This window comes from Megalops cyprinoides, chromosome 3 (assembly GCF_013368585.1).
Source record: "Megalops cyprinoides isolate fMegCyp1 chromosome 3, fMegCyp1.pri, whole genome shotgun sequence".
NCBI classification, from domain to species: domain Eukaryota; kingdom Metazoa; phylum Chordata; class Actinopteri; order Elopiformes; family Megalopidae; genus Megalops; species Megalops cyprinoides.
Genome location: NC_050585.1, coordinates 31,241,393 through 31,816,389, shown reverse-complemented (window position 1 = coordinate 31,816,389; position 574,997 = coordinate 31,241,393). Strand labels below are relative to the sequence as shown.

At 43.6% G+C, this 574,997-nt stretch overlaps 24 protein-coding genes and 5 non-coding genes across 55 annotated transcripts in view; 13 read left to right on the top strand and 16 right to left on the bottom strand.

Annotated features, from left to right (window-relative positions):
* Positions 1–54,415: 54,415 nt before the first annotated feature.
* On the bottom strand, positions 54,416–70,248 carry LOC118774750 (transmembrane 9 superfamily member 2-like). The gene is made up of 17 exons (XM_036524223.1): positions 69,949–70,248; positions 69,171–69,238; positions 68,925–69,018; positions 67,289–67,416; positions 66,657–66,786; positions 66,079–66,206; positions 64,974–65,085; positions 64,760–64,839; positions 64,483–64,588; positions 63,871–64,003; positions 63,438–63,557; positions 63,173–63,230; positions 62,896–63,055; positions 62,602–62,753; positions 60,356–60,467; positions 59,498–59,669; positions 54,416–54,701 (listed from the first exon to the last, which is right to left on the bottom strand). Exons 1-17 carry the CDS (start codon positions 70,084–70,086, stop codon positions 54,634–54,636), a joined length of 1,959 nt encoding a protein of 652 aa, XP_036380116.1. The 5' UTR covers positions 70,087–70,248; the 3' UTR covers positions 54,416–54,633.
* A 2,637-nt stretch (positions 70,249–72,885) lies between these two features.
* On the top strand, positions 72,886–77,787 carry LOC118775743 (RNA-binding motif protein, X chromosome-like). Of its 6 annotated transcripts, none has more exons than XM_036525811.1 (9): positions 72,886–72,945; positions 73,598–73,726; positions 74,064–74,170; positions 74,256–74,421; positions 74,758–74,859; positions 74,953–75,070; positions 75,202–75,333; positions 75,421–75,512; positions 76,095–77,787. In XM_036525811.1, exons 2-9 carry the CDS (start codon positions 73,618–73,620, stop codon positions 76,412–76,414), a joined length of 1,146 nt encoding a protein of 381 aa, XP_036381704.1. In that variant the 5' UTR covers positions 72,886–72,945; positions 73,598–73,617; the 3' UTR covers positions 76,415–77,787. The 6 variants fall into 6 exon arrangements, with proteins under 6 accessions (XP_036381704.1, XP_036381698.1, XP_036381703.1 ...); XM_036525805.1 differs by having other exon boundaries at positions 74,734–74,859; XM_036525810.1 differs by having other exon boundaries at positions 74,743–74,859; positions 76,095–77,786.
* Positions 73,908–73,984, top strand: LOC118775823. Its single transcript, XR_005004887.1, has one exon. It is a non-coding gene; the product is annotated as a small nucleolar RNA SNORD61 (small nucleolar RNA).
* LOC118775822 lies at positions 74,590–74,662 on the top strand. The gene has a single exon (XR_005004886.1). It is a non-coding gene; the product is annotated as a small nucleolar RNA SNORD61 (small nucleolar RNA).
* A 1,362-nt stretch (positions 77,788–79,149) lies between the features above and the next one.
* Positions 79,150–108,971, top strand: LOC118774339 (rho guanine nucleotide exchange factor 6-like). Of its 4 annotated transcripts, XM_036523645.1 has the most exons (22): positions 79,153–79,605; positions 81,480–81,563; positions 86,076–86,160; positions 88,442–88,554; positions 89,004–89,208; positions 89,544–89,614; positions 90,989–91,083; positions 92,679–92,774; positions 93,626–93,748; positions 95,485–95,623; positions 97,625–97,684; positions 98,809–98,955; positions 100,052–100,138; positions 100,296–100,380; positions 100,522–100,637; positions 101,024–101,203; positions 102,739–102,759; positions 105,156–105,249; positions 106,036–106,122; positions 107,071–107,170; positions 107,353–107,407; positions 107,736–108,971. In XM_036523645.1, the coding sequence occupies exons 1-22, from the start codon at positions 79,441–79,443 to the stop codon at positions 107,856–107,858; spliced, it is 2,331 nt and encodes a 776-aa protein (XP_036379538.1). In that variant the 5' UTR covers positions 79,153–79,440; the 3' UTR covers positions 107,859–108,971. The 4 variants fall into 4 exon arrangements, with proteins under 4 accessions (XP_036379537.1, XP_036379539.1, XP_036379538.1 ...); XM_036523646.1 differs by lacking the exon at positions 102,739–102,759 and having other exon boundaries at positions 79,152–79,605; XM_036523644.1 differs by lacking the exons at positions 105,156–105,249; positions 106,036–106,122; positions 107,071–107,170; positions 107,353–107,407; positions 107,736–108,971 and having other exon boundaries at positions 79,150–79,605; positions 102,739–104,097.
* A 7,052-nt stretch (positions 108,972–116,023) lies between these two features.
* LOC118774462 (tumor necrosis factor ligand superfamily member 6-like) lies at positions 116,024–118,515 on the bottom strand. Its single transcript, XM_036523805.1, has 4 exons — positions 118,333–118,515; positions 117,234–117,309; positions 116,685–116,771; positions 116,024–116,403 (listed from the first exon to the last, which is right to left on the bottom strand). Exons 1-4 carry the CDS (start codon positions 118,513–118,515, stop codon positions 116,024–116,026), a joined length of 726 nt encoding a protein of 241 aa, XP_036379698.1.
* A 7,873-nt stretch (positions 118,516–126,388) lies between these two features.
* Positions 126,389–144,513, bottom strand: LOC118775090 (pinopsin-like). Its single transcript, XM_036524805.1, has 4 exons — positions 143,994–144,513; positions 136,052–136,380; positions 129,106–129,339; positions 126,389–126,818 (listed from the first exon to the last, which is right to left on the bottom strand). Exons 1-4 carry the CDS (start codon positions 144,370–144,372, stop codon positions 126,561–126,563), a joined length of 1,200 nt encoding a protein of 399 aa, XP_036380698.1. The 5' UTR covers positions 144,373–144,513; the 3' UTR covers positions 126,389–126,560.
* Positions 144,514–151,828: 7,315 nt separating this feature from the next.
* Positions 151,829–155,974, bottom strand: si:ch73-52f15.5 (uncharacterized protein LOC100150557 homolog). 3 transcript variants are annotated; one of them, XM_036525444.1, is made up of 5 exons: positions 155,839–155,974; positions 154,889–154,926; positions 154,581–154,806; positions 154,002–154,400; positions 151,829–153,199 (listed from the first exon to the last, which is right to left on the bottom strand). In XM_036525444.1, exons 3-5 carry the CDS (start codon positions 154,768–154,770, stop codon positions 153,156–153,158), a joined length of 633 nt encoding a protein of 210 aa, XP_036381337.1. In that variant the 5' UTR covers positions 154,771–154,806; positions 154,889–154,926; positions 155,839–155,974; the 3' UTR covers positions 151,829–153,155. The 3 variants fall into 3 exon arrangements, with proteins under 3 accessions (XP_036381337.1, XP_036381336.1, XP_036381338.1); XM_036525443.1 differs by having other exon boundaries at positions 154,581–154,789; XM_036525445.1 differs by lacking the exon at positions 154,889–154,926 and having other exon boundaries at positions 154,581–154,789.
* Positions 155,975–157,515: 1,541 nt separating this feature from the next.
* Positions 157,516–167,761, bottom strand: htatsf1 (HIV-1 Tat specific factor 1). Of its 2 annotated transcripts, none has more exons than XM_036524884.1 (10): positions 167,722–167,761; positions 166,149–166,318; positions 165,841–166,060; positions 165,680–165,727; positions 164,730–164,884; positions 163,095–163,258; positions 162,710–162,806; positions 160,474–160,563; positions 159,723–159,860; positions 157,516–158,810 (listed from the first exon to the last, which is right to left on the bottom strand). In XM_036524884.1, exons 2-10 carry the CDS (start codon positions 166,311–166,313, stop codon positions 158,499–158,501), a joined length of 1,389 nt encoding a protein of 462 aa, XP_036380777.1. In that variant the 5' UTR covers positions 166,314–166,318; positions 167,722–167,761; the 3' UTR covers positions 157,516–158,498. The 2 variants fall into 2 exon arrangements, with proteins under 2 accessions (XP_036380777.1, XP_036380778.1); XM_036524885.1 differs by having other exon boundaries at positions 166,149–166,313; positions 167,722–167,755.
* A 1,098-nt stretch (positions 167,762–168,859) lies between these two features.
* Positions 168,860–171,037, bottom strand: LOC118774461 (phe13-bombesin receptor-like). Its single transcript, XM_036523804.1, has 3 exons — positions 170,670–171,037; positions 169,464–169,815; positions 168,860–169,273 (listed from the first exon to the last, which is right to left on the bottom strand). The coding sequence occupies exons 1-3, from the start codon at positions 171,035–171,037 to the stop codon at positions 168,860–168,862; spliced, it is 1,134 nt and encodes a 377-aa protein (XP_036379697.1).
* Positions 171,038–200,020: 28,983 nt separating this feature from the next.
* LOC118774690 (ensconsin-like) lies at positions 200,021–236,210 on the top strand. Of its 5 annotated transcripts, XM_036524117.1 has the most exons (21): positions 200,021–200,145; positions 214,605–214,718; positions 215,587–215,667; positions 216,081–216,244; positions 217,269–217,371; positions 218,315–218,395; positions 219,826–219,927; positions 220,769–220,864; positions 221,523–221,618; positions 223,838–223,975; positions 226,465–226,592; positions 228,409–228,548; positions 228,675–228,910; positions 231,077–231,212; positions 231,754–231,934; positions 232,263–232,367; positions 232,463–232,516; positions 232,876–232,933; positions 233,022–233,220; positions 234,515–234,759; positions 235,170–236,210. In XM_036524117.1, the coding sequence occupies exons 1-21, from the start codon at positions 200,100–200,102 to the stop codon at positions 235,175–235,177; spliced, it is 2,511 nt and encodes an 836-aa protein (XP_036380010.1). In that variant the 5' UTR covers positions 200,021–200,099; the 3' UTR covers positions 235,178–236,210. The 5 variants fall into 5 exon arrangements, with proteins under 5 accessions (XP_036380010.1, XP_036380011.1, XP_036380012.1 ...); XM_036524118.1 differs by lacking the exon at positions 223,838–223,975 and having other exon boundaries at positions 226,489–226,592; positions 234,515–236,210; XM_036524119.1 differs by lacking the exons at positions 218,315–218,395; positions 219,826–219,927; positions 220,769–220,864; positions 221,523–221,618 and having other exon boundaries at positions 234,515–236,210.
* Positions 236,211–238,737: 2,527 nt separating this feature from the next.
* On the bottom strand, positions 238,738–256,358 carry LOC118774717 (four and a half LIM domains protein 1-like). 2 transcript variants are annotated; one of them, XM_036524161.1, is made up of 6 exons: positions 256,170–256,358; positions 242,089–242,269; positions 241,383–241,557; positions 240,870–241,039; positions 240,270–240,456; positions 238,738–239,485 (listed from the first exon to the last, which is right to left on the bottom strand). In XM_036524161.1, the coding sequence occupies exons 2-6, from the start codon at positions 242,242–242,244 to the stop codon at positions 239,331–239,333; spliced, it is 843 nt and encodes a 280-aa protein (XP_036380054.1). In that variant the 5' UTR covers positions 242,245–242,269; positions 256,170–256,358; the 3' UTR covers positions 238,738–239,330. The 2 variants fall into 2 exon arrangements, with proteins under 2 accessions (XP_036380054.1, XP_036380055.1); XM_036524162.1 differs by having other exon boundaries at positions 242,089–242,264.
* Positions 256,359–263,255: 6,897 nt separating this feature from the next.
* On the bottom strand, positions 263,256–278,351 carry LOC118774614 (sodium/hydrogen exchanger 6-like). The gene is made up of 16 exons (XM_036524001.1): positions 277,987–278,351; positions 276,507–276,706; positions 275,030–275,107; positions 274,442–274,518; positions 273,895–274,007; positions 273,474–273,579; positions 270,044–270,185; positions 269,193–269,298; positions 268,431–268,519; positions 268,103–268,216; positions 267,662–267,773; positions 267,153–267,306; positions 266,699–266,729; positions 266,448–266,533; positions 265,313–265,418; positions 263,256–264,777 (listed from the first exon to the last, which is right to left on the bottom strand). The coding sequence occupies exons 1-16, from the start codon at positions 278,291–278,293 to the stop codon at positions 264,478–264,480; spliced, it is 2,121 nt and encodes a 706-aa protein (XP_036379894.1). The 5' UTR covers positions 278,294–278,351; the 3' UTR covers positions 263,256–264,477.
* Positions 278,352–279,334: 983 nt separating this feature from the next.
* Positions 279,335–282,778, top strand: mmgt1 (membrane magnesium transporter 1). Its single transcript, XM_036525446.1, has 4 exons — positions 279,335–279,444; positions 281,181–281,233; positions 281,480–281,583; positions 281,952–282,778. The coding sequence occupies exons 1-4, from the start codon at positions 279,366–279,368 to the stop codon at positions 282,112–282,114; spliced, it is 399 nt and encodes a 132-aa protein (XP_036381339.1). The 5' UTR covers positions 279,335–279,365; the 3' UTR covers positions 282,115–282,778.
* A 76-nt stretch (positions 282,779–282,854) lies between these two features.
* Positions 282,855–305,569, bottom strand: LOC118774891 (integrator complex subunit 6-like). Its single transcript, XM_036524478.1, has 18 exons — positions 305,288–305,569; positions 305,095–305,172; positions 298,054–298,203; positions 297,108–297,197; positions 296,429–296,612; positions 295,700–295,828; positions 295,085–295,248; positions 293,101–293,253; positions 292,240–292,372; positions 291,416–291,510; positions 290,249–290,359; positions 288,752–288,967; positions 287,977–288,103; positions 287,524–287,666; positions 287,188–287,416; positions 286,483–286,854; positions 285,978–286,071; positions 282,855–285,362 (listed from the first exon to the last, which is right to left on the bottom strand). Exons 1-18 carry the CDS (start codon positions 305,396–305,398, stop codon positions 285,245–285,247), a joined length of 2,697 nt encoding a protein of 898 aa, XP_036380371.1. The 5' UTR covers positions 305,399–305,569; the 3' UTR covers positions 282,855–285,244.
* A 4,079-nt stretch (positions 305,570–309,648) lies between these two features.
* mospd1 (motile sperm domain containing 1) lies at positions 309,649–314,182 on the top strand. Of its 2 annotated transcripts, none has more exons than XM_036525246.1 (6): positions 309,649–309,964; positions 311,657–311,944; positions 312,088–312,163; positions 312,578–312,810; positions 313,297–313,458; positions 313,841–314,182. In XM_036525246.1, exons 2-6 carry the CDS (start codon positions 311,791–311,793, stop codon positions 313,870–313,872), a joined length of 657 nt encoding a protein of 218 aa, XP_036381139.1. In that variant the 5' UTR covers positions 309,649–309,964; positions 311,657–311,790; the 3' UTR covers positions 313,873–314,182. The 2 variants fall into 2 exon arrangements, with proteins under 2 accessions (XP_036381139.1, XP_036381140.1); XM_036525247.1 differs by lacking the exon at positions 309,649–309,964 and adding an exon at positions 310,073–310,160.
* A 3,393-nt stretch (positions 314,183–317,575) lies between these two features.
* On the bottom strand, positions 317,576–326,692 carry LOC118774953 (protein FAM122A-like). Its single transcript, XM_036524587.1, has 10 exons — positions 325,687–326,692; positions 324,916–324,994; positions 323,457–323,513; positions 322,788–322,831; positions 321,139–321,193; positions 320,693–320,794; positions 320,430–320,515; positions 319,675–319,739; positions 319,297–319,393; positions 317,576–318,455 (listed from the first exon to the last, which is right to left on the bottom strand). Exons 1-10 carry the CDS (start codon positions 325,791–325,793, stop codon positions 318,320–318,322), a joined length of 828 nt encoding a protein of 275 aa, XP_036380480.1. The 5' UTR covers positions 325,794–326,692; the 3' UTR covers positions 317,576–318,319.
* LOC118775788 lies at positions 320,891–321,032 on the bottom strand. Its single transcript, XR_005004854.1, has one exon. It is a non-coding gene; the product is annotated as a small nucleolar RNA U109 (small nucleolar RNA).
* On the bottom strand, positions 325,284–325,434 carry LOC118775789. The gene has a single exon (XR_005004855.1). It is a non-coding gene; the product is annotated as a small nucleolar RNA U109 (small nucleolar RNA).
* A 16,152-nt stretch (positions 326,693–342,844) lies between the features above and the next one.
* Positions 342,845–350,254, bottom strand: LOC118774657 (hypoxanthine-guanine phosphoribosyltransferase). Its single transcript, XM_036524050.1, has 9 exons — positions 350,047–350,254; positions 347,686–347,792; positions 347,215–347,398; positions 345,796–345,861; positions 344,876–344,893; positions 344,708–344,790; positions 344,380–344,426; positions 343,960–344,036; positions 342,845–343,854 (listed from the first exon to the last, which is right to left on the bottom strand). The coding sequence occupies exons 1-9, from the start codon at positions 350,071–350,073 to the stop codon at positions 343,807–343,809; spliced, it is 657 nt and encodes a 218-aa protein (XP_036379943.1). The 5' UTR covers positions 350,074–350,254; the 3' UTR covers positions 342,845–343,806.
* Positions 350,255–352,909: 2,655 nt separating this feature from the next.
* LOC118775387 (PHD finger protein 6-like) lies at positions 352,910–359,879 on the bottom strand. The gene is made up of 10 exons (XM_036525287.1): positions 359,786–359,879; positions 358,512–358,677; positions 358,159–358,260; positions 357,595–357,728; positions 357,411–357,457; positions 357,005–357,165; positions 356,105–356,248; positions 355,636–355,740; positions 355,221–355,354; positions 352,910–353,653 (listed from the first exon to the last, which is right to left on the bottom strand). The coding sequence occupies exons 2-10, from the start codon at positions 358,650–358,652 to the stop codon at positions 353,515–353,517; spliced, it is 1,107 nt and encodes a 368-aa protein (XP_036381180.1). The 5' UTR covers positions 358,653–358,677; positions 359,786–359,879; the 3' UTR covers positions 352,910–353,514.
* A 3,715-nt stretch (positions 359,880–363,594) lies between these two features.
* On the top strand, positions 363,595–371,711 carry LOC118775710 (calcium-binding protein 39-like). The gene is made up of 10 exons (XM_036525752.1): positions 363,595–363,792; positions 364,149–364,254; positions 365,920–366,105; positions 366,814–366,978; positions 367,471–367,589; positions 368,301–368,469; positions 368,985–369,044; positions 369,371–369,436; positions 369,604–369,747; positions 369,970–371,711. The coding sequence occupies exons 3-10, from the start codon at positions 365,992–365,994 to the stop codon at positions 370,159–370,161; spliced, it is 1,029 nt and encodes a 342-aa protein (XP_036381645.1). The 5' UTR covers positions 363,595–363,792; positions 364,149–364,254; positions 365,920–365,991; the 3' UTR covers positions 370,162–371,711.
* Positions 371,712–384,874: 13,163 nt separating this feature from the next.
* LOC118775594 (glypican-3-like) lies at positions 384,875–459,227 on the top strand. Its single transcript, XM_036525581.1, has 8 exons — positions 384,875–385,110; positions 393,228–393,389; positions 420,288–420,985; positions 428,365–428,507; positions 431,251–431,376; positions 434,003–434,114; positions 447,351–447,543; positions 458,026–459,227. The coding sequence occupies exons 1-8, from the start codon at positions 384,972–384,974 to the stop codon at positions 458,214–458,216; spliced, it is 1,764 nt and encodes a 587-aa protein (XP_036381474.1). The 5' UTR covers positions 384,875–384,971; the 3' UTR covers positions 458,217–459,227.
* Positions 459,228–467,197: 7,970 nt separating this feature from the next.
* Positions 467,198–497,714, top strand: LOC118775156 (glypican-4-like). The gene is made up of 9 exons (XM_036524907.1): positions 467,198–467,985; positions 487,076–487,234; positions 492,779–493,176; positions 494,128–494,293; positions 495,405–495,535; positions 496,092–496,238; positions 496,810–496,934; positions 497,069–497,241; positions 497,354–497,714. The coding sequence occupies exons 1-9, from the start codon at positions 467,829–467,831 to the stop codon at positions 497,590–497,592; spliced, it is 1,695 nt and encodes a 564-aa protein (XP_036380800.1). The 5' UTR covers positions 467,198–467,828; the 3' UTR covers positions 497,593–497,714.
* An 8,152-nt stretch (positions 497,715–505,866) lies between these two features.
* On the bottom strand, positions 505,867–505,939 carry trnaf-gaa. Its single transcript has one exon. It is a non-coding gene; the product is annotated as a tRNA-Phe (tRNA).
* Positions 505,940–506,599: 660 nt separating this feature from the next.
* hs6st2 (heparan sulfate 6-O-sulfotransferase 2) lies at positions 506,600–514,868 on the top strand. Of its 2 annotated transcripts, none has more exons than XM_036524935.1 (2): positions 506,600–507,481; positions 513,819–514,868. In XM_036524935.1, exons 1-2 carry the CDS (start codon positions 506,907–506,909, stop codon positions 514,642–514,644), a joined length of 1,401 nt encoding a protein of 466 aa, XP_036380828.1. In that variant the 5' UTR covers positions 506,600–506,906; the 3' UTR covers positions 514,645–514,868. The 2 variants fall into 2 exon arrangements, with proteins under 2 accessions (XP_036380828.1, XP_036380827.1); XM_036524934.1 differs by having other exon boundaries at positions 513,816–514,868.
* Positions 514,869–531,941: 17,073 nt separating this feature from the next.
* Positions 531,942–553,629, top strand: LOC118774106 (muscleblind-like protein 3). Of its 9 annotated transcripts, none has more exons than XM_036523251.1 (11): positions 531,942–532,007; positions 532,769–533,009; positions 541,895–542,059; positions 542,231–542,431; positions 543,265–543,507; positions 547,975–548,128; positions 549,399–549,434; positions 550,481–550,591; positions 551,603–551,697; positions 552,608–552,630; positions 553,451–553,533. In XM_036523251.1, exons 2-10 carry the CDS (start codon positions 532,836–532,838, stop codon positions 552,611–552,613), a joined length of 1,185 nt encoding a protein of 394 aa, XP_036379144.1. In that variant the 5' UTR covers positions 531,942–532,007; positions 532,769–532,835; the 3' UTR covers positions 552,614–552,630; positions 553,451–553,533. The 9 variants fall into 9 exon arrangements, with proteins under 9 accessions (XP_036379144.1, XP_036379141.1, XP_036379146.1 ...); XM_036523248.1 differs by having other exon boundaries at positions 552,557–552,630; XM_036523253.1 differs by having other exon boundaries at positions 553,454–553,531.
* A 12,310-nt stretch (positions 553,630–565,939) lies between these two features.
* Positions 565,940–571,230, bottom strand: LOC118775087 (protein FAM199X). Its single transcript, XM_036524802.1, has 7 exons — positions 571,153–571,230; positions 570,385–570,569; positions 569,029–569,248; positions 568,733–568,885; positions 568,432–568,593; positions 567,968–568,210; positions 565,940–567,136 (listed from the first exon to the last, which is right to left on the bottom strand). Exons 2-7 carry the CDS (start codon positions 570,549–570,551, stop codon positions 566,963–566,965), a joined length of 1,119 nt encoding a protein of 372 aa, XP_036380695.1. The 5' UTR covers positions 570,552–570,569; positions 571,153–571,230; the 3' UTR covers positions 565,940–566,962.
* A 455-nt stretch (positions 571,231–571,685) lies between these two features.
* commd5 (COMM domain containing 5) overlaps positions 571,686–574,997 on the top strand; it is a 7,435-nt gene continuing 4,123 nt past the window's right edge. The window contains exons 1-5 of the mRNA XM_036525215.1: positions 571,686–572,203; positions 572,800–572,960; positions 573,552–573,580; positions 574,111–574,161; positions 574,820–574,915. Of these exons, the coding sequence (XP_036381108.1) occupies positions 572,095–572,203; positions 572,800–572,960; positions 573,552–573,580; positions 574,111–574,161; positions 574,820–574,915 (446 nt within the window). The 5' untranslated portion in view covers positions 571,686–572,094. The remainder of the gene's footprint in view (positions 572,204–572,799; positions 572,961–573,551; positions 573,581–574,110; positions 574,162–574,819; positions 574,916–574,997) is intronic.

The window sequence follows — 574,997 nt, the reverse complement described above, 5'->3', positions numbered from 1 at the left end:
GGGGAGCGGGACACAAGAGGCCCAACCTGCCAGAAATAAAGACTTCCTACGGGCTGCTCTGCAACAACAGAGCCCAGTGGCACGGCAGAGTGAAAAATGATGGCTCCACGTATTGGGACGGGCTGGGGAAGGGGCCGCTGTGGGGGGAAGGGGGAGGGCGGACGCACAAGAAAGGGAGTTTTCAAAAAGTGCAGCTGGCAAAAAAGGGTCTGATTCTGACGGGCCTGAGAGAGACATTTTAGTCAGAGGGGATGGGGTAATTTTTTTTGGTTTTAATACATGCATGTGTTCCTACATCTCCAATCTCAAACACACAAACATACAACATCCTGTAGTCTCATATGATCTCAGCATGGTACACTGGCGCCAATGCGCACAGACACACACACACACATGCACACGCACGCACTTACATGAGAGTGTGCACACGCGCGCATGGTCAGGACTCAGAGCAGGGTTGTGTTTACCTGCTGCCCTGAGGGAGCCGTGAAACTCCACAGCTCTGACCACTTGGCATGTGCGTGAGAGAGCTCTAAATGCTCTTCGCTGCTGTCTGTCATTTTGTTCGTCCAGCACGCGGTGTCCCCCCAAGGCCAGATGGCTTTTTTTAAAAAAAAAAACTGTCTGCAGTCTCTTGCGCTTCCACACTAGAGTCCTGAGTAGGAATGGGAGAGGAGGGGAGGGATGGGAGCTCTGTAAGGACAAATGGTCTGGGGGTAGCAGAGCAACTTAAAAGGATTAAGGGGAATCTTTTCACAGATACTTCAAACTTGTTTGGGCCTTGTCTGCAGACCCTGCTGATAACAGAGCTTTCCCTATCAAAACACACCTCATAAAGTTCAGCACCCTGAGGTGAGGGCAAACTGTAGCCCACTGCTGTGAAGATAATTAAAACCAGGGACACTGTAATTTAGTGCCCTAAATTCTGAAGAGAGAATTTTAAAGTATAATCTAGCCTAGACTGCATCATCTTAGACCAGACTGTATTCTTCATATAGTGGACATCAGTACAGGCTTGATCAACAGCAGAATATTTAAATATTTAAAGTTTAAGTACAGAGGGAGCTTATATTAAAAGAAGGAAAATCAACTCAACATGCACCCTCCCATGACAAATGTCTAAGGCATGCAGCATTTTCCCCATGGCTAACAATGCTGTAGGGGTTTATGTTTCATTAGCGTAAAGAAATCGAGCACACACAGGGCTTTGACACAGGAGAGCACAAACACACTAGTGAAGGAAACGGTTAGATGCATGAAGTTGTATTTTTTGGGGCTCTTTTTTTTTGCTTTTTCCCCCCCCATTTTCTAATCCAGTTTTTCAGGCTCTCCTCTCAGCACCAGGCCAAGCCCAGCGCCCTGTGGGCCGCCCCTCCTGTCGGACACCTGCTGGGTCCACAGCTTATACCCGCGCAACCTCCACTCTCCCCCCACGCCGTCCCGCTCTGTCTCTCCCCTCTCACGCACACCCACACAAAAACGCACGCACACACAGGCACAAATGCTAACTCCTGTACGCATATACACACCCAGCAAAGCTCCTTAATAAGTCCAGCCTCTATTACTCTTTTGCTGGTTCCTTCTCTCTGTCTCACCACACACAGAAAACCCATATTAACCACATAAAAATTCACTTACTGAATGTTGAAAAGAAAAACATAAGCATTCACCACTACATATTATTGACACCACTAAAGCATTCATGCTCTGTATTGATTTAGCTATATCTCCTTGGGTCCTCCTGGAATAGTCTGAAAGTTGAAAAAAGTGTACAACGATATCTCCAAAAAAAAAAAAAAGAACTCTCATGAACTGTGCAAGGATCACAGACAGAGAAAATATCCAAATGTAATTCTGAGTGCTGGCTATAAACAAAGAACAAGAAATCCTCAGTAAAGATGTAGCTTCTGGGCAATGTGGGAGTGCTGGAGCTGAGGTGAGTGTAGTCAATGAAATATGCCTCTTGTCAAAAAGCCAGTACAGACTGGGCCTACCAAACAACAGACAACCAGACGGTCGGTCCAGAAAATCCGGAAGTCTGCCATGCCATTTGATCACGAAGGGATGTAGTCTGGCATATTTTAGTCGATGTCCCCCCCCCCCGGTTCTACATGAAGAATCTTGGTCAATCCTTGGCAAATGGTCTTTAACCACTGAGCCAATCAGAGAGCAGAAAGATGCAGTGTGAGGACCATTTGAGCTTCTGTGTGAAGTAAACACTGCAGCCGAAAAAGGCACAGCCAGAGCTTTCATCATTCACTGTCCAAAAGTGAAGGGAAGCGACCATGAACTGTTATACACACATTATATATATATATATATATATATATATATATATATATATATATATATATATATATGCATACATACATACATACATACAAATACATGTATATATATACAAATATATGTATATATATACATATATGCATATATATATGTGTTATTTATATAGTCAAAGCAACCATACTCCAAATTTACATATTATTATGAAATGTTATTCAGTTATTTTTCTCATTTATGATAACAGCTGAATGACATAGTCGTTCAATGAGTCTTGACACGTCATATAGAACTTTTTTTTGCTGTAGTTACACAAGGGTCAGGCATGTGTCCAGTTGTACAGCTAGAGGGAGTTAGACTCTTGTTCAGTTAGTTCCCTGTGTGGATGTGTAACTGAATATGTAGCCCTTGCTAGACAATAAAACAACAGCTAGTGAGGCTGAACTGCATTTCTGCCACCTGACTCTTCCCCAAACAAAAATCACACAATACAAATATTGCATGATTCACTGTCATGCTTCCTAGTTGAGCAGTCTTAATGTAATCCATGATATCTGATAAGTATTGCCCAAGAAGCGTAGCTTTTAAAATTGTTTTATGTTCAAATATGTATTACTTAGCAAAAAAACAGGCAGAGGCAGGTGTACTGTCCTCAAACACAGGATTCCTGGTACTGGCGAGGGAAAACCAATGATTCATTTTTCTTTAGTAAAACTAAAGTGACATCACCAAGGGATCATAATGCAACAGCCATTCTTTAAAACTAATTTGACCATTCCTAATGGCAGTTTCCTGCTCTACTTCTCAATCCAGAAAAAAGGTACTACAAAGTCCCTTCAATAACCTGCTCTGAGCCACTTTAACTGAAATATACACAATGCAATGTGTTATATCACTTGTGTCATGTTAGACTGAGTGTGGCGGAATTTACAGTCGTGGCCTATTATGGTTTTGATGTTTTTCCATGAATACGTGTCACTGCGCAGCAATTTTTTGCTTTTTGCATCATTCCAATCCAAATTTAGATTCAATGAAAGTCAACAGAAAATCATTAGATTTAATCAGAGGCCGTTCGCTTACTCCTGACAGAGTAAAGTTAGAGCTTCGATTTCCTCAATGTAGATGTCATTATGTCGCTTAGCAACATGCCAAGAACTTCTTGTTTGAAAAAAGCACACTATTCACAGGCCACGATTAAGAAAAGAATTCTGGCTTGTTTTGTTCAAGGTCTGCATTCAGGGAAACAAGAACTAAATACTAAGTAGCTTGTATTTGACTGTATACCCAGTAACTCCTCATTTACTTCACATGAATGCTGATGTATAATTTTATAAGACAAGGAGCAAATAGTTGACTTAATCTGCCATTACAAAAAAGGAGGAGAGGAGAGGAATCCATGTTGCCAAGAGAAAAACCTTCCGAATGCTTAACAACCTGATAATTAACAATGCTGCATAATGCAGCTCTAACATTTTGCCTCTTTCTTCTAAAAATGGTAGGACAGCAAGCAAAAAAGAGAATCTACTCAAATATTTAACTGGAGTGGGTTAAATCAGCCATTTTCCTCCTCTTTCATTTTTTTGAAAACCTTATAAGCCTGTCACAAAATTACTTAATGTACCAGTGGTATTATACTGAGGTACTTAAAGTGAATTTGTAATTGCCTGCATTCACACAAATGCTGGCCACCTCCTTAAGAAATTTCACAACACAGGGCCACCTGTGATTCGCACTTAAGTCTAGGCATTGGTATAAATTTTTGCTTTCCCTTTGAACATGCAACCAAAGACAACCAAATCTTCATACTGAGTGTTTTAACACTGCTAACTTCCTGCTGTGTAGTATTAAATAGATCCCAGCAAAATATTATGCATGTTCAATATTATACTATGAGGGCTACATCTTGGATGTGTATTGCTGCAAGTATCTATTGTATTTCAGTTCTCAATTACAACATATCTCCTTGGAAAACAGTGCTTATATAATGAATAAGCAATTGCTGTCTTTCATCTTGATTCTATATGATTTCAATTAACATTTCTTTAAGATATATTTTCCCTGTTAAAAACAATTATTCAGGTGCTAAGAAAAACCCCCTGCGCAATGTCAGCTTTATCAAGAAATCTGCATAGACAAACACATGCAAGGACAAATGCTTTGTTCACCACACAAGAGACACGGTGCTGTCTCAAATCTCAGAGGTGGTTCTACGGTCTCAATCAGCAAAAACTCTGAAACTTGTTCTCTTTCTTTTCCATGCACACCTCTCTTCCCCCTTTGAGCACAATGACGGGAGAGCACAGTAACCCACGGTTGCAAGAGCACCAAATGCCGAGTGCCGCTCTGAGGTATCAACCTCTGAAGAGGGCATGTTCCTCAGCAAGATTCTCTGAGAAATGAAAAAAAAGTTAACAAATAAAAAATCAAGAGTTGCAAATTGTCAAGGAATTGTAGCTGCCTGTTGCTATAGAATTAGAATAGAATTGCCAGGATCACAACAGACCGGCCTCCCCACTGCGACCCTTGCGCTGTCATATGCCAAGATTCTGCTGCTTTGACCCCGTGACCCCCAGACGCAAATTCATTCCCCTCCAAGAGACTTCCAGCAGTTTTCAGTGGAGTGTTCCCTCACTGAAACAGCTTTGATTGGCACGTATATTGTCAAAATACTGCGCCTCGAAACAGACCGCCACTTCCAAAGGCTGAGATTCTCATTCAACAGTGAGATGGGTTTCTAAAGGAGAACTCCATTCCTTCACCTATAATACCCGCTTTAAATTCCACCTCCACCCAAATGTTGATATTTTTGTATTATGCTTTCAGCAAATGAAACATTGCACACAGGAGCAGAGGCAGCAGAGTGGCATAGCAGCATGGAGCAAGGCGTGCAACAAGAAGGTTTTCAGTTTGATCCTCAGGTGGGCCACTGCCGTCTTACCCTGCTGCAAGGTACTTAACCCCAATGATGTTCAACTGTACAAATGGGTAACATGTAAAAATAATAAGCTATGTATCACTCTAGATAACAATATATTTTAAGCAAATGTAATGGACACATAGCCTCCCCCCCAATGCCAGAGTGCTGTAACAAGCCCCTGTCCCCCACCCCCACACAACCAAAACACTTCATTAATGGTCCCCATTTGGTCAGTGTTAATTGCACCATGATTATCTTTGGACTACTCAAACATTTACACTTTGCTTTGTGTGCTCTCTAGTCTGCAGTCTGAGGTAACACCTGGCAAATACACACAGACTACACCAGACTGGAGGAAGATGTTTCCATGGGGGCATGTGTCAACTGTATTACCAACTGTTGATTCTGTTCACATATATATTTGCTGAGCTGTAATCCAATTGATGGGGACCGTTTCCTGTGAAGACAGGGCACAAATACACTACCGACTGTAAACAGATAATTGGACTGTGAGACACTTAATACCACAATCAAAATGTTGGATAGGAGTTGTTTTCTTTCTCTTACCATCCATTCAGGTTCATTGTTTGATCTATGTTCTAAATAGCTTTGATGGGACTGGCTTTTGTGCTGTTTCAGTGATAGCTGGGACAAAACTACTTCGTAGCCTTTTCTCTAATTTGTCCAAATGCCTATCAATATATCCCACTGTAAATTGGTGTAAAGTAAAGAAAGTCTGCAAGATTCCTCATGTCCACCTACATCATGGTAAGACGACATGGTAAGATGGATTTCTTATGATGTTTAAAGAGAAAACAATGTATGTTAACAACTGCACTTGTCAATTCAGTTTTATCAGCATAAACTGATTTGAGAAAAAAGAACCAATTACTGTTTTAGCATGAAAAACTGGAGCTAAGAACACACAACTGTCACTCCATTACACAAATCAGATCACAGATTATTTAAATGTGTAGTGTATTTTAGGGCAGTGTAATTTAGTGTAGTGTAGTATAGAGCATGCTGGTATAGTGTAGTGTAGGGCAGTGTAATTTAGCGTAGTGTAGTATAGGGCATGCTGATGTAGTGTAGTGTAGGGCAGTGTAATTTAGTGTAATGTAGTATAGGGCCTGCTGGTGTAGTGTAGTGTAGGGCAGTGTAGTTTAGTGTAATGTAGTATAGGGCATGCTGGTGTAATGTGGTATAGGACAGTATAATTTAGTGCAGTGTAGTATAGGGCCTGCTGGTGTAGTGTAATGTAGGGCAGTGTAGTTTAGTGTAATGTAGTATAGGGCCTGCTGGTGTAGTGTAGTGTAGGGCAGTGTAGTTTAGTGTAATGTAGTATAGGGCATGCTGGTGTAGTGTAGTATAGGACAGTATAATTTAGTGCAGTGTAGTATAGGGCCTGCTGGTGTAGTGTAATGTAGGGCAGTGTAGTTTAGTGTAATGTAGTATAGGGCATGCTGGCGTAGTGTAGTGTAGGGCAGTATAATTTAATGCAGTGTAGTGTAGGTCTGCTGGTGTAGTGTAGGGCAGTGTAATTTAGTGCAGTGTAATGTAGTGTAGGGCAGTATACTTTAGTACAGTGTAGTGTTGAGCATGCTGGTGTAGTGTAGTACTGGGAAGTGTAATTTAGTACAGTGTCGTGCACTACAGCTATGCCTTGTGTGACCTACTTTGCCATGTCAAATCAGTCAGGATGGGCTCATTTCCACAGCACCCTTCCTGTGAAACAGCACTGCAGTCCAGCTTTACAGCAGGAGGGTCAGTCAGCAGCTCTCATTCTCTGCCCTGCTACCATACAGGGGAGAGGAGAGTTGCCACTAGGATAATGCAGGTTTCCAATGCTTCATGAAGGCTTTCAGTGAGGGATAAATGGGCGATTTGAAATTTTCTAGGACTCTCGGGGTTGCATCCAAAGCCACAGTGAGACTTGTGCACCTCTGCACCATACAACACAGCAGACAGTACATAAGCACTGAGGGCAAGAAGTAGGAGAGAGAGAGTCATTATGATAGACTGCTGAGAGTGCTATCTTAACCTCTACATTGCTACAGGGGCCATCATTTCCCCCTGTGTTTACCATCCTCATTTCCGTCACCCAAGCTACTCCGCCATTCCTTCAAATACTGATCTCCTATCGAGATAAGGATCATGGATGATTGGCCATACAAAATCACAAGACACGGTGTGACAAACCCAGTGCTTTACATTGAAAGATACAATAAATTCAGGCACTTTTCATACACTGTAGGCAAACAACAGACTGCCTAGGACCAGAAGCTGAACAAAAGCAGAAAATGCCCCAGAACATTACACTACAGTGAATATAAATAATATGGGTGTATACTGCAATTTATATTATGCAATAGGCATTACATACATTATACTGTATATGCAGGCATATGAACCACTGCAATATACACTATAACATATTAACCATCGCAATATACTATAACTTCTCTTATAATATCTATAAACCCCTTGCAATAAGGACTGTCCACCCAACATGAAAACAGGAGCAAAGGAATGAGAGAAAAGAGACAGACAAGCATGGCACTCTATCTGAGGCCTTGACGCAGACAGATTTAATACCGCACATCTCCACTGTGAGGGGAGAGGCAGAAGGCCAGGGGACCATGGGAGCGCAGGGCTGACAGAGACCGCAGGGAGAGGGATTCTTCTCTCCGCCACTCAGTGTGAGACAGAGACGCCTCCGCTGCCCGCTCTGCCATGTGTGCGGTGAGCCCGGCTCTGGCGAAGGAGGCGGCAGCGCTTGCATCAATTACACCAGACGGGCCTGACGGCTGTAATTACATACCTCTCCGCTGATTATGTATGGTCTGTCATGGAGACCAGCAGGCCACACATTTTGGCGCACCCGTTTAAGCAGTCAGCTGTCAGGGCAAAGTGGGAAAGTGGTACGATTCAGAGAGTGGGGGAAGGGGGGGGGGAGTAAGGGGGGGGCCTTAAGGAGGGAAATCAAACCCCCCCCCTTCTCGCCCCCCTGCACCTCCGCCTCGCTAGTCTCTTCTCTATCTGAAGGCTCCAGCGTCTCGGAGTGCTCCCGCTGTGCTCTCTGGTGATAGCTGCAGCATTGAGCCAGCATTTGGCTGGGGAATACAACCACACCTCTCCAATGAGGTTCTCTTGGAGATGAACCACGTGCGGGCCGACTGCACTGTAATAAGTGCTGCAGTTGCCTGAATGAGATTCAGTGCTGCTGCGCTTCTGCTTGGAAGCGAATCCAAGGATCAATCGAGCAAAAAAACCCACCAGGAATGCTAAATTATTTTTCAGAGCGAGGCAAACTGCATTCCAACGTTCAAAACATGCGTTCCTGTGTGCAGCGTCTGATGTGATCGCTACGATAATCAAAGTGGGTTTCCTCACAGGCAGCACAGCTGAACATCACGGGCACATACCCAAGATTAGTGTACCACATGCACGTTTGTGGTGTTGCACACCCCCAGCAACCTGAATACGCATGTATACAAGTCAGATGTATGCACCAGCCTGTAATATCCAGCCAACCCCACCCATTTCTCCTGCAAGAGTGGACCATCCCATTGTGACAGATATCCCCTCCCCTCACCAGTACTCTGAACGGATTGGTCCATCTACCAGTGGCCATGTGCCAACCAGTCTGTGCTGGGCACAGCCAAGAAAAACAGCCTTTGAAGCACTACCCACTCAGAGTAGCACTGCTAACACTATTATTATTGAAGTATTTATTATTTTGTGTTGAGATTTTAGTATCTAATTTGTGTCTTTTACAATTGTCTGAAATTTGAAAACGTAATAAGTGCTTGTAATAATAAACAAGAACTGTTTTTCTTAATGCACATGTACAGTACAAAATATGTGTTTTCGTCATCCTGGACAAGTTGAGTTTCAGGTAAGAAGATGAATTTCAGCAACAAGGTCAAGGGCTTTCATTTAATACAGTCAGTAGTCCATTACATTACACACAATTAGCAGATGCTTTTATCCAGAGCAACTTCCGGCCAAGAGAAAAGAAGTGTATCCATCCAAGTTATATCAGCAACAGTGACAGACTAGGTTAACGACACTTCCAGAACATTAAGGACATGCACAACATCATTCAAGTTAACTTGTGCTAATCTTAAAGGAGACAGCCTAAAAACCAATAGGAAGTCATTCAATCCTTGACAATTAAACAGTATGGTCATGCACACACACACACACACACACACACACCTCTTTTGCTTTGTAAGATGCAGTATGTGGAAAAAAAAACAGCCATGCAGGGAAAAACCTCTTAACACCAGACAGTCCCCTATCCTCACAGTCATCAGGAAGCACCAGAAGGCCTACCTGTCAACCCATCCTGCGTTTCGCCTGCTCTCACATGACCCTGGTTATTCCGCCCATGCCACAGTCCCCTTGGAACTACAGGAAAAAAGTACACAAAAACCATATTGAAAACCCAGCAGCCCTGTCTCAACACCTCACCCCCCCCCCCCCACACACACACATAGGTACAATGATTAAAAATCATCCTGCTGACGACGTGTTGCTTTTTCTCTCTGCAATTTAATGTCTCTACAGGTCCTCCAGACACGTTTCCACAAGCAAAGGTCTGCAATCTGGTCTAATGTGCCACTGATGATAAATGGGCTCCATGGCACTGTCCTTCGGCGTATCTGTAATGAGCCCATCACTAGTGACAATGACTTCCAGATTTAGTTTTTCTCTTCGCTGCTTGCCTCTCTTTTCCATCCAGCACCAGCCCACAGAGATGATTATATGCATCTCTGGACAGCTGCACCACACAGATGCAGACAGAAGCTCAGGTCTGGGGTTTTAGATGGTTCCTGAGCTCTGGTACCACACAGTTCCGTGAAGATCTGAGATACAGCTACAGGACCGCTATATACCTCCATTCAAGAGACACACCTCACAAAGAGAGGTGCTGATGAGTTTTCTGTAATCTGAAAAGGTCTATTGATTTCTGCAAAATAAAAGCATCCCTGAAACCTCATTCCAATTTTGTTCTTGGTCTTCTTGTGTTACTTCTGTTATTAAAATCATCGCTCTGTTGGTCAGACACAAGACAGTGTTGGTCTGTTATTTATTTTGTCGGAAGATTTCAAACTACATATGTAGCACAGAGAACAGCAAAAAAAAAGACAGCAAGGATGGCCTCTGTGTGAAATGGTGGGGAAATTTGGTTGTAAAGGTTATAGACACACCCATTCACAAAAGCCCCTCTTTAACAATGATCAATCAACCCAGTGACCGGGTTCTAGGCCTGTTATTTTGACTTAAATAAAATTTCATGTCAATTAAATGAAGCCTGTTCTGGTGAACGGTAGATCTCACCATCTACCCCCACCCTTTTCCCACCCCCACCATTTTCCACATGGCAGAGCAGAGTACAGGGCTTTGTCTCACAGGTCTACATCCGGACCCCAACAAACATGTCAAAGTAGTTCCCTCCTCCAGCCACTCCTGCCTTGTTCAGGATGGGAAGGGGGGGTGGATGTAAGGGTGGTTCCCTTTCCAGGGAACCCCTCCCCTCTTTGGCTAGCCTATTGACAGAGAGCTGTGAGCGCACAAACAGTCCACTGCAGACTGCCGTGAGTGCTCTCATTCACACACTCCAACACGTGCACCCACACTGATAATTACTTAACGGACACAACGCCCACAAAGACAGGGCCCCTAACTGCTTTAGACAAGGGCCAAGGCTCTCCCAAGGCCCTGTCCCCTCACGGCTCTTTGTCCCTTTCTCTGAGGGCGTGTGTTTGTTTTGCCTCGCCCAAATGAACTTGCCATTCTAATCGTCTTCATATTCCATCCATTTCTACCAAAGAAGTGTTTTGAATGCAGAGTTTGAAGAGAATCCCCGCTGTGACCAAAACAAGGCATGGTTAGATCCATTTTTTTATTTCAACCAAATAACTGAAAATTATGCAAATGAAAACATGTTAAAGGATGAAAAAGACAACGGTTGCTGTGAACCGGACTTGCTTGGTAAAATTTGTTTTACGTGCATTTATGAATGATACTGTCTCAAGCATTGAAGACTCGACACAGACACCCTAGGAGGGACCAGCCATATTCCTTTTCAAGACAGACAAGAAAGCAGGGCTCTACACCATGACTGCTTTGGTCAAAAATGCAATCACCTTTTTTTTCCAGAGTCCATTTTCTTTCTTTAAGGTTCAAGTTAAAAGTAAGTTGTAGCTAATTATTTAGCAGTTTTGAAAGCATGTGTGTCCCTGGAAAATTTATTAATAACACTTGATAAAACTGCACTGCCCATTTTACACTTAAGTTTATCAGTTTTATTCACAAAGTATGGATTTTATTCACAAAAATGGGTTCATTTACAAAGTTTAGATATAGCTGAATAAACGGTCTCCTCACTGTGAAGCTTATGCTGCTCTGATTCTCTATATAATTAAATACTCCAACCTGCATTGTGTCTAAGCCATGTGTTGTTTAAATTGATCTGTTTTTAATCAGTCTGTTGATCTGTGAAAATGATCCAAGCAATGCAACACTGCTCTAAACCAAATACATCTCACAAATCAATACATCAAATGATTAAATAAATAATAAACTATTTACCCGTTTTGCTTGATACGGTGCTGGCTTTAATGCAACAACAAAGAAACATCAATCATTTAAAAGTAAAATATGTCAACCTGCACATTTGTTTTTGGAATCTGTTCTGCCTAAAGTAATAAACAATTACCTAATCAACACAGATTTCAAGGTGGCTGGCCAAACCTCTATGCCTTTAGGCACTGTCTTCATCTTCTCAGTGGTGTTACAGAATGCACAATTTAATTAATATTGCCATTAATTCCAAAACTGAATTAAAATAGGATGTGTGACTATGTGTGTTATATAAATTGCATGTTTATCGTAAAGGACAAAACTTTCTTTCTATATTAATCTAAATTTCTACTTGTGCAAATTTCAATTGCTGCAGAAAAGCACCGACAAAGACGTGGACATTGTGCTGGCTTTTTTTTTTTTTGGCTTTCTCTTTTGAGAAAGCCACCATTTCACACCTTGCAACACCAACACAACAAATCTGGAGACGAGACCTTCGGCAGTGCAATCAAGACCACACAAAACAGACCACACAGTGCTGCGCATCACAATCACTGCCACCTTTTCTGCACTAACAGACCAGAGCTAGCTAGTCTGATCACACCGGGGGGAGTGCACGAAAAAAGGAAGTCAGAACACCGTGTTTCAGCTGGACATCCAGACCGTTTGATGTGGTTTGCAATTGACCAATACCTTTCTAAAAGTCAATGCCTTACTGAGCCCTTGTCTGCTGGAGGTCTCCTTTCAGTGTAGCACAAAGGCTAGAGAACATGGCCTGCCTTTTGTACAGGGGCAGCAGACCAGTAAGGAGACCCACAGCCCCACACCCCACACCAGGGGACTGCTGGAAGGAAAGGGTCATACTGCCCTGCACGTCCTGATACTATACTAAAATATGACTGTTATTGGGGGAAAAAAAACCAAAGAATACCATTACGAGGCTGCATTTAAAAATTCTTAATTCATCAAATAACTACACATGACCTCACTGACCTCTCTTCTGAATGGCCATCCATATCGCCTTAAACCTGAGCTTTTAGGTATTTTAACATTTGCTCCCAAAAAAATCATATGTAAAGTGTAACTCCAATCTTAAAAGTTAAACTGACGGTACTTATATAACTTACGCCCTCCAATGCTGGATCCCCTCAACTGTGAATTCCATGTGGCCAGTTCCTATGTCTGACTCAAAATTGAGTATCTGCTATTGAATATATGCCACTGCCTGTGTGGGACAGGCTAGAAGGATGACACATCTGACATGTGCATGGCCCTGTGTGGGGAGGCTATAAACCTTAACTCATTTGTTTACTAATTAACGGTCCTATCAAGTTACCCCAAAAAAATGAACAGCTTCTGAAGACCTTCACCAATTATAATTTTCATTTTTCTGATTAACATCTAGAGCACGAGCTGCCACAGCAGAACATGACTTTTGAGTGGTGTGAAAGGCCTGAGACTGCCCGCAATATCTGGCTTGCCTGGACTCTTGTGTCCAGCACCAAGTTAAATACCCCTCCTCCCATGCATTGACCTATGGAGAGCCAGGCCTCTTCAGCTGCTTTGCCATTTTGAATGTCCAAATCAGTCCTAAACAGGGTCACACTGTCAATGCCCAGACAGCTACAGCTAAAAAAACTGTGAGTGAAGGTAGGGGGTAAAGGGGGAGACAATGGGGGAGTCCGGTTTACAAGGATACAATGAAGTATAAGCCCTGCAGTAGAGAGCACTGCACTTGAAAAATAATGATAAAAACAATCGCTCATCAGTTGAGGACTGTAACTGAATGAAGCGGGTAGGGTTATGTGGGAAGGTTATTGGGGAGTCACTGCCCTCAGTCAAATAGCGATTCTCAGGCATAAAGACATGGGGAGCAGACCCTGAATGGCACTAGCCTGTTGCCAGCTGGCACTAATTGAAAGAGGCACAGTGATTTGATGAAACTGCAGGGATTTTGGGGGGTTTGTCACAATGCATAAAGCCCTCCCGTTCAAGGGTGACTGCCATCCTGGCAGAGTTAATTCATACGCAGCTTAACACAAACCACAGAGGACAGAACTCAGCAGCTGGTCTGGACACTGCAGAGGTGTGACAGAAGGTCACAGAACTTCCATGCTCATGCTACATTATGTCATGGATATAAGGACTTCTGACAAGCGAGACTAAAGAACTGGGAGACACACATGAGCACGCAAGCTCGGTTGCTTCAACTGTATGTTGGTTTTAACATGAGCTGCATAAATTGCTCATTAAACATTTTGCCATGGAACTCTTTGAAATAAGCATGTAAATCAGCCAATTTGCTTTGAAGAAAAAAGTGGTTTACTAGTTGATTGATATTGTGGTAAGCGCCCCCCCCCCCCCCCCCCCCCATCTTCTGCTGAAAGGGCTGAGAGCCCACGTTGTCATAATAAATAAAGCATGGACATGGACTGTGCATTTGTTTGTCTTATTGGAGAAGAATGAACTACACTGGTTTGGATTTACTTGACTTCTTTCCACCACTGAAAGCAGTAAAAAGTATAAAAAGTCACCTTCAGCCATAGTACATCATATTGGGCTGCATGATATATTGTTTCCTTCTTTAGTAATACATTTTTATGATAAATTAAATTATCAGACTAGCTTTTTACATAGCTCCCAAAAAATAAATTGTCATCTTTTAACCTTGCTATTTTTGATTTTTGTTTTATTAAAATACATAACATTTTAAATAAATGTTTGAAAATGTTCAGTAATGTAACAAGTTAAGTATGTATGAAATAGTTTTAACTATGTAATAGTTATGTAAATGATTGCAATATTGCACACTCTACTTGTAAAACATGTTTGAGACATCTTTGAAGCAGTTGGCTGGATAAAATTTATGTTTAGTTTTAAATATAATTTTTCTCTAAATACATCCCAGCAGAAGTGAGGTCTAATTATTCTTATGAGCAAATTGCTTATTTCTTACAAGTGGGGTATTTAAAACAGTATTAGTCAAACAGAAATGATTCCATACCAGGGTTTTTTTTATCATTATAAGCACTATGTTTAATAAAGATATTGATTAAATTTGAAAAGCACTAAATAACAAAACATTTATAAACCTAAAAAAAGCTAATTTATAAACCACACTTTAAACACAGCTCCTAGTTTATCTGACAAAGAAAATGAGAGAAATGCATCATTTTGTATGTTTCACTATTGTTATTACTGGACCTCACAGCAGAGTTGGAAGTTGGCACGGGAGTGAAATATGATATCAGAATTATAATTTATTAAAATATACCCTTTATTCCACTGCCAAAGACGGGTGGATCTCAAGGCAGACAGCCCACAATGTCACAAGTTCCTCTGCAGAAACCAGTTTCCATGGCACATGGCCTCACCTCCAGCCGATGCTGAGCGAACACGTCTGGCCCATCGAGACGTCTCCGCTCGCTAGCCAGCAAGCGGGGGCCCAGCAACCCAACATAACCTTGGTTTAATTAGAAAAGTCAGGCTGGTGTGTGAGGGCCTCCACAGTATGGCCTGCTGAGTCACAGTGGCATCCCTGCAGTGGCAGTACTCTGGGCTCACACCTCCCACAGGGACACTCCCCCGCTGTCTACAGAGCCAGGCTCCGCTGGGGCCGCGCTGGCTTCTGGGAGAAGCTCTCTCCTGTGAGCGCTCAGACCACAGCACTGCGAGCTCCACTAAAATCACCGTGTTCAGGTCTTTGGGGTGCAATCAGTTCATTTATAGACACAGCAGCAGGACATAGTAAAATCCTCTTGCCAGGAACTAATAAATATTGATGGGGACGTGAGGCTTCATGAGCTCTGTAATGGAGCAGCTATGTACTGTGAATCACACACAATTGTACCATCCAATCATAGGAAATCAGAGATCTGTAGTGCGCGCCACCACCTCAAGACTCAGCAAGACAGCAGATTTCAGAGCCGCCATGGTGCCACCCACTGCTGGCTGATGCAGCCCTACAAGGTTATAAAGTGCTTACCATAACTCCGGGACATACCAAAGTCACCAAGTGTTTCAATCAAACTACCTAGCTATTTCTTTCCACTTATTGTTCTTTTGTTGTTTATAGCGGTATCTTTTTTTTGCAGGGATTAAAAAACCCCTCATTTTGTCACCATAGCTCAATAAATTCCTCACTTTCCATCTCTGACTGGTATGTATTTTCAGCTTAGTGATCACATTGTTTTTATCTTACCCTTCTTAATCTGCAGCCGTCTTACTGTTTTTAGCTGTTGTTCTACAGGAAATCCAACAATGAACTAGAATTTGTGAACATTTCAGGCAGCAGTGTAGCATAGTGGTTAAGGAGCAGGACTCGTAAAGGTTGGCAGTTCAATCCCCGCTGGGACACTGCTGCTGTACCCTTGGGCAAGGTACTTAACCCAAAATTACCTCAGTAAATATCCATCTGTATAAATGGGTAACATTGTAAAGAACTGTACCCTATGTAAGTCGCTCTGGGTAAGAACGTCTGCTAAATAATGTAATGTAACATTTCAATATTGCTTGATACCAGCTCTCAGGTATCTCTGTTTGTACCACCTGATACACTACACGATCGAAGGTATTTAGCCGAGATACAATTACAGCTCGTAACAAAGTAGCAAGGACAATATATAAATCTAAACCAGGATTAAAATGTGCAAGCTAGGGAATGAACCAGAAAAAGTCACTCCATCAAATTAATGAAAAGGTATTTGCATTGCAAACAGACCATGCAAATCCTGTTTAGGTTGCCCACTGGTTGCGTCTGATTGGCTGGCCAAGCCTGACTGATCTGGTGATCTCAGGCTCTGATTGTCCCACACTTGCTGTGTGCCAGCCCCCAGGGGGCGTCACCCTTTGACCTTCTACACCAAGGGGGTCAGACGGAATGTAACACAGGGCTCCCACATTCCTCCAAGGTGATAATTGCTGTTGCTCCCAGTATGGGGCCAGTGGGGGGCTGACTAGCTGCAGCTAATGGGTGGAGGAGCTGCTCCTACACAGCAAGTACTACCATTGAAGTGAATTATGGCATCATGTGTAAAACTGACAGCAAGTGTCAGTATTTACACCAACAACGACTCATTTACTCCCAAGAACACACAGCTGCTCTCTCAGGAAGGCCCCTCCTACGGATGGTCTGGCACTTTGACATAGATACTGAGCCAGAGATTATCATTACTACCCCCTTTTCCACAGTAGAGCTGTAGCCAGGCTAAGAGGAGCCAAAATGGACCAAGCCAGTATGGCTCATCCCCTCAGCGAACCACAACTAGAGTCGTAGCACATGACGTCACATTTGGAAGGACATCTGGCATTTGTATTCTTTAATTTGATGTTCTTCTTTTGTTTGAGAAGAAAGAAAGGACAATGATCAGCAATAAGGCCATACTCTGTTTCTCGTAATAGCACAGTCATGTAGCTTTCCTATGCTATGTTCTTGGCCCACTGGGAAGGGTTTTTAAATTTGAATGTGCATCAGTTTGAGCTCAGAATGCAGACACTGGTTGACTGACTGCCCCTGATCACCACTCTCTTTCTCCATTCATTTCCAGAAAAGCTGCTTTGCTATTACAATTCTGCTTTGTGTCAGGAAAACCAGCCAATCATAACAATTTATTTGATTGCTTGTAGGTATTAAATGCTTCTGAGCAGAACATTTACATGCTGGGAATTGTAGTTAAATACAGGAAAAACATCACATCTCCAGGCCTGTGAAGGCAACTTTACATTAAATTTAAACCTGATTTCTCACATCCGGTTTCAGTGGAATTCCAATGCCAAATGTGAAAGGGTGATGTTCTATACAGGAAGAGGCCATTTGGTTTTCCCAAATCTCAATTAAGGACTTTAGGAGGCAAACAAATAAAAACATGACAAACTTTCAAACCACAGCAAAACAGTTCCTCTCTCTCCATTTATACCTAATACAAGGAATCAGACAATTAACTAATATTTTTTCAAGCACCAGGTGCATTCAGACAAATAGCGATATATACTGACAGACAGTCAGTTTATTCCTACAGAACAAAGATGTATGAATGTGTTGAAACACTGGCAAGAAGGTGCTGTAACAGGAATGTCTAGAGTGAGATTACAGTGAGCAGTGAAAATGGCCCACATGATACAGCCCCTTACAAGAATAAATGAATTGTGGTCAATTCCTATATCAGTCTGTTCCTTACTGTGACCATTTGTGCACTACGGCCAGAATCCTCATGACACAGTAGGTGTGTCTGAGGAAAAAAAATCTTGCGGGCATATCCAAGTACACTGAGGAAAAGCTCTTACAAATCTCAAACCTCACTGAGGAAAACCTCTTACCAATCAAGTTATCCTCCACATATTTGAAGGTGAATGTCTACTCCGTGTTTGACGCCAAAACATCTTATATGATTGAACAGCATCTTTAGTAATGAGCCCAATTTTATCATTTAACAGGAAATGTTTCCACATATGCATATACTCATATACATTCATGATTAACGGGTTTATTTAATTAATCGGATTTCTGGTTAAGGCTTTGAGCAGACAATACTACTAGTCCTACTACCTGCCTGCATCTTTGACAAGAACAGAGGTATGGATGCATCAGCTTGCTTGTGCCCCATTATTGGGTATTTAAGATCCATAGAAAGGACATTCCCTGAGCTTTATTGTAGTAAAAAAAATATTAATATTTTATACAAAACTACACAAAATAAAGTGTATACTTTTATATGTGTATATATTAACTATGACATTCTGAAAATGTGTCAAGCAACTCTCCTACACAGCACGCCTTTACTTCAATATGCCTTCTACTGCATGTTGGTAAGGCTTTGTTTGTCAAGACTAATATCTACAACGTGCAACTACTGTGTGTGTATTACACAGGGAAATTGAGCACATTTTTTGCAATTTAATCAAAGTATGGAAAAAATACACACCCATTTTTACACACACATTTTTAGATGTCATACAACTGAATACAAATGGGATATGCTATGCTGATGACTGACAGCCCTGCTGGTCCCATAAACCCAACCTGGGACCTGTGGAGAATGACAGAGACCAGTTTCCTCTTCCAGCACACAAAAATTCTTACAACCAGATACTGGTTCCTGTTAATCAGGACTTTATCTGTGAAACAAAGTAGATGTCACGCATGCTAAAACCTCTTTCCTTCATTTATGATAAAATTGCAGAGTATACCTTCTTTTGTTAGCAGGGTTTCCAATAAAATACTGTTAATGCATGTCATTTATTTAAAAAATCCCGTTATTTTTTATTTTACTGTGGATTAACTCACACTCATTCTTTTTTGACCCTCATAATTTTCTGTAGTTCATTTCCGTAGAGAGAAAAGTTCATTTCCGTATGGAGAAAATAAACTGATGGTGAAAAAGTACTTGAAACCTGGCATATCTCCAGCAGTACCTGATACAATGGTACTACCATGGTGCCATGCAATCATCTTTTCTTCTTTCAAGGAACAATGTACAGCAAATGAAAATGTAAAGCTGTCTGATGGGTTTAGCACATACCTCAGTAGAAAGAAATGGAATCAACAGGAAAATGGACACTGTTCATTTTACTTGATTTTATTAATACGCAAAGCTAAGCACACCAATTGATCATTGTAAAGGAATTTCACATAACGCCACCACTTCACTGTGATTGGTATTGAACGGTATTTCTTTTTTTTTTTAACCAGCAGATATTTAACTGTGAATGTCTAGTTTGAATGAGCAAGTTTGCTGTGTACAGGCACATCTTAAAGAACTATTCATAAACTCAAAATCAGTTTTTTTATGGGAGTATGAGTCAAAGCTGGCAATGTATAATCATGCCTGTACTGAGTTAATTGAGGCAAAAACAAAGAAGTTTTGTATTAAGCAGTATAGTATACTTTATACTGCATCCTGATCTTAGCATAGTATGTATTGTGCATCACTACTGAAAAAGTAAAGTACCATTAAAGAACAGCCAGCCAGAAAAGTGTTTTTCTACTCCTTAATTAAATACAACTTGCTACCTGTATTAGCTCTCTGTATCTCTCAACTGTAAGAATTTCCCTATGTTTAAATGGAAATATCTTTTTTGTAAAACTGTACCCAAGTATTGGTTAAAATGTAATTCAGATGTGATTGATTATTTGAATCATCTGAGTGCCCTGCTCTTTTCTTTTCATCTACATGTATATGTCAGCTATCTGGGTTCCATGTGGAGAGGTGTTTATGGAAGTGGGATTGAGATCAGCAGGTTGCAGGTTTGAACCTTTGGTGGGACACAAGGTATCAGTAGAATATGATAAACTAAATAAAGTCAAACTCTAACAGTATAACAGCATTATCAATAACAGCAACAATAAGAATTAGCATGATTATCAATATTAGTAAGAAGGATTTAACTGTAATTGTAGTTTATATTTGTTCCTACAGGCTTTTGTTGTGTTATATCAGAATTTGTTTTTTAAGGGCATTTTCTTCTCTGCATCGGGTCTCTTTATGTTGCAAACATGTGTTTTCCTTAAACCACACACTGAGTGCTCTGGGAGTAGAACAGCGGAGGTGGTGATTAAGAGGCAGGAATAATGGCCTCCACCAAACCTGGAATCGATTTAACTTCTACAGCAGCAACATCATTACAACATCAATATCTCGAATTATTTCACTAGTTCAAGGGATATATATATATTTTAGTGTATTAGGCCTTTCAACTAAAGCCCTGACTACCATTGCCCTGACAATAGAGAGAGTCAAGCACCACACACATAGTCATTAGTTACAATAGCATAGCATTTTTACTGCGAACACTGTAGCTAAACTAAGAATAACAATGATTGTACACTATCTGCCAGGAACTGAAAACAGATGACAGAGAATGACATGAAAGTATTTTTTCAGAACATTGAGCTGTCTTGCATATCAAAAGAGAGCCAGATGAACGAATGCTGTTGTGCTTCTGTGGTCATACCGACTTAACTATTTGTGTTGCACTGCAACTTATGGGGAGCCTCAAATCCGAGATTAGAGAGGACATCTCTCTCTCTCTCTCTCTCTCTCTCTCTCTCACACACACACACACACACACACACACACAAAGATGTTGAAGGTATAGAGAACCAGAGCCCATTTCAGGAGTTTCATGCCTATTTAGGCTTTGTACTTTATCTGGGATTTCACACTTCCCAGACACCCACTCGACATCCCTGGTCTAGCTGTCAGCAATCAGGCCTGGGCAGTGGACCACTGGAGGCTCCACACTGCACCTTGCTTTGTGCAGAGAGCCACTGCTCACACTAAGCCAGCATAATTAAAGGTCAGAAATCTCGTGGCAAGGCCTGTCACACAAAGTGAGCTGAGCACATGGATGCAACCTTTTTTTATTTGGTTTATGGTCATTTTATCTCTGTATTTGCACATGTGAATGCATTTGTGTGTGTGTGTGTGTGTGTGTGTGTCCATGAGTGTGTGTTTGTTTGTCTGATGAGAGGTAAGCAGAAATTCTACTTTCAAACGTTTCCAATAAACATCCTGCCCATAATTTTAAACACCTGCTCATAAAACCTTCAGGAATGCTAAATTAAAATGAGGGTTTCAAAAAAAAAATCTGCCTGTCTGGGTTTTGTAATGGCTGTAACCAGAGTTTGTTATGGACGGCACAGAAAACCTGATACACAGGGCGAAAAGCCAACGTTGGCCCTTGTCTTCAACGTGGCCCTGCAAGGAAACGATCAACCTGTGTTTTCCTTTCCAGGCAACAAAGCTCTTGTCTCACTGTTAAAGACAACACGTACATAGAAACCACCCTGCTGTTGTCACAAATGTTTCAAATACTGTACACAGTATGGAGATATTATGTCAGCCTGGCTTTAACTATTTTTCCAAGAATCACCCATCAGCAGCTGATCATTACTTGATTGTTTCTAACTTGGTAGCACTTCCGTTGTGTGCATTCCATCCTTCTATATATATGACTCAGATATCTGGAAACATTATATCATTGCTATCTGAGTTGTGGTCAATTCTGAACTGAACTGAGAATTACAGATAAATTCCAATTTAATTCTTGAATTGAAATAGGTGACAGGATATAGTTTAGCAGGATGTAATTTGAATTTAAAGAAAGTGAATTTAATTTAGTAAAATTTAATTAAATTCCAATACCAATAACATATTTTCACAAGGACTACATATAAAACATAAAGACATTGAAGCATTTAGTTTTTAAAACACACCCTTGACATTTTTAGATAGATTTTTATAGATATATTGGATTGAAAATACTTAATGATAAGTTTATGTGTAGTGTATGATAATTCATTTCAATTTTTTAACAGCTTATGTTGAGAAGGAAGCCATGACCACCATGAAATATTGTGGAAATGTTGTTATGTTTGGGATGTTTGATGTTTTTTGCATCCATGGGACCTGGGGTCCTTCTTCAGACAGAGGGAGTTAAGAACTCTGACGCACAGCACAACATTTGTGCCTGAAACTGGAGTGGCTCGAACCTGGCTGAAAATGAGCATTCCTACATACAAAGTATTCATCCAAACCTACCCATAAATGGTTATCTCAGCAGAAAAAATAAATGTTCTCAACTGATCATCTCGATAACCAGACCGCAGTCCAATATTTTTGTGGTTCAACTTCCAGAAAGAAGTTCACAGATGAAAACCAAAAGTTCTTAAGTGCCCAGAGCAATTCTGCCAATATGAATACACAAAAATCCCCCCCGCAGAAATGCCAGAACCTCATAAAACACTACAGTGCAATCTTGTAAGTGTAATCCATGCCAGAGGAGAATTTATTAAAGCTAAATTCAGTAGTGTGAATAAAAGACATGTGACCCTGGAAGAAAATGCATTATTTGCAAACAATATAACTTAATACAACTCAATATAAGTAATCTGTGCAAGGACATTAAGACCAAAGTGTAACATTTAAAAAATTTAAAGCAGGGAAAACTATCATACATCTTTATCTCTTTTCTGTTTTTGTTTGTATTTAGCCGTGTATGAATAAATGTGGAGGTCAGTGTATTTGCAAAAATTAATGAGGCATATAATATTATATAAATGAGATTTTTTTTTCTGAATGCCACTGAATTAAATCCCCCTTCCTGTAATTCAAATACACCTTGAAATTCTGCATCCTAATTCAAATTCAAGTTCCAATTTATTAATTGAATTGACCCCACCCCTGTTTGAGACCAGCGTTTATTGTTTAACTTCAACCAATTCCTCTTTCTGTTATGACAAAAGTTATTTCATGCGTAACACACTAAGACAGAGCCACATCATTATACTGCACTCTACTTATAAGCATGACTGATATAACAAACAATTGCCCATTGTGATCAAAAACACAGGGAAAGAATCATTCCTAAAGTTCTTTCTGTAATTTGCTTGTACTAATCACTTTTGGCTAGCTCATGATATGTAATATGTCGCTCAGCTGAGTGCAACTGTGTATAAGGTGCAGCACAGAGCAAAAAAAGCAGTTTAAACACTGATTAAAGCTCCTATCTAATGCTAATTACTGAAGCACTTATTTTGCCAAAAATGTTGTGCAGTTTAGCTAAGTGCCTGGATACCAATTAACATGCCAGGAAAAAAGACACTTTCTACACATGATTAGGTGGTGTTCATGAGTTTTATGATAGTCCTTTGAGATATAAACCATGCAGATGCAACTGAGAAATTTTGCATTCAACTGATTCTAAAACAGAGAGAACGTAATGATGAATGAAGAAATAACATAAATAAGCGTAAACTGAAAAGGTACCTGTCACTGAGGTGGTGATCTCAAGTCATCATTACAGAGACAATGTTTTATTGTTAAATTATTGTTTTGTTTGAAATGACTGTGCACCAGAATTGTTGCCAACACAATGCCATTAATTCACGCTGAAACATTCAAATAACTAACACAAGTAATATTATTTATTTGATTAGGGACATTTCTCATTTAAATCAGAGAAAAATATTATTTAAAACATCCATTTTATCCACTCATTTGTAATTCCATTTTTAAGTACGAACCACTTATAAGATGAAATTATCATGGACATTGTGATATTTATAGGTGAAGTGCACTGTACAACTAAGGGTTCTCTGCTAATAGCTGAATGCTATATAAATTGCTGTTTGTTTTAATCATATCTGGTGATCAAAAGCAGTTTCAGGACAGTTATGAAATGAATGTATATTTAATGTTCTCTGCCTCCCCTTTTGCAGCTCACCAGCCACCACTGTCCATCAGCTACTCATCACCTCTCAAATTCCCAAAAGCCCCCGACCCCCACCTCCCCATTCCCCAATTCCCACTCCATTCCCGAGACAGCAACAGACAGCAGAGAGCAGGATCTCAGTAGCCAGATCACAATAGCTATTCCGGACACCCCCCCCCCCTTCCCTGTCCCCCTCTGCCCCCTGCCTGCCCTCTCAAGGCAGAGGAGAAAGGGGGTCCTGAACTTGCTTTGGTGTTTGACCCCCAGGGGGACCGGATGACCCGGGAGCTGGAAGCAGTGCTGTCCCGTCTCTGGTTTCAATTCCCCAAACTCTCGATGCCGTCCACCACCGCACCTGTCAGCGGTCAATAGACCCCCCACCCCGGGACTTCAAGTGCACTGAATATACGGTCAGGCTGAAAGCCCCTGCTTGGCTAATTACTGCTGGCCCGCATGGGCACACACAGTTGTGCTTTCTCGTTAGCTCCCAGAGCCTTTACTCCTGTCTGGAGGGACATGGGGACCCACAGAGCACTGCTTTGAGGCGCACAGCTGGTGAAGTTACCACTGCATACAGAAAGATTAACAACCCTGCCTACAATAATGATATGGCCATCAGTCCGGGGAGAAAACAGTATGGTACATGTCCCATGCCTGTTGTTTGGCAGCTTAAACTTCAGAATTATGAGGAAACAGGAACATTTCAGTCAGCTGTTATGCTAATCAGAGATCAATTACTTAACATTTAAGAGCCCCAGCACAGGAAACAATAAATAAATAATAAACCATAAAACAGCACAATCTACATGGAAATTAGGTCTTGATTAAATGCAATACTGCACAGCAAAACACCAAGATATCCACAGATGTTGTGTGACAGTATGTATCTGTAAACATCCCTACATACCTCTACCGATAAATAACACAGTATTCCTATTCAGAATTAATTTTAAGAAATAAAACAGTAACCATGTAAGTTCCTTTGTCAATATCGCATGGTCCTTCGACTACATCATGTGGTCTGCGCATAACAGCACCCTACAATATGAGCGTCATGTTCACTGAATGCAACTGCCTTGCTCTTCCTATGACACCAAATCATAACAAATAGCACGTGACTGTCTTGAGGCAGCGCACATCTTCAGCATGCAAGACACAGCAAGTGTGTTGCTAGCTGGTAACGTGGAGTGAAGCAGCGTCTCTTACGTGGTGCGAATTAAATGTCGAAAAACAGCAGTTTTCACAACACCGCGTTTCCCAACCTGTCACTGACGTCAACAAACAACCCGGTGTATCAAAAAACACTTCGTTGGTATCCCAAAACACCTCGTTAAACCGCGTCCACATCATAACAAAATAAAGCGGCCAGCGTAAACAGGAAGGGATTAAGCATTAGACATTAGGTAACCCCGTTCCCAGCGTTTCTCCTGTGTACTGTAATCTAACTGCACCTGCGTTTTCAGTTCCCCCCGAACAGTGCTCTGTTAAAGACAGACTCCGTGCTACACGTCTCCATTGTATTCCCTTATCTTCTAATGCCTTACGACGTCAGGAAAAAAAGTGTGCTTTCTGAGGTGAACTTGATGGGCAAGGAGTTAAGTAACGGTTAAAAAAAAGTGTGTCTGCACACGACTCACTGTCTCGCCCGCGCCAACCTCTGTCTGTGTGGTTTATTCCCGCGTTTACACGCACCACGGTCTTTGCCATCAGCATCACATCCTTCGTATATCAAAACAGGTAGTGGACATGTCCGACTCCCCGTCCCGCAATATCTTTCTTTTCTTTTTTTTTTTTTTGTTTTGACCCGTTGATGTCACTTCCTGTATGTGTCACAAAAATAAATCATATATCTCTGAATGATTATTTTGAGGACGCGAGGCTCGATGGTTTGGCGAGGCCATACAGAATGCAACGTTAAAAGCGCACATCCTGACAATACTGTGTCATCCGTAACGTTTACAAAATTTAAGGTGTAATCCAACATCCTGTAGAGAACATTCCTCAGCACTTGTGCATATACCTTTAAGTAATCATACACTGATCACGTTGTTTCCTTCCTGTTAAACTAGGAGAGAATGTTCGTTATCCGCTGTGCACATTTCTCATCGCACAAAAGTCAGATTTTAATTTTTCAGTTAACAAAATGAGGGTCATATCTCATTGCGTAAATTAACTGTTACGAAAGGGAGAAAGAAAAGGGAAATTGGCATTGTTGGAACTGCAACTGCATTAAAAGTGGGCGTGTCTAAATGTAAATAAGAAACGTAGTTTTAATTCCATGGCTGTTAAAACGAATGCAAAATACAAAGAGAATAAGTTTTATATCATCCATATAAACATGGATAAAGATTAGAGAAATATTCCTGCACTGTCTGCAGAAAACTTCTCAGTGTGTCATTAGACAAGTTTGCCAGATATTGTTAATTCTTTACAACTTGCCACAGTATTCTTCTCTCAAACTTAAAAAATAAAGCCATCACAACAACAGCTGTGTATTGGTGTAATCAGTTGATAACATCCAAGCTCCCACCTTTCTATATTTGTTCTTGAAAATCACTCTTGATTTTAGTGTATCTTTACCAGACAGGGTAACCCAGATGGGGCCTTAAGGCAGGCGGTTTTACTGTTTTGGCAAGGGTAGGAGACTAGTTCTGGTGGCAGGCCTAGCTTGGGCTTCCAGTAGCCACTGCAGTCCAAGGGTCACTGGTGTGGGGAACCACTTGTTTGAGACTCCACAGGAGCTGGCTCTCAGGAGAGGAAGGTAAACACTGGAGATGTTTTTAAGAAACTTTGGAGGGAGGGAAAAGGAGACAGAGGTCTGGGACTCCCACAAAGAACTGCACCCTTTTTCTTCTCTACCTTTGAACCCCTGGCCATGCGGCCCATTGGCGGTCCTCTGAGAAGCTCCTCTTACAGAGTCCACATGCTGGCGGGATGATCAATGGCCACTGCCCAGCCATTATTTCAATTCCCTGCCAGGGTAGAGGCATTTGAAAGGTTGACTCCAGTTCATCGGCTCAGCGTGGAGTCCACAAACACCACGGCCCCTTTGGCTGATTGACTGGGGCTCCTTTTACCCATACATGTCTTCCACTGCCATTTGGAAAAGGGTTCAAAATCGCAATGTGCAAAGAAATGCAAAAGGTTGAACATCAGATTTTAAAAAAAAAACAAAAACATTTCCTAAGTCACCCTTGGAGGTAGTGTACAAGACCTCTGCAGCACATTTATGAGAGATTTGTGCAAAGTGTAGCCAAATCTCTTGTCAATGTGTTTTAAGGTCACAAGAACAGTATCTTACAACACTGGTCACTGGATCAGAAAGTAGGCATTGTTATATTTTATATATTTTTATACATTTAAACATTAGAGCATTATTCATCTCTCACCTTTGCAATACATATATACATGAAATCATAGGCAGCCAGATGCCATATATGATGTATTAAATACCAGAACTACTATTTGACTGTAAATGACTGCTATTTAGTCATATGCCAAGAGTAGGCTAGAGCAACTTTGTCTGTAGTGTAATTAGAGACACAAACGTTACAAAGTGTGCATTGCTTACAACAAACACTTTTTAACGATTGGACTGGTGAGCCATCTACATCCCACACAGCTGCTGGGGAACACACATATTCACACACAGCATGGAGTAGGGCACAGTCTGCAGTGGCAGGTTGAGAGTACAGGAGAAGGAGACAGGGACCTGGCTAAGGGTGTAGGAGCACCGAACTCAGTCCAGGGCTTCATGGTACAAGGGGCGTGGGGCAGGGTACAGAGTGCAGGTTATAAGAACAGGGAGCAAAGCACCAGAACAGTTATACCACCTCCAGGGGTCTCAGAGCTCCCAATGTACAGTGAGGAATTCCTTAAAACAAAACAGGATTACCTAACAGAAATTAGATTTGTATTATATCCCATGTTAATCATAGAGGTATGTGGATATACATAGCATGCGTGTGTTTGCATGTACAAGATTTTTTCAATTATCTCTTAGGTATTCAATCACATACTCAGTGCTCTCTGTGCCTGCTGAGCCAGAATGAAAAATAAAAACCTTTGCCAGCATAGCACAGTGGACTCCTTGCAAGAATCACTTCACACCCTGTCTCCAGCATGCCACTTGTCTGTCCTCCCTCCCTCAAAGACACTTCACAGTCAACGACTGTGTGACTTCAGCCTTCATAACGCAAATCGGCAGCTAAGCTGCACCCCTGACCATGAGGAGAGGGTGGTCTGCATCCCTCCCACTCAGCCGGTACGGCAAACCAAACCAGCTCCCCGAGGGCCGCCACAATCTCAGCTACAGCCACAATCACCGACAGCCACAAACACCAACGGGGCGCCATCAGCAGGGGGAACCCACCCCGAACCCCCCCGCCCCCCCCCCCCCCCCCTCCAAAGATTGGCCCTCCCCTGTCCCCTCAGCAGATTATCCACCCGCTCCAGATGTGTTGGAGGGGGATTGAGGTAGACAGAGGGAGGGAGGGCGTGTGGGAGGGGGCCGGGAGGGGGCCGGGAGGGTTAGAGACGGAGGCAGACACCCTAAAGCAGGGTTTAGCAGGAACAGACGCAGAGGCAACAGACCCGTTTGCTTGCAAGGGGATTAATAATGAATTAAGGCATCCCCCTAAAAGATATTCATGCACGCTAATGTATCCATTATTTATGGCCAGTGTGCAGGCTGGCGAGGGCTAGGCTGCTGCGAGGGGGGATCCCGTCTCCTCCCGGACGAGGCATGCTAAGCTGCAGGAGGGAGCATGCTTGCACCTTCTGTGGCCGTGTATGTGTGTGTGTGTGTGTGTGTGTTGGGCATGGGGGTGGGGTGGGGGGGTGGGGGGGCTGGGACGGTATGGGACGGGGCGACACTCTCTGCCAGACACTCAGCACACGGGGTGCAGGCAGCCCCACAGCAGTGGGGGAGGGGCGGATTAAATAAATAAATACATGATAAGAAATAATCATGGCGTGGCGTTGGGGCTCAGTGGAGACAAAGAGGCTGGGATTTTGGGGGGGGGGGGGGGGGGGGGGTTCTGACTCCACCAGATTGACTGATTGGACTGCACTGCTATAAGACAAAAAAGGGATCTTTTTCGTTTCATCAGTTTGTTCTTTTGCTGATCTTTTCCAGAGGAAATAAGCAAAGACTGTTCACCCGTTTTGTAATTTCCCCTGGAAAAGGAGGACCATTTCCGTTTCATACTGACATACTTTTCAGCAAGATTGGATTCATTTTGTATGTAGGTTGCCTTGCCAAAGTCACATTCATAGCTGAATACAAGAGGCAACACTGAAACAGTCAAAGGAAAACAGGCATAAATATGAACACTTCTGTGAATGTGTCCTTAGAAAGAGAGAAAGGGTTAGAAGAGGGCTGTGACCACGTTATCATGTAATGTTAAAAGGGGACTGCAAAAAGACAGGGAGGTTGTGAGAGTGCAGATGTGGGAAGAGATGTCAGCAGAGGGTTATATGTTGCGTGCCAAGAATGGGAGAGTAAGACCGCTTAAGAGGTGTCAGCTGGTGAAACAGTGAGGGACCTCCTGCCAGATCACACAACGACACAGAGTGGTGATGTAATAAATGCAGTCAGTGCCACACTGGAACAGCAGGGGGCAGTCCACCAGTCAAATACATTCAAATAGTGATGTGATTATGAAATCAGTGAGGCCAGTCCAAGAACCATGTTTACTGAGTACCAAGTGTAATGAATGTAACGTGCCAGTCTTTAAAAGGCTTTTCTATGTCATGTAAAATGTCCAGTTTTCCTGCCTGTTCTTTATCTGATTTTTTACTGTGGATTTTTCTCATTACTAACATTGCTATGTGACCATTTTTATGTATCAGTATTATTCTTGCGACTATTTTACACTCTCTTCCATTATAATTATGAACATTCAGAAAATTTTTAATTTTTCACCAATTTTTGCAAGTCATTGTACTCAAGTTATTAAGTCTCTTGATGTTCACACCAACGCTGTAGCTTGGTTTTTGTTTTAAACATTACATGATTTAAACCATTGGCTTACATCTCATTTTCCCTGCTATTTTTTGTAATTTTGGTGTAATCTACATGATAGGAAAAAGTTCTTTCATGTGAAGTGATAGGTCATACTGCCATAATGAGTCCATCTGGTTTTGTCCAGAGCAGCAGACTGGAAGGTGGATAGAGTGGACAGAAATGAGAATGAGGAGAATGCTTATTTTCTGAAGGGAAATGGCCTTCAACACATGAATGGAGTACAATTTCACATTTCAACTCTGGTCAAAAGCACATACTTATGGCTGCCTACCCCTGAGACATATTGATGTTAGCCTACTTCTGCTTCGCAGGCTTTTTGCAAAGGGATGCACTTCAGCATTTTTAGCATAACGATTATATCAAGTGTTCCTAAGGATCCCTTTTTAATATTTGACTAAGTCTGCATGGATTAAAAGAGGAACTGCTTGACTGTTAAATAATGAGTACAAAAAAGTGCCAGAGAGTGTTTCATCTGTCTGCAGTACAATAGCCATCGCCTGTGCTGAGAGGCAGGAGAAAGAGACTGGGTTCAGGACATTTGTTGAAGTAATTGCTTGGGTGGTTGCTGTGCGCGACTCCCTTTTCCTCTCTGTCCTGTCAGGAAACCATCTCTCCATCTTTGGACCAGCAGTCTCAGTTGAACAGCACATACAATGAAATGACACGCTTACAGAACGAACAGCCAATCACGTACATCACTCTTCCATCGGCGGCGCTCCAGATAAACACATCCAAATGACTGTCAAGCAGCTATTTGTTGAGATTCTGCCCAAGAACCAAGAGGACTGTCCCTTAATATCACATAGGCAACCATTGCAACTAAAATTATATTTCGTTTGCTTTGTGCATTCTTGAAAAATCTATGACCTTTCACTGAAATATAATTTTACTGTCTCAGGCACTAGAAAATACAGCTCATTCTTTAATAATGGTGTCAAAGAATATTGCTCAAATGAAAAATGACTTCAGGGCAGACCTCCCAAAAGGAAAGGGGCATTGCGCGCACATTTTTTCAACCTTTTTTCCTCTACAAATACAAGGTGAACTATTCAGGGTTTTATTTCCAATCTCAATACTTACTGGAAAACCCATAAACCTTGGAATGGAGTCAAAACAACACATTGAGGTTTTGACAGTTTGGATTTTCCACTGTTCAAAGTAAAGCATGCTTCTTAAGCATGTGCCCAGGTTTTCACTGACACTATCATGTTAGTTTAATTGCACATGTGACCACCATTGTTAAAAGCCTCGTTAACATGGTGGGCTCACTCAAAACTGCTTGATTGGCGCTTTGTAAATCTCTCTCCTCTCTGCTCAGTCCTTGGCTCAAGGCTGCCTGCACTGTTTTAAAGGAAACATAAAATTTTATGTGGTCATATATCTCTTGTTTGGGTTGTAGCTGGTTTGAATGAACATTACCATGCTGGAGAGCACAGCAGACCCTCAGCTCAGCATCTGACTGCTGCTACAGAGAGGTAGCATGGGCATTTATAGGATCTGTCAGCCAAAAATATCAAAAGCCCACTTTCCTTGAAAGAGAACTTGTATGGCACTGAATAGTTTTGTCCCAAGTAAGAGAGACAGATACTTTTAACAGTAAGCAAATTGAACAGCAAACCTGTTTATATCAGTGGACACATACCATCAGTACTGGATTTGACATGAACCAAGGACCACATGGTAGTTAATTGTTAAAGAAACAATGAAATGGCAGACTTGCTATGAACACAGGCGTTTTAGCATGGTTATACAGCATGTTTTGGTGTTGTTACATTATTGGCCTATGGAGCAAAGGATCATGAATTCACTGCCAATGTAAGACTCTGTTCCTGTATCTTTCAGCAAGGGGCATCACCCTAAATAAAATTCAGTTTATTTAAAAGGGTAAGAGCCAGCGTGCGGTGATGAAAGCTTGTTTCCCTGAAGAGCAATGGCAGTAATTCTCTGGATTATATTGTGTTAAGTACAGGCTGTCCTGTTTTTTTCATTGGAATAAACCTAGATTCCACACAAACAGCTGGAATGCCTATTGGTTAAGCAAGAGGGAGAATATTACTTAAAAATAACAGTGAAAGTGAGAGGTCATATTTGGAATTGCAATTTTGCTGCCGTGTTGTCAGCTGTGACTTTATCACATAGAGAGCTATGTCCACCAGGTTGCTAGTGTCATTCCACAAATCTCCTAACCTGCTTCGGGAAGCAGAATTCTTCCCCCAGGAAGTATTCAACCCCCGGAGTGTCTAGCGTAGTTCACTATTCTCTCCCTGTGGTCAATGATATTACAGGTAAAGGACACATTCTATCCAGAGACTATACCCAATCCGAAACAGTGCCACCTCACTAGAAAGATTTATGACCTAATGTCATTCGGAGGTTGGCAAGGTGAATAGGCATCCATTTAATCCTGCCATTGTGTCATAATCCTGGCCATTGTTTCTGAGATGCCTTATTTCCCTAAAGTGACTCTTAAAAGACTTAAAAGAAGGAAAGAGACAAGTGAAGAGAGAAAATGGTTCGAAATGAGCCTGATCATTATCATAGTGCCACAGTGGGCTTTACCATGTGAAAGGGCCCTGGTCCGCATGCATAATTCTGTGCCTCATTGAGATGGCCTTTCCACAGGCCTGCTGACAAAAACACAGGCACACGGCCTTTGTCATGGGCGCATGCATCTGGAGCAAGACCATTAGAGGATATTTGCACTTCCTCTGTGCTCCTGGGTTTTTGACATGCGGCCGGGCCCCGGCGTTTGGCCACCAGCAGCAGAGCGGCCGCTGGGTCGATTGAGTTGCAGATGGAGAGGGGGCCGTGCTCCTGTCAGACCCGGTGACAGATGGGGATGGCACCCGTCATGGTGGGGATTTATGGCAGAGCTGAGGAGGGCACCATGCCGCCCACCCCACGCTGGGCCTGTGGTCACGCTGGATCCCGGAGCAAGCTGGAGTTCCACACTGGAGCTTCTCGCAACATTGACCTGCAGCCACTCTGAAGGCCTCTCCTCCCTCAAGATGTCAGACGCTCGCTCTTCAAATGGATGCGTGAGGGGAACTCACAGAGGGAAATCCTCACACTTATGCGCTGGGAGAAGTGTGCTGACAATGTTTCACAACAGTTCTGCTTGTGTCTGAAAGCAGGCCTGAGCTATCAGTGCAGGGAATGGGAAGAATAGGCAGGCAGGAGGTATAGGAATTCCTGTTTGTATTAACATTCATAATCTCCATGCAAAGGCCTGCAGCATACATCTACAGCAATAATCTATCTTGTGTTTGAACGTATGCCAGCCTTTGTCCACATAACAGTATTGTCAGTAGGGTTAGATCGCATTAGTCTCAAAAACAGTATGATATTTGTACAACAGACTCCCTTGGTGCCTTCAAGAGAAAGCTGAAAACTCATCTCTTCAAACTGTATCTCTAGTCTACCTTCCTCTCTATCTATCCTATCTATCTCTATTTTCTATAAAAAAAAACACTCTGCACTAATTTAGCACTTGACTCAGTGTCTTACTGACTTCTTGTAGTACTTCTTGATAACTTCTCTTAGTATAGTGATGTACTTATTTGGAAATCGCTCTGGGTAAGATCATCTGCTAAGTGACATAATGTAATGTTATGTAATGTATGGCAGAGGCAGAAATATTTGTGGTTTTTCCCATCCATTCTGACAGGCATACAGTGGCTGGAGACCTACATTTAATAAGGGATGATGGGAAGATCTCCTGTTACAGATTGGATGTCAGAGGTTGGAGTTTGGAGGCTGGAGATTCGAGATTCTGGAGGGTAGTGTTGAGACTAGAGATTGAAGGTTGACTGTTTGAGTTTGGAGTTTAGTTTATTATTTGAAGTTGAAAGCTGGAGTCTGAAGGCTGGATTTTGATTATTTGAGGCTGGGGTTTGGAAGCTGGCTGCTGGCTGCTGGCTGCTAGCCTTCGCTGGCGGTACCTGTGGGCCAGCTCCTACTGGGAGTAATTTGGAGCAGACAGCTCCCGATGTGTTCATTAAGCCCTGATTGGACTCAGCACAGGTGGAGAGGGCTCACCCGCCTGACACTGAATGGTCCTGATTGTGCTCAGCATAAAACGCCATCTGTTTGGTCTGCCACACAGAGGCAAGCCGGGGAGACCGACCAGGAAAGTCAACTCTTTCCAGACCTAGCTCAGTGGGTGTGGGGAGTGAGGTGTATTTGTGAAAGAAATAAATTCTACTTTATTTAAAGATATGGCTATAAGACAGGCTCTGACATGTGCATATTGTCTCCCATTGTGTATGCAAATATCAACTTACATGAATGGTACAATGTGTAGTGAAACATTCCTCTGCTTCATTTTCCAGATTGCTGCATCACAAAGTCCTGGCTTCCTAAACCAAAGAACTGAAACCAAGAAATTGGTCTATTTGGTCTATTTGATTGATCCCATTCAAATGCTATGAAATATAAGTGTTTCTGACAGGATTGGAAGTAGAGGTGTGATAGGAGTTTTAAGAGCTGACTAGAGGTCCTGCTGCCTTTTAGGGAGAAGCTGTTTTGTTCTTTCAAATATATACATATACACACGAACACATGTACACACAGGCATACATATATTCACCCACCCACACACAAATCACATATACACACAACACACACCAACACAGACATGCACAAGTGCACCCACACACATATCCACACATGAATACACTCATCGATACATAACACAAACACACGCAGAGATTTGCAGGTGTACATGCAGACGCATACACACACCCACTGGGGATCCTTCGCCTTGCTCCATGTGATAATACTCCACACTGACTGATCCCCGAGAGGGTAGAACAGGGTTGAGAGAGAGGAGCGACAGTGGAGGAAAGGAAGGCCACAGCCCTCCCCTGACTTCTGATGTATCCTCGAGCCACTCCGTGCGTCTCACACTTTGTGCAGCAAAGGTGTGTCCAATGCACACACATTTGTAGTGGATGAGGGACGGCACTTCATATTTTGTCCTCTTTCCTTCTTGAGTGGGGCTTGGTGTTAGAGTCGGTGGTGGGGGGTGGGGTGGTGCTGGTGGTGGTGGTGGGGTGGGGGGTGGGGGGTTATGGGGGGTGATGGGGGACAGAGAAATCAACGAACAGAGGGCCCGACTCTTCAAAGCTGCTCCTTACAAAGGCCTGTGAAGCATTGCTTCATGCAGAGTGGTGCCAGATGTAATTGCGGGGTTCCCAGAGATAGGGAATCGCACGCAAGGCAAGCCCGCCGCCCCTGACACCATGAAAGAAGCGCGGCGAAAGGCACCAGCGCCACAAAGTTTGCCTCACTTTGATTCCCCATAAACAAGGGAGTAAATACGGGATCCACGAGGCTACGGGACAAATCCTCCACTTGCTGACTCCAAAAGGCAATTTCATGCCTTTAGCATGATAGACGGGAGATGAATGGGAGCCTATGCCGTAACGCATAATGGGTAAAATGGCCATCCATCGAGTGTTTTTTTTTTTGTTGTTGAATGATGGCGAACCGCTGCTTTTTTCACACATCTAAGAGCCACCGCTGCACGTTCCTTTAATTCTAAATTGTGCTTTTTAGAGGCCGCTGATCCACTGTCGATAGTCATGCTCTTTCCCTGTGTAACTCCGGGCATCACTGTGGGACACGCAGGTTGCTGCATGAAGATAAACCTGACTCGATTAGTGCGGTTTTTGCCGGTGCCTTCCGTGGAGATATCTGACCCTGCATGGCTCGCATGAATAAATGCATTCGTGAGCGGGGCGGGCACTTCCTGAGAGGGAAGGTGAAGGGGGTGGCGAAACCATCTGCCTGTCCACACTTCACTTTTTTCGGCAGCAGGATCATTCAGAGATTGAACGTTTCGTTGTCTTCAAACCCGGCAGCCATTAATATTGCGCCACCGATATGTTTGCCTCTTAAAGATGCATCTAGGGCATCCGTGTGAGCCAGTAGCTAGGGCACTACTCACCATTGTGATGTCACACCTAGCGCACTGGTATTGGACCTTGGAGAAAGGTAGCAACCCTCGAATGCTCCAATACAAATTCAACATGCAGCTAATCTCACCTTTGTCTCCTTCCCCACGCGGAGACCCTGCGTAGAGGATGGAGTCCTATAGGGTAAAGTCCAGGGGATTCCCAGCGGTCAGGGACTGAAGAGAGTGGGCAGGTGGCCTGGGAACAGCGTTTGAGCTGCGACTCCAGGGTGTTCAAACCTGCACTGAGGAAAGCGGAGTGGAAAAGCACCACGACGACCGCTGAGGCCAGGCGGACGGCAGTGAAAGGAATCCCTCCTGATTAAAGTGAAAATGAAGGACTGAGAAGCATCAAATGGCACCTGACGGGTGGAATAAGAAGGGTGGGGAGGGGCCCCCCCGCCCAGCCTCACAAAGAAATGGAACAATTTACCTCCATACCTATGGTGCAGCCTCAAAAAAGGGATAATGAAACAAAATAGAGATACCACACAGAGTAATTCTAAAAGCATGGTAAGACTAGTTCCCTGTGACAGACAAATGATGCCCATCCCACATTTTCAAATAAAATCAGTCATGGTTTGATAATAGAATGTTGTTGATGACACATCCTAGCTCAACCTGGCAGCACTAAAGCCTAGAAACCTCAAAATCCTTCATCCAGATTTATGAATGCATTGTGTGAAATGTACATGTACTCAAAACAGAAGACTACAAGATCCTTAGTTTAAGCACCTACATGGAAAAAAAAAATTCTCCTGTCTCTTCTGAGCACTCTCAACATTCACTGAATTATTGCGTGATAAACCTCTAATATGATTGTCAAATTTCATTAGATGCAAAGAGAGGCAGTAGGTATATTTCTCAACGTTCAAAGGAGACATGCTGTGAGATGCACAAGGCGCTTAGGAATGGAGTTCATTAGGAAAGGCCGATAGGCTCTGTGAAGTGCATGCATCGCTCCATTATGTAACTCCTCATCTCGCAGTACACATCAAAGGCCTGCACCATCCAGGTGCATTCAGATAATACAACTAAAACATTATTGAAGAACACGTTGCATGGAGCTAAGGTCCACCACTGGTTCAGTCGGATTATGCTTTGTATTACATGTGGTAGGTCTATAGCATGTTGTGTATGTCATTGACATACACAATGCATTTTGGCATGAAAAAAGAATTATTGATTAAGTTGTATGTTGTATGCTTATATTAAGGCTTATGTTGGGGTTAAAAATGCGTAATATATTAATCAATGGCACGCTGGGTTTCATCAAGAGCAGTACATTTAGATGTTTATATGAGACTTTGAACTTTGCATTTTATATATTATGGTGTAAGTCACCTTTTGGGTTCTGAAAAACATGCCTGCCCCAAATTTGTATTTGAGTAATTAAATAAAATCAAGTGTAGTTTAGGAGCAGCAGTATTACAGTCCATGAAACACTGGGGCAGAGGTGTAGTTCCACACACTGAACCCTAGAGAGCAGAGGACTGCAGTGGACTGATGGTAAATTTTCCAGAGGTGTATCACACAAATAGAGTCCATGCTCTTCCTTATGTGCAAATGGGGTTCTAAACTAGGAGGAAACAACCCGCCTACCACCCCCCTTAACATACACATACCTGTCCAGTTCCACCCTACATCCTATCTAAACACAAAGGTCACAGGTATCTAATTGCTCTGATTCTCTCATTGTCTGGCCATAGAAGAACCACATACAAATCTAGCAATTATGAGGCAGATCCATAGGCTTGCTTATGAGCACTGATGGATTTGTGTCCTAGTTGGATAAAGATAATCAAGCACTGCTGAAATCAACCTCTCAGTCAGGGTCAGTAGTGCAATGTTATTCTAATGCCACAACAAAAGCTTATTACCTGTTATGCTGCACTTTCAGAAGTGCTGAGTAAAAATGGCTGGCTTTTTGGAGCCAGCTTTCATGCTGTATCCAAGGCTTTGAGTAAGTAGTGCAAATGAGGCTGGTGAACTGCTTGCCTTTGCATGGACACTGGTGCATCAAACAGTGCATCACTGTCAGCTCTGCCAATCACAGTGCTCAGAAGTCTTGTTTAAATCCTTAGCTACCATCCAACTTGTTTTCTATAGACGCAGTTAGCAATGACAGTTTCATTCAGTGATGCTGTAACATAACTGCTGCCATTCCAGGATAATGTGGGTCTTATAAGCAATTGATTTTTGAAAGTAAAAAGGCCATATGTTTTAAATAACAAGATTTTTGTTTTAAAGAATGTTTTCTAATCTCTTCTGATCTAATTTAGGTATACCCTTGGCTAAAAGCTTCAAACATGGAACAAAATGCATTTGAGTGTACGTTACATTTAAGCAAAATTAAATCAATTGATTAAATAAAATAATCAATGATTCCTTGATTAAATAAAATGAAAATATGGCCCACGGTTGTTATAGCTGGTGCTGTGTGTGTTACAATGCCTTAGCGCAGTCAATGTTCTTAACTAGGTTCTTACAGCATAACATAATAATTTTACTGATATTAGTTATTTTTGAGTGTCTTCTTACACTGCAATGCTGTACCACAATCTTTGATCACAAGCATTTCCACAGTGCTGAGCACTGGTTGTTATTAATCTTCTACTATTATTATTGTTGTTATTATTGTCTACTACTATTATTATATATTATTAACTACTATTACTATTATTACTTGTCCATGCTGGTGTCTATGTCCTGAGATTCAAGAATGTTTTGTTCTTCATTGGAAGAAAGCAAAGAGGTTTCCTTTTTGTCTGCCATATTCCCCCGCACCCAAGCATTTTACTGAATTGCACAGCTTTTGACTCAAAATATTTTACTTGATGGGTTCTCTGATAATTGACAAGATGCCAGATTTCAAATTCAAATTTTCGGAGTTATTATACACCATTGCACTCAACTGAGAATGGTAGTACATGTTGTGTTTGAGGCCAAAATGATTCTTAAAAGTGCATTGCTTGATTTTTGTTGGGGTATTTAAGCAGTGCTAGTATAGCGATTTTTCTGCCTCCATTGTTTGCGATCACTGTGGTTGACTCTTACTTCAATAATTCTTACAAACTGAATGCACCATACTAATACACCACAAGCATCTCAAGCATACATTATTAAAAGATATAAATCAGAAAGGAAATATAAATTCCTGTGTTTCATCTCTTTCTGGGTCAAAATATTGTCCCACATTAGAATTTTGTTTTTAACTTGTGAAATTAATTAAGTTAATTAATCAAGCTGTTTTGTTCCTGTCTGTGTACATTGTTCAAAACTGCTTCTGAAGGGTGCTCTAGGACAGGTTCGTGTTAGCATAACAAACAATCTGTCGGGAGTGATGGCAGACGCTCTTTGATCGGATATGTTCTCAGGAGTCTACAGAAAGGAATGATGTGGAAAAATGAAAATCAAAAGAATTAAAGGTTCTCAGAATAAAATTTTAAATGTGTATACCACACACAAGAATGCTAAAAGCTCTGCCTTATGCATTGTGAATGGCTCCACACCAGCAATTTGCCGGTAATTTGGTTGCATTAGTCTCTAGTGTGGAAGACAGAGAGAAGGTAAAACTAACTTTTGGACATCAACAAATAACAGACGTGTTTGATGCTTGGTCTTTGTTGTGGAAGGGACTATAGTAACACACCATAATGCACAATACTATAGCCCCACACAGTGACGCATTCATCACAAAGCGTAGTGACACACTCCACCACAGAAGGCAGTGCCACACCTTTGCACAGTGTCACAACCCAACCACAAAACATAGTACTACACCTGCTCACGATGACACATCCAACCACGAAGCACGGTACTACACTGTAGTACCACAGAGTGACATACCCCACCACAGAAGACAGTACTACGCCATCACACAGTGATGCACCCCACTTCAAAGGACAGAGCTACACCCTCAGAAATAGTGCACCCCACCACAAAGGACAGAACTACACCCTCAGAATTAGTGCACCCCACCACACGACAGAGCTACACCCTCAGAAATAGTGCACCCCACCACAAAGGACAGAACTACACCCTCAGAAATAATGCACCCCACCACAAAGGACAGTGCTGCTTGATCAAATAGTGACATACTTTACCTAGCACACCTCACTCATTTGGGCCAACGAACAACATCTTCCTCTGTCCCATGATATGTATATCCTATAAAAGCTCCAGGAGGCATTCAGAATTTCAGTCCATGAAGATCTCAATCAATAAATGAAGATTAGCCACATCTTAGTGATCTGGCTGCATGCATTACTATACTGTATATATACTGTATACTATAATGTAAACTTACAACGTTGCTCCACAACAAATCTAAAAGTATTAGATTTAAGTATGAGACACTTGGTTTGGGTAAGAGAAAAGAATTGGATACATCTTAGTGGTTGAGATGGATGGTGTCATTTGCAGCCTTGCAATGCATAACAGGACCACAGAGACACCATTCAATATTTTGCTCTGAGAAGCACATCATTTTCTTTTGGTTGTAAAGTCTGTGCACTTATATTGACAAGCTGATGAAAACTGGGCAAAATGGCAAATGGCAATATGATGTTCCATGCGAAGCATATTAGTCCTTCAATGAGTAAAGTTAAAAGTGGTGCCCTCACTCAGCAATGCATAATTCATAATCATGGAGCGATTGTATTTCTTTCTATCCTACTCCCCACACACTGCTAGCCTGCCCCAGCACACTGTCAGTTGTCTTTCAAAAAGAGAGTCCAACTAGCTCCAACTCCCGCTTCTCATCATCACATATGATGAATGGTGTTTTTTCTCTTCAGTCATATGCACAACTCTGAGAATTTGAAGCTTTAGAGTGGTTCACACAGCAACTTCTCATTTAAATAGCAAAAATGGGAGTACATTAAGACGTTTCATCCGAGTACAAGACGGTTAAACATATGCGTACATAACCTTGTCAGGGCCAAGACCTCCTGCTGGGAAAAGGCACCGCAAAGCCTCTCTAACTGGCATACCTCTGGGATCGCTAATGATTAATTAGCTCGTGTCATTATGTGAAGCAAATGTCACCCTGGCTTCCTGGGGAAGCTGTCACGGTGCGAGCGCTTGCAGGGCTCCCGCAGAAGCTCTGGGGTTCTCTGCGGATGAAAACGCAGTGAACGTTGACATCTGGTGGTAAGGGGCAGAACTGCAATGACTTGAAGACCGCTCCAAACAAAGAGGTGCATGCTAATTTGAAAGTAAATATGTAGGTTTGGAGGATATTTTTAGACTCCTAAACTGAAGACCTCCATTCAGAGTGGCAGAGACGGACTCACCATTCTGGTCTCGGCATTTCTGAGTCCAGCGCCGACACCAGGGCCTCTTGAAGGGTTACTCCAACATGCCTCATCTCAGACAGGTCACCAGGGTCATCACCTTTCCAGCCGGGCCTATCAGAGGCCACCAGCCTGCTGAGCTTTGTCCCAAAATGTTGAGTTCTTTCAGAAATCTCCAGAAGTTCACAGAAACAGCCCAATGCAAATGATAACATTTCGGAATCCGGTCTCATCTGACTTTGCATCGTGTCATGCAGTGGCAGTCCTCTTGCAACACCATCGGTTGCCCTGTGTTGCAACGTGACGGACTACAAGAGCAATATCACTGAATATTCCAGATAGCCCGAGCAGGTTTGTTGTGTGCCAATTTGCCTCACTTTTTTGCCCCTAGTCGGCCGGCTTCCCTTGCAGTAACACAGGGGTGCTCTTCCTCTACATCCATCTTGTCGGGGAGCAAGAATGGGGGCCCGGGTCTGCGCCCCGCTCATTTAGGCAGAAAAGCTGCGAAGTTCATCCAAGTGTAATGAGATGTTTTTTTTCCTTCATTGGTGTTGGGGGGGGAGGGTGGTTGATGGGAGGAGAACTGCCGAGAAAGGTAACCCCCCGCCAAAATAACCCAGCCAAAAAAAAAAAAAAACATGGGCATTGAACACACAGGCAACAAACTCTCTCCCGCACATAGACACACGCACATGCACAATGGCACACCTGTCAGTCCCTTTCCACCCAGTGAGCACGAGCAATGAAATTCGGGCCCTCTTGCTGCTCTCTCCACATGTGGCAGTGCACATCATTCACATTGGCGGGAGCCCATTCACTTTCCCCCGCTCATTCACCGTCGCCCAAGCACACTCTCGGGCGCCATGCACGCGCACAGATACGAAGGACGAACCGCGCCTCTCGCACCATTTCAGGAGCCACGCCACTCGTGTCCTCGGCCAGGTGGAGGCTCACGCAGTATCTGCACCCGGAGCGTTTCCTCTTGAGTCTGGGAGCTCGGCTCGTGGTCCAGGCCCCAGGCAGCAGCGTGGCCTCAGTCGGGAGGAGCAGAGATCCGGGGAGGTGGGCTGCAAGGAGGCCTCCCTTGATCCTGTCGACCGAGGCCTCGAAGCGGGGAGGAGTAATTGCCAGCATAATGAGAGGAGAGAGTCCGCACTCACACTGTCTAATGACCTTTACATCGTTAACATACGGGTTTAATTAATGTGTGAATGCTGGGTCAGACAGAAGAGGATATTAATAAATGAGAAGGCAGAATGAGCTCGTTAGTCAATAATTGGTTAATGAGCTTGACTCCGAAAGGTGCTCTCATGCCAGACAGGGACTTTTTATTAGTTTTGCATCAATTGACAAAAAAAAAAAACTTAGACAGTGTAATTGCAAGGAAGTGTCTTAATTAAGTGTCTTAATGAAACCTTCTGTATCTTCTGTACCTTCTGACCCACAGCAGAAAAAAAGAACAAGGAAAAGACCAGACAAATATCACATCCCACTGGCTTTTTCTGCATAAAACATGCTACACAGTCACACCACTGTCAACACAGTGCTTCACAGGTTAACACAAACCAGGACCACACAAATTGTTTGCAGTAGCCTGGCTTTAAACAGTTGCTGTATTATATCACAAACATGCTATTTGTTAGGGCATATCATTTCTTATCCCAATTTACAGGCTCCATGTGTAGACACATATGTGAGGTGTAGGAGTGATAAGCGGCCATTGCATTTGTTTAGCAGATGCTCTTTCCCAAACAATTTTTATACATTTACATTTCATCCATTTACACAGATGGATATTTTAAGAGACAATTCAGGTTAACTGCATTTCCAAAGTTACAACAGCAGCACCCCACTTGGAAATCAAACTGGCAACCTTTGGGTTATGAGCGCTGGTCCTTACCACCACGCCACACCACTACCCTCTGTCTTCACCTTTTTGTCAACTTTTGTCTCAGCCCCATATTGTTCCATAGACCTCTGGGTAAACCACCTCCTTTTTTCAGTTCAAGTGCACTGACCACCGACCTTGCAGAAAGAGTTTTCCTAGCTGTCAGTGCTGGCAGGGAAGGGCTTGTCTGATTGGCTGTGTTCAGCTGTCAGTTCCTGTTACTCTGCTACAGTATTCCCAGCTCTGGAATTACATACATTGGCCCATGTCTACAGGTTAGGACAGGATGCTTTGCTTTGACTGGGCTAGAACAGGCCTCCTTCACCCTGCCCATAGAGCACACAGCATAGAGTCTATAGGCTTCTGTTTAAGCCAGGCAGTTAACTAACTGATTCAGCTAATTATTGTCTTCATTGAACTAATTTCCCTCCCCAATCCTGATTTGGTAGGAGATGTAAAGAGAGCTGGAAAGCCTGCTAGATTGCTGTTCACAAGGATTGGAGTTGAGCCTATCTATGTGGTGTGTGTGTGTGTGTGTGTGTGTATGTGTGTGTGTGTGTGTCTGTGGGGGTGTGTGATGGGGTCAGGGTGGGGGGAGGTGGTTCCTCGAGCTCAGTCTCTACTAATGCACGCGCTGACGGGGGAGCGTTTGTTTGAGTTGGTTGCTACGACGAGTATTTTCAGGGAAGTTTGTCAGCTAGAAAGATTTAATTAAAGGGCACTTTGTTCTATTGTGGCCTCGCTGCGTTCGGTACCCCTTTACGGTCCGAGCCACAACACTACGCGTCTGAAATTAATTGGAGCGGGGAGGCTTTGGTGGCGGCGCGGCGGACATTCAACGGTCAATAGAGGGGAATCATTGTCCACTGAATGGGGCGCTCACATCTGAGGGGACACTTTATTTTTCTACACTTGAGGTTTGTTGTCTTCTGTGTCCATTATCCCATTCAGGAGGGGGCTCTTTCATGCAGCTGTGCCCCCACCAAAAAAAAAAAAAAAAAACGTCTTTGTGCTCCGTCCATGAATACGCCAAATGTGTCCATGGCAGGTAGCCTTTACAGCAAGTTAATCTCCTGAAAGAGCCCTATACAAGCACTTGTGAATTCTCTCTGGTCCACTGAGGGGTTGTCATCAAACGGACACTTCTCCCCCTTTGTTGCAGCTGCCCGCTTGTGTGAATGTTAAGCACGGCCAATTACAATGGCTGCCAAGTGTAGCGATGTAATCACCTCTAGGGGGAGAAACACCAGTAATTACTTATAAACTGCTCAGCCGTCTGAAACAAATGCTGGGCAGTAGATGGGTCGACCTTTCAAAATGTGAGCCATTGTTCGTTTCCGGTGAAGCTCGTCAATCAATAGCAGGAAAAAAAAAAAACCCTCCGAGATATCTCCTCGGCACAAATGCTTCAAAGAAATGGTGCATACCAGCCAGGTATAATCCAAGAATGTCTGTGCTTAAGCTGGTGTCTGTTTAATGGAGAGACAGAGAGTGAGGTCTTCATAGAGGTGAGGCCGGGTCAGAGGTCAAGGGGCTCCCTATCATTTGATTGGGAAGCACACATGGCTTGGCTGTTTCAGGAGACCAGTCACCTGGCAGTTTCAAAAATGTTCTTTTCTCCTGCATTCTCCATATATTCTTTTCATCTGATATCTATGTGTTTTATATGTATGGAAATGGATTTGCATTGACTAAGACAGCTTTCGACTATTGCACGTATTATGCACTCTTTGTGTCCACAAGGTGGTGCTCACGTTCCTAGCAGAAAGACCTGAGGGAATATGGGAGAAAGAGGGCAAGGTTATTATGTTCTCACTGGCTCTGTTGATACCAGTTTCCAGCATTACGCCGTATCATTCATTTGTTTTATTTTGGTGCAATTGTTCCTTTTAGATGGGAATGGAAATTGAAATTCTGTGCCAAATAGTGAGATGTTGTTGAGAAAAACACAGAGGGCCACAGCTCTGTCATTGAACCTGTGCACTGTCGACATTTCTGTGTACATTAACACAAATAATTATATGTAACAGCCTTGTACAGCACACATACAGGGTTTTGCATTGTTGTTTTCCTTATAGCTAAGAACAAACATACAGTGCTAGTTATGCAAAAGATTTTTAGCACCCATGTGCAATCACAGTTGGGGCACAGGACTTAAAGGCATTTGTAATACATATGGGGTATGACAGCCGACAGTGGGTATATCCATTGTATTACATGACATTATTGTAATTTAGCAGATTCTGTTATTCAGGCCAGTTCAAAAAGTGCATTTAATAAAATGGCACAAACAGGACGCCACTAGCCACACATGAACAAGCATCTGTACCAAACAACGCTGAAATTGCAAGTAGTATATGCTTAGATCATCATGTATGTGCAGCACAGTATATATGACAGAGGGGCTATACTATTCCAAGTACCATGCAGTCAACCTTCACATACAGTAAATAAATGAACTACACGTCCACATATATAATCGCACATAAGGCGAATGAAAGATCACGCTTGGGTAGGGGGGATGGGTGGAGCCTTACGACTTGGGTCTTCAGCCTGTGATGGAAAATGGGCAGAGTCCTCATTGACTGCAACAGGAAGTTTGTTCCATCGCACAGGAGCCAAAATGGACAGAGGATGCAACTGGGATGGGAGGGCATGAGAGGCAGTGTTGTGCATGAACGCGTTTTTTCGGTGAACGGTGAACTTGAACGTATCCCTTTGCAACTAAAGAACGCGAACTTCAGCTCGTTCAGGTCTGGGCGAGATTCGGAATCCTTGAGTGTGTTAAAGTTACTGATTGATGAATAAACACGGACGGCGTTATTCCATACTTGAGGCGTGTTTATTAGTGCAACTCATCAGATAGACAGCTTGCCAGCTCGCAACCAACTGCCCATATCCCGCGTAACAATCAGTGCGCATGTAGATGTACGCATAAAATAGTCCCTGGAGCAACTCGTTCATAAAATGGAAGAAATGAACTGGGACTGTCAACTTGTTCAAAATTCAAAATTGTGAACTATGAACGTCAACTTGTTCATTTTAATCTGTGTGAACTGAACTTTGAGCTAGCTCTTGTGAAGTGTTAACTTGTTCAACACTGATGAGAGAGGGATACTGCCAAGCGTCCTACAGAAGCAAAGCGTTCCAGCCAGTCCGTACAGTCTGACAGCTGATTGAAGATAAGAGGGAGGCATTCTCTGCACCACTCAGTAGGCTAACAACGTTTTGAATTGGTCGCCACAAGGGTCTTGACAGTCTGGGAGACGTTTACCTTACATTACATTTATTCATTTTGTAGATGCTTTATCCAAAGTGACTTACAATTGAGGCAGAGTACAACACAAGCAAAAGCCATGCAAGAAGTCACAAAAATGGAAGTGCTGAATGATAAAGTTTCAATATTTAATCAGACAAGGTACACGCTAGCCCGTAGAGACAGAAGTGTATTAAACCATTGAAATTCTATTTTTTTTTTTTTAAGGAAAACACATTTTAGGACATAAGAAATTATTTTATAATGGCAGTAATTCAGGTGATCAGGCGAATGCGGAAGAGCTGTGTCTTCAGATGTTTCTTAAAAATAGTCAGGTGATCAGGGAATAAACAAAGTGTGGAAAGTCATTCCACCATTAGGGGACAAATGACAGAGAAAGTTCTGGATAGTGATTTTGTGCCACGGTGTGTGTCGGGACCACCAGATGCCATTCAGTAGCAGAGCGTAGCAGTCGAGAGGGAACAGAGACTTGTAGCAGAACGTTCAGGTAGGTGGGTTGAGAACACAAGCAAAAAGGCCTTGAACTTGATGTGGGCAGCTACAGGGAGCCAGTGGAGCGAGACAGAGAGGTGTAACGTGGGTCCTCTTCCAAACGCTGTTGTTCTTTCCAAAGTCATCGACAGGACTTTGAAATGGAGAAGAGTTGGGTGGAACATATAGTGTCTCAGTCTTGGCCAAACCGAGTCTCTACCCATATATATGTTGAGAATATTTATAGTGATGCCACAACACCTCCTGATAAAAGGCACCACGACAAAAACCATCATCAAGTATCATGTCGATCCCCATCCATACCATCTGTCAGGCTTGTAACAGTGAGGCAGAGGGGTTTGCTGTCACTGTAGCCTATAGCATGGGACAATCCATAATGTTCCTGAGTAGAAGAGTGCAAAATAAGCAGACGTAGTGCAACGTGGGTGTCCTGTTAACATGGCACGGATGAAACGATCGCTTAGTCTTTCCAGAGGGCAAGTGTGCTCCTTCTACTCACTCTGGTTTCATGGGCAAACAACCCTGGTCCTGGACTGCGGAAGACACTTCCAGTATGTGTTCCATCTAAACTTTTAATACCATAATTGGATCAGTTATTATGCAGAGGTAATGCAGGTGATTCAGACCGAACGGTGAAATGCTGAGTACCTCAAGCGCACACTCTCACCTCCATGCAAATTCAGCAGAATAATTAATCCAATTTTGTGATTAAGAGCTAAGATGGAACAAAAAAACAGAAACACCCCGGGACCAGACTTGCCTCCCCTAACTGTAGCATAAACTCTTGTTATTTCTTCTCTGTAAGCATCAGTTATACATGTATGTCACCTACACATGGTCAAATCTAAAACAGTGTCTACTTACAGTTCATCTTACAGGTCTCTAACAACGGTGATGCACATCTGGAGTCAGTTTCTATTTCCTGTTTCTCTTCATTCACCCTCATTTCCCATTTAAATCCCTGGACTCAGGCTGTTCCTGTTTAACTAAATCCAAACATTCAGGTCTGATGCCAGCTCATAAATCTGAATGGTCATTTTCCAGCATTAGACTCAATTCCATCAATTCCACTTGCAGGCAAACGTTGACGTCTTTCGAAATTGCATTCACACGAGCCCCCTGGGCCTGATTTGTTGACAAGTGACCGACTCAAAGTACTTTCACAGAATGTTGGATAACCGCGCTGCTAAGCAACACAACTACGTGCTGCCTGGCTCTGGATTGCAGTTTATGGTCCTGGGCTTTGTGGCACCCTCTTCACATCATTCATTTGCACACGAAACTGCACACGAAACCATGGACAGTAAATACATACTTTATGTAAATACTTATACCCTTACCCTTATATATGTATATGTAAATGTTTGTTTTATGTTCTTCCTCAAAACAAAGGCTGTTTTATGCTAGGTTACGGTTTGTATTATTTTAAGGCATTTGTTGCCCTCATGTGGTTATATGATGAAATGGCAACCTCGTGCAAGTCTCCTGACCTGGTGTTGATTATTTGGACTGTGGCATTTTCAAGCAGGTGCTTTGGTAGCAAGAGAGTTTTTAGTATAAATTAGAGGAGTGATTAAGGACTTGTAATGAGATGGGTATTTGCCCTAACATTTATTGAATTGCTCGGTTGATATGTGAATGGATGAAATGTACACTGTCATTTGTTCTCTTCATGGGTGCATTTTTCTTCAAAATATAAACATTCACCAGTTATGTCCAAGCCAACACATATAGTCCAATTTCCAGTTCTGGGAAATGGCCTTACCCTTTTGCCCAAAAAGTAAGAGAGTAAAACTGCACTGAATAGGTTAATAACCTGTCAACAGTTTGCTCTAAGTTTACCTGCTTTCCCCAGCAGTTTCACATCACTGGTCCACAGGAGGCAAATTTTCTGTTTTTCACCACAGGTTGCAATATTAGACTAAATCTCCTGTATTTGTATCATTTGAGATACAATATGTCAACACATTCAATGTTCTGCATCTCTGGGGGTCAGGTGTACATAGGGTCTAGTATCTTGTTTTCATGACATTCAAGCTCTTAACGACTGCACTGAATTCCTTTGTTGCTCAGACTCATTAACCATTGTCCTCACCATTGAGACAGTTGACATTTCAAGTACCTCTGGCAATTTAATGTAAACACTATACCATGTGACCTTATAATCCACTGGTATCTTTTTTACTATTTTGCTTGCTGGAGGAAAACTGAAGTATGTCTCAAAATCCTGGAGAGTAGTAGCATTCTGGCAGATCTAAGGTACCAATGCAACATCCTTAATGCTTAATACTCAGATGAACAAAGAAATACTGCTACATTACATAATGGCACTGAATGCAGGCCAAATGATCCATTCTGTTCAGACACACTGATTCATAATATATTTCATTGAGGTTTACCATGAATTTCTTTATTCTAACTGCCATCTGTCATCTCTCGGGTGGTAAAACAAAATGAATGCTGAACTTTTACATGATCTTAATGTCTCATAGATCCAAGATTAGCGGTGCTGACACACCACATGTTAACGTTGTTAATGAGCACAGGTTTTTATACCTCCAGCATCACACGTCTAGCTTCCAACTTCATAATTTCTACACACATATTGTTAATATCAACAGATACATTACATTACATTATTGTCGCTTAGCAGACGCTCTTATCCAGAGCGACTTACATACAGTAGGTTACAGTTATATCCATTTATACAGCTGGATATTTACTGAGGCAATTGTAAGTCGAGTACCTTGCTCACGGCTGCAACAGCAGTGTCCCAGCGGGGAATCAGACCTTTTGGTTATAAGCCCTGCTGCTTAAAAGAACGCTTCACTGCTATCACTTAACGATAACGATTTTTGCGGAGTAAATTGCCAGAATCTTTATAACTATGCAATTTGATCGTAGATAGCAATGTAATGGTTATTATACGCTCATCTGTTCTGTGAATTCTCTTTTGAGTTATAACAGTTTCGTATTCATTTCGAAAGTTCAGAAGAACACACTTCCGAGTGAATTTCTGCACAGCGCTAAGGAGCCTGAAGAGTCAATCATGGCTGATTGATTTCTTGGAAACAGCTGGGTTCTATCAAAATGGATTGTGAAATAAAAATTTAATCTCCCTCGGTGGGCTCATAAATTAAGTGTTTCTAACTGAAAACAACAGAGGGCCATCTTGAAATTATTCTGATATTCTTCATTCGTAGAAAGAAACTTCACAGTGAAGTGTCTGTGTATTCAAACAGCTTCCTGTACCACAGGCGAAAACTGGCTATACATGTGTCACGAAGTGAAAAGATTTAATTCTGTCAGCTGTAATAGAATGTACTCGTCCTATAAAACTCTTGTGAGAAAACTGATGCCCGTATAAACTGGATTATGCCAAGAAACGACTGCAATCATACTACAGCAAGCGTACCAGAACACGCTCAGAGAAATGATAACGATGGATTTAAAAATATATTTATTTATTTATTTAGGCCTACTTGGCAGCAACTTCTATATTTTCGTTGCTTTCTATGAATAATGCTCATGGTAATATGATAATTTTGGTGATGAGATCTGGGTGTTAGAATGCATTGTTGGAACGAATGCAGCAACCATCAGATTTATATGAGCTGAGATGGGGATTCTTGATATAGCAATTTTCATCCCTTTTAATACAAGCATTAAGAATTGATCCAAATGAATATTGTTTTAGCAACATTCATTCATTTAATCAATGTCAATAAAATTGGTCTTTCACACAATTCTTCCCTGCCATTGCACAGGAGTTCCGAACAATGGTCTCTTGTGTTACTCTTTGCTGTGATCCTCCTATTCAGGTTTGAAATAGATACACAGACAATTAGAAGAAAAGAAACATTGATAGGAAAGAGGAAAGCAAGCCTGTCAGAGCTGAATCACAAGGGAGTCTGGCATGATGCCCTAGAACTCAAGACTCTCATATTTCTGTTCCGCAGTGAGCAATATGGTATTGATGGCCTTGATCTCAATCATTGTTTCGACTTCCCCGAATGGGACTGGTCCTGTTGCAGTGTTATTGGCGTTAGCCCTGGCAGCAGCATGTGGCCCGCTGTTTACTTCTCAGACCAATGCTAGTCAACCTCCTCCTCCAGTCATGCCCTTAGTCATCACCGCCAGTTTGCCAGAGGTATGGCTGCTGGCTGCCCATCTCTGCCGTGCCCTAGTGGTGCTTGTGTCACTCCCCTTTCCCCTTCTGTATGGTCAACACTATGGTGTGGCCCTCCAGCCACATTGCATTACATTACAGTATTGGCATTTAGCAGATGCTCTTATCCAGAGCAACTTACATTACAGTTTTATTTTCATGTTAGCCATTTACACAGCTGCATATTTATTGAGGCAATTCTGGGTTGAGTACCTTGCCCAAGGATACAACAGCAGTGCCTCATGGGGGAATTGAACCAGCAACCTTTCCTTTAAGTTACGTGTCTTGCTCCTTAACCCCAATGCTATACTGCTGGCCCATTGCTGCCCCAGCCACTCCAGTCCACTATGGCTTCAGACTTCTCTCCACTTTTTGCTGTCATGCTGTTGTGCTGTTGGGTGGTGTTCCATGCCGTAAGGAGACATAACAGCCTGGTGCTCCCAAGCCAGGACAACCCCCGTGACCTCTGCATCCCCACATCCATGGCTATGTACACTGAAGCATGTGAAAGTCATTCCTGGCCGTGATGCATGGGCCAGGCCTGCAGGTTCCCGCCAACGACAGCTGCTTAAAAATGATGGACATGCACTTGGGGCAGCCCCACCTACAAGGCAGCCCAATTCTGCCCTCCGCAGATCTGGCAGGTGGGCTCCTCCCCAATCCCCTTCCACTGGAAGGCCAAAGGACAGGCACAAGGAGCCCACCTTGACTCAGAGAAGAAGCCCAGTGATCTCAGCAAATGACTGCAGCGTGGAGCTGCAACACTTAGGACTGTGGTGACTCTGATCCAGAAACCGTACATGTTTACATGTTTTGGCAACTGCTGAGGCTGACAAGGATTATCTAGAGGCTGCCACAGATGGAGGTTTCCTTCACGATGCCCCAATAGATTCAGAGCAAGTGAACCATGGGGCTCAAGGTGTTTGTGTAAGAGAAAGGATATGATGGGTGAATCGCTGCTTTCACCATCCATTTTAGGCACCCCCCATTTGGGACATTAAAATATCAAATAAAATTTTCATGTCTTTAATCTTGACCCAAGAGTTTACCTTACAATCAGGAAAAAAGTTTCAAACCAATGGAATCAGCCAGCTAATGGATTAACTTGGGAGACGTGGACACCTTCAAACCGTACTTGAAAGCTCTTACCCACTCAGTCAGTTCAGGCCTCTTGACATTTCCAAATTGATTTCCTCTGGGATCGGATGGACAAGGTGCAAAATGCAATGTAGAGCGAATTGCTTCGGTGGTCATGTCTGCTCATGAAGTTCAAAGCAGAGGCAGTATCATTCCACCGCAATAAACCTTCCCTTGCGCAAAAGAAGCAATCTCTCAGCGTAGGGGGAGGAAAGCAGGTTTGATCACGTTTTTCTGTCCCAACAGGAGCTCATTATTCACTGTCCTCACCTGTCACCAAACTTACTTGTTTAGAAGCAGTCTGGCTTATATTGGAAGATGTATTTTATCATTCATTTAAGATTCTTAAGAGGGATATTCACTGCAGTTTTCATCTGCAAATGCCAAAATTGTTGCAGACAGTGCCACATATGTGGGCCAGTATAACTAACTTCAGAAACCACTCCTAGCATATAAATATTTAGCAGGATGTATTCGCTGGACACCAAAGGCATGCTGTGCAAGAACAATAATTCTGCTGTGAATCATCTTTGAACAAATGCAGCCGAACTTTCAATATGTATCTGCAACGTACAATACCATTCAATCATACAATATACCCCTCAAAAAATGCAAAAACACCATTTGCACTTGAAACACAGTTGACGTACAACTGAGATTGAAAAATAAGAGGAAACAGATACACAGCATAAAGTACTTTGGTACAAAACAAAAAAGCTTAACTTGACCATATTTTAAAAAGTGGTACTGACAACCCAGAGAAAACAAAGGGAAATTAATATTGTACATATCTAGAGTGACGCTTTGCCTTACCAAATAGATATTCGTTTACATATTGAAAAATCCCATTTCTGCTTTATGTAGTAGAAATACTATAATAAATTAAATGTATTGTTAACTATGTATATAATGTATTTTTTATTATAAAATGTGTTTGAATTTTATTACTGAATGAACTATGTGTGAGGTTCTGTGAAATGCTCTTTGTACTTCTTACAATAAGAGCTTTTACATTTAATTGACTGATATAATAAGCGGAACACTAAGTATATTTTTCCACATATCCAGTATTATATGAATTTCAAGACAGCTATGATGACAGCTATGATGACACATTTCACTGGAAACTGCCGTTATATCAGCACTCTCTTGGCTTGGAGACTGATGAATATGCTTTAAACATATTGAAAAGAGGGGGAAAAAACAGAGCAATGCAACGGTGTGGCCCATAACCAAATGTGTCATTTATTCTTTTTTAATGAACAAAGGATGTTCAATAACACAAAGGAGAAAATTGCAACTGATTTGACCAGGGCCAATGGCATGGTTAATGATACAAGTACAAAATCATACCACGTATTATGTGCAAGATTCTTACACCCATCTCCCCTTCCCCCAAAATTACAAAAACGGAACATGAAAAATAACCTAAAATAAACTAAAAATATATTTTTTTTACAGTTCAAGAAAAAAGCTGACATTCATTGAATTCATTGTCTGCATGTTCAAGTTACTTCTCAAAAGACAACAGTACATCAATAAAAAGTCATTAACAGGCATTTCTTTAAGCATATAAAAGGAATATTTGAAGAGAGATTGCAATGAAAACACAACAGCCTGACCTTAAAATTTGCACTCAATAGCTTTTCATGTGTCAAATCATATGTATTTTCAAGCTATAATAAAAAAAACAACACAAAATCCTCTTCACCAATGCAAAGCTAAGGCCAAACTTCTAAGCATTTCATTAAATTCCCTCTGTAGTGAAAACAGTTCGTCAGACTTGAGGTACCCAGTAGTTAGGATGAAATTCCCCTTCAAACAAAGCACTGAATTACACAGTCTCTTTGGATTTCATAGAAGCTTTTGGGCGGACACCAGACCAATGACCCACAGCAATAATAGCGACGGTAATGAAAATCACCTCAAAGCACGAAATACAGTGCCTTATAAAAGTATTCAGACCCGTGACCAATTCTCGTATTTTACTGAATTACAAATTATACATTGGAAATTCATTCTATGCGATTTTATTTAAAAACTCAAAATTAATTATTTTAAAATGACTGACATTTTCTAACATAAAACCACAAATTCACATTAAAATAATTAATTTTGAGTTTCAGTGTTTTTAAATAAAATATCACACAGAATGAACTGGACAAGGGTCTAAATACTTTTGCAAGGCACTGTATGTTTTCCTTCCAAATCAACATTGGCTTCACAGAATTTACCCTTCCAGCCATTTCCAGCTCTCATTTTCCACAAGTTCTCATGAGGGGTAGAATGTCTGCCTCACGGCACAGCTTCCTGCTTCTTATACTTGTGACTGGAAAGGGTGTTACTCCTGTAGGACTGGGCTGCAGCAGAGGATGGAAGTTCCAGCCACTTAGTCCACCTTCACCACGCTGTAGATTTTGTTCACAAACAAGAAGCAGGCAAAAAAGCCAATGGTGCCTGGAGGGAAAGAGAAACGAAGAAGTGGGACGAGTAAGAAGACGGGTCACACAGAGGATTGACCGCGTGAGGGGAAAAACAGCAGCTACAAGAGCCCAGGGTGGGAGAACCGTGGCATTCTTTCCATACACACAGGGCCTACAATGCAAATCACAAACTGACAAATTCCTGTGATGCCAAAATAAATAACACAGGAACTAAAAATGTGAATGACAGGAGCTCAGAAGCAGGCACTTCAGGGCAGTGGATTACCAAAATAACTCAACAATACAAAAGCCATCTCAGTTAGGCACAGCTACCAGTGGTAGCAACTGAATTTCTGAAGCCTGGGAAATCCCTCTCTCAAAGAGCCCCACTAGATGCTGCAGCTCAGCTGTCTGACTCGAGCAACGCTTTCTTCCAGATCCAATTGTAAATGCTAATGTTGTGTCTTCACTGGAGAAGCCTTCTCTTTTGGCGAGGGCATTTCCAAAGCCATTTCAGGGCGGATGTCACCTCAGACATAAGATCTTAATTCCTTAGACTCTGGAGGGCAAATGAGCCGTACAAAGGCACTATCAGGGAGAGTTTAACTCTGGCCTACAACAGGCTGTGGAATTAATATTTGATCAAAGAACGAGGGGCAGAAAAGACTCCAGCAAAAAGCAATCTGGAATGGGCTGGATTAGGATTCTTCAGACCATAAGAAGAGAGATGGAGTTTGGTGATCCCAGTGGATTTGCTTGCATCTACAGAAAGTTTAACATGCCTATTAAACTGTCCACAAAAAAACACTTAAATTCGCCATATGCTAGTGCTTCTGACTGTGAAACACTTGTGTCCCACAATGAGCGGGGGTGGCGGCAGGACTGCTGAATTGTCAATAAGCAAAGGTTAGGCATTCAGGCACTGGTCAATTTTGCAGGAACAAAATCAAAATAAAACGGAAAACGGAAAAATAAAAAGGAAATATGAGGAAAATGCAGTTTCCATGCCAACTTGTGTCTCAATAGAGAGAGAGAAAAAAAAACCCTGTTAGCTCATTTGAGAATACTACTGCTTTAAAGTCATGGGACTCAATTTTTCAATATGTACATGAAATGTAGGGCTGTGACGACAACCGCATCACCGCAACACCGCCGTCATGAGACACCTACCGCGGGGTTGAGCTCATTACCGCAATTATTTATTTATTTTAGGGCTGTCAACGTTAACGTGTTAACGCTCGTTCGTGAGTAATCTTGAAACTTTTACGCGTTAATGTTTTAACGCAAATTAATCATATTATCAAGTTTGACCGCAACTTCCTTCCGTAATTCCAGCGCGGATATTTACCTGGCTGAATTACTGAAAGGCGTGGCAAACGCAGATGTGCTAAACGGCAAATTTCGTTTTAACCCTTTCGCATGCAACTTATTTGTTATGGTATGTAGCGCGCGTGTTACCTTATATGGTTCGTTATGTTTTCATTTGCCTTATTAAGTTTCTATAGATTTCAGTTATCATTTGCTATATTTTTAGAGTTAAATTGCTGTTTCCTCAAAGCTAAAATTAGCTAGAATTTCTCCAATCTAGTGTTCTAATAACACCAGTTTTAGCATATGCGCTAAACGGCTAATCACGCCGGTGTGACCGTAGGCGCGAAAGGGTTAAAACGAAAATTGCTGTTCAGCACATCTGCATTTGCCACGTAAAATAAAAAGACCGTAAAATAAAGAATGAGTACATTTCGATTTTTTGTCAGCACTTTATACAAGCAGTGATTGTAGTAGATAGCCTACCGACATCATAAATGTTCAATTATGTTGCATGTTTAAAACCGCTAAATCGCGGTAATTTGTTGCTTTATTACCGCGGGAAGAAAAAAATCATTACCATCACAGCCCTAATGAAATGACTTCTAAATTTGATCTTACGCAATGTGTAATGTTCATATGGCTGATGCACCAGTCTTGTGTATGGCTTAGATATGCAGGTTATTAGTATTTACACTTGGACACATCATAAATTGTCCTACTGTTTTGCAAACATGAATACACTTTGAGGTATAGTACTAAACAATGCTAAAAGGTAGCAATATTTAAAACATGACAAATCCTCTGAAGTACTTTGATAAATTCTCTAAATGCCTCAAGCTCCTGTTGTCTGTGATAAAGATGGAGTAATCAAAGAGAAAAAATCCCTTTGAAACTGAAGCAGATAATTGCATCTAAGGTGAATAAAGATACAATATCCTATTTTGACCCCCTGGAAACTATGTCTTACAAAACTGAGCCAATATCCAATACTACGGAAAACAAGGTAATAAATCATTGCAACTGAGTGACCACATATGGCAAAAAACTTTGATTTATACAACTGCACAGGAGCCACCCAGACTACTTGGTACAGTATTCACACGAAATGTGACAATGGCAGATGACACTGGGGTCATTCCATGCAAAATCAACATGAAATTCGCATGAGCCTTTCCAGTTGTCCTAAAAGTGGCCATCAAGTACCCTCCTACAGAGAGAATGTTTGGCAAAAAAGTGAACTTTGTATTTTAATTAACTGTTTATAATTGATTAAAGTAGGAATATGATTTTATGATGCTATGATGCACTTTCCCTGGCAACCTACAAGCACACACTAACATTTGATTCATACATGTTATGGACACAATCATGCTGGTATACTCCATCCCATTTTATGTTATGCGAATAGTACTTAGTTTTTTGACCATTTATGTATATTAATGTATTTATTTTGTAAAATATGAATATTCATATTTGAAAAATACCATTTCTGATATTTCCAATTTTTGATATTGTCGACCTTGTCGACTGTACTATTGGAGCAAAGCATAATTCAAAGAATGACCTCTGTGCTTTTTGAAACGTGAGCCAATCTGTGAAGGGGGGCAGAATTATCATGGTAAGCACTGTTTTGTAGTGCCCAAGTTCGTATTTCATTCACAGAAAGACAAACGACACAGCAGTCTGGAAGAAAGAGGCTATTCGGTAGCCATTCTTCCAGGACTGAACTCATTGGGGTTTCTCTCCCATTGCATAACATGCTTAAGGCTTCCATGTCTTCTTTTGACATTTGATACACTTCTCCACGTTGCTGTTAAAGGATCTGCCAGGATAAGCTCCTGGATATATGAATAAATAATCCATCTGGTTTGAAGAAGCTCACTTTCACTTCAGTTGCATCATAGTAATGCCTCTGAAACACAGGCAATCATTTGGGACAAATTACTGACTTCATTTATAATAGACAGAAAACAAAATATTTATTTTAAAAAATCTAGCAGCACACCAGCATGCAGCTTTCATTCCTCACAAGATCTCAAATGTGCTTTTCTTACTTCCTGCAGTACCTTGAGCCACAAGGAAATGTTCCAATGTCCAGTTTGCTAGAAGGTAAGAACATTCTTGCATTTTATGCCTAAGAATTACCAACACACCTGGCCCAGTTCTAGCAAGAAGTTTTGTTTGATAGGGCCAGGCAAACTTTCCGTGGGAAGGGGGTGATTTTTTTTTTTGTACTTACAGAGCAAAACCTGTAAGTCTTCCTGATTTGAATGATCATTGAAACTGATAAAAATGAATCACTCTATTCTTAAAAAAAAAAAAAACAAAGCCTCAACCAAACTTGTAGCAGCAAAAATCCATTCATTTGGACTCTGGGAGGTGAACTTGGACACAAAGCTCCTATGTATACAACCTGGAGCTCAGGTCACAGTCAACTTTTTGATCTGAAGCCAGAACTTGTCTCTTATCAAAGGGGATGCCTTTTCAAGCTGATATGGCATAAGCTTTCCCTGTAACGCACACTATGCACCTCATATGGCCTTCACAGCAGAAAGTGATGGCATGTGCTAGAGTGCTGGCTGCTGGTAATGCGATGCAATGCACAGGAAAAAAGCCAGCTTTGCCTCCAGCTGTGTTGTCGAAAAGGCTAACAAGAGGTAGAGAGGCACAGATTTTCCCGGTTGGCTGTTACACTATATCTTTTTGCCCTTTGAAACCAGAGGCAATGGGTCAACATGGAAACAGATTCTGTTCTCACGGCAGGCAGGTAGGGATTCGGTGTAACATGACCTGAGGGGGCTGGGCAGATGTCCTGATTCCGTCACTGTGGACTCTCCCTTCTCCCTGAGCCAGGCTACCCACACAAAGCAAGCGTATCCATGGGCCACTTCACGTGGCACAAAGCCGACCCTGGCAATATTCTACCTATTCAGGGGTACCGTAACAACATCCCTAGCACCGTGACGCAAGCACTGACATTATCATATATTAATAAGCAGACTCCAATCAGAAGTCGATTACAAACAAAAGAAAGGTCCCTGGATTGTAGTTTCTGTGAGCAGGGTGGGTGTGTGTGGGTAGCGAGCAGAATAATTAGTATGACCGAATGGAAAATAGAGGAACTGTAAAAGAGATTTATTAAACCATCTCTGGAGGGCAGGCAGGCACGGCGGTTTATTGATCAGTAACTGGCCCTAGCAGCGGGATCTCTGATAAAGTTAATGTTTGCCACATAAACTGGAAATGCTGCAATAAAGCCAACACTACTCTAAACCACCACTGAGGCCATTGGGACACTAGAAATGGTGACAATATGGCTGCCAAAACGTTACTTTGGCACACAATGTTACAAGGCGACATTTGACCTGCTATCGGGGGTGAGGGTGGGGGTAGGGTATACACCAAGAATTTGAGACAGGTTAAAGAGCGTATCTGCAGCGCAAGACACCATCTGCTTACACAGCTGTGAGATGCTGCAGAGGAAGTAGGCAGCCATCCGCAGAACTCTACCCTACTCACCAGTGAAGAGGAAGAAAATGAGCACCATGATCAAGGTGTAGCCGAAGTAGAGGATGGTGCTGGCGATGCCGGATATCTGCAGCTTGGACATGAAGTAATGTATGGCATAGATGAACAGGTAGACCGCCGTGAATCCGCTGGTGAGGAACGACCGCCACCACCAGTGATAGTCCTGTAGAACCCAAACAACATTAGTCAGGTGTTTGTGGGTGCTATGCACTGACACTGTGTTATGAATGGCCTTCCATAACTTGAGTGCTGAAGCTTTTTTATTTGCCTTCATGCTTTTTCCCTCTTTTCAACCAATTTAGAAACTCCAACTGAACACTAGGCTTATCTCCTCACACATCCCCCACCACCCCATGCTCACAAGCACAAGCACAATCCTCTGCTACACTTGGGTGTAGCCAAAGGCTGTTTTTCATACTGCAAGTCCCACAGTGGACCACAGTGGGTCAGGGGCTGATGCGAGGACAGGCACATCCCCACTGCAGTCACAGAGGGACACTGCACGCACCTCCCAAGCTGCTAGAGGGCGCTGTGGGGGACAGACGAGGGAGCCCTGTCGATATACCCACCCCTACCCTGGTGGAACAGAGCCAATTTGATCCACTACTGTGGGCTCCAGCTCTCTTATGGCTGATGACATGACAGGCGTCAAAACCCAGGTTGTTGGGCTCGGCCTGCACCTGGGATGGACAATTTAGCTGACTGAGCCATATGGGAGCCAGTAAGTAGCCTACTTTTTAGAAATTACCCATTTTTCTACTGTTTGCTGGAAAAGTTTCAGAGCTAAATGAAACAAAAATATATCGTAACAGTTTATGAGGGCAGTGCGGTTTAGGTGTCCTTACTCACCTCTGCACAAAGATGAAAGTAGCACAGCAAGACAGTTGCTTCAGAGCAGGTGATGAGGAGGATGATGAAAACCAGAAACAGGAAGCCAAACATGTAATACATCTGGTGAGACCTGCAGACAGGAGAGTGACTTATTATCCACCATCTCAATCTCCTCATTCAACTCTGAATTCTTCAAATTCCTTGAATTTTTAAAGAACTTCAACATACAGGAGGAATGACTTGCCACCAAAAAAAATAAGTGCTAAAACGTTAAAATGTGAATCAAAAACAAAATCAACATATGAAAAGTACATGTATAAACTATGTTAATGTGGCATACATAACATGCGTATAAATTATTGCTATAATTTATATCATATATATAATAATGGAATCTAAGTACATATTGATGTGTGTTCTGACATACAGTGCTGGCCAAAAGTATTGGCACCCCTGCAATTCTGTCAGATAATGCTCAATTTCTCCCAGAAAATGATTGCAATTACAAATGTTTTGGTAGTAATATCTTCATTTATTTTGCTTGCAATAAAAAAACACAAAAGAGAAAGAAAAAAAAGTCAAATCAAGTATCAATTTACACAAAACTCCAAAAATGGGCCGGACAAAAGTATTGGCACCCTTTGAAAAATCATGTGATGCTTCTCTAATTTGTGTAATTAACAGCCCCTGTTACTTACCTGTGACACATAACAGGTGGTGGCAATCACTAAATCACACTTGCAGCCAGTTAAAATGGATTAAAGTTGACTCAACCTCTGTCCTGTGTCCTTGTGTGTACCACATTGAGTATGGAGAAAAGAAAGAAGACCAAAGAACTGTCTGAGGACTTGAGAAGCAAATTTGTGAGGAAGCATGGGCAATCTCAAGGCTACAAGTCCATCTCCAAAGACCTGAATGTTCCTGTGTCTACCGTGCGCAGTGTCATCAATAGGTTTAAAGCCCATGGCACTGTGGCTAACCTCCCTAGATGTGGACGGAAAAGAAAAATTGACGAGAGATTTCAACGAAAGATTGTGCGGATGGTGGATAAAGAACCTCGACTAACATCCAGACAAGTTCAAGCTGTCCTGCAGTCCGAGGGTACAACAGTGTCAACCCGTACTATCCGTCGGTGTCTGAATGAAAAGGGACTCTATGGTAGGATACCCAGGAAGACTCCACTTCTGACCCAGAGACATAAAAAAGCCAGGCTGGAGTTTGCTAAAACTTACCTGAGAAAGCCAAAAACATTTTGGAAGAATGTTCTCTGGTCAGATGAGACAAAAGTAGAGCTTTTTGGGAAAAGGCATCAACATAGAGTTTACAGGAAAAAAAACGAGGCCTTCAAAGAAAAGAACACGGTCCCCACAGTCAAACATGGCGGAGGTTCCCTGATGTTTTGGGGTTGCTTTGCTGCCTCTGGCACTGGACTGCTTGACCGTGTGCATGGCATTATGAAGTCTGAAGACTACCAACAAATTTTGCAGCGTAATGTAGGGCCCAGTGTGAGAAAGCTGGGTCTCCCTCAGAGGTCATGGGTCTTCCAGCAGGACAATGACCCAAAGCACACTTCAAAAAGCACTAGAAAATGGTTTGAGGGAAAGCACTGGAGACTTCTAAAGTGGCCAGCAATGAGTCCAGACCTGAATCCCATAGAACACTTGTGGAGAGATCTGAAAATGGCAGTTTGGAGAAGGCACCCTTCAAATCTCAGGGAGCTGGAGCAGTTTGCCAAAGAAGAATGGTCTAAAATTCCAGCAGAGCATTGTAAGAAACTCATTGATGGATACCGGAAGCGGTTGTTCGCAGTTATTTTGTCCAAAGGTTGTGCTACCAAGTATTAGGCTGAGGGTGCCAATACTTTTGTCCGGTCCATTTTTGGAGTTTTGTGTAAAATGATAATTGATTTAATTTTTTTTTCATTGTCTTTTGTGTTTTTTCATTGCAAGCAAAATAAATGAAGATATTACTACCAAAACATTTGTAATTGCAATCATTTTCTGGGAGAAATTGAGCATTATCTGACAGAATTGCAGGGGTGCCAATACTTTTGGCCAGCACTGTATGTTCGAAACCAGCAAATGTTAAACCACTAATAACAATTGTAATGTACTGTGATGACATATTCCTAATTTACTATAATAATTAGTAACTGTGAAATGTTAAGTAACATCTGTATATTTTATATATTACATATATTTTTAATTTTACAGTTTAGCAGTACTTTTTGGTAGGAGCAGATAGGAGACAGAAGCAACACCCACCAGATGCTGTTGAGGATGAAGAAAAGCTGGATGAAGATGCAGCCAAAAGGCAGGATCCCGCCCATGACGATCCCCGGGAGGGGTTTGGTGAAGAAGGACTGCTCCGGGATCTGTCGCGGGATCTGATTGGTCCTCACCGGGTGCTCGATTGCCTGAAAGTAATGCGCATGCACATATGCGGAGAGTTAAACGAATTACAGACATGCAGAGTTAAAAGGATGGGACGAAATCGCTATCATGTTTTCAGTCCTCTCCGCTCCCTGTTCTGGCCCTGCCCCTCGGCCGCCTGCACACCTGCTTCTTGAAGCCGAAGTACGCTCCAACGAAGGTGAGCGGCACGGAGATCCCGAACCACAGCGCCAGGACGGCCACCAGCGTACCGAAGGGGATGGCCGCCGACGACCCCTCTGCCCACAGGATCAGGTTCATGAGGAAGAAGTCCGCGAAGATGATCCTGGGGGGGGGGGGGGGGCAAAGTTCAAACTGAGGATGCCCTGCGGGTCGCACAAAGCTCCATTGCATCGAGGGTCGGTGGAATTTGGGATTTGGGAGAGCAACGCAGCAGACCTACCCTGGACACAACAGCGCTGTCAACAGAACGTTGGTCTTCCACTTTTCACCCCCGAATGCTGAGAATACACACACAGTAACATTAAATCCAATTCAGAAAAAATGTGTTCGAGCAAAAAATTTGAATTCCTTTCACCCAAATAAGTACAAAAGTCCTGTCTACAAAGTGTCTTTTTTTTTTTTTTAACTAGACTCCCAGACGAGCGATACTGAGCAGATAGATCTTGGAAGTCAAGAGCACAGAGTGCAGTAAGAAGCGCACTCACTCTTGTACATGCGGGCAGACACGTAACCCGCTGGGGTGCCGAGCAGTACCCACAGGACCACTGCGCATGTCATCAGAGCGCCTCTGTTCGCTGGGGACAGGAAGCCAAGGCACGCCAGAACTGTGAAAGAGACCACCACCACCAGTCAGTGGAAAAATTGCAAGATCAATGAGAGGAAGACAAGGTAGCAGCATCAATGGGCCACAGAATATAGGTCATATACCTGTGAGAAGAGTGTATGTATGTGTCCATGAGTCACACAGTGCCTCTAATAAATTCACAGGCTATATTACTGCCTTAAGAAGCCTGCTGTGTGTCACTGTTGTCATTTCCTGGTATCAGAAAACAAATATTCTCTACAGTGCATGAATCGGCAGAGATATCAGATTAAATAAAGTGTGTGTGTCTGCCTGCATGTGTGTGCAGCACTTACAGAGAGTGATGAAGATCATGGTGAAGGTCTGGGTTCCCTGCCCCAGGAATATGGCCAGCAGCATGCCTTTCCTGGGAGGCCTGAAAACATCACCGTGTACCTGCTTCCACCCAGACTCCTCCTGGGCTTCTTCCTGTAAGAAACACCCAATCAGCAAACAGGCACGCAGCCACCACCCTCCAAAAACCAACCTCAATTTAAATACTGGACAAGTTACAACCATATTCACAAAAGACACGGCAGCCACTACTGATTGATGTGTCATGTGATGCTTAACAATGAAATTGTGTGAGAATACCTGAGGGTATCTTTCGAAACACCCTACATGCAAAACATGGCCAACCAAAAACCAGACTAATGTTCACAAAATTAAACTACCAGCATGTTTACATGGCAGTTCACTCGAAGCTGGGTGGCAGTTTAATGTAGTTGCCCAGGTAGAGGAACAGGGCTTGTATAAGAGAGACTGCCAGTTCAATTCTTCCCAGTGAGGCATTGCCATTACACAGTCTACTGTTGATGGGGCCAACAGAGTTTCAAATCTGTTTATGCTCTGAAATAATGAACCATTGACTTTAGATGACAGTATATCAGTCACAGGCATGCATTTACCTGGTCCACCTGGTTGTACCTGGAGATGTCCTTGTGCAGCGTCCGCAGCATTATCATAGCTACCATGCCAGACAGGAAGAGCACAATGACCAGAGAGTTCATGATGCTGCAGAGAGTGGGGACAAAAAAAAGGATCAATGACAAACTATGCATTATCCACAGTAAAGGAGGTGCGCTGAGGTTCTGGCGAATTTAGTCCCTGTTCAGACCAAGACAGACTCATGATACATGCAGATGTATGTCTACCTGAGGCTTAAAGGAAATGGGAGACACGCACCTAAACCACTGGATATTGGTGTGAGGCATGGACACCAGAATGTAGTCCCATCTGGAGGCCCATTTGATGTTATTGTTTTCCTACAAACAATACAGAATCTCACTGACCACATGGTGACAATGCAATGTAACAACAGAGACGACATTACCTCTTAACAACAGCCACAAAGACTTTTAAGGGCATTTAAAATCTGTTTCAGATGAGAAGCACTAACCACAAAACTGATGGAATAGGTGTACGTTAACTGGATCTTGCTTTTCAGATCCGCCGGTATGTCCATGGGCCCTCCATCACACGACGGATTGTTTTCATCCACATGCTTGATGCTGACGACACAATGGACAGAGTGCTAGTCACTGGACCTTTAAATCACAAATCTATTATTTTTTTTTTTTTTTTACTTTTATTTCCCTCTTCAAAGATTAACACGTTTACTCTAGGTCTGACAACAGAACAGAATGAATTCTCAAGCTATATGGCACTATCAGTGGCTGGTTAGAACATTGTGGTTCGTGAGGTGGATGAGGTCACAGCTTAGTCCATTTGCACTGTAGGCCCTACAGAATTTGCACCGTATTTGCTGATCCAGAAAGAACACATTCAATTTAGATGACTGAGTGCAACAGCAACAAATGCTTGACCATTCATGACCATAACCCAAAATGTAACTACCAAGCTACAATGTTGGGAAAGGTGAAAGGTGCCACAGAAAGAGAAAACACATTATGTGTTGATCCCACTGATCTGGCTGGAGTGTGCCAACTGGCACTCAGTATACCACCCCACCCAAAAAAAGTTCCTGGCCAGCACAGGAAACATTTGGCTCATGATTTATGCAGCCACGCGGGCCACACCAACATTTCTTACAGACCCCAGTGACACAAAAAACCCAACCAGGAGAAGGAAATGTCCACTGTGCTGTTTTTCCAGTTGTCCTCCTCACACACTAGCTTTTACCCGTTTCACCATGGACACTAAACTATCGGCTTGTCCCTATTTGTTCTGCTGGTGTACACCTATCTTTCTCCACACCATACAATTTCCTCCCTGTGCTTTCTGCCAGCTGCTGCCCAATTCACCAATGCTATTTGCAAATGTTACTGGCTCCACCCTTAACAGTGGGCACAGTATTGCACCACACAAAGATAAAAAAAACCTTATGCCAAGAGCTAAACATGGCACTATTATAATTAAAGATGTGTTCTTTACGGTATAAAACACCTTTTATAGACATATGCAAATAACCCCCCCTCCCCCCAGATCCCAGGAGTTCAGTCCACAGTTCAGTTCAGGAACACAGCCTATCTGCAGTGCATTACCTCCTGGGCTCCAGAGTCGCTCCTACCAGCCGTGCCCCCCTCCAGCCCTCGCTGGCACCGCTGTGGTAGGTCAAAACGATCTCAACATGGTTAAAGATGTAGAACGTGTTCCTCTTGTTAAACTCCGCCTGCAGTTAAGGAAACCAGTCTTTCAGGATATACAGCAATGCAATCTTTAACTCCTCCATTTCTTTCCCCCTGGCCAAAGAGACCAGAATTCTCACTGTGCAAACTGCATGGTGCTTGCATTTCCCATACATCTCAAAAACCATCGTTTGGCTTCACATGAGGGCAAAATTGGTGATTACTTTCTACATCTGAAATGAGACATCCAAAGTTTTTGCCAACCTTGACCCAGAAACACCACCCAAAAAAATGTTTGAAATGTCAATAATTAGCCCACAGAGATGGAAGAGACAAAGATTGATTGTTTCTTCTTGTTAAGATACCAGTTTGTCTTTAGAAACCAAGGTACTGAATTTCTGCATTTTCATGATCTCGTTGAATAACGCACACCCTGTGAGGTGAGAAAACTTTGCGAATCATCATGTATGTGTCCAATGAAACACAGCGCTCACATTGATAACGCAGGCATCTTTTGGCCGCCCGTCAGCCGTTACGTAGCAGCCAATAGGGAAGCCCGGATTGCAGTATTTCTGTCCATCCTCCACATCGTAGCACCATGTCACAGGCATGTTGTCAACTATCCTAAAACCAAAACAAGGACACATCAATCAGGATGCTACCGTTACAGCCGGTGGCAGCAGGTTCAGACAATTGGCTCCCCTCCACCTACACATTTAAGATCAGCGTGCCAACTCCAAACCCTAACCCCAACAACCTGGTGAAAATTTTGGATTCGCAACCAGGATCAATTACAAAAAGCAGATGGTCGCTACACTCACATTAAATGAAAATGGGAAAAATTAGGTAACAACAAGATGTAAAATAAGCAGATCTGAAAGAATTGTATAATTGCTGTGCTGAATGAACGAAAAAGATGTTATCACTAAATATGAAAGCACACACACTACAATTTCAATTTTTTAGTTATTGCCCCCTAATCATGAAATAATCATGAAATAACCATAACCACGAAATTCTTTGTTTCAGTAACATAAAAATTATGGTTCTAAATCCAGAGAGAGACTTCCATCAGAAAATTCCATTTCATGGAAGTAAATGAGGGTCATTCTTCTGATTTACGCACCAATGATGCTGGTAGTTGAGCTCCATCCCTTTCTTCAGAAACTCAAGTTTAGCCATGTCATCTTTATTGTTGGGATCATAGGATTTGGTGCATACCTTTGCACATTTCTGTTCTTTTTTAAATGAAAACTGAAAAACAAAACACAAAGTTTTAAGCAAAATATTTTAACAAACTCAAATGTAACGATTTCTAGTTTTTCAACAAAGGGAAGTGGGATTATTTAAAAATGACATAAAGAAGAACAGGAGAAAGAAACATGACAATGGTAGGCATTACAGGACATTGAAAGTCCCTCAAAGTAAAGACAGCACCATCTTCAAACTTTCTTTTAAAAAGAACCCCAAGACAGTAAACGCAGTTATGCCCAGGAAGGAAAGAATGAAAGTGAAAGCAATCTTGTTGTTTAAAAATTCATGAATTACTCAAATTCATCTTTTTTTGCAAAACTGTTCAAGTAGAGGCCTAGCTGCACCTATACTAAGTGAAATCGGGGTTTCAGTAGATTTTTTGCCAGTCTGTTGGAGAGATAATGGCAGTGAACATGTTTAACTAAACAAGACATTTAATACCTAATAGAAATTACCTAATAGATTAAATTCAGCAATGACTCAGGGAATACTGAATTGCAGTACCTGGGTGTTTAAACCTCTTATCAAGAGTCTCAATAACATGTCACAGGACCTGATTAATATTAAACTAATCCAAGATTTCAGCCAGTCTGCATCATATTCAGTGAAGAAGCCAGCAGAGGAGGTTAGTCAGTTATGAACATGTTCTTATTTATAACTGAGAAGCACTCTTTCACTTCCACTTCACACTTGCATCCCATATCAACACACACTAAGAGAGTGTTAAGAAGAAGTCTGTTTAGTTATTGACCTCCTGCCTCTGAGGTTTTACAAACCTGCTGCTTCCACCCTTCTGAGTTTTCCTGTCAGTATTTCGCACCAGTGCTGACTGAGGCAACATAATTACACAGCTTGCCAACTCTGCCCACAGCTCACTTGTACATAGGCCAGCAGCAGTAATGCCAGCAGACTGAGCCGAAATGGTTCAGCATGCTAAAAAAATGTCAATGGAAAACTATCTAGAACCTTAAATAAATTCACTATCCTGGTTCCAGTGCACACTCAGCACACTACAGAGAAAATTGTGTATTAGCTGTCAGCAGGATCTGAATACTTTCAGCTCTTAACACCTGGTCTCTGACACATTTGACCAGCAGAAAGGGATCAAAAATCTACTGTAGAATGCCGATGTCGTGCTTCCAGTTGGTGTGACAGATCAAAATTAGCATATCCATTATCACATCAGTCAGAATAGGATAACCAGTCTACACAACATTGCTGACATAGCTCCTCCTTGGTGTCATCTTAACCAAACACACATACAACTTTATGCACAGTCTGAACCTTTACTGCATTTGTAAGTATACAGCACAGCACAGTTAATAGCTAATGTGTTAATTTCAGGCAAACATTGTACATGGACCTGGTGAGACCTGCCTACACAGAGATGGATTGCTAATCTAGATACAGGAAAGCAAACCCATGTGGCTCTCCAGTAACAAGGTTGACCACCACTGCTGTATAGGAAAGGGAAAATGCAATATCTGAAGATATACATCCTACATTACCTTGTAAGGAGAAGACTCGATTCTCTCTCCAAACAACACCTGGCCAAGGTTTTCAGATGGTCTCTGCTCTTCAGCATCTTGGCAAAAATCAAAGCTTCACAGAAATCGGAAGACAGAAGAACTGATTACATATCTCTCACATACCTATGCGTCCAGCTGTTTGAGCATCTCAAAATGTGTAAATATAATCATTTCTCCTAAGACGTGTCAGAATCTCAAATGTCTCTTAGTTTGCATAGTACTTACACGTCATATTCATAAGGAAGCACTGACTCCACGGAGTCCAGGCGGTTCACAAACAGCTGAATGGAAGCCTAAAGTGGAAAAGTGGGGAGAATTCAGCACATCATTCACCTCAGTAGGCCTACTCCATATAAAAACAGCTAATTTACAGTCCAGACTGTACAACAACTGCGTGGATTCAGCAGTTCCAACACACTGCGCAAAACTTGCTGTATGCATAAGCAATCTGCGCTGCAATGGGGCAAAGATCTGTCATTTCAGTCCACGCTGTTTTGGTTTCTGTGAGTTTTGTCTTTCATAAAATTGATCTTATAGTATCTTTAAGACTTCAAGACCTCAGCGTTCTGATAAACGCAATTCAACGTTGACGTGCTGGTTTATTAGTCAACTGCCTAAGCAGTTAACTAATAAATACTCCAAACTGATGAACTCGTTCAACTTGACGCGATTGCAGTTAGCTAGCCAACTAGAAACTAGAAATAACATGGCAAACTGTGACTATATGTTACTATATATAATATAGATGTGTGTAGCTAGCTTTCTGACAATTTGTCTCCTAACATGCAAAAACCACCAGAAAACATTCACTACCTTGCAAATCTACCACAGTTTGCTTTCTGTTATGCTCACTAGCAAGTCAGCCAAAAAGGCATAAACTACGTACCAACTTGGAGTCGAATAAAGTGACTACACATGGAAGCAAAACCGATAACCAATCTTAGGAAAATAAGCAAATGCTCTTTTGGCTAAACGGCCAATTTCGCTACCTACACTAACTTACCTTGCAGTCTTCACCTTCGTCTTTCCCTTCCACGCAAAAACTTACTGGGGCCAAACCCGGAAGGTAAAAACATGAACAGCAATGAAATGCTACTAACGTGCATGTAAGTATGAAAACATGATCTCTCTGCTTCTTCATTGTCGTTAAAATGTCACTTCATTTACTAGCAATGTTTGTGAATGTTATGCTGTCCCTTACTTTAATTTCACAATTTGCTAGCTAAGCCCGTTCACAACTCCAGACGAGTGAGAATGAACGACAGGACAGGCAGCTAACTAACACAGTAAAACCTTAGTCTGTACTCTGGGAGTGTTGACGTAGAAGAAGGAAGTGGATGTCACGTCACTAGACTCCTAACTACTAGCAAGCACAGCGTTCGCCAGCTGTGTATTCTTGGTCGTGTTTCCCGCTGTCTGAGCTCTCGACGTGAAAAAGAAACTGTTAGTCAACATATTTTCGTGAATGTCTGTCGCTTGAACAAATTTGGTACAGCTGTTCCAATTAAGTCCAATATAATTAGTTCTTAATTGCATTACACCTTATTAATATATTCTATATTTAAATTATGTTAACAATTTCTTGTGATAGACACAATTGAACAGTTACTCAATCATTTATGGTGAATGTTTGTATTAGGCTACTAGATCTATTTTTAAGGGATTCAAACAAATAGAAATAACTTACAGAAACATCTCACATGTAGGCTATATTTATTTAAGAGCAAACATATTTCCAATAACCCATATTTGTAACAGAGAGGTAACAGAAAATATTTAAGTGAAGTCAATAGAGATCAGTCCTTATTTAACATCAATTAAACCTAATAAACTGAGAGCTCAGGCAGACTGAAAACCATCATACACAGTCGGTCCCCAGATTCAGGACTATGGAACACTGATCTATCTATCTGGGTTTCACTGTCTAGTTAACAACCTGTCTTTTATAATCAAATACTGCCTGCTGAGTAACAACTATAATACTGTCATGCGCCGCCTAGCGTCCATTCGGACAACGTCCGTTCGTTTAAAAATCCCGATCGTAGAACGGGACGTAGAGGACGTAACCTGACGTAGTGCAGGTAACGCTTCCCGCACGCAACACGTGTATCTCATGTCTCATGGAAATAAAGCGATTGCGCTGCCAGGCGTATAATGGTACAGTGTATTAATGTGTATTATGTTTAGTATTGTACAATGTTAACCAACTAAACCCAGTATATAGTATGCTGAGTATATAGTATGGTGTTCGCACAACGTCCAAATCACATAACGTCCTATTTCACAGAACTGTTAAATGAAAACTTTCAGGTGCTTCAGTGAACGTAGGTGCCTACGTCAGGAACATATATATATATATTTTTTTACAGAATATAGTCTTAAAATAATAAAGTGGAGGAACTGGACTTAATATATCGGAATATTGTGTGTTTTCCCATTCAAATATACTTGGACAGGACATACATCTGGTGCAAGACCAGGCATGTTACCTAAGCAGAAACTTTTATGTTTGGCAATGACATTTTAAGAAATGTTTTTAAGGGAGGTCAAAGTCGATTTTCTGTGTTCTGCAGTTATGGATGGGGGGCTAAATAATGGGCAGAAGATTTGGGTTTGACAGGCAGAATGTGTGGAATTATCATTACCATACACCTCCTTTGATTTTCTAAGGGGCTATTGTTAATTTGGAGTTGTTGTTAATGCTAATAAATAAATAAATAAAAGGTACAATAAACTATATTTCAAAATGTCAGACTTTGTATAAGACTGTCTCGTGGAGTCTTTTTATTATGAGGCCTTTGTGTTGGCTCTGTAGTGCATGGAGGAGGTCAAACCTGACTGGATGCTCTTAAGTTGAGACTCATCATTGGCACCAGTCATTTTAACCACTTCTAAATCATGCCAAATGGATTTGTATTTCTTTATTGACATCATAACACAGGTATTGATTTGTTCTTCCTCTGGGTCCCAATTTATGTCGGGGGGGGGGGGGGGGGGGGTGAAGTCACAGCTGTTTCAGCTAAGTGGACTTTGTATTTGGATATTTGGATAGACTTGATGTAAGGCTGCTATTAAGAAGATTTGCCACTTTGGTATGAGGAGGGGAAGGTGCGTATTCGGCGCATGTGGGGTATGTTCTTTATGTGTGTGAGAGGTACGGAAACTCCATCATGAAGTTCATTCGGTGGAGGTTAGAGTTGATTTTGATACTTGTTGTGATCCGCACTCCCGCACACTAGGCGGCGATATGCACCATTAGATTAAATACAGCCGGCCGTACAAATCCACAGGAGTAGGCGACGCTTCAGTTGTTGATTATGTCCAAGTGTGCATTTTTAAAAAACTTGTTCTCATTCAGAACCGTCGTAAAATTCATATAATTACGATTTACCTTAATGTGGGAAACACATTTCTATATAATAGTGTGTTATTTAAAATCTTTTTCACTTTGCCTTTTACACTTCCTGCCGGGAAGAATACTCCTATATTGATTCGTAACCTATGGTTAACATTTACATTTACATTTATTCATTTAGCAGACGCTTTTATCCAAAGCGACTTACATAGGTTACAGTTCTTTACAATGTTATCCATTTAAACAGCTGGATATTTACTGGGGCAAATGAGGCGCTGTTTTGGCGCCAGTGGTGCTTGACTGAAAAAGCCGTTTTAGTGCGCGGTTTCCGCCTTCTGTCGTCAAAAATAATATACAATTCGTGACAAAAATACATATATCCTTATATCCTGCTTTTTTTCTGTGAGAGAAAAGAACGCTTGAGGGTTGTTTTACAACCTCAAAATGGGAAGACCTGTCATGTCCTTTGAATCTGTGACTTGAGCCAATCATAGTGCTGCTTTGTGGAGCACAATGTCACCATTGGTTGCACATGTTAGCTCCACCCATACATACCCCACTCTCCAATCCTCTCAACATTTGCCTTTTGAACTGGAGAGTGTCGCCTGTTTGTCCTTCACTGTACACCGTAGTCTGGGGTGTAAGGTGAGTAGTTGGCTAAACAGCAATCTATCCAAATGGTTTACAGCGTGTTTTAATGGTCTACCTGTGCATACATAAACTTACTGTTGGGAGTCTTTAAGAAGTCATAGAGCTGTTTAAGTACGTCTGGATTTCGCCATCATAATGTTATACCGCTAACTGGTCTGACGCGGCGCCATTGAAATGAACGCAGCTCCTGCAAATTAGCTCTGCTATCTAGCATTTCGCCATGCTTTTTGGAAGGGCCATAGTTAATATCATTGTTGCTGTCGTGTTAATTTCTTTGCAGTTTGCAAGTTAGCTGGCTGACCATGGTTTAAAATATCCTAATGGCGTCTTAAACAGCTGTAACTAACGTTACCTGCGTGCTGCACCGTACCATTCATTACTCCACCATTTTGGAATGTACAGAGGAGGCCACGTTTTCAGACGGTTAGAACGAATAGTAAGGTTACATAATTTCATGCTGGGTAACGTTACCGAGAGTTAACTTTGGGGTATTTGAACGTTGTAATATTTTAATGTGTTGGATTAGCTAACACTACTGTCCACTCAATGTGTTCGCCAGGAGTGGCTAGCTGGCTAGCTAGCTAATGTTTTCGAAAACGCCGGAGACTCAGGATCCACTTTTACGCGCCCTGTATCTCTCTTTTAGGATTTTAAACGGAGGCAATTATGGCAGAGGCCGACAGACCAGGGAAACTCTTCGTAGGAGGGCTGAATACTGAAACCAACGAGAAGGCCCTTGAGCAGTACTTCAGCAAGTATGGCAGAATTGTGGAAGGTAATGGCTACAACATGTGCATGTAGTGAGTGGCACTGTCGTTGAATCTAATTTCAAACATGGGTCATTCGACAAATTTTGCTAAGTATCCAACATCTACATTTTAGTTAACTGCTATTAAGTTTATTTTTAACGATTCTTACAGATTACCAACTTTAACGAACATTTAACAACAAAGCGAGCTATGATGAAAAAAGTCCATTTTGACTGCTGCTGAAAAATACCTATTAGCAATGTCCTCTAAGAAGTTCTGAGCTTGCGTAGTTAATTGGCTTGATATTTAGCTTTAGTGTAGCGACTTGCTTAGACCGCAGCGTTTCTTTGTGTTTCTTTTAAGTGCTGTTGATGAAAGACCGTGAGACGAACAAGTCCAGAGGTTTCGCTTTCGTAACGTTTGAGAGTCCAGCCGACGCAAAGGATGCTGTTAGAGAAATGCATGGAAAGGTAATGCTTTGGCCTTTATTTGCTGTAAAGATTTGTAACAATGTAACGCACTCTTCCAAATTAACAACTTTTAATGTTTGCCCAGTCCCTCGATGGTAAACCAATCAAAGTGGAACAAGCAACAAAGCCCCAGTTTGAGTCCGGAGGACGTCGTGGCCCTCCACCCCTGCATCCCCGCACCCGAGGCCCGTTCAGAGGCATTCGAGGATCCAGGGGAGGACCCAGTGGGATGAGAGGCCCACCACCCAGAGGTACCCTCCAAAATGCCTTTTACATCATCTTTGAAAAGCAAGTGATGTATGTACTAAAGAAGGAACTATATGGGTTAGCTATTGGTCTTTCAAGAGCAGTTAGTTAAAGCCTCTTGGTCTTTAGGTTGGAGTAAGTGAGCAGAGGCATCTTTTTAGACAGAAAAGTAGGCAATGATGAAAACCTGGCATTGATCCATTTGAGGTGATTGAGCCAGTTTGTCCTCTAAGAAGTTCTGAGCTTACTTGCATACCATTGTTTAGAGAAACCAAATGCCATGTTCCTGTCTGGAATTGATTCCTGTGATAATGTAGGGATTGTAGAACCTTTCATTAAAGGAATGTCACCCAGAGGCCCACCACCTATGAAAAGAGGACCCCCACTTCGTGACGGAGGACCCCCACCTAAGAGACCTGCTCCATCAGGACCAATGGGCAGGCGTAAGTACTACTCGATTATTCTACAATGTGACACATAATGATTTTGAAGGATTGTGGCTAATTAATGCGTCTCCAAATTCTTTGTTCATGTAGCTCCTATGTCCCGTGAGAGGGATCCTTATGGGCGCCCTCCTCCTCGCAGAGATGGCATGATGTCAAGGAGGGATGACTATCCTTCTCCAAGAGATGACCATTACAGCTCTAAAGACAGGTATGTGGACCTAATAGTCCTGCCCAACATTCAGATATTTCAGTGTCTCGGGTGCAAAGGACACGGAGTATGGTTTTGTTTACCTCACAGGCTTCTTTGCTAGTAGACTCTCTAAATCTTTCTTTGGCCAGTTACTCCAGCCGTGACTACATGAGTTCTAGGGACAGCCGAGACTACGATCCACCCCCACGAGACTATCCCTACCGCGACTATCAGCACTCCAGCTCTCGTGATGACTATGGCTCCATGTCGCGGGGCTATAGGTATGTTGGGCTTCAGTGGTTGATACAATGACTTGTGTGTTAAGTTGGAAGTCATGCAAATTATCTAACGTCGTCTCCTCCTGTCAGTGACCGTGATGGCTATGGTGGAAGTCGTGAGCCACGGGGCTACATGGATCGCCCCAGTGCAGGCTCTTACAGAGATCCTTACGACAGTTACGGTAAGATAAAACATTTTGTTGCATGTGCGTTATATTCATGTTCTTGCATAGCTGGCTTGTTTTGAGACTACACATGTTGCTGGGACCTTGGGACCAAAGAAGTGCATCCGTTACGAAAGTCTGGAACCCCTGCGCAAAACCTCTCTATTCAGAACCTCAAATACACTCCAAGGAATCTTGAAAATCACCACCCCCTTTTCTGGAAAATTTAAAGTCTCGCTAGTATGGCAAAACCTTAAACACAAAATGGTAAAAGAAAAAGCAAGCCAGTTAATCTCCAGTTCCAACTGATTGAATTTTACCAAAGGCAGTGGCATGTTACAGGGTTTCCTCCTAACATTTTCAGTTGCGCTACGAAACAATATGGCATATCGATGCCTTTCGAGAAAAATCGACCAATTAGTATTTCATATCTTCATTTTGCAGCTGTAATGATTGAAATGAGTTGATGAAAACTCGTTAGTGCTTTGATCCCCCCTCCTTCCTGGGGAAATCACCACATGAAACAATCCAGAAAACTTTACCAGACAAACGATGTTCCAGTGATAAATTTGCCAATTGCCTGACCCATTGACCCTGCAGGTAACTCGCGCAGCGCTCCGCCCTCAAGGGGGCCACCGCCATCCTACGGCGGAAGTGGCGGAAGCAGTCGTTATGACGACTATGGCAGCAGCTCCCGGGATGGGTACGGTGGTCGCGACAGTTACCCTAGCAGTCGCAGCGACCCGTACTCTGCCAGCCATGGCGATCGAATGGGCAGACAGGAGCGGGGGCCTCCCCCTCCAATGGAAAGGGGCTACCCTCCACGCGACGCTTACAGCAGCTCGAGCCGCGGAGCACCCCGGGGAGGCGGCCGTGGAGGTGGTCGGGCTGATAGGGGAATCGCCCGCAGCAGATACTGACATGGGACTCGGAAAATCAAACCAATAAGAGGACAGTGAACTGTGCACATAAATTTTCCTGAGGCAGAGACGGAATGTCAGACGGTGTTTGAAATTTCCATGGACAAGATGAAACCTTTGCTCCCCTTTCACATAAACCTTCAACGTTTCTATGAAATTAAGTGTCACGTTTTGTATTTCTCCACTGCCCATCTTCACATCAAGTACTGTAGCCATTTTAAGTGATAGGTGTATTTTTGTTCAAGTTATGGCTTGCTGCAAGTCCCTGGAATAACATGCCTTTTCATTTACTAATAAAGTTTTTAATGAACAATCTTGATCAAAGCTGGTGGATGTTCAAGGAAAAAAAAGTGGCTAATGCCATGTATAGGTTGTATTTATTCACATTTAAATTTCTCCTGTCTGAAATGTTCCAGCCATTAGCAATAGTAAAAATAATTCAGGACCTTGAGGGTCTGTAGATTCAATAGACCTAGCAGTTTCTCTGTAGAAAAGCAAATGTGTGTATATTTTTGTTCCTCTAAACTTTTCAGTAGTGCTCAATGGTGAAAGACTTCAGTGTTAAGCCTTGAGTTTGGCTTACATTGACCGAGGAAGAGAGGTGACCACTACAGATATGGATCTTCAGGACCCATCCAATAAGAACAAATTAACCGTCAAACCTAAATGGCGGTAAAATTAAGAAAAATAAAACAGGCCAGTCTCCAGTTCCAACTGCTGCAATTTTACAAAGGGAAACAATAAGGCAATACATTTTCCCCTCTGCCATATCAATTGAGTTGCTCATGGAAACCATATAAGCAACATGAAAGAGCTGTAATGACTGAAACAGGAATTTTACTTGTATGTGCCAATGGAAGCTCATTAGTAGTCCATCCGTAATTATCTCTATCAGTAGTCCTTATTCGTAATGGAGTCCTTGTAAATCCTCAACTCTGGCTTGCACTGACGAAGCAGAAGAGCCTGACAGCAAAACTAGAAGAGAATCTTCAACACTCATCTAATAAAAACAAGTAACCCGTGTCAGCGGATGGTAAGCAAAGCAAAGTTTTTGTCCAAACTTGAAATGAGGTAATTGACAAAAATGCTATTCTTGATGGAATGCAGATTTCAGAATTAATCTGACAAGCAACATCGTGTTTGAAAGCAAAAATGCAGTTGTCCCACATCACGGTTAACTACACATATTTGAAACCCTTACTGCCACCAGATAAATGGTAATTTGATTTACTAAAAGAACTCTGAATTTAGTTTCTCACATTGCCTTAGCTTCTGGAAAACATGGAAGAAAACTGCATGTCCAGATTTATGAAAGGAGATCAAGCTGAAGGGGCAGGATATACTGATGACGGACAAGCCATAAGAAATGGCAAAAATTTAAACTGGATCATGACTTGCCCCTCAAGGAGAAGGGTAAAGGGTTTGGGTTATCCATACAGGTTGTTCATATTTTCTGTCCTAGAAATGTCTCAATTTTCTGTGTTTCAGGGTAATGATCAATGACTATGATGGATTAAACCATGTATAACGTTCCAACATTTGGCAAACCAAGTGTAAACCAAAGATCTGAAAGGTATGGTTGCGTGCTTCTTACATCTTGTTTAGCAACTGGCTTTGACATTTGAATGCTTTTGCTCCTGGAAATGACCATATCTTTTTTCTTTCTTTAAAAAAAGGCATGAATGCATGAGTAACTCATTGCTGTCCTTTTTGTTTTGTTCATCGTATCAGATCTTGCTGCATTTCCCTTGGTGCTGAAGGACATGCTGCAGGGTGGGGAGTCTGACACTGCTCTGAATGCACTTATGGATAAATACCTTCTTTTTTCCTTCTCAGTTTAAAAGGTGATTTACCTTTTCAGTGCCACATTGGGGAATAGCATATGACCCTAATGACTGCAGTGGATGTGTTATAGCATGAAAACTCCAAGTACAATTTGTCTATGGGAACACCAGTGCTTTCTTTAAATGCTATCTAGTGAAGAAGCATGTGATTGTAGATTTGAGAAGCCAGAATTCAAGTGGTTATACCTTTTTGTCCTGCCACAATGGCTTTGGCTTAACTTTTCATCAAACTAGAAGTAAATCTATTATATATATTTACTTTTAGGAATTTTATCATTAGAAAAATGCTTTTGGAGAAGGAAACTTTCACCAGTTCGTGATTTCCAATGCTGATTGTGTTTTGGTAGGAATGAAAAATTGTATAAGCCAGCGTTTCCCCAAAGCTCTATTTAAATCAGCAGCTCCAACACAGCTGATTTAAATGATCAGTTTGTTATTAAGCAGCTTCAGGAGTTCATAACGAGTTGATCATTTGAATCATCTGTGTTGGAGCAGGGAGAGATCTAAAAAATGCAGGACAAGTGGTCCTTCAGGAGAGGTTTGGGAAGCGCTGGTATAAGCAGCAAGTCCGCCCAAATAAAGTGCACTTTTATAATAAAAATACGTAAGTTAAACAAAACGGATTACGTTGCCTTTGTTACCTAAAGTGCCATGTATTACTGCATCTTAAAGGATGCAACCAAAGTGGTTGTGGAATGTTACATAATCAGAGGCCAGTCTTTGTAAAGCAGAAACAATTTCTCATTAAAGAACTGTAAGCATTCCATATGCAAGTGTTGTGCGTATTTTTTATGTTCCTACCTGGAAGTGAAAATGAGACATGACATGACAGGTAGAAACAACTGCAAGCGTGAACCGAAATGCAAACGTGGTACTTCAATGCATGTGTATGCATCATAAGTCACTGAAAGTATTTACCAATGTCAAAGAAATGAAAAGCAATGAAGCTAATTGCAGGAAAACGCCAATACGCAAGAACGCGGTTTGCATTTAAGTAGACGGCCATCGACTGAAAGGCACTTGCACGGAATGCTGAATTTGTAAGGGAAACTTAAGACATCGATACTAACGTTAAAAACAGTGTCGATATCGCGGATGTGGTAGCCTATACATCCTGACGCAACTGGAGCTAGTCTTAAACTTGCTCCTTCTGTTGTACGGTAAGCGGGGCCTGTGGCAGCAATGAACCCGGAGGAACAAACTGTTACGTGGCTAATATCTTTAGGAGTGCTTAATTCTCCGAAAAAGAACATCGCCGATCCAGAAGATTTTTTGAAAACGTCCTTAAAAGATGGAGTTGTCCTCTGCAAACTCATGGAGCGACTTCTGCCAGGGTCAGTTCAGAAGGTAATGCGTGTTGCTCAGCCTAGTATGTTATTAAAATTCAGATTCGATACGTTGTGATTAAGTCTTTAAAGTTGATGTCCATCGTTTCATACAGATGTGCTGCATTAGTTAATATATCGCCAATCATTGTTCTGAATAACAAAATCGCGCCAGAAGCCAAACAGATACACTGGGTGTATATTTAGTCGGGAAGATTATGACCAATGTGTTCATGATCATTAAAAAAATTAAGATGAACGTCTGACCTTATTACACTTTATCGGCTAATCAGTAGTACTGCTAGTTGTTGTAAAGATTGAATTTACGCGTCTGTTTTGTATCAAGAATGCATAACTTAACCAACACCAACTTCCTGGATATAGACAGTGTTAGCTAGCTAGCCTCGCTGGCTATCACTAATCATGTTCCGCATTCTTAACGCCCGCCACGTTTTTTCCCCCATTTAACTTCAATTAATATATTCTTTGATTGGCGCATTAAGATACAAATTACAGATTTCGTCATGAATGTATTACAAAGTTATTTATGCGTGAGAAAAGTTGATTTGTATGACAGTTGGATACATTTGTTGAGTGCATCTAGCTAAATTCATTATAGATAATTTATGTTACAGTATTTGTGCTATTTAACCCCGTATACAGACACCGTTTTGTTTCAGTTTTAGACCATTGCATTGCTACTGCAAGCTGAGCGTATTTAACCCAAGGCGCTGTAAATCGCAGGCAACCGTCAAGTTCAAACGCGCAACGTCTCTGTGCAAAACTTCTCGTTACATGTTGCCTCTCCCCATCCTTATCGCATACATCAGTCAGGACTTACACCTTATGACAGTTTCTCGATTCCGGATTCTGAATGTGTAGTGCACGTAGAACCTCTGGTATTCCACGTATCAATTTAGTCTCCACGGTAGCCCACATAAGCAACCTCATTACTTGTAGGATAGTCTCAGTTTAGCCTCATTATATTCCACATTGCCGAAAAAAATTGGCAAGGTTTACTCTCAAAGACATAAACTATAAGAAAAAAACGCTTGTACTGAAATAGTGATCCATCATAAAAAAAATGATTACAATTTTACAGAAGTTTAACAAGATGTTGATTATATGTTTGCTTTTAAATTAAAAGCTTATAATACTGTGCCAGACAAAGGTGGAGAATTATCAGGCTTCACATAAGCTTGGGGGTTCAAAACGATTCGCGTTACCCACCTCTGCGGAATGGGCGAGTCTAGACAACATACAGGGCCTTAGAAATTTATTTTAACTGTCATTGCTCACCACCGAATTGCAACATTTGAACTGTAGCTAGCGACATAGATCAAGAGCTTTTTCTGTACAGAATATCCCGTCTGTTTTGCAGCGTTGCAGAAGATTTAACAGTGTTGCATTTTATGGCCCATGGAATGCACTCGTGTATTAAAGTCTATATCTGAAGACCATTTTTACACTTTAGATACACTCGTGTATCTAAAGTCTACGATAAAGGGAGCTCTGTATTTGTAAATATGGACCAAAAACTACTGATCGTGGGGCAGTCGTCACTTCCGTTTCACGACTATCTTCCTGGTGTGACAGTTCTCATGAGCGGTGGTGGGTCTCTGTATGTGAGTGAAGGAGGGCGACAGAGAAGGAATGTAGCTAACCTTAGCTGGCTACTTTTGCAGTTCACGTTAGCAGAAACTGTACTGAACGAAATTACTATTCGATCCACCTGTGCGTGATACTGCTAGAGTTTTATAGTGTGCCAAGTTCACCTTCCTTCTCGTTGCTGACGGAGTGAACAACGATTAGTAGGCTAGTTAGCAACTTTCCATGTTTTCAAAATAGCTTAGCTAGCCAGATAGACTGTATTTATTTGTTTTCTGTTGTTTACAGTACTGTCAGGAGCCCAGAAACGAAACAGACTGCATTGCCAACATACGAGAGTTCCTAAAAGGATGCGCATCTCTGAAGATAGAGGTAAGACCGCAATATTTGCTTTAGATCTCGTGTAAAGTTAGGTTGGTTTCCAGCGTTAATACTTTGACCATGTTCATTTTGTTTGCAGGTCCAAAGCCTCTGGTATCCTTAGTTAACGTTAACTAGCTAATAATTATTGATGTAATGCTTTAACGGGATATGCCAGCTGATTTTTGTTTTTCAGTAGTATGTCTTTTAGGAAATATCTTGTGCTTTTAGGTGCAATAGGACGCTTACACTTGCAGCTATAACTTCATGTATAGCTTTCTAACCAAGCACATTCACATTGTTGCAGAACTTAGAAGGTACTATGAAATTTAAAAGAAAAAAAAACACTGAGTGAATGATTGTATTTCTCACCTCAGTGTAAAACAAGGAAACGTAAATAGATTACCACGTTCTTTAGGGCTTTTTGTGCTTCCACGTAACACAGAGTTGTGTCATGGCGTCTTTAAGGTAAGTTAAATTAAATGGTTCCTCTTAGTACTTGTCAGTGTGAAAGGCACTTCCCCGGCAAATGTGGCGAAATGTAACTGCTATGGATACTCTCCATCCATTGCTTTCACTTTATGTCATAACTGTAACATATAATTACAACCAGACCTCACTTTGAGTTGTGATTCCTTATGACGGGGTTGTTAAGGCTTAGAAATGTGTTGTCTCTGCACTTAAAACTTAAATATAACCGTTTATATCATAAAATCTCAAATGTATGAACGTTAGGGAAAAAAGGCTAAACTTGTCATTGTTTGGTATTGTTACAGAGCTGCAAAACTGATAGGAATTACTGTCTACCGCTCGCCGTAGACTTGTTTTCAGTAAAAACAAGTAACACCATCCTTCTTGGACAGACAGACTAAAGGCTATTTGTGGGCAACCTGGGCCAGTAACAGTGGCCTTTGAATAACTTCTCACAATACTCGAGGTAGAAATCCTCATGAAATGCTTCTTTATGTAATCCTTAAGTCTTGTATGCCATTACTTTTTAAGGGTCACCTTTCATGCACCCACTGAGCTTCCACTGTGTGATGCTTCATAAGTAGAATATTGTTCTTCAGTGGAGTCTGCTTAAGTATTTGGTTTAGTGTGAGCTATGTTTGGGTGATCTGTCTATACACATGCACACACAGTGACACATATGTTACCACCTCTCCTGATGTTAACTGTCAGTAGTAAACTCATCATTTTTTGAGGCTTGAAGTATGGTTAATTTAATTAATCCATTTGAAGTGTGAAGGATTGTTAAATTAATCTAAAGTAAAATCTAAAGTAAAAAAGCATTATAAAATTGAGTTCACCAATTTTTAACCTAATTCCTACTGTATTGTCTTTTTGAACATAGGAATGGTTGTCAGATGCATGACACTAGAAATATTTAGATAAATAAATAGCAGGCTCACTTAAAGAATGATAATAAGGGAACTAACAAAAATTTTTTAAGGTGGCCTTTGCACATGCAACCATAGCTAGCTGTTAGTATAAACTGTTGCTTACTAGCTTACAGTTCTCTGTACCATGAACACTACAGATTCACAGTTTAAAAAGATCTGTTGGAGATTCTGGCCAGTTTGCCTGATTTGATCCCACATAACCACAGACATTTTCTGTTCAGCCACATTGCCACTAAGTACTGTGGAACAAAAGCTGAATTCTTGATTATTTTTTGCCATGATCTGACAGCAGAAAGACAATGTACTTCATTTTATTCCCATGCATAAAAGATATCCACATATTAGTTCTGAGGAGGTCCCTTTGGCTTTCTTTGAACATGTGGACTCTGCTGTTTGAGTACATGCTTTCTCTAGAAATAATATTTTCTCCACCCCACTAAAACTGATTTAACAAATAACCTATTGTATAATATGGTCAAGATACAAGATTGCGTATGATCGTCCTCAGGGCTTCAACCTTCTCCTTTTGATATTCTCTGCACACTAAGTTAGGCTCATTTGCAAATATTAAAATCTTTACAGCTTTGTCGGTAATTCATAGGAGTACATACAGTACCTGAGAAACACTGCTGTCAAGGGTTGAATGTGACATCTGGTGTAAGCACTGAATTTGTCAAAATAACCTTCAAGCAAACCATGAAGCATTCTACTTGGTTCCAGGCAATAGATGGAAATGTCATGTCAGAGTCTGGGCTTGTATGAGAGAGCTTGGTGAAATCCATTTTTATGGCCTGCATTACACCTTGAAAACCTTTTCTTTATCCCGGTGAGAAAGATGACAGGAACAACATGCTATTCTATCAGGCTGATAGAGAGAGGATGGAGCTTGTAGAGTACAGTGTATTCTTGTGGCATCATATGGATTAGCAGAGATTAGTGTACTTATTGAAGATTTTAAATATTCCGATTAAAGTAAACACTTGTTTGAGATCAAACTCTGTCTTATAAAGTATTATGGACTTGAAAGAAAGGAGAGGGAAGATGGAACCGGGATTTGTTGAAATACACCTGAACTCTAGTCCTCTCACTTTAAAACTTTGCTCGCCCTCAGGTACAAACTATGTCCTGTTTACTCTACTCGTTACACCCTTGTCTCCCCATTGTATTTGTGAAATATACACCATGAAGGTATTAAGCTATTTTTTTAGAAGACTTTGTTTTTTTTTTCTTGCTTGGGTATATTATACTTACTATGTCTCTGGCCTGCTATTTGAAAATGTTTTTATTTTTCATAATTTGCTTTGTGGAACACTTTAGGCCACAGTAACTGTTTTATGAAGATTATTATCAGTACTAGTAGCAGTGGTATGATTTCTGATCATCTGGTAATAAGGCTGGTCACTTGAACACATACTTTTTTGTAGTGATAGATGTTAGAGGGGCATGGGTTAAAGTGTTTGTTAGATTTAGCTGTGTGGTTAGGACATTTAACAAGTTTGGTCGTGTCAACTCACATGGTAAAAACTGTGCTTCTCTCATGCTTTACACAATAACTGAGTCTGTTTTTGTCTGGAAAATAGGCCAACCAAAATACTGTGTGTGTGTGTGTGTGTGTGTGTGTGTGTGTGTGTGTGTGTGTGTAAAGAGTTACATAAGGCAGTGTGTAGTCCAAATGCCAAGTGGAAAAAAATGATCAGATTATGGGCAGCAGTGTAGCATAGTGGTTAAGGAGCAGGACTTGTAACCGAAAGGTTGCCGGTTCAAACCCCGCTGGGACACTGTTGCTGTACCCTTGGGCAAGGTACTTAACCCACAGTTGCCTCAGTAAATATCCAGCTGTATAAATGGATAACATTGTAAAGAACTGTAACCTATGTAAGTCGCTTTGGATAAAAGCGTCTGCCAAATGAATAAATGTAAATGTAAATGTAAATTATCAGAAAGTTGCTTATTTGCATCATTTACAGCTGGGTGCTTTATAAATAGATGTACTTTTAATGCTCGCGTGGACACATAATTTGATTCTGAGAAGAGATGCAATTTAATCAGTCGAGGTGGCTTAAGGAAAAATTCAGGAAAAACTGTTGGTGTCGTGTGTTTTGGAGATCTTTTCCCATTTTCAATAAGGAAGTCCCCCTGCTTTCCAGAATTGGTGACTTGCAACCCTATTGTCCATGGCTACAGTAAAATGAAGAGTCACTGTAACTGCATCATCAGAATATTACAGTTCTGACAGAGACCAGCCCAGACATTCATCTGGTCTGCACTGTTTTGATATGGCCCTATTTTTAACTGCAGCCAAAATGTTCACATGGGCCTGAGGAGTCATGTGATTGGACAATAGAACCTCTCAGCTTTCACTTCTGCAGGGAACTATATGAAAGAGGAAGGAACAGAAACGCAACCGCTGAGCTCTCTGTTCAAGCTGCACACAGCAACAAAATAGTAAAAAGTTGCAAAATATGTAAAATACGGCCACTGTTTTCAGAACCATTTTTAAATGGCAGAAATTCAGAAATCATACAAGAGTAAGATTCTCTGTTCATTAGTTATGTTTTTCTTTGGTTTCTGCTTCATTTTAAAATGTCGAAGTTGGTTAGGCATCTATGGAGTTATGCGAGTTGGGATCTGGTTTATAGTCTAAGAAGTACAGCTTGCTAATGAAAGGGCCTCATAACATTCATTTCTAATCAGATCTCAAAAAAACTTTGATTTGATACTCAACTTCATTGTTGTCTTTGGTGTGAATTTAGTAGCTGTTATGGGACAATGTCAGTATCTTAACTGTGTAGGCCTACACATTGACCATGATTGATCAAAGACAACCTTTTCAAATAGGATGGCTCTCTGAGCCATGGAACTCTTTGTGTTTCTGTAGCAGTTCACAAAGTAATAGCTTCACTCCCAATTGATTAGATTACATGGGGTTAGTTTCAGGGTTACCTCTGCCATGCTGTACAGTATATAGTTTAATCACATCAATGGATTTGTCAGTTTCTGACTGATCCATTTTCAGATTCCTTATTCTGTTTGTTGGTGCTCTATATTTGATTAGTTTTCCTCTGGCCTTTCAGTAATTCTTTTTTACTTTGTTTTTAAAGAAACAATGTGTCTCTTCCAGGGCTTTGAACCAGAGGATCTGTACACTGGTGAGAACTTCGGCCAGATCCTCAACACTCTGTTGGCAGTAAACTTTGCTACTCAAGGTAAGACTATAGCATAGTAACCATGCCTGCTGTGCTGAGGCTTCCCAGACTCACAGGACTAATAATTATAAAAGGGACCTACTAAAATGTTGTTCAAACTGTGATAAAAACACTGTAGAATAGTAGTATACTAAATATTACATAGATATAGTAAATACCACTGATAAATATGATAAAATATGACAAAAAGTAACTTTGTGGGGATTTTGTTTTTACCAGGTTCCACCAGGGGAGATTATTGCAAAACTGGTTTTGTTTGTTAATGATTTCTCATTTAATTGAAGCTAAGTAGCATTAAACTATGTCACAGTATGTTGTCTGAGTGTAGTGTAGACTGCCGTGTTTAGAGGGCGCCCTTTATTGTGCTACTGCTTCTGTCTGTCTGAGGTGTGTCGCACTTATCTTTGTCTTCTGCATGTGTGGGTTGTCTGTAAGGGTTTCAGTGATTCCCAAAGTGCTGACAGCTCATAGAAAGTCATCTGTCAGGTTCCCTCTGATGTTAATTTTGGGCGATGGTGCAACTGTTGCTGCACTATGTATTGGTAAACATGTGACTGCCAGCCTGCGTGAGGTAGATATAGGTCTCTCCTGTACACCTTGCTGTAGTCTGAGGCTCTTGAACAAAAGGGAATAGGTCAGATGAACATTCCTGATTATTGTGAGGCAATACCATAGCCGTGCAGGGAAATATCAGACAATATGATTGGTTAACGCCTGAAGAGTTGTGTCTGTGCCCAGCCACTGAAGCTGCACACTGTAATGTGAAATGAGAAGTGGGTGTTTACCAGGCATGCCGAAGCATGCTGCCTCCTGGATGCTATCCCCACAGAGACGAGCGTCTGCCGGAGAGTTTGCGAAACATGGGGGTTTCGAAATTGCCAGTTGGCACTGCGTCGGACGGTCTGCCAGACACAGTCGTATTTGGAAAGGGATCCGGGAGGCACGAGGGCAGGCTGTGCTTCTCGAGGGCCCTCGCCCACGGTCACACGGCCCACGATCGCGTGGCTCACAGTCACGCTGCGACGGGCCGCTGGGACCGCGTTCCAGTCTGCACGAGAGCGTCATTCCTCGCGCTCGGGCCGCACTGGGCATCAGCGGCGAAGGCCAGGCGCTCGGGCCCAGAGCAAGCTGTCACTTTCCCCATAACTCGGCGTGCAGCCAGCTCTGGCACATGGCGGAGTTAAAGAAGCCTGTCATCACCTTTAGCCAGCGATGCTGTCCCCCCTGCAGGACTCTAGTGTGACCCTAGGAGGGTGCGCCTGTCTGATAAGCCAGGGACAAGCGGACACTCTTCAATTCACCACATCCCTCAATCTGCCCCCTCTCCCATCCAGCCCCTACAAAACCTCCCAGCAATAGTGTCATTTTCATTAATAGGATGCCCAGTTAATCCCACAAACCAGATGGTCCTTATCAAAAAGTATATAAATAGCTTGGCTGGTGTTCTGCCTTACGTTGGTTTTCCTGTAATGGAATCTCCAGAAGGATTAAGGAAAAGTGTCACTCTGATTACCCCATTTCAGTGATAACAGCTTAGCCCACAGCAGCACAGACTGGGCTCAGAGGTTAGTCTGAAATACTTATCTGTCTGATTTATACAGCACATATTGTATCACATATTGTGCCATATAGTAAGACATTAATGCCTGTGCTATGGAACCTTGAAAATATTTTTGCCCATTTGCTACATGAGGATATATGTTTGATTGTAAGATGGTTAGATGAAGACATCTCCTGCTACACACACCCCACAAGGCTCTCTCTTGACTCCTGATGTTATGGGTGGGATCATCCCTCCCTGACAGGGCAGGGTTTGTTCCTCTGTGGGGTTCTGGTCAGATTGGAGGTACATTGGAATGGATGGCAACATGTGGCACTGCTATCCCCAGCAGCAGCAGCAGCAGTGTAGAGTCCCTGATTCTAATGTTTATGGAGATCCTAAGTAAAGCCATGCTCCCTCTCAAAATGCACCGCCGTCTGAGAAATGAATGAAAGCAGCATGTTCCCTTTAACAGCATGCAGCACTTTTCACTGTATATAAATTCAACTGCTGACATCCAGTCCCTTCTCTGCTGGGTCTCCTGAGCGTCAGTGCCTCTGTGGATTGCTGGGTGCTCGCCTGAGTTGACACCGCTGTTATGGATCGGCAGCATCTGAGCACTCTGTGTCCCTCGGTAGCGGAAAGCACGCTGCCAGTGTGGAAAATCCTTTCTCTGTCGTTTGGAATGTGTGCAGTCAGAAAGCATCGCTCTAATGGCCATAACCATGTTCTTCTCTGCAGATCGCATCATCGAGAGGCCATGTCCTCAGCCCGGCAGCCCTGTCTCTAACCAGACCTTGTCTTCAAACACTCTGTCCAAGTCCAAGTCCCTGCGCAGACAATCCAAGCCAGCGGTAAGCAGCCTGGTATTGGGGACTGTATGCTGTACTGGGGAGACAGATATTCCTTTAGGCTTTTTAGAAATTCAGGAGTTATTGCAGATGTTGCAATGGGACGTTTGCAGTGGCATTGGAAGAGTACTTCACCAGCATGTTGCCGCATGCTGTGAAGAAGCCAGCACTGTCCCTAAGGCCTTCTGCCGTACGTTAGCTGTCATAAAGAGAGTACAGCACCCTAAAGAGATCTGTTACCTACTGCACCTGCAAGAAGATGTATTAAATTTTGTGACATTTGGTGCAAAATTGCCTGGGGGTGTTCACACTGTTGATTGCCTGAGTCAGTCTGCATCAGCAGGTGCAGGTTTGGGAAGCAGGGGGTTGCAGTCATGAGCCTGCAGGGATCTGGGCTGGCGCGTTTGCATATTGATGGGGGCGCGGTCGCCTATGCTTTTTACGCTATCCAGGAGATGTCGGAGAATGGCGGCGGCGGGCAGCTGGTGGTGAAGGCGCGCTTCAACTTCAAGCAAAACAACGAGGATGAGCTGTCCTTCAGCAAGGGCGAGCTGATCTGCGTCACCCGGCAGGAGGAGGGCGGCTGGTGGGAGGGAACGCTCAATGGCAAGACCGGCTGGTTCCCCAGCAACTACGTCCGCGAGGTCAAGCCATCTGGTCAGTGAGGAAACGCCTGCGCGTTTTTAGCACTCTTAGGGGACGTTATCTGCCCTAGTCTATCCACAGCATTAGCCCTGACCAAAAACTGAAAATGGTGCGACCCAATGTTTTTCAGTCCTGATAACCACAAATTTGCATCGGTCTCCACCAGTAGCTTGTGGGGGCAAAGTACCAAGCGAGCGTAGTTCTGTCATTTTCGGCTGCAACACAGCCTTTTCTGGTTTGTGGTCTGTTATGGGGATGAATGTTGATGTTTGCTCAATGAAGTGCTTGGGGGAAAACTTGTCACATGCCTCTCACAGCGATGCTTTTGTGTATATTTCCCCCACCAGAGAAGCCTGTGTCTCCTAAAGCAGTGAAAGTGTTTGATGTGCCCCAGCTAACCAAGAACTACTATGGCGTGGTGAGTGGGCCCCAGCACCTCCTTCTGAGAAATGACACCCTGAGGGGAACAAACCTCTTGTGTAATGAAATCGGGAGTATTTATAACCCTGTGTCGGTTCCTTGTAACTTTCCCGAAGAGCATTTCTTCTCTTAGTGGTGCAGAAGAATTAAGTGCACATCACCCCCTTCTCTTTTAAGGTTGAGCTGTGCTTTTAGGACTGTGCATTTGTTCTTTTATCCCTTGGGGCAAAGGAAGATGTATGGCAATATTTAGAAAATATATGTTTGAGCTTCATTAAATCAGATCATCCTGGTATTATCGATGTATTGAGCTTTTGTTATTATATTTCATATGTGGGCCTTGCATCTCATATAATCATATGTTGTATATCTCATTTATCGCTTTGGAGATCATGTTTACTGAACTGTACCACAGGAAACTGGATCTTACACTTGAATATCACACCATTTCATTCTTGCATTGAATCAAATCCCCATTCGAACTGCTTCATTACATTCAATCATATAATCAAATATATGAAAATGAAAAAAATTTCTGATTTTGTATTATTAAAGCTCATCTTGTAGCCCCGTGGGATGAGTGAAAATTCTCTGGAATTCACTGGAGCAGTTCATACTGCTGCACTGTCATTTTGGCTGTGATGGATAGGCACCTCCCCATGAAATAGTATCTTCCCCTGCATATTTTAATGGCAGTCTATGACATGGTGCCTCCTCTTGCAGTGTTGCCTCCCCTATTCTCAGATGTTGTTAGTACAAAGTGGCTAGGTATCTGCATCTATGCATGTATTCATGAAAGGGACATGTCCTATATTTGTAAAGTTAACTATAGTGCTTCTCTCACTTGGAAAGGTTTGGAGACACTAGGAAAGGCTAGTTCATAGACATGCAATCAGTTACTTTACTTGTTCCCTGTGCTTTTAGAGTGAATGTAACATGATCTGTTTAGCTAGTTACAGTAGTATAAAGGCAAAAATGAACAACATGGCATGTGAAAGTGCCCTCTAGCTGGCTAAACTAAACAACTTCAGCTAGCTTGAACCTTAATGTATTATTTGTCCTTGACATTGAGAAGCATATGTTGGTCAGGAGGTTAGGTCTCAATTGACCCCTCTACCGTTTTGCCCACTGTCATATATATGTGTGTGTCTGCTGAACACAGTCGTCTACTGTAGTCTTGACTACAGTGTCATAATTCATACATATGTATGAAGTATTATTACTGATTTTTTGCTTGCTTGTTTGTTTGTAAATGTTTGTTATTTGTCCAGAACAATATGCAGTTGTCAGTTTTCAGGCCTTACTTTGTCCAGTGAATGCAGAGCTGTGCTTGCAGGGAGTGTAACACGGAGTGGTGCTCTGTTCTCTGCAGGTTGTGCAGGACATCCTGGACCACGAGCGAGAGTTTGTGAAGGAGCTGCAAACACTGCTCAGCTGTTACCTCCGCCCGCTGCAGTCCAGCGACAAGTGAGGGGAGGGGATGGGGGGATGGGGGGATGGGGGGGGGGGGGATTTCCACCGACCAGCCTTAGCGGTAGGTCTGCCATACATGAGGCTAGCCTGGGACGTTTCCATAGGAAACTGACCAATCAACAGCAAGGTGGTCAGCTGCACGTAAGATAGTCTGTTGTCCTGGTGGCCAGGTTAGGCGAGCAGAAATAGGCTTGTTTGTTCTGTGTTGTCATAATGACATCAACATCCACTTGGCAGCTGGAAAAAACAGTTTCACGAGGTAGTGGATACAAGAACAAATTTCATTAGTTTATCCTAAGAACCAGCGTAATCATGGCAAGCAAGAAATTTCAAGAAGCACAATACAAAAAGGTGGCTTGGCTTGCTCCCTTTCAAAATTCCTGCAGAAATACTGGATCGACTGTTAGACAGGGATAACTGTGAAGATGAGATTGGGGGGAGCTGAACAGGGATTACAAAAAAGGCAGAAGAAATCTCTAGGCAAAGGGGAAATGACTACAGCTTTTACGCTATAAAGGACAGCATATTGGATTGAGGTCTAGGGCACAGCATGGTGTGGAGTTGGCAGTACGCTGCTGAGCGTATAGCCTTCTGTCGGCCCTCCCACAGGAGTGACAGCTGACGGTACGTCATCCTCCATATCGAGGTTGCTTCTTTAAATGTCTTCTCATTGGGGAAGGTGGCGCAACCTCTCCGTATTAACAGTAGCTCTTAAATGAACATAAATGAATCTAGATAAAATCAGCATCAACTGGTGCAGTCTTCTTCCCGCATTCTGTTCATAATAGAAACGACACAACTATCAGATTTTCTTCCTCTGTCGTACTGGCAAGATAAAAACTCATTCAGGAAGCTACAAGCACTCATTCATTTACACAAACGTGCAAGGCCGGTGGGTGTTGGCCACGCCACCTCTAATGATGGGTCAGCAGCACACACGCTGTTAAGGTGAGTCAGTGGAAACCAGGCCGTACGCACGCTCTCCTTGATGCACACAAGCGGGGCTTGACCTCACTCCTGGAGAAGCACGCTGCAGCAACTTTCACCAGCTCTCTTCACATCATGAGGCACTGAATACCTGGACCACATGGCGGGTTGCACTGTTTAGGTTTAATGAATGATCCAATTAAGTAATGGGGTTATTAAATGAAAGGAACACCGGCAGACATGGTGCATCTCTGGAGCCAGCACCAGTCAGTCTTCCCATAGTCCATACATAGATCATGTGGTTTAAATTTGCTACACAACTGACTCAATCTGAATAGTGGTCCATATGTGTGTTGAGGTGAATGTTCAGTAACTTGTTCATAAAAGTGATTACATATGGTTTTAAATGAATTATGGTACATAAGCCTTTAGACATTAAGCAGATGCTGTTATCCAGAGAAACTTACTGAAGTACATACAAAAAGTCAAAGCTAAGAGCAGAGATGATACCAAAGCATCTGCGTCAAAACCAGTGGTAGGAGTCATTACATAATATCAAGCCTTGTACGTAATGCCATAGTAATTGCAAGAGGGAAGTAACAGGCACTGAAATATACTCAGTCAAATTATTTGTTGTATTTTCATCCTGTCTGTCTGTGTAGATTGTCAAGCGCGGACAGCGCTAGCCTGATGGGGAACCTGGAGGACATCCTCACGTTTCAGCAGGGCCTTTGTGTGGCTTTGGAGGAATGCACAAAGTGAGTGAGTCTGAAAGGATAGGCGGCCTGGAGTCACTGCTTACTGGGTCACACCGCCCTCGTCCCCCTCACCCTCTGTTAGAATGCAGACCGCAGCTGCCTGCCTCTGAACACACTGCCATCTGTCACAGCGTCTTGTAGTGGCACTGTGTGAATCAGTTTGTCTGGCTTGCTGATTTAGTAGGTCGTTTGTGTCCAACCTTCAAGTATTTCTCCCATGACAGCTGTGACCATGTGCTCCAATTAACATAAGGGTTATTTGAGTGAATTACTTACTGACATTGAGTATACAGATTCATCCTGTATGTGATCATGGTCTTTTAAAGGTAATAGTATGTGTCAACCTGACCAGGAGAGACTGGTATTTCCTTTGCCATTTTTGTGAGCTTAGAGCACCACCTTGTGTTTAATGTGTAGAATTAGAAAATGGGAAGTCTGTGTTTCAAATGGGCCCGTAAATGTATTTATAGCAACAAAGAATAATTAACCAAACATGCAAGAATGTGCCAACCCATCAGAAACATTTTAATTAATTTTATTATGCAAGTCATAGGCATAGAGTTTGATATTCTTTGTTTGAAAGCTGTGTGGTAAAGGCTTTATTTTTATTATGGATTTGTAATTGCCTGACTCACTGTAAAACTGTTTTACTCCATCTGACTCTCTCTGTTAATCTAACTCATTGTCCCTTTCTGTCTCACTCCCTCTCTCCATCTCCATCTTTTTCTCCTGTCCCATCTCCTTCTCTCTCACTCTGTCACTCTCTCACACTTTCTCTCTCCCCTTCTCTCTCTCTCTCTCTCTCTTTCTCTCTCTCTTTGTCACACTCTCTTTTCCTCCCTCTCTCCCAGGGTGGCAGAGGCACAGCAGCGTCTGGGCGGCTGTTACCTCAACCTGCTGTGTCAAATCAAGATGCTGTACCTGTCCTACTGCTCCAGCCACCCCTCTGCCGTCTGCGTGCTGACAGACCACGGGTGAGCTGTCATCTGCGCATACCTGCTGCATATCAACCTGTCACTGCGCACCTCATATGTGCAGATGTGGCAACCAAGCATACAGTGGTGTCACATGGTTGAGGCATGTGGAGAGTCAGGGTTATTGTGGTGGGTTTGGAAGTGTGTGTGTGTGTGTGTGTGTGTGTGTGTGCACCCTGACAAAATACTATGAGACATTGCTTATGTCATTTAATGCATGTTTGAGAGTGATGTCTGTGAGACTTACTCATTTTGAGAAGGTGCGGGTCACCCAGCAGAGGAGGCTTCTGAGCGAGAGTGTTCTAGAAGTCAGGCTTTTAGACAGTTAATTGGGAAGTATCACCAGTACTCCTAAGATGTGACTCATGCCGATTGTAGGTATGTTTCTCAGCAACACTGTAGCCCTTTTGAAAAACCATCCACACTTCTACTGAAGTGCCAGGTGGTGACCTTTAATTATAATGGTTGCACATTACGCGCAAACTTCTCTTCATGAGAACACTAGACAGGAAGCACACAAAGAGGTACTTTCTAAGTTGCAGTGTTCTTGCTTTTTTTCTCTGTAATTACTCACTGCTGTGAGAAATGTTCAACCTCGGAAACCAAGAAAAACCAACCGAGAGGAGAAACAGGAAGTTGTTCCTAACCTGACAGGATATTTATTCTTGCGGTTCAACTGATATGCTTAGTACTTCAAAGACACGTTTTAGCATTTTGTGTTCAAAGGAAAAAATGTGCGCTCATTTCTATTTTCGACACCTCATGCTGCACACTGCAATTCTGTAAATTTAATCTTACATGTGAGCGAATCACAAATGAGTAAATGTAAATGAGTAAAAACAAATGTGTAAAATTTGTTTGAATATAACTGCAGTCTTGAACTGTGACTAAACACTGAATGAAATTAGACTTGCTGTGATGTTCTAAGCCTTTCCGCAGGACTGTCTGTTGGCCATCTACATTTTCAGCATGACTACAGTCATTACATTTACATCTTTTGAGATAGATGGGCTTGTCTGAGCAATTCCATTGTTTAAAAAAATGGCTGCTTATGGGCTCCTGAGTGGCTCAGACAGTTAAGTAGCTTGTTTCAAGGGCATGCTGAGCCCTGTGAATTTGGTTTGAAACTAGCCATGTTGTGTGGAGATGGTGCCCAGGAGCATGCAATGGCAAAGAAAATTGCCATCTTTCTTTCTGGACATGGGGTCAGCCAGGGCTCCCTCGTTTCCTTGCTACATGTGAAGTCCCTCAGTGATGTCAATGAGAATGCCCCAATCCTGTTGTTTTGAATTGTGGGACTTGTATTCGTGGCCACTGGCTTGGTCCAAGCATAGTGAAGGATTGCGCTCACAGTGCTTCACCACTCCTACATGAGCGTGAGGCCTGTGAGATGATCTTAGCATAATACAACCGGAGATGCCAAAATTTGGTGAAAAGGGGAGAAAGCATTGAGAAATAGTGAAATAAAAAAATGAAGCAAAAAAGGCAGCTCATGTCTCTCTTGCCCGAGAATAAAATAAAAGAAGACAAATATGAAGACATTGTGATGACAAGAACAGGCCATTTAGCCAACCCAGGCTCATTATTTAGCCCATGTCTGAAACAGTGCAGTAAAATGCTTCATGTGCTGTAGCTTTTTATTCTTGCGCAACTGTCCTGTCATCTCACTGATGCTGAGTGTGTGTGTGTGTGTGTGTGTGTGTGTGTGTGTGTGTGTGTGTGTGTGTGTGTGGCAGCGAGGAGCTGGACAAGTTCATGGAAGGCCAGGGGGCCATCAGCCCAGGGGTCCTCACGCTGACCACCAGCCTGAGCAAGCCGTTTATGCGGCTGGATAAGTACCCCACCCTGCTGCAAGAGCTGGAGAGACATATGGAGGTAGGCCCAGCCCACGCTCAGCTTTCCCATTCAACACCTGGAGATGTTGGAGCAGGGGTCGGCAACCTTTTTGACATGAAGTGCCAGTTTGAAATGTTCTTGTTAATTAGTGTGCCATATCAACATTAAGTTTAACATTAGACCTGCACGATATGAGGAAAATCTGCAATGTGCGATAACATTGTTCAATATTGCAATGACGATATGACTTGCGACAAATATTCAAGTGTGCATATTAACTATACAGTTCCTTTGTCTTTCTGCTTTAATAGATACACTGCTAGCATAGACCCCAAACATTGAAAAGCCTATGCCCACTGAATAAAGAAATGAAATAAATTATTTCATTGAACAAATTGCACATGAATGCCCAACCAAATAAACAGAACATTAATTTAAATAAGACATTATAACTAGAAGAAATTAATCCCTTTAAAATATTTTCTTCTAAGCCAGAGGTGCCCAAATTCTTTCCTATAAAGGGCCAAAAATTAATCTGGATGGAGGGCTGCAGGCCAAAAATAAATGTTATGTGAAATGACATTAAAATGTTATATATTTTATAGAAAATTAACATTCTAAATCTAAAATTAAATTTCAAAATAATAAAAACACTAATCTGCTTAACAGTAATTTTATTAATTTGCAGCGATGACTGTCAAAAACATAAAACATCCATATGCTTCTTTTTGGGAGCATAAACATATTTAAAAGAAAAGACACCTTTCTGACAGAAAGTGCATACAACTCAAGGTGCTTTAGAAAATTAAGTTGAAAACAGCTGTATTGTCCACCTTTGTGATCAAGAGTGGAAATTTGACTTCAGCTTGAAAAATTGATAAAAATATAAAGTTAAACATCATAGCGACAGCTGAATGACAAATCAATATTGTATATTAAGTTTACATTGAGCAACATTTAAGTTACACATCATCACAAAATGCCCCCATATGGTAGCTAATGAGCCACAATATCAAAACGTATTAATGAAAATTAGCTTCTCATTCACAGGGTCACTCGCCACGATTTGGTAATTTCGTTTTATAGTAACGTTGGCTAACTAATAACACCAACAACAGATTATTGGTCGCAAATACAACAGATTCCGCTAACCCAGGCTGCCAGGTTTGGCATAATTATTTTGCCTGATTGGTAGTGATTTCGCACTGACTTGTGTGACTGAAATAGCAATAGTTTGCTTTCCTTACTGAGATCGGGTCAAACTAAACAAAATAAAACATGCATTTTAGCCATCAATTTCAACACTCATTCCTGCGCAGAAATAGCCACAGTTTGTTTCCATGCTTAGCAGTTGTAAGTAAACACTTGGCAGAGTAGTGTTTTAGTTCTTTTTCCAAAGCGAACCTGTCGGGAATCAGTTTTTATAGCATGTAACACGATTTCAGCTTTTTATGTGACGTCACATGAAATCAGACTGGCAACCCTGTCGAAAAGGCTGACTGTAGTTTATTGCAAAGACACGCTTCTTTAGTGCATTTTATTTCCTATTCAACCAGCGCTCACTACGCCCCTGCCCCTTTCTGCTCATTGGTGGAATGTTAGTTTTAAGGGGCGCGTCACCTTATCCAGAAGAACGTGGCGGCGGGAGCTAACTGAAAACTATGAGAAGCTTAATAATGCTAATGAAAACATAACAAACCATGTAATATAACACACGTGCTCCATAGCATAAAAATAAGTTACGTGGGAAAGGGTTAAAAAAATAAATTAATTAAAAATCTCTTGCACCAGCGTGCCAATGATTGCAATGATGCGTACCAATGGTGGCACGCGTGCCTAAGGTTGCCGACCCCTGTGTTCGAGCCTAGTAACTGTAGTCAACACATATCATAGCTGCCTGTTATGCTGTTTTTGAAGTTTGCTTAACCGAGCTCCTTGTTCTGACACATTAGCATTCCCTTATGTGTTGTGGTAACGAAGAAGTTAAATCAAAAATGGTGCAAAAGTGATATTTAACTGGTGATGTTTTTCTCCTTCTAGGAAGCCCACCCAGACCATAGCGACATCCTGAAAGCCATAGCGGCTTTCAAGAGCCTTGTGGTAGGTAGCACCCCTGGCGCCTCGCTCTGCTGCCTTTCTCTGCAGGATGGTGGCGCGCTCTGCGGTCGCCCCCTCGCCCAGTTCCGCACCAGCACAGGTCCCGTGCAGACGCCTGTGCCCTGTGGCACAAGCTGCAACGCATACCGGTTTCCCTGTGCACGACAGAAGGGGTGGGCGTCAGTCTTTGCCTACACTGTCGCGTTTTTATGCAGCTTGGCACACCGAGGCATTGGGCGTGAGCTTAAAAAACAGCCAGTCCGACATGGAAAGCGTACACATGAAATAGCATGGCGAAGGGAACGGCAGACCCGTGCGCTGTTTCCAGAAGGCAGCAGCCTTCACAAGAAGAGGCTGGTAGGGGTGACTCAGTACGACTGTGGCACGCCTGGCTGCTCGCAGGTGGGCGTTCTCCTCCAAATGGTTCTGTCAGCGCCGCTCCATGAGGTGCATTTGCGTATGTTAGGTGGCCTTGCCATTGGAAGTGGAACGTTGCAGGTGGCATGAATCTTTTTCCTATTTTTTTGATCCTCTTAATGCCAATTTCAGCACATCACAGCTCCTTGACCCATCAAGGGATTTCCCCCCTGTCTACCTGCTATAACCTTTAGCATTCTTTCACTTTAGGGAGGGAATGAGCTAAACCCTTTTTTTTCAACAAGGGAACTCCCCAGAGACTAGTGACCTAGACTGCCTTATCTTGGTAATTATGACGTATGACACAGTATGAACCCATGTTGGTTGGTTTTGACATGGCAAAACTAATTCATTCCAGACATGTACTCACATATGCTTGTTCTGCTGCCATTGTGTTGTGAACCTGCCTCATCTGTTAACTGGTAGACAGGTGCCATGAGGGCCACAGATTCCACTCACAGAAACACCAACACAGTTCTGCTCTCCATTCTCAAAAGCATTTAGATTAGAAAATATCAGGAACCTTGCTGCACTGGTGGCTCGGTCGTGGTGTTCCCACCACAAGGGGAACATCAGCAATCTTCGAGGTGGAGAGGCGCGAGAGGGACATGGCCTCCACTCTGACCCCACTGGCGTACGTCCTGTTACCCACGTGCCTTTACGCCGAACGCTGCAAGCTCAGCCCGTGCTCTCCCCCTCTCGCCCGGCAGACACAGTGCCAGGACCTGCGCAAGCGCAAGAACCTGGAGCTGCAGATCCTGTCGGAGCCGGTGCGCGGCTGGGAGGGCGACAGCATCCGGTTGCTGGGCCAGGTTCTCTACATGTCCCACGTCCACGTGCAGAGCGGGGCAAGCGAGGTGAGCAGAGCACTGCACGGGGGCAGCCCCTCCCAGCTCCACACTTTTATCGTCCGGGCGGCAAAGTGCACGACACTGGCTGTGCACTGCGCATGCAACAAAATGCCAAAAGCAATTTGTTGAGGCCGGCACAATTCACAGTCCATGTGAACCCTTGTTTATGCCTCTAGGGGGGAGTGTTCGATATGGGGGTATATGGGTCAGCTTTTGGCAAACCTGCTTTTGAATTAGGATGCTTTGAGGTGAAACTATGTTCCCATTTAACTTGAGCCATTAGCACATTAACTTGTACTCATAGATCACTGTTTATTTTACCCTAATGGTAACCCAACCTGTTTTGGAAAATCGTTAAGCGACTGGATCGGAAAATGTCGGCGAGTTATCTTAACGTGGGGATCTAATAATATAATTATAACCACCATGAAACGAGACGCCTTCTAATAAAGCGAAGGCTGATCTAAATATAGGTTGGAAAAGGCAGCTACTCGCTTTGTGAGTAGGTCTGAATCACGCACGGAGCTGAAGGGGTGTGACAGGGAGCTGAAGAGCGCTGAGTGTCAGTCTGCGCAGACAGGGAGAAATACCACAAAAAGTGCACTGTGGTGTCTGTGAGTCAGAGCCAACACAAATCTCAATATGTATTGAATTCAAATCAGTGAAAGGAATCTGATTCCTTCTGAAGTGTTTCCCATTTGATATGCGATATGAGTATAATATGAGTATATTTACTATATCGTAGTATATATCAGATGCCGTTTTTTTTTTTTCCCCCAAGTCATATCCTTGTGTATTAGCTGTACTCTACCAGTTGTTCCAAAATTGGGATACCTGTATGCCTAGGGCTATTGGGGATGTCTGCAGGGAGTACCAGGAATAAATTTTAAAGGGAGATTTTTCAGATACTTCACTAACTAATTAAAATATTCCTTAATTGTTTTGCAGTATGCAGTCTTCAGAAATAATTGTAAAAGCGAGAAGTAAGACCAAGTGTAAGACAAAAAAAGAGGAATAAGTGTGTACCTTATAATATAAAGTAAGCCTGCATGTGTATTTGCCTGTTTAAGTATGTGACATTGTGCTTGTTTGTGTCGTTTAGGACAAAGAGGAGCGCTACCTGATGCTGTTCCCCAGTGTGCTCCTCATGCTGTCTGCCAGCCCCCGCATGAGCGGCTTCATTTACCAGGTAAGCACCCGGGCCGAGCCCCTTATCTGAGGCGCGCTCTGAGCGCACCGCAACCCGCAAGTCATATGCATGCATCTCTGTCTCTCTCTCTCTATCTCTCTGTCTCTCTCTCTCTCTCTCTCTCTCTCTCTCTCTCTCTCTGTCTCACGATTCACAGGGAAGGTTACCACTGACAGGCACGACGGTAACCAGACAGATCGAGGACTCGGAGAACGGCCCACACTATGCCTTTGAAATCACAGGTTGGTTTGACAACGCTCAAAACATTTTTGCGAGAAGGGGACAAAATGTCTGTCATTGATTATGTATGAATTATCCAAGTACAGCAGTATTGCGTCGGATGGTAATAAGCTGCAATGGCTGCCGCCCGTGTGCATGTGCAGGGAGCATGATCGAGCGGATCACAGTGTACTGCAGCAGTCAGCAGGAGCAGCAGGAGTGGCTGGAGCACCTGCACACTCTGACCAAAGGAGGAAGCCCTGTGGGCACCATCAGCAAGGTACACCACGACCAAGGCCTGGCTAATCAAACGGTGCTGGAGCATCTCTCTCGGATCCACTGGCGCATTAAATGAAGCACCGTCTGGGTGTAGGGAGAGCACCTCATGTACCATGCAGTCTAATGGATTTATGTATGAGTTGTGTGCTTAAATTCATGTGGGTCTTTGGTTAGATACAGCACTGACTACACATCTAAATTATGGACTAATCCTGGGCTTTGATTTAATATTTTGAAAGAATATGTACTGAATGGAATGCCTGTGTGGTACTTGTGAATAAGTTTTTAAGTAAGCAGGTGTTTGTTGTAGTCAAGTCTGACCCAGTTCACTTAGGTCGTTTATATACAGGATTTCTTGACTAGACCTCATTGTTTTCGTAAATCCAGAATGTAGATGGCAAGCCTGCTCTCAGCACCCCGTCCCACCAGACCCTCTCCCAGGGTTTCAGCACTCCCGTCACCAGCCGTGGCCCCCTGGAGCCCCCCAAAATCACCAAACCCTGGTCCCTGAGCTGCCTGAGGCCTGCGCCCCCGCTGAAGCCCTCTGCTGCCCTGGGATACAAGGAGGTAGAAGGCTCAAGTTCATTTCAGAATTTTCTTTCTCTTATTATGCTACAAATAGCAATGTAAAATAACCCAACAGATGAAACAGGAAATCAGCTGGTTTTTTGCAGTGGGCATTGCTTATCACATCTCATAGCCATAGATACGTTAATCCTGTGACTAGTCAGTCTTTAAGCCTATGCCAGTGAGATGAGAATATCTGAGAGGCCTATGTCAGTGAGCCCTATTATGACTCTGGCTTCAGGTTAAACCTCTGTCTGCAGCCACTACACTCAGCCACAGCTCAATTACACAAGAGGGGCAATACTTAAGAGGCCCACAGAGATGCAGTCAGAGGGCAGAGAGCTGTTTGGTGGTCCAGGGTAGGTCGTTTGTGGCTAGGTGTTCATTTGCTTTGGATCCCCCTACCCTTATGAACTGTTGTGGAATTGTCCAGGCAGTCTGAAACCTACACACTTGGATCAGTCTTTGTGGTGTGAATTTTACACACTTCATGACATAATCTGCCCCCCTTTGATATTCTCTTAGGGAACAAGGAGACATTTCAGTAAGTCTATTGGAGGCATTCAGAATGATAACGTGTCATCTTATCAACCCAGTCTAGATTAGACCTGAACCTGAGGTGCCCTGAAGTAGGGGGAACAGCCAAATTGATATGGAAGCTTTGAACAGATATTCAGTCATAGCCAGTGGAATGAGCTTCTCTCATTTATCATCATTGTTTCCATATTTTTATGGTTTCCTAGCAGGAGAATTCAGCAAATCTTGGTGGGAAGTGAAGGAAACAGAACTTATATCGTTAATGAAACACACTTTGGCAAGTTGTTCTTTGTGTTTTCTTAAACAAAGGCAGGAATGGGTCCCCGCGAGTTCGTCTTCCTCCAAGAGTGGCTGAATTTGTATCAGAACAGTAGCTAACATCCACATCTTTTTTTTTTTTACACACCCTTGATGCATTTGCCGGGAAGCATCTGTGTACATTCTCAGTTTTGCCTTTCCTGTTCATATCCAAGTCCCACCTCAAAAGGCAAAATGAGCTTGGTTACAAGAGTTTTTACAATGTGCTTGTCGTTAGCTACAGTATAAACATCCTGCATTTATATCAGTACCCTGTTATACACCAGTGATTTTTTTACCATTGTGGTGTCACATGTCTTGGATTCATATCCCCATTGCAACAGCCTCTGCTTCCCCAGGTAGTCACTGCAGTAATCCCCCTGCATTGGGATGGTGCACAGTGTTAGCGACTTCTCATTTACTGTGGATGGTAAGCTGTAGCATGGCTCTCGCTCTCCCCCCTGTGACGCGAGGAGCTGTCACAGTAACATGGCGGGTCACCGCTCGGCCAGCATCACTCTAACATCTCCATGGAGCTCATCTCCATTGCGGGGATCGTGGATGCAATGGGGGGTGGGCTATGCAGGGTTAATGTTTTGGGAATGGACTGAAGTGATGACTGTGTTTGAAGATCACCAATTCCTTTGATATCATTCCTCTCATTGCACCTCTTCTCTCTCTCTCCATACTGGCCTCTGTAGAGGATGTCTTATATCCTGAAGGTAAGGCTAGACCTCTGTGTGTGTCTGTGCTTGCCTTTGCTGAAGTGGCATGCCATTTGTGTTTCTGATTCTCTTTCTCTAGCCCCTCTCTTGTGCACTGTGTCTCTCCCTTTGTTCCCCCCATCCTACTCCTCCCTCCCCTTGCCTTTCTTGTTTTGCTGCTTGATCCTTGTCGGGTTTGCCTCCTCTCTTCCACATACAAAACCGAAAGGCTGTTGTAGCACAGTTGAGACAGAAATAACAACATTCATCGGCCATTGTGTGTGCTTCGGCTTCATTGGTCCAATTAGGATGAAAGGCTGGATTGAGACCTCTTGCAGTTACGTCTCCAAGGTGTCATCCTTCTCCTGTTACAGCCATCTGTCGGGGTTTGCCAGCTTGACCCTCGACAGTACAGGAATGGAGATGAGCGAGGTTGAGTTTGTGTGTGGGTGTTTATGCGATACAACTAGGTGTATGGCGGGTACATATAAATAAACACTCTTATTACTTTAGTTATTACTTCTGTCATTTTAAAATGAAGGATACATCTCAATGAAGGAAGATTTTCAAAAAAAAATTAATAACTGAGGGTCATTCTGTGCCAAGTTGGTAGCTCGTCTGTTTTTCGTCGAGAGACTGTCTGTTCGTTATGCAGCAATTGAAAATGCTCTCTAGTGTGGCAAAGGCTAGCACTACGACATCACATGCAAAGCATAAAAGAGACACTTTCTGGAATAATCCAACGTACTTTTTGAGAGAAAAGTATTTCCTACTGTCAGCACTGTTAATCACTATTATTAGTAGGTGAATTCAGGCATACTAAATATTAGAAACTGATTTTTCTTTGAGCAGTTGTGTGATTGGGATGCCCAGCAAATCTGAGGGTCCTTCTGTAACAAGCGATATATGGCTTTTTGCATTATACTGTGCACTCCACTTATAAGAATCACACCCCTGAAGAACAGTTTGAGCCGTACTGAGCTGTAATGTCACTGCGCTGTCAGTGTCTTGAACTTCAAACATATAATCATGTCACTCTTGTTAATTACTTTTTAATGTCTCTCTGATGTTTGCCACTGTGTAGGAGTCGCATGAGTTTTCATAATGCAGCACCTCCTTTGTACTTTATCACAAAGTGTGGGCTGTGGAATGACCAGTTTATTACCAGAATTTCTTTTTTCGTTCATACAACCATTGGAACACTCAAGAAGGCAAATGTGTTTCTTATTTATGCCATGCCAGCTGCCATCAAGACTTTTTGTTAAACTGCATATTATCTGATGTGCTAGTTGCTTCAGTAATTTGTAGAGGAAAGAAGACAGACACTGCATTCAAACTGTAACGCTTTTTATGTGTAATGTGCCATTTCACTCAATTAAGTATTGTTGTGAGTGAACTCAAAATAATTCTCATAAGCAGATTGCTTGATTTGTAGTGGTAGAGTGGCACAGTATAGGAATGATTCCGTCTTAGTGGTCACTATTCTGAATCTTTTGGTCGCCATATGTGGTTGATTCTTATATCAGTATTTCTTATAAGTGAAGTGCACTGTACTTGTGTGTAACACATGGTTTGAACTGAGCTTGCTTGCTCCCCATGCAAGTGTAAATTGCCCTTACTCTGGGTTTGATGTTTGTAGTTATCTCAAATGTTGTCTTGCATGAGGTTTTTAATGAAAAATTTGACTAATTGATACATTTTCTGATACAGTTCCTCCATTTTGAAAATACAGGTACATGAAGTGCACAAGTTTGAGTTTTAGTGTCTTTTTGAATAAAAATAAAATGACTATTTCTCTCTGGTGCCCAAGTAAAACAACTATGGCAACATTCAGAAATGGTTAGGGTTGACATCAGATAACAGTTTGAAATCAGAAAGAATGGCTTCATGCAGTACTCCTCCCGGGCTTGGAACTTGCTTGCTTTTGCCAGGAACAAGTCAAAGCTTCACCCACCTGCTCATCCCCAGTCGCAGTTTGTGGTTTTGTGTGCTTGTTAGAGGACAGCGGGTGAAGCTTTGGTTTTATTTGGACGAGCGGCTTCAGCCTTTTCATGGCAAAAGGGGACTGTTTCCCTCCATACTATCAACTTGAAAGTGAAGTTTGTTCCAGTTTTCAACTCATGCCTTCAACTTGGAAAACACAATACATACATTATATTAACTCAGTAATAATTATTGTGTTTTTCAAGCAAATGCTACAGATTTTTAGGCTATGAAAATGCTTGCCTTTGGGAGTTATTGGGGAGTGTGTGGGGAAGGGATTGAAAAGACTTGATTTCGGAATCTTAGCCAGAAGCTCTTTACTGCATTGTATCTAGTACTCGTTGTTTTAATTTGGATGCACCGGAATCAGCATTCCGGCACCATTCTCACTAACATTCTGACTAATTCCAACCTCTGTTTAACTTTCACAGGACAACAGCAAAAGCCCCAGACCTATCACAAAATTTCTCCAAAAAAGAAAAACCGAAAGGAAACCATCCGATGACGAATTCCTGCTGAGGAAAAGTAAGTCTGTAATTTACAGCGTACGTTTCTTGTCAGAAATGAGACACTACAAGAAGAAAGGGTGTATTCGAAAAGCATACGTTATTGCACAGTAATGCAAGATGGGGTACTTTCTCTTTCACCGTCACTGCCTCCAAGTTCCAAGAACCCATGTCGAGTCCTCCATCAGAAATTTCATGCCATGAATCACGTATTCTGCAGGTTTCCTGTAGGTTTATGTGTCATCTGTTCTTTTCCCTTTGCTGTGGTGCTGAATCACACAGATGTGTATATGTTCAGGTCCAGTGTTAGGACATTCAGGGGCAGGGTGTTGAGGGTTCTTGTTTTTGCGGGTCCCAGGGCATTGGCTGTATTTAACGATATTGACTGGTCTTAGTCCAACACAGTGTCTGCTAGCAATAACATGCTACACCATCTTTGCCCTTTAAAAATCTCTTGCCAGAGAGATCAGTGCTTTGGACATATGCTCATATGATGTAATCTGTAGACTGTGGGTAAGTATGCATGCTGAGCAGTTTGGCTGCCTGTAACACCATGGGCCTGTGTAATCTCACCTCCTATGTGTGTGTGTGTTTGTGTGTCCGTGTATTCGTGTCTGTGTCTGTGTCTGTGTCTGTGTCTGTGTGTCTGTGTGTCTGTGTGTCCGGGTGTGTGTCTGTGTGTCCGTGTGTGTGTCCGTGTGTGTGTCTGTGTGTGTGTGTGTGTGTCCGTGTGTGGGTGTGTCCGTGTGTGTGTCTGTGTGTGTGTGTGTGTCCGTGTGTGGGTGTGTGCGTGTGTGTCCTGCAGGCACTGCAGCCCTGGAGGAGGATGCGCAGATCCTGAAGGTCATCGAGGCCTACTGTACGGGGGCCAGCCTCCACCAGACCACCACAGGTAAATACACACCACCTGGGGCCAGCGTGCACTCACTGTACCCCACTGCATAAAAAAGATGCTTATACATATTTACATTGGTTTCTGTGGTAGTTGTTCTTCGGTGTTTGAGAACTGTAGCATGCGAAACCATTTCCCCTGTTGTGACAGCAGCGTGGAGGGGTCCGCTCGACAGTTCGCAAGCCTCCCGGCGCAGAGTGAAACGCCTCTTACCACATGAATGGAAAAAAACACACAGCTTACAACTGACACTCACTACAGCAGTCAGAAACTAGCGTGTCAGCACAGTAGCGGTTAGAATGTCAACCGGATGCTCCATTGTAGACAAATAGGCTTGTTTGTTGTCTCAAGTGCGTATCCAGCATTTCGCACTTACTAATTAACATGATCAAGTGTGCACGCCCTTGACTGGAGTACATGCTTTTCCTGGATTAAAAAAAGCTGTAAATACATTTTATTTATGCTGCAGTTGTTTTCTATACATCTGTTTTGTTGCTTTATCACGCTGGTAGGCGGAAAATCACAGGCATTGACATTGACATCTAACAATATAAACACAAAACTTAACACAATAAATTGATGTTTAATGCAAAATAATGCTCTCATGATGGTATTATTAAAATATATGAAGGATGATGTGATATGATGAAATAAGATTGATTCAGCAGCACTACTGCTGCTGTTTAGGAAAGTGGATAGTATTGTATTTATAAGATGCACCAAGTCATTTTCAATTACATTTAGTCATTTGGCAGACATTCTTCTCCAGAGTGATGCAGATCCAAGTGAGTATTTACCCAGAGACAGAAGTAACATTGTTTGGTCAAGGTGTTGGGCGTACAGATTTGTTTTTGAAGAAATTAGTTAGAAAGAGTGGGAGTTTCCTGCTTGCCTTCTCGGTGTTAGAGAATGGCCACACTCTCTCAGAGTGGTCTTGTTCGTTCGCAGTGGTCCGGAAAGAGTGCATACCACAAGTTCTTCTGCCCGAAGAGGAGAAGATCATCGTGGAGGAACTGAGGAGCAACGGCCAGACAATAATTGAGGAGAAGTACGGCAGAGGAGAATCATGCAGCTTTTTTTCTCCAGTGTTTTTTGCTTTATGTTTTGCATTTTTTTTTCTTTACCTGCTTGATCTTTATGTAAAAACAAGTAGTCCACTCAGAAAAAAATGAAAGTGCACTGATGTGATTTTGTGGAAAGCTTGTCCTTGAACAAAAGTGTCTCCCACAGAAGCCTTGTGGATGCCGTTTATGCTTTAAAGGATGAGGTCCATGAATTAAAAAAGGTAAAGCTGTCGTCATGTCTTCCTCTTCGCATGTATTTGTAAACAGAAGCTTGATTTTTCAAGAAAAGGCCTTGAAAAGTGAAAGCGCTGCCCTATTTGTGTGTCGTATTCGTGTGGTGGATTCTCATTCTTCCTATTTAATTGCGGGGCAGCTTACATAGCTTCCATTTCACTTTCATGACTGAAGTGATGCATGCTTGATATAAGGCCCATTCAGTCGCTGCTGCTTAAACAGCATATGAGTTGGCACTTCTGGTTGAAGTTTTGTTACTATGTGTCTGAGTGGGAGAATGGGCAGGGTCTGAGAAATTCTTGTCTCTTCCCTCAGGAGAATAAGAGGATGAAACAGTGTCTGGAGGAGGAGCAGAAGTCACGCAAGGAGCTGGAGCGCATGGTCAGGAAGCTGGCCAAACAGAAGAATGACTGCACTTGGGAAGATGGCAGTTTCTAATGTGTGTGTGTGTGTGTGTGTGTGTGTGTGTGTGTGTGTGTGTGTGTGTGTGTGTGTGTGTGTGTGTGCGTGCATGCGTACGTGCGTGAATGTCCAGTGTGTCTGCTTGATTGCTGAAAGCTGCTGGCAGTTTCCACAAAGTTGTAACTCCCTTTCTGAACAAACAAAAACAAGCATTTTGCGTAGAACAAGAAACAAACCCAGATAAAAATGAGTGTGAACTGATCCTACAGCCACACTGAAACAATGGAATGGGATTTTGCAAGCGTGCGGGGAGGGTGAGAGGAGATGTAGACAGTTCATTAGAATTGTGACAAAGTTATGGTAAAAATTTCTTAGACAAATAATGATGCCTGGCATTTGAGAACAGAAGGTGTGAGATGGACGTGGGAGTCAAACCTGGATATGACTAGAATGGACAGATCTGAACATTGGACTGTCAACAGTTACTCGTCCACTGTTCTGAACGGTAGCTTTTGAGAATTTGTTTTTGGAGACAACAGAGGAAAAATTAGGCAAGCAGACATAAAGGAAACAGAATCATTCAGCTGGCACATACTAACTACTATGGACACTGTGAAATTCTTCCTCAGTCAGAGGCTTCTTTAAAGTTCATAAGTATGAGGGAAAAAAATCTTCAGATTGCTCCAACCCCATGATGGAGGACTTGAATGACTTGATATTGTTACAATAAAAAAAAAACAATGCAGTTTGAAAGAAAAACATACTTTTGTTTGCACGTATATTAGTAGGAGATCAGTGCCGCAGGTCTAAACTTTATGGTCCCCCTGTACAGTCTGTTAGTTTGGATGTATTTGAATGGATTTTCTATTAGTGTAATGCAGGGAATTGCTTGTTATGAACAATAGAGGATATGGTCCCCCATCTGGGCTGTGCATCAAAGACATGAGACAGATCTGTGGCTGTCTTTAAAGTATTTAGCGGGGAAGTTGCACCCTGAGCTCTCATGTCCTATCGATGCTTTAATATTAAATGTTCTCTCTTTGCTATGTTACCTACCTTTTGCATGTGTACCTACAGTATTTCTTACTTACATGTCGCATATTCCGTGAAATACTTTCTTTTACTAGTAGGTAATAATTCCTTCAGTTGCTGCCAATGCAATTATTTAGTCAAACAGAAATGATTTATTATATCAATATATACATGTGACATGTATTTCGGTTGTGTGTGTACACATATATATGTGTGTTTGTATATACATATATACACGTGTGTGGCTATATATATGTATGTATTTATAACATATACATATATATGGCAAATGAGTACTTTCTTATGCAAACGAGCTGTCATAGCTTTCCTGTATTCTGAAGTGAAAAGAATATTTACATATGGCTTATTTATTTTTCATGAAAGTGTTCTGAAAATACTTTATATTTGGTACTAGGAGAAGCCATCTGTTGGTGTTGCATAGGCTTCTGCCTCGAACTAGCTGTCTTTATACAGACACTGAACTTGTCAAGACAGCCATGTTTCGCCCCTTGTTTGTCCTCACAAGACCCAGGTGTTTTCCCACCGTAACATGACATATCAGGTACCACAGACAAAGTGCCTGCCTTTCCAGCGAGTTAGTTGAAAAAGACCACAGGAAATGGCACTGTTCATAAGAGGAAGGCTGAGTCTGTGAGCATTGACACGGCGTTGATAAGAAAGCACCAGGTTCTAAGTTATCTGATTTTTATCACAGGTCTAGAAGCTGAGGCTGTTTGGAGGGACAGCATTGGCAGTGTCAGACAGCAGCACGGCAGCAGAGAGCTCACTCTTAATCAGATGGCGGACAGAGGGGAAAAAAAACACGTTTGCAGGGTTTTCAGGTCAACAGGCCCGCAGGTACAAACACTGTGAAACATTTGGACAATTTGTCTAAACCTGCTGCAGAACATCAGTAAAGGCTGGAACAGTAGCAGTGCAATGCAATAAGTGACATTTTAAGCTTCTTGTTTATTTAGTGTTTTTTTTCCCTCTCTTGGATCTACAATATGGGGCCTTTAGATACTGCTTTTTTGAGTTAAATGGTTGTGTGGCTCAGCACACAACTCTGAATTGACAACAGAGGCCTTTGCAGCCTGCTGTACCAGCATGAGCTGACTTTAAACAAACTGTGCCCGACTCGGTGAATTATGCAATAAGCTGTCATGCTGTGAGTATGTCGTCAGGATCAACCACAGCTGAAGTGTGATTCTGCCCCCCCAAAAATGAAAGCGATTATCAGTACGTTGTTACTGTCCTTACATTTCCATGCTGTGTCCTTAGATCTCACTGGAGTCTTAAGTTCAGTCCTGCATGTTGCCATCTGTACAAGTATACTTCAGATAACCTTGAATACTTAAGTAATAATTTAAAATAAGTATATATTGTGACCTTTTGCCATGTGGCAAATGGACAGATGTATTGCATTAATCTGCCTTTAATTTCTATTTATTGTTATTTAAATGGTCCTAGTATTCCAATGGCCATTGTAACATTTGTACTGAAAGCGCTGGGTGGCTTTGAATGTCTGATGTCCATAGGAATGCATTTTATACCAGTGGCTGGAAATTTGGGGGGTGGGTGGGGGGGTGGGGGGATTAGAGCAGCAGGCCCTAAACTATAACCTCTTTCTCTTGGGAATGTGCTTGTGGCCGAGGTCCACTCCACATGTGTGGTTTGCAAATCATTCTATGCAATTAGCCTCATTATTATCAAAAATGTATTTTTTCTAACCTCTTCATGTACTGTTTTGCCTATTGTAAGTAAGGAATATCTTTTAATAAAATTTGCCCAAAACAATGTTGTATGTGATAGCAATGAATTATTTGCATTATTTTCCATTTACTGTATGTGCACAAGTCACCAATGTGATTACACACATGGCGAGGCAAGGGACCACAAGTTACTTGTTAACTTTGACAGGTAGCGGTGCAGTCAAATATGAGCCATCAGAGTTCCTCCCAGTACCTCTGTAATATTGATTATTGCATATAGCTACACATTAACCATTAATATAAACTTTTGTGCAAGTTCATTTGTCTACAGAAGACTTTCATGGTCTTGTATTGAAATATTTTTCCCCTTTCTATGGTACATCTGTAACAGAAAACTCCCATTACTCATGCCCTTCACAACCTGTATTTGTTGTGATGCCTGACAACCCTTAATGCTAGGAACAACAGCGCCATTTCAAGCTAGTGGCCTCTGTGAGTTATGTGCTAAGTAATGCTCACATTTGCCTCTTCACGTGTCGGCGCACGAGAAGAGTAGAGGTTCGGTTTGTAGGAAGAACCTGTTTGACGTGAGGCATGCGTTTCGGCGCTGCTGCGGCATCGGCGCGGAGAGGGAAGGTCGGGGCGGGGACAAGCATGTGACTGATAAACATATCCTGTGAGCAGGGCTGCCTTGGGGATGGCCGAGCAGCGCGCCGGTGCAGCAGAGTCACAGTTTCCGTGTGGGAGGGCGGAGTGCAGTTCCAAGAGCTACACGGGATCTGCGACCGCACTGCATCAGAGCATGAGTCGGTTTGTTTTGCCTCACCTGGAAAATGCACTTGCAAACATTGAGATTAACCGTATAACAGCATTTTGCCTTTTTTCTAACCTGTTAATAGGTTACAACTTTCTACTAGTTTAATGATTGATCTGTTTAATGAGGCGGTATTTTAGATCTGTACCTTAAACTAATAGAAATTACACAATTATGTGGTATTATACTTCACTTATTAATTTATGTTGTCAGTTTTGTGGGATGTTTTGCTTCATGCACATTATATTTGTGTGCCTCTATACATAAAGCAACATAGTAGATATTTGGTGTCTTGACTGAATATTTAAGGTTTGAGCAAGGGCATGCATTTTTCAACACAGATGCTGGTTGGCAGCTCACTCTAATGTAAAGTTAGTTTTCCCAGAAACACTGCTGCTAAAATTCCTATGGCACCTCATTATTTCAGCCTTTTCAGCCATTACTTCAGCCTTTGAAAGTTATGTTATAAAATCATACTGAGTTCTCACATTTCCCTTTGCTTTCATACGTATATGTCTACTTTTGTGCCCCAGGGATGTGCCTGAAGAGATCACTATTGTTAGACTAAGCAGGATGATCAGGGTCTTATAAACTAAAGCTCAAAGAAATTCACAGAGTAGTAGTAGTAAACAGATTTGTGGTAAATACAATTTTTTAATGCATTCATTCAATACAGGTCATTTTTTAAACTCATCTTAATGCTTCCTATGCCAATAGACCTTTTGTGAGAGTTCAGTTGCCATAAGCAGGAAGGAGTATTCATTTACCATCTATATGAGTCATGTTTCTTCTTTCCATAGGGTAAACCTAGCCATCTTAATGCCTTAGTCTCATGAGGCAGAAATTACATCAGAGTTTGTTTGATATATTCATGGTGGAAAACTGCATCTTTGTATAAGTGAACATAAACAACAATAGTAGGCAAACTCAGAAGATATTGGAAATGTAATTTTCTTATAGTTCTCCTGTTTAATGTACTCAGTCCATCAACAATTGATGACTGGTGTGTTAGCTAATTTCCATTTAGAAATGATGCTGTCATTGCTGTGCAGACCCATGTGCATTATTGAAATTCCGTCAAGTAGTATTCAAGTAAGAATTTTATTCAGTCTGTGCATCTTCTAATCTCAGAGCTTTTCTGTTATCTTAAACTCCCCTTGCTTAGAAAGTTATCAGATTCTTAGAATTTCTCAGTATCTTAAAATCAGACTTGTTTCTGCAGTAAAGACTTTTTTATGAGTATATACCACCTGGTCCCTTCATTTTTGAATAGCGAATGCTGAATGTTCTGCCTGTACCTTTTCAACAAGTCATATTCTTCCATTCTTCTTTGACTGGCTCTACAGTTGCAGAAAGGATCACGGGGACAGCTCTGGGCTCAGTTGGCATTAGAGATTGACTCAGCCATGTGGTCACCTATAGCTGGTCAATTTCCTTCTGAAAAACCCTTACACCTGAAAAAAATTTTAATGATATAATGCAACTTCCACATGTTTGATCATGATCTATGGCCCTTCCAAATGCATCTACAAATACATTTATCAGTGCAAAAACATTTTACATTTACATTTACATTCATTCATTTGGCAGACACTCTTATCCGGAGCAACTTACAAGAAGTACAGTCAACTGGTTTAGGCGATTAGCTTCATAGATACTGAAACACAGTTTAAATGCTGTCATAGAGTGTATGACCTTAAACTCTGACCATCAATTTCCAACCATTTTTATCACCACAAGTTTGTATCCCCACAATTGCTGCTGCAAAAGCTTGAAGCATCTTCAGTCTTTTATCATGTTGCATGCTTAACTGGCAACCTGTTTTATAACTACTAACCTTTAACACATTTGGAGTGGGCAGGGTCAGAGTTTGGAGAGTCTACATAGGTGGGTTTTGAATCTGGTCTTGAAAATGGAGCGACACCGCTGCTCTGACAGTTGTAGGAAGTTCATTCTACTACTTGTGGGCAGAAGAGATAAGATGAGCAACCTTTTTCCAGAAAGGAATTCCCAGGCAACCAGTGATGGCCTGGCGGGAGTGTAGGGTTTGATAGTAGATTATGATTATATGGGGGCGCAGTTTTTGTTTTATCAGAGCCCTAGCAGGTAGTCAATACGGAGACATGAGGAGAGGTGTGAATTGGCAGTATTCAAAAACCCTTAAAATGATTCTGAAGAACTGAAAACTGCCTTTCAGGGTTTCTGTCTTTATGTGAGTGTATGAAACATAGTGAAAATATATGCGTAAAATGTTGGCACCCATTTATGAAATTCACTTTTTGTTGTTTGTTGTTTTGTTAGTTGTTGCGGTGAAAACGTGCCTATTGTGGTTAGAATGAGTTGGCCTCAGTGGCCTAGATTTTGAATTGATACTTGCTGATCAGTAACCGCAACACACTTGCCTTTTAAGACAGCAGTCAAGGCAATGCTGGAAATCTTGATCTACTGCTTTACAAGAATGTTGATGGGGAACTGCCACACAAAGTGTGGTGACTGTACTCTACCTATGGTGAGGGCAGCCTCTCCGGTTTCATAACCTGTAAGGTCATCCTCCCACCACATAAACACTGAAGACTGTTAAACATGTCACTGCATGTCCTAGCTTGGAAAGGCAGGAGGCTTCACTCTAAACAAGACCTGAACCTGACTGTATGGAATCAAAATATGTTTATGATTCATCCATTTTCATATGATTGATAAGGATATTCAACTCTAATAAAATAATTCTGTAAACAAACATTATACTACAAGTATTTCTGAGGTTACAGGAATTAAATGTGAACACAACTGTTACACAGGAAAGCACTGCAGTGTTGCTGTTTTTTTGCAAGGGGACTGTCAGTGTTAGTAGTAGCTGTGTCGCACTGGAAACACAGTTGAGAGCAGTCCTTCAGCTTTGGGTTCGGTCAGAAACATGATGTTGGTGGGGGGAATATTGTGTGTGTTATTTCAGTCCATACAGGTGTTCAAGCAGGTGGGTTTATTATGTGTTTAATTTGACTCCCAGAAATTATCACATTTTGTTGAACCAAGGAGTTCACTGGTTTAAACACATGTTAAGTGTGTTATGTTGACATTTATTGGCATATATTAACATATTGATATATTGGAATTTCTGAATAGCTATATTTTCTGTATCATAATATTTGATTTGGGTCAGAATGTGCTGGTTATAACCTAAAGAACACACTTCTAACAGATATGGGGAAATTCGTCTTCATTTTCCAGTGCAGGAATTCCAAATGACACATTTAAAAAGCTTATCAAATTTTATTTAGAATAGATTTAATACTGTACAACAGACTTACAAGAATCTCTCTGATCTATAAATATTGTTATTTTTATGACAAGGAAATAGTATTTAACACATAAAAAGCAATAAATTAATTTAAGCATGTACAAAAATAGGACCACAAAAGGTTACTTTAAGATTCTTTACTGAACAAATTGATTTAACTTGAAAGTTTCCAGCACTTTTATTGAACAAATTGTTCACTAGCTTTCAGTTGCACAACCATTCGATTCAGCTACTTCATATTGTAATGTAAGCATTGCTTACCCTATTTATTAAATTTCATTACTGTGCCTTCCCTTTAGAGTTTACTGTAGAGACCTGCTCATGCACAGTAAACAGCAGTATGGACAGAGCAGCAGCAATAATGATGCAGACCACACCATTGCCAGTATTCAACAACAGCTGAGCATGGAACTGGATCTCCAGCACCTGCTACAAGGATGGTAATAGCTGAGATCCTGTTGTCTGGGCCTGCAGTAGCCCATCCACATCAGATATGCAAAGACAGAGTCAACATTTGGAGGCATCATTTCCCCTTCTAGACAAACTTCAGTGGGGTTTGTCCAAAGTATTATCGGCTCTCTAAAAAGTTACAGTTTTGATTCTGAATACTGAGCATGACTTTTTCTTGATACTTGCATTAGTCATGTTTTTTCCCATAATAAACTTCTTGGTTTTATTGTCCGTACCCACAACACATTTAAATGAGTGCAATTGTATATGGGATGGAACAGGGTTGGAGAATACCACTTCTGGGCTTGGTTGTAATTATCATTCTCTTTCGGCATAAAGGAGGAGGCTTGAAGGACAAACTCAAAATATCGGCACCCCTTCCACCTATGGAGATATTTTTGGTAAATTTGTGTGACCACTCCCAGCTGGCACAGTACATTCAATAAAAGGTGAGCTGACAAAAATGACAAAGGAAAAGACAATATGTATAAATATACTGCATTACAAGTTTCCACTTGCACGGTGTGACATAAAGTTAGATTGTAGTGCTGGTAAACATGAGGAATATTAATGAAGAGTGCGCATTATGTCCCAAACTTCAAGCTACACTCTGCGGTGGTGGGTCCTCACATTGCCCACAGGGATTTTTTTTTTTATATCCATGCCAACATTCCACAACACTGACTTATTGTTCTCAAACCTATCAATGTAACTGCCAAGATCTGGTCCTAGATGTCTTCCACATGCATTCCATCTGCCCCCAAGGCAAACTTTTACAGCTTTCGCAAGTAAGCCCAAGGCTAGCTTCCATTTTTGGTTTTTGTCAAAGTACTTCTTCCCGTGCCTCCACAGAGTTGGCAGATTGACTTCATGTTGGAAAAACGTTGCGGTCACACTAGGAAGTGGGCCGCAGCAGGAATAATCCAAAGGCGGTGGCGCTCCTGTCAAAGTTCACCAGGTCCAGGTCCGTCACGTTGACGTAGAGCTGCTGATCCTTCTCCAGCCTGAACACCCCGCCGTGGTAGGACGTGCACACATCTCCGCTAGTGGGGCTGCAGAACGCTTTGAGCAGGACGTCCTCCTCCACCAGCTTGGCTTGGCCTTTCTGGCGAATGATGGTCTGGAGCAGGGGTATTTTGGGATTCATCTTGGAGAAGGTGACCTGGGAGTAGACATAGTAATCCCCGGGGATGCGGATCCGGAGCATGCCGCGCAGGGCAAGGTGGTCCACATTCCGCAGTGTGGAGTGCTTGTGGTTCCAGAGCAGGACTTGCGCTGGAAGGGAAGAATGACTCGGCTGTCATCACACAGTTTCAGCATGCTGATGCTAATTAAAGACGTCTCTGCTCTGTCTCTATATATATATGTATGTATAGTGTATACATATATATTAGTGTAGTTATTTAGTTTACACATTTACACATTTCTTATTAGTTTCAATAAATATCCATGAGGGTGTCTTCATATTGAAAATGCTACACCTCCTCAAACTGTACTCAGATCGAAAGGCAAAGCAGATTTACATCAGAATGAAAGTGGGCCGAGGTTTCACTCACATGTAGACTTGCTGTCGGTCCTCTCTACTTTCATCTGTGCCAGAGCTCCTGAGTCTGTGTTAGGGCCCACTGCTGTAAGTGATTCCACTGAAATACAGGGATTCAAGAGAGAGCCTCATCATCACCTGTTCAGTCAAAATGATACTGTGCATGTACATATTGTATGTAGAAACCAAAATAAAGCATACCTTTTCCATCATTTTGTGATAGCTGAAGAAGAAATAAAGAAAACATGGGATTAGTTCATTTCTGGGCATTGAGTGATGTGTTTTATCAAAACAAAAAATCAGTTACTTGAAATATGCTCACACTTTTCCAGTTTTCAATGACATTGTATTTTTAAAATTTTACATTATATTTGATGTTTATTTGTTTAACAGTTTACGACTGTAAAACTTCCCTACTTTACCATTAATTTGACTCTATAGTCACAGCCATGTGGATTTTAAAAGATTAATATTGTGGTGAAGAAAAGCATAGAAGATCTCACCATTGATATGACTCTCTTGAATTTGTCAAAGACCTTTTTACAGCCCAGCAGCGACTCACTGTCTAGGCTATTGGAATCACACTCCTCCAGTCTCTTCAACAGCAGGAGGTCGTCATGGAAGGCTGACTTTTCATTCTAGAGTTGGAAAAAGTTACAGTTCCAAGTCAGATATGTAAAACTATTACAAATATATGATGATAGGAAAAGGAAATTTTAAAGGTTTTTTTTAAAAAAAAAAACATTCAGGTCAAATATTCACTGTACTTTATCATTTTCAGTGATGATTTTATAGACTCAGATTTATCTGTATATTTAAATCTATACATTTATCTATAGATTTATAGATTCAGTTTTCAGACCACAGATAAGGTCTCAGATAGAAAGGCTCTTTAATTCCTCTTCTTTACATGAACGTTCATTTGACATCAAGGAAAAGATTGTTGAATTTCTTTGTGTAACGCAAGTATTTCACTAAAACCATCTCCTTGCTTCTGTCAAACCTCCAGGGCTGAGGTTGAGGAAGCTGGTGTCCTTTATTCAGTAAAAACCTTGTGATCTTTTGCAACACATTGTAAGTGATAAAAATCTGTGATTCTGCAAACCCACTTTGTCATCAAAATGAAAAGAAAGTGATAAACCAGCATGTAAATGTAGGTTTTGTCACCTTTCGTCAGGGGCATCGGATGAGTAATTTAATATTACGGTATCCCGCATAATGTGTCAATAGCAGGCACAATCAAAACTGCTCATTGATAGTTATTTCAGCTAATTTAATCTTATAGCCAGAAAATGACATTCAATTTCTGACCCCTTTATTTTTGTTTGATTTTGTTTTTTTAAAGAATGGAAATGCAGGTATGCCTAATAATATCCCAAGAGAGGACAAGTTTAGGAGTCTGTAAAACAAAATAACTTTCTTGCAGTAATTACTCAAAAGGAAGGCTCCCTTTTAAATCTTCTCTCGGAACAGCTCCTGATCACTATTGTCGAGTCCAAAAAAAGAATCCATCTTCTGTTTGTTTTTGCAGAGAATTAACTGTTCTACAACTCCTTTATACACCACTCTCTGAAGCCTGAAACACAAAGTCTCTTTGCTGTATGTGAAGTCAAATGGCAAGCCCAGAGGAACCACAGACTCCCCAAGCAGCCCCAACTTACCCTTTCTATATCAGTCCTCTGGAACAGGTAGATGAACAATGCCACTATGACCACAGTCTGGACCACAAACCCAAGAGAGAGGCACCAGAAGTGGGTCCCTGCCCGGCTGGGCGGCAGCCTCTGGGCTCCCGGCCGGGGAGGCAGGGGTGGTGGAGTTAAGCCGCTGTCGTAGGTGTTTATCATGATGGCGGAGTGAGGAGAGAGGACAGGAAGAGCGAGTAAGAGAGATGCGCCTGTCTGAGCACCCCGTGCAGTTCTGAGGAGCCTCTCTTGAGAGCATGAGCATAAGCAGGTGGCGATTTCCTGAGTCCCCTGAGCGTCGCCGGCGGCGTCACGGCGCCGCTGTGCTTTGCACCACGTGACGTCGCCGTCACTCGGGGGTTCCTCGTCACGTATGGGTCTTTCCTCTGGCTTTTCCGCTCCTCCGCATCAAAGGCATGCGGCGTGCCTTTCCAAGCATCAGCACCAAACCAAGGGCCGCACTCTGGTTCTCTTAACACAAGGTTCCCAGAGTGAAGTGAGGTAGACTAAATTATGCGTGACAATGAATTGATACCAGAGTTCACTGATTTCAGCATATCTTGCTGTCTATAATGCTTCATTCACCTCTATTTCTATGAAAACACACTGGGAAAACTGAGCTGGCCTGCATGTTGAACAGTGCACACTGGTCCACTGACAGCTCAGCGCTAATCAGACCCTGTGGTCATGAACCCTTGAACATACACAGAACAATCCGGAAAGTCCTATTCATAGAAAGGACACTTTGGCTTGATGACATAATCTTCATTTTATTTAAGCAGACCTGTGAGGAAACGTTATTCTCAGCACTTGAGCTCCCAAAATGCCAGAGGAAACACATTTAACTCTCTCTAGAGACCACATCAGGCTACCTGCAGGGTTAATGTGGCCTTCACAACACCGATAGATGGGTCATCTGTTTCGCTAGATGTTCACAATAGCAAGAGAGCCCCCTAGAAAATTAAGGGCTTGACTTGAGATGCAGAGAGAAAGCAATTACAAGCTTCCCCCTGACAGAGTCTGTCACAAAGACAGCTCTCATTATAGATAAGGCGAGCTACTGCAGCAAGGTTGGGATATCATTCAGATAGGGTGTGAGGAAAGTAGTTGCTGGATTGATGATTCGGTCACACTTGGGCCCTATGGGCTCTCAGTTGCCTTTTTCCCAGTCAACCGAAGCTCTGGTTAGACATTTGTCTCACAAAATTGTTGACAAGGCCCAGTCTGGAAATTCATGTGGGAAGTTCAAATTTGGGCCACCGAGTAACAACGCATCATTGCAAAAATAGGTTGTCTTTTCTTCAAATATTTCCAATTCAGTAGCAATGGGGATGCAAAAACGTGTCTGCAGGTCTTTTTGTATTCTAATTGCAGTGAAGTTCCGCACATAAATGTTCATGTCAATTATTGTAAGCATTCAAATAGATCATCTGTATACAGTACCAGTCAAAATTTTATGATTAAGATAAGGGGAAACATGCATTCAGAATCATTTTGATCTAAAGACTTATGCTTAAATGCTTGAAAAAAAATTTTTAGACAAATATAAATAGTGATGTTCATGCCTATATATGAATTTTTGTCCAAAAAAAGAAATTTTCAAAAATATTTTTGGCTATTTTGAAGAATCTAAAATCCCACCAGCTAGCTTTTGCCTTGTCTGGCCAACCATTGAAACCTGATCATGCAGCGCTTCTACTATTGTTGACTCCTTATGGTTTTTTGCTTGTGTTGTACTCTACTGTACCTCACTTGTAAGTCGCTCTGGATAAAAGCATTCGCCAAATGAATAAATGTAAATGTAAAACATAAGATAGTTTAAATTTGTTTAACTGTTTTTGGTAACGGCATAGTTACATGTGTATTATTTCATAGTTTTGATGTTTTTACATTGCTCTAAAATGTGGAAAATAGTAAGTAGGTGTGCCCAAAAGTTTGACTGGTACTGCATGTGCTTGTCCAGATCTGTCTCCAAGAAGGTTGTCAGACCCAAGTCATATGCTAATAGTTTGAATGAGGGTCACTGGATCATTCATACCTCTCCCTGACCCCAGTGCAATTTCTTCTCGCTGCAAAGTGACTGTGGGAGCTCTGCGGTCAATGTGAAATCACTTCCCTCTGCTTTCACATGCAGGGGGGTCTGTCAACCACCTCACTACGTGTTACAGGAAATTCTATTTTTTCATTTGGTTTGTTTTGCTTCAGTGACACCTTTACTCAGGATAAAATGATACATTTGATCAGCGGCCCATTTGTGCAACACATTTGCTGATTCAATGCAGTTTATGCAAATCACGCTAGCTTTCTAATAATGTGAGCTGTCATTTATTGTGTGTCACATTATTCTTGTGGTTTTATTAGATGTACCTTCATTCCACAAGTCTCTTTGGATAGGATCATCTGCCAATAAGTGACAAAAATAAAATAACAGAATAATAACAATAAGCCTACACTATTAATTGTCATTTTCATTTCAATATTTTATTAGGTTGCTGGCTGTGGGCCCTTGCATGTGTTAAGCCCATGTTTAGTAACAAGGTTTTCTCAATTAAATTGTTTCAATAATTAACCAGAAGGGAGATAATAGAGTTTAACAAAGATGAGGAGCAGAGGTGTTGAGGAGCAAGTGTTTTATTTAACCCAATGAAAAACTAATTTAGTTGACTGTATTAAGTGTTCATTGTCTTAATTCCATGAGTAAATATTTCTGCCACTACAAAACATTGTGTGTTGCTTGTAATTTACGCTAAAGATAATACAGGTTCTTGTGAACTCTAGTTTCCCTCCCAGTGGAAGGCAGAACAGTTCATATGAATTTTGGCTTCTATGGTAAGTAGGAGAGCAGTTCTTCCTCTCACTCAAAGCAATGTACGGAAATGGTAAGCATGTTCAGACCCTCCAACTTGACCACAAAGTGTAAAAGAATAGTACAAAAGAAAAAGAAAGCCTAAAGCGGCAATTCAATTCGAGACTCGAGAGTGGAGGTTTGGCCATCTCAGTCAAATGTTGAACAGTCCGTACCACAAGAAGGCTAGCTTCTGAAAGAGTGGTCAGCCTAGATAGTATTCACAGTGTAGGTGGAGAAATGATTCACTTCCTGCTGATCTTTACGTTCTGAACCTAATGTGTTTTTTGTTTGTTAAATTGAAAGCATAGGGGGAAAGCACACAACAGTGATACACCCGTCAATGTTTTGTATTTTCTCCTCTTTTTCCCCACCAGCAGCAAAACTTGGAAAGTTCCCTCATGTACGTGTGTGAGTAACAGTGTGTGTACCATTGTTCCAAGCTGAATTTGCAGTGTCTTGCAAGAATTCATAAGATTCATGTACACATCTTTGTGATGACATGTATGTTCTATGTGAAGGATGGGTCAGGAGATGGCAGGAAAATGGCCGGAGTGAATCTTTCTTCGACAAGAAAATTATCATTATGAGCCAAGTCATGAAGTTACTTTTCTTTTTTGCACTGCCACACTAATAACAAAAGCGGGAAGCGGCCATTCTGCTTAAAACTATTTTTAGGTTGTATGTGACATGTTTAGTGGTGCACCAAAGGCAGGCTGAAGAAAGGGGATTCCGAGCAAGCAAGGGTACACCGTCACCGAGTCCCCAGTCTGAGTGGCCTCCCGCTCTCTCTCCAGCTGAGCTGCGGAAACTTGTGAAGCATCACGGTTTAAGAGTTTCCTTGCCTTCTGGCTCAATCTAAGGCACTTTACTTTTCCTCCCCTTTTCTGATGCTTCTGAAAGGCATGGTTCTTCCACGTCACAGTATGACTGTGCCTCCATGCACATGTGTCCTCTGATGGGAAATGAGTACCTGTCACACTCAAAGGTAGGATGGTGCCCTTGCGGGTTGGAACTGCTCACATTGCCTGGTGCCGCCTCCATCACAGTGGTATTGGCAGCTATGCTTTCCTCCTCGTACATGCGTGGCCTTGGCATCAGTCATAGTCCAGTGATACTGTGCAGGACTGCAGTTCCATAATCTAGGTGGCCTTGTGATTTCACTGCTAGAACCAACCAGCTGATATTGTCAATGTGGTGTAACAACTATAGCTGCTGTTGCTACTTCTCTCAAACTAATGGACTATTTACTTTTAGTTTTAGTAACTTTGGCTCAGCCTCTAACCAGAAATTTCAAAACACAACCATCCCCTTCATTTAAATATATCTAGTAACTTTTACTAAATAAGTAAAAATACTGAATAACCAGTTAATACTTAATCTTAAATAATGAATGAAATAAATCTATACACATTGACTCATCTGATACCGAACAGTGACTTGTATTTCACACTTGAGAAGCATTTTGTGACACTCTTCACACATCTCATGTATTTTTCCTGTATTCTGGGGTACAGCATATGCTTAAGATGAACAAAATTCTCCCAGTTTCTTCTCCAGCGATTAGAGGGATAATGGTGGGGTGTGACATGTCAGGGCTCCTGCAATCCTTATCCATACCTCCCCCGCGCTGTGTACTTTGAGTTTTGGCTTCAGGGATTTCCAGAGTGTTACCTTTTAAATAGATATTTAAAATATGCAAACAGCATGCAGACATTGGTGTTACTGGATTCAGGGGATGCGTTTGATTCATGCTGTCTGTGTCCTTTTTAAGGGGGTATCTTCTGTTTATATTAACTGGGACAAAAGTGACTCTTTGCTTTGGGCATTAGACGGAGGATGCGTTTTCCTGTGCTGACAACAGTAGAGAAAATTAACCTTGGGTTCTAATTGCCCTAATTGCTCACAAAACAGTCATGAATGCAATGGGGTTTGTTTCATTTTTGCAGGGAAGTAGGAGTTTTGTGTTGGAGGACGAGTCTTTTCACTTCAACCCCCTCTTCCTATGTCAGCGTTCACCTCATTAATCAAGGCAAGTGCCACCAGACTGCGTGACCTGATACATTTTACTAGAACTGAATGCAGGGCTGAGGTTGACACTGCTGCACTGGTGGGGTTTCAGTGAGCGCAAACCTTGCAGAAATGTACTTTCCCCGCTGCTTTCATCTCTCAGGTGTGAGAGAGCAGGGGAGAGTCGGTGGGGCTGCCCCCACTCCCAGCCTTGAGAGTGAATCCTCGTCCCTGCAAGGGCAACAGCGGGCTTTGGGAAATCAGTTTTTTGAAAGGAATGTGTGAGCAAAATACAACTGGACAATTTCTGTGTGTCTGGACAATTTCTAGCATTGTCTATAAGGCAGGTAAAAGTTTAACGGAACTCAAATTGAAACATATCTGACAGCTTCAGCGAGTCTGTCCCTCTCCTTGAGTCTGCTCCTCAAAAAAAGTGGGAGACATCCGGTGGAGGATACTCCAGAACAGAAACTGGTCAATAGCTGGTCAATAAAGATATATTAGACAATGCTCACTAGTCACAATAGAGAATGTTTTCTATTTGTTCTGTGACAATAGCCAATATTTGAATAAATCAAACATCAGGTTACAACACCAAGTGAGTCCTTCAGAGCAACTTGTTTTATTCTGGCATGTCAAACTCCAAGGAAAGGAAATGGCAGCGCATGCTAATCACAATCATTCTACCAAACTCGTCATCCTGACACAACAGAAGGCGTAACAGGAAAGCCAATGGGTTGGCGGTGCTGTTGCAATTTAAAAAGTAATGATTGCTGCCAGGAAACATCTGGGAATTACTTTTTATAAGCTTGCCGATAACCTTGAGATGTGTGGGGAAAAAATAAAGTGCCATTTGTGCTATGAATGAACAGGGGATTTCGACGTGGCTGAGGTTAACAAAAGCATTGCTCTGGTAAAATGTGAATAATCCAGCTCTTCCTTTACTGTTTTAATTAAACAACTGTCAAAAGCCAGAGGCCTCTCTCTTTCCATTTCTCTCTGTCTCCATCTCTCATTTTCTCTGCTTGCTGTTTTTTTCTCTTACTGAGTGAGGGGGTGAGCGTATGGAGCATGTGTATCAGCTTGTATGATTCAGACGGTGTGTGGTGTGCTATATTGGGGGAGACACAGCCCCACAGGAACAGGGACAAATGGAAAGATATAGTCACAAAAAAAGGGACTTATGGAGAATATCTGCTTCTTTACTTATTGAGCTAAATATTTTGCTTTTTCTTTCCTGTTGGTGGCTTCTTTGATTTGAGTCATCTGTCTTGGCTTGAGGGAATCGTAATCATTAGATACTATGAACACTTGAATGAGAGAGAAGCACAGATCTTGTAGCCATTTGGTAGCTGGTGTACAAGATCAGAGATAAGGAACTGTTCGTGTCAGCACTTTCAGCCATTCCCAGTTACTGTACTTGCAGCACAATAATAAAGATGTAACAGCCTATGGAAAGTCCCCCTTATTGTTATTACATTATCCAAAAATGCAAAAAGTTGAAGCAGTACTGTGGATGCCACTTTTCAAAATCCACACAGTCAATTTCACTTCTTGGTGCACCTGCTTGTATCTGTGTATTTATTATGTATTATTAACTTTCTAATGAAATATACCATGTAATACAAGTAATGTAACACAAGAAGCCAGGTGTGAATTCACTTCCCCCACTGACAAGGATGTGAGATCCAAATCATCTAATGTATCTTTATCAAGTTTCCTTTGCAAAGTAGCTATGGGTGTCTGTTCCTCATAATATTTAAATACAAGACCAAGTTCAAGATATTTATGTATTTATGTACACCAAAGGAAGCTAGAATAACAATAATACCTTCCTTGTAATGTCACTACATTACATTTACATGTTTTGACATTTGGCAGATGGTCCTCTCCTCCTTGTGTCCATGATCAGACGCCATTTGTAAGTAATAATGCCACAAATGAATGTATCACATTTATTTGCATCTACAGTCTACAAAAGAATAATAGCATTTAAAATGAAATGACAAGAATCATTGATGATAGCTGGTCAAAAGGGGTGAGATAATGATTGCACAATGATTGAACAAATAACCTGCGCTGTAAACACTCTTACACATTTGACAAACATATTACATTCACCTTGGTCACTATGTATAATAAAGGTCTGGCGTTTTTGTCTGCAACGCTACAAATGGTAAACTGCCAGTACTTTGCTATACTTTACATACACTGTATTGTTACGCATTCATAGAGACCAATACTGGAAGTTAGGTCTCAACTGCTTTGTGGTATGTCCCTGATGTTTAATGAAACATTTATTTGAATGTTTCCTCTTTGCTACTTGTTCAGCGCTATGATGTTGGCAGCTGCTGAAAGTTCTGACAAATGTGAGAGACAAAAAAAGTTAGGTGTAAATTTGTTATGTGAAATTAAGAGCAAAGAAGAGGAGATGGATTAGCACTTAAATGTAGAATCTAGGGGGAAAAAATTTAAAAGCCACAGGAAATGTGTATATGTATATAGTGTGTGTGTGTGTATGTATATGTATATGTATGTACATGTACATGTTTATGTGTATGTATATGTATCCGCACGTGTATAAATATGCATACATGTGAGCCTAGTTTGTGAAGACCTATTGGCCTTCTCCTGCTCACGGTAAGCCTGGGGGCCCCGCCTGCTGGTCACATTGGGCATTGCAACAGAGACACTCCTGTTTGTCCTCCTGTTTGTCCTCCTGTCAGTCAACAGTCAAATTGCGATGACATACAGCTTTGTACGAATACAAGCTTATGGCATAATTAATGCAACTGCTACTCATGCCTAATTAAAACCAGCCTATGAAAATAAATAATCAAAAAAACACAATTTAGTCCTTAATTAAAGGGGAATATTTGTTTCATGCAGAGCCTCCCTGTTGCTTACATCCTGCAGTCCCTTGCTGCAGCTCCCAGAGGGGTCACAGCTGCCACAGTTATGTGAGAATAACCAGGCCAACAAAACAATTATGCTTTTCTCAAAGGTGTGATTCCCCTGCGAGGCAGAAAACAGTCGTTAATTGGACACAATAGCCATTCCACTCTTTACTTTCCAGTCACTTGCCACTCTGATATACTGGGATATGCATGCAAGAACAAAACTACTATTAAAAATATCAATTGAGTAGAAACACTTGGCACTTGCAGCACATGTGGGGTCAGAAACAACCGCAAAGAAAAGAGACGCGAAGCTTCACAGCAGAGAGCAGGTGGCCGTGGTTCACAGGTGCCCTGCTCAGTCTTTCTGTCTGTCTGTCTGTCAGTCTGGGACCGGACCTCCATTGGCCCCTCCATGGTGGGTCCGCCCAAATATGCCCCCCAAACCTCCCCTATCACTGGCTTTGCTGCCCAGCTCGTCGGGGGGTGTAGTGCACCACCAGGACCAGGGTGCCACTCTCTTGCTGTAGGGCGCCGATCTGGGTGCCGAAGGGCGTCCCGGAGAGCTCAGGGGATGTGATGGGCCCCAGGAGGGGGAGGGGCAGGCCATTGCCCAGGTGGTCCTCGACCCTGCTGCTGGGCTGGGTGTTGAGGGTGTGGCCCGACTGATGCTCTGCCCCGCATTTCACGAGGGCCACAAAGCACCTGTAAAACTACATGTCACAACGGAGACATCAACATCAAAGAGATAACATCATCTTGGCCCTCTGTATTCTCTGACAGACAACAACAGCCATGCGAATCATGAAATATGAAAATGCAGTTCACTATATCAGTGGTTAAAACAGGTTAATGTTCCTTGTTCTTGACTGCGTTCACTATCAAAACATAACCTGTATGCAAGGGGCCACTGTGGCTGTAAAGGTAATTAGAGGGTAGAATAAGGAGAGATGTAAGGTGAAACTCAATGGCAAGAGAACAAAAAAAGACACTCCGAGCATACATGTGCTGTATTCTGCATTATTCTTTCAGCTCAGTTCAGAGAACTTCACCACACTCTCATGTTTGGTAAAAGAGAACCCATACTCTCTTGAAAACACACAAAATTGTGGCAGACAGATCCAGTGAACAGCTGACATTGGAGCGGGAACAGACATGAACACTGTGAAGGCAGAGCAACCCCGCAATTGTTCGCTGACTCCTGCTTTCTGTTAATTTCCCCACTTGTCCTCTGCACTGAGTGGCAGCCCTGTCACCACCCATCCTATCGGCAGCGTCATTGATCGACGAGGAGCCTGAGCTGCTGGAGCTGCAACACCGGCTCCTGGACTGTGTGCATCACAGGCTTGAGCTGTATCTTCTGTAACTAACGAGGCACTTGTGTTTGCATATGTTACCCACAGGCCTCATCGACCACAATGCATGGGCGCATCAGGCTCACAGGAGCAGATCACAGCTGAATGGGATGTGCCGTTGTTTTCTATAGCAGATGAACTGAATAAGGTGCGGAAACGAAACAGCCTCGCTAACATTGCATGTGTGAATATGGATGAGGACACAGCATGATGAAAATCAAACTGAGCATAAGTGTCAATGCAGGAAAGGCCCTGGGCATGCAGACTGCCAAACAGCTGCTGTTCAGTGTGGAGTGCGAGAACTACAGAAATGTACAGAAATAATGAAATTCTAGACCCACAAATGGTCACGTACAGTAGCACTTAAATCAGTAGCTATGTTAGCTATATGCTCTCACTTAATGTGGTGCCAATATCTCTTGTCACTTTCCCTCTCTTTTTATGTATACCCATACAAAAGATATATTCACAATATGTTTTAGCGTAATCAATATATTTACAATTTGTAAATTATTGCTGTTTTTGTATATTGCAATATATTTCTACTTTGCATGAATATATTTTAAATATTTGCAATATATTCTTGGGCTGAACATCATATTTCTTCGTATATTACAGTATATTTAGTTTTCCTATGGGTATTCATATCAAAAGAGAGAGAACTTGAGGGATTATATATTTGTAATAAAAAATTTGTCTGATGGAGAGGGGCCGACAATATATCATGCAATTAGCATGTTGGCCAGTCACAGCAGAGCCAAGCTGAGTATGGAATGAGACGGACTCACACTGACGGGTGGAATGAGCTGCTGTCAGAAGCACTTCAGGTGGACTCACCACCAGCGGAGTCTGGTCCGCTTTGGCAAGGAATCAAGATGTCATGTAGCCCAGCATGACCGACAGCAGCAAGTGTTGCACAGAGGCGCAGAATGATATGCAAACTGGAGCTGCGAAACAGGCCATCGAAGGCAAGATCCAAGTGCGATGGTGCAATAATAGAACCCCGCCCAGTGTGACGAATGGGCACTTGACTGCATGAAGATGCGCTGATGAAGCATCTGGACCTCTCTGCCCGCACTTGCTGTGGGCTCATCAACACGTGACAACATTCCAACAGGACGGCATACGCTCATGCTACTTGCGCAACAATGTCCTCTTTATGAATTGGGGAATGTGACAGTTATGCCGTGAATGCCCTACTCGCCACATCTGAGCCCCACTGGATATCTGTGGGACAAGCCGGAATGACGTTCGGCTCAGAGTTCGGTGTACAGGCAGATGCTTGTCCAGACACTACAAGAGTGATGGGAAAGATTTGCTGCAAAATCATTCTAACATTATGCAAAATAAGGGAGCACAACCCCTGAAAAATGGAATTTGCATCAAAACCAGACCACTTCTGTTTTATTCACCAAATAACCTCCAAACAAAAAATGTGTATTTATGTCCTTGATCTTGCATAGTTTGAAATGCAAAATTAAATGTTATTCAAGCTCTGTTTAGAATGTGATTCAAACTGTGCTTTTATTTCCTGCAGTCCTCTATGATGAATTTCCCTAAATGGAAACACATGTGCTGCACCACACCAGCTGTGAGGAGCTTGTGCTGTGCGTGTTTCTGGCCCCCCCACCCCACCCCCCCTTACCTGATTGTTGAAGAGCACGTAGATGATGGGGTTGATCACAGTGCTGCTCTTGGCCAGGATGGAGGGCACAATGCTGGCCACGGGGTTGACCAGGTCCTTCCTACCAAAGGTGGCCACCAGCGCCATCACCCCGTATGGCATCCAGCACAGCAGGTAGCAGGACACCATGAACACCACCATCACCAGGATGTGGTTCTCCCGCCTCTGCGCGGACGTCTGGTTGATCTTGGCTGCCTGCGAGGAGGTGGATGTCATGCATAACAGCTGAGAAGCTGAGAGTTGGGGGGGGTAGGGGGGTTCTTCGTAAGAGCATACATCAAGGTCCCTTTAAACAACTATTAATGAATACCTCATTGGAACGTTATTGACATGTACTGGAGAACTTTTTAAAAAATTTTCCCTCTTATTAACCTTACGTTTCTGCCATTACAGATCGGCCACAGTTCACTCATCACTGTCTCTCACATCCACACACAGAGCAGTGCTAATAGATATTTGTCACACACTGATAGTGAGCTAGGACCTTACAGCACTACACTGATTACAGCTAGTAACATATGGGCCCTTGGACCCCTGGTAACATATGGGCCCCCTATGGACACTGACACAGAGGACCTTTGGATGAGGTAACCCCACCCTACCACTGCAGGACGAAGCCAATGCCAGCCCATTGCTGCATAGCTGGCTAATGGCAAACGCCACGCTAAAGCTAAGTGATGCCTGGGTTGTAAGGCCCAGCCTTTGTCCAGAGAGCCCTTACTGGCAGAGCCAATCAGGATTCCCAGTTGACAAGAAGACACCGCTCAAGCCTTACAAATGACTCGATGTTTGATGGGCTTTCATAAGTCATTTGTAAGGGGTGAGACAGGTGCTGCAAATCAGTCATTGCAAAAAATGAATAATAATTTTGAATGAATTATGAATGAAGAATGTATTAGCTGCTATAAGTAGTATATTACTTCTTGGTAGGCTAAATTAATGGTACCTTATATGAAGTATAACCAAAGTTTAATTTCTTCTACTGTTCCTTCATTCCAGTTCTCACAATAATCCTGTCCCTGAAATCCTCCGCTTTTTACAGACAGAAATCCCAGTCACATTCCTCAGCTATTTTTGCTGTACAAATTCAACTGTAATTAGACAGATGTGGGCTCCATTCCTCATTGCACCCCTGTGTGTAATGCATTGTATTTCTCCACAATTGACTTATCCTAAGTTATCTTTTGAAGTTATATGTGACATGTTTGGCATACTTACCATTCAAAACAACAGTGTTTGCAAATGAAAATGAGAGCCTGGATTATTGCTGGTCATATCAGACCCTTTTAAGCCCTAGTGATATGTTGCTTATTTTTCCATTCCAAGCCCTAGTTCTTCCTGCGCATATAATTCACCCAAAGTGAAATCGCGAGCATAATGTCATTGAGAAAGTAAGCTGATCTATTGTCTCAATGTAAAAAAACGCACACAAAGGTGATTTATTTCAACACACCAATACACTATTCAATATTTCATTCTGAGTGGTTGGTTTTCTGCTTGGTTTTCTTATCTCTGGAACGGTTTCAACTGCCTGCAACAGTCTGACCTTAAAATGCAACCCGAGCTCCACTCCTTTAAATTCCCCCCTTCAGCTGTCTTCAGACTCCCCATTCCTATTCCTGAATAATATTTAATGCCCTCTTAGTTTTTACTGCTCATTTCTTGTCCTGTCTTTGAAGAAAAAAAAGCTACCAGAATATAATGCCTTTAAACATATGACCAGCAAAATGGTAACGATGTGAATTTTGGCTGGGTTAAGAGTAAAAAATGTGACAAAAAGAAGCATAGAAAGCAGAAGGATAGGGGAGCCCAGCTTCATTTAATTAAAGAGAGGGCCAGAGGCAGGCTCCAGTGAAATAGTAGAAGGTCAGACACTGCCAGAACAGCACTGAGCACCAACATTCCATGCTAAAATCAGACAAACATCTGACTTGCCACTTCCAAAATCCAAACGACTGAATAATTAATGCCCACATCGATCATTTACCTTGCATCAGTTTCATATGTCAAAGCTACAAAGGGACCATTGATTTGCTTTTTGCATTATTGAACTGTCCTGGGTCCATCCTGAGTTTTTTGTTACTGAGTAATGAAAATGGTGTGCCACAATCATTACCGCTAATGACGGAGGCATCTGCAGCCATGTTTGGTCGATATTTTATCTGAAATGAATACAGTAAGCCGTGATGCTGGAACATCTCACAGCAGAATCAGGCCGAATTATTATGTACGGATTAGCTCTTTGCCACAGTGAGTTTGCACTCTGTTGAAAGGAGGAAATAGCTCGTATCTTTAAGCTGCAGTGTCCCTTGTAGAGACGTGCAGAGTTTCTCCCACGTCTGTGCAAAAGTGTGAGTGGCTAACTGTGGGCCTCCCTCTGAGCGAGCGACTCGTGACGCAAGCTCAGCGCTGTTAATTTAACGCTATTTCAGGTGGGCTGTCAGACAGCAAGCTGCCAGACATCTGTCTCCGTGTCCTCACCAGCAGGTCGGGCGCCCAATGGGGAGAGGTGACAAGACGCCCATAGTGTCGCCCACCGGGGGCAGCGCCGCCCGACTCACAGCTACCCAGGCTCTTTACACGCTCGGTTAGGCTTCCTGATGTCTCCTCTCCTTCCTGCCATCATGCAGCGGTCGAGGTTTCCTCCTTATTCTCAAAATTAAACCTGCACAGGAAACACATACTGAACTGTCTTCAACTGTCTCCTCAGCATCTCCTCTCCTAAAGCCCCTTTGGCTGAACTAACAAATGGATCATACTTTACCAGAATCACTTATTGCTTTCTGAATTTCAGCCCATTAACATTTTGTGTTGTCTCTGCCCTGTGCACATATGGTCCTTCTCCCACTGAAGAGGAGGATGAAGTTCAGCGGGGTGTCCAGCTGACTGGTAAAACAAGACTCATTTAGCAGGTAAACCTCGAGCGCTGTGATCACAGAAGGCACATCTTCTCATTCTCGATTCAATGGTCAGCTCCAGCATTCCTATACGTAGGCAGCTTCCCCATGCGTGGCTGCTGCATGGAACCTGGTCTTTACCTCATTTAAGAGGAAAACTAATTTTTCAAATATAGTCAAACACGTTACACATCACAGTAAACCATATTTTTTGCTTCATTTTGTCCAGTTTGCCTATTGCCTGTGTCTTTTTAAATCATTATTTCACCAGCTCTCCTCTGGTTCCACAAGTCCAGTAATACCTCTGACATATGCAGTACTGATTCATGTGCTATTGACTGTGACTATGCAAGTGGACCTCTCTCTAGACACTGACGTCATTTGGAATTTAACCCATCAAGTGGGAGCCTGAAGTAATTGGAGCCACTGAGGTCATGAGAGGGAGATCAGACCCGGCATTCTAGGGATGAGTGTCATAGACTCAAGGTGATCTCCTCAATCCTTCCTATATGAGTCCAATTACATATGGTATATTATCTTAAAATACATTTTGATTTTCTACTACAAAACTAGTCAGATCGCTTGTAACTACAAATGAAGACTAGACTATGATGTAATGCCATTCTATCTATATACAGACACTGCAGTTCATCCTAAGTGCTGCACCACAGGGTTCAAGCAGGGGGGCTATACATGGTGACCCTAATTTCTGACCGAATAAATTTATACCAAGTTTGCTTTAAGATTCTTTCAGTTCACATCAGGAGAAGTTCTTTGTAAACTATTAATGCTTGGAAACCCACAAATCAGATGTTTAGCAAGTTGTGTGTCGATGTCCAGTGATTTCAAGAACCCTTTATTACGCCCTACTGTAAAGGAAATAAATGCATCCATTGTAATTGAATCTGTTATGCTCCCAGCTACACCACAGATTTACTGTAAGTACAATTATGTCAATGCGTTGCTCTTAAAGGAATGTTACCTTGTAGGTAGAGTACTTTACCATGGAGATTTCCAAAACTGCCATAGAAGCAGTATGTGGCTCAGGCTTTTAACACCCACCTTTAAATTAGTATATTCTTTAAACGCTGTGCAGTAAGTTGGTGTGGGCTTTAAACTAACAAAACTAATGCAATTGCTTCTGACTGGCAAACCTATCATGTTACCATGGTAAGTCTGCCATTTCAATTGTAATTGTTTCACAAAGCACTTACATATCATATAGGCTGTGATTTTGATTGACAGATATGTCCTTATATGCTTCTTCTCCTTACAAACTCTTTATTTAAACCTGGACCTAAACTGAAGGAATAGGTTTCAAAAACACTTTCTTGATTCCAGCAAGAGTCCAGGCTGAGAATTGACAAAGCATCACAGGCTTAATACAGCCAATAATCCCTTGGGTGGACAGACATACCCTGGAGGAAATGAACTGGTTACGCAACAGGCTGTCACCAGTAGAAACAGACGAAACCCAGATTCTGGATTTCTAAAAATAGCCAAGTGATTCATTCACGAAACAGGTTCGATGGGGAGACAGCAGCCGCCTTGCCACCAATTTGAGCCCTAATGACATATTCCTTCACTCGGCTCACGGCTTATGTAATTCATTGGCGGCGCTGATGACTCACAATGGCAAGAGGGTTACTGACCTCCTGAGCAATGCCCAAACAGCCGCCCTGAATGGCTTACTTTTTTTTTGTTCTGGAGATAAATCGATGAAAGGCGCGTTTTCCACATCTCCCACGGTGTCATTTAAAACATCTTATTTTGTCATCTTTAAATAGAAAATGAAAACCAGGGACACACACTTAATTGGTCTCATAATGTGGCATTTCTTTCCTGACCGCCGGGTAGCAGTCCTTGATCTACTGACTGACATTTTTGTAGATGGGGAGAGGCACAGAGGGGGTTGAGGGGAAGGGTGGAGAAACTGAGAGGAGCAGTGCGAGTGAGGGAATGGCATGGACGTCATTACCGCACAGCGCTAATCTGGAGATCTCTTCCCAGGGGAAAAGTTCAGTGAGTTCCAAAACCTGCTCTGAATCTCCACAACCAGAGCCCCCCTCTCTCTGCTTTTGTGCACAGCAATAGATGAAAATGGTTGATGAAAAGTCCCTGGAGTGCCTGTCATCTACAGTCCTTTGGAGGACACCATCGACCCTGTGTTTGAGTTTGCCCCCATGGCAGTTTGCGGGCTGGTCTGCAGGCCCAAAGCAGCACATTACTGCTGGCCTCCACCCCCTGAACTGTGGGAAATGCAAGCAAGCTCAATGTGAGGTGATTAATGATGGCAGCTCACCCACTGGAGTCCCACAGCCATTTGGACATGATTAATTGTCTTAACCGAGTCAATGCAAGATACGAGAATGGCGTCACTCATGAGACTTTTTGGATACGGAATGAGGCAATGGAGATGTATTTGTGCTTGTGTGTCCCTTGTGTGTGTGTGTGTGTGTGTGTGTGTGTGTGTGTCTGTGTCTGTGTGTGTGTGTGTGTGTGTCTGTGTCTGTGTGTCTGTGTGTGTGTATGTATGTGTCTGTGTAAGTGTAAGTATGTGTCTGTGTATGTGTCTCTGTATGTGTGTGTGTGTGTGTGTGTGTCTCTGTGTGCACATGTGTAGACACACACATGCATATACTTACACAGACACATACATACACACACACAGTTACACAGATACATACACACACATGCATACACATACACAGACACATACATACACACACACAAGGGACACACGAGCACAAATACATGCATCTGTGTAAGTGTACGCATGTGTATGTGTGTATGTATGTAAGTGTGTGTGTGTGTGTGCGTGTCTGTGTCTGTGTGTGTCTGTGTGCGCGTGTGTAGACAGTGTCATCGCATTGTGTACAAGCAGCCTTGATTGAGGAGTGATGACTGCTGTTGTTGAAACACCAGGAATGAAATCCATGCATGGAGACTCACACGCACGCCCCCTGCCTAAGTGATTAGTGCTGTCTGTCTGGGCTGGTTGTGACATGGCTGCATAAGAGGCCAACATTGGAGAGGGAGGGAAGGGCTGTACATAAGCAGCCCTGGAGAAATCAGGTTTCTTATGCAGATGAGAGCTCTATGGACCCACCCTGAATTACACAGTGAAATTCAACCTCGACATGTCTACAAGCAGCAGCAGACTTCTGGGTAATGTTCTTTTCTAAAAGCCTAGTGTTTGCGGCTTTGGAGGAGGTACACTTTTAGATTTTTCACAAGTTTTGTTTTTGCTTGCTTGAGTGTATCCATTTCTCAGAGTCCTCATTGTGATTCCAATGAAAGCCCCACCGGTGCGTGCCATTCACAGGACTTGGCCAATGAACGTGCTGCCCCAGCAACAGTGTCTCTTGAAAATGTCAGCTCTTGGCACACTTGGTTGACTACTGCGAGAGAGGGTGGGGTGAGGAGTCTAGCCTTTGCAATGAGACCCAAATCCATGAGCTAGTGCTGTATGCACAATTTGCTCTTTAAACACTGAAACTGACGAGTTCTATTTGTCTTATAGAAGCTAGAAATTTGAAAAAGCAGAAAAACTTGCCACTAGGACTGAGCAAACTCACTTATTTACATTGAAACTCATTTCAAACCTGATTACCTGACAGTCTAGCAAATACATGTTAAAATCAAGTGCTGCAGGCTGCCAATCTTTGCATGCTGTTATGTTAAAATAACCTGAATATTCTGTATCTATGCATATTAGCAAATAATAACAAGGTGTTAAATAGAGCCTCATTTGTTTAAAGACCCTCAAATATTCTTCCTAAACATTTTCATTGTTTTAGATATTACTTAGGTAGAGGGCATGATTCCTGTGGAAAATTCAAGGAAACTTTTTGAAAAAATGTTGGGCCACCATGGATTTTGAGGGTGAAGTTGACAGAACTGCTGAACACAACCACAACACAGAATTGCACAAAGTCACAGAGCGCCGCACTGTGCAGGGTGTCATGTTGGGCAGCCCCGCGGGCTTCTGCAAGGGCGGGAGCACTTACCCCTCGAATGACGACGATGATCTTCCCGTAGCAGAAGACCATGAGCAGCAGGGGCAGCAGCAGGCAGAAGACGAAGAGGCAGACCACGTAGGAGACGCTGTTTGCCGAGCGCTGCTCCCACTGCACCGAGCAGGTGGTGCCTGGACCCTCAGGCCCGTAGCTGCTCCAGCCCAGGAGCGGCGGCACGGTCCACACCAGCGAGTAGAGCCACGAGCCCCCGATGAACAGCCACGCCTTCCTGTAGTCGGATGCGTCAGCCTTGGCCGAGCAGAGCACCGTCGAGTAGCGCTCATACGACAGCGTGGACAGGGACACCAGGGACACGATTCCTGCAGTGCACACAGCAAACGGGCCGTGGAGCGGCACAAGGCACCATGCTTCTGTTCACACTCACAATGCTTCCTGAACCAAGTTCTCCTTTAGCATTTTATAACACGAATGATATTAGAAACACCCAGAGGAGATCAATGTCCAAGCTATAACACAATGTTTTTACAGGGTTGTCCACTCTTCTCTGTTTGAAATCTATTTTGGGAAAAAAAACCCCATAAAAATCATATTGCAAACTGGAGGTTATTCTGAGCATCTCCCTTGCCTACTCTCCACATCCAGCTTTAGCTCCCAGTTAATTGCAGCTCCTACCTTTCTGTTTTTATGACTAGATAGCCAGATAGACTATTTGATGGTGCGCTCATTACCACAAGAGCCCAACACTCATACAGAGGCATCAGATTACAGCAGAATGTGTTGGCTCTTCCATTCCGGGTCATTGTGTAACATGGCTTGTGACTGGTGCTTTAATTAGCCACACTATATTTGTAAATAATTAAGCTGCTGTCTTCATGAAGGATTTACTCCTTCTTTATTCACCTAATGGAAAAATAAACCAAGCATCAATCTATGTACATATTCTCCCTACCTGTATCAGCATACATCCGCAAATACATTTGAATGGTTCTGGCCAAATTTAATTGGGAGGGCTCCAACTTCCACCCAGGTCTAATAGGAGTGAAAGTGTCTGTTCAAAGAAATGTTGTGGTCATTTTGCGCCCAGTGATCAGTGATTGGAAGAGTCGTGTTCTTAATATAAATCTTTGTCAGGTCATGAGTGGATTGAAAGTCTTTTAAATTGCATATAAAGCAATTCATAATTTATTAATTTTGCTACCAATTATGTGTTAAGGAAAAATTGTATGTGTGATGAGTAAATAGGGAATGACACAAAATGGTGAAATGAATTGATTGCTATAGCTTCTCTTCCTGAATAACATGCATTTTTGCCACCACCCTCCACAAGACCTTTAAAAATAATTTCACATATATTGGCATGCATTTCTGTTTATTACTATAAGTTTTCTGATAGCCTCCCTTGTCAGCTATCTATTTGTGTCATAGTCAGTGCTGGTACAACCCCAGAGCTGAAACTATTGAGCAAAAGTGGTTTCACCCACAAAAACTCTTCCAGACAGGTCCACATCATTAACAACTCTACTCTCCTGCTGAAGTTGTCCCCTCTCTCCTCCAAATTACCATCTGTCCCTTCGTCTCTACCATCTCTCCATTGGTGTGCAATGGCAGTTTGGATTTGTTTCAGAGCGCTGACCTGCAAACCCCCTTTTAAAATCAAGTATCATTTAGTCCAAGTTACTGCCAAAACCCTGTGAAGAATCTCAGGCTGATTGTTTCTTTTACAGTAAAAACATAGTTTATGTATATTAGCAGAAAAATTCCAAATAAAGCAGCTCTCCCTTTTATGAAATGGGCCACAAGGTTACAGCATCAAGCGGCATCCACAGCATCCACGTTCAGCATGTCTTTTCACCAGACAAGAAAGTCAGTACAATATGTCCTTAATAGCTTTATGGCAATGACCTGGACTCTGTTATACTGTACCTCCCTGATACACAATGTACTGTACCTCTCCACACTCTAATTCATCTTTTCCTAGAGCAACATCCATCCTCTGTGCCCCTCTACTGCTGGTGGTCTGTCTGTCCTTCCTTCCCCTTTGCTACCCTGCATTAAACATCTACATGTACTCCCCTCAGGCCCCTAAGTGGTAAAACATCTGGGGACCAGAGTCACTACCCACCCTTCATCACCCTCCAAGGACTCACCAGCACCAGACAGTGCACAAAGGCACAGTGCGGCAACAAACAGTGAAACTCCCATAATGCCTTTGAGGTTTTCTGGGGTTTTGTCCTTTTAGTGGGTGTGCCCTAAAGCATCTCCCAGAAGCCACTGGGTGGGTTGAAAGTTTTCATTGGAAAACCCATGAGTCAGGAACCTTAATAACAGTTTCTTTGTATCCACTCTTATTTATCAGTCTCCCTTAGAGACTGGCCACTAGTGTCACTGACCACAAAAACACTGAACTATTGATGTTTCCTTCATTCTTCTGGACATGCCATTGCTCAAAAATTCTTGAGACTGACATGATTAAATGGAAGAATGCAGCTATCCCTCTAGGGGACTTGTCAGTTTAAAAGGGTTTATTGAAACTGTCTCCTTTCTCTCTGTATCTAGGCAAAAAATGAAACAATGACAGATGTCTTGGAGTGTCAATAATAGTGTTTGCAGAGGTATATTTAGGACTGTGCTCATGAAGAGTGTTTAATCGAAGATGGAAGACCGCCCACTTTCAACCTATCCCACTGGGTGCCTTTTGGAGAGTATAGGAGTATTGTCATTTTGTTGATCTGCTTAAAAGTCTGAAGACACTGTCACTACCCACTAGTCCTTTCTGATGAGGTTCCAGTTTTCAGGACCAAAGAAAGGTCCTGGCTGTTCCGTCTCCTTCCTCCCTGACTCCAAATAAGCACTACCTCTCTTCTCACTTCTCATGGCAGGTTTCTTTTGAATCATGTAACTAAGGATGTGACTAATTCCCACCACAGATCCATGGAACCATGGGTAATGATGTAGGTCCTCCTTCACCAATAGAATGTGCGTGTAATTTGAGAAGACAGCACAGACACCTGCTGGGGATGGCAGCCCACCTCACTGGTGGTAATGGACGACCGTCAGTGTGCCCGAGCCAATCAAAGCTCTGCGTGCTGCATGTTGACTGTGCAAGAGTATGCTGTGTGCTTTTTGCACTGCTTTGCAGAAAAATCTCTCCTGAAAAATAAGGTGGTGTACCAGCTGAAAGACAACATGAGTGAGATTTAGAGGAGTCTGTGTAAAGTGTGTAAAAAGATGTAAAATTACTTCATTCAGAAATTATTATTAGGAAAGTTTTTCTGGTGTGCCTGAGAGCATATTTAGTCCTTTAAAGTTTGGCCATGTAGCTGACTTTAAGGTAAGAATTTTTTTTGCAATGTTGATCTCCTGATGACACAGCTTGTAATAAGAGTTGGTAAAAAGTTTTTGTTTTTTCTAAATTGTTTTGAAAAGAGTATTTCGCAAAGTAGATGGCATTTATCCATTATCATGAATTTCGCAATAATATCGGTTCTCCCCTCTTAATGCATACAAAGGTGTTGCATGAAATACGCTCCACAGGTGGGTTTCCAGTTATCCCGTGTGGGAGAGTGTCAAGGAGTTTTTATGGTTTTGAAAAAGACATTTTTTCTACTTCCATCCAATCATCTCCCGGAGCATTGCCCCAGGGGAAAGTTGTCTGCTTTAAGATGTCCGTCTGTCCCAAGACCTGAAGCCTGAACCTACTAAACTGATGTCCAGCTGCCAGCATGATGCTATTCCAATACAATGCGGAGCTGAGAAAACACCCACAAGCAAGACGACTGCTACAGAACAGAGACGTTCAGCATTCTCAAGCCATGGGGCTATCCTGAAAACCACCCCATCCATGAATGAGAGAGCCCCCTGTAGCCCACTGCCAGCCATCTCCCAAACCAGACTGTATATTCATTTCCGATGACTTACATACAGCTCATTGTGTATTTGTGTAACATTTATTTTTGTGTCGAAATATTTTTTTTAGGGCCAGTGGATTTTTTTTCCCACACTGGAAACTCTGTGCAATGCTTTGTGACAACCTTGGTTGTAAAATGCACTATATTACAGAAATGTTTTAGTAAATTGTATTGTTGTATGGGTTAGTGCCTGGGTGGGTGCTGATATAGGTGTGAATGTAGCAAGCATACTAATAGGTGCATTATTGTGCTTGAGCATCATTTGAAATAGTTGCATTTGTTATTTGACTTGTCTCATGAATATGAATATGTTATACAAGCAATGGACAAGCAATAGTAGTCTGTCACTGTATCCTGAGCTCTATAAATAGTGCCAATTAATGACTAGCTGCAACAACCTATATGTAGTACACTCTAGCTTACTGTATGTGTGAAACATACAATCTGGTTCTGCAAACACTGTGAAATGAAATAACCATTATAATCCATAATTCTGAATGTAGCACTAGCTTTGGAAGTCCTCAGTTGAAGCTCAGAGCTTGCAATTATAGATAGCTCTTTTCCAAACCAATCTCCCAGTACCACAGAACAGGTTTTCAGCTCCACTTACAGTATTCTCACAAGCAGTACAATATATTGCAGACCATCCCCCATCAGTTGTCAAAACGGGTGCCCAGTCCATCAGTGTTTATTAAAGGAACCAAAAATCATTCTCTGTCACAGAATACAATGGTAGACATCTATCCATCCAAAATGTATTTTTCTGCATAGTTCTGTATGTAATTGAGGAATGACCAGTGGATAACATATGCCCTATGCCATAGGAAATTAGGACTTCTTGATTTCTTAATAAATAAAAAAATGTCTAAAAATATTTACTGTATATTTATTTGCATTAATTTGCTAAATATCCATTCATTTGACAAAGTGGGTAATGAGAGTTTTTAAAGGCTGTCTTCTAGCAGGTAGTTCCAGCATTCATTTTCCTCTTTCATGTTTGATACATATGGTTTGGGACAATGGTCTCAGACTCTTCTCTAGCTGCAGCTCATGTTGTTTTACATATTACCCTAAATTACCATTTGGGAAAACTATGATCACTGAAAATTAAACTAATCACTTAAGAAAAGTAAATGATAGATGCATTTTGAGGTTCTATAAGTAATGACAAAAATAAATGAAACCGATTTTCTTTTGTGACTGAATTAAGACTGAACCCCTTCTCAATTATATTGAACTTTCTCATCTGATGGAATTCCAGATAGAATTCAGTAATTGCACTAATCAATACTTTTTGTCATTTTCAAATAATTAAGATAACATGGCAGGTGCAAAATCTGAACTTTTTTTCATCCTAAACAAGAGACTGATTTAACAATAATCAACACTGGCCATTGTAAGAAAGAGACCCACTTAATGTTTTCACTCCTCCAGGAACAGGTGCTTTAGCATACTACGGAAAATTCTGTCGGTGATGACTGCAGGAACATTGTTCTGAATTTCTGCAATGTCTCGATTCTCGGGAAATAAGACTTGTCTCTCAAAAAAGTAATTTAACTGAATTTATATATTACATAAATAATAAATAATAATATATTATTATATAATATATATCATAAATATTAGAGCAGTAAAGCAGAGTACCTCCCTATGCTCCATTTGGAGTTACAATTGCTTCCTCAGTACAGTAATTAATGAGTGGTTTATTCAGTGTAGCAGATGGGGTTGTGAGCTGGTACTGGGATAAATATACATGGTTCATATGTGGAGCATCAAAACTCAGAGCAATGCACATAATGCATTCAGTATATACCATTGTATAAAATGAATGCATTATGCATAATGCTACTGTTTCATACATGGCAGTGGGGCATGTTTTATTTATGTCTCTTATTACGGAGTTTGACCACAGAACCCCTCCATCAGCCGGCATGCAGGAGCTCTGTTTGAGCGGCTGCAATAAAACTGTCTACTGTCGTAAAACACCTGGTGTAAAATATAACACCACGAGTGGCACATGTCAGGATAAAAAAAGAGTGTCTCGATATGTGTGCACACAAACGAAGACACTTGCAAAATTATCATTCACCTCTGTGATTTCATTTTTTTTTTGTTTATGACACATTGTTCTGGAATCAGATCACCTGTCTCAAGCAAACTGCTGTCAATCATTCCTACATAGCGTAGCCACTGGTTAGTCCTTTCCTTCTAGAAAAAAATAGATTTGTCTATAATGTTTTTCAGGTCTTAAATAGGCTGCTCCAGCTCTGCCAACCTCCTCAATCAGGCCCCCTCTGTGCATTCAGCATGCAGACACCTCTGGAAGGGAAATGTGGATAAACAGATCAGGTCACCTGCCCTCCCCTCCAGGTGATAATTGAAAGGGAGAGAAGCTGTTAGGTAAGTTTAACTGAAACAGAAGAAGAGCGTGTGCTGAAAATGCACATGCTACATTTGACCCCTAGGGGGCCTTCTCTTTCTCAAAATCGAGGCACAGGACATCAGCATTATTTGGAAGCTGGGGCTCATCTCCTGTGTTGTGAAGACTGTGACATCCTCGGAGTGTCCCCTGGACAGTTTTACCTTTTCAGGCAACATATTCAGTGGCTGATGGTGTTGTGCCTGGATGTACCCTTTCCATAGCATCTATTGACATCTGTTGAAGTCTCCTGAGATATTATGAGTCTGACTGCATGGCAGTGCTGGATATGAGATGACGAAAGTTTAATTCTAGAATGTTGGCTAATACAGTCAGCTCTGGGTGTATTTGCAACTAAACATTGCACTACATGCATTTAGTAGATGCACTTATCCAGAGTGACTTCCATCATAATAGAACATAACTGTATTCATTCAATTTATATGAGCAACAGTGTCAAGACCCTAACAACACTCCCAGACCAGTGACTGTGAGCTTAACACTATTCAAGCCCTACCACAAGTTAACTTGTGCAATCTGACAGAAGCCAACTATACTACCATACAGCATTCTCTAGAACCGTGTTTCCCAACCCTGCTCCTGGAGGCACACTGTCCTGCATATCTTCTATGTATCCTTCCTGCTTGACTAAATCAGGTGTGTTCAGCTAATCAAAAGTGCCACTGATGAGTTCAGTCAGGTAGGTAGAGCAGGGATAGATAGAAGATATGCAGGACAGTGTGCCTTCAGGAGCAGGGTTGGGAAACGCTGCTCTAGAAAACAGAACTAAACAAACTGAAACGACAGACATTTTAAATGATCAGCAAACTGGCAAAAAAAAAAAAAACTGCGAGTGAAATACAATTCATTTTCAGCTAAAGATAGTGCCGTCCTCTAACCTTTACGTGCCTATGACTCACTTCAGTCGATCAGGAGTACAATACAGCTTCCCCGTAAAAAAGCGCGTCTGTGACATCAGAATTTGAACGAAGTACCTATTTAAAGGCTAAAGACTTGCGGGTTTTTCTGGTCTAACTTTTAAAAAGTGATTAGATCGGATATAAGGCATGCTGAATGGCCGGTTAAGATTTTGCCAGTGCGACACGAGTCTGTCACTGAGCAGGAAATTACGAATCGTTGTCAATCCATGTGCCAACAATTTATGACTTGTTTTTGCGCTGTTAATGTAGCCAATTAGGCTAAGACATTTAAGTTGCGACACCACCGGAACACAGTCAAATGTTGTATGTTTGCTTGTGAGAAAAGTGATGTTTGAACTAAGTTGCATTTTTTTTATTTCCATGCGTAAAGTATGCCCACAATCCCCCTATATATGTATGTATATTGTTACAGAAAGGACCCTGATGCCTGTACCTAAACGCCAGTGTATGTGAGTACCTGTTGATTTGGAGAGCGCGCAATGTGCCGAAATCCTAATTGGTTTGCAAGTTTTTACCTTAGTCTGGAACGGTACCTTTATTATTAAGATTTATTGGAAAGAAAATCTTCGTAAGAAGCGAACAAACCACACCTTTGTAATGTCCGAACGAAGTCATGTTGACCACAGTAGTCTGTTTCAATTACAGCAGTAGTATACATTGTAATAACGGCATTCACAAAGAAAAAGTAAAAGAGATAATCTTACCGAAAAGTGCGTTGGCGAAGCCGTACCACTTACAGCCGTGATGCCCTATGAGCCATCTACCGTAGAGACTCGCGGCGAAGCTGAACGGAGTCCCAAATATGCAAACTAGCATGTCGCTCACGCTGATGTTCAACAGGATGAGATTGATGGGAGTTCGCAGCGCCTGGAACCTTGCAAAGATCAGCAGGACAAGGAAGTTGCTCAGGAATCCTAGAATTAGGATGAATCCGAGGAAGACCGCCACCACCGTGTGGCCAGTCCTGCTCAGACCGGAGGGGTCCTGAGGCGCCGAGGAGTCTCGCAAGCTGACATTAGCGCTTTTGTTTAGGATGGAGCTGTCACTGGTGCTGAAATTCAGGTCCCAGTGCTGCACAACCATGCCGGCCAGGGTTCACTACCGGAGAGTGCAAAGCGACAAACGGGACCTGGGCAGGAGATGCCCTCTCACAGTGTAGTTCCTCGGGCTCAGCCAGAGTAGCGAAGTCAGGCAACCACGCTGCGCAAGTCGCGTGTTGCTTACTCGCTCATTCACTCCGTTCTGATCATATCGTGTATGAGTGGGGAAATGCCACTCAATAATTTGTCACCTCTCACCGTTCTTTCTCTTTCGCTCTCTCTCTTTCTCTCTGCCACCCCCTCTCTCGCTCTCTCTCTTTCTTTCTAAGTCATTTCGGAGTCTGTCTACACTCTAATTACATTTTAATAAGGGGTGGGCTCGCTGCAAGGCAGCCGCGATTGCGTTTGCATTTTCCGAGGAGGTGAGGTTTCAGGCATTATTTTTATTCATGCCAGTATACATTGCGTTCAAATTGTTATTCATACTGCCTTCCTCCCATACACATATTACTAGATTTAGTTTGTGTCTAATGTTTTAATTCTTTGGTTTAAACACCACAAATGGAACTTAGAATGCTAACTACGCGTCAGTGTCGTGTTAATGCCAAAAGTAGCATCTGTTTAATGTGTGAAACAGCTGTAGTGTAGAGTATACAGGTAATCTTATCTATGGAAATTTGAAATGCATGAACATTGCATGAACACGCAAGACAAACGTTACAGGAGTCTGCTTGGTTGAAATACATTTATTGCTGTTGTCAAATGTGAACATGCAATCTTACTGTTTAACGCTGCATGTTGAATGAAAAGACGATGTCAGTTCTGACGCCTGATGCCTTTTGCGTGTCAGGGTGTAAGTCCTCGGCAGCCAATCACGGGATTGTTTGAGAAAGTCTGGATGTTGTGCCTTTTCCAAAACACTCTTCCATTATACACATACACATGTCCATAATGTAACGCTTCATGTGGCACCTGAGATAATAAGTCAGTTCCCTTGGGATACAATGCATCTGAATGCATCCACATTGCTTTTCAGAAGGCCATAAAGAGATACTTTAAACGTCCCATCTATTTCATTCTTATTCATTCCAAGAGGCATGGTGTGCTCTCGGGGGGTTTTGTTTCACACAGTGTTTCAGAGCTTTTGATCACCCCAGTGTATACCTTGAGCAGACCTTCTCTGTGCACTTGGCCAGCTTCACTCTCCTCTCACACTTTACTTTTTAATCCCCTCAGCTACTCAGGGGAAGAAAAGCCAGTTGCAATAGTCTCTGTCCCTCTTTTCTTTGTGTCACAGAGGGCAGACACAAGAGGCCGAGGCCCACTGGGTAACTACCTCAAATAAGCAATCTGCTTACAATCACAGGTCACATGACCCTGCGGACCAGGTGCACATTGTTCTGTGCTATCATGCAGCGTATAGTATAATGACTGCCCTCCTGAACAATGTAAGGAATTAAGGAAAAGTTGGAGGCATCAGAGCTCAGGCCATATCTGGGCTCCTGATGGCCACAGAAGGTCTCAGCATCACCACAGCCCCTGAAACCAGATGAGGCTCCACTGGAGCCCATCACTCTGCTGTCTCACCTCCATCAACCATGTCATAATCTCCAAAACGGCAAGACTTTGATGCATGCAATGTCTTCTTCCCTTTGGTTGCCAGGTTAAATTCCTCATTATTGATCATCAGTGACAGCGGGAAAAAGGAGGGGCTGTCCTGTAAACATACATACACGTGGCTTCTCCTGCTCACTCCCATTGCCTTTGTTTTAGGCCATTATTGTACCAGACTCAGTTTTAGTTTTCCCATTTGAAACATACCTTTGTGTTAAGAAAGACACAGCCAGAGTTTTACCATTGCTAACATGTATTAATTTCATAATGAAGTGAGCTGGCAGTGTGGCGGGCAGTCCACTCCTGATTCCTCACATTGTGCAGCCAGAGAATTCCAGCTGAGCCATAGAAATAAAAATGCTGAGCAGTTAGAAAATCTGTTCTTTCTTCTCTGTTCTTTGTCCTTTTGTGGTATTGTGGTCAAAACATTATGTTATGTTTTCTTGGAATGCTAAAAAGTTCTTTTTGTTCTCAACATCAGAGAACACACATAAACAGAACCTTCCCCTCCAACCCCATGACTTTGTTCCTACTGGAACAAGAGTACGTGTACCACTGGAAATGAACCATGGCAGTATGCAGGCAGAAACAGAGGTGGGAGCGTGGGGAGGGACACAATCTGACTTTAGCAGATGTCAGAGACACAGCAGCCCAACTGAGGTGTGAAATAGAGGAAGAGACAGATTAAGGCACATGTGGAGACACAGGAAAGGGCTGTGTTACAAGTTCCTGACAGACAGATTTGCAATATCAGGGCAGGTGTTAACTCTGTTAGCACCTGCATACCATCCAAGAGGGTCATTATAAACAAACATTACTTACAGGCCTGACCATCAGCAACTTTTTTGATTGATCCCAGAACAGACAGACGTTATCATTATCTGTGCCATGTGTTAAAATTCATATTGCAGTGTTTAAAAACTGACGTTACTCATTATCATAGCAGAGGAAGTTGCAAGTTTGTGTGCAGATAACATACTCACAACAACAGGCTGTCAGACCGCTGTGCATGTAAGTTTTCTGTGTCTGCTTCACACTGTGCTTCAGTGTGTGGGGAGAAGGTATGCATTGATTTTGTTGGGGGATCTGGTTTCCCCAGAGTTTTCCATGATCCGCATGACAGTGGAAGCAGTGATACAGCATGAGTGAAGAGAGGCACAGGCCCTGAAGGTTAATGGGATGGGTCTTCGGAAATTGTAGCAGATGGTGTAAAATCATTCGGGACACTGACATGCCAAAGGAGGGACCGCTGAGACCCGCCGCCCTCCCTCCAGCAGGAGGAAAAATGCATCAACATTAGATAGACATTTCTATTGTATTTTCCTGTACGGCGCAACATACAGTACTGTATGTGCATTCAAGAGAGAGTTGGATCATGAGTTCAAGAAGGTTTTGCATGTGTGTAAAAGACCTCCCCCTGCTTGCAACACACACACACACATACGTCAGTGCGTGACAGGCACGTGTTTGGAATCTCCATTCAGAGAGAGAGTTCACTGCAGTCAATGACCATGTGTCACTGTGGCGTGACGCAGCACGCCCTCGTCAGCTCCGGAAGAGCTCGGTCACCGATGCCCTCCCCCTGCAGTGCCATCACGCCACGTCAAAGCGTGCTCTCCAAATCCCGTGCGCCCCCGCACCTGGGTCACCCGACTCCAGACGGGGGTCCCTGGCAGCCGCGCGGACCCGGGACGCCGTGCCAAGGAGAGCGGGCCGGCAGCACACAGAGCGGCAGGCCGCTGCCTGCGGAGCGAGAGTGCAGCGTGAGGTCGGCCCGGCGCTCGGACGCCGCGTGGGGGCCGCCACCCACGCTCAGCCGCTCTTAATCCTCTCCCAGATCCTCTCCGCAGGACCCAGACTTAATTACCGCGACCCTCCGAGGGAGGGGAAGCGGGGAAAGGAGGGGGGCCGCAGGGCACGCAGCGAGGGAGGCGCGGCTTTGATTGGCCAGGGAGGGGGTCTTGTCTGGTTCTGGCACCTTTGGCTTTTATTTGGAGCGGGACTCTGGCGGCAGCAGATGGAGGGTGCTAAAATTAGTGGAGAGGCATCAATAATCCACAAACACGCCTGTCGACATGGCTGCTCCTCCATCTGTGCCCTCACGTGAAAATCGGCCAGGCCAAGGGGACAGGGAAGAGACCCCCCCCCAAAGTCATCAGGGTCAGAGTGGACCGTGAACTGTTGAACTACAGCTGCGGAAGGCTGGGAGGTAACACTTTCTGAAGTCACTTCTCCTGTTTCCAGCCTGGCATCACATACAAGAGTTTGTGCCCGTTCATTTCTGCACCAATACCAAACCACCCATTTTCTGCCCACGGTGTTCAAGCGCCACAGTGGTTGACATATTCTAAAGTGTCAGGAAAACATAGCAGCGAGATTAAAGGAGCTCTGAATAACCTGGAAAAACAAAGTTTCCGTACTGTCAGTGATGAGTTTCCTTTCCAAGCAAGCTTGAATTGGAAGATACACATCCTGTTGTAATTTATGCTTGCTAAAAAAGACATGCTTTGCCATCATTAACACACATGCAGTAAGCCAGCCTTGCACTCTTGACATCACCTTTTTTTTTTTCAAATGGTGAGAGAAATCCGAAGCTGTGACCCTTCGGTAATACATGTGACTTGGTACAAGAATATGCAGAAGCTACACACACGGAAGTTCAGCTGAATGGGGTCCCAGTGCTTTTCATACAGACCGCCATTCATCCTTCCCGTGAGCATAAACAGATTGCGTGCAACTCACCCGCCAAGGTAATGCGAGCACCGCAGCTGCGGGGCGCTGACACGCCGCATTGTTGACTTGGAGGGCCACGCGTGGGAAGCGGACTCACGTTCCTTCCTCCGTCGCCTCGCCGGGGGCAAACGTCTAATGAAAGCATTATATCACTCCAGGATCACAGTGCCTACACAGAGTGGTGTCACTTCTAATTGTTCAATTCTAATTGATTTCCATTCATAAAGTCGCGGGGGTGGGCGGGAGAGGGAGGCACGATTGAAATGCCTGGAGTAAGTCGATCCCACAACCCCTCCCTCAACATGCACACACGCACAAACATGCACACACACACACACACACACACACACACACACACACACACACACATACTCACACACTAGTAAACTTGCCCAAACACACACAAGATTACACATGATTACACACAAGCACACACTCACAAACATGCATGCTCATTCACACACTCTGCATACTACACACATATGCAAACTTCCACACACACATACACACATACACACACACGCACACACAGGACAGAGCCCTCTGTTTGAAAGCATTCAAGGACAGTAGAGTCGGAAGTTAGCGAGGGAGGGGGGAGACGGGGTGGGGCGGGTGTGAAGTCAGCGTGGGAGAGGAATCCGCAGGTGCTGCGTTTGACGTCTCCCGTGCCATGATGAAGCAGCCGCACGTGAGCTTCCCTCATCCCGACGCGCAGCGTAGGCAGACGCAGCACGACTCAATCGTTCTCCGCAGCACATACGTCACCGCCATCCGGCTGGCTTCCGCAGGCCCGCTCTCATCAGTCTCACCATCCCGCACAGACAGGACCCTTACCGGAAGCAGCACTGACCTTGCTACCCTCACCTCCTAACTCCGGTTCGACAATGAGAACCACTACCGGCCTACACCTGCTGCCCCAGTCTAGCTGCTGGAGGAGGGCGAGAAGGAGGAGGGAGACTCAAAGTTCTCGGAGTCCGCCTCTGACTGACAGCTGCGCCAACATTCATTAGCTTGCGCAACAAAGATCAAAATGTTGTTAACTAAAAAGCAGATATGATCAGCTTTGCAAACAATTTTAGAAAAATTATTCCTAATTATGCCAGAGCAATCCCCACCAATTGCTCTGCATTAGCCAAATGCCTATCTGAACATGGACAGAGGATATGAAGACTCAGCTTTCACTAACAGTGTTTGCAGGAACATAAGAACATAAGAACATAAGAACATATGATGACGAGAACAGGCCATTCGGCCCAACTAAGCTCGCCATTTCTTAATTAAAGAGTATCCAAAACTGCATCAAGTCTGGACTTGAACACAGCAAGGGTCTCTGCCTCAACTACATGACCTGGCAACCTATTCCATGTATTGATAACTCTTTGTGTAAAATAATATTTCCTTACATCAGTGCGGAACTTACTCTTAACTAGTTTCCATTTATGTCCTCTTGTTTTACAGACTGAACTCACCCTAAAGAATCTATTATAGTTAACCTTATTGATTCCTTTTATAAATTTAAATACCTCAATTAAATCACCCCTAAGCCTCCTCTCGCTTAATCTAAATAGGTTAAGTGACTTGAGTCTTTCCTCATAGCATTTATATTTCATGCCAGGAACTAATTTAGTTGACCTTCTTTGAACCTTTTCTAAAGCTTCAGTATCTTTTTTATAGTGCGGTGCCCAGAACTGCACACAGTATTCCAGGTGCGGTCTGACTAAGGCATTGTATAATTTTAATATAACCTCTTTAGATTTATACTCAATAGTTTTGGCTATATATCCCAGCATCCTGTTGGCCTTTTTTACTGCTACAGCACACTGCCTAGATCCTGTTAAGCTTGGGTCAACCATTACTCCCAAGTCCTTTTCAAAATGAGCACATTCTAGTTTTTTTCCACCCATGAAGTAGTCTTGTTTAAGGTTCTTAACTGTAGCTGGCCTACTACTGCTAAAGAATTAAACTCCGTGGGTGAGAAATCAAGAAAGGAAAAAGTATTCATATTGGAAAAAGTGTTGATTTAGTACTGATTTAATCCAATGCCAAAAGTGGACCCCACTGGTCTGAATACAGTCAACTAGTTATGCAACCCTTTCATTTGTATATAAAATGTATTTAAACCATCATTAATGCACTATTATGGGGTTATTAATAAGGATACTATATTCCATGTAATTTCTGTACACTCATGTATGAGGATATATAAAAGCATCAGGTCTCTTCAGTGTTTTGTGTTTCCTGACATTTTCTTCTTGTCAACAGCTTCTCCTAAGAGTGGTCTTTTTGTCACAAGGTGGCATACTCGTCCCAGCAGTGAGAAAGAGAGTTTTCATTCCACCCAGTCTGTTGAGCACATGCTTCCACACAGGTGTGCTTCCTGAACTCTTTTTTTCTTCAGCAGGAGAAAGTTTAGTTTCAGTTACCACATGTCCACATTTTCCACATTTAGGGCTCCACCATGAATCTGCTTCCTACAACCAATCAGTTTTTTCAATGAATTATTCAATTCAAAAATCAACAAGCTAATCCTTCAGCCAAATTCCATTTTCAAAGAAATTGGCAATAGAGTACTTCATGAACACATTAGTAGTCTGAGAACTCATCGATAGCTCTATAACAAATACATGTTTCTTACCTAATGTAATCTTAGAGCCTTGATAATTTTCTGTTTTCAGAATTCAGACTAGAGATGAATTAAAACTGCACTTGAGCCATTGCAACCTTGCTGGGATAGAGAACCAGTATACGGAGGAGAGTCCCAGATGAAGTCTGGCAAACCCTGCTCTAAGGTTTTATTGAATATTGCAGAATGTGGTTTAATTACTTGTTATGATGATTCCAGCAGCAAATCTAAAAAAGTCATCTCATCCAAGCCATCCTGTCCACAGATGTGATGTCCTTTTGACCCTTTGAATTCATGATTAGGGTTTTACTTTGGACAAAACTGCCTTTTGGAAGAGATTATTCTGTCTGAAGCCAGTCCCTTCTGTCTTCCAGACAAACTCACATCTCAGAATCGCAAGTGACAATCTGAAAACAATGAACTGGGAACTAAAATAGATTGGAACACTGAAATAAAAATGAAAAACCTTTTTTTAAAAAACAGGAAAAGATATATATATTTTCCAACAAATGTTACAGTTTGCCATGAATTCAATTATTGTAACAGAAGTTATTCAGCAGAATACAGTAAATAATGTTTTTAATGCATAATAAAACAAATTAAATGCCCATGAAACCCTTCCCCCTCCAAATCCTATAAACCTAACACAGTTGCACTCTCTATACACTAGTTTGAGCATAACAGCATAGCACAATATAAACATAACACTAACATGTGTGCATGTGGACCTGCCATTTCAGTTATACCCTGGAATGATGCATTTTTATATGTTAATTCTTTTTAACAGTGTTATAAAACAAACCATAAATCCAAATATTCACCATTACAACATACAGTTTTACATGTAAACTCTTTTCTACCTCTTATTAACGAAGTGCATGTGAGACCCAGAATGAATGTGTCATCACAAAGGCAAGAGGGTCATGGGGTCAGAATACAGCCTATCATATTCATAAGGCATGCTAACCCATGCATGGAACCGGTACATCTCTGACAAAACATCAGCATCAATACATTACAGGAATATTCATACCTAACTGTGGACCACAAGGCATTGAAGCATACCAAGGTGTTCCATAATTAAAAACATATTTTAACTATATTGTGCAATGATTATTCACAAAGGTTTAATTACCCCAGAAGGCATGCCTCTTCTAATTGTTTTTTTATTGAAAAAAGAAAGCCTTAGAAAAAGAATATCAAAACCAGGGACTTTGGTGGTACAACAGAAAAATTATAGCCAGTATACCAAAAATACTGAGCTTTTTGTGTCATGCACTGTACTTTCACAGTTCTGATATGCTCTAGTCTTCCAATGTTTGGATTTCAGAATCGCCACATTTTCACAGCATAAAGCATACCTTGCTGGAAAAGCAACCTTTTGAGCAAATCTCCTCACTTTTAAGAAAGGACATTCCGTTCACTCTTCCCCCCCCTCCCCTCACCCCCCAAGGCTGATTTCTCAAGAACTTGCCGGCATTTTGACAGTCCTCCATCCTCCCTTGGTACAGTGACTCTGAGAGTGACAAGCCAGTTCTCAAACAGGTTTTCCCACACAGAGCAAGTGCCTGATGGTTAGGAAGGTGTGATTGTTCAGCCAGATAGTTTGCTCCAGCGAGAGCACTTTCAGTTAAGTATCTGCAACAACGTTCGTTGCAAGTGCTGAGCGTAGCACGAGAAGATGATATTTCTGGCTTGAGCAGTAATGAGGGCCAGTTTCACCCAGGCTGGCTTTCTGCTTGGCTTTATTTGAGCTCCATTGAGCTAAGTGATTACAGTGTGAATGCCCTGTGTTGAGCTGTTCAGGTTAATGGATGGTTCTGTTTTTCTTTCAGTACCATACAGACAGCCTGTTCTCAATACCAGTACAAATCCTTCTTCTTTTCTGGCACTTGTATTCCTAAAAGAGCACAAGAAAACAGACCATCATGCATCTACATTGCAAATAAGTGGAGACAAGGAGACCCGGAAATTGCCTCTCAATCTGCTACTGTTGTCAAATAATTACATTTATGTTGCTAGATAAATACTAGACATTGATGCATGGTGCATAGAGTGCATTATCAGAGGTATTTCCCTTCACTCACAGAATGCTACAATGGCTTGGGTCACTATTATGTCATAAATTCAGTATTGCAATGCCAGGTATCGAATTAGGAAAGCAACATTAAATTCCCGATTTCACAATCAACCATATATAGGACCTCCCGGCTAAAAAACTATTGATGCAATGATTAACAATTTCAGTGATTCCAGGTGGTGGTTTCTATACATTATTTATTGCTGTTATTAATACTATTCCACATAATCAGCAAGCACCTTTGTCTAAAATCAATCATTAATAAGTGATGAAATGAATTTTGCCAATCTGTTTCCCATGAGAGGGTTCCTTTCTGCATGTACCCCGCCCCCCCAAAAAAAAGATGCTGCCATGCTAGTATCAGCTTCCCTCACCAGCCTAAAAGGAGGTTTTGGCTTATGTAAAGGATGAGGGAAGCAACTGAACACTGTTGAAAAGCCAGGTTTCAAAGTCAACACTTGAAATGGAAAATTTTGAAAAACTGGGCATTTTAACAAAAGAAATCATTATGGAAATGTATTCTTTTGAACATGTGTCCATTTTTAAAATGTGGAACCAGGAAGCAGGATTTAAATTGCGGCCCCCAAAGATGGTAACATTACTAGTGGTAACTGAGTGGTACCTGAGTTCCCAGGTCCAAGAGGGTCTCTGAACGCACCACTAGGGTTCCATCCAGGAGCAAGCTCTGGTTTGGAGGCTGAAGCCATGGCAGCGCCACCCACTGGCCGGTCACTGTGCAGCAGGTTGAGGAAGGAGTTGGCGTACTGCCGCTCGACTGCCCCGGGGCCCTCGGCTGGCACAGGCTGGGGATACACCATTGTGGGGAGTCCGAAACTGTCGCCCGGCCTGGGGGCAAAGGACCACAGAGCGGGCGGCTGGCCACTGGAGCTTGTGATCACCCCAGGGTGTGTGTGCGGGTCATCTGCTGCTGTGAGCTGGAGCCGTCCTGCAGAGCTGGGGGGGAAGCCGGCCTCCGACCAGGAAGGAGCAGGGAAAACCCATTGCGCTGGAGTAGGCTCCTCTGAAATACGAGGAAACATTTCAGTTGTTCAGTGTGTGTATGTGTGTGTGTGTGTGTGTGTGTATGTGTGTGTGTGTTTGTGTGTGTATGTGTGTGTGTGTTTGCGTGTGTGTGTGTGTGTGTGTGTGTGTGTGTGTGTGCGCACGCGCATGTGTGTCCATGCACGCATGTATGTCTCACCAGCTTTGGGGCTTCGTCGGCTGCTCTTGTTCTTGGTGCTGAGGTCCTTGGGCTTGTTGGCCTTGTTGAGGGCACGGGAGAAGTGCTCGTCCACCACACTGTTGATGTCACCCTGGAAGTAGGTGAAAAGGATGCTCTGGGACTGTTCCTCGGTCCTTGCAGCCACGGGGCTGCCAGGCTTCTCCTCCATCACTAGGCCTCTGCAGGTCCTGTGGAAGCAGACACGCTGTAGATCACCGCCATGGCCCTTTCTCCATTCGTTCTGCAGTCATGCCATTCCTCTTCCTCTTGCACCTAATGACACTCACCTGCTTTCTTTCTCTGGTGATAGCAGTGGACAGGATCCCTATTAGCAAATAATGGACAGCTTTGAATCATTTGATTGACATTGCCACTCCAGAGACTGATTTAGAGCAAATGCAGGACCTAACACTGACAGTTCAAAGTAAACAGAACAAATGAAAAGTCACTGTAGAGGGTATACTGTGGTCATACTGCAAAGGAGAAATCAGAGCCCCCTTTTTTTCTTCCTATACCGCAATGTACAGTTAAATATGCTCCTGTGCCTTGTGTTGTATCTGTGGCCATGGACTTCAGCTACTGAGCATTAATTTAGATCCCTATTTGCTAATAGGGATCCTGTCCACTGCTATCACCGGAGAAAGAAAGCAGTCGTATTAATGATTTAAAATAAAAGCTCAAAAATAATTTAAACAACCAAGACATTTACTTTTTGCAGTCACGAACAGACCATAGCATTTTCCTTATGTTTGGTCCAGGAGAAGTGGTGAGTGCAGTGTATCAATAGGAAACACTGACTGATATTCGTCGGCAGTGGTTAAGTCTTTTTATTGTGCGTTTTTTTAACCACACACTGTTTACGATGGGCGCTCTATTAGCGAACGTGGCAAGATATTCTTCCAGAGTGTAGACATAGAAAAAGTTGTATTATTTAGGCTACTGAACTCATTTTACACTGTAATTGTGTGGGCACGTTTTCTGTTGCATTTCAACAATCTAGTTCAGGTCGTTGTGACAACTCCTTTTTTACGCGCAACTTTAAGTCATCAACGCGGAAAAGTTTACAATGTAATCCTACTTAATAAATACAAGTTTTACAGCATATAAAAATTCAATAACTATTTCCATAACCTCCCCACCGATTTATGCGCTTACAAAGCTGTTCATTAAAATAATGCAAACAATGTTGCCTAGCAAATTAATCATTTATTTGACAGTGTACTTATAATTCCCTTACCTGAAACAGGTGTGATTTTCAGCGGAGTAGATTAAACTATTTATGTTGTTCTACAAATCGACGATACCGGTCATGTCGTGCTAACCAAGAAGTTTCTTTGGCAACTGCCGAGTCTTAAAGTACCTGAAGCGCTCCTTCGCGCGGGTGCGTCTGAAGCTGAATTTCGAGTTTTTCAAGGTACAACAAAATCTCAGTCCAGCCTGCTCTCTGATTGGAGAAGTCGCTTCTCTGAACACGCCCTCTCGGTGTAAAAACTTGTGCATGAGATGCGAAATGCCGAAGTGCACCGAGAGCTGAAACTGTTTTGAATAGAATGCGCTCTAGCTCGTTTGACCGGAACAAAAAAATATCCAAACGATCACTAGTCACATGTTCCTTTAAAAGCTGGAGTGGATGATTATTTTTACTGTTGGATAGCAACTCAGTTTTTAGGTTATGGAACAAGAATTATTTTACATTTCACACAGTCATTTGGCAGACGTCCTTACTTGGGCATACTTACAAGGCATAATAATGCAAAAAGTTGCATAATATCGCCAGAAGAACAGTCTACATACAGAACATAACTGTTCTGACCTCAGTTAAACAGAGGTGAGGTGAGCATGTATCACACTGTACTCCACTAATCAGTGTTATTGGCAGTCAGGACAGCATAGCAGCTCGTAAACTGCCAGTGGAAGCTAAATACCCACTGCTTAAGAATCTGCATCTTGGCAAAAGAGGCAGGAGAAGTGACTGAAATGTCCCAGCAGAGTGGCCTGGTCAGTATGCTGCTTGTAGATAGATAGGACACATTCCTTGCCTGCCCAGCAGGCTAGCTGTGGTGTTTTGAGACTGGTGTGAGTCTTCACTGAGAGCCAGTGGAGGAAGACTAGCAGAGGTGAGACAGGAACGTTTTGGGAGGTCGTAGGCCAGCCGAACAGAAACGTTCTGGATGAGATGCAGAGGCGTCCCTTACCAAAACAGGGGGAGCAGCAAGGACAGACATGCAGTAAGATCAGGCGGTAAAGCAATTTTACTGCTACAAGAGTAAAATGTACATGTGCAGCTGGAGAACAGGAAAGAATTTCCTTTGCATTTATTTTGACTGACAATGAACATTGTGCAAAATGTGAAGGAAGATGAGTGTAAGCTGTTTTCAAACAAGCCTTACTGCCCAAAACATTGTATGTTCAGGTATGGCTCGTCATCAGCAGACCATGACCAGGAGTCTAGCGGGGCATTTTTCACTTTGTTCCACAGGGGTAAGTTGGGTTTACATCAGGGTCCCTCCTCAGATCACTCAACTGCAAAATCTGGCAACCCATCAAGCATGTGTAAATTGCAAAGCTATCTCCAGTAAGAGTTGACCCTGTCCTCCAATCAGTTTTCACTCTCCTGGTGAGAACTGCAGAGTGAAAAATAGTCATTGTCAGCACACAACCGTATCAGAAGATTGCGCTTGCCTCGTTTCAGTGCTCCTGTGTGAATGTGAAGGCCATGTCATGGTCCAGACAGCTTCATACACAGCTGGCAAACCCAACATCAGGGTGAAAAGCGGGAGCAAAGAAAAAAAGTTATATCTCCTAAATGCATCAAAGGAAGCAAGAGATCTAAAAGCACTTACCCACTGCAATGCCTCAATCACAGTCTATTTCACAGAAAGGGATATATCCAATGGCAGCTGTTACAGTGGGCTATAACTGAGGACATAATTGCAAACATTAAGGTCACACAGGAGAGGGAAGAGTTTTGCAAGATTGCCTTCCTCATTACATGATTTATGTATTCATTTGGAGCAGAGAAAATGAGTATAATAAAGAAGCAGGTGAATGAATGAAGCACATAGTGAATTTGCTGTTTTATTGAGACAGTATTACACCACCCCTTCAAGCAACCATCTTCATTTCATAATTAAATTAATCTGATCTCAAATCTGTCATTTTTAGGGATGAAGAATTGGCTATACACAAAATAAAACCAAGAGGTTTGTATAAGTCTGTTAGGTATTGGGTAGGTAGGTATTTGCAATCATGAGAAAGCAAAAGCTAATATTACACTTTAAGTCCAGAAGAGATTCCTTGTTGATACTGTAGCCCCTTTATTTTTGGTCACGACATACGAAATTCCACACAGTCAACGTCATTCGACAAATACAAAACACTCCGATATGAGTCTGACACAAAAATATCTACCAATCCTCCCCGACTACATGGATTTATACAAGTACAAAACACACGAAACAGGCACTGCTCAGCGTAAGTCAATGCCTTGGTTTAAGAAGGAAAAAAGAGGGAGGGCTTTATGGAGGGAAAGGTGTAAAACCAGTGCAAGGCTTCAGATCACCACAACTGCCAATATCATGCAAATTCACCTTAACCAGTTCACACACCAGCTCTCTAGTGTCCCATTCTTCTGCATCAGCCTCTTCCACCACCTGCAGATTTGTACTGAGATCATGGATGGAACAAATCAAACAAAGTCGAACAGAATGACCTGTCCTACTGTTTTGGTGGTGGCCTTCTCATCTAGTTATGATGGACAGAGAAATGGACAGCTGACTGTTTGTAAGGAACAGACAGATGGACAGACTCTGGTTGATACTGTATGAGGGACAGACAGGTGAACGATCTCTGGCTGACTGTTTATAAGGTACAGACAGATGGACAGTCTCTGGTTGATTATGACTCTTCGTTCTCATCATCACTTCCCGCCAGGCTGCTGTCGGTGGAATCAGCTTCCGCTGCCTCCGATGGTCTGGCGCCGTTCCCCACGGACTCCACTGCCCCCTCTCCCTCCCCGTTCCCCGTCTCTGGCTTCGGCGGCGCCGCGCCTGATCCCTCCGGTGCGCTGGCTGTGGGGGCCCCCTGGGCCGGACCTTTGTCTGCTCCGTCAGCGGAGTCGCCCCCGGCCGCCCCTTTCCCCTTGGCTCCTTCCAGGAAGCTGGACCACCCCTTTAGCCTCTCCTCTCGCTCGCGGGTCGTTTCCTCCACCTGCAGACAAGTGCAAATGTAACCCTGTTATCATTAACCATTAACAGGGCACACAACCCCCTGTCACTGTTACCCATTACAGACAGCACATACAGTCCCCTGTCACTGTTACCCATTACAGACAGCACATACAGTCCCCTGTCACTGTTACCCATTACAGACAACACACACAACCCCCTGTCACTGATACCCATTACAGACAGCATATACAGTCCCCGGTCACTGTTACCCATTACAGACAGCATGTACAGTCCCCAGTCACTGATACCCATTACAGACAGCACACACAACCCCCTGTCACTGATACCCATTACAGACAGCATATACAGTCCCCCGTCACTGTTACCCATTACAGACAGCATATACAGTCCCCGGTCACTGTTACCCATTACAGACAGCATATACAGTCCCCCGTCACTGTTACCCATTACAGACAGCATATACAGTCCCCGGTCACTGTTACCCATTACAGACAGCATATACAGCCACGGGTCACTGTTGCCTATTACAGACAGCACATACAGTCCCCAGTCACTGTTACCCATTACACACAGGATATACAGTCCCCGGTCACTGTTACCCATTACAGACAGCATATACAGTCCCCGGTCACTGTTACCCATTACAGACAGCACATACAGCTCCCTGTCACTGTTACCCATTACAGACAGCATACACAGTCCCCCGTCACTGTTACCCATTACAGACAGCATACACAGTCCCCGGTCACTGTTACCCATTACAGACAGCACATACAGCCCCTTGACAGTACATGTGATGAAAGAAGCATCCACGGAGTCAAGGAAATATTCTGTAAATGTGTGTGCATCTGGTGACATTCCCCTGCAGACACGGTAGCAACCTTTAATCTGAGTTCTGGGCAAAGGTCCTGTGTATCAGTCCGGTTGCTACCTGGTAGTCTGTGGAGCCGTCCCACAGCTCAACCAAAAGCTTCCTGCCCCCGAACCAGCGCCCATTCAGTGCCACCTGGCACATGTCAGCATGCTCCAGCTCCTTGAATGCCACCGAGGCCACTCCATCAGGGTGTCTCTGAGGGACACAGTCACACAGGGGAGCAATCAAAGAGGGGTCTATTCTGACACCAACAAGTGCAGATTTAACACAATACCAGCTGTGATGGGACAAACAAGCATTGTAATATAATATATTAGAGTAGACTGGGTCAGGGATGCCTAATGAACATTCAAGGATTAACATGCAGAATCTAGGCAAGACCACTGTGCTCATCTCCCACTCCCTCAGTACAACTCTATTCTACTTCCCTGTGTTGCAAGCAATCGGCTTGACGTACAGTGGCCTCACACCCTGATCTCTTAGTGAGGGCTTAGCAGACATCAAGCTTAAGACCCTGTATGTAGAGGCTGGTTGATACTTCTCACAAAATACACAGAAGGGGAGAATTTCAGACATACACTTAACAATTAAATGAAACTAAAACAAACATGAGCAGTTTCGGGAACAGGTGAAGGCTACTCCTTCACCCCACAGCCCTGTCAAAGGCACCCAATCCCACCTGTATGTTCTCCCTGTCCAGGACCATTGTTATAGAAAACAAATATGTGTCCTCATTCCAAGACGTTATTAGAAGCGTCGCAGTGGCCACCTCAGGACTAATTCGAGTCCCTCCGGCAGTGACACTCACGTCGAAGATGATGACCTTCTTCACCTGGCCGAACTTCTCGCACTCGGTCCGCAGGTCTTCTCGGATCTCGTTCAGCACCAGGGGATCCTCCTGAGGAGACGACAGGCCAATGGGGAGTGAAGCGCAACTCCTTAACCCCACACTCCTTTCGGCATCCTACCTTTGCTGTACACGGTGTTAAGAGGTGCAGCTCATTAAAACACAAGCTTGCCCCTTATATTAAAGATATGTGAAGATGTTCTGAGTATTTTATTTGAACCAGGGGATCCTCCTGAGGAGACGACAGGCCAACGGGGAGTGAAGCGCAACTCCTTCACCCCACACTCCTTTCGGCATCCTACCTTTGCTGTACACGGTGTTAAGAGGTGCAGCTCATTAAAACACAAGCTTGCCCCTTATATTAAAGATATGTGAAGATGTTCTGAGTATTTTATTTGAAGCATGGACATTGAGAATAGGTTGCATAATTTAAATGTGACAAGGTTTCATAAAAACAGAGTAATGCTTTAGGCAATGACTTTCAACATGGAATAGTTTGGCATCTCTTCTCTATGCAGTTGCCTTGAATTTCATGGAAGGGCTACTAAGAAAGGGAACCTAATGATCAGCTTCAGGTTCGCTGTACGAGTATTTCTGTCAGGTCACATAAACCACATTTTCATTTAACGTTTAGGCAAAATGCACTCAGAAAGGTGACCTTATATTTTCATGCAATCAATCAAATACTTCACTGCAATCACGACAGGAATGCAAGCCTTTTCATGACTTATCTTGTCTGTGCTTTGTTTTGAAAAGAACACGGCAAGCTTAGTAACATGTTAAAGCTGTTCTGTATACAGTATCTCAGAGCCCACTCCAGCTCCCCCATAGAGATATCCCTGTTTCTGGAGGCTAGGGTGAGGATGGCACCGTGAGAGTAATAAAGTGGGTTGGGTGAAAAGTCGAATACGTTGTATGCTTTTGCCGTGAAGGGATTAAAATACTTGGCTTTGGTTCAAGAATGCTGCTTGAAACCACAGTGCGTGAGTTAATGATCTGGCAACTGAGGGCTGGGGGCTTGCGGACGTGTCCTGTGTGCCAGTCACCGCGTTCAGTGGCAGGGGACAGTGGGCTGCCGCCCTGCCTCGGGGGACAGGGGTCAGGTTACACAGGAATGGGATGACTTTGGGCACGCGTGTGCAAGGAGCCACGCGTGCAGCATCAGCCCCCCCCCCCCCACCTGGAAGCACCTGGGACGGGGACCGCACCGACTGCCTGCGAAGCTGCTGTCCCCACTGCAGCCTTGTTCTGCAGCCACGCCCGGATTCCTGGCAGTCGCAGCGCCCGCAAGGGGCAGCCACGTCAGACGGAATGTGACTAAACCTGACGAGATGGCCAGTGAATCTGTGCAACGGGGATGAGTAAAACTCGGGCTCCACCAAGCATTAAACCTGAGCATTTCCTTCCTGCTTTTGCTCAGGCCAATCAACACTTCCCTGTTCTCCACAGTGAAGCACTAATCAACCATTAGTGAGGCAGTAAGGCAGTTTACCGTTTTGTGAAACACAACTTTACCCGTTGCTGCTTTTGGTCTGGAGATAACCTGTTAGACTCTCCTGTAACTTTTGCGTGTATAAGACCCAAAGTATGTGAGCAAAGTTCCATATAAATTTAGACATGAAGACTCACAAAGAAAAGTGGAATAATTGGAAAAGGGGAAGAGTAAGCAGGAATAACAAAGCAAATAAATAGCAAATAAATCAATTTGGGGAGCAATGTGCAGCCCCAGCTGGAAGCTGAGGAAGTAGTTATGGATTCTCAACCAACCACCCATTTCAAACAACTGGCATCAAGGTTGCACCGAGTATAATACGGAACTTCAACAGGATGGACTCTTATGAATTGCTGACAAAGCCGAACTCTGTGAATACAATAATGTGAAGATGTGCTGGGGACGGCAGGACATTATCTTGGAGCTTGGTTTCAGAGTCTCAGTTTCAGCGTGCAAGCAGCCTACGGCAGCCTAGGGGGTCCAACTCGGGTCTGTGGGCTATCAAACATCACTCACAGCAGGAATGCTATCCCACGCTGAGCCAGTCCATCACACCAGCGCACCCTGGGCATGCATTCGCCCCCTAATTATGTGTCTGACTCCAATCTGTACCTGCATTTCAAAGCATGACCCCCACCACCACCACCATAACCCCCAGGAGGCTGGGGCACTAATCCAGGGCCACTGACAGAGTGCAGCGCTCACCTCAAAGTCCCTGGGGTGGAACATGTTCTTGATGATGAGCACGCGCTCGTGCCTCTTCCTCAGGTCGCCTTGCTTCTCTGGCCGCCAGTCCAGCTGCCTGCACACACCGGCAGGGAGAGAGGGGGGAAGCAGGCGTCACATATCACGTTAGCATAGCCGTCGCTATGTCGTGTCGTCAATCTGCTAGAAGGAAAACGCTAGCTTTGCGACTCTTGCATTCTGAATAGGACTGTGACCTAGGATTGCTGAGTAGAGCAGAGACAAAACTAGGAATGAAGACACTCAAAGCGATATGTACGAGCACTAAGCATGTGACAGGAGCACAGCCCTTTCTGCGGGGCGTGTAATTTCTGGAGTGTGTTTTGCATCTGTCCGAGGAGCCTACTTCTGTTGCTGCTGCATCTTCTTGCGGTACTCCTTGCTCTTCTTCTTCTTCTTGCTGGCGTCGTACTGGCCCTTGAGCTGGAAGCGCGCCGCCTCCACGTGCAGCTGGTAGCCTCTGATCTCCGACTCGTCCAGCAGCCGCTCCGCCAGCGCCACCGACTCCCTCTGCCGCGGGGAGCACATTCAGAGCGATACTGCAGCCTGCGCCACATGCACATAATCACACGCACACACACAGACACGCTCTCGCAATCTCTCTCACACACACACACAATCGCACACGTACATGCAAAAACACACATAAACACACAGAATCAAATGCATACACACACACACAACCACATGCATACACACAATCACACACATGCACACGCAAACACACACACATACACACAATCACATGCACACAAACTCACGCCCGCACGCACGCATGCATGCACGCACGCACACACGCAAGCAAGCACATGTATGGACTCACATGTGCTCACATACAAAAACATACAACCCCACATGCACACATAAACAACCTCACAATTCAGGCTTCGTTAAGCTGATTATGGCAGTGAGTGCCACTGGATCAATGACCATGTCTGTGTGCACAATATACTGCAATTATTGTCAATGCTGCAATCAAGAAAATTGTTCAATTAAGTCATTCACATGTCTCTGCAATTAGAGGCTTATGTGTAAATAATGGAAAATTCGATTTAACAGTGTAAATGGATGAGCGGGAGGCTTTTGTCTCTAACCTTGCAAACTACTTTGCTACTGTTCCCTGTCTTATTCTGTAACTTTCATTCAGGTGAAGTAACTACTGATAACTAGCTGTTGTAACTAGCTGTTATGGTGCTTACACCCATCTAAACATCCTATAATGTTCATGACCATGACATAGCATGTTCACTCCAAAAAGGTTGGCTTTCACCATTCACCTTCTTCCTTGTAGACACAGCTTATTGGACAGCTAACATCAGCATCATAAGTACTGCTGTTAACAACAAAAAATTTTGTTTTTCTTTTCTCAAACACACAAACCAAGAACTGTGATTAAGGTGATTACATGTTCCAATACTCCTACACTAATGCAAATAAGACAGGAGTACTCCACATATCCTTGCTGTCATTATCTTTACTGCAATTAAAAGTTTAAGTGCAATAGAATAATCAATTTAAGGTGTTGACCTGACTTTTGCCTATCTCTGAGTATTATTCACAATAAAATCGCAGTATTAATGAGCAGGTAAACGTAGCCATTGTTTCATCAGGAGTCTCACTTCACTACTCATTCCAGCTACCACCAGCAGGTGGCAGTAACCCGAGGATCACCTGCATGGACCAATGCTCTATCACAGTGTTTCTCAACCCTCTCCTGGAGTACCCCCTGCCCTGCATGTTCTACATCTCTCCCTGCTCCAACACAGCTGATTCAAATGATCAACCCGTTATGAACTCCTGAAGCTGCTTAATAACAAACTGATCAATTGAATCAGCTGTGTTGGAGCAGGGAGAGATCTAAAACATGCAGGGCAGGGGGTCCTCCAGGAGAGGGTTGAGAAACACTGCTCTATCAGACCGAGGCTAAAGGTGCACAGCACAGTCTGCCCCCTTTCAGCTTCCCCCTGCTACAGTCACTCACCTTCAGATAGCAGCACAGTCCATCCCCTTTCAGGTTCCCCTCGTTGTCTTTGTACAGCTTCACTTTGTACTGCTCTGTGAGGGGGTCTTTCATGATGATGCCACACTTGGACATGAACTCCACAAATTCATCAGGGGTGATGTCCAGGGGCAAGCCTGGAGAGGAGAAACATGGCACTCACACACCAGAGATGGGGGTTCGCTCAAAGACACAAACAGCAGCTGAGCCACGTCATTCAGAACTTTGCAGGCCAGTGGAAAATCTAAGGGAGGTACTAAAAAACATCCTAACTGTACAGTTCTGTTCCATAAGCAAGTTGCTTACCAAACATCCTAATCCAGGGCCACATACGCTGACATGTTATGTACTGCTTATCTACACCGCTGAACACTTACTGAAGAAACTCTTGTTAAGTAACTTGCTCAAGACCCCAGTAATGATTTGAGCCAACAACTTGCTGAGCACAAGTCCAGTTTCTTTCTCACTACAACTATACACAAATATTCACAAATAAGAAGTCTTATCTTTAATCAGGCTCAGACTGGATTGATGGTTTCAGATGTTTAATTAGGATTTTGTGAAATCATATTCAGTACTTCTGGAGATTCATGAAGCTGTGTATTGTAGGCCTGTGACGTAAGATACCATATGATCCTTTGTTACTTCACCAGGTGAAGTAAGACTATGGAGGTTTCAGCATGAAAATTTAACTTCCCCAGCAGTGCCTTTTTCCACCACCGGATGGCACTGCTTGGCCAAACTTGACCAGCGTTCGCTGCTAACTGGAATGCCCCCTCAAAATGTCAAGCATGTATTTACTACGGATTTCAAGCCGCTGAGGTGCATTGCAATGACAGAGCAGTCTACCATGCAGAAGACTTGGGCTAAACTGTGTTGTATGTGCGGCTGCCCCACCACCACACATCAGCGCTCGCAATGGCAACACCTACCTGACACATAGACATTTGTGTTCTTGTCTTGGTCGACGTCAAACCAGCCTGGAAAGGTGATAATGTTTTAAGCCATATTTTTCAAATTTTTCAAATTTTACATAACAGCCTGTGATATAGAACATAAGAACACCCATGAACATTGATGTAGCTCTGCATACCTGGGTCTGCTTTCCTCTTCTCTCCTTTCTGTTTCCCTTCTTTGGCCTGCCCTGCACCTGCGCTCTGCCCTGTGTTCAAGGCCTGTGGCGGTGGTTTCTCAGCCTCTGCAGGCTTCGCCGCAGTGTCCGCCTCAGCTGCCCCTGAAACCGAGGGGTCCTGCTCCCCATCTTCATTGAATCCATAGTTAGCTTGGTAGGCTGCCAGGAAGTCCTCCGTTATCTGCGCGCATGGAGTAAGAACAACGACCGTTACATCGAAATCCACAAAACTGAGGCCGTGACAGAGGCATAATCGCAGCCAGACGTACTTTCGGAAACCACGCCTTCTTGTCGTGGTCCCAGTCGTAAACGGTGCCGTCCTCCGGATCCACGTACGTGTTGGGATCCTCTCCGTCCTCCCCTCGCTGGCCATAGAGCTGCTGCAGCCGCAGCTGCTCCACAAACTCCTTATTTTTGTCTGAGTCCCCACTCATCTGCGCTATCAGAATGATAAGCAAAACGACAACACATTTCAGCGCAAAGGGAGAGCACAAGCAGTACGGAAAAGCAGCAGCGAGTAAATGCATACCCACAACTGCACTGTTTAGAATTGCTTAGTTTTACGTGCCACTCCAGAGCATTGTGTTTCACAGTATCTTGCTACTCACTCGTACAGGAAAAAGCATTTTTCATTTTAAATCATACACTGAGAAAATAATTTCGGGGCACATTCACATTCATTTTGTTACCATACGGTCTGAAAACTATACATAGATTTAATGCAGAATTAAAATTCGGGTATGTAAAAAACGGGGTTGTGTTACTCAGCTTGACTGCACTAAATGGACTTCATGACCATTGCAATTGGGTGTTCACAGTCTAGTCTAAAGTAATTTATATAATGAACAACAGTCAACAATCAGGAAAATGCTGTGAGCGTATTACGAAGTCCTATGTCTTTTTCCGTACATACGGAATCTCTTGTTGAGATACAGTGCCCTGCATACGCTTACAGACCCTTGACCAATTCTCGCATAAAAACATTTTCAAACATGAACTACTGTAACCTTAAAATAATCGACTTTGAGTTTCAGTATTCTAAATATCACACCAAACTAAATTTCAACGTATCATTTATAATTCAGTAAAATGTGAGAACTGATCAAAGGTCTAAATACTTTTGCAAGACACTGTGTATTGCCACGCTGCAGAATATGCATTCGCAACGCGAAAAAAGTTCAGCTGGTTACAACGACGCCTGTTACATCAAACGACAAAACACGACCCATGCCTCATAATGGTCAATCTGCAACAGCACAGTTATGTTTTACTTTTGGTCACATTTTTGCCTCCGGTTTTCATTTTTCATAGACCACCTGTTCTGCTAAGGGTTTTATCGCAAGACCATACAACACAATTGAGTCCTGAGTCAGACTTAGCCTATAAAGTAATCGTTAAATCAAACTTTACCATAGGTTAATGAATACGAGTAGATGATTCTTTACATTTTCACTTCAACAAACTATATCAAACACTAGGTAGCTGGCTCTCTTACAGAAACTCTAGCTAACCTGATAGCCAGACAGTTAGCTAGCTAAAGATAGCTAAGTAGCCATTTGCTTAAAAAAATCTAATCAAAAACTCTAAATTACAGATTGTTGGATTGGGCTCTTGGTAGATGTTTTCAAATATAACGTTAGACTAGCTAGACTAGTTGGACTAACTAGCTAACGAATGCGTTAGCCGTTTAGTTAAGTGAGAAAAATAGCACGTTGAAGCAGATATGGATGTCTGCGTTGGACAGGAATTGGATTCACAATGAACCTCATTGTAAAATCGAAGACGTACAAACTCAGGGAAATAAAAAATAGATTATTTCTCATTTAGCCGCTAGAACCATACCTTAGCACGGGTATTCTTGAGACGTAATATACACTTCCGGGGTCAAAGAATAACTTCCTGTAACATACCGTAGAATAGCAGTGTGAAGTCTAGATCTACATTGCTGATCTGGAATCAGATAATCCAACCCTAGTTCGATTGTAACCACTATGAGTAAAATGACCTCAATCTGATCCTGGGTCAGTTAAATAACTATTCCGTGCACAGCATAACCGTAAGAAATTTTACAAACTGCAATGTTAGAGAATGTGTTTTGGGAGTAGCTCATGTCGCTGTTGTTTGTGTATGCTATGTATAGTATTAATTACGTCATTATTGTGAACTTTCTTTTTACATTTGACTTCATGTGAAATGGCAGACTGACCAATATTTCAAGAGGTAATTGAAATAATTCATTTCGCAGCTGGCCACTCACCTCCTAAGTGATTCTTTTTTGTTCATTTTTTGGGTTTGTTTGTTAATCTGTTTTGTCTGTATTCTCTTAGTCAGAACACATTACTTGTATTGTATGTTAGGTGTTGGGCTTCCACTAAATTTGTTGCAATAGAATTGAATCAGGAGCTGATTTGTTATTATGAATACACTAATGAATTTGAACAGGTTTATTGTTTATGCAGATGTATCTGCTGTATATTATGGTGATTAAAATGAACATATGGCAGCAATGCTGTGTACTGGTAAGAAACAGCTCATAACCAAAAGGTCACTGGTTTGATTTCCCAAGTGGGGCACTGCTGTTGTATGCCTGGGCCAGGTGTTGAAACCTAGTAAATATCTCAGTAAATTTCCTTCTCTGTTCTACATGGCATGTACAAATGTAAGCTATGGAAGTCACTCTAGATAAGAGCATCTGCTGGGATAATGTAACGAATCATGTTTTTTCAGTTAAAAAGAAAGATACAGAGCGTAGTTGCACGTTCATCAACGCTCACAGCACATACTCAGCACATACATGCAACTGTGTTCACCACAATCTTTATTTAAATACACGATTCACGATTTCTCAGACCATCACAGAATTATATAGGCAATGTACACAACAGACATTTACAAATTGCTGCAGTGATACTGTTTAGTATTATAGTACTGAAAAGCAAGGCAATGCAAAAGAATTTGCATCAGCTTTGTGCCCTCGCCCTCACTCCTCATCCACCCGTCTACCGGTGTCATCCTCTGGGTGGCTCTTCACGTCAGTGAGAGGCAGGGATGCTCTGGTGTTAGAGGTGGTGCCGTGGTCAGTGCTGGTGCACGGATGCGGTTGCCGGGGGCAGCGGGACTGACAGAGGCGGCGGGGGCAGAGGCAGCACAGCTGCCGGTTGAAGTGCCTGCGGAAGGATCGACTGAGCCAATAGAGGGCAAAGGGGTTGAGACAGGAGGAGCTGAAGGCCAGGGCCCGGCTCAGGAAGGTGGCCAGCAGGTGAGCGATGGAGGGGTCGATGGACTGATAATTGAAGGAGCGGTACAGGTACAGCAGGTGGTTGGGCAGCCAGCACAGGGCGAATAGAAGCACCAGCACCAGCACCGTCTTGGCCAAGCGCCGGCGAGATTCAATCTGTATACAACACAGACAGGCACAGTGATGCGGCAGACAGACACCTTGATGGGGACACGCTGTTCTCATCCTGTGTTGATTTGATTCAGGCAGCCTCCCCCAAATTCACAACAACAGGTTGCATTTATCTTGTCAAAATCACGCCCACTACTCTGTACCCCTTTGCCTGATGATACCCCCCCCCCCTCACCTGTTTTCGAACATGGGAGTGCTCCTCCCCAGGCATGCTGGAGCTGCTCCACATCAGCGTCCTGGCAATTAGGCAGTAATAGGTCGAAATGACAGTCAGCGGGACCAGGTAGAGGACCAAGAAATATGCCAGGGAGTGCATCTCCTGCCACCTTCTCCCTGACGGTGGCTGGGGTGCGCAGGTCTCCAGGGACCGGTTGGTCCCCGGCACAGTGAAGGAATAGAGGTCAGAGAAAATGGCCTCGGGGACAGCGAGGAGCATAGATACCACCCAGATGAGACCAGCCCAGCTACAGGTGCGCTGTTTGGCATTGGAGAGCTGCACATCCAGGGGCCTCACAACAGCCTGGTATCTTGAGAGCAGGACAGCAGTGTGCCAACACAATGAGTTTCCTTTGGTCATTAATCGTGTCATTTAAATATGAGTGCTATTTATGCCATTCTGGGTAGACACACACAAAGCTCATGTTTCCAAAGTGGGAGACCGTAGAATACCACTTTATTCTTCAGTTAATCTTATTGTTAATCCTGAAAATGAATTCTGTAAACATGTTCTGAAAGCAGCATGCTTTGGGTATATGGGTTTGAAGGTTTTCCATTTTATTATCCATTTATAGGGGTGTTTTCCCAGTATTACTGTAATGTATGCATTACATGGCACTGCCAATTGCCTTTAAGAAAATATTGCAATCAAATGTCTTTTGACATAATAAATTTGTAATGCATGAGATGAAATTCAGCAACTTCATGTGTGTGTAAAGCTCAGAAAGACTGCAACAAACGGACCGCTGAGACTTGTGATCTGGTGTACAAATGTCATTAATTCTCACACTTCAAACTAATTCCATCACTGAATCTCTAGTAGGGTGACAATGTTTTTTGGAGGCGTTTGTTGAATTATGACAATTAAAGCCACTTTCATAGAACAAATATTCTATTCTGATATATCACATTATCAAAATGTGCAGAATTACTTTGAAATATATTTTGATTTTGCAATTACCAGCAAATGACATATATAACCATATAATATATAACAACCTTAAATCGTTATAACCTTATTTTTTCATTACATGGATGTAGATTACCTAGATCTAGGTTTAGTTTAAATTGAATGTGTTTAAGTAGCCCGTGTGTTTTAATTTGAGATTTTAATATAATAACCATTTTTCCTCGATATATTATTTTAAAAAAATATTATGCTTACCTGTCCGCGCTTAGTGCCGTCAGCGTGAAAACAGATACTCCGACTGAGGTGAGCTGAATGAAGGAAATGATCTTACAGCCAACTCGACCGAACAACCAGGTGTCTGCCAAGTAGCGCGTCGTTTCCACTGGAACACATGTTATTAACAGCACAGTATCCCCGACCGCGAGGCTCGCGATGAAGATATTTGGCACTGTTTGCATGCTCTTGGCGGCGAAGAATACTTTAATCAGAGTGACATTCCCCAAAACCCCAACCACGATGGTCACGCTGTAGACCGTCAGCACAGTGCACAAAATAACGGATGACAGCGGTTCTTCCGAAGACTCGCCGCTGTCCAAAGTGCTGAAATTGTTTGCGTCTTCCATATTACCTGTTCGAGCCGGATATAAAGTCAGATCAAGTTAGTCCATTCTGGGAATATCTACCGTAGTATTATTTACTTTTTCAAATGCGTTTTTAAGAAACGCTTTAAAACTGAGACGTTGATAGTGTCCTGGTCATGTGTGGGCTGAGTGGGAGAGAGAGAACACTACTCTTGTAACCGTTTCTTTTGTGTACGGATGAGGATTTAGTCGGTGTGCTGACATGAAGCGCAAACTCAAGTGTCGCATAGCGCATCACCCAAATGAACCGAGAGAGAGATAGTATGGTAGAGTAAGACCTGGAGGAGGAACACTCGAAATTTGTTTCTTTTTTTCTCTTGTGTCAGCTGGTTGTATGACAACAGATTATTGCTATGTATTAAGTAATCTCTGAAATATAACTTTTGCTCCGGTCTGAACATTCTAAACACATTCTCCACATTCCTCGAAAGGAGACGTGTTATTTTGTAAGTCTTGCCTGCTTGCCTCATACAAAGCTCATAAATACATCGTATGTAAATGATACTGACACTTGAATTCCTTATATATGTGCTGTTAACATTGACATACAAATAAATGCAAGTGTGTTTTCGTTAATTTTTGGTGATGACTGAACGCGCCGAACTCTTTGTCAAGAAAAAAAATAATATTTGCATTTAGTTCCGAGTGAAGTATAATTTAATCCAGGCGCCAGTAATGCCATATATAACGAACTATGTGATCCGGTTAAATAACTCACATAAACCTTCAAACAATGCATCATTTGCATTGGTTCAGAATATCCCTAATGGTTCTCGAACCCCTGCCAGCTGAGTGACGCTTCATTTAACGCGTTCAACTACTTGACCATTGTATGCCTTTAATAACCCGTGTGATATGCTAATAGCCCATGACATTTTTTCCATAGCATCAGCTTGCACTTTGCAAGAACTTTTTTAAATTCTTTGACATTTTGTATTCTCGTTTAATTAAACGTAGTATTGCCTTTGTAATTACTGCCATGTAGCGCAGGCAAACCTGATTAACAGCACCTGATGATTGGCATCACAATCATTTGTTTTTATGGCATCTGAGCATAACAAAAATAATGGTATCACTTTTTGCTGATACTTTCTAATTGGGTTCAGTAAATGGGAGCAATTTCATTCAATGGCTGTCCGTAGGACAATGAATCACAGAAACAGTAATGATTCCTATATAGAGACTGAAAACCTAACCTTTGCTGTAAGCCATTGTGATGAGCTTTTAGAGTCATGGGAGTTTTCCAGACCCAATAAACTTACATCACCATTCACTGATATAGCCTGTCAAGATACAAGCAGCACAAACACACACAGATACAGGGCATGCACACAAACTTGCACTCATACACATGCATATAGTACAGGCACACAAGCATGCACACACACACACGCACACACACACGCACGCACACACTTTAAATTCAAAAAGTCTTTTTTGTGTCAGCCTGATTCAGATACCTGCGTTCTGTTGTCAAGGGGATGAAAGACTATGTCACAGACCAAAGAGAGCTGACTCTGACACCTTACTTTAAAGAACATGCCCAGAAGTGCTTCTTCTCAGTTTGGCTGTGAACTACTCTGTCCTGTCATTTTTATTCAGAACAAAAGGTTCTCTTGCCAGCTGACCCATGATGCTGCTGTCCATTGAGCCCACTTTTATAGGTCAAGTTGCAATAATTGGCTATTCACTGTGGTCAATCTAGACCCCCCTCAGGACCTGTTCCTGACCAAAAAGGGCATCTTTCAGGTCAGGTTCAGTCTGTCTGTGACCTGTCACCAGGTTAGAGACATGAGGTTCGCCAAGCAAGAACTGTCTTCAGCCAATTACAAAATGTTACACAAATACAATAACAGAGGAGCAGGTTAGCCAGCTGAACCAAACTATTAAGAGAAAAGGAACAATATATTTAGAGAAAGTCATTTCACAACATTGAACATGTATTGTATGCTTTAGTATGTCTGCTTTAAGTGCTTTTGAATTTTCACAGATACAAGCAGAGATTTTGGGAGATTATGTTTAGGATGTTGTGCCATTAAAATTTAAACAATTTGGACATACATATTGAGATATCATATGTACATAATAGACAGACATATCATGTGATCTTAACATGTAGGTCTGTTTTATTCTGTACACAGATGCCAACATTGTAATGGTGGAATAACCCACAAAAATGACAGCAAAAAGTGTAATGTAGCTACATTACACTGTTCAAGATTAACCACATGTGTTAATTACTTTGGAGATATTTATTAATTCTCAGTCAACAGTATGCTTTGGTATCCATTGTACATTTTATACACAGATGATACTCCCAACTTCCACAAAATATTAATATTTCTCAGTGAATATAAATATTTATATCAAGTAAAAACACCATGTTAACAATCCACTGGATTAAAACTAAGATGAAAACAAAACAATTAGAAATTCCTTGACCATATATAACAGTAATTTGACATATGTGGGCAAGAATGAATGCTGAAAAATGTCCTGAGTATATGAGAAATATAGAAATGGACAGTGGTCAGAGAAAAAGGTCATAAGAAAAGTCTTTTCTTCCAAGCCCTCACATGCCATGTAACAAGGACTTTGCCTGCCTTGGCACAGGGACCCCATACTGGACTTTATCAGCACCTGTTAATGCCAGACAGGACCATAAACCACAGCATGGAACATTCTATCTCTTACTGTGTGCAAGTACAGTCAAGGAATGAATGTAGCCAAGTCCAACTTCCAAATGCTGACCAAGGTAGCCAGAGGTGAGCTGGATGGCTAATGTCCACCTTCCACAGAAATCAAGTCTTTACCTCAGAGCTGAGGTTGATCTTGGCACAGGTTTGTGGTGCTGAGGAACAAAAAGATGTTTTCACAGTGGCAACTATCTGTGGTTGGCCAGGCGGGGTATCTCCAAGTCCATCTCTCCAGGGAAGGAGGTGCATTGTGGGGGCAGGGGTGGAGTGCTGCATCGAACACGAGGCAATGCCAGGGCATTCTCATACACCAGCTCTGTCCCAGGGGAAGTGACAGAGGACAGGAAGTGGTTATATGACTGCCAAGTGCACCACAATAAACACACTCAAAGCTACATTATTTTATAGATATAATAAATTACAGAGTTAGTCAGACTTTATTGTTCTCTGCTTTGACCTGGGAAACATCAACGATGTTGTGCAGAACAAAGCATGCAGAGTTGGGCTTTGCTGAAGTGCATTGCCAGGTGGCCGGGCTCTTACCCAGGTCAGGTCTCTTGGTGGAGGTAAGCCGCTGGCCCGAGCCAGAGGAGTTGGAGGTGGCACAGGTGGAGTTTGTGTTGTCTGACCTGGCTGACTTCATAGAGTGTGTGCGGACCATGTGGTTCTGCCTGGACTTCACACCAACTGTCGCAGTCTGGCTCCACTCTGGACAAGAAAATCAGAGCGAATTCCAACATTCCTTATGACATACGATGTCCTAGCCATTCATCCGGTGAAACAAATTGTTTTTTTTGGGAAATTTCTTTTGTTTGCTCAATGGGAAGAAGAATGTTGTTCTTAACAACAAAGTGCAAATGAGTTCCATATTATCATCTTTCACTGAGGCCCAAATGGCCATTCTTTTGACATGGCCAACATAAGTGTAATCTATGACTCGCCGAAACTACAAAACACATGATTTTTGGGTGTGTGCCTGTTGAAGAAGGAGGGGCATTTCTGTGCATGTGCACATGCACTCTTACAGATGGACAGACGGACAGTCAGGCGGCACTACCTGAGTGCTCTTTGAGTCTAAAGCGGCCGCAGCACAGGTGAATCCTCCACTGTTTGCGCACATTCTCCTTCATCAGACAGTGGAACACGAAGATGAAGAACCCTGCAACACACCAGGCCACTATATAAACATATACTAGTCAACGGACCGGCAGCACAGAGAGCTGGTTATGGAGATGTGCTTGCAGCCAGGCTTGAATCACAGGTGGGGCACTGCTGTGGTACCCCTCAACAAGGTACTTGACCTGATTTTCATCGCTAATTATCCAAATGTGACAATGGATAACATGCAAAATGTGAGTTATTATTTTACATCATGTAGATATTATTAAGAAGATTATGTAGATTATTAAGGAATGCATGCCCCTTTAAATTAATGGCAATAGCTACTTTAATCATTATTGTAAAATATATATGTACAGGTAATTATAAGTGATATATTTAGACAGAAGAAACCTTTGTAACTGTAAAGCAGGGGCACTGGACATGAAGCCAGGCACTGAAGACAGTGGAACTGAACTGAACTGTGCTCAGGGTCACTGACAGAATCAGAATCAGTCAGGTCACCACCAGCAGACCCTCCCTCACCTTGAAGACTGTTGAACACAGAGAAGAGGTACAGCAGAGGCACCTTGGCAGGCCCCCAGGTGAAGAAGGCCAGCATCCAGGTGAGGCCTAGCAGGAAGGTGAGGCTGGCCACGCCCCGGAGATCGTGCAGGAGCCCGCTGTGGCTGCCGGTGGGCTTGTTGGCCCTCACGTTTCGGATCTGGACCAGCACCACCAGGAACACTGCCAGGTTGCAGAGCAGGATCAATGCGACAAAGGCCACCACTGACACGTAGAACACCACGTCGTCCTGCAGCCAGCAGCTGAGAGCAGGAGAGAGACAGAGCTTCGCAACCTTCACAACTTACTAGCCATGCTGTCCAAGTCCATTTACCCTGCACAGCAAATGGAAATATCTGATTATGCACGAACAGCAAATACTTGCATTTATCTGAATTTATTTATGGTACAATTTACATTTTAACCAAAGACTGCAGTCTGAATGAGCCATTAACATTTGGGAAAAGTAAAATATGGACAGCCGAATGATAACCAGTGGTGTTCTGATGTCTGTAAAGCCCCATAACCTTTCTTAAAGTGTGTAATCAACCCAGACTCTAGCCCTAAATAATATCCCTTACTGGCAATGAATACAATAACATGAGGATAACATGCATGAATCATTCATCTGTTATCCTTTCGGAATCACTCAATGCACCAAGAAAGGATAAGAGCGGGCAAACACAGACAAGCCTTAGAAACTGAAATTCACACTGACACACATCAACAATAAAACAACAATTAATGGAGTCTTTCTGGTGCACAGGACCAGGGAAACCAATATTCACAATTCAGAATTCCTCCACAGAGTCACCTCTTCAGTATCACTCACAATAACTCAGAGTTATCCAGCGGTTCTAAGGCCTTCCCATTGACTGCACTGCCATAGGCATCCTTCTTCACTGCCAGCACCAGGCTGACTATAACCAGAGGCAGTCCTGTAGAGAGAAAGGATAAGGAGAAAGAAAGAAAGGACAGAAAGACAAAGGAAAGAAAGGAACAGAAAGACAAAGAATTATCACATCTGTTTATTAAAATATAACCGGGCCCTACATGACTAAATCAATATATCATCATTTCCATCATCATCATCTCAGTTATAATCTCCTAGCACTCTGCCTCTTACCCCAACCAAGTGCACAGAACTTGAGGATGTAGGAGGGCACATAGACATTGAAGACCTTGACCAGAGCAAGATACATATTCACAGCCCCCAGGCCCATCCAGGTGAAGGAGGCCAGCAGGAAGTAGTGGAGGAAGGCGGCCACCAAGATGCAGAGGCCATAGCTGTCAAACGAGGAAAGCCAGGAGTTGACCAGAAACACCAAGTTCAGCCCTAGCAGAGCCAGTGACAGGTTGATCAGGATCTTAGAGGGGTAGTCTCTGCGCAACTTCCTGTGGGAGAGACAGGGAGGACACAGGAGGGGGTGAAAAGAAGAAGAGACACAGGCAGAGGGAATGTTGCACGGACAGAGAGAGAGATGAAGAACAGGACTAACTGGTTGAGATTACTAAGGGAAAGAAGGCAGTGGGCGACCGAAGGGGTAATGAGGGCAGATAGCTGGCCAAAGACAGAAAGAAAGTGAGGAGTGGGGTGTGTACTGTATTCAGTTAAGGGTTTTGTGACATCTTTTACTCTCTTTTATAAATTACTGTCAGGGAGGAACAGGGACAGGGTTCTGAGGAACAAGGGGATGATTTCCCAGTGGAAACTATCTGTGGGTGGCCAGGTGGGGTATACTCAACAGCATAAATGATTATATTAACATAGTCAACTCAAAATCAACACTGGATATGATGAATTCAATGTATTTACCTAAACCGAGACTGATCTTTCATGCCTGGCATGTGCGTAGTGTAAGTGTCTTTTGTCTGGTCTCCCTTTCCCGCAAGGCCCCAAACGCCTGTGTTCAAACACTCACTCAAAGGCTGTGTACGTCAGCAGGGTGATGCCCAGGAATACTGAAGAGATGCCACAGCCCAGGTAAGAGATTATGGTCAGGATTGCCTCATTCTCCTCACTCACTGGAGTCCTGGACACATCCTGAGCACAGTACAGTGAGGCACAGTGCAGCAGAGGTTTGACTGCAGACAGCAATTCAGATGCACTGTAACCACGGCAACTACGGCAAACTATTTTCTGCCTAAAATGTAGCAACACATTATCATCATTACATCTTTTCATTACGTTTGTTGTTTCCTTTCCTTAAGTTTTGTTAATGTTTGGTTATGTTTAACAAATAGACCGGCCCTGTTTAAAAATATTTGTTTTTATTGATGACAGCAAAGAAGCAACTGTCATACCAGCAGCACTCCAAAGTGAGTGAGATGGTCACATAGGCAGGTGGTGTGGTGGACATCGGTGTGGTTCTCTGAGCATCCATTGGACTCCCAGCCGCCCAGGCCACCTGAGACAAAGAACATACCTCTAGCATAAGCATTCTGTGCTCCACTCAAATCCATCCTACGCTTTTGTTCTGGATCATCACAAATGACTCACAGACCACTTTCACAGGGGAGGAAGGCTTTACCATTCTTATTGAAGTCCCAGTAGACACACTGCACCTTGTCCATGAACTGTGAAGGAAGGAAAACATGATCAGAGGCTGTGCTCAGCTGCACTAGTGTGTCAGTTGTCCCCCCAACAAGCACACATACCGTGTTCGGCTTACGATGATGGAGGGTCACGACAACCGGCTGCTTCAAGTCACTGACAGTGGCATTGGTGACACTGGCAGATACAACGTAGGTGTTCAGCTCCTTGGTACACTGTGTGTCCTAAAATTAAGAGGGATTCTATATTGGATTTGTCAGTGAATGGAATGTCATCATGGCATGGCTGGGTAAATGTCATGTCCTCATTACGTTTGGAAAGGGTTTCCCATTAACAGAAAGAACCCCCTCTATTCATGTATTTAATTCAGCAGGTTATGAAGGACAGAACTGAATGACAATTCACATAACGTCATCCAAGATGTGAGATGAATAGGCAGTGACGGGGCCTTGAAGTATGTACCTGGAAGAGCTGCGGTACTCCATAGAAATGGAATTGAATGCGAGGCAGGGTTTCTCTGTGCTGGGGAAACCTGCTCTCCACCTCTTGGGGCAGGGAGATAAAGGCCACTGTGCCATCTACAGGATCCTCATTGATGAATATCTATCACAAAAAGACCAGAGGCCACAGCTGCTTAGAGAATGATCACCATTTTCAATCATGGCTTTTTAACAGATTGATGAAAATTTTCATCTTTCACCTAATTTTACTACTAAAAAATTGGCGGAACCGCGGTATTAAGATACATTACTTTATTGGCATTTAGCAGATGCTCTTATCCAGAGAGACTTACATAGGTTACAGTTTTTTTGCATGCCATTCATTTATACATATGAATATTAACTGAGGCAGTTCTGGGTTAAGTTCCTTGCCCAAGGGTACAACAGCAGTGCCCCAGTGGGGAATAAAACCAGCAACCTTTTGGTTACAAGTCTTGCTCCTTGCCACTATGCTACACTGTTGCTCACACAGACACAGATACTTTAAAAACAACTTTTAATAAAATCTGCCACTGGTAAAATGCATTTTTTGCCTCACATTTTTGTGGAATTTCAACCATTCATCCCTGGAGGAAAAATCAGTCTGGAAAATGGCCTGTGTTTCTCAACAGCCTGAGTTAAGTCAAACTAATGACCACTGGACTGAAACAGCCCTGTCCTTGAGATGTTTATGTTACTGCATGTTCAAGGACAGGTTCTCAGTTTGAATTGTGGGAAATTTTTAAAAGCACGTCATTGATTTCCATCCATATCAATTTTTAACTTGAATCAGGAACCCCTTCCACTGACTGAATGTTATAAACCGCAACAGATGTTCATTTAGGGAAACTGATGTTTATTGCTGCTAACATTTATTGCTACAACTAGAATACGTATGAGAAATTTTGTTTATTCAAAAGCTTAACTGTCCTCTACTGCCACAATAAAGAGAGAGAAATACTGAAGATTACAGTCTGCGAGTCTATAATAACCCCTGTGAAACATCACCATGTCCATTCAAATCCACGCCTGGCCAGAACAGACATGTTTCATCAATGCTTCCGCCAACATTTTGTTTCCAAATTATTCAAAACAATCAAAGAGACAACTGTTTTCTCTTCTACAAGTGCAAGTTATGCAAGACACGCCTCCATTTGTTTGTGGCACTGTGCGCTTTTCCTCACCTCTGGGGTGAAGCCCTGTGAGATGGACGAGACTCCGAAGGTGATGCCACGGAACTGGCCTGGGTCTACATTGAAAAGGGAGATGGCTAGAGAGGGAGCAGTCATGTTGTACAACTCCCCGCTGAAGGACATCCTGTCTCCGATGCTTTCTGTGATGTTCAGAATCCTGCAGAGAATGAGAAAGGGGTTGGAGGAAGAGTGAGGAAATATAGGAATGAGAGAGGGGGGAAAGGGAGGAGGGAAGGGCGAGGAATAAAGAGGGGAGCCAGAGATGAAACCGGTCAGAATGGCTCTGTGACATGAAACTGTCACTGCCTCTCCAGCTAACCCATAGCCCTTTCAGTGCAGCAGCAACGCACTCACTGGTTAGTGACAGGCGACAGGTTGCTGTCAGATTCCAAAATGTCGGCGATGATGTCAATGATGGCCTTGCCAAGAGACGGGATCACTTGGCTGACATCCAGAACCTCGGACAGCTTGTTGAGCACAGTGGCTAGCTCAGATTGGCTTAGGGCTCCGTGCTTGCTGGTCAGATTCATTATCATAGTTACCACATCGTGTGAATTGTCTGGAGAAAAAAAAATCACATGTCAATGCACAACAGAGATAAAAAATCAACTTTCATTCAAAAAGCCAGGCACACACTGATACATGCTGAGTGGAATTTTCAAAAAGCATAATTCTGTTTACATTATTGTATTGTGAAACTCTGCATTTACCCAAACACAGAAAGTGTATTTATGAAATGGAATTTGCAAATTTCTCTCTTTGATCATGTTCACAATGTAGAGACAAATTCCTTGCCAAAGTCTGCTGACAGTTTCACATTACTGTTAATCCTCATTAAAAGCAGTTTCAAATAGATGTCCTGGAAGCAAACGGCACATGGTGAGAAATTTATAACATCCAATCAAATGTGAATTATCCCCCACATCTTCCAGCCAGCTGCATTGTGCCCAGGAGGCAGAGGCTGGGAGAACTCACTGGGTGTGACGGTGACATCTTCCAGGTCTGGGATACTGTTCACGATATACGGGCACGAGTGCAGATCGGGGGCAGTCCAGTTGGCATGCTCAGTGGCTGCATCCAGTTTACTGTCAGCAGGTGGTCCACGTCCCACCAGTTCAAAACGAGAATAGGACAGAACAGGAGAAAGGGTGATGAGTGAGCCAGCCGCATCAGTGTGTTTGCTCTGAGGGATTTCAACCATATTCCCCATAGGTATAGTATTTACATTGATTCTATGTCAGGTTTAATAGCCTTTTTATGAATTAATTTTAATTAATCTGTGAGGAATATGATTTTCTTCATTTTGTGATTGTAGATCAGACAGTGAAACAACCAATCAACTGTTTGCAAGTTTGGCATTTTCATTGACTTTGTACACTGGTCAGTTGTGCAGCTGAATCAGTGTAAGTATTTATAGCCATGTTTTTCCACGTCCGACTTTTAGCTTTCTAAGTAAATAGTCACATGGCTCTGTGTTCATTCAGAAACAGTCCACCTTCATTTGACCTTCATGAAGGGTAATCTTTCCTGGCCTCCACCTCTATAGATCACATGCACTGAAAGCACACTACAGGTTCTCTGGACGTCCTGTATTTAACACGGTTGCCTGTAATAAAATTGATTATTTAGTAAGTTGCCCATTAGCATTGGTTGCTGTCTGCAACAACATCGTGATTAATATTTTTATGGTCAGACCACTCATAAAAAAATATTGAACCCTCAATTGAGCTAATCTTTATTTGAAAGAAATTGCTTCCTATTAGACTGACTGATAAATAAATGAATCACACTCTGCAGGCAAAAGGTGCTGTGTGGTGAATGACGTCGGTAACAAAATGGAACAACGGGAGACTGTAAATCAAAGGATGTTCTCGCTTCACTGAACCGTCTCTAAGGCAACAGGCAGATTTCCTCTTTGTCCACCGGCACCATAGACCTATCACAGAAGAGGTTAGAAGAATGCAGCCCTGTGCTGTAAAGTTACATTGGGGTTATTGTTTGCTGTATATACCAGATTCCACTGCCTGACAAGTCACCTGTGTAGACCCAATTTTGAAACGCAGGATTTCGTTTGAAATACATATATTAAATATGCGTTGATATAGTTTAATAATGCTCACCCAATGCACCTCAGTGAGGCTTTGAGCAAAACCGATGCACAGGATGTAATCAGCAACACTTTGGGTGAGTAATGTGATCAGCAGGTCTAGGAGTGATTGATACTCCCTGGACAATTCACAAGCTCCAAATCCCAAACGCGAATAGCAGAACTGACTTCTCACCAGAACCTGTAGGCTGTCCTTCTTGTGTCCCCTTCGCAGGGCCTGGTAGCTGTATGTTGAGCCTTGGTCTCCGGCCACACGTAGAGCCCCTGCTTGGTCTGCTGGCGGTGCTCAGGGCAGGACCCAGGCTCTGAAATGGGAGGGGGCAATGTTATCAGTCACTGACACAGACACAGAGAACCCATTCAGAGAGTCCTCCAAAAGAGGGTGTGGGGGGGAGGCTGTTCGTTAAAAGCTGAGGCATACCTATGTGAAAGATTTTGATATCCTCAGCCTTTGCATGCAGAGTTATGACACCCTGGGAGAAGTTTGTCACTAGGAGGTCTCGAATCATCTCCTCCGTCTGAGCAACATTTGATGATGTATACACCTGCATCTGGAAAGTACAGCTGTGGCTGTGGACAAAGCGCTGTGTATTACAAACATATGTATATGTACAAATACATGAACACCTATGTCTAGTTCCCATTTCACCTGTATGTCTCCAATATCATATAACCACAGGAAATGGCTGGACTTCATGCTGTTGTTGTGCTGACACAAATCAGTTATTTTCGACAAGATGCAGTCAAGTAGACATATGCTCTACCATGGTTTGTATGCAAATTAAAAAAGAGTCCTGTTGGGTATACATATCTGCAATCTATTTTTGTATTCAAATCATGTGAGAAAGGCCTGCCTAATCATGATATCATGACTACCAAATAAGAGTATAAACAAACATTCTTTACAAACTCAACCTGAAATAACTGCAGTCCCTTTATGCAAACCTATTTGTGATATGATTTATTTCAGAGCAATATTTGAAAATATTTACCCCACACATGAACACACACCAGCTCTTTGAAACACAAACCTTACATGGAAACCTGGCTGGTGATTCTTCCTTTTTGTCATGTTTCACTCAGTCACTCAGCTGCATCTATTTTTGTCTGAATAATGGAGCATAATAGTGTAGTCATCATTCTCTGTGTCTCATAATGAAAAGAGGAGACATACCTGGACTTGCCAGCCGAAGACAACTGCAAGAAAGAAGAGAAAAAAATTACCTGGGTTTTCCGCATCCTGAAAATGGGCTCTTACTAATTAGCAATGATTTGGAGGAAAAGGAACTACTTTCATCGGTCAAGAGGTCAAATGATTACACATTGTTAGAGACACATTCATTGATTGCTACAACAATGACACTGATGTCAATAGAGATATGAGTTATAAGGGCCATTCAATAACAGATAAACCAAGACCCAGATGCAGAGATATCCAGTGCCTATCTTCACTATTTTAGAACCCAATGTTTCAGCTCGTTATTCGACCTGCATCTGTCAATGTCTTTTGAGTCCTGAGTAAATTACTAAGGTGCAGTTAGAGGAGGGCATCTAACTGAAAATGTCCACTCGGGTTTGGCTTCTAGGTAACTCAACAGCACTGTACCTTGGGTACCTATAATGTTCCCTGTACTGACTAAAACTCTAACCCAAGCTCTAACCTCCCATTCTTTTTACAAGAATGTTCTTCTGTTTTAAACATTTTGACATGAATCAATACACTTTCAATTGACACCAGTAATGACCCTCCTTAGAACAGTAATAGTTCACACCGCAAACACACACTCACCCTTCCCACTTCTGGAGTCATCCATTCCAAGGCAGAGGGCAGCTGACTAAAAAACACAACACGTGGCAGTTACCATTACTCCTTTACTGTGGTTATGTCCTATATGCAGGTTATATTCCTAAGTCCTTGTATAGTCTTAATGACTATCACTAGATCTACAAGAATACTTCATATCAGACATATCTCATAATATGCAGAATGTATAATGCAGAGTAAGTTGAATCTCTATGACAGTGACACCAGCTGTTGACTCTTCAGGTGGAATGTACCTGTGGGTACTTGTCAGTAGTTTGAAGTTTAAAACAGACATCCGATCCATGGGCAAAGAGTTGGAAAGCTGCAAAGAGGAGGGGAGGCTAAGTGAGGAATTCCACATTGATGCAGAATGTCTGAAAAAAGCAGGCACACAGTTCTTCCTTCTGTCTCTTACCCAGGTCTGAATGATTTCCTCTGGGTCATGGGCTGCACCACTGACAGTCACATTAACAGTGACCCTGTAGAAGGTATCTGCAATAAAGCACATAAATGACAGCTACAGCTGAAAAATGCCTTTGCAATTGTGTGCCACTGTATAGATGGAAACTGAGAAAGAGACTTCATAGTACTTCAGCTTTGAGTTACAAATTGACGGGGAATGCTGCTGTTTTCTAATGCTGGTACTACTGGTTGATTTGAAAGTAATGATGCTCGCCCAATGCACTAACTAATTCTAACATCAAAATGTAATACTCCACTCATCATTGAAGCGCAAAGAGAGGAGCAGGGGCAAAGAATTCCAGCTTAAATGAGCAGACGCTCTCACCTCGGTGTTCATAACCGGGTCCCTGTGAGGAGGGTATGGCAATGTGAGTGGGACCAGGGATGGAGGTTCCACTTTCTGTTGTCTGATGTCCAGTTTCTGAAAAAGCACACACGTACGTCACCAAGTCAGGCAAGCCTTTCAACGAACAGTGCCTCTTTGTACTCACTTTATTAACGGCCTCAGGAAGGCTAAGCTCCAGCCACTTCACTGAGAAGCAAGCTTTTATCTTCTTTTATTTGGTTTAATTGGTCTGAGCACTCAATATTTTTGGTGTTCAGCCTGTTCTATATTCTAAGGTGGATCAAGGGCAGTGAGGCAGTGGTTGGGACAAGTGCTGTATCCTGGACTGACAAGTCAAGTATTTTTAGTTCCACAGCTTCTACAGGAGCTGTGGAACAAAAGCACACAAAAAACATCAAAATGCTAAGGGGGCTGTATTCAGTGTTTCTCAATATCACTTCCTCTGTGGTTGTAAAATGGTTGAGAACACTTCATTCCGTCTTCACTAATGTACTGGAGTGATAGGAGCGGACTGACCTGGGGCCATGCCGGTGGCGAGAGAGTTTGGCGATGTGGTTCTCACTGTGGAAATTGTAGTTACTGACACAGTAGGGGGGTGAGGCACTGAGGGAAAGCCCTCTGAAAGGACAAAGGGAGAAAGCAGGGACACTGCCCGATCATTATTCTCGACACGACTTCGATGTTATTACTTTGATTTCAAACACCCGTGGAAGCTACGGTAGGTTTATCATAATACACCGTGACCTTCAGTTCAAGCTGCCTCATCGACGCTCTGATGGCTGTCAACACAGAGACCAGCGAGAAGCTGCCGGTTTGGACTGGGGTTCCCCAGGGTCACACACAGCCACCTGCGGTCCACCCTATTAGTGACTGCGGTGTGAGACAGAAGGAGGGCCTCGACACGTACCGACAGGATTCACACTGATGGTGCCATTGTCTATGACCAGCAGCAAGCGGTCGGAGGTGTACCCGGAGCTGAGCAGCCTGGAGATCTCGGCCTGGATTTTACTCACATCAGCGCTGGGAAACACACTCATGTATACTGTGCACTCAAACCTGGCAACACAACATCAGAGCAAACAGGTGGGGCGATCACATGATGGCAAAAACAACAACAAAATCAGAAGTTCACATACAGCAGTGCACCGCTAATTCACATACTATTGCACTGTTTTTCTGATGCATTAAATCAGACACACTCTGCACCTGGAGTCTTCTCTTCTTTCTGAACAACAGATTAAGACCCTGGCTCTGCTAATTACAGCTGTAAGTGACATGAATTAACCCCTTCCTGAGATTATTAATCATTCAGAGAGAAAGCTGAGAAAAGTGAACTTGAAGGGCTCCAAGACCAAGGGCAACCCAGCCTGAAGGCAGCGTGATGTATGGATTCCCAATAGTGCCAGTGGTACAAGATGAGGGAGAAAATGAGAGTGTCACAGACACACAATCACAGAAGAATGATCTTCCCCCGGCACTTTCTCATTTTCTCACCGAGAAACATGGTTTAGTCGAAGGGAAATCAAAGGGTTTCTCTGCCTATCCAGGCCTCTGGGCAACTCAGTGGACTCAGTTCATTGTGTTTTTTACTGTAACAATGTTTATGGGCTTATTCAGGAAGATGTCAAAGGAACGAATGTTGCCATTTATTAACTCAAAATTAAAATGAAGTGAGGGGTCCTGCACATTATGGCCTAAAGCAGTTCTGCATGGTTATTGATTTAATGTCTGCATAAACAGGTTCAGCTGAACTGCCTCCAAGTCTATTTTTCACCCTCCATCTGTGTTTTCTATGACTGCAGAAGAGAGACACTCAAAGTGTCAACATGGTTGAATTGATATTTAATTGGTATTTGATATTTAATAACATCATATCAATCACTTAATACTTATTTGAACCTTACCAGGTTAGAATTGGTGAATTCTGCAGAGTTCGTCTTTCCTGAAGAATTGAAAAAATAATAATGGCTCTCTTTTTCAATATTCCATATTCAAGTGATGAATCAATTTTTTATTATTCTATTCGATAGAATATATCCAAGTAGAATCATTCTTGTTATTAATATCAAGATATTTATAACAATCAAAAATATCCTATATAGAATACTAAAAGTTGTAAAATCATGTCTCGGCATTAAAATAATTCTTGCCGCTTCACAAATGGAAGTCTGAAGTGTTTCAGTTTTTTCACTGAAAAACTGCAACTTTGTCCTTATACTGTATTAGCATTGCTGGTCATAAATATGACTGTGCTAGAGTTCTTCTGCACAGGAAAATAGTTGAGGCCACTGATAAAGTCTTACCTGACCTTCTTCTCTGTATCTCTCTTCATGACTTCCTCTTGAGTACACCTGCCTGTGTCAAAGCACAGATAATGCAGGCAATAACGGCAAGGCAGACCAATGTGCTGTCGTGCCCTTTCAAAACACATCCCTATCCTTTACAGAAATCAAAGTCCAACATTGCAAATAATCATCTCTCCCATGTCATGGTCCTTAACATGAATACCTGAATGGGACAGTGCAGATTCCATGTGTTATTTTCCTACCTTGTTGAAAAAGATACAGAGACTGCATGCACCGTCACACTGCGGGGCAATATTCTCCAGAGCTGTAAAATAACATTAAAATGAAAAGATCAATTTTGCAATGCCAACATAACACAAGTGTTACATCCAACAATGATAACACTTATGGTAGTTATTTAATTTATCCTATCATAATTTTTCCTTCTGTTACCATTTTTGCCACTGGCATCATGGTTAAGTGTAATAGTAATTTTCAAATGGAGGTATTTAGCACTTTGTCATTGCTCAGATCTTCTTACCCACTCATTCACAATCTCTTCAACTGCATGGAGAGGCAGGAGGTTGCCATCCCAGAAGACGATCATAATCTCCATTTGAATTTCATACAAAGACCAGGCTGCAACAAATTATGAAATTATTTCAGTCACTAAAATCAGCATGAATAGATGCCTGCTTTTTTAAAAAAATCCATTTGCCAAATGAATGATCCTGTGACAGAAGTTAATATAATATACTTTAGGCAATAGATCCAACATACAGCAGGGGTTTATTCAGTTCTACCCATTACAACTACTGGGCACATGAAATGAAATGGTTTATTGGCATATTGCCTGTAGCCACTCGACACCCATAACACTTTTTATTTATAGAAGTTAATTTGGAATATGCCACATATCCTGTTGATACCACAAGAGGTCAATATCACTGAATTTGATTGCATGGCAATAGGAATCTACATGCTTCTTTGCTTGCAGTAATATCCAGCACTGGCAGACATGTTGAGACCTCTCTGTTGTCATTTGCAATGTAGCCATTGTGTGAGTTCTTCAGTGTGACTTCAGTGCAAATGGAATAGGAAGGACAGCAGGACAAAAAAAGCCCATTAAAGACCATTGTGGTGACAGGGAACAGGACAGCTATATAAGGTACCACTGATGAGAGGGGGCAAGTACAGACAGAGGATAGAGGGCATAGAGGAGAGGCTGGAGGCTCCGTCTCACCGCACAGTGGCCTGGTGTCGGCAACGGGCAGGCAGCCATGGACCTCCCAGTCCAGGGTGCTCCAGTGCACCACCTCGCCTTCGGTGCAGCTGAAAGCGGACAGCTGGTGGGGGGTGCGCGCCTTCCCCCACATGCGGAACAGCGACACCTCCCCCTGGAAGTTTGTCCCCGTCTCGATCTGCAGCACCCCGTCGCTGAAGCCGTGGGACACGCCCAGGGTGAGGGTGCCGTTGGACGCCAGGTGGCCGGGGCGGCTGTGGTACACGAAGCCGCTGAGCACCTGATCGCCATTGACGTAGAGGCGCACCTGCCCGGACCCCCCGGACCAGGTGAAACAGAGGGTGTGCCAGGTCTTCAGGAGCAGGCTGACTGACACGGACCACTCCTGGCCAAACAGCCACGCCCGGAGCTGCTGCACCGTCCCTGCCAGCCCCAGCTCTATCCGATCCTGGCCGCGCTGCTTGTACATGAACGCCGTCCAGTAGGGCGTGCTGATCTGCTTCCAGAGGTCCACGCACACAGTCAGTTCCTCCAGCGCGGGCACCACAACCCTGTCTCTGAGCTGCCAGTAGCTGCACTTACGGGGCATGAAGTCCACCTTCTTCCCCCAGAGGCTCTGATTAGAGGCATCTGACACAAATCAGAGCTTAGTTTAGGTACCGTTAAAATCCACTAATTGTATATTCAACAGTGATTGAGAGGTAGTGGTAGCCCTGGTAGTGATTGCAAATGTACAATAAACCACATTCTTAATAAAGGAGGACCATGAAAAAGTGTCTTCATAGTATACTGTACACATATTGACCATTCCATATAATATCCAGGGTTTAGCGAGAATCACTACACACTTGCATATGTTTAATAAAGCAAAAAACTGGCAAAAAAAAAAGCTTCTGAGGTACTGAAAATTTTGCACTGTGTGCATTTTTTATCTAAGGCAATCTATTATCCACACAATGAACACAGTGCAAACGAGGAGCCTGATACCTGATAGATGTTTGACTGTGAACTGGGCGCAAATGCATATGCAATCATTAGATTATCTCTTCACATTTATACAAATTCATAGCTGATGCCCAAAAGAACTGGAGGAGTTCATTCAAAGTAGCGCATTACTAGACAACAGTCATCTTCACTGGGGGCAATTTCTGCATGTGTGACGTTGTCTTGCACTTTTCAAAGCCAGGCATAAACACGTGAGAGACTATCCCAAGACCAAAAACACTGAGGGAGAAAGCTATCTGATCAGATGCTGGCTGAATTTTGTTCAGTAATAACCATTCTCTGTATGAATGCCTTTTAATGTGTCTCATGACTACATATCATCGGTACATGTAGACATAAAACATTTATATAAACAAATAAGCAAATTAATAAGTGTAGATAAAAATAAATGTGTACCTTAAAAGGAAATATTTATTTCTGATGACACATTTAGTGATTGATTTTGCAAATTTAACTGTCCAATTGTGTCCAACACTTTTTGGAATTCATATTCATTTTTTCGATTAACTCCAGTACCTTAGTTTAGTTTATTTTTAGTACCTTATTTAGTTTGTTATTTTTATCTGTTGGAATTTATAAAAATCAGAAGAAGATATACAAACTAAAGTCTTTTTTTTCTTTTTTTGCATATTCTGTGTTGAAAGTTAATGGGAAAAATTATACATAAATAAAACCAACTGACTTAAAATGTTCAGTGTTAACTTCAAAGGTATTAACATTTTAGTTTTAGGAGCATAACTGCTTCCACAATCCTTTGTCCTTAGCTTGTTTGTGGCTGTTGTCAGAACGCTTAGAAACATTCATGGCAAGTGAACAAGTCCTGTGAAATAAATGGTAATTTAACATCTATTGTTACCAGCCTGGTTTCTCCAGAATTTCTATTTGAATATAAAATTCTCCTTTCTATTTGTATATAAAATTACCATTATTACCGTGTGCAAATTCTCAAGCACAGTACCCAGTCATTTGCCACTGTCTAACTAAATGGCCCTTGTAATCATATAATTATACTATATAATTATATAATGCTTTTAAATATTTTTTAAATATTTACTTAACAACATATAACTGTATAATGGCTTTTGCCTCCTGCACATTATATGGAGTATAGATGCTACATTATTTTATATATGTAAATCATGCATATATAATTAATACATATGCCATTTATAATCATAATCACAGATTTCAAGGAAGAAACTGTACAGTGACATACCTACATCCTGGAGACAGGCACTGTTCATTATCCAGACACAAACAACGATGGAGCTGAATTTCCTGCCTGTGTCCATAACTAGGCTGAACACAGAAAAACAGAAATTTGAAACTGGCTTTAGCTTTTGTACTTTTCCATACAGAGTAAATACATCCAAGAACAGGTTTCAGATCAAACTGGGACTTGTGTAACATTTTGACACTGGTCCACTGCAATATTTTAAAGCTCTATTAAACTTCAAAACAAACACAAGGAATAAAGTTCAAAGTAAGCATTAACATACTGTACAAATATAGTTTATTAAAGTAGTGTACCTTCAGTTTCATTACCTCACTACCAGTTTGTGATGGTGATTCATCTATTTTACATGACATGGTTTAATTAACTACTGCAGAACTAAATGAGGGCAACCTACTAACTGAACTCTACAAATGTTATGCTCACCTGTATTGTGCTGGCACTCTACACCTGATAAGGCATATAATCCACTGTGTCACAAAAATGTAAGTAATGATTACAAACTGGGTCAAGGTTTATTTAACCGTCTAACCAGCAACAATGCAGGAGAAAGAAATGATTTCAGAATTCAAAAACAAAAACTGGACTTCCAAAGTTCAGATAAACATGTAGCCATGCACTTTAACATTGGCATATATACATCTTAAAATAACGAAATTAAAGTGTTTGTACTAAATGGAAAAGTCCAGTAAACTGTATAGCTAAGTATTTCACAAGTCTATTTCATTTTCTAGTTCATTTTGTTTTAAAGTGGATGAATCACTGTTCCTCACCCTATGTTTTTATGGATAACATGGGGCTAAGTAGTATCAGACATGTAGTATCTTATTTCATTAATACATCATTGTAAAGTAATTCACTTCATTCATCATGTCAAGTAAACTTTGTTTAATAAAAATAATCCATATTATAAATATCAAATAAAAGTACCATGAATGCCTAAATATTTGAACAAATCTTGTTTATCTATACTACAAACAGGCTAATTGGTTGAGAACACAGTCCAAACATAAAACATGACTTACCAAACAATATCATGCGCATGTGTACCTTGCCACAGTACCAGACTTTCTGATTATATAAAACAAAAATAAACCTAAATTAGTATCAGGAATAGTCCATGAATATCAACCGAAACCATTTTAGAAAACTGAACATGAAAAGTTGTGAATGCAGCAGAGCAGCATGAGGTTTCAGAGAAGGATGAAGGTGCAGCACACCTCACTGACACACACCTTGAAACATTGCCCTATGCAGACTCCACACCCTCTCATTTTTCCACTGAAGTTATTCATTAAACATAGGTACAATATCTTAATATATGGCATGGCTTAGTGTGGTGGTTGTTTATTGAGACTCACCTGATTGGGAGATTAAAAAGTTGCACTAACAGTACATTACATATTCATTGGAAGGACCTGCAGGCAAAATATCATTGGAAGCAGTACTAGTAGTTAGTATACCTTTACTACTACTGCTACAGCTACCACACTAACTAAAACAAATAGTAGTGAATATTTCTGACCGTGATGTTGTATTGGAATAGTTCTTATTTCTACTAAGGATGTTTTTAAAACATGGACTGCCTCAACAGGTTAGGTATGGTTAAAATGTTTAAATGACTACTGCTTTCCTGATAGAAATAGCACTTTCAGGTAACATACAGAAGATGCTTTATAATCTGAACAGTCCATAGACTGAAAATATAAAAGACATCAATCTTTACCATGACAAATTCAATAATCATCACGTCTTGCATTCCAGTCAGCACTTTCCTAGTAAAAGAAATATGTGTTGAGATTTTTGTGCCTCTCAAGACATATTTTCTGTCCTCTGTGGAATTGCAGCTCATTTTGAAGATGAGTAAACCTTGACATAGCACATGTACAATTGTGATGTTATCAGTGTAACTAAGTGAGGAGCACAGCAGTCAATCATTAATGAGAACAGAATGCCTCACCATCTGACACTGAAATCAATGACTGTATCCTCTGGGATTAGAAGGGACTCTTACTTCCTGACTCACACGCACGCACACACACACTTGGGGAGAAAGCCGTGATGTTGGTAAAGGCACTCCGTGTGGCCGAGAACACAGAGTCTCATGTTGAGAAACAAGGGGGGGGGGGGGGGGGGGGTAGAGAGACTGCGCTGATGTATGTGTGTGTTCTGTCACAGGATATGTGACCAGACGCTACGCAAACAGTTGCTGGGGTTGAGAGCTCTCGGTGGGCCACGGAGTAGCATCAAAACAAGGCTTCATTGTTGCTGCTCTCCAAAGCCATTCAATTAGCTGCTTCTGTTTCTCTGCTGCTAGCCGCTCGGTGCACGAGCCTCAGAGCCCAGATTTGAAAAGAAAGTGTGTGACGAGCTTTGCGTTTTACCCCCTGTTATTTCCCCTTCCCACCTGTTCTAGGAATATATAGCATGCCCCAGGAATGAAAATGTGATAAGTCATAAAAGATAAATGACATCAGTGTTAAAAACAAATCTTATACATTTACTAAAAGAACAATACCGCCCGCTCTCTGCACCTGTGTGAACATAATGGTAGCAAGTTAGCTCTGTATGTGAGGGTCTGCAAATGATTTACACCCAGAAGAATGTCATACCCATACAGTATATTCACATGATAACCAACAGTTTGATTTTTAACCTCTGGCATAGATTACACTGTAAAATGTGAAAAAGGTGTAGGATATTTTAATATGTTTAGTGATTGGTTTTTAGTTGGTTTCTAGGATTCAAGGAGAAGCATAGAATTCAGGTCTGAGACGCGACTCTGTTCTAAAGGGCACTGAAACATACATTGGCATTCGAACAATTTAAAATAGAGGACACTGACAATGTGGAAAACTGAGGGGTCAAACTTCTGTTGTGTCATTACTTAATTAATTGCCTGTCCCTCGGAGTTAATCATTTCAATGCAGCCTTGTAATCACGATACTCAGACACAGTATATAGAAGTGTAACAATCTCGCAATTCAACTGAACCTGAGATGGCATGTCAGATTGGTGTTCTCTATATGAGGACAGCTTTACACCTTAATGCCTCTCTCGTAACACTTCAATGAAATGTGAACTGGCTGCAATGTACAAAACGCTGGAGGCATACTTTCATGTACCTCCGTTTTTCTATATTGGCTACATCTTTAGGCGGGAAGCCTAAAATGTTATTAGTACTTTTGGTTTCCATCTACTTTCTGATGTCAAATGTTGCTATATTTCAATCAAAGCAAAATTACACATTACACAACTGGCATCAAGAAGTGATAAAAACTAATAGAAAATTCAAAACAAATAATGCCTAATATGACATGGTGCAAGGCAGAACTGATGGTGATCAAGGATATGTCTTTAAACTAACCAAAACAGAGTTAACTGCTATGAACATATGTTGTGTTATAAGTTCATCAAAGATGAGAATCAGGGGTGGGGGCAAACTGGCCTTTGTGGGTTTTTTTCCACTTGCTTTAGTTTTTCATTACTAAACATAAATGGGATTTTATTAAAGCTAGGTCCTGTATCTTTGCATGGAGAGTGCTTTGTTTTGGTATTGCTAATTAATTTATGCAAATTGTTTTTTTTTTTTTTAATTCAGCAGCAGAAGAACATGGGATTTTCCATTACACACAGTGGGTGTAGGAGGGTGGAGTCTATTTCCAGTCAATGATTAATCTAAATTTTAGTGTGGAGAGACAAGCTGGAGTATAGCCTTCGAGGAACAGAATAGTGGGGTTTCAGTAAAGCATCCCTGAGGAGTCACAATGCTGTGGGTACAGAGGATAAACAGGTGCACCTGGGACCCATGGTGGACAGGAGAGAGAACAGAAATAAGCAGGCTGGTATCACAGCCAATCAACCAAGCACCTATGGTGCTTCCTCCTTTTCCAAGTAATCATTTGTCAAACATTTCAAATACAGCCATTTTATTTTCTTGTCAAGGATGGACACAACAATCAAAGTTCTGATTCTGTGCTCACCAGTCCAAATGGTTATAGTCTTGATTTTTATAAAACAGTTGAATCAGATAATTCACATAGCATTTCCCATGTTGTTCAAGACATATCAGGACATGTGGCGCATCGGCTGTCTATCCACAACTTTCAATGAATCTGTAATAACCATCCACAAAATATGGGAAAGACCCCTTATTATGCAATAGTTTACACTTAGTTTCATTCATCAAGCATGAAAAATTCAAACCTGACTTAACAGATGTTTTTTAAATGGATATTTATCAGATATCATGTAAAACCATTATTTCTTTTGCATTGTCTAATGTAAGAAAAGTCTAATGCATTGTGGTGTAGTAATAAGGAGCAGCATTGTAATTCAAACATTGCCATTCTATTCCCTGCTGGGCAAGGTACTTAAACCAGAATTACCTCAGTAACTACAACTGTATGAATGATAAGTATGTAAAAACTGTACCCAATGGAAGACACTCTGGATGAGAATGTTCCAATGTTTGTTCCAAGACAACAAAATATCAACTGCTATCCACACCCTAGATACTGAAAATGCTTTTTATCATATCAAATGATATCATCTATTTGAGATTCCTAAAACATACAGGTATGGTTCTGACTTTCTCCTGCAGAACAAAGTGGTCTTTGACAATCCTTGAACCTTTGTTGTGGCAGATGAACTCAGTGTTATTCAAAGCACAATACTGAGCAAAACAAGGAAGTCTTCATTGCTTGCTTTTATTGAACTTGAGCTATTGGCCCATCAGTTGTGACTAAGGTCATTGACGAATATATACTAGGTTATAAACCTTATCCAAAACCTGAAAACCTTTACCAAAAATATTTGTCAAATATTTTGAGTGGTGCAAAACTAAAAAGTGCAACAGCAGCGGAAACACCAATAAAAACATCTCTATATTTCCTCCCTGCAGTGGGGAAATCTACATAAAAGACAGCCAAATAATGTCCCTGTTTTACAATACACTGGATTACTTCACAGACAGGGATTGCAGTAACACAGCATCTAAATGGACATCTTTTGTCTGCCCAGAGGAATTATGCGCCACAACAATCTGGAAAAACATACAGATCTACATGTATTAAATTCCTAAAGTTCAAGCTTCATAGCAATTCGCCCCACACCTCTCAAACCAAAAAGGATGGCACTGCACTTCCTTAAACTGCCAAATGGCAGGTACGTTTCTGTCACCTACCCAGAAATCTTCAGAAACCCAGAAATTTCTACATCCTGATGAACTGTAATAACAGCGAGTGAATTCCAGTAGGAAGCAGTGAAAATGGAATAAAAAATACTTTAATTAATGTTACAACAGTTATTTTGAATATTGAGTGTTCTCCAGGGAGGGTTTGAGGGTTGGAGCAGCATTGTAACTTAACCCTAATAATAATAATAATAATAATAATAATAATAAGCTATCTATCTTGAGCTAGGATCTTGAGTTTGAGATCAAAAGGATGTGAGGAATGTCCACAGAGATTATACCAGTGGTTATAGGAGCTCTAGGAACAGCAACATCAGCATCCAAGAAGTACAGAAGATAACCATTCTAGGAACAGCGCGAGCGAGGGTGCTCTCCATTACATGAAAGACAGTCCATCCTATAGCACCCATGGACCATTGTTTGGAACCAGTTCTATAGATATATTACAAAATGCAAGGAAGAAAAAGAAAGAAAATAATAGTAATAATAATAATAAGTGAAAAAATTCTGTGCTTTACCTGAAATTGGGCAGAGAACTAACTGCCTTTATTTCTTTGTAGTTAATTGTGAAGTGTTCATGCTCCTCTTCAGTGAAATTCCTCTCCACAATGCTCTGCTAGATCCATGTGATGAAGAAGAGTTGATTGACACTGAAGCAGCAACACCTTTATGGTTCCTGACTCATTCTTCCCAGCCTGAAATATCTAGTGGACAGGGATTACGTGTCTGTATTGCGAAACACATTTGTTTTCCTGTAGGTTTTTGTCCAGGGGCTTACTATTTGCTGACTGCTATAACTGCATACATTCCAAAGTATAATTCAACCAAATACCACTGAAGTGAAAAGCTTGACATGTAAATATTTTGCATACAGACTCACTGCCCTACTCACTGTTAGGGAGCCACACAATCATCTTGCTTTACAGTTCTTAGTGCTGACTCATACTAGTCATAACTTATGCAAACAATTATTTGCACATCATAAACCTCACACTGTTACTGTTAAGCAGTTGGGTTAGTCAATGTCAGAGACAAACCACACCACATATCTCATGTACCAACTGAGGCAGATTAATTCCGTTTCTTTTCACGAAATGTAAATGTGAGTTTCACAACTTCCATCATTGCAATCAATTTGATCATTTGAGAATGCTGTACTTCTGAGGACTACGCAGAGCTAGACTGAATCTTAAATGTTCTCTAAATACAGTAAAACGTCCCCATTCCCAACAGGCTGAATAATTTTCAACATGTATGTGATCTTCTAAATTTCACACTGCCACTAATCACCAGTAATCATTTACAATGCAAAAGGTAGCGCTGGTAAATCTGGAAATCGTGTCGCGGGTTGTGCAACGTAACCAGGAGGGTGTTTCAGTGATGTTTTATTTTCCGACAGCAGAACCGACTTCTCACATTGCACACTGTAATTTCACAAAATGACCACTAGATGGTAATAGAATTAAACTGGCTGCAAAAGAGTAGCCTATGTACTGCAAACTGTGCTTCGTGCTCTACTCCAGTGTTTCTTAATCCTGGTGGTTGCGAGCCATTGTGCATGAATTTTAAGCACACTTTCGCATTAAGTTCATCTTTATGTGATTTGCATGTGATGCACTTTCAAACATACTTTTTAAGTTTTGGTTCTGTTCATTGCATTTACAAATGAAACCTCTTACAAAAGTAGGCAACACAGATTAATCAGCAGCATACGCTGTCATAGGTAAGACCAGAGAGCTTTCTGAAGGCTACAGGTAAATGGTGATTGGCCTCCACAAGTTGGAAGACTGTTTTAAGGCAATTTTAAAAAGGATGAATCTACTACTTTCCACCTTTTCTTTTTACTGTCTATTATTTAGAAATTAAGGGCTCATGGTACTGTGGCAACCCCACCAGTAAGAGGATTGTGGTCTGTTTTTCCAGCATGGGCTGTGAGGCTTGTGGTTCAGAAACAACTGCAAATCCAAAGGCAGCAGTTAGAGATCTAAACAAACTGGAATCTTCGGGTTTCAAGTGTCAAGAAGAGTCATTCAAAGTTTCGTGCATAAATGTTGCATTCACGGCCAGGCTGCACAGAAGTCACTTTTGAAACCAAGCTGTAACAAGAAGCAACTTGAAGTTGCCAAACTTCATTTGAATGACATTTAAAAGCATGTCTTGTGGTCAGATGAAATGAAAACTGAGCTTAATCTACTTGATTATCAGCTTCATAGTTGTCATAAAAAGTGAACTCTATATTGAGAAAGAACCCATTCTCATTGTGAAATATGGTGGGACATTTATAATGCTTTAGAGCTGTTTTGCATCCCTTTTTAAGCACCTTGCTCAAGGGTCCATGCAGAGGGTGAATAAGAATAATGCCTCTCTGTGGTTCTGTGCATGTACATGTGGTAAGAAGTGAAGCTGCTGTGAGCCTGGGGCTGCATAAAATGTACAAGCTTAGAATAGAATATTTACTGTGGGATATATCACCTGATAGAGAGGGAGGGTGTGTGAGTGTATGTTTATGTGAGCATGTGAGGTCCATTTGAGGTGTACAGCATTGCATTGCCATCTTCACAGTGGAGATCATGTCTTAGTGTTCAGCTTGCTTTCCTCCCTTCACCATGGTAGTATATTCATCCAATGCCTTTGGCTCCTCCATGGCTAACTTAAGAGCAGTCTTTGAGGATGTGGGAATGGGAGTGGGCAGACCTCTTTATGTGTCACTTTTCTCTCAATAGTCTACATTTGCACATAGAAAGCTTGCATGCCAATTCATCACCTGATGAAGATTCATGTAGGTCAAAACTTCGTCTTCTCTTCGAATAACGATAAAAAGTCACAATAAAAAGCAATACATGGTAAAAAAAAAAATTTAAAAACTCAAATGGTGTGCTTATACTTTATCTCCGTAGCTAATTCTATGTTCAGATATTGTAGGCTAAGTTACTTATAAATGTATTTATTATAAACCTTGCATTATTTAAGGTGTTTTTGTGCAGTAAGTTATGTCTTATCAAGACTTGCTAAAGCCATGTTAATAGCTGTCACTGAGTTTAAACACAGAAATGAAATTTCTTCAGAATACAACCAGTTGAGGTGGCTAACCAGTTTACTCTTCTGTCATTTACTCATATTTCCTAATTGTATCACTTGTGTACTTTCATGAATGATTAAAGTGACACTGGATCACCGCTTTAGCTTGCTAACTAATGTCAGAATAGACACAGTGCTGTTATTAAGTTGTCCACATGTTAGCTTTGTAATAATACACAATTAACTGCAATGTCCCTCTAGCTAACTGTAGTAATACTGTAGCTAGCAGGTTTGTCATTCATAGCATAGAGGCTATAAAGGAAAGGAAAGCATAAATAGTAACTAACGCTCAATTACCCAACTACCTAGCCAGGATGGTTTCATACATGCCCGTTTTATATGTCTTAGGGCTTAGCTCAGTTTTTTCACCTTTTTTCCCATCACAGACCTTTAGGTTCTCTTTCGCAACCACAACAATGAAACATTACATTATTGGCATTTAGCAGACAAGCGACTTACATCAGTTACAGTTATCCATTTATACAGTTGGATATTTACTGAGACAATTTGGGAATAAGTACCTTGCCCAAGGGTACAACAGCAGTGCCCCGGTAGGGAATTCAAATAGAAACCTTTTGGTCACGAGTCCTGCTCCTTAACCACTGTGCTACTATGCATACACTCAACCCCTTAGAGGGCAAGGTAAAGACCAATAAATACAAAGCCATTCTGGATGATAACCTTAGTCCTATGGTGAAGCATTCCTATCCTGATGAGACTGGTCTCTTTCAGGATAGAAATGCTCCCAGCCAAAGTGCATGAGTGGTCATTGAATGGTTTGATGAGTATGAAAACAATGTAAACTATATGCCATGGCTGTCTCAGTCACCAGATCTCAATCAAATTGAACACTTATAGGGGATTCTGGTGTCATGCCTGAGACAGCATTTTCCACCACCATCAACAAAACACCAAATAATGGAACATCTCATTGAAGAATGGTGTCACATCCCTCCAACAGAGTTCCAGACACTTGCAGAATCTATACCATGTCACATAACTGCTGTTCTGGTGAACCATGGTGACCCAATGCCCTATTAAGACACTTCATGTGGGAGTTTCCTTGACTTGGGCAGTCACCTGTACATACATCATATCACATGCACATACAGCCTCACAACAGGACTGGCGCTATGGGGGTGTTTAGGGGTGCATTGCACCCCCAGACTAACCTCAGTGCACTCACAGTTGTGTCCTTATATCCCGATGTCTACATAGTATTTGTGAATTTTTGTGCACCCTCGTCAATTGCAATTGCACCCTCTGTATTTTCTCCTGGCGCCGAGCCTGCCTCACAAAGATCCATAACACCAACATTTCTTCATATCCTAGCGTTCATATGGTACTAAACAATGATCCAATTACAGAAACAGTCATCTGCATCATACTATCACAGTGACAAGCAAGCTGTTTCAGCACTGTGGTAGAAATCTCATGGTTGCCATCTTTCACGTAGGGACTAATAACAGGCTAATTTAAAGATTCCGTTTCATATAGCACAGCAATACACTGGTAGCCCGCACACGATCCATGCGCTAGGCGTCGCTCTCTTCTCAGCCATCAGATAGATTTAGCTGGTCAGCTATATTGGAACTGTCAAGTATCCCTCACATTATTTTTGTCTTTGTCCTCGCGCTTTGCGCGCACCCGTACGTGTCTGCCAAAAAAAGAAGAAGGAAAAAAGAAGAAAAATCAATTAAAGATGGCGGAGGCAATAATGTCTCTGAAGGGGATGCGAGCGCAAATGGGTAAGGCGTATAGATTTTGTGAGCAATCATTTACTAAACTGATACTGCACTCAAAGGCTGCGGCGTACACTTGCATATGAAATGGGCAATAGTTGTCTACTTGTTAAGTCTCGGCATTTGCTCGCGAATTGTTCCCCTCTATACTTTATGCTGGGGTCGTTTGCAACTTGTACACCAACTAGCCTAACTGGATAGCTATCTAGGGAGCGAGCTGCCAAATCTTTGCTCGTAAGAACTTTCCAGCTAGATGAACAAAGACAGGGCCCGAGATAGTTGAAGCGTAAATAAGCTTATTGACCGTTATTTTCACATGGATACAATATCATTTTTGCCCCGCGTTGTTGTGATTTATACAGTCCGGTTTACCAGCAAGAATACGTCCGACAATAACTAGCTGGGAAGGTCTGCATACAGAAAGCAGCTAACTTTATGGAGTTTGTAAAGTTGTTTTTAGTTGGTCTGTTTGTAGCTAGCTATACCCAGCTGCTGTGTAGCTTCGGTGTGATAGTTGAATGTTTGCTTTCTAGTTATGACATTTGAGGCCAGTGTTACACAAGTTCATTTTCCCTTGTGAAATCGGCAAATTCAAAGATTGCACCATTTAGCATCAATGATTTGTTACCGGCGAAATGAGATTTCTCAGGCTAACGCAATATTCTTTGTCGGTGGGCATGGTCAGTAATCACGTCATTCCACGAAATGTAAAAATAGGTGTTCAAAAAGTGAGCGTAAGTTAATAAACAGTCATCTTGTCCAAGTCCTGCACTTTGCTGTGGAATTTGTAAAGCAACGTTGGGTTAATGGCAGGACTGTCTTTTGTATTAAGGTCTGCTTATCGTTTTTAGGCCGTGGCTGACAAAATTCTAAATTTGGCTAGCCAGCTTGTGAAATTCACCTCACCACTTGTGTGTGTGTAGATATATTAAGTTGGCTACTTTCGCGAGTCTAAGGTAGATCCAAGATGTAGGTTTGAATCTTCCTTATTCTGTTGGGTTTTGCTTAGCTCGGAGTAGATAACCAACGTTAGTCATTGTGGAGAGGAAAAGACCGATGTGTTGAGCAGCTTCGGGCTTTAGCTAGCTAACACGACCGCATTATTTGCAGCTAGTTAGCCATCCAGGTACTGGCTGTAGCAAGTATTGGTACAAACGTCATAGCCATAGAATGAAAAAAATTGTAACTTAGACTGCTTTTACATTTGCAGTGATCATGTGTTTTCAACGGCTTGAAATTAAATTATTAAATTGTACAGTTAGTTAACAGCTCGCAAAAGGACGTTTTGCATGCTACTGATATCTAGTGTTGCATTTAATAATGTAACTACCCACATGAAGTGTTACCTAGCTGCAATGACATGTTAACGTAGGAGGACTGTATTGTTCTTTTGGACTATAATCCCGGTACGTTCCTTTTGAAGCTTTTCTGAGAGAGTTCTTAGGTTGTCCTTCACGCCGGGGTGTGTGTTTCTTCGCCACATTTCAAAACAGCAGTGTCTGGTAATCAGATTGAGAGGATATGATGGTAAGGGATTCTGCCAATTCCCAGGAAAACAGCGTAACCCCAGTCTTAAAACAGAGAAGTATTCTGTTCTCCTGTTTGGTAAAGAGCAATGTATCCATTGTGTTTGTGTTCTAGAATTCCATGCCACGTACCGAGAATGCGTGCGCTTGCACCTCCTGATTTTGCTGAGGGGTGTGGGGTGGGGTCGACAGAGACTGGCCTGGAGGGGGACAGTTCTCTGATCGCCTGCTGGAAGGCTAATATTTGAACATCCTCTGACGCAAACTTGAGAACTGATGAAGTGGTATCATGGGACTGTACAGGAAGTCAAGGAGACTTGTGTGTGAGAGAGTGAGTAGATGTATGCGTTTTTCATCCAGTGGTGGAACACCAGTAACAGAGTGCTCCCTCCGTAACGTGACATGTGATTGAGTTGCTGTAAGACAGTGAGGTTGCCAGTCCCATTAATTTCTCCATTATAAATAATTGCCATGAACACGCTCAGAGAAAACTTCACTGAATGGCCCTTGCTATTGACACATGCTGTCATGCTCTAACTTCCATGCTGTCAACTGGCATGATGTTTCCTCGCAGATTCCAAACCATAGATGGGTTGTCCTTCTCGTGGCCAGCCATTGAGCTTTTCCTTTGATATCAATGAAGGCTCATTGTAATTATACTACGTGTGTCTTATCCCCGCGTCATTGATTTGAAACACATTAAATGGTTAGGCTTGTGGCATTTAAAGAGCCACAAAGTGAGAAGTACAGTGACCGTTTAACTAGGACACAGTCCTGTTTGCTTTAACCAATGGAACAAAGCCCTTTTCTGCCTTAATGCTGTCACCAGCATTGTGTGTCTTGAATTGCAGTCATGATAAAACCCTGAATACATTTTCAGTCCAGACAGCTGCATTGGACCAAATGATAGCAGATTTTTGAATTTTTTGAAAAATTTTTTTTTTTTTTTTTTTTTTTGAAAGAATGAATTTGTTTAGTATCACAACAGTGTATGTGTGTGTGTTCTCATCTGTTTCTACTCGCCATTTTAGGGATGTAAAATCTGGTCATAAAGTCTGGGTCAGAAAGGGGAAAGCCTCACGAATCCCTGATGGCCACTGAGGGTCAGCAGTGGCAACTTCCGTCTATTCTTCGGCCGATGGTGCTGAGTGACTGAGGCTGAAACAGACAGAGTAGCTTTTGAATAGCTTTACCGTGCATGTTTGGAAATCTCTGGAATTTCAAGGCATGGTGTAAAGGAAATAACAGTGCCACTGTTTAAACTTCAGCAGCCGGTTTGTGTGTGCCTGTTCTGTGGGTCGAGAGCTCTGACACATTGCTGTCTCTAAAAGCACAGGGTAGTTGAAATCTGCATAAAAGAATATCCTCATTTAGCTAGGCTAATTCCTATTAAAATTCATTTTAAGGTAACACATTGCAGAATGAAACTGCTAAAACTCCTTCCCCTCAGACCTTTGTGCTTACAGTATTGGTAGGGGCAGTTCTCAATTGCCACATGCACACAGTGATCACCTTATCCTTAAAAGGGTATTGTCAAACTGAAAGAAATCACAAAAGCTGCTGTTTTGGTTAGTATTTCTTGGCTTTTGATGCTTATTTTAAATGGATTGTGATTACGGATATCACAACTTCATAAAAACTAACTACTTAAATACATTTACTTTTAGTGATGAGAGCTTGTAAGTGATAAAAGACCTTGTATCTGTTATCTACCTACGCTCCTTTTAATGTACCTAGGTAATGTGTTACTTAATCTGAACTCTGTATTTGATCAAGACTTCTGGGTTTGCATCAATGCGCACTGTTGAGTACCTAACCATGACTGTCCTACTCCCACTGATTAAAAATTTAAAAAGGCAAGCAATAACCTGTATGAAGAAGTGGGGATCAGAGCATTTTGATCATCACACTGAACATTGTGTACATGTACATCTTGGGCCTACTCGAACTGAGCTAGAGCTCTTTAATTCATGAATTTATAAATGGGGACACACTGTACATCTTCTGATCTAACTTGAACATCTTTTCTTTCTTTTAAATTAGCCCCACCTGTTGTGTGTGCTTCAATTATTGGTGTGGTAACACAGTTTATAAATAGAACGTGTTCTGAAGAGTGTGTAGGGAGCCAACTTTTATATTAGCTAACTAGGAAGAAGATAATGTCTGTTGAAATATCCAAGTATAAAATGTGCTGTGAATATTTTCTTTTTGTTATGTCCTGATCGATATGTCTGACAGGATCCACAACCCCAGTGGAGCTGAGCGGATGCACAGGGTTGCAGATACCCCCCCCCGTCAACTCTAAATGGATGTTAAAAAACCCAATTTTCTGTGCCTTTTGCAGGATGTGACAGAGCAGTGTGCTTGCACATTTGGCATTCTACAATTTTGCAGGAATTGGTAGAAAGTGCAGCATGCTGACTGAGATGAAGAGCGCAATCACAGGGCCTCTCTCTCATTCATTACGCTCTTCTTCTTCCCACAGAATGAGCGTGGCACATGTACATGGCCAGGTGCTTCTAACGCTGAGTAAAATCTAGGCTTGGGCCTGTACAGTGTAACCAAACACCACTGGTATGTTAGGAGACTCATTGTTATTCATCAAGACCCACGGGTTTAATTTAAATTGTGCACATTTTGAAAGAAAGCGAGTTGTTTCGTAATTAAACACCGCACAAGATATGTGGAAAAACTTGTGTCCGTAACCTAGTACCTCCATGAGTAACAGGATCCCAGGTGTCTCCACTAAAGAGGAGTGTTGTCACGCCCCTGGTGACCCCACCGTAATATGACCGAAAACTACATGCTGGGGAATGCTAGGAGCCACAGGGATGACCTTCCTTCATTAGAATGATGATAATTAAGGTGAAGATTATACTTTACATACCAAAACCTGCTACTACCTCACAGTCTTGTGGGGTTTGTGTGTATTCCTCAGTGGTGTCACACCAAAACAAATGAGAAGGTGGCAAAACTTCTGCATACTGGGACTGCCAGGTGGCTTGGTCAGCAGGGCACTCATCCTGAGTGTACTCTGAGCCCTTATGGCCCAGGTTCGAATCCAGCTATGTCACCTGCCGAACATGACCAGGAGACCTAAGTGGCGGAAAAAATTGGCTTTGATGGCGGGCACATGGATGAACCAGTGTTTTCTCACCTCACTGGTCTCAGGTACCCACTGGTTTGTCAGGTACATGCGAGTTGCTCAGTGTAGAGTGGAAATATTCTCCAAATGGTGCCCATTTTACTGTGGTGCACTTTGTCACTAGAAATGCAACAAATAGCCATCGGTGAGTATATTGGAGGGATTGTCTCATTAGGCTCATGATGCTAGCAATTCCAAACATGGTTGCATAAAGGGGAAAAGCATTGAAAAAGCAGCAACAATATTGAAATTTTGATGGCAGAAATATGGTAGGAACACCATCATACAGAAAATTTCTGGGGAGACCACTGATACAGTCCTCCTTTTTTTCATTGGGAAGACCCCCCAACCTGCTGTCTCTCCTCCATCTCATGAAGAGGCTACACTGTGGCTTGATACAGATTGTCTGGTGCAAACTGCAGGGTTGTGCAGATATGGTTTGAACTGGCTACACCACAAGCACAGCCTGTAGGAGGAGGCTTAGCAGTAGCAAGCATTTTGTGAGACTGGTCAGTCGTCAAAGTAGGACAGAGCTCTTTGAGAAGCACTAGACTCTTCCCTCAAATGTGGGTTTAACGTTTATTTCAGACAGTGTTAACAGTCGTTTCAGGAACCAAAGTCAGACTGGAGTTCTTGCCTTTATGTTTTTCTGAACAGATCACATCACATGATGTTAACCTTGTCCCTCCCTTGTATTCAGACTGATTTTAATGGAGAGTCAGAATAGGGCTGTGGTGTGGTGTAGACATGATAGAACTGACCTTGTTACAGGAGGGTTTCATGTTCAATTCCCAGGTGGCTGCAGTTGATCTCTCGAGAAAGGAACTAATGTTTGATATGTACAGGTAATTCTTTAACTGGCTCTTGGCCGTGGTGTGTGCTGTGAAGTCAATTTTAATAAAACATCTCTTGAGCCACCTTTAACTGGGTGTTGGTGAAAGATGAATGGATGAACTGCTAAAATGGTTTCTCTGATGTTTGATTAGTGATGCGTTTGTGTAAGGCAGAGGACTGGGGAATTTGCAAGGGGCTGAGAAGGCCCTAACCCTGTGTCACTGAGATATTGAAGTATGTTTAGTCTTTTGAAAGGGCCGTGTCTGACTAAATCAGATTAGACATTCCATTAGTCTGCTGTTGTCATAAAATGAATGACCTAGATGGAGAAACAAGTTGGGAGGAATTTATTTTCTTTCACACTGGTTGAAAGCTGGCCTACATTTTCACTGGAGATCCAAGGCTTTGTTTCCTTGTGCGCTCTCAGAATCACACTCAAGACTGCAGTTCCATGTCAAGGCATCAGTTCATGGATGAAAATCTGAAATTCACAGCAGAGTAATTCACAGCTACCTGCAGGACTGCAGAAAACAATGGATTTCTGTTTTTATATGTGTCTTGCAGGGAAGACTGAAAGAAAATGCAGTCAGATACACTGGAGTGAACCACAATAGACTCCATCTGTCCCATGTCCGTATAAATAACTTTGCGTTGACGTTGTTGGTTCCTTTAATTCATATGGAGAATAGTGTTCATTTCGTCCTCTGTATTTCAATATAGGCATTTTCTTTCATTGTTTGAATCTGCAAATGTTGTACTGATGACGACTTTTTCTGCATAGATCCTTTTTGAAGTCTTTTCCTGAAAATGAGTGTCGATTACGTCCTGTCCAGACTGCACTTGTAACAGAATTTGCCTGCCACCACCTCATGAGGGGGCTGGCAGTGCCTCCAGTTTACTCAGGTTTCACGTTAGACTTATTATTTCCATAGTAAGCACAATTAGAGATGGAATTGAACACTATGGCCATTGTGAGAAAGTGCCTTGTGTCAAAGCATCTGCAATAAGATCAGTCTGAGTTATCGTTGTGTGAAGGCACAGGTGATACCAGTGTAATATTTGTCTGTTGTTCTGTTAACCATCAAAGCATAGGTTGGTTAAATGGCTGTAGTGAAGTTCACTTTTTTAATGTCCATTCAAAGTGTATGAGTTGACAGCACCAGATAAGGTCCATTTCTTTAATGGTGGCAGACCGCCCTTTCAAGTTGGCTGACTACCATTTAGGCTTTTTAATCATGATAATGAAGTGTTTTGAAGTGCCAGACAGGGCACTCATTAGAACATTTCTGCTTCTCACTGCGGAAGTTAAGGCCCTCGGGCTGTGAGCAGAGCTGATGAGGGAGGCACGGACAGGGAGCAGATTGTTGAGAGAGGGGGATGGTGCTGTGCCTGTCCTCACCACCCTGTGTCCTGTCAGAGAGTTCTCATCTCCACCGGCTGAAGAAACTTCACGCAGCGTCCAGCCACAACCAACACGTCAGCGACCCCCCTCCCCGTGATGCCGTAAGCAGCCCGGGGCTTACCGCTGCGGGAAGGTGTCCCCGGTAATCCTGCACAGAGCCGCACTGTGCGTGAGAGGGAGGGAGAGAGAGATACCGGGCGCAGCTGCGCGGAGAAAGGGCCCTCGCTGTCGGGGGAGTACACAGTCGCGATCCTCTCTCAGCGGCGGCAGCAGCAGCAGCAGCAGCGCTTCCTGCCCCGCAGCTAACGCCACCCCCCTGTCGCCGCAGTCGGAGCCCGGGACCCCGACTGCCCGCCTGGTGAGCTGACTCGAGCTGCCTGCGTTTCCGTGTGCTCACGTTTCGTCTGACTGTGGCTGTCTGGCACGCAGCCACCATCTGCAGCCTGCTGCACTGCTCCTTTTCCTTAGAGATCCTCTGAGCCCTGCGTCTGAGTTAGAGATGGGGAGAGAGACCGAGCAGTGCCTGAGAGAGCTCGCAGGCTGTCATACTGCACTCGATTAAGCTGGAGACGCTTCGCTCGGTAATATAAAGGGTTTGACGCATGTATATTTTTCAGTTCTGATTTTCAAAGTGTCAGAGTGTATATGCAAAGCGTGTTTTAATCGAGCGAAAAGAATATGTATGTCGTCTTGCTGTGCATGCCCTCCACCTGTCTGGATTGACCTTAGTTGTCAGGTTTGCTTTTTTTTACCTTGTCTCTGAGGTGTTCTGTCAGGGCAGACAGAAGGTGTTCGTTTTTTTCCGTCTGTGCCTAGATTAGGTCATTAAACGCAATCGATTCGTTTCGCACAATTGGAAAAGCTGTTTACAAGTAAGCTTTGATAATGGGACTACATTAACAAATCTCTTGTGATGTGACCGCTGGTTCTGAGACGGGTGCGGATAGAGGGGCGTTGGGCTAGGCTGGGTGAGTTCCTCAGGAGAGGGAGGCTGAGGTGGCAGGAGGCAGGGGTGCGAGCAGTGGATGCTGCTGCAGTTATGCTTTGGCCCAGGTCTCGTGGGGGGAAAACACACATTCTGCGCAATTAACGCTAACAGTGAGTGTTGTTTAGTCCAAATTATAGTCACACACGTCTTTCCAGAGAGGACGAGGCTTGGTGCTACGTAAAAGGTCTGGTGATCTTTCATCTGGACATAAAGTGGCTATGGCAAATAGTAAGCATTACAATGTAAATGTGCCTTACATAATAGATTGTGGATTACATCGTTTTAATCGACTTACATCCTGTCCAGAGTGCGGCAATGGTCTCTGTGCAAATCTCGCAAATCTGATGTCAGATATGATTACACTGAGCCAGAATCTGCTAACACTAACTGCAGTCAATTTGGTTAAAAAGCTGAAATTGATCCAGGGTAGGTTCTGTTCTGCACCATCCATCACGTTGGCTGCGGAGGAGGGTTCAGACGGCCTCAGTGCAAGGAGGTGGACAGTGTGCCAGGGTGGCTAATGTTTAAACCCAAATGAAAGAGTCTGACTGTGTTATATGTGTCCTCTGGAGAGTAGTACCTCTTTCTGTTGAAAACTGGTGGAACAGACAGGCATTCAAATGTAATTTACCCACAGCATCAAAAAACAGTTTATGAAGCGACAGTTCATACTGCAAGATGTGCTATTTATACTCTGTTAATTAATCCATGCCTTTTTGTACTGGTAAGCTTAAACCTAACTAGCACCAGGTGTATTTTTTGCACCATTACATTTCTAGCTTGGGAAAAAAAATGGTGCTTAGGTATCTGGGACATGGTCACATATATTATAGGAACCTGTAACCAAAAATCCCATCTCAACCAGTAGGATTCCAGGTAAGATCAACAGAATTTTTTTCTACACCTAGTTATTTTGTTTTGTACAGTGCAGTTGGGCGTGTGGTAATTCGTTCTCACTGGAAAGACGTGAACCCGTTCGTATTTCACTGTGGAGGTCTTTGTTCAGCGAGCGCTGTACTGGGCAGCTGATCTGTATGCTTGGTGCTCTCCAGCAGCAACCGGGCAAAGGGCAGGAGGACACAGGCACCCTCCTTCAGCGGGACTGCCAGGTGGGCTGTTCCACAGGTCGTGGTCTGGAAGCGGGACCTCCTCCAAAACACATGTCTGTGCGTATCTTGTCCTCCCCTGCTTGTGGGTGGCTGGAAGTGCTGGTCTACTGCAGCTGCCTCCTTACTGCGTAGTTTAGCCAATCCATTCTGTGCCACTGTAAACTGATTTCACTCGAAGGATCGCTATTTTCAAGTCTGAAGCACTGATTGAATGGAAGGAGTTTTCTAATTCAGTTTGGATTTGCTGCATATTTTTTAATCCTTTGGAAATTTGCGTGTGGTTGGCCTCTGATGGTCGTTGCTCTGTTTTTCAGCAAAATACTTGAACATGATTACTATGATGCTGTTAGAAAAAGCACCGTCCAGCACAGCTAGCTAGCTAAAAGTCTTAGTTTGGTACCTGGCCAACAAAATTGCAAGGTCTGCCTCTGACTTCATTGTGTGAATATAGCTGTGGTTAAATGGGTATGAAATCAGAGGTTTGAAAAAACTTCATGTGGGTTGCCAGACATTTTCATAATATCAGAAAGCTTCATATTAATGTAATTGGTAGCTTTTTATTTAAATTTTCTTTGCCACAGGTATGGTCAAAACCAGTGCTTATCAGTGGTGTTGTTGGCTAGCCAGTTTAATTACGTTACACTGTATTGAAATGAGGTTTGTTATTATATTGTTGTGAACTAGCTTGATTAATCAATAACGTGCTAACTAAAATAAGATTATTTGTCATTGTGACATGTCTTGGAGAGAACATGGTGTGAGGTTTTCCTGATGCCAGTTGCTCCTCTGGAGTCTAGAGTTAGATTCAGGCTCATTCATGGATGACTGAAGCCATTCACTTTGACCATTTAGCACTCATTACTCTGACTCCACCCTTCCTGAACTGCTATGTGCCATGCTGCTAAGCTTTTGAGAGATGTATAGACAGCCGTGTGCGTGTATTTGTATATGGCAAAGGAAGCTTAAAAAATAACTGTCAATCACAGGTACATCAATGGCTACTTAAGAATAAGAAGACCGTGCCCAGACAATCCCAACAGTGTGGTTTCTTGAAAAATTGTGGCTTGAAAAAGCTGTATTAGTAGTATTATTTGCAGTAATATGCTTGTTGACTATTTTGCAGAAATAAAACATGGTCATTATGGTGTTACCCAGGGATAATTTGACAGCAAAATCAAAACCACTGAACTAGACATATAAGATGGGACCAAAGAGAATACATGTAGTTGCCAGTGTATACCTGTGTTGGGGATTATTTATACCGTTCCTATCAGGCCAAAATGGATTGTTTCTTTTTTGTAACAGTAAGGTTAAATGTCAATTAATGCATGTTTGTGATCCAGGGTAGGTATTTTGTGACAACAAAAATAAACTAAATTTGGAGCAGAAAATGAGCATCTACAGTACAGCAGCCTAACTCCTCCCATGTACTTAATCCAGTTTAACCAAATAAACTGTTTCAAAACCCAGGGCCATGACACAGATACACTCTCAAAGTTACATACACAGATAGAATGCTATAGAATGCTACAGCTACTATTTTTAGGTAGGCTCAGGTATTTCAAGCAAAGTCACATGGCAAAACAAAGCGCTCACTTTGACACATTAGAAGAAGGGGAAACGCACCATCTGCTAGTCTTTATAGTTATTCTGGTTTGACCTATTTTGACACCCAAGCCATGTAACACCCCCTCAGGTCTCCATCTGAAAGTTAATGGGCTGTTCACAGGGTGTAGAGGGTGACTGAGCACATTTGTTCTGCCGTGTATTCCAAGCAAGGGAGCTGGATGCTGGGGTGTAAATTTGTTAAAGGTCAGGCATCAGTAATGTATTTATCTTGTGTACAGTATGTTTATGCATTTTAATTGGTTAGGGTTTAGGTACAGATAGGATTAGGTACAGATGTTGTGTGTCTATGCCGTTGTGGATTATGCAGATTAATCTCGGATGTCAAACTGAAAGCTGCGCTAGTATTCGCAGTTCTGAGGAATGTTTTTATGCCAGTCTAGAGTGGCACAGTGTATGGCGTACCCTGGCTGTCCATTTCTTCAAACCTGCATCATGTAACAACCCCTGCTGTGAAACTGGTGAGCAAGCACTGCCTCGGCAATGGCAGCAGGAGGTAGCAACCCAGAAGTGGGAATTTTTTAACGATTTCAGGCTTAATGTTTAATGGTTTTTTTAGCTGATGTAGAGATTTTAATTGCATGACAGTTTTTTTAACATGCTGCAGAGTTTTCCAGATCCCACCTTTTCCCATTCAGAGCTGCGCAGGGTGTTTGTGGAGCTTTTTCCCCAGTCAAAGCAGTTCAGGGACGTGTGTGTATATCTATATTAGGCCTGTCTCTACAGACCCATATACTGCAGCCAGGGCACACTGAGAGCTGTCCATAGGAAAACCCCTTACGTCACTGCACCAGATACAGACGTGAGAATCCAACCGTCACTGGAAACACCGGAGAGGAGGCTCTGGGGACAGAATCAGACCTAAACCCGACATACATGAATGAACCTGAACGCCCTCTTTGGCACCACAGGACTGACTGTGTATTACTAACATTGTCATCATTATTGTCATTATCATCATGCCATTTGGAGTATTATGTAGTGCCATTCAGTCATTCCGTAATTCATGGGGACTTAAAGTGCCAGGTGTTGATTACAGTAACGAAAAATATTTCACAATATCTGGAGTTAAATGTGAATGAAAATCTTGGGAATAAAATGGAAATAAATGCCATTCATATGCATTCATATCACAAGCCACTTTGGTTATCAAACCATGGAGCAATTCTGTCTACTTATTTAATGTGGACACCTGACCATCACAACTATATGAGCTTATTGGACATCCCATTCCAAAACCATGGGCATTAATATGGAGTTACCCCCCCCCCCCTTGCAGCTGTAACAGCCTTCACTCATCTGGGAAGGCTTTCCACAAGATTTTGGAGTGTGTCTGTGGGAATTTGTGCCCATTCATTCTGTAGAGCATTTATGAGGTCAGGCACTGATGTTGGACGAGAAAGGCTGGCTCACAATCGGCATTCTAATTCATCCAGAAGGTGTTCAGTGGGGTTGAGGTCAGGACTCTGTGCAGGCAACTGGAGTTCCTCCTCACCAAACTCGTCAAACCATGTCTTTATGGACGTTGCTTTGTGCACAGGGGCACAGTCATGCTGGAACAGGAAAGGGCCTTCCCTAAACTGTTGCCACAAGGTTGGAAGCATACAATTGTCTAAATTGTCTTTGTATGCTGTAGCATTAATGTTACCCATCACTGGAACTAAGGGGCCTAGCCCAAACCCTCAAAAAAAAAACCCCAGACCATTATCCCTCCTCCACCAAACTTTACAGTAGGCACTGTGCATTCTGGTAGGTAGCGCTCTCCTGGCATCTGCTAAACCCAGATTCGTCCATCAGACTGCCAGATAGTGAAGCGTGATTCATCACTCCAGAGAAGTTTCCACTGCTCCAGTGTCCAGTGGCGGCATGCTTTGCACCACTCCAGCCGTCGCTTGGCATTGTGCATAGTGAAGTTGGGCTTGTGTGCAGCTGCTTGGCCATTTGGATTTTGGATTGGAATTTGGAAACCCATTTCATGAAGCTCCTGACGCACAGTTCTTGTGCTGATGTTGCAGCCAGAGACAGTTTGGAACTCTGAAGCGAGTGATTCAACAGAGGATAGCAGCCCCGCTCTGTAAGTTTGCGTGGTCTACCGCTTCATGGCAGAGCTGTTGTTGCTCCTAGACGCTTCCACTTGACAATAATAGCACTTACAGTTGACCAGGGCAGATCTAGCAGGGCAGAAATTTCACAGACTGACTTGTGGCAAAGATGACATCCTATGACAGTGACACGTTAAAAGTCACTGAGCTCTCCAGTACGACCCATTCTACTTCCAAGGTTTGTCTATGGAGATCGCATGGCTATGTGCTTGATTTTATGCACCTGTTAACAAACTGGAGGCCTTTGGCCCAAATGAAACTGTTTGTTAGGTAGTACCTCCCTCGGGACCAAAATGCACTAAAGAGGAGTCCACTCCTAATCAAAAGGCCACAATCCACTTTGTCTCCTTTTGTTTTGTGTCCAACACCTGAAATAACACTTTTTAACCACTCTCAATTTGGCCTCATCTCAATTAGGATTCATCTAGAACATCTTAAACTTGAAGTCAGCTTTTGGCACACTCTTCTCGTTTGTCACCGTCATCTAGTCTATTCTGCCTCAGTGATTATCTGTGTTTGCTTGGCCTTATTGTTAAAAATAGAGAGACTCGATCTAGCTTTTCCCAAGATGTGTCATCCAGATAAGGATTTAAAAGTTTAAAAGTCTGTTATTGCTCCTTTTATGTTCCTGACAGCGTTTCCGTTTTCAGTGACCTCGCCTTGTTCAATTGTCTGATTTCCTGTGTGTGCGCGCCGCTTTTATTTTGATGTGTGCATCACAGTAATTCATCATAATAATCCACACTGTATTTTGTATGATGAAGACAATCAAGCTAGATGCAAAAGTCAGCAAAAAATTTCAGTCTCTGTCCTTCATAGTTGGTATTCATTGGCAGTCAGTGGGAGAAGAAGACTCTGAAATGAGAGTCCGAATCAGTAGGTTTTTGGCCTGGAGCTGTCAGAGCACTGCTGTTCCTGTAGCAGTGCTCAGCTCTTCCTGTAGTCCTTCCTGTAGCTACTCATTGTGTAACGAATGGGATGTGAAGGGGTGAAACGAGGCGTCGAGCCTGCTGCGCGAGTGAGAAAGGCAGGAGAAAAGAGGGAAGGCAGCGCTCCGCACCTCCGCCTCCCAGCAGGAAGTTGGAGCCAAGGGAACAGGCAATTGTTTTCGTGCTACGTGCTACTTCTGGCATGGCTCGCACAACCGCTGCCCCCATCTCCTCCACCCCCGCCCCCCCCCCAACCCCCCGTCTAGCAGTAGAGCTGCCAAAAAAGTGCAGGGATGGGATCAGCAGCTTTCCCTGTGTGACGTTCAGAGCGCAGAGTCACGTGTCCTTCCAGAACCCCTCCGTCAGCATCCCGGCGCACCATCCTAGCCGCCGCAGGGAGTTGGCGGCCAAATGCAAGGCCTCTGTGGATTACTGGTTGTACCCCTTCCTCCACTCTAGCCCCCTCTGCTGACTTTCTTCACGCTAGTGTTTCTTACATTTGCCACAGTGTCGGTCAGACACTGATTGTTACATTTGCCACAGTAATCGTAAGACACACAGGACTTTGTTCTGCACTTAGCACAAGCCGTATTTGTAAACCCACAAGCTATTTGCCCTCATGTTCTGGTGTTCTGTGGTGCCACACTGTATTATGTGGACGCTGTATATCCTAGAATCGTTGCTGCACACCTTTCGCTGCAGATGGGCCGTGGCATCGTGCTGCAGCCCTTTTCTCTCGCACGCTCTACTGCGGTTGTTATACAGCGTGACTGTGAGTGTTGACGGCAGCGCTCGTATCTCCAGCTGCAGCTGCAGAGGCGCAGGCAGAGGAGAGACGCAGCCAGGCGGCGAGCAGTTCAGGAGCCGAGGAGGCCGAGAGCACAAACGGCACGGCAAAGACCCAGGGAGCCCGCCCAGGTAACGTCTCTGTGGTGGTTTTCCTCTCTTTCTCGCTCTCTCACTGCCTTTCTCTTTCTCTCTCTCCCCCTCTCTCTCTCTCACTCACACTTTCTTTTGCTCTCTCTCTCCTCTCCCAGCTGCAGTGTCGGTCCGTGTATCTCATCTTTCTCTCTCGCTCTCGCTCTCGCTCTCTCTCGCTCTCTCTCTCGCTCTCGCTCTCTCTCGCTCTCTCGCTCTCGCTCTCTCTCGCTCTCTCTCTCGCTCTCTCTCGCGCTCTCCCTCCCTCTTGATCAGTCTCTGTCTCTTTCTTTCTCTGTGTGGAGCCCATTCTGTTGTGTGCATTATAGGATCCTGTCTGATTGGGCAGGTCCATTGCTAAGGCAAAGTGTCATTGGGACATATCTCACACACTCATCTGATTAAGGTGCTTGTCATTAATATGCCTTTCCTGGATGACTGATGGTGGTGTGCTATTAATGAGGTAAACAACAACGATGATGAAGCAACACTTCATTTAAGTGCAGCTTAATATAGCTTATTGTAGCCATGATGCAAACCTGTAGTCTTGTGGAAAACTTTAATTATGCCTCAGTTTCAGCAGCTGCAGACAATATCCTAAAAGATTACACTGAATTGGTATAGTGTACAACTGCAGTGTTAATACTCGAAATAGACAAGTGCTATTATCGTTATTAGTGCCATAGTAGAGGGCTAAAGAGTCAATAAAACTGTAACAATGAACTGATAATAGAGTTACTAATGAAGTTGCTGCTGCAGGTGATTGATTAGAGTGGTGATGACAATGGATTATTAAGACAGGGTAAGAGTACAAGTGGTGGTGAGAGGAGCCAGATCCTCACTGATGCTGTGGTTTGTGTGTTGGCAGTCATTGATGGAGCGACACTAAGAATAGACGACAAACTCAGAGTAGCGAAGGAGAGAAGAGAGGAGCAGGAGAAGCAACAAGGTAAATGTGATCTTCCTCAGTCCCTCCACTCCTAATGCACCTAAATGCAGGACGTGACAGAGAAGCCCGGCTTGCTTTTAATTTCCCAGCGTTCCGCGTTCTGTGCCCCATCTGTGGGCTCGCTCCTCTTCCTCCGCCCCTCCGAGCCCTGAGCCGTTCAGGATAATCACTGCGGCTGACAGCCAGCAGAGCCAGGCAAAGGGAGAAACGGGAAAGCAAGGGGTTAATATCTGGCGCGCTGCGTACCGCAGCGCTCCGCTCACAGGAGCCCACATGGGCTGGGTTTGTCCCATCAATGCAGGCTGTGTGCCCAGAGGGCCTGTCTTTATTTGGGCCCGACGCTAAACAAGGCCTGGTTTGTGCGTCTGCTTTGTCCCCCCCCCCCTCCTCCGCCCCCCCCCTCCCGGTCACAGCCACGCGGGAGTCGCAGATCCTGGAGCGGGAGCGCAAGACCAAGGCGCAGTACGAGCGGCAGATGGAGGAGAGGCAGAGGAAGCTGGAGGAGCAGCGCAGGAAGGAGGCGCAGCGGCGGGCTGCCGTGGACGAGAAGAGGAAGCAGAAGCAGGAGGAGGAGAAGGTGGGTGCCGAGGTCCTCCATGACACCAGGGTGGCGCCTTCAAGCCCACTGGCTATTCTGTGCGCATGAGTTTGGGGACAGTCGGGACTCACGGAGAGATTATTGACTGTTGCGGTCTTGAGGGTCTTGAGAGGTACAGATACAGAAGCATACAGATGAAATGTCCATTTGTTCCAGGGCGCCGTGGAATTCAGGGTTAAATTATATAGCCGTTGCAGCTTCAGTGTTTGCGTTTGCCTTTCCAGCTGAAGATAAACAGCCACCCGCTGTAGTTATGATGGTAATCACATTATACGCAATCGTTCATTATATGCAGATTCGATTACACCTTTATTGCATCATGAGTTGGTTCACGTGTTGACCTGCTGCTGTTATTGTATAATGAGATTTTCAAGAGTTTATCATGAATCGCCCTGCCCCCTGTTAAGCCGTGAGGATTTCTGTTATCATGTGAGCCACACGGCATGCTCTGTGGACTGCGCTTCCTTCCTGTCTGCCTCTGTGCAGATGTTTCCCTGATGGGCAGGGCTGTAGTGTTTGATTGCTTTTTTTGAAGGTGTTGAAAAAAGTGTAACCTCACCTAAAAGACGCACAGGAACAGCACCCAGGAGTGACAGGCTCTCTTTCCTGGCCGCCTTTTTCACAGTTCTTTTAGTGGATTGTGATCTGGTTTGTTCCGTTTGACCACAACTGGGAGATTATTTTCCAGTACCCCTTAAGTCAGAACAGTGCTGATTGTTAATAGCTAGTGGCTGGTGTAGGTCAGGTATGGTTTGTTTAAAAGTCTGTTACCATTAGTGAACATTGAACAAACATTAAAATGTATATCCATCTGTGTCTGTCTCTTTTGTGTGTGTGTATATGTATGCGTATGGTCTGTGTGTTGGTGTGGTGTTTGTACCTGTGCTTGTATGCATGTTTTATGCATTCATGTGTACACCTCTGTGTGTGTGTGTGTGTGTGTGTGTGTGTGTGTGTGTGTGTGTGTGTGTGTGTGTGTGTGTGTGTGGTTGGGCTGTTGTAGGAGCATTATGAGGCAGTGTTGCGGCGCTCCCTGGAGCGCACTCAGAGACTGGACCAGAGGCAGAAGCGGTGGTCCTGGGGAGGCGGACTGACTGCAGACTCTGGTAAGGACCCCCCCCTTTAATCCGTGATACCCAAGCGCTGCGGAATCCGGTATGGACCTCCCCCTTCAATCCACAATATCAGAGTTCTGCAGTGCTCATGACCTATTGATCTTTATCTCACAGGGCTGGTCTCTGTTTCTCCCAGGCTAGCATCTGAAGGTCCCACTTCTCTCTTACATTCTGCCAATGTGCTTATTGGCAGAAACCTGGGCCAGTCAACACACCTTCAGTCAGCCTTTTACAATGCAGGTGTAGTTTTTAGTGGTTTAGAGGCTGTGCCTGTGTACAGTGCTGGCTGCTCCAGCAGGCTAAAAGGTTACATCATCAATCTACAGGGCATTTGCACTCTGCATGGTTACAGCCTATTCACCTGGGAAGACAAAGATGCCAGTGGCCTGATACTGAAACTACCAAAAAGCCCTTCTCTTTAAAAGCCCTAAGCCTTAAATTTACAGTACCAATCTTGTCTTAGAGCACTTGGTTACCTTCACTATCTCTATTTCCTTGTCACAAAGGAGGGCCTTCTAGACTATTTTGTGGTCTAAATCCTACAGTCGGATTTAGTGCAGTAACAACCTATGGTTATTATATGAGTGTATGAACAGAAGTTTGATGCCTCACCTCTTTTCAGCATGAAGAAAGAAGATTCTACGCATTATTGTTAGTTTTATCAGTCCAGTACAGCTATTTTTAGATGTCATGTCCTGCAGGCTTCTACTTTACTGCAGTATGGAAAACAGTATGACTTTTTTCCAAGAGCTTCTGAAAGCTCTCTTATGTTCTCCTGAATGTGTTTTGTTGATCCGGTGCAGCTTTAGAAGCTGGTAATCATAATACATCTACCGATTGTCTAGACTGTCTTTCCCCCCTCTCCACCATGGTGTGATTGAGAACTGTGTACCGTGTCTCGTCGTGTCCTTTGTGAATTTTCGATCCCCTGCAGGCGACTCTGGTGGCACGGCGGCCTCCCCTGTAGCTACAGCCTCCTCTCCGGTCAAGGCTCAGAGGAAACTGGGTTCAGAAGGTGCTGGTTTATGCTGTCTCACCTGTAGAGCATGCTGGCTTCCACTTTACCCTCTCACTGCCTTGCTAACAGCCAGGTTGCTGTGCGCTCCGTCCATCTTGTTCACACTAAATGTATTCACTGCCTTTTAACACCTTTGGGCATCACCTTTTCTTCCCTTTTCGAAGTGCCAATAGGTCATAGGTTACAGTGAACCCCATATTATTACTCGATCTGCTCGCTCTGTGAAGCACGGTCAGTCCTTGTGTTGCCGTTTGTATTGGTACAGCTTTGTGAGGCTTCAAAATGCTCGTCTCTGTAATGGGTTAAATTAATTTTCATTTTCAGGGTTCTCTTTTCACTAAGCCATTTGGTTCTATTCAATTGCCTGGCTCTTAGGACTCAACACATCAGAGGACTGAAAGGCTTTGTTTTTTTCCAGCAAACGGAATGGCCTTAATTAACAGTAGCAGAACTGTGGAATGGACCTCACCCCAGCATGCAGTCAATCACACGGGATGAAATGGGTTATGCAGAAATGGGTGTCGGTTACCAACTATTTCCTCTCTGTCACCTTTCCAAATTTGGCGGTTTTGGAAAATAAAAATGAAAGCCTTGCACCACAGAATCAAAACCTCAAGACTGTTCTGCCGTCCAGTCTGTTCTACCACATGAAGGCCCTGTAGTTCTGAAACTTTCAGCGTGAAAGTGCTTCTGCCAGCCGTTGATCCCAAGCTTGGAGGCACTGCATGACAGTTTTGATGTAGAGGTAGAGGTTAATCAGTACCCTGCATTCGGCTGCACTCAAGTTAAACACCAGTAGCTCGCTGTTTTGGATCAACAAAATTTTAGTTCATTGCTGAATATCAAGATATTCAGAAAACGGTTGTGAAATCCATTATCTGTGTACATGCTCAGATCAACAAAAACTGCATTTTAAAGTGTTCAGTTCAACATTGCATTGGCTTGGATTCACAGTACCCAGCTATCATTCCAGCACCATTGATTAAATACATATTTGTTTCTCTCTGTGACAGACTAAAATTACTGGTAACAGAAACCATATTTTGTACAGTCCATAGCCAAAACGGAACAGCTTTAGCCAATTTTAAAATCATATGCCTACAGTGTTGATTTCTTTCAAAACAATGTGTAATTGGACAGGACACAGAATGTCAGTTAACATTGCAGACATTGTTCCACGTCTCCACAGAAGCCCATTTAGCTTCACCATTAGATTGTGTCTTGTCCATTTTGTGCCGTATTACATACCATATCCTAGATGTGTTAAGATTTAAAAGTATTTTTTCCTCAGTGTAGCTGAGGCTGGATGAAGCTGATCTGCAGCCGGCCATGGACTGGGACACTTCCCTGCTCCTGTCCCCCTCCTGTCCCCTGGTCCCCACCCACCCATAAAACCGCCTTCCTCTCTGTCTCTCCCATGTCTTCAGTTCACAAGCGCTCTGCGTCTGCCTCCAGCCTCAAACAGCAGGGCGACTCGTCCGTCAGCAAGCGCTTGTCCTCCTCTAACGCCCTTAAGTCTCCCCAGAAAAGTAAGTTCCCCACCCGCTCACCCCCACTGCAAAAACGTCCCTCCCCCTGCCCCACCCACCACCGTGTCCCTCAACTCCTTCTTCCCCGTGTTTAGGTTATGTGGCGAGGCTTTAGGGTGAGGCGTTCCCTCATGGCACAGCAGTGGGAGACTGGTAACCCAACCTCGGTATTACACGGGCCTCCTGTTTTCAGGGCCAATTGCAAGCCTGCGTGACGTGCGATCGAAAGAGAACCTCACCGCAATCCGCCAGCGCATTCCACGTGATCCACAAATGAGACTCAAATCACACCGTGCCTTTCCTCCATTCCTCAGTGCCTTCATTGTTTCTATTTTGTCTCGCTCAATGGGCTGTCTCTCCTTTCTCTTACACTCTGTGTGTGATTTGCCAAGATTGCGGTACTGTGTGGTACAATTGAAATGTCTGCACAACCTCCCCCTTCTGCAGGTGGCAGTGGGGATCACGCTGACTTCCCTGTCCTTGCTGTGCAGCTGGTCGCACTTGCTGATGAAAGGCCTCTTAAATTATTGTCTTAAATTATTGTCTTAAATTATAGTCCCTCTCAACTTCCTTTTGTTAGTTTTGGGTTGCTCTGCCTCTTTCCTTTTTACCAGAATTTTAAACACTCCCACAATGTATGGGGTTATAGAGTCACAGATGAAAGGTGTGAAATGTTCCTTTCTTACCACTGCCATTAAGAAGGGGCTGCAAGTGTAATAAAGGAATGATCTCATCCCCCCCCCCGCCTTATGTAACCTTTCCCAGTGATTTTCTAACACATTTACAGTTTGCAACCTGAAACAGAAATACTATAGAAATCAAACTGTTTTTCTTTCCTCAGGTGCTAAACAGAGAAGCTCCTCTCTAAACCGGTTGCATAGCAACACATCCCATTCTTCTAAGGACCCCAATAAACTGCCTCAGGTGGAGCAGACAGGTGCAGGAATGCTCACTCTCTCTCTCACTCTCCCCCTCTGTCTTTTAGCTCATGCATAACTTCCTCAATAAGTAATCACACAGTCCTGCCACTGAGAACCCCCCCCGGCTAATATTTTTGAATTGAAATGTTCTTTCCAGTCCCTGGGTTTGCGCAAAACTTCATTTGACTCTTCATGAGATACTTTTCAGGCATGATGTGTAGTACCAAGACTGTGTAGTGCAAAAACACAAATTGGCTATGTTCACATTGCTCAGCAGTAAATCTCAGCAAGAAGCATTAAATCTTCAGTCTTGCTCTCAACTTGAAATTTACATGTGTCAGGGTTGCTACAATGACACAGGGTAAGCCATTTTTAGATGATTAATTCCTGTTTGTGCTGTTGAAGGATTATGCAGGCCTACTTTCTAATTTGGGGCTTAAATCAGACAATTAGAAAATTATGGTACTGTAAATGAATGACTTGGCTCAGTGATTAATCCAAATAGGATTGTATCTGTTGTAAATACTAAAAAAAGCAAAGCAAAATAAATCCATGTTGCTGCAGAGACCATCTATGCCTCCCTCCCCTCTGCAAGTATTTTACAACCAAATGGGACTGTGCTTTACTCTGAAGTTACAGTTCAGCAAGGCTGACCTGTCATTATCCTGTCCATAGGCCCCTCCCTACAGAAGAGGAGCACCCCCATCTCTTTGGCGGGGGGCAAGTCTCAGCCCTCCCCCAAAACAGAAAAGGCAGCAAAGGACGACCAAGGTGGCTAACTCATAGATTTTTTTTTGCTTCTATTAGTGTGTCACCAGAGACTTCTATTGTGGGCCGTGTTCTATTCTATTAACTGCTGTGTGCTTCTTTGAGTGCCTTATCTCTCCTCACCTCTCCTCTGTATGGCTTGCAGTTGGGACTAACCAGTTGAGTTTTAGGGCACTGTGCTGGGCAGATTCTGCACAGATTCACTCATCTACATAGGACTTCAGTGAGTTGTTATAGTGGGAAAGGTGACTTGGAATCACTCTGCCAGACATTGTAAAGATTGATTCATCTCTGTGCTGTGCACGAAATCAGAATAACTGGTTCACATAACGCGTGTCTGTACTAACCCTGTTTCTCTGAGGCCTAAAATTTTAAACGTGTCTGTTGTTCTCTAATTTAAATCAATTTATGGAAAGGCCATTGTTGAGTATACCAAACATAATTTTGTGGATATATAGTATGTGCAACTAAGTACTTTCCCTGGGTTTAACTAATGGAACACTTTGCTTATTATGAAGATTTTGTGAAAGAGAATTAATTTCAGGCATCACTTCATCGCTTTATCTGCAAGTTTCTTATCTTAAATGCAAGTTTCTTCAATATTGTTTTTTTCATAATGTTACTTTTAAGTAAATTTTTTTCCAAATGCATTTTTCCAGCTGTTTGTAGGCAATGGATTGTCTTTTCTAACTCCTAACTAATGACTTGATAGTGTCATTCCTTGCAGGGGATTATGCACCTTATATGCTTGTGCTCCCTGGGTGTCAGTAATTTCCCAGGATTCCAAGTGTATAAGCTGGGCAGACAGGCACAATAAGGCAAGAGTGTCACATGTGCAGCAGTGATTCTCTCCTTGCATTGTTTGTGCATTTCTTCAAATATGACATGCATGCGCTGAAAACTAATGCTTCCCTTCCCAGGCATTTGGCAAGCAAACGTGTTTGTGTAGAAAGTCAACAGATTTGTATTTTGTACATACCTCTGCATTAGTGCTTGCGTTTTCTGTCCTGCTGGGTTGTCTGGCACACTGAGAGCATTTAGAGCCGGGCGTGTTTGTGGAGCTGAACTGCACATCGCCCAAGGAACTGTGGCGGGGGGACAACCTCAGCCCCACCCTCAGCCTGAGGGTGTTCCCTCGTTAACCAGACCCCTGATTACACACCAGAGCTTCGCTCCCCGTACAGTTCAGAAAGCTGGAACTGTAACTGCGTCTAATTAGGTCCTTCCTGTGAGGAATCTGGCTGTACACAGTTCAACAGTTTTGTCTTCAGCAGATGAGAAGTGCCTTTTTCCACAGAAAACACACAAGGTCGATTTGCCGTCTGTGTTTTACCAATACTTTGTTCCCAAGCAGCCCTCACCTTAGGGAATCCAGCTATGTAAGTTGGTGACAGCGAGAGAGGGATGTTCTGTTTCCCCCAGATGTGTGTTAGGGTTTCCCATGCTTTATTGTAAAAGGATTACAGTACAGTATGGGTCGTTGAAGACAAGAGCTGTCTCTACTGAAACATTCTGGCAGGAGAACAGGTTCTCCAGTAGAGCCTGCTGAACATCTTGCTTTTGGATCTATCCCCTACATCTCTTACAAACACACGCTGTACACCTTCAGCTACAGCTCAATATGTAGAAATAGTTAAGGTGATATTATAACCACCTAGTTAATGGGTTTTTCCTTACCTTGCGTTTGATAGTTTGTGGGTACAGGGGTCAGTGTCCAAAATGAAAATGGAAAACCCATTTAAGAGACAAACCCATGTATGCAGTGAGTCACCCTGTCCATTGCAAGGAGGTGCCAGTGGTCTGACTCCTAACATTGTCACTGACCTGGTGGTTGTGCTGGTGTACATACCATTGGCAGTGGAGCGGCGCAGTAGAACAGAACAAGCTCTTTCTCTGGTGTGGGCCGCTCTCTCGGGTCCTTGCCTTCCTTTTCCATTGTTTGCTTTGCATGCCCACAGCACTCACCCACTTTCCTGTCAAGATCATTACTAACCCAGTCTCATTAATCTCCAGCGACCCTCCTCCTACCGTGTTTCAGGAGAGACTCTTTTGTGCCATCGATCAATTCGGTCACTCTTGTTTAACATGTCAGCTCCCCCCCCCCATCTTCTCTTCTGCATTGTCTAACTCGCACCGTCACCCTTTTCTGTCTTTTTTTCCCCACCCTGTTGTGTTTCCCTTGTCTTTTTATGTTGGGCTCGGGTACGGCCTGGCTGGCGTAGCCCGTCGCAGCGCAGCCACGGCCACTCCTGCGGACAATGGCGCCCTCGGTCGTCTGCTCACCCCCACCAAGGCCTCACTAGCTAGGAGCAAGAGCAGCGCTGCCCTGTCGGCTGAAGGAGCGCGAGCAGAGTCTCAAGGTAATGAGAGAGAGAGGAAGGGAGAGAAGGAGCAGAGTCCTAAGGTAATGACAGACAGAGAGAGAGACAGAGCAGGAACAGAGTCTCAAGGTATTGATAGGGAGAAGAGAGAACAGGAGGAGAGTCCCAAGGTAATGAGAGAGAGGGGGAGTGAAGTCCCAATGTAACAATCAAAGAGAAAGGGAGCAGGAGCAGAGTCCCAAGGGGAGAGACAGAGAAACGGGGACAGAAAGATGGGGGAAGTGGGAGGGAGAGGGGGCGAGGGAGGATGCAGCCTGCAGGGACTCCCTGTAGGCACTGTGCTTCTGACAGGGCTGCGTTGGTGGTGGTGCTGCAGCTGTTGTGCAGTGGTTGGTGTGGTGCAGTGATGCAACGCATGGCTTATAGCAGCAGGTTCACACAGAAATGCAGACAGGCTGTTACGGACTTAGATGCACAGCAGACATGGCAGCCACGCACACACTCCACACACCTGTGCGGCTGAGCAGATTAGACCGCGGCGATCGGGTACTAAGAGCTCCTGTTGCGATTTAGCAGGCGCACCTCAGCACCGGCCCGGAGTCATCGCCCGATATGCAGAGAGACCCGTCACTCAGAGTTTCAGGCGTGTGAGGACGGACCGGAAGGGGCGGTGCCAGCTCCCATGTGACCGTCGCTGACACGCACACACGTCAGGGGAGACACGGTGCACATGCACTTACGTTATCCCAGAGATCTCCCCTAAGCTGCTTACCTGCAAGCTGGGTGTGCGTGAGAGCTATTGGAGATAACTTGAGACTTAGCCCAGCTACTCCTCTATTAGCCCTAAGGCCACTCCACTTCCCCCTCCGCCCAGCAATCAGGGAGACATTCACCAGGTTTATCCTTGATGAGCAGAAGTGCGCACACCCTAAACAGCCCCTTTTACTGCGTGAAATGCTGACCCTTTGAGCTACCTTTGGTAGATTGGGAAATTTACAAAACCTCATAAAAATGTAGTGTACGTCAGGATGTGGTAACATTTAATTTCACGCCATATTAATGAATATCTATTATTACAAGTGCTGTATGAAAACAACAGTAAGTAATAAATAAATTGTCAACTTATTTATGATATATGGATTGACACATTCAAAGTGTGTTTAAATTAGGTTTATATTACCATGCATTACTCAAGGGACTCTTCACTTCCCTATCCCAGCAGCATTTGTAGATTGATAACGACATGTGCAAAATGCATTTTACCCAGTGAATGCAGTGCACTGGTTATGATCTGGACCTAGTGCAGTAAACTCACAGACTGGGGAGTGAGATGCCTGGTCCTTCCTGGGACGTTCGCTTGCATTAGAATCATTTTGCATCATGATCAAGGTGTAAGGATCAGTTGTCAAGGTTGTTACCACCGACAGACACTTCTCCATATTGTGCTCCTAAGTAATAAGTATGGATATCCTGTATCAGCAAGGGCTTATGGATCAGATTGATTCACATGCTTATCTGTTATGGCTCAGGAAACCGTCAGAATGAGTTACTGTCTCATGTCAGCTTGCAGTACATGCACCCCAGAGTAGTGTTGCCCCTGGAAGGAAGGTCTAGTGGAACAGACTGCTACCTTCAGATTGGGCGGAAATTCAGATGACACGTATTCCTAATTTAGCAAAACCATTTTGTTTCTAATAGTAGACAGCTGTTAAGGGGAGTCATGATCATGGGTTCAGATTAGGCAGCTAGGTTTTTGTATGATTAGCTAGCTGTTTGAAGGCAGTGACACACGTAAAGAATGCTGAGGGGGGCAGTTCTGAAATGATCAGGTGATCACATTCTCAACCAAAAGTCATCTCGGGTGCTGTTTTGTGTTTTCCGGGGCAAAGTGCTGCCTTCAAACTAAACAAGTCCAAACAGCAGACGGTGGAATCCCTTCTCAGTATGTTCCGTTCCCACATTTCACAAGCATACATGTTTTTGATTGAAATCTGGCAGTCAGTGTCATCATGCTAAAACAATTTGTTTCATCTTTAGTCAGTAATGTGCCAGATGGTTCTGAACCATGTGTTACTTACAGCAGCCAAAACAAGCCCCAGTTTATGTGCTGTTGGGCAGTTCCTCCATCTGACACCGATTATGGGTGAAGTGCAGTGCATTCTGTTTTTTTTTCGGTTCTGTGTGCATGCGGTATCCTGTGTGGAGGAGGTGCTGCCGGTGACCGTATGGTTGTGTTTTCTGGGCCTTCTGGGGCCTGGAGCCCTACTGCTGCGCTGGAATCTAATTCATGGCCTGTGATCAGGGTGTGACTTCCTCCGCTCTCCCCCCGCCGTCTTACACAAACCCTTCCTCACCCCCTCATAGCTCATTGCTTTGTATTCCGCCGAAGCTTAACAGTCTAGTCTCTAACCCGCATCTGCGTTGTTCTGTGCTCCTCTCTCCTCCTGTCCCGCCTCTGCTTTGCTCACCCGCTGGGCCGGCCCTGCCCTCCCCGTTGGCTGTGCACCGACGAACTTGTCGTTCATTAGAGTCTCGCCCCTGTGTTCGCTCAGCCTCGGCCAGCCCCCTGCACCCAGCCCGGGGCCCCCTCCGCAGCCGCAGCAGCGACCGGCAGAAGGCCCCGCCCTCGTCTGACGGCGCCTCCAGCAGCATGCAGGTGAGCACCCGCGTTCCATTAGGGCAGGTTCAAACGTTTGACCAGTTCTGAGTCAGCCCTGTAGGTGAGGGTGAGTCATTCACAGGTGAGCCCATGCGGTAAGATCTGTAAACCTGCATTACATCACATTGTCATTTAGCAGACACTCCTATCCAGAAGTGAATTACATCGGATACAGTTTTTACATGCCATCCATTTATACAGCTGGATATTTACTGAAGCAATTCTGGGTTAAGTCCCTTGCCCAAGGGTAGAGCAGCAGTGCCCCAGCGGGGAACTGGACCAGCAACCTTTCGGTTACGAGCCCTGCTCCATACCCACATGCTACACTGTCGCCTCTTCCAGTAACATTCACCACCAGGAAACCGTGCTGGCAGAGGGCTGTCTTTTACCGGAGTGGCTCCACGGTCATAAAGAGTGGTCATTGTCAGCAATAGAGACAAAGGCCCACAATAACTTGAGCTGCAGCAGGTTGGACAGTGCAAAGCAGAGCCGGCCACGCCCTGAAACTGAGCACATGCAGCCGGAGGACCGGCCTCAGGGACCTGCCCTATAGCCCGAAGGGTACAACCTCCCCCAAAGTAGGGCATGGGTGTTGGAGTTAGCCCTGGGCCACTATTCAGAATGCACTCATTTTACAACAGGAGAATAGCTCTGTATGTACAGGAAGTGTGTATTACAGCTTCAGACACAACCTGATGCACATGGTAGACAACATGGACACTAAAATTAAGTATTTATACCATATTATTTGGGCCATATGCTGTACTTTTTCTAATGCCACTTTCATAAAATCTACCTCATGTGAGTGGACAAAGGAAAACGTGTAAAGAATCCGTCCTAACTGGTAATTCCTCCAGCTGTCCCATTTTAGTGAATGTTATAATGTGATAGTGGAGGTGTACGAGCTGTGTGTGAATGTAAATGTGTGACAGTTGGTGGACGTTTGCGGGCTGTGTGTGTGAGTGTTGGCGTGTGGTTGGCATATGGGCAGCAGTGGTAGCACAGTGGTAAGGAGCAGGGCTTGCAACCAAAAGGCTGCTAGTTTGATTCCCCACTGAGGGAGACTGCTGCTGTACCCTTGAGTAAGGTAGTTAACCCAGAATTGCCTCAGTAAATATCCAGCTGTATAAATGGATAACATGTAAAAATTGTAAATGGTCATCCTGGATAAGAGCATCTGCTAAATGTAATGTAATGTAGTAACTGCTGGAGGTGTGCGGGCTGCCTGTGTGAATGCTGACAGGAGAGTAGCCGTCCCTGACTCAGCTCCTTTTTCCACGCTCCCCTGGGAGCTGGCGGCGCTGCGTCCGTCCGTCCTTCCGCACAACCTTGCAGCGAGCGCAGGCGCCCTGCAGATTCATCACGGCACATGAGCTGCAAAAATAGATGGATATAATTAGGCTCATTGAACACCCCCACGCTGGACGCGGCCATGCAAAGGCCTTCGCCACACATTCCGGTCTGGAGAGCAGCACCCAGCCGAAAACAAGCTGCCTCTGAGACTGACATATGATTTTGAAATCTGATGCTGTTCACGGTGTCAGATTACTCTTCCTGCTTAAATGACCTCTGATGTAAATACATGGCAGTTTCATTGTTCAGGGAATAGAGGCTTCATACAGATTACAGGACGGTGCGGTTGATTATAAAAAGTCTTAATGTCATCTGAATGAATGTGGTCCTTTTTACGTGCGGTCCCCCTACTTTGACCGGATTGGCTGGTGCTGTTAACCCAGAGTAACTTTAATGTTTCCAAAGCCTATATTTGTAGTGATCTGAGTGTGTGCTGTCTCCACCTGTTTGTGAATTGCAGAAAGGTGAGAAGGAGAAGCGCGTCTCTTCCCCTGGGACTAAACACCCGGCCTCGCCCTCCAGAGTCGCGAACCGCCGCCGCTCCCCCTCCCCAGCGGCTGCACCCTCCAACTCCAACAAGAGACCCCCATCCCCCGCAAAGTAAGACCCCGCCACACCAACATCGTTTACAGCTTCTTAATTGACCTGCTCGTTCCACACTGACTGTGTTGCTGCTTCTCCACCAGACTCTTCATCGGCTTCTCTGTATCCTCTTCTGTGTTACAGACAGAGCCCACGCCACCGTCCCCCCTCGCCCGGCACCGCCAAGCAACGCCCTCCCTCCCCGCAGCCCGCCTCCAAGCCCCCTCCCATCCAGCGTCCTGCACTCACCCCCTCGGGGCCCCCCACCCTCCGCAAGAGGGACCCCAAACCAAAGGATAGCTCCCCGGCGCAGTCCGTCACCCCCGACTCCCGGGACACGCCCCCAACCGGCACCACGCCGGGCAGTAAGACCAAAGAGGGTAAGTGAGATGCCAGGTCTTCGTGCCATGTGATTTAATCAGCCCCTTGACTGGCTTTCCACTGTCAGAGCAGCAAGGCCTCTTTTCACATTCAGTGTTAGTAAAACCCAGTTTCATTATCTGTGCATCAGTAAAGCGAGCATTACCTATTCAACCAGCCCTCAAGCACAGAGAGATTACGCAGAATGGTGTTTGACTTTGTAGTCAGTTCTCTTCTTATCACTGAGGACTGGACGAAGAGAGCCGACTTTTCTGTTAATACACTGAGAGTTTTGTGGAATGAGTCAGATGGAGCACAACCCAGGAAGGACAGAGAGTGACCGCCATGGCCAGGGAATCCCTGCAGCTCCGCTCCTGCGTGTTCCACTAATGAGATTTGTCAGAGTAGAAGTGAGTCAGGCACACCACAGGACCGTTGTTCCTGTGACCTCACTGACTACTTGCAGTGACATAGCAGCTCAGCACATTCAAATCCCGGTGAGGGAATTAACGCATGTACACTGCATCCTAAAACTTCACATCCAGCGCCATCTGCTGGCCGGATGGGTGGACGGTAGCACACGTTGACAGAGCAGATTTTCAGAGATCTCGCAGGATACAGTGGGTAAAATGGGTCATTAATATTGCATGTGACCTTGACTCTGAGGGGTGGTGGGTAAACATGAGGCAGTGTGCTACAAGGGGAGGGCAGTTCTCCATTCTCACAATCCACATCAGCAAGCACTCTCTGAGCAAAAATGCTTCCAGTGTGAAATCTGCAGGGCAGAATCACTGGGATAGAATGAATGCTCCTTTCACCCCCACAGCATACGAATGCAGTCATTTCTTTTGGCAGTTACTGTATTTTACACATTATGGCAATATATAGTACCATTTAAAAGTTTGGACACACCGAATTAAGATAATAGGAAATATTCATTGAAAGACATTTTGGTCTAAAGACTTGTGGTTAAATGCTTGAAATTTATTTCTCAGACAAATATAAATAGTGAATTTGATATCTATGTATGCATGCATGAATTTCTTTCCAAAGAATGTTTATATTTAAAAAAATATTTTTTGCCTACTTTGAAGAATCTAAAATATAAGATAGTTTTGATTTGTTTGTAACACTTTGGTCACTGCATAATTCCATTTTTGTTATTTCATAGTTTTGAAGTCCTTTACTATTATTCTAAAATGTGGAAAATAGTACAAATAAAGAAAAACCTTTCTATGAGTAGGTGTCTCCAAGCTTTTGACTGGTACTGTAGGTGCCTTCTTATCTGTTGATTATGAATGGCCAGAATTGGTCACAGTGCGTCTTTATTCCTCTATCTTTGATGAAGAAGCCTATCGCTGTAGGAGAGGGTATTCGGTATGCTGCAGGGTATGCGTTTCCTGCAGTTTCAGTGCCATCTTGTGGAAGGAAAGGTCCAGGATTACTGAAGTGCAGTGTTGTAGAAATGCGGGCCATCACACTCAAACTGTGTGAAGAACAGTCAACTTTAAATGAGGAAAAATAGCAAATCATCATAGCAGGTTTACACCCTTGAGCCGTTGAATAGTAACTCCCACATTTGGTATGTTACATTACATTATTGGCATTTAGCAGACGACTTACATAGGTTATCCATTGTAAGGGGGTGATGATGGATATATAGATATATAGATATATGATAATAGCTGACATTAACATCATTCTCATTACTCTCAAAGACAATTTTCTGGGTTCTCTCCCTATTACTTTCCAGCTCACAATGTCAAATGCCAAGTTTCCTGAAAGGTTTTCTTATTTCCAGTCTCGAATTCAGGCACTTCCGCTTCCACTTCCGCTTCCACTTCAGGTTTTATAAAATGTTACACAAACACATCGTCTCTTCAGTGTGCAAGCACATGAATCACCCTCCACCTCAATGCTAGTAAAATATTTGTATCATGCTGTCGACTTCCACTTCAGTGTATTCCATTAATGATATGTAACTTATATATTCTAGCTTCCCCACCCACATACAGCTGGGTGTCTGCCCACTCTCTGAGGACTGCCTCATACTCCGTGTTTCAGCTCTGGTGCGGTGTTATGATTCATGCTGCATCTTATTATTGCTTTGTAATGGCTGTTTGCTAACGTGTCGAAGAATGCTGCCCAGTGCTCAGGTTATGCACTGTTTCTGTGTTTCCTGACAGACCCCAGTGCCAAGGCTATTGCAGGCACCACGTCGGCTGAGGAGGCCGCTAAGATTTTGGCTGAGAACCGGCGTCTGGCTCGGGAACAGAAGGAGAGGGAGGAGCAGCTGAGAGTGCAGAGAGAGGAGGAGGAGAGGTGAGACTAGAAGCGTACAGATACGGATAGAGGGGCGAAGAGAGGGGGAAGAGAGGTGAGGCTTTAAGGGGTGCAGATACAGAAAGGGGCAGAGAGAGGGTGAAGAGAGGTTGAGACTGGAGGGGTCCAGCTATGGACACAGGGGCAGAGAGAGGGGGAGGAGAGGTTGAGACTGGAGGGGTCCAGCTATGGACACAGGGGCAGAGAGAGGGAGAGGAGAGGTGAAGCTGGAAGGGTACAGATACAGATAGAGGGGCAGACAGAGGGGGAGGAGAGGTGAGCGTGTAGGGGTCCAGATATGGATAGAAGAGCAGAGACAGGGGTACAGCAGCATAGATGGAGGGGGTGGTGCAGGACCAGAGAGAGGGGAGTAGAAGGGTGCAGAGAGGGAAAGCGGTGGAGGCAGAAGGAGGATGACTGACTCACAGATCAACACTGTGGTAATACATTGTGTTTCCTAATTGTTTTGTAAAAGCTGTGGTTCACCGTGAGCAGACTCGCAACGTTCCTCCTTAAAATGAGTGACTGTGTGTTACTGCAGGGTGAGGAAGGAGGAGGAGAAGCGGCTGGCGGAGGAGGCGAGGGTCCGGCGCGCGGAGGAGGAGAAGAGGCGGGCGGAGGAGAGGAAGAGGGAGGAGGAGGAGCAGGCCCGTTTGACGGAGCTGGAGAGAGAGAGGCTGGAGCTGGAGGAGCAGGAAAGACAGGCAGAGCTCCAGAAAGAGGTGTGCGCCCTACATCTCCGTAGTGCACTCATCATTGAAAAATCAGTGAAACTTTTTACTCATGAGTGCAAGCAAGGAGCTCTCTCAGATAAAACCAGTGTGATATCTCAAGGAAAAATGACAAATGTATATAGCTCTGCTTTACAGCTTCTTACTATTCACGGCATTCATGACAAACTCCTTGCTGTTGACACGTATTGATTATTCCATATTCCCAGATGGAGTACTTCATTATGGGAGTGCATTTTGAATCAGTATTATTGAAACAATATAACTGCATTTTAAATGAGCTGCCTGATGGTCTGATTGGTTGAACGATGGCCCGCAGCGTGAGGAGGCTGAGGCGCGGGCCCTGGAGGAGGCGGAGAAACAGCGGCAGGAGAGAGCGAGGATCATGCAGCAGAACCAGAAGGAGCGCATGGAGAGGAAGAAGGCAAGAGGCCCCCGCTGTCCGGTCCATCCGAGCGGACTTTACCTCTCTGTCACTGCAAACTGACCTTTCCCCCATCCCCTCTGGTCCCCTTTCAGAGAATCGATGAAATTATGAAGAGGACGAGAAAAACGGACCAAAACGATTTCAAGGTAAATGTCCAGGTCCCTTTGGTTTCTGCTGTCCTGAAAATGTCACCGCATTGCAACGGCAAAGGCAGCCGTTACTAATGAAGAAGCCACTGTTTTAAGTATTCTAGACAAATGTAGAGCCGTTCAAGTCCGTGTATACAGCCCAATACACAGGATCATGCAGCACTCTAAACCTATAGTGTGTGCTGCTCAACTGGTCAAGGCAATCCATAACCTCACCCTTAAGTGGGCTTCCGTGCATCCAAGCGGTGACATCACTTCAACAGCATTCCAGTGTACCGAGGTCTCTCAATAAGTGCATCCGTAGTGATTATCACTAGCACTGCCTTCAGATACGTGTGTGTTTCTGTCTATTGTAGAGAGACGAGGAGAAGGGCATGCTGGATGAAAACGAAGAGGAGGACAGTGAGGGGAAAGGTAGCTATCTTTCTCTCCGGACTGCAGAAAGTAGCACTCTGGCATAACTCTTCCCGGTTTCCTGACGAGCTGTGGCCTCTCTGTGCAGAGGAGGAAGCGAAGGAGGAGGAGGAGGAGGAGGAGGAGGAGGACTGCAGTAACGGAGAGGCGGACAACGAGGCGGAGGGGTGGAGCCAGCCAGCAGGGGAGCCAGTGGCGGAGCAGGAGGACAGCGTGAACGGGAAGTCGGAAGCAGAAGACAAAGAGAACAGGGAGGACTCATGTCAGGGGGAGCTAGTGGCCGTCAGGTATGGGACTGGGCTGCTCACCCAGGCACACATTTACCCTCCGAATGGCAATAGTTTATTTAGGCAACCGAGGGTGGGGTGAGTTGGGGTTGACTGACTGTGCTTAGATGTGATTTGGTCTCGTTGATATGTTGTGACCGAGGGCTCCGTCACTCATTCTCCATAAGCAATCTTGCACACATACGCAAGTCATTTGCAACGTACTCATACTGTACATGCGAGAGTTAGCTACACTCAGCTAGGTAGCATCCAGGCTAGCACCTGTGTTCCTGTGAAAGTGAAGCACCTGCGTCTTGGTTTTTGTGCATGTGTGTTTGGGTACAGCTTGTTCTTGGTTTTGTTGTAATGTCCGTTCGCTCATTTTCACCATACTCAATGTAGTGTTTTATTTTCTGGGTTGACGCTTAACACAAATACAAATACTGGATTTATTCAGTCAAAGGTATACATAAACTTCTGTAATTTACATTCAAGCCATGGTCAGGTATATCCATTAGGATTTTTTTTGTATAATAAAATGCCTATACATAAAAGTGCTTTATTGATCACTGCAGTGTATTGTGACTGTGTTGTATAATGTACTTGTGCAGTTAGATGTAATTATGATGTATTATGTGTTTTTGTATTCAAAGTTGATTGTGAAATGATTGGAAGATTTCTGCTAGGGAGGAGCTAAAAGGACAAGACGGGCTCTAGTTCTAGTCTCACGTTTGTATGAGTTTAGGACTGCTATAATGTAGACAGCATGTGCCTAACCACCAGATTACTAAATGCTGCTAAGTATTTCTGGTGTGTTTTAATACCTTTGTCAATTCAAAAGCCTACTAGTCTGCACTTTCTGTTGGCATTTTTTATTTTGGGGTGGTTAACAAACACATTTGCACTACTGTGTTAGATGTGGCTGTGCCATGTCTTTGTACATTTTAATAAGTACTTTTAAAAGTCTGTTAGCTCACAGACCTCACCCAAAATGTGGGTGTAATATATGTAGATGAACTGCAGTGGAGATTTATGGGTTCCTTATTTCATTGAATCACTTGTCATTGGGCTGCTAGTTTTAAGGCACACTACTGTTTCAAAAGGCTTTGGAATGCTGAGCTCTTTGCTGAAGGTGTATCACACTTAGACCAAACTCCACATTTCTCTATTTACCTCTCTCTCTCTCTCTCTCTCTCTCTCTCTCTCTCTCTCTCTCTCTCTCTCTCTCTCTCTCTCTCTCTCTCTCTCTCTCTCTCTCTCATTCTCGCTCTCTCTTTCTCTCTCATTCTCGCTCTCTTCTCCTGCTCGCCAACAGCCCCACACCCAAGACCTGTCTGGTGGAGGGCTTGGAATTTGTGAACGAGGACTGTAAGATGGGGCTGCTGCCAGGCCTCAACGGGAGAGTGGGGTCCTGGAGCTTAGAGGAGCTCATCGACCGGGGCGTGCATTCCAAGGCCGGCCCCCTGATCGACGCCGATGAGGGCCCCGAGAAGCCCCTGCCGGTTTTCGAGGACAAGGGAGGCTCCCTGCAGCCGGCTCAGCCAATCGAAGCCCTCACTGGTGAGGAGAAACGGCACGCCCACTTGTGAACAGGACCTGTCCGTACACAGCTCTGCACTTCTGGCCTGAATATTCTCAGAGGGTTGCAATCCAGAAGTTTCCTAATCCTTTTGATGCCTCACGCTGAAAGAGGGATGCTTAACTGGTTCAGTGAGAACAGTGATGAGCTGAATATGAGAATAAAAAGCCCAGTTAGAATGAAAGCCAACAGACACCGCAACCTTCCAGGACTGGCTGAGCAACTCAATTCCACGCAGTCATTTCTATATTGTAGCCATAATTAGCTTATTCAAACTTCTGACAAATAGGTCTATAGGTGGATTTAACATTTCAGTCGAATTCAACAATGAAAGGTTAAAGACTGATGTCATACTGTGAACATGCGCCTGTCTCCTCTCTCCTTCCCTCAGAGATGTGATACTGTGGATCTTCAGGACTGTGATGATTGCACTCCAGGAATCCTGTCTTTGAGGCCTTCCTGTCCCCCATCCCAAAGATGCTTCAAGTAGATACAGAGAGTGGAGCACAGGTGGAATGGAATTGAGGATCATGGATTGCTAACTTTGCACCTCAAAGAATGAAAAAAAAAAAAAAGCTTAAACATGCTTCAGGGAAAACAGTATATTCCTTCAATGTGCTTACTTACTCCTAGGTTTCTCAATGTCATGTCCTAATATGAACTGAAACTTGTATTTTTTATTTTATTGTTTTTGTGTTATAATATTTATATGTTATGGGGAGGGATGGATATTGTAATTTATTTGGACGGCTTCTGCACATTGTCCTCTGTTCCCGCTGTGTGTTTTGTGGGAGAAGTTCCTGCGAGACGGATCTACACTGCGTATGTGTGTGTGTTGAGGAGGTAGTCATGTTTGAATCGTTATGGATGGGCCTTGAAAAGGTTTGGGTGCGCAGTGGAGTTCAACCGATCAGCACCCTTTCCTGGAGAAAACTGCTGGGAGTTTATTTAACCTCGAAGTAAGTGGAATTGTGTATGAAATTAAATTTCTTTCATTTGCTGTCAGTCAGCATCCAGTGAAGGCCAAGGCAACAGTTTGGTCAAATGAGTAAGATCTGTAGTTAATAAGATGGACCAGCGAGACCTCGCTATCAAACGCACACAGGACTCGGTGTCCTCTGTCCACACAAAATGGGTGCCTAGCCTTGAGAAACGGATTGCGCAGTGGCTCGCAGTGGAACTTTAACGCTGTCATTCGGATTCGGTTAGATTAAGCGGTGCACATGGCAATAAACTCCATTTCCAGAGCGCTTTCCCCCCCGCTGAGGAAGCAGCTTGTTCCTTCACTCAGATCGCTCCTGCTAACTGTGAATTAGGAATCCCCTAGGCGAAGAAACTGAAATATCTCCAGATCAACTGAGAGATTAAAGGGTTGCACATGGGGAAGCTCTACAGCAGCTGAAACCAGCCGACTGAAACTTTTTATTGTATCACAGCGATATTGTCTTCAGTTTTTTGTTCTTTAAACTGAAGGATTTAGGAATTTGAAAAAGAAAACAACCAGTTATAGCTCTTTGGTTCAGTGAAATTTCTCTTATTTATGGAAATATGTTTCCACTCATTTGTCTTTTGAGTTCAGTTTGTTGAGGGTTTTTTTGTTCGTTTTAGTTTTTTGACAGTGTAAATTACATATTTCAATTTCTAATTTGAATGCATCCTGAAAGAACTATAAACTTATCAGCTGGTAATATCTGCATGAACGAACCTGCCTATAACATAGTAATAACCGTAACAACACATACTGTTATGCTTGAATGTTAATATTTGAACAGATGATTAGATTACTTCTTTTACTTTTCCGAGTTCAACGTGCCCTCACAAAACAGGTTGTTGCTATCTGTGGGGGCCGCAGTCCACGTTGGCCATATACCACACTACTAGGTGTCTAAATTTAGTGTATCTAAGATGTAACTTGATACCATTTCAACATTTCAGCACTAACTCCAGTTGTTTTGAACAGATGAGTTTGTCCCTAATACACCATTTCTTTTATTTCTTTTTATTTCAGTGTAATGTAATTTGGTTCTGTTTATATATACAGTATTTATATATTAAAGTATGTACCTACATATTTAAATGTTTTTTATACTTCGTATATCATCAGTATTAGGTCACGAAGCCCCGTAGGTAGAGGAGAAGGAGCTGGGGTGATGGCGGTTATCATTACTGTATTGTTTTAGTGACCCATCTCTTCTCACGAATTCTCTGTCCTGTTTCTCACACCATTGTAAACCATTTCACCGCCACTCAGACTCATGTAGCAGTGAGGGTTTCATGCAGCATTCACCATATGAACTAGGTCAACTCTGTCCAGGTTTCCTGAACTTTCTCATTTCCTATACATGTTTAAGGGCCAGGATGTTGCTGCCCACGCCTCCTTCATTGTGGAAACAGCCTGTGGTTTACTTGACTTTTGGTTACATAAGAAAGGGAATGAAATACACTGCTTTGAGCATCACTTTAGCATCTTGAAGCTAATGTGATTTAGGAGGTTGAGAGACACTTGACCCGGTGCAGGGGTAATCCCTGCCTTGGCTGCTGTGCTCTGAATGACCTGAAGAGGGCGGTATATACTGTCAATGTGTATGTACCAGTCTGCCTGCCTGGATTTGGAAGAAATCATAAATAAGGTTAACGTTTAAGCGTTGGGTTCTACACTGTTTCTGTTATGTATGTACCAAGGACTGTTTTGTCCACAGAGGACTTAAATATAGAAGTACTAGTCTTTATTTTCAAAGAAATAACCTAATGCTTGCATTTCTTATGCTTGAACGTAAAACAGGGAAGCTTGAGATTGTTTCAATAGCAGTATATGGTTAAGTTCATTATCTGTTGATGGCCATATTATGATAAAAAATGCTGAGCTCTTGAAACAGGGATTCAGCTGAAGCACTACAGACAGGATGCATTTCTCTACGCTGACAGAAGCTGTGTTGTGTAAGTGACTTGTTCCTACATCAAGTGTAGCTGCCTAAAGCAGTGGCTTTTAATAGTGCATTGTTAATCTGCTGGGGTATTACGCCCTCTGTTGAACTACAGTACATGGCATGTTGAGGTAGGCAGTGCAACTTCATTCCTTAGTTAGTTTTCAGATGGGTTATTTTCTTTTCAGAGGAGTGGACTAGATGACCACCAAATGACATATCTATTTAAATAAAATTCCTCAGTTTTCACTTTTATAAGGGGAAACCACTTTTTTTTTTGAAAGCTTTAGTGTCTGAGATAGAATCAAGTATGTTACTGAATTAAAGGAAATGGGGGGGAAAGTAAGTCAGACAGTAGCCAGTATGATGGGAATGTAGCTGGTTTGTGTGTTAGAGGGTTTTGCTCAGTTTGGAATGTTTCCTCTGTCATGCTTCCTTGCACCTGTCTTGATGACTTGTCTTCAGAAGACATAGCTGCCAAATGAGTGACAAGGCTTCCAATTGCGTCTGCTGTTGCTGAAGTTATTCTGCAGTTTCATATGCGATTCACACTTAACACACCATGTCAAAGGCTTGTAATTCTCTACTCCAGCTGCTGCTTAAACTGAAGTTATAAGATTCTGTTGAAATCCCAGTGTATGTCTACGTCAAAATGGTCTTGAATACAGAGCTTACTATTCTTAATCTCATAATGGTTGCTACAGTATAGATATAGCAGTGCCTTAGGTTGAGAATAGGTTGTGTGACTAATTTGGTAACCAAATGCTTCAAATTAAATGTGCTTACCTTGGCCGAGACAATCATTTTACCTAGTAAATATGAATGACTGAGTGTGGAGCTGAGCGGATGTTCCAGTTCCCTTTTCACAAGCTGTATTTGTAAATATACCTCTAAAGCGTACTGAAAATGTTTAAATAAAGTTTTCCAAAATAAAAAAAAAAAAGCTTGTGGTGGAAGGTCCTGACTCTTATTAGACTGAAGGGAGTGATTTTCTCTGAGAAGTGCAATGCAAATGGGGAATTTTTAAATGCTTGTGTAAACCTTTATTTTTCCAGTCAGTCATTTTTTCCCATGAGTCCTTTCACCTTACACTGTTGCGAAGATGTTTTACATTTCCATCAGTACAGAATATACTTTTATGCTGGACCATAAGAACCAGAAATACTGCAAGAAAAATGCTTCCAAATTCAACTGCTAAAATACCCTCTTTTGAAGCGTAAGTATTGCATACATACAAAAACAAATTGTTGCCTAATGTGCATGTTAAAAATGTTATGGATTTAAAGAGTAATATATGTGTTAACATGTCTGAAAAAGCAATGTTGACAGTGCAGCTTAGAATCATGGGTAAATATGAGGGTGGGAAAGATTCACTTGTTCTCAAAGATCTCTCAACTTGCAGTCCCAAGACCTGTGGATCATCCTCAAACTGCTTGTATGGTGAGCCCTAATTCTCTTCTTGACCCACAGCTAACCCACACTATGTTGACAATACTTTTCCACTGGAGTACTGAAATCCCAATTCCCCTAAGAGCAAGCTGTCTTATTCTTGCATAGCTGTTGTTTCGAAAGCCTTAAAGCACAGAGATGAATTCCTTGTGTGGTTTCGTCCGTATCCTGGCTGCGGCTCACAGCTTCTTGGCACAGTCAGGGCAGTAGATGTCTTCCTTATTGACCACAAAGGGCTTGTTGGCCAGGCAAAGAGAGCACTTTTTGCAGTTGAAGCAGTACTCATGCCAGGACTTGCCCTCATAGTTCACCACGTTGGTGCCCTTGCCGAACCCTGCAGGAATGGAACAGAGGGAGTTCACTGAAAGGCCACAGGGGCCTCCCCAGAAGGAGCTACTTGGTCTACTCTCAGTCACAGCCATGTTGTATCTTTACTATGTCCAAAGCTACAGTGACACCATGGTGTGATATTTTTACTGGAGGGATACTTTGGGCTCTTCACTGGAAAGAATTACATTTCACCCATTACCATTTACAGGCAGTCGCTGGGTTTCGTATTACTCAATGTACAGAAAAATGATTTTAAGCCCCCTTAAAATAGAGGACCATAAATGTTTGCATAGTGTATATAAAAACCCTGCTTCCCTGTATTTATGATACGGGCATTGAAAAAAATGGAATCAATGCACCAAGCACCAACGCATGGTTGGTTCGGGATACTTTTATAAACTTGGTTCAAGAGTAAAATCCAAGTCACACAGTAACTTCCTGAACATACCCTTGGGGGACTGCCTGCACTATTAATATCAGTTGGAGCCTGAAATGAATTTTATCAGTTCTCAAGTAAGCACTGCACAAGGGAAATGTTTGGACACACCAAGAAAATGGCTGACTGACAAATGCTTGGCGCAGCCAAGAAAACGCTTCCCATGAGTTGTGTATTTTCAGACAACAATTCCATTCGTCCTTGAAAAAAAAAAAGGGGGGGGGGGCTTCACCTTGAGAAGGGGGAACATGGAGGAGCAAGAGCTGCAGCACAATCTCGAGTTTTCTCTGGGACGGGGAACTCACCAAAGGTCAGCTGGTGTGTGTGTGTATGTGTGAGTGTGTGTCCTGACCTGTGATGGGGTTCTGGCAGCCAGAGCACTTCTTCGCCACAGTGCTCTTGTAGCAGTCCACGCAGTAGACACGGTCCTCGTGGGAGGTGAAGCTCGTGCCCGCCAGGGGCTTTCGGCAGGAGTAGCACACGAAGCAGTCCGAGTGCCAGGGCTGGTCCTGGTAGTTCACCCCTCCTGAGGTGATGGCCTGGAGGAGAGAGGGTTTGACGTCGGTCAGGAGCAGCACGGCAGCAGCGTGACCTCCAGTGTATATACATTACAGCCATTACCTCCAGTACAATTATTATATTCACTTTCTGAAATTTACATTACTGGCTGCTAGGTGCTAGTTACACATTGGAGATTCCCCTGTCCACTCCACTGACTTAATAGTACCTACATCTGCCTCTGTGTGATAGTGTGTTTTTGCAGCGAACACAGTGCTTGGTTACACTATGTGTGGTACCTTCGCATAGTGAACATACTGCTTGTTACAGTGCCTGGTTACTGTGTGGGTGGTACCTGCTTGTAAAGGACACAGTGTGTAGTCACAGTGCCTGGTTACTGTGTGCAGTGCTTTACTGCAGTGGACACAATGTTTGGTGGCAGTGTGGATAGTACCTGTTTGCAGTGGACACAGTGCTTTCCAAACTTCTTCTGGTGGCAGGGGGCGCAGTAAATGTCCTCGCCCTTGGTCAGGAAGCTCTGGGAACGGATGGGCAGCTTGCACTGGTAGCAGGTGAAGCAGTCTTCATGCCACACGTTGTTCTTGTACTCCACGTTCTCAGAACCTGTAGAGGACAGCTCTGTCTCACCAGTGCTGCAGGATCTGGGTGACTGTTTGTTTGTATGAAGACTCACTGTGTCTGTGTGTGATTGTCTGCTGCGTTAAAACTCTGTGTGGGTGTGTGTGTCTGTGTGTGTATGTGCTGGCATGAAGACTCACTGTGTCAGTCTGTGGGTGTGTTCCTAAATTGCATGACTGGACTCAAACAGAATATCACTTGATTAGCCCTTCTGTGAAATGACCTTTGATGGATATGACTGCATTGTTTACACCGATATTTACCTGTGCTGCATGTGTGTGTGTGAGACTTCCAGTGCGGGTGACATGGAGCCTGTGGTGATGCGTACCTGGCAGGACAGGTTTGTAGCAGCCGTGGCAGCGCGGCGCATCCTCCCGGGAGCTGCACTTCCCACACATGATCTTGTCGTCCTTGGTGCTGAAGGGCTCATTCGCCAGGGGCTTGTAACACTTGGCGCAGCGGAAACAGTCCGAATGCCAGTAGCGACCCTTGTGGTGCAGCTCCTGTGAAAGAGGAGGGAGACGTGCCACAGTCACAACAAGGCACATACAGACTCCTTCCCTTTCACACAAATACACGACCCGACAGCATACACACACTGATCTCCTTTCACACAGACTCACAACCTGAAGGCATACACACACTGATCTCCTTTCACACAGACTCACAACCTGAAGGCATACAAACACTGATCTCCTTTCATACAGACACACAACCTGACAGTACTTACACATTGATCTCCTTTTAGCACAGACCCACAATCTGAAGGCATATACACAATGGCCCCCTTTCACACAGACACACAACTTGACAGCACACACACACACTGATCCCCTTTCACACAGCCAGGGTAACCCAGACTGATGGCACAATCGTTCCCGTTTTACACAAACAGGGTAAAGGAGCCTGTGAGCAAATACAGACTCTCCCTCATCATCTCTACACTGTGACACGCTTAGCACAGACAGCGCTAAGACTGTAACCCAGACTGCAGAGTAACAGCAGGACAGGGCAGCAGGCTGAGGGTGGGTCACCTTGGAGTCAGTGCCAATAGGGCGGCGGCACTCGGTGCAGGTGTTGGCGCAGAACTTGTCGAAGCAGCGCACGCACACAGGCTTCTCATCCTTCTTAATGTACTTCTTCCCGTGCAGGTCATCACGGCAATAGAAGCAGTCAAAGCGGTCAGCCATTGTGGTTCAGCTCTCCACGCCTGCCCTGGCAGACAGACAGACAAGATGGACAGACATGGGGTTCACTTAGACTGGTCCACTTAGATTAGAATGGCAGGCACATCCACCGTGTTATGGGCTGGCAAGGCATATCCCAGACCTAAACCATTACCAGGCATCTGAGGGAAAATAAGGGCATTAATGAGAAATCATGAGCTGTGTTCAGTGGTAGCATTAGGGAAAGGTGAAATATGTCCCTTCTGTTATGAATGAAAAATGAGGGAGGCTCATAGCTTTCCTCACAATAAATCATGTAAATTCATTCATGACATTCATTATTAAACCTTTTTTATTCTCAGGTAAGATTGTGATAATGTATTATGAATGAAACTGTGTGCACTGTTACAATTTCACCACAGAGGGGCAGTGAAGCTCATATTTACAAGACTGTCACAAAGTATCTGAACAGGAATACCTCGTGGGCAGGGACAAACACATAACACATATAAGCAGAGATGACTGTTGTTTCAGGCCTTCGTAAAATAATATGAAATATCTCTCATAAACTATGCTCAACAGTTTAAACACCTGCAGTATGTGCAGTAGTTGGTTTTAGCATTGGACTGTGAACCTGGGGGATCATGGGTTTGAATCCTCAGTGGAAAAGTGCTATTGTTATGTACCTTTAAACCCCCAGATTAAAAGTACAACTGTCCTTGAAAAATCTATCTGTAAAGTGTGTTAAGGAGTCCTATGCAGTACAGCCCCTGGGCCATAGTACAGTGTGGAGTACAAGTCCCGCATTACTGTACTGCATATTCACACACTATAAAACACAGGTCTAGTTTCTGCTAATTCAGGAACAACCAGTGAACCAGACAGCCTCCGTCCAGCTGTGGTTTGAATCACACATTGCATGTTCCACCGAACCTGATCCATGCTTCTCTGGGTTATTTTACAGAGGAAACCAGCCAAAGCTAAAAATATTAACTGTACAGCCATGTTTTCTTATTATAAAATCCATCACGCAGCAGTAATTAAATACAGCTTAGCAAAGGCATAGAGAATGACTTGGACTTGAAGTGTGCGAAATCTGCCCATTAAATCACCAACAGATGTCTCTTCAAACACGGATCTTTAGCATGAAGTCATGCGGCGTCAGATGGTGTCCATGCATTAATTCGCCGGGCTTGAAAAGTGGAGCATATTTTTGGAAGCCTGAGCTCATCGGGCCCCCCTTTGTCTCACTCTGGCGATAGCATATCATTACCTGTCATGCAAACAGGGGCCTTCCGTTTTGGCAAAGCGCTCCGGCGTCACTCCCGTCAGCAGGCACAAAAGAGAAGTGCGAAACGCCGCGGAGAGGTAATGCCCGCCGGTGGGAGACCCCGTTTAACGGACTTCTAGGAAGGCGTTTTCTCTGGCTGACATGGCGGCACGGGTGCTTTCACAATGAACCGCTGCCCCCAGCGAGTTTCAGAACGGGGTCCTGTCTCCCCGCCACACGAACACACACCCACATCCACTGCTACGGAAATATCATTACACGTCCTCAAACCTGGCCGCGCTTCCTCTGCAGTGTTAACGACGTCCTTGACCTTTTGTGACTTCTTTTTTTTTCACTTTCCACAGGAAATATTGAATACCTCAGGGTGAATTACTTCACCATGTTGCCATGGAAATGCTGCAAATATTTATGCACAGTGAAACAACAACTCATGTTCGGCATGATGCATGAGCAAGGAGCTGCTGGTGGTTTGCCGCCTCTGTCCAGCAATGCTCCAGGGTGCATCCCAGCATCCTCCCGGTTCTAAAAGAGCTCCAGACACAGCACTGGCTGGGGAACCCAGTGGTTTGGCCCACTCATCCCAGGCGCAAGGCACCATGCTGCCAGTGACAGGGCTTCCTCTCAACAACAACAGAAGCTTGGGGGGGCTAGATTCCATCCTAATCAAGGAGAGTGGACTCTGGCTTCTGGATTCGCTCTTCCCTGCTTACTAAGCAGCAGACATGCCCGTGTAGTGAGAGAGAGCACCACCTGCCCCTGTACCAAAAGCAGGCTGAGAGAAGATGGGTAGACTCTGCTTAGGATGCATGGCTCTGCCCACTCCACCTCTATTCCTTCCAGTTGGACACACCTTTCCTTCAATTTCAGCTGCCCTCCACTGAGGTGCATTAGGATAGTCTGATTCTGAAGCACAGTTTTTGACAGCCAAAATCGTTGGGATTTGGGCCACTTTTTACAGGATGGGGGAAAAGTTGAACACAAAGCAGGGTTAATTACATGACCTTAAGTGCTTTTTTCTCAAAAACTTGAGACCAGCAGCTGTGAGTACTTTGTTTTTTCGGAACATGAGTGCCGAGTAGCACAGTTAGACAGCTAAATCTACACCCGCATTGCTGACTGATGAGACTGCAGAGGCCCAGCTACTGGAGAGTTTGGGCACGCAGGCTTCAAAACACTGCCAGTGGGCAGCTATCTATCTAGCAAAAACAGATTTAAGCAGAACAAAAGTCAGGCGTTCAAAGAGAGGCATGTATTTTAGTATGCATTACAATCACAGGACTCTGGATACAGACAGTTGTAGTCCTTTCAACAGAGTGCTGCTCTCAGAATGGCACACATGCAGTACATGATAATATCACAGAATCATTCATCTCAAATGCTTTGCACAGGGGCAGCAGGTTTGGCAGTCAGTGTTAATAACTGGCAGTAGCAGTGTAGCATAGTGGCACAGGCCTCATAACCAAAAGGTTGCTGGTTTGATTTCACTGCTGCTGTACCCTTGGGCAAGGTACTTAACCCACAATTGCCTCAGTAAATATCCAGCTGTATAAATTGGTAACATTGTAAAAAAAAAATATATATATATATAACCTATGTAAGTCGCTCTGGGTAAGAGTGTCTGCTAAATGACGTAATGTAATGTGCCCTTGGGCAAGGTGCTTAACCCTGAATTGCCTCAGTAAATAGTTGTATAGATGGATAACGTAAAAAACTGTAACCTTTGTAAGTCACTCTGGATAAGAGTGTCCACTAAATGCCAATAATGTAACGTAATGACAGTCTACCGAAACACAGCTATAAATTCTTCATTCTAAAAACCATTTGGATCAAAAGGCAGGAAACGGGTATTTTGGGAAACATCTTATTGTAAGCTCTGGGCCCTCTGTAAGCTCTGGGCAATCTCCCTGCTGTCGTAGCACATCACCCGACATTTTCACGAAGGATCGCAGTGCATGCTCCGAGCTGGGATCAGCGTGTATTCGGCTCATCTGGGGAGGAAAGAACCGCGGGATCCAAGAGGGCTGGTGACGGTGATTCATTAAAAACACAGCGCCGGAGCCAGGGCAGCTGCAGAGAGTGAGGAATGCAGTATCATCTTCCCTCCGCTGACACGCTGCAGCCAATGAATCATGACCAGCACTGTCATCATTACCTGAAGGGCTGGCGGACGGCTGTTTTGATCCAGCCAAGTGAAAGCAGAAGGGGATGAAAAAGGGGAAAGAAAGCAAACGAAAGAGGAATGGAATAGTGTACATTCCAATGCGGTATGGGCCAGGTATCTGCTTGTGCCCTTCCCGTGCAGGGGGAGTTACATATATCCCTCCCCAAATTTTCCCCAACTCCCGACGGGCGAACCCTCCCCTTCGCTGTCTGCACCATTTTTGGAGGTACCACAGAACAACGGGGAGTCAGGACAGAAGAGAGTGAGGGAAGAGAGGCTGAGAGAGGGAGCAAATTCCTTTGGCATGACACGAGAAAAATAAGAGGGTTTCCAAGAGTTTGGAGAGTGGACCAAGAGTGAGAAACAGTCCCTCTTCCACTGGTATGTAAATGGTGCAGTGAGAGGGTGTTAGAACCAGACGGGCCTCTTCAGAGACAAGAGGCCACCCAAGTCTATCTCTGTCACTACAGCATCCTGATTTAGCCCTGGGCTGGGATAAGTTCTGACTACTCACTGGAAACACGAAGTATCTTTTATATGCTGTGAGCATGTGCTTTTTGGTCCAGTCCAGATCTTGCTACAAAACAAAAGATAGATTTGGATCTGATTAAACTTGCCATTACACAGACAAGAATCTTGGGTTTGCCTCGCAGTATCTGTGGGTTTGTTTTTGTGTGCGTTAGGTGATGACTTGTACAGAAAACTATGTTTCCTGTGAATCCAGCCAAGAAGTTTGAGTCGTTTCAGAATGAAAAATAAAACCTCACTTAAAACATTGTCTCCTCCAGACCTGACTGACCTAGGAGAATATTCCCATGACACAGGGTTTGCAAGTCACACATAGGATCATTGTGCTATAAGAAAACCACTTGTGCATGGTGTACTCACACTAATATTTTCTGTTCTGTTTCCTAGTAACACGTTGTTTGTTCTTCTTTCATTACAGGGAACAAGTCTATTTATTTATCAGGTAACTGCTTGAACTGGTTCTACAATCAAGCCAAACAAAAAGGCATACATTTTACAATGTTTCCCATGCTGATAAGGGAGAGAAGGCATAATAGAGGAGGAAAGGGTGGCCAGGGTGGAAACAGCAAAGAGGCCTGATTAATCTCTGTTGAAGTGCAGAATAAAATTACTGAATCAAGGAAACAGCAGTGTTCTCATTTAGTCTGATTAAATAAAGCCCCTCATGTCCCATCAATCCTTTAGTAAAACTGCAGAATAATGACCTTTGGAAAAAGATATCTAATTAAACTAAACCAATAAGTGACAGCACACCAACATTTTTTTTTTTACAATCCATCTCGTTTTATTTAGTAATTTTATTCGCCTCCTTACTAATGACTAAATATCCTGTCTCTTCGCTGTAATTCAACAATTACATGTGTTATGCAGTGAAGCAAATTAGGAAATGCACAGAGATACAAACAACAGAGCAGGTGCTGTGTGGCTTCATTCTAAATCCTTGTGAGCTGGGTCTCTGAATACCTGTCGCACTCCTTCTTGTGTGTGCTTCCCCTCTCTTACTGAGAGTTTGGAGTAGTGCTTAAGGACTCAGGCTTGTAAGAAGAAGGTCACAGACTCACAATTTTGGCAAGACACTGCAGCTGCACCCTTGCTTTAGGAAACGAAACGGCCTCTCTAAATGTCCAGCTGCAGACGCAGATGAAATATTAGATATCCACTCTGAGCTAATTAAAGGCATCTGTTCTGAAAATAATGTAATTGTACAACTATTTTCTCTTGCTGTTCCCATTTCCCTGGCTCTAACACTCACTTTGAAGGCAAAACGGAGTCGACATGGTACATTCCATGCATCTGTGTGAGTACATGTAAAAGTAAACGTGTGTATGTGTGGCATGTGTGTGTGTGTGTGTGTGTACATACAGTAAGTATGCTCGGCATGCGTGTGTGTCCGCGTGTGCTCTGGAATGCTGACGGCAGTCTGACAGGCTCATTAAGGTCTCTCCCTCCCTCAGGACAGTCTGTTATGCTTCTCAATAACAGCGGAGGGAGCGGCCACCCAGCCACTCGCCCCGACAGCCCCTCAGACTCTCCTAAACGAGGACATAAATGGCCTGGCATCTCCGAGCAAACATTACCCAAACCGCACATTTGCCATTCTTTAAAAAAGAAACTTGCTTCAGAAAAAGTCACCGCATAAACAATTCCAGAGGGCCTTTGAGCAAAACGCAGAACTTACCATTACAATAGTGTTCATCTGTATTGTTTTTACATCTTTATTTTTTCTTTAATTCTTTTTTTAATTTTGATTTTGTTTCCCATATCAGATTTTGTCAGTAAAAATGAAGATGAAGCCTTTACTCACCCGTCCCTCCTTCTCACTCACTCAGACTAGACTCAGACTCAGAGATGGAATGGTTTACACAGTACAGTAGTATAATGCTATTAGTGATAGTGAACACAATATGTATTCACAACATGTGAATACAGCAACGTAATGTAATGTAAAGAACAGAGTATTCGTAAGGAAACTGTATCAATGTTACTAATACGAACACAACAAACAATTCAATAATACATCAATAATATGAAATCTAAAAAGGGTTTCCCCTACACCCTACACCCTACTCCCGCTTTTTCACTGTATCCTCTGTAAATGGTAACTGTTTGCCCTCAAAACCGTGGTGGTCAGCCAGACATTTAATCACAAACAACTGCCCAGCCCTGCAAGTCTGTTGTCTCTGGACAAGCAGGCCTACCTGTTTCAGACCATCTCAAGACAATAGGTAATGTCATTGTTTTTGCCTAGCGTTTCACTGTGGTTGACTAAAATGACCTGTGTTTCAAAGGTCATGTCCTGAGACAGCCTGGTATTAGAGGGTGTTAAGGCAGTCTTGACCTCATGACCAGCTTGTTGAGAGAAGCCTCTTTGTGTTCAGCTCTTTGCATTTTGCAGTGGGTGGCAGTCAGAAGAGTAGCACAGTGGTAAGGAGCAGAGCTTGTAACCAAAAGATTGCCAGTTCAGCTCCTTGCTGGGACACTGCCATCGTAACCTTGGGCAAGGTACTTAACCTACAATTACTCAGTAAATATCCAGATATATAAATGGATAACATGTAATTACTGTAACATGTGTAAGTCTGTCTGGATAAGAGCATCTGCTAAAATGACAATAATGTAATGGGCAGCAACATTTTTAACCTATTCCAGATTTTCCTTAATTTTTAACCTACCTGAAAGGATAATCGCCTCACTCAGCCCTCTGTGCATTGATCAGTATCTTTCTTTGTGCATGCACACAAATGTAAGAGCTTGACTGGCTATATATTTCATTTTTAAAAACCTTAGAGCGCAACAGGTTTTATAATGAATGTATAGATATTGATTCCAGTTTTACTTGATGGTTCAATTTCTTCCCTTTATGGTATAAAAATGCCCTGCTTGTTACACCATTCACTTCATTCACAGTTGACACGAACATTACTTTTCCCCCTGAAATGAAATTTCATTTATTTTCCCCAGAATCTAAATCTTTTCTGAAATATCATTATCTATGAATTTATATAATAATATTTTTTTTCCAAACATTTTTTCCCCACATTCAGGGCCTGAATGTCTCTCTCCATCTCCATCAACAATGTCAATGCAAACAGCAGTCTGAGGTAATATGTCTGTGTTAAGGGCAGTAGGGATTACAGCAGGCGGAAAGAGAGAAAGCTGCGTGGAGATTCAGGAGTATTGGGGAGCCTTGCTGACTATTCCACCATTCCTCTGCCAGGGTAACTATCTCTCTCCCTCAGGACTCCAGCTGTGCCCCCGAACAATGGCGGCTATTCATGAAGTTACAAATCAGCTCCAGGCTTTTTACTATTATCATTTAACGCTCTGTTTCGTAATACAGGCACATTCTTGTTGGACCTGAACAAGGCCCCTTAGAATGGCATTAGATAGTAATGACCCCAAAATAAGATGTTTTATAAAGTCTCCAGGGAAACGGAGGCTGATGGCTGGCTAGTTTTTAGATGACCTCACAAGTCAGCATCTGGCCTACAGTTGGGTGTCAGAGCTGCCAAAGCAAACAGAGATATCGAGGTGCAGATTGGTGGTGCAGTGTGAGCAGTGTGTGTGTGTGTGTGTGTGTGTGTGTGTGTGTGTGTGTGTGTGTGTGTATGTGTGTGTGTGAGAGAGAGTGTCCAAGTCGGTCTCTCACACACACCCCTCAGCGAGGAGTACAGATGTGTCCAGGCACTCCCCCGCTAAAGGTCGGCATGGAGCTCCGGGCTCTTTTTTTCCTCTCTGTTTGTGTGCCATGGGCCAGCATTCCCTCTCACTTCCCACAGCTCTGTGATTGGCCGTGTTCCCTGGGGGAAGGGCGTGGCGCTGCTCGTCATGGCCAGCGGAGATGAGAGGGCCCTAATGAGCGGCTGAGCACACGGGCGATGACATCATGTGAAGAGGTAAATACAGCGTTCGCACACACACATATGCTCATATACAAACCCTTTCGTATGCACAAGTACACGCACACACACACACACACACACACACACACTCCCATCTGTCACGGTCATTACTCCCAGGGCACAGTCCCAACCCATGAGGGGAAAAAAAGCAGAGCCCCCCTGGCGGCTGCAGCTCGTCTGGGCTTCTGTGGAGGGCGGTGTGCGGGCATGAGCTCCGCACCCAAGAATGTGTGAGAATGGGGAAACACGGGGAAACAGGAAGCCCAAGGAAGCCCTCTAGCCACCTACAAATACTACTGTTACAGTGCACTCTGCTTATGAGGAATACTGATATACGAATCAACTGCCTGGATGCCAGTCAAAAGATTACAAAAGATGATTCCTACAGATGAAAAATGCTGCCTTGTTGAGTCTTACAAACATCGTAAGCCGAATGAAAGAATTGGGTATTCCACAGCCTACATTGCCATGAGTCTATGAACCACTAGTGTCTATGACCACTAAGGAGGAATCACACAATTTACAGTTCACACTTACATGCTATCCATTTATGGCTACAAATTTATTGAGGTAATTCTGTACTTTGCCCAAGGGACAATAGCTGTGCCCCAGTGGGGAATTAAACCAGAAACCTTTGGTTACCAGCCCCCACCTGCTCCCTACCACTACACTTCCACTGCTGCACATGATAAAAACGAATGCAAGCAGACAAGGCACCAGAGTGGAGAAACTCAAAAATAATTAATGTTAATCAAACTATGATTTTAATTCAGTTAAGGCAGAGCAACTGGTAGGCACTGTGACTCGAACAGCTGCAATTCACACTGCAACGTTAAAATAATTAACGTGACTCATGTCATTTTTATTGTATTTAATAAAGGACTGCATTGAAATACAAAGTACTTCAGATATGTTTTGTTCCATGTTGGAGTACTTTGCTAAGAACATTTCTCAATTAATTACGAGAGAACAACTGTTTAAAATGTAAATGTGCATTCCGGTTCCTGTTGTTTATAACAAAAATGTCCATTCCCCTTCATTTTTATGAATGAGCCAGTTACAATGCTTCACTATCATTAACACATAATAACAGACTAGGACAAAGACAGTTTTAGAATTGAAAACAGGACTTTTAAACACACTTTAAATAACAGTGTTCAATACCTGAAAGAAAAATGTGGCTGACAGCACATTTATGAAATGCATTAACTTGTCAAACTGAATAAGAAATCAGGATAACATCTACTGTAAACAAATGCATGAGGCCCTCACTATCTGAAGGGCATCTCTATGATGGTTGTGGCTGTTCTGCTATGAGTCAACAGTCATTTTGTCCTTGATGGTGTTACTTCCTCTTTGTTTGCCAGTGGACCATGAACCTAGCCCTGAACTACCTCCGCGACACAACAGCAAGCTGTCACCAGGACAACATATAAACACAGGGGTGAGTCAAGCTGGGTTCCTGGGTGATAGCTGCCCTCAGCGTGCCCGTACAAAGGGCTTCACCTGAAAGGGCTGCCATCTCTGTTCCTCAGCCAATAATGATGCAGGGGTCTCACGCACACACCTCTGACCTTTCCATGCTCACTGCCCTCTTCAACACTAAGACACAAAATACACAGTAGGGTACAGGTCTGTTTAGTTAAAGCTGGGAGCCAGTGCTTCACTCTGAGAAGCTGGCTGGCTGGCCTCACAAAGTGGGTTAAGACCACAGGAAAGGGAGTTGGCTGTTGGCTGATCTCCATGCCGAACTGGTCCACGCAGCCCACATGAACCACATGTCTCTCCCTTACTATTACTCTGTTCCTCTGTTTTTCTTATAAACCTACTCAGCTCTGCTCCACCTCATTCACCCCCTTCCAGAACCCACCACACCAAAAAAAGAGAGATTATATAATGAAATCTATTTCCTCTCAGGCTTGTTCTATTTGCCGCAAGTCATAAAGGCCTAAACTGAGCCAGCTGAGCTGAGGCTTCCCCGGCCTCGGCAGTGTCAACTCAGGTGGCCTTTGTCCACAACTGGGTACTTAGGACTGGACACACTTCTGGGCAGAGAAGGGCACCGCAAGGTGGTGGGTTCTGAGCCCAGACAAAGCACTGCTCTTGTGCTGCTAACACGGTATGTCACCCCTTTAAAATCTCCAGCTGTATCACTGTGCACACACATATGTAAGGTGTGAATGTCAGCAATATGTGCTACCCTGGTGTGGAAGTGTAGCATAGTGGTAAGGAGCAGGGCTTGTAACCAAAAGATTGCTGATTCCCCATTAGGGCACTGCTGCTGTACCCTTGAGCAAGGCACTTAACCCAGAATTGCCTGTAAATATCCAGCAATATTAGTGGGTAACATGGAAAATTGTAACCTATGTAAGACTCTGGATAAGACCGTCTGCTAAAATGACAATAATGTAATATCAATAACACCCTGAGATAGGCTGATAATGGAAAAAAAGAATGTAATCAACGTCCCGGCAGAGGAACAGGCGGGTCTCTAGGACACACGCCAGATCCTCTCATCCTCTCTCAGGTGTCACACAATGCCAGTGAGGAATTATCTTCCTTCCACTCTGCGCTCTCCCTCCAGAAGCCACGGGCTGGGAGCCCTGTGCACAGATAACGGCACCACTGTTAGGCAGAGGAGAGGCTCGGGCCGCTCCCTGCGTGACTCACTGTTTCAGACTTCCACAGATGCGCTAAGGAGGTGCAGCGGCTCTCTGGCAGAGTGTTCCGCCACTAATTCAGATGGGGGCTTTCTTGCATTGTTCACCAATGGACAGAGGGCCAGACAAAAGACCCATGTTTCCCAATTACTTCATTACCCCGCAGGAGAATACAATTCTGAGCTGCTCCTGGCATCGTTATGCTCACATGGAACAGCTGTGTTTGGCTTGAAAAGGCAAAAGAATATGAGAGATATGAGTAACAAATATTGAGTCATAAGCCTGTGGGAGAAGCAGTTGTAGAGGTGTCAAAAGATTTCAGAAACTTCAGCAACAGGAGGTAGTGAGGCAAAGGGCTGTCTTTATGGTAACAGCGCTTTGTTGAAAAGCATACTGTTGCACAGGCTTGTCTAACTACAATGCCTAATAAGGATTTATAGAGCTATGAGCTCATGTGGGCGTTTTCTATGATGTGATGTTAACCCCTGGTGTGGGGAAGGAGAGAAGGCCTGAGGGACATCTAGTACATTAGGTACTGTAATGAGTCTTGTAAAAACCATGCAAACTGAATCCAGTTTGGAAATCACATGTACGGTGGGTGGTCGTGGAGGCATGTCATGTTTCTGAACACCCAACTATGAGACCCTGTGCATTTCCTTTTTTGCCCCACATTTTCCCCAGGATAGGTTCACTCTAACACCAACAGATAGATATGCTGGCTTAATGGCTTGCCTGAGTATGTGCCAGCGTGAGTTTTGATATGGTTCATACCTGGGATAAAGTGGGCCAGCACTGGACTAAACACAAGAGTATTTTCCTCAATGCACAAACCAAATGCATGCACACACACGGTGGGCCAGAGAGTGATTTGGGGACACCGTAAACATGAGGTAATGTTAGGTGAATCAAACAAGGTGACGCAAACGGGCTAAAGAGAACAGGCGCCAAACCCTGCCAATCTCCTGAGAGGGAGGAGGCCGGTGCTGTTGGCATGGTGACTTCAGCACACCAGTGGGACGTGCTCTTCGCCACGCAGCGTGTTCGTTACCTCAGGGCCACCTCCACAGGTGCTGTTGTGAAGTTGTTAAGGAAGAATGACATCATGTATTTGGCTGACCATTGGAAAAGCCTGAGGAAAGTGAAAAAATAAGCCTGTACTGTAGCTGGGGGAGGTAAGTGCTACAATTCACTGTCTGCAGTGTGTGTGTGCGTGTGTGCGAGACAGAGACAGACTTGGGGTGGGGTTGATGACAGATTTACAGATGGTGTAGGGGCTGCTCAAATGTTCCACTCTCACTGAATTTTATCACGGGCTTCTGCACACTTTTATACATGTTCTACCACTCTGACATGTATTGAAAAAAAGAAACTGCAGAAGAATTTTAATTGTTTTTAGTAGGGGCTGTTTTTTCGCCACATGACTCAAACAAAGAATGCCCTCCCTGGTGGGTGAAACTGTTAATAAGAAACAGATTTCAGACACTGATTTTCCATAGTGTTAGGTGTTGAGAATTTGTCAAGAATGAAACACCTCGGACCTTTCCTCTCCTGTGTGTGATTGTGTTGGTATTTAACGCTGAAGTGTAGCTGTTTCTGCACTATGTTCACACTGTTTTCAGCACAAAGAGAGTTGCACTAAAATTGCAGGAGCTACAAATAACACAAAAACAAACAAGCTGGTTCTCAGGGGAAAGGATTCATATCATATCAGGGCCACGTCCCATTAAAATTCTGGCACGCATACACTCCTCTTTAAACGGCTAAACTGTGCTATCTATCTCTGTTCCAGCTCTGCTGATATTCCCAATGTAAATAGTGGCTATTTCTTACACCAAGCTCCACTGCAGCAGCAACGACAAAAGGCAATGTGTTTCAAGGCAGCAACCCGCTCTCCATCACCTCTGTCACCAACACCATTAGACACCTTCTCCAATGTTATAAAAATGACAGCATGCATACACTTGCTATTTGGAATGCTACTTAAGGGAAGTAGTAAGGGAAATTGCAGTGATGTAATGGTGAGAACAGGTCTCTGACCGCATGGTGTTGAAAATCTTTCAAAATACAGACGTTTTAAAAACTTACATAACATAGAAATTTAACCATGGAACTGCTACTATATTGATAGTGGAAATCAATTCACAGGAAAAGCAGAAAATGGCATCATGATGAACAAGAAATGTGACTGATGCCCAACTCGAAGCAATCATAGACTCCAACTATAATGATTTTTTTTTTCTGAAAGCCCATTTTTAACTCAAAGAGTTAACATTGCAGCCAATAAAGTGATAGGTTTTAGAAAAACCTTGATTTCGTTGAGTCGCCTCAAATAGCAGCACATAGTGGTCAGAAGGATGGGTAGGGAGATGGAAAGAGAACAGAGGAAAGAAAAGTAAACATTTTAATTAATTGGAAAGTTGACAAGACCATGAAATAAACCCCTGCCATGTGGAAAACACTGATTTATTGTTGTATAAAGAGTGTATATACTAGCTAAGCATCAGTAAACTATTACATCATATTTAATGAAGCCACAACTTTTGAGGCTTAAGTCATTGTTGCAACCACACACATTTTTCTGGTATTTTGTTCTCTGAAAATCAAAAACAAACTAGTGGGTAGATGTAATCAATTTTGTAGCTTTGTGTGACTGTGCCAGTAACAACCTCTGCAATAAACAAACTGGATGACAATGGTAATTAACTTTTTTTCTCCTTAAATTTAATATCTTCCTGTCTCCTCACAGTTTGCGAACTGTAAGTTTTAAATTATGCATTGCACGAAACTGTCATATAATCACATATTTACACCTGGCCTATATGTTCTCCGCAGACATCACAATTTTACGCATCGCCCTAAGTACTCTTCTAAGAACCACGGTCAGCTCGTGCGCGCATAGGTAGGGTCAATCACAGTTGAGAGCATCATATTCATTCTCCTAGATTACTTAGTTATATACAATATAGTTATAATTACTAAATATACGATGACAAATATGTGATGATCAAAACAGAACTAGAACAAATATGCATAATGTGTTTAAAACATAGCAAGATTACTGCGTGAGCTTAATGTCCATTTATTTACATTTCTTGTTATAAAGGGTGTTGCTAAATTAAATTAATTTAATAACACATACGAATTTATTCCAAAAATGTGAACTTTTGAATTCTATGTAGTTAATGAAGGCTTCCTGCGGATATGGATTTGATTAACGGTAAATTATCACATCACAACACAATCCTTGGCTTCTTCTGCAACTTAAATAAAGACCTAAGGAGGACCCATACCTGCAATATAAAAGTTACGGTCCTTAAAACTGTATATATTATTGAGCGGCCAGAAAGAAGGACCATTTCAGGAAAACCTAATAATAAGATTTTTAAGCAAAATACGGCGTAACTCACCGGATTTAAAATGAAAGGTAGAGGCGTGCGCGCTCTCCGTTCTGCACTGCAGTTTATACAGTTGTGGCTTCTATTCACTCGCTGGAGTGCACAGGCACGCCGTCAGCACTGGGCGTTTAAAACGAGAGAGAGAGAGAGGAAAAAAAATCCAGGACAGGATATGATCAAAAACCCACAAGCTACATTCATATCAACAATGATCTCAACCAAGAATGCACCGCTACGGCTTTTATTTGCCAGGCATTTCAGGAAATAGCTCTCTGAAGCGCAAATTTATAGGCATGCGCAAATTGTATTACAAGAATGTGCTTTTGTTTATTTAAATATACTGCTGTAAAGTTCTAAAACCGGAAGGATCGAGATCTCCAACACTTTCAAGGTGTCCTTTAAAATTTCCCTACGATATCGCCTCCTCATATTATTCGCCATTTTCATGATCTTAACTATTCCGTTCATCTAAAGAGATTCCACTGGTTTGAGTTGACGCGTTGTGAAATAATACAAATGTCAGGAAAACCTTTCCCATCATTTCTTAAGTCAAACTATGGTGTGTCAAGTTTCTTTTAAACATTTCCTTGCAAACTATCATAGAAATGTCATACATAATAATCTACCCAGCAGTGCTCGCGCCAGGGAATTTTGGGTTGTTAATTTATACCATTCATCTGACTTTCCCGACAGTGATCTATGTCAAATCCCCAACTATTGGATTGGTCAGAACAACTGTGTTACTGGGTTAGTAAAATATCAAATGTGAATGTGATTTCAACAATGTAGAAAAATCAAATCTTCAGTCAGAAAAGGCTGTTTGAAAAATATTAAATGTTTGCTGTATGGGTTATTAATTGTAAGCATGTACATTCTGATGAGCCAGCAGATGACGCTTAAATCAATTCGTACTGGTTAGATACTATAAATGTGTGTTTTTAATAGTTTCAAGCTGATTCTTGCTGTCTGCTTGGCTGTGTCTCAAGACACAACCATGTTTCACAGCACACAGGGGTACAACTGAAACAGTCAGCAACTCAGTTTGATTTCTTTAACAGTACATTATGTGTTCTAAAATACTGTTTCACTTAATACATCTGTCCAGTTGTTGCATTTTTTTTTCTTTTCATGCTAATTTATTTCTGTGGTCACACCACAATAAAAAATAAAAAAAAAACTGTAACGTATGGGCGAGAGCAGATAACATCCTAGTTTTCATTATTCCACAGATATGGATCACTTCATTGAGGTTCTTAATTGAATGGGTTTGTCAAACTACACAGAATTCTAGGTCCAAGTTAGATGTTAACTAGATGAGCCTTATAAATCCCGAATCACTGCAGCTGTCAAGTGGCTCTCTACCCCAGCTATGGACCACCACGGTTACGTGCACCTCTCCACTTACAGTACATCTTATCACAAGCCCAGCAATAAACTATCATCACTGTTATCTGTCTTGCGCACTAATTACCCCTTTGAATGAAGAGGGGAACACAACGGCAGCTGTGTACCCCCAACCCTCCCTGAAGCACACATCCACAACAGGCACACACCATATAAAGCTACAGGGGTAGAGTGTTTCCCTGGGAACAATATGCTTTAGCCACTTTTGTGATTGTCGGCCTGTTTCTAACTATTTGTAGCTACTCATTAGCTATCATCCCACTCAAACAATCATTTAGCTTGGACTAGAGCCAAGCCAGTGGCTATGCCAGGGTGGTAGGGATTAGCAATAACACAGCCATGACAGAAGGGCTGTATGGGGTACTCTGCTGTGGTACAGAGGGATGACAGCATCAAAACTGGTACAGTCAAGCTAGATCATCCCTTCTTTCTGCACTCACTCTCTGTGGTTTGGGGATCCAATCCAATAGGGCTGTGGAGTCAATCCAGTTATTTACATAAGTCTTTATGGTTTAAGTTTCATAGTTTTATTGGTTTTAGTCTTTCGTGACTCTTTCTCCCTTATTCTGAAAACATAACACCAACGCTCTTCCCCATGCCACATATTCCATGATTTACAAAGACCAGAACAGATGCGGACCCATGTAAAACAAAGAAACGGACCACTCACTTTCCTTGTGCTTTCCATTAGTTGTGTCTCAAAGATTTTTTATCTGTGTCAGGCCTCAGAGCTATACAACTTCAGCTATTTGAGCTGCCATCACTCCAATTTGCTTTGAAAAACCAGAACTGCAAGAGCTGGTAATTCTCACAAGCTGCCTGTCAACTGGGACCAATAGGGAAGATGAGAGTTTACTCTGCCTGATACAAATGCTTGTGTCACTTGTTATAGTAAAAGTACTTACCCACACAGAATATCAACATTGACTCACAGTCCTTACAGTGATTGATTCGTCATTTAGTTGTACATAGTATACTTACATCAAGCACAAGAAGACACTAATAATGCAAGGCTATTCACCAGCCTCCTGACGATGTTGTCCAGAAAGCAGCAACCCATTGGGATTGTTTTTCCTTGTAAGACTACAAATCTACCCACTAGTACCTCCTGAAAAGCAGTACCCAGAATGGCAAGCTCCCCTTAGCCAAACTTGACAAGAATGCTCCATGCTGCCACAGAAGAGCTATGACTGTGTTTCTATGCCATCTTATTTCCCAGATACTTGGGGGTTACAAATGTCCTTTGAATTAGGGGAGCTCATCAAGGCTGACAGAAGCACAGCAAACAAGAACACTCAGTCTTCCTTCCTCAGTTGAGGATTCTTGAAACAGCAGTGCAGGTTGTCTTGCATTAACAGAGCCCTTTAAAATTCCCATGCCAAATGAAGTCTGATAGGTGCTCTGTGGTAACCATGGTTCTGTGCACCCACCCTCCACACTTAAACTCTACAGGGATGCAAGAGGATAAGAGAATATTTGTTCACTGGGAGATGGAGGTCTTCTGTAGCATCCAAAAAACAAAAGGCCTTCGAAACACAGAGCTTTGACGTGCCATCAGAGAGAAGGGAAAAGAGCGGCCAGGCAAAATAGAAAGGCAGTGTTTAAGAGAAAAGGAGGGAAAGACGAATGTTGGAGGTGCCCTTAAAAGTTAATATTCCGCCCTCTGTGTTATTTCAGCGAACACACATTCTCGAGGAGCCTTGTTGCCCATATTAGGAACAGGAGCACGTTACCTGATCCGTCTCCAAGAAGGACTGGTCTAATCAGCAACGCATGTGAAAAACTGCGCCTTGGCCACAGCTGTGGGGATGCCTGCTCTCCGTCTCCAGCACACCCCTCCCAAAGAACAGCAATCAATAATTTCATTATAAATTTCCCTGTCAGTGAGGAAATGCGTCTCCATTTACATGAGGTCCTCCCCTGAATTTCTGGGCCTGTGTGAGGGGAGGAGGGAGGTTCACATTATATAATTTTGAAAAAATATCATTCTTGTTATTGTTATTCATACCAGTGTTGTCAGGATGAGTGATGGTCCTCTTTCAGAAGGAAAAGGAGATGGGATTTTGGGGGGGGGGGGGGGGGGGGGGATTGAGGGGTTGGTTAACTGGCTCTGAGTAGAGTGCCGATGATCCCAGGAGACACAAGTAGTCTGGCCTCAATGTTACTGAGAGTGCAGGCCAGGGCTGAAGAAATCCTGGAAAAGACTGAGAGCTTATGTTCTCCTGGGAAGACCCGAATGAGAGATTCTGTTGCCTGTTTAAATCTGTGTTCTGGTATTTTCCAAACACATTCTTGAGTCATCCATTGACTATCGATTAAGTTCTTTTAAAAAATCAGAACAAAAAAGAGAAAAGCATAAGAGAGGATCATTTTTAAAAGAAGTTTCAGTTTATTGATCATTCCACGCACGTGGACAGGCGAGGAGGACATTGACAACGATGTAAACACAGCCAGTGACTGAAACACTGAAGGGATGGGAAACAGCAGACTTCAGAGTCTGACGCCTCCGCACAATTAAAACGCTAGTAAAACACCATCTGTACATCGTCTTCAAAACATAACACTCAACGTTTTTACTCATCTACCCAGAACAGTTTCAATATTCAAACGTGAGAGCCAATCACGTGTAACGTATCAAAACATTTAAAACACTCAAAATTGGACAAGCTGACCTTTTTATTTTATTTATTTATTTTTTGGTTGTGAAGCTGCTGCGTAACTGACTGGTTGAAAATGGTTTATATTCCCAGTGAAACGTGCACACTTTCTCAATGTAACAGTGCTGAGAAATAACATGATGTATTGCACCTTCTTAGCATGTGCACGTGTGGTAACAGGTTAAGGTCGGAGGTAGGGACAGAGACCAAGAACTAGAGTCAGGCTTTTTTTTTTCTTTTTGCATGTGATCACCATCAGACCTCAATGGTTACAAGCATTTAAACTGAGGTCTTGCTGTGGTGTTCCATGCCTAGGGTTGTTGATGTAAATAACCCTTTTCAGCTCAGACAAGGAGAGCAGTTTTATCAAGTCCTTTAAGAACAGGCCTGTCAAAGCCATGTTGCTTATATCTCTCCCATCCAACCTACAAGCATCATAGCAGCCTCTTGGCAGAGCAGAAGAACACTGACAACCCCACCGTCAGTCAAAAGGCTACACTTCTCTCCGATTCTCAATGCCCTACACAATGTTTCTTTGAGCTACTGTTTCCAACTCCGCAGCAACTTCGAGACACGTCACGTAACAACCCGTTAAAAACAAAAATCAATAACATACACCAAAAAAAAAATACAGTAAATGACTGTGCAAATGTCACAACATCTTATCCCCCTTCCTCCTCCATTAGCCTCCCCAGAAACAAAGGGAAAACAAGATAGAAAAGCAACTTTCTTGACTATGTGGCGTTGACATACCCGCCTCTTAGAAAGCAAAATCGTGTTCCTACATGAGTTCCTGCACAGCAGGAGATAACGGGGTATCGATTCCAGCTCTGTCAGCTCCCTCTCTGCAAATGGCCCGCTTCCTTCCACATCGACATTGCGTTGCCGGGGCAGCGTCCCCCTCACAACTTCCTGCTCCACTCAGCCGCTCTGTTGTTACACCAGCTAGCGGACCTGGAGGCACAACCACCTCTGCCACCGGATAAGTTCATTATAACACACGTCTGAGTGCTGCAAATGCTTTTTTTGCTTTGATGGAAAAGGGGTAACTGTCTCGCTGCAAACTGTACATGCTGGTACAAAGATGCTGCTCACCACTCCGTTTCCTGTTTTCAAACTGCAAGTCAGACAATTCTGTTATGGTGGACTGTTAGACACATAAAATACCTGAAAATGAAGCCTGCCCCTCTCTGCTTTCTCCAGTAACCTTAATCTGCACTGAATTTATGTACAAAACAATGAGCAAATTTAATAGCCCCAAAGAATCCTTCCCGGCTAGGACACTGCATATCATATACAATTCTATGTCTCCATCTAACATTCATACGTGTATCTCTTCATTACATTTAATTACAGGCATTATGGGCCTTGTTAGGGTACCCTTGAAGTGCTTCCTGGCAACCCTCCAAAGGAGAAAGGGGCAAAACAATTCAACATTCAGACGACCAACAGCAATCAGTACAGAAACGCACACATCCAGGAAAGTTATGACTAAGTTTCAGCCCCTGTCTTCTCTACTGGTGTGAACAAATAAGGGTCAACAGCACAGGCATGCCTCATGTGTCAACACTCTCCTTTCCACTTCCATCCCCAAGAGTTCCTAACACTATTTTCACTTCTCTCCATGTGTCATTTAAAACGAACACGACACCTACTACGTATTTCTCTTGAGTTCTCTTGTTTTTCATCCACCCCATCTCCTCATCACTGTCACTCCATTTTAAATCAAAAGGATGAGATCGCCTCATCTCCTGTACTTGAGCAGCACAGTGTTGAGTCCAAAAAAAGAAATGAGCCCGGTGCAGTGTAAGCACTGAACACAGCAAAAGAAAGAACTCAAAGTGCCAACAACAATGAGGAAGTAAGCCAGCCCCGAGCAGGCAGTGTCAGTCCCCGTCTGAGCACTTTGGGTACACACAGAATATGCTACCAAAATAAAAAAATAACACTGTAAATGTTTTGTTGTCCAAGCTGCTGTTCTTATAGAGCTCCCCGTCTATGCAGAACCACCATCAATATCAGGCTTCCAAGCACAATAATCCAGAATCTTTCAGTGAGCTAAGATTTCCAAAACCCAAGAAGGGGAACACAGTTCCAATAATGTACAAATGCACATAGGGTCAGGGACAGGCTGACATAACTCACTTAACATGATCACCACAGAGGAAACAAACTAATCTCCCTGGACTAAGGAATGCTAATGCTTTATACTTAACCTGTTAAATTTGGAATTATTTTTTTTATCAAGGAAGAGTTACTTAACCACACATTTTGTGAGTGTGCAGCCTACTGAGAGCTCAAGAGAAGAGAATAGCTAGCTTTGGTAGATACATAGCAGGTATCTTGACTTAACTAGCTTACTCATTAACTACCACTTTCAGAAATCTGACAGGGGAACAGTAGTGCTAATATGTTAGCCAACTAGCTAGTTGGGAGTTACTATATATGGTAGTCTGCCAGTTATCTGTATGAGCCATACATTTATTCTCAAAACGTTCCAGGTTCCACACCATTATTGTTATTAATAATGTCCAATATTCTAAATACAGATAGAGCAAAATCTGAAGTTACTGCAAAATACAGAAACACTTCAGTGGATCACCGTTTATAGTGATGACCTACATGTGGTGTTAACATGGCACTGTGTTCCCATTCCAAATTTTAAAAATTTGTTCTTTGTTTTCCTTTTTTTTGTTCTGATCTACTTTAATTCATTCAAGCACTTTCAAACTCTTTTACTTCCCAACATTCTGCACAAATTGCAACACATTAGGAAAATTGATTACCGAGAAACGAAAAATAGTTAAAAGCCAGTGAGACAGAAAAAAAATGGAAAGATGTACCTAAAGATATCTCTGAAAATTAAAGTGCATCAAAGAAAATCAAAGCAACACATTAAACTTATATGTTTCTGACCTTACATAGGTAATGGTACCTTTTCTGCAGTGCAGAACATCAGGTTACATAAAGTGTAAAATCATAGAATGTCACAGTCCAAGGTCATATTAGATCCAAGACATGTGGCAAGTCACGCTGAGAAGTTTAACACAACATTTTATCTACAACTCCCCCAAAGAGACTCCTTTAAAGACCCTGTGCAGTTTTTTCTTTAAAACTTCTACTATTAAGTAAAATAACAATTCTAGTTATCATTCATCCTGTATCTGTTGACAAACAGGCTGGTCAACATCTATATGGAGAGTGCTTCTAAAAGCCCTGCAACACATAAATGAGACAGCCTCTATAGCTGTACCTAGCATCCTCATTACCACATTAACACCCGTCAGAGAAACCCAAACTCTGCTTCTACCTAATGGGTGCCATTGGCTGACATTCATCATCAGTTACATCATATATTATGCCTTTTAGCCTGGGCTAAAGAGACAGAGATCATGGTTTTCAAGTTGCTTACGTGATGTTTCACACACTTAAGTTTTGTGAAACTGAGAGTGTCTTTTTAAAACAAATTTACTACTTTAATTTGAAAGAATAAGTTATGTGATCATTTTGACTGCACAGGAACTTTAACACATATACATACGGTTACTGCCTGGGGCGCAAAAGGAGTGCACTTTTTTTTTTTTCCCTCAGACGGAGTCCCTGCTCATCAGGCACTTGATCATAACCGTACAGACACACACAGAGCCACAGGGACACCCGGCCTCTAGTGACTCTATCACAGAAGGCAAACTGACAGATTAGTAGCAACATGTACAAGTGAAAGGAAGAAATGACAAGGGTAGGGAAGGCTAAGATTAAGCCTTGAAACCAAATCCTTCTCAGTTTACCACAGAGAAAGAAGCCCAATTGACCATGCATACCATGTTTGGGAACAAAAAGCAGTTATTTTACACTTTGCTATGCTATTAGAAACTATCAAACACACTTCTTGCTGCTTTTGTTATTTTTTTTTGAGACATGCATGCATGTTTATAGATACTTCTGCCAATGTTCCGATGTTACTGTAGGAATACAGACAGGCTGTAGCCACACAGACAGGACTACAGCCGAGTGTCAGAACAATATTTCTACTAGAGAAATAAATAAATAAATAAATATTACACAAAGAGATGGCCACAGAGGAAGGAAAAAGTGAGGTAGACAGGTGGAAAAAGTATGACAAAAAACGGAAGTCGTTAAAAAAAAAAAAGACAGAATTTCGGAAAGATTGATCGAGAAAGGATGGAGGACAAGTAACAGAACGTAAATCAAAGTCTCTTGCTTTGCTCTCCCAGGCCAGCTCGCCGGGCGACGGGGGCTCACTCTCGGTGGCGGTGCGAGGCCAGGCCTGACGGGGGCGGAGGGAGGGGCAAGGGAGGCTCGGAGTCGTCCATGGGCAGGACCAGCCGGGTGCCCCGGATCACGGGCTCGTGCTCCCCGAATGCCAGCTCCCGGTCCAGGGCTTCGTCGGAGGTCATGGCGGAGGGGCCGACGCGGGGCCTAGTGTTGGTGCGGACGCCCGAGGCGTCCGTGCTCACCGTCACGTCGCCGTACGTCAGGCTGATGTCGCCGTCGTTCAGGATGAGGTCGGAGTCGTCGTCCTGCAGCTGCCCTTCGTTCTGGCAGGCAGAGAGGGGGACATATTTGGATGACAAATACATTACATTTACATTTTTTCATTTGGCAGACACTTTCATCCAACGTGACTTACAAGTGAGGTAGAGTACAACACAAGCAAAAAAAAAAAACATAAGGAGTCAACAATATTAGAAGCGCTGCATGACCAGGTTTCAATGGTTGGCCAGGCAAGGTACAAGCTAGTGGGCTAACAAGTGCGTTAAACCATTAGATTACATTTATATATATATATAGCTTAGTAGAAAACAGATTTGAGATGTGAGAAATTCCTTTATATTTATGCATTTGGAAGACACTTTTATCGAAACAGACTTACAAGTGAGGCAGAGTACAACACAAGCAAAAGCCACACACAGAGTCACAATATTAGAAGCATGACCAAGTGTTAACAGTTGGCCACACAAGGTACAAGCCAGCTGGTAGAGACGATACGAATGACCACTGCGAGTCGATTAAAGGAGCTGCGTTACCAGCCTCCTGGAGGGAATATATGTTTGCCCTTGGGAGCAGACTCACCTCATAGGCCTGAGGGCTGGTGAGACACCGGGCCAATGGGCCACAACATGCCGGAAGGGTGGCAGTCAGGGGAGGACCGCTGTGTGTCAGAATGGGCTTCAGATAACTGGGGAGGGCTTGAGTGAAGGGCATAACCACAGGAACACGAATCCACTTGCACCATCTTTAGAATTCACAGTGATCTTTATGACAAATTTATCGATTACAGTTATTTATTCAAAGGGGAATGCAGTGTTCCAGATGTATTTTATATTTGTGATGTAGCACTGTTGAAGAATTCGAGCTTGAAGTACGTTTTTGGGACTTCATTTATGTCACAAGAGCGCCCTCTGCTGTACACAGTTGAGGATGACATTTTAATATCTCGTATGTGGCTGGTGTTGAAGAAACACTCAACCCAGTGATATGTTCATGTGCTACTAAAATGACAGGTACTAGAGACACATCACACAGTGTTTACGATGTGACCAGTCATTTACATACAGCATTACTGCCATTTTCTTTTTACATTAAGTAGCTGAATTAATGGCTTTAATAGCATCTGCCTATGTGGCCTACATTTATCTTGTAACATCACACAAGCATAGTCTGTTGGTAAATACAGAAAATGCAAGTGTAATAAGACTTTTCTCTTAAATCTTTATGTTTTCTCTGCTCTTTCCTGAGTTCAAAATAAAGCCTCTGAGTCCCAAAATGTCCCAAAAATGTCACTGGACTTTTATTTTCTGGAGTCTTATTTGAATTAATTAAAATACACATACTGTAATGCCATAATACCTTATAGTACTTTAGAAACACGCCATCTGAAATGGATGTCTTTAAAAGCTGTCCCACTTCAGCTTAATGTAGCAGCAGCATTAGCAAGCAGCTTGAATGAGCCTGACCACAAGGCTGAAGCCTGTTTCCTTGAAGGTTCCATGGGTCTCTGTTCTCTCTGGTCTGGTGGTAGGCAGTGTTTTTATGGTTACGTTACACCCATCAAGGGAGAGCTGCACCAGTCCGGGATGTGTAAAAATTCAAAATTTTACGTTTAAATCTGTAACGAGCAGATTATAAAAGTACAAGTTCTGGGATCAAAAATGGTGTATTCTGTGTGACGCTGTGCTTGAAATGTGTTCACTCCTTGAAAGGATACTTGTGATCAAAGGTGTACCACAGTCTGAAAGGCCAGGCGCTCTCATGTTTGTTGCTCCTTCGCTCTGCTCCATCCAGAACAGTCACCTGTTCACATACACAGTGTAGTGAGGGGCATTTCACAAAGTGCTGGTTATGATACTGCACAAGTGCTGTTAACAAGTGCTATTATCAGACGTACAGTCATTTTGGAGTGAGCAGTTGTTTCATAGATCGTTGGGAAGAGAAAAGAAATGACAGCTATTTGCTTACCGAATTCTCTTGGTCTGAATCCACTCCCACACTGTTGAAAGACAAGAGGCATTTTAATAAAAGTATTTAATTTTATGTGGACATACAGGGAGACAACAGAACCACAAGAAACAAATCATTCACATAAACTACAGAGTGACCACTGGTGCTCAGCTTCAGTCTTGTATTGTAGGTTTTCCCCCACCTCTCTTTAAACAACCCCCCAGAGCTGGGAAAGCTAAACCAGCTCTGTGAGCACAATGGCTGCTTGAACCAGTTGGGTGAGCACCTGGCAGGAAATGGAAGTCTGCAGACACTGCTGTTGTCAGGCGCCACAGCTCAGCGGCCCTGCTGTAAACAGTGACCCCGCTGTTCCTGTACCTGCGAAGAAATGGCTGGCGACGGCAGAAAGGGGGGCGTCGGTGAGCTCCAGCGCCCTCTGCTGTCTCGCAGCACAGCTGCAGCCCAGACTCACCGGATGCGCATGCAGGACAGCATCTGCGTGGTGCCCCCGCCGCACACCCACACGGTGAAGAAGACGATGAGCAGCGTGGTGGAGAACATCATCTGCCGGGCGTACGTGGCCGTGTCCCGGATGGACAGGGCAAAGGTCATGGCCCCTCGGAGCCCTGTGACGGAGAGGAAGAGGAGATGACGTCGTCAATAGGCACCGGGATGCAAGAGGTGCTCCCTTACACAGTGTTTTCGTGACAATAACTTATTGTCTCACACTTGATTAATGAATTATTACTGTATTGTTTACAGCAAGATAAAATGTGAAAATTATAAAGCTTTTCTTATTGTGCATTTCAGACCTACAGGGGCTTAAAACTCAATAATGTAATGGTGCAATGATGTAAGCATTAGACACAATGTCAGTGCTGTCTCCTACTCTCTACAGCCATACATGGGGAAAGGCAAACGAGGGTCAACTTAACTCTGGAGCCATAAAGTACCCAGTCCTCCCCTCCCACCCCGTCATACCTGCAAACATCATCACATGCTGGAAGTTGGAGCCGATCTTGTGCCTGCGGCCCAGGTTGAGCAGGAGGGACAGGGGGTAGATATTAGCTGCTCTTCCCAGGAACACGGCCAGCTGAGAGCAGCAGTTAAAGTCAAGGAGAGACCCAAGAGAAGTGGACAAGCTCAGCCCCATAATTACAGCCACGCGAAAACTGGAAACATTCACAGTTGCCTGTGGGATCTGGCTAATTTGGTCTCTTGGCCTTACTTACAAGTCAACTTACTGAGAGACTTAGTAAGACATTATGAGTGGAATACAGCTATTAACAAAGAAATTATATTATTCTTCAATCTCTGTGTTAAAATCAGTTGCCAGATTAACATGTGACATGCCATACAGACAAAGACTAACAGGCCAAGAGACAGGCAGACAGACAGACAGACAGATGCTCTGCAGGATACAAAGGCTCCGATGATGAACATGGGGTTGAAGACGTGGTACTGGAAAGAGAACAGCGTCAGGCCCATGTAGGAGAAGATGAAGTTCTCCGCCAGGAAATTCAGCAGCTCGAATAACTAAAGAAAGATAACAAAGAGAAGGAGCAAGAACAAAACTTAGCACTTGGTGTGACAAGGCAAAAGCATGGAAATGCGAACAGGCACGGCTGCACCGCTCTGCCGAACGCACACGATCGTACTTCTAAAAGGCACACTGAAAGCAGCAGGCCTCTGCATGCTTTTCGGGCTTGTGCGCCAGTGCTCCAGCGCGTCCCCCGAGGGTTAGTGTTACCTGTTTCGTCCTGTCCTGGGACTCTGGAGACAGGTTGTTGTAGGTGTAGTGAGCCTGGGTGATCCCACAGAACAGCACAGCGACCACCCCTGCAGGCACAAGCAAGCATAATCAGGCCAAGCATGTTGGTAAGTGTGGCTGTCACAGCTGAAGGCTGCAGGCTGGAGGGTAATATATTTGAATATAGTGTGATGTAATATAAAGGGGAAGTACAGGAAGAGTGTTTTGGGTAGAAAGTGGGTGGGGGGGTGACATGACTGCCAAACCTACAAGAATTAAGGCAATGGCTTAACTGATGACAGCCTCTGTGATTTGCAAATGAGTATTACGTAACTGAGACCATCAAAAAGCTAAACACTGGTTATATTCATGTCACATGTACATTTAGTTGTTCATTTGGCAGACGCTCTTAGGCATAGCGACTTACAAGAAGTGCATTCAATAAGGTAAAGCAAGTGGCCGCACAGATACTGAACCATCAGTGCCTTGCTTGTAGAGCCATGGTGGGAAATGTTACCACAGTGGGAGTAAGTGCTATCAAAGGGCATGCAGCCTTAAAGTATTATTACCATGTTACATGAGTAAGTTCCACAAGCTTCAATTCACATTCACTACAAGGCCATCTGCATCTTTAATCGGACACAAATGTATTTAAGGGAACAGTGTAAATACGTCAACTTTTGTCAGCACTGAGACTGGTCCAGAGAAGTGTCCTCACACAGTGCTGCTGGGCGGGGCCCGGGTGCAGACCCCTGCAGTTACCTGTGAATCCACAAGCCTCAGCCAGCAGGAAGGTGCTCCAGGACATGAGGAAGAAGAGCGCCGTCTCCAGCAGGGGGAAGTCCCGCAGCTTGGTGAACTTGGTGACGTGGGGAGCGACAGGCGGAGTCAAGGAGAGCAGTCGAGGGAACCACAGGCAATCAAGCCAACCAGCACAGAGTATGTGAATCACGGGTCCCACCGCAATGATTATAAAGGTGGGGGGATGACTGACTGTACCCTACATCACTGATTCTCAATCCTGCTCCTGGGGCCCCCCGCTCTGCACGTTTTCCATCTTTCCCTGCTCTACCTACCTGACTGAACTCATCAATGGCACTTTTGATTGGCTGAGCATACCTGATTTAATCAAGAGCATGTTTGGAGCAAGGATAGATAGAAAATATGCAGGACAGGGGGGCTCCAGGAGTAGGATTGAGAAACACTGCGGCCTACATCAATCCATGCATTAAACCTGACTACAGAAGAAGACACACGCTTGGTATGTTACTATAAATCCTAATGGGCACCCAGGACATTGTCTCTGAAAGAACGATCAGTGATTTATGTTAAAATAACCATTTACCATATAATACTGAAACCTACAATTAATTTAAACTTGAATGTAAGAATTTGAAAATGAACCCAATGGCAAGTGTTTAGTTGGCTGTGCTAAGCAAACAGTGAGTCAATGGCACTTAAAAGGCATGGTACATCTGACCAAACACTGTCCTGGGTCAGTGCCTTTTAATGCAAGCGTTTTCACCATCAGCAATGAAACAGTAACTATGCCACTAATGTATGGCTTTTCCTTCTGTTTATGCATGTGCTCCTGTGAGCTCAGTAAAGGATATCAAGGCAGTCATGATGCCGGTCGCTACCCCCAGGGCGAAAGAGCCGCTGAACACGCCCAGGAACACGCCGAAAGATTTCAGCATGGCCGTCGCCTCAAAGGTGTGACTGTTGTCCCCTTCTGGCTGATACGCCACAATGGACCTGAAACCAGCACGTTCAGGTACACGCACGCATGCAACACACACACACACCACACACACGCCGCACACACAAGTAGTCGTAGTGAGTTTCGAATCGGAGCGCTCTGAACGCTTTGAATTCAGCAAGAAAAATGAAAAAGAAAGAGGCACCTGTGCCTTCATTTCAACAGCGATGTCTAACTAGCTGAAAACAGTGCTGGATGTGAATGCTCTACCACATGACGTATACACACAGGGCAAAGAAAATATCACGCTGTGCTCTGCCTCAGCTTAAGTTAATTACTTTGATCTGTGTCTGAGCACTGTGTCAGACAGACGCTTTTTAATTTAGTGAGGCGACCGGGTCTCCTCGAGTATATAGAATAAAACACTACTGCAGTGCATTAGTACAGCACACAGGTCCATACAGTATTGGACAAGCTACCGAGGAAACAGAGTTCAGATCTGTGAATGAGTTACAGTGATCTGCTGCTTAAAAAAAAAAGATTCACATTCGATTTACAATTCCTCCTAGATGCAACCAGAATGTCTTTTGGTCTGTTTAATTTGGAAGGAAAATTCAATGACATAATAGAATGAGCATATTAGATTACTGTAACTTGTCACATGTACCTTCTCCAAACAATCTAGATTGGGAACCAGCAATCAGATTACCAAAACCAAGACTACTGTTCAATTGAAACAGGAGAGCCAAAAAGAAAATAAACATGCTTAAGCTAAATCAGAGACTGATGACACAGTGGGAAAAAAGTTACTATAATGGGCAGGCTGAAAGAACAGTGCACAGCTTGGCAGACCACACCAAGCAATAGATAGGAGTTTTACCACTATGGGAACCCAGGCTTGTTCTGAGAGAGGGGACATTGTTTGGTTGCATGAGCCTTTAAAAGCGAGCCTTATATATAAGCGCCATCTGCTTTGTGAGTCTGCTTCACACGCCTGAATAAACTAGGGGTTGGGCTTTGCGCATACTGGTTTTTGCACCAACCACTGTTTTTCATACACTTAATTAGCCAAATCATAACTCACATTAGTTTGTTCTTACATTTCAGTAAATGATACATCAGTTGTTAATAGTATATTTGCACCCTAAGGTATAGGAATATCTTACTCCAAAGTATTTTGAGAAAGACTTTTGTATGTCGCTTTGGACAAAAGCGTCTGCTAAATAAATGAATGTAAATGAAAATGTAAAGGCACTGGTGTTTATCTATACAGCAATTTAACTAACTGGAACAATTAATTCAGGGCAATTGCCTGTAACAAAAAATAACACAAAGGGCTAAAATGAGTTTGACGTTCCTGGATCCCAGAATTCATTATGCCCAATGCACGCCCAACTAGCCACATTTAATGGGTGCCTAGGGCTAGAAAAGAAATAATTGTAGTTTACCTGTAACTAACTGGATACAAAATGAGGTAAGTTTTACAATTCATGCCTGTTTTAAAATAAAAAGCCCAGGAAAAGTGCTAAGTCAGACATATTAAGCATGCACACTATTTCCCGGTTTGACTTAGCGATGTTTGGTCTACCTCCGCTGGGTTTAACACAGAAGCACCCCATGTGCCTTTTAAGGTTGCTCAGTGCAGCATTATTCATTACTGACTTCCAAATGTATTTATCCTCTGGGATTTGCAGAGCTTTCCTCATTCATTCGCAGAAAACAGTGGGCTTCCACACAGTGTAGACCAATTGGTCCTACATTTCACTACACCAAAGAACACCAGCTGACAAATTTGCTTAATCTAAGAGCTAAGATGTGAGTTGCAGAGGGCATTTCTGCCCAGATATGCGACTCAGAGAGGCAGAAGAAGCTTCTGTCACTGTTCAAGAGTGTATATCTCAACTCTACAAACTTCCCCCGAGAAGCTCTGGCTGGATGACTCTGATCTGATAAAATAACAAAGTGCAAAAGGTCGGACTTGTGTAGCAGCTGCACCATACCGTAGACTGTTGCCAGGGGCAAGCTGAGCGCCAATTACCAAATCAAAGTATCCACTCAGAGTTAAAACTCTCAACAACTAAAGAGATATCAGTAATTAACAACTAAGCCTCAATAAATCTTGAAGCTGAGAAATGAACAAATTCACATAGCCGTGGCTCATTATACTCTTGGCCTTTGTTCTTATCAGGGATGACTAACAGAGTAACATATAATTAGGGAGGAGAGAAGGCATCTCACTGGCAGGGGGAAGGAGAGAAGCTGACAGAGTGTTGCAGAGTAGTCTTTTAGCTACTGCAGCTGAAGACTGTCTGCATGTGGGAAACTAATCAAACCACACCTAGAGCTCAAGCAGCAAATTACCAGCACTTCTCTTCTCACTGACAAGGATAATGACTGAGAAACTGACCACCTGATGGTAACGCAGTTCTGCGCACAGAGTATCTGCAAAATTGTCCTTTCAATGTGTATGAGAACGTAGAGAACCTACTCACCCACTTGAAAGCACATAGGTCCCAAAAGAAAAACAGTTTTTCCAATCCTTATTCACTCATTAAAGGTCAGCCAATACAACGTCTCGAAAGAGCAAATGACAGCTAATCTAACGCGGTACCTATTTGCTGGTAATTTGCTGTGCATGCCTCAACAATGCAAAGGTGGTCACACAGTCCACTCTGAGGGAGAAGCACTACGAGTGCGGCGCACCCGTTCGGGGGCGTCCCCCGCGCCTCCCACTCCCGCACCGCACTGGGGCCGTGCCGCGCCTGCCTGCTGTGCTTCCCATAATAAATAAGGATTCTGAAAACAAGGCACCCATCAAACGGGTGAGTACAGCGTTAGTGTCAAACTTCCATCTCATACATCCAATAACATCCACGGCTATTAGATTAGCGGACGGTCACAAGCCACCACAAATTCAAGGAAGAGGCTCCAAATTACAGTCTGTCACCAAGATTCATACGTGCGTGTGTGTGTGTGTGTGTGTGTTTGTGTGTGTGTGTGTGTGTGTCTGTCTGTCTGCATGTGCATGTGAGTATGTGTCCCACTTGGCTGCAACTTCAAAACAATCTGCTTTTGACCAAGACGTGGAGGATGTTGATAGGATTACTCATATCCTTCACTCTTAACTCATCACAAATTAGCCAGCAGCCTGTGAAAAACAGATCTTAATGGGGAGATGTGAAAATGAGTTCACAGAAAGACATACAGAGAGACAGAGATGAAGGAAAACTGTGGTAATGAGAGCCTAAAAGAACAGCACAATAAGAGGTTCAGACACATAGATAGAAACAGGAAAAACAGTAGAGGAAGGAGGGAGCAAGAGACAGAGAGAGAGAGTGACTCACGAGGACAAGACGATAGCCACGGCATCATTGAGCACGCTCTCCCCAAACAGCAGAGCGTAAAGATCGACGTCCACCCGCAGCTCGTTAAATATGGCCAACACCGTTACTGCGAGAGACAGAGAAAGAGAGAGATAGAGTGAGAGAGAAAGGGGACAGTGAGTCATTAGTTATACATTCATAATGTTAAACATTCATATACGTTTCATATCCAATTATCACAATTTCATTCATGACTTAAAACTTACAATCACCAAAATTTCTCTATGGAGCACTCCCAAAACTTAAAGTTTGACTTTTCATGGCAGTGACCACTTTTAATTTGACCTTTGACTGTGTCTTATTATGTCTCATTGGGACTGACAGAGCTGGCCCTGCCCCAGCAGTTCAGCCCAGGTCCAGGTGGGGGAGGGATCACTGATACCTGGATCTGTGGCTGAGACAATCGCTCCAAAGAACAGGCAGTCAGTAAAGAAGAAGTCTCCGCCCAGCTGGCCCACCTGCTTCATCAGCATCACACAGCCATACATCACCAGCCTGCAGGGGAGGAGGGCGTGAAACAGTAAGGATACCATGACCAAGAGACACTGGAAATGTCTCCAAACCATATAACATTTCAGAGCAACCCCAAATACTGGATTTACAGAGTTGCCCTTTGGCTGATGGGAATGATGTAGAACTATTGCCAAATTCACTCAGTAAAATAGACCAAACATTTAAGAAATGAATTGTAGCAGGCGTTGATGTTTTGACATTTATGCAAGGGACATATTCACTTGCATTTTATTATTTACCTCCTTGTGAGCCACAACAATTTTGGAAGATTTCAGCTCACCGGTAAGACAGGAGAAGGAGAACCAGGAAACTGCAATTCTTTCACACAGCTAAGAGGCTGCCATCAGAAACTTCCCTAATATTTACAAATGAGCCATCTTAAAAGGCACCTGGGTAACCAGGTAACAGAGGCTCACCCAATGACGAAACACGATATGACCGTCCCCACAAAGGCATAGGCAAGGATGGAGCCCAGGTTCCTGAAGAAGTGTCTCTGGTATGACATGACAAAAACACACCTATCAGCTGAAATAATAAAGACTTTTAAAAGCTTCGTATTTTACAGCTGTAAAAAATGTGACAATGTACATCGGAAAACCCTGGAAAATGATTTAAAAAACAAAAGACACAGATACAGATCGAGAGAGAGAGTGTGAAACTCTTTCATTTTTTCCATTTAAACTCTCATCAAAGTCCAAAATCTTTGGATGACCTTACAATATAACATGTTTTATTGTAACATGTAACATTACAAAAATGCACAGTAAACTATCTGAGGCATATAACTATGGTGTCTCAAAAGTCATACAGGTCTGAACTGTTCTCTTCATTTGCATCCATGCCAAAGATATTCACAATTTTATATACTGTTCTAAGTTTAGATGTGTTTTTGCCCACTTCTGAATCACCACCTAATGACACATTCTCCTTCCTCAACTGTGTCGTATCATAGGCAGATCCATGCTTTCTGTCAGTTTCCCTCTCTATGTTTAGGTCTTCCTTACCCTCTTCAGGCTGTAGCCCGCGTGAAAGATGATAGGCGGCAGCAAAATATTAAAGAACACTTCAGGGTCAAAGGTCACCTGAAAAAAAAAGCAATGAAATTAAGATTAAGGGTTGTTCCACATTTCAAATACAGACCCAAATTTTTGCATCATGTGCACAATGCACTGTCCAGGTAACAGCACAGTAAACCAACACACAGTGTGCTGTGTTGTTTATTATGGCAACTTCACATTGTTTCACATAACATAACCATTTTGTGGTTACTGTGATCAGCCTCTCTTTTCTAGGAACTGCAGTAAAGAGTAAATTTGCTTTTATGTGGGTCCATGTTTTTGTGTCTATTACAGTGTGAAGTAAGGAAGTAGAAAAGAGCAGCTGCATCAAAATCTTTGAAAATCACATCAGGTGCAAATGTTGATCTATATAACATAAGAATGTAGAAGAAAGAACAAAACAGAACAATGTGGCTTTAATAAACAGATTTCTGTCAGTACTGTTTTTACCAAACACTACAGCCTTTCCCCATACCACAGTTATGACAATACATCAAAATGATTTCCAGCAAAACCATACAAACATCAACTAAATAAAGATGTTTCACTTGTTTAAAGAAAAATACCGACATTTAAATGAATCTGAACCCACATTTATTTCAGCACTTATTACACATTTCAGCTGCAGTTGCACATAAAGAAAGATCTACAGGAAAAACAGATGATCCCTTTGACACTGTGTGGTTGGAAATCATGGAATTCACAGCAGAAAACCATGTGTGCCACAGAGAGGCAATCTGGACCTGTCTGTGTTTGTGTGTCATTCCTCTACAGTTGGCATCAGCAGACTCAATCTGATCCATCTGGGGATTTCTAATTTTCAGTGAACTGAGATACACAGACAACTCCAACACTGAAAACCATCTGTTGAGTCTTATTCATTGCTTGTCAAGTTTTTCTACTGGTAACACACTACGGTTACTGTTAACATGTAAGGATCACACAACAGTAGGCTAATGCACCATTTTCTTAATTCATTCTGCTCATGCCCTGTCTCATTATCATATCAATCTTGAAAGTACACTATTGTTCAATTTTAAGTGCAAATTCGCCATGAAACTGAATCGCTGTGTAACTTCCTCGTGTAATTTCATCACGGACATCATGGAACCCCACTCAAGTCAGCTGACTGAGCGCTGGCACAGAGGGATGACCCTCGGAAGATAGGGCACTAATTACTAATGTGATGCACCGAGTCAGACTGTGTGTGCATGCGCATTACTGCAGAGGATAAACCCTCCATCCAGACCAGGAACAAGTGTGAGCAGCTCTTGTAGATATCAACTACTGTGGATATCAAGATTGAAGAAACCAACACGAACAACAACATGATACGCATACGCATAAGAACTAAGGACCTTGTTTCAAACCAAGCAACATCCTAGGCTTCTGACAGAATTTGAGGCTCAGAGAGGCGGGTTACCTTGCGGAGCATCTCGTTGTCCTGCACCTCATTGACCTCATTGGCGCTGATCTCACCCTTCAGAGTATATTCGTAGAACTTGCCACTGACATTGACTAGAAGGGTGGCCGGGCTGGCATTGACTTGGCAGCTCAGCGTGACGTTATTGATGTCCCTGGGCACATGGATGCCGTAGCGCAGGACCACACCCACCAAGAGGCCTTGGGACAGACAGACAGACAGACAGACAGCACCACAGACACTGTTACTGCCTGTTAAATGATTCCAAGAATAAATATAGGGCTTTTAATATTTAAACAGAAGATGCAAAGTGATCCGTTTCATTTTAGGTTAAAGGATTAAACAGCTCAAACAGCACTGTGCTTTTGACTGCTCTGTCCCCTTCTCCAACTGCAGGTAAAGACTGAGGCTATGTTTTACATTGTTCTCATACTCATCAAATTCATTTAGTGGCCACTCATGCACTGTGGATAGGGGGAACGTGACAAAGATTGATATTTGCATGCAACTGATCAGCCTTGCTCTTCTGTTTTGCTCTGCATCTCAAACCAATGCACATCATGGTGTAGGAGTATGTGCTTTCAACCACAGTTGCCCCTAGCTGATGATGTTTATCCCTCAGACTTCCATGCCAACATCACCTTAGCCACTCTTCCTTGTGAAACATCAACAAGTTGGGCAGCCTTTGTCACTGAAGTTCCTGCCAAACGTGTGCCCCAAATCAGCCCTCTTTCAGAGTCACTGAGATCTTCTGTTGTAGCCATGGTAGCCAAAGTAATGTGCAGCTGGACCCGCCCAGCATTTTTGTACATGACCGTAAAGATAACGGGATGTTAACTGCTGAATTAACCTGTGTGGATGCACCTGCTTGCACTACGCTTTGTATTCTCATTTACTAGTGTTGCCTTTATTTTGGCAGTTAATTGTAGCTTTACTGTTACAAGGCAAGTGAGGTAGCTTGCCGACGATTCATAAAAAAGGCCGTGAAACTATGGTTGTTCACTGGAATTTTAACCAATCAGTCTTTAGAATGCTACTTGGTGGGTACAAGAGACAGTATCACAACGCATGAGGTGGGCTGAAGCTAGCCAGTTGGCTAAACACTTTCCCCAAGTAGCACGCTAGCCGTGCCCACGGGTCACTTGTATTTAGACCTCATTTGCAAAACAATATCGTGCCAACGCGCTGTGTACCTGACAGCTAAATGGCTAACCATTTGGCTGGCTTGTTGGACCTGCTTTGGGGCATTATCTGATATTCTGAGAAGGCCTGAGAATTTCTCCGTAGTTAATAGCCATCACTTCTCAAACAGTCTCTGTAATGGGTACCTTGCCACGAAGCTAGCTAGCAAAGTAAGCGATTAGCAAATAGCTAGCTCGAAAGCAAAGCTGGCAAGCTACCTTGCTGATCATCCACCCCCTCCCCCAAATAAATAAAGAAATTAATTAATAAATACATAAACGAAAAGTGGTGTCCTCACCGTAAATCATGGCCAATCCCGTTTCGTGTAAAAACCTGAACCGGCGGTGTTTAAACAGCCATATAGTCAGAATGGTAAGTGTGAGGAGCATTATGAATATTAGCAGGTTGGCACTGTCCTGACGGTGGCTTTCCTCAGCCTTCTTCTCGGTAACAATGTTGTCCATGCCGCTATCCTCAGCTCGACTAGTAGCGCACAGGCAAACCAACAGGCTGATAAGGAAGGATAGCGGCAGGGTCTTCGGAGCCATGGGAGCGGCGACTTTCCTTGTTTTGTGCCCCATGTCCAGATCGCAACGACTGCCCATGTCTCCCAAAATAGAGCGATCTCCCTCTCTCTTCTCGTCCAGGGGGTAGTCTGAGCTGTTCCTGTTTCGCAGCCAGACTCCGCCCATGGTCCTGGCTTCGTCACGTGAAAAGATGAACGCTCGGGGTGAGGATAGGCCATGCTTGGCACAGGTTGTGAACCACGGTCTCTTCGGCATTGGAAATTAGAAATTAGAAATAAGAAATATGCCTTATCTCGCTGTGTCGCTTGCTATTTTTGTACAAAAAGCATACGTGTAATAACAATTTATGAAATATTTACTTGCAATATTAACAAGGTATAGCTATATCAAACATTCAACAATGTTTCTTTGTTGTACGGTGGGAGAGAGGAACGCTGTGACTGTAACAACTCGCCAGTAATATTGGATCCATCCCAATAGTCAAGATTTTTTTTTTCAGTTAGTCTGATGCACAAATCCTGATTCGATTTTAGATGCGATTTTAGATTGATGTGTCTATCCTGATGCTGGTGCCTGAAATAGCATGAATTTTTCGAATGAATTTTCGTTCGGTGTTTCCACTCATACCAGTACGTATATGCCTCCATATACCATAGTATAGCCATATATTACTGACGACTATCTACCGTTTTGAGATGTTATTATTATTATTATTATTATTATTATTATTGCAGCCAATAGGCAATATTCTGAACATTACGTGCAACATTTAACATCCACTGAACAGTAAAGGACACTATCGGAATATCCCCGGTAAACCAATCTACTTGTTCTTCTTCAGATAAGGGATATCTTCATTGCCTAGTTCCTAATTTTTTACACCAATTTGTTATGTATAAAAACTCAGGCCTTAAATTCTGAACATAATGAACTCATATTGGGTTTGGAAATTAATATACTTTAATGGCTTTATGAACGTAAAATCTCTCCAGTAAACAACAATTTTAAGGCTTCTCAATACTGAAAGCATCAGTATAGATCTGAAACCTAGAGAAACGTTAGGTCACACGCATCATCAAAATGCGTCACTCTTGACCACATTGGCGCTGACGACTTTTCGCAGCGACAGCCCGACCGTCTGAAACAGAAGATGGCCTCGTCTATCTGGAAGGGGTTGGTTGGTGTTGGTCTCTTCGCTTTAGCCCATGCAGCTTTCTCAGCGGCGCAGCGTGAGTAAAACTGAACATGATTTAGCGTTAGTATAAACACAAGCCAACGAGAGCGGAGTCCTGCATGAATGGCCGGTTAGCTGGCGAGCAGGTTACATCAATAGGTGAAGCTAACTAGCTCCGGACATCCATCCATTCAGTCGTGTGGTGTGTGGGCCTGCATAGCTAGTTAGCCAGACAGACAAGCCCACAGCAACGGCAAATTCTTCTTGTATAACGTTAGTTTAGCGAGTTTGTTAGCTAGCTGGTTGTGCGAGTTAACAAAACATGGTTAGGCTAGTTAACTGTTTTGCGTATGTATGGAAGGAGGGTCCATGAATAGATAGCTGGTCTGTAAAACGTTAGGTTACTTAATGTACCTGCCTTACTTTCAAGGAACGTTGGTGTCTTATTATTGTCTCATTGTTAACTCTGCAATTTCAATGTAAGCTTCACTAACAGTACTCACCCTGCTGGCTGTCTACCTGAATGAAATAAACTCGGGGACTGAAATAAAACCTTTGGTCCACCAGCAAAAAAAAAAATCCACCAGCAACTATGATTTTTCACCAGGCAATATAATTTATCGCAAGTGAAGCTACTGCTACATTTTAATTGGAACCGGTAAGGCTCGTTTTTGTATGGTAGCAACATCGTATATTGTCAGCTAAAACAGCTAGCAAGAAAAATAACATCACAGCTAAAGCTGACATTTGAACCGCAGTAATATTTGCTACTAATGTTAGCTGGCTAGCTAGTTAGTCAGAACGTAGTAGTCTTAGTACATAAAAACGATGGAAGGTACGGTCAAACTTACTTGCACAGCCGCTCAAAATCAAAGGGGTTTTTCCAAATGCCATGTACTGTTTGGAACATGGTCTTCATTTGCTTGCCATCTGTTCACTCAATTTTATTAGTGTCTTCACATTTCCAAATCAACACTAGAGCCAGATATCAAAATATATGATGTAACAGACATAAAGGGTAACTACTAGCTAGCTTGGTGTCCAAACAAGCCAGTTCCTCCTGCAGTTGATGAATTTGCATTAGGCTGTCATTTGTAGCGTGTGATTAGACAACCAGAGATTGAACTGAGATGCCCAACATGAGATTTCAGCGTTGGATTTGTTCAGCATTTGTGAGATAATATTGATCGAGTAGAATGTAGTATGTATTGTGCTGTTACTGTCCCTTAAGATAGGTTATTAATTTGTTATAACAATATAGTGCCACGTAAGAAATGTAAGTTAATACGACATTGGTTGCACAAATGGAATTAATCTATACCTGTATTTCCTATGCCTGTATGTATTAATTTAAATGTTTTTAATAGCTATATATTCTATTTCAGTTCAGAAAATGGAATTTGCAGGCACAAGGAAAAAAAGACATCAAAGATGCATAGTAGAGTAACATACTTTCCAGCTATTAAATATGCTGTCTGTCTATATTATTTTTCATTTTTGTCTTCACTTTTTTCCTCATCTAAATGCAACATGTCTTGCAGCACAGCAGTTTCCTGCTTAAGCAATTTAGGGAAGTGGTGTATTTGTTTGTAATCTAATTCTCATTTTGTAAGTGTGGTGTGTGTTTGATATTTGGTGGTCACTGGTCAACCTGTGATTTTAAATAGCACCATAGGAGCTGTTCTTAGCCACAAAAACTAGAGTGTTTGTGAAGCCATTGATAAATTTGATCTTTGAACATGCAGAACCAGCCTTCCCAAACTAACTTAATTTGATGCATTTTTTTTGTAGATCGATCTTACATGCGACTCACAGAGAAGGAGAATGAAACACTACCCATAGATGTGAGTGCCCTCGGGTTTCTGCTGTGAAATATTACTATGTTCAGTGTATACTAATGTACAGTATCTCCAGTATCCCCTCGTTTTACACTTTGTTTTGAAATGTCTCCCTATTGCCCCTTATACTGTATCATATCCTCGGTATTAAACATCCTGAAGAGATCACAGTTGTATCACAGTTGTATTACCAGTTCTCTTCGGGTAATCCTGTATAACATTATAATATGTTTTCTGGCCTTCCTGTTGCAGATTGTGCTACAGACCCTGTTAGCCTTCGTAGTGACCTGTTACGGCATAGTTCACATCGCTGGGGAGTTCAAAGACATGGATGCCTCTTCAGAGCTCAAAAACAAGTAAGTTTTCGCTCAGCATTGAAATCTAAAACTAAAATGGCTCAGTATCAATTTGCCTGCACATTCCTGTAAAACCGATTATGTTTATGTGCATGTTAACTTCCTGATAAACTTCTCACTGAAATGCTATATTGGTTTCTCTAATAACCTCAGCCATAAAGTTGCATTCTACTCACTTGAGTTCACAAATCAGTTTGGGTTGTTTGAACAAGCAAGTGTAATACCAACCCAACACTTAAATGAAATTTGTTTTGGGTGTGGATGGATAGCCTTTAACCTGGTACAATGCACAGCCTAACCCCCCCCCCCCCCCCCCACTCTCTCCTGTCTCTCTCGCTCCCGCTTTCTGCTTTTGACTGGATCACCAGGACGTTAGACACTTTGGGAAACCACCCCTCCTTTTACCTGTTCAATCACCGGGGCAGGGTCCTCTTCCGCTCCCCTGACGAGGAGCCCTCGTCTGCCCCCAGCGCCCAGGCCCTGCCCTCCAACCCGCTGCGGTTACGCAAGCTGGAGCCATCGCAACACTGAGACTGGCCTCCCTGGGACTCCTCCCTGTCCTTTTTGTTTTCCATTATAGACAGATATAACCTCACTGTTTCAGAAGGGAATACGAAAAAATGACCGTTACAAAATCTTAACCCTTGTAATAGGACCCACGTTTGACACCTCACCCCATTTCTTCCTTTCTCCCTTTTCTTCAGGTGTATGGTAGTACTTTTGCATTACATTCTGACACTTAACTCTTTGAACTGTGCCAACGTCTTTGTTATTTAGGAGTGATTAGGTGTGATTTCTCTGGAATAATAATAAGATCTCAGTTCTCCCTCTGTCTTCTGTTAAAGCTGTTACTGTAGACAGGTATCACACCCAACAGATTCTCTTTTGTCTCTTCCTGAACTTGAGCCACCAAATGTTTCATATGTATTTCCTTACAGTTGTACTTCTCCTTTGCACTACAGAAATGTGATTTAAGTTGCAGTTCATGGATCACGTACCCACCGTTATTTCATGGAGATGGAATTTATATACTGATTAGGAGTTTGAGATCTTGTTCAGCTGATTTAACAAACCGTTAATTGAAACTGCATAATAAAGAAAGTCAGGTCACAGGCAGTGGAAAGTAGGTTAGAGCAATGTGACGTTACTGATTATGCCAGTAACGCTGAGCTGTGGGAATCTGTGGCACGCACAGTAGGGATACACTTTTTGATTTTTCTTTATTTAATTGCAATGTAGTGTAACAATGCAACAGATTTTTTTAACAAAATAAAGTTTAAATATTGAGATTATATCCATGTAATCGTATGTCGTGAATCAGAAAATAAGCATTATTTCTTGAAGATTGTTTTAATTTCTTAACAAATGCTTTTATTGGGGGTAAGGTACTGAGGTCTTAACAGTTGTTTGCAAGAGGGTTACTCTGCCAGGGACTGCCAAGGTTAATATTTATAACCAATGTGCTGGGAACCCGTTATTTTTTTGTTGAGACTGTGAAAAATAACCATTGGATGTAGTCTGCCTTCTACGACTATTGTAGTTCTAAAATTGGGTAAAGATAAGCAAGTCATCTGACTTCATCTCCTTTCCAACTGAAGCAACAGACATTAATAAGGTGTCATGGTAACAGTGTCATCCCTTAAGCCAGGGAGGACTGCTCCCCTCTTCAGGACCAATCGCCTTCCAGTCTTCCTCGGTTCATTATTGTCATTAAACAAAGTCACTGGACAGGAGTCTCTCACCTGGTATTCTAGATACTGCTCATTCAAGCCCACAGGACTGAAGGAACTTGCCCTTCTTTCCTTAATTTCCCAAATTTCCCCACCTGGGGATCAGTAAAGTGTTATTTTATCTTAAGCTCAGTAATAAATGCACTATGCATAGAGTTCTGCCTGATTCTGTGTGTCATATGAAATGTGAGAATGTTGCACCTACTGATCAAAAATTCAGATCCATTAACATGTTGCCTTCAGTGACTGCAATAATATGTACGGTTGTAAGTGGTTTGTATATTTCACTGAAAAGGGTCTGTCTCATGATGGGACTGGTCCTTTTCTCTGGGGACCAGTCTGGAGGCAGTCTTGAGGGTGTTAAGGGTCCATTAACGGGCAGAAATGTATACAATTACGCTCAAACACTTAGACCTTTCTGATTTTTATTTTTTGTTTTTTTTGGTTTCTTTAAAAAAACAATGTTTACAAAATGTGCTTTATACAAGGTTTTCTTTAAAATATCAATTTTTATGCTCTGGTAAGAATACTGTCCAAAAATAATCTTATTTCTTTCCATTATGTATGAACATTAAAAAGTAGTACACAGCTTTCATTTGAAAATAAAGAAAAAAAAAAACAAATGGGTAGTTTGTACTTGTGTTTGTTAAACCTTGACCAAGTGCAGTTTGCAGATGGGGAGCATCTGGCTGATGTAGGGGGCAGGTTTTTGATGTCACACGACACAGGGTGGATTACACTGAGCTTCAGTAAACCAGCTGAATGGACCGCAGCAGCACCTCAAACAGTGTGTGGTCACACATCTCTCTCACCATCTAAACCCCTTTATTTTTTGAACAATTTTCTAGAGTGCCGGCCAATACTGTCTTGTGAGACATAGTTCTTCGAAAAGAGTGGTTCATGGCATTTGGTATGGTGGCCTTGGGAGTGTAGAGGTGCAGTCGGCGTCTGACAGTGTGGAAGTGTACCCGGATATCCTGTGGGTTCATGTGAATGCTGCTGCATTCTTCAGATCTTGGGATTTCTGTTTTTTATTTTATTGCCTGCTTTTGAATGAACCCAAAGTCTCTCCCGCCCATGGACACCGTGACAGGAAAGGAAAAGGAAAGAGTCTGAGGTAGATACGATTCCTCGCGTGAGCCGCCCAGCCTTTCGTCGCCACATCTGCACCGATGAAGTACAGCAGTACTCTGTTACCCCCGTCCCATCCGCAGCCAGAATGACAGAGATGGCGCCCCCTACTGGTCTCTAGCGGGCAGCGTGCAGACCCTTCCCCCCACTGAGCTTCAGGGAAGCTGCACTCCATTAGAGCTGCTCAGCATCTCACCTTCCTCCAGATCCCAGGCCTGACCACCACTGGAGGTACTCCTCAGGGAATTAGAGCTATTCTACCTCCACTGTTGTCCTTCCTCTGAACTACTGACCTATTAACCTAGACCAAATTTAAAGACACACTCCTCGTAGGCTCCAGATGTTGACTTACAGACACAGTCTCTCATATAACAAACCCGCAGTCTGTGTTCCTCATGAGGACAAACCAGACGAGCGGTACAGCTGGTAAAAAAAAAAAAGTGAGAGCTGTCACGGAGGAGAGATTTGTGTTGACACTGGGGCAGTTGAGGAAAGGGCTTAACGGCAAGAGAACAGAGGAATCTGAGCATTCCTTCTGCCCAGTTTACCCCCCAACCCCCACAGGGTTAGGGTTCCTCCCCCCGTCCTCCCTCCCCCCGCTCTATGAGAGCTATATCGGGGCTGCGGTTGTGACCGTCCTCTGTGTTGAGAGGGAGCAGGAAGCCCCGGGTGCTGCTCTCTCCTCCCTCGTCCTCTTCGCCCCTCTCTGCGCCGAGCGCTGCTACGGCCTCCCCGCTCTCGCGGGCCCCGGCTCTCCAGCGGCGTGGCCCGTGTGTCTCTCCCATAGCAGCGCCCCTGCACTACCTGCCGTGGATGTTGTTGTTGAGACGTGCGGGCGGTGGTGGCAGTGACGGCTGCCTGTCCTCCATCTCCTCCAGAGCGGTCTCCAGCTGCTGGATGAGGACCCTCTTCTTAAACCTGAAAGGGAGGAGAGAGATGGCCATGAGGGGGTAGCAGCGAGCACAAGGGGGGATAGAGATAGAGCTCTGGGCCTGGGAGTGGAAAACTGCCAGGAGGCTCATCTATCTTACACAGCAAATTCCATGGTAAAATGCATTTTACTGAAGAAGTACTTCAGGCTGAGTCTATACCACAGAACAAATGGATGTTTAAGTTGTACCTTATCTTACAATTTATTGGGTGTACGAATGAAGTGCACAAAATCACCTCAGGAACAGAGAACCATGCCGGTTTTATTCATTTACAAAAATCCCTGTTGCAAGTATGTGTTTTTACAATCTTAATATGTTCCATATATTACATACGGTTGTACAACTGTAAATAAATGACACTTTATTAACAGATTAGAAGAGGATTTCATGCATCAAGTGGAAGTGGGTTACTATGATTGAAAGCACCTACAATGATAGTTTGAATCATCTTCTGTGTTCACCCTATGATGTAGTCTTGTTTTAACACAACAGTAATGTACGTCTCATTCTAATGTAACCAAACATCTCATTATGTCTATGTTTTAAGAAGAGCAGCTTCCATGATCATTTAACGTGCCGTTCCGCAGGACAGAGGTCTTACCTAGCAGCCTCTTTAATGGCGTGATGGATGAAGTACTTCTGCACTTCCACAGGGCCCTTCACCTCCTCTAGGAGCCGGAATATCGTCTCGTAATCTAAAGAAGAACACGGGAAAGAGGCTGAGAGGCACAGCAAATTGATAGGGCATCCAGGATGGATTTACATTGCATATGTGTAAATAACAGAACTGTCTGCAGCCCCAGAGCAATCTGAGTGCAGAGCAAGAGTAACTAAACATTGGTTTCAGTTGAGTGTAGCATAGGGGGCGGCAGTGTAGCATAGTGATAAGGAGCAGGACTTTTAACTGAAAGGTTGTTGGTCGATTCTATGCTGGGACACTGCTGTTGTACCCTTGGGCAATCTACTTAACCCAGAATTACCTCAGTAAATATCCAGCTGTATAAATGGGCAACAGGTAAAAAAAAAACTGTAACTTATGTAAGTCACCCCAGATAAGAGCGTCTGCTAAATGCAAATAATGTAATGTAATGTAATGAGATGCTCACTGCGGCCGGGCTTTCGGACTTCCTTGATGACCCGTGTGCGCAGCTCTGCATTGGTGCCCTCCAGGGGGGGTATGGTGATTATCCTGAGAGCTTCCCCCTTGGTCCCCTCTTGCACCCCCTGCTGGCCCGGGGGACTCAGTTCTTCACAGTTTTCTGGATGACCTGGAGGCCTCTCATCTAGCCCATCCTCCCCAAATCTGTCCTCCACCCTGACTCCACCCTCCTCTCCTTCACCCGCCCTCTCCTCTGGTATGAGGCCTGCTGCAGCCCCCTCAACCCCATCCAGCCCCCCCGGCCAGACTCCACCCGTCTCTGCACCCTTCACAGGATCCCCATTGCTCTCTGTCCCCAATACGCTGTTCCCTTCTGTTCCTGTAGGGGGAGACAAAGGACAGGGACTAACTTAGTATGCAACCCAATCAAAGCACTGAACAACAGTAAATACTATTTGAAAGTGAATGAATTTTCTTATTAACACCTCATATTGAGCATGTGTGTGAATAATTCATGTTTTGAAATTCAGCAGATGGTGGTTCTTCTAGTTTGTAATGTTTCCACATGTTATTTCACGCCCTATTTTCAATTCCCTCTGAAGGTTCTACCATCTGCCGCTGCGGTCGAAGACGCCTGTATTATAATGCCTTCCCCTGGGTGGTGCTGAAGTCTCCCCGCCTCCCCTGTCTGCGATTCCCCGGCAGAACCTACCTTTGTGCAGCGGGATGGGCTTAATGAGGCTGTGGTTGCCCTGAGTGCCCGGAGGTCCCTTCCCCACCACGTGGTTGGTGATGATGGGCGGAGTCTGCGGGCGGCGCAACAGGGGGGACATGCTCCTCCTCCTCTTCAGCGCCGCCCCCGAGTTCAGGTCCCCTGCGTTCCCCCTCTTCTTGTTCTGGGGGCCTGTCACGAACTCGTCCGCCTCGTCGATCATCATTCCCTGTGCCGGCGTGAGCAGGAGAGAGAAGGGAAGTCCCGTAAGTCGGAGGTCCCTAACTACGGCCATCTCTCTGTCCCAGGGCGAGGAGAGTCTGCGAATGAGCGTACCTTCTTGTCCTGCTTAAAAGGGTTCCCGAAAGTGTGCAGGCGTTTGGGCTGGTCTGGGTCGATCTCCCGCAGTGGGGATGGCATCATCTTCAAGTACTCCTGGTAGTTCCCCATCTGGGCCACTGGGATACTGTGCAAGTAGTCTGTGGGCCAGCGCAGACAGGTCAGTACACCACAAACGCGGGAAAGCTCAGCTAACACAAAGTATCATCTGCTCGCAGGGCATTTTACTTTTACAGCGGCCATTAAGTTAATCCCAGGCTCAGTGAGTTGGGTATAGCATGTTTTTTTATTAACAAGTATAATATATCATTTATTATAAACTCAATAGATGGACATTTTGTTCTGATGATGGGTTATAACAGAGATAAGGCTGAAGCAAGCTCTGACTGCAGTTTGGACTTTAACACAATAACAACGTGAGAGGGGAAAGGTCTGGCTCCCCGCGCGTACCTTCGTCCTGCCCTCTAATGAGCTTCTGCGTCGTGCGCAGCAGGTTGGATCGCATGCGGGTCAGCTGATCCAGAAGGTTCCGTCGGGAGATGTCGTAGGCGTTCCGATAGGCCTGGGGCTTAAGGTCCTGAGTGACAAAGGGAGAGAGAGAAACTAAGAACACGCCAGTTTGGGGAACACCTGTCGTCAGGGCAGCAAGGAAGCGTGCAAAAATGATCCATCAAATGACTCTTATTCAGTCTGGTTCTCTCTTTTCAGCGTTCACCATGTTAAAAGCTGTGTAAGATTGTCCAACCCACTTTGCTTAAATGATCTTTCACCCTCGTCTTTTTTCTCAGTTCTTACACTTTGGAATACCAGAGTCCTCTTCTGTATACAGCACCGGTCACAAGACTAATGCTGAAACGCGTTAAATTTGTTTCTTAGACAAATAGAAATAGTGAAATTGATGCCTATATATGAATTTTTTGAAATTTTTGGCTATTTTGAAGGATAATAAAATATAATATAATAAATAAATAAAATATAATAAAATATAAGACAGGTTTGCTTTGTTAGGCACTTTTTTGGTAACTGCATAATTCCATTTGTGTTATTTCACAGATTCGATGTCTTTGGTGTATTACTTTAAAATGTGGAAAAGAGTGAAATTAAAGAAAAACCCTTCTATAAGTAAGTGTGTCCAAACTTTTGACTGGTACTGTATGCCTCTGTTAAAAAGAGGGTCTCGCGCAAGCCCTGCAAGGGCGCAAGCCCTTTCCGGCGACGCCCGCACCTTGTTGAGCAGCGCGATCTGGAAGCCGGCGAACTCCTTGAAGTTGATGTCGCTGAGGCGGAGGGGCACCTCGCCGGTGATGCCCAGCAGCAGCTGTTTGAAGTCGCGCCGGTGGGCCAGAGACAGGGCGCTCCAGTGGTTCTTCACCTTGATGCCGGTCTCCTGGGGGGGCTTCTTCCCCACGGATACGATCAGGCGGTCCGACTCGATCTTCGCCTGGAGGGGGACCCCCGACAAAGACGGCGCAGAACATAACGTAGAACGTTAGCGTGTCACTAGCGGTGTTTCCTCGGGGGGAGACCGCGGGTGAGGTGATGTCATACACACGAGTTGCAGCATTGGTGTGAGGAAAGTTGTGTTCTTGTCATGGACTACATGTACCACTGTGTAAATTCTGTTCAAAAATATATGTTCAAACCACCCAGTACCTACTTGCACTTTGGTCCTGCTCATACTACTAAACTATTTTTGTTATGGAGATATATTCCTGAACCAAATTTAGGCAGAGGATACAATTTGTCCAAGAAACGTATAAAACATATATAACACATATCTACTCTTGTTGTATCAGGTATCCCCACAGATAATACTACCTGCACAATAACGTGAAAGCTGAGCTCAGAAATTGTATTCTAGGACTATTAGTCAGCTGGACACTCAGGTTAATTCATGATGTGGCACTGAGTCAGACTTCCAAAACAAACTCTTAATGGTCAATATTAACAATGTTGCAATTTTGCTTGCTGACCCTAGCACACGTGCAGCTCTTTTTTCCATGGGTCAAATGTAGCAAACACGTCCATAAAACAACAATGAAACGTATACACTGTAATGCTGCTGAGACCCTCCTATCTGATTGTGTAATAATCTGAGGGGGCAGGCTAAAGAATGGTATCTGAGTTCTTGCTTTGGTCTTGATCCTATTCAACTGTGCCGATTGTAGCACAGTCTGGCATGGTTATTCAGTAAAACCAACAAACGCTCTGATGTCTACAAATACTTCTAGTCAGATTAGTGCTCCGTTTCCCAGCCCCAGTCAATGGGATTTCCATAGTGATTGCCAAAGTAAGATAGCCAAAAAAACTTGCTGGCTAACACTACTAACACAGTTGAAGAACAAAGTTCAACCGCTGATGTCTTCAGTGAGACAAGTTTGATTACAAAGATCCTGGCAGGGCTTTACTGGAGAGTGGGAAAGGAACTTCAACAAAAACGTGTTTTATGTTATGTTTAGAGAAGCCCCAATGGCAACAGCTTCTCCCCTGCCTGTAACTGTGACCAAACATAGAACCCTAAATTACCATTACTTTCCAAATCTGTTCACAATAAAACATAACTGGATTAAAATAATGCTGACACTGTCCTCTCCTTAAATTGTATCACTAGGCCTACACCTCCAGCGTTCTTCTCCAGGGCTGTTCAGAAGACGGGGGCTCAGAGCAGTGATGTCACAGTCAGAGTCCCTATAGAGCCTCTGCAGAGGCAGAGCTGGCCCACCTGCTGGCTGAGCTTCTTCAAATAAGAGATGACGCTGTAGCTGAGGCCACAGTCCATGTTGTCAGCGATGAGGTTTGGCGCTCCCATCATCCTCAGCGCCTTCTTCAACGGCTGTGCGGCACAAGGGGAGACGGCGTGATTCACCCATGCGCGCATTCAAGCCTACCGACTGACCCAAATTTAGTCTAACAATAAACAAGCATAAATAGACACAGCTACAGATACACAGATACAAAAACTGTATGGACAACTACACACTGTAACACACTTGCTCAGGTTAAGTACAATAACCCCCAAAGAAATCTGATTTCCCTTTTCACTCTGGTGATAAGTGGCTCCAGCTAATATCTTCGTCAGACTGTTCTTTAAGCACATGCATTCTGTAAGATGGCCACCACTTTGCCATGTAAACACTGTGTTTACTCTAAATACACTCTCAATACATCCACACATATAAATCTTCAAATCAGCTCTTAAAAATAAATAGAAATGCTTGGGACATTTTTTGCCACACCTACTTTTCAAATGTCAAGCATATAAACACTGTTTTAGACACAGGGAAATAATTTAGCACCTCACAGTCAGCTGGCAAGAAACACAACACACCAGATCTCCTAAGAATCATCAAATATTGGGCCTCATCCTGCCAAGTGATGGGCATTTTGATTTGTCTTGTTTTATGCCTTTTAATATCACCCCAAATGGATACTGTTTGGCAGACACAAGAAATGCATTCAACACCCCACATTCAATGAGCAAGAGGTGCTGAGTTGAGAGAGAAGGATCTATATGAATACTTTGGCAAACATAATATTTTGCCTTTTTAGCTTTACATGTACAACAATGCGAGAGGAGTCAGCCAACATTTACTCAGAAATTCCATTCATTCCTAGTGCCATTAGTTTCTTACATTTTCAGACTGCACACTAGTCTGCTAGGAGTAGCCTAGCGCTTTCATTTAAAATGGTCATTTCATTTAAAAGAGCTACCAGATTGACAACACATTTCTTTTTCACTCAACCAGGAAGCATAATCAATTTGCACATTACAGCCTTGTATGAGAAGGTTACCCTCTCCTATTTTCTTAGCCCCTTTTTCCCCCTAGTTTGTCTCTGGGCGCATCTGGGGTTGCGTAACATATTCTCTAATAATAAGGTGACGACTTACCAGAAGGTAGTAGGGAGGCATGGACTTTAGGTAGATCTCAAAGGCCTGTCGCCATTTCATATTTGGCTTCAGTTTGTGCACTTTAAACAGGTCGTCTGTGTGGGGGGCAACGGGAGTAGAATGGTAAAGACAGGTTCACAAAGCGTTCTGTGTGCTGGAATCAGGCAGGAGCAAAGGGGCACACTGGGTGTAAACAGCAATATCAACAATTCAATGAGAAATAAACGACTTTGATGTTTGAGGACAGCCACCTGCCTGCTTTAAAGGCTGCTGTAGAGAAGAGGAAGGTGACGTGTTGTAGTGAGTTGGTATTTAAGTGCTCCTTAATTTCCCCATGACTTACACAAGGGCACTGACATGTACTGATGTCAGATTGTGGAAAGGAAAACCGTAAGGAAATGGGTATTTCGCCATGGTGAAACTGATCCCACGATTGCAATGTGCACAACTATTAAGCTGCAAGGGCAGGAACAACAGTCGTTTTGGTTTCCACTGACATTGCTTGTAAAACCTTTAATTTACCAATTCAGGCTAACCAACCACAGATGACTGATACGTTTCTGTGGGAAACAAAATCAGACAAAAGAATAACAATGAAAAAACGTCTCTCCGCTGACAGGCTAAATAACATGGTTGTTGATTCGATAATTATACAGTAAACAACATTACATAAATAACAGAATTTGAAATATATTCAGGTCCACCGTGAGAACCGTTTTAACTGAGAGGAACGCCCCAAGGAGGCACACGGCTTCAGCAGGATTTCGGCACAGGAAATGAGTGAATTCAAATGCCAAAAAATGACAAATCCCCCACCCCCGTACCTAAGAGTGGCAGCAGGACCGGGTAGTTGTAAGGCATGACGAAGAGGTTGACGCAGGTGAGCGTGGTGCTGGCCTTCAGGTAGCCGAAGGGCTGGCCCAGGTCACTGTGCTTCCCGCTGCTGTTCACAAACACCTGGGGGACATGGGGAAAGTGCTTAGTGATGTCCCTGGAGGAGGCGGGGGGGGGGGTGTGTGTGTGAGGTGTCTCCGTTCCCCCCAGCGACAGCGGCTCTAGGGAGCAGGAGCTGTGGGAGGAGGCTGCGCTTAAAACGTTGCTCTTCGATGGAAAACCCTGGTGCGCCAAAACACCAGGCTACTTTGAGTGGGGCTGGGGCACAAGTCACAGGCTCTTTATCAGCCAGTCTGCCATAGGTGAAGGCATGGTTTTGACTCACCTGTTTCCGCCACACAGATGACAATAATAGGGCTGTTCTAAAGGAGCTTTGATTCAAGAGGTTCATCTAAAGCAGGGGCGTTAGAATTCTACCAGATAGTCGGTTACTTCACTGATAATCTCCACTATTTACTCAACTGTGGCAGTGTAGCATAGCGGTAAGGAGCAGGGCTCATAACCAAAAGGCTGCTAGTTCAATTCTCTGATGGGCACTGCTGCTGTAGCCTTGGACAAGGTACTTAACCCAGAATCGCCCCAGTAAAATATCCAGCTGTATAAATGGACAACATGTAAAAACTGTAAGTCGCTCTGTATGACGGCGTCTGTTAAATGCCAACAATGTAATGTAACGTAAACTCAAACTATACATAGAGGTAGCCACAGAGAATAACAAAGAAAAACCCATCGCGTCTGGTCTGTCTTTCTTCCTTTGACGCGACGGGCGACGAGCGGTGCGTGTCTCCTACCTGCCAGCACACGTGGGGGCACTTCCTCTCCAGGATGTACTGCGTGAGGGGCGAGGGCTCCAGCTCGTACTTGTCGAAGGGCAGCTTGTCGATCACCATGGGCTCGCAGTCCACGCAGGAGAAGCGCACCACGGGGTGGGCCGTGCGGGGCGGCTGCAGAGGACAGGGAGACAGAGGGGTTTGAAGAAGAGGGCAAATGAGCGGGATAGAGGTGTGCAGAGGAGAGACAGGCAGGACAGAGGGTTTCAGAGGAGAAAAGGAGACAGGACAGAGGGGTTCAGAGGAGAAAAGGAGACAGGACAGAGGGGTTCAGAGGAGAAAAGGAGACAGGACAGAGGGGTTCAGAGGAAAGGCTCAAACAGGACAGAGGGGTTCAGAGGAGAGATGAAGACAGGACAGAGGGGTTCAGAGGAGAGATGAAGACAGGACAGAGGGGTTCAGAGGAGAGACACAGACAGAACAGAGGGGTTCAGAGGAGAGAGATAGACAGGACAGAGAGTTTAGAGGGGGGAGACAGACAGGACAGAGAGTTTAGAGGGGGGAGACAGACAGGACAGAGGGGTTCAGAGGACGGCGGCAGGCATACAAGAGAGCTGCCTCTTTTGAAATGTGAAAAAGCCATCCTGAACTGCACAGGTACTGTAAAAATACTTTCCAGGCATATAAGCTGAGCGCCGCCCAAGTTCTGTGGCACTCGTGGTGACTTAAACCGTGGGTAGTGTGCCACACATTTCAGGGAACAGCATATGATGATCGTTGCATTTTGGCTCATAATGCGATCATTTTTCTCCACTGAATGGGCATCGCACTCAGAACCGCGGCCACATCCGCCTTCGCAAGAGAGTCATTCTTTATTTTTTTGTTCCCCCTCCACTGGCAAAAACAAACCTTGAAGCTTCACAGCAAAGGAAGCTGTCGGTTCCCCTTTTTTTTCTTATATCTTGGCAAATAAAGTGGCAGAGAAAGCCAACAATGGTGGAAAGCCAAGGACCAGCAGGTTTCTGAAAGCATCCTTTCGCACGGACTCCAGAGACAAAGGCTACGCTTTGCTCCAGGGTTCACACAACCACGCGTGTGTACGCTCACACACACACACGCACGCACGGCCACAGACGAACTCAAATACTGCTGAAGACTTTCAAAATCTGTCACACACACTCATAAGACTAAACACTTCCTCACAATCTTTATTCAAAAGAGGCATGACTCCTCCTCCACAATAAACGCCTCTGAGAACACTAGCACACCCTTCTTGCTTTTGCATGTGTTCACTCACCGTGCCATTTGGATAGGATAGTTTTATGCAAATAAACTGGAACTTTCCACCAGTCTAGCAATTCTATATCTACACAGCCAGCACAGCTGGGTTTTGAGAGACACAACACCACTGTGGTCACTGTGGGAAATCGGGAAAAAAAATAAAAATGAGTCACAAGAACAACGGCGCTTAGCTGGCGCTGGTGACCCCTCTCTCAGCTGGGCCTCCTGGCAGTGCCCCCGCCCCTCCCTGGCGGGCAACCAAAAAATGACTCCACGGCTCCGAATCGAAACACAACCAAACGGTGCCAGATTGGAAATGTTCGGGTGCCTGCGCCCGACTCCGGCCTTCCAAAAAGCTGCTTGCGGGGAGAGAAGAAATTCTCCCCGCCTCCCCTCTGCCTTGGCAACCAGCGGGGCCGTCGTTCAGAGGCAAATGATCGCCTCAATGTGGTTCAGATAAACTCCATTTCCCAGAGGGCACCACTGGCACCTCTGTGCTCCAAACCAGTATGATTTAATCGAACGTGCCGTGTGCTGCGGCTGTTGAAAACCAGCATCTGAGGGCTAGAGTCAGTTAAACCATCTGCCTGCTCCTGAGGTTGTGGCTCCTCCAGTGCTAGAACTAGAGGTGGAGAGCACAAATAAACGCTGCATTTACATTCTGGAACGCGAAGTGCCAAACTCTCGTGGGGGGGGGGGGGGGGGGGGGGGGCTCGCTACTCACCAAAGTGGGAGAGTTCTGGTCAGGCCAGAAGGATTCTGGGATGGGCCAGTGGCCCACGGGCACCCCCGTCTTGGGGTTAGGCCGCACATAGATGAGCTTGTGGCAGCTGTGCCACGGCTGGGGGCCGAAAGAGGGCGCGGGCCGAGACGGGTCAGCCAGGCCATCTGCGGAGACACAACACGACACAACATCTCTCACCACCAACAGCCTGAGACATTCCCTCACCAACAAATACACTCGCTGAAATGAGCTGCAACAGATTACATTACATTACATTATTCTCATCTAGACCGACTTACATGTGTTACAAATTGTACACGTTATCTATTTAGCTGGATCTTTACTGAGGCAATTGTGGGTTCATTACATTGCCCAAGGCTGCAGCAGCAGTTCCCCAGCGAGGGAATCAAACCAGCAACCTTTAGGTTACAAGCCCTGCACCTTACCACTATGCAACACTGCCGCCAAATCCACAGCAAACTGACTCCAACAGTTACAGTTTCTGGCCATAATCGCCAGTGTGACCATTCATGGTCTGTATTACTGAAGACAAGAGGGCAAACCCTCATTAAAATGTTATAGAAAAGTAAAGTGCAGCTCTGTCCAGGTCCACACCTTCTCCTAACAGTGGGGGGTCCGGTCCAGTTTTCTCAAAATTGATGACCACGCCGCTCAGGACCTTCTGGACCAGAGACTCCAGACACTGGTTCAGCATGCGCTGGGTCCGCACGCAGTAGGAGCGGCCTGGAAGAGAGAAGGTTGGAGGAATGGAGACACTGTGCGTCAGGTAAAGAGACGAAATGTACCCGGCCGGTCTAAACTTTAAACGGGACGGCCTCCTGGGAGGCCCAGGCATTCAGTGTATGTGCTGCGTTTCCGTCTGCTTCCTGCTCCCTCGGCCTCAGAGCTGTCCGTGATTGGCTGTGAATGAGACAGCCCCTGACCTGACGGTACCAGTCAAAAGTTCGGACACACCTGATTAAGATAATGGGAAATGTGAATTCAAAGAAATTCCGATCTAATGATTTGTGCTTAAATGCCTGAAATTTGTTTCTTACACAAATGTAAATAATGAATTTAACGCCTATTTATGAGTTTGTTTCCAAAAGAAAAATTTATTTAAAAAAATATTTTGAAGAATATTTTGAAGAATCTAAAATATAAGATAGTTTTGATTCATTTAACACTTTTTTGGTCGCCGCATAATTCCATCTGTGTTATTTTGTAGTTTTGCAGTCTTTACTATTGTTCTAAAATGGGGAGAATAGTAAAAATAAAGATAGGTCTCAGGACATCGGGTGTCTAAGGGGCCCGTGGGGGGCGGGGCTCCGGGCGGCGCCGTACCTCCGGTGACCTCGCACATCTGGGTGATGGCCGACTCGTCGGTGGGCACGCTGCCCAGCTGCTCGCTCTCGGCGGCGGCACCGCCCGGGAGGCGCAGCACCAGGGCGAAGAGGCGCTGGTCCCAGCGGAAGGGCTCCTTCGTCAGCTCGCTGCCCGGCAGGGGGGAGTTCAGGGGCAGGTGCAGCTGGAGAGAGATGGGACGACGAGGCAGAGGGGGTAAGACACCAATCAGGGGCACCAGAGAGGGGAGTGGGATGTGTTAGCACTGTGGAGTGACCGGGCAACACTCACAAAAATGAGCCGAAAGGGCATAGATTAGACCACACAGTAATTTATCTTAAAGGCCAATAAACAACGAAACCAGAAACAAAGTGAGCCCCTCATCTTCAGCCACACACTTGTATTGAATAGGCCTTTAATTAGGCGGATGCGGCTCATTAATCAATGGCTGGTTCACACAGACAAAGACAATTATCACTTGCCAATTAAATTAACCTGTATGGAATGGAATTGATGAGTGGGCTCGGTTATTTACAATGCTGGGAAATGGAAGACAACGATCCTTCTACATGCGACAAGTGACAATTTAACAAAGTTTTGGGGGGAAAGGCGAAGGTTCTCCTTTGCAAGCACCCTTCCCTCGCCCCCGCGCGATCAGAACCGCAGTGTCCGCCCTCACCTCCTCCTGCACCCCGGCGTTGTGAGTCAGCTTGTTGCCGTCGGTGATGGTGATGATTACAGCAGGCTCCAGGAAGAAGGGGTTCCTGCCCTGGGGAGAGGGGGAGAGAGAGGCGGTGAGACTCATTTCGCACTTACGCTCTGTTCTGTCTCGCGGAGGGGAGAAGAACGCGGTGTGGAGCAAACATCAGGCACTCGCTGATGTCTTTCACTGGGCACAGCTGTGTGTTGTGTCTGCGTTAGCAATGTTTTGGGGTCTACATGTTCGGCAAATGGCGTTTTCCGCAGCAGAGTGCGAGGAGGACGGGAGAATGGGCTCTTTTCTGTGAATTTCAGGGTTGTGGAAAAGAGCAGCAGATGAAAGACGGCGAGGATGAGTGGGAGATGGAGGCGTTTATGGTGCAGCGTCGAAAAAGGCAGCAGAGGAGAATCCTCACTGAAGGTGAAAGAGCTGCAGCGCTGTGTCTCCACACATGCAAGCATGAACGCACACACACACGCGCGCACACAAACACATACACACACACACACACACACACACACACACACACACACACACACACGCACACACGCACACGCACACACACACCAGCATGACCAGCACAGTCTGGAGGTGTGAAAATGAAAATGATCTCCATACTCCCTCTTTGGTACAGCAGAGGTCAGCACCCACTGTACTCTCCCATGTGCACAATTCTGATAGCTAAGTAGATTACACAGAGCTCCTGCAATCCTTCATTGTGTACATCCACCCTGATTGCACACACACATACAAATTCTGTATTGACAAGTCAGCCATAAAGGCACAGAGACACACACATACTGGTTAACACAGGCGGTGTAAAAAATGCCTATACTCCTACACCTGCATCAGTGTTTGTATTTATAACAAAATGGCTTCACAGCCCAGTGTATAGGCTGCAGCTGGGTCCACCCGGGCCTGGTACCTGTCCGTAGTTGTCGATGCCGGAGACCAGGCGGTTGAGGTTGAGCAGGTCGAAGGCGGCGCGGAGGGCGGGCCCCAGCGTGGTCAGACCCGAGGCCTGCAGATTCTTCAGCTCGCTCATAAAGGTGGCATGGTTCTCCTTCCAGCCCGCCTGGGAGATAGGGATGGAGAGGGGGAGACGGGGGGGACAGACAGAGAGAGAGAGGGAGGGAGAGAATGAGGGAGAGAAAGAAAGACATGAAGGGAAGGAGAGAGGGAGAGAGAGAAAGAGATGAGCAGGAGAGAGAAAGAAGGAGGGAGAGAGACAGGAAAAGAAAAAAGGACAGAGAAGAAGAAGAGAGACACATGGTGAGAGAGCATTATGTGACATTAGCAAACCACTGTGGGCCTGATCACTGAGACGGGCTTAGTTTTCAATGTACACAATACAGATACACCTCCATGCACCCGCTTGCGGCATGAGAGAGAGTCAGAGAGACGCTGCTAAGGACTTGAAGCTCCACTACCCCCTCACACTTTCTCCTCTTAAGCAGCTCAGCTGCTGCTAATAGGACTTTTCCGAGGTGCGCAGAGTGATTTAACCCACTGACACCGGCGCTGATTTTCAGTATCTTCCTGATTATGTAGCGTCACAGTGCAGAGCGCGGCCCGCTGATAATGAACAGCGCTTGTCTGAGGCAGTCAGGACAGAATTAGGTGAGATTCGCTTTGTTTGCGGCCGTAATTGGTCCTGCTTTAATCGAGGGCGCTGATAAAAACGGGGACCGACTCGCAGCGCCTCCGAAGACACCCGTGTGCAGAAAAACAGATAGGACGCGCTGCCGAAGACACGCAAGTGTGTGCGTGCCTGCACTCCCACAGACCATCTTTCAGCCCTCGAGCCGGCCGCTCGGTAATGGCTACTCTCACTCGAGTGGGGCCAAGCACCTTCCTGTTTAACAGCTTTACACTTAATCTAGGGATAACCTGCGGAGCAGAGCAGGAATGGAGAGGGAGGTACAGACAGACAGAGAGAGAAGGATCAGAAGTGTAAAGAGGTGAAAGGGACACTGGGAAGAGACGATACTGGCATCAGAGAGTCACTGGTGGGTGACAACTGGCAGCGAAAGGCTTGCGTCTTGTATCCTCAGGGGTGAATGTGGGTGGAGTAACGCTGTGGATGGAGCAGCTCCACTCACTGCTCTGGACAGCATTAACAGCTTTAACATTTCACCGCAGCGCATAACAAGCAATCATGTGACGATTCCTAAACAACCCCCCACACACATGGACACAAACACAGACTCTGTGAGGCCAGCCTGCAGTCTTGTCTTCCCATGTCCTGCTGTTGTCGATGTTTCCAAATGTCTTCCACAACTGATCTTGACATAATAGGGCGCTCACGCACTGACACATGAATAAGTAACAGATAAGTCAACCCCGAAGCACAGCGGTGTGATGTCTGTGCTGAAGTGGGAAAGCCTCCTCTTTTGAGTCAATGTGCCCTCCCACATAACCATCTGTACTGGTGCGAGTGAGCATGCACACACTCACACACACACACACACGCATGCATGCACACACGCGCGCACACACGCGCGCACACACACACACGCATGCATGCACATGCACGCATGCACATGCACACACGCACGCGCGCGCGCGCGCACGCACGCACGCACACACACACACACACACACACACACACACACACACACACACACACACGCACGCACGCACACACGCACACACACGCAGGCACGCACTCACACGCACGCACACACACACACACACACACACACACACACACACACGCACACACGCACACACGCACACATATGCGCACACGCGCACACACACTCTCACACTCTCTCTCTCTCTTACATTTTGCACAGTGGGCCTCAAGGCCTATTTCTGCTCTCTTGTATTTCAGATGCCCACAGCAGACATGACCCTCTCCCCCTGCAAACCGAACTCTTGCTCAAGCTCAATTATTCAAAATACAGAGCATTTTTTTCCCTCCATTTCTTCTCCTTTCTCTCCTCTTGCATTAAGTATTAATTGGCTCTGTATGAGCGTGACTGCGATCAGAGTTCTTCCTCTCATCACAGCCTGGGCTCTCTGCTGAGGCAGACAGAGAGAGAGAGAAACCAGCAGGCCGAGAGCAAAACGCAGACGAAGAGGAGACAGAAGAAAAAGAGGAGAGAAAAGGGAAGCAGTCTTCCAGTCTCTCTTCTTGGTGATCAAGCACAGGGTCAATGTGAGCGGGTCTCTTCTTGGCGATCAAGCACAGGGTCAATGTGAGCGGGTCTCTTCTTGGTGATCAAGCACAGGGTCAATGTGAGCGGGTCTCTTCTTGGCGATCAGCCACCGGTTCAATGTGAGCGGGTCTCTTCTTGGCGATCAGCCACCGGTTCAATGTGAGCGGGTCTCTTCTTGGCGATCAGCCACTGGTTCAATGTGAGCGGGTCTCTTCTTGGCGATCAGCCACTGGTTCAATGTGAGCGAGTCTCTTCTTGGTGATCAGTGGCTGGGCTGATGTGGGCAGCTCTCTTTTTGGTTATCAGCCATCGGGTCAGAGCATTTGAACGCATTTGAACGGGTATGGTTAAAACCTGGGACCATACTCTACACTTGGAAAAAACATGCTTGCTTTGTTCTTTTGCTTCTGCCACTCAGGAGCCAAAATGGTCATTCATTCCTTCAAGTGCTGTTTTCTGTGTGGCCATCTACGTCTTTTACAGCAAGTGGATCTGGTGCCATAGACTTTCACAGCTGGCTGGATGGAGTCCACTCTTGATACACACGTGAGACGTTTTACTGTCTGGTGGTCACAGTCGCTCCTCACTGAGGTCATTCCACCCTGTTCTTTTACGTCTTCCTTCCCACTTGCATCCCACCTTGTTCTCTACGCACTGCCTCGCTCGAGGAATGCATTTCACACATGAGAATTCTGCTTCCATTCTGCTTTTCAATGTTCAAGACGGTCCCATTTATACAGTATCACGTTCAATTGTCCGGGGACATTTTTTGCTCAGGAGCGGCCGTCTTGGTACGAATTCTGCCCTATCCCCCTCCCCCTCAGTTTCTTCACTCTCCTCTTTGGGCCGGCTTAAGAGGAGAGTGCAGACAAAAGGGACGGCACTTGTGTGGAGCGCGGAGCCCATCGAGGAGGGCGGCAAACTGAAGCGGGCCGCTCTTGTTTTTCCCTGTGAAGATAAAGCCGCGCTTGTTCCCCGCACAGCCCTCAAGTTAAGTAACGAGTCCACAGGAGAGGACCTCCACCCCCACAACAACAGGAACGAATCCAAGTATATTTAAGAAAACATTTGCTCGCGGTTTTCAGACAGGGCCAGGCGAATGTCGCAGACTTGTTTCAGCTACGCAGATCCTCTACGGCGCCTAGGTGCGCGGTTTTCGCAGGTGCCTTCTAGAGGCGCGACCCTCTGCCTCAGCGGAGGAACGTACGTGACAGTTTATGGACACATCATTTCCCAAAACAGCTGTCACGCAACAGAGCAGCAACACCCATTCGCTGGCCGCGGCTAAGCGCTGGATGCCTGCAGGGTGTTCCTGCTAAATGTTAGCATGAGCTGCAGAGAGAACACAGAGCTGATGGAATGAAGCAGGTTTTCGGCGCAGAGCGACAGCGTTAGCCAGCGGCAGCGTTAGCCAGCGGCAGGGCCGGCGTGGCTCGCTGGGTTCCGGAGGGGAACATTCGGACGACCCCCGGACTGGGAGTTGCACCATCCTCCGGCATTCCCAACGCTCCCCCACGCACAGGTACCAGCCATTGAGAGAGAACTCGAAGGGCATTCACTGAAAAATCCCCACTTCCTCAAACTAGACAGCAAAGCAGGGAATGGTTATTTTGGCCCCAAAACCAGATATGCTGGGACACAAAAAAGGAAAAAACAGGTGCCTCCTGCTGTACTTAGACTACCTACGAGTAGGGCTGGGTGATATAGCTGCCACGGTACATCGAATAGCTATTTTTAGAGCAATAATATGTCATACCTGATGCGGGAGCACACCTCCAAAGTTCAGTGAAATGGTTCTGGGGCAGAAAAATATCACTTGTATCTATATGTTGTTAACTTACCTATTAGCTTTGAAAAACACAAAGCATATGTTTTCACTCTTTATCTTTGTAGCCATGTGTTTCTATCTACCACATGGAAGCAGCATAGTGCTGTTGCTGTGATATCAACATTGAATAGATACAAGTGGCGTTTTTTCCGCCGGAAGCATTTCAAGTGGCCTCGGAAAACTGGAGGTGTGCTCCCGCAAGCTTCATTAGCTCCCCTTTCCCCAACTTTAACGGCGTCATGCGCGACTAACAGGACTTTGCACCCAGTGAAGACCTCAAATGCATCATCTGAGAGTAGCCAGGGAAAAGAAGGAAAGACAGGACACGCGTGCATACGGCCAATCAGGTAATACACTGGGTGATCAATGGTTCCGTTTCAAAAGAATGTGCGCGGGAGCAACGCATTTGTGCACAAGCAGCATGTGTGCCTGCATGGGGCCCACTTTAAATGCACACGCCAGGTATCGCTGTTCCTCCTTCATACTCAGCAGTGGATCATCATCATCCTTCTGCAGTGAAGTTTTTCTCCCAAGGAATATATCATTGCTACTGAAACTACTGTCTCCATGTACAGAACCACGGCAAGCCAGACAAGGCATGAAAAGGAGAACCGTTTTTTTTTTTTAGTTGGGGGTTGGTGGCACAACCGAAATAACACCTTAAGGCCCGACGCTCCCCCTCGCCAAAAGCTTCACACCTCTCTTTCCCAATGGAGACGTGAAACAGAACAAAGAAAGGCCCCCTGCCAGGGCTGACATCTCAGTGGAGCTCTTCACTGATTAGCGGCAGGGCTATCTCCTGAATAATTGACAGTAAAAAAGCCACTGACTCTTAAGGAACCGCAGATCCAGTAGTCGGTGGCAGTCGCGAACTCTTGCGGGCTCCTCGGCACTAGAGGGAAAGGGAGTGGGAGGGGGCTGGGGAAGAGACTGGGTAAAGCTGGCAGGAGTGAGGGGCTGAGGATAGTGAGGAACACAAGACAGTATGTTCAGTCCTCAGCAGACTCTTCTGCTGCAGTTCAGTTATTCCTAAACACCAGTAATAATGCAACATGCAATCAGGGAAAACATGTAAAACACCGTGTGGGAAGTGGACTGGGAAGGGGGGGGGGGGGCGGCTGGACCAGGAAAGGGAGGGGGGAGAGGGGTCCTTATACTAACTGCTCTGCTTACAGGAATAAACAACTGCAACACAGAAGGAGAACAAGATCACACTCACGCAACGAGTGGGGTCTACACTAGCGTGACCATACGTCCTCTTTTTCCCAGACACGTCCTCGTTTAGAGAGGTATGTTTTAGGTCCCAAAACGAGGACATGTCCGGGAAAAAAAGGACGTATGGTCACCCTAGTGTAGACCCCAGGAGGACAACAAAGGTATTCCTGACACACCCGTGTTTATGGGGGGGGAGTACTTGGGGGGGCGGGGGGGGGGGGGGGCTGTGAGAAAGACAGAGAAAGACTCGGCACAAAGGCGGAGGGAAGATGGGCGAGAGAGGCCCCCAGGGGACAGCTGGCCACCTGCCAGAGACACGGAGCTAATGAACTCGCAGGAACTAAGCCACTCGCATTGTCGCTGTCAATGTCAGCCACAAACACAGCACATTACTACACTGCCAGCTATACGGCACACACGCACACTTCACTGACATTACGGACCTTCCATATGTGCGTCCCACTGCGCACATGAATACGTTTGCCTTGCATGCAAGACAGTCCAACAATTACACTGGGGACAGAGAGGCAGAATATTCTCCTTTGTACCTTGTTAGTACATGCAAAATAGTGCAAAGCTCAATGCGGAGGGCATATTTAACTTTGCATCCTGCACATTTCAAACACCCACTTGACTGGACACGGAGCAGGCAGGATGCAAAATTATGGGATGCATAAATGTAAATAGCAGCTCAAGTTTCAAAATAAGAGTGTCAGCCCTTTTTAAACAATGTCCTGTTTCATAATAAGAAGTGCCTACAAAAGGGATTACAACAGGTGGAGGATGTTTCTATAAACTGCACTTGAGTGGGTACAAACCCTTCACAATGTATGTACTGTTGTGAACTAGTGTCAAGCCAAACTGCCTGTGCTTCCTGACCTCTGCCTTGACCATGCCATTTACATACATACACCCCAAAAAAATCCTGAACATCCTTATCTGATAAGAAAAAACACCTCCTCTGTTGTTGGACATGTAAGTCTAGAAGATCATATGCGCTCCGTTACTGAAAACTTGCCTGGCTACGGTTCAAACTATGATACATCAGTTCCTCATTATACCCCCATCCTAATTTACCTGGGAACATAAGTCTCTCTCCACCTCTTGCTCAACTTTAAGCAAGATCATGGATTCAGTTTATGATACTGGAAGGCCTCAGAGAAACCTAAAGGATAAAGGGGGAGGACAGTGGGCAGGGAATTATGTTTGTGTGTATATTGGGACGCATAGATTTTATTATATTGCAGGAGCACTTCGCTGTAGAAAAGAACAGATACATATATTTAGTCAGATTAACAGAGGTTGAAACGTACACATAGCTATGCTCTGACATCGAGAAAAAAAAGGCTCGGCAAATGAAAAGAAGTTTGAGTGGCACAGTCCACATTCACCAATTGGAGCGGGCAAAGCGAAGCCATAGAGCGGATGTGAAAGGCGGCCACGGGCGAGGTGCAGGCCAGCTGTCCAATCCGAGGTGAGCACTCCGTCACTGCGTCACCCGTGACGTAGCGCTGGATAATAAATCTCCCCACCTCCATCTCAGCGCCCAAGCTCTCCATGTACAAAAGCAAAATGTCCGCCATGTTCACAGGCTGTGTTGCTCCGGCTCTGCGGATATTTTAACAAAAATTAGCCGTTTTCGCCACAAGGGAGGCCGCCTGACCCCGAAACTACGAACCAGAGGGACAGTAGAGTCTCAACACCAGAAAATATCTTCGCCGCAACCACAACCAAACACAATTTAACAGAATTTATTTACCTTAACTCCGTATGGTGGCTCATCAAATGTAACTAGCATGTACCTGTCGCCTCTACTAGCCGGGTCTCGGGCACGCAGCTGTTAAAGAAAACGAAACAATACATGTTAAATGCAACTGATTATTTTAAAGGGACCCTCAGCTACAACAAGGCAAGATATTTTTCTGAAAAGTAGGGGTAAAATGATTCTTTACCTTCATAAAGATCTCAACCGCGCCTTTAGCAATGTCCAGATACGTCGTACCCAAATAAGTGCGCTGATTCATAGAAGCGGACGTGTCTATCAAGAAAAGTAAAATAGGCATTTTTAAAAATGTATAGACAGATGTAATGCTTATTTTAAAATGCCTAAACTCGTCATAGGACCTATCTTGCGGCCTGGGCGTGTATAATGTCTATATATGTGTGTATATATTTTTGTTATAATCGGACCCCCCTCCAAAGAGGGTCTTACAGCCACCCCTTGCTGCCGCTAGACTCCCTCTCTATCTTAACTGAGCGCTCCTGAAGCTCGCGCTGATGGAGAACTTCTCTTCCGAACAGACCGAAACGCCCTCACTCCGCTGCCTCTACGGGATTGGCCGAGCCCGGCCGACTAGGCCACGCCTAGCAAAGTAATTTAAATATACAATGAGCTTGGAAAGTATTTGTAAGCCCTCCCCCCACAGTCTTTCTTTCTGGTTAGAGAAGGTTAGGCGGCGGAAGGGTAGCGGTCTTCTGCAGGTTGATTTAAGTTTTAATTTTCTTTGTTTTCGAGTAGTGTTTGGGTTGATAGTAAGAAGTATACGATATGGATATGTAAATGGAAAATTTACAAGGATTTTCAGTAAGGGCGCTCAGAAAAGACCGCATAGTGAACTAGCTAGCACACAGTTGGCTAGCTAACCCTTTACGGTTGTTCACATGGGAAGGGGGTTGGGAGAGTTGCTGAATAGTATAAATACAGTGAAAAATATTGATTTAAATCGCCGTGCCTTCTCTACCACGTCTTAAAACTAAGTAACAACCACCTCTGAGATACACAGTTCCGAATTCCCTGAGTGTTTATCTGCACGTCCTTAAACGGGAAATGTATATTGTGGTAAACATGGCTTCCCATATCGGGTTTTTTTGACGGGACTGATGTTGCGTGCTTGTTCAAGTAATTTATCACCCAGTTACATAAAATTGGAATAAAGGTGGTAGGTACGGTAATTTTTGAAAGGGAGGTTGTGTCTGATGCGGAAAGGACATGGACAATGAGACTGCGCTGTCCGCCCAAATTAGCCAGCGTGCTGTTTACTTTTGCTGTACCTTACGAAAACTCGAGCCACAGCGCTTTCCACAGCCCTGCAGACGATTTCGGCTGGGTCGGGCGAGCTGTTTTGTTTACAGCCGCACGCTCTACAAGTTCTTGGAAAGTCGGGAAAGGACGCAAAGCAGCTTGATTGATCGTAGGTAGTAATTCGATCCAATCGAAAGATAAAGCTGCGTTATATATGTAGTAAGCGCCCCCACAGAAATCTGTTTCTCTAAAAACGATGATTTCATTGCTTCAAGCATGTCTCAAGAATTTTAACAATTCTTGGTAAAAACAAACCACGTGTTTCATGCGAACTAATCACAACAGCAGTGAAAACGTCAAGTTGTTTTTCATATCGCAGTGCAACACGACTTGTTTGCTTTGCTCTTTCTACATTACGTCAAGTGGACTTTTGTTATACGGCATAGTTGAGTTACTGTATGTGTTCTCTGTCCTTAACATTTGAGTGTATCCTCCACTGTCGTATTAAACATTAATGCTATACGCATAATATAGTCAACCATCTTTCTTGATCTGAAACTTATGAATAGCCTGGAGGAAGAAGGACAATGCATCTATAGGGGTTTGTCAGTCGGATTCCATTTTGTATTGTTTCACTTACACTCAGACATCCATAAAGCTGTCAAACCACCTTGTTCTTTGGTTAAATGGCTGAAGCTATGAGGCTCTGGGCTTGGATAATGGTTGGATGGGAAACCTCCTGAGAAAACCAGGTTACTGCTTGGAGTGGCGTCAGTGAGCCAGTAGGGGGCAATCTTCTCCCTGGCCCAAATAGAAACCAATACTTTGTGCAATGATGTGCAGACTTAGTCTTTCTGATGCAACATTAAACTGAGGTCTACATTCACTATGGTAACTGAAAATTCCTTCATACTTAACAGGGAGTTCCTTGGTTTTTTGGCTATATTCCCAAATCAGGCTTTCTAAATATCACCACGTGGTCATCCCCAGTTTAATTGACTCAATACATTCCCGTCACACCACCTCAGCTGATGTATGGTGAATCTTCTGATGGCTGTTTCTCTGTGGTGGGTGAGGTGTAATCTGCTTGTTAAAGGTGCTATATGCAATTCCACTGTGCCTTATGATGCCACAATTTGTTTTCTGTTTGCCAGATTTTCATTGTAAACTGAGGTAGACATTAACGGTAATTCGACCATGTGCCTTAACATCTGGGCTGACCACTCAGACCTTTGGTTCTTAGTATTTATTAACCAGCTAGCTCAGCAGTCAAGACCACATATTGTGTGTATTAGTGCTATATGCTGTATGTCACCCAGATGAATGTTGTCTGCTAAACTACCCAATAAAATAGTAGTAGTAGTAATAAGCTTTTCTTTTTTACATTCTTAACATACAGCACTGTAGAATGGGGCTGTTTAAGAATGGGTTACATAGGTCTGCTTCAGCGAAGCTATGAGTTGACCAATTAGGTGAATCACTGGTGCGTGCAACTTCAATTACTTGACAGGATGGAAAGCATATGGGATAAAATGGTCTTGTACTTTATCTACAATGTCATACCTACATACATTTTTTTTGCAAAATGTTCTAAGCATGAAAATGAACTAACCGCTCATACCTTCATTTAGGCAATATCAGCAAAATCAAATTTGTAGCATCTTTTTTGTAGCAGGTATGCTGATATTTTATTGAACATATACAACATTGTACATTATTACAGTTTAGTGATTTGTCATTTGCATTCAACAAAGATGATCCGATTGTTGCTTAGTGTGGCCACTCTTGGAGGTAATATAAGCTATGTCTCTGGTAGATTTTTTGCACCATGTTGCAGATAGTACCTTGTATGATTCTGTCCCATCCGTTATACAGATCCTGGACATCAATAAGCCTGTTCACTGGTCTCGCTATATATATATCTCGCGATATATATCAGTACAGCTCATCCTGCCAGTATCCAATAGGAAGCCTGGTAAGTTGACAATTCAGGGGCCAATACCACATTCTCTCCCAAGAAAGAATTATACAAACAGCATGTGTGCATGGATTGTCCTACTGGTATGTTAACACATCAGAATGAGCTAACAGGAAGTGTGGCACGTCAGGTTCCAGGACATCATTAGTGTAGCACCTTGCTGTCACGCTGCTGTCATTCACTACAAATGGGGTTTGGTGTAATTAGATACTCTGGTCCAGATCACTTTATTTGGATCTACTCATCAAGTAGTGTGTCAGGCACAACATCGAATATGTCATTATGAAGGTCCATGTATGTTCCTCATTGTGTTCTAAAACATATTAACATTGGTGAGTGCTTAGTACCTGTGCAGTCCTTTGGGCTGATGTCTCTGTAGCTGCCTGCACGCTGTGTCGATGCAGGAGTGGAATCAGCCTGGCATTTCTGATGTGGAGCTGGCAATGGTAATACAGTCACAAAGATGGAGCATGATGACGTCTGGATCTTGGTGAGATGTGCCATGTGGCCTCCCATAGTGTGAGGTATCTTTGACAGACAGTGTTTTGCTGGGTTAGGTGTTGCTGGCGGTGAACAGCCCAGTCTGCACAGGACAATGCACTAACATTGCCCAGTCTCTGACATTGGACTTAGACCTTGGTAAATGACTATATTTGTGTTTTATCTCTGGATTTTCACCAAACCTGGCATTCAGCAAATTAAATCACCTTATCATTTGTGCCCAATCACCTTCGTGATTAATGACATGAAGCGGTGATTATAAAAACATCAGTCATTGAACCATATCACAGACAATCATAAATGGTAAATTAATTAAACTGTAAAAAGGAAAAAGTAATAATTACTCCAGATCTATATGCTCTATTGAAAACCATGCATAAATAGTGATAAATTTCTTTTTGTGCTCATTACAAACAAAGGAGAGGAGTCAAGGTCAATATGCACATACATCTTTTACTTAACATTATGGAAAGATTCCACTTGTGTAGTTCAGAGAGATAGAGGAGACTATTTTCATCATAATTGTGATTAATTATAACAGTGTTGTGATACTGCCACTTGGCCACACCATTAAACAAGTACAAAAATGGCAAGAGCATGAAGAACCACAAAGTCCAAAACTATCCAGGCAGCAGAATATGAGACATCTCCAAATAAGGATTGTGTGCTTTAGCAGTCACTGGCAGTCCTTAACATTCTGAAACTCAGCCAATAATACATGACAATCCTCTAACGGTACTTGCATATGAGGTAATATTCAAATGCCACTGTTTTCAGAGGTCAATACAGTACGCAATTGAAGACCTGAACACACAACCTTTCTATTCAGCTTTTAAGTGGGCGACTACGCTGCATATAATAGGCACATTATAGCTTTGACCCATGAAACTGAGAAATGTACAAGCGTAATGTTACAGGTCTCTAAATTGCAGCCAAGTATTTGCCTGTCGCAGAAGAGAGAGTTACGTCACTGAAGGACTGCCGGAATTCCCTGAGCCCTCCACTATCCCGGCATCCACCGTGTTGAACTGCAGCAGATTGACAAAGGGGAGAAAAGGAGAGAAAACAACTGGGTGGGATTTAAACAACAATCGCTGGCCAGCGTTATCAATAAGGATTGAAAAGAGGGTAAGTCGTATATTTAAAATGTATATGAATGTGCTAACAGGATAGTTGGCAAAGAAACTAGACTGGCAGCTTGCTAGCTAGCTGACTACCTTTTATTTACTAATTTTACAGCTGCCTATTTACCCAGTATCGCTATATAGCGCAAGAAAAAAGCAAGCTAGCTCGCCAATGAAAAGGGTCAAGATCGTCACGATAGGTAACTAGCAAACCACTCCGCTAGCTATTCTTTGTGAATAATAAATTGCCTTTGTTCGTCATCCATTGTTAGCTAAATAAATGCATACAGGGCGGTCTGAAATTACTTGGCTAGCCAATTGTAGCTAGCTGAAGTTTGGCATTTGGAAACAGCAGCTCTGCAAGCTAGTCTCATCATTTAACTGGGTTAGTTGTCTAATGTTATATAGCAACATCAGTTAGCCAGTTAGCTTCTTCACATAAGAAGTTCGTGTTACCTCGTTAGCTAATGCTAGCAAGTGTCTGCCACCATGCCAAGGCGCTTGACGATGGCTTGTACCTAATCGTTTAGAATATCATAATACACAATGTACAACTAGCTAATTAGCCAACTAGCTAATTAGCTAACGCGTTGATGTTGGTTTAGCTACTAGGTTTATCAAGGGCTTGGCTAGCTAGCTTGCTTGATAATGATAGATAACGTAGCTAGGTGACTAACCAGTAGACGAACTAGCCGTTATTCTATTTCTCGAACAATTAGATCGTTATCTAGCAAACTGTACCTATGTGTATAAATGCAGTGTAGCTGACTAGCTAGATTGTCATTTAAATTAAAATAGTCTAACAAGACAGTTAGATGATTGTGTATAGCAAACCGAGGCACAGCCAGCTACCGTTAGTAAGCTATGCGTGAATTGTTGTTGGCTAAAGGTAGCACTAGTTGTATGGCTTGGCAGCTAAAAGCTATTGTCTTCAAATAATTCTCACAGAGAATTGTCAACAGAATAGCAAAGTGCTCCGTGTTTATCTGATAGGATAAACTAAACCATATTTGACTCGACATACACAGAGAAGCTTTGGCACGTAGCTCTTGCAAAAGACCTTAGCCAGGAATGACGTTAGTGCCTGTAAACATACTCACGTGATTAGCCACGTGGAAGTGGCGACCAGCTGCTTGTTCTTTTAACACGCGCTCATAGGAACAACTGGTCGTTATACGACATAGGATGGGCTGGTACCGGACACATATCATTAGATCGTTGTATCCATATACGTTAAAGATTAGTGCATCTGCGTAAAGTCATGTTATTACTGTTGAATCTACACTGGTTGCCCGTGTACACCAAGTCTTAGTACTTCTAAGAAAAGACTCTGATAACACTCCCACGTCCCCCGCACAGAAATCATAGTTCATTTATATAGGAAAAGTGACGCACTGTTTACATCTTGTTATTTTTGTAAAGTGTGGGCAGGCATCGCTGACAGCAGTCAGTATTACAGCTCTTTAGTGCCATTTACCGTTACTTCAGAACCTTTCTTACTTCTCAGAAAGTACTTCTCATCTTTCTCAACTTTCCGGTAAAGTGTTGGATTGTACTCATAATGGCCTTGCTGCACCGTTTCAAAGCAGCAGCCTGTCGTTCAGGTGCCATTTGTGCCGCTCGTCATTTTAACCTTGACTGAACCGAGGTGTTTCGTATCATAATAGCTCCTCTGTGGCTCCTCTTCTTTCTCCAGGGTGTGCTTGTGATGCTGCTGAGGAGCTGAGAGGAGAGGGCGACCTGCGCCGGGGAGGGACGCTACACACTTAGTGAGACAGACAGAGAGAGAGAGAGAGAGAGAGCTGGAGGGGCCGAGTGCAGCGTGTGCAAATGCAGCAGCAGAGCCGGCAGCCAGATCTGGTGGAGGGCAGCCTTCCTGTGTTCGTGTTCCCCACAGAGCTGGTCTTCTACGCCGACGAGCAGACGTCCCACAAGCAGGTGCTCACCCTCTACAACCCCTACGAGTTTGCCCTGAAGTTCAAAGGTGAGGGAAGGCCTCAATGTCCATGCTGTGCTCGGCATCCGGCGGCGGTGCCTGCCGCTGCGGCTGCCTTTTGCGGGTTGTTGCGGTTGTTGGGAAGTACCGATGTGTGTGTGTGTGTCTGAGGGGCTTGTCTGTGTTCCCAGTTTTGTGCACAGCGCCGAACAAGTATGCCGTGGTAGACGCTACTGGAGCTGTGAAGCCACAGTGCTGCGTGGACATGTAAGTGATATTTTGGACTTGTAAGCGGTCGTCCTGTTTATGAAGCCACACACTGTGTGGCAGTGTAGCTTACTTACTACCGAAGTAAAGAACATGTCTTGTAACCAAAAGGTTGCTGGTTCCATTCCCTGCTGGGGTAGTGCTGCTGTACCCTTGGGCACGGTACTTAACCCACAATTGCCTCGGTAAATATCCAGTTGTATAAAATGGAAAAAATTGTAACCTATGTAAGTGGCTCTGGATAAGAGCATCTGCTAAATGACAATATTGAAATATGTCTGTCCTACTGACGGGAGTGCCACCCACTTCCTGTCAGTACCCCCTCCTCCACACACACACACACATTACTTTTGTCTTCTAGGGAGCTCTTTCACTGTATCCCTATGTTCCCTTTGTCCCTCTGCTTCCGCCCAGCGTAATCCGCCACAGAGACGTGCGGGCATGCCACTATGGCGTGATTGATAAGTTCCGACTGCAAGTGTCGGAGCAGAGCCAGCGGAAGGCCCTGGGCCGCAAGGAGGTAATGGCCACACTGCTGCCCTCGGCCACTCAGGAGCCCTCCCACTCCCGGCCCCAAGAGGAGGAGCGCAGGATGAAGGAGCAGCTGGCTGACAGTGCTTTCTTCGAGCAGACTGCATTCCAGCAAGGTAGACATGGCTAGCTGTAGCCTCACCTTACCTCCACTAGAGGGAGCTCACTGCTATATATGAATCAATGTGATGGCAGCAATATAAGGGTCTTGATATGGTTTCAACACCATGTACAGCTTTGATAAATCAATAATGATAAAATTATTATTAATAGCGGCCATACATCAGATTGACCACTAGAAGGAGAGGTCCACTGTTACTGTTTTATATTTTGAAGAAAATGTAATTACTTACAAGTAGAATCATTGCTGTTCTGAATTTGGCAGTGACTTTAATTTTGCCAAACTTGCCCTTGTTTGGTATCAAGAAAAAAAAAAAACATTGCTTACTGCTCATGATATTCTACTTGAGGAACAGGCAAGTGCTGCAGGTTCTTTTTCAGAGCACTAGGTGGCACCAACGACCACACTACCTAGAATTGCAGAGCTAAGTGTTAAACCCAAGCCTTTGAAAGTAACGAGGATCTGGCCTTCTGTTGAGCAGAGAGCCGGGCGCCATCGGGAGGTCCCAGTGCACTGACCGTCCTGCTGGGGCTGGTATGCGTGGCTGTCCTCATGCTGCCCACCCTGGGGGAGCTGGAGTCCGTTGTGCCTGTCTACCTCCACTTAAGTGTTAACAAGAAACTTGTAGCTGCTTATGTTCTAGGTGAGCAACCTCAGGAATACACTCTGAAACGTGGAACATGAATGAATATGAATAAAGATGAATAAAGATTAATAAAAATGAATGAATAAAGATTAAAATAATTATGAAGCACCGTGCTTAGAGGTGCACCCTACTGTAATGGGTAGGGTCAAACTGTGTTGGTTAATTGTGTAAACTGATTTGTCCTCACATCTTTTATAGAATGCATCAGTGGGTTGTGTTTCAAGCAAAATGACAGCAGGTTCCCACTGTGTGAATGTATACACTACATTTAAATTCAGAAAGCACTTCATATTTAATTGTGCCTAGATTTTATTGCCCTCTTGCATGTCACTGTGGTGCCCTGTCTGTTTTTACATTATATCTTTCTTTTCCTGTACAGGTCTTCTTACAATGGTTATTCTTCGAACTTGAGGTGCTGCAAGCACATTGAATGCCCAAGAAAAGAGAGGGAAAGGGAAAGGATGGGTAGAAAAAAAAGAGGACAGACACACACATTCTACATGTGTTCGTGAAGGAGGGGGGGAGGGGGAAAGGGGTCAGAATGTCTGGGGTTGGCAGGGAGGGTTACCCTCTGAAATCATGTTTTAAACTGTTTTTAAGATACAAAAGGTTACAACAAACTGCTACTTGTGCAAACCAGATGAAGAATGTCAGCTGGTACAGGGCTGGATGAAGCTCTGGTCCAACAGACAGAGATGAATACAGGGGACAGGATGGGATGGGAGGGCATTTAGGGTGGGTGGGGTGGGGGTGTGAAAGGGGTTCATAGAAATAAGGGAAATGTTTTATTAAAAGTGTTGTTCAACTTCAGACACATGTGCTTTGGTGGAACTTTTCTTTTCAACCCCCTGGAGCTTGGCCACAGATCCATTTGTCTACACTGTAGAACAAACCTTCAATACACAGAGCTTGAATATTTAATCACATTTCACCAGAGTCATAAGGACAATACTGTAGTTTCGGTCTCACCTGTGGACCAGTAGTGATCACCTACCGTACGGTTAAGAGACTAAAGCAACTAGACAACGAACAGCTATCTCTACAAATGCAGTCATTGCAAAGAGGTAGTCTGGAAATAGGTATAAATATTTGAGTTGTACTTCAAATATTAAATAAGTGTATAGTTTGTCCACAAGATGCAATCATTGCACAGTCTGCCACAATTTATGCAGCATTTTGAAAAGATCATATATGCAGATACAGAATATCACTGCCTTATATCAGATGGACCAGCCACTGAACAGAGGAGTTACGGCAACATCTCATGGTCATTCTTATATTCATGTGAAAGACATGGGAGTACATGCAACCTTACTGTAATACTTACTGTGGCATAAAGAAACATTTTTGAATTCAGTCTGAATTATAATCAGGTATGATGACTTTCTCAATGTCTAATACTGAGAAAAGGCCAGTCTAATGCAAAGGTGTTAAACTGTGTGTTTGTATTTGTATTCAAATAATATGCATTCAATAATGCAGAGGAAAAAGACTACACATTAAGAGGAAATTAATTAGAAAAACTGACTACGTTCACCCAATTATTTTTTCAGGAGACACAATAGCGTTCTACTGGAAAAACATCTAGGACATGAATTGACCAACTGACCATCAGCTCCACATAACCTGGATCACACACTGAATCTTTCCTACAGTCTTTTTGTCAGTATTCCTCTGCAACTCCCTGCCTGATGGAGCAGAAGTGAACAATGCCACACCTCACCACAGCAACATTCAACAGTGCCATTTCAGTTGTGTCTACCACAATTACATGCGACTTTTCAATTTTCCTTCACATACATAAACATAAAATATTGTCAGTTCAATCACTCAGAATAAGGCAACATCCACAAGTGCTGGTGGAGCAGTCTGGTTCAGTGAACATGGAGCGTCATACCCTACTACTGTAATTTGCACATGTAACAAGTAGAGTTAACACCCTCAAACACAATGTACCAAGGGATAACCATGAACACTTAACGGTTTACTTTCAAAAAAACTTTCAACATACTTTGCGTTAATCTGCAAAGGACAATTCTGTATTAGAAGTAACCTGTCAACCCCTGAAGATAAGGATAACCAAAGTACACAGACTGTACAACAGTTACAAGCAATGCAGCTCCTTTTACTAATGCGGATGCAACACTGACTGCTCCTCTGAAGGACTTGCTGTCAATTGGTGGAACTAAGAAATATAAGTGGACCTAAAAATGTAGGAACCAATTCTTAGTAGTGCTGTTATCAGCATGACTTTCTGACAAGTTCTTTACAGCTAACATGCTAAATTGTCCATTTTGCACAAATTCCTGCTCTACAGCACAGCTTCACATGACATGTCAATGGTCCTGCTTTACAGTGGATAATTTATTTTGTCACGTATGGCGCATAAGTCACAGAAGGGGGCAGGTGGAGGGGTTGACATACATCTAAGGAAACAAGTGTTAGGGATGCAAACATACACATACATTTAATCATTCTAAAATGAACACACTGACACACCACACACAAACAGACACACACACATACATAAACTGAAGTGACAATTTCCACCTTTTCAGCCAAAAGGAAGATGACTGATGGTGGCTGTCAGACTGTTTACACAGAAAAATCCAGCACCACACAGAATTTCCATCACATTTTTCTTTAAAAAAAAACAAATGACACAAACTCATATTTGCATCACTCTTTAACAGGATTCATCATTTTCTTTCTGACACACAAGAAAAGCAGGATAAATTTGTCTGACATTTCAATATTATACCACTTCATGCCTTAAGTTCAGAAAAAAACTAGCATGTCTACTTAAAGGTAAATATATATTTATAAAACAATTCCAAAAATAAAAATTAAATTACTACAACCAAACCGATTAACACTGACTTTTTACACAATTAAAATTGTATTTCGCTTGTAGATATTTTTTTGAATGGCACAAGGCATTACTGAATCAGCAGATGACCTTTTCCAGCCACTGAGAAACAATCTAATGCTGTGAGACAGTAAAGGAACCCCTTGATGTCTTCTCTCAGATGTTGATCTAATCAGCAGGACTGACCTGAACTAAGGCCTTTTTGCCATTGTTAATGAAAGCAGCTCCCTGTGCCCCAGCAACATAAACTGGAGATGAACAGTTATACCCTTTTGTAGTTGTTAAACATACAAAAAAAAAAAAAAAAAAAAAAAAAAAACAGTACAAAAACTCCTTACCTCCCCCATGTGAAACAAACTGTTCAGTCAGCTTTCTATTGTATTCTCATTTACAGTGCAGGTATAAAAAAAGCCAACAAAAACGTAAAACATCAAAGCGGTCATGCCTTACCACCAAAGCATTGTTAATTGAAGGTTCTCAAGGTTAACTGTCAGCTGGCTTCACAAAGACAAAGGGATATCTTGAGAGAGATGAATAGGCTTCCTGGCACCCCAAAAAGGACATTTTTCCCTTAAATCTGAAGTTCTGGTAATGTTTTCTGTGGTCTTACAAAAAACCGAACACCCAAATGGCAGTATTAAATTGCGTTGCATTGCAGATTGTGTGCAGTGCAGGGGAATACCATTAGTTGTCCCACAGTGTTGAAGTCCCGGGGTGAGGGTGCTGTCCCCTTGTGCTGACCCAGATACGACCGCGGGTAACAGCAGGTCACTCGGCCGGGCAGCCAGTGACAGCAGTACGAGACTAACATTACAGCCAGAACTGACATGGGCGTGTTCAAGTGCCAACAGGAGTAACACGAATCCAACACATGGAACGCCCTCACAAGAGGACACGAGCTAGCCTATGACACAGTCACACAACCAGATCACTGGCCTCCAGATGGATACTGGGATATTCCCATAGGAATTCTCCACCCTCCAACCCTCTGAGAGGGACACTCCCCTGCACACTCTTTTGGAAGGGGAACAAAATTTTTCAAGCAGTTTTCCAATTACCTCTTCAGAGGCAAATGCCAGTCCCCTGAGCCTACACTCACTTCAGAGCTAATAATATATACATACTTACAAACCATACAAGTAGGATCAAATAAGTTAAAAACCATATGCACACAACAAATGTTGGTAGTTCTGACAGGTCTCATCTTTGTATACTTAACTGGAAAATGTTTTGTTTTGTGTAGTCCTGAACTGCTTCCTTTTGGGAGCTCACTTCAAAAATTAAACCTGATTCATTTTATGCATCAAGTGCTTTCATGCACAATTCACCATAACAAACAGCAGCCTGCAAGCCTAGAACTTGACCTTCTGCTCGATGACGTAAGACGTCCTTACAACCAGCCAGAGATTTTCATTAGAGTGAACAGATCTGTATAAACGGTTTTGCTCAATTGTGAATAGAAGCACTTGACGCATGTGAAAACATTTTCATTTTTGACTGAGCGAACTGTGGAGCCGATGTGTTTGTTCCTCCAAATTTTTGGAGAATAATATGACAGTGCAGAAGGGGTGGGGGAACTGAAGCTCTGCTGACTCGGCAGGGATGGGCATTAGCACCTTGTAGTCATTCTATATATAGCAGCTGGTGCTAACGTTCTCTGCGACTGCCCCTCTGATCCACAGTGGCCCTCTCCCACAGGTTAGTGAAGTGCATTTGCAGGAATAGCACAACACACACACACACACACACACACATGCACACGCGCGCACTCTCTGTCACACACATACAGAGTTCAGCTCAGGGGGTTTCTAATGTTCTCCTATAAATAACCCCGTCTCCTCACCTTCTAACACCAATTGCCCCAAAAGCAATTCATAGAATCATTTCATTTCAAAAATAAAAAAAGCAGATGGGGGGGGTGAGGACTGCCTAAAATTAGATCTGACACATATACAGTCGAGGCTCCCTTCCCTCCCCCATCCCTTTCCCTCATTTGGGTGACAGGTCCTGTAGTGGGGTGAAGGGGGAGGTGCTGGGGGAGGGGGAGACCCCTTCCATTTTGGCAGGAGACCCTGACGAGGATCCCACACTGCTGAGGCTTCCATCCAGCAGATCTGAGGATAGACTGAGAGCAAGAGAGGGAGGGATCGAGCAAGAAAAAGAGAGGGGGGGGCAGGGAGAGGGAGGGGAACAGCTTAAGTTAGAAATATGGACAAAAGCAGAACTGTTAAGGTTCTGTTCAAACAATATTTAAAAGGCAAAACTGGGACACAGGTGCACATCCACACACTCAGCAATAAAATAAAGAGGGAAAAAATTTCTTTAGGAGTTTGAGGATATAAGGGACCTTGCTCCATTTTCCCTTATGCACGCCACAGGGGTGCACCCCACTTCACAACAGTGTCTGAATAAAATATTGCAAGCATCTGGCAAGTCATTTTTCCCTGTTCACACTCGCACACTAACAACCAACAGTATGTTAACAAACAGCAGAGAGGTGTATCTGAGAAAGATACACTAATTGCTTCCTAACACAACTGGAAGAAATGGACAGCCAACTAGCTAAAACAACAACTTAGCTAGGAAACAAACTAATGTAAAGTCTGTTTAATGGGACAAAAAATTATGGCTAGACAAGTAATATTTCCAAAGATAAAAAGGCATGTAAATCAACAGCAACATCTAACTGGCTAGCTAGCAAGATGTACAATCTAATGGTTGTGACCCTTGAAGCTTTATCCAGTACTAGGGAAAAAAAAAAGATGACTGAATAGTAACATAAGCATTCAAGTGAGAAAATGGCTTTTGGCTTGTCATCTTATCTGGGTGACCCTAAAAGTACATTTCAATGGATAATTTAAGACCGCAGTATCCATTTAAAGTAATATATATTTTTGTCAGACAGTATTACTTGCAGGACAAACAACAGATGAAGGAGAGGCAGAGGAGACGGAGGGAGTTCTCACCAGGCGCTCAGGTCGGGCAGCTGAGATGCCTCAGATGACAGCATGGTGGTGGTGCCCTGAAATAGTCTCTTGGGCTGGCTCTCTGTCTCCATCTCTCCTGCATCATGGACGTAACAAGTCAGAACAAGCAGGCGGCTCGCTCTCCGCCGTGCCGTTTTACCTTCTTTCAACTGTAGACTGCAATGTTTCACTAAGCAAACTTATCTCCTTCCATCAAGAAACAGCGTTCCCCACTTCTGCCCACTTCTCACCGAAGCGCTCAATTCCTCGCTAAGGAACCCCGCCCTTTAAATGTGAATGTACTGAGAGCAGTAGGCCTCCCTCTCAGCCATGTTCAGTGTGTAACCATCCCACTCCCCAATGAAAGGGCTGACCCACCTTTCCTTTTGATGGGTCCCAGAATACTGGGCCTGATGCAGTTACTGGGACTCTGGCTCCTGCGGCTGGCCATCGTCAAACAGGACACATGGGGGACAACACGAACATGAGAAAACCTATTAAAATGAAGGCTAACACACATACGCTGCCACCAGTCATCTATATGGAAAAAGGCTTCAATGCAGCGTTTCATTCAATATCCCTTCAGACAAGGAGAAGGAGGGGACTGGTTCATTTCTGGTCGTTTTTATCCCCCAGAACAAGACAAAATAATTGCATGCCTTTCAATCACTGATAATGGCTTTCAAGTGCCTTCTGATGAATATAAACTGTAAGCCATTGTAGGATCACAAAAATCACTGCAACAAAAAGGGTAATACTCTTCAACAGGAAACCCTTTCATTCAGCTATTCTTTCATCCATTTATTAACATATTCCAGCACCAAGGGCACTCAGTGTTTAGGCAAAAGTCTTTGTTAACACCTGAACAGGCCCTTGCCTTAATATGGACTCCCTCTGGTGCTGGAATCTAAAGAAGTAAATGGATAAATGAAAGAAAGAATAACCAATGAAACACTCTTCTGTGGGAGGTTGGAGTGCACGTCCCTCCACATGGCATTCATTTTGTTACCTTTATTAGTGATGAGCACTTCATTTGAAGGCTAAAAAATGTTAAACAGGAGACACTCATTAGGGTGTGGGGGGGGGGGGGGGGGGGGGCACTGCAAGGGGTGGCCTCCATCAAGGCTACTCACTTAAAGCGGCGTGTGGGGCTGGGGACAGGGCTGGATGTCAGGCCGTTACTATTGACCAGAATTTGCAGAGACGGAGAGAAACATTGCTGCGGGATCGAGATGGTGAAGAAGGAAATCAATGTTATTCTAATACCACAATATCACTTATTATCCAAATGAACGAGCGCAGGCATGAACAGACGCTGGAAGAGAAAATGATCAGGGACAGAAGCCAAGAAGAAGCAGAAGAACAGGACTCTCCAGGACTGGCTGAAAACACCCACCTTCTTCCCAATGCCTCTGGTAGGGGACGGAGCTGGCGACACAGGCACAAAGTCGATCCGCTTCGGGGAAGACGATGACGATTTGTCAAAGTCGTTGTCACTCTGGAGAAAGAAGGCGAGATTAAGCAAAAGATCAAGGCAGTACTTTCATTAGCATGATGAAGATTCTACATCACAGAGCGAGCATTCAGTAGCAACGAGTGTTGGAGTATTATACTACCGGCTCAGCCTGTACTTGAGAGACTGGCGGCCCTGATAACTCCATGTGTTTTATTATAGCATGCCCATTAATGGTCCATACTCCCTACTGTGGAGAGAGAGGGAACTGCTTCAGCAACAACTTGCGTGGAAGCCCATAGGAACATGCTGACAATAAACGCATAGACAGTCATTAATTTTGAAGTTAACTTCCCTTAATGAGAGCACATAGTTTTTTTGTTTCTCACCAGACTGAGGCTCTCCTCCCACGTCTGACTCATCTGCATGGCTGCCTGCACCTCACTGCAGAGAAAGAGTGGATGAAACCAGCTATACATCTACCAGCATCACATTTGACTTGTCACAAAGCCTTCACAAGAATGGATAAACAACAGACTTAAGCACTCTCCATTGACTTGTATAATCCCCGATTCATTTGGGTGTTCAGGCCGGGCCCACCTCCCATTAAGTATCAAAAGCACTCAAAAGGAAGGAGGTACAGGTGTCCATGGGAAAAGGAGGTTTTGTTTCCATGGAGACTCACACCTGTTGGCCACTTGCAATTAAATACAGGTACAACTCCAGTTAACGTTTGCAAGGTCACTGTTTTGAGAAATTTCGTTACTAGATCCATTATTTTGCATAATATTGAGATGTGTGCTACAACTTCAGAAAACCTAGGTAATTAGCAAAACATCCATGCATATTAAGAAAAATATCTTATGCAACTCAAACATGAAATGTACCATTTATACAACTTTATACAGAACAGAGGGCCAATTCCATTTCAGTTAATTCATGAACTGAAAAATGGCAATCATTTTCTATGAATATTTTCCAATTAATGTATTGACTTCTAATTCATTACTTGAAATGAAAGAAAATGAATGGAATTGACCCCAACTCTGATATAGAGCACACGTTAATTAAGATACATCAATGCTCATTTCACTCCAGGCTGCTGCTGTAATTGCCACAAGCTTAAGTCCAACTGCATTCTGCACTGAAGTCTTCACCTTTTGCGCCCGATTTAATATGGCTCTCACTGCCGACTGTGCTGACTTGAATTACTGCCCATTCCACCCTCCTTCTGATCTTCATTGTACTATCTACAGATTGATTTATGTTCCTCCTTTTCTCAGGACGGGAAGTCGCATTAGACATCCATTTGGATGCCAGTTACTTAATCATGGCCATTAGTGAGAAACTATAAAGGGAGAAGCAAGGCAGTGATCAGATATTTAAAAAGAAAATTCGCAAATGTCTTCACCAGTTCACATTTACTTAAAAAACAAAGTGAATCTGCACCATTTTTAACCATGCCCTGAACTTTATTTAAAATAATAAAATTGTTATAACTGTCGTAAGAGCTTCATTCAGCAAGGTATTACTCATCTTGGCTGTGAAAATTGGACAACAGCCAACACTAACAAACCCATTTCACCTGAATGGACTGAATTCTCAGAACTGAAAGATTTAAGGAAAAACAAACTTAACAGCCTACACAGTTAATTGTAGGGAAAGTAAGGTTTTGTTCCTGAAGAGCAAATTCAAGCCAAGGAGGATCTCTGATTCTCCATTTCATTTGTCAAAGTTACAACTGAAGGAGAACTACCACTTGACGCCAATATATGCTTCACTAAATGAAATGGAGGTGCAGGGGGGTTTCTAGGGCACCTTGTACATTAACTTATACCTCCAGGATGATGTTCAAACCGCTGAACTGTTGTGAGCAAAGATCAACGCAGCAATTGCGAAACATAAACATCCTTCCTGCACTTGAAAGTCCAAGCTAATTATCCACAGCAGATGCATCTGTCTCTTATCCATATGCATTCCCTGGATGAAGCGCTTCCCTGCTCCCCACGTTAAGACATCTGGAAGGGTTGTCACTCACCGCTCGTGAGCTGTCTCTCTGTTCATCACATCTACACCCTCCTCCTGTAGGATCACACAAGCAGGACCGGGAGTTAGCATTCCGCCACCACTCTTTCACCCGCTTTTACTGTAAGCAGCCCTGATCTCCAAACAGCACTCAGCAGCCAAGCACCCCACCCCCTGTTCTGAGCGCTGATCAGAGACCAGTTTCTCAGAGCTGCTGGCCGCAAGGTAATGGTCATTACCAATCCAAATGGTCTTTTCCAAGACAGTGGTATATGGTACCATTGATGAGATGTTAGTCCTATCATTAATATGGGAACAGCCGCCCCCACATGACATTTCAATGAACAGAAAAAGACTGCAAGAGAACAAAAACTAAGCACATCTCTAAACACCTCATGTAGCCTAGATCTGACTGATCGGAAATGGACCCACATTTTGTTACTTGAGTTTACTGTAATGGTACAATACAGATTTTTATGGCATTGTTTCTCATGTTTAATCCTTCCTTAGTGAACACAGCCTAACAGAATGCAACTGACTGTACTTTTATGTGTCTTGTGCTGTGATCTGCACAAAGAGAGAACAACAAAGGTACAAGACACGTGTACGATAACGTGTCTCCATGGTGCATTCTGCAGGAGAAGTAAACTGTGTCTGCTGATTCAAAGCGCAAGCAGCTTACCTGTTTGATCTGGTGGAGTCTGGTGCTGGGAACCCGGATGGGAGAGGAAGGAACCATCTTTACAGGGCGGAGATGAGGAAATGAACAGAAGGAGGGATAAGAAAGTACTGAATGCGAACAGCAAAAATCCCTCCCCTCTAACAAAACATATTGGGTGCATGGTCTCTGCCCACATTCATGGAACTAGGGGTGACAAAGCCTGAATGTGAAAGATGCAGTTTTTGATTATTCCCACCTGCCTACATTGTCCATACACACTGGCATCAAGGAGGTAGAATGTACTCTTAGGTATCTTACACTTAATGTTTTAACATGAAATTCTTTAACAGCACAGTGCTAATTTCAATGACATTTTCACTGTATTTGCCTAAGCAGTTCCACAGATACCTCTACTGTAAGGATGCCATGTGACAGTCAATAGGCTTACTATTCAGGCTAATAGCAGGCATGAAAAAACATCCCACATTCCCACAAACCTGTATTATCACAACCTAACCTGTGAACCAGCATGGCATTTGTTTTAAGTCAAGCCCGTGAATACCAGAGTAATGCATACATAACTTCCCATATTGAGACCTTGGTCCTCTCTGTGTATCAAGGTTTTCATTTCAACTGAAACTGTGAGTCTCCAATAAAATTGTAAAAAAAAAAAAATAATACTGAAGTGTCAAGTTACAATGACCCTCAGTGATAACGGCCACATTATGCCACAAACAGGATTGCATGAGAAAAGAACATCCAGTACTGCTAATCAGCTACCAGGTGCCTAAATTAATTTTTGGTTATGTGATTTGTGACAACTGCTTTAGAAGAACAATTGCATTTGATTCACCTATTGATGGACGGGTAAAATTGCACTGGAGTCTTACGCATTAAATGTGTGGACGCCTAATTACAAAACCTGAACACACAGCTGCAGAAAATATAGCAAATCAGGGAAGGGTAATGAGCTTCCATTCTGCTCAATCAGCTGAGAGACACATTCATCGAACCGCTTAAATGCATGTTTTTTTGGAATCAGAGCAGATTAAGAGATTGGTTGGCACAAAAACCAGCATAAACAGGGTGACCCCAGGAATGAGTCTGGGAAGCACAGAACACAGCAAGTGATTAGTACCCCCATCAGTCATTGTCACTTTCCCAACTTTCTAGTTCTGTGAGACATCTTCTGTGCACCATTCTACCTTCTAAGTTCTGTAGAAAGGCCTGTCAATGCATATAGGTTATGCGAGGGTAAAAAAAACACTGGAGCAAATTACATTTCATGCTATCTCCACTTCAACATATCTCAATGCTGTGTCTCACACTCTCATACTGAGGGGTTTAACCAAAAAAAGCCCCAAAGATAATGCTTAATTCAGAGTCTGTAGCACAGCAGGGACAGCCATGGTATCGCATCACTCTAAATATGAAATATGTAAACCAAATGAGAAACAGCTGCATCTTTCAGGTCCCGTACCAGGCTGGAGCGGTTCACTACGGTGGTGCTGTTCCTGCGGCTCCGAAGGACCTCTCGCTGGAACACCAGTGAGTTATCACTGCAGACAGGAGAGAACTAAGTATCAGATTTGCAAGTTAAATGATGCAGCTGATGGATAGAAACAGGCAGTTTCAGTATATATGTTAGTACCATTCCTTTACATTTTATGAGAAATGTTAATTAAAACACAAAAGAACCTCGTTGTTGGGGGAACAATCTATTACATTACATATACTTTTTAGGGAAGATGATCTGCCAAAGTCATTGTCACTCTGCGAAAAAAGCCGTGGTGAAATCCAATACTTTCGCCCAGATTTTACTTCATAGAGCGAGCATTCAGTAGCAACAAGTGTTGGACGGTTATACTACCAGCTCAGCCTGTACTTGAAAGACTGGCGGCCCTGATATCTCCATGTGGTTGCTATAGCATGTCTGTCAATAGCTCACACTCCCTACTGCAGAGAGAGGGAACTACAGCCCAAAGACCACTACATGCAAGGATAGGGTACTCTTATCATTTAGTGCGAGACACAGCAATGGCAAAGGGCAACACCAATACTTTAAAAGTTACACTGTAACAGCAACGTTAACGTTAGCAAGCATCAATGTAAGGATTATCAACTTGCTCAGGAGGTAAATCAGCCAAACAAAACCGACCGTGGACAACAAAGCAAGCCCAGATCGCCAGCTTCATCCACAGGTGTCATTTGTTCCAAAACTTATTTGAGTAAAAGTAAAGCAAATCCTTACCTTAAACCGTTTATCATCGGGGCGCTGTTGGATCTTCTCAATTGTCCGTCGCCTTGATTCAGTGACGACGCTATTTCAAGGTCCAGTTCCATCTTTTCCTGCGCCATGACTCCGACTATGTGCAGTAGCTAGCTAGCTAACTAATGTTACAGATGTCGTCACATATGCAACTTCCCAAGTTAAATGTTGGCTAGCGAAAATTGCGTCTAAACTCGCAAGCTACCGAGCTGAAGGCAATAGCTTCAATCCAAAATTTCCTTTCCTTTCAAATACAAGTTGCTTTATGGCCAGCCAACTGATTTAGCACATGTCGGAGAAACGAAAGGTAACGTTGGATTGCTGGCTACGTAGATAGCTAGCTTAGTATAGCTAGCTTAACTTGCCCGTAGTAAATTCAAATACGGTTTCATGTTTGTTTAGCTTTATCTACCATGCAGCTGCCTTTCCAAGTTGCTCCAGTTACAGAGAATTTCTGATGTTAATATTCTGTAGGTTGCCAAATAAAAAATAAAAACTAGCTATTATATTGACTATTAGCTAGCTAACCAGACCGGGCTTTACTGTATGGTATTCTCAAACAATACTCGACACTTTTCCTAAATGGGGATGGCCCATGCACCCCCATCGAAAGTAAGCGCTAACACTCACAACGGCAACAGTACGTGTTTGTAACTCAAGGGGGGAGTTAGCTAGCTAGCTGGCTGGCTGGCTTACTCGGTTTGCACTAAATTACCTCTGGCTAGCTAACGTTACCGCCGTTAAATTATAATTGCTAGCCACTTTTACATAGCTGGCTATAGCTATTCCTTAAAGTACCTAAGGCCGCCAGTTCAGCATTCAAAGCACTTCAACTCGATTCAGATATGAAGGGCAGAACTAGAAAAAGAAACTGACTAGCCAACTGGCCAGGTAAAAGTTGCACAAAGCTCTAGATTGCTACCTAGGTAGCTTGCTAGCTATACTGGCTAGTTAGCTAGCATTCAAGCAAGATTTTAAGACATTATAGCGAGCTAGCAATCCCTAGTCAATAATGTAATCCCGATACATGTTCATATTTCGTCCAAAAGACCAATAACCTACTCATTCCAGAGTTCCACAAGCCTCCACTCTAACGACATATTTTCCGGCAAAAATAACGGAATAAAAAACGAATCGGTTATTTTTTTCTGGAGATCTTATTTCTATAGTCTGTTTACCACTCTGCCTCTTGTTGCCGCACAAGTCCTCTCAACCAAACTTCCCGCCCCTTCTCTTGCCTTCTTGGCTGACTGATTATAACTTAAACCAATAAAAAACCCTCTATTCGCCGGCTAGTCGATTTTATAGGCAGTTGAGTAACCAATGAGAGGGACAGTTGTATACGATTTCCTGGAGAGACCGTTCTTTTTGACAACGCCCCGCCTACCGTTGAAACAGTACTCTGAGCAGAAACGCTAGAAAAGAACGCATGCGCATGCTGTGAATACTTCAACCCAAGTAACGAGCTAATAAGTAAACACAGAAACTACTCTACACATACGCAAAGTGCTATTAGTAGTTCTTCATGCCACGCACACTACCAATCAGTAGTCACTGACACCGTATTATATCTTAATTAGTTAGATAGTTAGGTCATATATCACTGCTAGTTGCGATTTACCTTTGCAAACACCTGGTACAGACGATTCAGGAATAGCTACAAATTTAACAGTTGAATATCGACCACAACTTGCGACAATGACATTTGACGTTGCTGTCCCTACTAAATTATGATTCTTATTGGCACTTCAGTCTAAAAGACAAGAGCCTACAGATGGCGATGCAACTTTTGACCACAAGAGGACATGATGGGATTACAAAAGCTTCAGATACCTACTTCATTCAGAGCACAATATAGTCATGTCTAGGACATGATGAGTCTCTTAAGATCAGACCTGTATCTGCCCCTTTTCGTTTTCTTTAGCTTTTTGGAAACTGTAATACTATTTTAAGTTTAAAATGTCCTATTTCAGATGGCTCAGCTCTAACTGCCTCAGATTACAAAAAAAAAAAACTGGATAAAATTTGGGTATAAAATGATTACAAAAGAACTGTTGGTTCACTATGTCATAGGTGCAGGTAGCAGGTCTTCTCACTCTTCGGTTTGGCTCCACAAAAGCTGAAGTCGCTGTTGTTTTTGCGCTGACGCACTTATATTTGTGATGACACACAAAGGCGTGATGAACTGGCCGTTGTTCGTATTTGTCTCTTCTCCACTTTAAAACTACCCACAGGGGGTCCGCTTTTTACGACTTGCTTTTTAGCATGCATGCACATTGTGGATCCACCACTGCCGCATGTTGACAACATACAGCTACTTAGTTCACGGCCTGGTGTGAGAATGTAGAACGAGCCATAAAGCCTTGGAAAAGCCAAACAAACCCAGCTATATCATCCAATTCTCAACCATGATCAGGATTTCTTTTCCCACAGCAAGCAGCTATTCCATTGACTGCTCACAGAGCAGCGGGGCTCGGCCTGCACATACTGCTGCGTTAAGCGCAGTTGAATGACTGAGAAGTGGCATATCGCAGATGTTTTTAGTGTTCAGTACCAGGTTTGACACATTTGCTAGCTACTCTCTAGACCAGGGGTGGCCAACCTAACCAAGGGTAGGAGCCAGAATTGACCTTTAATGTCAAAGGACCACAGGGAAATGTTTTCAAAATTGCCTTGCCTTATTCATTTATTCTAATGTGAAATGCTCTATGATTTCATTATCATTATCATTTTCATCACCTATGTATTCTGTTCATCTGCAGGTGAAATCTGATATATTTGACAATTGACAAGGAGGGGGTGTATTGGATTGGCCTGCTGTCCAATCAGACACTGCAGTTCTGCTGATGTGATACTCCTAGTGAAAAAACAGAGACAACCTGAACACTCTTTGCTCACTGGCTCCTTAATGTTTATCTTCACTGTAATGGCTTTTAACAGGGCCTTACAATTTCATAGTTAATGTAATGTTACCTCACTGTGTAATGGATTTGTTTTTTCCCTTCATACTCATTTTAGGGGCTACACATTAACCTCTGAAGGGCTGGTTTAGATTATCAGCAACATGGCAAGTTTTGCTGGGCTGAACAGCTTTTTCTTAACATTAGAAACAGTTTCCTTATATGCATTATATGTAATACGCTGTTCTGTCCAGAATTTGAGAAACTATATATTTCACACATGAGAAAAAACATAAACCAAAAAAATGTATCAATGTAAAACTGAATATATCATATTTTTATTTAGTTTGCACACACAACAGAAAAGATAAAACAAGATCGATGTGACTAACAATAATATACAAGTGTAGGGTGAGGGAAGACCCAAAAAAGGATTGTTCTGCTATGTTGACACTCACGCTATTTTCAGAAACATAGTTCAACAGAGAAAAAAAAATTAAAAACAAAAAGACAAGTACACAAACGGGCAATCAAGCTCAAAATAGAAAAGCACACACAGACTACAGGATGACTAGAAAGTTGTGGAAATGATTGCATTAAATAGCAGAAATAGTTCAAAGTTTTATTTGTCACATGCCAAGGTACAATGTACAGTAAGCAGTGAAGTGATGGTCGGCAGCAGGGCAGACTGTGCAAAACTCACAATAGAAAAACAATATATAATTTAAAGAAATAACTTTGAGACAAAAGTGGTCTGAGATACCACTTGAATGCTCAGTGAGCCTACCCACTACTCCCTGCCCTGCTGCGTGGCGAGTACACTTTGAAATGAAGTCACTTATAATGCAGCACCGTTTTGGTGAGATGTGCTTTGGAAAACATCATCATGATATAGGTCACGTAAGACTGCTGTGGTGTTCTTACTTGAATTTTCCTGTTTTTTTTTTTTTTTCTTCAACTGTATCAACTCATATGCACACTCAGTAGCCTGGAATTCTTTGTGTAAGACAGTTTTGACAGTTTGTATTGGGCCAGTTGTGGTAAAGTACTAGCTGAGCGGTACAACAGGAGGATGGGATTTGACCCTTGGCCTTCAGAGTCATTACCCTTCTACAGCTTAACTGTAGATTTGAACTGCGAGGCAGGTCTATACTAGTGTGTGCTATAACAGCTGGAGATCCCATCTGATACTGTCAGTTCAACCTTCTGCATATAATCCTTCTTTTCACAACTCATCAAAGCTACCCTTTATGTGAGCATATAGGAGGTATTGAAAACGGTATAGAAATGTAACCTCGTTGTAGCATGATGCACTATATTTCTGTGTGTTGCGCCCACTGATTCCTCCATCTTTTCATTAGACCTCTTCCCTGTTCCTCCATTCTGCAACACTACCTCCACTCAGCTCGGACTGGTAATGTGTTTTGTCAGGGTCACATGCTATCCAGCAATGTGCAAGGCCCTCTCTCTGTCAGTGGACACTGTCTCCTTTCTCCATCCCTAATGAGAGACACGAGTGGCACAGTGAGGCGACTGGGACATTATCCAGGTCAGGTGACACTGACACAGGGTAAAGAGCAGGAGGAGAGAGAGGAGGAGACATTGCAGAATTGTGGGAATCCCCCACAGGCACTCATGTTAGAAATCTGGAAGCCCTCTGTTCAGTTCATGAGGACATGATGTTACTGTGGATGCATACCCTTGTTCTACACTCATTCAACAGCACACTGTGGATATACAGTATGCTATAATGCAGCCACTCTGACATGTGAGTTGTCTATGAAAAAACACTGCTTAAATGCCACTTCTTCTTGTTTTCTGAAAACTCATGTTTTGTGTGTGAAAGACAACTTGAATGTTATGATGAATGTGACATCACACCATCAGTTCTGTCCTCCATAGATGAGTCAAGAAGTAAAAAATATCTTAAGATGCTTGTCATAAGTGCTTTGTTGAAAAAATTTATTCAAAATATTCAAGTGTGGACTACCTATATTCTCCAGGACAACACCCATGTGTACTTTACCCCTTGTATCTCCTTCCATAAACTTTCACACCTTGGTCATTTGCATACTTATTTGCCTGGAACATTTTTTTTTTCTGTTAAGCTGATCTTGCTCCAAGCAAGTTGCAGTTGTCAATGTAGAATATGATCAAAGCATAAATTCCTTTATAATCAGTTTTAACTACATGCATCATCATATCTTAATGTAGGCTATTTAAGTGAAGTTTTTGCTTATTTAAGTGTTGTTGTTCCTCCTTTTCAGCCTTTAACTCACCAAGCCATTTCCTTTTCTAATAAATGTGAAGACTTCAAAGAACATTTGTTTCAGTCATAGATCACATTTTGTCTGATTCACATGCACCATTTATCTATGTATTAATGCCAGTGAATTCAGCATATCTAGTTTTGTTTAGTTCAGATTTTGCTACCAATAATTTATCTACTGACAGGCAGACAACAGGTGGGGAGCATAAATTATTTAAAGGCTTTTCCTGAGGCTCTTCATCAAATGCAACCTCATAACAAATGAGATGAACCAAATAATGGTGATTTGGGTATCATCTCAGCTTAAAAGGAGAAACCTGAATCTGTTGGATTCTGCATTAAAGAGCATGATGGCAATGGTCTGAAATTCTCTTTCCCTTTTTCCAGAAAAATACCACAGCACAAGTTTCAGAAAAGGTATTGGTTCATGTATGTCTATCAGACAGCCCAGCTGTATAGGAACCAACAGTGAAATTTATGACCATATATACCTTATCTGGTACTATTTCACTGGCACAGAGACACTGGGCGAAGTTGGTAGAAGGCCGTACTCTGAAGTAGGTACAACTTAATGATATCTAGGTGGGCCATGGCATGCTAGTGGGAAAGGGTATCAGTTGTAATACTTTTTTGGGAGTGCAGTGGTATGCGTAGAATCTGCTTGAAGCACTGCATTGTGGGAATGTGCACAGAAAAGAAATGATGAACAATGCACGGGGGGTGAAACAGCTGAGCACAGAATGCAGAGGGCACTGAACTGTCTAATCAGGTTTTTTGCTGAATTCTACAGAAACTATTTAGGACAACACCCAACCAATGAGAAATCAGACCAGAAGGAAAACTCATTATGGTTGCCTGACCAAGATGAAAAAAGGTTCTTGTTAGGAAACTCATAGGTTGGGTTTCATAACAAACATTCTTATCTCCTCTTTAACATCATTGTATCCAGCTGTCCTGGAAGAGGTTGAGCTGGCTAGTGCCAATCACACTTCTGTGTTCATGTGAAATATCTGTTCTGAAAATTTGTTTGTGTAAATAGGTATTTAAACAAACAAATATGAACCGTGTACAGCCTTTTTCTCTTGCTATCCTTGTAGCACAGCAGCCAGTGGCAATATTTCTGCCAATAATGAATTTCATTTCATTCATTAGCAGTCATAGATCTTTGCTTCTGCATTGTTTCACTTACTTAGAGTAGTGCAGTAAATTGTGTAAACTGTCTGCATAAACAAGCTCTACTAGTACAATGTGCCTGTTTAAGTAATTTAAGGTTATAGAGTAATAGTTGAATTAAAGACCATCCAATCTGAAATGCGTGTCACTTTTTTTCCTGTCTGTATCTTTTTAATCTCCTGCCGCACTTCCTTGCATTCTTCACTGTTGCTACCTGGTTATGTTATTGTTTGTGGAGCCATTGGTTATATGCAGTCTGATGCAGGTGGGATCACAGCAGGTCATGACTGACTCATGTATCAACATCAGTGTGGTAAGATAATCAGAGGAATGCTCCTCAAATCCGAGAGCAAAATACTCTGGAATCTGAGCTGTGGAGGTTGGGGTGGGTACATTGCTGGTCAAGGCAAGGGCTGTGCCGAGACCAGTTTGCACTGACCCACCTTAGCCGTAGGTTGATAATGCCTGAGATGAGCTTCAAGTGTTTTCACAGCATATTGTGCTGTCGTCCAGCATTGTCCGTATGGTACAGTCACCCAAGTTAGATTTGCATGTTTAAATAATAATGCTTACTCCTACTAAGGTAGCATGTTCTTCACATTTGATCAATGGTTCACACTACAAGGATTAATATGTACACCTCCAGTGCTGCGCTGGACAGAAATAACAACAATGCAAGCATCAGGATTTCCTCCCCATGAAATACTAGTCACCACTTCATGTCATTTCAAGAGCGACTGCTCAAGGTCACAGCTGTGAGAAAGTTTAGTGCATTTCTATAAGAGTTCAGCTCTGTGGGAATAGAGTATAAGTCTGTGACGAGGCATTGCAGACCTTCGGTGCATGAGAGTTCAGTGTAGATCTATGAGATGTTAGGTCAGTGAGATCAGAGCCAAAAGCAGGGCCTTTCAAAGCGGCAAGTTGAGACCTGGCCCATCATCATAGATGCACAGCCCAGACCAGGAAGGAAATGGAGTGACTCAAGCTGCTCCCTTCACAACAAAAACAACAACAAGGCAAAAGTGCTGGGGTCTGATGAGGCCAAGTCTGAATCCCTGCATGTCCATATTTGTCAAGTTAATGCGGCATTAGACTCACAGTCAATCATGATGTTGCAAACAAAATAAATTAAACTTCAACAAACTGAATTTTGTAGTGTGTGATTTGAGCAGTTTATTACACTCCATTTAAAAAAAAAACAAAACAGGGAGAACATAAAGGATGAGAATCACATAATACTTCATGATGTAAGTGAGGAGTAGCAACATTGAAAGGTAATTGAGGAGAAACTGTGGTATACCCCTAAAAGATCCCAATTTAATGCATCTAAATTTAAAACAGGAAAAGTTTTGTACAGTTCCATTGAAGCTTAGATCTTGTCAAAATGTGCTTCCCTATTCTACTGGTGTAGTCAGTCAAGTCAACTGTAAACAGTTTTGAGTGCTGGTCAATGGAGTCAATTCTTCTCTCAGTTGAATAGGAGGAAGGCGCAGGAACATAACAGTCAGTCAGAAACAGGCCAGATCTCACAAATCCAGTCCTATAGTAGAAACACAAAGTACCACGAGGATTCTAACTGCAGAGATGTATCCAAAAAAAAAAATGCATAATGTGTATGAAACTTGAATGAAACATGACTGTACAGTAGAACACCATTTTCTGACTATGCTAATGTCACTTTTTCCATGCCTTGAGTCATTAATCATTAAAAAATAATATATTTCAGGGCTTGTGGGGCTTTCGCCTCATTGAATTAATAGGAAGTGAAACATTTGTTCACATGTGTTGCAATCGGTTACATCTGTTTGTGTTTTACTGGTAATGGTGTGATGTGTGAAACCAACATTATTCTGCAGTTTTCTCTATCACACTGTGACTGCGTTGTGACTCATGCACTGCGCACTACCCATGGTGCCATTTTCCTTCTTTGGCTACAGTGTGTGTGTGTGTGTGTGTGTGAGAGAGAGGGGGGGAAGAGTGTGTGTGTGTGTGAGAGAGAGAGGGGGGGAAGAGTGTGTGTGTGTGCATGGTTTAGCAAGAGCAGCAACTATGCTTCTTCAGTACAAATTCAACTTTGAAAGATTCCCATACACACCCCCAATCTCACTCAAATTCTGGACAGAATTTACAAGTCAGAAAAATACAGAAAATTGAGAAATACTTCTCTGATGCATTACAGAACACAATAAGCCCTAACGTTTGTGATGTTTTTAGAAAAAAAATTATATATATGTTGATAATGTGACCTCAGATTCTGGTCAGTTCTATACTAGATCATCATCATTTTTCCGCTATGCTCACTCTTCTGCTATATCTCTAAATGTTAATTGATGTAACTGAACTTCAAATGAGTAGACATTCAATTACAAAATCATTTCCAGCTAAGCCAGTTCCTTTCACAACATGCCTGATCAAATAAATACAATCTGCGTTCAGTTGTTTGTTTTTGTTTTCTATTTGCAAGTACTTCACAGCTTTTACAATTCAGGTCTCGGGTCTCATCTTGAGCTTAACTAACTCATTGTCTTTCCTAGGACATGGTTAGCAAGGGGAACTGATGTGACGTTCACGTCAAATATAGTGAGCCGTTATTAGTTGCGTGGTAAACGATGGAGGGGGTTCAACAGGAAGGTGCTGCTCACTCAGGCAGCTAAATATTCGATTAGAAATGACAGAGCAACTTAAACCAAAGACGCAACGTTATAGAAAAGAAACATTACATTGGGTCTTGAGGTCATGTGCGTATAAATGTGACAATTTCTGTTGTATGTCCACCCCTACACACAAAACAACTTAATGCAGTTTATCTGTATAATAGACGTATTTGTCAAATAACTGATAGCAAATAATGAAACTTTTAGGCACCAGAGACATTACTTCTCGGTACGTCCGTGGAAGTACGACGCAAGTTTTTGTTTCCTTGATGAACGTTACCATATTTTGAACACTGAATTCTCCTTCGGAAAGCATATGGTTACACTGTACTGTGCTTGAATGTAGATAAAATAAATGTGATATTTCGCGTTGTAAAAAGTCCTAACTACAAACGCCCGGTTGACAAATGTAACGAGACGGGACGATATTCTCGTAACCCATATTAAAACGTGCCACGAGTCCACGACAAGAGGGAGGGTTTCGAAATATTACCAACAACAGCACACACTACCAAAGGGGACGTTCATCGCCTGTACTCCCACAAACCTTTGCTGCAGACCTTACAATGAAATTTAAGAAGTTTTTTTTCTCGTTTCGGCGCCATTTTCGATTGGGCTGGAGGTGAGTTTGGATTTTTCGGAATTATTTTTTCAGTATTTTTTTTTTTACTCTCTCACCATGTCTCTCCTTGTGTTATTAAATAGCGTTTGGTGGAAGCACCTCGAAATTGTAATCCGTACGGCTACATTTATTCTGTAATATTAAACTGTCTGACGGCTTACTCTTTGGACGCGATTTTGTACCCTACTCGTTTTGCTGGTGTTTTTTAAAAATAAAAGGGAACGGAATTGGTACAAATACAAGCGCGTGGTAGACAAATGAGAGTTATTTGATGAACGGAAAGTTTTAACTGGTTATACTCCAAACAGTTATTTTTTTTCTACAAGTGATCTTTATGGCTAACCAATATGGATTAATTTGAAGAACTTTTTGTTTTTTAACCATAAGCGAGTCGTTTAAATCGGGGACTACTTCGATTGTACATAAACCTGTGGGAACGCACAGCAATAAAACAAAGTAGAAGTGGACTCAAACTACGTAGCCTATAAGTTAAATTTCAGCCATGTCAAAAGCTCACTTTTCAATCAAAAATATTTTGAATTACTGCAACTGCGGGAGTAACAATCGACATTAGCGTAGGCTACTACGCAGAATGTTTTAGGTACTCTGTAACATTACGTACCCATCAGGTTAATATATCCCATCTTGTTCGTGAGCTACATATTATTTTGTTAGTAACATTTTCTTACTGTCCCGTGTTTCCTTACCGGGGGTAGATAAAATGCAAAGAGCGACAGTAAAGTTGGTAACTTAATATCATATGACTTATTCTTAAAATGACTGTTAAGGCCTACAATATCTTAAAAATTAAAGGTAGTTCGAAAGAGAATGATTTGATGCCCAACAAATAGACAGTATAGGCTACTTTAGCTACCAATAATTGACTCTTGCTGGACAAATAATTGTGTTAATATCTATATGACAAAAAGGAAATATATAAGACTTTGTAGTTATGTATTTCATGTATGTATAAAGAATAATGTAGACAAATCTTATGCAATTAGAGGCAAACAGTGCTGCTGTGTTTTTCGCGGGAGCTTGGTGATACTCGGGTTATTCAAGATACTCCAGTGTGTGAAAGTGCTACATTTTCATTTGTTGTCCATTGTAATTCTGGCATATGCTAATAACCTATTCCATTTATTCCACGTTGTCAAAGACATGAGTAAAACAGACGGAGCTCACTCAAGTGACAAAATGACAGACGTGTGTCAGTTTCCTCACTTTATTTAGATGTCTTGCGTCACAGATGCATGTTTTGAGGGACAGAAAGTTATGGTATCGGGCTTGCCTGTGCATGTCCATCCGGCGGAGTTCTCATTGGAGCTTTAAAGCCACTGACAAGGCAGCCAGGCGATAACTCATTTTCTGGCCTGGAGGGAGATTTGGTCCGTCTTCCCCCGGCTACATACGGCTTTTGACACATAAAAACCACAAATTCGCATATCGATAAACAATTTGTTGAAGTTTTAATGTAAAGATTAGCAGTCATAAAGTATTTTCCTGTTTCATTACTTTAATGCTTTCAAATTCCAAAGACTAGACTTTTAACGTATGACTTCTTATATAAATAGTTGGACATGAATTTAAGAGTTATTGCTAGATGTTCTGGTTTAATATTACCCAAAGTGACATTTTTTGTTGACAACAGCATGGCATAAAATTAATCTCTCTTTTTTCTTGTGTTAACAGTGAGGGAGCTCTTGTGCCCTCAGAGAAGTCCTTTGTGGGCAAGTTGAGGCCTGCTCCAAAGATAAGGTGAACTGCGTAGATTTAGTTTGCCGTGGCTTTTGCTTTGCTGTTCTGCTAGTGGCCAGCAGGGCTTTCTGCTGCTTACTCACTTTCTTCCTTCTATGGCATGACAAAAAGGATCCTCCCAGCTCCCCCCCCCCCCCTACTAATAATTGTGACTAAAAGCCCTCCCTGAGTCGCGATTAATAGATAGCGTTTGTTTCTAACTCTCCCCAACCCCCCAGCCCCCCTCCCCCAACCCCAACAAGGTGACCTGCCATAATTTTTATGGAAAAGATGGGCTCCACCGTGTCCCCTTCAATTCATAGCCTTATTCTCCCGTGTGTCTTTATAGGACGAGCTAGAGATCATTCCTTGCAGTATGAAACACCATACATCCTCTGGTCTTCAGAAAGAGGCGGAAATGGGTCTCCATTGTTGCTGTGGAGCATTGAATAGTGTGCTGTATGTGTTTTAATGCACACTCTTGTGTTGAATTCTATGGATGAATCAGGGCTTTTGTCTACAAAGGACTGTTGCTTGTTATGTAGGTCTTATTTATCTGATCTGTTACAGAGGCATAAATAGAAGAATACCTGATGATGTGACAATGGGGATGTATGACATTGGGTTGACTGTACAAAGTATAATGTACTCTGTACAGTGTATTACACAGTGATGTTTTGTTACTTCTACTATCACTGACAGGAAGGTATTTTAAACAGTGCACTTACACACAGGGAATAGTTGCTGTGCACAATGTAATTAAAATAATAGACATTACAAAGATTTAAAGGTATTGCCTAAACATCAGTGCTTAAATTATGCACTGATAATAACAATTGATTTTAAATAGCCTTTCAAAGATCTCAAAATATTCACAAATGTTCACAAAAATTTGAGAATGTATTCTGAACGCTTTGTCTCATTGCTGTATTTTAGCACTTGCAGGTATTAATTTGATTTTTGTTCTGTAGGGATATTCATTGTCCCGCTCCAGGTTATTCAGTTCACAGGGTGTATTTTCAGATGGCCAGATTTAGCATCATCATGAGGTTTACAGTGAAGAACAAATTTTTGGTTGGAATGGGCACAACTGCAGTTAAATTTCCAATGTACACAAGACTAAATACACCAATATTAAGATGGAACAGACGTAGTGGCACCTTCCATTGCTTTCATTGTTTCAGATCCCCCCTGCTGAATCCCGTCTATGAAAGAAATATTACTGGTGATTGAATGTACCTTTTGTATTGTGCTGATAATTTGCTTGTTTTTCCCCTTTCACTCGAGAGGTTGTTCTTAAGAATATGTCAGTCATCTGACCTCCATCTTCTGTGGAAACTACAGATGCCTAATCTGAACATGTAGATTCCGTTTGTAAAATGCAACACACGGACATTCAAGCAGACTACAGTTTCTAAAGTGAAAGTTTCACATTGTAAGGCTCCCCACATGCCGGTTCTAAACCTCTCCCTTTTGTTCTGTCACTGTACAGTGTCACGCCCCATGCTTGCAGCCCTCCAAATGGACTCCTGTTGTTTCAGATTAAGCCTCGGGCTGTCGTGTACCGCACCTGCATTTCGTGCTTTACCAAAGGAAAACTTTCAATAAGGATATCCCATTTTCTAGCAGCCGCTCACCCACACCCGCCACCCCCCCCGGCCTTCTCTCTTCTCTGCTCAACCTGTTTCTAAAAAGAGGAACTTGTTTATCCTGTAGTGTGGAGGTAGAGAACAGGGAAGCAGGAGCGAGCGCTGTGCTCAGGTCAGTTTCATGCCCACCGCCAGCTGTGCGAAAGTTAACTCTGTGTGAGAACGCCTTGCAAACGGCCCGGCTTGACGGTGCAGTTGTGGCGGCCTTCTGCAGCTAGAGAATTGGGATCTCTTTTTTGTAGGAAAAGATACAGATGATCATAATAATAAAAGGCACAGATAATCTTGAGCGTGAGGCTGTTGGATGGTGCATTTAAATTCAGACCTTTGTCAGGTGCACATTTCCTTGTTTATTTCTATATCGTCACCTGTTCATAAGACAGGCACACTTCTAAGTTTGAGAGCTTAAATATTAGCCTGTGGCTCCTCTGGGCACAAGATGTGATGCACAAACAGCAATTACTGTGGATTTAATTCTTACATGAAAGGAGATTTACATGTGTTAAAGGGAGAGGCAGTGCTGCCCTTGTTCAGGTGAGAGGTGCCGAGTTTGAGCTCTCCATGAATACCCATGTATAAACTGAAGTGAACTGAAGGGTTAATGGTGCATCAAGGCCCCAGGAAGATTAGAGCTGGATAGATTTGAAGAGACAGATGTTTCCCTCAGCTTGATACACTCTATAGGTTTATCCAGTCCCCCCACATTCACCATCGGTGAATATCACTACCTCTTTAGATGGAAGGCATCTTTCTGTCTGACAGTTGAAGTTATGTTCTTGAATTATTTATCACTGTGTTCACAGTAATTCTGACCTGAGGGATAACCATGAACCCTTCCAGCTGGGACTGTGGAGATGCACTTTCAAATCAGGATCACTACATGTGTACTACATGTGAGTACATGTTCTAGTGAACATGGAGCGGCCATGACTAAAGGTATGCTCTGTGGACAGGCTTTAGTGGGTGAGGGTGAGGATGGGGGGGGGGCTGTGTCACTGGTGGCCGTTGTAGCAGCACGTCATGGTTTGTAGTAATATGGAGATACAGACCATGAGGAGCTGCCACTGGGGCTCCAGAATTTATGTCTACCTGCTCTGGTGAGGGGGCAGGGGTTAAGTGCCCAGCAAAAACTCAACCATTTCAGTGATTGGACTTAAGTGGTGCCAGGCTCCCCCTTGGAAGTGATAGTCATGTCTGTGGGTGGTGCAATAGCAGCACGTAAATACTGGAGCTATGCTGTATTGGGTATCCAGTGTTGTCGTTCTGCTCCAGTAAGGCCCGCATCAACCAACACCTGCATCATCATCTTCTGCACCGACTGCGATGGTTTACCTGCTTGTGTACAGTATATTGCTTGAATTGTACTCAGTTGTACTCATCTGTATGCAGTCATGTTAGTAAAACACTCCAGATGCACAATATCTAGAGTGAACAGAAAGGAAACAGAGCAGAAAGTAGAGTGTTTTTTTTTGTTTTTTTTTGTAATGTCATACAAAGGATCCTGTGCCACTTACTACATTGACTTGTCTCTGCACTTATTTGCCAAAATGTGTTTTTGGAAATTATTGGTGTTGGTTTTCACTGAAGTTGTTGAAGGAGTTAATAAACTCAAGTGTGCTTTTGAAAATGGAATCGTTATTGTTGCAGTGTGAAAAATGAGTGTCTAAGCAAGTGATAACACAGTAAGCATGGATACCTGAGCTGGGCACAAAAAACATTGGTGCCTCTGTCATCCTAAGTCCAGGGGGCTAGAAAGCCTAGAACACATGGGATAAATGAAACACTTATGGTTGTTTATAGGTTGCTGTTTCTGCGGAGCACCACACATCCAAGCTAAAATGATACAGATTTAGTCCTGTGTCAGATGCTTACAAGCTAAGGTATAGTTTTGTAAAACTCTACAAGCAATATTTTTGTCAGTCACACAAGTGTTGTTTCACAAGTGGATAACCAGTAGCCAATTAAAATGAATTCTTTAACAAGGTAGTGTTCCAGCAGTCATTCCCACTAAACTGCCTTCTGTATAACCACAAGGGGTACGAGTGGGTTGTTGAAGAAAAACTCAAATGCAACAAGAGGCGCAGCGAATGGCAAAAACACACTGGACAGAAGACCGTTTATTTAGTGACACTGTATGGTTCAGAAATCCTAGCCACAGCTTGATGTGGTGACAGATCCTTGGACCTTGATTGCAGGCCTCCTATGATGTACCAGTCCCAGCTCAGATTCTGCAGAAAGTAATCATAGCCAATATATAGTCTCAAAGGCACACTTGGTGTACTTGCGTACAGATATAAAAATGATACAGTGTTGGAGGCTCTGCAGTTATCTAACACTGCTGCATGAGCACCGCAGTTGTAGGCTCCAGGGATGTGATTTTTCTGGATATAGCCAGGCTGTTTTCACTCCAAATGTGAATTGCATATATCTGAGAAACACTGAGCCAGGAGTGGGGTCCTGACTTTTCTTGTTTGCTTCCTTCAAGTGATAAAGGAATTTTAGATTTGGTTTCCAAAAAAAGAACCCTGAATACCATCCACTTCCATCTTTTCACTTGTTCTTCAGTTTTCATTCATTGTATAACATCTAGGTAATGCTTAGTGAGGCTCAGGAAGCGAACAGAGTTCATCCTTATGTAGTGGAGATGAAGGGTCAGGTATGTTAAGATTATAACATTACATTCATTTCGCAGATGCTCTTATCCAGAGCGACTTCCAGTGCAAAATGATATGTGTATCCATTCAAGCTGAATGTTAGACCAGGCAAACAATACTCCCAGACAAGTGAGTGTAAGCATAACACTATTCAAGCCCTACAGGTTAACCTTTGCAACCTGACTAAAAGATACATGGTGGAATACTGCAGCGTTCCTGCATTCATGTAATTATCTTCACTTATTATTTTGTCAAAGACAGTTTCACCATTATCAGTAAACAACTGATTGACATCTCATTTTATTGGTTTATAATTCATGAATTATTACATTTGCTTAGCAAACACCTTTATCCAGAATGACTTGTATTTTTACATTACCTAACTGTAGAGCAGGACATTTACAGAGGCAATCAAGGTTAAGTACCCTGCATAAGGGTGCAACAGCAGCTTGGGAATTGCAACTGGAAACCTTTGGGTTAAGGGCCCTGCTTCTCTCTCTCTCTCTCTCTCTCTCACACACACACACACACACACACACCTTTTCACTTAGAGTGTTTTTCTATAGTATACCAATTACACAGGAATTGAAAATACTGTGTATTGTATGTGTATATTATCTGCAAAAAATCACATGTACAAACTACATACATTTCTATTTAACATCTTTGTTCAGCATAATTCTACAACTAAAAATGAATGTTCCAACCAGTTCTGATTATTTTAAGATTAACATCTCACAATAGCCTTCGGTCATCTCCATGGTTATCAACACTATGAAAGGCTAAAGTACGCCTGTATGGAGTCTTTAAAATAGGTAAGATGCTTGGGCTCCCAAGGGCCTTGTGCCCCTAGCTATTTTCAGGGTGCAAATTCAGTCTCATCCCTAAAGCTCACAGCTGCCCCCTGCAGGATCAGTGAATGGCATGCTATTGAAAAGACAAGTCAGTCTTGGTGTTTGTTACACTGAGATATGGACAAAAGGATCTCTGAGATTTCAACTCTGCTGCAACAGCAGCAGTTTTTACAATGCTAAAGGTTTTGAAAATACAGACCTTTCAACTTATGTGTCACTGATGTCCATTACAAAATCCTTATTTGTGGTGGGTAATATCAGTGTAATAAGTGATCATATTAACAACAGGAAATGCCCCACTTTCATAAGAGTTCACTTTTTGGTATAAATGATTGACAAAACGTGCTTCTGTATATATGTATTTGGACTTGGTCCTGCAGGTTTTATTATGTTTGGCAAATTAAGTTGAGCCCTTCATCACCCCTTAGCAGTAAACCTGTGGTACTATAAACAGGTCTATTAAAACAATTTATTATTAAGACAGAATTATCAGTCAAAAATGTTTCCATGAAAAATGTTTTAACTTTAAAAATTTTCATTTGAACTATCAAACAAACATCTGCACACCAGAATGTATATGTGTATACAGACTGTAGTAAGAACATAACACAAAATTCCTGTATGCGTGGTCCAATATTGCAGAGCATCTCAGATTATCTTATAGGAGCAGGGCAGAGTGGACATATGACATGTGGGATGGCGAGTGATCCAAGCGTGCAGCGGCATACAGACCCCACGGCAGTTCCAACATTTGCCTTTACATGGAGCTGGAATTTACTTGGCAAAGCACTTCTACAAGAGGTCAAGTAGCGAATGTATTTTTCACCTATGTTAAGAAAATGAACTGAATTTTAAAACGTAGCTTTTAAAACCACAAAACATTGGGCACTCTAATGTCAGTGATCATTCTTTAATGACCCTGGACTTTAGACGATTGAAAGAGGGACTTTATCTCTCTATTACATAAGTAAGTGCTCTGGTTCATTTAAATATTTGCACTATGTATTTTTTTTATTTGGTATTGTACTAAAAAATCTAAAATATGAATGATATCTAAGAAAACAGGAGACCATTGCATTTTCTTAAAAAATATTGTACATTAAATGTGGTGAAACATGGGTAATGTCTGATATCCCCAGTTAATGTCTGACAGTTGATGCCAAGTCACTTTACAGCTCAACCCTCTGGCTCTACACCACAGTGACAAAGCTCATGAAGTAATAATTAGAAATATGCATTCTATTGAACTATACTGCTTGGAAGTATGTGTGGGGAAACCTGCAAGTTTCCTGACTGTGATCAACACAAGTCTTACACCTCTAAGTGTACTCTAACCATAACCTACAGCATTACAGCAGAGTAGCTATGGGTCTGTGTGTTGCAAAGTGTGTAACTAACAGGGGGTCAAGGGATTTTGAGTGCAAAACAGCAGTGCACATGATCTGCAGCTTTTCACAGATCCAGAAAGACCTCTGAATCTGCCCTACTGATGTGCCTAAAAAAATAAAATTTAAAGTAAAAAAACAATGTGAAATTATGAAATTAATTACACAACAAAAACGTGGTACACAGCTAAAGGGGAACTTCTCTTCATGCCTTGTATTTCTCTTTTCCTGTTTCGCTGATGACGCAGATGTGCTGAAAAACAAAATCACACTTACTCGGCTTGACACTACAGTAGGTTTTCACTTTGAAATTTGGATAAAATCTAAACTTCAGTCTGTCAAGTGGATTTATACTTACGTTTAAGTCTCTAAAGTACTCATTGTAGTCTAGTGCATATCCCACAACAAATTTATCGGGGACTTCAAATCCTACAACTGAAAGAAACGTTATATTTAATTATAGAATCACTTACAAAAATAAGCAGAAAGTTCAATCGTCCCTCCTTTCTCAAAGCAAAGTCCAAAAATATCAGAGCACCACCTAGTGGCGTTTGCATGCCAACACAACTTGGTATATGAAGTTGACCTGATTAAGAGAGCTCAAAAGTAGAATCTCTAGAAATTATTGGGAAACAAAGTCTAATGTTGTCTGTGGTCATGTGTTTAATTCACATTTCTTTCCTAACATCTATTGGAATATAACAAAGATTTTGCTAGAGCTAGTTTGAAATGCTACAATGAGTTATGAGAATTAAAAACAGGGATGTGTATAACTCACAGTCTGGCCTGTAGCCAACACTCCTTGGTGTCCTCTTCACTAGCAGACTGCAAAAAAGGGAAACAGAGATTAATACAGGCCCCTTTAATGATGGTTATGGTGTGGAGAAAGGTTATAAGAAGCTGGGTTGGTTTCAGAAGGAAGCCCACCAGCCAATGTAAATGGACCAATTCAGCGTGAGTACCTTGCAGAACAAGAAACAGCATTACAGGACATTAACCACAAAAACCTTAAGTAAGTAACAGCCCGCACAGACTATGAATTGATGGAATTTGCAGTGTGAAACATGGAGTTATGTAGCGTACAATGCTGTCAGTAAATACTCTACCTTGCCACCTTGACCATTTTTGGGTTGTACTGTTTTAGTAGCTCCAACAGTGTCTTCATAGTCTTCCCCGTGTCAATAATGTCCTGAACAGGAGAACAAGGAACAGATCAGTCCATCAGACCAACGCAGACAAATGGTGACAGAATAAAGGTAAAATAGGAGACTTACCTCCACAATCAAGACATTCTGTAACATATAAAGTGAGAAATGAGAGAGAAAAACAACTTAGTAATGGCAAGCAGTTTAAACATGTGCAACAAGTAGTACAGTTCAAACTGCCCTGTGTAAGTGCTCTGCATCTATTTTTCTCCTATGAACCAGCAGATATGGAAGTCGTTAATCTTCCAAGCCAGTGAACACAGGTTGTATTGATCAACCTATCTGAGCGTGGGCATATGGATATGGCAGCAGAGTGTAGTGCAGTGTTTCCCAATCCTACTCCTGGAGGCACACTGCCCTGCATATCTTCTACCTGTCCTTGCAGCTTGATTAAATCAGGTGTTCTCAGCTAATCAAAAGTGCCACTGATGAGTTCAGTCAGGTAGGCTGAGCAAGGACAGACAGAAGATATGCAGGTATGCCTCCAGGAGTAGGATTGGGAAACACTGGTGTAGTGGGTGTTGGCCTTGTGATCAAATCTTAGCAGGTCCCTCGGTAGACACTGTTATGCACTGCTCTGCTTACTGTACCCGTAAGCAGGGTGCAGCCAGCTGCACCAGTGGGCAAATGTAAGCAGTGCAACATAGTGGTAAGGAGCAGGGCTTGAAACCAAAAAGGTTGCTTGTTTGATTCCTTGATTCCCTGCTGGGGCACTGCTGCTGTACCCCTGGGCCAGGCATTTAACCCTGAACTGCCTCAGTAAATATTCTGCTGTATAAATGGATAACATGTAAAATTTGTAACCAGTTTAGGTCAATCTGGATAAGATGATCTGCAAAATACCAATAATGTAATGAATATGCAAGTGTAATAAATCAGTGAATCACTCAAAAACAACTCCTTCCCATCAGGCGGCTTACAAATGAAAATGTTTGAATGTTTGAAACAAAGATTTATGGCATATGGCAAAACCTAGAAAATGTACTTACCTTCCCTGTCAGAGTAGAGAGGTCATCTCCTCCAATGACTTTGATTTCACCAGTGGACTGGTCGTTCTGGGCAGAAACAAGAAGACAGACAGAATTAGCAGGGTGAATACTCTGTCACAGTTGAATGAATGAATCTTTCCTCCTTCTCCGAGCCCAGCCCTAAAGTATCCTTTGAATCTGAGTCAGTGACCTCAATGTGAGGTGTTAGTAAAGAAAATGTGACTTCAAAAGGTACACTTAAGGGGAAAAATATGTAGACAAATGCACAAAGGTGTGGATCAACAAAGGGAGGAAGCTTGCTGAAATTCCATTAAAATGGTTTACTGTCCATGGGATTCAGTTTGCACTTATGACCATGCAGAGTCTTATTGTTCTACCCTGTAGTGCATAACAGAATTGTGGATGTAATTAAGGTAAAACAAAAAATATGTGGCCAGTCTGAAAACACAGCCTCCTGTTCCAAGATAAAACCTGCAAATTCACCAGCATTTCTCTTCCTAGAAAAGAAGCACTATCTTATTATTGGTCCAAATGTCTCATACTAAGAGAATCAACCAATCCGAGAGGTGTGCAAACTATGCTTGGAGAGGTAACAAGCTCATACTAGCAACTAGGTAAGTGGGTGGAATGTAGGAAAGCCCTCATCCCCCTAGGATGACTTGTTTGATCACAAGTCAGGTCTGATCTATTGAAACTCCAGAAAAAGGATGTTATGCCTGTAAACATGTTTCTCAACCCTGGTCTTGGGGAGGCATTGTGTATGCTGGTTTTTGCTCTAGCTATGCTACAATGAGGTTTGACTGAACTTTTTAATGAATGGGGCTTTGTCATTGCTAAACAGAATTACTCATTTCTGAAAGTTGTTAATTAGAAGAGCGATTGAACAAACTAGAAAACCTTTCTTCATTTCCCAAACTTACTTTCAACTGAGTTTTTCCATTTACTTGAGTCAGGGTCTGCAACAATTAAATAGGCCTCATTGGAACAGCTAAGTAAATTTACTAGGCAGATACAAAATGTTGGATGAGCCTCTTATTTGTGTTGTCAAAAACAATATACTGCAGATTGAGCCGTGAACTGAACACTGAGAATCAAACCACTGCTTAAAAGCAGTAAAAAAAAAAAAAAAAATCAAATTAAAAACAAATGGATGCACACTATCTTTGCCCTTGCCGAGCAATTAATTTGAAAAATGGAAAATCCTGTTTGCACAGGTTCTATTTCTGAATGATTAAAATGAATTCATTTTGAATTAGTTACAATATTCAAGTATTTTTCAATCGCAATTTTAAATACACAATCATAAGTAAAGGTTTGACAAAACTGAAACAACTCCAAGTGATTTATACACAATAAACAGGAGTCAGAGAGAAACGCAGAAAGGGGAACATGGTCATTTGTGTGCTGTAAGGGCCTTACGCAGTAGCTCTTGAGCCGGATGAAGTCCACGGTCAGGGGGATGGAGCGGTCGCTGTTGCGGTTCAGGGCCTTGATGTAATCCAGCAGGTCGGCAAAGAACTTGTACCCGCCCTTGAGCACGCACAGCGCCACGATGTGGTGCCCCCCCATTTCCCGCATGATCTCTCTCGCCAGCCGCTCGGTCCTGGGAAGCGAGGGTCAGTTCAGCTGTGCACCTCCACCACTTAGTTAAACATTTCACACAAGGTCATGAAAATATCCCAGCCGCTGAAACTGTACCTCAGTTCTTTTTGCACTGCGCCTCTGTAAGCGACTATGTGTAAATTATGATGACGCTCAGATGGGGGGATTTTCAGACTGAGCAGCACTCAGCTTGAAGGACTGCTTTGTACGGTGCAGCACTGACTGCAGGCTTGGCAGTCGCTCTGTACTGGTGCCTGCAATTTGTGGCTGTGTTCTAGTGTGGCCCACCTGTCCTGGATCAGCCCGTGTGGAATGTAGACCCGCTCCAGGTCATCGGCGTAATGCTTTGGGATGCAGAACAGATCAAGGTCATAGCCTTGCTCTTCATCGCTGATCTAAGATACAGGAAGACATGAGGTCAGGAAGACGTGCACTGTTAGTGGTCATCACTCGCACTGATGAAGAAAGCACTGTATCACACACACACAGTATTAACACAGTCATTGTCACATAGAGATTTCAATTATGAGCAAGGGCCCTGACAGCTAGAATGTATTCAGTCACATGCTAACATTCTCATACATTTCTCTTGAGCAACTGCCTTGTCCAAAATAAACATGTTAAATAAATATAAAATTCTGCAAGCCATGGACTATCCAGTATGCACTACACTCACTTCTTTGCTGTGAATGCAGTGTGCAAAAGGTCAGTGGCTTTAAGTACAAGAGTAGAAAGCTCCAACTACACAATTTTTTTTCTTTCAGTTTTGATAGAGGTTTCACATAATTCCAATGCTGCTCTCTCTCAGTACTTTGACAAACAGAAAACTGTCTAAATTCTACTCCTTTTTAAATAAATATCTGATTGCTTACATGCCAGTTTTCCACTGTGGGGTAAACAGTCCCGAGGTTAAACCCAGTGGCATTCATTAGTAACGTGACAAACGGCTTGCCCATTGAAAAATGCTGAGGCTAGTGGTGTGAACAGGGAGTGAGTGCTGAAACCTGAGTGTGTTGCGTGTGTGTGTGTATGTGTATATGGTGCCATTGACAGTGGCAGTGATTACTGCATGATATACTGCTGCAACTAGTTGCGGCTCATGGTTGTCTGGGTCCTTGTCAGACTGTCCCATTCACACAAGTGGTCAGCAGGTTCTCACTGAGTTAATTGTTAACACAACACCGTGGACTTGGGACAGTGCTGGGGGCAACAGTAGGATACTAAACATGCATGGTCATTGCACCAGCTTGTCACACTCCCCTATACCACTGGGCCAAAATCCTACATATGATTCCTGGGTGGAGCCCAGCACACTGCCACAAACGGCACCTTTTCCTGAAGAGGACTTGGTTTTGCAAAATTGTTTGTGGCTGACAGTGTAAGGACATGGAGGTGAAATCTGGTTGAAATAAAGGGCGCCTTCAGGTTGTCATCTCCATCCCTAGCTTTCAAGGAGTAATGAAAAACTCATATTCAGCATCCCTGACAGAGGCAACTGGCAGCACTTCAGATCTGGGCTCCTCTCCATTGACTTCTCCCTCCTCCAATATTTCTCCAGTCTGTTACTTTCCAGCCCAGTATTAACAACTGAGCTATGCTTTAATAATGTTCTTTCACCAGAGCCACGAGCCATTAAATTTAACGAAACTTAAGCTGGGTAGCCAGATAATTAGCTGTGACTTAACTGTCAACCTGGCTGAATAGCTAAGTAAACTGTTCGGATCTAGCTGGCTAGGCTACATTAGCCAGCCAGCTGTCTATGTGAAACAAAACAAAAAGGGCGGGTCCAAAACTATCACATTAGGGATATTAGCCAGTCAGCTAACGTTGGCCGACTAACATATATAGACAATACTAGCTACGGCAAGAAAGTCTCCACTATGTTGCTCACTTTTAACAACGACAGACAAGCTATTCAAGAGACAATTTGTAATGACAGTATGTAACGTTAACTACTTTAACTACCTAACGAATATTATTACTTTGTTCAGGAGTCGCTAGATCGCTATCTTAATTAGTCACATCAGCGTCTTTATCTAATTAGAACCGTCTAGAATAGCTACTTCTCACAAAGCTGTGAGGTGGATTCGTGTTACAGTAATTCAGCTAACGTTACAGTAGCTCGCTAGTGAATGTATAGTTCGAATCAACTAGAGCACAGGTGGCCAACTATGAGACATGATTCATAACTTTGTTCTAAAACTTGCTAGTTAGTTAACGATGTTTTAGAATCTTACAATATAAGAATGAAATTAGAATATAAACAGGCTTGCATTCAGGCTTTGCAGCAACGGAAGTTAGCTAACGCTAGCAGTCTGTCTCCAGCAGCCGAGGTAGCGCCCAAACCCCACTCCGTGCCATGTGCTGTGCGCGTGCGATCTTTTATTATGTATCAGTGTCGTAGCTAGCATAGTCCATACACCGAGTCGTGAACATGAGCGAGAACAAGTTCAGTTCACGAAAGGGAAAAAGCAAGTAGGACGTTTGTTCAGGTATGAACAATGATCTGCATGTACAACACTTTAATATAAACAAAACCAGGCAATGCAATATGTCTCCGCAAGGAAAGGAAACTAACATTAGCTAGCTAATCTACAGACCCTCTGACAGATGGCTAAGAAATGCTCAGTTATAACCCGCCAAACTTACCACAACACAGGGGCTACTCGTCGCCATGTCAGTACCCGTACCTTCCTCCCCTCACTATGCCTTTGCTTCACTGCGGGCAGAAGGCTCTGAATTCAGAAACACCGATGATGATCACCTTACCCTAATACCTGGCTACGCCGCTTGTTAAGAGTAAATTAAACATTCGCGTTTTCAATGACCTGTGCAGCTGCACGTGGAAGGCGGCCCCTGTTCGTCAACTGACGTACGAATGAAAAGATCCGCGCCGCCCACTACACCCAACAGCTTTTCACACTGTAATCCCCGCGTCTACTATGGAAAAAGACAGTAGTAGGGACGGTTTATTGGCAGGAATAAAGTCCAGATATTCAGCAATATAGTGATGTAATGTCAAACAGTTAAGCACTTGATTCCCGCGTGATATTAACTTCCTTCATGCTTTTAAGTACAGTTAAGGTTGTGGTGACTTCACCACTCCCCGCCTCTACCGGTCAGGCCGGAGGATCCTTTCCGTTCTTGTGCCTTCAATATGCTGTATCAAATACAGAAATAACAGTCTCCAAAAATCAATACAAATTATTCCTCAAAGTCTGATGCAAGTAGGTTTATTGTATATGGATCAGAAATCACATACAGTAAACCAGGCTAGTCCACGTGGAGCAAAGCAATCACACCCTCTCTTGAGACCCAGGTCTGAAATAGCACCCCAAATCCTCCTTCTTTTATACATTTTTCTAACCCTTCCCATCGCTGAGCTCACCTGCCAGCTCCCACTCTCAGGGTCCACCCTCTTTATCTCTTTTTTGATTTAATCACATGTTTACACAATTATTTATTTATTTCTCTCAATCATTCTTAATTTTTCTTGGGTTTTTCTTCCAATATTTTCACACCAAGCCAAGCTATATTTTTTAAAATACATGACGCCCTCCCAAAATTTAGGTTGGCAATTACCCAGGCCTCTTGGGTCCCTTACACCTGTCCTGCAATAACCTTAAGCATGCATAGTGAACTTAATACAACCTTTTGGCAGTGAGCTCATGCTAATACACAGTGTTGCTAGGATAACATAATTTTTTCTACCACAAGGTTATAGTTTAATGTGAGGCCATATATGATTTCTGATTTCTGTCAACACGACCTGGTGACCGTGAATGCTCGGTACTCAGCACAAGTGCAGCAATGCTATACAGTACAGAAGGCTGAGAACAGAAAGAATAAATTTGCTTTGTGCATTTAAATAAACCCAAACTGGAAGTCCAGCTTTTGACTCAGATATTTTAAAAGTGACTATCAGACTAGTTTCTCCACATTACTCCACCCACTCAATCCTTAAAATCTTTACCTTTCCTTGTCCTAAGGGTATTCATTATACAAGTTCCACCCAGAACCATTAATTCCACTGAATTACAAAGATTAGTCATACAATGATCAATACATTTTCAGTAAGAGTGGCTAAAGGCACCAACAATGTACAGAGCTGGAGTCGTAAATTTGTGGTTACACTATACTTCACATATCAGAATCAGGTGCCCAGGAATTTGGTACATATGTTAATCTCAAATTCTGTATAAAGTGGGGTTCTCATGGAGAATGGTAAGAACCCCTGTTGTCAATGAATGCCTTTGTTTGGTGCAACATTGATACTGTAGTTTTATGACTAACTTTTTACCCCAATGAGTTAGTTGAAGGAAACATCACGACTCCTTTCTTTGAAAGTAATGATATATTCATCACTTTGGATCCCCTGCAACATAAAACACCCACTCATTCCTTGATAACAAATGTACTGAAGGGAAATCAAGATGTTCAACAGAGAACAGTGGAGGGCAGCCCTATCCCACAAGTATGAATTGGCCTACAATTTCAGAGAGTTTACAAAGATCTTTGATAAAAGATGTCCATGAAATACTTAGAATTGTAGCTGAAAAATGAAGGTAAAATCATTGATTTCCTTTCAGACTGGCAGTAAACATTTGTAGATATAAGGCTTGGATGTCCTGCTGCAAGTGGTGTTACTATGCCCTACTGGTCTGCACTCCACTGCTTAAATGTTTACACAGTAAGATTGCAGATAACTGGTGCCTACTGTTGGGAGGAACCATTGACTTGCTTGTGTGGAAAAAACTGCTTGCAGAAATGTGGCTAAAAGTACTGGTGGTTTAACAGGAAAGATCTGCATTTCTGACAGATTTTCTCCTTCACAAAGCACACCAGAAGACATGTCTAGCTCCCCAAGCACCAAGGTCCCCAGCTACAGGAACTAATCACTGTTACTGTGACTGTAACAGGATGTGCAAGGGCTGTGGATCCCTTAATTAAATCTCAACAGGGAACTATTTGTAAGTGGTGGATTGATGTTTTGTACAGCTTGAACAATAATGTCTCAGTGGTCAGTGCTTTGACTAAAAAGGGCTGTCAATTGACTTTAACTGACAGGATTATAGGTGATTTAAAACCTTTCTATCATGTTGTAGGAATTGCATTCAGTGCATATGTTTCTGTCCATTATTTCCAGTTGCCCACACCCTGCCTGTGACATTTACTGAAAATTCTACAGCTGGAATCATATACAAACTTATGAATCCAGGTCAAAAAAGTACTTAGAAGAGGTAGTAATATGAGAAACATACTTAATGTTCCTCAAGTAATGGATCAGATAAACTATACACAGAAGGTGTATAAACACTACATCCCACTAAAACACACACGTTATATAGGTGTACAAAAAAGGTGTTAAAATGGGAGTGCAACAAATAAAACAAGCACTACACATTGTTAAAAAGCAGCTCATGTCACTTGTGGATTTTAATCCTGACTCTGAATAAAAAGAAAAAGCCATGAATTTTTACAATAACAATATGGTAATAAAATATATGCATGATCCAAGAGAAGAAAGATTACAAAGGAGTACTTCTGAGAAAGGGCAAGAGAAAATTGATTTCATAACCTGCAAAAAAGAACAAACAAGGCAGCCTCCATAATATGGGCCCCGACTTTTTTTGTAGTTTTAATTTTTTTCTTAAAAAAAGAAAGTGTGGGGCACAGAGTGAGCATGTAACAATTACTTTGTACAGTCCTGTCTTGTGCGTGAGTAACACATGTTCCAGATCGAGACAAAATGGAACATCAGCCACACCAGTTCTCATCTCAGAACTTCCCCACCTTCATCATGTGCAAGAAACTGAAAAAAAAAACCCTTGTACAACTCCATACAAAACCAATTTGGTAGAAGCCATTTGAGTGACGTGTGCGTTTCTGCAGCCATTCGGTGGAGAGCGTGCGTCTATCAGAGGCAACCAAAAGATGCAAGAGATTCAGATAGCTGGCCCCCTATTTCACTAGTTGAACTTTATACAAAAATATGTACTTTGATTTCTTGTCTTTACTCCCCATGTCCATTTGCCTGCTGAACACCGTCTGCAGGGGGTAGATAAATATCAGATGATGGTCACGCTGCGGAAGGCTGTGTGGTTTTCCATGCTGTACCTAGTTGCCGTTGACTTGGGGCAGGTACAGAGGTTGGGTGGCCCCGTGGTTAATGTTGGCCCGCTCTCGACTGCGGCTCTCCCTCTCCTCATCCTCCTCATCGCGCTCCTCATTCCCACTGTGATTTTTGCAGTACAGCCTGCAGTAAAGTGTCAAAACACAGTGAGCTTCTATGCTAATACTGATATGTCTCAATTATTATATCTTTTAAAAAATGCTGGAGCATGTATGTTTAAGTTTCAGTCGTCCTGCATTTGAGAAAGTCAACGGAAGTACATTGTTAGCAGTTTTATAAGTATACTACCTTCCTCTTCAAAAACGTCTTTAAATAACTTCCCACCCGCTCTACACCAATAGTATAAATAATAACTTGCTCTACATTCCCCATATACTAGGGATTATTGAAGTCATCCTGCCAAAAGGATGTAAAAGCTTTAAGTACCATCCTAGTATTTTACATTGTATACTAAACTCAGGTACACGTAAATTAACTGTGTCTGCATAAGTTCATACACTTCTTATACTACTGCACGTAGGAGGCAGGGTCATTTTAGAGAGAAATTTAAGGAAATTTAAGGCAATTTAAGGAAACATGGTGCGCTTACAAAAGTAAATTCTGTACCAACATTGGCTCTCTCAAATGTAACACGTGACTGAAAAGTTTCCATAAACATACTGTATAAACAAAGTACCAATAGGCCTATTTATTTAACTGAATCATCAGACTTTCAGAAATGTAAGGCGTAAGTGAGACTTACACACTGTCCTTGTATGTGTCTACATTGGGGAGGGTGCAGAGCCAGCATAGCCTATTTAGGACATTAAATTTCCTCATTTTCACTGGCTTTCATAGGCATATAGCAGTACGCTATACTAATCTAGTACAATTTAAGTGCTGTTAGAAGGTCACCTATTACATTACTTATTTCTTCAGTATACTCACTCATCCAGAGCAACCTGGATTACATATGTCACCCATTTAGACCAGTGAATATTTACTTCAATGGTTTTGCCTATACTTCTTGCTCAGAGATAGAGAAGCAGTGCCCCACCTGCAAATCTAACCTGCGGCCTTTTTAATTACAGGATACACTCCCTAACCACCACACCTGTTGTCGCTTAGGGATCTATTTGTTCTACCCTCTAGTTAGATACAGCCCTGGAGAGGTTTGGAGTCTTGCTGGTGTGTGATTTAGGTACATTTGAAACAGGGGCTATGCAGAGGTAGAAGTGGCGATGATGTCTCTCATATACAATGTAACATTTCTACAGTGCAGCTGCAATTGAAAACTATGCATCTGAGAAGCGATATGCAATTCCTATTTAAATTAAAATGTTTCAGGTATTCAGGTAGCTTAATCAATTGGTAAATTGATAACTTAGATGATCTGTGACCTCTGTAACACAGTTGCCAAATTCAGTTTTGTACTGAATCTTGTATCCACCTCAGCCTTTTAAACCCTGAAGCCAATGAAGAAGTCAGGATGTGGGCAGTGTAGCATAGTGGCTAAGGAGCAGGACTTGTAAACAAAAGGTTCGAATCCCACTGGGACACTGCTGCTGTACCCTTGGGCAAAGTACTTAAACCACAATTGCCTCAGTAAATATCCAGCTGTATAAATGGATAACATTGTAAAGAACTGTAACCTATGTAAGTTGCTCTGGGTAATGTAATGTGGCAAAGGACAGTGATCTGCAGTGCTTACTTATAGATTCCGCGGGCCATGTTCTCGATGTATTTTGCCTTATCCTGCAGGCCACAGTGGTAGTGATACGTCTTAACACAGGCCTTAATCTCACAGCCAATGGTGGCTCCTAACTGGGAGCACAGCGTGCATTTCTGACAGGGAGAGACAGCACAGCATCAGCAATTTACAATGGATAGCATCAAAGGTTTTTCCTTCTGGCTTTCTGTATTATTAATACAAAGAAAACTCTTGGCGTTCATGATAACTTTAATAAGGGTCCTGTCTGACCCCCAGGTCAGCACTGTAGACTATAAAAATACAGACTAGAATTACTGTCTATACATCAATGCCTTTCAACACACTGAAGTCCATGGCTCATTCATCCATCATTTCAGAAAGCTCCTTGAAATGAATCTGTCTGCATTCTACTCACCATTCTCTTCCCTCTCTTGATCTCCTGGATGACTGTTTTGATGTCGAAGTTCCCGAATTCGGCCCGTGATGTGGTGGTGAGCTGGACTGTTCCGGACGAGAAGAGCTGCCAAGAAAGAAGAAGAATGAAGACCAAAAATAAAGTCCTGCAAACCTCATTTGGAGAGGACGTTAAGTCGAGATCAAAATTAATCAAAATTCAAATCTATGGCATTAAAGGGTTTAACAGCTGACAGCGCATTGTGGGAATGCAAAAATGAGTGTAAACACATGAAACAAACTGATTTGTAATACAGACTGAAGTCTGACACTGATGTCAGATTAACATATTGTATCTTCAAAGGAATGGACTTCCGGTGACAGACAATCACACACACACACACACACACACCCTGAAGAATCTACCCAAGCTACAGCCATTATCCATCCTCAGACCGTCCGTGCAGAACTGTATCAGACAGTTGACTCACCATGCATTTGTAGTGTGCAGCCACTTTCTTGCTATTGTCTGTGTGCAGCTTGCCGCGAGTCTCATTCTCCTCGTCGCCGGCGTGGCAGAACCCACAGCGGGGGCCTGAGTCACTGGGGCTGCCCCGAAGGGGAGAGCGGTCCCGCTGCGGAACAGGCAAAGATGAAACTCACCCCAAGAACAGACCACAGACATGCGCATGTGTGTTCTGAGGATGAAGCGTTACCATTTTTGGTGTAAAGCACAATGTGAACAAACTCATGCCTTCTGTAGACCGTCCCAACACTGCAGTCCAGAGTGCTGGTGTTAAAACCCTACTATGCAGTCCATCAAATGTCATATTAAAGATGTATGCTGCACAGTTTCCTTTAAAAAAAGCTAAACTTCCTATTACCAAACCAAGCCTCAGGAGACATTGTCATGAGGTTGGTATATTTGCAGATATGGTGTGCAGTCTTAGTACTCTGTATGAACACATTACATTATCAATGAGAGAATTTCCTTTCTGTATAAATCTTCTGTCTTTTTCCCAACAGTTTGTCATTCTTGCACTTGACTCATCTGAAGTGCAAGAAAGCAATAAAATTATGAGTATGTACAGTAATTTGATTACATATGGGCAACTTGTATGTGCAAGGGTGTTCCTGAATGAATGCAATAGTGGCACTACACCACAATGTTAAATTTCATAGCTAGAATGTTAGATGACAGAAAAGGGTCTCAAACTGTGTCTATTAATGCAAAACATTTTTGGGTTCAAGGAATACTTTGATACAAAATCTGCTTGTAAATACTGTTAATATGCTGTCAGTGAGGAAACAACAGAAACCAAAGGCTGAGGATGTTAAAGGTTCTAAGCTGAACTGACACTGAAGGTGTTGCATTGGATTCAAGGTCTTACATGTGAGGCACTCTCCATATCATCTGTGCCATGTGAGGAAATTGATCGGGTTTCCTCTGATTGGCCACGTGAGCTGGCTTTGACTCGCCCCTTTTCTGACTGACCCCGCCTCCTTCCCCGTGGAGGGGAGGAGTCTGAGTCATTGGTCACATCCAGTTCATCTAGAGGAGAAAAAGCTTAATAAGTTTGTGATGGTCTTTAGGGAGAGGTGGGTTGAACTACACTGGGGGACAGGTAAAGTTGATTAAAAGGGTTGGCTGTACTCAAGTGTCACTGTAGTTCAGTAGTGATTGTTTGCCATATGAATTTTCTGGAAATATTCATGCCATTACAGACAATCTAACCTGAATTTGTTCAAAGCAGAAGGACACATGACAACTATGGAAAAGCACAAAAGCAGCGGTACCTTCACTGGAGTCTTGTGTGGCATCTCTGTGTTTGTGACAATACACACTGAAGTCGAATGGAGACAGAGGAAGACATGAAAAGTACAAAGACAATTCTGAATAACCGCACAGAAAGCAAAATACGCCTACAGTCAATCAATTAAATATAATTAATCTAGAAATGGCACGGCACTGTGCACTTACAGGTAAATGCCCTGGGAGGGGTTCTCCTTGATCTGGGCTTTGTCCCACAGGGCGCAGTAGTAGTGGTATGTTCGCCGACACGTCTTCACATCACAGCCGATGGTGGCACCAGGCCGGTGGCACGACGAGCACATCTGTACAGAACAAACAAATCAAGGGGAACCGCAGAAGGGGTGAAAAAGTGGAAGAGAGAGACAGCTGGTCACATCATCTCTTGCCACTGAATGATCTGACTGGCAGACATGCTAATCCAAAGGGCCTCGCGATATTTTTAACTCTACATTTTTTTTTTTTTGCATGCAGCAAGCCGTTGGTACAAAGGGAGAACACCCAGGGGTGTTCTGCCTCATTTGTTGGGTTCAGTTCAGTGCAAGTGTCCAGTGAGACCAGCGCTCTTTCTACAACACCACACACTGGTATTCATGCAGTGTTCCACTCTGCTAATGCGTCAGACCGAACAATCTGTACACAAGCTCTGAAAGCACACGTTATATAAGTCATATACCGATGACCTCCTCCTGCAGCAGGTAGACACCAGCTGATGGAAAAAACGCCACCCCTCACCAGTTTGTTGCCTCTCTTTATTTCCTTCTTCACGTCCTCTACGGAGAAGCCACCGATGTTCTCACTGTCCGAGTGTGACGTCACCAGTGCAGAGGAGAAGAGCTGAGGGAGAGACCCAACCAGAAAAGCTGAATGCAAGCAATCGAGACAAATAAACTCCTCTCTAAAGATTTGTTCAGTCTACTTGTTCAGTCTTTAGTTTGTGTGAAACCACTGGTCTTAGTATGTAGGGCAAGTCACAGAGCTATTCCCTCTACCACTTGACTTCTTTTTTTTTATTGGTTCTGCAGCTTAGTGCATTGGGAAGCATTCCCGCCGTCTGGCCCAGCGTGGTGCTGCTTTCCTCTGCTCACCATGCACTTGTGGTGGGCTGCCACCTTCTGGTTGTCGGACACCAGCAGCTGCCCGCACTCCTTGTCACGGTTGCTCTTGCAGAAGGCACACTTTCGCATCCTTGCCACTGCCCCCTTTTTCTGCGCAGATGAGCTGGACATGGCCAGGCGACGTGTCCACTCCTCTCTGTCACAGCAAATAAGAGTAGTGTACTGTATAGCACTGTAAAACTGAGTAAGAAAGGAAAGAATACAGCTCCACCAGGCTAGAGCAGACCATTTCACATACATCACTTAAAACTAAAGTAAATCAAAATGGGATTGCTGTTGTCAGCGTGTAATAAGCAGATTATTGAAGGTAAACTTTGTAAGTGGGTGAGCGGTGTCCAGATCATTGTTGCTCGCAGTGACTCCATTCCTTTACAATAATATGTTGTAAAAGTAATTGTGAGAGGACAGGACACACTATGTTATATGTTGAAAAAGAATTATGATCTGTCACCATACAATTAAACAGAGAATATTCTGCCCTTCTTGAAGGAACAGCGCGTTATAAAAATGTGATCCGTTGTCCAAAAACTAGCGCGAACTCTGTTCCTGGCGGCGGCAACTAGTCACAACGTGCAAGCGGAGGAGCCGAGTAAACAAAAAACGGGACGATTAGCCAGTAGCTAGCCAACTATAAATTCCTGCTCTAAAAATGTTTTTTTATCGTAAATCCAAATTAGACGCATGCAATTCTTACTATTCCATTATTGCATTCCCTGATATATTCAGACAAATGTCATGTTTAAGCTGTTATACCATTTCAATGTTCTATTCAACAACGGGGTACTCCGCCCCCTAAAAAATATCATCCATGGAAATTTTGGGGGGAATTCTTAGCACTACCCGCCAGGCCCTCATCTATCGCTGGGGCCTCCAACGGATATTCAAATCTACACCGAAAACTGAAACAGACCGTAAAACGTCAGTGAGAAATCATACCGTTGAGTAGGTACTTCGTTAGCTGGCTACATGAGTTTCTATCTGACGGTACATCTCATTCATTCTAGGGTTTGTGGTGTGCTAGCAAGCTAGCAGCACGGAGTGTTAGATAGCTAAGTACATAGCTAACTAGATACCTAGCTTGTCTGCTGCCCCGCTTCTCTGGTAAGGTTAGCTAGCCTAGCATCCAAGAAAGGGGGGGTCTCATCTGAAAACTGCTCCGCCAGCCGATTCTATTGACTCCGCAGTGTTACCAGTCTCCGCAATAACTAGAGCTAAAGAAGGCGACACAGACACACATCTCTTACCCTCACTCGTCTGTCAGTGCTTCACACGCTGCTCTGCGGCGGGGTAGAATATGAGTGTTTGCCTCTTCGTGCTGCGATAGGATCCCTCGTTGACTCTCGGCTCTTGCTACCACGCACAATTCGTGTGACGTCGGCTACGTACTGCAAACAGCACGTTTGACAGACATATCAAACACACCCCCGCTTTACGCACACTGGCTCCTCTCCAGTGTCCGCCTGGGGAACAGAGGAAAGCGTCCAAGGTGTCGTGTAACTGCATGCATTTAGGATGTGATGTAGTCCGTGATATGCATACAATCTTAGCGCGTTTGTTCATGCTTACTCCTAGGAAAAAAGTATTTTCATCGATTTTTGAGGGTGAGCACTTTTGAGTGGCTGTCAGTCATAATGAATAACTAAATTGGGCAAATGTAATAGTGAGATAACTGCTGTTGACTCGCTTTTTTCTTCTCATAGTCTGGGTGTATTACACATATTAGAAATGAAATACTTTAATGCCTGTGTATTGTCAAAGATAAAACGAAAACCTCCCTGAGAATATAAGCAGACACAACGCTGTGACTTTAAATTGTGAAAAATCAGACCCATCCAGTTGCATCCATAGTAAATGTTGCAGGGTGACTTACTAGAGAAGCACAATCAAACACTGACTTAATTCAGAGTCCTTTTGGGACTCATTATAGTAGAATGTTCTGTTTTGGCATGATGCCAAATGCAAGAATTTCTCTTTAAACTCAGAAACAGTTATGAGGCATACAACCCTAATCTTAGTACAACTAACTAGCACAAGCCACAAAGCTCTGGATATTCTGGATCTGCTCAAACATTAAAAATGATGAAGATGAAGATGAAGATGCTATTTTCTACCTTTCTAGCTTTTTCCCCTTTATGCAAATGTGTTTAGAATCTTGTACATTGGGTTCATTTCACTGTGGCAACCTCTGCAGTCATGCAGCAGCACTGAACCCAGAAAAAGTCAATCTTATTTTGTGTACTGCAAGCCACACATTGCACCTCAGTGAAATGGGTGGCAGTTGCAGGATAGGCACTGCTGCACTGATGTCATCTGAGCAACTCGCAGGTGTCTGATGAACTAAACATCTCCCTCAAATGGAGGTGTCCTTTCAATTCTCCCCAGTTTTGCCATCAGCTTTGCAATAGTATCACTCCATTATTGATACACTGAGATCTAACAGAAAGCCAAGATTATGCTACTGTTAAGTGGAAACAAATGAGCATTTTTAAGCATTTTCAGTTTCCATCATGTCTGATGATACTAAAATAAGTCTTTTAGACAAAGCAGCAAAACAACTACATTACATTAATGGCCATATGGAGTGACAAATCCAAAATTCAGAACACTGTTTTGGAACTAATGCATGATGTAAAATTTTCAATGATAACACTTGCTACTTACGTACACATTGTAAGTGCATCATCAAAAGGCATTAAAGGATAAAAATGCAACATATATCCTGAGGTAGTAATATGAGTTCCCTTTTCCAACTGTAGCAAATTCTAACAAGGTAGTTCCAAAAACTACATTACACTGGATCTTTCCAGCACACCTTGGAGTCACTTACTCACATGTGATCAACACTTATTCTTCACAGCCACACTTCCCTGTCACATTCTCTGACCACAATGTAGTACATGAGCTTCCTGTAGCGGTCATGACAGTGGAGTCCATGTTCTGCATTGGCTATCTTCTGTCACAAACCAAAGAACAACCTCTTCAAACTGCACCTCAGATCCCCTACCCACTTGGCTCCCTCCATTGGGGGATACCTACAGTGCACCTACATGTAGCACTTGCATGTTTATTGAGACATGTATGTAATAGTTATCACATCACTGTCTAAGGGGTTGACATTTGTTGATATGTGGTCAATGGTGTCCTGTAGTTTTCATTTTTTTGTGCAGCCTTTTCAGATGTACTACTAATAATGTCCCAAGTGACCTTCTGTTCACTCAATAGGCAAGACCAAACTAAAAGCAGGAATTTGGAATTTCTGGACAGGTATGAACTCCCTAATGTCTTCAGTGTCTTTTTACACTCATCATTGCTCAGTAGCTCAATTCATATGACCCTTAAGGCTGATGTCTCTGTCGTTGGGTATCAGTCATTATCAGTTATTATTTAATGAATGTGTTAAAAACTTTGTTTGGACAGGTTGGGTGGAGCATGAATTAACCTTATTACCCTCTTAAAAACGTATCTTGCTTTTTGTTCTGTTGGTGTTAATATCCTGGTGTTAATATGTAATCATGATATAAAATTCACAACAATAACAATAAACTTGCACTATTATTTTTCAGTTTTATTTTCATGTTACCTTAAGCACCTTGCTTTTCTTGACTTGTTTGGTATGTTTTTACTTGCTGGATACACTGGATTTTTTTAAATTACTGAATGTAAGGGGACAATTACTTTTTGAAAGCCATATCTTGTACTATTGGCCGAAGACAGCTGTGTTTTAGCTTTGTTAGCTTTTGATTAGTTTATGTAATTTAATTTCACATTATATTTTATATATACTTTACACTTTCACACGTATATATGTATAAAATATTATATAAGTGTGCTATATATATATATATATATATGATGAATATGTTACAGTTTTCATCTAGAGCTAGAAGATAAGACTAGAAGATGATGAGTCTCAGTTGTAATTGTAATTGTGTGTGAATTCCTCTAATGTACTCTATTTGTACAACCTGCAGGAAAGGTTCCCATTGCAATACATAGGTACTGTTATATGATTATTTGCAAGATGTTGTGCTGTTTACACCAAAACCTTCCATCTGGCTCTTGTTGTGGAAATTCAAACATGCAAAGAGACATTCTTGGACAATATCATTTATTGATTATTCACTTATCTACTGGTAATGTACAAAAACATCCTGTTTCTTCTCAAGCAAGTTTAGCTTGTTAAGTCATTTGTTCATATCACTGTCCCCACCCGCTCCCAGGAGGTCCCTCTCCTCACCTCACACTGGCCACCAGTCATAGTCAGTATCTGCTTCAACACCTTGATTTTGGCATATTGAGCCCTCAGCCACACAACTCTGTGTACTGTTACCTGCTGTCTCTCAGTGCTCCCTGCAGGCTGACTTATTTTGAGGCTGCGGGACAAGGGCCTACCTCAGTCAGAACAGTAAAGTCATTCAACAGCTCCTGTCACGCTTTCAGACTGCATCTCTGTTCATCCAACTCAGATATGCCCTAATGTGTCAACTAATTACATTTGTCTGCCATTTTTTCAGCTGTATGACTAGTTACCATCATGTTTTATTCTGGAGTTACATTTGGGGATTTGTATTAAGTGTATGAAACTGGTTCAAGCTGCCTTTTTGGTAGTAATATGATAGAGGGTATGTTTCATATGCTTGTCTGATGATTCTACTGTGATTTCCAGTGATCTATCACCTAATATATGGGTGTCTGCCAAAAATAATAATAATTATATGACCTCATCCCTCTGCAATACATCTCATAAGTATTAAATAATATATTTAATATAGAATGGTAGTTACATAGAAATGTCATCTAACACCAATCAAATGCTCAGTATACATCCTGATTTCCTAGATTCCACTGTGTCATATCAATGTTGTCAATTCTGAACATAAAAATATGAAAGTAGGTATTTCGGAGAATTGGCAGTTTCTGTTTAGTCTTTTTTCCTATTAACTCTGTGAGTGGCTTCATGAGAAGTCAATCAAACAGTGTGCGACTCGCAAGTTCTTCAAATAGCCCCGCCTCTGTGCGGTAGGGAAGGTAGACAGTGAGGTGGGTAGGGAAGGAGAGGTAGTGAGAGAACTAGATAGCTACATAGGGGGAAGGGGGCAGGAATAAAAACCAAGCCCGACTTTAGAAAAGACAAAAAGATAACAGGGCATGGCCACGTAATGTCATTTATTTAATTCTGTTTTTCATTTATGTTTGCCAGTTTGGTAGTCAGCTAGCTCGCTAACTTGGCTAGCTAAGAAAGGCGAGCTCGGTGAGTAGCTACGTTAGCTATCTAACTATACTTTTGTCTTCATAGGCATAGCTTTGGTTATTACCTAGGAACCTGGGTTGGTAGGATGGTGGGAAAGGAAAGATTGTGTATCCTTGATTTGATTGTTTTCACTACAGTTGTTATTCGAAAATGGCATTGGACTGTCTACTTGAACTTAGTGTAACTTATCTAACGTTAGCAAGACTGCCTATCACTACGAGATTTTGTTGAAAATGTATAACAAGCTAAAATCATCGCCTGATTTTTCTTTTACCGTAGCGAAAAATGAATGAGGGGCTAACGCGAGATGAAAACCATTCATTCTGAAGTTATTTGTTTCTTCCTCTTGTTTTAAGTTGACAACTGTGTTCTGTTACCGGATATTACTTTGGAAAAATACCAGCTCGTATCGCTCGCCTATCTCAACTCTGTAGAAGTGGGTGGAGCCTCGACTCATTTTAGGTAAGACATGTCGTTTTCAAAATGTGCCTTGAGCTTTTAACTTGCTTTTATGCACTGTCAGTTTGCGTTAGTGAAGTGTCCAAAGTAATACCTTTAAGAGCAAGTGCTTACAGCCTCTTCAGCTACTGCGCCGCTGCTCGTGTTAAACTGCGATAAGTTAACAGAAGTAAGTTGCAGAAGAAAAATCTGATAACGAACTGGTCTTTCAAGAATCCGCATCTACAGCGCAGTGTATAATTATAGCTTCACTGTAACCCGTGGGGAACCACATGCGTTGTTGATAAATGGAACAAGATATAGAACAAGTTCCTTGTAGCTATACTTTTTGCTTTTATTAAGCATTTCTGCAATTGACTCAATCGTTGGGTACTCATCATGTGGTTGCCTAAGGCTACGGAGCTCTTTCTGATGATGGCAAAAATAGAAGGATCGATGTCCTCTGTACTGCGTGTACTTTCCTACACGTTTAACACTTCCAACATATTTAGTTGCAAGAGCACTACTCTTTTTGTTTTGCTGGCAGCGTCGCGGTCATATTCCTGTGCAAGTGGAGAGACGTGTGATATTGCTTTGATAGCAGGAACATGTGCCGCAGTATGTGTGAAGTGCAAAGTTTCATTCTCAGCAGTTTGTTTCGCGCGGCAGCCACAGTGGAAAGATAAAATAGTCAGTAAATGATTTCCTGTCTTTTCATTTTTAATGACGCTTGGATTGTCCCCTCCCTTCAGCTGTTTGTGGCAGTGTTACTCCTTTAGTTGAGGACATGCACAGGGTTGTGTTTCAGCGTAAATGAAGTGACTAGACGTGTTGAGTGTAAGTTATCTGAGTTTTGAGAAATGAGAAATGATATTCTGGTGACAGCAGTGAGTTTTCTGAGGGAGCTAGGTACACAGTGTTGGTCAGTATCCCATACAAAGAATGCTTCTGGATTGGATGTTTATTCCTCACAACCTGCCCATGCAGGTCGAACAGTTCTCCACCGTGGGACAGTGAGTGGTAAAACCCTGCATAGAATCATGCTTTCACACGTTATCTCACGTCTCACTTCCTTTTGCTGGGAACTATTTGCATGATTTTTCAAAAGTCATTCGCCCAGAGGGTTTGCCAGTGGGGATGAGACGATTGCAAAGCTACCTTCAGCCGGGGCGCCGCAGACGCTTTGTTGCTCCGCTCAAGCTGTGATCAGCTAAGCGAATTTTTCTTTTAAGTGACGTACACAGTTACTCATTACCTGAGATGTCTGGCATCACTCTGACTGGTAAAACCCAGAACAGAAAAGAAGCTGTGGTAATGTAAATTTATCGCTTCTGTGGTTACGCATCTTATCGTAAGTCAGTACTCGCATAGCCTTTACAAGGCCTCTGTTTGGTGTTTCACAATGAAGCCTGGCAAATTTGCCTACTTGCAGTAATGGTGCTTCAATATTTGTGTCAGAGATGACTGTTGTGTTTCTCCTCAGTGAAGCGTGTGTCAGTAGTAAGTACTACTCTACAGGATGCTACAAAGGATGCTGATTTCCCTTCCCACATGCAGTGGTTTCAGTTTAAAGACTTGTTACACGTCTCACCACACGTCTCAGCATGCACAGTATTTAGCTACTCGGTATTTTATTCCTTTTTCCTTGTAACATTCTGTATTATCTTCTCCCTTACCCTCTATCTTCAGTATCCCTTCCCTTCCGCCTGGCACTAGTGCCCCACCTCATCCCGCCTCTGGCACCCCCACCTCCTTCCCATCATGCCGTTCTTCGGAAAGTCGCAGAAGAGCCCTGCAGAGATTGTCAAGAGCTTGAAAGAGAATGTAGCGTACTTGGAAAAGCTGGAGGCGTCCGAGAGCAAGAAGTGCGAGAAGGTCAGTTTGCTCTCTGAGAACAGTGCTGGGAGTGGACATCATTCTGCCACTCTTGTGTTTCAGGGACCTTTAGATACTCTGCAAAGAGGTACTGGATATTCTGTGTGTTTCAGCGTAATATTACAAGTCTTTCATTGTTTGGTGGTTTGTGTGTTTGAATCTGTCATCAGTCTCCCAATGTCTTGACGTAGAGGCATTTCTGATGGGGTCTTCTTATTGGTTTTTATCCTTATCTTTATCTTTATCAGTTCTTGTCTGTTTGCATGTGTTTATTTGTGGTGATGCCCAATAACCAAACCACTTTTTCTGCATCTGTGTGGCATCACCATTCCAAGTTGAGAAGTCACTGGGCGGATTTCATCAGGGGGATTTGTGGATACTACAGTATTTGAAGTCCTGTCCTTGAGCATGTGCTATGTTTGTAATTCTAATTCGTCATTCTAAATTCTTTTAAAGCATTTTGTAAATAAAGATTTTTAAAGAAATGTCAGCATTTCAATAGGATAAGCAACTATATACATTTGCTGAATTTTGTGTGGCTGGTGTGCTTTTGGTCTTTGTAGAAATTAATGCCACTGATACACAAAGGCCCTGTGTGACTTTTGTGGGGAAACAAACGCTTATTGCAGAGGTGATTTACTTGTGAGGACTCCAGAGCATGCGCGCGCTTGGGGAGTGACAGTGACGCGTGGGTCCCTCCCACCCCAGGTGGCAGAGGAGGTGTCAAAGAGCCTGGCCTCCCTCAAGGAGGTGCTGTGCGGCACGAGTGACAAGGAGCCGCAGACGGAGGCGGTGGCGCAGCTGGCTCAGGAGCTGTACAACACCAACCTGCTCATCGCCCTCATCGCCAACCTGCAAAGGATCGACTTCGAGGTGAGAGCGACGCGCCCTCGACTCTGTGTGTGAGTGTGTGTGAGTGTGTGTGTGTGTGTGAGAGAGTGTGTGAGAGAGTGTGTGAGAGAGTGTGTGAGAGAGTGTGTGAGAGAGTGTGTGAGAGTGTGTGTGTGTGTGTGTGTGTGTGTGTGTGTGTGTGTGTGAGTGTGTGTGTTGGTATGGGAAGGCCATAGGTATCATTTTGAGTGTCTTTTACAGACGAATTGATGTAGCTTATGTAAGCGTTTATAAAGGAATTTATGAGTGTCTGTAAGGGAAGTTATGAAAGTGCTTGTTTGGGAATTCAACATGTTGGTATGTAGTGAGTTTTTTTTTTTTGGGTTTGTTTTATTTGTTTTAACAAACATGAATTAAGAAGTTCAAAGCTTTGAACATCTGAAGAACTGTTCAGAAGGAAAAAAAGTTTCCAAGCCTCTTATTCTCTGAATGGATTATGTAAGTAGTCTGTAAACAGTGGTGTTTGAACATCAGGGGAAGAAAGATGTGGTGCAGCTGTTCAGCAACATTGTGCGGCGTCAGATTGGCACACGCACGCCCACTGTGGAGTACATCTCCTCACACCCACAGATCCTCTTCATGCTTCTCAAAGGGTGAGACTCCTCCATGCATGTCCCATTTGTACACATGAACACTTTATGTATACATATGCACATGCACACTCACACACACTAAGGCTGTCAGAAATACCAATACTTAAATACTACTGAGACAGTGAATTTTAGAAACAGCTGAGGTTAACTAACTATGCATTCAGTAGTACAGTATTGGAGCAGAGCTGACGTAATTGTATGATGAAAATTGTCTTTGCAGTTACTAACAAGAAAAGCTTCCGTTTATGTTCATGCAAGGTTGTTAAATTTAATGGTTATTGAAATATGGACACTTGCTGTTTGCTCTATGCAAATGACATTTTCTGCACTTGCACTGTTTGACATACATTTGGTGTTGTTCACCTTTATTAAAGGAATGTTCCTTTGCTTTAAGTGTTCAAGATATTTCTTAGTTGTTGCTTTGGTTTTGAAAAGATATGAAATATCATGAAAATGAACTGGTATCATATCCATAACTCATCACTTGTGATTTAGTAATGATTTAGTAGTATCAAAGTTCAATATTATGATACCGTGACAAACTCAAACTCATAAACACACACAAGCACACATGACCTCTTTGCTCAGTACTTCCTTTCCCACCCATGACAAAGGCGTACACATTTGCACCGTAACCTTCCCAGATGCACACCTCCGCCACCCCCCCGTGGGGCATGCTGCCCAGCAGTAACCGGCCGCCGCTCTGTGCAGGTACGAGAGCACCGAGGTGGCCCTGAACTGTGGTATGATGCTGCGGGAGTGCTTGCGGCACGAACCCCTGGCCCGCACCGTGCTGTTCTCCGAGGACTTCTACTGTTTCTTCCACTACGTGGAGCTCTCCACCTTCGACATCGCCTCCGACGCCTTCGCCTCCTTCAAGGTGAGGCGGCAGTCGATCCCTTGGGGGGTCACCTGACCCGATTGCCTGAAACTTGGTCAGCCCTCCTTCCCTTTCCACCTCGCTTCCTCCACCCTGAAATGCCACCTTCCCCTCTGTTACCTGACCACTGGGAACTGATGTGTGTTGCTGTTCTGTCACTGTGGTCAGTTACAGCCTCTTTTTCATGCTCCTTCATGAATGGTGAAGTGGCCTGATATGCTAACAAAGGTTTAAGTCCACAGCTATAGAATCTAGTATTACATGAGTCTCAGCCTGTGCTTGTCCCCCCCCAAAAAAAAAGATCCTGAGTGCGTGCATTGAGTGTAATGTGTAATGTATGCTTACTGGTAAATTCCATTACTCCCAACCATGTTCCTATATGTGCATATTCCAGCTAAAGTGTCCTACAGGGAAGCAATCAAGAGACTGCCTCTCAAAAGGCATTATTTAGAGGAGGTTTTATAATGTGTTGGTGATGCACTCTTGTTTGATGTGGTTTTCTGTTTTGTTTTGAGGATCTGCTTACAAGGCACAAGATCATGTGTGCCGATTTCCTGGAGACAAATTACGACAGAGTAAGAACATTTCATCTGTTGCTTTTATTTTTTTGTAATGTGAATTTATTTGAATAGGTTATTTCTCATTGGATCAGTGAAAACGTGGTATTCATAGCCTCATCCCTTGTGATTTCAGCAAATATTTCAGATATGTGTGCCTGTGGGAGAATTCTGACTTAATGTTGTACTTTTTTTTGAATGCATTTCCTGCTAATTTCTCAGGCTCAGGCAGTGCAGAATCAGAACACATTGTCCTCTTTGGGGCTTATTGGGTGAACCCTATAAGAGCCTCCACAGTACATCCTTTCTGCATGCAGTTTAAATGAGTTTTGTTGTAATTTTAGGTGTTTACAGAATATGAGAAGCTCCTCCATTCAGATAATTATGTCACAAAACGCCAGTCTTTGAAGGTAGGCCCTTCCCTTTTAAGCTTCCTTTTCTTTATCATCATTTATAGTCATTCCAGTGCATGCTATCAGCAGCTGTTTATTGTGGCTGTTTGGCACACTTGTATCTTGGAAAGTAGTCAGGGCTGATATTATAATAATTTTCTGCAATCTCTCTAAACTCTGTTTAGCTCCTGGGGGAGTTGCTCTTGGACAGACACAATTTCACGGTCATGACCAAGTACATTAGCCGTGCAGAGAACTTGAAGCTAATGATGAACATGCTGAGAGACAACAGCCGGAACATTCAGTTCGAAGCCTTCCATGTTTTTAAGGTACTCTTTGTGCATGCGTGTGTGAGTGCAAATATCAAATTGGGCTCTTTGATTTGCTAATGAATGAATGATATAAGTAATTATATTGCATTCCCACAATCCTTCTGTTTCTTTCTCCTCACTGCATGTGCAGTACATAGTATGTGTATATACGTATTATATATGAGGTGTGTATGTTAGAGAGATTTAACAGTGCAGTTACGTATCTATGCCTGTCTCCAGGTGTTTGTTGCCAATCCCAACAAGACGCAGCCGGTGCTGGACATCCTGCTGAAGAACCAGGCCAAGCTGGTGGAGTTCCTGAGCCGCTTCCAGACAGACAGGTCCGAGGACGAGCAGTTCTGCGATGAGAAGAACTACCTGATCAAACAGATCCGAGACCTTAAGAGGCCCGCAACTCAGGGAGAGGCTTAGGGGGGCCTGAGCCTGGAGACACTGGAGTACGACAGAGAGAGATGGGGGGCGTGATGAGCGAGGGTGTATGCATGTGGGGGCATGGAGGGAGAAGACGGGAGAAACGTCAGTGGAGAAAGGGGGATAGGGCTGAGGTGTTTGGTGGGGTGTTTGAAGTAGAGTGGAGTGTGAAATTGTTTCCCCCCCCCTCCACAGGGGGCATCATCTGAGAGTTAGGAGACATCACTGCAGACCGAACACCCCACCTCTCTGTACCCCCAGTAATTTAGGAAAAGGAATGATTATAGATAAGATAAAAAATTGGGAACTAAAGCAACCATGTGATACCTCAAAGACAGGGCAATACAAGATCATGCATAATAACCTAATTTCAGCCCTAAACACTCCATAAAAGTTATCCAAATCACCACAGTATATGTATGCAGCTCGCATCATTGTTTAATCTCCATTCTCATTTAATATGCATAATGATAGATAGTATGAATACAGTGGCTTTTAGAAAACTAGAACCATGGCTGTTAAACTAAAACATTTCTACAGAAAAAAACTGATTCAGATAACCTGTGCATGTGTGCTAGAGAGAGAGAGCGAGAGGGAGGGGGGGAAATGAGAGACGAATATATCTGTTCAGTCTCGCTGCCTGTATGAGTGAAGACTGGTTTGAGGAGACAGGTTAGAAGATGGCGTGTGTTGTGTGCATGTGAGCAATCTTTTTATTGTGTGTTGGACTAAAACGATTTTTACAAATCTAATTATCTAAGTATATATGTGTTTTTCTGTATTTAAACCAGGGTTATGTTGGAGTAAGAGTGTACATAGCAACTCAACTGTTGCATTTCTGAAATGATCCTGTGACTCCACAGGAAATCCCTTGGCTGGTGTCCTTTATTTAAGATACAGTAATTGGTTTCACTCTTGGCCTTTTTTATACAGTTAGCCCATTATACAAATATATTTTTTGCATTATGCTGTGGTTCGGAAAAGTTTTTTTGTTTTTATGTTTAAAAACTGTGAATGTTGTTTAATCTTATTATATGTGGCAGTAATTGGAGCTGGAATGAATTAATACCCACATTGACATGTCTATGAATAAGTTGCAATATTACCGTTGTAAACACTGTGGAATACTGTAGGGATAACATGACACCAGATTCTATATAAATGAATTTAAATAATGTCACAGATAATTGCCATAATTTAGGGGGGTTCCTGTGCTGAAATAGTACTCAGGTCTTGTTTAAGTGCAATTCTTGTAGTTAACTGTTCAGACCTTTAGGGTCTGTATTGTTATGTGCTCATAGAAATCAGAAATTGATATTCCAAATAATACATAATCACCTTAACAAAGACCAAGGAGACAAAGGGAAGTTGTCACTCTGCTTAAAATGTCCTTATTTTAATTTCATTATGATTTTCAGTGTGTATATATGTTTTTGGTTTCATGTTTATACAGTACAGTCAGGACAGTACTTTCCTTGCAGGCTTGATTAACAACATGTAAACCAGGACTCTAGAATTTAACTTCACTCCTAAGCAGTCTTTTTTTTCATTTTTATATGAGTAGAAACTATATGTGCATCACAACTTGTCACCCCTTTCTGACAAATATTGAGACAAATACTGCATGCTACTTGAAATTGATCCTACAAAGTAAATCATTTTTGATTACTTGTGTTAAAAATGTGCAGCACATTCCCTATACCAAGATAAAATATTTTGAACATATTCTCTCATATTCTCATGTGTCCCAAAACACTCAGTGACTGAAATTAGTCTCTTCTAAGTCTCTTTCCGTGGATTACAAATGCAACATAAGAAAAATCCTTCAGGGTGAAATGGCCTCGAAATGCTAAAAGGGAAGATGACTATGTATTCCAAGATTACTACTTCTCATTTCCCATGTAGTAGAATTTGGGTAGGGGCTTTATGACCTCATAACTTGGATAAATTGTCTGATGTACCATCCAGTGTAATTTGCAGAAAATAGAATAAATATCTGACAGCAGTGCAGTGTGGAGTTCTCTGTGTTCAAAATGTATTCACACTCAAGATGTCTTGCCTCCACAGCTCAGAAATGGCACCAGGTGTATACACAGAATTCGGAACATGTTAGATGTTAAGATGTACATTTGGCATGGAAAGAATAAACATTATGTCCAAAGACGGTTTCCTTTCATTTAAAATGGCATCATTAATGAGGTTGAAAGTGGAAGGGACTGTAATTAAATTAACACAAATCTGTGTTCCTCTCACATCTGATGTGCTGTTGAGCAGTCTGTATGCTGGTGTTGGAGGCAACCTAAAACTATCAGCTGCTTTCTGACATGTTTAAAAACAGTATAAAAGGTAACATCAGAGATGACAACAGAAACCATGAAATACAAATAAGTACATTTATAAATACATTTTAATTAATTAATTCAATTTAATTTATTTTAATATATTTTATAAATCAATTCAAATTTGGAACTTTGTGGTATTACCTTTGTCTAGTTCCTACCAGACCTACTAACCCACCAAAGTAGATAAATCAGGTATGTGTTTTAAATGTGGTCTGTAATTAGAAAGGTGGCACCAGGTAGCTCTCCCTCCCTGACTTAGAAGCAGATTTGACCTGTACATGAATAACGAGCTTTTGTTTCTGATTTCATTTGGTTTTTTGTTTGTGCTGTTGGTGAACGGTAGAAGAGTAACATCTACTAAATGAAGTTTTGTACAGGATAAAAGGTGATAGAGTGGTGTTGGATTTCTGATTTTTAATCTGTCAGTCCAAAACAGCAGCAAAACAACCGAATATTCCAAATAAAAAATGATGTCTGTGTAGATTAAATAAAGTGTCTACTTGGGAGAAAACGTTTCCAGTGTTTTTTTTCCAGCATAACTCACTAATTAACCTGCATTTTACAGATCAGGTTAATGACCTCCATCTCCCCATATTCTTGTTGATTTTTCATGAAAATACAGAGGTCCAGTTATTTGGAATAGCCACTGTTGGCAAAAAAGGTTTTCCTTGTTTATATAAGTAAAAACAGGCTAAATGACTCACCAGTTAAGTAATCTGTAAACCCACAACCATTGTATATTTTAGTATAATGTAGTTGGCCCTTTATGTAATCCCTGTTTTTGTTTCTGTCTTTGATGAGTATTATATAGTCTAAATGAATCACTAATACTTGTTGAATGTTTTCAGTGAGCCCAGCAAGGTTTCATACATTACCACTCCATATATAGTTTTTGTAACTGTATTACACAGTGTATTGTTTTATGAATGTGCACCAAATCCAGAAATTCTCAATAGTGTCGTGCAGTACAAAGCGTTATGGCAGGACAAGGTAAAACTTGGTGGAATCCAATCCTCAGACTTGAAGCTCATCAGGGCAGAGGTTGTGGTTTCCTCTTACACTCTGTTTTCAAGGCATATGCATGACACTGTTCTTTGGACAAGGTTTTCTTGGCAGATAAATTAACAATGTTGAGTATCTTTATTTCTTTATATCAAACATATATCTTTGTTCACATTTGCAGAGGAAGCAAAGATATAAAGGATGAATTCTAGACAGGATGTTGACATCAATTCGTTTTGCTTTGCTGTGGTTAATTTAGCTTCATGAATAAAACTGGACCCCTGGTTTATTGGCACCACAGAGCTCCTAATTTGTGTATTCTTATGCTGAGGCTTTTTTTCTGTTTGTTTCATGTTTAAAATGCTATATTTTGCATTTTACAGTGGGAATGCGTGTTTATACAAAGGCCAGGATGAGGTAGTTATATATCAGGTCTAACCTGTTCTACAGTGTATGTCTTATGTTGTGCTGTACTGTACTGAAAGATAAGGTCAAAGTCTAAATTTTACACAAAATGGTTGGGGTTAGGATTGGAAGTGGGCAAGCTAATTTTACATCTGTTGTCAATGGCAGAAAATAAATGCTTTGACTTGAACAAGAAACTAAAATTATGTCTGGGATATCTCTGTTACAGAAAAAAAAACATTCAGTAAAGACTTTTGTCTACTTTTGTCCTACCTTCCACTTTATAACACTAATTAATACAAAAGTCATTTTAAATAAATAAATGAAAACATCAAACTCAAGATTCGAACTATATATATGTGCTGGTGTAGCCAAGTTTGTCACATTGTTAGTGGCACTGATGGTGACAAAAAGCTGTTAGCTATTATCACTCAATGCTTGTTGAGAGAACTGACAGTTGACTTGACAGAATGTTATTTTTCACATTTTTACTCCTCCCCATGAGTCTGAGAGTGTGACTCTAGCAGAATGTCATATACCTGTGTAGTGTAATAGGAACATGAAAAATAAATTAGAGTAACTAAAAAATCATTTTAACCCCTTTTCTCCTAAATCCACTCAACAGTCCACTGAAAGTATGTTGTTTTGTAAAATGTCTTCTCTACAACAGACTGTTGTTTGGACTACAGCATTTAAGATTCTGGAAAAAACTTTTAAAAAGCCCAACTTTTCAAAATTAAAAATACAGAGGTATAATCATTTAATCTGTGTCTGAAAAAAAAAAAAAAACAGTAAGAAAATTAAACATTGTAGTTTAATTAATGGAATTCATTTAATTAATGCTTAATAAAATATTATGGTCAACCAGAAAAAAAAAATTGTGGAATATTTTTTCCTCAAATAAAGTGTAATAAAGAAAAACTGACTAACAGCTACAGAATTAGCAGATACATTGGGTACAGTTGTGTAACTACTACTTGTGTTGAAATTTTAACCACCTAAAGTTTCTTTGCTTTTCCATGGAAATGACTCCTTTTTTAATGTGGGACATAACTTTTTAGATTATTTTAACTCTAAAATAATCTAAAATGCCATGTGCAAAAAGAGGCTTGAATGAAATAGGTGCAACATAAATAAAAGCTACTTAACATAAACAATATTCCAACTTAATTTCAGTGTTAACATTCATATTATGAAAGGAAACTATACCCTTGAATGTAAGAAGTGCCCAAATTTTCTGCAATTTTAAAACTGTATATATTTGTAAAAAAATATATATAATATTTAATTACGTGATGTCAGCAAAGATAATGACACTGAAATTATGTATTTATAATCACAGACAAACAATAGTTTTAAACTTTATGTTAAAATTAAAATTGTGATTCAACAAAATAGCCTAATTGGGCCATTTTTGGAAAGGGGACATGAACTGAATCATTATGATTTTCCTTTAATCTGCTTCCACCCACACCATGGTTTCCATTAAAAATATAACAGGCTTGCCTCATAGATAATGAATCCATGTTATTGCTGTTGGGAAAAACTCCTGTTCTTACTGGTCAGTTCATACACTTGAGAAGATGACAATATGGGTGGACAAAATTACAACTTTAGAGTGAACCTGGAAAACTGTAAATTACCTTCATTAAAAACTTTCACACTCAAACATTTCAGTGTAAGAAAATAAATTCATAATGCCGTTGAATTGGATCACACAAGAGCAAATAAATAAAATGAAATGGGAATATTTTAACTCATACAATTTAATACTCCAGGCGTAGAACAATCAAACAGGTTCATATGTATATTTTCTTTACATGGAAATAAATGAATGAAAATTGCTTGCTTTATATAAAAAAGTACAACACAAAACAACACCATCTATAGCTTCACTAATGTTGATTTTCAGTTATACTGTGAATATTTGTTCAAAAGGGCTTATTTCTGTTTCTAGAAGCACTGAAACTAAAGACAGAAAAAAAAAACAAATATGATATGATTCAGGATGACCCCTTTCCCCCAGGTTGTGTCTGCTTTGTCTTCTTTCAGTACATGGGAAAAATAAACAGATCTGTAAGTGTGAAACTGGGTTGGAGTTCAGGGATTCCTCATGAGAGAAGAATAATAAACCTTACAGACTGTTGTTATTAGCAATCCCTTAGATTTATAATCTCCGTAATATTTACATTTGGTTTGTTTTAAAGAGATCTTACACCTAGCTGCACACATATACTTACAAGTAAACAGTTTGGTGGTGGTAATTGCCATGAAATTTTAGTAACAGTGAAATTTAAACATATAGATACCTGTTTTTTTTGCAAAATATGTTATCGTGAAGTTTTGGACGAGGTTTCACTTGAAGCCCATTTCATTTTCTTCGGCGTGGGTTTCTGGCCAATTTGGTAGGGTGCAGTCCACTAAGATCAGTAATGTAGTCATGTAGTAGGACCGTGGGGGTAGGGTTTGGCGAGGTTAAAGGTCATTATAGCCTTCTGGGTTCTCTGTGACCACAGGATTTAAGGGAGGGGGAGAGAAGGAGACAATGGAAAAATGCGACGTGTTTACCATGGTTTAAAGTTAAAATGTATTTATTTTGGTTGTAGCCCGTGTGGTTTTAAATAATATTAATTGTTAATGATCGAGTCGGGGGCTCATCAATACGGACGAAATTCTAAACAACCTATTTTTACCCCACCCCCACACATAGGAGAACAACCAAACATAACGATGCGCATACAATTTCACGCATGGCATAGTTTTTTGTTGAAAATTTAGAATAGTGAGAGCAGACCTTAAACGTTACGCACCTTAACTGGGCAGATGTTTTAAATAGTTTGGCTCGACGGCGGTGTTGCTTCAGTTCGGCCTCGAAATTACCTTTGAATGTCCTACAAGCTACGGTATGTTTCACTTTCTTTGATTTTTTTCATGTTTACCGATTTGAGAGGTGATTTATTCATTTTCCATAGTTCATAACTATTTTAACTTGAACATTGTCGCATTTACCCATTATATTACAATTTTGATTGCATTTTAAAATGGCAATGTTTTCATGAGTAAAATTTAACATTTATGAGGAGATCACTTATCTTTATACACCATGGAACCTTTCTGAGCATTTTGCAGTTGTATTTTGGCTAAACTACACAATGAAATACATGGTGAACGAACAAGTTACTTAACGTTTACGATTGTTTTATTATTATTTCAACGTTTTATTTAAACGGAAAAACAAGGAAATAAACTTAATAAACAGGTGTTTTACATCTAAATTGCACGTGCCTTCATATGACTTAATTTGCTACATATTGATGATATTAAAGAATCACATTAATTATGCTAATTCCGTTGTTAGCGGATGTAGTTCTCATCTTGCCTTGTCCTAGCTAAGTTGGAAAGGGGAGTCGCTCAAATAAAAAAGAAAAAAAAAGAGGCCCATCACATGACGATACGTTCGCGCCACTTTCGTAAACCTTTTCGACCCTGTACAGATTTCAAACTAAATAGAGGTAATGTTGACATTTATTTGGCATTATTTTTCAGTTCCATTATGTGATTTATTTTTAATCGAATTGACCCGGGTACTTTTTAGGCACAATATACCCCCTTCCCTGGCTAGGCTGGATGGCTAGGTCGTTCACGGCGGGCAGGCTTTGTGTGTATGTTTGCTGCTGTGTTGTAACGTTAGCTAGCTAGTTGGGAATAACGTTACAGATGGTCGTCTTGCAGGACAGGATTTGAGAGGGGGGGGATCTGTGAAAATGTAATAATGCAGTTTGTACCTCGAGTTACTGTACAACAACCTGGTGGCTGAGCAGTCGGGCGAGTTGATTAGTTTGCTAGCGAGTCTCAAAATTGGACACTAGAGCGGACTAGTTTTTCCAAATTGGAAAGCAAGTGGGTTATGTCGGCTGTTAATCAGCGCAAATAAATAACTGGCTAGCTGGCTACCCTTGCAAACGCCCACCTGTTGGATTTAAATGACAACTTCCTAGCTAGCTTGTTTTGTTTTATCTGGCATAAGTTAGCTTGCTACCTAACCTTACTGTGTTTTAATTGACAAGCTAGCTGGCTAGCCAAGTTAGACTGGGTAAGTGATAATTTAGCTACTTAGAAAGCTAGCTCCGTACACAGTGCCCCCTAAAAAGTTGCTGCGTTGCAAATTAATGCAAACTCTAGATATTTCGGTGAAAAATCAGCAATGGAATGTAACGGTGAAACTGCAAATCCAGCGGCGCAAGTTAGCTAGCTAGTTTGAAATTCACATGGCGCCCACTCGTCCGTCTTCCCAACTGCTGTTGTCTAACCGCAACACAACACATCGTCGGGGGCTGGCTTATCTTGTTGTTCACACGGCCGGATCTCCGTGCGTGTATTATCCCAGCTCCTACAATATCTTTCCTCCTATATTTTAGTTTTATCCATTTGTCTCATTTATTCTTGGCAACTGCGGTCAATTGGATTGCTTCTTTAGACGCATATATACGTAAGTAGCAATACTATGTAAGCTAAGTAGCAAGGTAGCTATAGCTCTTGTTTGACTATATATAGCAACCAAAAAAGCCTTGCATGATTATGGAATGTATAAAATGGCAATTACAGGTTTAGCCTTTCAAAATGTGCTGAAGTGGCGATAATTTTTTTTTCACTTATCTGCCAGTCTATATATTTAAATTACATATGCACATCTGCTCGTGATATGGTTCATTTATTATTTTTTTAAATTGCGCTGTTGATAAACACTACCCAATTAGCTAGTTATGGACGCATAGTATACATTTTCTGTTTGAAAATTGACATTTTAATCTACAGCAATCCGAGCACATGGCGTCAAGCTACTGCGTTCCCATACGGGGCCTTGGAATTGTTACAATATTTGTTTGTGGTGCGTCTATGTTCAGGGGTGCATTGTGGGAATTGCAGTCTCCCACCTTACGTCTGTTATCTTTACAGTGGTTTTACAACGTGAGAGAGGCCTTTTGAGTTTACAAATCCAGTCCCCCACCTTATAAAGGAATTGTGATTTATTAATTTCATGCGCTTGTTTGTACTGCTGTCTATCACTAAACCGTTAAAGACTGTTAGTTGTAGCAATGTATTGGGTTGCTTACTATTTAATGTGTCAACAAAGTAAAACATAATGTTTTGCAGAGTAAAGTGGAATGGCGTCAATCGACATAACTGAATCTCACAAGTATAGGAAATCGGAAAAACAATCTTCCGATTTCCCGTTTCTCGCTGCCATTATTCACCACTTTGACATTTGCTAACAAACCTTCAGAATGTTTTAGTGCGCAATTTATAGATGCCGAGTTTTTGGCAGTAACGATGTAATATTTTGCTGACTTACCAGTCGTAACATTTGTGACAAGTTTAAACTCACGGCATACTAATTCAGTTAATGGAACCGAACCGCTCCGATTTTAAACCATACGTACATGCAAAATTAAAAGTTGTATTTCGCCATGTGATAGGCCCCTTGAATACAGAGCTAACCTCGTGGTGATCAGGTGGCTAGGGAAATGGTTCATTTTGTACGTGGTGGGGTTATTTTTGTAAATATATCGTGTGCAGAAGTTTATAAAGCTAAATGGGTGACCGTGGTAAGATAATAAATTCGCTGTTTGGCGCTTTATATAAACCAACTGCCACCCCTCCCCCATAATGTTCCTTCCCTCCAAAGTTCCATCTCATAGAACATTCTCCATCTTGTTATCTGCGCGACGGAGGGCACGTTGCACTCGAAGCGTCTCCACACCGAACATTCTGCGCTGTGTAATTTGTGATTTGGTAGGCAGAGAAATGCATCTTGGTCTTTTAAAATCTAAAGCGTTTTATTTCCGCATTATTGAAACATCTGAAAAATACCCTTCTTTTCGTTTAGCTGGATATTTTGAGTTCAACTCCAATTAAGTCCTTGGACGACAACTTGATTGGAGCCAGAGAGGAACGGACCGAGTGGCCTCGAAGAGCCGCTATCGAGCAAAAGGAAAACTAAAATACATGGATTCCAGTGGATCTTTTAAATGTGCCAATTCAGCAATACCTTTGCTTTGTGTGACTTTGAGGACGGTTCTAAAAAGTACCATTGAAATGAACAGCACTTAAGGCAATTGAAGTGACCTGATGGTTTATAAAGTTTCCGTTTATTTAACATGAAAACACACTAATGTAAGTAATGACGACTAAAAATTGTGAAAGAAACTGTCTTTTTTCCCAACAGCATCTTTTCCAACCTTAATCAGATGATGACCCATTTTCAGAACACCTGTCAGATCTGCAGTGGAAAAAGAAAGTTGGTGAAAGTGACCAGAGAGGCTACTCTAAAGGTGCTGGACTCCCTCCCTACCACCAAGTCTTTTGACTGTGTCCTTAAGAGTGTAGTGTTGCTAAACCTTGACCCTGCTGACCCAGCAGTGAGACTTTTGCCTCTATTGCCCCCCTGTGGCCCTCTTGCTAAGGTGCATCTAGTGCAGTTAGTGAATTAGTCTAGAATCTACTGCGCTAGGTGTTCCTTCTGGCAGGAGCAGCTGCATGATCAGCGTGTTAGTGGTGGCACTACAGGCTTCATCTTCCCAAAAGATTCTTTTTGAAGCATTTCCAGCTGAGCACAGCTGATGTCGGATAATAAAGTAATCAAATTCCTTTAGAATTCAAGTTGCGTATGCGAACACACACTGTGTCACACTGTTTGTTCCAAGATGATGTATGCCTAAACAGGGTCAAGTTTGACTAATGCAGATGCACAGAAATAAGCCTCCAGATCTGCAGCAGTAGTGTAAGGAGTGTGCGGCCTGTTGTCTGGGCAGTTCCAAAGTGCTCACAGTGCAGGTAGTAACGACTGATCTACTGCAGTGTTTGCACTTCCAGTATTGCCGGGCACATCCCTCCTCCTCGTGGGACTTCTCTCCTTCTCTGGCAGCGGTCAGTTTTGCAGGTTTGCATCCAGCGTTTGAAAATCTGCTGTGCAAATCCATGCAAAACTCGCTGTGCCTGGGATAACCCTGGCCCTCAAGTGAATTCCTGAAACAAGTGAACTTGGGAGTTTTCCCTCTTTCTGTCCCCTCTTCCTTATTGTGAAGGTATTTGTTTTTGTGTTAACAATCCTGGCATTGTTTCCATTAGTTCTCTGTAGCGATGTACAAGGAGCACAAAAAGAACCCGCTACGTCTCTTTCGCACTGTAGCAACTCGTCAGGCATTTTATGTTCTGATCCCCCCCTTTGCTGTGTTTGTCCCCTATGCTCTCTCAGCTGCAGTGCCCCTGCCTTGGGATGAGTGCAGTCAGGGCACATGGAGGTCAGGTGGACTTGAGTACATGTCTTGCTGTTTTCGGGTGGATGACTTTGCAATTTTAGTGATTTATAAGGCTTCAAAAAATTGCACGGTATCCATCTGTAATCCGCCAGATGTTTTAAACTGCGTGTGTTCATTTTCCCCTTTTCATTGTACATTTGTCATGCTTTTTTACCATTTGTAATCAAATACATACTCCGAGGTTCACATTTTCCAAAATCATCATTTGTATGGCACAAATTATTTCTCCTATATTTACACATTTGGGGGGTGGGGGGGGGAGGAGGAGGATTCATTCTATCATCGTAACCAAGGTATTTTTCATGTAGGGGGAAATATGGCTATTTTTGTGTATGTGTATGTCAATAACAAGTATTAAAATGGAGGCAAAAGCCAGTTAGACTAATGCAATAAACATAAATTGGGACCTGGGGTTTGCTGAATGTATCACCTTAAATAAATGGTAAAATTGCTTCACTGTTGGATAAAACTTTTTTTTTTTTTTTTTGATCAGGAAGTTGAGTACAGAATTTACATTTGTGAATGTATTTAGGTAAAGGAATTAACTGTATGCCATTGCTTACAAAGGAAAGATTTTGTCACCTATAATAAATCTATTTCTTGCATATCATCCGGAATGGATTTCTGTAATTAAGACTGGTGGTTTTTCAAAATGTACAGGGTTAATTCTAAACCTCTCCCTGATGTTTAGAACTTCTTTTCATAGAGTAATTCTTGCAACTACTAGGTGAGTCATCAGTCTCCAAAAACAAATTTGGTATTGGTCCATGCTTTTTTCCTCTCTACATGTGTTATAACATAAGAAGTAGGCACAAAGTAATTTTTAAATGGAGCATGAAAGAATTTGTTGTTGTCATTGGGTAAACATGATTATTGGCGCTAGTAGTCGCAAGACATACGGGTGTGTGTACCTTTGGTGTAAGAGGAGCCCCAAAGGTTGAGAGAAACTTCGCAAAGTTTAAGAGCCATTAGAATCAAACCCTTGGGAAGCTAACACGCTGGTGTTGAACCAGTGTGGGGAAAAAGGATGGACTTTTTATAACAATTGCCTTTCTTACAGATAAAATATTTATGAAGGGAGAAATGCTTAGACATCAGAAGCAAGGATAAAAGCATTTTCTGATGAAAATTGGAGCTTTGTGGGGATTTTACTGATACTGTAGTTGCAAACGCATAAAGTTTAGTCTAACTGAAGAATACATAATTTGGGATAAAACCTATAGAAAGCATAATCAAATTTTTTTAGATGTATTATGCAAATGTCTTAGTTCATGGTTTTTTAATATTTCATTAGATAATGGGTTTTATTCTTCCAAATAAAGTTGAGCACATTTTTCCAGGATTTTCCATAGATAATTCTCATTGTGATCTCAATGTGCAGTTTTAAATCAATATGGTTAAAAACAAAATCTATCTTGGAGTAATTATTTGGAATGAATATCACAAATATTCAGTCACAGCTAGAGAACAAGTTACTATGCATTATCACACCTTAGATTTTCAAAATATTTTGTGTTGCTACCTGTTGAATTGTGATTTTTCTTTTTGAAAAGGTTTGTATTATCAGATAACTGGCTTATTACTTCTTGCATCCCTACCAGTTCCTCTTGGGTTTTGATTACTAATATAGTTTGAAAATGTAGAAGACTTTTATTGACATTTGAAAGAGGTCATTAAGAGGAGATCTGAGTAATGTTTCTAGTATTGTAATAAAAGGAATAAACCTGTTTCCCCTAAGGGGTGTGTCCTGGGTGATTGGATTGGTCTCAACAGAACAACTTTGCACAGTTCTTTCAGAAACAATTTGCATGCTCACCTGGAAATGTAACGTCTTGTAAGTTCATCTGTCCATTCACTGTATAATTCAATTCTGTTTCATCACAATGATCTTTATTGATGCTTACAAAGCCTCAAATTTAGAAATGTAGGCTACAAATATAAGAACTGAGATCTGCACTAATTTTAGTAAGTTACAATATTTGGACAGGGGTAATGGTGTTTACAATAACAAAACTATTTTGGAGTGATTTGGAATTTTTGTCACAATTCTGTACGTTGTCTTCCAGCTGTCTGCATAGATCCGTCTGATGCTCTTCTAGTTCTGACGACAAATTTTTACTTGCAATAGTTAATCGCATTAAATCAACTCCTCTTCGCTTACTTATACAATCTTTAGCGAGTTTAGCTGCTTCAGGAGTTGGAACTGTTAAGAGCTGCCAATCATTTAATAACTCGGGAGGAAGAGTTTCCGACGATTGCTAAAAACGTGAGAAATGGGTGATCACCAGGTGGCAGTATATGACTTTGCGCTGGTGGGCCTACGCTTGCCAATCCCTGCGATATGGACTTAAGTTCGTTCTTAAAATGAATGAACTGGCAAATAGCAATTCTACATTTTTTTTCTATCTAAATACAATTTTAATACAGCCTAACGGAATATATGTTGGAGGTGAACTCTGGCGTGGAATTAGGCTACCCAACCTTCTGAAGTCTCCCGCCCCACTACTGTGAGGCTTCTAAATGATTAAACTCAGCTCCCCCTCCTAAATTGTTTGCTTGGGGCCGTTGAATGTGGCCGTGCTTGGGAAAAAAAACGAGAAATGTTTACCAATTGTGACCCACAAGAGGACTCGGGGAAGCGGTATGAATGATGCCTGAGCTATCGCGGTGGGTGTTTGTAGAACAATAAATTTAACAAGTTAGGCTGACCGTACCCATTTGATTTTATGTGGTGTGTAAAACAATTCTACTACGTTGATTGGTTATATTGTAGATTTAGATATTGTATACGAGATTGTAGATGTCTGTGGTTGAGGGAATAATGTACAGTTTGAGCATGTGCGCGTTTAGCTGCCCTCATGATCAGAGTGACTGATCAGCCCTTCAGTCAGTTAGAATACCTGCAGACACAGCTGTATAACCAGCGCTGAATATCAATTGCAATCGGGTGATATAACGTGGGATAACGAGATGACGTATTTAGCGATTTTTTTATTCCACCTCTGTGAATACCAGGTCAATATACTCGTGACCACTTCGTCAGTGTAAATGTTTTAACGTCAATGATGGTTGACACTATAATATAGGCTAGATATTGTAGAAAATAGATACTGTAAATTGGTATACATTTCGCAAGTTTGTTAAACAGTTACGTCTACAAAGATGCAAGTAATCTGGAACAATCCGCTGAGAAGGCGTGAAATGCGTACGCACATGATTTCACTTTATTGAGCGCACTCCGGAAGGTGATGACGCGCACAATTCACTCTGCGATTTTAGAACTCATCCACCTCACGCACACAGTCGCACAGTCGGCAGTCAGCAGGGCAAAGCAGACAAGCACCAAGTCAGAAAACTCCAGTTTCTTTATTGGGTTCAGCTCTTCCGCCTAACATGATACCAGAGGCTACTCTGAAACGGAAAATTCATCGCTTCCATAGAAAATCGCGTATCCTTGTGCGTTCGAGGCGATTAGAAGCTACTTTATTTGTTCCGTTCCGCGAGAACAAGTTGTGAATTCCACCACTCGTGAAAGTGATAGCCTAAGGATGCTCATGGATGGAGACGACATTCTCATAAACAAGATCTAACTGTGACAGTGATGTCCACTTATAATTTACTTATTTTCATTTGTTTGATCGTTAGCAGTCAGTGATTTAATAGCGGTATTTCCCTAGCAGCAGCCAGAAAGGTAGTTTTAGAGTCTCGAAGAATTAACTTTCGCTGCTCGGTCGGTTGTGCCATGGCAGGTGCGCTGCTGCTTTGCGCTCTCTTCGTGCGGTCCGCACTGACCAGCGGTCAGGATAGCTGCCACGAGGTGCGGTCCTCCTTCCAGCTGCTGCATCCCGGTGTGAAGTGGGCTCCCGAAAGTCCCGTGTCAGGTAAACACAATTTTCCCCTCGGGTTTCATTGAGGGAAGTTACCGTAAATTGGTAATGCACTTTCACATTTCTCCTTACTCTAAATACCACATGCTGTCATGAAATGTTATGGTAACAATAGCAATTGATTTTAAATGAGCTAATATGGTAAGGTAGTTTTGATGTGAAGGAAAATAATAGCCTGATCTGTTAACAGTCCGCTGATGATCACCGTAAAGCATTTTATTTCTTTCGCCGAATACAACGCTTGCATAGGGAGACTGTGCAGAACGTTTTCCTCTTTATTTGACGACAGTGAAGTTGTCAAGTAAAGACTGTTCGTTTGATGGCGGCCTGGATAAATGGGTGTGGACCTCATCAGTAGTAGTGAACTTATGTCTTTTACACATAACTATTGCAAAGCAGCAAAAATGATCAGTGTGGGCATGTTTTTCATTTTAGCATTAATGACAACCTGTTGTTATTTGAAATCTAAAGATAAATGCACTTAACTGTATTCATAAATTAGGCCTATTATTTAACATCATTAATCAAATAATGTCTTCTGTGTAATGGTAAATCCTGGTTGTCTTGCAAAGAACATCATAGCCTTCTTTTTGGATGAGTAAACCCTTTGGAAATCATTGATTTGTAGATGCCACGATACTGCTCTTGTGATACACCATCAAAGTAATATTAGGGGTTCACCGTCTAGAGTGTACTTTAAGTATGGAGCCCACTCTCGGGTGAAAAATAATAGATTACAAAGTTCACTTGATAAAGAGGGTGTTGGTCCCCCTTGAATTTTAGTACTGCTGCCAGACTTGTAATTTCAGATTGACTTAACGGTAACTCTTCTGCGTAGCCACCTTTTCCTGGTGTAAGTCTTACAAGAACCGTATTGGAAGTGTCTAAGGGTCCATAGGCAGTGGTACACCATCCCACTGAGTTGAGTTCCTCTGTTCCAAAGGAGGATTAAAGCTGCTTCCACGCACACTTGACATTCCCCAGTAAACCAAAGCGAACACTGCTGTCGGGTCGATGTGCCTGGCCTGTCAGCATTTGCTGACTTTTTTTATGTACCCATTTCTCCCGATTCAGAATGTGAGGTTTTTGTCAGTTGGTGTTTATTCAAAGCTTGGCCGGTGTGCTATGCGATACAGCAAGCTTTGGTAAAATCTGACATTGCTTCTTTGCTGGAGTCACAGCAACACAACTCCATACCTTTAATAATAAAATGTCAGTGGGATAGAACTTTCTGATTTATTTCCATTAATAAAGTACAAAGTCCAAAACCTAGGTACTATAATATCAAAGTAATGAACACTGTTTGGAAAACATTCCTAGAAACCCTTTTAATAAGAATGTAATTTATCCAAAACAAAGGAAAGCTTGTGGCAAGACAAGCTTGGTGGCTGAAAATGGTAATAATAAATGTTACCAGCCTTTTGGCTGTAGGCTACTTATTGCAATGATTCTCACAATGGCACTATTTACAAGTATGGCACTAATGATTCTATATAGTTACATGCTTAATCCTGTTGAGTGCACTTTTTGTTAGTGGCTCTCATATCATAGATAGTGTTTACTTAGTTATTCAGCTGCCCTTAATTAGCTTCTTAGGCAGACCACTTATTAAAGTGAGCCTGCTAAGTCACATACACTCTTCTGTATAAGAGCTGCAGTGATCAGTGTTTTGTTTTTTGCTATTGATGTAAAGTATGTAATATGCAGATTTTAAGTTTAATATTCTGAAGGATCTTTGTTATAATATTTCAGACATTTTCTCAAATAGAGTTTAAGATGGACAGCAGGGAGATAACATTTTTGGCTTTGTTACAAGAAAAACAGTTTCCTTGTAACAGCTCCTTCATTCTGTTTACCTTTCACCATCAATTTCCTGTATCAAGACAGTAAATGAACATGGCAGGCTTTTTGGACCGAAGAGAGGGACGGCACATTGGTGGATTTGTGTGAAGCATTAGGTTGATTTGTGGAAAGAGAGGTCAGAGCTTCACAAAGTCTGGCTGCAAAGTTATTTCAATCAAAATACCAGGCAAGGTTGGTGTGTGATTTCTGCCTGAGGTGCTACCATGACCACTAGCTCATGACCACTGGCTCCACTCCTTTCACTACCCCTAAGTATAAAAACTGTGAGGTTCACTGTAAACCCAACCCTAGGTCATCTCACTGTTTTTTCCAGCTGTTTGCAATGCCTGATGTGTCCTGCTGAGTTGTTTTACCAATGTACAATGGCTGGCAGAACCACCTCCTGTATTTTTTTAGACATCTAATAGTTGAAGAAACTGCTTCCCTACCCCCTGCTGCATTTTAACACCTTTTGCTTGGACCAGCGTGCCCTCAGGAAAGCATTCACATGTTCGATTCCAAGCCCTGCACCAGCATCGGTTTGCTGAGAGACGCCGAGTCACGTGTGCAGCCGTCTTAGTGGCAGCTTGTCCCCGGGGGCTCTGCTGCCGTGTCTGTCCCCTCACAGCATAGACAGAGGTGTCACTTTGCCAGGAGCACGTGGAGCTGCGAGTGTAGTGGATGATTCAGATGTTGCTGGGCTGGCTGGAATGCTGGGCACTTGGGCAGCAAGAATCTTTGTGTAGAGACTCTATGATTATGTGACACATATGCTGGTGCAATACAAATCTTAAGAACTTTGAACTTTCTTCCACTGCCCTCCGTTTCTATATAATTTAATATATATAATTAACAAATATTACTTCACATGCTGTGTAAACTCTCTGGGCAGGAGGGATGGTGTACATGCATGCATGTTAAAGTCATGATGCCATTGCCAAAACCAATGGTGCGGCAGTTTTGTGCTCTTGTGACATTCAGAATCTCATTTAATGGGCCATTTTATGTCTTTTGATTTTCTGCTCTGGTAACTGCAATGTTAAGCTGTGTATATACATATTTATATATCTGCATTTTGATGGCACAGAAATGGGAATAGTAGATGTGGCCTTAGGGGACGTTTTTCTCGCCACTTAACAGGTGTGAATTGCATGGAGTCTCTCATGTGTCCTAATGGAGTCGCAGGCTTTGTGCTGTCCCAGATTCTCCTGTACTGGGAGGAGAGAGACTGCTGTCAAGGTGGAAGGAGAGGGAGAACTGATGCTCTGATTGACAGGACATGAGAAGCTTTTGTCTTCTCTCCTTTTACTCTTTTTTTCCCTCTTGCTGCAGCAAGAATAAAGCACCCTTTCTCTTCCTCCCTGACATGGAGTTAAAAAGGGAACAAACAAGATGCGTCAGAACCAAGTTCAGTGATGTCTCCCTAAAATATGAGATGCTTTAAAAAGCGTCCTATATATATGTACAAAAAGGTGGTTCTTTTTTTAAAACTTTAAGAGGCAGTGCATAACACAACCATTTTTTTTGGAAGTCAACACCCTTCCTAACTCAATGTCCTTGACCTATTTTGATAAAAGCTACAAAACCAGATAAGTTCATTAAAGTTCACATTCTGTGTCTGGAGATATTGCCTTAAACCTACTGATGTTGTTATTGTATAAAAATAACACGCATTTTATCATAAAACTTTAGTATCAGAGCTTGCATGACAGTAAAATTGCAATTCCTAAATGACAAAACGATGTAGCACTGACAATAAAAAATCATAAATGATAACACAATCATATTTACATGACAGTAGCATCAGTAGTTTTAATATTACCTATTACCAATATAGTAAAAGTGTGGTGCTTTGCTGCTAAACTGTTCGTTTAGGCAAAAATGTGCACAGAATCATGCTGGATGTCAGCACCAGGCTCTGCTTTTGCCTCAGCAGTCCCGGTCCCTCCCCTACCTGCTCCTTGTCACAGAGGCAACAGTCCAGTCCATTATGCAAATTGATCCCTGCTCGTGCTGTTGAGACAGCCAGCTGTAAAGGTTGATTGGGGGATTAAGTGTCCTGTCGGGCTTCGCGAGTGTGTCAGATTGCTCCTCTAATTAGAGACCCGCACTTCTGCTTGAAGTGTTGTTCCAGTCATATTTAACGGCTGACGTTAAATGCACTGTAAAATGTACAGAAACAGGTCATGGACTCTCCTGGGAAGGGGGGCGGGGTGCGGTATCAGCCACGGCAGCATTAATATTCCTTTCCTTAGGAACGGGGGGTAAGGGAGTTGTGGTGGTTTATCTTAAACCTTAACGCAGTGCTTGCTCACAGATCTTTGCGGTCAGCCAGAGGGTGCTTGTGAAGTCCTGCTGTAAGACAGTCAGGATCCAAGTGATGCAGTATACTTATTTCCATTATATATATTTTAGATTCCAAGGGCAGTATACTACAGTGGCTAAGAAGCTAGTAATCAGTAGGTTGCAGGTTCACATCCCAGTTTGAAAGATGCTATTATGTGCAGCTTGAGCTTGGTGCTTAATCTGGATCACCTCATCCAGCTACATAAATGGATACTGTGTAAATTGCTTAGAATAATGGCGTCTGCTTGGGAAATAAATAATGTAATATGGTTACAGCAACACAGCTGTCATCCTCAGTCGGTTGAGTGTCTGCTCCAGTGCCCCCGGGGAGCTGTGCTCATGTGCATCCTTGTCTCTGATTAATCGCACTTAATTTTTGCTGGTCCCGTGTCTGCCTTTTCCAACCTCTGCTCCTCCTTCAGCGGGTCCCCCCTCTCTGTTCCCCTGGTACTTTTTCCCCCCCGCAATGTTCACTATGGCGCAGTCAGACCATTCCTCTCTCCTCTGTGTTGAGGAGCCCAGGAGAATTCTGGTGGATCAAGAGGAGACGCAGACAGATGGTTCCACGAGGGGAATAAAGAAACAGTAGCAGTCCTTCAGCGGTTTGTGTTAGCGAGAACACGAGCAGCGTCCCGGGTCGCGTCACAGGCGGGAGGTGCCGCGTCGTTAACCATCTGCCGGTTCCCCCCGTCTCAGCTGAGCTGGCAATCCCCAGCCACGGGTGATAAGGGGCGGTAATTACAGTGCAGATACAGCAACACGCTGCAATTAAATCGCCCGGTGTTTAACTTTTGTTGACAGTAGACGGATGAATAATTCACTTTCATGGCCAGATTGGATAATAGTATAATCATGTGTTTTCAGTGAGAATAGATCAAATAGATATCCCAGTTACTGTCAATGGAAGTAGGTGAAGAGTGCCAACGGCACATTTCTCAAAGAGGAAACCAGAAGTAGCTGAGTGGTGTTGTGCTGCTAGTGCTCGTGAATGTTTCAGTGTATTTCAAAAAGGCACTTTGAAAAGGTAAAACAAGAAACATATTTTTTCCAGCTACGTTACACCACCAAATGACATTACATGCCATGCTTTCACTTCTTTTGGTGTTGAGCGTTTGTAGCCTGGGTGCCCCCTGCTGGAGGGCGGGGATGTGGAGGTGTTGCTTCGCTTCCTTCGCGGAGGACTTGCAGGCTTGCTTCAGGGGAGACGGCAGCGCTGTGACTGAGTCCAGTGATTGATGCAGAGTGTCAGCCTCAGGGAGGACGGAGCTGAATTCTAATGATGCTGCATTTGGCACCTGGGGGGCAGAAATCCACAGTCGGCCCTGGTGTGTTCCTCACTCATGTTTGTAGACAAATGGAGAGATGTAAATGCACAGCCAAAAAAAAAAAGAGAAAAGAACAGTGGAGGAGGGAGAAAATCCTGACAGAAGAGAGCTCTGCCTCCACTCTGGCTTGGGAGAAGTCTGAGAACCATCGGCTGTTGAGTGCCGAAAAACAACTTGCTCGCCCTCGGTCCTCCTCAGAGCTGCCTCTGCTCCATCTCACACGCACGCACGCCCACCAACGCTCACATCGTGTGCTGTTCTAACTGTAAGGCTCCTCCAGCCCGGACCATTATGTGCACGTCCTGGAGGGTGGGATGGAAATGAGGGGGAGAGACGCTTTGCGGCAGAGGATGAGAAACCCTCCCTGATCCCTCCTTGCAGGCCCCCTCTTTAGGAATGCCTCGTAACAAAATGCTTTGTTAGTGAAGGCTCCAAGCACCACTCCTTGCAAAGAGTAGCAGCTGAGCGGGGGGGGGGGGGGATCCTCTCCTTGTTCTCCCTCCTGTAATGGTGGATAAAGGTAACACAGCTGAGCCGTGTGGGAGAGGAATCCAGTTGAGTGTTTGACAGTTCGTCTATAGTTGCAGGGAGAGTGAGAGAGAGGTTGGGCACGCTCAGTCTGGCCGTCCCGGAGCTGTGATTTGGGCCACTTGCAGCCAAGTCCCCCAGGTGCTGAGCTTCGACTAATTGGACCAAACCTGGATCAGGTCTCACTCTGTCAAGGGCTCCCACACACGAAGTGGGACCAGTGGGGCTGGACAGGGACCAACAAACCCTTTTCACAAGCATTTTAATGCAAATTTAACAGCGAAAAAAATTGCGGAGTGCATGTGCAGTGGGTGGCGGGCACAGAGCAAACTGAGCTAAAACTGACCTCCTGCAGTTTCGGCAGGTTTCAAGTTTCTCCACTAAACGTGCACCCTGATTGTGTGTAATTGGTGCTGAAATGTATATTTATGCATGCCTTTGCTGTATTTATTCCTGGTGTTCTATCTGCAGTCTCCAAGCGGTGTGTGTGGAGTTACATACTCTCCCACTGTGTCTCCAGAGGCATGATGTGTGCTCTGACTGTGAGATTCGAAGGAGCCCGCATCTCAACAGACGGGTGACTGAAAGCGAGTGATGGGTAGAGGGAAAGGGGGCAATGGGATGGAGGGATGGGAGGAGACAGAGGCTAAGAGATAGAGAGATAAATGGAAAGAAGATATGTGATAGAGGGATTGGACGAGACAGAGGCTAAGGGATAGAGAGATGGGCAGAGGGAGAGAAGATATGTGATAGAGGGATGGAAGGAGACAGCCTAAGAGATGCTGCATGACTTCAAATAGGATTGAAATTGAGGGTTTTCCCATTTTTCTTCACTTCTCAGTCTGGAGGTATTTTCCTACAAATTGAGCTGTCTCTATTGATATGTGAAGAATAGGCAATTCAAACACTGACGCGAAAGCATGGAGCAATGTGAGAGAATCTGATCACAGAAGTCACAGGAGCTGGGGGGAAGAGAGACGTGGGAAGAACAGAGGGAGGAAAAAGCAATAGAGGTAGAGAGGGAAAACTCTCTAAACGAGCTTAAGAAAAGAATGTGGAGAAACGGAGGAACGATTGCGGGCCTCCAGCCTGCTCATTTCTCAGCCGCGCGGATCTCTCACTCAGGGGGTGCAAGGGGGACGGAGGAAAGAAAGGCTCTGTGGGAGAACCCCTTGAACGCCAGTCATGAATCACCGTCGCTGAAGAAAGTCGGGAGCGGTTTTCAATGTGGCCCAGCAGTCTGTGCAAGGGGAGTGGGAGCGAGAGAAGCAGGGAGGGAGTCCCAAGTGGCTTTGCAGAGGTGTCGTATATCACGGCAGAAGCAAATGCACCCGACTCTCTGATTAAAGAGGAGCTCATGTTTAGAGAGCATGGGTGTATTCATTCATTCTTTTTTTTTTTTTTTGCTCAGGTGGTTGGGAACACTTTTCCTGGCAAATCCTTCTTTTTTTCCCCCACATTAGTCCAAACAGCTGTAATGAAAAGACATTCATCATTGCCATGCGTCAGGCAGGCAGATTAAATTGTCAATTTAAGCTAATAATATAGTACTCCTGCCTTCTGTTTTTTCCTTTGTAAGCTGTTCTGTTGTCTCCCAGCATGGTATCGACTTTTTCATAATTTTGCCAGGCAACCTGAAATTGGCTTGATCGTATCTCTGTTGTGAATCCTCCGCAGGTATTGATTTTAGATATGAGGCCTGTCTCTTTGCTTGTAACTGCTGCCTTCACAGTAATTTGAGCTTCTGCTGTTGTAGGGTAGGAAACCATACGGTATATATATGCGCAGGAATGATTCACTAACAGTGTCAGTTAGATAGCCGGCAAAAAGGTGAAACGGCGCTCACTAGAAATAGTTCATTTCAGGTCAATTGATTCCATTTCAGGTAAGGTTTAGGTAAAATTTCCTCCTGCAGGCATTTTTTTGTAGGCAACTATCTCTGAGAAAACAAGTGATTTCACTGCTCATTGAGCCACTGAGGTAATCATACAAAGTCTAAGTCACCACTAGCTTTAGATGTTTTACCCCCTTCATCTGTCTCTTTTCTCTTGTCTTCCCCCTGCTGGCCAGGTTCAGACCTGCAGGTGTGTCAGCCCAAGGGCCTGACCTGCTGTTCGCGAAAGATGGAGGAGCGGTACCAGGTGGTGGCCCGGCAGAACCTGGAGTCCAGTCTCCAGGCATCCAGCGCCCAGCTCAAACTGCTCATTATCCAGAATGCAGCACTCTTCCAAGGTAGGGTGGAGAAAGGGTTGGGGTCAATTCTGAATGGAACCAAACTGAAAATTGAAAATTGAAAGTGGAAAGGATTTTGAACTGCAGTAGGATTTTCAAATTTATGCAGTAATTTTTTTTTTTTCCCATTGCATTTGGGAGATTTTCTTTTTTCCCCATTTTTCCTTCCTATATGAATGCCTGGTTTTTGGAGTTGCCATTGTTATCTCTCAAAATGATGTCCACTCATGCAGGAGCGTGGCGTGCCGTGAATTCAGTCCTCTGATACGCTCATGCTTACGCAGACAGTGATGTCCACTCATGCAGGGGCATGGGGCGCCGTGAATTCAGTCCTCTGATACGCTCATGCTTACGCAGACAGACTTTCTGTTTTTCACACTGTAACTTGTCCAGTGCACTGCAGTGAGCGAGGCGCGAATTGGTGGATAGGTGTGGCCGCACTGACGGCATCCAAGCAACCTGCTGGCCCCTGATGACTCAGAGTGGCGAGATGAGCAGCCCCTGCTGACATACCCACACCTATCCCTGGTGGAAGGAATGCAATTTGTTCCACTGCTGCGGACTCCCAGTCATTGTGGGCCGATGACACATGGCTGGGATCGAATTCATGCCACAGAGCTCAGCTTGCACTCAAAGTGAATTTCTCAACCACTGAGCTGCTCGGGAGCCCAGTTTTTGGGAATTGTATAGATGTTGGTTGTAGGTAGCAATAGGGGAGTGAGGCTTTATTAACCTGAAATGCGTTTAGCTACCATGTGTTATGAAAGACTGACTGATTTTAATGAATCACAATATTTTGCTGGAGAGCAAGGTCATTTGATCGGTGTACATCAGTCGCTGAATGTCAAGAGGCAGCAGTTCCACCCACTGTGGTGCGCATGGAGTCTCTCTCCTTTAACTGGTTTTTAGCTTTTTCGTGTGAGGGCAAAAGCATAGTTCCCTGTAGCACAGTGCGTATCATAGTTAGCACGGTTGCGTCATATTGAGTGACGCATATTGCGTGAACTGAGGAAAAACAAGTCATTAAGAAAGAATTTATGTGGAATGTGCTTTTGCGTCTGTGTAAAGCATCCCGCTCCCCTTCAGGCTACATTTCTCCCACTGTTGGAACAAGAGTTAACTTGTGTGGGTGACTGCAGCTGATGCACTGATATCCATACAAACAAGAGGCAAGGGAGACCAGTGTGGATAAATAAATAAATATGTCATGCGGACCTGGCTATTAAAGCAGAAATCTATAATGGAATGAAGGGCCTGCTTGTCTTTATTGCTTTACAGTAATGATGTTAGAGCCGACCGCTGTGGTTTGGTGCAGCCTTGTTAGAAAGGGTTCGATGCTAATTGCCTTAGGATTAGCCCTGGAAGAACTCAGCAAACAGCCGAGGGAATAGCTGTAACATCCCCGATCCCGTCTCATGTTTTTCTCCCTCGTTTAGAGAATTGAGGGTGTGCACATCCATTATTCTTTTGCGCCTCTTATTTTAGATTCTCTGTTTTGCCAAAGATCAAAGGGCCTCACTGCCCCTACTTCTCTCCTCCCTCTCCTGCCTGGGAGTCCTCACTCGAACCCCTGCCCTTTTCTCTCTGCCGCTCTAAAATGACTCGAACAACAGCAGAGGTTTCACCCTTTGAAGTCGGCCTTTTGCAAACAATCATGAAGAGAACTCTCTCCGCTTACCAGGGTTCTGGCGGATTGAGGGACGAGCAGGAGGGAGCAGACGCTGGCTGCACTTTGCAGTGAGTGATAGCGTGCTGTCCCCCTTTTCTCTGCTCGTTAGCTGCAGTGAGAGCGCCCGGGCGGAGTAATGGCCCAAGGTCAGCCATGCTCTTGAGGTCAGAAATGTTTGGAGGTCCTGTGAAGATGTTACACTGCAGGTAAACGGTCATCTCTAATGTGTCCGTCTCAGGTTCGATCACCCCAGCAGGATGGTTACCTCCACTGGGAAATGAAGGAAATGTCATCAATGCTCTGGACATATAGGTACCTCTATCTGTGTACATGAACCAACATCATGGAGTTTTAGAGGGTAGTGAAAAAAGAATAAAGTGATTCACCTCGCAGTCCGAGATACACACCCAGCAGTGTATTTTAAAATTTTCTCTTCCTGCTGCCGAATGATACTTGCATGGCAAGTCTTTCATTACCATATTTGAAAACAGAGCGTCCTTTTTCCAGCTGAGGGTGCTGAATCTAAGGGCTGATAACAGAGTTATGTTTTTGTGGTGCTATGTTTCACCTTGACTCTGAACAGTTTTTGTGAAAGTGTTCAGCGGGAGGTGATGTTAGGTCAGGCCTCGCAGGGGCCGCTTAAATGGAGAGCTCACAATTCTTGCCAGCTCCACGGTCTCTGCAACAGTGAGACAGAGGGGGGAGAGGGTGCCGGGGGAGTGGAAGGGTGGGGGGGAAGAAGGGAGGAGGCGTGGGTGTTGAAAAGATGTCAGAAATTTGAGAAGGACAGAATAAGAGATGTACGTTTTTTTAAAGAGAAGACAGAAAATCGGAGTGAAGTGATGAGCGACATGCAGAGCTTAGTGATTTGACTGAGCTGACAGGTAGGTGGTGGGGGGGCAGAAAAATGGAAACACAGGGGTGGAGGAGATGGACAGGGGCTTGACAAAGTGGAGGTTTGACAATGTGAAACGAGAACACCCAGAGAAAATGAATTAAAAGAATCAGCAATGATGTTACTTTTTAATATTTGTATATTTTACTTTTCCTTTTCAGTGGCCTCATAGATCCTTTTGATGATCAGGGTGACCAGTGCAAGGACTGAACAAGTTTTTGCCTCTGAAGCCAAACGTAAATTCCTGAGCGGCAACAAGAATGTCTGGGTATTTGACTGATGTAATTCCTCTTGGCCTATTGGTAGGGAGCAGAACAGTGAGGCTCCAGAGTTAGAGGCAACATATAAGCTTCAAACAAAACCAAGAAAATGAGAGTAGCAGCGAGTCTGAGATTGACGGTGTGTAATGTACTGCCTCTCATCAGCCTCTTAAAATGAAATCAGTACTGAATGCCCCAGAATCTGTGATACATACAGTGATCTTTTTGAGTTCAGTGTCTTACTCTGAAAAAGTGCATTTTTTGTACTACTTTAGTTTTTTTTTTTTTTTTTTTTGTGAGACCGAGGTATCTGACAGGGTGATGAATTACAGTGTAATGGGGTACAGCTTAACTGGCGGAAAACTGCAACTCGCACAGGTGAGTGACAGTCACGTCTGCCCTGCTGCTGCTTCAGGAAGAACTGGGGCCTGGGTTTCATTCTGGGAGGCACCAGAAAACACTCTCCTGTTTCACACAGCTCTGCCCGGTAACAAGCTGCCCATAGGAGAAGACCGGTCAAGCCACTTCGGCCTGCCCACATAAACAGGGGTCCTGGGGGGGGCATATGACTCATCGGGAGGAGGGCTGGTGGGCATCGATTGATTTATTCGTGATCCATGGCGATGAGAAATCAAACACGCACACGCACAAAAAAATACCATAAGGATGGTTAGGTTTCATAAGGGAGAAATGGTGAGAGCTACAGTTCATTCTTCTGCTTTTATCTGTGCAAGCTGAGACAGACTGTTCCTCACAGCGTTTCATATCCAAAATGTGCTTTGTAGGTGCATGTGTACCTGTTCTCTCCGCAGCAGTTCTGGGTGCTTGAACACAGCTCATAGTCAGTGCATTCACCCGCGCGGTGGCTCAAGAGGTCAACAAAGGAGGCTCCATTAAGCAGGGAGGGAGTCGGGACAGGTGGGTCTCTCACAGAGCGGGAGTGATCAACACTCGCCCGGAGCTCTCCATTAGCAGCTCATTACCGTCCTCCCCTGCGCTGGAGACGGGCTCATCCCTGAGGGTGTTTGTCAAGCGTGTCAATAGCTCAAGTGGCTGTTCAGCACTGGGGTCGGCCCATCCTTCAAATGTATCGAATTCACCGGATAGGCACTCGAGCTCCCCGAAATGGCGAAAATAACAAATAGGATTGGGCACTCCAGTGGAGGAAAGGACTTGTTCCGAGACGTGGCTGTGCTTTCCAGGGCTGACTAACTTTATAGTGTAAGTGCAAATAATCAGAGTTCGCAACCCAGACCCCCTCCCCCCCAACTCCGTGTATGTCTCATCTAACTTTTCCCTCCCTCATAAGTGCTTTAGGGAGCTGCTCTGACAGAAGCTCATTTCTCTAACGCACTTTTCCTTAATAATGCCCTGCCTCTCTCGCTCTCTCTCTCTCTCTCTCTCTGGAAAGGCTTTATTTTCTGGTGAAGTTTCTGGATGAAGCAATAACGGCAAGGCAGGCTGGTTGCAGAACGTGGGCTTGCAGAAACGCGGCCAAAGTTGTTTATTGGCCGCCCCGGGGCTCCAGGGTTTCCAGGAGTCTAATCACTTAACGATTGCACGCTCGGCTCCCATAACGAGCCCTTATTGCGCCGTTAGCATGATGATGTGGGATTTGCCGGTCATTACCATGTCTTTGTCCTCCAACTTGTAATTCATTTTAACCCAGTCTCTACGGTGTTGTTATCATCCGTTATTAGGCGGTGGGAATAGCTGCACCACCAAGTCCGCAAAGAGAAGGGGTTAGCGGTGATAGAACCAGATCTCTTGATTTTCTAATGTGGCAGTGAAAGACAAGCTAATGAGACACCAGAAATAGAGTTTGTGTGGACATCCTACAGTTTGCCTGCATTGGAAGAAGACATGGAGTGGGCTGCATCACCTCGCATTTCAGACGGGCTTTAAGTTCCAAAATGCTGGAGGAGGGTCACTTTCCATTCCGGTCGAGTCTGATGTTTAATCCAGATGTCAGTCATTTAGGCGTCTTGGCTGTTGCCGCGTGAGCAGATGAAGGACCAGAGTGGGGATCCAGAACCTCTTGATCAATCATCGGCTATCGAGGCGGACTGGAATTGCCTCGCAGAAGAGGATCAGGGCTGACTGCAGAAATGGGACCCGAAATTGCCGCCGCGCGATTCTGACAGTCATCTCTCCTGAGTCTTAATTCTCCAATCCTGCCAAATCCTCCCTCACAGAAGTCCCTCTCCACAGTGTCCGTGCCCCGACCTTCACACCTCTCTGCCCGTCACTGTGCTTTCTCACCGCCCCAGCACTCCCACCAGCCCCTGTGCGGCACAGCTCCCCTGATAAAGCCTGCCTCTCCAAAAAACTCCTTTAAACTGGCATGTCCTATTTTGCTGGGTGATCAGTGTGCCACGCCAAGATCACCTCTCTTTGCCCATGAAAAGTGCTTGGCGTGGACGTGCCAGCATTCCGGGCATGCTGCTCTGATGTCACCATGTACCTGTGTCCTCAGACCTCTCTTGCCCCCGTGCCTGAATCCTGCCGTTGCTTCTCTGCTTAGAGCCTGTCAGCCTGCCAGCGCTACGCGGTGCCGGTCTGCATGCCCTTCCAACTTCGGCCCTGAAAATCTTCAGCGGCGCAATTATTGTCGATGAACCCAGTTCTCTGAGTGCGATCAGGCAGTGTTCCAGACAAACGCTGGTTTGTTCTGAAAACTTGTCAGGTCCCATGTCCAGGACCTGGTGGCACACAGACTTGGTCCAGCAGACCAGTCACAAAATGCTACCCGAAAGCTGAGTTATTATATACTCATATTTTTGTGAATGTGCATGGTTATTCAAAATCCGTTCTTGTGTTTTTCTTTACAGTCAAGGGTTTTTTTTCCACCATTGGCTTCATGCGACCTTGGTGCTATGGTCGAAATGTTGATGTTTCTGAAACCAGAGCCATTGGATACACATTATTGCATGAGGGGTGTGGTCAGTGGAATTGTGGTGAGGGTATGATTGCAATTAATGGGCTCTTTGGATACAGTCAGCGGATAAGTGGTTATTTGCTGCGGAGTCAAATATTCTGATCTCTACACTTGTATGCATCATGTCATATAGGGACTACAAATCCGACGGATATATTTAGCCTGTCTGTGCTGAGTGCGAGCACCACCCTTGTGTGTTTCAAGTTTGTACTACAAGGGTGCCGTTTGAATGGCTGTGTTCAGAGGTTCTTCAGAGCATGTGACTGACGCTGAGGAGCACGCCGGCACAGAGTGCTCTTTAAGAGCGTTCTTCCCCCCATAACAGCACTCAGCATGCAGTGGAGCGGGTTTGAATTTTGTCTCATTTCACACACACAAGCGCCCAGCTGACTGACAGCTTAGAGTGAGGTGACTTCAGAGATTTTTTTTTTTTTTTTTGGCACTTTTTTGTGCAAATGTTTTGGGAGCTCTGCAGGTGTCTGCAGCATTGAGTCCCTTTTATTGAGAATTTTATTTGCATACAAAATAAGTTATTAAGAGAAGCCAGAGACCATTTGTCGCTAGGGAGACTATTTACTCTGTATTCCTGCATGGTTAAGTGCTCTGGTCTCAGAACAGCAATATTCAAGTTTAGCAATACAGGGACACAATGTTTTGTGGAAATAACCATCTATTTGATAGTTAAACGTGGTGGCAATATGTATTAACAATAGTAATACAATGATGTAAGAATTCGGCTTTATTAGTATATTTCTGTGCAAGGCCTTTATTGCAGATAAGTTTATTGCTGAAATTGTTGGATTTATGTTTTACCTCCATTAAAAATTGGGCACATACAGTTTGCATTGTGTTATTAGTCACCCTGTTGATATGAAGTCGTCTGCAATCTGTGGAAAATTTGTCTTTAATTGTTTTCTGAACCATGCTGGCGTTTAATTTTGAATATTGTGTATGTCTGCTCTGGATTTATGACATTGTATATTATAGTGCAATACAGAAATTTACATGAACCCATATCCCTAGACCACCACTTAACAATATACAGCAAAAAAGTCACCCTCTCTTTGTGACGAACTGTATTGATTTGGTGCCACTGTCTGCCATTGTTCTGTAGTTTCTTGCTCAGTCTCTGTGAGTGAATTCTTTGGCCCTGTCATTAGAGTATTTCAGTTTACTGGCAGGGCTCCAGCTGTGCTCAGGTCTGTCAACCTGTGTCAGACACTTCAGTCACTGGTTTGTGAGGGCCAGGGGATGGGTTCTGGGAGAAGGCGGTGGAGCTCATTGTTACAGAGGACTTCAGCAAGACTGAAGTGGATTATAATATTTAAGGTGCTCACCAAGGGTACGTTTTACAATGAAAGTGTTGCTAACAGTTGCTAGCTTGATAAGGTTTTCCTTTACTAGCTGTTAGAGGGTAGCCACTTGAAAAAGGCCTGATTGATTCATCACTAAAGGTGAAACGTTGTTAGGAGATTCTTGTGATGTGCTGTTAGCGGAACTTAAGAGGACCTACCTCTGTGTGGGGGATGTTTTGCAAATTTTTGTAACATGTTTTGTATACTGTGCTGAATTAAAATAATCAGTTTAATTTGGTCAATCAATCTTAATCTGTAACCAATTTAAAATCCCTGAAAGCACTGCAGCTTTAAATAACTTTTTGTCTTTCGTGCATACTAACTTTGCCGTTTGAGATGCGTATAAACGCTGTGTGTGTAATGGCAGTGCATTGTCTATGTTTGTTTTTTATTTTTTACTTTACTCCATCACGGCACTGGTCTTGGGTACGTCTTTTGGGTCACTTTTGCCTAGAGCTTGTTGTGAACAATGCTGGATCCTCATCATTTCTAATGGGCAGCAGTGGCCTCTCACAGGCTCTGTTCTTTGGACAAAGGGGTACGTTTTCCAGGTTCCATCCCAGCCTTCCTCTCGGTCGCTCTCCTGCTGGCCTAGCTCCACTGGGGCAGCCATTCCTAACAGCTCCTCTCATGTCCCTCTCTGCCAGCTGTGGTTTGAAAGGTCAGGTGCATGTATTTTTTATAGGTACGTCTGTATTATTGAGCAGCTTATGCAACCTAAGCTGTCAGCCAGGAGGGCACAGCTGTGTGAAAGAGCTGGGCGCGTGGGTGAGAGCCTGGTCTTTATAGCACTGATTGTGTGCGCTTGTGTGATGTGAGGTACGCTTTCCTGTGTGGGAGTTATCTCTATGCAGGCGTGAGTGTGTTACCTACATAAGGCAAGAAGTCAGCCAAAGAAGTACAACTGTTTCAATGGTCCTCGAGCATGCCTGTGGGTCACTGTGTTTTTATGTGTGTTTTTTTTTGTGTGTTCTTATGCATGCCGTGTGACCAGGTGCACATATTTTTCCATGCACACCTGCATTTGCTGGCTGTACCATATACAGTGGTCAAGGCACTGAGCTTCTACTTTGCTCCATCCTGAGTTCAAGGATCAGCCCAGTAAACACTCCACTGTCCACTGCGAAAAGTGAGCACCAGTTCCCATATCTGTTACATGTTTAAGTGGAGATCTGATGAGGTTATTGAAATCAGATATGAAGTGAAAGTTTGAGTTAGGGAGACAGAGAGAGAGAGAGAGTTTTAACCCATCTTTATAGGGTTGTCACAACAACACATCACAGGACTTGCGTTAACAGACACATAGTTCAGTCTGAAAACACAAAACAAAACCTCCGTACCCCCGCCCAGTAATAAAAAACACACCACCCTACCAAGTAAAAACTGAGGGAAACAAAAGGGAGAGAAAAAACAACAAAACGGAACCATCATCTACATCCACGGTATGTGAACCATTCCCCCTTCTCTGTATATCACAGTACATTTTCATATGCACCCCCGCCCCCCCAAAATATTCATAAAATCAGCCAAATTGTCCACCAGTGCCTCTTATGAATTATTTGCCATATGATGGGCGAGAGAGAGACACAGAGAGAGTCACTTCTTGTTAGTTTGAACAGGCTGCGTCCTGTCTCATCTCCTTAAAACAACAACAAGATCCCCTGCCCTTGTGTGGGAGTCACTGCATAAATGATTTATGAGCTGGAGCCATGGATAAGGGATGGAAGCCCAGCAGGTCTGTCTGGGTCAGAGGTCACCAGGGACCTGGAGCATCGGGGTGCCCCGCGGGAAGATGGGGGCAAGTGAGGGCCTGCCCAGTGCAGTGACTCTAATGCAAGGAGATGTGTTTGGGTGGCGGTCCTTGCCCCAACTCCCGGGAGAGACTTTCATCAGAGTCTCGGGGATATGCGCACAGGGGAAGAGAGAGAGACACACGGAGAGAAAGAGAGAGGGGCTAAGTGGCATGATGGAGAGAGCAGTCCTCTGGGCTCGATTACACCCCGCTCACCCACACCCTGTCTGTCAGCAGAGGTGGGATCCTCTCTCTGCTGCAGCATGAAGTGAAGGGAAGTCTATCTTACCCTTTTTTTCCATTCCATGAATGAACTTTGCAAGTGGAGGATGCTAAGTTCCCCCCGATTCACATTGATTTAAAAAAAAATAAAAAGATCTGCAGAGACATTTCAATTTTCCCGTTTGTGTGCACGAGCGCTCTTTGTTGGCTCGGTTAACAAAGACCTTGTTAGTATTGATCCCTCCAAGATCGAGCACCCATGCGTTTATAATTCATTTCTGTCGGATGGGAGGGAGGGAGGGCAGGAGGGTTGTGAGACAGGGAGAGGCTGTGCTGTCCGCTTTCCGAGGGTTTATGAATGTGACAGTGTGCTGTCACACACGCGGGACATGGGGGACCTCTCTGACCTGCTTGAGATGCCTCTGTAGTTGGAAGGGAGGAGGGTCGGCCTTAAGGGGGCTGAGGGGGTTCTCTGGGCCTGGGGGTGTCAGCGCTGCTGCCTGCAGTAGCTGTTGTGGGAGGATGGGTCACATTTGAAGACCTTTTGCCACCGTGGCTGTTTACTTGACAGAGCATGCTCAGAGCCTCCCCTGGTGACAGCACCGCGTAGCGGCTTACAGCACCGCTCTGTCAGTCTTTCACCCCCTCAGCGAATTAGCCCCTTATTCAGTTCACGTCACGCTGCTCGATGACATACCATGCTAAACACTTTACACCTAATTTACAGCATTCCGCTAAATGAGGTCTGCAGTGTAACTCTGCTGGTGTGGTCATCCCTCTGTGTTGAGGAGTCTCTGACGAGCCCTGTGGCACACTCCAGTGTGTGCAGCTGCGCTGGGATCGGCGCAGTGATATCGATCAGCATGGCAGAGGTGTCAGACAGAGGCACAGCAACCATCTGTGCCGCTTCAGTACCAATAGGAGGGTTTCTCCTGAAATCTTTTACCCCCCCCCCCCCCCCCCCCCCCCCCCCGCCTCCCAGAGCCCCATCAGACCGGCACCACCCCTTGCTGGCTCCTCTTCCCTCATCTTAGATTGGCCATGAATTTTGCATGGGGCATAATGATTGAGTTTGCACGCGTGTGGATATGCCTGTGTGTGGTGAAGTCAGGCAGAGTTCAAGAGTTCATACAGTTTTAATCACCGGGCTTTCTTCTGATTTTTCTCTCAATGCTATTCTTCTTCTCTGGAGCCGAGGAGAGGTGTCTCAGTTGAACTGTGGTGGGCTTGCTGGCTGAATGGCCCATCTGGTCTCTAAGTCTTAGGGAAAGAACTGAGCTAAAAGGTTAAACTGTGGTTGGGGTGTGTGGGGGGAGGGGTTGTCAGGGACGGTACCCCTGCCCTTGACCGCTCAGTGACCCCGCATCACTCATGTTGGTGGCCTATTTAAACGGTGCTGTTTTTTGGCACGTTCAGTTGGATCTGTCACGGAAGAAGTGTGGATAAGTAAAGATGGACGTGTTTTTATTCCACAGGAGATGATGCCGCAGCTCCCTTCCCCTCACCGCCCCAGCTGCCGTTTGTGTCCTTTACCCCGTCCTCTGCGTGCGCGAGTTCACCTGCGTCATTAGAGCTTTCAGTTAAGTGCGGCCGGTGGAGGAAGGGATGGGGTCTGCCGTGACGCCGCTTGCAGTAGCGAGTGAGCATATTGACAAGAGTGCACACGCAATGCAAATGCATGTGCTGCACATGCAAAACAGGCGCCGCAGTGCCTTCACGTGACACAGAGGTCAGTCCGAGCAGGTCTGACGCATGCAATACTAGTGAGCCAGCTCAGTTGCATGCAAGTACAGATACACACATACAGTATGTGCACGCACACAAACACACACACATGCACGCACACACAAACTTCAGATGCACCAAGCCCATTCATCAATGTCTCCTCTTCACCTCCCTCAGTCTTTTTTTTTTTATCTCTGTCACTGTTTAATTCCCTTCTGTTCTTTATTCTGTTCTCTCTGTTTCTCTGACTCTCATTTTCCCTCTCTCATCTCTCTCTCTCATTTTCCTCCTCCTTCTCCTCCTCCTCTAGCTCCCGGCTCAAAGCTGTCTTTCACTTAATTGGCTCCTGTTTGTAAAACTAATCAGTAGTGAAATGCACCGCAGGACTTGGAGGAGAGGGTGATTAAGTGACATTGTGTCAGTCCAGTCTGCTTTTGGAGATAGGGGCCGTAATGCCGCTTTTCTCCTGACTGAGGCACGCTAGGAGTTTGTATTGTCAAGTCCCTCAGTTTCATGTCCTCCATAGGCTTGCAGAGATTAGGAAAACCAAAGTACCTCTGAGGTTAGGAAAACAATTATATCGTGTTCATTTACCGCGCCGCTATTATTATAAAATTAGCACTTATAGGAATTTGATTGCTGAAGTGTGAAGACAGACTGGCAGATAGAGAAACATAACCACAAAGATCGTGTTTAGTGTTTACAGTTATTGCCCACATATTTTCACACTGTTTTTTTTTCCCCACACTGGCCAAAACAGGAGAATAGAAAAAACCACTTAACGCGGTGAAGACCCTTTCCCCTTCCCTGAAAGTACACATCTTGTCCTTTCTACACGAAGCTCGTAGGTAAAAAGTAATTCATTGTTTTTTCTGACAGATTCAGTGCGTCACGCCTACTGCATACTGGCTATTCCGTCTTGACAGGAGTATTGACAGTTTGGCCTGACCGATCACACAATTAACACGGTCTTCTCTGAAATGCGCAAATGTTATACTGTAACTACATTCTAAAATGGGGTAGTGAGCGCTGTAACAGGCTATGAACAAGTGCTGGGGGGAGGCAGATGGAGCAAGAACAAAATCATCAGAAATCGAAAAGAGAATCAAATGAAATCGTATGATCCCTTGACGGTTTCATTATCAACGTCGTTGCCATTTCGACATCTGTGATAAATTTAAATATTTGAAAGAAATCAAATGAAGATAATTTCCCATCAGCCAATATGACTCCTGTGAACTTTTTACAAAAAAAAATAGCATGCATATTTCAAATCCCAAGGAACCCATAACTGGGAAATTATACAAAAGCTTTAAATTCACGGGCACGTAGAAAATAAAACTGTTTGTAATAATTATCTATGTGGAAGTGAAGGTCTCTGAGAGTGAATCGAGGCATTTGCTACACATGAAATGGACTATCGGGTGGCAGTCAGCGCACTAGATTAAACCGACAGGGTGAAAGTATAGTATTTTGTTTCGTTTCTCATCGTGCGACTACAGGGCAATTTGAAAGACAAAGGAACTACTAGATTTTCCATTGCAATTAACCAATTCAAAAAGTTGAACAATCTGAAAGGGTGAAAAGTGAGCATGCACATGCTGTTACTGAGAAAATGTCGAGGCTACGGAGGGGCCGACGTTGCGGCGTGTTGAAGCTCCCCGAGGAAAACAGGGAGAGGAGGAAAAGAGGTGTCCCGTAAAGAGCCTGTCGGTGCCGGGCAGACAGCAGCGCCGGCATATTCCCAGTCAGCGGCGAGATCAATCTACGCGAGCTCTCCGCGGCCGCCCGTGCGGCCCGAGAGAAATGTTTTATTTATCCCTCGTCTCGCATCAGGCCCGCCGCTCTTTTATGCTGTTTGTTTTAACGAGCGGGCCCGGCGGTCCGGTCTAAGGTCTGTCGATTTACAGATTTCCACGTTGATGCCGTGCGAGTTTTGACGGTTCGGTCTGTCTGGAATTGCCGGTGTCTGAACTCGGGGCCCGGCGCATTATCAGCTTGTCTCGTCTCAGCTCACAAGGGCAGCGTCTCTGCGGGTTTCTGTAGAATTAGTCAGCGCTCAAAAAAAAGCGATTCGTGATAACAAGGAGAAAGGTTTGGCATGGCGGACAAAACGCAGTCACGGCAACAACGATTGATTAACGTTATTAGCCATTTGTGATTATGTGTGTCCATTTGTGTTTTAGTGCATTGCTCTGTGTATCAGTGTGCTGTTGTATCAGCAATTCTAATTAGATGAGGAGCTTGGGACAGTGTGGAAGGGGAAATTTACATAGGAGCTCTAGAACACAGGAGTTTAACACATTGCAATGTACACACACTTGGATATGCCTATTTATTTGTTGTATTTCATTTGTAGCTGCTGGCTGGTGTGTCTGTGTGGCTGTAGCCATATGCTGAAGACACAATTACACTTCAATTTCACTGTGAAAGTTATGACTTCATTGTCAAAGTCTCAAATTATCATTTCCCCCCCTGGAGCTAATGAGAAAACAGTTAGTGTGATCATGTGGGATGAGTCAGGTACTGTGCATTTTTTGGTTTCAGGTATTTTTTTCTGAGAAAGATAATTCTGCTCTGGTGAGCATGTTTGACAAGCGTTGCCTTCTGCTGAAATCCTCATGGGAGACAGTTGCAAAAAAGAAAAAAAGTGTGACCGATTTGACATTGCTGGCTGTGGCTGTAAAATTGGTACATTAGGATGTGACAGCTGTTAGCTGCAGAAAGGGTTTTCTTCTATAGCGCTAGTCGACAGCGATCGTGCACCATGGAGCCGCAGGAACAAATTATTAGGGTTTCTGCTGTCGGTCCTAATCTGAACCAGGCTGGAAGATCTCATTAAGGGGGGATTGCGTGACTGCAAGACTGAGCGTGTTTGTGTTTATTGGTTGTCTATCCTCTCCTCTCGGCATCCCATGTCTGGAGCGTGGTGCTAATAAACCTGTGTCAGATACATCCAGACAGACAGAGGATCAGGGAAACCCGATGGTCTGGATCAAAGCCAGGGAGAGTAATTACACACCTCCGCTTTTCAGACCCGCTCCTGTGTTAGGTGCCCCTGTAGTTTCTCCTCACAATGTGGGAGTAATAGTCAAGTAGGGGAACGTGGGAAGATGAGAAGTAAAGCCCGATAAAATGCAATTAGTATAAATGAATGGAAATGAAATGACTGTGGGAGGCGTTCCCTGCTGGTGGTGCCTTTGATTGTGAAGGATGTGGTAGGTGGTGTGTCTGATTGCATGTGCAGTTAGTGAGGAGTGGGGTTGTGTCTGAGTGCATGTAGAGTTAGTGAGGAGTGGGGATGTGTCTGAGTGCATGTAGAGTTAGTGAGGAGTGGGGTTGTGTCTGAGTGCAGTTACTGAGGTGGGGTTGTGTCTGATTGCATGTAGAGTTAGTGAGGAGTGGGATTGTGTCTGAGTGCAGTTACTGAGGTGGGGTTGTGTCTGATTGCATGTAGAGTTAGTGAGGAGTGGGATTGTGTCTGAGTGCAGTTACTGAGGTGGGGCTGTGTGTGATTGCATGTAGAGTTAGTGAGGAGTGGGGTTGTGTCTGATTGCATGTAGAGTTAGTGAGGAGTGGGATTGTGTCTGAGTGCAGTTACTGGGGTGGGGCTGTGTGGGATTGTGTCTGAGTGCAGTTACTGAGGTGGGGCTGTGTGTGATTGCATGTAGAGTTAGTGAGGAGTGGGGTTGTGTCTGAGTGCAGTTACTGAGGTGGGGTTGTGTCTGATTGCATGTAGAGTTAGTGAGGAGTGGGGTTGTGTCTGAGTGCAGTTACTGAGGTGGGGTTGTGTCTGATTGCATGTAGAGTTAGTGAGGAGTGGGATTGTGTCTTAGTGCAGTTACTGAGGTGGGGCTGTGTGTGATTGCATGTAGAGTTAGTGATGAATGAGGTTGTGTCTGAGTGCAGAGTTAGTGATGAGTGAGGTTTTGTCTGATTGGGTGTAGAGATACTGAAGAGTGATGTTGTGTCTGATTGGGTGTAGAGTTACTATAGAGTGGTGTTGTGTCTGATTGGGTGTAGAGTTACTGAAGAGTGGTGTTGTGTCTGATTGGGTGTAGAGTTACTGAAGAGTGGTGTTGTGTCTGATTGGGTGTAGAGTTACTGAAGAGTGGTGTTGTGTCTGATTGGGTGTAGAGTTACTGAAGAGTGGTGTTGTGTCTGATTGTGCGAAGAGGATGCAAAGTGTAAGATCGTGTGCAAGTGTGTTTTTGGAGGAAAGTCTGGGTGAGATTGTTTCTGAGTTTTGTGTCTCATTCCTCAAATAACTCGGGGGCCTATCATGGAGTCTGTGGAGTCTTTCTTTGGTAGTGTGTTGTCTCATTTACAGTAATAGTTTGGCGAGGACACAGTCCAAATCTCTTCAAAGCGTTCCCACACTGTGTCATCCTCGAGAAGAGCATTCGCCTCACTCCACAGCTGCTGCAGTCTGGAGACGAGCTCTGTAGAGAATGATACAGCCTGACTGCTGGCCCAGTCTTCTGCGGATCCCACGCCAGAGGATCACTGTGACAGCCGACGAGCTGCTGAGAAAAGCACTGCTAGGTGTGTTTATGTAAATGTATCGATAATACCCAACCAAAGCCCAGCAGAGTAAATCACACAGGAAATACACAGGAAATTGTGTGGACGCCTCCTGCTGGGAGCTGAACCTTAGGCACCTGGCATGGGAGCACACAGATAGATGCATGCAGGCACAGCTGTTCCCATGCCATGGTAGGTTCGGGGGTTCATCTCCATCCTGCGAGCTGAAATACTTTTCCGGTGTGCTTTGGGGACTCCGAGGTCGTGCTGGAGGTGTGAGATGTTCCTGGATAGAGGCGTAATGGAGCCAGACCGCACTCTGAGGGGCTGTGCGGTGATTAACGCCGAGCGGACACAGAGGGGATCAGTCGTTCCACTCCGTGAGTTTCAGCACCACGGACAGCTCCAGAGAAAGAGACCGTGAGGCCAGGCTATCTCTCCCTCTCACTCCTTCTGTCCCTCTCTCCCTCTCCCCTGCTTGTCTTTCTCTATGTCTCCTTCTCTCACTCTCTCCCTTCCTCATGCTCTCTCTCTCCTCTCTCTCCCCCTCACTTTCCCTCCCTCTTCTTCTCTCTCTCACCCCCCCATCTCTTCTTCTCTCTCTCACTCATCCGTTTCATCTCTGAGGCTCCCTTCTTCCACACGGACTCCCCCTCCTCTTTGAGATCACTGCCATCATTGACTCTTTACTTTCTCTTTCTCACATACCCCTCTCTGTCAGTCTTGACTTTAAAGTTCTCATTTCTTGACTTCTGCCTCCCTCAGCTCTCCCCCCCTGCATTCCACATCAATATGATGATACACATCTCTATATCTCTCTCCTCTTTTCATCTCTCTCTCTCTCCTTCTCCCCTTTTCTGGCTTTTAATGTCAGAGGCGTATTCATCTTGACATGAACAGTTGCTTGGAATGATAAATATTTGATCAGCTCTGTCGTTTTTTTCGAAGGGTAAATACAAAGAGCGGGAATGGAAGAGGGTTTTTTCTATCCCCACTTCTGTTCACATCCTCATTAGCATTTCTGAGTTCTCTGGCCCACCCCACCAGCCGTCACCCCTCTCACCCTTCTCCGGGGTGCATTTTACCGATGTAGATGGGGCCCTGAGGCGGGGTGCGAGGTGGGGCCCGCATCTCTCTCCTTCCTCAGCTGTAGCTTCTTAAGGGTCGGCCCCCAATTAGCGACGGAGCTTCCCCCAGGCCTGTGGTGGTCGCTACGGCACCGTCGTTCCTCTGCGGGGGCGTGGCGGCGGTTACCGCAAGCATTCGGGGAGAGAGGAAGACGTGGCTCGAACGACTCGACCGCCTGACGTCCATCGAAAGGACTGCAGCGCAGATGACGCATTCCTCGAAGAAGCATGAGTTAAAGTCACCATTTGGACCGAGGCAGTGTGCTGGTTATTATCAGACTGGAACCCTACAAGGTGGTCCCTCTTGCAGGGTGCCTGTGAAGCATGCGGAGGGATTTGCACAGGAACCCGATGGTCTCCGAGGAGCGGAGCTGCCCGCCCCAGCTCTGTGTAGTTATAGGAAACTATATATAGCTGTGACAGATGCCTGCATTTGTTCTTCTGTAATAGCTGGGAGTCCTCTGGGAGTTGGTGTGCACCGTGCGCTTCTGACACCCATTGGCTGAGCTGCTGGTATTCCCCTGTGTGGAGAGGAGGGGGCGAGAGAAATGGGTCATACTTCACCACTTCCCCGATCCATGTGTGGAAGCGGGGCTGGATGAGTCAGAGGGAGACACTGCTGAGGTCCTCACCGCTCCTGTTATAGGGTAGATCTGGGGGCGCTGACCAGGGATGCACAGAGGAATTGTAGGGACTCGGGGGGTGGCGTGCAGAAATGGGCATGTAACGGGCTGAACAATCAAACGCTCCCCGCCTTTTTACGTCTGTCCAAAATGCTGGGAGCCCATTGGAACAGTAACTCAGAAACATGGCTGAGAGAGGAGAAGTGAGGCAGCTTTGCTCTGACTCCCTCAGCTTGACCCTGCCCCGTTTCACTCAGCCTTCCCCATCTCTGTCTGGTATCTGAATTTGGGTCACCGTACTTTGCTGTAGAGCGAGGGGAGCGGTGGATAATTAGGCTCTAGAGGTGCACATTCCCTCTAATTTCCCCATATACTCCCACTCTCCTGCTCTTCCTCAGTCTTTCCTTCATCTATCAGGAGGGCAGTGGCGATTTTGCTTTTTACTCATTTGCTTCCCCTTGTCAGAATTGTTGCAGGGTTCTGCTCATCGCCTGTGGATATTGGACGTGCTCGATCTCTCTGAGACACTAACTTGGCTAGTTTGGTTCAGCCACATCTCAGCTGTGTTGGAGTTGACAGACAAGTCCATCCCAGAGAGGCTCAAAATGTGACAACTCTGTATAGCAGAAAACACAGCACTAGATGCCCCATTAGTATATTATGCCATGGCATTTTATAGGAAAACGCAGCACCACAGTGCACTTCTACACAATGGAGGATAACACACTTTAATAAACTGCACCCAGAATTATTATCAGGTGTGTGTCAGCTGAGAGCACTGTGTGTGTGTGCGTATGTGTGTGTGAAAGTGAGTGTGTGTGTGTCTGTGACTGTGTGGTATGTCAGAAGGAGAGAGAGAGAGAAAAAGCTGGAGCGCAAGGACACTTTCATTTCTACTGCCTCTGGCTGCTCCTGCCTTTGCCCAAGTGGCATTTATTTAAAGAGCTCCATCTATACCTCCCCACCTGAGTGCACACACACACACACACACACATACACACACACAGGCACACACACACCTCTCCATTACCCCTAGTGTCCTCATCGCTCAACCTGCTGGATTAATTAAGCTCCCCTCTCCCCATGATCCCGGAAAGCTTTGGAAAGGGGGTCGGCTTTTCACTGGTGGGCATCAAGACGGCAACGCCAGCCGATCCATCACTGGGGCTTCAGGGAGCGAGAGATTGGAAGAGGGAGAAGGGAAAAAGAATATGGAGTGAGAGAGAAGGGAAAAAGAATATATAGAGAGATAGAGGGGGAGAGAGAGAGCGAGAGAGAGAGAGGGGGGAAATTGGGGAGTGAGGAGGGTTGCGAAAGAGGCCAGCTCCCACCTGACCACTGCTATGATTAAAAAATCAGGCAGCTTCTATTATATCACTGACGGAAATCAGGGTTTTAATGTACGGTGTGCTGAGGCGAACAGAGGGAGGGAGGTTAGGGCGGCCGTGGAGAGCAGTATGGGGGAAGAGTGGAGGAGAGTAGTGTTTTGGGGAGCAAGGGGTGGAAAATGACTCTGCTGTGCATTAATAACTGTTACAAGAACAGCATTTCTACCGGAGTGGCTGGCAAACAACACATTTATTTTAATCTCACCGGGGAGGTTTTGTATTTAGATAGATTGATAGTGGTATCATAAGGTACATGAGAGAGGGGCTATGGAGGGATTAAAAAAAGTAGAGAGGGAAGTGTTCTGCGTGGGTGGGGGGGATAGAGAGTGACACTAATTAATGGAGAGGGGGAAGAAAGAGAGGAAGAAGAGGAGAGAGAGGGAGATCTTGTGGGTCTTTGATCAGCCACAACGCCTGCTGAGGCAGAACCGCACCGTCAGCTCAAGGCCCGCCGACTCGCAGCGGCTCAAACGCGAGCTGGGAAACAGAGGGGAGAGCCGGCCGCGGCTCTCTCTCGCCTCCATGACAGACAAGAGCGCGGCACATCCCTGAGGGCTTCAAGCCGTGTGTCTGTCTGTCTGCGTGGGGGGTGGGGCGCTTCGTCACTGTCACGGGGAGGCCTCACCTGTCAGACCGAACCCTTCCCGTCGTCTGGGAGAGGCGGGGGGGGGTGGAGAGGAAGAGGCTCCCGCTTTAGAGATAAAAGAAAGTTTGAGCGTTTGTTTTTTCCTGTGAAGAAGGAATCCGAGTGGCGTGCCCCCTAATTGCTTGCATTACCTATTCTCTCTGGTGTCTCCCCGCTTTGAGCAAGAGGAAGATAGTTTGATACTTGAGGTTTTAAAAGACTCCCTCTCCCTTCGGAGCACTGAGGTGCCGCCGTGCGCGTGGCGGGAAACATTTGCACAAATAATTCTCCCAGGGGCTGGTGGGATTGCCATCACTCCTGCCCACTTTGCCTTCTCTCCCTCACCTCCTGTATCTCCTCGTTCCCTTCTCTCTCTGTCTCTCCCTCTCCCTCTGCACCTCCACCCTCTAAGCTTGGCTGGAGGAGTCACACGCGAATCCAGCTCTCCCCATCTCTCTCTCGCTGCCGCTTTGTGACGGCTTCTCCTCTCATCTCTCACGTGGACCCCAGAGCTTCATACCCCCTTCTCTTCCTCTAAACTCAGGCCGCGAGGCTTTTATCTATTATCTTTAAAGGTGCTGCTTGAAAAGGAGGGGAGCCTTTTTGAATTTCCCACTTCACTCATTTTTCTATACTATCTTGTGTAATAAATATGTGTGAGTGCTCCCAAGTATCTCTTATGTAAATGCTGCAGAATTATGGTGCTTCATTATGAATGCTGTAAGTATATGTTGAGAGCAGAAGTGAGGGGAGGGGGGAAGGAGGAGTATGAGCTAGGACAGGCTGGTTTATTCAGTGCTTTAGACCACATCTGCGCTTTGCAGTGGGACGCCTGTGCCCCACAGCACAGAGCACACAAGTTCCTCTCCAAAGTTCCACCAAACTCAGACTTCTACGAAAGTGAATCTTCCAAACAACAAATAATTAATTTGTTTTTTTAGTATTATTATTCTCCATGAGCTGTATGTGCTTTTATTGCAACAGTGAAAGGAACACACTGCTCTTGTGTCCATTCTCGAGTGCTTTTATCTTCTGCAGTTCGACCTGAAAACGTCTGATTCCTTTCCAAAAGGGCTTGTGATTTGCCACCCCTGACCCCTCTGCTCTGGCTTTCTGTAGCCCTCCAGAAGCATGCAGCATGATTGGTCAAACCAAGTCCATGGTCGAACAGGTCCGAGATTCCCTTGATAACGGTTATGAAATGGAAGTGGAAAATGGGGGAGAAAATAGCTGGAGTGCAAAAGAGGTTAGAGTTCCCCAAGGCTTCTCTGGACTATCATGGCATCAAACAGCCTGTACAACATTCTGCCAATCATAATTTCATCTAATCCCTTTATGGGATTTGATGAAGGAGAACTGGAGGTAGAAGTAAAGGGAGATGGTGAAAAAATATCTGTTTTATTCTGTGTGATGATTGTGTTATGTATTATATTATTATAATATGAACACATACAATATAAATATATGTGTATGTATTCCTGTATCTTGTATTCCAGTTTCCTGCTTCATTTTGTTATACTATGAGTATATGCAAGCCACAAAAAAGGAGTCATTTCCTTACTTCTTAAGAGCTTATAAAGTCTCCATGGAAAGAACAGACATCTCTCGTCTTGTTCCTCTCATCTGTTTAATTGAACCGGAAAGGCAGACTGATCAGAGGCCAATGTTAGCAGACAGAGAACAACATCAGCAGGGAAATTCAGCATGACTGCATCTGCCAACAGAGGAGCAGCTGGAGAGAAGGGGAGGGGAGGGAGCGATGTAGAGAGAGGGAGAGAGAGGAAAAATGGGTGGAAGTGGAAAATGAAGGGGGGGGGGGGGGGGGGGGTACAAGTAATTACTATAGATCCCGGGAGAGAACATGACTGCTCCCTCTAGCTCTTCTTCCATTATTGTCCGTTTCCTCATCATTCATCCTCACCTCTCCCTCGTTCTTCTAGTTCATAGTCTACGTCTTTGGCTCCTTACTGTCAGCTCCTCCGTCTTTGCCTTGCATTGGCTGGTATTACCTCATCTCCCCTTTGGTGTTGTTATGTTCTGTGAAAATGGTCTTCAGAAGCATGAGTGGGCCGTTAATGTGGCTGGACTTGCGCTTTGTGTTCAGGTTGGTCTGGCTGTTCGTTTATCCTCCGCAGGACTTGATTTAGGAGGTGAAATTTTGCCATTCGCTTTGGGTGTGTAGAGCTGCTCTGGAAAGTACGTTCTCCATTTTTGAAGATTTTGTGCCACAATTTGAGCAAACCTTGGCTGGTTTGCCAATGACATCAGAGTTATCAGAGTTATTTCTTAAGTATGATATTGTACAGGATAATCATAAGTTAAAAATATCACACATCAAATTGCAAATTTTTGGTGTATACATATGTAGCAAATAGTTGAAGGTGGCTTGAACATTGCTTATGGCATGTATTAAACTCAATCTGTATGCTAATATTGTTGTCTGGTTGAGTTAAAAATAACAGCGCACATCTTAGACAGTAAACATTTTCTCTTAAACTCATCTGTATAATTGGAATACAAACCAGATATTTATCACTGCCTGTGGACAAACGTGTCCTGTTTCCGCATTTCATGATAAATGTGGCTACCATCACTCGGCCAGCATGTGGCATAGTTGGCTATCATATCAGGAAGTGAGCTAAGAGAAACTGCTCCCACCTATACCTGGAGGTAGTGTAAACGCCATGAAAACCCAGGGTACGTTGAGGTGTATCTGAGTGCAGGCTTGTTCAAACACCCTATCCGGCAAGAGGGTGCTCAGAGTATGCACTAGAAAGTACCCCACTGGGCCATTGTATGTCTAGATGAGAGTAACCATCATTTTTGGCAGGTAAAACACTTCCAGATATGACATTGGCAGACATTACATTTCCTACTTTTTTGCTTGATCTATGCAAATGGTATGCTGTCTTTTTCAGAGAAAAAGTGTTTATTCAGTTTGAAATGAGTCACTGATACCTTAACGGAGAAACATATGGCACTCTCACAGGACTGAGAAGTGCAACAGTTAATGATTACAACAGTCAACGACCAAACTGAGCTCCTAACGTCAAGGTGAGCCCTGCGTGTGGGCATTTCATTTGCTTAGCAGATGCCCTAATCCAGGGTGACTTGAATAGTTTACAGTTGTCACATGATCTCCATTTATACAGCTGGATATTAACGGCTGCAATTCAGGTTAATTATCTTAGCCAAGGGAGCAACATTAGTGGTCCACCTGGGAACTGAACCACCTCTGAGTTACAAGCCCAGCTCCAGGCTTGCCAGTGCACCAGCAACGCATACTGCTGTTACTGTACTGTGGATTTGGTGTTTTTTTTTGACTGCTGTGAGTTTGAGTTACATGTCATGTTTTCAGGGCAGGGACTGTTTGAGTGTGTTTTTGATGGCGGGTTCAAAGCCCTCCCCCAGCACCCCTCACCACACTGGCAGCTTTCGCAAAGCTCTCCCCCAGCTTTATTCCTACTCCTGTGCCCCCCCCCCCCCTTGTATTAGCGGCACACATTCTGGAGCACAGATTCCCACACTGAAGGCCAGGGATTCTTCAGAGGCTGGTCGTTTCAACGGGGGTCCTATGAGAGCATCTGGTTTGCATTGGCAAATTGTCTGTCAGCGAGCGCTGTAGCAAAGCGTAACAAATGAACACTTCTCTCTTTTACTTGGTTCTCCTGCGTGCACCTCTTTATCTGCGTACATCAGTTCAAAGTCAAACTTTTTGTACTATTTTTGTCAGAAGTAAATGAATTCGCTAATCTAATATTTACATCAGTGCAGCTAAACTTGTCTGTTAAAAGTTTAGCTGCACTGATGTAAATATTAGATTACATCTGTGGCACTGATGGTTGTCTTGTTGCATGACTTACACACATAGTCAGTTTCTTTCATAAAAAACTGATAGAAGTACTATTTTCACACACATTAATTTCTTAGTGTTTCCTTTCATTGTTGTGTGTCATATATGCAAGTTTTGTGCCTTTGTCCTTATGGAGGTAGAGCCTTTAATTGTAAAATTGCAGCTTCAAATTCCAGGTAAGTCACTGCCATTTGTGTCCTTCAGCGAAATTCATAACTTAAGTAAACATACAGTCATGTAAAATGTAACCTGGGTAGGTTGCCATGGATAGGGGTGTTTGCTAAGCAAATATCGACAGTAATGAATCCAACACTCCGGCAACCATGTGCTAGTGAATTATGCTGGCTGTGACAGAACATGAGCTCCTCTCTGGCCCAAGAGATCCTCAGTGTGGGCGATCCATTTCACACCCGAAGTTCACCATGTTCAAACGGTGTTTGATATCTCTCCATGCCCTGTGAGAGATTGTAATTGGAGATAGCTTTCAGTGTTGTTCCGCATAGCTGCGGTTTTGGACCGGGGAGACCGTGTTCTTCTCTCCTGGGTCTATCCACCGTTGCCTTTGGCTCCTTGAAATTCAGCGATGTGGGCCTGAGCTCATTTCTGTGTGTTCATGAGTTATGAGGATTACAGTACAGAAGGTGCAGTTGTAAAACTTGAGATTTTAAAGATACTGTTCATAGCAGTGTGCAACAAACAAAGAAGAAAAGCATCCTGAAATACATCATTAATTCACCCTTACCGCTTATTGGCATTTCTTAAGGTATTGCCACTTGTGATGCTACAGGTCTGAGATGAGGCTGTCAAGGCTGTAGCGAAGGGCGAGAGTAGTCACCCCACCCGGCCTTGAACCCGGGTCTACAGGGTACCAAACATGCAACTTTGACCACGACGCCAAAGAGCCGGGCTCGTTGGTATGGCAGTCAGAGCGCATTCTCAACTGTAGTGACGGCACTCCGTCACAAGGGCATAGTCCAGGCAATTACATACCAAAGATGCCAAGCTATATTGATGTCTTTTACCCTCAATAAATCTCTTGGAAGGTGGGGTGTTCTTGGGGCGTTGCCTGCGTTTTGTAACCTGAGTGGCAGGGTCAGGTTTGGGAAGGGGTCAGGAGCAGGTTTAGAGTTACAGATATGGATTTGGAGAGGATCATTTACACATATGACCAACTCAGAGCTCTCGCAATGCCAGTAATTTTCATGCACGGGTTACATTAGCACACACATTTAAGATGAATATAAATGTGAAATGGGGATGTTGTGCGTGTTTCTCTTGGCCAGCTTGCTCATGAACACAGGGGATCGGGTGGGGCAGAGCTCTGTCTCTGTCTCGGATGGTTAGGGATGACACTCCATCAGCGAAATTGATTAGTCTCGTTGCATGGGTAATGTATTGATGATTCCTGCTAAGGGGATAATGACTGTATGGACCGCTGATGGATGCACGGTGTAGCAGAGAACACGTCTGCATTTTCAATCCATTTCCCTGTGCAATTAGACTCAGGACCTGGGTCTGCAGTGACCTGTCAGGACATTAGTATCTGTATAATCCGGTCCCACTTCATCCTCACTGTCCTATACATGGTGTTTAACTGATGCCTGGTCATACATTGATAGCCATTTACAATGATGATTTTAAAAATTAATTAAGATGAGTGGAATTAGTTAGACTGCCTCAGACCTGATAAGTTTTTTTAAAGAAGCATCATCCTGTTTCTTGTCAATAAACTGCTCTCTGTAAACCTGCACATTGTTAGCTAAGCAGTTATTGAATCTCAGTCCATGGTACCATTAAAATGTGTTTGTTTCAGTGGGAGCCCTTGTTGTCAGCTGCTTTGTACAATACAGTACAGTAATGTGGTCAGGTTAGTTCCTCCACACTATTCCAACCCCATGAGGCTGCTCTAGCACCCTCTGCTGGTGGTCTCTGCCCCCTGCACTTTGCCCCTGGCTGGTCCTCCTGGTTTGCTGAGAGTCACGCCCGAACGATTCCTACCTGCCCTGCCCTTTCTGGGACCCAGCCACAGCTTGGGTTGTCCTATTAACTGAGCCTATTGCTCAATCCCACAAGCCCCTGCGGCTCCAGCTGACTGTCTCCATTAGATGATACCCGATCTGTGTAATGGACAGAGCACTGAAACTGAGAGGAGGCGCAGGATATAGGTTTGACTCTGATAATTGCTGTGATCTCTGTGTCCCGCATTCTAAGTGCCTGAACTTGCCCTGTAGAATGCCCTCCCCTCGCCTCTTTCAGCCATTAGATCCACTTTTCCTCTGAGCCAGTAAGTGGTCCTGCTGGTTTTGGCTCAATGACGTGGCTTCTGAAGCTTTTGCAGATGTGAAAGGAGAAGGAAAAATAATAATTAATGCCCTCTGTCCCTCTGAAACACAAACACCCGTCTGCTTGTCTGAAAGGCCTGCCGGTAAGACCAGATAACAGTCAAGCATCAGCAGTAACTGTCTCTTGCTATATATGTGTGTGTGGGTGTGTGTTTGTGTGTTTGTGTGTCCTGCTTCCTCCTTCCCCAGCCTCCTGGAATATTCCTCTTGGCATTCAGTACATCTGGCTGCTCATTGATCACAGGCGGGGGTGTGTCTCTGTCACAGCGGGGGAGCCGGGCTCCATGTGCCAGTGCAGCTTCTGAAGGGTAATGTAAATGTCCCTGCTTTCCACGCACATGGCGATCTGTAGGGAAAGCTAATCAGGCTGCAGCATGGGTGGAGCTGCTGGAGCAGACCCCTGCAGCCCCGTGATGTGAGGCTAAGCAGCCCCCCCACCCACAGGGCCTATGGGTACCCACACATGAGTTCCGAGACCTCTCTGAGGTCTCCAGTGCAGAAAGAAGAACTGCTTTCGGCTCCAGACCTAATTAGGGCTGGTAGATCCATAAGCTGAGTACAACACGTCTTTGGACTTGGGCAGACCAGTTGAGAGTGCCTTGGAGCTGGCACAAATCAATCAATCAATCTGCTTCTGCGTTTCTGCCTTTTCTCCCTGCAACCTCTTGGTTGTTGTGGTGTGATGGTTCGATATTTGAGCTCAGGGCCCAAGTGTCTGGTGGATAAGTACTTACAGTAACTTTTAGCAAATCTCATATCGATGGTACGTCTCTCCCCTTCACTGTCTTGGGTTAATTCCCCATATCATGAAAGAATCAGATTTACATCCAACCCCCAGGACAATAACCCTACCAAAATTCTCTGCTATCACTTAGTAATGTTTAATCCCTTTTGGATATAGACAGAAGCCTCTTTGCTGTCTGGGTTTTGGGATTATGTGTTCTCTTTGTCACTTGCTCGATAAGACTACCCTCACTGCCCCAAGTATTTGCTCATGTTAGTTTAACACGCATCTGATTATTTTACTTCAAATCCCTTTCCCCCTCTTTCTCTTTTCTTTTTTAATCTTTTTATCACATCTTCTCCACTGTGACTGAAATTAGGATTAAAACATCACTTAATTCCCTAAGATCCTTGAAATGTATGGTTTGGTTTGCAGGTGAATGCTGTGCCAAGATTTGTGTTTGTTTTATGATATGAAGTTTTGATTTTACGTCAGTTTCTGTATCTGATATTTCCTTCGGCTATTTACAGTAGTCTGAGGCAGGAAGTTACAGAAATTAGTGTGTGTGTGATCTCTGTGTGTGTGTGTGTGTGCGTGTGTGTGTGTGTGTGTATGTGCGTGGTTGTGCCTGTCAGTGTGTCTGTTAGTAGCCACATGAGGATAGTGGAACTGTCATATACTTTTGGATTCAACTCAATGAACTCTATTCAGTCCAAGTCTGATATAATTGAGGATGATCACAGTATGACTGTCTTCCATTGTTGCCAGGGAACAGATAAAGGATTGCCTTATGTTATTAAAGTAAACTCTCCCTCTGTCTCCACCTCTTTACACAGAGGCGTTTGAGATGGTCCTGCGCCACGGACGGAACTCCACCCTCCAGATGCTGCGGGACGAGTTCCCCGCCCTGAGGGGCGGAGCCAACAGCGCTGTGGCCCAGCTCTTCCTGGACGTCTCCCTCTACATCCTGGGCTCCGACTCCAGGGTGGACGACATGGTGGCCTCCTTCTTCAGCCGCCTCTTCCCGCTGGTGTACCGTCGGCTCCTCCTCCTCGGCGGCGGCAGCAGTGGGGTGGCGATCTCGGAGGACTGCCTCCGTGGGGCGTGGCGGGAGGCGGGGGCCTTCGGCGCCCACCCCAAGCTGATGATGACACGCCTGTCCCGCTCGCTGCTGGCCACGCGCGTCTTCCTGCAGGCACTCAACCTGGGCATCGAGGTGGTGAACACCACCGACCATCTGAGGCTGGGCCGCGACTGCGGACGTGCCCTGCTCCGCCTCTGGTACTGCCCGCACTGCCTGGGCCTGCTGGAGGTTCGGCCCTGCCGCGGCTTCTGCCTGGCCGTCATGCGGGGCTGCCTGGGCGGGGCGGCCGAGGTGCAGCCCCACTGGCTGGCCTACGTGGACGGGCTGGCGGCGCTGGCGGGGGCCATGCGGGGCGAGCAGGACGTGGAGGCGGTGGTGATGCGTCTGCACGCGCTTGTCCGCCTGGCCCTCCGGCACGCCCTCGCCGGCCGGAGCCGTCTCATTGCCATGGTGAGCTGGCGACACGCTCGCATGTTTGAATAAGTGTATGTGTTGGTTTGTGTGTGCTTGTGCGTGTGGAGGCGGGGGAGTGGCCGAAACGTACCTATGATGGCACTCTAAGTATCCGTGTGACAGATGACTAGCCTCACATGTAGATTACCAGTCAAACGTTTGAATGCATGTTTCCCATTGTCTTAATCAGGTGCGTCCAAAGACATTTCATCCATACATTTATGCATAAATGCTTAAAATTTGTTTCTTAAACAAATATCAATAATGAAGTTCATGCCTATGTATGATTTTCTTTCCAAAAAAAATTACTTTTTAAAAATATTTTTTGGCTCCTTTGAGGGTTCTAAAATATAAGATTGTTTTGATTTGTTTAACACTTGATTTGTTTGTCACTGCGTAATTTCATAGTTCTGATATCTTTACTATTATTCTAAAATGTGGAGAATAGTAAAAATAAAGAAAAACATATGCTAAGAGTAGGTGTGTCCAAACTTTTGACTGGTACTGTACATATGCAGGCTCCTTCTCTCTGACAGCGAAATACAACCAAGGTAGGTTATTAGCTCTTTCCATGCTTGAGTTTCTCAGAAAGAGCCCCTTAGGCTGGCCGGCAGAAGATCTGGGCCCCTTCTCTCAATAAAGTGTAAAACGAAGTCCAACACATTCCAGAAGCAGTAAACTGGTCCTGTTTGCTCCCCGAAAGCTTGAGAAGCAGGGACAAAGCCCTCTTAAAATATTTACCAGCATGTGCACCTCTTTTCTGAGGTTGTTATGGCTGCTGTTTAATATGTGCTTCTTTTTCACATTCTCTCCTTCTGGGTGATAGTGACCGGACGTGCCTTCTTTAGGTGTGGCTGCCTCATGGCCCATTTTTTATTACCACATGCTTTGCCTTCACTCTGTGCGTGTGTGTGTGTGTGTGGAGTGTGTGTGGAGTGTGTGTGGAATGTGTGTGGAATGTGTGTGGAATGTGTGTGGAGTGTGTGTGGAGTGTGTGTGGAATGTGTGTATTTGTTGCTTTAGGGCAAATCTGTTGTGAGTCTGAGTGTGTAAGGTTTTGGTGTGGACAACTATATGTATGAGCATGTGTCACTGCTTTCTCACTAATTAATATATGCATCACTGTAATGAAGTGCTTTATGACATAATGGATCCATGCATGTGACTTTTAACTCTGGCTTTGTCTGTGTGAACGTGTGTGTCTGGGTGTTTAAAAGCCCTTGGAAAATAATTAATCAGTGAAGGCACTCAGCGTATAGGTTAATTAAAATGTAGTTAGTTTTAATCTGTATAGTTGGCTTATTTCAGTTCATAAACTGATAAAGGACATTAATAGTGTTCAAGGTCAGATTTCTGTTTACTCAGAGATACAGGCAGAATACTTGCCGTCTAGTCTGAATAGGAATGGGCTTACATCTCCTGTGTCACATTTTAGCTGTAATGATAACCTAATTCCACCAAACTGTAATTAGAAGTATTAAAAATTCTGCTAATTTCACACAGTGATTTCTGCATTCTCTTTTTCTGTGCAATTTAATCAGTGCTAACTCCAGGTATGTAGACAAGCCCCCTCCCAACCTAATCATTTTGGCCCCCCTTACTTTCTCACTCTCTCTTTCTCTCCCTCCCTCTCTGTCTTTCTCACTCTCTCTGCATGTTTGCTCCGTGCTGTTTATATCCACTGTAAAGTGCGCACCTGTGCTGTGGTGTGATTGTCTTTGACACAGCAGATGGTGCTGTCCCACTGTTCTGTCTGTGTTACTGGGCCTATTACTCAGGCAGGCCGCTGGGCTCCTAGGGCGCCTGAGTTTCTCATGCTTTCTGTTTCATCCAAAGCCTTAAAGCTGCGCTCCAAGGAGCGAGTCAAAATTCATTAGCGAGACCTGATGGGCCGTCAATGCCCTCTTGCCATGCATGGAAAAATTCCTAGTGTTCTGGCAGGCGTACATTGTCAGGCGCTGAAGGTTGTATACACCTATCTGTCAAAGAGATTGTGGAGCTCATATGTAAAATATTTTATTTTTCTGCTTATGCACAAAAAGTGGCTTCCAAATTCTGATTCTTACTGCTTGTACGTGGAAACCGGCGACAGTAAGATGGTTCCTTTTCAGTAGATGGGGACACAAAAGAACAAAACAAAAGCTATTTACAATGAACACTTAGGTGAAGGAAAGGAAAAATCAGAGACCATAGCAACCATAACTATTTACCTTCAGGCAATATTATATTGAAGCTGACTACATTCATCTTTTTCTTTTTCCCATGAGTACTTTGAGAGCTCTGAAAAAGATCAGTGGAAGGTATATCTGTCTGAAGACAAGGGCAGGAAGGATGACCTCCCTCTTACCTGTTCAAGTTTCAGGTTAAAAAAAAAAGGTCATACACTCCTGGACAAGGAACACATGTATCACTTTGTAATGCGTTTGGAATTAATTTTGCAAGAAGAGTAGACAGGGTAGGATTACGTGTTGCTGGAAAAGGTACATTTGGGGACATTTGTGTAGAACCAACTCAATCCCTATAATGTCGCCTTCACCATCTGAGCCAATGACTTGGCTCCCAAATCAAAATGCAGAAACTCAAGACTCATAATCTCTTTGCTAAATAAAAAATAAAAGTTTGAGCACTTTGCTCAAAAATGAGTTCAAATATTTAAAATATTCAGGGTAATAAAGTGTTTAATGCATTTAGAATTTTGGGGGGAAATATTGCTCTGACTGAGTGGCAGTGTTCAGTGGGGTCTGCTGCCTATTTTCAGACTGTTATGATGAGGACATCTTAGGACTGGACCTCTAGTACCACCCATGTCTGAGCTACAACTGAGAGTGAACTTGTCTTAATATGGTTTCCTTTCTGTAAGGTCAAATGATGCCAAACAGCTCTGGGGAGGTCAATGTGGTTTCAGCAGGAACAGTGCTGGCTTTAAAGAGCCTCAGTCCTTTTACATTAATGCTGTGGAAAACTCTTTCTTTGAACAATTTTAAACAATTTTGTATTCCTTTGTCTTGTGGATTACCCAAGGTAACAGCCTTTGTCACTATCCTTGTTGTTAATTTTTGATAAATTGAATATTCAAGTTCTAAATATATTGCGGACTACACGTGCAGCTAGGGGCCATTTTCTGTGTGTACTGTTGTCCATGTGGCCATTTAAATGCTCTGTAAGTCACTATGGATAAGAATATTTGCAAAATGACTAAATTTAAATGTAAAAGTATTGCAGGCATGCTTATATATTGTGTTGCTGTTCCTCCTCACATCCTTTCAAGAAATATAGATATCATATAATTTAAGTTAGGTTTAGCTTAGCTTTAGCTGACTTTTAGTTGCATCTGAAAATTAACAGTGACTTTACCGTAGAAGAAAAAACAATTTAATGAGTATTCCCTTCACAATGTTACAATTAAGGTCGTCATTTTGATCAATTGCTTACCTGTACTGTGAATTCACAAATAACTGTGTAAGATAATGAAGCTTTGATGCTAAGCACTAGCCACATCGCTTTTTGTTAAGGAAATGTTTGTACAATGATGTCAAATTCAGTGTTTACCACAAACAGCTATTTTTGCCTCTGTCTGTCTGATGTGGTCTGACAAGCTGCTGTGGTTGGCTGGTGGAAACACAGCTTAATCTAGTGGTGGGCAGTGGCTAGATCAGGGTACTTTATACTTTATACATTGGATGACTTCCTTTTAATTGTTTGGCTGTGTGGTATTGTTTGAGTTTTGGCAGTGCTAGTGCACGCCTGTCACAGAAATAAAGCCGATTTTACATGTTAATTTGAGAGGGTGATAGTGGTGGTGGTAATGTGGGGTGGGGGTGGGGGTAGGGGAGGGGGGGGGGACTGTCTCCCCAGTCTTCAATGACTCCCCTTCTCTCCTCCCCAGGGCTCAAATCTCTCCCACCCTGTCTGTCTCTCTCTGTCCCTGTTTCCCTCTCCCTCTCTGTCTGTCTTCCTTACTCTCTCTCACTCTTTCTCTCTCCATCTCTCTCTTTCTGTCGCACATTCTCTCACTTTGGCACAGTGACTGGTAAAAATAGGGCTCCATAAATCATGCATCTTCTCAGAGCAATACTGAACAGAGAGGGAGATTTTGGAGAAAGGGAGTGAGAACAAGGCTGGTAGAGGGAGAGGGAACCGAATGAACAAAGTTAACAAGCAAAAGATGGACAAGACAAAAGAGACAGAATGGGGAAAAAAGAGAGAAACAGAAGAAAAAATGGAGATGGAGGATCGTATTGACATACCTTTTTTCTTGTCCTTAACACATATGGGAAAGTGCTTGCTTTAAAGTGAACTGGGTGCACAGAGCATCTCACAGAGATGGCATCGAGAGAGTGCAGGGTTAATTTTCACAGCCATTAAGGCATGAGAACCTATTTGGCCTCCCTTGTATGTGGATTCCATATGTCTGCTACCTCCCTTGGCCAAGGACGACCTCTCAAAAATGGCCTTGTCGCTGATGATCAACACAGTTCACCCTGATGACCGCTCACTCTCTCCTTCTGTCTTTACCTCTGTCTCTTTCTCTTTCTGAAACGCACGTGCTGAGGTGTATGTGCATGCATGCGCACACACACACACACACACACACACAAACTTTGCTCTACAGCTCCGGCCTCTGCAGTGAAGGAAGATGCATTTACAGATTTTCTGCTCAATCTGAGCTTTGAACATCCTCTGTCGGGTGACTTGTGACAAGAGGACGCCCTGCCCGGTGTTTGTTTACCGGCTCTATTGGGAAGCGAGTGTGTCCAGCCAGCTATTTCTGGCTGGTGTCCTGACTGTTGTGTCGCTCCACACGCGACGACCCACCAAAGCAGGTCCTGGCAGACAGGCTCGTTCTGCGCTGCCAAGTCAAACCCTGCACCCCTCGAAACTCTCAAAGTCATAGAAGTCACGAACGTCCTGCATGTGTGTACGTCCGCCACACTCCACACCTCCCTTCAGTATACTGTGTGGCTCTAATGAACCAGGACCATCGCTCTTTGTCTCTAAACAGAGTTAGTCACACCCACTTTCCACTGTCAAGCTAATGGAGCTCCTCCCCCGCAGACCACGCCAACTTCGTGGACCTTCTTGGGCCAGTAGCCGCTGAACACTTCTAAAGCCCCTTAAATGGATCCATTAATCCTTCTCATAGTCAACACTGCCCCTGGGAAGCTTTCTGCATGTGAGAAGTGCTTAGTGGTGGTCAGAGTAGGAATTGGGGACAGGAATTTAGAAAGCCGCAGTTCATAATAGAATATGTTGTATGAGGTTGAGCCTGCCGTAACATGTGCATGTGCATGAGTGTGTGCGCGTGTGCGTGCGTGCGTGTGTGTGTGTGTGTGCGCATGCTTGTGTGCTTTTTGAGAGTGTGTATGCTTGGGCTGACAGAGCGAGTCTGTGTCTGGCTGTTTGCATGTGCGGCAGCAGAGAAGTTTTTATGTGTAACTTGCACATAAAGGAGATGGAGGTTTTGGACTGGGGTGGGGGCGGCGTGTGTGATCGGAGACCCAGTGCACCGTGGCATCTGTGTCTCCCGTCTGCAGTCGCGGCGCATGGCTGCACGGCCCAGATAAAGGCACAGGGATATTTCATGTCTCTTATCTGTGCGCTCTCTTGTTTGTTTTGTTTGTCCAGCCCTAGGTGGTGTTAATACCCTGCTAATGAGTGCCTTCCTTGTAGATTAGAGGAGTGGGTGGTGTGTGTGTGTGTGTGTGTGTGTGTGTGTGTGTGTGTGTGGGTGGTGGTGGGGGGTTGCTTCTCCCCTGGGCCTCTGCTCTTGTGGGGGCTATCTTTAACAAAATTAATAAATAAACAGCAATCACATTAATCACCCTTCATCATCAAGTCTCTGGGAGAGAACGGAGAGGCAATATAAAATGCATAAATCACTGGCTGGCGCAGAGTGCGTGGCAGATTTATCTGGACCAGAGTGAGAGTCTGGGACAGAGCCTCCGCGTTTAGGCCTACAGTTTGTCTCAGGGATCGGAATCCATTACTCGCTGGTGCCAGTGTGGTCTCGGTCAGGCCGCAGATTCATCTTAAAATCCTGTTGTCTTGAAATTGATAACTCTAAAGTGGTGCTTAAACTTCAAAGGCCTTTGTCGGTTTTGCAAAGAAGCGATAACCACCCCCTCTCACCCTGCCCCGTAATTAGCAAATTAATTGATTTTCTTGCGATGCTAACTCCACAGCAGTGAGAGCACCGCGTGCTGGGTTGAATGGGACTGACAGCATCTTCCCCTCATAAATGCATGTGAGCCTGTGTACACACAATATGCATATTTAAACACGATCGAGTAAATTGCAATTCTGTTTCAATTCTGTAGCGCTCGTTATTTCTTGATTGGTTTCTGATAATCCTAAAAACGCAGCATTGGGGCGGTCGCGCTGATCAAATCAAACAAACGTGTAAATCAAACAAACGCGCGTGTGTGTGTGCGTGTGCGCGCGTGTGGGTGTGTGTGTATGCATGCCTGCATGTATGTGTGTGTCTGTGTTTGTGTCTGTGTGCAAGCGTGAGTCTCTGTTGTGTGCGTGTGTGTGTGTGTCTCACCCGCTAATGAAGAGGTTCAGCTCCGATAGTATGTTACAGCAGAGTGCATCAGTATTCCAGAGGGTCGTTGGTAGGGTACTCACTCAGGTTAGAGGGAGCCAGGCACAATTAGCTGTTAACATTATGTGGAAGACTTAAACCCTGAGACAAACCCCCTGGGAAATCAAACCACCGGCAAATCATTAAACCGCAAACAAAACATTAACGGGCATTTGCATTTTTATTGCACCTGAAAAGAATGCCGTGTCTCTGCTATCTCGGAGACACAGAGAGAGGCAGTTTTTATTATTATTGTGCCGTCCTGCATAAAAAAACAATACTGTTTATCTCTACGGGGAGAAGAAAGAGCTCATTTACATTCCCTCTTTGGTTACGGACGGTCATGAGCACAAAAAGAACGACAAAAACAGCTTGAAAAGGAAAAAAAATGAAATCCTTATTATGGGTTGTGTAAATCCTCCTTCCCTCCAAAAAATGGAGCAAACAGAACCCAGGCAGCACACCACGACAGCAGGTCTAGTTATTGCTAGAGTAGTGTGGTGTGAGTTTGAGCCTCTCTGGTGAAACTTTAGCCTAGGGGTCATTGTGTACTGTTGTTTCTTTCTGTAGCTCCCTCGTAATTCGACCGGCCGAGCTAATCAAGGTTATTTTTGAATACACAATTGAAAGGGCAGGCTTGACAAGAAGGGTGGCATACTGCATTCTGGGGGCTTGGTGCCATTGTGGAGGAATGAGTGCTGTGTCTGGCTAGTGTCTGTTTAGTCATGCCATTCTTGAGTGAACACTTTCTTTTCCTTTTGATTTCCCTGTCCCCTCTGTCTCCCCCTGCCAGGTGAGCAGCACGTGTGCCTCCTCTTCTCAGCGCGTCTCTCGCTCCGCGGGGGTCCGCCTTGAACGTACTCCCCCAGCCGCCGTTCCCCGAAGGCCACAGCCTGTGACCTTTGACCTGGAAGAGACTCTGGCCGGCCGACGCAGGTACCGCGGGAAGGGCGGGACTATGGAGCGCTGAAAAGCTCATGTGCATGGAAGCTCTCAAGCAGATAAAAGCATCATGCGGTACAAATACCCCTTGGGTCACTTGTTTAGGAAACCACTCAAAAATCCAAAATGGCAACCATTATCAGGGTTGTTAAATCTGAATCATTATTCTATTTAATGGGGATCAACAGAACCTAAAAACCTGAAGTCCGGTTTTGAATCACTAAAATTTGGTGCAAGTGCAGTAATTTCAAACCACGTAGGGACCTTTTCATACAAATGTTTATCAATAGTATTAAACATGCCTCCCCTCACTAGTTATCAAACCTGTATACCTTACCTGAAGTGTACTTTGAAAATGTGGAAAACATGCAAACACCAGAACCGGTAAAAAGCTGTGCTAACTCCCACAGATTGTTGTGCGAAATGACTGTACTGATTGGACCACAGTACCATTGAACGTTCTGTTTGTTTTAACATAGCATTTACGCGCGCTTGTAAAATCATGGCTCTTGTGACTTAGCTTATTATGTTTAAAAGGGTTTTTTTTTATCCTAGACTGCACACGCAGAACGCGTGACCCAATTAAAAAGTGATAATGAAAGGCTGTGATTGCTGGTGGACTGCTGGAACGTCTGCGCAGATAGTGACAGAGGGAGGCTCATTAGCTTCTGCCGTGTCTCCAGCTGTGGGGGTGACATTGGGCTGACTTTTCCCTCTGTTCCAACTCCAAGCCCAGCGCTTCTGAATTCTCTCTGAATGAAAGAGCGAACAAATGAAAGTCGAGGGAAAAAAAAAAAAAACAACACAGAGGCCTCTCAGCATGAGGCTTTACGTCAATTAAAAGTAAAAATGAAAAACCAAGCATTTAGTTATCCTTCATGAATTGAATTAATCAAAATCCGACCCCCCTCTCATACCCTCCTGCCTCCTTTTTACCCTAGCTTTTCATTTTTTCTCTATTTCTTTCTCTGTCTCCTCTCTGCTTCATACACATTTTGTCGGAACATTCATGCTATGAGATTAAAGCAGATTTATATAGCAGCACACTGAGGGGAAAACCATTATACTGTCATGTCCAAAATTACATGCCTTTGTCATTCTGTCTGTGCCTTTGGGAAATTGAGCTATCAAAGAGGTATCAATGGCCAGTGTAGAAGAAGAAGAAGACGCCACACTGTTACTGTGTTTTTCTGCTGAGTGTTACAGTGTGCTTTTGTGGCTACTGACCAGCACATGGACCCAGGAGGTTGTATGGTCAGATATTGGGCAGGCCATTCCATCTGTGTCCTTTCGAAGTTTATTGAACTGCTCTTATAAACATCCACCTGTAAACGTACTATTGGCAGAATTGGGCTTTTTTTGTCAGACACCTAATGAACACCTAATCAACCTGAACAACATATCTCAGATGAATAGGTGGCGCTGATGATAATTTGGAAAAAGGAAGGTAGCCCCATGAAAGAAATGTGTTTTCAATGTCAAGATTAAAAGTGTATTCATCAAAGATTAAGCTCCTGTGAACAGAACACGCATATAAATATAATTTTAAGAATGTGCTCAAGATAAGATCCTCTTGTAAAAGAATTGTTGTTTATGTGTAAATTGCCTACATCAAAGCATGAAACTGGACACTTGAGTATCATTTGAAATAAAAGGACTGTGATGTCTGCATGCAAAATCCCTCCTCACTCTTAATTTCACCAACATTTGAAATAAAGCCAAGCATCCCTTATCAGCAGAGTCAATTAAACTGAAAAAAAAAACCTGAAAGCCACCAATTTGTAGGGTTCTCCTGGGTGATGCATTGCAACTATTTTGTACAAGAACACTCACCACACACCATTTGAGGTGAAAAAGGAATTATCTAGCTATTTACACTGGGAGATCATTACAACCAGATTGAAAAGGCCTGATGGGAATTTGACCAGCGCACCAGGGAACACCTTACTCTTTGTGCTAAGTGCTGTGGGATCTGTAATGACTACAGTGTGTCAGAACCTTGCTTTTAATGTCTCATCTGAAATAGACTGCCCCCTGCAACACAGTGTCCCCATCACTGTGCTGGAGCATTAGTCATATGCTTGGTGCAGAGGAAGGACTGCCCTCTTCTATCTCGTAAGCGCTAATTCCAGGAGCAGCCTGGTTTTTCTAGGAGGTCTCCCGTCCAGCTGCATAACACGCCCTGGCCTAGGTAGCTTCAACCAGCTGGCAGAAGAGTGTTACAGCATGGTGTGGCTGCTGGCAGTAGTAGTTTTGTGAAGCAACATTTACCGTGGTTTACCAATATAAATCAAATCCTGCCACGTCTAATCAACTTGTAATATGTTAAAAGCCTCTGCTAAGCAAAGAGTTCATGTAAAATCTAATTTTACTCGGAGGAGAAGAGCCTTCCCTCCCCTCCCTTTTCGTGTTGTGTCTCATGGGCCAGAATTCAATACCCTGACCCATTACAGCTCAGGTTTTCCATTGCACTGAGCTGAGTTGTTTGGGGCCTGCAGGTTGTGTGCTTACATGGAGTTCGGAATAATTGATTAATGGGTGGTCAAAGTTCTGTTTTCCTTCCACCTTGCCTCTCTCCCTCTAATTACTCCTTCCTGATTTATACCTTTTCTTGCCGCATCCTGACGGTCTCATTAACCTCTCTCTCTCTTTCTCTCTCTCTCTCTCTCTCTCTCTCTCTCTCTCTCTCTCTCCCTCTCCCTCGCTCTTGCTCTGTCTCCCTCCTTCACCCTCTCAGGGAGTTTATCTCCAGTCTGAAGGGTTTCAGCACTTTCTACAATGACCTGGGAGAGGCGCTGTGCAGCCGAGAGCCAGCCGTGCTCAACGACTCCCTCTGCTGGAATGGACAGGATGTGACAGACAGGTGAGTTTTCAGAGCTGCCAGTGCTGCACAACCACTTGCAGACTTACACTTTTGAACAGTGCTCACAGCTATAAAACTCAGCATTCCAGATGTCATTTGATTGGCATGGTTAGCTGAATGTTAGCAGCATTAGCAGTACTTTAAATATACGAGGTAGCTATGAATCTAAAGTGTTTCCGTAATTGTTGCGCATGTAAAACCTTGAGACAAGGCAAAGGCAGACAGTCCAAGGTTAAGGCGGCACAGAAGTTCTGAAGTCTGCACGGCGAGGCAGATTCAAGCGTGACATCATCTCTCGCTCTCCCTAGCCCTGACAGTTTCCGAGAATAAATCTCCAGCGTGAGGTGCGCATGAAGTTATTAATGTTGGCTGCGCCGTTGCCTTCCTCAGCTCAGTTAATTGCTGTTTCGATCGTTCTCCTCTGTCACCGCTCCCCTCTCCCGATTGCGCCGAGAAGCCAATTTGGTGTTCGCCATATTTCACTTCGGCTCCCTCCGACTTTCTCCCCCGCGCTGCCACTATCCGCCACGCCCTGCCCTTCCTCTCTCTCGACAGAACTTGGCAAAGAGAAGCGCGGCTGAGATGGGCGATGAGGTCAGAGAGGAGTCATGATTAACTGCCTCTTTGTGGGGTGGTGGGGAGGGGCGGCAGAGGAACCCTTGGGGTTAATTAGGAGCTGAGTAAGGAATGGGGACTGGAGAGAGAGGGCCACCCAACAAAAAAACTTTCAATTTCAGTCTGAAATGTGGATACACAGTATCCATTTGAGGAGACTGTATTGTGGAAGAGAGCCTCCCCCTGGTGGAAGTCCACAGAACAGCCCTACGGTAAACTGAGTTCCTTAGTTTGGATACAGGGAGGAAAATATGATTGTAATTTCAATTTAAGTTGCTTACTGAATTGGTTAAGCACTTACTTAAATGAAATCCCACAGATTAACTGACATTCAAACCAACCCATTTGCAGTTTGTTTGATCAGAAGTGTATAGCTTGTATAATCTGCTACTCTCACAAAATGAGTATTCCTGACTTGCCAGTTGATGGATTACTGTATTGTTAAGACATAAAGATAACGAGAATAAATAATGGTTACAGTGACTTGCTATGTGGTATAGTATCTATGCTTGGGCACTGTAACAGTCAGAGTGAATATTGTTAGTCGGCATTGTAACTGTAACAATATTGTTACAAAATAACACTGTTAGGGTGAGTACTGTAACAGTGAGCACAGTTCTGTTACAGAGTGAGCACTAATACAGTCAGAACACTGTTATTGTCTAAACAAGCACTAATACGGTCAGACCACTGTAACAGTCAGAACAAGCATTAATACCGTCAGAACACTGTAAGAGACAGAATACTGTCACAGTCAGAGTGAGTAGTGATACAGTGAGAACACTGCTAAAGTCAGAGCAAGCACTAATGTAGTCAGAACTCTGTCTATCTGTCTGTAGTAATACAGCCAATGTGGTCATGAATACAGCACACAAAGGCTCTGTCACTGTAAGTCACTTGGCTCCGCATTGCATCTATCACCAGGGCTTTGCATTAGTGTTGATTAAATCTAAACTGAGAATAATTAGTGATAACAGGAGCCCTGGGGCAGGGGCTGCACTGCAGTCACACTGATGCCGAAGGCTGTCGGTCATCAAAGAGAGTGACACACGCACACACAGACAGGCAGACACGATCAGGCTGGTAGTCAAGTTCACATACACACACAGCGAGGCTCTGTGTTCAACAGTCTCTAGAAGAATACTATAAATAAAGAGTTAAGCTGGGTTACATTACATTATTGTCATTTGCATTTGTTTGTGAAAACAATGGGCATATGATTAAATGATAAATCTGCACTCTTTCAAAGTAGATAGTGTCGAGCTAAGTGGCCCGATGTTAAATGAAGACAAACTGGTTTTAACATTGTTTGCTGCTGAATTCTCAGCATCCATTGGATGCCTTTGAGGTTCTGTTATTTTTAGAAGCGAAATTAAATTAAAAATGCATTTTCAGTAGTGCTGCTTTACCCCTCAGACATCTCCAGCAGGTGTTTTTAACAAAAATGACTGTGTGGTTTCCAAAGACACCAAAGCTGTACAATGGGATACTTCCTCTATTTTTACCATACATTGGTCATAGAACCTATTAATCAGTCAATCAATCAATCAAACAATCACATTCTGCTTAATACAATGACCAGAGAGAAAGAATATTCCCAGATTCCTCATCATGTAATGGTTGTTGTACCTGCCATGCACCACTAGGTGGTGGTCAAGCTACATTTGACAGCACAGCTTTGCTGTGGCATACACTAGTATAGTCATAAAAACTGCACTTGTTAATATCCACCTGGCTTGAACTGTGTGTCACAGAAAACAACAGATGAACAAAACAATTTATTTAAAGATCTGAAGAACACTAGACAAATGTTACTGTTTGCTTACGATTGTAGTTTGTCCTGTTTGTTAAAAGTGTCTTTTAATCCTCTCTCTGCTTTCCCTCTCTGTTCCTTTACTTTCTGTTCATGCTCTCTCTTGCATTTTCCCCAATGTGCCTTCTATCCCCCGCAAACAGTATTAAAAAAAAAATCCCGAAAAAATTTGTTCCCTATTCTTCCTCTCTGCTCCAGGTTCCCAGCCACAGGGTCAAAGAGAGTCCAGTCACACGGTCCTGAATCCAAACACAAGGCCCCCGAACCGGTCATCAGCCAGATTATTGACAAACTCAAACACATCAACCAGGTGGGTGTGTGTGGGGTGGGGGGAGGGGTGCCTTAATGTTCTGTACTGAGAGTCTTCATAACAGGATGAGAGGCCTAAACAGATTTATAGTGGCGTTTTGAGCGCATTCTACCATACAGGCCTACCCGTTTACACAACTGCTCAGAGACGGTGTAAACAAGCACATGAGTATTACAGATGTGTGGGAACAGATGTACATTTTTAGCCATTTTAGTTTTTTTTTTAGTCATTTTTAGTTGGAGTCTGCTCCTTACACGTGCCTCTCAGGGTGGCCAACAGCAGGACAACAGGAAACAAGCGAGACAACGGGAACTGAAAACAGCTTTGAGGGGTGATTTGGATTGCGCTGTGGGGTGTATTGACAATGACACCTAGAGGTGAATGTATTGACAGAATACATGCATCCGCAGCCAGATTTAGCTGTACTGGGGAGCTGTGGGATCAGTGTGCACCAGTGTGGGGAGCACGGTGCAGAGTGAACTCCAGTCAGGGTGAGTGTGCTGCTGTCTGTGTTCTGTCTCCTGTTAAAACTAGCTGTGGAATGAGGTTTTAGTGGCACTGGTGTAACTATGTGGCCCCAACGCAATGACCCCCTGGAGCTTTGCCAGCTTGTGGACCACACACACACACACACACACACACACACACACACACACTCACACACACTCACGCACACACAGACACACACACACAAACACAGAGAGACATACGCTGACACACACACACATAGACACAGTCACACACATGCGCACACACAGTACAGACACATTAAAAGTACACATGCAGAGTCATGGGAATACACACACGCGCACACACACACAAACACACACATACACACACACACACACACACACGCGCGCACCCAGGCTCACACGTGTCGGCCCCGTACCGCCCGGCCTGAAGCTGTGTGCCCGTGCATCTGAGCGCGACGCTGTTTATGACCGGGTGCTGTGTTCCGCTGAGACAGTTGTGGTGGGATCCGCTCGGCGGGGATGACTGGGCCCTTTGTGTGGGCCGGCTGCACGAGCTCACCCTGCAGCCGCGCGCTGGCAGACACTCGTGGGCCAGCCCCGAGCAGCAGGCACATTCATTTGTTTATGGACACCGTGTGCGTGTGTCTGCATGCGTGTGTGCATGTGTCTGTTTATGGAAAGGGATTATTTCTTTGCAATAAAAGCTCAGTATTTCTGCTCAAAAGCAGATATACCTCTTCAGTGACCTGAGCTCCATGCCCTCTCATTTTATGTCCAGAGGATGTGAGACGGGGGGGAAGCTGTATCCAATTAGCCGGAATAGATCCTAAAATAGACAAGAAAACGATGTCAAACAGGGAGAGAAAGGCAACAAGTGGTACAAACAAGCCTGAGGAGATCTGCAACCACCGTCAACAACAAGGGACAGACCTGGGGTCAGTCGCAGCCCTGTCTGTGCAACTGCCGATCCAGCAGCCTGGATTACACTGTCTGAGCCCAGTGCCAGGCCCAGGTTTTCTCAATGTGCAAAGCATGTGTCTGCTATTATGTGGGTGTTCACGGGTCATTTTAAAGGCTGTCTTTTTTGACAACAGGCAGTGATGCCATCTTCGAAAAGGACTATGTCAGAGCATGATCCATGTGAGTCCTGGAGCATGTGAGGGGATCATTTCTGGGCTCTGTTATGAGTCCATGCTGTTGTGCCTGTGTTATTACAGTACCTCTACCATCAGTAGATGGAGTTGAGGTTATGTGCCCATGGGCCTAACTGTCTGTAGTAAAGGGAAAGCATAAGTGGCAAAGTTATCCAATACATGAAATGCTTAGCTATGAAACAATGAAGAAATGACTCTCTGTAAATTGTACATGAGGTGGCAGAGGCATGCGATGCCAAATGACACTCTCGTGATCGGCTATGCAGACAGCCATGTCTACGATGACTTGCATTAGCAAAGTAGGACCGCATGTCTCAACATTTCTTATTCCATGGACCTACTTACTATGGTCTTAATTCTTTGCGGACCACCCAAGTGGACATCTAAAAAAAGGAGGAAGGAAAAAAGTCGTGCTCATTCCTTGCAAAAGTAGTGTCTCTTCGTCAGTAACTCCATTCTCCCTGGTTCTGTCTTTGTTTGGCCAATTCTGTGTTTCAGTCATGATTCTGTGACAGTGCCTCCCTGGTTCTGCGTCTCTCTCTCTCTCTCTCTCTCTCTCTCTCTCTCTCCCCCTCTCTCTCTCTCTCTCTCTCTGGTTCTGTCACCCTGCCTTCCTGGGTCCAATGTTTTGATTTACATATATCCATTAATGTGATATAGGTCTAGTACTGCAAATGGTAACGCTTTTCCAAGATGCATATCACTACCAGTTTACAGTGAATCAGAAGCTGAAGGATTTGTATCTTCAAAATATGACTTCAACACTGCGGCCAAACCCCCCAATGCTTTGTAAACAAATTCTAAATATCGAAACACGTTTAGTATTCCAGGTTAGAATAACACTGCCACATGCATTTTTACTGCACTGACCACTTAATGGCACAAAGAAATGAAGGGACTGAAATCTCTGTGGTGTCTGCTTCATAGATGCAGTCTGTCAAGCTGGTCTTTGATGGTGAAGGGTGACACATGAAGGGTTGTGGTGCTTGTGGTGTTCTCACATTGGCTCACTCAGTTGTGGATATGCCTTCCCACATTGGAGCCATAGACTTTTCCTTCAGCATCAGAAGTTGCAAGATGCTTAAACTTTTTTGACGGTTTCATACCATCCTAACTTGTGCCGTAATGGATTACACTGAAAGTTTTGGTCGGGTGTTTGCCCTCAGAAGGAATGAAGCCATGTGTGCTGTGTGAGGAGGAAGTCCGTCACACTTTTTGAACTATAATATTGGTCAAGAGATTGTGCTTTGGAAAGGGATAGCTACAACCTAGCTAGTTGGTTAGCACTACGCTAACACCACTGCTCTGGTAACTGTTTGTCTCCCATACATATCGCATGAAGTCAAACTAAGCAGCATTTGCAGGTTTGTATTGCCATGATAACCAGTTAAATACAGATTCAAGTCACTCTTGTGTACCATTAGTGTACCATCATTCACAGACCCCAACCGAGGCCTGTTACTACAGTTTCAGATGCCCTGTGTAGACCTCCCTCCATCTGTCCCCGCTTCTCCCACTCTTTCTCTTTGTCTCTCTCTCTCTCTCTCTCTCTCACCCTCTCAGTCTTTCCCCACTGAGTTGGTCATAGAATGGATAAGTGCTGCTTTTTCCCAGCTTCGCAACCTATCAGTTTACCCACCTTGGTGTTGTACAAACCTGCCTTTGACCGCGACCTGGGCAGGGGTAACAGTATAGCCCCCTGAGAGAAGGCCAGTATGAGGTGCCCAGGGTCACGAGGGCACTAGGCGGGGCGGGACACTGAGGAGGAGTCAAGAACGAGCCACCTTAATCCTGGACCTCCTGCGAAAGCTCCTGCCTAGAAGACTGCAGTTCACCTCTAATTTCCATTTAGATTAACCGCAGCTGACTCTATGTACGCTGAAGAAACTCCTCTCCCCTGAGTAATCTTGGACTGAGATTTGTTCAGTCCTGCTCAGTGCTGGCAAGATTGCCTGTAAAATCCGGGTCGGCTCAGTTTCAGATCCGAACAACCTTCAGCTCCATCCAGTGCGGAGCATGAAACAGAAAAAAAGTCAAAACCAACATTCCCTCTGGTCTTTAAACAAGACATTCTCACGCTGAACATTGCTGATGTCATGGGTAACCACAGCCACGTTTACAATGAGCTGTTTTCTATAAATGAGTTGAAAAAAAGGACTTTTATTTGTGCCATTTGATTTATGTGAACATGGAGCACTCCACTCATCGACAAAGAATCTCTACTGTATATTGTAGTGAGCTTGTGTGTGTGTGTGTGTGTGTGTGTGTGTGTGTGTATGTGTGTGTATGTGTGTGTGAGTGCTACTTGGTCATATCTGTGTACATTTGGGAGTGCAGTTATCTCAGGTTACCAGTGTGGAGATCAGGGAATAAATAGACTCTGATATTAAATGCCAGACCACTGCAATCATTTATGTATCCATTTATTTGTATAAATATGTGTTTATACAAATATTTATGCTTTAAAAACAGTGTGCAGAAAACATAATACGGCTTCATCCTCCCACCTCTTCTGCTGACACGGGGGACCTGGGGTGGCCACCCTGACAGGTAATTAATACCTGGTGATGCCCTCTGAGCAGGTGGAATGCAGACAGGCCTATGAGAAGGAATGAGATGTGTAAGGAGTTGCCCAGGAGCGGGATACTTGTTCCCCTATTCATGAATACCAGGGGAATGAGTAAGAGCGTGAGCGTGCTACACTTTCCTCTGTCTCAAATCCCTCAGTTGAAAAAAGGGAATTTGTATCCTGACTGCAGCCAAAAAGAGCATCCATTTAATTTCCAGGAGTATAAGGTTACTGATCTCAAGGGAGGGTGGGGAAGGGGGGGGGGGGGGGGGGGGGGGTGAGGCAGTGTGCTCTTCTGATTGGGCTTTTCCTTTTGGGATTGCCCTCTGGTTGGTCAGTTTTATGTGCCGTTTGAAAGCGGTCAGGGTGAACTGGCCCTTCGTGTCACTCTTTCTCTTGTTTGTTTGTTGGAAATGGTCAGGTAGACATGGCAACGTAACCTTGCTGTGCCTGCAGAGGCAGGGGGCCGAGTCAGTTGCTATACCCGTCTTTCCTTTCCCATCACTGTACAATTCCCGCGTGCCCCTCCCTGTCCTTCTTTCCCTCTTTGCAGTCTCTCTATCCCTCTTTCCCTCCTCTCTCTTCCTCTGCCCCTCCCTCCCTCCCTCTTTCTCTGCCTCCCCTCACCCCTCCCTCCCTGGCTATGCCTGCTTGTGACTGACAGAGTCCAGCCTCGGCGCCGGGCCTCCCCTCCCTTCCCCTCCTCCCCCCTCCCCAGCTTTCCCACCAGCTTCCCACCCTAATTAAAGCCAGGGGCTGGGAAAATCCTGCAGGTAGGACAGGAATTTAGGGTGGAAAATGAACCAGATCCCCAATGTCACACATTCCACTGCACAGTCGCACTTCCGCACGGTGCCGCTCCAAACACCATGTCAGTGTGTACAACTATACATTAGTGTTACAGATTAGTGTGGACATTACATTACATTACATTCATTTAGCAGACGCAGCTTATCCAGAGCACCTTCCAGCACAACAGAACAATAAGTATATCCATTCAAGTTGATTGAGCACATTTACGCATCAGCACTGCAGTGTGAATATGTACATATATACATATTTGTTACAACTGCAGTCCAAATATGTGCATATGTATCATTACAAATGTTTTGCATAGGTTGCATTTCCTTACTGTGGCATAAAAAAACGGGTTTGGTCAAAAGTGAACGGGCTGAGTGGATTCACAGTCAGGCCATAGCTCTATAATCAGCCAGCCTATCCTGTGGACAGGGAATTACGTTTCAAGATTTCATCTATGCACAGTTTAACTGTTCATTTATCTTACAAGAACCATTCCAGCATTTCTGTTTCTTCAGGACCTGGTGTTGTGTGTGTTGGATCAGAGGTTGAACGTGTGGCATAGTTGCTTATTTGCAGCGTGCTCCGCTCAGCAGGGTAAGCGAGGTGATCACTTCACCAGGGTCCAGTCAGTGACGTGATCACATCGGCAGGGACACGTCAGCAATATTAACACTTTGGCCCAGACAAAGAGCTGCTCCTGCCTCGGTCTGGTCCAGCTGGCTGAGTCACCTGGAGCACAGAGAGAGAGACAGGCTCACCTGAAAGCTTATTCATTACGGGCAGTCAGACAGACAGTATGAGATCAGCGCACAGCACCGGGTGTCTGCGCTGTGCAGTTTCAGCTCTGGCCCTTTGTCTGTGGTCTGCTGTTAATCACCTGACTGGCTCCACTGCTTTAGCATTGCTGTTCTTCCTAATTCACAGGAAACAAAGGTGAAAGCCAATGCCACTGTTGTTCAGACTGCGGCTGAGACTTATTCACATGAACACTCTAAACTCGCACCTCGGTACTACTGGAGCTTGCTTCCCATCGGCTTCCTCAGCTGCTTTTATCTGAGTTTCCAAAAAAATATAACCCCTGCAAACACCTCTTCCTCTTGACTTTTGGTTTGAGTGTGTGAGAGAATGTATTATGCCCTTGTTCTTTTTTTTTCTTCTGATGGGGGCCAGTCATGAGGGCTCCTCAAATGAAGTCTGGCACCTCGTATAAAAGCCGCACCATGGCCTTCAGTAAATGGGATGGGGGGCTAGAGCCAGGACCGAATGCTTTTGATCCCGGGGCTGGGGGGAGAGGGAACATCTGGGGTGGGCTTTCTCCCATGAACAGCACCTCATCTTGCTCCTGCTCTTTCTCTCTCTCTCCCCTGGTCTCCTCTCCCTCTCTCACTTGCCAGGGCTCTCTCTGAGCTTGGGAGAGGGAGGTGCGGCAGGCATGCTAGGAAGAATCTCAATGAATTTCCCCAAAGCCTTTCTTCCCTCCTCCCTCCAACGGGCCCTGGGACTCTGCCTCCCTCTCTGCCTCCTTCTCTCCCTCCTCCCCTCATGCTGGTCAGGAGGTCAGACGGAGCATGTGAGAGCCCTCTTCCTCCCAATTAGTGCCACTGCTAATGATTCGCTCCCCGCTGTCGCGCAGCGCAGAGACCAGAGCAGCCCGGTGCCCCCCCCCCTCCCACCGACCCCCCTCCCCAGCCCCAATACACACCTCCGCCTGCCTCACGGGATGCAATTATCACACAGCCAGCTTATAAAAACCCTGCAGCCTGGTCAGGGGAAACTGGCGCATATCCAGCACACACTCAACACAACTACAGTACAGAACGCCTCATACCCAACACAGCTACAGTACAGAACACCTCACACCCAACACAGCATAGTGTACAACATCTCAACACCAATTATAGCACAGCGCAGCAGAGAACAATCAAACCCAATGCCACACATCTCACATGGCACTAAACCATATGAGCGCAGAACACCTCACACCCATCACAGCACAGAACACCTATGAATTATCTAAATCATCAATACAAGGATGATGATGAATGGTGAATGTGGGAGATTTAGCAAGGTGCCCTGAATTTACACAACCTGATACTGGTAAAGAGGGGAGCAAAAGTCTCAAAAGTCGCAAAAGTGCTGCATTGTATGTGAGCTTTATTTCTCAGGAGGTTAATAATACCAGAATTTACTCCATTCCTTTTCAATATGGTTTTGGCCAGGGTTGGTATTTCTAAGGCCAGTGTGTCCCTTAGAGAGAGTGTGGGGTTGGGGGTGTTGGGGGGGGGGTGCTGGGGTTTGCAAGCGTTCTCAGTCAGTCATGCAGGAGAGTAACAGGAGCCCCACAGAGGGTCAGAGGTCACATTTCCTGTTTCCTGTCTCCGCTGGGTCATCATCTTCCTGCGAGGGTCGCATGACCTTTTCTTCCCTCTTTTCTTTTCTTCTGCGTGCTTCTCAGGGCTGAGGGAGCCTCACATGCCCGCCTCTGCCAGAGTTAGTGCTCCTTTTCTCCTGCGTCTTGCCTGTGGGACAGACCACACTGTAAACACAGGTCTTTTCAAAGCATGCTGGGTAAAAAAATGTTTTGATTGTCTGACCGGAAGCAGCTCTATCCCTTTTTTACATTCTTTCTATAAATGTACCCTTTTTGATTTTCCAAAAATATAGGGAGCAAAGATCTAACATAGCATCCATCAAATGTGTTTGTGTTATTTAGAATATGAGTGTGTGAATGCAGTGTGTGTCAGTGTATCTAATGTGCTATGCAGTGTGAATTTGTAATGCATCATGCTGTATTGTGTGACTGTGTTGTTGTTGTAGTACACAGTGCTGTATATATTTTGCTGTTCTGTGTGAGTGTCTGCTCTGCTGTGCTGTGTGCGTGTTAGTTTGACACACTGTGCAATTTGCTGTGCTCAGGGCGCGCTCCCAGTAGGTGTGATCATGAGACCACAGTGACGGTCTGATGATGCTGGAAGACCGCACCACATGACTCTGGGAACCTCGGGATAACGTGTCAACCAGAATAGCAGCAAACAAGCAGGACTTGTCTCCTCCCGTAATCTGATTTGGGAACCATTGGTTGGACTGGGAACGGGGGAATTTTTAGCCGTAAACAATCACAGGCTTTCACATCAGGAAACAATGATATTTACATTAAGGCATGTAATTGCTTTTAGATCTGAGCCGCTTTTTTTCCCCAGGTAGATATTAACATAAACCTGCAGACTTATTTGCAATAGAATTTAAGCCTTTCCTTTGGAAAAAGTGTTTTCAGTGCTTGCCTGATTTTGGTGAGAACAAAAGCAGTTGAATATCTGCCAGTTTCAGGGAAAGAGTCAATCACAAAGTAGCCCCATTCCAACAACAAAAGAGTTAACGTTTATTGCGCCGGGGAGACCGCTCATTTCTGTGAAATTTGAAAGAGCACACACCCAGTCTTATGTGTGCGCTGGAGAGCCCCTGCCTCGTATTTATGGCTCCATCTCGACAGGAATTAGGAGGTAGGAAATGAGTGACACCCCCCCAGAGAGGGAGAGACTGAAGACCATAGGTAGGCCCCCCTCTCTCACTTCATATTCAATAAAAGTTGAGCAACGCTGAGCGGGGCTTTGGGGCAGGTCCGCGGCCCAGCCGCCACTCTGCCTGCTGGGGAGGTTTCCATGAGTCACTTAGTGAAAATGCAGCTTGTTTTAAAACAGCTCTTCCTCAGGTATGTGTGGTAATAACAGCAAGCCATCGCACAGCTGCTCCTGCAGGGTGTGTGTGTGTGTGTGTGAGTGTGTGTGTGTGTGTGTATGTGTGTGTTTGTGTGTATGCTTGTACACATTTATGTAGAAGCTAGAAGATGTTCCCCAACTTCAACAGATGAAGTAGATGTACAGTAGGTAAACAGTACATGAAATGGACAGAGACTTTTATTTCTTTTTGTCGCAATATAAGGAGTGCATAGGAATTAAATCCTGTTGTATGTCTGCAGTGATTTTACTGAATTTTTTTTAGATTTGCTGTGTTTTCTCTCTCTTTCCCCCTCACACTCTCTCTCACACCCTCCCTGTCTCCCTGTCTCTTCCTCTCTCCATCTCTCCCACCCTTATTCTTACCCTGAGGGTGGACCATCGACCCTGTGCAGGCCGAATAAGCCTGGGAGCACCAGTGTTATATAAGCCCAGACATGGCCCTTGTGTCTGGGGGAAAGAGTCTCTGCTTCTGGTGGGGCGGTGCTGTGGGAATAAAAACAAAGCTCCCTCTCTGTCCCGCTTGCACTCTGTCACCCCGCAGACAGAGGGCACCCTCAGGCTCTGAGAGGGGCCATGCATTCACACAACACCATGAGGTTGCCCTCTGCTCCCCCCCACGGCTACAGTGCTGCACTGTGCTCTGGAATGAATGTCAGACCACAGCAAGTCTGCGCAATCATTTCTAGGTTTCCCCCCAGGGTTTTCCCATGCCCTCACACACACAGCACTTTACAATGTCATTGGCCTCCATGGTTTATCTTGTGGCTTTCTGCACGCCCGTTCAAATTGTCTGCCTCCTCAGTGTGATATTATTGTCATCCTGTGGTTTTGGGTGACGGACAGGACAATTGTGGCGGCTATCCAGCATAGTCATTGGGGCTCTGAACCACTGATCCCAATGCCAGGTGGAATGTTACTGTTGTGTTTGTGAGTGAGGTGTTCATTACATCACATTACATTACATTACATTAATTTAGCAGACACTCTTATCCAGAGTGACTTCCAGCACAATTAAACGTGAGTGTATCCATTCAAGCTGAACGAGCAACAGTGTCAGATCAGGCTAACAAAACTCCCAGAGCAGGTATAATAAGTTCTGAAATGGCATCTTCCCCTGGATGAAAGCAGATGTAAAGACAAAAAAAAGACCATAATGACATTTTCCTAAACATCAGTGAGGAATGTTCTTCCCTGTACTGTAACATAGAGCACTGTGGCTCCACTGTGCCCTGCTGCTGGTTCATGCTGGTGCCACGCAGTGCAGTTGTCTCAGCCCTGAGAGAAGCTGACCCTGGTGTGGGAGGATGTGCAAGAGAAGACGGTTCTGCCGCATGTGTTTAGACTGGTCTGCGGAGGGGGCGGAACACGCGTCTGCTATTCTCGGCTCTGGCCTCCCCTACCCACCTGGGCCCTGTGTTCTGTATAAGAGGATGAGACAAAAGCTTTGCGTTATGGCGGATCACCGCATCATGATGGTGATATACCCAACTTTCTAGGACGCTGTCCGGCGTGGTCTGGTAAGCGTCCAGTCTAAAGCTTCCTCGCGGTCGCCGTGCGCTCTCACAGAGGATCGGTTCTCCCCGCATGTTTTCACAGGAGCTCAAGAGAGCCATTTTTAATTTGTGCCCCTCGTTTCTGCAAACAAGTTATTTTTGTTTGTTTCCTTTATGCTTCCTTTTCCTCTCCTCCTCCTCCTCCCCCCCTGTTTTACAAGCTGAGATTCCCGGACTGCATAGCTGAGGTTTCTCTCTCTTGTGGTGTGCCTCGCCTGTGCCCTTGCGCTCTGTGTTATTTCGCAGTGCCTCCGACGCGGGGACACTTTCAACACAAACATCTCTGCGGTCGGGGAGCGACAGTGGAAGTGGCAGGGGGAGAGGGAGCAGCGGGTTTGCTGTGCGCTACCAGGGGGCGGGGGGGTTGGTGGGGGGTTCCGTCGGACGCTGCCTCCTGCCCTTCTAGCCCACAGAGGCCACTCAGAGCAGAGGCAGAACATATGAGTGGCAGATTTAATTCTTTTTTTTTTTTACTGTGGTCTCCTTTTTTTAGACCTTGTTTTGCGAATACCTTTCGCCACATCGCTGTACGCCCTGATGGCCGTGATCGCTGTCGAGGTTTGCTTGGCCTGCTGGGCCGGGCCCTCGTCCCAGCATCTCGCCGCACATATTGCAGCACCGCTGGAGAGTCGCCGAGTCTCCTGGCACATACACGTCAACATTATTCCTCTTTAATGAAACCTTACCGAATTAAACCAAATCCTTTAACAGTCCATAAACCTGGGGAAGGAGAGACACTTTTTTCTTTGAGTGTGGAGAGGTTCTTTTTTTTGAATGAACAAATGTGTTGCCTTTGTGTGCCCCGGCAGGTGGCACTGGTTAAAGCACACATACACATGCACTGGATGGACTTCGTGCAGCACTCTGAAATGGCTCAAGCAGTTCAGTTGGGTGGGGAAAATGGACCCTCTTTACATGGTCTACGTTCAGCAACTCCACCTGAGCACAGCTGTGTTCCTCAGAGTGGAAGAGAAACATGCACGTCCAGATCTGCCCCAGGTGTGATGCAAATGGGGAACTCTGAGGGAAATAATATTACCAGTGCACTGAAGGTGCTCCCAAAGGTTGGCGGATGTTTATCGTGTGTAACAACAAACAGACAATGTTTCAACTATTCTGGTTTGCGTCAAGAGACCTCACAGCTGTATTCCTCCCACTTTCACTTCTAAATCATCACTTTTTAACTTTGAATGCTGTTGAAAGGGGACTGGTTAACTATGAATCTTATCAAAAATAGTGTGATTCCCAACTTCAGTGGGTGGTCAGATGAAATACATAATTATCCCTAATTGAAGAAGTTCTACTCTCCATTCCTCTGTTTTTCAAGGAATTTTGAATTTGGACAGTTTTTTTAGGAATGTTTGTAAGCAGAAAAAAATACCATCCTTCTAAAACTAAATGCATATTGGCTGTTGCCCGAGCCAAAAAGCCCCCTTTCAAAGCACTCATGATTGTGCTATGGAAGAGAGAGAAATCTGCATTTCACAAGAGAAAAAAATGTTGGGATGTTTTTCCATGGTCACATAAATAAACATAGCTATGAGCAGAATTTGAGGAGACTTCTATAATACGCAAGTATGTGTTGAATATTCAGATGGCAACAGAGCATTGTTAAGTTGAAAACTTGTAATCCTACAGAAACTCCACATTGTGTAGCCTGTGCACATTGGGAAGTGGAGTCCACAGCTATGTTCATCTTGTGAGAAAGATCATCAGATCTGTTTCTCTCGGTTTTGGTCCAGTCTGAATGTGAGCGGTGAGCCAATTCCAGATTCAAAGAATTTTTATGGATATGGTTTTCTCCTCAGTGCAGCTGTCCAACGCGGGGCCCATCTGAACCCAATTTTCTTGATTAGACAAACAACCAAACAACAACAGCAGAAAACACATGCACAGAGGAAGGAAATGAAGGAAAGAAAGGGGGAAGGAGGGGGGAGGAGGGATGAAAGGGAGAGAAAGATGATTAAAGTAGTAAAAGAGGAGAGGGAGGGCCCTTGACAGACATGGTACAGAAGCTTGCCATGACCCTCTGCTGTTTCTGTCTTTTCCGATGCAAACGTTTATAAAACATTTAAGAGGGGAGGAGGCGTGGTGGCTGTTGTTTTTCCAGCATGCAGTCCCCCCCCCCCCCCCCCCCCCCCCAATCACGCTGGCAGAGGGACAGGGGGAAATTTTGGAGTGATTAATTAAAGCCGCGATCATGTAAACATTGCAAACATACACATTCCCATCTGTGATTGCTCAAAGATATTATTGTAATTACTCATCCGTTCAGCTGATGCTTTAAACCAGCAGGGCATATAAACCGTGGGACTCGTTTGTCCCCTTTTTGGTCAGGGTGGTTTGGAAGCTGCAGCTATGGTAAGTATGGACTTGATGTGAGTGATGATGGTTGCACCAGTGTAATTCTTATTGCAGGCAAACAATGTTTCCTCTGCTCCTGACCATTTACCCTTGTGCAGTCTTTGCCCTGTTGAACGCTCCATTCCAAAGGGTCTGCATGCCTTACCTAACTGGTGAAGCGTGGCTGTGTTAGTCTTGCATTCCCGGGAATTGCGATGTGATTGGTGTTGTTTGTTTCTTGTAAGCTAGTTTAACCACACCGCTCAACAGACAACTGCCCAGGGACGTCGTGAGTGCCAACGACAACACAAGTACACAACCATGGCCTGGAGCGGTCCGTTTTCCAACAGGAAATTATACATGTTCGCTGCGTAGCAGGAGAGCTTTCAGCTTGGAACTTTGTTCGACTCTGTAAACACACTGTGTTTGCAGAAATAAAACTGCGGGCTGAATAAACAGAGCCAGTGTATCTGTTGTTGCCATTCAAATGCGCCGTTGTCCTTGACGGAGCCAGATGCCTCAGGGCGTGAAGTGCTGTATGTTCCTGTAACGTTCCTCTCTCTCTCTCTCTCTCTCTCTCTCTCTCTCTCTCTCTCTCCGCCTCAGCTGTTGCGCTTGGTGACGGTGCCCGAGAGGCGGTGGCGTGCGCGGCCAGGAGGGCGCGCCGTGGAGCAGGGCGGAGGCGGAGGCGAGGAGGGAGAGGACATGGAGAGCGGGGACTGCGATGACGAGGACGAGTGCGGAGGAGCCTCGGGCCTGGGGCCTCCGCCTCGTCACAGACGCCTTCGTATATTTGCAGGTCAGAAGCCTGTTCCGCTGCGTCAAACCTGTGTTGGGCTTACAGGAAGTAAAGTTCTAATGTGTGTCATCAGGTTCCATACTGCAATTGCAACTTGTAGGGCAGATATGGTAGCTTCAGACAGGGCCTGTTGGGTTTTAATCCATTACAGCTCTTATTTGTCCAGTTGTGTTTCATATTTGAGCTGGAATACAGATCAGATCCAGTGACTGGATCAACTGCATTGACTGGATATTCCATGTTTAAAATGGTTACTGAATGGTAACTATGAACCATGGATGGCCTCGACCCTCAAAGCTTAGAGACGTCCGCCCGCTGTAATGACTAGCAGTGTCTCTGTGAGTTCATTTTCTCTCTCTTGCCATTTTGTGTGCTTCAAACGGGTTATGACTGTAGTGTTCCTCTGAAATGTCTGGACGCAGATCCTCTCTTCTTCTTTTGCGTGACTCTGCTGGGAGCAGACCAAAGTGGTGATTTGGCATGTTGACTTTGACAGGGTGGGGGACCAGAGGACTGTCAGATGGGGTGTTTGTCATCGTTTCCATTTAGGGCGTGCGTTTGTATTGCTGGATATGTTGTAGTGATGTTTGTACACTTAGAGTGAAAGAAACAGAGATGGTGAAAAGTTAACAAAGAAGCTAATGGAAGCCCTGGCGCTTCAAGAGATGGAGGAGATATCCCCTCCCATGAAGCCAATAAAAAGGAGGCCCAAGAGGAACCGACCCCACCCCCCTTTCCAAGTAATACCCAGGGGTGACAGAGGACATAGCTACGAGGCGCAGACAGGACACTGGCCAGACTCAGGCACCCCACTCTCAGAGCTGTCAGCTGCTTGCATGTTCTAAGTGAGCAGGAATGACCGAGTGATTCGTTTGTTCTCGACCGAGATTCCAGAACTATCCTCCTCCCATCCTTGCCTCTGTGAGCTCCGTGGAATTCCCCAGCAGAGACTTCAGGGGAAAGATCAGTCTTGTAGCTCTCAGGAGCTCCTCCAGGACAGGGGCTGAGCTGTCCATATGCCTGGCCTTCTCAGATGCAGCCATCTGCTGCCTGCTCTCTCGGCTGCATGACCTTTTTACCGCTGCCTTCTTCGGTACGCCTCCACAAATTCTGAAGAATACTAACCATACTACGGTCGTTAACAACACACTGGCCATTAGCAATGTGTTTGGGCCTTAATGTGAAGTGGGTCTAGAAGGGTTAAACTTGAAAAACTTGAAATGTCTGGTGTTTGTTCTGTGTCTCTCACATCTGATATATATTAGTATTAACATCTGATATACATTAGTATTAAATAAAAGTACTTTTTTTATTTATGCTTGTTTCCCAATTTTTGGAATCACTAGTTGGACATTAGGCTCGTCTCATGACTACAAGCTCTGTGCTCATGCAGAACACAGCGAATGCAATCCTCCGATATAGTCACAGGCATACAATAGCTGTCTCAGAACACAAGTGCCGCAGTGCACCTGGAGAGTGATCACCAACAGAGGAGAGGCACATCTCCCAGGCATCGTCTGAGTGATTCATATGGTGCCGAAAGCGATGTGTGAAAGTGGCTCAGAAGGCCCACCCTACCCTGTTGGAAAGAAGTGCACTGTGTTCTGCTATTCGTCACTGATGAATGACACAGCTCAGACTTGAAGTCTTTATGACTCAGTAGGACTCATGGACACATGGAATGAGCACCTTAGTTGCCTAGAGCCCCCTAGGCCCAGCATTATCTGTGTGCAATAACCAGTGGTTATTGAAGAGTCATTTTGCTTTGTGCGTGCGTGCGTGCGTGCGTGTGTGCATGTGTCCAAGATATACGCATAACCATGGCTGTGGATGTGTTTTGTGTGAGTGCATGTGCACGTGTGTGTCTGTATTCATTCATGTGTATGGAAATGTGTACGTGTTTTCATGAGATCATAAAATGTGAGCGTGTTGGCAGTGTGTAACTCTACACACTTTGAACTGTAGGGCAGGTATTCTCAAAGACGCACCTGGCAGTGCTGTTCGCGTCACTCGTCACTCAGAAGAGACAATGCACCTGCACCATCCTACCTGTACGCCCGTCACCTCTCTCATGTCAAAGACCCACTTCTCTTTCTTCTCCTTCCTCTCTTGGCTCTGTAAGGAGGAATGTGTATGTGTGTGTGAGGGAGAGAGTGACTGAGTGAGTGTGCATATGAGTGTGTATGTATGTGCGTGTGCACACATGTGAGTGTGTGTGTGCGTGAGTGTGCGTATGTGTGCACATGCGCTTGTGAACGTGTGTGTGTATCCGTGCACGAGTGTGTGCATATGTGTGTGTCTTTGTGTGTAGGCGGGAGAAAGGGGACTGAAAGCACTTCGGTGGAAGTGTAGCGTGTGTTCTGGTTGTGGGCCCGCAGGGTTCTCAGCCTTGCCCTCCTCTCTCTGGCCTTTTTTATGTTCTCAACATGTGCGCGGTTATTTTCCAGTGTGTTTTGCACTGTTACTGTTAGCGTGGAGGCTTTTTGGAGGCACCTCAGCCTTTTATCAGTACAAGGGGTTAGCAAAATACAAAGTGGAAAAATGCCTGTAATGTGAAACACGCAGCGCGGCGAGAGAGAGAGGCGGGGCGGGGCCGCGCACAGGTTCGCTCCAGATCGACCGAGATAGGAGGTCAGGAGGGAGCCGGGGAGGATGAGAGGATAGGGGTGGGGGCGGAGGGAGAGGGAGAGGGCGAAAGAAAGACAGAAAGAAAGAGGACGAAGGATCGGGTGAGATGGAGGAAGGGGGGAAAGAAAAAGTGAGAAGTGTTGATTGGGATTCCATTATTTATATGCTTTGGCAATGCACACCCTGTGCTAGTCACGGCAGCAAAGCCGATTTGAATTGCATTGAAGAGGGCGGCGAAGAGAAGGGGTGTGAGACGGGGGCCGAACAGAGGGTGAGAAGGTGAGGGATGGTTGGGGGGGTGGGGAAGTGACACATTTACCCTCTCGCACGCCCACCTCCTCAAAAAAACATTTCAAGCAACCCAAAACATGCTGTAGAATTTTGAGCTCAGAATTGACCAATGGCTTGCCAGGACCCAGCACTCTAATAAGCCTCAGGCTTGACCTTTGACAGAGCCGGCTTTACCTCACAGTCGTAGGCTATAGTAGTGGATAAACATCAAAGCGAAGAGCAAATACCTGTCTTGGGTATGAGACAGAGTAAAGAGAGAGGGGTGAAAGGTCACAGCACACAGGCATGCACAGAGCAGGATACATATGTCTGAGTGCATAGTATAAATTGAAACATGTAGCACAAGGGCATATACAGTGCTCCCTCTCTGTAGTTCCACTTAGCAGCAGCTGGTTCCTGTAAGCGAATGTGAAACATTCGAGTCACACAGACCTTTGCCATCCTTCGCTGAAGATCTCTGTGGCTGAAATGTTAACCAGCTTGTACCAACGCAGTGACAGTGACATTTGCAAGGGGCAGCGCGCGGGTCTTCTTAGCCTATTCGTCTTAGCCTATTTCTCTTCTCAAGCACCTGCAAAAATCTTGCAAGCAAATGTCTACCAAATGTCTACCTGATAGCTGTTGCTTCATAACGTTTCCCTCCATATTGGCTGGTGTGCTTTTGATCTGTCACAGCGTGCTGTTGTGAGAAAGGTTAATGACACTGTGCAGGGGGGTCGGAACAGGGCACGCGGGAGGATTTCAAACGGCTGGCAGATGTGACAGCAGAGCCATACAGAGGACACACATAAACGTTATTATTAGTGTCATTTAGCAGACACTCTTATCCAGAGCGAATTACATGTTTTACAACTTTACATGTTGCCCATTTATACAGCTGGATATTTGCTGAGGCAATTCTGGGTTAAGTACCTTGCCCTTTTCGTTTACCAGCCCTGCATCGTACCACTACTCCACACTGCTGCCCCATGACAGAGAGACTCTGGACCATCACCATCTTGATCCAAGATGCTTGTTGTTTTAACATTTCACACCGCATAGGACATTCTTGACAGGTGTATCAAAATAAAGTGTCTCAAATATCTTCAAAAATAAATTATCTTTCCCAAGAGCCTGTTCGGCGGTAATTACACAGAATGTAAATGCAACGTAGATGCGATGATTGAAGTTAGGAGGCTGTGCGTGTGTGCATATCTGTGTATGTGGACATGACTGTGCACACGACTGTGTGCATGTGTGCATGCCTGTCTATGTGTTAATGTGTACATGTGTTCGTGTCTGTTCTCAGATGAGAAAGGGTGCTCTTCACGTCTTAGGTGTCATGGCGGTAGGTATAGCCATGTCACAGTGGCACAATGGCGGTGGGTATAGTTGCAGCGCAGTGGAGGGTGGGAGGGGTAAAGGGGAACAGGAGTGGAGTCCCTCAGGTGAGGTCTCACTGACCAAGCTCTACTCCGGATATCTATACAGCCATCTCTTCATTTGGGAGAGCAGAAACCTGACAAGCCAGCAAATAAAAATGGACCAGATGTGAACTTTTCTCCTCTCCCAGAAGCAACGGCACCAGCTCCAGCTCATCTGCAAATAATCGCAACCGGGATACTGGGAAAACTGGGGTGACAACAACCCATGGGCAGACAGAGGGATGGACTGTACAGCGGCGTTTTACACCGCCGCTCCTCAGGCTCGTAAACAACCATTTCGGTCAAACTGCCCGCTTGCCTCTCTCCACCCCGTGCCCCTCACAAAAAATAATGAAACTCACCACCAGCTGTGTCAACAGCATCAGGGCGGGTGCGCTCCTCCACAGGAGGGAGGGTGGAAACACATCCCAAATATCTGATGAGTCGGCTCGATCGGTTGGACCTGAACATAGATCCTCCGTCCCAGGTTGGCCCTGTACAGTAGTTCTACTGTAGTTTAGAGGAAACAGCTCTGCGATGCGTTGCTCTGGTAGCTGGAGTGGACCGAACATCCTGCTTTGACACCTGGCCTGTTACCATTGTATAACATTACTTTACATTATTGGCATATAGCAGACGCTCTTATCCAGAGCAACTTACAAATGTTACAGTTTTTTTACATTTTGCTCATTTATACAGCATTTACATTTATACTTTACTGAGACAATTGTGGGTTAAGTACATTGTCCAAGGGTACAACAGCAGCACCCCAGGGGGGAATCGACCCAGCAGCCTTTCAGTTACAAGTCCCTCTCCTTACTACTATGCTACACTGCCACCTCAGCGGCATGGCATTCAGTATGCCATCCTATGCCCTTATGGTTGTACGCTGACGTGTGACTGTGTGTTGACAACGCCAGGCCTCGGGATGTAGTGGCTTCCATGCGCACGTCGTCCATCGGCTCTCCTTACTGCCTGAGACCGGAGTCCTGTCGTGTGAGGCAGCGCCACGCGGTTCGCATGGACAGAGGGCCCGGTGCTTCCACAGCGCGACCCGTCGGGCTGCCCTTCCCGCCCCGTTAGGGCGGGGGTCAGAGCCGGCCCGGGCGCGCACGCCGTGGCGCGCGGGGGTCACAGCTGGCCCGGTGTCCCTCTGCGGCCGGCCCCGATCCTGCCTCCCCTCACCCTCCCGCCCCCTGGAATCAGCTGGAGTCCGTCCATTGTTCCGTCTCTCCCGGAATCCTCCCCGCCCGCGACCTCTGTCAACCCCCCGTACGCCGAGGCGCTGTTAACTGGGAGATTTATGGCCCTTTTTTCGTCCCTGTCACCCCACCCTAACGTGGCCCCGGCCCAGACCAATAACCTTAACATAATCAGTTCTTTGTCAGCTCTAATTTGTTCTTGTTGCGCCCCTAACAGTGCTCAGAGTTTCGTCTTATCGAGGCACTCCTGACTAATTCCCTGTGAGTTTGTCTTCCCTGAGAATTTATTGCTCTCTGTCTGTTTCTCTCTCTTTGTCCTCCATTGTCTCCCTCTCTCTTGGCTCTCCTGTTCGTGCGGTTTTTCCCTCACAAAGTTGATTGCAGTAGAAAGTCAACAGGCCATAAAGGTTGTCACTGAATGTGAAGTGCAAGGAGGGTATTGTGTGATTCTTATTCTTGTCATTACATGACACAAGTCATAAACAAACAACACACACAAACAGAAACACACACACGTATTCACACCATTGGCCATGCTAGTAAAGTGCTGACTTGCATTTGACTCAGTCATGACTCCATTGAGTCATTGAGTGTTCTGTGTAATGAGCTGATACAAATAAATCAACACATCAGATGCACACTGAAGACTTGTACATGCTGCATTATACCGGGAGACACACATACGCATGAAAAAACTGCCTGGAGCAGAGAGAAATTACATATCACGAACACACTGACAGACGGGGAAGGACAGACACCATGATACACGCACACACACACAATGAAATCTTCTGCGTGCAAGATCTAAATGATGCCGACAGGCATACTTCAAAAGCAAATCCATAAGTAAAAATTTTATTCCGGTTAGGTTTCAGATGAAATGTCACGCTTTTCAATGACGTGCTGTCTGGCACTGAACACACTCACTGAACTTACAGGAGGCTGAAGAGGAATAGCTCTCATTGTTTTAAGGCTTCCTGCCATCTGTCCCTTTCACTTGAGTTCAGAGTGCATTTTGTTAAATGGCGTGATACAATGACCTGAACTGTTACCAAATTCCTCTCTGAACGTTGCAATAATAACAAGGGTCACAATAACTTTGCTAATCGCACAAAAATTTGAAAGCGAATGAGATTCCAAGAGATTTTCTGTCCTGTCTCGGTCCTCCACCGTCTCTCCCCCTCTCTCTCTCATTCCTGTTCTCGCTCGGTGTCAGAGATCTCCCGGCAGTGGAATAACAGTGTGTGTTGAGGAGGTGTGGAGAGCAGTGTCACTCACAAAGCTGCACTGTTCCTGCATCTCGGCCTCCTCTGGGCGGCACGTTTATCTTGGCCATGGGGCTCTCCGGCTCCCAGCATGCCCCTGTAATTTGGACACGGGCGTGGAGTCTTACTCCGGCCCTGCTTGTCTCCCTGCAGCAGCCTCCTCAGTGCACACGCACCGCTTGGTGCTCATCGGCTCACCCCCCAGCTCAGCAGGCATGCTCTTCATGTGCATAACAAGGCAGCAAAGGTGTGGTCCAGTCACGTTAACAGTGGTGCAACAGGACGCTGTAACCAGCAGTGTGGATCCCATTCAACCTGCCGGATATCAGAAGCTAGTTACATGTAATGTATCGGTGTAATGGAAGAGTGTTATTGTTACCCCTGGACAATACCTGAATGTAAATCCTCAGGCCAAAATATTTTGAGTATGTGATTTTTTTTGTTATTATTTCAAATGCCAAAAGAAGATTGCTAACTCCTGCAACCTCCTGCAATTTATTTTGATGTCTTCCTCCCCCGGACGCTTTAATTTCAAGGTACATTCCTCTTGACTATGGGATAAGTTATTGAGAATAAGTCTTGGCACCACCCCCTTCAGTGGTGTGGCTGCTATCCTAACCATTTCCCATGTTTTAGTAAGCCGCACCTGTCTTTGGTCCTGAATGCATGTGCACCTTGCTCCTTTTGCATGTGTTTGTTTGTGTGCCTGCGGATGAGTTTGTGGGCGTGCGTGTGTGTGCATGTGTGAGCCAGTGGTTGTTTGTGTGTGGGTGGGTGTGTGTAGTGCGGTGCAGCATAGTATAGAATAGGGTTAGCTGGCAAGTTAGAGTGTGATGAAAAGGAGTAGGAATTCCCATGCCGATCATATTAATAAAAAGGGGTAATGCAAGTCAACATCAACATCTTTATGTTTCAGTGCATGTTCTGGCAACTTGTCTTCCCCAGTAACACCCAATTCTCCTTAGCGTCTTTCTCTCTCTCTCTCTCTCTCACTCACACACACACACACACACACACACATACACAGGTGTTTCTCACTGAGGGGAAGGAGTCTGTTTGCAGTCTTCAGCTTGAGCTGAATATTGAGAGAGGCCTTCACAACCAGGCCTCTCTCAGAGAGCATGAGAAATGCAAGCCTTTTCAGCCAGAGAACATTGCTGAGAGCGTATGTGTCTGTGTGCTCTATTTCCTTAAGGGGTTTTGTCTCAGTGTTAGTACTTCAGGACATTTGGAATGCATTTGTACTCCCTGATTAACACGCAGTCACACAGCTCACTCACCACATTCATACACTGCTCTCATACAAAGACCACACAATGAACTCTCACACACCTTTCTTTCACCCACTCACACAGAAACACATGCGCGCGCACACACACGCACACACACACACACATACACACCGCTGCGCTGTCTGTAAAAGCTGTATCGCGTTGCACCTCGGCTTTAATTGGTGCAGGAATACAGTGCACTGCTGTCACAATGACAAATAATCCTTTCAGGGCTGAGAGAACGTCAAACCCCTGCCTTGTTAGAGGGGAGAGGAAAAGAAAAAGAGAAGTTAATTGTCCTCTGGCCTGTATTCAACTTCTGCCGTAACTGCAAAGAAATGTTGAAGAGGTTTAAGCAATCGGAGGTTTGTTTATTTGCCTCCCTTCCTCTGTTTTAAACTCTGCCTGCTCGAACGGGCCCACTGGGTTGGCAGGGACCCCTTGGGGATCTTCTCCCCCCCAGCTCTTTCCTGTACTGAGCCCAGTTCTGGGTTGGTACCGACTTAAGATTCTGACAGAGAATTAATCAAACCCTCAACCCCCCCCCTTACTAATCACATGTTCAGATTGGCAGTTTCCTCCCTGTGAGGTAGTTTTACCAGGAGCCCTCAGAGTGGTGAGAACCCTGCCAGCAGACCCATGTGTTTAAAACATATGTTGTGTGGGTCGTTGGGTGTTAGAAATTTCAGTTGTGTGACTGAATTTCCATATGTCACACACAAGTGTTCCGGGCTGCTTGGTTTGAATGAGCTCCACCCCAGTGCCTGATGCTCATCGAGGGGAATGGGACAGCAGACACCCTTTGCCACTGCTGTGGGCAGACACACTCCCATAAACTGCAGAGCAAAAACCAGTTCATAACAGAAGCAGGGAGGGGCAATCGGTTTGCCTTCCTATGCCCACTTTTCATGGTTTCTGCTTAAATTCCAATTGTGACCATGTTAGCACCATAGCTGACCCTGATATTTTTGGCTGTTTTTTGGCCATTGTTGTTAGTGTTGTTTCCACTGATTTTGCAGATATTTTTAATGTGTTGTTGATGTGTGCTGTTGGTGTTGTGACTGTTGTCAGATTGGTTTCTGTCACTGTTCATGCTATTGGCATAGCTGCTGTTGTGACTCTTGTCTGTACTGATGCTGTGGTTGTTGCTGTTTTGGAAGTTTATGTTGTGGCTGTTACCAATGCTGATGTTGTAGCTATTGAAGCTGTATTTACTGCGGCTGTCATTACGGCTGCTGTCGGATTTTTTTCTGTATATCTTGATGCTGTAACTGTTTTCGCCGCTGCCAGTGTTGATCCCCTGGCAGTTGTTGCTGCAGTTGTAGTTGTGTCTGTTGCTCCGCGCTCATTGCCGAGCGTTGGGACAGCTATGTGAGAAATGCAGTGCCGCTGTGTGGCAGGGGACAAGTGTGTGTCTGCAGGGAGTGCCCCCCCCCCCCCCGAGTCAGAGCCTCACAGCAGAGGTGCCTCCTAAGCTGGCCCGAAGGGGGGACAAATCCACACATAGCTGACGTGCCACGATGTCAGCGTTTTATCACGGGTATTTATTGCCCTTTCCCATAACTGAAAAGTTCAGCGCTTCAATCTTACCGTGAGCCCTTTCCAGGAAGGTGCACCGAGCACAAATACAAAAACAGATGGGGAAACGCATGGACATAAATTAAGGAATAATAAGCGTTTCTACAGTGCGATCAGAGAATGGAAGGCAGGAAAATAGCACTGCCAAGCAGAACTATGCGAGGGCTGAGAGAAAGGAAAAGATGGCGGCCTGACGCTGTACAGACTATGTGAGAAATGCAGTGCCGCTGTGTGGCAGGGGACAAGTGTGTGTCTGCAGGGAGTGCCCCCCCCCACACACAGAGCAGTGATGGTAGGGGGTGAAGGGTGCAGTGTTGAAGATCAGGGATTGGAGGTGTTGATTTAGAGTCCTGGGGCAGGCCCTAGCCACAAAAGGGTGAAAGTTTATCTGTTGTGGCTCACCCTATCTGAAATATGGTAATGAGGACCAGGGTGAAATGGCTCTTCCCCTGACCCTCTCGAGCCGTGAGCTGGCACAGGGGGTTGTCTATGGATTTGGAGAGAACGTTCTTCCAAACCCAGTGGGCGTGAAGTGTTGTATGTCACGTGTCGGTATCCTGTAATCTGTATTGTGTCCCGTTACACATGTACCGAAACGCTGGGAATGAGATCAGCTCCATGTTGCCAATGTGACAGATGTGCGCGCTGGAGGACGCAGAGAGAATGACGTTGTTTATTCTTCCCTCTTCCTCTCCCCCTCTCTTTCCCCCTTCCTCCTCTCTCTCCGTCTCCCGACCCCCTTCTCCCAATTTCCATCCCATCTCTCCTCCAGCATGTTCATAATTATCTCTTTCTCCCTTTTTTCCCTCTTGTTTGACTCTGTCTTTGCTTCTCTTGGTCTCAGATCTGGCTGACAGCTTGGCACTGGACGACCTCACCTTCAATGAGCAGCTGCTGACCCCTAGGCTGGTGACAGACACCGACGGAGGGCCATCGGTGACAGGGGCCGCTGGGGGCCTGTGGAACACTGGCAGAGCTCCCCCAGGACCCGCACTCCTAATTCTCGTCCTCCTAACCCTGCTTGGACCCCACTGACCATCCCAGCTAAATCCGTACCCCTATTACTTTTCCATGCTTCCCTCTGAATTCTTGACACAACTTCAAATTCCAGGGTGCCACAAATTGGTAACTAGCGTCTCACAGGGCAGTCTGAAAACAGTTTGCAAAACGCCTTTTATGAATCCTGTGAAATAAAATGGTGCACTGGTGGACTACCTGCTGTTTTAATACTGTCTCTACGTCTGTCCCTCTCCTGAATTGCTCATACTGGATACGGGACACAGTAATCAGTCACCCTAGGCCAGCCAAGGCCCAGCTTGTAAATGCACCACTTCCCTTACCCCTTCTCCCCACAGCCTTTCTAAGTGCTGTCAGATTTGTCATCATCCTCTCTTTACAGGAGGCGCCCATCTCTCTTGGCATTTGGAAAGTGAATGCTGGTAAAAACATGGTTTTACACAGCAATGGAACTCCTGCCTGACGTTTACTACTGACTAAGTGATTGTGAACACGACCGACATTCACTGGAGCTCCCACTGATCTCTCATCTCGTCAGTTTCCAGGCTTTCTGAACCTCTGCCGTGTTTTTGCCCTGACCCAAGACTCTCAGAGGAAGATTGTGCTGAGGAGTAGCCTGAAATCAGTTCTGAAATGTCTTGAGGGATATCTAATTTGAATGTTTTTTTTTGGTCTTTTTTGGACAGGATGGACATTGTGCCAAGCCATCACCATCATGAACCTGGCTAAGATTAGAGGTGGAATTTTATTGTGATTGTGGTTACTGTAGTGTGTACTTATAACAATGAAAGTCAAACATTTTTCCAGCCTAAGGAAGAATTTTTTTGTATTGAATCGAGGAATCTTTCTATAAAAAAACAAGCATTTTCTGAAGTAATGTACATTTATTGCCCTGTTGTATTTTATGATTGACAGCCTGACATGACCAATAGGGAGCATGTGCATGCAGAAGTGTGTTTTAGACATGCTCATTGAAAACAAGGGAGTTTGATGTATGAAAGTGTTATGATTCTCTGTGTAAACTCAACCCTTCCCACTGATTTCACCCACTTTTGCCATCAACCAGAATTCAAGAGAATTTCACTGGGACATTGAGGGGAAAAATGGAATAAACAGCGCTGGGATTAAGATAGGCACTTTGTAACATTGTTTTTGCCATCTTAACTGGAATAGCAAATATTATAACCCTGATGATGAAAACGTTTTGTTCTACCAATTGATCAGTAGCAGTTAGGAGACTAAAGGCAGGAACTAGCCATTTTTCTTAGGTTGAGGTACTTTACTTGAAGTGGGTCTTATGAAGTTGTATTTGTAATTTGAAATGCCTTTAAGTAAAGGTCATAACTATTCACATAAGCACATATACATTATGAATGGCTTATAACAGACATAAGGCTTTGAAATATGTAATTTTAAGCATTATGACACTAGTAACATAATTTCATATGAATAAACTGTTTATGTATTGTTATTATAATGTTTATGATGGGTTATGCAGTACTTGCTTTCAACATGTATACAATGACTAAATTAAACTGAAAAAAATACCCTACAAAAGGTTCGCGGAAGCTTTTAACTAATGCTCTAAATTAAGTCATATAAAGATAAACAAGCAGCCATCTGTCATTTTACAGATGAAATGTTAGCTACCAATGACAAGTGGCAAACTTTGGGGTTACTTAAAAAAACTGCTATTTAATGTCATGTTGCCTCATTTATATACAAACCCAGACAGTACCTGAAAGGGTGTTCTTTTCTCATCTTCAGAAGAATATTCTGAAGTCAAATTTTATAGAAATCTTATTTCAACTGCCCTGAGTAATTCTATCTATGACTTTGTACAGGCTATTTTTATACATTTTGTATATATTTGCCTTAAGTACTGCAATACAAACCCTGCGGCGTATTTAACTGGATAAACCAAAGCTACCGAAATAATTGCATATCCGTTCAAAATGTGTGATCTTCAATGGAGTCTGTCCTTATGGTGTTGTTGGTGTTCCATAAGACCTACTTCAAGTAAGGTGTTGTCTTCAACAAATATAGCTATCTAACTGATTTGAAAATGACAAATGAAGCTCATGTAAAATCCTGATAGGAGACCGAAAATGCCAAATAATTACAATTGGAGCAATTAACAAATAAGCACAAGTAGTTTTGTGGCTCATTCCAAGGAAAAGGTACAGTGAAATTTATTCAACTTCCTGACATATTTCAGAGAATCGTGAATTGTAGGTGTCATCTGCACTGGCCTGCACTGATTGTGTGAAGATGTACAGTCAGCATAAAGTTTTTAATCATATTCACATCAGTATTGTAAAAAAAAATCTTTGTTTTCATAGTGCTGTTCTGAAGTGGAAAGTGTCATTGTGAATCATTAATGGATCACAGACCAAAAGGTAGCATTACTGGTTTTTTTACCTAAAGGCTACGGTAGTCCTTGAATTTCAGCACCTTATTAAGCAATCAGTTTCATCCTCTTGAGGGCCATTATGATTTCTGAATCCCGAGCATTATGGCGCCATAATAATTCAATCCAATGAGAGTGTTTCCACTCTCAAAGGTGACAAGCAAAGTGTTGCTCTACAGTGTTCATTTCAACTCCGCTGATTGCACTCAAAGGATCCCTTCAGATTACCATTATCAGACTACTGTGACTACTGTGATATGTTCTGAGCTGTAGGTATCAGGTTGTCTCTAGTCAATGTATCAAGAACTTCCCTTCTGTAAGATATTCTCACGGAATTTAATAAACCAGTACTGAAGAATAAATAAAAACAGGTGTCCATGTTCTAAAAACAGAAGGAAAAATAAAGACAAATTTTGGATTGTGTGGGTCTCTATGTGTTCACAGACTGATGTTGGTATGGGGCACAAAGTCCCAGCTTATGTATGACCAGAGCAAGACTCTCCCTGACTTCCTGGCCATGTGATTTGGAGTGAGAATGTTGATCAGCTCTGGCTATTTCAGACATTTAAGACAAGAGTCATTACAGTCATTGGAGAGGATTACAGAATCAGTGAGCATTCTTTTGGACTGAGGGGCTCAGTGGTTTGGGCTGTTCTTTTTCATCAAGACTGGCAATTCACTGGAGTAGTTACCATCCTATTAGAGTGCCAGATGCACTCGAGAGGATAGGAAGTATATATCTCTACCATATATGTGGCTATGTACACTCCAGAGATCAGCTTTGATGTACTAATCTTCACACTTCATCAAAAAACATGTTTAGGTCAATCTTCCTTTCATGGCCTGCAAATAACATCTAATGGTGATATTTGGGAGGGCAAAATAGTTTGGTACACATCAACGTTATCTCCATTAGAGGTCAGTTTAACCATGTAATTTAAAACATTAGCTGAGCCAAACCAAGTATTTGAGTATCTATTTTTGAGCAGCTCTTTGAATTTCCTGCAGATTTGCAGTTGGTGTGATTAACCTTTAGGTTCATGTTTGGCATGAGTCACTTCATTTTTTATAATGGGTACTAGTAAAAGTGCTGCCTGTGCTGTTTCTGCTGATGAAGTCACACCCTCTTGCTTTCTAACTGTTTGCAGTTAGTAGACTAACACACTACCTGTGGAATTGATTAGGCAGCCCCAAATTATGTCCACTCACAACCGACTTGCATAGGAAGCAGGGGTGGATTTTATTAGCTGACTGTGTTGGCCCAATCTGTACAGGCCTGACTCAGTACCCACTCCCACCAGAGGAGGGCAGTCTTGGGGAATGAGCAGTCAGTGAGATGGACCTAGACCCCCACTGACCACATGTACTCATCAACCCCTCCAGCTGGCCAGGGTGGCAGTCACACACTCATCCCTATGGCTGTTCATTAAGAGTAATTTTCATGTACTCACACCCAACGTTTTCTGTCCCTATCCAGCTTTCCCTCCTTTTATTTCTCATGGATATCCGTATGTAAATCATACAATCAATCTGTTTGGAACCTCCAGAAATGGTGTCACTCAACTTGGTTTCCACTCCTCCACCCCACGTGAAATCCCATCCAGCTGCCCGTCTCTTCCCAACAGGAGTGCAGCACATCCACACTGGAAAGAAGATTCTAGTTATTAGAGAACAGAGCAAACAGAGATCAGAGGAGGTTTGGATGTGCATAGTCTGTTGGACACACATTGCATCTTAATAGGGATAGAGAGAGAAGGCAAACACTCCTAATTAAATGTGAAGTTTGACTATCGTCTTATGTTAATATCCTGGTGATAGAGCTACCACTCAGAACGCTGAGATTAAGGAATTTAATTTGCACCATATTTTACCCCTTGAATTTATTATGGTGCCCATCCTTTTAAACCAGCAGGAATGAGCAGTGAATTACAGCCTGCAACTGTCTATTTGGAAACAGTTAATACACCACATAACTCTCTGAATGACTACTTTTCAAAATCCAAGTGAATGTATGTGTGATGTTATTTTTTTTGTTACAACTCTGACAGTATTTGCAGAATAGATGTAGAGGAGCCACTGGAGTCATGGTCATGGCATGGTCAAGGCATGGTCATGTTGATGTATTTTGGGGTCACACTGATGTAATGCACTTCAGGGTTAATAAAGCATAATGGCTTGCCAAAAGAATTTTTGAGACACACACACACATTCCCAAATCCTTTCCCAGTATTGATATAAAAAAGGGAGGTCAAAAATGAGGTCAGGTGTATTTAAAATGGGGAGTGGTTTTAGCTTTATATCAGCCAAGATATTGCTGATACACTCAATAATTACTTTGTGGGAACTTCACCAGTAAAAAGGTTACAGAAATCAAACACTGAATAAAGATACACAGGAAATATTAGATAACATTGACATAAGGAATTCTGGAGAGCTAGAAAAACTATAAGAACCTGAGTAAGCACTTGGTGAATTATATCCAACAGTCTGAAGAAAAACTTGGTGAGATAACCTACAAACCATGGACCATATTTGTTATGCAGTCTAGAAAGACTGGTGAAATTTGTCAAGACTGGAAACATGGAAATGTAGCTCCAGCATGTAAAGGGAATCACTCTGATCCAGGAAACAACCAGCCTGTTAGTTTGACATGAATCATGTGCAAAGTATTGGAATCCATTTTTAGGGATAAATTAGACTTATTCTTGGATGAAAGGGGCATTTTAGGGGATATCAAGGCAGTCATATTTAACAAAGCCTCTGGATTTTTTTGAGGATGTTACAAAACATTTTCACTCCAATGGGGCTTATGACATCATGTGTTTGGATTTTCAAAAAGCCTTGAATAAATTACTGTTTGAGAGATAATAAAATCTGTGGGACTTAACATCTATCTCCCAATGGATTCAAATTTGGCTTCAGCATGGAGTCTGAAGAGGAAAAATGAGAGGAATCAGGTTGGAACCACAGACTTTTCTAAATATATACAAATGTGATCTTCACAGATAAATAGTTAAATAGATGATACAAAACCCTGAGGAGGAGCAACCATTTAGAGAACTGGCAGGTATTAAATTGTATTATTTTATTAAATTTTCATGGGGCATACAAAAACTAACATGATAGTGGGATATAAAGTAAAATGTACAGAATAGAAGTCAAAGTAAGTTTGATATAGCTATACAACAACTTAGTTATGTCACATTTGAATACTATATTCAAGTTTTATCACCACACAGTAAAAAATAAGCCCTTGGGAAGATACAGAGAGGGGCAACAAGACTGGTACCTTATACAAATGACTTGCAATGATCAATCTCTTTGGTCTCTGTAAAAGGAGGCTCCGTATAGATATGGAGGAAGTATTTACATTTTTAAAAATAGAAATAATTAAGTGGAAGCTTTTATGAGGGCTATTTTAAGACAGTAACTTCTGTCAACATCACTAGCGGCACAAGTGGAAATTCATTAAACATAAACTTCACAATGACATTCACAAAGGATTATTAATGCAAGGAACATCTTGTCAGGATTAGAGGTAGAGACAAAGTCCCTAGGATTGTTCAAGGCAAAACTGTACTGTGATAGTTTCAGTGTAGTTGTGGTAATTTTAATGCATCATTTGTTTATTATTTGGAAACGTATTTATTTAAACTAATTATTGCTTTATATGTTGCATTACAAGTTTAATTGATTTTAATGCATGAGAAGTTGCACAGAATCACAATATGTTGTGTTAAATATATGCAAAATAATGAGTCAAGATAGGCTGAAAGGCCTTTTACTGTTGTCGCAAAGTTGATATGTTATTGTGGCCTTTTATCCTGATACACTGATATGCACCCGTGTATACAGTCACGCTTGTAGTGCTGACTTTCTGGCCAAAAAGGGAATATCCTCTGATGCGCCACCAGTCATAATTTATGACGCCCTAATGAAAGTGACACCAGCCCACTCATTTACATGGACCCAGAGTCACTGCACTCTGAATGTCCCTGAGGAGTTTCCCATTGGTTCCTGGCTTTCAGAGCCAGAGTAGCAGAGAATAGATGGGACAAGCTGTGGAATGTTATGATACAATGGAGAGAGTGTCATTTCCCTGAGTGCACTCACAAAACAACACAGGCTACTCACATGCGCCCACAAACACTGGCTTATTTCATAGTTGGATACAGGTTTAAATGTCTTCAAATCTGTCAATTCAGGCAGAAGGGTAAAGGAATAGATGTGAATACATGCTTAAATTTGGCAATGCATATAGTCACATGAAAGCAGGAGATTAATGATTTAGTTAACTCATTCTTCTCTTTACCCAGGAGAGAGTACACTGATACCTGCATTCATTGAAACCTGAAGACAAGCTTTGCGTGCTTGACTTTCATCCAGATAAACGGTATCCTTGTGTGTTGTCAGCATTGTACAGTGAATAAACACTGTGCCACAAATGTAAATGTAGATGCATCTTCAGTTTTGCAGTCAGAAAGCCAATCTTTTTTATTGCATCAAGTAATTTTGGCCATCCTGGGCTCTGGGTTGATTAACTGTGAAAAGAATAATTTTGAGAAATGTGGCCAAACCACACACTGATGCATCAAAATAAAACCATTCACTTAACTACTATGTATTTTGAATGCCTTTGTCCAAATCTTATTAACTCTGAGTCAAGGCTCTTACAGCAAGGCAAATTGACGCTAAAGTGACATTTTGGACCAGATTAGCATTATGTGAGGGGAACCCACTTCCCTTCATAATAAGGAAATAAATTGCAGAAATGATCAGTCCCAGATATTATACTTAAGTTTATTACATCCGACTGTGTCTTTCTTAGATGCAGGGGGAAGAAAGACATTTATATGGAGGGGAAGGGGGAGTTTTTGCGTATGCGTGGGGAAAAAATAATTGTTCACTGCTGTGTCAGAGTGATCTGTCTCCCCTCCCTCTGTTCTGAGGTTTTCCGATGTGGGTTTTGAGTCAGTGCCCGAAACAAACAGTGACCGAGCAATGAACAAACAGATGCAGCTATGGATTGTGACTGACATTTACTGTCTCTTTTGTGTACGTCTCGGACTTGTGATGTAGACAAGGTACTGACCTCTTGATCTTCTCCGCTCTCCCCCCTTCTTTCACCCTGCTCCTGGCTCCTCCGTAAGTGGTCAACTCCAAACATGATAAGAAAAAAAAACAACTGATCTTTAAGATTACGTTTATGTTGGACCCAATACAACTGAACAAGCAATTTTTACCGCAGACGTTTGGATGTGCTCAGCAAAAGTAGATGGCAGGCAGTTTACTCCTCGTAAGATGTCAATAATAATACAATTTCTTTAAAAAAAAATGTAATATCCTTGCATGCCTCTCATGCCCCTTCCTCATTCCAATCCCGCCCACCACTGCCACCAATACCACCATAACTCGCACTAGTTTATACACACATCTCTTGCTAGAACAGAGATGGTGTACTCTCTGCCTCCTCCTGACAGATTGGCTCTTTAATTACAATGTGCCTGGTTGTGCGGCTGTCCTCATAAGCCTCTATCCCGAGGCCAGTGGCTGTGCTGCGATGCTAAGCTGTCATCCTCGAATGAGATATTAAAATCCTGTGTGCTGCATGCGGGCATAGCTGGGCTTGGTGTCAGTTCTCTCCCCTGGGTCCTTTACAGACAACCGTGCAGCTTCCCTCTTATTGTGCTCTCGACATTCAACACAGGGCATACAGCACACACGCGCACACTCAACTTTTTGTGGCTTAAGGTGCTGTGTTTGTTTTTGTTCAGTGCTTCAAGGCTTCCTTCTTCCAGGGCAGAAGATGTAGGGTGTCACTCATTGAGTGTGTGTGACTAGTTCAACGGATTTGTTTTTTTTTCTGGACGTCATGCGAAGACTTTTCCTTTTAACGGATATGTCTAAACTTGTGTATGTTGTGTCTGTGGTAATGGTTCCAGTCTGAATGTTTGAATTATGTGTGTGTGTGTGTGTCTGAGAGAAACACACAGAGGGAGATGGAGAGAGAGAGGGCAACAGAGAGAGAACACGTACCATTGGTTCTTGTTGACAGTTGTGGGGACAGCCATAGTCCAGCCATGTAATGATCAGTGGATCAGGGATCATTCATTTACATCCTGTATAATTTATTGACATAACATTATATGTATACATATGAAGATACATTATTTGTTTCCAGCCAACTTGGTGTCATGCACATAACGGAATACACGTTTGTCAGCGAACATCTGAAAATATCCAGTGTTTGATTTAAAACAATTGAAGGCTACAAATCCATCCATGGTTCTATACCTTATAAGCTATTTATAAATCACAAAATTCCAGTTTAAATGGCCACTGTGTCTGGCGTAGAGGGCAGACGTCGGGAAAAAAAATCAACCGGGCAGGCATACTTTAACCCCCTTCCCCCCCGTTCCAGACGTATCAATAGTCCACGTCAGGTATTGCGCGCGACCGGTTCTTTGTCCAGAAACCCGGAGCGTGATCGCGCAAAGCTGGCTGTCTGCCTAGACCTCGCCGCGCGTACAGCCTCTGGACTGCAGCACACGGCGTCCACGGTCCCAATATACTGACTGAACTGCCGGAGGCGACAGAAACTTTTTACCAATTATCTCATTTCTTTTTTTCCGTCACTGTTGTCACAGCATAAACCGAGCTCGCCGTGGATGCTGGTTTACCCATGAAAACTGACACATTTAAAGTATCCTGTGAAGCGACTTTATTTTGAAAGGCAACGAAACGTTTTAAATAGATTACTCGTGTGCTTTCAGTACGTTGCAATCCAAAGATCTGCTGTTTGCTGTAAACTTCTCGGGAGGCTTGTGGAACGCTCAACGCCGAAAAACTAAAACAAGCAGGAGAAGAAAAGTTTACATTGAATACTTCAGAGGTTGTGCTGGTCCGGTTTATGATCTGTTTTAATGGGACATTCTTTTGACAATCCTTTGCACTAATTTAAGGAGGCCCTTGTAGAGCTGGCCCAAGTGCCGTGCACTTTCTAAAAATCCATTTGGCAAGCTAGACTTGCTTGCTCTCGGACTGTCCACCAGCACACTAGTTAGCCAGCTAGCTAAGTGCAAGACGAAAGTAGCATACAGCTCAAACAGTGCATGTGAAAAATCAAAGGAGGTGATTTGAAAGCCGGCATTTTTAATTAGCGGAGTTGCGTTTTGACTTTTTTTTTGCTTCGCTCCCAGTTTTTGGTTAAAACTATCATAATGAGGATGATAACAGTATCATCTGTAGTTTGCACGTTGGCCGTGTTTTTAGTCGCGGCACGAGCGGAGCCGAAATCGAAGAGCTGCAGTGAAGTAAGAGCAGCGTACAGTTCCAAAGGCTTTAACCTTAATGATGTTCCCCATGAAGGAGTGAATGGTGAGTGGCTACTTAAGGTTATTTACGTTTCTTCCGTCCATGAATCTGTTAACTTAATGTGCCTTTAAGCACGTTCCGCAATGCATTCAAATACCCCAATAAAAGTTAGCTCGGTCGCATTTCGGTAGAAATTCTTTGGTCTTTTAACTTTTAATCTCGCGTTATCTTAAATAACATTTGTAGTGCCATATGGTGGCAAAAGTAAAAACTTTAATTTAGTATTTAGCGCAGTGAATTGTCATACACGATATGCTTCTCATAAGTGGGAATGCACCCATTCAAGTTTATGCGTCGGATACATAGCTGGGTTTATTTCATACAGTTATCAAGTTTAACATGCTTTACTGAACTCTCTCTGTTCCCGGTCATTAATGAAAAATGAAGAGGCTGCGTCTACTTTGTCTTGTAAACTGTGTCAAGTCTTTCTTCGCTACCTTGAGAGGAGAAACTGGATTCCACGAAAAGCTTAATGTTTTCAGTACTTTGACCTCAAGGTTATACTGAAAGGTACAGTGCCCTAAGATCTGTTTCAGCTAACTACCGCTTGATGCAGCAGCATTCTGAAAGGTTTTGTACGGCTGAAACAACCGTACAACATACGGCAACGTACACCGGCAATTTGTCCGGCACATTTGTATACCCCACAGCATATAGCCTCGGGGATCTGTTTAAGAGTATTTTTCTCTGCCGTTAGCCAGCGCTATTTTTAGATTGGTTTGAGATGTGAGTGCATGCCTGCGTTGAGGGGGTCTTTATTGTGTAATTAGTGTAACTGAAAGACCTGGGTGAATTTCTTAACCTGTCTTTGTAGCCTGTAATGGTCATGTAAATTGTGTGGGAGATTTCGTCTTCACGGGGGCCTTTGGGGCTAGTACAGTGCCTCGGCTTTTTTGTTGTTAATTTTTGTTTTCAGACAGAAGTGAAGGGGGACTGTCCCCAGGGCGTGTTTTGTTGCCTATTGTTTTATGATGAATTGAAACTTTTGGGGTACCCTTAAAAATTTGCTGACCATTCAGCCAGTGAGGTGGGGGGAGATTTGAGGAAATTTCTTTGGAGTCTTTTTCTTTGAATGACACCCTTTTCCCACCCTTCTCCACACACCCGCCATACCTTTTTGGGAGGTATTAGTACATATGGATTTTGACTTAGAAAATCTGTATATTCAACCTGTGGACAATCAATCATAATCAGTTGTTTCATTGTAAACCCTTGGTCCAGTCCTGCCAAACCTTCTTTGCCCTACACACCTCAGTCTGCCTCCTGATTGAACTTTGTCTTCAACATGAAGTGTGGGTTATGCTATCATAATGTTGGCGTCCTCTCGTGTGAGCTGGTTTCAGTTTGCATGTGTGCAAAAACACAAAACCTCTTGTGTTGGCTGATTTATTCTAGTTTTTCTCTGCGGGCTGTGTGCCTAGGTTTTGGCGGTCTTAAGTTATTTCATTAATAAACCGGATACATTAAAAATAGGCGTAGGTGACTTATTGCATTTGAAAATTACACAGGATTGTAAATCTGTCTTGGGAGGAAATTTGTATAGCCTATTTGAAACCTTTGATTCTCTGGGTAGGTGGGCTAATCACTCAGAGTTGTAATTGGGCAGGTTTATAGTGACTACAAGGAATACAGAGGTCAATTATGATATCACTTTTGCTATTTGTAATTGATATAATACATGCCATTTATAAGGGTCTGCTGTTTGTGTCCGTAAGCTGTGCACAGCATACTCGTGTGGGCATTGTGACATGGCAGAGGTTGGTTTTGACGAGCGATCGATACTGGTGTTACTTTGTGAAGCCACTTCATTTGGGGGCAGCCTACATATTACAATACAACTCGATTATCTTGTGTGTAGGCCAAAGGATGCATCTTTGCATTACGACCCTATATTTGTCACTTTTTAATAGTGGTCTGCAGCTGTAGAAGTGGTTATTTTGTAGTGAAAGGGACATACAGGCACTTTTCCTTGTGTCACACGTGCCTGACCTAGCACAAAAGCTATCCATGTGCTCCTGGTTCTGTACACGCCTAACCTCTCCATTGTCAGTGTGGGAGACTGAGATAATTGATCGAGGGAAAGCGGCAATGTCTACAGTCAGGGCATGGGGGGCGGGCTGAGGAGTGCTCTTCAAAAAAAAAAAAAAAAAAACACAGAACAAAAAAAATCCCAGCTATAGGAAGACAATTTTTTTCCAGTTGCTAGGGAGAGAACCGCACGGCACGGAAACCTAATTGAGCTGGCAGCGGCCCGCTCACCCTGGCTCTCATAGTTGGCGCTCATCACCTGGTAGTCAAAACATTTATTCTCTGAGTTGTAATGAAGTTAAAATCGGAATTCTGTTCTGAATCAATCCCAGTGCATTGGCGACTTAGCGCAAAGCAGATGTTTGGTCATAATAGCACTTTGCTTTCGCCAGTTTTTTTTTTTCCCTCCTTGGTGATTAATCAACAATGGCATGGTTATTTATGTGCAGCGGAGAATTTTCACATGGCGCGTTACCAGCAAAAAGCAAACGTCTGCGCCATCAAAACGGCGTCGCGGAAGAAATGCCGCATTTATTTAGATGTCTTCCCCTCTTAGCGTTTTTGGCCCAAATCAGAAGCCGGGGGCATGCCACGCATTGCAGACACAGCCACAACCACGGTTTCAGACCAACAGTGTCTTTGTTTTAGCTTGCAGCATAGATAACAGTCTTCATGATGTCTTAACTACGGTGCACTCAGGTCTGCTGGGATGCTGTAAGAATCCTTCTATGGGGCCTTTTAGGACATATCTGCTTGCCGCAGCAGTGGTGTTCAGGTAGACTACAACTTTATACTTGTAATGCCATGAAACATGGAAACAAACCATTTTAAAAACTGTAAAGGTTGCATGCTGATGAAGGGGGGCAGAGACTGTTGAACCACCAGCAGCATTCCCTCCTTTTTTTCCGCTTATTTAATCAGTTCTTCTTTTGGTCCGTCAGTAAGGGACACATGATGGATGCCACTGGCCTTTTCATGGAGGTTTTCACCTACGAAAGATGTTTTTTTTTTTTTCTTCCAAAAGGGGTCTTTTTAAAAGAGCCACAAGATTCTGTCACCAAAATCTTCCAAGGGCCAGCTTGTGTTTGCGTGCTTACTGTCACACACGGGTCCTGTGCATGCGGTATGGAGTTCTAGGTGTGTGGAACTCAACCGAGCTCACATCTCCAGCCCTGCAGGAGGGAGAGGAACACGCCGCCTGCCTCTTTGCGAAATCTGGTTGACGATTTATTTATAAGCCGTCCAGCCTTTCGTGTTGTTAGCTTGCTGCTTAGTGGCAGAGCACCAGTACCTCAGCACGCAGACAAAAAAAGGGGAGGGTAACGCAGAGCAGACCAGGATCTGTCCTGTCAACAGCCGCTCTCCCGGAGGCCCTGGCCGTGTTTGTGATGCCAACTTCCAGTTTGCACAGAATCTGTTTCGGTTTACACCGACAGCCCAGCTGGAAATCACAGCACAGGTAGGGTCAAGGGATGATTTAAAGACGGTAAAGGATTTTTTTTCCTGCTCTTCCTGAAGGGTCCTCTGGTTAATTTGCAAAATTACTTTATTTTTTAGAGGAGAATGATTAACTCGAGTGGTCTGGAAAGGTTTCTCGAAGCCAGGGGATGTGTCATGGCCCTCCTCGGAATTTCAGCGTCAGCCCCGCGTGCTGTTTTTGGAGACCTTGGCGAATAACAGTCTCTGTCGGCGCGATGACGTTTGTATGATTAGATAAGCGGGGAGAAACTGGGACATGGCATGTCTAGCCCTTGATAAATTATAGCAGATCCTTGTATGCTTTTCCTTGCCTTTTTATTTAGAATCTGTAATTACTTAGTAATCAACTTATCTGGTTGAGAGAGTTTGTATAATGTCACATGGATTATGAAGGGCTTTGCTTTGCATTTGTGCTGGAGGTCTTCATGACAAATGCAGACAAGACTTGCGCTGTGCAGGTAGCCCACACCTTAAAAAAAAGCCTAATCCCGGTCTCTTGTGTCGCAAGCCGTGACAATTCTAAATTTGACATTCCAAAGCCCGCTTGAAATGATTTGAAAACATCCATCAAGGTATTTGCCCAAACAGAAGTTGTTATGGTTACCAAGGGGCCTGGTCCTGTGCAGATGGATTTGGCCTTAACGTTTCAAAAGTAATTAGCCTAAAGTGCGAGTGTTTTGTTAAGTGCACGTTATTTTCGGTTTATTTCAGTTTGAAGCCGAGCCAGAAGTAGAGGCCGTAATGTGCCGTGCAGGAGAATTGAATGTGCTCCAGAGTGGATTTCTGCGTGTAGGCTAATTCCTTATTATTCCTTATTATTTTTGAAAAATGCTGGTCCACGTACATATGAACAACAGTGATGTGAAAGTTCATATGTGAATGCTTTTCTCCCTGAATCCTGTTATTCAGGATGAGGGGTTCTTAAAATATTGATGGACTAAAGACAATCACAAAATGTTCGGTTGAGTTGCTGATTATGATTTCACCGCACTGCTGGTCAGCACAACAGGTCAGGCCACACTCCAGTCTGACACCACTGTGACTCGGAATCTACCTCAGTCACATTAATTGATTTTAATGTTGATGTTGGTTTAACTAAGACTGTTAGGAACTGGAGGCATTCATAATCCAGGCTCTGTGTAGGCTTGTCTCTCTGGAAGTTTGCCATGCAGTGCGGTTTCCGTCATATGACTTGTACGGTTGGGATTCTGTAACGTTTGACGTGGCTGTGCTCTGTGAATCACAGGGGCTGGGAGTGTGTGTGCTCTGACAGTGACTGGTGTGGCAGGATCCTTGTAGCGCCTGGCCTGTCTCTGCTCTGCCTGGTGGTGGGGGGTGGTGGTGGGGGTGGGTGGCTGGGAGGTTGGGAGGTTGTGGGTTATATCGGCTGCTGTTTTCTCGGGCTCATCCAGGAGCACCGCGTTTGGCTTTGTTGCAACCCCCGGTCCCTGTCCTGGCCACATGCTCCACGCAGCCCACCTCCCCTGACCCGTTTCGTTGTAGGTATTTTTCATGTGTTCAACCCACCAATAAAGGTAAAAATCCGACCCGCTCCCTCTCTCTAATCAGAGCACATATTTCTGTGCCCTCTCTCTCTCTCTCCCATCCCTCGCCTCAGCGCTCCTCTCCCCCCCCTTGCCATAAGCGACTGACCAGTGGGGGGTGGATGCAGTTTGTGGGAACAATGGTGCTCCTGCCTCCCTCCCCACCGCATTCCAGAGGGGACCACCAGGACCCACACACAGGGAGCGGGGGGAAACAACAACGCATAGAGAGAAAGAGAGGGGGGATTTGACTGACGGGGGAAGGAGGAGCGCAGAGCCAGATTTAGCAAGTTACCAGGAGACGCGGTGACTCCCTGAGGCGAGCTGGTGGCGCGGACTCGCCGGGCGCTCCAGTGGCGCTCCTCAGAGCCGGACAGCGTGCGTGGTGGCTCGCACCCACGTTAGTGCACACATACAGGCCTGTGCTCACTTTCCGGTGGTGTGAAAACGTTTTGGTAACATCGATCGAGGGTGTGTTACAAAGCTCAGGTTTGTTTAGTTGTGTTAAAAAAAGCGTCTTTTATAAGAGAGCTGGGAGAAATCTGACTCGGAAGGAGTAGCTTTCAGCACCTGTAACTCGATGGAAACCACCGCCGATGTTCCTTTTTGACGCTTCCTTGGAGCCGTTAAGCCAGTGTCTAACTCCCTGACAGCCCATCTCTGGTCAGCTGAAGTCCTTCTCCCCTTGCTGTAGACAGCAGTCTGTCTGATATGCTTTTGTGGGGTGAAAGGGCCTTGTCGCACCTAACTTGTTCCGGCTGTCATTTTCCATACTTTCCATACTCTACGTACTCCATACCCGCTTCTTCATACTTTCCCTATATTTTTTAGATATTCCCTGTATACCTTGCCTTATATATTTATCACACTACCCTCTAGCTCTCCCACTCACTCTGCCACCCCTCTGTCTTCTCTTCACATTTTCTTTGCGTGGGAACAGTTCCAGAGGATCTTTGAATGAAAACAGCTTTCTGGTGTTGGCACATGCTTCTTTCAGAAGCTACGCCAGCACGCTTTAGCGATCAGTGGCGTTAGGCTCACGCTTAGGAGGGTCCGCAGGCGCTACGGATGCTATTGTGCAGCTGATGCCCACTCTCTACCCACCTTGTCCCTTTGGGAACGAATCATGGGGTAGGATGTGGGATCCATTGTCTTCTGCAGTTGTGTGCAGCAATGTGGGGGTTGTGTGGACGCTCCAGGACTGAAATCCAAAAAGACAGCAGGGATGTCACAGAAGATGATGATGGTGGTGGCCGTGGTTGAGGAGGTGGGCATGATGACCCCTGCTGGAGCCTTGATGTGTAATGTGTAATGGATGGTCTTGGGAGCCAGAATCAGAGAGTTACCTGTGAGTCCAGGCTTGATCTTCAGTGTGGGTTTTGGTCCAGGCAAGTAGCAAATTACTCCTGGCCCCCTCTTAAGCATTGCTGCTGTGCTTTTCAACACGGTTCCCTAATTTTGTTTTGATGTTTTAATCATACCCCTGTCATGTGCGGTTAGACTAAATACATTCTTTTCAGTTTTAGAAATTCAGTGTGGAGCATTTCTACTTTGCATTGAACCTAAGGTTTTAAATCTTTTGTAACAGCATAGGCATACATGCCATTTAATCAGAGATTTAAGCAGTATTGAGATTTGAATCATTTAATCTTGTCCATGCATTGATTTTGGTGGTTTTCTGAAAGAGTACATTGTAAATGTGAGTCATCCCCACTTCCATGGAATCAGTTTTGTTCAACCAGCAGGTGTGTCTCAGTCATTGTTCCCCTGCTGTAACTCTGAGGGGTCAGTAACACTATCCCTTACCATACACAGCCTGTATTATATAGTATATTGTCTGACCTCATACTGCCAGTAGGGTCCTTTTAAGTGCTATATGCTGTAGCAATATCTTTCCCCTGTGAAACATTGATGTTCTTTGTCAGGTCCAGCGTGTTTTAATTCAGAAATGATGAGCTCCACCAATTCTACATAGGCCACAGGGCCTGTCAGCTGTTATATGTGTGTGGTAATAATGGGAGATAATATTGTCTAAGGAATTGCACATCTTCTCTGTGTGCTAAAATGTTTTTCAGCCTCATCCTTGTAGGCATTTTAAAAATGTGCAGACCTCTCCCACATACACATGCCAAAATTTTGCATGCTGTCTGATTGCAATCACACTAACTCTTTCTCCTCACATTTTTTGAACATTCACATCCCTGCTTTGTGCAGCAATTCCCTGGGTACAATGACACTAAAGTCAACTATGCGTGACAAAGCCTGACTTTAAGTAAGGCTGATGACACTAAAATGCCATTAATTTAAGACAACATGCAGCTGAAAGAAAACATTTTTGTTACTCAGCACTGTTCCTAGTATGCCATCTTGTTCCAGAGGTTGATCTGCTGAAAAATATGGACTTTGATTACCACAAATTATCGCAGTTGTAGGTCAGAATGCACGTGCAGGGCTCGGTACAGATGCATACACACATGCAAAAACCAAGGAGTGAAGTTTCCTTCTGTTTCCTTCTGGTTTGTTTTCCCTTATAACATCTAAGCACCATATACTGAGCCAAACATGCCTGGTTTGCAGTAGTGCAGTCGCCTAACAGCAGAAGTTCTGCAGTTACCTGCAGAAATGTTGAAGTGATATTATCAACAATGCCACTTACTGCTGGGTATGTCCTTGAGGCTCCTCACAAGGTTAACAGCCTTACATCATTGCCATTTAGGGTACAATATTTACGTGTAATCCATTTATACAGCTGGATATTTTGCTGAGGCAATTCTAGATTAACTGCCTTGCCCAAGGGTACAGCGGCATCTTTCGGTTACGAGCCCTGCTCCTTAAAACTTTCTACCATGCTCCCCCGTTATTATCAGAGGGTTGCCAGTTCATGAACCACTTGCATTACTGTCCGATCTGACCTCAGGCCTTCTGCTGCTGCCTCAATGGGCAGGCAGATCCACCACAACCTGCTCATGCACGCTGCTGCTGGGAAAGGTCGCATTCTGCTGCGCATGGATTTAAAGCATGCTCACATCTTGTTTTCTCTGGCTCTGACAATTGTCAAGAGTGAACTCTCTCCTCTCGCTCCCTCCCTTGTTCTCTCGCTTTCCACCAGGATAAATAAACTGCGCATTCCAACCTGTCATGTTTCGGCTTACCTATATTGTAATTACAGACTCTCTCCCACACTCTGTTCTGTTTTCTACAGAGCAACAGGTGGTGTTCCCTTCATGTGAAAGAAAGGTGTGTGTGTGTGGGTGTGTGTGTGCATGCGTATGCGTGTGTGTCTGGGGGGAGAGGGTTGAATTGCTTCCTCTTGAAACTTAATCAGTTTGCCTCAGAAAAGGAGCTGGTTTCTTGCGATCAAATTAAATGTCGATTTTGTCCACTTAACACATGTATTATGTTTGTGTGCATGTATGTATGTATGTATGTTGAGGCCAACAGAGGAGCATTAGGTGATGAAGATTCAACAGAGACTTGCATAAATCTTGACTATCATCTCTTGAAAGCCATCAATTATTAACTACCAGTATACCGTTCAGTGCCGTACTCCAACTTTTCCGGCTGTAGTTAACATGTTTGAATACATTGGAGAAAAGTGGAATCTCCCACAAGGGGCTGACCTGGGAAGTGATGTTGGCAGGGAGCCTTTCTGTGGAGAGACAAAGACAGACAGCTAAGGAGGGTGAGAGTGAGAGAGAGAGAGAGAGAGAGAGAGAGACAGCGAGAGGCCAGAATGATCTTGTGGAATCTCCTAAGGGGATTCTGGGTAAACTGTTCATGGATGATAGCATTTTGGAATGTTCACAAATAGAGTGTTTTAATTGGCCAGAAGCCTTGACTGGTTTAACAATCAGAGATGGACTCTCTCGTGGCAGGGGGTAGGAGTGGAGTGTGTGGTGTGTGTGTGTGTGTGTTTGTTAGCAACAGCTTTGCTTGTGTGTGTTGGTTTCACGGAGGTAAGGAAACTCCTGTGGAACGTAATTAATAAGAGGCTTTCTGACTCATGCAGTATTAATTCCATTTGTGTGAACTGGGATAGGCAGTTGGTTTTCTTCCCACTATGAGGAAATATCTGCTGAAGTGTGTGGTGATAAAGGACTAAAGGGGAATCGCTGCTGGTTCTCAACAGAGTGGTTGAAGCTCTAAACTTTGGACTGCAGCTCAAGTAAATCTGTGTATAAGATAGTTTCAAGTGAAGGGTTTGATTACTTTTGACTTTTGACCATGCTTGCACATTTATTTTTAAATCAGTGGAGTGCCATCTGAAAAGCAAACCGTGGCAGTTAGGTGTTTTGACAGCTGTGTTTAGGAGAGATTCTAATCCTTCATTTATTTAAGGAAACATTATTTTTTTCCAACCCTTTCCTGGCCCTTGCGGCTAGCTGCGTAACTACAAGATGTATTTTTTCTAACTTCAAAAGCTTGTAAAAAAAAAAAAAAAAAAAAAAAGTCCTGATCTCTAAACTCGTGAAGTTGTGTAAGCAAATTCCGGTAGTCCGGTAGAGGACAAACATTTTTGGTTTGTGTGATGTGTGAAGATATGCTCTGTAGCACCAACTTCCACACTTTCCATAACCTTGTGAGTGAGGCCTTCTCTAGAGCCCGAAGGTCTTATCCCCACATCCAGATCTTTTATTTCCAAGACGCGGATGGGGCACGGCCGAAATCACTACGGTGTGATCACGTGACCAAGTGCGGCCGTGGGCGCGGCGGGGTTATACGACTGTATTTGTCCCACACGTGTGAAGGTAATTAGAGATGACTGAGGTCGTTTCCACCATGGAGAAGGCAGGGGAACTGAAGAAAGATAAGGAGCTGTTGGAAAGCTGTGATGCCTCACAGCTCGCCGTAGAGGCTGCAGAGCAAATGGCAGCAGTGGGGCGATTAATAGTCCAAAAAGCCAGTAACAATCGCTCGACTCCAGCAACTGTGGTTGTTGTGGCACGATGATAAGAATCAGGTGTTCAGTATTAAGTGTAATTTCTAATAGCGGCGGCAGATGTGTGGAGTATGTTAATGACTCAGTTCATTCGCATTTCGGGGGTTACAGAGCACGGGTGTCACTGAGGCTGCCAAGCTTCATCTTGCTGTATCCGTTTTCTGATTGTTCGGTCTTTGAGTACGTTACTACTCCCCAAGTACTGACTATCTGTGAAGTAGATTACAGAGAATATTACTGAGTTGTGGAGCTGTGGGGCCCTGCAGGTTAATTTTACACTTGCAACCTGTGCGTGTGTCACCTTAGTGCTGGTTCCCTGCTAGGACCTGGACCCAGAAAAAGTCAGTTAAGCAATGAATTGTAAGAGGTGACAGAAAGGGAATGCAGCGGAAAACAACACCACATAGAAGCATAGTGGGAAGGCACAGTGATGTTTGCAATGAAGGGAAGGTGAGAGGTGAGGATGAGAGGGAGCAGGGCAAGGCAGGGTGAAATGTGACATTTCCACTGGCACGGTACTGTCCCAAAACGACCCAGGTGCTGGCTGCTAGAAGGCTGTTTCTCATGACATCGAGGGAGCAGCCGTGGCCGTCCAGCATGGGATATCCTGCTCGTTAACTCACTTCCTCAGTAACGCACTGCCCGCAGTGGACCACCGAGCAAGACCCATGGGAGGATGTGGGAGCAGCAGTGACGATAGTGGCGTTAGTTAGTGCTTCCTGACCTGTATGCGTTATCCCTATTAATACAAGTCTGAGTTGGGGTCAGTTCCATTTCAACTCAGGGAAAAAACTGAAATTCAGTTTGTTAAATGGGAAATCGCTCATCATTTTTCATGATCATTTTTCGATTAATTAATCAAATTTCAGTTTAGTTCTTGAATTGGCTGAATTAAAAGGGACTTGGCCTCACCTCAGATATGTGTATTATGGAAATACAGTTGTTTGTTTCTTTTCTGGATATACACTTGAATGATCAGTATGTGCATCTCGGCATATGTACATTTAACTGCCATAACAGTGGAATTCAGACAGACAGTCTGAACTCAGTGAACAGAACAGAATGTGCCTCTACAGAGGAAAACATGAACTGGGCCGACTGGAGATGCTGGTGTGCAGGGAGTGACACCAGTGTTGCTATATTGGGAATGGTAGGGGTGTTGCAACACTGATCTTATTGTAAGCCGATATGTAAAGAAGTGTCTGATGCATTCCTGATACATTTTTTTCATTGTCATGCCAATTTGAATTAGAATTGGGGAATGTGGCTTGTGCTGGCTCCAGGATAGCAGCTTGCTGTGAATATAGGGATATATGTTCTTGGCCATAAATGGCAAAAGGAGAAAAGAACCTAAAACGTCAAAGTGAGTGAGTTGAACTCCAGGGCATCGTTTTTTATTCCGGGACACCATTATCATTATTGTTGTCGTTATCGAGTTATGTACCAGATGTCCTTATCTAGTCACCCTTTTCTTGGTGACTTCTTTGTAATGCACGAGACTATTACAATGCCAAATGTGTTGTCAAACTAAATGTAGAACAAGAAGTTATATTTAGAGGAATTAAATTGTGCAAGTGTTAAAACTGACATAAAATGAATAAGCATGGAAGTAGTTTAGTTTTAAGATTAACCAGGGAGCAGTAAAAAGGTTACAAATGCTAACAAACGACACCCATGGCCCAGAGGCTGAATGGTATTTGTTTTCTACAGGATACATTGGGTCCCTAGCTCTGTATTTCGCATGCCAGATGCACTATAGGGAAACAAACAGATTTAACATTTACGGTTATCTAACCATAGTGACGCCTAGAGCATGCGTGTCGTATGCTTTGTCAAGGATCGAGTGCAGCAATTCCTCTGATCCATGCTTACTGGGTTGTGCACACCAGCAGTATAAAGAATGACTCGCGTTTAGTACTGGACCGCATTTCCCCCCGCTACACGTTCAGACATGTTCTGCTTCTACTGGTAGCCTCCACACACTGCTGTCCCTATTATTCAGTCACAATTAGCATTTCATCCCTGGTCGCTAACTTGCTAACTACTAATTACTAGCCAATTCATTAGCTCACTCGCTAGCTCCGTATGTCGCTAGCCCAGACAACCCGAGTTTGTCATGCTCGACGACTTCTCTGCAGCAAGTATGCGGATGAGCGCAAAGGATAGCAATTCCCCGGTAAAGGTTGTAATGGCAAACGTAACGCGGATAAGACATGAAGATGTGCCTGAAGATAGCCAGCTAACACACCCACGTATTATCTATGGGAGATTCTCTGAGAGTACGCGATCCATAACTAGATGTTTGTCAGACACGTGATTGCGGGAAATGCCCTTTCAGAAGCAGCACAGATACGCAGGCACGCGTATCCTGTGGTGTGACTGTGAAGACGTTAAGATGCATCACGCACGAAACGTGGAGCTTGGCAAAGGCATCATACTTACTGAAGTCTGATTCCTGAACACTACAATTACCATACTGTCACCACCACACACTAACCCAGCCTTTCAGGGTTTAAATATAAGGTGTTAATGCTTTTTAAAATTCAGACGACCTACATTCAACCAAACTATAATTTTGCATTCTTGATTATCTGCCATTTATGAAAACATTAAAGGACCTGCATATCCATGAATATGGTTTGTATCCCGGGTTTGATTTTCCAGCAGTTGTCGTCTTCGTCTGGTATCTGTGGTGGGTCAGGAAAGGACATTTTAATCCCAAAGTGGAAAAGGTTTAGCAGCCGATGCGTGTGTTGTGTATATTCTGGAAAACCTTTGCGAATAGTCAAACTTCTCTGCCATTCCAGCAAAATGGTTTTGATACCCAATTCTGCTGCAAACTAAGAATTGGAATAAATGCCATGGAGATTTAAGGAAGAGAAGGTAACTCACAGTGGGGATATAACAGTGTGTGGCTCTGAATCACCTCTACACAAGCAGCCTTTAATAGTGGTCTCCAGTAACAGTAATCTTTATTTCATTGCGGTGATGACGGCACTGTGACTCTGTATGTGTGTCTGTATCTTCACATTGCAGAGAAAGCTATTTAAAGAAAAGCAGCTGTTTCCCGACAAGTGTGAGCTAGTGGTGAACTTTGGGTTGTTTCGGACTTTTTGTAGAGTCATGAGAATGGTGCAACTCCTGTCTGCAGTGCATTTTGGGGACAGCATGCTACCCTTCAACATGCACTCAGCCCTCTGTTTTTGAGCCGCACAGGTGGTGAAGCCTCCCCATTCAGCAGGTCGGGCGTAAGAGCTCTGGGAATGTCTTTTCTGCTCAGAGCTGCCAGGGAGTCTGTGTGAGCAGAGGCTCATGGGAAATAAGAGACGAGGGTGGAGCTGTCACCCAGCACAAGTGAAAGTTCAAAGAGCGGCTTTTACGACTATTCTGGAGTCTGGAAACGACCGCGAACGCTGTTACCCCTGGATAGACAGGCAAAGCCTGGGGCTATGAAAAAAAAGAGAGAGAAAACGGAGGGGGGTGGATTGGGGGGAAGGGCAGCTGTGGGAGAGATGTACATACACATGCCGTGACATGAGACCCACTGTGTGTGTGTGTGTGTGTATGGGGATTGTATACAATTTAAATATTTACAGTACTTTATCACCTTTGCCTCTTTTTCAGGCTTGTATACAATTTAACTAAATATTTACAGTCACCTACCACCTTCATGCCTTTTTCTTGTCCTCTTCAATGTAGTATGCTATGTTTTGTTTGATCTTCACTGTACTTTATCTGTAAACTGGTTCTAAGGCATCATTTCATTTTTAATTCTAATAGCACACAGGCACCGATGGGTAAAACAAGGTGACGTCAACACTGTCTCAGGGCACACAAATACACGTTTATTCAGACGCCACTCTTAAAAGGCAAACGCACACGCGTGAGTGCAAACCCAAATACCTCTCTCTTACTTAATGACTTTATGTGAGGAGCAGAGAATGAGGGGGAGGTAGCAAAAGGAAAAAGTTGCACAATACCCCCCCCCCCCCCTTGCAATTAAACTGAACCAGTGTGATGTTGCAGTGGGGGTTCAGCATCTGTGCAGTTTGTGGTTGTGTGTGGCTGGCTGGATATAGGTGCGTCTAATTTTGAGGAGGATAGGTACGGCTGTGGATATGAGTGTGTGCTGCTTTTGAGCATGTGTGTGCGTGCGTGCTACCCAGGGACTGTAATTTAAAGTTATATGTGAACATGAGAACGCCCGCACCCAGACGCCTTTCTCTGCGCGAGTCCTCGCCAGCGTGTGAACGCAAGTCACAGGGTCAGGCCTCACGGCCCCGTTTGTGTGCCCAAGTGTGCGCCTCTCATCGGCCTGTGGAGAGGAAGACACAAACGCATGGAGGGAGATGGGAAGTAGACGTAAACTGTTTGGATGAAGAGATCTGTTAAAGTAAACAGTTTGCACCCAGATGGCGGTGGATGGTTTGTCCCACAGTGGGACGCGTGTGGGAGACACAGAGGCAGGACGGGGATTCTTGGCTGCTCTGGTTCATTTCAGCAGGAAAAATCGGGAGGTCCTGACCAAGGGCAATCGTTCCTCACCTTCTCCCATGCTTTTAAAAGTCATGTTAGGGTTCTGATTGATTCTGTGAGAGGATTGATTGACCTGAGTGAAGTTGTGGCTCACAGGTGTGAAGGTGAGCATTGTAGAAACCAAAATGACATCATCTGGTTCGGGTGTGCATCAAATTTGGGCTCGAATATAAGGGCTTAGACTTTTGTGGAAGTGATGGTTTGGGTTCCCGTCTCCAGTGCTTGTGCCTGGGAACACATGTACATGTGCAAGCGTGCACATTTGTGAGTCTGTACACTCGGGTGGTGGGTCCTTTGGCCAGCACTCAGAGACAGGGAGGTTAAAGGACACAGCCTTTCTCAGAAGAGTGGCTGTTAACCTTTGGCCCTGCTGGTTGGGCCTGCAGGGTGGTAGAGGAGAGGGGGCGAGGTATGTCTGGGTGAGGGAGCACAGGAATGGCGGGTGGATGGGCTCTGTGTGTAGGGGGGGTGTTGTGGTGACTAATCTGGGTTTTGTCTACAAGGCATTTTCAACCCCCATGCCTCGCCAAAAGTGGTTTGAGGTTCAAGTGAGCAGGGAAAGGAAGTGACTTATTTTTAAGCAATTTAAGGAGGAAGTTGGTTGCCCGCAGAGCAGGAGTGAGGCAGATTTAGAGTATTTGTGTGTGTGCAAGCATTACATATTCTTATACAGAGTGCCTTTCGCTGCTTGTATCATTTGTCATCAAATGTAACAACTTTTTCTTTTAGAAATTCAATTATTTGTGTAACTTTAATGAACCCAAATGATTTCATTGTGCTGGCAGTTTGTGTGGTACCACACTTCTTGTCAGGCCAAAGTGCCATTAGGTTAAATTGGAAAGGATATTTTTTGTGGTAGGCTAATGATAGTAGATAGGCTTGAGCAGGAGGCTAATTTGCTGACCCTTGACCTTTCACCTCTGACACAGGTCTGTCTCTGAACCCATTGGTTAAGGTCAGCTGTTCAAAGATAGAGGAGAAATGGAATGATTCATTTTTTTATATCCATATGTGCAGTACAGTTTTGTGTTTTGCCTCATGGCATTTCATGTAGCATAGCCCAATGGTAGAAAACCAAGAACCTGGAGTTTTTTTTGCTATACTGGTGAGCCATACATTTCTGTGTAGTCATGTAACAGATGCTGTTATTTGTAGCAACTCACACAGTGTTTATAGCAAGGAACGTATGCAGTTGTGTTTGGGAGAGCCCCTACTGTGTTACTTTCTGTATTTATTCTTCTGGTCCCTCTGTAGTTCTTGGACAGGGCGTGAAAGAGTCAGATTTTAAGTCTTGCGAAAGCGAGGACAGCTGTAAGACTAGCTGTTAGCTTGTTGACAGGATTTTAAGTTGTGATGGTAGTCTTAGCTATCCATCTCAAATTGCCGCCTGTTATGCAGCTCTCTCTCTCTCCACTGTCAGTACACCCTGACACCAATTGTGCAGTGGTGTGATAGTCCAAAGGCCAGCCCATTGACATCTGTATAGGTCTGCAGCTGAAATATCATTCCATAACCTCCACTAGCATGTGCTTATTTCTGAAAGACGTAGTTTAAAGATATGCACAAAAGAAGAGCAAAAAAGAACCATTGGTAATACCCATTTGGTGTCAGCAAGGCAGTTAGAGGGATGTCATTTAACGCATCTACGTCTTTCAAACATGCCTTTTCATTGGCTTTTTTTGTTTACATTCATGCTATTACAAAGAGGAGAATCCACCAGTGTGTAAACTGTAATGTTGTATTGATGGGGTGACACTTGGGCTGATGGCTGAGGCTTCAGATTCATGACCATATTAGGATTGCTTTGATCCCACAGTTAGTCAGGGGAGTGCCTGTGTCAGTATGTAAAGAGATGAGGGCGGATGGGGGTGGGGGGTGGTCAAGCCGCTTTCCTGTTTCATCCAGTACGAGATGACAGGGAAGAATAGACAATATTCTAGCTGGGATTCCAACTGGTCTCCCCGTCTCAGACTGTTCTTCAACCCAAGGGACCGAAGTGCCTCTTTCGTCACTTTTGTGACTGATGCGTTTGCGTTAAAAAGCAACTGGAGAAATGATAGTGGTAATGTCGCTGGGGATTGAGGCCTTTTCATCAGTCTTTGGAATTGCTCCCTGGCCTTGATCTTTGGAAGCTGCAAGCACAGTTTTTTTGCTGTGTGTCTTGCCAGCTACCTAATTAGCTTTTGCTGTTGATTCATGTTGCATTTTTTTCTTCTGCAGTATTACACAGCTAGCTGTCAGTTTCTTTTTCTCTTAAAAAAAGAAAACAGATTTTGCAAAGGTTGTCACAGAACTAATTAGTCGCATTAGCAAGTTAACTACCTTTCACTTGCAGCTGTGCAAGGAAGTATGAGTTAAGGGTGAAACCTGAAAATAGAATCAGTAAAGAAAGACTTAAATATAGCAAGCTACATAAAGGTCTCCATACTGTCATTTGTCCATTGGTTCAGATGTACTTTACTGGTAAGCGGCTAGGTGGCTCGGTAGCTGGTTAACTCAAATCACAGATTTTTATCAATAATACTAAGAGTGATAGCTTGTTGAACTTTCAGCTTAATTAGGGGTTTATGGCAATATGCAGAGGGGCTAATGATTGGCAGTATTTAATGTATTACTCCACAATAAGTAATAAAATGCTGAGGCAACCAGCAAGGAAAGACTCATTTGCAGTTCCCATCACACCTTTTAGGGCCACAGTACAAGAGAGAATAAAGAAGCAGAGTCCAGCAAGAGCCATATTCTTATTACCTTTGCTTCCACACCTACATCTGTGAGCTGACTCCGAACGTACTGTTCCTGTGTTAAGTGTGAGAGAGAGGGAGAGACAGGGCTCTCCCAGGCTAACGTTTCGTAAGGTAAAATAACACACAAAGCTTTCCTTTCAGATTCAGAGGGATGGAAAGAGAGGGGGCGCCGACATGCTACTGGAGGATATTTAATTCTACACCTCTCTTTCGCTGATGGAGGGAGGGGAGCATTGCAAAAATAAACAAACTGTAAATGCATCATTCTTAGGGATTGTAGCCATGAAAAAAAACATGGTAGATGGAACCTTTGAAAAACTTTGTTTCTGTGTGTGTGTGTGTGTGTGTGTGTGTGTGTGTGTGCGTGTGTGTGTGTGCGCGCTGAAACACTGAAACTCTGAACGCTATATTATAATCTCTGCCTGTGGTGATGTGGCGAGGAATGATAAGACATCTCACAATCAGCTTGTTGTTCTGAGAAGGCAAACAAGTCGATGATGTCATGTCTTTATCTCATTTATATGTTTCTTTGAGTTCTGCTGGATGTAGGCCATAGCAGTAAATAAAAAGTGTGACATTATTGCTGATGCCATTTCATCATTCCGTTGGAATCGATCGTGTATGCTGTGCTGTCGGGACGGTTCTCTCAATTACCTCAACAGCAACAGGGTGGAGTGGAGGTCATGTGAATGCACCATCGTTTGTTTGTCTGTTTGTCTGTGATGAGGATAACTGGAAAATTTATGGCTGGATTTTTGTTGCCAGCCATTGGGGATTGTTGGCTTTCAGGCAAGGAAGAAATGATTAGGTTTTAGGGATGTGTGGCAAACATGCAATCTCATGTGATGCCAGAAAGAGGGGCCCTTTCAATTGTAACCGACGTTCAATAAGGCCATCCCAGCTTATGCCACGCCACAACAGGCAAGGGGATATATACCTTATGGAGACAACAGCGAAAGGGGGAGTTCACGTCACCAAATGCCATACCAGTTCCTCCACTGTTAGCATCAGTATTGCTTGTCTGCAGTGGACAAACACCCTTAGGAGCAGTATTGGGAAGTGAGGAGCGGAGGGCACCTTGCAGAGGCGAAGGCCTCCGTCTGGAGCCTCCGAGCCCAGCTCCAGAGCTGGCATCGTGAGCCTGAGTCGGACCGCTGGAGTCGGAGCGGGGTGAAAGAAGGCTTGTTCTCCTGACATTCCAACAGCTGCATTAAACAGAAAGATAAACAGAACTTTACTGCAGTCTGTGCTCTGCATTCCACCTTCAGAGTTTTCTTTTTCCTTCGCCGTGTTAATTTGACATTGCAAGAGGGTGCATTTTGTGGGGGTTGAGGGGTGGGGTGGTGGGGCTGCTACAGGAGCATTATTCTATTAGCCTGGGCTTCCTGACCAGAGTGACTGAAAGTCACTCAGGTCGGTACACAAATCATTCTATGGACCCTAGTCTCTCAGTAGAACCAGTTTTTAATACTGAGAGGCAGGAGAATGGAGGAATTTTTACATGTTAGAAGCAGGGGCATAGGACTGTCTCTTGGTCTGGCTGCTCTTCCAGTCTCAGTTGTGTCTTGTATTGACTTTGTGTTTTTGTTTGTTTTTTGCCACACAAATTGTATGAAGCAATAACTCAGATTAATCTGAGACGGGACAGTAGTTCCTGCCAACGCGAGAGTTTTGGCAAACCGGGACCTGTGTGTGTGCGTGTGTGTGCATATGTGTGTGTGTCAGAAAGAGAGACCGAGAGAGAATGACCCCCTCTGACCGAAGTCAGTTTAATGGAAAGTAATCCCTCCATCCCTCCCCTGCCTCTCTCTGTCCCGGTTCAGGTGCCCACCTGAAGGTATGTCCGCAGGGCTTCACCTGCTGCACGGTGGAGATGGAGGAGAAGCTCAGCCAGCAGAGCCGCTCCGACCTGAAGGCCCCGGTCAACCAGCTGAGCTCCAATCTGCAGAGCACCTTCACCCAGCGGCACCGACACTTTGACCGTGAGTCCTGACCGCGCACGCACGCAGGCCGACACCGAGCTTCACATTAAAGACTCCTTTACCTGTGGTTCACACAGATACATTGTAAAAAAAAAAAAAAAAAATAGCAAAGCAAAACTGCACAGAATACTGGAAAAAGGTTGACGTTTTTGGAATGAATTGAATTCATTTTCTCAATTTACGGTTAATGGATAAAGAACTAAATTTATCTCAGATGAGTGAAATGATATTTCCATTTTACAGATATGTCCAATCAACAGAATGATGGAAAAATTGGCAAAACAGCAATCCCTGCTAATTTCCAGTCATGTGGAAATACTTAGTTGATATTGTTTCAGTTCACTGTCTGCGGCTGCCAGCAAAGGTCACTCTGAGAGAGTGATGTTAGTTATAGCAGGAGGTGTACTAGCTTGCTAGCAAGCGCTGACAGCTATTCATATCTGTGGTTTCAGTGGCACTCCTCCTTCAGAGATGCCCGGAGTTGAGACAGTGGCCAGACCTTTAGCGCACATTGCGTGTCCTCTCACAGCCTTTAAGGCTCTTATCGCAATAAAACATGCACTTTCATTGGAGCTGAAAGTGTGTTGTGCAATGTCTTTTTTTAAACTGATTTTAATCAGAGATACTTTTGTCATGAATTTCATGTCATCGACAGATTCCACAGGGCCCCACTCATACAGACAAGGAGGGACTGATAAGAAATGCACGCACAGACACACACACTCACTCACGCACACACATAGACAGCAGTATGTCTGTGTGGACACCAGATGTGAGACGGAAAGTGACTTTTCACACTGCGAAGGCTGATGTGCCAACCACACCAAAAGTTCCTTTTCCACTGTAGTCTTCTCATAAATTCCATTCTACACCACCTCTCCTGTCACCATGCAAATATTTCCCTTCTGCACCCAGAGTGATTTCTGTGTCGCTTCCATGCAACCTGGCCCCACTTTCAGGTAGCCCACTGTCTTTTAGTTTTGGTGCCCGTCCATCTTGCAGGCATTGTGTGAATTGCATCAGACAGGCTGTAGGCATAACCGGACAGAACTGTTTCCAACAAAGGAGCAAATCTTGTAGGGAGGTGGTAGGATTTTGGTGAAGATGGAATTCAATGGGTCTTTATTGTATCTTGCAGATTTTAACCTAATGCATAATCCACGTCAAGACATAGCCTGAAGATATCATTTTTACATCCTCTAGTACACAGGTTGAGTAAACAGGAGTGCCTTGTCCCATGCTCATGTACTCATTAAATGATATAGGCAGGTAGTATGAAGTAGTCCTTCATATTAGGCACCTTCATCATGGAGTGTGTATTCTTGAAATTCTCTCTAATGTCTAAAAGGTTTACTCCATACAGCACAAAATTAAATCGGTATTAGAAGACTATATAATAGAAGATTAGTGAATTTGTTCAATATAGCCTCAGTTTTATTTGATTCTTAGGCGTATCTTAGGTACTCCGTAATTAGGGGGTTGCCAAAGGGTGGGGTCAGACAGTCTTCATGTACATGTACCTCACCTTTTATACTGTGGAATGAAATGGACAATATTAACATTATAATACAAATGTTGTCATTCAAGGGAGGTATAGTGTGCAGTAGACATTGTTGTGTTAAGTCTTTTTTAGCACTCCCTTTTCAGGAAAATAATATGATTCACACAGCAAAAGATGTGTCTCTTACATTCATGTTTATTTGGCAGATGCTCTTGTTTAGAGTGACATACAAATGCAAAGGGACATGAATGTGTGTAAGAAAGCCACAGGAGCAACAATGCATGTAGAAAACATTGTGCAAAAGCACCAGTGTGTCACACAGTTCAACAGTTAAAAGTGTTGATAGATTGATCAGTGTAGCTTAAATCTTTGAGTGGGGAGTCTTACAAATAACACCTGAATTTGAGAGTTGATCTTGTATACGTGTGTGTATGTGCGTGCGTGTGTGCGTGTATATATGCGTATGTTTTCAGTCTTTCCTGAGCACTTTACATCCTCTCTGATAAAACTACTCGAACAAGCCGAATCTGAAAGATCACCTTTTCACTTGAATTGAAAGGCACAGGGAGAGATGGGGATACTGAGACTGAGAGAAGCGAGAAGAATGAGGGCGCGCTTTCTCTCCCTCCTCTCCCTCTCTCTCTCTCTCTCTCTCTCTCTCTCTTTCTGCCGTCTGCCTCTCCCTGCGCTGAGGTTCCTGCCACCCTGCCCTGGCGGTGACTCCGCGGCGCTGGCGGTCGGGTCAGAGCGTGACACTCCCGCTGGCTGCCCGGGGCTTTTTTATCTCCCGACAAACGCCCCATTCTCCCTCTGCCCACTAACCTTTCACACACATTCTCTCCACATATTGCCAAACAGCAGTCATGTTTTTTTTTTTTTTTAATGGGACACCATAAGGGAGGGAGCTGGCTTGCCGAGCATCAGCCGGCTCCTGGAAATTGGGAGTGAGAGGGGGGTGAAACGGGAATGGCGGTTTTGGTGACGAAGCGAGGGGGCTTGCGTAAGGCTGACTTAATGCTCCCGAGTGTCTCTCGGACGCAGCCATCCCACGGGCCAGAGTGCCAGTTGCAGAGTTTTATGAGCAGCTGCGAAATGACCGCTTAGTTTTTTGTTTTTTTTTTAACTGATGTTTTTTGGCTATCTCCGGTATCAGCAATTTGGGGGCTGCCGGGTGTGTTCTCTCCCTCACATCCAGGTGAGGTGGAGAGAAGTCACACATGGTTCAGTTGGGGTGGGACTTCTTAAACACATGTAGGTGTTTTTAAGTAACTCTGTCAATAACATCCTCTCAGATCTCAAAGGTAGCCTAGCGGTGGGACATCTTTTGTACGACTGCGAATGGAGTTGTCTCTGTGAACAGACTTAAACCCTGACTTGTTGTCCAGTTGTAAATGCAGTGTCTTTTACAATGTCAGCGCTGAAGTTGTGGGAGGATCATGCTCTTTTACCATGCAGCATTAGGGCATCCAGAGAGAGCAAAGGAGTCAGTGTGGAAGCAGTGGCAGTGAAAGACTCTAACTCTGCTGCTACGGGCTCTGTAGATGGTAAAGGCGGACCCAGACCCGCCATCCCACAGCGGGATTTAACCGTGCCATGTGAGGCGGTCTCTCTCCCACCTCTTCCCCCGTCTACGCAGGCTGACTTTAAACTTGTGGCAGTGGTGGCATTCCGGTGGGGAGGGTGGAGGGGGGCAGGGGGATATTGGGGGGTCCCGCAGTACTCTTTTGTTTTAATCTCCATCAATGGACCGTGCCGCTTGGTGCTCTCTCTCCAGTCTGTGCGTATGGGGGGGGGGCTCGGAGGTAAATGGAAAGGCCGCAGTGTTTCCGGTATCCTTGGTGACACAGTGGGGGGCGAAGTTAAAAAAAAAAAAAAAACCCAACTTAACCCACCAGAAGAAGCCCCCCCCCCCTCCCGTTTTTGTGTGTGTGTCTGTCTGAAGTGAAAGTGACAGACTTTGTCAGGGACTATGCAGCGGCAGCTTACTGGGAAAGAATGCATGCGTGCATTTGAATGTGGATGTACGCGACTAATTACGGTGCGCATAGATTTGTTAACTGTCGCCCTTGTTTAATGGTAATGGCTGCAGCTTCAAATACACCGCCCTTTTGTTGCCATTCTGTGCAATTTGCCGAATATCCAGCCACCTTTGGGAGAAGTAATTCAGTTCAGGAACATATACGGTGAGTGAGAGGTTGCACTTGCAGTTTTTTGGGGTGTTTGATCTCCATCGGAGCCTCAGTGAGAACGGTGCAAGTTGAAAAGAGGAGTGTCTGCAGAAAAGGGAAGAGTAGCCTCACGCGACTGTGCCGTTACTTTTTCTCCCCTGCGTTCCACCTGTGATGTTCTGTGTCCTGTATGACTGAGCCCATTTGGCACCATGACAGCTCTTCCAGAGCTCTCTGCTCTGCCCAGAAAGAGAGAGGGAGAGGTATTCTCATTTTGTACAGATTAGGGAAGTGAGTGTTGGGGAATGGTTTGGGAGGTTAGGGTTTGTAAGGGGAGGTGTGTGTGTGTGTGTGTGTGTGTGTGTGTGTAGGGGGGGCTGGGGGGGTGGTTGGTGTGGTGGGGGGTGGTTGGAGGACAGCATTCCTCAGGATGAAGTAGGTCATTGTTCACTGCCTGTGCTGAAGAGAGCCCTCTGAAGGAACTGATGATCTGAAAGGGGGAGAGAGAGAGAGGGTGAGATGGGGGGCTGAAGGGGGTACAGGTCATTTTTTTGGGGGGGAAGGGTTGGGGGGGGAGCGGCTGCATTATTCAGTAATCCTATTGAAAATGTCACTGAAGGACGGACAGAGAGAGAGGCAGGGAGAAAGAAAAGAGAATGGAATGTGACAACAGAGAAATGCCATTGATGGTGGTGGGCCTGAGCCGGTCTGTTGGTAGTCATTACCGCTTAACGCCAATCTGACCTAAAGGGAGCCGGCATCGCTGCCCGACCCAGCCGCTCTCTCCCAGTCTAAATAAGAACAAGAGACGCCCCTCTTTACTCACCAACACACACACACACACACCTACTCCTCTGCCACCATTCCCGTCTCTCTCTCTGGTCCCTCTCCCCTTGATCATACACATAGCTCGACTCTCGGAACACACAGTCGGGAAAATGCTCTCTTTTTGAGAGAGAGCGTTTGCATTTGTTCTCGAATCTGTTTAATGCGTTACGCCCTCCGTTCCAGTTCCACTTCAAAACAAGCATTACTGGCAGTGCTGCCACAATTTTTCCAGAACATTAAAGCACATGGGCATTGCATGCAGAAAGCTGCAATGGGGGCCTTTAAATCTCTTTCTCCCCGAGTTGCCTTGAAGTGACAGGGTTCCACCAGTGCTGCCAAAGAATGCACGGGCAGTGCAAGCTTATGTGCAGATATTGTACATATTTCAAAGCAAACCCAAGCAGTCTGTATTTATGTGCTCTCCTGTGTGTGTGTGTGTGTGTGTGTGTGTGTGTGTGTGTTTTATGTGAAGTGTGCACATCCCATTGTTGATGCTAATACATTGTGGAACACGTGCAGTCTCACTTTCTCAGCCCTCAGGTGTCTGACGGTCCCAGCTCCAGTTTCATGAGTGTGAGAAGTAGTGCACAAATTGACATGAAATATCTCGTACACATTTCACATTGTTTCATATTGAAAGCTTTGTGTATTTCTCTCCTCACTAGAAAATCTCCCACTTGTACTCCTTTAACATTTCAGCAGTTTAATGACATGCAACAAATGCCACATGAGGCACTTTAAGGTGGCAGTCCTAAGGGATCGTCAAAATTTCACATCCTCTCCATAAACATGGACTACAAACATCCTGATAGCTGCTACAGCATGTCAGCTATCTGCTGCTATTTAGCAGTTTCTTCTCTTTAGCCCTTCAGTTGGGACACTTTTATACCTGTTACTCTCCCTTACTTTGGAATTGCAGTGCTACAAGTAACATAGTGAAAAATAAGTACATATATGAAATGTATTACATTTAATAAAATAATATCATATATGAAATGTACTGAGACAAACCAGAGATTGTGACCTGTCTCTCTGCCCCCGCCTCAGGGTTTTTCCGAGAGCTGCTGAACAACGCCGAGCGCTCGCTGCACGACATGTTCGTGCGGACGTACGGCCAGATGTACGTGCGCAACGCCGAGCTCTTCAAGCACTTCTTCGCCGAGCTGAAGCGCTACTACGCCTCAGGCAGCGCGGCGGTCAACCTGGACTCCATGCTGGCCGACTTCTGGGCCGAGCTGCTGGAGCGCATGTTCAAGCTGGTCAACGTGCAGTACGAGTTCCCGGACTCGTACATGGAGTGCGTCAACCGCCACGGCGAGCAGCTCAAGCCCTTCGGCGACGTGCCGCGCAAGCTCCGCCTCCAGCTGACGCGCGCCTTCGTGGCCGCGCGCACCTTCACCCGCGGCCTGGAGCTGCTGCCCGAGGTGGTGGCCAAGGTGTCCACGGTGAGAGAGGGATGGAAGGTGGGGCGGGGCGGAACGGGGGGGGGGGGGTTGAGAGAGAACGGGGTCTAGTAGAAGAGAGAGATTTGGAGAGCGAGGAATAGAGGGAGGGGAAGAAGAGTCTTCTGGATAGGGGCAAGGAAATGAGGGTCCACAACGTGGTAAAGGGAAGATGGCACAAAAAAATTGAAGGGGCTTGTTTTACATTACATTTATTTAGCAGACGTTCTTATTCAGAACGACTTCCTGCACAATACAACATAAGTGTATCCAGTGTTTCCTCTGTGTTGAATGGCAGAGTGTACACAGATTATCAGCGTAGTGCTGTGTGTGTTGAGGCTGTGAAGTAACGCAGGTACATGTGAAGTGAACAGCTGCAGTAACAAATACACGCATCCTTGAGCCCAGCTCTGGTTGCCATGCTTGTCTTGCTCTTGTTTAATCAGGTGTTGGGATTCTCCCCAGTCCCCAGTTTGGTAACAATTGCAAGGACAGTAATAACCCATCCCCCTCCCTCCTTGTGGACTTACCTGTATGCCTTTATCTTTTTTTTTTGTCAGGGGGTCAGAGGTCAGGGTTTTTCCTCTGTGGGTGTCTCTAAGTGTATGTGTATTTAAAGGACTGATAAGGGACGCCATGTTTGTGTGTGAGAGATATAACAGAAATTTTGTGGCCATAACAAGGTTGTACCAGCTTGTCCACAGCAAAGTGCTAATGCGTAAGAATGTGGAATGCATTCCAGCGCCCCACCATTGTTTGTCACCAAGATTTTTTTAACGAATGAGCTCAGTCCTTGGGGAAATGAATGAATGAATCATCTCAGTCCTGTGGAGAAGGCCCTCACGCTGCATTGTAACACACAAGAGCGTATATTGATGCAGGAAGCGTCGGCAGTCCGCCAGACGCTGCGCCCCATTCGCGCTGCAGTTGTAACGGACCCTGTCCTCCCCGCAGGTGAGCGCGTCTCCCAGCTGCGTGCGCGCCGCCATGAAGATGCTCTACTGCCCCTACTGCTCGGGCCAGGTGGCCCTCAAGCCCTGCAAGAACTACTGCCTCAACGTGCTGCGCGGCTGCCTGGCCAACCAGGCCGACCTGGACTCGGAGTGGAACAACTTCCTGGGTGAGAGGAAGTGGGGAAGGAGATAGGCCGGGGGTGGGGCGGCCTTGGACGGAGAGTTTCAATGGGTAGGATGTTGCGGTTATTTGCATAGAAACCGAATGGACAAAAAGGTCAGCCAGGCCATTGAGCTCCAGACCTGCAGACTGAAAAACAGTACATTGGATTTAAGGAAGGGCTGTTTCCACAGAACCACAGTGTTGCCCATTCTCTGGGTCTCTTCAGAACGTCAGTCACTGAATGGCTTGAATTCTCGGCCATTTCATCTAATTAAGCCGCCTAACGATATAATTGGATAAAGGATTTGTTTGAAACAAAGAGCAGCACACACGGTGCCGCTCCTGGACCGGGTCCTGCAGGCCCTGGCATTAGAGGAACTGGCAAAGGGACAAAGCGCAGATGTCACAGTAGGTAAAGTCATCTCTCAGGGCCTGGTGATCTCAGCTCTGGTGCTGTGCCTGTGTCTGCCCTGTCCCCGCTGCCTGGCCAGTGAAGGAGGGGGACAGACGGGGCAGGGGACGTTCCTCGGCAGGCAGTTTGGGTCTCAGTGTGGCCTCTCTGCAGGGGCTCTTTGTAGTCATTTAATTGGGGTGCCTTGTTAAAACCCCTGACTGTTTCACAAGCCTTATGCACAGCACAGGTCTGGACTTCTCAGCACTGAGTCAGTGCACCCCCTAGTGGCTGACAGGAGAAAAGGCAATGATTTGCATTTATATCTTCCCTTCATTCCCCACAAACCATGTGAAAGTGAAGGGGCAATCTGTTGGCAGCAACGATGCACAGCAGCAGTTTTGCAGAAAAATGCTTACCATGCACCTCTATCATCTCTTTGACTAGCACCCCAATTCCTAATGACAGGGAGCTAGGGCTGTGGCACTGTGCTATATTGTAATATATATTTGTCTCTTCCAAAACCTGGGGGTGGAGGATGCTCCTGTACTATTAGTGCATCGATTATGCCTTCTCTCAGTTCTGTTACTGCATCTAATAGGGCTGAACGAGATATCTGTAGAATACATCACAGATCCCTTCTTTTCCCTTTTTCTTCTCTTACTACTCTTCTCTCTCTCATTCTCATAACTCTGTCTTATTTTTTCTCTGTTTCCTCCCTTAGATGCAATGTTAAGTCTTGCAGAGAGACTGGAGGGGCCGTTTAATTTTGAGTCGGTGATGGACCCCATCGATGTGAAGATCTCTGACGCCATCATGAACATGCAGGAGAACAGCATGCAGGTCTCACAGAAGGTGAGTGTGGCCTGATTTTATTTATGGTGACAGTTTGTGCTAGAATGATGGTCACAGTGTATCTGTGTACACGTTCAGTTTCCATGCATGCGTGTACACGTTTGCTGGCTGGAAGACCAGGGTAGTAGTTCTTTCCCAGTGGTTCACCTTTCTTGGATCTGTCCAGTGATATGCCCAGGTCTCATTTAGCCAGATCCTGACCTGGCACTTCTCTGGCTCTGAAATGTCTGTGAGTGGCTCAGTAATTGGGTAGAGCTGCAGTGCCAGCTGAAGTGGCCCCATGCTATACACACTAAGCAGCTGAATGAGGAGAGGAACCGCATGCTGCCTTGAGCATGTGAAATGGCTCCCATGTCTCAAGTCCCACGATGTGAGCATGGATCCATTTGTGTAGTACGTCCATGTATGTGTTCACATATGTGTATATGTGTGCTTTTGCGTTTGTGCTCGAGTTGGGAATGACAGAGATGCGAGCCTCACGACGTTGGGGACAGTGTCCTGTACCCTCTCCCCTTCCATCATGACTTATCTGGCCGACCTCCCCACCCTCCCCCAGGTGTTCCAAGGGTGTGGTCAGCCCAAACCGGCCCCGGTTGGCCGCTCCAGACGCTCGATCAAAGATCAGAGCTACACTGGCCGCTTCAGGCCCTACAGTCCTGATGCCAGGCCCACCACCGCAGCTGGAACCAGCCTGGACAGATTGGTAAGAGGAGACAACCAGACTCAAACTCTTCCTGCTACTAGCTCAGTTATAATAGAAGTTTACATTGTGGTGCAAGACAGGTTACCAGCAATGACCCTGAGACATGACAAGGGTAGAATTACAAGCAGTAGAGACAGCAGGACCATAATATAGTCCTGTCTCCTCAATACAGGGCACAATACAAACTGGCAATATGTACTATCTTCAGTGTCTTTGTTGTGAACTGAAAGCCAACTGGTTTTGGAGCAGATATTTTGACCACAGTACCCACAAACTATTGATTTTTTTCTGTAAGATATTTTTGAATAAAAAGAACTGTGACATTTTCCAAGTTTTATTCCTTTAGCTAGTTTTTACCTCAGTTGTGTTAGTATTGGAACTGTGCACCAGCAGGCTCTTTGTTTCCAATGTGGAAGTAATGCCCTTTGACAGTTTTCAGTTTTTGCAGCGTTCTCAGTGGCAGAGTAGTTATAACCATATGTTTCAAGTTATCAAAAGAGCTGGAAGTCGATATTAACTGTTTTCCTCTTTCCTCCCACCCCCTCCTCCTTCCTTCACTTCTTCTCTCCAGGTTACGGATGTGAAGAAGAGGCTGAAGCAGGCGAAGAAGTTCTGGTCCACTCTGCCTGAGTTGGTGTGTACAGGCGAGTGGGCAGCCCCAGGGGATGAATGCTGGAACGGCACAGCCAAGAGCAGGTGAGGGAGGGGGTCTCCAGAAGGAGCTACATTTCGAGAGGGAGTTGGTTTGGGCACTGGATTCTCCAGAAGAATGGACAGGCTCTCTACCCCCGCTGCCCTCGCCTCACCTCACCTTTCCTCCACGTCCTCAGGTACGAGTCGGTCGTCATGGGCAACGGCTTGGCCAATCAGGTGTCGAACCCCGACGTGGAGGTGGACGTCACGAAGCCGGACATGACCATCCGCCGGCAGATCGCCGTGCTCAAGGAGATGACGAGCCGGCTGAAGGCGGCCCACAGCGGCAACGACATCACCGTCGAGAACGGTGAGAGCCGAGTCTCAACCATTAGGCCTGGCGGGCGCGCCTCTGTCCCGTACTCGTGCTCCGTGGCCTTTTGTTACTTACCGTGTAACTCTCTGTCTCTCTCGCTCTCCAGACGAATACGAGAGCAGCGGGGAGGAGAGCGGCAGCGGCTGCGCCTTGCCCTCCTGCGACGACGACCGCGACATGTACTTCTCCACCCCGCCCCCCCGCAAGCCTGTCGTTCCCCGTGTCAACGAGGTGAAGAACAGGGAGGGCGAGCGGGCCGCCGCCGGCCCGCAGAGCCGGGGCAGCACAGTGCTGGCACTGGGAGGGGTCGCCCTGGCCCTGCTCGCGCCCCTCCTCTGGAGATAGGCAGACAGACAGACAGAGCGTGAGGAAGAAGAGGACACTGTACGAGATGACTTTAAAGACTGCCTTCAGGACCTTCGTCTGTCTGCCAGCCGGGGATGACTCTCGAGTTATTCACCTTTTAATTGTTTCACCCTTTTAGTTTTTTTTTTTTTTTTTTTTTTTTTTGTAAACGGACATCAGTGTGCATCAATGGGATTTTTCATTCCCCTCCTTTTTTGCTTTTAAATAGTCTTTTTGCTTTTTTTTATTGGTTTCCCCTGTATGACTGACAGTGTCAGTTTTAATTCGGTGTGCCTTTTGTAATACTGTTTTCTTAAACTGCGCACGATCATCTGTGTACGAGAGTGGGTGTGTGCCTGTGGGTGTCTGTGTGATCGAGTGAGAAAGCGCATGCATTCCTTTCCCAAACTGCAATATACCCTCTGATATTTCAGTGTAATGCACCAATCTCACATTTTTTTAGATTTCAGATAAGAATTAGTATATTTAATCAGGTGACGACACCTCTTAATTTAGTGTTTAACTAAAGATGATTGTCTTCTCCTTGTGTTAATGATTGTACAGATTTCTTCGATTCAACCCGACTAGGTGCCTCACATTATTTGCTCACATTAGGATGAAGCACTCTAGATAGAATAAACATGTCAGATTTTGTTTTAAGTTTCAGATGTTTATGTAGTAGGGAAGGAGAGTTTTTTCCTCACAAGTAGGCTTAGAAATGTGCAAACAGGAGAATGTTTGCCCATGTGCATGTGTGCATGAATTCCTGTGGGAGTGGAAATTCAGACTGTGGGCTGTAGGTTGTCTGGGAGGGGAAAAGGATCTTTTTCCAATGAGAGAGTGTGTGCGCGGCTGAGAGAGGGAAGACGCAGGTGACCGTATGTTCAGATGGAGCCGGAGGGTTGCATTATGGTCATCAGCGGGAGAATGAAGGAATTTTTAGACTTTTTGCCAGATGAGAGCTTTTCAGGACGGACTAAAAACTGCCAGGAAGATTGTGGTTTGTTTAGGAAAGGTAGGGTTTTGCATCTAGAGCTTTGGAGGAGTATATTGGAGGTCAGGAAGTATGTGCGAGTGTAAGGTGAAGGGAGTTTTATTTTGGGTCCCCACTTGATGACTTGCACAGACAGGGAAGTGTTTGGGCTGGCCAATGGACAGTACAGGTAAGAGAAATGTCCTGTGATGCCATGGGCATTCAGTGGGTTTAATGTACCCATGGGTACACGTGGGACTCCTTGGAGTGCAGATGAATTTTGAATGGGCACAAAAGGATTTCCAATGAGAACGCTGCCAAAGGCATATCTGACAGCAGGAGAGTCCTGAGAGCATGTCTCCTGCATTCAGTCCCACCTAGGATATTGAGATATAGAACTCAAAGGATCTTGGGCAAGTTCTGTCCCAACAAAAAGACATGGGCTGACCTTAGAGAGGAGGTAGATATTTTTGCATCTGATATTTAACACTTAAAAAAACAGCCAGACTGAATTGAAGAAAAATAAATTATTGTGAATACAGGGTTTTTATGTGGAGGAAGTTTTAATCACATTATGGTACTTAATTGAGTTTTACCTATGTTTCAGGCAGGAGTCTTTAGCATTGATGGGTGAGAGCGGTTGGCAATATATGTATGTATTTTTAAAGAGGGTGGGTGTGGGTGGGTAGTGGGGTAAAGTTATTGTTTTCACCCCAAACCTCTGTCTGTGTACCTCAATTCTGGTTGCCTGGTTGTATGTGCTCATATTATTTTGTGCCTTTCCCCCAAATTCCACATTTTTATGTCATCCCCCCTCATTTTAGTCTCTCTTCGCCTGTGTAACCAAATTGTAATCTACCGTTTCAATGTTGTAACCCTGTTGCCTTGTAAAATTAAAACTTAGGTGCACAGACTGCTTACTTTAGTGGTCAGAGAAGAACAGTTAAAATGGGACTTTTTTTATAAGGTTACCTGAATCGTGTTGTGAAAAGTCAAAGTGCCTGTTTTGCTTCTGATCAAAGTCAAATATCATGAGCAAAAAATTTAGCAGATATAAATTCAGGTTTCTGCACCAACCTTGAGTTTCATCATTTGCCAATTCTATTGGTTGCCTTTCGTTATAACACATTCTCTTGCTACTGTACAGTAAATTATTTAATTGCATGTCATTCTTCTAGGAAAGTCATTTACAAACATGCACTCAAAACTGCTTCCATAGATAGGAAAAATTCAGCATTGATATAAAAAAAATATATATTATATATTTATATACACAGTTGCAGATGAAAAAAGGCATTTTAATAGTATTTCAGAAGTTAACTACTTGATTTATAATAACACATGGTTTGTTCAAGTGACGTTACACTGTCATGGACTGGTTTTCTTGTGAGGTGAGGATAGACATACTGAACAGGGTGAGGATGCTTGAGCCAGTCTGATTAACTCTGCCATTCATGGACATTTGGCTTGGTATCAAGAGTACACTTAAGCGGACTTCTAATTTCAGAATAACTCATCAGGAGAAAAGCTGTGCTTTAACCAAGAGATAACACTCAGCATTTAGATTGAATCGGACAGCCTTTGCAGCACCAAGGGAAGTTCAGTTATTACTAGTGACTGTGGGGGAGCAGGGTTTAGTTCAAAACACCAGTATCATCTATGAAAACAGAAAAACTGAATTCAGTGGTAAACCTCACAGAGAGAAGTCTGGTGATTTTTTTTCCCCCTCTTTTCAATATTTTCCCAATTGGAACTTACTTCAGTGCGTACGTTTGGAGTGTGCCATCCTTTCCAGATCAAGGTACAAATCCAGATGGGGTGGAAAGTGTCCCCACTCCTTTGCCTCGGGTTATCACCCCCCCACCCCCCACCCCCCACCCCCCACCCCCACACACACACCTGCCAGGGAAGATCGCTCGGATCAGGGATGGCAACTCCAGTTCTTAAGGGCCAGGCTCTTGGAGAACCTGGTAAATAGCAGTTGACATATACCTGGAATAACAAGCGATTTCATGTCAGATCCAAAGAATAATTTAAATTCAGTAACTGAGACCTGAGACTGGAGTGAAGACCATAAATCCATGTGGCGCCTGAAGGCTGGAGTTGGCCATCTTTAGTTTTTGAGCGACTACATAAATCCTTGTAAATATTGAGCAGCCATTTTTGTGATAATAGACGTCTCTGAAAGAGGCCTTAACAAATCATTGAAAACCTTACCAAATCATGTCTGACAGGGACAGATTGAGAGAAGATAGATACTAAAATGTAAAAAAATATTGAAAATATTTCCTAGTCTTGTTAAAATAAAGACTACAAGTATTTAATCTGTCTGTTGGTCGTCCTTTTATTCACACATCATGGAACACAGCACGACAACACATTTAATTGATTTATTGGAGTAGAAAACCCAATCTGGTTTCAGAACACTGGGGAATCAGTTAAGAGACAAACGTGAATTAAGAACTGACAAAGCAGTGTTGTTCAAATATAGGCATGATTACCTCATTTTGGTACTGGATATGATTTTTAGGAAGAGGACGAAAATTGAGAACCCTTTTTAAATAAGGCAGAACTCCTCTCTGAATTTTGTCTTCAGTATTCTCCAAAGTATTGTTGAACTTACTGACACAACCTCCATTAATGTGCTGAACAGTGCTGAATGTTTCATTTTGTGTGTGAAACAAGCTGAATTTTGGAGGGAACAAATGGATGTCTTTTTAGTTAATATTTTGAAATATAAGTTATAAAAAGTGGTTTACCAACTGTAAAAAAAAAAATTACAGCACAGTACATTTCTACTGGCTTTACAAATGTAATTTATATTCCTGGCATGTATTTTTTCCAGTTACAGGACAGTGTTTCTAAAACTAGAAAGTTGTGGAGGAAACCAAAAGCCACGGTACTGTGTAAGGGTCTAAAATTTACTGGCTCATGGTGTGTAGTGTGTGTGTGGTGTGCAGTGGGGCTTAGTGCCTGCCTGATGCTTTGCACTAAAATGAAATCTCGCTGAGGAAGACTTAACACCCCCCTCCCACAAAATATCATGCAAGTGGTTCACGGTTTAATTGTTTGCTGCACAAACTAAGGTGTTTGATAAACAAATGAGTGTGAGGTTGTGCGGTGTGGCTTGCATTGTGATGGCAGGTCCACCAAGTTAAAGGCTGGTGAGACATAGCCCATAACCAGGACCGGTGCATGCACTTCTGCCGCTCTAGGCAAAAAACAATCATGCTGCCCCTCTATTTGCAACATACCATACCAGCAACAACACACAAAGGCCAATATACCATACACATAATGCAAACAGTCTAGTGCATCACTAGTGTGCTCAAAGTGTCAACAATATTGATGTATGCATGATGCAATATGGAGGCATTTTGCAAATCCATATACAAATAACCACCAAACAGGTCTTCATAATAACTCCAATAAGCTGGTTCCAAATTTTTTACAGTAGAGTCATGACAGCACAGCTATTTTCCAAATAATCCAATTTCAGCTCCTCAAACTATAGTTAGCACCTGCTGCGTCTTGTGGAGAACAAGGTGGTGGAGAAATGGCGGTAGTTGTGCTAGTGGTCTCTTGCCGGGGCAGCGTGATTGACACATTCCTCAACAATTCATATATTTTTGGAATAATTGGCCCCTGGGTGGCCCACATTTTGCCGTCCTTGCCAAAGTGCCGCCCTAGGCAATTGCCTAGTTCGCCTATATGGATGCGCCGGCATTGCCCATACCTATACAGCACCAAAAGTTGAACTATTTGTGGGGTGGCCCCCAGAAATAATTCAGTGATTCCAAGATGTGACTACTTAAATACCCTTGCTTTGTAGTATCTGACATTTATTTATTTATTTAACCTTTATTTAACCAGCAAAAAACCCGCTGAGATATGAAGTCTCTTTCGCAAGGGTGACCTGGCCAAGAGCACAGCAGAGAACATTAAAACTGGTACATGAAATTACATTACAATTAACAACCTTACTTGAACACATAGATTTCAGTGACCACATCATGTTGCAGATTTTTAAAAATCTAATCTTTATTTATTACTTTATTTAATCTTGATCTTAATTTTATCTGCTTTATGCCATTGTAAATTCCCCTGTAAAACAGACATTTCCAATGAGTCTGGGTTTGTTCCAATGCTTCAATTCACTGTCCAAAAATGTACTGTAAATATAAGATAAAGCCCAATTCTATCAGAATAAGAAACACTGTGACTACTTTAACTAAAATAACAAAGTGCATCAGTTAGCTCGTTAGCTGGCAACTGTGCAAGCAGACTAGCTCAGAAAGCTAACATTAGCCGATAATCTCTAGCGAACAACGTCAGCGTACGTTCTTTGACACTATGGGCCTTTTTCACGCCGCCATGTTGGAAACCAACAGGGGGTAAAGTTACTTCCGGTCAACAATGGCTACCTTCAAAGAAGATGTGTGTCTCTCTTTCTCCAGATCTTTGGCATATCTGCTAAAATTCCGGCTTTCAAAGGTGAAACAGTGGATGTATATTGCAAACGATCCAAACTAGATCTTGGATATAAACTGTTCCATAATCAGTTTATCTTTAATTGTGAAGATGATGTCAGCTAGCTACGGAGAGATGACTAACGTTAGATCAAGCCACCTAGCAGCTTGTAAATACACATCAATAAAGCTGTGTAATGAAATTATCCAATGGTTCATTGTCATAACATATGTCATGATAGTTTAATATTCATTCATGTTTCTTACGTGCACGTTCTCTTTGGTATAGTGTCCGACGTAGTAGACGGTAGTGTCGTAATACGAGCACGGTGCTACAGGTCACTTAAAAAGAATGAGGAGCCACACAAACTGGAGGTGTAGTGAAGATAACATTGTTCAGGGGCAAAGGGAGCAAGAGCGCTGTGTAAATTATTATTTGCATCGGTCTGTTGAAGGAGATGCTTTGGCTAGCAACGCTAGCAACTGCAACGTTTTCTCGACCACAACAAGGTTTGACTCGACGAACACCAAACCCCAGTCTTTGTCAATCTGTCATAAACTTGATTTCCTGGCTGGGATTCTGTCAAAGACCCATGGAAAAATACAAGGGACCGCATCTTTTTAATTCTCTTTAGACCAGTAGTTGTTGTGAACAGGTCGTCGCTGCGAAAGTGCATGCTACAAACAACTGTGTCATCACAGACGTTCAATAGCTCTTCATGAATCCATTCTCTTGCCAGTGGTGTACTGGCCATCGGGCATACCGGGACAAATCTCGGTGGGCCGGTGGACTGTCAAGAAAATCCAGTAAGTTTTTTTTTTTTTACCGGCTCTCTCTCTGTGCCTATCATCTGATGAAATGGTTCAATTGGGAGGACTGAGAAATGAACGTTTATTTCAATAACAAGGTACCATAATTTCATGAACGCATTCACTGTTAAGGCATGTTGCACAGCAGTTTTCAATGACACACGTTCGTATGTAATCATTTACTTTGACACTGATAAAGTCACGTCACGATTAGTTCAAACAGAGCTTAGTTGCGTAAGCTTACCAACAACGCGGTCATCTATCCTAAGTAAAATATTGCATTGTCACTGCCTTTAAAAAAAAAAAATAACGCTAAATAAAACGACAAAAGTTTCCAGTCTTAGCTATGTGCCGTTATCAAGGCAAGCAAACTAGCTAGCTAGCTAGCTGGCTGGCTACCTAGCGGGTTAAAGGGAACTTCAGGACCGCTGATGTCCAAGTTATACCTAGCTAGCTAGCTAGCTAGCTGCATTAAACGTGATAATATAAAACTTGCTACGTGACGTATAATCAGAATAATATAATCGTTTGTAAAGCCCATGCACATTAATTAAGAGATAGTTTCAGTTGTAGACAGAACTTCAGAATCGTAGCCAAATTTATACTTTCATTCCTTAGCACCCCCCGCCCCGATTCGCCAGTAATAGGGAAGATAGCTAACCGGAAGTAAAGATACCCCCTGTTGGCTCAGACCGGAAGGTCCGCCATGTTTGCGTGAAAAAAGGCCCATTCACACCGTGATGTCTGTCTAAGTAAGGAAAACCACTGTAGTTCTATGGAAATAAACCACGAAAGGGTGATGTAGTGCGGCCCCACGGCAAAGCCAAGAAGCCGGAACTTGAAGGGTGAGCATTTGTTTCTGTCGATGACAGTACCCAGCTCCAGCGTCTCCTCTCTTGCACAGATGGTGCCCAATAGCCCTCCTCTCAAGGCCAAACAGCTTGAGCCTGTGTACTCTTGTCCGGTTGACGTTTGAACTGTTGCATAAATGGACCGCAGCATCTTGTTAAGACCCTCAGCATTTAATGATTCAAAATCATGTTTCTCATCGTTTTCGACTACCCAGTCTCTTAAAGCCCCGATTGCCCATGTTGGTGACTTCTTTGTGTTGTCCTCGTGTTTCCCTTGTTCTGTTTTATTCTTTATACTTCACTGATGGTTTTATGCCTTTTGTTGTATTTTCCACTTGCTCCCTATTTTTTTCTTTTGACAGGCGCACCTCCTGTCCACTACGTTGGTTTTCATCCGTCTCAAAGTCTCCATTCTTGCCAAAAAGGTTAAATGTTATTTCTGAGAAATTCTCCATTTTAAGTGGGAAATGTCACAGTGTATTTGTTGATGCTCTAGCTATGTTGTTGCTGTTAATTGTAACGTTATCTAATGTTATTGCAATGTTGCCGTTATGTTCAGTTGTCAATGGAATCTTCAGTAAAATTGAATGAGCTTGCGTATTAATTTCGAACGGTGATAAGGCCACTTTCACTGGAACTACTTCATAGCCGTGCATTATAACCGTGCATTCACTGGGATATAATGCACACCCCTCCAGCCAATCAGAGTATTTAACCAAGCCGTAGTATAAGTCACAGTAATAATGACCAATTTGGCCCAACGTTATCAGAACATTAAGCAATTTTATTTGCTAACGTTTCAACTTGCTAGAGTTTTTAATCTGCGCCATGAAATTCACTAACCTACTTCTCTCCTTCTCCTTTCACCGGCGTGGCGGACCAACGTTAAAGGTGCGTGCCGCCACCCACTAAACCGGAGTGTGTAATATCATGATTTTATAAAGAATACTGGACATTAACCCTGTTTAAATAAAGCCACTTGAACCTGTAATTATTTGTCCCGTCTCTAACAGACAAGTTCGCAAAATCTAACGTTAGAGGGCTAAAACGATTTCAGAAAATAATAATATTAATAAACTATTATTATTATTTAGGGGTGCTGAGATGAAATTAATGTGTGCTTGAGCACCCCTGAAAAGAGTCTAACATTTCCAATGCAATGAAATCAAAATGCCGAAACCCGGGATCGAACCAGGGACCTTTAGATCTTCAGTCTAACGCTCTCCCAACTGAGCTATTTCGGCGATACAAGGTGCCGTTCATGAAAAGTATTCACCGCGACCACATCAATTTTAAACTGGTAATTCACCTAGCTGTCGAATTCAGTTCGTGTAAATATGCGAAACATTCACCCATAACAGTTCTTTAGTTGTTCATTAGATCTGATTTAATAGCTAGCTAATGCTAGCTAACGTTATATGATCCTGTTTGCAACTGTAACAATCAGCGTTACTAGCTAATTAGTTTTCATTTTTGGTCTAATCACGTATCTGGTTAGTGAACACTAGGTGGGTAGCTAGTGTTACTTTTCATCGAGGCGAAGAGCTTGAAATAAATTAGCTAGCTGGCTAGCTAGCAAAGTTTAGTTATACTGTCTATAAACGTCCTTACTTTTAGTAAGTCTGCTTAAAATATTGAGGATGTAAAATAATCCCTACTGCGCTCCCTCAAAATACTTGCTCTTTGTTTTCCTCTTACCTTTGCCCACATTGTCTTTTCTCCACCCCTTTCGATTTGTGACTTTACACTACATTAGCCTGTTTGGTACCCATTATAATAGCCGACACGTAGCTTCCCATTGTAGAACCGACTGAACGACCAGCGAACAGACAACCCCTCTCTCCCTCCCTTCACTAAAGTGACGAGTTACACGGCGCAGGGTCTGCTGGGAAAGGTAGACGGTGCTTATGATGGAGGCATAAACATAAAGGGCTAAACCACTCGGGTAAGCAAGAAGGCACGTTACCGCAACAGAAGAACGAATCGTGGAAAAGAGCGTATTGCCCATTTTGATGTCCTTCTCAAGAACGATCCAGCTAGTGTTTTCATGCAGTTCTAACCCAATACTGCTGTTGCAAGTAGTGGCTTGCTAGCTAGCCCAGGGAACTGTATTTGACTACCGACGAGGAACATCTTGGAAGCTAGCTATCCCCGAGGCAGTGGGGCTCCATATAGCCAGCTAAGTAATGCTGCTTGGTTTCCCAAGAGAAGATGGATGAAAAGTCCAGCAACAGTCGGTATTTGCTGGCCTTGTTGATGGTGCTTTTGTTTGGTGTTATCGTATTGCAGTATGTCTGCCCTGGCACCGACTGCCAGCTACAACTGCGCCTTAGTTCGCTGTTCAAATCGGGCGACACTGTTTCGGGGACTCGTAGTGGAGGCGGCGGCAGCGGTGAAGTTGCTGGAGGCGACCCGTACATCGCTGAAGACAGGACCCTCGCTCGTTTCGTACCCCGCTTTAACTTCACCACAAGTGACTTGTGGCGGACGGTTGATTTCGACATTAAAGGCGACGACGTTATCGTTTTCTTACACATCCAAAAGACCGGGGGCACCACATTCGGCCGTCACCTAGTGCGTAATATTCAGTTGGAGAGGCCGTGTGAGTGTCGAGCCGGCCAGAAAAAATGCACCTGTTACCGCCCAGGTAAGCGTGAGACCTGGTTGTTCTCACGCTTCTCGACCGGTTGGAGCTGTGGGCTACATGCCGACTGGACCGAGCTCACCAGTTGTGTGCCCACACGCATGGACACAGCGGAGGCCCCCAAGACTCAAAAAGTACCCAGGTGAGTGTTGGAGCGACAGGAACAGGAGAGATGAGTCTGAATAAATGTAAACGTTTCTATGGGTGCAGTTCATGTAATACCTGCGATAACTGCAAGATTAAACAAACGCATTCACTTGGAATAATATGAAAGTGAGATCGACAGACGAAGACAAATAATTGCACCGCTTTGTTATCTGTCTTCGCATTCTCCCTCCGCTAACCCACTGATTTATGTTTGACAAGGAAAAAACTAACTAATGATGGGGTGGATTTGATGTTGTAAAACGATTTAAATTAGAAGTACAACAGTCACATCGTAGAGAAAAATGATCATCGGTCTATAAATTGACAACCATATCAATTGAAGTATTGAAAGAATGCATTGAAGCAGAACAAGGGGATACCACGCTTCTGGATCACGAAACATTGTGAGACATCAGTAGTGGTAATTAAGAAATCCTTTGTGGATGTAGCTCCGGTTATATATCAGGAGCTGAATCTGGACTGTGTTCAAAGCTTTCGTTTTATGAAAACATCCCAATTGGGAGACAGATTTCAGATATATAATATATTAAAGTATATAGTATGGGTGCATTATTTCCTATCTTAAGTAGTTGTTCCGGCATTGACTGCCTTCACTTGTAGCGTGTGCGTTATTGTTCCATTATACTTAAATGCGATACGCACACCAGTAAAATACGAGAGTGCTTTCCTGTTTCGTGTGTCAGATGTAACATGATGTCGGCACCGCTCGTGTAGCCAGCACGAAGTAGAGAAAGCCTCAGTCTAATAATGCAGCATAATGTCATTATCAGCCCTACAGCTTCGACGTTAGCAGTCTGGAGGGCCACTTAACGGTTCAGTCTAATAATAACATTTCCTGAAAGAAAAAGAGAGGTGACTAACCCCTCTCTTCCAACCCCTCCTGCTGTCTGCATACGGGTTCGCACGTGCTGCACCTCATTTGTCTGTCAAGCAGAAACAATGGGCTGACTCCAGCACAGCCTTTTTTGGCTCTTGGGAAAACTTCTATGATGGAAAAACCCTGACATCAGGCTCTTTCCACTTATCTTTTGTTTTGGATTTTATTTTTGATTCCCTGGAGGACAAAAGAGGAACAGAAGGGGGCCCTGTAACATCTGGCCCCTTGTCTGTGAGCCTTTTTCCCCTATTCACCACTGTCAAAGTTGTCATGCACACACCAGTCCAGCTCCTTACTTGTTTTTCAGGGGAGTGGATTGATCGAGTTCACACTCAGGTTTAGTCAGACGGTGTCAATCTGGTGATTAATTGGCGTGTAATTACAGTGCCATGTGGCAGTGATGGGTTTTCATGAATCCTGGTTTTTTACATTCTTAGTGAAGTCTAATGTTGCTCTGTTGAAGATGGAAATTGCCATTGTTTTAAAACAGGAACTTCTCAGCGCAGTTCTCCATACGGGATTGCACTATTTTCAAGCATCCATATGTTTTCTCGTGTTTGTGAAGTTATGGGCTTATGTTTTATGTGGGTTACATGCACTTGTCTATAGCATAGGTTTGCTTCAGGGCAGTGTGAGGAAGACATTACACATGTAAAGGGTAGGGCATACTCACAGTTGTTCACCATGGAAAGATCAAATCCTGTATACTAATCCCGTAGCATTTTGCTCATTAAAATTTTCAAATCAAAAGATTACTGTGTGGCATTAACAATGATAATTGCTTTACAAATCTTGACTTCAAACTCCTAATGTTTGATCAAACTGAGGTCTGGTGTTTCATATGGCCATTGGAGGACATTTGTGTGGTGCACAGTTTAGTTTACCTTTCTTTGTGGATTTAGATGATGGTGCTTTGGATAATTGTAAGGCTGCTATTTTAACTAGGTTTGAGCCTCTTGGCAGAGGTAACCAGGTTTTTGGCCGTATATAATTGAGCTCATGAGTCAATCTAAGTTAACAAGGGCTTCAGATCCCATACATGCGAAACAGCTGCGAAATTTAATACACCCTCTGCCATATTTTACAGCAGGCATGGGTTCTCTCTCAACAAAAACTTCACCTTTTTACACCAAACCTTGGTGTAACCTCAATGAGCATGTCTGTAAGCTCAATTCTTATTTCATCTGACCTTGCTTCTAACTACTTTCATGCCTCCTATTGTCATTCCAATATAAGTTGGCAAATTCAAGTCACAACATTTTGTGGTTTTCCTTCAGAAAAGGTTTATTCCTAACAACACAATCATGAAAGCTTCATTCATGCAGGCGACATGCAAAAATTTTGAAATTCTCTCAACTGTTTCCTTTGGATTTACTGTGACCTCTCTAACAACTCTCTTCACAGCCTGTGGTGGAAAAAACACTTGCATGTTCTTTCCAGCAGGGTTACAACTGCACCAGTAGCCTTTCGATGTATTAATAATGGACACTGCACTGTGTGTAGTGGCAATGTGTAGGCTCAGCTTATTGTTAATTCTATTATAGCCATCTCTCTCAACGTTTGGAGGTCAGGGACCATTTGCTTGCAGTGCTTGGGGAGTTCTTTGTCCTTATGATGCATGCTGTTAATGAATTTCTACTCTCTGTAACCTCTTTTTATACCCCTGAAAACAGGAAGCCTTCAATGGCCTTTATATAATTCCACAATCTTCCATTAAACCTCTAGAAAGCATTTTATTACTTTGGATATGTTTTGGTTGGATTTTATTGAAAAGATTACATAAAGGTTTGAATATGTATGACCCATATGTCATCTGGAATAAAACTCATCAAAAGCTCTGTGCAATGCTGTTAAAATTGAAGTATGAAAAAAATGTCCAGTACATTTTTGTCTCTTTTTGTTCCCGTTTAATGGTATGAGTAAATATGGAGGGCACCGTGTGTGTGTGTGCCCTTCATATATATAAGGTCATGATACACAGAGATTTATTTATTTATTAGATTATATAGTTCCTTTACATGCGATTGAATGAGCCGGTTTATGGTTAGTCAACTGTGACATACAGGGCAGTATGGGGCAGGCTATTGTGTTGTCATTGGTAGCAGGGGGTGTGAAGGCAGGGGCTAGATTGATCTTGGTGATAATGCTTAGGGTCCAGTTTTCTTTGTGTACTAGGGTTGTTGTTATGCCACACGAAGAGAAAAGATTTCATATTTTCAGGAGTTGATTATTTCTGTTTCATTAGTCTCTTTGTTTCTGTGTTAATGGATTTGAGTGTTTCTGAGTGTCCTTGTTCCTGCATGCAGCTGAGCCTGAACTGACAGCACCTTTCCTTGTAGGTATGGTTGTAGGTATAACCATGCCTTCAGGAAGCAATAACCATCGGGTTGTTCTTATTATGATATTTGGGTGTTTTTCACATGAGAGTGAACTCTGTCTGGCCTTGTGACTGAAGCATTCTCTCTCTGGAGGATTTTTTTTTCCTTCTTTTGTTTCTGTCACACACACATGCCCATGCACACAAAAACCTTCTCACATATAAACCCTCTGTTGCTGATAGCAAATACTCTCCAGATCACAGCATGATCATGATGCACATTGCACAGTCTCATTTTAATTAGGCTCTGTCTGTGTGCTGGTGTGCATGTGTGTTTTGCGTGTGTATTTCATGGCAGTGCAGTAATGATAAATGTTCTTTAATAATGCATGTTGTCTCAGCGTGCCACACTTACTGCCTCCTGAATAATACACACTGGCCCAGTTCTGTGCCCTGTTTCCCCATGCCCACTGCAGGAAACACACACACACACACACACACACGGACACACACACCCACTCCTCTGTGAGTGCACAAAGGTGTTACTGGGGATGAAAGTGCTTTTGAGTTGCCTTTGTAGCAGTGATTTCTGTTTAGTCCCTCAATCCAAAGCAGAAATGCTCTACCACATGCAGACATAAGCTGTGTGTGTTCAGATCGAGGTCGATGGCTTGAATGTGTTTTGGTTACATGATAAGGCCCTTCCTTTGTGTGGTTGTGATTTGTTTCTTTTCGAAATGGATTGCTCCTCATTTAGTTTGCAGACCCAGTATTCTGTACTGAACAGAAGCGTGAACCCTAATTCAGTTCAGTGAAGAGGCATTGGTCTGTCATAACCATTTATGATTATGTGCAGTGGTATTGTGTGTGCGTGCATTTTGTGCATGCATGTAGACTTTCTGCATCGTTATGGGTAAGATGAGTAAACATGCACGTGTAATGAGTCTGAAGTGTGTACATGTGCGTGACTGGTGCAGGTGCATGACCGTGTCTCCCTGTGTGCATGTTAGCAATGAAGTGGGCTAAATTGTTGGCAATGGAATTGCTGTGTTTTGATTTCATAAATTAAACATGCGTGGTACTCTGTGTGAACCCACTCCAAAAAGCGCTACAGGAGAGGGGGTTGTGTTGAGTGAGATTCAGAGAGATATTATGTGGGTGAGTGGGGGGGTAGGGGTGTACTGTGTAAAAATGGGGGGGGGGGGTGTTGAAAGAAGTCTTCGAGTTTTACTTTAAAGGCAAGATTAACGCCTCAACTGTGGAGAGACAGAGCACAACAGAAATGTGTTTTCCCCACTTCCAGTTTCCACCATATGAAAAAGTCTGCAGTCTGTGGCAATCTGTACACTTGCTGCTGGGAATTTTTGACAGTTTGCCTTGTTTAGGTTAGAGCTGAGAGAGAGTGTTGGGAGGGAGGTGGGGAGAAGAAGGCATACATGGAGGGAGAGATTAAGGGCGTTTTCGTATTGGGTATGATTGCTTCGTACCATGCCTGAATACGATTGCCACTCCCCCGCTGCTCAGCTTTCACATTAGTAATGTTGTTCTGTACCCGAGTACACTTGCATATCTACACACTTTGATACAGCACCTAATTGGTTTGCGATCTGCCAATAAATACAAAGAAGAAGAAGAGTAAACTTCACATTCGCATTCTAAACAGCAGTCCACTTCCGTGTCTTGGTACAGTTGGATTTCACACCTGATGCGAACCGTACCCGAATACACATGAACCGTACTTGAGACCACCTTTTCAAGTGGACCCAGGCACGGTACACAGTGTTCACATTAATCAAACGAACTGGACTTTGGGGTCAAGTGTAGTCGGATCCGGGCCCGGGTGCCTGATGTGAGAGCCCCCTTAATGAGAGTGGAAGGAGAGAGGAGAGAAGGCTGTAGCCAGAATGATATTGTGAGTGAGGGAGATTAACTGTCTGACAGAAGTTTATAAAAACAGTGAGGGAGGGGTGAGGTGTTTAACTGTGGGTGGAGGAGTGGTCTTGGAAGTCCGTGTGGGTGTGAAAAGGGGTGCATTACAGGTTGCATGTGGGTGGAGGGGAGGAATCGGTAATTGGATAAAGTCTGTTTTGATTTGATTTAAATTCACCCAGTGTGGTTCTTACAGCTGGCCAGCGTTACAGCGTGGGCTTAACGTATGACCTGCATGGTGGATTATGACAAGACATAATGCCAGGGACAGATTTTTAATTTATTTTGCTTGACAAAAAATTAAATATAAAATGACACTGGAAATCAAACACCTTTTAAGTGCATTGTTTTGCCAAGATGAGCTGAAGTCAGGCATAAGTCTGCCATCTACTTGTAATCAGTAGATACTGCAACCACTAAAATTTCATCTGCATTAGCATGTCCTCCACTCCAGCAGATGATAGCAGAGGCTGAATAAGGCTGCATGCCAGAGAGTTGTGTCATCTACACAATACCTGTTGTGACTGCTTGAAATTTGTACCTCTGAGATGTCTGTTCTGCCTCTCTGTGATTTCTCCTCCCATAGTAGCCATTCGTTCCAGCCCGGACTTGCAGCAAAGACGAGTTGCGTTTGTCTCGCATGCAAACACAGTGCAGTGATAGCAGCTGACATCAATAATCGCTGGTGGTGAACTTCAGGGGATCTGCCAGCCTTGATACAGTTTTTAAGTGTAGGTCAGGCACAGACAGGCAGCAACTGAATTTGTTTTCTGAAGTAATGCAGCAGCTACCCGTTAAAAATCCTTTAAGATAGAATTCAGTGGGGTCAGTGCAGACATGAAATGGCACTCATATTCTCTTTATTTTGGTTCATATTGAATATTAGTCTTAATTTTTAACTGTTTTACATTGCATTGGGTAAACAGTGACTGAGGACTAAGATTATTCATTAAATTTACTAAAATTACTAAATTTTATTGATAAGAATGAGATATTGTTCATACTTCTCTGCTATAGTTGACATCGTAATTTGATTAAATGAGGGAATAGATCAGTCTAACCATATTGAGCGAATAGATTTAAAAAGTGAAAAGACCTTACACTTTAAAAAAGTAATTTAATGTAAGTTGTAGTTACCCCCTGAGACATATCTCTCACTCCATTCCTCTTTGTCCACTCTTACAGCAGGAACTACTATTACATCACAATACTGCGGGACCCGGTGTCACGCTACCTGAGCGAGTGGCGTCACGTACAGCGCGGGGCCACCTGGAAAGCCTCTCTGCACGTGTGCGACGGCCGGGCCCCCACGCTAGCTGAGCTGCCCAGCTGCTACCAGGGCGACGACTGGTCGGGCTGCTCCCTAGAGGACTTCATGGACTGCCCCTACAACCTGGCCAACAACCGGCAGACGCGCATGCTCGCCGACCTCAGCCTGGTGGGCTGCTACAACGTGTCGGCCATGAGCGAGGAGGAGCGCGGCGCGGTGCTGCTGGAGAGCGCCAAGCGCAACCTCAAGGGCATGGCCTTCTTCGGCCTGACCGAGTTCCAGCGCAAGACGCAGTACCTGTTCGAGCGCACCTTCCGGCTGAGCTTCATCGCGCCCTTCACCCAGCTGAACGGCACGCGGGCCGCCAGCGTGGAGGTGGGGCCCGAGACACAGCGCCGCATCCGCCAGCTCAACCGCTGGGACGTCCTGCTGTACGAGTACGCCCACGACCTCTTCCTGCAGCGCTTCCAGTTCGCCCGGCAGCAGGAGCGCAGGCAGGCGCGCCTGCGCAGGCAGCAGGAGAGGCGCCGGCTACGCAGCAGGGGGCAGCAGAGGGCGGGGCTGTGGGGGGGGCACCCGGAGGAGGGGCCGCGGAGGCCGGAGCAGCACGCCCCTCCCACGCTGGTCCAGGGGCAGGGCGAGTGGGGGGACGGGGAGGAGGAACAGCGGCAGGGCTCCTGGCTGGAGGCAGAGGACAACAGTTCGACGGGGGACTATTTGGGGAACGTGGAACAGTGGCGATAATGAGTCAGACGTTATGGGAGAGTGACAGGGAACACATGTTGGCTGGCGGAGAAATACTGATTGATGGGCTGATTTATTTTCCCAGCCCATGCAGAAATTGGACCAAACCTCACCTTCAGTTTTCCCAACACCCACTTTTCCACAGCACTGAAACATGGACTTACTGGCAGTTATTATCACCACAGTTATTTATAACAACAATTGTTACTGTGTGTCCTTTACCACGGGCAAGACTTGAAAGCTTTGGTTCTTCAAATCCTTGTGGATTGGAACACTGAGACTGAAGGCTTCAGTTTGCTTCTTTTTTTCTTCATTATAGCTTAAACCTTTATCTCATTCATTTTCCTAAAAACAGAATTTTAAAGGACCAAAACGCATACAAATTGTCACTTTGCGTCAGCTTTTTTTCAGTGATGATTATTGTGCTTTTTTGTGATTGTAATTTCAGTTAATTTTGTTGGTTAATGCAGGTCGGAGCTGTCATCGCACCAAATGTGATCACAACAATCCTCAGTTGTTTGGTTAATGGCTGGCAATGTATGCCTGAGTTGCCAGCCATGGTGTTGAATTGGGCAGTCAAGGGCATTTGGTTCATTTGGTGGTAGCAAAGACACTGAATTTTTAAGTCTACAGATTTACTTTACTTATTCTGCTGGGTTTAACTACCACCCATTAGATTATGATAATGTATTAAGAATATACATTGTAAAAGATTATTTTTCACAGCCGTGATCATCTGATTGGGCATCATTTTTAATGTTATCTTCTTACAAATGGTAGTAAGCTTATCTGCAGGAGTTGGATCTTGGAAAACAAACAGTGTGTCATTAAAAACAAGTTTTTTTTTTTTATTGAGGCACTGAGAGAGCTACTAAGAGGTACTGTGCAAATGTGACATTTCAGCGACTTTCTCATGGGTCCTCTATTTTTGTCAAACTCCCTGGTGTCTTCAGTCCCATGAAGGCCCTTACAGACTGGGCCAGTTAAAGTTGACAGTCAGTCCAGTAAATCTGGTCTGGTGTATCATGGTTGTGAACAGATATAGTCTGGTGATGCTACACGCCCTCATTCTACATGTAGAATCTTGGTTAACCACTAAGACTGTGAGAGAGTAACAGGGTGTGACTGCGGGATGAATTGAGCTTCTGCATGAAACAGACACTGCAACAGAAAAGCAGTGGGCAGTGTGCTCGGCATTCTCCGAGGAAAAAAAAAAAGTAAACTATGCTCAGCTATTCTAAAAATCAGTCAAAGCGACCGATATGTTTGCAGGGCTTATAAATAGACCCTCAAATGCAAACGCTTGATTCAGCTCATGTTTGAAATTATACGGTTGAAAGGACCTCCATCTGAGCTAAATTCAAAAACAACTCTGGCACCGCTTTGTGCTCCCTGTGATCGCCACTGCATTGGTTGATTGCAAAGTTAGACCTTGTTTATTTATCCTGGAGTCTCAAGATCAGGACAAGAAAAAGCTGCTTTGCTGACTTCTGGAGTGTTGATTTGGGTCTCCCCACGCCTGCTCTCAAGACCTGGCACGCGGACCGCCATTGGGTTGGTGTTTAGAGTGCATCAAAAATGGATTTGTCTGAGTTTTCTCCAAATCCTTAGCAGCATGTGGGTTCGAGTTGGAAAATTGATCCATTTAGATAGATCAATAGACAACTCTAGCCAACAAGTGTGCACGTTAAAAAAACTGCTTGCAAAGAAAGTATTTTTAAGTAAATTTTTATTTACTTAAAGGATTAGCCTCATCAAAAGCTTCAGTGCTGCTCAAAAATAGTTCTAAACTACTTTTGCATCAACTAGCTGTTTGCTGCACTATTTTAGCAGCTACCATTTTGAAGTGGACATGCGGTCTATTTTTACATTTGGTTTGTTGATAGCTTTTTCAAATTACGTCATTATTTTGCAGGTTTTCAAAAATAACAATCCTACTGTGCTATTATTGGAACTTGGGGCCCTGCTGTTTGTCTTATATGACTAGGGCTAAAATGATGGAGTGTTAGGGACAGTCTAGGGTGGTTAAGGCAGGGACAGAAACTAGAAAAGTCTTTTTTCTGCCAGGTCCCATTTACCATTAGCTAATTCTCCTTTAGAGCTATATTAATTGAAAGTCAGGGGTTTGTTTTAAATACATCTCTCACTGTGTCTGTTTTTAAAGTCACATTTTATTCACTTTATTTACTTCATTTGCACTACAGATTTATTACTTCCCACTTCCTCCCTAGTCAGGTCTGGCTCTGTATTAAAGTAATTATGTGAATGAAAACTATTTTATTTAATAATGAATCAAAGTAAGCTAGAGGGTAACTGCTGCTTTTAGTTTTACTGCCGTATCATTTTTGAACTGGCATTGATTTTTTTGTCTTGATTTGCCAAGAATTTCTCTGATGTATTTGGCCTCTCAAAATCCCTAAAGCAATACTCTCTTCAGATTTCAGAATTTGGTCTTCTGATATTTAATGCCTTGGGAATTGGACCGAAATGGTTAAATATTTTTCTAGATGCATGAGAGTGCTTTCCACTAAAGCTGCTGCACAGCCATGTATGCACCAGCTAAAGGTCTGTGAAGGTTATGTACTGTAATTTTAATTTAATTTAATTTGACCTCACAAAGCTATAACCACATTTGTGTGTGTGTGTGTGTGTATGTGTGTGGGTTACATGTGTGTGATCAAGTAAGCCTTAATATCTTGTCTTAAAATAATATGGCCGTGGCGACAGTCTCTCACCATAGCTGTATTTTGCATTCTATCCATTTGTTTCTGGTATGTTTGTGGTGATTCCTGTTTGTATGTCTGTAAATACTCATTTTTGTAATGCTGTATAGGAAATGCCTGGGATGAAGAATGCTTTGGGGTCAATAAAAAACCGAAAGCAACAACCACCAAGTTTCACTTTCTCTCTCCTTCTTTCATCTCGTTCTACTGTCTCCATCACTCTCCCCCGCAATTTCAAGATGTTTTCAGTACAAGGCACAAAGTCAAGAACAACATGATAGCTAATCCATCTATAATATTGTTATATAATACTGTTTCATAATCTTTGTAGTGAATGACAAGTGAAATCATGCAAATAAAAATGAAGTATGATACACAAAAAAGGCATGCTCACAGTCACCCAAGCATTGAATGAGTCTTTTTTTACTCCTACGCCAAGTCACTGCATAGACTTAGTGTGTTGGGAACAAGATTTGCAGCCATTTGATTTGTGGATTTTTATGGTAAGCAATACATCAAGCATTCCTAAAGGGGGCGCTGGTGTGTATAGTTGCACAGCACTTGGTTTAACATTCAGAAAGTTCATGTACTGGGAATATCTGAGCCACCTTGTTTATTTTTCCTGCAGGTGGCGTTAAATACTTGATAATCAGTCACTCAGAATTAAAATGATCCATTTTCTTGGGTTCTATTTATCAGTATCAGGAAAAAAACATACTCTTGGTCAGCTACCCCCTGTATTTTATTTCTACATTTCTTACCCAGGACAACCAAGTTTCAACAGGCTATCTCTGATATCTGTCATGTCTCCTCAATGTCTCCCCATTTTAGGGTCATTGCTTTCATTGTTATGGTCATTGTTGTCATTCTGGTGATTATTACTATACAAAAATCATCCATGCCTCCTATGTACAGATATAATTGCATAAAGCCAATACAAGTGTAAATATGCATCCTCATGCATAAAAATTTGGCAAAAGCACATTTTTCCTCAGTTTGGAACAGAGCTGTAAATGTGATATATATGTGTGTGTGTGGAAATATGTTCTGAGTGAAGAAAATCTGAGACCACACTGCATTGTGCTGCCAACAAGATCTGTCTTCTACCAACAAATGTGACTCCTGTTCACAGGTTTCTCAGCCATCTGTTACCCCATATCTCTCTCTCTCTCTCTCTGTTACGCACTGTCTCCCACTCCCCTAAGAATGTAGCCGTGTCTAGACAGGTATGGCCACAGGACGACAGAGGAAGTGAGGAAATAAGGAGGACTGTGGGGGTGGGTCAGAGAGTATATGTGTATTGAAAAGTGATAGTGTTTGCATGTTAACAGACTAATCTGTGCAGCTGTGTGATTGATACCTATGTTTTTAAAGAACCGTTGCAGATTTACACACATAGACACACATAGGTGCAGACTTACACACAAATGTGTGTAATTTCTTCCGGTGTTCTGGGTTTGATTAATATTCCAGGGCTCTCTCCATTTAAAAGAGGTTACTACCTCTCCAAGTAAGCTAGCCAATGTACTGCTACCTGATAGGCAGTTCTACACAACAAACTACCAAATGCAATCTGTGTTAGAAAGTTTTTGTGGAGGAGGGATCAATTTGCATTGTCTGTCACAAAAGAGTCTCAGAATACACCAATCAACAACATTCAACACATTTCAAGAAGAATCTGTGTATGCTTCTGTGCTGTACAGGAGATTATCCATTGGGAGACATGGGAAACTAAGAGCAGAGCTGTCAACAGAATATGAAGGTCGTGACAGAGAGAAACACAATGAAGAGTGGTAGATATGATGGCTGTCAACAATAAAATGTATTCATTTTCTCTAGGTAAATATAGTAATAAACTTGTAATATGATGCTAAGATTACACACGAAAGTGACTTATGATTAATGAAAAAACCCTCTATACAAACAGGTGGGATGAAGATAGCTTGCTTTAAAACCAAACGGTAAACGCACTCCTGAAAACCCTTCCATATCCAGAGTATTTGCAATGATATTTCCTACAAATTACACAGTCTTGCATAACAATTGTTACTATGTTTTCATAGCTGTTGGAACATTGTCATTTTTGTAGTAACATTTATCGAAGTAAACATATTGTATATCTAACATCGAAACACTGAAGAAAACAGTACACATGCTCAGAATTATAATAATACAGATCTTATAAACTATTTATTGACTACCTGTTTAGATCTTAATACGCGAGTGTTATCAGGTTAAATTCCATATATACATAATATTATTGGGCAGAATAATATTGTTTGTATTCCTATTGTTCCTAATAGTCCTACTGTTTGTCTCGTACGTTCCTGACGTATGAGACAAACAATAGGAACCTAATTTGAATGGACCTTTTACGAGATGCTTGCGATCACTTCATTGAATATAAGGCTAGGCCTACTGTTTAACCCTCTCCATTGTCTCATAACTTACTTGTTTCTAATCCACTCTTAGAAAGGCGGTGGTAGCCATAATTAAACGGCGATTAGAAATTCCCAAACTCTAACTCTTTATTACTTCTCATTTTTCTTCACACATAGCTATAGCACCAATAGGGAAATACGTGTAAAATAATGTCTACTGAATTTGTGTCTAGTGTAAATGTAAGTGAGATTATGGTTAATTTCCAACTTTGAGTTGTTACAGTTGAAATTATTTATTGTTTTTCTCCTCTCCTGAATCAGATGTTGTGCCTTGGTGGCAAATATGATAGCGTATATTGTTGATCAAACATGAGCATGACTGTAAATGTACAGTACCATCTGTATTTTTCATACAAAAACACTGAGGTTGAAAAATATAACCTTCTGTGTTCATGGTAATTATCGGGCATCGAAAACGATAGCAGATGTTTATTTTCTGTTATTCGATGTTTGTTGAATTTTGCATTCTATATCCTGGTTTGTGACGCTAAACCGTCAAGAAATATTGTAAGTCATTTCTATCGTCTGAAAGTTGAATTTATAAGTTAAGTCACCCGTCCGTGCTCATTCTTTGCCATTTTAATCACTCCTGTTGACTATATAGGTTTCGCACTAAACGCTTGTTCAGTGGTACCCAGTTAGAGACCCGAAGGGACAGCAGGTTTCTCCCGCCCGACGAGCATGAGCCCGCTGTACCCGACTGGCGCTCCGGGAGTCTCCGCCCCGGAGCTTCGCCTCTCTCCCATAGAAAACGAGGCTGGGATTCCCCTAAAATGGAGGCACTGCGTAGCTAGTACCATTCGGTAGCCGTAACCAGCACTTTCACTTCCACCCCTCCCTTTTGCCCTCCCTCATTTTCGCCTCGCCTCTCTTGCTTTTTTTATTTAACGACATTTCCCATAACGCATGTCAGCGCTTCGTCTCTTGCTCCATTCTGGTAATTTTCATGCGTAGTTTGAGAAACAAATATAGCCATACGTTTTGTTATTTAGCTGCTATCTGCCAGTGTTAGCGAATTAGACTGTAGCTAGCTTGTTGCTAAGTTTTGTCGTTTTATTAAAACCGCGTGCCCCACAAATCTTCATGCGTGACGTAGCTAGTTATTAATAACATAATTAATATTTCAACTGATATAAGCAAGCCAAGAAGAGGAAGACTTAAAACTGGAGATTTTAATTAGGCTGCTCTATACGAACAGGTAAGAACGTTTTATGGCTTCCTGTCACTCAGTTCACAATGTGCGCACGCTATTCAGTTAAATGTTATAGTTAGCATTGCTAACTAGTTAAATGACCGGCAGCGGAACTAACAAGATTGATAAATGACCAGCGCTTATGTTTGCTAACTAGGCAGTTATTTACTAGGTCTACTTATTGCCTGGTAATGGATAACTAACTAGCTTACAACTGTTGGTAATCTATCTATCTATCTATCTATCTATCTGTCCATCTATCTGTCTGTCTGTCGTCTGCCTGTCTGTATAGGTGGCTTGTTTAGCGTTAGCAGAAGTGCTAAATAATTATGATGATAACTTGCAACCTGACGAGCAGCGAGCAGCTTGCTAGTTATCTTGCTATTTCGATTGGGTAACTGGCTAGCTAGCGCACACATCATGAGAGCCAGTCAGAATACTGAAAACACAACAGGTTGGACGCAGTCTAGCAGTGTAATGTCTCACGGGCATTTTTCATGTCATTAGGCTTATGGTTTGCTTATGCACATTTTACGGTCTGATGATGGCTTTCTAGACATGTAGCAAGACATCACATGGCAGTAACACCCCGCAGAAGTATCTAGCTAGCACTACAGTACAGTCTATATAGTTAGCTTTGCAACTAGCTAGCGGCAGGTATTATTTACTAGAAAAGTCAGCTGTTGGTTGTTGTCACATTATTATTGATGACCGTCACATTTTAGATATGACATGAAAATCTGTTTAGCGTTAGAATGTAGTTTAGGTTATGTGATTCTGATGAATAGCTCAGCCTTGATTTAATGCCTAGTCATCTCTCTAGTTCTCTGGAACATAGCTATTTGCTAATCTGTGTGAAAATAAGAGGCGAATGCTACACACTTTTTGCTCAGTAATTTCAGCCTATTTCTAACATACTAGCCGCACTTGTTTCTACAAAAAATATGATTTTTTTTTGTCAATGTATGTTACTTGTTTGCATTGCCAGGTGAATAAATATTGATGGGGGTAAGGTGATAGGATTTGGGTCGGCAGGCACTTTTAGCCACCAACCCCGCACTGAAATTAGTGACATGATTGATTTGTCATTGCTGTGCTCATTATTGAGTCTTACACATTGATTCACTTGATTCTTTAGAGAAAGTACAGTAATTTAGCCTGCAGTGATAATGTAAAAGGTTACATTTGTATAACACTTTAAATGAACCTTGTATGAATTTAATTTAGTATAACTGGTGTACATTCCCCAGTCATGTCTCTTAACTGTGAATGTACGCAGCATGTGTGGGTTCAGAATGCTCTGCGGAAGGCAAGTTGACAACTTCATGTGTCAAAGTAACGCAGCAAAATAGTAGCGGGTGTTTTGTGTGCATTTCAAAGAAGTTGCTAAAACATAAACATGTGGTTGTGGGGCTGTGGTTACTTATAGATCAGCATCCCGAGGGCCGGTTGCCATGGAGTTTTCTCTGGGCTGAGAGACTCTGTGCTGACATCATTTGTGTGCCCCAACTCTGTGTCTGGGTGTATTCCTCGTTCAGGGATGAATGTGTCCACTCGGGATTAAGATGCCTGACCTTCAAGCAGAACAGGGATGAATTAACTGACTGGCAAGGTGGTTTCAGGGCTCAGAGTGCTTCATTGTGTGATTCGAAGAGTGTGAGAACTGTTGGGTCAATGGTGCCTGCCTGACCTCCCCTATTCTTTGTGTGTGTGTGTGTGTGTGTGTGTGTGTGTGTGTGTGTGTGTGTGTTGGGGAGGGTGGTGGTTGCATGTGTGCTTTTTCTGTGGATGTGTATGTGTTTTTGTGTTGCGACCAGGGTGTTTGTGTTTGTGTGTGTGTGTATACAGTATGTGTGGTGTGTGTATTTGCGGATGCGTGCATGCGTGCATGTTTGTGTGTGTGCTGGGTTGTTACGAACCAGCTAGGGTCACTCAGTGAGGCCAGGCGCTCAGGGGTTTACTGAGGGGCTTACAGAAAATCTGTTTTACTGTATCTATCTGATTCTGTGGTCATCTATAAAGCGCTGTATGTCTCTCACCTTTGCCTTATTCTGGCACTGCGCAGGTTGAGGGGATGTGAATGGGCTGTGTTTTGTTTTGAACCTTGTTTATCACCTGTCTGTGGGCAGCGAGCAACAGGTTGTGTGTAGAGGCAGTTTCCTATTGAGCTGCCGCTTTGTTAAGCAGAGACCATAGACAGTGAATGTGTGTGGGAGTGGGACGTGAGTTGTTTTTTTCCCCTCTTATTTTGCGTGTGTAACTGTGTATCCATGCGTGTGGGAGTTAATGTGTGTGCCTGTGCATTTGAATTTGTGTGTGGGTGTGAGTGTCTGATTGTAGTTCCACCACTCTCAAAAATATATCTATTAACCAAGGTGGAACAATGTGATGCACACTGAATTGGTTCATTTCTATATTTCCTTCAATAAATGCAGTTTTTTTTTTTACCTTGTTGGGAGTGGGGAGGACTTCAGAGCTCCTCACCTGGTAACTGATAAAGACAGTTCTAACGCAGGAGAGTTACAATAGAAATTTGAATTGTTAAGAATTGAATAGAGGTATTAATTGCCCTACATCCTCTGATTGCTAGATGTGGGAGAGTCAGCGTATGTGTGGGGACAACATTAGTGAGAGATGAGAAGTTATTTATATTTAATTTTGATGATTAATGTTGGTCGTGATTGTGCAGATGTACAGTACAAATGTTTTGCAGTTCACTCTTGATAATTGCATATTCTCAGTTGTTGTTATTGTATGCCCTTAATCAGAGAATCCACATAAGAAAGGTAGTGGGATCAAAACAGAACTAGCTACATTATTCAATATGCATTTGTAGAGAGTTTAATTATTTCAAGACGTTATTGGTTGATTTTGATCAAAAAAATATTTTTTGATTTAGAATTTAGGGCTTAGCCTAGTGGATGTTTGGCCTAGATTCTGGGACTATATCAAACAGTCGCTCAACCTGTCATTAATTCTAAGATGTTATTGTGGCTTTGAGATATGAGTCTCACTTATTTATTTGTTCATTGTATTCATTCTTTTTGTTTACCTTTTAGTGTTTCTTTCAGGCTGTCATACCATTACCTGATTTTGACATTTGTTTTTCTTTTCTTTACATATCTGTTGAGGAATTTTTGTCAGTCTTCTGCCAGCTCAGGAATTATACACACACATACACACACACACACACACACACTCACACTCAGGTAAAGCGATTTCACATTAACACTGAAAGGAGGGAGGGTTGATAGTGGCTGTGACACATTTCCCAGCAGACAGCAGCAGCGATCCGCTCCGGCGTTTCCCCCGGGTAAAGCTGTTCGATTGCGTATTCTGAGGCACAGTGTCCCCCCCCATCACTGTCTTTAATGCAGAGACGGGCACCGACTGTCTGATCAGGCCCTGTGGGGTCCGGGCTCATGGTGTGTGTCACACTGTGGTGCTGTGGAGTGGGTCACAGGGCATGTCACAGGCTGAAATGCACTGAGGTAAGAAGCTTGAGGAGGCTGCTGAGCAGACTGTAGAGGCTTTGCCACAGGATTCTGAGCAAGAGCGAGCCAAGCTGTCCACACAGGCAGGCTTTAAACACACACACACACACACACACACGGTCTTTCACGCACACATACACACAGACACGGGCCAGTGGGCTTTATGAGGTTATTATCCTGGTCTTACCTGGTGACTGTGGGAAGTGAGGCATGTGGCCTCCCTTATCTGCAGCTTTCACTCGCTCTGCAGTAAAAACAGAGCGAGACAAACAGATACTGGAGGCAAACACTACTGCTGTAGACAGAGGCACGCGCATGAACACGCTCAGGTGCACAGGAGGAGAGAACATGTTCACACGAAGGGTGTTTCTGTGCAGAGTATTTGTACATGTATATGTGTGTATATGTATGATAGAAAAAAAATTACGAAGGGTCGCTACTGCAGGCCATAATAATCTGTTTCTGTCTCAATGTCAGATTGGTGAGTGGCCTGGAATGAAACGGCATAAAGACACATGAAAGTCTGCTGTCTACATCAGAACTTGTATTTTGCAATTTGTGGCTTTTCTCTGATTAAGATTAAAAAGGTGGTTCAATGTAGAGTGGGACTTCCAAGTGTCATTATATGTAAGCTACAGAGTGTTAAAATGTAGGTACAGGTCTATAATGTAAGTGATTTTTTTTTTGCTGGCCCTCTTCCATCCAGTGATAGCTGCTTTTGGTATAAGTGCTGTAGTTTTTGCTTCATTACCCTGCACTGCAGATTGGCTTTCTGTCAGACTCTGTGGCTGTGTAGACTTTGTACCTGTCTGGCTTGTTTTTTTGACTCCATGATAACAGTGGATACAGTTAGGCAAGGTTACTGTACATACAGGAATGTCCTCATTTCCCCCCCTCCACTACCAAGAAATATGACACCAGTGCCACCATTATGTTTGAAGCAGTGAGTTTTTGTAAGCTGTTGTCTAAATGCAACATTGTACTTTTTAAATGTAAATAATGAATAAAACACAATTCAGGCTGTTGTTGATTCAACAAGAGTAATAATCTATAATAAAAGAATAATAATCAACTAATGCCATACTTTGTGTGCATATGCAACTACAGGTATTTGGAGTGTAAGGGAAGACACACTGACTCCTTGGTAGGTCTTTACCTTAGGGCATAAAAACATGTTAATAACCAGCCTGCCAGCTGTTTATTAAGGCTTTACAAGAGGTTTACAAACTGGAGTTTTCTCCTGTAGTATCATGTAATTGTCTTTTATATTGCTTACAAACTCTACAGCCTACAAACATTAGCTGTACACTGGTGTGATTGGCAGTACCTCATCATAAGGTTGTTTTTTGTGCACATTAAGGCATGTGTTTTTTGTGTGTACTTCTTTGTATTGTCTGAATGTTTGAGAGTTTGATGAGTTAATAAAGGGCTGAACAAATAATGCCCCTTTCTCCACCTGTTAGCTTTCACTTCTCATTGTGTTGCTTTGGATCCCCCCTTTCATTTCCCTTTTCAGTTTCATTCACTAGAGCAATTTGCCCCTTTATCGTCCCCCCCTCATTCTCTGCCCTCCTTTCCCCACTTTCCCAATTTGTTTGTTTTTACTCAGTATTTTTCTGTGGGAGAGGACACAGGATCGTCTAGCGTTACGAGCCTTTTGGGTGCTGACGTACATCTGTGCTGTAGAGGGACATGCTTTCTCTCTGTGTAATGGCCGTGTGGGACCTGACAGTGGGGAAAACTCCTAATGGAGTCCTTGTGTGATGTGGGCTAGCCAGCTATTTACCGAAGAAGTATTATTTTTAAAGATGCTTGTGTTTTAAAAGCACTGGATTGAGATGTTTCACTCGCTCTGTACTCTCTCTTTGAAAGGCCTTTCTCCTCCTACAGAGTTGTTTTTCTCTTTCTCTCTGCCTTGTGCTCAGAAAAGGCAGTCTGCTCTGGTCTTGTGCCGTGTGAGGGACCGTAGGGAAACTCTTGTCCTGTTCGTTGAACGTAGAGGGACTGAGCCACACCGCTGAGCTGCAAATGCATGAAATTGAATGTTTTTTTTTCTCTCAACAACTCCTCTTCGAGAAGCATTGAGTTGCTAATTTATTCTTTAATGAACAGTGAAAACAGCTATTTTAAAAGTTTATTTTTTTTACTTTATGTGCACTTCTTCCTGCTGTTTTTGTATCAGCTTGTCAGGCGTAAAGCTTTAATGCAAAGCAAAGGTTTGAAGGATAACTGTCAGCAGTAAATCACTAACGCCAGTCCGAAGAGAACCTCACCTCAGATGTCTGCTGTGGTGATTGACATGAATGCATCTGTCTGAATTATAAAGCGACATCCGTTAGCACTATGAAATACATTTTTCAAACTCTTTTTCAAAACAAGAAAAAGATGAGTAAATAAACTACAACATCTGAGACTAGCAGGCGCTTCATTACATAACGAAATCCTAAAATGAGCTGTGCCACTTTTGTGGCAAAGACTTTCAACTTCTGAGTTTTAGGCTTGGGTGAAAGTTGATTTGCGGTATATTCTCAAACAATTCTGTGTCTGTTTGTACATTTATGTGTTTTGTGAGAGTGTACAGTGTGTCTCTTTTATTGTGTATGTGTGTCTATATGTGTTTTTGACAGTGCTTGTGTTTTTGAGTGTGTGTGTGAGATGCAGTGTGATTTTGTGTTGTGAATATGTGTGCAGTGTGAGAGTGGGTGTGTGTGAGTGTATGTTTGTATAAGAGGTGCAGTGTGTTGGTGGATGTGTGGGAGGTGCAGTGTATTGGTTAGTGTGTGCATGTTTGTGTCTGTGTGTGAGGTGCAGTCTGTGTGTGCGGTGCAATGTTTGTGTGTGTGTGTGTGTGTGTGTGTGTGTGTGCGGTGCAGTGTGTGCGCGGTGCAGTGTGTGCGCGGTGCAGTGTATGTGGTGCAGTGTGTGTGTGTGTGTGGCGCAGTGTGTGTGCGTACGGTGCAGTGTGTGTGTGTGCGGTGCAGTGTGTGTGTGTGCGTGTATGTGAGAGGCGCAGTGTGTGTGGTGCAGTGTGTGTGTGTGAGGCACAGTGTGTGTGTGTGTGTGTGTGCGGTGGAGTGTGTGTGAGATGTAGTGTGTGTGCGTGTGAGGTGCAGTGTGTGTGTGCGTGTGAGGTGCAGTGTTTGTGTGTGTGTGTGTGTGTGTGTGCGGTGCAGTGTGTGTGTGTGTGCGGTGCAGTGTGTGTGTGTGTGTGGCGCAGTGTGTGTGCGTACGGTGCAGTGTGTGTGTGTGTGTGTGCGTGTATGTGAGAGGCGCAGTGAGAGTGGTGCAGTGTGTGTGCGGTGCAGTGTGTGTGTGCGTGTATGTGAGAGGCGCAGTGTGTGTGGTGCAGTGTGTGTGTGTGGTGCAGTGTGTGTGAGAGGCGCAGTGTGTGAGGTGCAGTGTGTGTGTGCGCGGTGCAGTGTATGTGAGAGGCGCAGTGTGTGTGGTGCAGTGTGTGTGAGAGGCGCAGTGTGTGAGGTGCAGTGTGTGTGTGCGCGGTGCAGTGTGTGTGTGCGTGTATGTGAGAGGCGCAGTGTGTGTGGTGCAGTGTGTGTGTGTGCGGTGCAGTGTGTGTGAGAGGCGCAGTGTGTGAGGTGCAGTGTGTGTGTGTGCGGTGCAGTGTGAATGAGAGGCGCAGTGTGTGTGGTGCAGTGTGTGTGTGCGCGGTGCAGTGTGTGTGAGAGGCGCAGTGTGTGAGGTGCAGTGTGTGTGTGTGCGGTGCAGTGTGAATGAGAGGCGCAGTGTGTGTGGTGCAGTGTGTGTGTGCGCGGTGCAGTGTGTGTGAGAGGCGCAGTGTGTGAGGTGCAGTGTGTGTGTGTGCGGTGCAGTGTGAATGAGAGGCGCAGTGTGTGTGGTGCAGTGTGTGTGTGCGCGGTGCAGTGTGTGTGAGAGGCGCAGTGTGTGAGGTGCAGTGTGTGTGTGGGGCGCAGTGTGTCAGGGCTGTGTGAGCAGGGTGCGGTGGCTCTGTGGGGGAGCCTGCAGACTCAGCTCTCTGTGGTGTGAAGGTGACTGTGTGCTGCTGAGGAGCGCAGTGTGCTGGAGCCGGCTCCCTCTCACCTGACCTCTACCTGCTGACAGCGGGGCTTTACTCACTGCAGCCTAGCTCCTGTCCCGCGGCTCACAGAGCCCCTCCAGGTTTTTCACACAGCCGCAGTGCTGCTCTGAGCAGCTCCTCGCAGCAGACGGCACACTGCCCTCTTTCCATCCTCCTAGTTAAGCTTGTATGAGAGCATGCTGCAGCAGGTAAAAGCTGAGATGGATCTAGAAACAGATGGATGTAGAAACATATCTTTCCCTCAGGTACTGAGCATAATGAAGGCAATTTTCCACAATGTGTAGATGTAGCTGCTGTAATGGTAAGGTCTGTATATGTTAGAATATACCTTGCTGTGCTCTTATCACTCTCTCATTCCTTCCCCTGTTTGTGTCAGGTATTGTGACATTGCTATTGTAAGTGTAAGCTGTGGGAGGAAGTATTGCGGTATTTCAGTTTGTTGAAGATGATCATGACCACGCTTGTTGTAACACATCAACGCTCACCTACGCCCCAGTTGGCTGGAGTTGCGTGTGTGTATTTTTGGGTCTCCAGACTGGGTGGTAGTGTTATTTTTCCAGTTTATTTTTCCAAGCAAATGCCAAGCGGTCTGTGTTTGGATTGTGTGCAGTTCTTCCTGCCTTATGATCATGGTCTCTGCAAAACCGCAGCGTGCGGAAGCAATGCAGCGATAGCGGCTCCTCACCGGGATGCTTGCGCAACCGTACAGGAGGAAGCCATAAAAGCACACGAGGGAGCAGGCCGTGCGCATGCACACACGCGCACACGCGCAGACATCGCGCACGCAAACGCACATGACACGCGCTCCCACGGGAGAGCAGGGCTGCGCAGAACATAGCGCTCCATGCTTCTCGTCTCCTGTTATTTACCGGAGTCCGTCCTCTCTGCCAGACCCCCCACCCCCGCCACACCGGCGCTTCCCGCTCTCCCCGACACCTGTTGCGACGTCGTGGCCACCAATCAGCCTGCACCGTGAGCAGGGCCTCGTCCACCAGGCACAGGTTGGCCTCTTCTTTAACTATAGAACTGACCAGAGCAGTGGCAGAGTCACTGGCCGAGTCAGTCCTGTGATGGAGCCGCGGGGTGTAATATACGTGCTTGGCTTTGATTTGGGGAAATTAACGTTGACAGTAGGGGGTGGAATGACGTTCTTGCTAGCACACTCAGATAACATGCTGTGATCTATATTTGTCTTGCTTTTATTTTGTCTCATGCAGAAGACAGTTTTTTCTTGGCCCCAATCTGATTCTGGTCTTTATTTTTTTCAGTATTTTTCATTGCTTGCAGTAAATAATGATGTATTTTACTCTTTAGATTAGAAGTGGCTTAAATATGTCAGTTTGTTTGTGTTTGAGTGTCTTTGTGTGTCTCTGAATGTGTGTGTGATATGCATGCCTGTGTGAATGCGTATGTGCGCATGTGTGTGTGTGAGTGCATATTAAGTGTGTGTATGTGTGAGACCGCTAGCTGGAGGCAGGAGATGCAAAGACTGTGCTTGTAGGAACACAGTGTTCTCCCTGGGGGAAATCCTCCATCGATTAGTAGGCCAGAGGAGGTGGAGGTAGAGGCCAGCATATGCAGCCAAGCAAGTTTGCCATCTCCTGTAGGATGAGCATGTACTTTTGTTCTGCTGTTTGAAAGTTGGTTCATTAATCTCCCTCTCTCCCTCTGTCTGTCACTCTCTCTCTTCTCCCCCGTCAACCTCTCCACCGCAGTGTGCTTCTGCTGTCTGCACCCCCTCCCAATCCACTGCCTCTGTGTCTGTGGCCGTGGCTTTGAAATGCAGGGACCGGCTGATGTCTGTCCCTGCCTCTGTCTCCTCCTCTTTCTCCCTGCTTCGCAACTTCACGTCCTCTGGTCTTTCCATCTCTGAGCCCGTGTTCATTATTTTTCATGTTTCCATCTCGTTTGTTAACCTCGTTTCACTTTCTGCTGCCTGAATGACGAGGCTAATTTTCCAGTGTTTATTAATAGAATACATCATTCTAACCATAACCAATTATGCCTGCGTTTCTGTCTCGACTTCCTGTCATCAAGTCTGTTATTCCCTGAGTCACTCTCCTCCGGTCAGGGTCACCTCCCTCACCTCTGCCCATTACCCGTTCAATCCCAGTCATACTTTCCTCCCCTCAGAGTGCTCCTCTGGAATAGTCCCTGCCCTCCTTTCCTCCCTCTATCCCTCCATCCCTGTAGCCCCGTCCGTCTTCAGTAACGCGCTGTCTGCAGTGAAACTCCTCACTGCCGAACGGGTAGCACACATACTTCACTTAATGCGCAGGGCAGGCGGGAGACAGAGCCGAAATGCGTTTCTTTCTTTCTTTTTTTTTCTTTTTATCTGTGCGGTGGCACAGCGATGAGACAGTCTGCCAGGGAAAGGAGGTGAGAGAGTGGTGGGGGGGGGGGAGTGGGGACAATCTAAAAAGATCAATACGTAACGCTCCTCCCCATTGGTTGGCTGCCCGCCCTGCCCGCCCTGCCCGCCTGCAAGGCTGCGCCCAATTGGCTCACACTTTCTACGGTGCACAGCAGCTGCAGCATGTGGAGAAACGCTCTCGCTCCCTCTGCCCTCTCTCTTCCTCGTTATTTCTTCTTTCCTTTCACCCGCTAAACTGTCTACAATGGCTGCGGACTGGCGGTAGCCGACGGCGCACCCCGTTTCCAGGTGCCTTGCTTTTATTGCAGATTACAGGTCAATTAGTCAGTGGAGCCTGAGGCTCCCGGGAGTTGCTGAAAGGGACATCCTCTTTCTCTCAAGTGTGTGCGTTCTCTCTCTCTCTCTCTCTCTCTCTTTCCCTCCCTCTCTCTCTCTCTCTCTCGTGCTCTCTCTCCCCTTCTCTCAGACTGAGGCACAGTCTGCCCTTTCCCTCGCGCTGCTGTGCTGCCTGCTTTTCGTCTGTCTGGCCGCCGCTTTCCGTCTCCCTTTCTCTCTCTCTCTCCCTCCGTCTCTCGCTTTGCTCCCTTTGCTCTTCATCATGCTCCGGCTGCTCTCCTGCTTCAGTTCATTTCTCTGTCCGTCTCCCTCCCTGGTCGCCAGTTCGTGTCATAAATATGCATGAATCCGTATTCCTCCCTTCAACTTTCATCCGTCCTGGCCGGTTCCTCGCAAACGACTGGAAAATGAGCGACGTCCTTCAAGGTCTTTTGTGATTGATTTTTGTCCCCCTCCCCGTTTTTTTTTCCCTCCTGTCACTTCTCAGTTTTTACAGGCTGTCTTTTTTTTCCCCCGATGGCAGACTCCGCCGTGAAGGGAGGAGAGCAGCTCGGAAGTAAATGAAGAGAAGAATGGAGAGTTGAAGGGACAGAGGAGGACTGGGATCGGAGCACAAAGTGCCTACTCCGAGTGCTGTTGGACCGCCGCCCCCCGCCCCCACCCCCCGTCCCCTCCATCACTCCGCGGGACTGATCGTCCCCCCGCCCCCTCCCCACCCCGATGGGTTTCTGAATCCTGCGGGACAGCGGGTGAGTGAGTGGTAAATGTTTACCCGCGGAGTGCGGCCTTCACTGTGACTGCCTTTCACCCTGACAGAAGGCCTGCTTGTGCGTAGCTCTGTAACCAGATTTGTCTTTGCACTTTGTGTTTTAACTGAGTGTAGTTTATCAGGCGTTTCGTTTCGGATCGGCACCTCCGTCAGCCCTCGCCCCGCTGTAGCATGTAGCATGCCTGCGTACCTGTTTGAGTGATCTGGGATGTGGCGCACTGGTTCGGGTTTCTGTAGCGTAAGAGGAAAGGGAAAAAGTTACCGAGGGGATGCCCGAGACTGGATGTGCAAAGCGTTCCCCAGTCACAAAGGATGTGTTGGGAGAGAGTAGGGTGCTGTGAAATTGTAGAGGCTCTGGGTACTTCTCCCTCATACCCTCCCTCCTTCCCTGGGGTAGTATCAGGGAGCGTCTCCGTCCGCCCTGCTCCCAGCATGCCTCAGTGACCCGCCCTCTCCTGTCCCTCATGACCGTGACAGAGCCGGGAGTCTGCTTGCCATTCAGCCCATCACCTTGTCAAGGTGATTCTTGTATAAACTGGTGGAACAAGGATTTCAAACCACCAAGAAGAAAGAACCCCTGTGCATGAGATGAGGCTGACGGAAGGGGTTTATTGTAGAAAATATGTTGCTCGATACTAAAATTCAGTTTATGTTTATTTTGCTTGAGTAAAAGGCCAGTTCCCCTGGTCCCCTGGGTTGGACAAGAAAGTAGAATTCTTTTTTTTTTTTTTTTTTTTATAGACCCTGGGATTGAAGTTGCCTAGTTACTCCCCCTGGGTTGGTCCCCAGAGAGTCCTGAGCACCTGCTATGGCTGTCAACGTGGCCATGGGCCGCGACACCAAGTGGCTGACGCTGGAGGTGTGCCGGGAGTTCCAGAGGGGCACCTGCTCCCGCTCCGACGCCGAGTGCAAGTTCGCTCACCCCTCGCGCAGCTGCCACGTGGAGAACGGCCGCGTCATCGCCTGCTTCGACTCGCTCAAGGTAACCGGCCTCGGGCGCATGCGGTCTCACAAGCACGCGCATTCACACGCGCACACACGCATGTGCCTGTGCTTACGGCCCCACACACACACACACACACACACACACACACACACACACACACACACACACACTTACACACAGATACATACACATTATCATGCACACACACACACAGAAACATATACACACAATCGGGTTGTGCATTGTAAATCATCAGGAGCTGCAGACTGCAGTATATTAAAGCAAATGACCTGTTGGTTAATGAAATGGTTGTCTGTGACCAGTTTATACTCAGCTTATACTAAATGTCTTTGTTACACTGATGAAGTTAGAAAGAATCCCACTAAGAATTACAAATGACAAAGACATGACTTATGGAGTTTCATTGTGGAGGGGTAATTATGGAAGATCCTCCTGTGAATTAAAAACAGATTGGTGTGTGATTAGTGACATGGGATACATGTGTGAGTGACAGTTTTTGGCCAGTCCTATCCTTGCATTGGGCCTGAGACTCACACCCCAAAGCATGCTCTCGGCCATTTCCTCTTCACTCCTTAAACGTACCACCACTTTACTTGATATTTTTTTCTTCCTATTAGGGCAACAGTGTTAATAGATAGCCTATAAATACATAACAGTAAGACAGAATGAACAGTGAATCAGTGGTAAAGTTTAATTGTGAAGTCATAACAATTTCGGTAGCCATAGTAAGCCTATCGACAGAACAGTGCAGCGAAAAACACGTCCACTGTTATTTATCTGTGTTCGGTGAACTCTTACTGTGATTGTCCGCAAAACAAGCGTCGGTAAAATGAATGAAATGCATTAAATTAGGCGTGTTCATATGCTGCTGTGCCAGTTTTTTCGAGGAGTCAGGCAGTCTGAATGCACCAAGGAGACGCAGGCAGATAATATTGTTATTGTGAACCCCCCGGGCTTCGTCAGCCGGCCAGGCAACCTGCGTCTGCCCATCTCAGCACTGAGATGCACAGACAAGGGAGGCTCTGTCTGCATCAGCCAGCTGTCTCCTCATTACTGAGTTAGATTGTATTATTCTGCCATTTCTCTCTGTTTTATATATATATATATATATAATGTACTCCGTAGAGGAGAGGAGAGGGGCCTAGCAACAGTGCGAGAGAGCCCATTGGATACTTTCATCTTTCTCAGTGCCACTGCTGGTATGATCGTAAATCATGTTTTCTGGCATACCATTTGTCCATTTGAATATGCTGTACGCAAGTGAAAGAAATTAGAGTTGGAGCAGTCGGGATTGGGCGTCCTAGCCGCTCCGAGGCTTCAGGGTCGAGTTTGCGCTGCGTAGATACAAGCGAGGAGACTGAAGGTTAATTTAGATTGTTATTTATCAGGGAGGGACAAATGGCCCAGCCAGCGGCGGAGTTCCGCACACACACTCCCCTCGCCGGCGCGCCGAAGCATGCTGACTTCTTCCGTACGAAATCTGCTGATTCATTTCCAAAGGCGAATGGGAAGCTGCTTTTATCGTCGATGTCTGCAGAGATTGCGCAATGTTTGTCCGGCCGTGTTTTCGAATGCGCAGAATGCTGCAAAAGTGAAAGTGTTGTGAATTTGACCTTTGTTGAATACCGCCAAGAGAGATGGGCGGAGACAGTTTAGCGTGATGCATGTGAAGTTCCAAGCAGCCAGAGGTGTGGCTGTCTGAGCGGGTCCGCGCTGTTGTATACTGCGTGTGTCAAAGAGCGTCGTCAGTGTTGTGCTAGGGTTAACAGGCCCACAGTGGCAGCCACGGCCCAGGCCACGCCTCTGCCTTCTCTCTCTCACAGCACCCGAACAGCTGTTTTAGTGTAGCTCACCCCTCAGTCACCCCTCCCCTGCCTTCCCCCCATGCTTCTCTCATCTTCCATGCCTTAATAGCTGTGGCGGTCATCATTTTGTGATGCACAGTGAGACCCCCCCACCCCTCCTCAGCGGTCCTCTTTACATCAGTATTCTGCAGTTGGGCTGCTCCAGGCAGTTAACCTTTAGCTTAAAGAGGTGCTGCGTTCCTTTTGTGGCACAGAGGCTGGGAGCATTGGTTTGAAGTGCAGTTTGTGGCCGGCGCATGTCCTGCGAGCTGTGTGTGAGGCCTGGATCGGTGGGAGCCGGCCCCTGCAGTGGAGTGACTTCACCGCCCACACTTTCAGATGGGCAAGGCCAAGGTGGGGGAGGGACCCAGGAGAAAGGAAATGAATGTGTGTACATGCATATGTGCGTGTCTGTATGTGTGCGTGTGTGTGTGGGTGCTTATGGAATGGAATCTAGTTCTTATGCTTTCCTCCATTCATTTGAATACTCACAGAGCATAAATATTTCAATCTAATTTATTATAATCTCATTTATTATTTATTATTGTAAAATAAAAGTCTGTCGTAGGCAGCTAGCCCTTGGTGTAGCATTATGAGATGACACAGAATTATACCAAAAAAAGAAATCGCAGTTTGTGTTCAACCTTTAAAGTGCTCGCTTATTCAGGCAGACATATTTTGAAATGATCCAGTCTGCTAATGCTCGCTGACTCTGAGGAAGCAGGAGACCTTGTTTGTGGCCTTCACTGAGACTGATTGCACTTCAGGTTGTCTGCCAGGACCAGTTCATGGGAGGAGCATTTGGTTGGCATTGGGGGGCTTTGGCATTCTGTCCTACACAACATAGACACTGTGTTATATGGATGTGCTAGCATGTGTAGATATTTAAGTTTCCTGCTTTGCAGTGTAAATGAGCTAATTTAATTTATATTACAATCACCAAATGGACATGAATGTAAAGTAAGCACTGTATAAACTGTCACAGCAAAAGACGAGTTAAGCTTTATAGTACTTGTCCTTACACTAATGGGAGGAAAAAGAGCAACAATGGGAGTCGTGGACTAGCGTAGCAAATGGAGCTATTAGCTAAACACTCTGTCTAACAACAGCAAGTTCCTTTTGCAGGGTTCTCCACCAGTACTAACATGATTTTGACTGAGTTTCAAGATCACCATTCTATTTACTCTTGAATTTACTGGTATGGTGATAACGCATTATCCACAGAAATGAAAGTAACATTTAGCTTACTGATAAACTTAACAAAACTGCTTTACAAGCTTAACAAAACAGCAGACAACAAAACTTAACAAAAGTCACTTCAGTTGAAGGGGTGTTTTTCCTTTTAGCTGAACATCCTCAGTACCTCAGAACTTCTGACTTGTCAAATCAGGATCCTAAATCCTGTCATGAAAGACATTTTACCGCCACCCTCAGCCTACTGCCCTTAGCGACATTGTGTCAAAGGCAGTGAGGCAAATGCTGAAATGGCACAAGGTAGCTGCTAGGCTTTCTGCAGTCAGTTCACAGACCCGGCTTTCAAAGCAGTTCACAAGCCAGTGGACTGAGCACTGCAACTCATCTGCCCTCTGAAGCTAGTCTTGCAACGCAGGAGATAAATGTCCATGACGGGGCATAGCCTTGAAAGCAGCCTTTGCAGATAACTCCTGAGACAGTACGTACTGCCCTCCATCAATGAACGACAAGAGTGGAGTTAGTTTGTATGCAGAAACGTAGCTATCTGTCTGTATAAACTGGTTTGACATCTATACAGCTACATTGAGTGCCACCAACTCGGCTTGATGTGCAGTGGCAGTTAAACCTTTTAATCTGGTTAGATTGTTAGCTAGCCTGTTGTTTACTGCTCAGTTTACCATAATTAGGTATAGCTAGCAGTGTGCCAAAAGTGCTAAAGGGAAGCGGTTAGCCTGCTTGGTAATTAAATCTTTGCTGCTTACAAGTGGTTGCTGTTTTTCTGTAAAGGTGAGAAATGGACTTCTTGAACAATGAAATCAGTGTCATTGAACTGAATAAATATCCTTATCTTTGCGAAGGTTGTACTTTTGAAGGTTGCAAACACAGCTCATCACAGTCCATTTCTGGTCCCATGTGAAATATAATTATAATATGTTAAGAAATTTGTCATTCAGCCCAAAAAGGGCAATTAAAATATATTCATGAATTAGAAATATTTTACAGTATACCAAAACAGCATGCTTTAAATTGATTAAATATATTGATTGATTGATCTTTCAAAAAGATATTTTAAATATATTCATTTTTATATGGACTTGCTGCAAGCCTGATTAGGAAGTTTTATATAGCTACTGTAACCACATTGCTCAGTACTTTTTAACAGTGCACTTTGACTACATCAGATTCCTCATTTTCTTTTATTTCACAGATCATCTATTACAAAAATTACCTTGTTAAAAACAAAAACAGGCAGATGCTTGGACAGGTATGAGGATCACTAAGCCTGGCCATGTCCCCCATGGCGCCAGGCTTGCGAGACTGATGTGTGAGCAATTGCAGAACTACACCCACTTGTTTTGAAGCCAGAACACTGCCTCCCATTTTTTTGTGTGTATGTTTCATTGTCATTATTCTTCCTCTTCATTGGCTGTTATTAACTGAAGCGCTTGCAGCTGACATATGTATCGCTTTTATCATAAGAGACTTTTTATTGAAATTATTTTGAAGTGTTAGCGGCTAAGCCCCCATTCATGAAGACCACCCCAGACACAAAGAAGCGGGGAGTTTATGAAAGCCTTAAGTGGGTAGGACTGAGTGGAGGGGCCCCGCATGCTTTATCTTTATGACAGAGGTATTTTACTGTCTTACGGTGGTTTTATTATGTGGCTGCATTTTGTATTATAATTGTGTTTGAGTGGTTCACTAATCAGCAGTTATTACCGTTTGTTGTATACTTATTTGAATTAATGTGTGTATACAAGTTACATTTACAGTAATAAATGACAATTATGAACATAATTTATGCTGGGTTTAATTTACCTCTACAGAAACTTCTAAGGTCTCCAGTAATGTGTCAGAAAACCTGACAGCACAGTATTGCATAACTCTGAACTGAACAAGGCACCGAAAAGCATTTGGATTCTACAATGAAGTGGAGTAGACCTGAACTGATTCATTCCTTTTAGTACAGTGTGTTCTGCATTACTCATAACAACAGAAAAAAAACATTGCCCTGCATTGATAATATGTACGAATATGTACGTTTATATACGTTTATGATATGTACGTGTGGTGATAGTGTCTGAACCCTCCAAAATGTGTGAGGTCTTTGTCCCTCCTCACTGCTTTACCTCCATCACTCTGTCTCCAGTGAGTACAGAGGGCAGAAGGAGAACGTCCCAGAAGCCTCTCTGCGTTTCTATGACTACAGGGAGGATATCCCTGACTCAATCAGTGCTACTTAAAGCCATTCATTACCCTCTTCCCCCTTAGAGGAATAACCCAGTCAGGCCACAGGACTGACAGTCTGTCTCTCTCAGCACTGTCTACATAAGAGAAATTGGGATTCTCTTTCCACCTCAGAGTCTGTTTTATGTGGAATCAATCAGGCTGTTACAGTAATGAAAGCTGTAGCAGTTTTTCTGTTAGAACACATTTTGAATCATCTCAGTTGAATCATCATGCTTCATCCATTGTACTTTCCTCTGTCAGTTTAGCACAGTCTCTCCTCTCCTTTGCCTCTTTCCCTTTAGCGTGTATGTGTGTGCGTGTTTGTGTATGTATGTATGGGCTGGTTGCAGGCAGGTGGTGGAGCAGTTTGCAGAGGCAAAGACTCATGGGAGATGAAGTTTATTAGACGTATCTCCCAGAGCAGATGGCTGGATGATGCAAGGGAGCAGCCTTCGGAGTGTGTGTGTATGTGTGTATATATGTGGGTGGGTGGGTGTGTGTGTGTGTGTGTGTGTGTGTGTGTGTTTGTGTGTATATATGTGGGTGGGTGTGTGTGTGTGTGTGTGTGTGTGTGTGTGAAAGCTGTGGTCAGCTGAGCAAGATTGTAGGAGGCAGTTGTCTGGGGTCACATTTTCAGACACTGCTGTTTTCTGAGAGGCAAAAGGGAGAGGTTATTGCTGAGCTTTTCACCACTTTTTTCTGCTTCCTGATCAGCACTTCTGCATGAAGACAGAGGGAAACGAAATAGCTTCCCTCCATGGTGGTAACACCAAACAGGTGCGCAGGTCTCACCAGTGAAAGTCAGCAGACAACAGGAAGACAGCTTGTAGCTTGCAGACAGTAGAAGGAACTTAGCACAAAGGCTGTGAGTTCTTCAAGCTTCAGTTTTTCAAAACATTACTTGAAATTCCGTTTAAAGGCAGGGAAAAAGCAATGTGTCTTCCTGGTAATGACACCCCTGGTGACATAACTAAGAAAGTCACCGGGGCATGACAGCATACTCTGTATTATTTACAGTAGTATTTATAGATCCACATACAGTATATCCATTGAGCTCATCTGTGAGCATCTGAGGAACAGCCTCTAAAAGCATCATGCACCATCTTTCAGTTCTAATGTTTCGGCTACAAAATGTGTGATTTATTGTTAAGTCTCTACGGTCAGATTTAAGGTTAAATGTTCCATCAATATTTGCAGCAAGACAAGTTGTTTCCAGCATGTACAGTTTTGTCCTGTGTCCCCTGGACCTGTGACCAGAGATGTGTATTTTTTCCCCCAACAAAAGACAGGTAGATAGTATGTCAGTGTCTTGGTTTAAATGATCTCATCTTGCTTTGTCCTTTGTTCTTAATTCAGAAAGAGGGAAAAGCACGCCCATACTGAGTTATTCATTCGCCAGTCGTGAGTGTCTTGACCATGGTTCACTCTGTCATTTGATGTTCTAAAAGCCCTTTCACCCACTCCTCGGCTGCTCTCAGCTTTGGCCGCTGTGTCATGTGAACGAAGAGGATTATTTGGGAAACATATGGTGGAAGTTAAGATGAAATAAATAAATAAACATAATTTCAACCCCCAAGTGAGCTGCCAAAAATTAGAATTAAAGTATTTAAACAGGACTTAGAGAATTATTATTTTTTTTCTCAAGGCTGCTGGAAGGGCAGCTTTGCTTTCAGGATTTACAGCTACCGCAGTTACCAGAATGATACTGAGTGTTCAGGGTTTTCAGTAGCTTAAATCCCTAAAGAGCATGTCACAATTCTCTCACGTATAGTTTGATTTATTAAAACGAGATTTTCTGTATCGTGTTGGGAAATCTACAGTATGGTCCTTTGTCCATAATTCGCATTAGCACCGTATTGTATTGATCTGTTCTTTGTTTTGTCTACTCTGGCCTTTTCAGGTTCCTGAGAATACTCATCTGTTAAGCCCAGTGCATTGTTCTTGTGTCCCGTTATGGTTATTGTGATTTCATTTCAGTCAGCAGACTTTTTGAGTTCTTGTATGAATATGTTTTGCCTGGGCCATTCTACTGTGGCGGTCAGCAGTATATTCACAGAACTATAAAATATGGCGATAAACCACCAGACCTTATTGCTGTGCTCCAGATGATATGTAGCTCATGTGTATTAGAAGATGTAAAGCAGAGCTATTGAAATGCACTAAAGCATCACCGTGTGCCGTAAGGGAGTTTCTGCGGAGGCAAAAATGGCAATGTAGGAGGCGACTGGTAACTATGGAAATTCCCTGTACTTTCTCTGAGAGGCCTGGCAGGATACCGATGATTGAGGCTGTGATCTGGAATGGAGTGGATTTAGCCGCAAATGAGTAAGCATTTGAAATCCTTTAGTCTCCAGTTCATTAATTTGATTGGACTTCTTTGTGCAATTGGCACCATCCTGTAATTAGAGTATGGTTTCTTGCTGGCGTGGAATGTGCACAAAATTTGAGTTGTCCGTTTTGTGTGATGTTGAACACTCACTGTGAGAGCTTTTGGTTATTTTATCCTTACTCATTTGTTGCCAACACAAATCTAAGCAGCGATTCATTACAATGATGTTTCATGGTAAAATATTTCAAATGAGGGAATGCCAGAAAATGGGGGTGGGGGGTGCAGGGGGAAGTTCTTGCAACACTATGACCCATCTTGCCTCCCTGTCCCATAACTGTATTGTGTAGGCAGCAGTCTATCCACACAATTATGGCCATCCAGGCCATGCTTTATTTTGCACGTATGCAGGCCAAGAAGGGAGATACAGTATAATTTAAGGTGGGAAAACATTTAATTCCAACCCCACACAGCGGGTGCTGAAATTGCTCATAATGTAATTGTAATCGCTTCTTTATAATTACTTCTATTGTAAGTAAAGACTGTCCCCTAAAACTGGTGTTTTGTAAGGCTGTCCCAATCCAGACGTGTGCGCTGTTTTGAGGCAAAATGGTAGTCACAAGTTTTGCTCCATGTGCAGATAGACAAGACTAGCTTGGCAAGGACAGAAGGAGTTGTTGCATGAGCTTCCCTGCACCTGTGGACCTGTGTACAGGGGTTATCAGTGTTCTAATGCAAACTAACATATTGATAATGGAAGATTAAGAGGAAAAATGGTGTTTTGTTCCAGGGGAGTAGCCGAGTGGCAAAGACACCTGGATCAGAAAACACCCTACTTTTATGTTGTGTTTCAGTCTAACACAAAGCCCCATCAGAAATGCCCTTTATTTGCGCGTGTCACTTCATAAGCTTAGAATACAGCTGCTGGCCAGTGAAACACTCCAGGCAATTATTTTAGCAGTGCAGGTCATGGAGGTATGGAATGGTTTGTCACAAGGTTTAGTCATATTGTCATTGCATGACTCAGATTGCCTCTTCTCTTTCTCTCTCTCCATTTTCTTTTCTCTTTCATGCTCTCGGGGTATGTGTCCCTGTGACTGAGCCGATAGTCTCATAATCTCGCTCTCCCGTCTCCATTCATCTTTACTGCGTTTCCTCTCACGTTTCTGTCCTGAAAGCTCCACATAATTGCCGGATGACAATGCACTATCCAGGTGTTATCATTAAGGCTTCGCTCTCGGGTTAACAGCATCTTGCAAAGGAAACAGTGATTAAAGCAGCCCTCTCCCTCTCCCTCGTTCTCTTAGGGGCGCTGCACACGTGAGAACTGCAAGTACTTGCACCCCCCGCCCCACCTGAAAACACAGCTGGAGATCAACGGCCGCAACAACCTGATCCAGCAGAAGACGGCCGCCGCCATGTTGGCTCAGCAGATGCAGTTTATGCTGCCGGGAGCACAGCTGCAGCCCATAGTGAGCTGGGGGAGGGGAGCTAAGGGAGGAAGTGTGTTAGAGAGCAAGGTTATACATCCATTTAACTAGAAGTGACAGCTTAAGGGCCTGGATTACAGTCGTGTACAATAACAGGGAGCGTGAACCATGCTTATTCTCTCCCCCTCCCATCTTTCCCACCGTCCCTCCCAGACGACGTTCCCAGTCACGCCTTCCCTGGCCACCAGCCCCAGCATGGCTTTCAGCCCGTACCTGAGCCACATGAATCCGGGGATGGGCCTGGTTCCGGAGCTGCTGCCCAGCGCCCCCGTGCTGGTCCCGGGGAGCCCCACCACCCTCGCCGTGGGCGGCAGTAACCCCGCGCAGAAACACCTGCGCACCGACAAGCTGGAGGTACTGACCCTCGCCGCGCCTCCGTCTGTCTGTCTGCGTGCTTATTCCTGACAGGGCTGTGCTGCCTCCGTTTCCTTGGAAGCGCCTGTGTTTCTGGTGCTCTGTCATGGTTAGCGAGCAGCATATGTGCAGTGTTGCATTTTATAGCAACATTGATGCCACATCTCGTCCCCCATTCCTGATTAGTATAATTTTTCTTAACCTGAATTATTTTTACGTGGCAATCAATACAGAATGTGTGCATAAACTGAGGGCCTAATCACCTTTAATTTGTCACTGAAATAAAAGCATGTTTTGGCCACCGTTTTGCCAAACAAAGCAATATACAGAATGGTGGGTACAATAAGGTCCTAAACAGAATGCACGTGGAACAGGTGATCTTTCTGCTAGGGCACTTTTTGTTCCACACTGGTTGTGCTGCTCTGCGGATGGGCTGATCTGTTTTTCTAATTAGTGCAGCATTAGGAGCTGGCATCATTAAATTTCTGACAACTCCCCCTGGGGTCTCTGTGTGTATGCGGCTGACAGTGGTCTAGGGGGGTTAGTTGTGCCTGGCGATGCACATGCGCCCCCAGATAAACAGCTCTGTGGTGTTTACAGAATGAAAAACATGAAGCCTGTGCGTGGTATAAGATTAAATAGACCTAAAAGGGTATGAATGAAATAGTAGACCTGAGCCCTGTGGAAGCAGTGCAGAAGGGGCTCGCCTTGTGAGATCCAGTGCCATACTACATCATAGCCCTGTGCAGCTCTGTCTTGTCGTCTGTGTGTTTACCCACTGTCCTGCGTCTGTGCGGCAGTGAATCGTAATACCGGTTTTCCTGCCAACCCAGGTGTGCCGGGAGTTCCAGCGGGGCAACTGCACGCGCGGGGAGAACGACTGCCGCTACGCGCACCCTCAGGAGGCTGCCATGGTGGACGGCAGCGAGAACTCGGTCATCGTCTGCATGGACTACATCAAGGGCCGCTGCTCCCGGGACAAGTGCAAGTACTTCCACCCGCCCGCCCACCTGCAGGCCAAGATCAAGGCGGCGCAGCACCAGGCCAGCCAGAATGCAGCCGCCGCGGCCGCCATGGTGAGTCAGAGGCCCCCCACCCGAGGCCCCGCCCACGCCCACGGGCCCGGCCACACCCGCACCCGCACCGCGGGCCTCCCGCGTTCTGTCAGTAGGAGCAGCCGGCAGATTTAAGAATGCTACATTGATGAAAAACAAAAAAACCCAAAAAGACACAGACGGCGGAGACATGGGAGGCCCCAGCGCTGAGTCCAAAAGCGGCGTTTGGCATCTTTGCCTTTTTTTTTTCATTCGATTCGCTCCCCCTTTTTGAAGTAACTCAAGGTCGCGCTCCAAAATGTAATAAAAACAGAGAAATGGCAAACATTCTCAGAGAGCCGGGGAAATGGAATCATTAATAATTCGATCTGCTGTTTGATTAAATTTCTTATCTTGACCTTTAATGCTAATATGTTTCCTGATCTGCGATGCCTGGAGGACAGGTGGGACTCTGCCACCGACTAATTCACACGTTGAGAGCTAATTAAACTTTCGCATCATGGCTCTACAGCCAGTTCAGAGCCCATCCACTCTTGTTTGGCCTGGTTAATAATTAATCTGAAGATTGCCTATAGGTCTCTTGTCTGTCTTTCACGTCAGTGTTTATTTACTTGTGTTTTAGTCCTTTGTAGCGTGTGGGGGGGATTTTTGTGAGGGTGTTGAATAATGCAGTGTCTCCTATGTTTGGAGGGCCCCTTTGTCCTGCTGTATGTTGAGGCCAATGGAGCTGGCTGAAGTCAGTGGCATCTACTGAACAAGAGAGCTGACTGGCTGCCAACGAAAGCACAGAGACATGTAGGGACAGCAGAAAGGGAGGGGGTGTGTGAGAGAAAGAGAGAGCACAAATACAGAGAGAGCTTTGGATCAGTGGTTTATCAGCTTTCCAATCAAACCCATTTGTACTCAAACGGTTATTTAAGAGCTTTCTTGTAGTGAGTCAGCTGGCCAGGTAGGTTATGATTATATGCATCAGTTTTTATGCATTGTTCTTTTTTTGTATGCAAATGCATTTCATCGTCTGAGTGACAAATTTAAGAGAGGAGCACATTCTTCATTTCCAACATGGTGTTAATTTATTTTTACACATGATTAGTTGAGTAGCTGCTGAACTAATTGCATAGACCCTATGAGATGTAACACTTTATTTAATTCCCTACCAAAAGCGAAGGACTACAGGTATTGCCTTGAGTTTGAAGGCCTTGTGTAACAGATAGTTCTTTCCTTTATATTCTCCACAGCTTATTTGTCTCTGTTGCTGAAAATAAATAGGTGAGAGGAGTTATTGCAGTCACGGGTTGCTTCTTGGTATGAATTTAATTCTATTCTGAGGGACTTGAGAGAGTGAGAGATGGAGAGCTGTAAGTGTTTGTTCACCAGCCGCTGTCATCTTGAGCCTCAGTGTAGCAAGAGCGCATGTGATCACTCCTCCATCTTCGACATCACAGTGTATCTCCGCTCACAGCCACGCATCAAGGGCCTCCTTTGCATCCTTATCTCTGGCTGGGTCTGATACTTCCTGTAGGCAAATTCTCCGAGGTGAAATCGCTATCTGTGAACAAGGTCATGTCTCCGCCTCTCTCTCCCTCTCTCTCTCTCTTTGTAATTCATTATCACATTGTTGCTTTATTGTCAAGGCACAGTCTCCCGCAGATATGGAATGCCCTGCCAAAGGCAGGCGTGAGTGTACCTACGGCTGTGTGAGAGAGCATTACTCACACTCCACATTTATGACAGTTGTAGGTATATGGTTACCGCTCATTTGAGATATAACTGTTCATTGTCTTGAGGATTTCTGGTAAAATGTCTGATTGCTGGGATAGCTGGAGTGAAGTATTTCAATTCAGAGTTGAAAAGATGTAGATATACATTTGGGTAGTACTAGTTATGTTAAATTATCTGTGTTTGTTTTGTGCTATTCCCATGTAGCTGTGTTTAGCGATATTTGTTTTGTGCATTTTTTTGGCCATTTGGTCTATTTTTTTGTGTGAGCAGTAAGCATTGTCGTTCATACATGCTGCGTTTGCTTTGTGTTTTATCCTCATGGTCCTTCCATGTTCTGTCCTCCTCACTTCCCCATAATGCATCGCTGGCGTTCCTGATTTAGATGATCAGCTGTTTACATCTTTGGAAAATTCTGTTTAGTCAGTCAGGCTGTCCGGGATTTCACAAGTAATGTCAGAGGTGCAGGTTTTACATAGACATAATTAGCTGTCCTCTCCTTTGAGAGGTAGCAAAAAGCAGGTAAAACTGGTGAAACCGACTGATTTCATAACTGACTCAGAACCAACTGGTTCAGTCATTTTAACTGTTACTTAGCTGAGCAGATTGTAGATGATCTGATGGCGCTAAGAAGAAGTTTAAAATGGCATAACCATAAGTAAATAAATAGGAACATGACAATTTGATGACATAAAACTGAAATAAACAATCTTATCATAGGAGTTTAAAAAAGGAGGGGACCCACAAATTTATTTTCAAGAGCCATTTTGTGGGTGCTTATATGAACTTACTTTGTTAACTTCTTAAATCAAAAAAGACTAAAGACAACTCATTCTTTGGCAAACAAAATATGAGCCTTTGCTACACAATTTTCAGGCATCCCTTGCATCCCATCCTTTGTAAGACCATTTTCGTTTTTAACACATTAATGTGTTCTAAACGTCCTAAATGCAGTCAGGTCACACCCGTCCTTACCTCACTTCGAGACTGCATCTCAGTCCCCACCCCCTAGCACCTTCTATTACTTGTACTTGCCGCTTATTTACTTGTAGTATTGCAATGTGTTATGAATATTGTGATCTAGTGACATTGAGGTATATAATATTGTATGCACTTGACTTACCTTTGTTTTCAAGGCTATCTAGTTTCATATTAGCCTGAATGGTGTTCTGCTCCAGTGGTCTGGGAGTGTTGTTAGCCTGATCTAACACTGTTTCTCATTTAACTTGGATGGAAACACTTCTGTTTTCTTGTGCTGGAGGTTGCTCTGGGTGAGAAAGTCTGTTAAATGAATGTAATGTAAAAATATGTGTTCTTGGTTGTTATATTTGTTAAGATATAGTTCTGACTTAGTTTAAAATGCACTCATAATATGTTTAAGTTAAGGAACTAAGTTTTAGTCAGAAGGATAATTTTGTATTCTAGCCAAGTTAAACTCTTTATCTTATTTAAAGTTCAGTGTTCTGGCTTTTGTTCTAACCCCCCAAGTATGTGGCAATGTCATAGATACCACAGCCACTGGCAGAACATCAAAATCCATCTATTATTTAATATGTAACTTTTAGCTGTGTAGCTAAATATATATTTCATGCTCCCTATAATGTCTGCCATTGATCAGCAGCTAGCAGCCAGCAAGGAATAACAGTAGCATGCTGATGTCAGAGAAAGCTTTATTTTCCATGGATTCAATTCATGGCTTAAATCTACTGGCTCAGCAATCTGCTCTTTTCCTAACACACCCGCAGTCTGTAATGTCATAACTCTGTACGTTCAAGGAGAGAGAATCAAAATGTTCTACAGTGTGTTGTGGTCTACATTAATTTTCACTAGGGAAATATAGTTCCTTGAATGAGTATATGAATCAAACATTTAACCTTTATAACCGAATGTTAAATGGTCTTGCTCTGAGAAGAGGAAGGAAGTAGCTGGAGGTCTGTGGCGTAGCATGAGAAATTGACAATCTGGTACTGTTAAAAAGTAAAAGATAACCCAGAGTTTTGACTCCTATGGAAAACTTAAAAGTGTTTACTTCCTGAGCCTGAGTCATGGCAGTTTGATGTTGTATTTCAATTCTGTTTGCTTTGTCTAATGGCACTGGGCTACGGGGTAATGTGGTTTTTGTTTGCTAGGCCACTGAAACAAAAGGAGGAACAGAATGTAACATGATAGTCAGGATATGCATTCTAGGAAAATACTGCACCATTCCCAGATTCAACAGTGGCTTCTCAAAATTTAGTGAACATTATGTGAGTATGAAGTAAATTCAAGGACTTAAAGGATCTGGAACCCAATGTAGCCCACAAAAATGTGTCATTTCTCATCTTTAGTCTCATCTTCTCGTTTTAGTTATGAAAAATAGATTGTAAATAGGATTCATGAACAGTGTTTAAGTAATTAACCAGAACATCCTTCATTTTGAAAATTATAAATATGAGAAAGAGAGGGTTGCTGTAAAAAGGGTTCAGCTGCAATAAGATTTTGCCCAGTAGTAATGGAGATCATTTTAGAGAATGTCCTGTTGCAGTTACACACAGGACCTACATTTCATAATTGTTCTCTGGAATTAGCAGTGATTGTGTTGGACTCTTTCACTCTTTTGGCCTGTTCTGTTTGAGTGTGTGTTAGTTGGTCAGTCTTTCACAGTGGTCTCTCTGCTTAAATGTGTGTGAATTGGTGGGTCTTTCACAGTGGTCTCTCTCTGTTTGAGTGTGTGTCTGCGCTGGTCCCACTGTTCACAGTGGTGTCTCTCTATTGCTCTGTCGCCCACAGGCCCTGCCTCCAGGGGCGCTGCAGGCGCTACCAAAGAGACCCGCCCTGGAGAAGACCAACGGAGCCGCCACCACGGTCTTCAACCCCAGCATGTTCCACTACCAGCAGGCTCTGGCCAACATGCAGCTCCAGCAGCCAGCCTTCATCCCCACAGGTGAGTCAGGCAATAGAGGAAGAGCTAAGGAGGGAGGGGCCGTGACACATAAAATCACACAGTGCATTTCTATGAGGTGACTGGCCAAGTAGCCAATGCCAGTGCAAGCACACACACTGTGCGAGAAAATACAGCATATGAAATGCCTGAAGGTGTTTGGTAGTTGTATATTAGACTAAGGGGACACAAGCATCACCCGGCATTGTGGGATCCACGGCCTCGGAAGAGGATCAGGTAGGTGGCAGTGCTACCAGCTAACTTCTGTGTCAGACCCCCTCTGTGTATTCACACATCCTCTGTGCGTGCGTGCGTGCGTGCGTGCGTGTGTGTGTGTGTGCGTGTGTGTGTGTGCGTGTGTCTGTGCGTGCGTACGTGTGTGTGTGTGCGTGCATGTGCTTGCAATGCGTGAATGCGCGCGTGTGTGTGTGTGTGTGTGTGTGTGTGATGGGGCCTCCAGCTGTTGGACTCTTCTTTTCTTTCTCTCTCTTTCTCCACCCTTTTCATCTGATGTCCTCACGTAGTCTTTGCATGTGTGTCGCACATTAACATCAGTGTCACATCAGAGTGTCTGTGTACTCTGCGTTTTTGCATTTTGTCACGTAATGAGTTCTCTCATGCTGATGTTGCACTCGTATAGAGGTCTGTGCTGTTGACGTTCCTGTCCCTGTCCCTGCTCTCTCTTGTGTGTTGATGTACCATAACATCAAGGACTGTTTAATGTCACTGTAATTGTTGTCTAGCAGATCAGTACTCCTCAGGGCTATGCATTTTGTTTCTATTCTTTGTTAGTTCAGAAGGAGTAAAGAAGGCATTGTCTCCCTTTTGGACAAGTCGCATAGAATTATTCAACCCTGCTTTAGAGTGCTCCCACTCTTCACATTGCAAGCATGGGCTATTACATAAGTAATATTAAGGAGTCTCAGGACCCCTAGCCCTGGTCACAAGGGAACGATATATCTGCTCTGCAGGTACAGTAATGAGCAACATGCAGATTACTGCAGGAGAAACACTTTCATTTTCACCTGCTCTTATTCCTCCTTTGAAAGAATTGGCTGACCCAGGAGTCCAGCCTGCACCATCATCCACAGTGACCTGGCGTCTTTGATGTGCTATGTGTTTCTGTCTGGGGATCGCTGATATTGCCATTGCTGCTGTATGTGACTGTTTTCTGACTTGCACTAACCGCTGTGTTGTTTTTTGTTTTGTCTTGATGTCGGCCCTTTCGAACCAATCAAAACCCGCACTCTCCTGTCTCTGCATGACGTGGCAGGCTCTGTCCTGTGCATGGCGCCCTCTGCCGGCGTTGGTAGGTCCTCCCTCCTCGCTGCGTGCGGCCCTGAGGGCGCGGGGGCCGTGTCTTGGCTCTGTGACAGGACACAGGAAGTGAGCGAGCAGGTGTCAGGTTTCCCTCGAAGTAGCTGCTGAGCCTTTGAAAACAAGCGCAGGCCAGGGGTCGAGGAGAAGACTTTTAAAGAGCCCTTCACAGCGGAGAGGAATTGTAGGCATTGTAGGTGCGGGTATTTTACTCAGTGTTTTAGATTTCTGTCAAGCTTCTGCATGGAAAAAAGGGTCATCCAAAAAAATCTGAACTGATTTAGAGAAGTATCCTTATCAAGAGATTTACGCTCGAGTGCATGGCAGATATGAAAATAGCAAGCAGGGAATTCAACATTGAAGCAAAACTCAGTGAAACAGGATAGCACAGATCACCTATTCCTGTGAGGTCACATTATTATTTACCCTTGTCTCAGCCAAGACTACAAATTTGTCTCAGAGATTAGTAACTATTTGTATATCAGCAAACATTTGCCCCTTTGTAGTACGAGAAAGCGGAGCTGTCACCAGAGATATTTTGCACAGCGCTGCAGGTCACGAGGTTTGGCCTATAGATCTGGGCACACTGTGAGCAGGCATTTCACAGCAACGCTAGCAGGGTGCTGGGCTCTGTGAATGCAGAGCGTGAATGATGCTCTCCCGCCGGTGGTGCCTGGCGGCCAGACGCCGCAGGGTCAGCCACACCGCTGTGCGCTGCAGCAGAGCCTCGACACAGCCCTGGCGCTCCTCCCGCCTGCCTCCCGTCTGCTTACACATGGCGCCCGTGTCCCGATCCTCACCCACAGTGTCTCCTGTGTGCGACTGCCGCTGACTGTTCGTCGTGCTGCGTGTATGTGTGTGCATTCAGACGTGCGCGCGTGTATGTATTCCGACCAGGGCAGATAAAAGATGGCGCGGGTCAAGCCGACGCAGGCCAAAGCTGCGAGGCTCAGTAAGGGTGAACAGCAGGACCGAGCCCCTCCTCTGACTGTGCTCCCCCCCCCCCCTCCTTCTTCCATACCCCCCCATCTGTTGTAGGGCTTTTCAAACCCCCGGCCCCACTGTTGGCGGAGGGCCGCTGGGAGAGGCGGGACTGGAGCAGCTGCAGGCACCCCCACAGCCGCTCTCTGTCAGTGCCCAGCATTACCGGTGAGGAGAAACCACAGGTCCGTCCTCTCACCCCAAACACCACACGCTCCTCCGTCCCTTAGAACAGCCTTACCCGCGGGAGAACCCAAGGTGTCTTCTCCTCAGATCTGCTCCTCATTTTCTCGGACCTCCGCCTGGCCTGCCCACCCCCGCCCCCAGCACACCCCCCCCCCCCAACCAACAGTAGCCACGAGACAAAGAGACTGGGCTCTCTGTGCTCTGCGGTGAGACTCAGCCACACTATCAGTGTGAACTGTGTGAATCCCCTACTCTTAGCCCTGACCCAGATGAGCTCAACAAGTTCTCCAGCCCCTCAGACCCTCAGAATCCGATGTCTGTTTGAGTGGGAGTTAGAGTGGTTGCCATCGTGTGTGTGTGTGTGTGTCTTCATGTATGTATTTTTTGAGTGTGTACATATATTTTTGTTTGTATATTACACCATATGTATATATACAGTAGGTATACTTATGTACACATCTGTATTTAGCCATATATATAGATACATCTGTATTATATATATCTTTTGTTCGTCTTTGTTGATGACAGAAAAGCAACAGTTTTTCGTTTTTTTTCTGTCAGTTTTTACATCATTTTGATGATGTTTATATTGTTCTCAGTCATTCATTTTTGTTTTTCTTTGCCTTGCACATGTTCCACAAAAAGACTTACTTGTCAGATACTTCATTCTGACTGTTTACCTTTAAATTGTTCCAAATACTTTCAGTGTATATCATTTTAATCATAATTAATTATTCTTGTAAAATTTGTCTTCTCTTTTGTTAAATTTATTTTTCATGTCATTTTCTTGGTTTTTATTGTCAAATATAGTAATGTATTTTTTATTTTGTTTGCACGCCTTCGTCCGGGTCAAAACCCTCATCCTGGTGGTGTCACATTACTTGTTGCCACACCCCTTCCTCCGCCACATGTTGCCATGGTTGCCATAACGTTTCCCCCTTCCCCTCCGCCCACCACCCCTCCCTGTCTTTTGCCCGCCTCTCCTGAAAAAAGTTCCCATGATGCACGGTGCCACGCCTTCCGCTGTTACGTCGGCCACGACCCCCGTCACCAATGTCCCTTTTGCTGACACTGCGGCCTCCAATCAGGTTTGCCCCTTCATTTGGCTTCATTTTGTTTTAGCTACAGGCTCTCCAATCCAGGTCCCTGGGGACACCAAAGTTTGTATCAGAAGCTCTCTCTTAATCTCATGTTGACTTCTGAAAGTAAAATTCAATCATGCAGTCAAGGCAGACCAAATTTGCTGGTATGAAAGTAATCTTTAGCAGTCCATTACTCATGAGATTGTTGTACAATCTGTAAAAAATGCTGAATTTTTACATTGTTGGACCGGGTTGGCGAGTCTTAATTAAGCGCTAGAGTCCCTCTGTGAGTCTGTCACTCTTCTGTTGTGTGTTAAAATGCTGTGAAATATCTCTTAGTTACAGCCAGCTCTTTGCTTTCAGCTGAAGCTGGGGTGAAATATATTTTTTTATTATTTTCTGTGTTCCTTCATATATACCTTTTAACTTTGTTCAGCAAATATGTTCATTTTTGCCTATTTAAGGGTAAATGACATCATTGCTTTATTGTGAGGTAGGCAGAGATCCTACTTAAAACCCCATTGACTTCATCCTTCTAGGGCACAGAGTGTTATACTCTCTCTGTCTGTGGTGTCTAATGGGAAAGGTGTGTATTTGTTGTGTGTATAATACCTTATACAGTTAAGTGGATAAAGTCCTTATGAACACATAATTGTGAACACGTAGAAATAGAATACTTTTTAATAAACAGTATTCTATTTTTAGCTTGGATTCCTGTTCCCTCTTCTATTGCCTTGTAATGTGCTTGTTTTTGAAAGCTTTGCAGTTCTCATTTCAGTGATTGATATTATGTCTATGTTTTTAGATATATAAATAGATACTATATTTTTAGACATATTGTAATATGAAGTCTCTTTCACTGTAGATTTCCCAATTATCAATAGATGAACTGAATAGCAACATGTTTGTTTCACAGATGTAACCATTGCCCATAGAAAAGTAAGTTGTTTTTTACATTTTAATAATAAATTGTATAAACATTGTAAAATGCATTCAAATGTGTTTCTTGTAGAGCTGTATTGTAAGTGTTAACTGCTGAAAGAAAGGGAAGAAATAGATTTATATTTACATTGTATTTTTTTGACATTTTTCACTGGGGAAAACCCCTTTTGCTTCTGTCTATTGGTTTTATTTTAGCTAATCTGTGAAGTTCACAGTGCAGAGCTTTCATAGCGCTAAAATAAGATCCTTTTAGCAAAAGGCATTTTTTACATAATTCTTACCTGTTTTCCACTTCTTCTAAATAAAAGTGTATAATTTCTGAGGTATGCTGTGCATAGCTGTGCATGCATAGCTCTGATATCATATATAAAAAACATACTTGGAATTATGGAGAAGTGGCATGAATCAGTGTGATCGATTCAAACTACTTCAAGATTATGCAGCAGGAAAAAATGTATTTTTTCTCTAGTGCTTTCATTGACAGTGCTTATCTCAGTCAATCTTACTTTTTTGCTTGTATTAATGGCTTATGAAATGAGAACCACACTGTCCCGATCCTGAATCGCGCTTTGATTTATGGCAGCAGTCAATTTACAGCAGTTTCTACAGATGCTACCTTTCAATCAGGACTGTCCCAGATACAACTGATGTGTAGCAGGTTGCCTTTCTTAGAGTACAGTGTCCATCTGCATGAACTGTTCCTACAGTCTGTTGTAGCCAAACAGTACATGCAGCTCCCATGCATGATAGCACTGTGTGGCTGTCCCCCTGTTTGTCCTGGTGCCTCACCTTCACATCCACTGTCCTTGTTTTTCAGTAGACCCCAACGAGGTTCTGAACGCCTGCCCAGTGGATCTCCAATGCATCTCCGTCGAAACCCAGCTCCACCCAGTCCCCAAAATCCTGGTGGGGGTCCCAGTGGCACTGAACCCAGTAAGCCTTTCTCGAAACCCAAGCTAAATCACCGCCACCACAGTAACCCCAGTCCGCCGCCCCCCCCCCCCCCCCCCCCCTCCTTTTACAACCAGTGCCCAAGAACACAACAGTGAATGGAACGCAGAAAATTGTGCCTACACTCTACATCTCCACTTGGCAGAAGTGCGAACCTGTATCAGAGAGACACTATTACAAATCTTACAAAGTCATTTCACAGCATCCCACATATTTATACAGACAGTACCGAGCTTATCCCAGAACTGTAACGAGAACTAGGCCATGCCGAGACTGACGCAAAAAAAAAAAAAGAGACTCGCCGAGCCGACGAAAAGAGGCTGTGCTCCGGCACGGACGTGGGCGGCGGTGCAGCGGCCAGCGCTACCCACGTCGCTCTGACCTCGTCGCGGCTGCCTGCTCCTCGCGCTGAGCCTCCCTCGGCCCCGCGTGACCGAAACGGGACAGCGAGGCCGCGCCGTTTTGGGGGACATGAGACGGGACACAGGGGGAGGCCTCGGCACGCAGGGAGACATGTTTACATGACCCAACACATCTGAATGTCCACTAGTGAGTTGCCGCAAAACGAGAGAGAATCAGACTGAAGGAAGAGAGAAAAAAACAAAACAAAACACACACAGACACACAAGGAGGCCGCGATCTTGGTTTATTGTACGGGAAGAAATTAGAAGTATGTTTTGACAACGTTTATTTTAAAAGTAAGATATAAATATATAAAAAAAGTGTTACGATGGTTTTATGTTTACATTTAAAGATGCTAAATCAAAGAAAACTCATGAGGTGACCAGTGATTTCCTCACCTTTCAAAGAAAGAGAACCCTTTTATTGGAGGACTTTATTCCCACCCCCTATAATCCAGGACTGAGCATTCAACCCTCAAAAGCAGGTGGGTTTCTGCCAGTTTTACCAGTGCCTTTTAATTAGCCACTGTCTATAGTAAGGATGGAGAAAATTACACCTCTTGTCCGAGTAACTTCACTGAATGAATTAAGACCTAAGGTGGAATGGAAACCGGAAACTGCTGCAGGCCTGGAGTATAGGAGTTCTCTGTACTGGCAAGTGTAGAAGAGTAAATGGGAGTCTGATTTTCTTTAGCTCCAGTTGGCTGGCATAAGGAGGCTGTGTTATAGCATTGCCAGTTGTATCAAGTGTTAAAAGACCACAGATGTTAGGATGGACCTCTCCTATAATAAAGCTTTTTCCCTCGGTGGGATAGCTCCCCCTACTTGTGCAGAAGATCAATAGCACATCCCAGCACAAATGGCATCAGTTGGCTTCTGATTGGTTGTCTGCCGATGGAATTGCTGTAAGCATGTTTTGTGTACAAGTGCAAGAATCGAAACAGCCTTAAGCAGGTAGATAGTGGTCATCACAAGCATATGTTTGTATAAACCAAGGTTGGGAGCTCAGGCAGGTGGGTTGTGTGATAAAATGTGCACGTAGATGCTTATGTTAAATAACCACAAATCTGAGTAGCTGTAAAAAACAGCTGTTGCTCGTGCTTTGAGAGTCAAACTAGAACCCCATTTAACTGTCTATCGCCCGAAATTGGTGTTTTCATTCAATTGAGACTGGCCACCACTTGCACATGCTGGCTGGGAAAGGAAATGACAATCTGGTGGAATATGTACACGGTGTTGAGTCAGTCGCCTCTTATTCACCTTCTCAGTGTGTGTACTGCAGTGCTCTGTATGTGTGTGTCTGTGCTTCAGCTGCTGTGTCCTGTAAGGTTTCACTTTGCACCTTACCTTACACCTTATTCCCTTTGTTAATGCTTAATAAATACTCCTTCAGTGGACTGCGCTGACCTCACACACACACACACACACATGCGGGCACACACACGCGCACACACACACACACACAAAATCACAAAAGATTTCATAGTCGAGTGTGAGTCGAGGGCCCTGGCCTTTGGGTTCCCAGCCTTCATTGATGGTCTCTTAGTGCCTGGTACAGGGTTCTAGCATAGAAAGTATCTCAGTACAACACTGCACCTATTATGAGCTGGTCAGATGGTGTTTGGCCATTTTAGAATGATTTTACTTTATTTCCTGGTGCTTTTTAATACAGTGGGTGTTTTTTATGACAAGGTTAATGAAATGAGTGTTGTGTGTTGGAAATGTGTGGTAAAAGTAGTGACATATTTGTAAATTGGGGTACAGAGCACTGGAATTATAAGGACGGTTGCAGTGTAAGACTTTGCCGAATCTCGGGTTGATTCTGGGAAGGTCAGAAATTGGGTGATTGGGGGAAAAAAACGTTGAACTGCCATCCTGTTGATTGCACTTTGGGAATTGGGCTGTTTTGTGCAATTTATTAGTAAATTCGTAATGGATTTTTGTGTTATTGTTCTTGAAGTCATTAAGACTTCAGATTGGACCTTAATCACTGAAATGCATTCGGCTTTCGAAAGTCGACGGCTCGAAATGGCTCAGCAATGAGAGATGCTGGTCTGTGGCTGTGAGAGGAGGAGGAGGAGGAGGAGGAGGAGGAAGAAGAGTTGAGAGGAAGAACAGGGGAGGGGTGTAGAGACAACTTGAGGTCGCTAGTGCTGTTCATCAGCCAACTGCTGGCTAAAAACCAAACCGTAGAGGGCACTTTATTGGCACAACGCTTTAAGAATGTTGGTGAATCATTTACAGCAAGCGCATCAGAGCTGTGCTTGAACTTTGATACAGCTAGCAGGCTACATGGTGATATTTCAAAAAAAAGCACGCTTCGAAATATGGATAGCACTGTTTGGCAGCATACCTCTCTCCTCCTCTCAGGCAGGTGCAAACCACACCAGCTGCACAGATAACATATTCAAATGTATTGAGGTTCGTCTAAAAGAGGAATAAAATGTAATCAAATCGCCTGTAAATCAACAAATGTTTGATACACTGTTTAAACAAGCAAGAAAAGGTTTTGTTGCCGATATGGTTATTTTGGATCTGTTTCTGTTCTGTTTTTCAGCAACTGTGTTTTTCAGCAAATGCAGTTGGTCTGAACACTTAAATGAATGAACACTGAATAGCTCAGAGGTAACAAAAGGCTCTTTGATAAGGTGGAAGCGCTGGCTTTGTGGAAGTCACTCCCACGCCACTGTCCCTCTTACTGTGTCTCAAGGACTGGCGGAGGTCCTCACATATGACTGGAAACACGTTCTAAACAAATCAGAATATCTTCAGAGTGAGCAGAGGTGAGAGAGATGGAGACCATTTTATAAGGCCTCGTTTGTTTTTTTTCTTTTTTGTTTTCTGTTCAGAGGTCAAAATGTCAACTGACACTGAGAGAATATTTGGTATCAAGCCTCTTGAGAAGAGTGGGCTTACTTACTGGCTCGTATTACTGTGGAAGATTTTGTTTGTCTTTGTGACATCTCTGCATTCAAACATGCTCTGTCAGCTCGTGAAGAAGAGCCGGCAGTTGTTGGCTGCAGTCCTTGAGGGCAGATGGGCTTCATATAGAAACCCCTTTTGATTTGTAACTGATCAGGAAGACAGGAAATCAACAGCTTTGTCTTCAATAAAGCTGAACAGAAATTGGTTAGCATTGCAGCCCTTAAGGACTGGAGGAGCCCAGTCCAGGTATAAACCTCTCTCTCTGTCTTTTTTCTCTCTCTCTCTCACTCCTTCTCTTTCTCCCTCCCTGCTTCTCTGATGTGTATTATGCCTTCTCCAACTGCTGCTCAGCTGGAAAAACAAATGACTTGATTAAAAAAAAGCCGCATCAGGGGGCCTTAGACATTTTAAGTACGCTTCAGTTTTAAAAGGTGTACTTTGGTTGTATGAGGAGTTAATTAGTTAGATAGGGTAATCCGAGTGTAAATATCACAATAACCTTACTACTAGTCTTTTCCTCATCCTTTGTTCAAGATTCCTAAGTCCTCTTATTTTGCTTCTATTGATTTTATTTTACTTAATAATATTCCTCTTAGTTGTATCATTTTAGTTTCACGTCTGTTCTGGCGGAAGTGATGGTTATATTTGATGTATTTTTAAAACCATATTTTTTCTTAATCAGTTCAGTTTAATGTTCATTATAAAATGCATAGCATGAAAACAAAAGATTAACTAAATTCATAGTTTGTGTAGTTTGCAGTTTCAGAACATAAAGTAAAAAAAAATAGATATATAGAATATACAGATTTGTATGTAACTATACAATGATAGATTCATTGTTACTTATGATATTAAGTTGTTGTTGCTATGGCAACAAAACTACAACATGGCTACCTTTATGTACCTTAATTGTGAATTTTTTCACATGTAAATTGAAATAATGTACAACATTAACTTATTCAAAAATGAATGGGTAGGTAGACTGTCTTGAATAAAGAGATGATTGAATATTTTGTAAGAAAAAAAGTAAAGAAAAGACAAAAACATTCAAATCCAAAGGCTCTAATTAGGGGAGATCAGGTGTGTTTTTCTTTTTCTTTTTTCTTTTTGGTGATTTCTTTCTTTTTTTGTGTGTGTGTTGGGGGGGGGATGTTTCTGTAACTTGGACTAAAAGGTTGGAATGTTGGTGTCTTGGCTTTTAAAGCCATTTTGTGGGACCTTTTTGGGGGAGAGTGAAACTCATTTTTTGCAAACATATCCCCATTTTATTTATGCTTTAAATTAATCGCTAAAAAATGAATGAATTATGAAGAATACTAAAGTTGTAGTCTCCCTTTTCTTTTTGCTGTCAGCATCTTGCCTGCTTCCAGAGTTGATGCAAAGACACCTAATTTAAATAAGCCCCTCATGCCCTCCTCCATGCCAAGACATGTTAAACCCTGTGCCACTCACTGCTTTTTGCGTAATCTGTATTCCATTCGAAAGGTTTCCCTCTCCCCCTCATCCCAACAAAGCTGCACCCTGCTGTGCTGGGGGTCATTGCCACTCACTGGAGCTGAGGTAACTCAATTGGTGTACGAATGTGTGATATTCACCTTGTTTGCACTTATGTACATAAATAAGTCAAAATATTCAGACCAAGTTTTGAATATTCTGAGACGAAACCTATGGAATATACTATTGTTATTGTGGCAAATAATGAACATTTAAGTAATTTGTAAGAGATGCAATTGTGGCTTTTGAGGGATTTTTAATTTTATTTTAATTTGGTTTATTTGCTTTTGGTCTCATCCTTATCTCAAAGCATGTTGTTGCTTTGATGGCAAGATAACAAAAGAAACTGTTTTAAAGAAAGCTTTGTAGTTTGCCATAATTTGAAAGACTCATTGAACATTGAACCTAGCTGTTTCTTATCCTGAAGCGAACGGCAGTGATCTGACATGACATTTTTCAGTCAATATTACCATCAGATCCTAAATCTTATAGTATGAAACAAATGAAATTGTATGGTTTCTTTGTTTTTGGCAACTTCACACCCATTCATTCTTGTAAATCTGCAAAAGATGCATGTTAACTGTGTCTCTTGGAGATTTAAACTGCAGCCTCTTATCACATGAGGTGTAGTTTAGAGCCAAAGATCCAATTAGTCCCATTCTGCAATTGTGGCACCACAGCACATTCCCACTTCATTGTGTCTACAAGATCCACATATATTACTTGCAGCCACGTACAAAGAAGAAGCCAGAGGTGTATTTACAAGAAATTTTTAGTTGTAAACACACATTTTTCTAATTGTGAAAGTTCTGCCCTCATCGGAAAACCTAACTCAAAGGCAGTGCACCCTTTAACAGGCTTAGGGTTTCAGCAACCCTTCCATTAGTACTCTGACAAGCCATACTTGGTGGTTTCTCTAGTCTCCAGTGTCCAGTGAAGGGCCAACTGGTCTGCACTGCCCTCTGCAGGTTGCCTGGAGAATGACAGGAAGAACTGTTTAATGTCTCTGCCTTTTGCGTCGGATGAAAGTTGAAAAGTATCACAGTCAGAAAAAAGGAACTGAATTTAATTTTAGATTTTTTTTTTCTATGGTGTAAACTTTTATGTAATTGTCTTTTAAAATTTGGTTTAATTACAGACAAGTACAGATCAGTCTAAATCTTCATAAAATGTATTCGAAATGACAACAGCTCTATTGTTTCACAAAAACACACAATAAATGTCCAAAAGGAAGCCTCTGTTTGTGCGATATTGTACATTTAATGCTCTTTGATAGCGTTGGAAGCCAATAATTTTGTTGCCATGGCACTTGTGTCCTAGCAGTGGGGGAGGGGTGGAGTCTCAAAGGGTTGCGACGGGTAGATGCATCCCTGGACCGCTGATTGGTCCACAGCCTTTGGGCAGTTTGCAACACCAAAGACTGAGATTTTAACACTTACCTGCACAGGTGAATATAAAAAAAAAAATCTGTGGGCAACAAAAAGGTATTTGACTCCCGTGTTAGAATATGCACATTTGAAATACATTCATGCTAGTCTCACAGCTTATATTTCCACTGTGGAGCTCCGCGAGGATCTGTTCTGTTAACACTGTAGAGTGTGGAGCTGCTCTGTTCCCTACTGCTGTGCCTGCATCTTCACTGTGGTGAGAATGACTCCGCATTAGTCTTACAGCACCAGTGGCTGCTCCCTGCAACCCTTTAACACAAATCTGAATTCAGTCTCTCAGAAAATAGATACAAGTGGGTTGAGTGGAAGTACTGAACGGAATAAAAATGTTGGAAATTAAGGTTGAATTCAAACCGACTAGACCATCAAGATACCCTTTAATCTACAGCAGTGTGATATAATACTTTGAATTCTGGACTCGTGAGTCATGATCCTGCATTCACTGGTAGAAAAACCAAGATTATCATGCTGCTGTACTAGTATACTGGAAGCTTCACCAGAAACCTGGTACCCAGGTTCCAGTTTATCTGTCACTTGAATACCTGTTCACGATTGTACTGGAAAGTGCCTCGGTCAGTAGTGTTGTCTGCCCAGTGTTAGTAGGTATATTTCAGAAGAGTGAACGTCCATATTGTTTCAAAGCCATATCAACTAGACTCATCTCTCCTCCACTACAGGGCACTAAGAGAAATGCTCTTCTTTGGGTAATAGTTTTGTTCCTTACTCTCTTTCTATTAGCTTGTAGTGCTTGTATGTGCTTTAGAACTGTGCTTAATGCTAATCTCTTTTGGTATATATAAATATATAAATATGAATATATAAAAGTATATTACTTCTGTTATTTTTTTGACCTTTTAATAAAGCACTTAAATACAGATGATGTGTCTAATTATTTTGTTGGTTTTTGATGTCACAGTCCTTTGTTGATGTTTTTGATAATAAACAGAGGAACGACCACAAAAAAGGAATTGAGCCATTCACATTGTATTCAGAACAATAGCATTTGACAAGGGAGGAGGTACAGGACAGAATTTGCGTATCATGTCATTCTGCAATGAACGATTTTGTGACTTCCATAACAGCTCATATTCCCTCATTATGTATTCTAAGGCAGCTGCCTGTGAGGGAACTAGCAAAGCCAAGAAAAATGAGATGGTGCAAACATAAAACATTTCCAGGTATATGTGTATTCATTACAGAGGGAGTATATGAATATGGAAGGACAGGGGGTGATGGAGGTGGAGCATGGGAGAAATGTAATCCATTCATGCTGCATACAGGCTCATACTTTTTTTACATTTACTTTTAGTCATTTTGCAGATGCTCGTATCTGGAATAATAAGTGCATTCAGTAGGTTTGGCAATCAGCTGCAAACATGCACTGGCACTAAAACATTAGTTGCATCCTTGAAATTCAATGCCGTTTGTGGGAAACATTGCCACAGTTGGATTAAGCGCTGTCAAAGGACATGCAGCCTTAAACTGTTAACCATGCAACATTACGATAAGACCATGCAACCTTAAATGCCACATCGTCATGATGCATTTACAACCGAGCTAATGCCACTGCAAAAGCTTGAGGTGCCACAAGATTTTTATCTTTTAATATTAAATTACAAACTTTTGTTCGTTTCTTTGATTTGGCACATGATGCTAATATCACTGGAAGAAGAAGAAGAAGGTGGAGGAGAGGAAATAACATTTCAGCAAATGAAATGTAGATGGTGGGACGAGTTTGGTTGGAGAGATCAGCATTCTCACAGCACGTGTTTTTCTGATTGGGTGTTGTTAATGAATAAATGTAATGTAAATGTTAAGATCAAATCTCAAGTGAAATTGAACCACCCAACCAGACTGCATGATTGCAGGATGTCTAGTTTTTGTATTGCATTATTGTCATTTAGCAGACACCCTGATCCAGAGCAACGTCCATAGGTTACAATGTTTGCTGAAGCAAAGCTGGGTTAAGTACTTTGCCCAGGGGACCAACGGCAGTGTCCCACAAGGGAATCAAAGCAGCAACATTTTGGTTCTGAGCTCTGCTCCTTACCACCATGCTACACTGCCACCCCGGTGCGGGTGGGTCCCATGTATATTACTATATCTGGTAATATACATGGAAAGACTGAACAACAAATTTGCTTTATAACAAATGTGTCTCATTTCCTCGTGGTGCTCTTTTGAGATTTGAGGGCACACGTTAAAGTTTCTTCCCCTGGCTCTTTTGGGAAATAATTACAGCATACCGGGCCCAGGCCTTTCATGTGACAGTAACAGCAGAAGCTGGTCCCCTTTCTCCCGCCTTCAGGGGAGCACTGGTTCAACGGGACTACCAGGCACCTCCGGGGGTGTGCGCTGCCTGAGTAGGCCAATGGGGACAGAAACACTGCTTGGTAGATCCAGAGGCTACAGCTAATGCACGCCATTTCCAGAACTCTGCAGGGCTGTTCTGAAGTGGCCCCTGCTGAGGGCTGTGAGGATGGGGTGAAGCCATGCGCAAACACCTGGCACCACATATCGGGATCTCCATGGAGCATTTCTGATGCCTCTGCGCTGGGACAAGAGAAGGTCGTCCTCGAAAGAGGCCTTTGAGATATACCCTAAAAAGCCTACGGCATTTAGTAAAGTGTCAATTTTAAAAAGTCCACAAATGTTCTTTCATGAAGCTCCTATGTACAGGCAGCTAGTATCTTGACAACAAAGGGACTGTTTGGAAAATAACTACAAAATCGGATACATTGTGGTTATGTTTTTTTGGGGAGGGAATATGTGAAATTGATTAATTCATACATTCGAAGGAAGGAAGGAATGGTCAGGTAAGAAAAAGAGAAGTTGTAACCCGTTGGACCCAGCAGCTATCCAAACCCCTGGTGAGCATAGGCAATACACCAAACAGCGAACACAGCTCCATCTCAACCCATTTGGCCCTCTGCTGAAATGGTGTCTGACTTTGTGCGCTGCTCAAAGTGGAAATGCCGCAGAGAAAATCACCTGCATCTGCCAAGAATAACACCTGTTGCCATGGCGTTTGGTTAATTGCAGCTATTACATGACTGGCTAGAGCTGTGCAGAACTGCTGGGAATGAAACCTGTTCTTGATCAAGTCTGCACCATTCAAACTGAAACACCATGTCTTGATAACCGTGCCTTACATGAGAACACAGTCAAATGAAACACTGGCAGGTCTGCTCTTTTTCCCTTCAAAATTACTCTAAGGATGAGTCAAAGAGCTTTTTATATGTGCTTTGAGAGCAGATACAGAAAATATGTATCTATAAACTGAAAAATAGCATCTCTTCAGATCATCCTATCTTACAGTAAGCTGACACAGCCATGGGAATGGAATTCCATTGCATTCTTTATAGAAATGAGTGACTTAAGCATGATGAAAACAATGGTAAAGATCAGTGTTACCAAATTTACCAAAGCTGCTGTAACCATATCAAGTCAAACCCATGGAACACATATGAGAGCTATTGTAACAAGCATATTCTGGCCTTTGATGACACAAAAGGGTGTAAGAAAGTGAGCACTGTGGAAGTCCTTGGTAGCATAAAGTATTGTGCAGATACTTCTCAGATGCCAGCCATCTTACCAGACAGGATACACCAAAACATTATGGCTGACCCTGAAACACATGCTGTTTCAGGGTTCAGTGGAGCTTGCTCTACCTCTCAGAAGTGTAACTGTGTGAAAACATCAGACTGAAATTTTGTATTGAAATACTGTGTCCTCCTTGTTCTGCAGCACCGGTAAAGCAATTCTAAATACATATGCACATTTAAATTCAGGGGACTTGAACTATCAAATCAAAACCACTATGTCAGCTATAGTCTCCTGGATATTATGTGTGCAAATTTTCTGAATTCAGAGGAATAACTCCAGAGAGTATTTTCAAGACTGGTGTCACCAAAGCAGCATCAAAGCTTATTATCAGAACAACAGGCCTACTACAATATGGCAGCATTGACTGACATTGACCTACTGACACTGGCAAAAGAGTAAAACATAAACCCTTAAAAGGTAAAATATCCCAAGCAAACAGCATATTTCAATTTTTCTTAAGAATATTTTCTAACATAAAAACCAATGTCATCTTAAAATAACTAATTCTGAGTTTAAATGTTTTTTTAATAAAAGTATTACAGAATGAAATTTCATAGTATTTGTAATTCAGTAAAATGTGAGAATTGGTCAAGACTCAGTACTTTTGCAAGTATATACATACTTTCTGTATGCATGTACTGAGAATAGAATAGAATAAAACAAAAGCATTGAATCATGTATTCATTTTTCACTTCATAAATATTATTGTATTATTAGCTATTAGCTATTAGCTTTTGCTTTCATTTTCATTAACTGGAAATAATTCTCAAAACCAAGGAATATATACATTTTTATTGTGCACCAATATAAAAAGTAAACCATCCATACTACAGAGGCCTAGTTAAATGACAAACACATGAAAAATACAGAGTTTTAAGAAGTGAGGCTACTTTCAAACTTGGAACACAATACCTAATTTTATACAAATTCAGAAGAGGACGAAAATCTGTCCAGAATATTCCATCACTCTGGCCATAACTGAAAAGGACTCCTAATACCAAAGATGTAATGTCCTTTACAAAATTTTCCAAACAACGTGCACATAAATAGAGATAAAAAAGGGGGTTATACATTGTATACTAAGTTTATACAGAGCAATACCTTCATGCACTGCAAACTACAGATCATAATTCAGTTCTTGAATAGCCTAACACACATTCTATCCCTTTATCTGCACGTGCGATTTCTCTGATCTTGTGGTTGGATTCCTAAACCTGAGGAACATGAATGGCTTGGAGTCCTAATACTGGCACTATAGCTGTCCTAAGTCTATGAAATCAAAATTTGGAATGTAATTTCCAAATTTTACATTACATTAGATAATATATGCACAGTGCATACTAAACTTGCAATTGAAAGGAACACTTATAACCCATCTGGTTCATTGAACTGCCCCATACAAAGTTGTGTATCAATACCACCATCCACAGAGAGAAAATTAGGTGAGATAATAATTAAAACAAAACATACTATTGGTGCATTCATTTCATCAGCATTACGGGACTCACCACTACATCACAACTGAATGGTTCAAGTAATCCACCAGCCTGAATATTCTGAATATGTAATCCTCTGTTTAGAAACCTTAAACCTCATTGTATTACTTAGCCAATGAACACGAGCAACAACTCTGAGAGCAAAACAAATCAACAGATTAATTCTATAAACTAAGTCTAATTTTAATTAAGGTTATAGTGCATAATCCTTCACCAGTAATATTATTTTCATGACTTCTATACTGTCTGAACTGGCCAGTCTTACATAAAGTCAGTAAAGGCGTTCTAATCTGAACGATACATTCTAAGTTATGATCACTGACATCAGTGGCTAGTGTAAATGTTACACTTCTATCTTTAAACCTTTCATCTAACAAGAAAATTAATATATTGTTGAAAGACTGTGTAAAATATAAGTTCTAAAATGTATAGGCCTATTTACAGGAATACAATATTGTAATATTATTAACAAAGACAAAGAAAGGTAAGTGTCTTTACTGGAACCGTAATGATGTAAAAATTCTCACATCCACAACTAAAAAGCAAACAACTGAAAATCAGAGACCTGTTTGAACATCTAACGTGAATGTAATTATTCATTCCTGGGTAACTTTCTTTTAGATACCAAAATACTCTGAATTATCCAACTGTAGCGTTCACATAATGTACCTGACATTACAATGTACTGCAAGTCTCTTTTTTATAACAATATGAATCAAATTTGTCAGATTTAATAGGCTGCTTAAAGTACTGAATGCAAAAAAAACATCCAAATTTATTTAACAATTCAGAAATTCAACAACATGGACAAAACAATAGCCGCTGCAACAAAATGAAAGAAGCCTTTTAAGGTCTAAAAACTGAACTTAATATACCACCTGGTTTAAATTCAGTATTACAGACCATTAAACAAGAAGCATAAATTATAACAGTAGTAGTATTTAGGCTTATAATCATTCAAGGTAAAAATAGGAATTTGACCCTTATGGAGCATAAATGTACTTCATATTAATGCTGACTGTAAATATGTTAATGCTAATATACAGCAGATGTCACGAAGCATGTTGATTACATAAGAATATATATGCTTCCACAGGACACAGTACCACCACAAACAGAAAATGGAGTACACTACAGTCACTCAAAGACACCATCTTAAAAAGGAAAATGCAGTGCTAGTCATATTTCAACTGTTTGGATTCTGTACATAAATGTCTTAATGTGACAATGTAAAAAAATCAAAGTTTTGCTTTTTACAGTTCAACATGTGGTCCATAACCTCCACAATCCCATGCTAGTGGAGAGAGGAAAAGACTGCCGAAAATAGTTGTTTTAGTACAGCAAGCTAAAATGACCATGAGTGGTTTTAACCATCTCTTTCATTTGTGTAAGTCTAATTTACTGAAACGCACAATGATAACACATTAAACTTTTTTCTTCCATTTTTATATACACAAAAAGAGGGCAGAATATTAAACTATTTTCAATATTATTCTGAATGGACATTAATGTTATAATCATTGATTCAAAGGTCAAAGCTTCCTCACACACAAGATAGAAGTTTCAGTGTTCCCTCTATGCCTCTAAAGTTGCATTGCACCATACCAAAATGTGATGAGACGAAACTAGATCTGCACAATGTTAGCTGATTGCTTTTCAGGTATCAGCAAAGGAGCTACATGTTACGTATGATTTCAAATAACGCAATGCTTTTCTCAGCTTGGTACGTATGGTGTCAGCTGTTAAGGTAACGCACAGAAAGGAAATTGAAAACCTCCAATTTGGTGAATAAGCGCTTTACTTTCTCCAAAGTTAAGGTGCTGTAGTTTCAGTACTCTGTGCGGGGGAAGCATTTGACCACTACCATGTTCATCATCACTTGGAAAATATCAAGACAGAGATCTCACGTGGAAATTGTTTTTTTTTTTTTTTTTTTTTTTTTAATTAGGTGACACCCACGGGTTGGCGGACTGGAGGCATAGAGGGAACACCGAGACATTCACTCATGTCACATCAGGACGTCCACGTCGCCCTCGTGGTCCTCCTCTTTGGGCACCTTGAGCGACAGCACCTCCTCGTTGAGGAAGAGGCCGCTCAGCCTCTCTTTGCGCGCCTGCCGCTGCTCCTTCAGCTGCCGCTTGCGCAGGGCCTTCTGCTGCAGCTTCCGCTGCTTGGACCGCTTCTGTCAGGGGGGCAGAGGAACGAATCGGGGGGCTCAGTCAGTGCGCCCGGCGCGAAATAAAATTGTGCGACCCAGGATGGCAAGTTTTGTCTCTCTTGCCCACCCAGAGGAGGCCACTGCTTGCAAACTAGTTCTTTGAACTAAGTCATATAAATGATCTTAAATAACTGTCTTGAGAGAGAGAGCATGAGAGAGAGAGATCAAACTAGAGAAAAACATACTGTGTACTCGTTAACATATTGAATAGGTTTTACTTCACAACCGCTTTGGTTTATCCAAATAACACTACAATGAAAATACAAATTCTGCGTAAGTGGAAGTGCAATCTGCCATGGTAGCTGAAAAACTGAATTACAAATTAAGTAATTGATCACTACCAACTTTAATATTAAACTGCCTGGATAAATCAGATAAACCTCTTGATCTGCAAGTAACACTGCTTCACAATCTACTACTTGTTAATGCTAGTCACTTGAAGTGCTGTGGTTGCATTCTTGTAATTACCATTTGATGGTATGAATTGGTTGCGAGGATTGTAGGAGCTGGATTAACTCACCCATGCAAAGCCATACTTACCATCATGTAATTCCAGAGATCAAATCATGAGGCGAGACTTATGAATCTATGTTAATATATACTTGGAAGCACAATTTTGACTTAATGAAAGATTACACCCTCCACAGACTGGGAAATAAACATTTAACTGTACACAGATGCAGAGCAAAGGACACCGCAGTTCAACAGCAGACAGAAAAGCTGGCAGCTAACCATAAGGAATCAATGTTGAGTAAGGCGGTCGTGGTTGCGTGGGCGGAGCCGGCCCTCCCTCACCTTGGAGTCCCGGATGCGCTCGGCGGCGCTGGCCGCCAGGTTGCCGTCGCTGTGGGCGCGGCTGATGTTGGAGGCGGTGGAGCCGGCGCTGCTGCTGGCGCTGCTCACCATGCTGGCGTTGCTGCTGCTGCCGGCGCCGCTCACGCCGCTGGTGCTGGCGCTGCTGTGCCCGCTCCGCTTCCAGCTCTCCCGCGTGCTGCTCGGGCGCTGCCGCGGCCCGTGCTCCCGGATGTAGTTCCTCACCTGCGCCACAAGGGGGCATCGCAACACCCACGCTCAATACGCTATGTAGCAAAACAATGCAGTGAAAAAGTCCTCATGGGCAGGTAGCACAAAAGTGCATTTGGACAGGAGACCGCCTCTCCCACCAAAAAGTTCCTCTCACCATCAAATAAGGGGAAATGTTTCTGACCATCGCTTGATTTCTTCAGAAGGATGGAGATGCACAGCACTTGACTGCTTACCTGCTTTAGTTTCTCATCTGTTAGGCAGTTGAGTTCGATGATGAACTCGCTGTCTGTCGGGGAGATCTGAGCGCAGGGGTCGATAATCTTTATAATGTCCAGCTGCTCCCGCAGCCCCATCTCTGTGCTCACTTTCCGGCTCAGGTATTCAATATATTCCACCTGGATGAACAACAAAAAATGGAGAACAGTTTTACAAACATGAATGTTATAGGAGACTGATTATTTATCCAAAATCTAAAAACATCTTTAGAGAAAGGTGTAACTACGAGTTAGACATAGGTGTGGTTTGTGTATGTACCTGCTCATCGTTGGTCATGGCACTCCAAGGGAGCTCGTCTAGGTTCCTGTGCTGTTTGCTCTTCCTCTTGGGCACCAGGCAGGGGGAGCTTGGAATGCTGGGTATGATATCTGACAGCACATCACTTCCACTGGCAACATCACTTCCTGGCAACTGAGAACCAGTATGTCAGTCAGTTGTGAAACTCTCACTCCAGTGCTCAACCATTATCAAATGGACGTCGCAAGAGATCTAGCCTCTCCTGGGCAACAGCAACCAATTCTAACAAGACCCTGTGGTTAACACCCCGAACGTACCTGCCATTCGAACTCGCTGTCTGACCAGTCCCAGTAGGTGCTGATGGAGGAGGACACGTCACTGCAGACGCTGCCCTCGGGGAACAAGTCGAATGAGGTGAACTCCTGGTCATCCAGCAGGGAGTAACAGTCATCCTGGTCCCCGACCGACACCGAGGAGAAGAGCTCCTCGCTGCATTCCGAGCTGGCCACACTGGTCCCGCAGGAAGTGAGGTTCCACCTGGAAACGCATAGCCAAAACCCTCACACTCTGCCACAGAAAGCGCTGTCTGGCAACACGTGGTGGCATGGGGTCTGACCTACATGTACTCGCACGCAAGTGCAACTTTTTTCCATGGGTTCTAAGGTTAAATTGTGCAAGTCTGGCAAGTCATCACCAAATGAAACCAAGCCTCCTGACTGGGTATGTTTGAGGGCAGACAATCTGCCAGACTGCACCAGTGTGAAGTTTCCAAAGCAATGGTGCACAGAGGCCCCCACCTCCCACACACATACACTCCAGTCTCGCAACACGGCAACCACAAAAATGTAGTGGCTGCATGAAGCTGGTTGAATTAACTGGCTGAAATATAAATGTGTAGCAGTGTAGCATAGTGGCTAAGGAGCAGGACTCGTAACCGAAAGGTTGCCGGTTCGATCCCCACTGGGACACTGCTGCTGTACCCTTGGGCAAGGTAAAAATATCCAGCTGTATAAATGGATAACATTGTAAAGAACTGTAACCTAGGTAAGTTGGATAAAAGCGTCTGCTAAATGAATAAATGTAAATGTGGAGTCTGGACAAGATAAATCGAGAGACACCCAGCAATCATGCCCATCCTCACAACAAGCCTCAGCAGCTGAAATCATGGCACCAAAAAAAAAATGCTTGTCAATGTTACAATGTTAAGGCTATTTGTTTGGACAACATCAGCTTATCAATGTTGCATTTTCGTCTTGGATCAATTCAACTTCAGGCAATAGTTCTTATGTGGATGAAGCATCAGACATTTATTTTAAACTGTATCTTCTTTAACCTAATTGGTCAGATAACAGTTTAAAAATACCTCATTTTAGGCAATAGTGAGTCTTTGACTCGGAAAACGTATTAAATACCCTTTTCCCTTACTGTATCTGCCAGCTAAGACTGGTGTAAACAGTAGGTTTTGATGACTCCATTGGCAATAAACCATTCCTTAACAGGGTGCAGAAAGCAAAAACCTGGGTTCCCTATTATCTGAGATGCGAGCCTAAACATGAGGTGATGACGTAAACTCAAACTTCCCAAAAAGGGAGCTCTGTCCAAAAAGATCGAGTATCTCTGCTCAAAGGAGCGGTACCCTGATTAATGACTGTCGGCATTCAGTGTCTCCTCACCTGTTGCTATGGAAGCGGCGCAGAGGGTCTGTTCTATGACAAGAGGACAGCTGACAACCGAAGTCACTAACGTCCAATGTGCCGTCTTCGCTGAGGTTTCCTCGCTGTGAGAGCAACGGAAAGGGTTCCTCGGGAGCGAGGAATTTTTCATAAAGGTCTTCCGACATTTCTGCGGTGGTGAGCGCCTGAAACCAAGAGTTAAGTTGTTATCTCGGTAACACGAATCGAGCGTAAAAGTTGTACAATGAATGACAACACCGATCCACAAAACAGTAACACTGTAGATCCACGTCACCGAATAGGTAGCTATCGCTACATCATAAACTAACGTTACCTAGAAAGCGGCTATCAGGCCATCAGCTGCTAGCTCGCCATAAAATCTAATAGCTAGCCTGACTAGCTAACGGAACAAGTTTGAAAATGATGGTAAATATACGGCTAGCTAAATAATCGTTACATAACAAACAATGAAAGCAGCTGTTGGCGGTTATCCACCCAGCTAGCTAGCCTGGAAGCATCCGCATTAAGAAAATCCAACAGGCTTTTATTCTGGTCCACTGATCCAACATGGCCACAAAACCGCAGTATGTGAGCGCACAAATCCGTCTAACCACCCGCAAACAATGATCACGCAGTCAGCGAGTAAGTTGATTATCAAATTCCGAAAATAGCAGCTGGAGGTATCCTTATACAGCTAAAAATGCAACACATTTTTCCCAAAGAAAACAAAAGTTAAAAGAATCGACATTTCTTTATGAGCTAACTCACCTTGTTTTGATTTATCTACTGTACGCCAGTTTGCTTCCACTCCATTTGCGAACCTATGACACTTCACTTCCCTGTCTTTAAATAGAAAAAGGGGTCGACGTGATGCGTTGGCAGGGAAAATGGTGATTGCAGCGCCCTCTAGTGTGACGGAGGTTGCATACAGTACATTAAGTGGGAGTCTTAACGTTATGCCTCGATATTTTGAATCATCGTTCGCATGAGCAAAAAGAGAGCAGATGGGCCAAAGTGGGATATATACTGTGCTTGCTCTTACAGTATTACTTGCTTAAATGCACAATACACCTCGGGGTCCAAATTACAAAATTCAAAATAAGGGTCTGTTAAACATGGACAGGGTTTTACAGCCTAGTTCATTCTGAATAAAAAGTTACCGCAGTAGTATTTCAGGATCGAGAACGCTACTGCTTAATCAACAATAAATAAGGGATTGTTCCCAATTAAGATTGAATAACAAGTTTTTCCCCTAGGTGGCGTGCGTCGCTCTCTACTCAATATTTTCACCAGAACGCCACTCTCTTAGAACAGTTGCATTAGTGTATGTGAGTGTAAATAGACTATCGAGGATCGGTCTACCCGACGGTGATTTCATAGCTAGTCGGTGAATGGATCTGGGATTTGTGCAGTGAGATAGTCGCGCACTAGGCAATAGTTCGACAACCTGCTCTGCCAGCTCACATGATGAAGAAGCGATTAACTGCACAGTTTGCTAGCCAGCTATCAAACATCAGCTAGATTGCTAGCTGGACTTCCGGATTCTTCTTAACTTGCTAGATAGCTTGCTGTGTATTTTTAAGTTTTGGGCTGATAAAGCAGATCAGTTTGGATAATTCAGTAATAATTCAGAGTCTGACTACAGTCAATCTAAATAAAAAACACTTGCCGGTCTCTTGCAGCGGCAAGGCCGTTGTATCAGCCGGAGCAATGGCCGACAGGACAAGTTTCTTGGGAGCAAGGATTCCTGCGGAAGTGGAAATCATGGCAAAGCATTTGAAAGATTTAGACAAAGAACTGTTCAGGAAAATACTTAAAGGTCGGTCTTCTTATTATCGGACGGAGTGTGTCTCACTTAAATTAGCCAGTTAAGCCGTTCAGCAACCTTACTAGATTCTTTTTTGGATTTTACTAGCCAACTAACAGTTCTCTTGTTAGCTTCACTATTGAATACGCAGGTAGCTCGTATAACTCAAACGCACATCGTCAGACTGTTTGCCACATTAACTAAAAAGAAGTTTTTTTTTTTCCGGAAAACACGGTGTATGCAGTTGGTAAACAAACATTATCCGAAAATGTAAACTCCACTTATCCCCTTTAGCCTCGTAAGCCCACATTGTACCAAATTACAGATACAGTTTATTTAATGTTAAAGTAACTGTAGCTGCCAGTTTGGTGCTGTTAAGATGTGGGTGTGACCTGGCTTACCCTCTAGTGTAAGGGTGCTTAAGTGTTAGCCTGCTCAATGCTCTATTTGTTATCGAATGATACCAACACTGATGGACACCTAGTAATTAGAACATAACATGCAGAATGAACCAGTAAAATGCAGTGTTTAGCTTTCTTTTCCGTTTGCTCTGATCGCTTACATTTATCTAATTCAATATTAAGCAACGCGTTTTGTTCATCTTTCAGTGGTGGTAAATGCAGTTGAAGGGAGGGACTGCAGAGGATCAATGAAGTCGCTTGCTGATAATTCTACCCTCTCTGAAGAACAGTTGAGCTATATAGTAGCAGGAATATATCGACTTCTAAAGGAGGCATTACGTCTTCCAACATCTTCACTGAAACAAGAGGTACACAGTTCACCTGGGTGTTATTTTGCTCTGGTTAATGATAATTGAAATGTTGGTCCTGTTTTAAATTACTGAAACATTTCACTGCAGTGGAGGTTTTATATGTTTTTGTGAAATATTTACAAACATGACGCTATTTTCAAGTAAAGAATTTGGTAAGTGCATTAAGCTTAGTGCTTCAGTTGCTTAGTTGCTTTCTGATATAAGCCTTCTATAGTACCATAACAATAGTTTCACTCTTAATAGCAGCTTTTGTACAATTTTAGATTTCCGCACTATTAAAATAAATCTGTGAAATATGTATGTTTACAGCTTGCCCTCCATTCAGAAGGACTGTTTATATGGTCTGTGTAATGTTTATAGTTTGGACAGACTAACTTACTCAGCATGATGGGGGCAACAGCCAAAGTGGTGGTCTGATTACCTGATAAAAGTAACTTGCATAAACAACATTTTTCCTTTTTTCTTTACATATTTTCTTATAGTTTTTAATTATCTGTCTTTCTGTAATTTTATTGTTTGTGTAAATGGAAAATTAAAATGCACTAAAAAGGATAATGAATAGATAAATGTTTCCTCTCTGTGTTTTAGGTCTTCAAAGAAGATCTCAGAGAACTTAGGTAACCCAACATTTCTCATTATTTACAGTTTTGAAGGTTTTCAAGAGTTGTGATCTGTTTGGGTTTTACTTGTAAAGCTAGGCTGTTAGATGTGAGATCAGGCCACAATATTCCCTCTCCACACACCTGATGACATGTTACTGATACTAAGTGTTTGTTTGCTCAACATCTATTGTGGTGGTTGCGCCCTCTTCCTGTCAGTGACATTGATTATTTCAAGCACAACATTTAGGTGTGAATTATCAACATTTTAGCAAGGTAAATCTTGACTTCAAGAAAAAATATAGTATCTAGGCTTAAGCTTATACATAGTACAGAAGTAATGCCAGTCATTTTACAGTCTAATATGTGATAAGTCAAGCTTACAAATCTTGGCGGCCAGAACGTCATCTGGATTGTTTGATTTAGGTTGTAATCAGTTTTTTAAGTTTTTGTTCCTCTGGTCTGTGCAAACATGCTGAGTAGTCGCTGGCCCATTTGTTCATTGCATTTGAGTACAGCACTCATAATGCTACTTCTCTCTTTTGTAGGATATCAGAGGAGTTCATCACAGACTTTGCTAGTGTGGTCTTCGGAAACAGGTATGTGAAACCCTTGCAATGAGCTGTATTATTTGCAGTGAGTTCTGAGCCAACAATTAAATGTGTACACATCAAAAAAGCTTGTGATAAACTCATCTAAAGTGTTATTTGAAAAATATTTGTTGCTCATATACTGCTGTCATTGTTTCATTAAAGCACAACATAACTCTCCATATCACTTTGTGTTTTGTTGCTTTCCCCATAACTTAGTGCTGTTTCAAATGCTCATTCAACAGGCTTTCTGAAGCAGCCTGAGTTTTACCAGAGTTTGGTCTTACATGACAGCTGAAGCGATATGCATGTTTTGCAAGGGGGGAAAACTGTTAAGGTGGAATCTCTTGTTAAATTGTGACATCTGTGTATTGCTTTAGGGGGGATCTCTTACTAAAATGTGACGTCTGTGTTTTGAAGTACAAAGAAGTGTGTACGCTTCGGCAGTGATGATGTAAAATGTTGTTATAGTCATCATGCACTTTCAGAATAGCGTAACTTTCTTGATTCCTGAACCGTGTGCTCACATAACACAAGTGACATGTGAAGGTTGGTGTTTTCATAATTTTCTGAAAAACTGAAAAGATTCCAAGCTTTGCTCCTGAGCTTGTGTGACTTCTGTCCTTAGTGCCATCTTGCACACTGAGCTGTCTGAGTGTTGTTTCAGACGTGCCGCCCTTGAAGCTGCCGCCATGCAGCAGGGGCCTCGGTTACCCACCATTGAGGACTGCAGATGGAGAGTGGATGTGGCCATTTCAACAAGGTAAATCCACTTCTTGGGAGGCAGAAATTAAACAGTTAAATGTTACAGTTTTGGCTTGTGGCAGAATTTATCTTAACAGTAG

Coding starts and splice junctions, on each gene's coding strand:
- LOC118775387 (XM_036525287.1), bottom strand. CDS start 358,652: ATGTCCAGCTCATCTGCGCAGAAAAAGGGGGCAGTGGCAAGGATGCGA. Junction 357,166..357,410: donor CACACAAGACTCCAGTGAAG/GTACCGCTGCTT, acceptor TTTCTCCTCTAG/ATGAACTGGATGTGACCAAT. Junction 355,355..355,635: donor TCAAGAGAGGGAAGAGAATG/GTGAGTAGAATG, acceptor TCTCCCTGTCAG/AAATGCACGCTGTGCTCCCA.
- LOC118775594 (XM_036525581.1), top strand. CDS start 384,972: ATGGCAGGTGCGCTGCTGCTTTGCGCTCTCTTCGTGCGGTCCGCACTG. Junction 420,986..428,364: donor GGAGCCGTCTCATTGCCATG/GTGAGCTGGCGA, acceptor TCCCCCTGCCAG/GTGAGCAGCACGTGTGCCTC. Junction 434,115..447,350: donor AACTCAAACACATCAACCAG/GTGGGTGTGTGT, acceptor TCTCCGCCTCAG/CTGTTGCGCTTGGTGACGGT.
- LOC118774614 (XM_036524001.1), bottom strand. CDS start 278,293: ATGGGCAGTCGTTGCGATCTGGACATGGGGCACAAAACAAGGAAAGTC. Junction 267,774..268,102: donor TGTTCATCATCGGAGCCTTT/GTATCCTGCAGA, acceptor TGCTGCTCTCAG/CTGGCCGTGTTCCTGGGAAG. Junction 264,778..265,312: donor CCAGCCCTCAGGCCTATGAG/GTGAGTCTGCTC, acceptor TCTGCCTGCCAG/AACGAAGGGCAGCTGCAGGA.
- LOC118774717 (XM_036524161.1), bottom strand. CDS start 242,244: ATGGCTGACCGCTTTGACTGCTTCTATTGCCGTGATGACCTGCACGGG. Junction 241,558..242,088: donor CTATTGGCACTGACTCCAAG/GTGACCCACCCT, acceptor CCTCTTTCACAG/GAGCTGCACCACAAGGGTCG. Junction 240,457..240,869: donor ACTGTGTCCACTGCAAACAG/GTACTATCCACA, acceptor TCTCTCCTCCAG/GCCATCACCTCAGGAGGGGT.
- LOC118774657 (XM_036524050.1), bottom strand. CDS start 350,073: ATGGCGACGAGTAGCCCCTGTGTTGTG. Junction 347,793..350,046: donor CGAGTAGCCCCTGTGTTGTG/GTAAGTTTGGCG, acceptor CCTGTATCTTAG/ATCAGCGATGAAGAGCAAGG. Junction 344,427..344,707: donor AAAATGGTCAAGGTGGCAAG/GTAGAGTATTTA, acceptor CCTTTTTTGCAG/TCTGCTAGTGAAGAGGACAC.
- htatsf1 (XM_036524884.1), bottom strand. CDS start 166,313: ATGAGTGGGGACTCAGACAAAAATAAGGAGTTTGTGGAGCAGCTGCGG. Junction 166,061..166,148: donor AGAAGGCGTGGTTTCCGAAA/GTACGTCTGGCT, acceptor CCATGCGCGCAG/ATAACGGAGGACTTCCTGGC. Junction 164,885..165,679: donor CACAAATGTCTATGTGTCAG/GTAGGTGTTGCC, acceptor TCTCCTCTCCAG/GCTTGCCCCTGGACATCACC.
- LOC118774953 (XM_036524587.1), bottom strand. CDS start 325,793: ATGGCGCAGGAAAAGATGGAACTGGACCTTGAAATAGCGTCGTCACTG. Junction 319,740..320,429: donor AGCCCCACACGCCGCTTTAA/GTGAGTAGCCTT, acceptor GACGATGGCCAG/CCGCAGGAGCCAGAGTCCCA. Junction 318,456..319,296: donor CTGCCCGACCTGAGCGCCTG/GTGAGAACTCCC, acceptor TCTTGCTCTCAG/TCTATCCTCAGATCTGCTGG.
- si:ch73-52f15.5 (XM_036525444.1), bottom strand. CDS start 154,770: ATGGAGGAGAAGCCTGGCAGCCCCGTGGCTGCAAGGACCGAGGAACAG. Junction 154,401..154,580: donor CCGACGAAGCCCCAAAGCTG/GTGAGACATACA, acceptor CTCGTATTTCAG/AGGAGCCTACTCCAGCGCAA. Junction 153,200..154,001: donor TCTTGGACCTGGGAACTCAG/GTACCACTCAGT, acceptor GTGCTCTTTTAG/GAATACAAGTGCCAGAAAAG.
- LOC118774106 (XM_036523248.1), top strand. CDS start 532,836: ATGGCTGTCAACGTGGCCATGGGCCGCGACACCAAGTGGCTGACGCTG. Junction 543,508..547,974: donor CAGCCGCCGCGGCCGCCATG/GTGAGTCAGAGG, acceptor TGTCGCCCACAG/GCCCTGCCTCCAGGGGCGCT. Junction 550,592..551,602: donor GTCAGTGCCCAGCATTACCG/GTGAGGAGAAAC, acceptor TCCTGAAAAAAG/TTCCCATGATGCACGGTGCC.
- LOC118774339 (XM_036523644.1), top strand. CDS start 79,441: ATGAACCCGGAGGAACAAACTGTTACGTGGCTAATATCTTTAGGAGTG. Junction 89,209..89,543: donor CCGCGAGGTCAAGCCATCTG/GTCAGTGAGGAA, acceptor TTCCCCCACCAG/AGAAGCCTGTGTCTCCTAAA. Junction 95,624..97,624: donor AGCTGGAGAGACATATGGAG/GTAGGCCCAGCC, acceptor TTCTCCTTCTAG/GAAGCCCACCCAGACCATAG.
- LOC118774461 (XM_036523804.1), bottom strand. CDS start 171,037: ATGGAAGACGCAAACAATTTCAGCACTTTGGACAGCGGCGAGTCTTCG. Junction 169,816..170,669: donor ACGGCACTAAGCGCGGACAG/GTAAGCATAATA, acceptor CCTGCTCTCAAG/ATACCAGGCTGTTGTGAGGC. Junction 169,274..169,463: donor ACTCCCATGTTCGAAAACAG/GTGAGGGGGGGG, acceptor TGTTGTATACAG/ATTGAATCTCGCCGGCGCTT.
- LOC118775743 (XM_036525805.1), top strand. CDS start 73,618: ATGGCAGAGGCCGACAGACCAGGGAAACTCTTCGTAGGAGGGCTGAAT. Junction 75,334..75,420: donor TCCATGTCGCGGGGCTATAG/GTATGTTGGGCT, acceptor TCCTCCTGTCAG/TGACCGTGATGGCTATGGTG. Junction 75,513..76,094: donor AGATCCTTACGACAGTTACG/GTAAGATAAAAC, acceptor TTGACCCTGCAG/GTAACTCGCGCAGCGCTCCG.
- LOC118774750 (XM_036524223.1), bottom strand. CDS start 70,086: ATGAAGAAGCAGAGAGATCATGTTTTCATACTTACATGCACGTTAGTA. Junction 69,239..69,948: donor ACGAAGGTGAAGACTGCAAG/GTAAGTTAGTGT, acceptor TTTCCACTTTAG/GCTTCCATTCAGCTGTTTGT. Junction 69,019..69,170: donor CTTCCTTATGAATATGACGT/GTAAGTACTATG, acceptor ATTTCTGTGAAG/CTTTGATTTTTGCCAAGATG.
- LOC118774891 (XM_036524478.1), bottom strand. CDS start 305,398: ATGCCTATTTTACTTTTCTTGATAGACACGTCCGCTTCTATGAATCAG. Junction 288,968..290,248: donor TGAAGAAGCTCAGCCAGCAG/GTGGGCCAGCTC, acceptor GTCCCCCTCCAG/GCGAAGATCGAGTCGGACCG. Junction 287,667..287,976: donor CATTAGAGGGCAGGACGAAG/GTACGCGCGGGG, acceptor GCTGGCCCACAG/ACTACTTGCACAGTATCCCA.
- LOC118775090 (XM_036524805.1), bottom strand. CDS start 144,372: ATGGTTGTGCAGCACTGGGACCTGAATTTCAGCACCAGTGACAGCTCC. Junction 136,381..143,993: donor CTTCGCCAACGCACTTTTCG/GTAAGATTATCT, acceptor TGTGCACTGCAG/GAATCGTGTCCCTGGTGTCC. Junction 129,340..136,051: donor TCATCGTCGTCATTCGAGGG/GTAAGTGCTCCC, acceptor ACCTCCTCGCAG/GCAGCCAAGATCAACCAGAC.
- hs6st2 (XM_036524934.1), top strand. CDS start 506,907: ATGGATGAAAAGTCCAGCAACAGTCGGTATTTGCTGGCCTTGTTGATG. Junction 507,482..513,815: donor AAGACTCAAAAAGTACCCAG/GTGAGTGTTGGA, acceptor CCACTCTTACAG/CAGGAACTACTATTACATCA.
- LOC118775087 (XM_036524802.1), bottom strand. CDS start 570,551: ATGTCGGAAGACCTTTATGAAAAATTCCTCGCTCCCGAGGAACCCTTT. Junction 569,249..570,384: donor CGCCGCTTCCATAGCAACAG/GTGAGGAGACAC, acceptor ATGCGTTTCCAG/GTGGAACCTCACTTCCTGCG. Junction 568,594..568,732: donor CCATGACCAACGATGAGCAG/GTACATACACAA, acceptor TTGTTCATCCAG/GTGGAATATATTGAATACCT.
- LOC118774462 (XM_036523805.1), bottom strand. CDS start 118,515: ATGATAAACACCTACGACAGCGGCTTAACTCCACCACCCCTGCCTCCC. Junction 117,310..118,332: donor AGAGGACTGATATAGAAAGG/GTAAGTTGGGGC, acceptor TTCCAACTCTAG/AATGAAAAGTCAGCCTTCCA. Junction 116,404..116,684: donor GACCGACAGCAAGTCTACAT/GTGAGTGAAACC, acceptor CTTCCCTTCCAG/CGCAAGTCCTGCTCTGGAAC.
- LOC118775156 (XM_036524907.1), top strand. CDS start 467,829: ATGAGGATGATAACAGTATCATCTGTAGTTTGCACGTTGGCCGTGTTT. Junction 467,986..487,075: donor TCCCCATGAAGGAGTGAATG/GTGAGTGGCTAC, acceptor GTCCCGGTTCAG/GTGCCCACCTGAAGGTATGT. Junction 496,935..497,068: donor AACGGCACAGCCAAGAGCAG/GTGAGGGAGGGG, acceptor CCACGTCCTCAG/GTACGAGTCGGTCGTCATGG.
- LOC118775710 (XM_036525752.1), top strand. CDS start 365,992: ATGCCGTTCTTCGGAAAGTCGCAGAAGAGCCCTGCAGAGATTGTCAAG. Junction 369,045..369,370: donor TGGAGACAAATTACGACAGA/GTAAGAACATTT, acceptor TTGTAATTTTAG/GTGTTTACAGAATATGAGAA. Junction 369,748..369,969: donor AAGCCTTCCATGTTTTTAAG/GTACTCTTTGTG, acceptor GCCTGTCTCCAG/GTGTTTGTTGCCAATCCCAA.
- mospd1 (XM_036525246.1), top strand. CDS start 311,791: ATGCAGCAGCAGAGCCGGCAGCCAGATCTGGTGGAGGGCAGCCTTCCT. Junction 312,811..313,296: donor GCAGACTGCATTCCAGCAAG/GTAGACATGGCT, acceptor TCTGTTGAGCAG/AGAGCCGGGCGCCATCGGGA. Junction 313,459..313,840: donor TGTAGCTGCTTATGTTCTAG/GTGAGCAACCTC, acceptor TTTCCTGTACAG/GTCTTCTTACAATGGTTATT.
- mmgt1 (XM_036525446.1), top strand. CDS start 279,366: ATGGCCTCGTCTATCTGGAAGGGGTTGGTTGGTGTTGGTCTCTTCGCT. Junction 279,445..281,180: donor AGCTTTCTCAGCGGCGCAGC/GTGAGTAAAACT, acceptor TTTTTTTTGTAG/ATCGATCTTACATGCGACTC. Junction 281,584..281,951: donor TCTTCAGAGCTCAAAAACAA/GTAAGTTTTCGC, acceptor CTGGATCACCAG/GACGTTAGACACTTTGGGAA.
- LOC118774690 (XM_036524117.1), top strand. CDS start 200,100: ATGGCGGAGGCAATAATGTCTCTGAAGGGGATGCGAGCGCAAATGG. Junction 215,668..216,080: donor GGAGCAGGAGAAGCAACAAG/GTAAATGTGATC, acceptor TCCCGGTCACAG/CCACGCGGGAGTCGCAGATC. Junction 226,593..228,408: donor GCGCCTCCAGCAGCATGCAG/GTGAGCACCCGC, acceptor TGTGAATTGCAG/AAAGGTGAGAAGGAGAAGCG.